The sequence below is a fragment of the Pelecanus crispus genome, chromosome 3, assembly GCF_030463565.1.
Source record: "Pelecanus crispus isolate bPelCri1 chromosome 3, bPelCri1.pri, whole genome shotgun sequence".
Classification (NCBI taxonomy): Eukaryota; Metazoa; Chordata; class Aves; order Pelecaniformes; family Pelecanidae; genus Pelecanus; species Pelecanus crispus.
In genome coordinates this window covers 103,069,714-103,646,429 of record NC_134645.1, presented here as the reverse complement: position 1 = coordinate 103,646,429, position 576,716 = coordinate 103,069,714, and the positions used below count along the sequence as shown (strand labels likewise).

Genomic DNA, 576,716 nt, shown 5'->3' with positions numbered 1-576,716 from the left:
TCACATTTGCCATGTGCACAGGAACAGTTACAACTAACTACTCAACATACAATTATTTGCATAGCAAGTTGTGCAGGAAATTCACATGGATCTGATATGTATGTGTAGCAGTTTGACAGTATGGTCCCAAATAATTTGTGAAACAAAACAAATGAACAGCAATGCTTTTGGAAAACTACTCAGCAAAACTGTTCTTAGGAATATGGAGCCTTAAAAAAGAAGAAAAATGTCCTTCCTGACATCCCTTCTGAAATACTACCGTTCCTCAGAAAGATGATCTAAAGTCAGAACTTCTCCCTGCTCTCTCTCATATTATCAGTGCAAAGGTCACTTACTTACACTGCTTTTTGTGCCCAATAAGCCTTGTTGTACAAGTATTAGTGTATGAATATCAAAGACTACATATGTCATGATGTTGCCTGAGTAAAGGGAAGCTTGAGTTCACTTGCCCTTAAGCCACTAAGTCCAGGCAACTGCCTAAATCCTCTTGCAAACTTTGTATTGCTACCTGTTGAACACATTTTATTTCTTATTTATTTAATTATTTGCTTTCAGTGGTCTTTGTTCACTGGATGATTTCTAGAACAGGGAAGAATGCCCACATCATGGTCTTTCCTTGACTTTTTATCTGTAGCTTTTGGAGCTAACAGGTATATCTGAAGTATGCATTACTCACTTTTGAAACCAAGAAGTAAAGTCAATATAGTAGGAGTGCTTGTTCTTCAAATACCCTTCCAAAACTGATCTCCAGAATGGATTTGCAATACCCTGCTGTGATCTGCAGAGAATTCATGACCTCAGAGTCTGAGGAAGCAATGATTTGAACAACAATGTGCAACAAGCATCCTTCTTATCAGTCCAATTCTTTCCTTAGAGATCTCTCTAAAGATCTCCAGGTGGGGATTTTTTTGTGCAAAAGTACGCAGTCTTTGCTATACATGATCTGTTAAAGCTATACCTTAAAATTCAATTATGTGTTTATTAAGTATTTATGATGTTCAGCAATTGATGAACACATTTTCAACCAAACACATTCTTTTAAAGAAACATTTCTTAAACGATTTCTCATAACTGTTGAATACTTTTCACAAAGGAAAAATTGATGAAAAAATCTTGAACATTTTTCAGGTGAAATTCTCATTTTGCACTTGTGCTGGGGAGTTACATTTTCTACCTGACTGAAGGAAATTGTTTTGAAATTGGTGTATGCATGCTTTAGTTCACAGATAGGTGCACAGTGGACAGAATGATGCATAAAATGTTTGTGTGTTGATATAGCTATCATTCCTCAAAAGCATACAATATTATAATGCTACCATTGCTTTATGGAACAGCAATCTTTGTAGGAGGTATCTACTGTAAGTGATTTGTATTCCTCTCTCCAGCAATCTAATTACAGGTATGAAAGACTCTGAATTCTCTTCTAAAACCTTTTTCTAATGGAACAAGAAAAGACATCTCAGAATCCATGACCTGCACTGTCTCTACACCCTGGTGACACCTGTAATTATTGTCTCCTGTAATGAATAAGTCTTGTGTCAGAGTATAAGTTACTAGTGGGAGACACTGTTTTTGTCCAAAGTACAAAGACCTTCTTGAGCTGTGTAACCAAAAGATTCCAGAAATAGTTAATCGCTTGTGCACTGCTGCTTGGCAAATGCCTGAGAGACAGAGTAGGTACACTTCATCTGAAAAAAAAGAGTCATAAACACAGAGATAAGTTGAAACAACTTCATTGAGAATAAAAATTGCTGCAGTCTGTAACAATGAGAGAGGAAAGGGCACAGCACTTTGCCAAAGAAATGTGTAGAGTAACAGAGCATGGTAACAACCTGATCAAGATCAATAGCCGACCAGTGTAATGCAAAGAAATTACATGCACCAGGAATAAGTGTCCAAGGAGAATGAGAGATAACTAACAATATCCATAAAGTAAAAATATCCATATAAGTAAAACAAAATTAGGAAGAGAATAGCTAGTCAATTTGTCTGTCTACAAAATTGTTCAAATGTCTTGAGGACAGTAAAAGGAAAGGTCAGTTCACTGCGTATGGTAGCATATATGAGAGCCTTTGGGCTCTCTGCTGATACCAAAGCAGGCAGCTACAGGACCTGCACACGTCATTGTTCACTCCAACCTCACTGCAAGTGTGTCGAGCTGGCAGATACCAGGACTTGTTTTTCAGGTGGGAGAGAACCCAGTGTCATGCAGCTCTGCTGCACACGTTTGACTACTCAGCACATGCAAGCCAGTCAGTCACACCCGATCCAGTCCTACCTTCTCATCTCTCCTTCTGCACGGGCTTTGAGGGATGGTCATGAAGAGGTAAAAGGAACTGGTTACACTGCTGCTCTACCTCAAAACTGTATTTAGACAGGAAAATGGAAGTTTGATGCTAAGGTTGTTCATATGAACATTTGTAGATGTTACAATATGTAGCTAGTGGAACAACTTACTGAATAGTGTCATACGTTGTCACCACAGGTGATAACTAAGAAAATTATCCTGCCTCAAATTTTGAAAGGTATTTCTGTAGTGTTGGCAGGAATTAACAGTGTCAGGGAACACTTTTGACCTGTTTTAGGCAGGAGACTAGTTTAGATTAGAATGATTCCTTTTGACCTTACACTTATTCCTCTGCTTTGAAACCTGCTAGTTTTAAGAAACTCATTTTCACAGTCCCTAACTTATAGTCCATCTGTGTGACTGCCTACCTGCCTATTTATCTTAAACAGTTAAGTTGGGAGACACATTTTTGGTGAAAAAATGTTTTTAACAGATGTTTTCCAAAGTTACCCCTTCTCTATTAACAGCACTTTGGGGAACTGTGGTGGCGGTGGGGGTTTCCTTACACCTGCTATGGCAGTCCTTTTCTGGAGCATGAACTTTTGTACAACAGTGCTTTTGCTGTGGGCCTAAGTCAAGATAGACATAAACAGTGGAGACTTCTGCAGTCTTATCAGCTCATTGTATGTCTTTGCAGTGTTTTATTTGCTTCCGTGGGTACCAAATTCAGCAAACCTGGTTTCATACTGGATATCGAGTGCTGGGTTGCAGGTGCCATGTAAAAGACCCAGCAGCTGTGGTGGTTCCTGGAACAGGGACCCTAAGACAGAGAGAATTAATATCATAAAAGTCATACTACTAGTCAGACCTCTGCCACTGACAGTCTTCAGCTTAGAAAACTTCTACTGTTTTAAGAACATCTAAATAACGGATCACCTCTTCTCACCCTTCACATTCTCAAACTCTCCTTTAAAAATATTTTGTATGTATTTATATTGTATGCAAAATGCATGTATATATTTTATACTACATACAAAGCAGTGGTACATACAATAGACACTTGCAAGTCACCATTTCCTTTATAGTGCACAAGATCCATGGTGGCAGCTCAGAGTGACTATTGTGCATCTCCAGTTGTGTCCTTGAAGAGTTAAATTGCTGGAGGTTTGGATGTTTGATAGCTTTATAATCATCCTTGCTGCTAAAATGAATAGATTACAGGAGAAAGCCCTGTTTTTACATGACCTTGGTTATTAAATACAATGATAAAATAAGTTTTATGTAGAAAATTGTAATTGTGAGCAAATCATAAGCTTGTGTTCAGTCTCTGCTCAGAAAAGTTTAATAGTGATTAAAGATTCCCCCTGATTCCACAGAAAATGCTATTGGTTGCCTAGGATAGAAAGGTGCTTTCTTTTTCATTCCATCTGCAGTGTGTTTTTAGAGGGAAATCATGCAAGGTTTCCTTCATAGTCGTAGTGCCAATGTGTGGTATTTACTGTGTGATATAGACAGTATCTGTTTCTTCATTACTTTCTACTATAAGAAATCCTTTCTTTAGAGTATTTTCAAGTCAAGACTAAATAAATGAAGTGACAAAATATTTGGGGCAGATTGGTATTTTAACTACTTATCTGAAGGGTTTCAGTACTGAGATATTCAGAGATTAGTTCTGCCTAAAACCAAGTGGTTAGAGAACATCAGATTAGTTACCATTCATCCATAAAACAAGAGTACTTATAGGCCATTTTGAAAGCATGAGATTTATAATAGAGCACTTAGAAATGCAATGCATTGTATACCTATTCCTTGAACCTTGTCTGTTAACCATTTAACTGCATCAGCCAGTTCAATATTATATGTCCCTCACTACGTATTTATCAACTCTCTGACTAATTTAATGTTTTATGCCTGTGGGTAAACTCATGATTCTCTGTGTAATTTTTTTTCCCTATAAGTTTCACTGACATCAATGTTCTGAGCATTATTATAATCCTCCCACTCAAGACAAAATTATTTGCAGGAAATCTTTCAAATATCAAGCTATAACTCAAGTTAGGTTAGAAGTGGAGGAGGATGAGCTGAAGAGAGGATTAGTTCCACGCCAAATATCTGAAGGAACAGGCTGAAAAACAAACACAAATCATAGTAGGCAAAATCACAACACACTACACACATAAATAAAACACCAGACACGTTCTGAAGAAATACAACAGGGAGTTTAGTTGAGCTCAGAGTCGACAGATTTTTCCAATTAGCCGCCAGTCTTTTTAGTAAGACACTGTTCTGACCTTTACCTTTTTATTTGATCATTTATACAGTATAGATTTCCAAAACCACAGCACCTTAAGTGGAGGTGTTAATTTCCTATGGTTTACATTGTAGACATACTGAGAGTCAAAAACAATTTAAAAAAAAAGAAAAAGAACAGCTTGGAAGTATCCTGGGAAAGAGAAATGAGCTGAGGATTGGATTTTTTTTTTTATTGAGGCTTCTCCTATTTAATAGCTTTATTTGGAGTATCAAGTAGGGTCTCGAGATGATGGATGTATCACTTCTTAGTTAAATTTCCATATTTATCCTGTGTAACTAGTTTATGGGTGTCTGTTTGGACTGATCTCTCAGTAATATCTCAGGTCTTTTTGTGCATTTGAATACACTGGCTTACCTAGGAGATTCCCTCCATTCCTAAGGGACTTCTCTTATCTGCCCCTGTCTGCATCATTTGTCCTTGTATTGCTGCTGAGCCTGGTGTGCAATGAATAATTCAACCCTCCTTCTTACCTTAGACCTAAGGAAAAGATAAATTCATAATTTGTCTGAAAGTTGCAGTTTGAGTGGTTCTCCTCCTCCCATTGTCACTTCTCAGGTTTCAAGCCCCTTCCAGCTGCTCAGACCACAATTTTCTGCTGCAACTCAATGGTGTTTGCAAACTGCTCCCTCACTTGCAGTCCTGTAGTGGCTCTCAGTAGCGGAGGATGTCTTCCAAAGTGGGGAAGAAATGGTTTTAGCCCATTGGTAAGGTGAATATGGTAGCAGTGATGGCAGCAGGAAGCACTTAGCTCCTTGCCCTGAGAAGAGCAGTGCATTGTGGTTATCATCATGCACTGTCCCTGCAAGGCCAGCATTTGCAGTTATGTCTTCCAGTTATTCAAAGAATAGGAACAGCACAAGAACCTGATTTCTTGTAATGCCATCATGTTGGTGCATACTGGTCTTACACCAGCCTATTTTAACCCTTTCTTGTGAAATGCAGATGATACAGAGACTATAAAACTGGTGTTTTTATTTCCCTCACCTGTAATGACTACTGGACAGCATCTTCTTGGTTCTCTTTCATTTGGAGTAAGACCTTTTTCGTTTCCATAAAAATCTCAATCATGTCGTGCTTCACAGGGAACTGTTCGCTGACTGGGGGCTTCAGGTTCTTCTGTCATTGAAACAATTTCGAGAACCATAGCTAGGGAATGAGGAGGCCTGCACATGAAATAATCTTTGCTGGTTATTTACAAGAAAGCAGAATTTGACAGGTACTATCACTGATAAATAAATACTTCATAAAATCCATGACTGCTGCTTGAAAGTTGTTCACGGCTGCCCACTCTTTTTCTGTTGTGTTTTCTCACAATTTCTCACAATTAAAATGCAAGTATTTAGTAATTTTTGTGTATGTATGTGAATATTCCCCCTCTCTCACAAAGAGCTTCTTTAAACAGCACGTTTCTACAATGTGAGTAAATGGCTGTCCTCTGTGTAAGACTGCAAGTTCCCCAGAAATCTATCCAATTACTTAACCTTGATAATGAGAAAAGGTTGATATAGCTCAGGTTAATGAGCCAATTTGAGAATACCAGCCATCAAAGCACTTTATTCTATTTAACTATATACATTCATTAAAGTCATCCCAGCCTTTTCTTCTATTGCTGTTCTTATCAATAAGCCATTATCAATAAGAGGCCTAATTGTTCAAGAATCAAAATATCTCTTGCCACCTAAAAAATCTGGGTTATGAAGTAGTTCAGACTACATGTTCTTTTTCCATCCAATTGCCTGGTGTCACATAGCTAATTGTGATCTCTTCAAGCAGATGGTTCCTCAAGCAGAGAAGAAACAAAGACACTATAACAGGAAGGCACTCTGTTTCTCCATGATCCTGGGAGCACTTTTCCATCTCATGCCCCCCCTAAGTGCTGTTGCCATCTCATAGTTCTCCCCTCATTCTGCCTCTTTACTTCTCCTGCCTACCTCTTACGTCTACGCGCAGACCCCTCCTACCTCTTCTGCTGAGGTAGGAGGCAGCATATGCCATGGCTGGTTTGCAGGGCGAGTATGGGCTGACTGGACAGCTAGTGAGTGTGAAATGGTCAGACAACTCTTCTTTGTGGGCTATGATGGGGGCCAAAGGAAAAAAAAGATAAGAACAGAGGTATTCCAGCCTTTTCCATTCTCTCTTTTTACCCGGCCGCTTATTTTCATGGGACTTTCAGGAACAACGTACACTTTGAAATTCCTATCGCTCTGTCATGTTAACTTGAAATTGGTCGCATGGTTAGAAGTTACTGACAGACACAGAAACTGACAAAAATGTGTATCTATAAACACGTACACAAGTTCACACATACTAGGCCATATACAGGTGTGACTGCATAAACCTCAAACTAAAAGAAAAGCCACTGGTGAAGTCTTTGGGTTTGCTGGAAAGCTGTAAAGCCTAAAATGAAAAATGAGTAACACATAATAGACAGAGATAATTGAGTAGAAAGTAACAACTAGAATGAGAAGGAATTATCATGTGGATGCTGTCTAGATGCTGACTTTTGTCACTGGCATGCAAAACACTTCAGAGGAGGCAGGAAGAAGAAATATGATGGCAGACCCTGCCTCAGTGTTGATGTGTAAAGTGGATGTATCCTTGAATTCTCAGAAAATGCATTTTTCAGCAGAAGTGTTTCTCAGACATATTGTGAGCTAAAGAGTACTGGTGCAGAGGTAGATGACAATTTTTCAAACTCAGATTTACTCTGGTCTTACAAATTCATCACAAAACATGAAGTACAGGAAACAATGAAGTCTGCAGAAGCTTGCTCAGAGCGAAATGAAAAATGCAAATCGGTTTTAAAGTATTAAATTCTGTTAAATGTCAGTAGTTATGTTAATACTTTTTTACAAGCTACAAATCTTTTAGTTTGTTCAGTAAAGGTTACTAGTTTTTGCTGTCCAAGATTTTTTAAAAAATGAAAGTGGCGCTATGTGTATGTTTTGAACTTCTTCTAAATTGTGAAAGTATTAGTCTCAAGTGATTCAAGTCACAAATAGAATAGCTGAAATAAAAGTTCCTATTTATCCCATGTTTGTTTACTTCACAGAAATGAAAATATAAGACTAGACAAATTCAAAGGGACTTTTGTACAAATAGCTTTATTGATTGCCAAAAAGCAAATAAACTGGAGATGAGAATTCCTTCCATCAAATGACTAATGCATTATAAATCTCAAAGCCATTCTTCAACTTGAAAGACTACACTGTAGCTCCTTGAAAATATCAGAGAACATTGACCAAAGTATTTTATCCAGTAGCATGTTATTTAGCAACAAGTAAATTCTGATCTGTAAAAATTTTAAAGGAAATTAAAAAATGTCTTTGTTGTGGTTGCACTAATATTCCTCACTCTTCCTTCTTTTCCTGTGATTAGAATTATTGTTGTTCTATAAGGATTACTGCATTACTGTTTTGCAGTTAGTTACTCCAGATTTCAACCATTCATTATGGTGCTAATTTTTCCTCTACAAATTTTAAAGTATTATACTGTTCTTACACTGCAAAATGCTGTATTTTTTAATATATTGGTAATAAATATATTACTGCATAAACATTTGGATTTTATTTTAAAAATGCAGAAAAGCAAATGAAATTTTTTTGTTTTGTTTTGTTTCATGGGATTTTTCTTAACAATATTTACTCCAGCTGCTTTTCAAGGACACCTTCCATATCATTTAGATCTCTTTCAAAGAGGAGCTAACAATACACCCATGTCACCATTTATGATGACTGAGTTTCTGGATAGTTTGGTCATTTTCAAGATTTCTTGGGCTGCAGTATCCTCGATCAAAAAGCCAACATAATTAGGAATAGACTTGCCAAAAAAATGCAATTGGGAAGGAATTTAAAATCAAAATTGGAATTTCTAAATATAAGCATTATATTTCAAAATGCAGACAAAATTTTTATTGCATTCAAAAAGCCTCAGCTTACAACAGCAGAGTCATATGGCCCCAATCACAGAACTGCCTAATGACAATAGGTATCTTCGTCTGTCTCTCCACTGGAACCATTTGTCATCTTCTAATGAACTCCTTTAAAATGCAATATTATGCAGGTTTTCTTAAAACTGGTATTGAGAAGAATTTTCAAAAGCAGAGGAAAGAGAAGTAAAGTATCTCACAATAGTGATCTTTTCCTTGCTGTGGTTACTATTTTAATGCTTGTCACAGAGGAAATCAGGCCAACCAGTCATGCTTTTTCTGGCCTCTAACATTTCTTAAGAAGCATACACATGAACATGAGAATGCCTTTACTGGCTTCTTGTTTTTACTCCCTATGTCTCATTGCATGAATCTCAGCTGCTTGTGGAACCATGCTTACCATGCATTGAAATTAAACTTTTTTCCCATCGGCTCAAATATTTATTTCTACAGACGGCAAATAGAACCAGTTCACAAGTTCCAGTTTGATGGAGTTTCACGAATTTAAAGTACAGGTTTTTGATTCAATATAGCGTACAAGAGCATCTTCAGGGAAGCAGTCTTTTCAAAGAAAGTCCTAATCTTGCAGCTGAGAGTCGAAGGACAAGTATTGAAAGAATGATTCACCTTTTTATGCACACCTTCAATTTCTGTTGTAGTAAGCAAGAAAGGGTGCAGGGTTCCAATTGCACACTGAGATCCCAAACACAGCAATACATTTTACACACAACTAATAAGATTTTACTTATAAGTGATTTGGGAATAATTAGGAAATGCAATTGAGTTTGGAGCTGCTGACTGGCAAGGAAAATAGAAATATGGCCTAAAACCATATAACAAAATAGCCAGATTTGGCATTCATGCTAATTGCAGTTTATTCACTGAGTTATCTTGGTGAATATGCCATGATTTCCATGAGATATGACTGGGGGCAGAAGGTACTACTCAAGACAAATACACGCATTTAGAATCTACAAATCTACCCTAATTACTAGCTAGAAGGTGTGTATGTTTATTGCTTGATTCTGAAAGCTGTACATCATAATCATTGATACACCTCAATACCAGGAATTGTTAATTTTGAAGTATTTAACAACTCTTTGTTATTTGCCAATTTTATTCAAAAGGAGATGTGAAATTACTGAAAATCTATAAAGACATTTTCCTCTTCTTTCAGTAGTGTATTGTACTTATCCCATGATTAATAACCCACAAATCCAAGTTTACTTTTGCTTGTAAGGAAGGCTTTTTCTCTAGGATTTTCACCAGGTTGGATGTGCTAGAAATGTTTTTGAATTAAATTAAATCAAATCTGTTAGATTTTTAAAAATTGAAAGCAGACTGCATCTCATGTAGAGTATATATTTTTGACACAAACACAGCATTCTAAGAACTTTAATGTATAATGACAGCATTTCCCTATATTTTATCTCTGTATTTTGTATCTGGTACTAGTCAGACAAATGTTGCTCCAGCTTTTTTCACAGAAGCAACAAAAGGGTAAGAAAATGCTAGACACTGTAGCTGCTAATCTGATGAAAAAGATGCCCACAAGGCAAATAAAACAGAGCTGAAAAGAATACTGAAAATCAGTAGTCTCCACTGAAGATATAAGTGAGGTCAATTTCTTCTTCTGGAAAGTCCAAGTGAGGAAGATGAAGTGCATCCTCCTATGTCCTGTTGATATTTTTATGTGCGAGACATCAGCCAGGAGAAACAAGTCTCAAGTGCCAGCTGTTTAATGGGATGATCACAGTATGTCTGCCCTGGATTTGCTGAGGAAGGTTATTACTTGTGAAACAAAACTGCTATTTCTTATGTGCTTTTCTTATGGGCAATTCTTGTTCCTAGAAGTTTTACTTCTCTCATGCCTTAGTTTTAAAGACTCATCTTGATCCCCAGACCTGGTATGCTAGGAAGAAGAAAGAACAGTCTTGCAATGACCTTAACTATCTTCTCTTTGAAGCCTGGATGATGGATTGTTCTCAGTGATTGTTCTCACTTTCCCCCAGTGCACAGCGTCCTGAAAGGTCTGAGAAAACTATCTATATGGCAAGAATACCTGGTTCAGTGTAAAGCCTCTAATACCATATGAGCCATCCATAAATTCTCCTGCTGTCTAGGGCTGAGAAAGAGCGAATCGTCTTTATGCTTGGTTAAGGTGAATGGAATTGTCCTCATGCCCTGCTAATGAGCAGATGGTGTTTTCTCATCCTGCAAGGCTGACCAAAGCGTTACTGCCCATGTGGGATGTCCGCCCCAGTTTTGCAGCTCACTTTTTAGTTGAAAGCATTATGGTTTCTACTACTTTCACCAACAGTTTGCCTTCTTGGTTACTGAAGACATGGCCAAATATAAATATGAACCTGTTTAAAGTAATTTTCAGTATGAATCAATTTATCTAAACAAGAAGTAGTCCTTGCTCTTCCAGCTCAAGTGCACGTCACCTGAAACTCCTGTCACATGGCACAGTGAAGAGGGTGAGAGATAGACATAGTTCTATGTAACTCCTGTGTGTAAAGATGATGTCTTTAAGGACCTGCCCCCAATATCTAATGGGTGTATGAATTTCTCCCTTAGAGAAAGAGTGGCGATTTTACAAGGTGACCTAGTTATAAGCTATTTCTTGGCTGTCAGTTTACGAAGAACTTTTGCGTTTGAGTTAGGTTTTCAGTTTTCTGGAGTAGTGGAGAAGACGAAAGTCACAGCAATTTCCTACCAGCAGCTTCCCAGTCACATCACATACAAATAGGTTATAAGGTAGCGAGGTAGTGTTCTTTCTGCCTGTTAGTAGTTGCTAAGAACACATCTGTGAAATGACCTTATACAACTCTATTCACACAGTTGTAAAACCTTTACAGCAGATATTATGTCCAACAAAGTCAAGCGCTGCCCCCTTAAAAACTAGGTCATGGGTTGGCCTAGGTGTCTGGTGCTATTTTAGATGCCCTGGAAGATTAGGATATGCCTGGACTCCAGGTGTTACTTTTAAAAAAGCACCAGTTTCTTGTAGACCCTGTGTCATGTCTTCCAAGCCCATGTCAGTGTCCCAGATGGTCTATGGCCTCCTGCATCTAATCTTCTGTGTATATATTACCTTGAGTCACTAGTATGCAATGGGCATATGGAAAATCACTGGAGGAAGAAAGAAAAGCCTTTTAGCACTACGAATGATATTCTTTGAGATATCCACAAGTACATGCTGTGAGCTGTGCTCCTTCCCACCCTCCCCCCCGCTCCCCATCAGACCACTATCTTTCTCATTTCCAAAAAATCCTGTCTTTTATGACATTGGTGCAAAACTTTATGCAGGGTGTGTTTGTGCCATTATGGGTACTACTAACCTTGAGCACATCAGCAGAGAAGAAACATTGTTACCATAAGAGAACTCACAGCTTTTCGTCTTTTTCCCCCATTGTTTCCTCCGGTATGTCATTTTTCACACAGTTGCTCCTGTGCCATTTTCACATAAGTCTCTTTGTCTCAAGCAGGAAATGCCCAACCTATCTTGCGCCTTCCTTTCTTCTCTTTCAGCACTGAACTACCTTTATATTTATCTGCATCATATTAGCTTTTTTTCCCCTGTATACTAACCTGTTAGCTTTATTCTCTTTTGTCATGTCTTCTTATTTTTCCTTCCCCATTACACCTATCCCTTTCATTTAATCTCTTTGTTTTAGCATATCACATCAACCAACCTTTATTTCTCCTTTTTGCAGCCTAGGTTTTTCCCTTAGCACTTTTTCCTGTTTTCCCTGTGTCTCCTTTTCTCCCCCCGAGCATTTTTACAATGTCCTTTTTCTGCCTTTTTCTGTCACATTATCCTGCTTCTGCTCTCCATTTTCTCTAGAGTGTCATTTTGGTATAAAAGAAATTGTATTGCATGTTATTTATTCTCTACAATTTTGGGTGAATGGACCTGCCTGTATATAGAGAAACATTTACACATAGTATCCTTCAATTACTTCCAAATTGTCCCTATAATTTCAAGAGTACACTTTATTTATAGTGGTTGAATTCTCCAATGGTTAATGTACTATAAATCTTTCACTCTTATTTATTCATACTCTGTCATAAAGAGAGAGTATTTGAATTTTCTATTTCTCATGTGGATTCTTTTAATGCTATGGAGCCAGACGGCGGCTAGGTATAAGGATGTGCAGGTGTGTAAATTGGAGGCAGTTGAGTTCTTAATCACTGAGTTCCCAGAGTGCCTGGACAGGAGGAGTGCGTGGCTAGTACAGCCAGCAGCACTGATACATGGGAGGTGCAACTGGGGTCATCACTCTTCTCCATGAGCTAGCAAGCTGCAGCTGGCAGGGAAAAAAAATATGCAATGCAGGCTTTTCTAACTCTGTTTTCAGTTGCCATTGCTTCCACAGGGAAGGTGAGAAAGTCCTCAAGTATCCCTTGATGCCCTGCTCTGCAGGGAGGAAGTCCCTGGGGTCTGCCTCTGGAGTGACATTTGTCAGGCATGGTGGTGCCTCAGAAAAGCACAAAAATTGCATGTCTGGTGTAAAAGTAAATAGTGTCATCTTACTAATTGGTAGAGTGGCTTTGAAATACAGAGAAAACTACTTTTTCTGATACTGTGTAAGAAAAATTTTGTTGCATGCTTCATTGCTGAAGAAGATGTCTAAGATGAAAGTGGTTGCTGCAGAGCCAAAGTTTCCTTGAAAATATGTAAGATGAAAACATGTAGGAGTGAGGTGACAGAATGGGCACAGGCTTTAGTGTATACACACAGGAGTATAACTTTAAGTTTTGCTCTGCCTTGAAAAATTCATTGGAAAGAGACTTCAGGAGGTTTACCCAATCAGCTGCATTACCCTAAGGTAACCTATTCATTTTTCGTCTCTTGTCGTCTAAGGTCTGCTCAGCTTTTTCTTAAAGACCACAAACAATGAAGATGCCACAATGTCAAGGTAATCTATTCCAATGTGTCACTTCTGGCCATAAAAAGGTTTTCCTAATGTCTCACCTGAATTATTGTTCCTTGTAGCTTAAGGTGTTTTCTTCTCATATCAACTATGCATGTGGAGTAGAGATTAATTTCTTCCTTACTGCAGGAGTCTTTAGGGAACTGGAGATGGTTTTCAGAAGTCATCTCTCAGACATCCCTTCTTTATGCTAAACAACCACAGTTCGGTTTGTGGGTTTTTTTGTTTGTTTGTTTTAAACAGATTGTTCTTTATGCATCTGTTCCTCCAAAGTTTTTCTAATTGTTCAGTGTGTATGTTTCCTAAAACTGAACTCACGCTCTTGCTGAAGAGGGCAGGTATGATATAGTAAAAAGCCCGTTTCCTGTGCTGAATGCAGTGGGAGGAAAACATCACATATCTTTCATCCTGATGTTTGTCTTTTTCATGACAGCATGATCTAGTTTTGCATTCAATACTTGATATACTCTAACTTCCAGATCCTTTTCCAAAGAACCAAGAAGTTGTTCTGCAGCTTGTGGTCAGCTATTCCCACTTCTATATGATAGACTATTTTTTGGGCTATTTATCTACTCTGACAAGATAATTTTGTTTTGAACCCTAGCCTCCAAAATACATACGGTCCCACCAGCCTCCTGTTGGCAGCAGAGATTAAAAAAACCCCACTCTAGCCTGTCTCTTTTGGTCATGAATGAAATTGTTGAATAAAGCTAGATGCAGAGCAGAAGTCTGAAGAACTCCTTCATGTGTTACTCTGACAGCAGACCTATTCCAGAATGATTTAATCTTGCTCATGTTTTCTTAGCTTGCTTGAAAAGTCTCATTTGAGAGTCATCATGTACAGGATAAGCTATTTCTCTTGAATCCACAACATGTTACATTCATTTACAAGAGTGTTAGGTTGTTTTGACTTGTTTTTGTAAGTAGTAAGCTTATATTTCCAGTTGATTTTTCTCACCTGAGAATTCACATTATGTTAATTGACCTAAAACTCCCTACTCTCTGTTTGCTCCCTTCTGTCTTCTGTCCTTCACCTGCATACACAAATTCTTAAAGATAACTGCTGTGAATCTGAGATTGCTTTTACTGTGTCTTTATCCTTGGATGAAGTTCAGTTTGATTTTTTTAAAGTTAGGATTATTTTAAAGTATCTAAATTATCCCAATAGTTTGGAAACTATTCCTTTCTTGTTCTAAGGTCATTAGTATATTCTTTGGTCAACAGTAGCAAGTGTGATGAGGACTTTGTTCACTGGACTCAGGTGTGAATTCCCATGAGTTATGAGAATCAGCAGCCACTGGGGATGTTTTGCTGGCCACATTGCTCTTGTGCGCTGTTGGTAAAAGGCACTGTACTTTGTTTGCACTAACCACCTTCACCTGATGATCTGAGATGTCTTGAAGCAGACTTTGGGTAAATTTGAAAAATTCAAGGCTCCTGTTTCACAGGAGAATTGTTAGGTATTGGCTATTTTTCTATGGCATTGAAAAATTGTTTATTTCTTTTTGTCACTACGCTTAACTTAGGTATAACACTGATGTCAGGAATTGACACAACAATGGCTAAACCGTAGACAAATCAAAGTACATTCCTCTGGTTTACAGACATTCATGGGTTACTTCATTATCTAAAGTCATAAACATCTTGCAGGCACCTTTTCTGCCATGCAGTATGCCCACTGAAACAGTGGGACTAGATAGACTGAAAGATTATTTCAAGATCATGAACATGGTGAAGTTTGAGTCAAAATCTACCAAAGTCAAAATAAATATTGTTTATTGCTTTGGGTTTTAAGCTCAAACAATTTTTTCTTAAATTCCATGGATAGAAGGATATTGTATTATCTTACTTTCTTAATGATATAGTGTTGACTACAGAGAAACTAGGTTCTATTTGTTTATTTATCTACCTATACCTTTCATCTGGGCACACAAACCATTAGGATGACAAATATTTTTATATATACAAATTGAAATAGATTAAAAATAAGCATACACTTTCTGTCACTAGGAATACGTACAAAAACTAGAAGATGCCACAGCAATGTGTTATGTCCTTGCCAGTAGAAGTAAGTCTTGGTGGTATTAATACCTGATATTGAACACTACTTTTTTTTTTTTTTTCAGGCAGCTGCATTCTGAAAAATTAGAATTTCAATGATAAGGAGATGTCACGACCCAAACTGGGCTGCCCAGAGAGTATCATGGAGGTTCTGTAATTCCCTTGGGCTAAATTAAGGTGCAATGACACCAAACAATCAATTAAATGCTTTTTTGATGGTAAACACCAGCCTGAACTTGGAAAGCATAACAGTAGGCAACGCAAACCAGGAAAGCATAACGATAGGCAATGTGGGTTCTAATCCAAATACTTATAAAAAGAAAGGAAAAGGAAGAAAGAGGAGAGAGAGAGATATCACCATCCTTGGATCCTGCAATGTCAATGATAAATGCAGTGGTCCTCCAGCAGTAGCAGCAGCACGGGGTCCTCTGGCAGCGGGGGTGCCCCACATGGCTCCTCAAAGTTGTGTCTTTTATAGGCCAGTCCCTGCCTCTAGTCTCACCCGCCTAGAGGCTTGTTCCAGAATGTTCTCCATCTTCTGCGCAGACACCACTGTGTGTGGGGGTGGTCCCAAGGGGTCTTTCGGGTGGTTGTGAACCCCTTCCTCAAATGAACTCCGTGTGACCTTCAGCCATCAGAAGGCAGAACTGTGCATCCTCCGACACACCTCCCAGCTCCATGCCAATTGGCTTCTCACTTCTGGTGCTATGCAGACCCCAATTTATTGCTATGGAGACCTTAATTTGTCTCTATGCAGACCTTAACTTGTCCCACCACAATGTTTGAGACAATAACTCTTTCAGTCTCTCACAGGAGACTAGAGATGAAGTAGACGTTGTTGTACTTGTATTAGACAGAATTAAAGGGAAGTTGGTGATCATTGAGCAAATGACATGCTTTGCAAGTTTGGGTTTTGTTTTACTTACTCTCTCACTGTGATCTCTGTATATTAATTCTCAGTATTTATAGTGAATGTTATTTAGGACAGGAAAAGATAGGAAGGTCAGTTAGAAATTTTGTGCTAAAAGATTGCTGGCTTAAGGCTTGTAGGAACTGTAGGCGAGTGCTGCAAGATGCTTGTTTTTAAACACATTGTAAGCCTTGTAACACATCCTGTCGCCTACATTTCCTATGTTACAGAGAGCTAAATGCTTGAATAAGCAGCTGTTATTTTCTTTTGTTCACTAGAATGTGATATTCCTATGCTGTTGTGTAAATGTGTATCTCTTCTCTGAAGCCTGAACATTCAAAAAAGAGGTGTTATTTCATTTAATGCAAAATGTTTTGCTTCATTTTTGAAAATTTTCCAGGGAAGAAATCAAAGTCTACCACATAAATATTTTTATTCAAGTTACTTCTCTTCTACTGCAACCTCTATGAAACACAGAGTGCTTTGTGCTAAGCTGTGACTGCATTTACAGTGTAAAGTGACATGGAAGAATTTTTAATGAAGAGACGAAGAAGGTGAAAACAGGAAATAATTCAATCCGGTTTTGTTTATTTCATCTTCTTGCATCTGTTACTTTAGGAAAGTGGAAAGGAAGGCTTTACAGAGACTTGCAGACACTTAGAAGTTTGAGTCAGAAGTGTACCTGAAGGGGTGCAGTTCAAAGGCTCATACAAGAAGAGCAAGCATACTGCATAAGCCTCTTAATATATTTCAGGTCCTTTATGCATTGCCAGTCTTTTCAAATACTTGTTTATGTGTGTTTGTTTCTTTTATGTACTTTTATATACCATTAGGCTGATAAAACCTTCTAGCTTCTCACTTCTAACTTATACCAATATTTTTCTTTTTTAAAGTTATGACAGAGGAGAAGCTCTAGCTACCTAAAGTAGACATTACGGGCAGATTTAGTATGTAATAAGGCTACATGTTGAACAAAATGCAATCATTTATGGTATCCAGAAATCAAAAGAATCAGTCTTTGAGCATGTATGGCAGTCAAAGGTTTGTCTACTTCATTTACAGTGCAATTAACTGTTGTACCAACATTTATAGTGTCAACCCATGTAATCCTCTGTCCTGGTTTCAGCTGGGATAGAGTTAGTTTTCTTCCTAGTAGCTGGTATAGTGCTGTATTTTGGATTTAGTATGAGAATAATGTTGATAACACACTGATGGTTTAGTGGTTGCTAAGTAGTTTTTATACCAGTCAAAGACTTTTCAGGTCCCCATGCTCTGCCAGGTGCACAAGAAGCTGGGAGGGGCCACAGCTGGGACAGCTGACCCAAATGGCCGAAGGGCTATTCCATACCATATGATGTCATGATTAGTATATAAACTGGGGGGCGCTGGCTGAGGGGCAGCAATTGCTGCTCGGGGACTGGCTGTGTGTCAGTCAGCAGGTGGTGAGTGGTTGCATTGTGCATCACTTGCTTTGCATATTCTTTTATCATTATTACTATTATTATTACTTTCTCTTCCTCTGCTGTCCTATTAAACTGCCTTTATCTCAACCAACCCACAGGTTTTACTTTTTTTTTTCAATTCTCTCCCCCATTCCACTGCAGGTGGAGGGTGAGTGAGCAGCTGTGTGGTATTTAGCTGCTGACTGGGGTTAAACCACGACATCCCCACACAATGTTTGCTCAAGGGTTTGGGGCCTCTGTAAGACAGGTTTTTAGTAAATTTTTAGTAAATGGAAATGGAAAAAGACTGGTATCATCCATCACAGCATAGGACACACATCATCGTGTCATGGGTTTATGATTATAATATTGTCACCTGAACTATTCCGAAGAAACAGTTCCATAAGAAACAGTTTCATAATGTTAATAATGGGTAATTCATTACATCATATAACAGAACCAGCAAAGTCCATGAAGGGCTAACACAAAAATAAGCACGTTGAACACTGCATTTAGCTAAAAATGGAAGTTTTTACTAAATAACTATGAATTTATCACATCAGTTGTTTATTTAAGGTCATCCAGAAATAATAGTAACATTTCACTAGTCTAAATAATTTCTTTTCAGTTAAAAAAGTGAGAAATGTGTTGAACTTAAGCCCTCTAATTTAAAGCTTTCATGAAGTTGAATTGCTTATACATGTACAGCAGCAACCAAGAACTGGGAGATCATAATCTTAAATCTGTCTGGAGGATGAATGATTTGCAAGACTTTTTTTGTTTGCTTGTTTTACCAATTCCCAATTTAATCATCAGACTGCATACATTCTGAGCCTTTTTTGTCATAGCATGAAGGTGTCTTTATGCAAATGCATTAAATTCATGATATTTTCTGCATTTACTATATGGCTCTGCCCTTTTGTCATAGTAAGGAGGATGACAATATTCATTAAGAATATGTAAGACATTAAAGGCTGGTGATAACCTATTGTGATAAACATCTCAGAAGGTTCAGGAGATGGCAGTCAATCCAGGCCTGAGGAAATTTTAGGGCTGCAGAGTGAGTGAATCTCTCTAGCCTCCCCTCCCTCACACTATTCATCTCTTCTCTTGTCAGTGAGTGTAATGACAGTAAGAACAGTACAAAAATAACCAATTCCTCTGGCATTTTTAGAAGTGTGATTTCAAGGTCCTTTTCAAAAAACCTTATTGCCCTATTCAGGCCCTCAAAATGACATTCATGTTCACTCTTTCAAATTTTTTTCTTTCTTAGGACTGAACTGGGGATATTACAGATCCAGTCAGCAGCTCCATTTCAGTATATATGCATCCAAAAAGCTGGATTAGTACTGCTCTTCAAAAATAAGGACACCTCACTGTAATCATTTCATGTTTCACCAGCTTCGCTTATCTAGGTAAAGATACCCTGCTTGTTTAAAAGTAGTTGTTGTGGGAACACTATAGACTTGTTGCCTGCAAGTCTTCATCTTTTCTTTGTAAAAGGCATTGGAGAGACTTTTTGCTTGCTTACTGCTTCTTGCTTTGATAAGTGATTGCAGTAAAATCGATCACCTATATTGCCCTATGCCATTCTCATACATGACTATCATGAGAGTGTCTCCTTTAGCTCCAAATGTAATTTTAATGCTGTTATCTAGTTTGCTTGTTAAGACACGGGATTTCACTGGATATTTGACAGAAAGGAAAACCATGTCTAGACTGTGATCAGCAGGTGGAAAATATACAGAACCTGACTGGTCTTGTACCTCTTCTTGCAATTATAAGGCTTGTGGTCTTTGGCTCTTTCAACTCTCTATTGCCACAGTGTTTGTTTTTTACAGAGGACAATGAGCTCTCAGCTGAAGTTGAATACTGTAAGTGCCAACAAATCTAAATAATAATTACATGTTTTTTTCAAAACAGGAATGATTCTGTGATAATGTGACTGAGTTAAATGGGCATAGATTGATGGGGCTGTAACCCGTTTATTATTACTGCCAAAGAACAATGCATGCTGCCTAACATATCACAGAAAAAAAGCTGTGCTATGTGAATATCATCTCCCTCCCAAACACATACTCTTTCCCAGTCACAGTATTACAGCAGAATCAGCCCTTATGTTAGGTGCTACATGAATACCTGGAGAAAATCAGGATGGATTTTCCAGAGGTCCCAGCACAAAACTGATAGTTCAGCTGAGGTATAGAGTAAATTCTAGTACATTGTTGTGAATCTGTTGTCTAACAGTATTTCTGGCTTTAAATTGTATAGACTTTAAAGATACAACTGTGAAATGGTCTTGAATACTTCAGGACACTGCTTAAGAAAGTGCTTAATTTAAACAAATTTTGGTCTATGGAATTGTTTTTTCGGTACAGATGAACCCTGAACAGGGGTCAAAAAGGGTAACACCACCACCCCCCCAAATATAAGAAAAACAGCTCATGTCATTTGTTGCAGTCAGCTGTTTTCTGTTCCAGGACAAGCTGATGAAGGAAAAAGTAGTTAAAGTAACATGTTTAGATATCTTATGTGTAAATAATATAAGGTAGTTTTGGAATTTACTTCAACAAAGTGATCTATATTCAGTAGGTTTTGCTTGCAATTAGTACAATGTTTGATGCAATACTACACTTCACCTGCAAATGATAAGTGATCCCTCTCCCCATCCCCCCCAAAAAAGAATATTTTTTTAAACCAGAAAACTGGTCCTAAATAAAAGTTTCTTTTTCCCAAATCTCTGTAATTGCAAACAGTTCCCTTACCAACAACTGGAAGTCATTTTCTCTTCAGGGGAAAAAGAGGTTATGTTTTTCAAATAATATTTAATTTCCTTATCTAATTGCTTTGGCATAAACAAGATACAAAAGCCTTTGCTGCCTAAAAACTCCTAACAATTTCTACTTCACATCAAATTATAGTAGCTTTGAAAGGAAATAATGCATCTGCAGATGGTGCTGAATTGCATGAAATTAATTACTACATGTGCAAGTTCTCAGTAATTAATTCCATTGAGGCCTGTAAAATCCATTGTGAGTTGAATTACATGCTTTTTCGTCTTTCCTTTTCTACCTGAAAATTGCTGTATCATATTTTAAGCCAAGTTAAAAAGTGATAAGGAAAATATATTAAGGTCATCCAAGAAGATGCATTAGATTTTCTTTGTCATGCTCACAGTATAAAGAAATCAAGCTGTTGACTGCACTGGTGTTAGCACAGTGACCAAACATTTCTAAATTTCTTTCTGGGAAGTAATTATCTACTACTGATGTGGGGAACATTCAAAGTTGCTGGGATCAGTGTTCAGTCCCCACATAGGTTTTAATGTAGTAAACACAAAGGTTGCAGACTTCAGCACTTATGACCACTTCTTAAAAGTTTTTCATATCTTGCGTTTGGACAAGTTGGGAAGAAAGGGAATGCTTTCAGAACATTTGCCCTCCAGATCTGATGCTACATGTAAGGCAGACAAAACAGATGTTAACTTGTGAATCCTGGCAGTGCCTAGGTGTAAGCCAAGTGCTTGTTTGATCAGATCAGAAGCAGACCTTACACATATGGAGGAGACATTAGGGAGCTATACAGTGTGGTTTGGAGCAAATTCAGGGGGTTGAATGGAATTTTTAAGGGTGGAAATTTTGGGAGGATATGGCTAACCTCACTGTTAGACTCTAACCTGGCTTGGGAAGGAAGCTGTAGACAACACGCAGGCATTCTGACCATGATGGGCTTTGCACAGGAAGGGAGACCACAAAAAAGCAAAAAGGGTTGAAAACTCCACAAGTTGTTAATGATCTGTTTCCTAGTCAGATGAAGCCTGCTAGTCTGGGCTCAGTAAGGACAAAGCTCACAATGAGTATCATGCTATGTAAAACCTCTGAAGTCAGTGCCACTTTATTTTCCCACCAGCCATTCGGTCTGGATTCAGTCCTGTGAGTAACTCCAGTGCCATGTCAGTGATGGCTTTATCAGCTGGTTGCTCTTGTGTTTGTATGGGGTCTGTAGAGGTAGGGAGACTGCTGATCTAATCCGACTATACTTCTTGTGATAGATGAGCTAATTCACCATAGGATAACTTGGGTGCAACTGCACAGGGCTATGCTGTGTTGAGCAGACATGCATTGATGCATATACTTTTTGGCACTAGTTTGAGACAAAGGACTAGTTTGAGCATTCAGACTGATGGAATTCGTTCTCTCACTAAAATAGAAGATTTGCTGAGACTTTTTTTTTAAAAAGGGCAGTGTAGAAGAACCCTATTACAAACTGAACGATAACATTTTCAGCATATTTGTTACCTGACTCTTTGTTGTGTTATTTAATCAGGGAAGTTCCTGTGAATCAGAACATTTCTGATGGATAAGTGGCTAAAGAATTGGTCTTATTAAAAAAACAGTAATCCAAACAATTATCTTTGTCATCTTGAACTGAATTTTAGCTCTTTTATTCCTTTTACATTTTATGAAAATCAAATAGGAAGGGGGAGGCTACGTTTCCAGGTGGAAATTCTGGTATACATGGTAGGTGAGAAGTAAATCTCATATGCTGTCTGCTACATTGCACTTAAGAATCTGACAAAAAAATGAATAAAACTGTCAGTCTCCAAACTTGTTAATGCAGGTTGATACTTTAAGTCTGACACTCCCTGAGAAGACTGAAGGTGGAAAGAAACTCTGAGAAGGGAACAGTATTTTCTCTGTCTCAGGCACTGAGGATACGTGACTTGCTGGCCTTTCCACTTTTTGCAGAGCCATGGTGTGTGTGCTTCTGTAACCTTTCAGTCCCGACAGCAACTGGATAAATGCCAAGGAAAGCATGATCTGCTTTCTAATCAGCAGACAGGCTGCTGCATGAACAAGGCCAGTCAAAAACAGAAGGCATTTTTTTCTTCTATAACCCCAGTGTGCTGGTTGTAGTAACAGACAGTATATTGATTCAAGTTTGGGATTTTTCCATGTGTATCAGGTACAAGGCCCATGTAAATATTGTTTAGCTTTTCTTGGCTGAATTAGAATAATTATATGGTTGACACAGATTAGAAGCACATCATAAAACTGCTTCTAGTGTTTCAATAACCATCATGAAATACAGTTTGGGTATTTGGATTTCACAGAGACTTCTAGCAGTGGATTTATATTTTTTCATCATGTACCTGATAAAGAATGTGTTCTTGCTAAACGCAAAGCATCTGCTTTAAAGATATTTATATTAGTGTCTACATTGTTAAAAGCACCTATATGTTCCTGACACACAGTGGGCTCCTCAGCCAAGACTTATGAACTGTGCCCTGGAGTTCAGCCCACTTTCATTAAGAAATCATGAGAAAGCAGGTGTGTTATGCTCAAATAACTTTGTGGTTACAGTATCACTTTGGGAAGTTCAGGTTAGGGATGGACTTGTTTCTGTGTGACTTAGAGAACAGACAAGAGCTCAGCTCTCTCTCATGCTCCTGAGAGCTGTAATGTGCCAGGGGCTCAACTTCAGTCAGTTTTTCTTTTTAGAAATGTCATTTTCCAGGAACAATTAATATGCATTGAGCTAAATAAAAGAAAATGTCTTGGCCTTTGGCCCAGTTGCTAAAGGACACCCTAAGTTGTGCGAAAATGTGATTCAAGACTATTGTAATAGCAACAAAGTAGGGCTGCTGTAACAGCAAAGACCCCTTAGCTTGGAAACAAAGGCAAGGGGACTTGGACCTACGTTTACTACATTCATGTGAAAAGAGTAGACCTGGACGCGTGGGGTGGGATTGCCTAAATACAAGTACGTAGTCCTATTTGAGATGGTCTGGCATATCTAGAATAGCTACAGAAGACTGGCAAACATGACAATGACTTTGTTAGAATTGCAGCTGGAGACCACATTGTATTGGGTTTACATGGCAAGGTTTTGGTACTGGGGAGGCTACAGGGACGGCTTCTGTGAGAAGCTGCTAGAAGCTTCCCCCATGTCTGATGGTGCCAATGCCACCTGGCTCCAAGAGGGACCTGCTGCTGGCCAAGGTCAAGCCCATCAGTAACGGTGGTAGCACCTCTGGGATAACATATAAGAAGGGGAAAATTTGCTGTGCGACAACAATTACAGCCAAAGAGAGTAGTGAGAATATGTGAGAGGAACAACTCTGCAGACACCAAGGTCATTGAAGGAGGAGGGGAGGAGGTGCTCCAGGCACAGGAGCAGAGAAGGTGGGGAAGGTGTTTTCAGATTTAGTTTTAATTTCTCATTATCCTATTCTGATTTGATTGGTAAGAAACTAGACTAATTTCCCCAAGCTGAGTCTGTTTTGCCCGTGACGGTAATTGGTGAGTGATCTTTATCTCGACCCATGAGCCTTTCATTGTATTTTCTCTCCACTGTCCAGCTAAGGAAAGGAAGTGATAAAGCAGCTTTGGTGGGCACCTGGTGTCCAGCCAGGGCCAACTCACCACAGAAACATGCCACCATGCCTGAAGTGGCCATGTGTAGGAAAATAAATTCTCTCATTTTGTCCTCTGTTTTGCAGTGTTTTCTTTATGAGTGTGCTCTGAGTTTCCCTTGAGACCTCAGGCCTCACCATGTAGCTGACAGCAAATATCTAGTTTAAAAACCTCCTTCTCATGGTTTGAGATATAGCTGCTAGTTTTGTGTACTAATATTGGTTTGAGTTGCTTCATATCTGTCTACCTGTAGGTACATAAACGTTTATACCACACAGGTTGCATGTGCTAGTGATGATGAAGATGTTCCTGGGACATAAATCATGGTATTAGCTTCTTAGTCTCCTTATAGGATGTGTGCCTAAGGACATATGCTTGAGCAATGCTTTTGTAGAGCATTTTACAACATTTTGAAAATGTCATTTTGCACCTTGATATACTTTCATTTTTTTCCCCCAAAGATTTAGTGGGTTAAATAATAACTAATTAAGGGTTAAATAATAATTGATTAATTGTTTGCTTATTTTAATTAAAATGTCGAAATATTCATAGCAACAAAAATAATTTTTCAAGTTTATAGCTTGGAATTGAAAATGACTTAACAGTTAAAATAGGCCTTTGTTTTTTTTTTTGTTTTCCCCCTTGATCCTCTTGTTTGTTTGCAATATAATCTTGGGCAAGTTGTCTAAGCTTCCATTACTTTGACTTACCCATCCACAAAATATTGAAAGTCATACTTGTCTGGATGATATATTTATCTTAGTTAACATTTATTTATCTTTGTTAACATTGGAGAAGTGCTTTGAGATCCATGGATGGAAACTAGGATAGAAGTGCAAAGTATTTTCTGCTGCTCACAAATTTATTTTACCAGAATCATGAAGATGCAAGAGAGATGGATGCAGATATAAGTCTGTATAACAGCTATTCCAGCCTCCTGGGAGCAAGTTAACATTTTTTTTCCTGAGAGGACTGATCTGTTCATAGATTAGATAATCAAACACAGACACATTATACCAGCAAGGTGTTTTAAAGGAGAACCTTCACTAAAAATAAAGATGCTCCTTGGCCACCCTCTAAACACCAGCACGACATGTGAAAGGCCTTGATAAAAGTGAGGATTAAAAATAATGGCATTTAAAAATGTGGGGATGACTGTAATGAATCACATTCTGCTCTCAGTAACGCTGATATAAAGCCAGAAGAGCTACACTTTAAACAAAAATGCTTAGCAGAGGAGAACCTTCAGCTCGATTAAAGTATAGTTCCTAGATGAGTTTCTGGGGGTTTAGACCACATGAACATGAATACAGAATCTGGGCCAAATACAGAATCTCTTAAGTGCTCCTAATTCTTTCCTTATGGAGATAGACAGAAGGCTGCAGCTATTTTTTTCCAATAGGTAATTGTTTTCTGAAAGTGAAATCTAGCCACTTAATGAATTCTCAAACAAAGCATTTTAAAATATGACCACAAAACCACGTCCAATCACTTCTCAATATCACCTTTTCCACATTGTCGCTAGCTGATCCCCCTGCTGCTCATCCATGTGGGTTCCAATCATCTGACCAGGGGAGACCCTGAGGACATCAGGAGGGGCTGCAGGGCCCTGGGGTGAGCCTGTGGGCAATGAGAGCCCCAGTGGTGTTCCCTAAAAGAAACTAATAGTTTTCTGTTGATTTCATATCACAGCACTGTGTGCAGAAAGAAGACCCATTCATAAATATGGGTATCAAGCAAACCACTCCATCCATTTGCTGCTCTTTCTCCTACAGGCAAAACAATCAAGCCATTTACCAGGGAAAATAGTTTTCCTCTTGTTGTCAATATTAACAGGAACAGCTTAAAGTATATCTGCCACTTTGTGCGAGATCAATGTATAGAAAATAAGACCAGCAGGAAAATTGCAAGACAGCAGTAGGAAAGCAGAATTCATTTTCTAAGTACTGCCATACAATTACCTTAAATACATTTTATTCGGAGCCTAGAAAGTAACCCTGTTGGGCTCAAAGGTCATCATAGGTGAAAGGTTGTAAGAAATATTTTGTGTCCTGCAAGCAATTTGGAAATTCACACTTTAAAAAATATTGCCATTTTGGCTAAATCTTTTGGTTTCTTGCTAGTATTCATGGATTAAATATACTTAAAAGTGGGGAGATGGCATCGGGAAGGGCACACATAAGAGTTTAAACATGTCTAAGTTCTAGAAGACTGCAGTTCTAGAAGATAGTATAAACCTCTGTATCAAAATGCAGATATATGTCATGACTCAACATGAAGGTGAATACAGACAGTTGTAGGAGGAGGATTCTGTTTTTTCTGCTTTGGGCAGGCAAGAATAGAAGAAGCTTGAAAAAAAGAAAGCTTAAAAAAAGCTTTAAGAGAGAGGCTGAAAGACACATCCAGTCTTAACTCTAAACATGACCCTAAGAAAAAGCACAAAAAGTAAGGTGACTGTACTGAGTGAAAACCTTGGAACGTCAGGTTTGTTTTTCTCTGGAAGCTGACTCCTGCATCTAGGGACTTTGCACATTCTTTGTAAAAACAGCAGAATGCATCAAATAAATCAAAATGAATCAACCACTAACTTTTGCTTCTAATTGCCTTGTTGTGAGCATGCAGGTCAAAAAGGTTAATTAACATTACAAACCAGTCCGCTAGTTTGGTAAAATGATTTAGGTGTGGGAAGTTATGTTCCCTGTATGCAGATATGATCAGGCACTCTTAAGCTCCATTCAGACAATGAATGAACTTGCTCCTGGCACGTCTGAGAACAGAACTCTGGCTTGTTTAACCTGTCTTGAAGGTCAGGGCATTGGAGAAGATAAGACAAATATCATTAGTGTCCTGAAAGACCCTCAGCAACTTACAAAACTGGAATACAGGGAAGAATCTGGAGCAATTCACTCAGACAATAAACATCTCCTGCATCTGTAACTATCTGTAGTCCTTCAAAGTTTGTAGACCTATTTTGTGGCTGCCCTATAAGCTTGCTCTAGATATAACAAGGTTCTCAGTCATTTCTTTACTGCAGTTTAGAGGCTCAAACACTTAGTAAGAATGATCACTACTGAAATCACATAAACATGCTAAAGACTACAGTATCATTAGTGAAGTATCATTCTGTATATATTATATCTATGTGTATATATATGGCAGGAAAACTGCCACCTATAGCTGACAGGGACTAAGACTATATTTGTTAGGTTGGCTTTGGTTAGATAATTATTGAATCATCACAGCTTTTCTAACCTGCAATTTAAAAAAACTTGGACAAGAGATGCCACAAAACATAACAACAGCTGACCAGGAATGTTCCCAGGGCCAGATATATCCTAGTAATACATTAAACCTGTAGGAAGCGGTGTTTTCTCTATTGGCATATGTATAGCAAGCCTATTCCTAAAGTAAAAAAAAGCTATTCATGTGCCTTATGATCATACCAAGTTAATCTAATCATGTTGTTTTCATATAGGTGTGTTAAAAGTATGCCATCACATATTTGTGTTCATGACAAAAAATATGTAATAAAACTGCAAAATACCTCTCCAAGAGATCCGAATAATGGTGAGCCATTTTTCTTATGGAACATCTCGGATTAATTGATGACCTTCATAATCAGTTGATGACCTTGACTTGAAGATCAATAAACCCATTCTCTGCTAGTATGAATCTTCATGATAATGCTAATGGAAAGCAGTGGTGTTCAAGAAACCCTGGAAACAAACTGATAAAAGTGGCCTCTTTCAAGCACAGGTACTTTCTGCTTCCTTTCTAAGTCACTTTCTGCATTTGCTGAATTTTCACAGACTTCAAATATGGGCATAACCTAATATGATGAAATCATATTAGTGTGGTGAGTGGTGAGTGTGGTGAGAGATGCTTTGGACAGGAAAGGTTGTAATGTGCTTATTCACAAATAGTGGCCTGCACTGTTCTGCAGCAGTAGAAGTTCAGGAAAGGACACACTCTTATAAAACATTTGTAGTGAAAGATGGGATGCTCCCTTATAGAATGATAGAATCATAAAATGCTTTGGGTTGGAAGGGACCTTTAGAGATCACCTAGCCCAACCCCTTCTCTGTAAGGAATGGTTTGCTGCTGCTATCTTCCCTAACATTCCTTCTCCAGATTACCATGGCCACCACCAGATCTGGGTGGGTTTTAAACCCCTATCCTTTCATCTAATCCAGCATTATCTGGGTTAAATGAAAATATGGCAGCAGGTTGAATTTCCTCTACTTGTTTTTGGAATTGCACTTTAGAACATCTAGCTACCCCAGTGCTACTTCCCCATCTCTCCTCAATATTCTCCCTAATTAAGACTAGTGCAGAACACTTGAGGCACATGCTAAAATATTGAAAACCTTTAATGACTTTTTCTACATCCCCACCGGCTTTCTGGATTCATCCAGTTCAGTACAGCCCTAATATTTAGTAGTTGTACTTAGCTGAAAAGAAGAACGACCTTTGTCCTTCTCTGGGAGAAGATTAAGACTGGTCAGATCAACCGGTGCCTGTACCATGCTGTGGCCAGCAGGCTGGCTTGCAGGGAGTGATGGAAGAGATGCTAGAGAGTTGGAACCGCCTGCAATGGTTTCCTGAGCTAACAGCTGATTGCTAGAAGGAAGGAGTTTTCTCACTCTGTTAATAAGAAGTGTAATGATTTCTACCAGCAAACACCTCTGAAGAGTTTATATTAGCCAGGAGGGACATTTGTCCACCTTCTAGGCCATATGTTCAGTCAGTGCATGCTATTACACAGAAATGAGAAAAATGTGAAGGACAGTGATGTGACAGATGGCTGCTAATGGCAGAGAATGGCTTGAATGTTGTGCCACAGCTTAAAGAAAACAAATATATGAAGTAACTTTACTAAAGAAATACCATAAAATACTGCCATCTTATATTTTATTTTCAATAAGCTTTTTACCCTTGTTTATGTTTCTTTATTTCAGGTTTTCTGAAGTTATTAAAAAGAACTACTGTGATCTGAACCATTTTAGAATAAAATGTGGTAAAATAACCACTATCAGAAGAATATTTCTTGTAAGATTTATGTTTAGAAATACCTTTTTCCTTTCACTTTCAGAAGCATTGGTCTGAAGTAGTCTTAGCTTTTATTTTACAAAGCAACTACGTTAGAATCAAGTTAGGTAGAAGAAAATTAGTTCTATACCTAAATTCATTCTGTGAGTGTTGTGGGAGTTTCTGGACTCCAGAAAGAGGAATGAGCTTTTGTGCAGCATGTTATATTTGGACTTGCAAGATACAAATCAGATACCAAAGACCACAGGTAGCTACACTCCTCTCCAGTGATTTTGCTTGTGCACTTGCTGTAGTACCTATTTCAAACTGACTGGCTTTATTTATACCCATAATAGTTCTTCCTCAACTGTTCTTGTGTGAATAATGGCCCATTCTTGTGGAACAGGAAAAATAGAAAAGCTCATAATAACAATGCTAAATGAGAAGAGGTGAAAGCTGTGCAGAGTTTAACAAGTTCACAATTACCATGCATTTGCTGTATGCCTCTTTGCCTTCTTTGGTATGGTAGCTCTCCTGTCTCCAAATAGAATGTATTTTTGCCTTTCTCATTGTCTCATGTAGATGTTATCCAACAGTTAACATCTTTTCATGGATAATTTTCAGATAGACTCAGAGAAGTAACAATTTATTTTTTTTTAAATATTGCTATTGGGAGAATGACTTGGTGGATCTCTGTTTATGCTCTATAGTGGAATGACACATTTACTATTGAGACTCTACTTACGTGTTTGTTCCTTCCATGTTTTACACATATAAGACCAGAGCCCACCCTACCTGCACTGTAAGTGGAATTATTTAGAAATCAGTCTTTCTGGTGGTAACTGATATTCAGTTACTAATCTGCAATGCCCTGTTGCATTAATCATATCAGAGTGCTCATGAAATTTGCTTGATTAACCCATAGACAATGTAAGCACTATTGTAAACACATGGAGCAGCAGTATGGGATATTTTGAATTCAGACAAGTTCATGGTCTTTTTTGTTAAATTAAGATATTACCAAGTTTCAATGAATCACTGGCACTGACTGAAAGCTTAAAATGGAAAAAGGATTATAGCACTGTATGGAACAACTGTACAATTCAGAGACCATATGCAAACTGTCACTTTGACAGATGCATTCCCGCAGTCTATTATAATGATAATTTAATTGAGAAAGTAAAGATCCCAGGTTTACTTCCCTGATGACTTGCCAGATTTCTATAGTGTGACTAAGAAATAATTTTTTTTTTAGTAACTTGTTCTGTATTTACAGTTCTTAGACCCTGTCCTTAAGACTTGGAATGGAGCTTCTGGGAGACATTGTTCATGTTTTTCTCAACAGTTTGCCAATTTATGCTATACACCCTCTGATATTTGCATTCACCAGATTGACTACAAGCATGTCTGCCAGAAGTGTAGGCTGAATATTATTTGCTCCTAAGCATAACTGATGAAGCCCTCACCTAAATACAGATTGTATCTCATCCAGTTATTTGAACTGGTAACATTAAATGTGATCAGTGCAAAAATAAAAACAAATTGTCTGTGTTTCCAGAGCTATTACTGTGTCTGAGGCTCTAGGACTTCTATATAACATTTTGCTTTCCTTACTTGGTTCCTTCCTTTTCCCAGGCATCAATATTGGCACAGGCACTTTAACTTTCAAAGGTATAATTGAAGGTCCCTCTTAAGGAGCGAAAACTGGTCACTGGTGCCAACCTTTCTAAAGTTGGGGTACCATGGAGGAAATTAACACATGAAATTTAGTATGTAATTCTCATATTCAGTCATGTTTGAAATCTCTACTACTAATGTCTAATGCACTAATGTTTGGAAAGAATATTCTCAATATGCTTTCATATTTCTTCATGGGCCTGTCTATCACAATTGAGATTTGTTTTAAAGAGGAAATTTGGAGGAATTCCATCTTAGATATGGGACAAGCTTAGCACATAGATTTTTTGAAACAAAGTGGCAGGAGCTGATCAGTTAAAAGATGAAACCCGTCATAACAGGAAGATGCTTTATGGAAGTGTATGTACTCCCAGAAGCCTAGCAAACTGTCCCCTAATCTTCAGCCTTTTTTAGAAGATCCCACATTAAGGTTAGTCTTACATGTTATTAAACTCACAAAGAAATTAACCTAAATTTGCTTTTTGTTTTGTTTTGTTTATGTTATGCTGCTGATGTAGCTGTGATTGAAGGTGTAAGGATGTGAGGCAAGACTTGTCAGAAAGATAATATCCTGTACTAGAGAAACAGGTATAGCTGGAATGAAACCTAGACCTCCCTATGGTCTTCAAAATATGAATCAGGAAACAAAAGTTCATAGTTTTATTTTTCATAATCATTATTTTTCGTGTCTAGTATATACCACATATCATGAAATCAATAGAGATTGTAATGTGTTAGCACATTACAACCTTTACCACATTATATCTAAAGCTAACTTTACAGTGTCTCGTAAGCAGCAGTTACTTGTTTTTCTCTCTCTGTCATTCTAGGGTTAATAGCATCCTCCTGTTCCTCCCCTTCCTCCCTCTTCTCCCCAAGTTCAAATCACTTCTTTCTCTCAAGCTATATAATTATTTAAGACAATCAAGGTAAGCTTAGACCAACTTGACTGTAAGGCTGCTGCCTTTGTTCCAAACTCAGGGAAGGACTTTTCTACCTTAAAGCTGTCCTTTTTCCCAGCTATGCAAGAGTTTTTTTAGTAAAGGCAATACTTTCCCAGAAAATCTTGTATCTCATGTTTTTACTACTGTACTGAAAATTGAAACTAAAATATTTTCTGGTTTCTTTCCATGTTGCTTTGTATTAGATGCTTCTTGACCAAAAGAAAAAAAAAAAATTGCTTTCCTTTCAGAATTAAATAGTCTGTATCCTTTCAAAGTAATGTGTCCATTTCTCTCCACTCCTAGTTTTTAATTTTGTTCTGCTTTTTTTTTGGAGGATGGGGTATTTTGTGAGAAAAACTCAAAATGATGTCTCAGTCTAGAGGTAAATTCGTCTTAACAAAGGCCACAGGCAGACCTTAATACTAACTTTCTTTAGTGCTGCACAATGTATATAATGATCCTTGAAAATTCCACCATTCTACTTGGTGTTTCTCCTGTGAGGAAGCAGGAGAAATGGTAAAAGCAGTTGTTTTGATATGATTTTGTTTAAACCAGTTGCTGTAATAACAGAAAACAACAATAAAAAGCAGAAATATTTTAAAATAATCTATGATGAATTGCTAATAAATCTGCTTTCAATAATCTTTACTACTCTGCTTAGTGTACAGCAGTGTTATTTTGACAATTAATAGCAAACATAAAATATTCCTTTCTTATTGACAAGACTGTTTTTAGAGTTGTAAACACCTTTACTCTTCCATGAGAGGCAACATTTGCCTTTCAAAAGAAAGTGCCACTTGATCCATAAGACTGATGACTCCATGGGCATGATGAAAACCTTTAAATCTTTGCAATTGACCTTTGAAAATATATTATATCACCAAGCTATTCACACCACAGAATTTATACCTTGAAAGGATAATTCCACTGTAGGGTTTCGGATATAGTAGAGAAGAGTCTTCAGTTGGCTCTTGTGCCACTGAAACCAATGGTAGTTTCATTAATGATTTTCAGATTGAGACCATTGTTTTCGATGAGTGAATTACTTGTACCATTTTCCAGTTAAGAAACTAATACTTGGAATTTTTTTCATATCTCTTTTCAGCCCCTCCACCTAAGCGAATGTGCCGTGCATATTTTCATTTTATTCTTATCTTAAAGCCTGATTCTGGAATGATGATCTAGCTGTGTATCATTTGGTAAGCATTACATATTAATCTTCCCTGAATTTTTATAATAGAGTCATCTCAATGATGCTTCTGGGTATTTAGTGGGTACCACCTGTCTGGAAGAATGATCCCATATAAAGCAATGAGGTTTCTTCTTTTCTATTGCATCCTATGAAATAATTGGATGAAACTGCAGTTTCCAAACACAAGACAATTAGATACTTATAGCAAAACTTTTGCCAAGAAATGTACTGTAATGAAGTAGAAGAAGCAGTGAAGTTCATTGTGTGGAGAACTTAGCACTTGCTAAAAGTTATTGAAAGATACATTCACTCTCATGCAGTTATTTAAATAGCTTACGTGGATCCTTTTTGTTTGTTTGTTTGTTTTGGTGCTTCAAAAACTGTGGGCTCTCTCCAAATTACCTGAAGCAGTCAGTCAATTCCTTCTTTTACATCCTGATCTTATTTTTTAACTGTCTGCATTTTGAAGTTAGAGGGTGAAAATATCCAGTGGTACAATCACCTGGCTGATGATGCACAATAAAGGTGGCATTAAAGGATTTGTCTCCACCCATTTCGTTACACTGTTGCATAAATGGGCTTGTTTTAAATCACAGCCACCAAAGTTTCTTAAAGAAAAAAAAAAAGTGATTATACTGTATTAATCTTGTAACTTGATCTAAAGATGATTTAGCGCACGCAAAATGTTAAGTAATGGAATGCAGAAGGATCCCATAACTTTCTGTTGGACAATAGACAATACTAAAAAAATAATTCAAGCCTGAGTTTTAAACTTAGAGTTCTTCTTCCATGGAAATACAATATCCCATTAATAAAAACAAAGCAGAGAGGCAAATGGAGTGTTTTCACAGCATATTGCTCAAATACCAGTTTTTATCAAAATACGGTCTGAGCTAGTGAAATATTTGCAATACAGAGGAAGTTCACACATACAAAAAAAGACCTTAAATGAGAATTTTTTTACTACTGGACAAGGAATTGCTAATTATAATGTTTTTACTAACTAAATAAAACCTACTTATTTTATTGCAAATAACACATATTAAACCTAGAGCATAGCCTAGGACTTGTAGAAAGATAGACTTAGTAGTACCTACCTTAAAAAGAAGGGAATGGAGAAAGTCTGAAGATACAGGAATGAAACTGGGATGCTTCTTCCTCCATTATATGCTCCTGAAGGTCAATATGGGTGAAAAGTATCCTACAGTTTGCAGTTTGGCTCCTGGTTTCCTACCCATTACCCTTAGGCAATTTAATTTGTTATAGCAGGGCTCTAGAAGTGATCCTTGAAAATTTAGCATGCTAGTTTGTTCATGTTGAGCTTGTTTCAGCATATTTGAAGAAATATTTCCTTTTCTTTAAGTGCCAGGAAGTGTCAATTTTAGTTCTGTGGACAATTTTAGGTTCACTGAGGAGTAGTTTGGAGATATGTATCTTTTGGTTATGCAAAAGTTTATGGGGGTCAGAGAAAGTAAGATTAAGGAAGTAAGCAATGGCATGAACTGTCTTAATTCTTGTGGCAGGACTAATCATTCTGTATAGTAAGTTATATTATTGCTCAGCAGGAAGAGAACTTTCTGTCAATTACTAGGGATAGATTTGGGTGCAGAAAGAAGAATTTCTGGACAGACAGAAGTAAGGAGTAAAGCAACTGAGGTACATTCTGAGTAAAGCAATTAATATTGGCCGAGTCCAGCTGTATGAGGTTCAACAAGGCCAAGTGCCGGGTCCTGCACTTTGGTCACAACAACCCCATGCAACGCTACAGGCTTGGGGAGGAGTGGCTGGAAAGCTGACTGGCCGAAAAGGACCTGGGGGTATTGGTAGATAGCCGGCTGACCATGAGCCAGCAGTGTGCCCAGGTGGCCAAGAAGGCCAACAGCATCCTGGCTTGTATCAGGAATAGTGTGGCCAGCAGGAGCAGGGAGGTGATTGTCCCCCTGTACTCGGCGCTGGTGAGGCCGCACCTGGACTACTGTGTCCAGTTTTGGGCCCCTCACTACAAGAAGGACATTGAGGTGCTGGAGTGTGTTCAGAGAAGGGCAACAAAGCTGGTGAAGGGTCTGGAGAACAAGCCTTATGAGGAGCGGCTGAGGAAATTGGGGTGGTTTAGCCTGGAGAAGAGGAGGCTGAGGGGAGACCTTATCGCTCTCTACAACTCCCTGAAAGGAGGTTGTAGTGAGGTGGGTGTTGGTCTCTTCTCCCAAATAGTTAGCAATAGGACGAGAGGAAATGGGCTGAAGCTGCACCAGGGGAGGTTTAGACTGGATATTAGGAAAAATTTCTTTATGGAAAGGGTAGTCAAGCATTGGAAGAGGCTTCCCAGAGCGGTGGTGGAGTCACCAACCCTGGAGGTGTTCAAAAAACGGGTAGATGTGGCACTTTGGGACATGGTTTAGTGGGCATGGTGGTGTTGGGTTGATGGTTGGACACATGATCTTAGAGGTCCTTTCCAACCTTAATGATTCGTAGTTTCTACTTTCATTAAAAAATAATCCAGCCACCAAACCAGGAAACATGAAATTATTACTCTACCCTTAACTGGTTTAGTGGTGGACTTGGTAGTGTTAGGTTAATGGTTGGACTGGATATTCTTAAAGGTCTTTTCCAACCTAAGCAATTCTATGATTCTATGAATGAGCTACTTGGAAATAACCAAGTTTTCAATGGTAGTTTGCAATGACTTGAAAAAATATTTTTCAGTGACTTGAATTAATTATTTTCTACTGGTGAGATAGTAAATGTTATGATTGTTCATCCCTACAGTATTAGCTTGATAAAGTTTACTTTTTACCCTGGTTTATAGAAATACTGTACTTAAGAACTCTATATCCATTCAAGTAATTCATCCTTGTACTTACATATGAAGCACAAATAAAAGCACAAATATTGAAATTAAATATAAATGAGGATTTATGCTTTTAGCAATGAACATCTGATTTCCTTGCATGGAATGAAAACTTATTACTGCTAAGTAAACTTAAATTGACCATATCTGAATTTTCAGTTTTTTCTAAGTACAGCATTTGGCTCTGTAGAGCAATAAGAAGTCATATATCATATATTGAAATTGGGAAAATTTTAGTTAAAGTTAAACTGCTTCAAAAAGTCTTACATATATATCTGCTGTTACACACACACACACACAAATTGGTATTTCATTCAAAAGAAACGAGAAATACTTAGGAGCTCAGGTGTTGTTATATACCTTTTTCATGTGGAATTGTAAAAACACGCCCGGAAATAGAATCTGACAACTCTTTTGTTTAGAAAGTTAATACTGGTTGTCTTCTACCTTCAATAATACAGTGACTTACATGTTAATTAACCCTGTTTTATCTTAAGCTGTATCATATATATATGTATATACACTTTTTTTTCCCCACGTGTATATATACTTTTACTCACTCTTCTACAAACTCTCTTTAGTCACCTAGTAACCTCATTCAGTTCATTCCAATGCTCATCGAAGTTTTGTTATCAGAAGTTTTCATGGAAATATCCTTATAATCTGGGAAAAGCCTTAGTCACCAAGAATCCAGAGGGACCAGAGGAGGGTCTTTTTAAATGCATAGCCAGTTTTCTGAAACACACCCCGGCAGCCATACTATATTTTTCTGACTATTTTAAATCTCCCATGTGCACTGTTAGCTTGTAAACAGTTCATAATTTCATTATAAAAGGGGGTTAGTAGGAGACCAGGAAGACCTGACAGGTTAAATCTGAATCCCCATTCACATGCTGATCCACACGCATTGCTTTGCAGAAGAGGCTTCTTCGGTGCTGCAAAGTGGGCACTCTGGCTGCCTTCTAGGACACTTTCCCTTGTTGAGTATGCAGGCAACATTTTCTTGTTCGTCAGAAGAATGAAGTAAACCTGATCAGATTTGTTCTCCGTCTGGGAGCAGGAAATTAACTTTGAAAATGATTTAAATGTCTTGCCTAGGGAGGGACTTTCGCCACTCTGAGTTCAACAGTTCAATTTGACAGAGCTCTCTGCCAGATTTCTAATGCGTAATAGTTAGGTGTAAGGGATGAAAATGAGGTGGAGTTTTTAGATTATATTAGCTGAATTCTTATATTGAGGTGGTTGTGTGTTTTTGTTCTACTGTTATCAGAAAAAACTGGTCTGAAGGGGAATTATGGCAAAGAGGACTATGCCTACATTAGTGTGCAGTAAAACAGATTTGAAGTAGGATACAGTTAGGGATGAAGACCTGATGTTCCACAGGTGTTTTGGGGATTTTCACTTTAGACTAGATTTAGTCTGGTCCTATGGACTGAATGCTTTTCCCCATGTTTCCGTATTGCCATCACAGGCAGAGGCAGATATCTTAGCATCCAGATCTGTTTCATTTATGCTCAGGCACAGAATTTTTGTTTGCTTAGCTCCATTCACTGTATTCCCATACAACATGCCGGTTTTAAAAAACAAGCAGTATCCAAAGAAAAAGAAAGTATAATCATAGAATCATAGAATAGTTTGGGTTGGAAAAGACCTTTCAAGGTCATCTAGTCCAACCCCCCTGCAATAAGCAAGGACATCTTCAACTCAGTCAGGTTGCTCACAGCCCCATCCAACCTGACCTTGAATGTTGCCAGGGATGGGCCATCTACAACCTCTCTGGGCAACATCTTCCAGTGTTTCACCACCCTCGTTGTAAAAAATTTAGATCTAGTCTAAATCTACCCTCTTTTAGTTTAAAACCATTACCCCTTGTCTTATTGCAACAGGCCCTACTAAAACGCCTGTCCCCATCTTTCTTATAAGACCCCTTTAAATACTGAAAGGCTGCAATAAGGTCTTCCTGGAGACTTCTCCAGGCTGAACAACCCCAACTCTCTCAGCCTTTCCTCATAGGAGAGGTGCTCCAGCCCTCAGATCATTGCTGTGGCCCTCCTCTGCTCCAACACTTCCATGTCTTTCCTGTGCTGAGGAGGCCGGAGCTGGACACAGTACTCCAGGTGGGGTCTCATGAGAGCGGAGTAGAGGGGCAAAATCACCTCCCTTGACCTGCTGGCCACGTTTCTTCTGATGCAGCCTAAGATATGGTTGGCCTTTTGGGCGGAGAGCACACATTGCCAGCTCATGTCCAGCCTTTCATCCATCAGTACCCCTAAGTCCTTCTCTGCAGGGCTGCTCTCAATCCCTTTGTCCCCCAGCCTGTATTGATAAGGGGTGCAGGACCTTGCACTTGGCCTTGTTGAACCTCACGAGGTTCACACAGGCCCACTTCTCAAGCTTGTCCAGGTCCTTGGATGACGTCTCATCCTTCTGGTGTGTCAACCACACCACTCAGCTTGGTGTCATCTGCAAACTTGTTGAGGATGCACTCAATCCCACTGTCTCTGTCATTAATGAAGATATTAAACAGCACCGGTCCCAATACGGACCCCTGAGACCTGTCATTGGTCTCCATGTGGACATCGAGCCATTGACCACAACCCTCTGGATACGACCATCCAGCCAATTCCTCATCCACTGAACAGTCCACCCATCAAATCCATAGCTCTCCAATTTGGAGAGAAAGACTTTGTGGGGGACTGTGTCAAAGGCCAGATAGATGACATCCGTAGCTCATCCACTTATGTAGACACTCCATCATAGAAGAACACTAGGATGGTCAGGTAGGACTTGCCCTTGGTGAAGCCATGCTGGCTGTCTTGAATCACCTCCCTGTCCTCCATGTACCTTAGCATAACTTCTAAGAGGATCTGTTCCATGATGTTCCCAGGCACAGAGGTGAGGCTGACAGGTCAGTAGTTCCCAGGGTCCTCCTTTCTTCCCTTTTTAAAAATGGGTGCAATGTTTCCCTTTTTCCAGTCAGCAGGGACTTCACCTGACTGCCATGACTTTTCAAATATCATGGAGAGTGGCTTGGCAACTACATCAGCCAATTCCCTCAGGATTCTGGGATGCATCCCATCAGGTCCCATAGACTTATGTATGTTCAGGTTCCTCAGGTAGTCACAAGCCTGATTTCTTACAGTGGGAGGGGCTTAGGTCCCCCAGTCCCTGCCTTGCAGTCCATCCACTCGAGAGGTGTGGGAAGAGAGATCGCTAGTGAAGAGTGAAGCAAAGAAGTTGTTGAGTACCTCAGCCTTTTCCATTTCCTTGTTACCAGTTTGCCAGTCTGCTCATCGGGGATGGGGGGTGTGCTTTCTTTGACCTTCCTTTTCTGGCTCACTTACCTGTAGAAGCCCTTCTTATTATTCTTTGCATTCCTTCCCAAGTTCAGCTCCAGCCGCACCTTGGCCTTCCTGACCCCATCCCTACACAATGGGGCAGCGCCCTATACTCTTCCCAGGATACTTGTCCCTGCTTCCTTTGTCTGTGCATTTCCTTCTTACCCTTTAGTTTGACCAGCAGGTCTCGACTTATCCATGCCGGTCTCTTGCCTTCCTTGCCTGATTTCTTACACCTGGGTATTGAGAACTCTTGCGCTCTATGGAAAGCGTCCTTAAAGATCTGCCAGTTCTGTTATGCTCCCTTGTCCCTTGTTGCTTTGGTCTCTAATTCCTACCCATAAGCTTTCAGCATGCTCCTGGCTATTCTTTAGAAACAGCTCTTCACACTCTATCCATTTCTTGATGTAGAGAGCAACACCTTCACCCCTCCTTCCTTGCCTGTCCCTTCTGAACAGCCTGTAGCCATCGATAGCTGCACTCCAGTCACAGGATTCGTCCCACCAAGTTTCCATAATGGCAACTAGGTCGTAGCTTTCTAGCTTCCAAGTCCTCCTGTTTGTTGCCCATGCTGCGTGCATTAGTGTAGAAGCACTTCAGCTGGGCTGTTGGCCATGTCACCTTCTTAGAGGAACACCCCTTAATTCCTTTGAGGCATTTCACTGGTGTGTAACAGGGGACACTCCAATGGGGGGGACAGCCCCTCCCAAATTTCTTCTATATCTAAATTAATAGCAAATAGATAAGTTTCCAGTGGATAGTGCACAAGAACAGGTAACCTGTTGTGGGAGTTATGAAACTAGTTAAAATTAGATTGTGCATGGCAAATGCCCTGATAGCTTTGGTCAATGAGTGAGATGAGCTTACACCTTCTGTACCAGATTTAGTGCTGTGATTCTCTGGATGAAAAGGTGGGAATGATAATATTTAGAATCATAGAATCATAGAATCATTTAGGTTGGAAAAGACCTTTAAGATCATCAGTCCAACCGTTTGCCCCCCTTCATGCCCCGAAACTCCCTGCAGTTTCAAAGAAAGAATCATTTGACTTGTGGGTTTTGTATTAGTTTTGGGTTTGTTTTGGGTTTTGTTTTGGTTTTTTTTTGAGAAAAGACTTATGTATTCCCTTTTAGGATATAAAGGTATGAGAATTTAAAGATATGACTATGAATGCATCCTGAGGTGAGGGAAATGAGTCCTCCATTTGTAGTGCAGTTTGCATGAAAGCTCCAGTGGGGAATGAGATGTAAGAAACACAGCTCCTCAGTATTCCTACTTTTAATGGAGATAGTTTCATATTCTTTGGGGCTGCCATTCTTTGATGTCTAATTCTCTGGGTATAGTGTAGAGCACAGATGTCTAACAGTAAACAGAATTTCACCAGGCTTCTAATATCTGAAGTCTCCCATTGCAATAGCCATGTCCCATCATGAATGTAGCTGTGAATTCTGGAATACACTGAAGGCATCAAATAATTCCTTGATTCTCTGACAGTTTGAGTCATCATTGCCTTCAGCATTTATCTTTCATTCATTTAATTCCACAGTCCTTTAGAGAAACACAGTCTCAGAGAGATGTCCTCAGTTTGATCAAAATTAAATGGAAAGTATATAGATGAAATTTACAGTCAGACTGCACCAGTTAGTAGCCTCAAGTGCCAATGACTTATTTACAAACTAATCTGAGACTATATAGTTTTAGGCACCAAAAACACCAGGCACAGCTGAAGTGTGAAAGGTGAGAGGCCAAGTTAAACAGCAGCAATAACAAGCCAAGTACTGTTATGGTAAAGCACCGTGAAGTTCAAACAGGACAGCCAAACACATCGCTTTCAACTAACAGCAGAAACAAGAGATATGTTGAATTGAATGCTAATACAGGGGGTAGGTCCTGATATGGCAGGAGTATGAGAGCTACAAGGGAGAAAGTAGCCATTAGACAGGATCTGGAGAGGTGTCCCATAACAGTGGAGAGCAGGGTGATGACAATGAAGGGTCTTTATCCACTCGTTAGCAACAAAAATCAGAGTAAGGCCTATCAAAATATATGTGTACACAAAGGTGTCTTGAGGACAGGAGGAAACAGAGTAACTGGAGCCTTAAGAAACTAGATGACCTGTGAAGTTGCTTTGTCATTTGAAAGACTTTATATTTAAATTGTTCTGTTTCCATTACAGGAAGAGTGACATTACTAGAGCCCACCATTACTAGAGTGCCTTGTGCCAATAGGATATAAATAGAGAAAGTCCCGACACTAGCATAGGTACCACTGATAAACAAGATGTACCTACCAGTGTACCCAGAAGCCTGTCAGGAAAGGGAGCCCCTGTCACTGGCTCTGGAGGCCACAGCCCAGTCACTCATGTGTGGAGTCCTGAGCCACACTACAGCTGCAAAGCCAGAGACTCAGATGCCTCCACAAGCATGGGGATCAGGCTCTGGCTGAGCTTCAGGGGTCTTGCCACCCTCAGCAGTCCAGAGCTCAGCTGTTCTTGCCAGTGCTGCTGGGCCAGCAGTGTATGCCAAGTGACACTGTGCCTCCAGCTGCCATCACCCCAATGAGGCTGGACCTTGTCCCCAGAAGATCCAGAGGCTCGCAAAGCAGAACCTGCCTCTCCCTAGCCAGTACAAGGGTGCTTGAGCCTTCCTAATCAGGGGGCAGCTGCATCAAAGGCTCCAAGCACCCTGGGTCAAGGGCAACTGGCCATGCTCATTTGAAGCTGCTAGGGCTTCCTCAGACTCACACCCTTGTGGCTGCCCTTGTCTTGTCCTTCCCCAGCAGTGCTGTCCATGCCCTTGCTAGCGCAGCCTGGGGTGCAGGACTGTCCTTGCTGCCCGGGTACACTGCCCACTCCTGCCCAACTTGGTGCCTAGCACCCTAAGGGCCACAGAGGTGCTCATTAGCAACTTGGCCCTAGACCAACCTGCTGCAGGGCATTAACCCATCCCCTGCCTGCCACTTTGCACTTGCCTTTGTTGAATTCCTTCGGGTTCCTGGCAGCCCATTTCTCAGCCTTGGCTGAGTCCCTCCCAAGAGCTGCCCAGCCTCCAGCACCACCACTGCTGTCCCCAGCCTGGTGGCATCCCCTGTCCTGGCTGAGAGACACTAAGGACTCTTCTAGGATGTGACACATTTTATGCTAAAATAATGTCCAAAATAAATCTGATGGATCTTGACCTTACAAAAGTATCTTTCTCTCCATCACCTAAAAAAGGAGCCCAGCCTGACTAGTTTATATATAGACTAGTTCAGATTATCTGAAGTTAGATGAAACCCATGTGCTTTCGGTTCAATATATGTATGTGCAGTTTAATTCTATTGATTTACTAGTACCTGATGGATACCCAAAGATAAAATTTGAGTTAAAGTGTACAAATTTGGGCACTTCTAAAAAGGCTAAACTTTGGAAGCAAGGTTGTTTTATTACCTAATGACTCAGCTTTGAGGCAGGGAAAGAGATCAGTTAAGCTAATGAAACTTTGCTTGTGAAGCTGTGCAGCCATATAGCTTGTACAGAGGGGACTAACCAGACACCACTTCCAGAGGAAGCAACTTGTTGGTCTGGGATAAGAGGACTTAATCCCAACACTGCCCTTTGACACTGCTCATTCTGTGGTGTTACAGGTCTGGCACTTCAAATTTTATCTTTTAAATAAAATCACTTTGCTTACCATCAGTCAAATAATCTAGTCAGTAACATCTAGTCTCATTTAGTCAAAGTTTTTCTCTGTTTAAAGAAATCTTCCTCATACTCCCACCCTGTTTTTGTCAGGGGGAAGAAATAACAGAGCTGCTCCTCAAGGGAGGATGAGCCAGGAGCCGAGCAAGGGCAACCATGACACAAGCAGGGAATGTGACTTTACTGACCAGACCAAAATTGAGCAGGACTGGGGTGGTAATTGGAACAGGTCCATCCACAGACCTAGGTAAGGTGAGGTAACGAGTCATGTCCAGGGTCCATCTGGGAATAGGTGGAGACAAGTCTGGAAACATAGCTGCAGTGCAGGTCCAAGGGCTGTCCAGGAGGTAGGGCAAGGGACTGGCCCTGCTGCAGCATCTCTGCTGCAGGGACTGATGGCCCTGGGCTGGGCTGAAATGGGGCCATGGGCTGTGGGCAGGGTGGGGAAAGGCCCTGGGGGTCTGGGCAGGGGCAGAAAGGGTTCGTAGCACACCCTCAGGGCCCTGACAGCTTGACTAAATGTCACCTCACTCCATTGACAAATCAAGTTCTGTTTTGATTCTATCTGTGCTCACTATTTATTATCTGAATGTTTCTAGTTGCAAAAGTGTTTACATTTTCTTACTGTTAATAGAAATGAGCCAATACCAAACATTTGATCTGACTTTTCTTGAGCTTTGAAGAAACTTACATACATCTCCAAGTCCTGCATTGAAAAGCACTCCTCTTCGTCACTAGATTGTACGATAAACCTAATGGTATTTCTATAATGGTATGGCCAGTAATGTTACTCCATTTTGAAATGGGGTTAAATGTGGATTAGTCACTTATAAAATCCAGCTGTTCCAGCTACTGGATATTATATACTATGCACACTACAAAAGGAGCTGAGTCTGGATTTCTCTCTAAGGCTGGGACCCTATGTCATGACCATTTTTGGTGTCTGACTTTGAAAACTTGATTCTACTTTAGAAAAGGCTGTAGAACAGGAAGACAACATAGATGGCAGTGGATGTCTACCAGAACCAGATAGGTTCATCGCCCTCCACTCAGCTTGCCATGTCCCCACTTGCCAGCTTGAGACAGGACTCTGACCAAGCAAGAGATGGCACTGTGCAGTGAGCTTGCTGAACTGCAGTGCCAGTATTTCGAAAGGGACAAGGAATGCTTTATCTGAACTCAATCTCTTTAAACTCAGAAATATTCTAGCTTACTTTCCTTCAAGTGCCAAACACTAGAAATAACTATTTGAAGAGGTAATTTCTTGTTCAATTCATTTATCCCTTGCCCCTTCAACGGGGTGGATTTTCTGTGGATTGTTCTGCCTTTGTAACACCGATCAATTTTTAATATGCTTATGCTTCATTTTGCAAATATGCAATAAAATACTTTTTGTGATAAGCAAACCCCAACACTGTATTTTCCAGTTTTGTGCAATGCTTTTGATATGAATGGAGGCACTTCACAGGATTTCTGGGTCATATAGCAGCAAAGACATTTTTACCATTAATAGAGATGAGACTGTAAGTTACACTCTTTCATGTTTAAAAATTTAATAACCAAGCAAAATGCAGAAGGATACAAGGTTTGGAGGAACAAAGCATATAAATCATGATGTTTCCTTTCAGAAGAAACATGGAGGATAATAAAACTCTGGCTTTCCCATCAGAAAGGAAGAAAGATTTTTTTCCCTCCTGTATGTATGGCGTACACTTATAGTGCTATTGCACGGCTGGAAGATTTTCCTTGTACTTGGAGGATAAAACTGCCCGGGCAAGCTTTTGTTCTAAAGGAGGAACTTTAACAAAATATACAGACTGGAAGGAGGGGGACGTATTAAAGTCAACATGAGGGAATAAACTAATTATGGCTGATTGGGTCTTGAATATTCATAACACAGCCGGTAGCAGCTCCCTTTGGGCCACTTGTTTACTAAGTCTGTTGAATTTATATGTCCTGACAGGACACATAGTTCTGAAAAGAGCTATGTGCATAACATCAGATATGGCTGGAATCTTTGCAGGCTATAAGGCTTCATCCACTAAGGCTGTGTCTTTCTTGAAAGAGACAGATTTGGGGTACCTTTCCTGCTGAAAGTGTTTAGGGCAGATACCTAAAAAGGAAGATGCAGGAGGCTGAAAAATGGGACCTAACATTTTGACAGAAAGGTTGACCTTTGCTTCCTAGATTATGCCAGGTTTTATCCTGGAACCCATTTCACTAAGCAAGGCACTAATCCCAACAGCCTGTCGGACCCCACATCACATTTCTGTCACTTTTCCTCTTCACTGAAACATGATGCAGAAAGCAGCATTTTGTCTTTGAGGGCCAGTACAAAAGCAGGGTTTATATCAGTCGTAATGGCAGAAAACAGACTGAAATGAAAGTCTGCCTCGGTGTGGGATCAAGCATCACACACCTGCGACGAGGATTTATGAATGATTGTCCATCCAGGTGGCAAGTGAAATCTTTTTTCCTGTTCTCCTACTATCTGTACAGTAAATTGCCAACAAATCTTCCTGTGTGGCCTTTTAAAAGTAGGGAAGATCAAGCAGGGAAAAAAAAGTATTTAAAAATAACCTTTGAAAAAGAATAGCTTTGAAAAATGTAGTTGCAGCACGGTTGCACAACAGATTCAATTCATATGAGACTGTGCTGTCAGAAAGTCCTTTCACCCGTGGCTTGTTCAAATACAGCCAGGCCAGACACTGAGCTGTGGGGGTGTCATATGGATCTGAAAGGGGAAGAGTATTATTTGCAAGAAATCTCATGAACGGTCTGTGTGGATCTAAATTTCTGGGGTGGGGTTGGGGGTTGTATTTTGGAGGCTTTTGGCTCATCAATCATCCTAGGCATCGTCTGCGGGGCGGCTGATTAAGGTATCCTATTTGCAAGCCATTTGATTCATGTCTATGAGGAGGCAAATGACATGCCAGCTCGTGTCGCGCAGCTAGCGAGCTGAAGAGAAAGGAAGCAGAGCCTCCTCTCTCTTCTCCCTCATCTCCTCCTCAAACTGGCCCAGTGGATGAATGGAGGTCCTTGCAAATGTGGGTGATCTACTCTAGATGTGCAGAGTGAGCTAGTGATGGACAGATACAACAACTGCTAGCAGGCACAGAGTGGTGGTAAACAGTATCTGTCTCAGAGCAAAGGAAGAGTGAGGAGGGACTGTGGGGAGCAACCAACTGACTGGTGTGCTTTGGGGTGAGAAGGTAGTGCGCTGCTGCTGACCACACGCTGCAGCCCCAGAGCTGCACAGGTGGCAGAACCAGGGACGGACTGCCGCGCAGTGCATGCTTTTACTCTAGTTTAAAAAGCACACTCGATGATTCTGTACTGGTTTTGTACATATGCCCTTGGAAATGTGATTTTCTTCAAAACAACCTTCAGAGAAAGTGCTCTGTCATTCAAGATTTTTATATTTTTGCTGGCAATTACAAAAAGCTCTTCAGCTGAAACAAACAACACTCTGTCCTTCATAGGTCTAAAAAAGTGGGTGAAGTCATGAGATTTTAAACTGATTTTGTTTTAATGATGTTTGAAAAGAGGACAAAGGTGTAGAATCTGACACAAACAAATCTCTTATGTTAACAGCATTGTAAAAGTAGCATGCAAGTTCCTATTCTTGGAAGAATGTTCATGAAACATACTCACGAAGAAGGAAACAATTCACCACTTCACTGTGTGTTAAAACGTCTGCCTATTCCTTTTCTGATTCATCAAGATAGCTCAATGAACAGGGCTATCTGATAGCCTAAGACTCGGGCTCACTCAGTACACTAAAAACTCCTATGAGCAGTGGGGAAAAAAATGAGCCAAGAAAAGACTACGGGCATTGCTAAAATTGATCCTTAATAGAGAAGAATGGGTGCCCAGCACAGACATGTTGTGAAAGACTTTTGGCATAAGCATTTTTCCTTTATGCTTTATTAATGTCACATCACATTTAAATTCTGCTAAGCATGCAATGTAAAATAGTTTACATCCAATATAAATTCAGATCAACACATTTAGAGAATCATGCTGGATGAGAAATGACCCCAGGACTCTGTGCGTTAGCTCTATGGAGTGCCTCACGCTTCCCTGATTATCCTGACATTTCAGTGTCAGCATTGGCCTGCTACATATGGCTGAGAATGCATCTCGGTGGTCATAAAATCTAAGTCTTTACAGAAGGCACTTTGGAAACAATTATTTAGATAGTTCAGCACATTTCCAACTTAAAAAAAAAAATTAAAAATCTTACCTTTTTTTTTTTAAAGATCCACATAAAAAGGAGAGGTGAAAAATGAAAAACAATGAAAAGCAGAATCATAATCATTGCTTATTGTATTTGTTTGTGGAGCCGTAAAGAGAAAAATGATACATACCTTCCTAATGTGAGAAGCAGGAGTATCAAAGACAGAAGATATCTCAGACTACCTGTGCAGTACAATGTACCAACAGAAAAACCCCTCTTCTGCATTTCACTGAAAGTGGAAGGAGGTTAACACTTCTCATGAGTGAGTGTGGAATCCCATAGCCATCCGGGAGCTGGGTTTTTTCTCCCAAATTACATTTTCCTGCATAGAACCAGAGAACAGCGTGCCGTAACCCAGTTAAAGTATGAGGGGATGTAGACAGTAATGATCCTATGGGTTCCGATTCAGAAACCTGCCTATGTGGGCAGGGCTGTTACCACCTGAAGCCTCAGCTCTGTTTGATGGCTGGTAGTACAGAAGCAGCACACTGACTTGCAGTATTAGCAGAAAACTTAACGGTTATAGACGAATAGAATATAGCCCACTCTTTCACTCAAGAAGTGTCAGACAGTTCCAGGTTTGGAAGAGAAAGGTTGTATTGTTTGCTTATTCTGGTTGGTTTGTCAGCCTTGTTCTCCAAAATTTCCAGTCTGTCACTTGTGCATAAAAGTCACACAAATATTTTTTTTACTCAAACCATGCATTTTAAATACTAACACATCTTGACTGCTAATGTTAGAATAAAAAGTTTGTTAATGTACTCAAGATTTATCCCTTCCCCAAACAAGAGTGACATTGTATTTTACCAGCTATTCCAGCAGCAGAAATCAGGCAGAACATGTGGAATTGTTATGCTTTCTGAAATGTGCTAACTATAGCTGTGTTCTGGATTTCATTCCACCAACTAAATAGGCAAGCTCCTGTATGCTCTTCAGAGAAAACAAGGCAGAGAATTGCTTGCTTCTGAAGCACAAAGCATGAATGCAGTGCTTATTTTCACTCTCATTTTGCAGCCCGGGGGTAAAAGGAAACTCTTCAATTCATTGTTGAAGTGTGCAAGATGTTTGTTTACTTCGATTGGATGAAAAGATGATATTTCAAAAGTGTGTACCCATATATTCCAATTTCATAGAGTTTCTGATGCCAAAAGACTGTGTGTTGGCTTTGGGGATAAAGCAAATAATTTGCTTTCTGTTTAGCTGTTTATCATTCATGCAGTCTCTCATTGTTAGAATTCCTTGAACCAACTAAGTGTTTATAACTGCTTATTTAAAACTGCTTTTCAGAGTCCTCAATATGGCACATGAATATGTTATGGTTGTGACTAGTCTAATTAATACATTAGTTCTTGAATGTTATGGGTTGACTGTTTTAAATATGTTCTTTCTTTCATCTTCTTCAGCTGTGTCAGTAGTAATTTCCAGTTTATTTTCTAGGGGGTATTAGACAACCTACTGAGATAAGACTTGGTGAAATTAATTCTCATTCCAAATGCAATACATTTTAAAATCAATTTCAGTGTTTTCATATGGGGAAAAAATAGAAGCATAACAATTCCAGATACTTTTAAAATGTAAAACTTCATGTAAAAATTTCAAAGTGCATCCTTAAATTTAGATGCAAAGTATCTGTCTGAGGGACTGAATTTCAGAGTTGTCACATACCTATTTCACTTAATAAAGTAGTATATAAAGATCACCCAGATATATGAGGAGGATCAAATCAGCTGTGTAATGAGTGTAAGAAACTGTGGCAATATTTCAAGGCCAAATGTATTGTACTTTGTAAATCTATCATACCTCTGAAAAGTTACGCTTTTGCTTTGCATATTTTCTGCTCAGTCTGTGCTTATTGTGTTGTATGGCTCTTGAATATTCAAGTAAATGGAGTTTGACACAATTGTGAAGAAAGTTATAGAAGGAAGACACCTTTTACCTGCTGTGGCATAGTTGTACACATGTCAAATGAGCTTTAATTAAAAACAAAACATGCACAATCCCCTTCTTCTAGTTTAAACCCCAAGCTTCTCACAGGTGCATATAAGAAAGACACTTTTTTCTTCATCCACTTGTTTTCAGTTGATGAAATACCACCAAATGAACGTGTCAGGGAACCAGAGGAGAGTTATAACTTGGTATCATACAGGAGCTGCAGCCAGTAAATAACTTCATTCTCTGCTACGTGTTATATTATCTGTCCAGGCACATGGTTAGATTGGTTGTCATAGCCCTAAATATCCCTTCCTCATCTGTTTGCTGTGTTGCTAACATTGCCTGGATTGGTTTTTGTTTTGCTGTTTAAACATCATGTTTAGGCACACTGTCTTTTCTTGTCTTTCAGCTGCATGCTATTCCATACTAGGAAGAGTCAAGTCTTATGGAAAATTATTGGGAAAGCAGAGAATGTTACAAAAACCTTCTTTTCTTTCCAATGAGAATGTTGTATTGTTTCAGTGGAAATTCCTGAAGTATGAACGTGCTATTATTCAGACCAAATTTTCCCAAAGTCTATGCTTTGTCAGAAGACTCTGTAACTGAGCTGTAAGAGATTTTGCTGTCTGTAATATTTTTTGGGGGAATTTTTTAGTCTCTTTGACACCTGTACACCTCCTGTCATGATAATTGAAATACACACCCAACTAGTAATTAATAAGGATGCTAGGTAACCACCTGGCAAGAGTATTTCTGGGTTTTGTGTCTATATAAAATAGAACAAGGGTATCTGCAAAAAGCAGTGTGGAAAGAAGAGCAGAAGATTTACTGGTTCAAAGCAGCTGGGTAGAAAGGGTGTAGGACAGATCACACTGAGTTCAGTCCAAAGGTGTACCTCTGTCAGTAGCTGGTAGCAGATGCATAAGGAGAGTATCTAAAAGATGGCAGATACAGAAGGATCTTTCCCTTAGCTCACTTGCTTCTGGCAAAACTGAGAGTCTTTACCTCATGAAAGGAATGCTTGATGATAGCTGGATAAAGTGTCTTTCTGATAGTCACAGGGAAATTCTGGTCGATTCCTTCTCAACATCAGAGCCAAGGCTGATGCTTCAGCATAGCAGTGGGTTCAATGTCTACCCAGACTTGCAGCCTTCATTGCTCTTCTCATCTAGGGGTGATGGCCAGAATCAAATAGAATTAACAAATTGGATTGCTTCAATCTTATTTGACTGATACCGAAGATGGCACAGGCTTTTTAGGCTAGTACTGTAATAGCCAAGGAAATCCTACGTGCAGCTCTCTTCCTCATTCTTCAGAAACTAACTGAATTATGAATCTTCGAGGAGACATTTGAAGGGTTTTATTCAGTGTGTACTGTTGGTATTGAAGTGGCTTTAATACAGAGAAAAGCTTTAAAGATTTTTCTGATTTTTTAACTAAACCAGAATCCAGCAGCTCTTTGTGTGGATAATTACATGGAGCAGGTTTGTCTGAAACGTTTTTCAGAGAAATAAAATACTCCTCAGATAACACTTTATTGTCTGCAGTTTTTGGCACTTTTAGCTTCTCTAAATGAGGTGCTTTAATCAGAAATAGTATTATGTAAACCCAGTGCTTGACAGTTCCCGTTTTTAATACATAAAAAGAAATTGTTTTGTTTAATGTTTAAGATCACAAAAAAAATATGAGCATTACTTGAAAAAATAGACTTACTGACCTTCCTTTTTTAAAGATAATAAAAGTAAATCCCCAGGGTACTCAGGCCCCTGAGCTAGAGGATAGGGATGGGGACCAGAATGGAGCCCACATAGTCCAGGAGGAAGCAGTTAATGACCTGCTACGCCACCTGGACGCTCACAAGTCTATGGGGCCGGATGGGATCCACCCGAGGGTACTGAGGGAGCTGGCGGAGGAGCTCGCCAAGCCACTCTCCGTCATCTATCAGCAGTCCTGGTTAACAGGGGAGGTCCCTGATGACTGGAGGCTTGCCAATGTGACGCCCATCTACAAGAAGGGCCGGAAGGAGGACCCGGGGAACTACAGGCCTGTCAGCCTGACCTCGGTGCGGGGAAAGATTATGGAGAGGTTCATATTGAGCGAACTCCACAGGCAAGTACAGGTCAACCAGGGGATCAGACCCAGCCAGCACAGGTTCACGAAAGGCAGGTCCTGCTTGACCAACCTGATCTCCTTCTATGACCTGGTGACCCGCCTGGTAGATGATGGAAAGGCTGTGGATGTCATCTACCTGGACTTTAGCAAAGCTTTTGACACCGTCTCGCATAATATCCTCCTCGGGAAGCTGGCAGCTCACGGCTTGGACAGGCATACTCTTCGCTGGGTAAAGAACTGGTTGGGTGGCCGAGCCCAGAGAGTTGTGGTAAATGGTGTTGAGTCCAGTTGGCAGCTGGTCACGAGCGGTGTTCCCCAGGGCTCTGTTTTAGGGCCAGTCCTGTTCAATATCTTTATCAATGATCTGGATGAGGGGATCGAGTGTGCCCTCAGTAAGTTTGCAGACGACACCAAATTGGGTGGGAGTGTTGATCTGCTGGAGGGTAGGATGGCCCTGCAGAGGGACCTGGACAGGCTGGATCAATGGGCTGTGGCCAGCTGTATGAGGTTCAACAAGGCCAAGTGCCGGGTCCTGCACTTCGGTCACAACAACCCCATGCAATGCTACAGGCTTGGGGAGGAGTGGCTGGAAAGCTGCCTGGCCGAAAAGGATCTGGGGGTATTGGTAGATAGCCGGCTGAACATGAGCCAGCAGTGTGCCCAGGTGGCCAAGGCGGCCAACAGCATCCTGGCTTGTATCAGGAATGCTGTGGCCAGCAGGAGCAGGGAGGTGATTGTTCCCCTGTACTCGGCGCTGGTGAGGCCGCACCTGGACTACTGTGTCCAGTTTTGGGCCCCTCACTACAAGAAAGACATTGAGGTGCTGGAGTGTGTCCAGAGAAGGGCAACAAGGCTGGTGAAGGGTCTGGAGAACAAGTCTTATGAGGAGCGGCTGAGGAAATTGGGGTTGTTTAGTCTGGAGAAGAGGAGGCTGAGGGGAGACCTTATCGCTCTCTACAACTGCCTGAAAGGAGGTTGAGTGAGGTGGGTGTTGGTCTCTTCTCCCATGTAGCTAGCGATAGGATGAGAGGAAATGGGCTCAAGCTGCGCCAGGGGAGGTTTAGACTGGAAATTAGGAAAAATTTCTTTACAGAAAGGGTAGTCAAGCATTGGAAGAGGCTGCCCAGGGAAGTGGTGGAGTCACCATCCCTGGAGGTGTTCAAAAAACGGGTAGATGTGGCACTTTGGGACATGGTTTAGTCTAGTCTACCCTTGATTGGTTTAGGTGGGCTTGGTAGTGTAGGTTAATGGTTGGACTGGATGATCTTAAAGGTCTTTTCCAACCTAGACGATTCTATGATTCTATGATTCTAAATTTGGCCAGGTTTTAGTGAGCATCCTAATAAGACTTTGCTGATCCATGGAAAATAGAACTTTAAAGGAGTAGAGAAACCACTGATGCCACCATTAGCCATTTATTTTGTTTGGAATAAGAAATAAGATGAAGCAAAACTACATTTCTCTTTTACTAATACTCAAGTGATGATGTTCACGACATAACTTAGCTACACTGAAAAAGAAGAGATCTGTTGAAGCACATGAATGCAAGAGTCCAAAAATTGCTCAAAAGCAAAAAATAAATAGATGTTGTTTTTCTTATTAAAAGCACAAGTATTTAAGTAATGTTATCAAGAACATTTTAAACAGTATTGCTTTTTACATAGTGAAAATATGAATGAATACTACAAAAAAAAAGCCATGGAGTTTCATAAATTAAAGAAAAAAAAAAAACCAACCCAACCCAAATCTTTTTGTTTCCTGTAAGGAAATGTCAGCCCTAAACAAATGTTGTTAACAACCCATTCCAGCTCTGGTCTGTTACAGTCAGGGCTACTGGAGGTCCTACTGTGCATCCTAACGGCTAAGAAATTGAGATTTAATGAAGATTAGGTCTATATGAATGAAAAAATCATGCAGTTTTGGGGGGAAATAGGTGTAATTTAATTTCATTTTTCTTCTTGTGACATGTAGTAAAAACCCTCTAAACCACCACAAGATACTCTGCTTGTTATTCTGGACATCCAAATGATGAAGAGATACAGTTGCAAGAAGTTTTGTACTTAAAAACAAATTATTCAGTAAGATCAAAATGATATAGTATCTGTCTCCACCCTTCTGCTGATCATGATGCTGGCTTGCCATAGCTCCCTGATTAATCACCACTATACTTTTAAATACAATTTCAAAATACTGCTAGGGTCATTCTAAATGATAAAAATAATTGGAATGTTGCTGAAGTGCTGACTGATAATTCAGACTAGATTGGCCTTTTGTGTTGGTCTTGCTGATTGAGATTGCATTTTTACCGGTAGCTTTTGCAGATAACTCTCTTATTTAATACAGTATTTTTATATAAAAATTAAATTGCTGTGTGTTGAGGTTAGTAACTTCAGCCTCCTTAATGTGAGGCGGACTTTGCAGTGGCTGAGATAGGACAGGAAGGGGAAAGTGACCAGAAAGTGTCCGAGTAGTATCTGCTTCATACTAACGTTGACTGTACTCATCCCCTTCCTCCTTACTTCACCTTAGACCATTGCTGGGTAATGTAAGGCCCTTATTTCCAGGCTGGGGCACAAAGACTTGCCATTTGTAAGCTTTAGAGGGATCCATTTATGTGATGGGTTTTCAGTCCCTTGTACATGAGCTGGAGTTAACTGAACTCACATTTGTCCATTAAATTTTACCATTGTGGTAAACTCCCAACAGAAACAATAAGTGATTAATTTCTTTTTAAGTATGATATTTTAGAAGATGGCATTTGTAAGTAAATATGATACCATTTCATTAGCTAGCCATTATATCTCCCAAAGTGGCAGGCCAAATCCAACTGAATTTGTGTCTTGTTCTCAAACATCAGGGATAATGTTTCTATTTCAGATCTTGTGATATTTGCAGTTCAGGACAGAGGAGCCTGAAAGTACTGAGTCATGTATTTACCAATTTTGCCAGCACCCAGCACAGAGTGCACAGCCAGAATATCAGAATTTAGTGGGCCAGAATTTTTAGTTAAAAAAATAGAGAAAACTTGAGTATTACCAATGTGAGTTGGGCAGCTTTTTACTGGGGAGCTTAGCACTTCTTAAGAAACAAACCATAAAGGAGGATAAAGGAATCTAACATATGAAAATCCCTCTGAGAGACTCAAACTTCCAAAGTTTTGAATGGAAATCTTGTGACATTGTCATTGTTAGCTAGAATATTGATAATATGCAAATACCCAGGAAGAAATTTGGAATAATCTAAAAATATTGTAAGGAGCTTGAAAGCATCTCACCCTAATTGCAGCCTTCCCTCACCTCCTGGTTTTTTGCCATTGTACAAACAAGGCTGAGCTGGACCTGCTTACATGAGTCTGAGCTACTGCCAGTCTTCCTGGCAGACTTACCCTTCTCCGCAAAGGAGCACAGGCTGCTTTTTCCACCATCTTCTGTTGTGCTGACAGGAAAGTTCATGGAGGCATTCCTGTCCTACGATCTTCACTGGAGGGCTTGGGAAATCATCCCATGACTCCTGCTGGACAACCAGAAGCCAGACCCAGTATTCCCCCTCTGCTGTCTGTGCTCAGATAAGTGGTGAATAAAGAAAAAAAAAATAGGGCTCATTGCAGGGGAAAAAAACCTAATCCAGTCATGGCTTGATGATGGAACAAGCCAAAAGGTCTCCCAGGATGGGAACTCAGGAGTCACATATTAAAAAATAATTACAGCAAGAGGCTGGAAATGCAAGTCTTTCTTGGGAACTTTCTCAACTTCTTTTTAGTTAGTGGGAGAAACTGCAATATGTAAGAGTAGCAGAGCACAGCAAGTCTTTACAAAGTTGTTTTCCCTAGCTAAATCTTCTGGCACTTGAAATGGTAAAAGGGCAGCTATAGCTTAGCTCACAAAGCTGCTACATTTTAGTCAGAAGACAAGCAAATATGTAGAGATTTAAAATAAGTAACAGGAACTCAACATTTGGGGACTGGATTATACCAGGCACATCAAGCCCACTTTTTATCGCACAGCTCAGTGTGTGAGCATTATATATAAACAGGGATGCGAGGCAAATTCTTCTGCTCTCTGCATGGCTCAGGCCATTGTGTAGGTAATGAGAACAGTGTGGGATATAATCCTGGAATCCCATCAGGGGCTGTTGGCCAACGCGATGACAAGGAAACTCTCAACTTCCTAGCTACCTTTGGTCACAGGTCTCCATAACCTATGGAAAAGAACTTGCATCTTCATGTAACTATGCAGTCCTGTTAAATTTCAGGGCCTGGATACAAGGAATATTCATTTGATTCTCACCCATTATTGGCCTGCCTCTGTGTTTGTCCTGTTGCAGACACCATGGACCTGCCCATGGACCATGGGTCACATGCAGTCAGTCAGCAGCATGCAGACTGAGGCCCATGGGCTGGGTGTATCATTAATAATGTGGTCACAGCATGGCAGAAAGCTGCTGTAAGCTACATGTGGAGTCAGCAATAGAGCTGTGGGTGCAAAGAAATCTTTCTAGCAAGCCCAATTATATCTCTGCTGCAGCCTAAAGGAGCAGATATTCTTCTGTCATATGAGATAATGTGTGTACATTGTCATGCTGTACGACTGGATGGAATGCTCTTTTCTGTGTTTGGAAAGAAAACAGTCTCCTAGGCTTCATTGATGTACCTGCAAACTTTCACTCCACAGTTTTTAGCTTGGGCTAGGAGCCTCAAATCCCTGTGTAACACCTGGAGTCCTAAACAGCACACTCAACCCCAGAGACTTCTGAGTCACAAAAAACCCTCTAGCCTCGCATGTGGGCCTGAGCGCTGGCTTGCAATCATCTGTCATGTGAAATTTTTGGCATGGTACCTTGCATATGTCTGGGACAGGTGAGCTACCCTTCCTGACAGTGCCCAGGCCCAGCCTGCAGGACAGCATGAGTTTGGGACCCAGCATGTGGTTTGAGATGTAGACACTCTTTCTGGCAGACCTGATGTCGCTGGCACAAAACTGCATGGGATTAAGTTCTGCTTGTTTTATAAACAGTGAGTTGGCACTTGTCAGTGAGCTTAGCAACGTCCAGACCGGTGAAGTCCTTTGTACACAAGCAGCTCTCTCCCTCTAGAGCAGTCCTGAAGGGTGACCGTGGACGGCCGAGGAGGCTTTCAGCAGGCAGACAAGCCTTGCTCCTTCATATTTGCATGGATAATTTGTCTTAAGAACAGTAATGACAATAGGGTACTTGTTATCATATTCCTTCCTTCCCAAGCAAGCTATTTTTGGAAGTTAATGTGCAGCTCAGACTGATGGTCCATGCTGCCGCAGTCTGATTTCAGTCAAAGGATTTATCCTTTGTATTTCCACGTCCTCCTGTCTTTTTCAGTTCTACCTAACGAGAATGCTCTTGTCGCTAAAGGCAGGAAGAAATCCGTCACGTACACAGCTCTCCCTCTAGCACGCCTTCCCCCTCTCTTTGTCTTGCTCTCTCTCCTTTAATTGGGCTAGAGAGAAAACATTTAGCAATCTCTCTCCCTCTTTCCTCTCATTAGGCTAACGATGTCATATTCTTTTTCCAGAGTGTCTTTAGGAGCACACTATAGCAGCCACTGCTCATTATTAACACTGGAGGAAGGAAAAAGCTGGTGGCTCGATCCTGAATTTACGTAGATGCATGTAAATAAGAAGACATTTCCTTGAAATCAGATGTAATACAGCAGTGAAAAATCAATGGGGAGAGATCAGAATCTGGCTCAGTGGTGTTTTGAGCCTCTGTGAGTGCTCATGTTATCTTACACCCTTATTGTTTCTGACGAAGGTAGGCCTCAGGTATAATGATACAAACAGATGAATCTCAGATTTTTTACATCATTTTTTCAGTCTTTTATGATATGTTTTACCTGACTTTGTGTGTCAGTTTTCCAGTTCGGTTTTCTCACTTTTGTTCATATACTGGCAGTACCATATGCAACAAATTCAACATTTTTTCCATACACGTGAAACTAGAACTGTTGTTTCTTTCCTTTTTCCCAACCTCCCTACTTTTTCTTTTTCTTTCCTTCCTTTGCTTTTTGTCCTTCCTTCCTGCCTTCCTGCCTTTCTTTCTTCACTTTGGAAAAAGGTACTGACCTCTAATAACCTCTCTATACTTCAGTTACTGCTGCTAATTGCAATCAAACTTATCACCTATTTTTTACTTCTTTTTATTACCATAAAAACATTCTCAAATCCTACAGTCACATTATTGACCTATATTACATTTGTCTATAGAGCTACGAAAAAAAGAAGTGATAATTAACCCACAAACAGTATAGGTTTCTGTACAGCAAAGGAAAATTTGTTTTAATCACTGATTTGAACAAGGCAGGTTGAGTGGAAGAAGAAACTGTATTTAACATTCAACAGAGTGAATGGAAAGATGAGTAAATGCAAAATGGATACATTCAATAGTCATTGCCTACAATTCATTGAAGAGGATTGTTAAGACACCAAAGTTCCTATAAATTTGAAACCTGAGTTTTAATGTGTCTATTGTCTTCCCTCAGAGGTGTTTAAATACTTTAAAGCATTGGTTAGTTATCAAAGCCTCATATTATGTCTGAAAGTGGGATAAATATTATGGCCTTCATACAAAAGAATAAACTGAGGCATGGAGGCGTAAAGTGGCTGCTAGAAGTCCAAAGAATCATAGTTGCATCTGAAATAAACAAAAATTGAGAAAAGCTTGGATGAGACTGGAGCCCCAGGTGGGTCATGTGTGGCTTCTCCTTTACATCAGCCTTTGGTTCCATCCCATTTGGTCTTCTTCCACGCCAAGCCTAAGTCCACAGGCTCCTCTGTTGGCTGGCGTCAGTGGGCAGGCTTCAGTGTCCCTGAGATGTGTCTAACCCTCTGCACAGAGGCACCACTTCCAGAGCTATGCCACAGCAATGCGCAAGCTCATAGAATTTACAGGCAAATAAAGAGTGTCAGGACCCGACTGTGTTCCTTTGAAATATGTGCAAAACTAAGGATGGTTTCAGTGAAGGGAGAGCTGAGCCCAGCGTCCCACGCCAGCAGAGCTTGCAAGGCAGCCTCCATGCCGATTCAATCATTAGCCTCTCTGCTGAGACTGTCAGAAAAGGTGCCAATTAGTGCCAGTTGTGATGATGATTTTTGTGATGCCGACACCTGTCCACTATGAACTGGACTGTGACCACAATCACGTTTCCCATTAGATGTTGAGCAGCTGTCAGGTGGTAGCAGGGCTGAATGATGTATTAGCTTCTGTGCACATCAGTAAATCAGACAGGCTGTATTGTCTCTAAAATGTCTTTCATGTCAAATTATTTTAATGTCTCTTTAATAATGCAACAGATTTCGTTCCTTTGATTTTAGATTGTTTTCTAGCTTATGGATTATTTATTCATATAATATCAAGTAACACTGTGTGACAAAACAAAACAAATTCAAATGCAAGTATAACCAGATTTTGAGCTGCAGGCACAAAAAGCACACTTACAAAAATGTACTTACATAGCCTTTTAACAGTGTTTGGAGGTATAAATTGCATAATTATAAACCTATCTGACTTCCTGCACAATTCCAGCTTGATCGACACAAAGAACTGTACAAAGGAGTGTTTGCAATAGACATGTAGAGACTTTTAATGTGTGCAGATTTGAATACAATGTATTGGTTCACTCCGGAGCACAAAAGGAGTTTTTATATGGAGATGCAAAGTAGATATGTATGTATACATGTGCAGAGATGCTGACGAGAAGACCATTGCACATGGAGGAGTTAGTGACCCACATAGCAATTACCCCGAACAGGCGCAGGCCTGCACTGTGCTGTGCACACAACATAGCCTTCAGGTCTGTGTTGTGCTGTGCATCTCCTCTGCCCGCAGGATAAACTTAGCTGGCTAATTGTAACGAAGCAGCCTGTGGGCAGCTGCCACTTGGTCCCACCGCTTGTACCACCTGCGGGTCCTTGCCTTTATCTAAACCAGCAGCAACAAATTCTCATGTGCACATCTTTTTTGTTTGACAGTGAAAATGATAAATGGGGTTATTTTCTTTTAGGAAAACCTTACAAGATCTCAGAAGACTGAAATATTGGGTAACCTTTACACGGACAGGATCTGCGCAGGATGCTGCACCCTGCTTGGAGGCTCATTCGATGGTGCATAACTTGGGGTTCTCAGCATCTGAAGGGATGTAAAATTATCTGTGCTAACCTCTTTTTCTTTATAGTGTTAGCTGCAATAAATGGTATTTTAAGCAATACTTCACAGAGTCTAAGTGCCCTTCTTACTGGGGTTACAATGAACCTGCACCTCCCAGTGCAAAATCGTGTGCGTGGGAATGTGTGTGCTGCACATGGTCGGTTGTGTTTTGATGTCTCTCTTTTGTGATCTTGCTTCAGTATGACACCTTTCCCATCAGCCACATCCTTTTTTCATCTGCTGTTAATTTAATGAATATATTTCACAGAGGATTACATGATCCTTTGCTTTGAGATGTTCTCATGGGTTCACAGGTCCAACATTTTACATTCAACTTTTACTCTTAACCTTCCTCATTAAAGAAAAACTTCATGGAAATGCCCAACCACCACATGATTTATTGGAGATAAGTGATGAAAGGAGGTGCCTCTTAAAGTTTAACTTTAAACCGGTGTATTCGTTCATCAAATGTACTTGATTATTTTGGTACTTTTTCAAAAAAGAATGACTGTGATCACCTACTGGAAAAAATCCATTTCATGAAATAACTAAATAAGGCTGCATAATGTGTTCAAGGTGTTCCCCATGTTAAATAGTGTGTGACACAGTAACAGCATTTTGCATAATCATGAGCAAACTGAAAAGAGTGTAACAAAACCCATATATTGCACTCACTCTCTGCAAAATCCTGGAGTTGTTTGTGTGACTACACCTTGAGTGTCCCCCTCAATACCCTGGATTCTCTACTCAGTCATTCCCTAACGATGATGTTTTAAAAAATGGATACAACAGCGTATATTTTATTTTTTCATAGCAAAAGTATATATGGTCAGTGTAATTCAAATTATAAAATCTCATGGATTTCTATTGTGAATAATAACTAGGAACTGAAAAAATAGTCTTGTTTGTTATTTTCTGTAGGCTGTATACTCGATGGCTGATATATCTGGTTGGGAAGCAGAAAAGAACTATTTGTAGTCATTTCTCTTTCAAGGACTATTAGCTAAATCACAAGGAACTTGATAGAAACTTGTATCTAGTGGATTTTTCTAGACACACGGAAAACATTAATTTCCATAGGCATTTAGAAGATGAACATCCATTAGGGATTTTTGTCTGTAGTTTTGCAAAACCTTTGAAGTTTCAAAATAGGTTACACATTGCCAATGCATGGAAAAAGCTATCCTACTTTATAGTTGCAAAACAAAGGATGGAAAATACATTTACAATCTCCAGTGGAAAATAAAATCACCTAAGGAAAACAAAAAGGAAGTATACACACACACACACACATATATACATATATATATATATTCACTTGAGAGACCGAAAACAGATTTTGGGTATGTTCATTTTATCTCTGTTGACCAAAGCAGAATGGCTTTTCTCAGCAAGATGCTGCATGTAATGTACCATGGAGAATTCTTTTTTTCAAATGTATTTCCTAGATGGTGTGGAAAAAAGAGGTTCGATATGATTTCTGCTTGTGAGCTTGTGCAAATCCGTGTAGGTCTGCTTCAGCCAACAATACTTTGACAGATATCTTTTGGAATAACAGTGTTTTCTTTAATAATTATGAATATCTTTAATGTATAACTTATTACATTCTTATGTAATAGCAGACTTCTCATATCTCATGTGGAATGAATACAAGTAACTAATACAGGTGCATGTCATATACTTGTTTTTTGATTTTTAAGCATAGCATCTGTTCAGTTGTCATAATAAGATTTAACATGAAGACTCAGATGGTGTATTTTAGTGTTAAAATACAACATCAAGTTCCAGAAGGTTTTTTTTCTCTCCTTAGACCTATAAAGTAAAAGGAAAAGTCTTCATGCAGATAATGATTTAAGGAAGCAAATTGTGACAGTTCCTTATATTAATCAAATTGTTAACAACCTACAGGATCTACTACAAATTCCTTGGTTTTCAAACAGTTCCATACCTTCAGGGACTCTCCAAAGAAGGACACATGTAATGCATTGTGTGTTGGAATACATAATCTCTGTTCTTAGGTCTATTCAAACGGAAGCTGAAAAATCTGCATTTTAGCCAGTGCTGATGCAGTGTATTATTTATTGCAGTTCAACACAGGTAGCATTTGCCAAAACTCATTGCACTGCACACCTTCTGTTAACATGTCTTCCCATCTTTAAGACTAGAAAATATTAATGGAAACAGGGTCATGTAAGCAGGAAAATATGTTGTAAAGGACCTGAAACAAATAGCATGCGTATTGGCTCTTTGGTTAGCTTAGGTTTTTGAAATCTAGGCAGGATCCACAGCCTGAACATTAAAGCAGAAAGAGATTTATTCTGTGAAGTTTCATCATCTTGTTACAATCTTTGTCATAAGAAAGGAAGAAGGAACCTTGTGCCATTTTCAGTTCTTGTTTAATATCTTCTTCACAGGAAAATGCTGCCAGGATATTAAACTCATCTGTTCTTTTGGATAATAAGGATGTAATGTACCATTTTGACCTTTCCAAATGCTGTGTTTCAAATTGCTGTTCATTAGATTTTTTTTTTTTCTTGATTAAAGTCTCACTAACCTGTAGAAACAAAATGGAATAAGACCTAGTCAAGACATAGCATATCAAGCATGATCAAAACAGAACCACACATTTGTATAGCTCAAGGGCTATAACAGACATTAACACTTTTTGTGCTATATCATTGCTGTGTTACTTGTAACAGAGAAGCTAAAATGATGTTTATTTAAATTTTCCTTATGACAATTTAGAGTCTCAAGCTGAAGAGCTTCTATTTGGTTCAAAGTTTAATTATTAGAATAAGAAAGACTCTATTTCTGGGATCTGTAGAAAAGTTTCATAGATGAAGTCATAAGAGAACTGAATTATAATCCTCAATGGAAATGTAATTAAATGATAAAATATACATGACTGAGGGCCAGATTCTGTTACCCTTATTAATCTTTGTTGATTTACAGATTCTTAAATTCAGAAATAGATATTAAGGACAGAAGAAATTGTACATTATTGTCTAGTCTAACTTCCTGTGTGGTCCCCAAATTTTCTCTGTCAGCCTCCGTAGCTTCTGTATGAGATGTAGCACATCTTTCAGAAGGACACAGATTGCTCCAATGGTTAAAAGCTCCCATTGCTGATTTGGTGGAGGGGGCACGGAATGGAATTCTTGGCTCCAGCTAATTATACATTCCTTCCTCCTAAATTAGAGACCTCTTAATTGTCAGAAATCCTTTTTGCCTGTAGGTACCTGAAGGCTGTAGTCAAGCTACTTCTCAGTCTTCTCTTGACTGATTTAGTAGATAGAGTTTCTTTTGTGTTTCACTATGGGCACATTTTCCTTGAATTTTGTTAATTTCATAACTCTTTTCTGTACATCTTTTTGTTTTTCAACATCCTTTTCAACAAGCCATAATGGCACATGGCTTCCCAGTAAGTTTCACAAATATTTTGAACAAATAACTCTATGCCAATTTCTGAATACTATTTACCTATTTACTCTTACAAGGATTATATTTGTCTTCAAATAGCATCCCACTCATAGTTCATATCCAACTTATTATCTACAGCGACACTTTGTCCTTCTCAAAATTACTATTTTTCTGGCTAACTCAGGATTAAAACAGACTAAAAGCAAAATACACTATTACTCAAAACAAAAAATAAGATACAAGCTGTCTCTCTGTATACGATTAGAAAAAAAGTCAATACACTGCTTGCTTGTGTTCTGTTTGCTTCTGCTATCTGTGAATGCCTGTATTAATGGGACTTTAAGCTGAAAGTTTAACACTTTAGGCTGGTTTTCACTGTCTTTTCAGTATTGAAGTGGTTTTTCCTATAGTTAAGCTCTGACCAGGAGAACTGCCCAGCATTGGGACTGATGTTACAGAATTACATACACACTTGGTGGTGATAAAATGACTGTTAATGGTGCTCCTGAGAGAGAATAACTCAACGTTGGTGTTGACATTATGAATGCCTCCTGAAGGACTGTGCTATCAGAGCAACTTGTTAACTGTTGTTTACTGTTAAAAGCACTAGGTAAGAATCTTTGTATTAGCACTTATCAAATCAAAAGATACAATAGGAAAAATATATTGGTATAACAGAGAAAACCACCTAGTCTGGGCAGCAAATTTCTTTTAAGTAATTTGTATCACACCCACAAGTATTAAGACATGAACGTGAGGATGCAATGACAGGTAACTATTCACATGATTCTCTGTAGGAAAACAGATTAGTATCATCAAGAAGAGCAGTAGCTTAAAGTTCTGTGTATAACACACTTCCTTAGATACATTTTTTTCCTGAGTCTGAACATTAGTATTCATGAAAAGCACTTTTCCCTAGAAAAGAAGCAGAACTCCAAGAAGTAGTTTTAGCTGCAGGTTATACCAGTTGGTTTGTGCTATAATGCTGGGTCCCAGGAGAAGGCAAGTCATCAATCAGGAAGGGTTTACAATGAAACTAGATACTGTATTAACTATTTTCTCACTTTCAATTCATATAGACAGCTCCGCATCAAAAGGAAGGAGCAACACCAAATCAAGTAATTTAAGATCCTTTCAGAGATCTAGTATGTGTACGGATGCACATGTGGGTGGCCAGGCACATGCACACACACATAGTGACTGAAATGTGAACTTGCAACCTTTTCTAGTGTGTCTACGTATTTGAGATAGCGGTATGGCGTATCGCCATAGACTGTCCAGTTCTGCCTGGGGATGCCTTCAGAGGCATTCTTATCAGAGGCACTGAAGACTATAGGTATGAACTAATTACTGTAGTCTGACATCAAGTAACCATGCAAACCATGAGAACCTCCTGCTGAATCTATAGATTCCTTAAAGGAAACATTTCTTCTCTTTCTTGATAAACCACAGTCCTTGGCATGCTTTCCTAACAGGGAAGTACATGGAAAAGACTGGAACTTCAAGGCACTGTGCACGACTACTTTGCCCATATACACGAGCAATCTGAATCTGTTTAAGGATCATGAATGTTTTGTTCTGAGCTATTATAAAACCAGCCACCCATAAAATGGAGCCATATGGCTCTTCCTCTTCTCAGAATGAGATTGCTGTCACTTACCCTACTTTAAAGTGCTACATGGAGAACTACACAAATGCATCCTATTGACAGTGGGACTAGACACTTTAATTTTTTGCCTAATATTAAGCCTACATAAACTTCAGCATCATTGATTTTATGTTTTGTTTTCAAGGGACTGTAAAAATAGAGCCTGGAGAATAACAAATGCACAAATACCATTCACAATGAAAGGGAAGAAAGAGTGAAGTCTAATTAAACAAGCATGAACAGTTGAGATATGGTATTTTGACAGCGTTAACTAGTGACAGCTTAATTTTTCAGGGCATTCTGGCTTTTAGTTAGAAAAATACAATTTCAGTAGAAAACTCACTTTTCTTGCCAGGCCCTTGAAGAAAGGACAGGGATTTTACATGATGGATCTCATTGTGTTTATGAAACACTTTTGTGTGCTCCCAAATATTTTACCAATAAGCTAAACCCAAGAAAACTAATTTAATTTTACCAATGGATTATAACATTAAGGTTTTCCTTCTTTTTCCTTTTTTTTCCTCCTGCTTGCTTTTCTTCTTTTTTAATTTTTTTTTTTTAGAAAAGTCACACAATTTTCTCAAAGAATTAAGTAGCTCATCCTCTTCAATTAAGACATGAGCTATATGTGTACCCTATAGGAATCAGCTTCCCTGGTAGCTGGATATATTTCCTGGTAGCAGGAAGACTTTTCCATAATAAACTTTTGTTTGAAGTTAGATGTGAGCAAGTTTCTTCAGACTCAGTTCTCCAAATACCACTTTATGCTTGCTTGTCAAGCCATTAGATCCTTGTATTTACTTCTATTTCATGCAAATTTTTACTTTTATTTCGTGCAAATTTCCTTTATTTTTCATAGGCAATGAAGCAGTCCATAATCACAGACCCATTCTGAAAAAAAGACAAGCCTTTTAATTCCTGCAGGGTATTTCTTAACCTTGCAGTACTCATCAAGTTGGCATGCAGGTATACTTTATGAATGCAGGTAGTTGAACTGCACAACAATGATGACGTAAACTTGGCTACATAAAATACAATTTATTAAAAATTCCCAGGTACATTTGTGATTCTAAGAATATTCTTCATAGGTTTTTAACCAAAAAAATGTGGCTTTATTATTCATAAGTAAACACACAAACAACAACAAAAAAGGTGAAAAACCCTGAGCAAATCCTACTAATGGTGGCTGGGATCGTCTATATTTTGCATTTTGAGAAATTAGGAAGAATTGTCTTTTCTGTGCAAGAAGTACAAATACTATTCTACAACAGAGACTAACCCAAGGTTTGGGATGCTCTTTGCCATTACTGTTGCTGGCACAGAGAATCTCTCAGATCAGAAATCAAAGGTATTTTTTTTACCCGTGTTTGTGTCCTGCTTGCCTGTCACAGTCCAGTGGATGGCAGATGGATATGTGCACACACAGACACCCACAGACAGAGCAGTGTTCTCAACTCTTACATTCATTTCATGGCTATGATTAAAGAGGTTTAGGTCTTATTTTTCTGGCCTTGCTCCAGGTGAATAAGTAACTCAGTGTGACAAAATCTGGAAAGACATGAATTATATGACAGTAGAATAATAAAATCAAGGATCAAATGTACTACTGCCCAAACTATAAATACAAATGCACTGTACTGTGTCAATTCTACTGTCAAGGCAGCGGCCCTAGTATAATATGATTTTATATTGTTTTCTAAGACCTTTTTGGTAAGAGTAAGGGTGCAGAAAAACTAGATTTGCCCTGAATGATATCAGGATATGGGTTATTTCAAATTATGAACATTAAAAGTCATAACAACTGAAAATAGCTTTTTCTCCTATTAGAGGCACAGAATAGATCCCCAACAGCTGAAATTTACACAGGTTATTATTTAACATGGCAAGAGCTACTTTCCTTTACTCCAGGGTTAAAGTGATGTCTGGTAAAATTACACTCTATTTTGAAAAGGGGAATAGGTGAATATTGACACTAGGATTCAGGGTGTGTTTTTTACACTGCCTAGAATTTTGGATTTCTTATGACAGGGTAGGAATGAAAGCAAAACCTGCACATTTACATAGACAAAAAGTAATTATCTTGATAATTTTGAACTCGTATGGAAATTCTAATGCTGAGAACTAAAATTTAATACATAACCTAACAACAAATTTGAAAAACTTCCTTTTTTCTTACAGAGTATAATGCAATTTAATGCATCCAGAAATTAATAGAACATGAAAATAGAGCATGAAAAGGACTTTTAAAAACAATTAAAATTGCACTTAGGGGTATTTTACTGATTTGAATTTCTATTATTTTGTAGCATTTTCAAAGCATCAGTCTTTTGTATGTGGACAATCTCATTCTTCCCTGAAATGAACTTAGAGTTACTTCCCAGCCAAATGGACTTGTGGAATCAAAAAAACCTGAGTGGACACTGAGTACCTGTGATGAATGTGTGTAAAGTTAGGCAGAACCCAGTGAAAATGTGACTGTTTCCCTGTGATCTTGCCAAAGGCAATGCCCCGTGACCACCTCAGGCTCCAAAGAGTTGATGGTTCAAAGAGGTCACTGCCGGCTCCAATTTGCACTTACCAATCCATTACTTTTAGGAGCAGAGGCTACAGGAAACCCCCTCACCAGGCAGGTTGACCTGGGGCACTTGCTTCCTTGTCCTCCTGCTATGGAGCTGGAGGAGCTCCAAGAACTTTTAGACCCCCTCGCATGAGGCTGGGAGCAGTGGCTGGAGTGTTGCTTGGGAAGAGGAAGACTGGAAGGCCCAAAACCCCAGCAAATGCTTGATTATGGATCTACTGGGATCCATGTGCCCCTGTACTCGGTACTGGTGAGGCCGCACCTGGAATACTGTGTCCAGTTTTGAGCCCCTCAATACAAGAAAGACATTGAGGTGCTGGAGCGTGTCCAGAGAAGGGCAACAAAGCTGGTGAAGGGTCTGGAGCACAGGCCTCATGAGGAGCGGCTGAGGAAATTGGGGTGGTTTAGTCTGGAGAAGAGGAGGCTGAGGGGAGACCTTATCGCTCTCTACAACTACCTGAAAGGAGGTTGTAGTGAGGTGGGTGTTGGTCTCTTCTCCCACGTAGTCAGCGATAGGATGAGAGAAAATGGGCTCAAGCTGCGCCAGGGGAGGTTTAGGTTGGAAATTAGGAAAAATTTCTTTACGGAAAGGGTAGTCAAGAATTGGAACAGGCTGCCCAGAGCGGTGGTGGAGTCACCATCCCTGGAAGTGTTCAAAAAACGGGTAGACGTGGCACTCTGGGACATGGTTTAGTCTAGTCTACCCTTGATTGGTTTAGTGTGGACTTGGTAATGTTAGGTTAATGGTTGGACTGGATGATCTTAAAGGTCTTTTCCAACCTAAACAATTCTATGATTCTATAAAAACCACAGCACAAGACAGAACAGGCAGGACTTTCAAGATCACTGCTTGTGCCCCAGGTCCTGAGCACCAACACCTGCAACCTAGACAGTATTTTCCTTACCCTTCTCCAACTTCTCAGTGCTCTCCACTAGCTCTGTTTTTAATCTCTTCAAGAAAAAACCCTGCCCAAAAATAAACTACTCTGGAAAAGTATTTAAAATTTCATTCCCTCAGCATTAGAGTTTAAGCAGTTTGCTCATTGTTACAGCTCTAGTTGTACAATGGATTATTCTGCATGTCTGCATTCTGTATTCCGTATATATGCACTGCAAATATGACAGACAGCAGTTCCAGGTCTGTGCTAAAACACTTAACAGTTATTAAACACTTTGTTGCAGTGGAATGCTAAAACTTTCTGTATATAAAAAACAAATAGATTTCAATGACAGTACACATAAACCTGTGTTTTATATTTCCTCAACTTTTTCATGTATGAGATCCATCTGCTCTTAAGGGGTAAAATAAATATCCTTTTATTTCTCTGATTCTTAACAATATCAAACTTCAGTTGCTTCATACTGCATCATATGTGTAGCATTGAATTGAAGGCTTGATTTCAAATCTCCTGAAGTCACTGAGCTTCACTGGGGGTTTGGATTGGCTTGAATTTGATCACTGCTGTCCTTTGTGGTCACTATGGCAAAAAGCCACTGCATTTCCAGTCCTGTATAAAGAATGCTAGTCATGCACATAACACTGAAAGTGAAAAAATATGTATTGGGAGGTCAACAACAAAGAATGAGGCTTTCCATTTTTTGTTATCCAAACATTTGTGTTTCTGATTTAGGGATTATGGCTCAGCAGATACCAATTGTTTACATTTCAGGAAATGGTACCTCTGGTATGTATGAAGGGCTCATCCTGAAGTGAGTCTGCTTGATCTCTATAAATATTTGGAGGTGGTGTGCTACTTTAATGGAATTAATAAAAAACATGGAGATTTTTATTGGTACACAGACTACACTCCACAGAACACCATTGAACTGACTTGATGTAGCCCATTTATTAAACTGTCTTCTGTACTTTTATATTTAGCACAGTATAATTTTAGAGACATATCTTACAACCTATACACCTATGATTAGACCCGCTGAGGTGAATACGATTTCTCATTACTGTAGTAAGATAGGAATTTTTTTTTTTTTTTTTTTTTTGCCTTCTTTGTCAGTCTAAAACTGGAACTTCCTTACAGGTATCAATTCTTGGAGTTGTACATAGTTACTCAGAGTACTGTGAGAGAAAGGAGCATCTCAGAAACCACAACAGGCAATTAGTCATAAAGGCTGATGATTTAATGACATCTTTTATAGCTTATGGTAAGTCAACCCTTTGTGGTTTTAGTAAAAAGCTTAAATGAGTTCTCATATTTATTTTTCAGGGTTATTACATTTATCACTCTTAACTGTCATTTGCTTGGATCAGGATCATTCAAATTGTTTTAAGTGTATGCCTAGATATAACGTTTACTCTTGTGTTGCCCTTTACTCTCCTTTTGTCCTTGACAAAATCAGTTTTGTTGTCCCTTTTCCAGATTTTCACAGAGAACTAGTTGTGCCAACCAATTTCCATGTGATGGAAATACCTGCCATTCTATTAATAGGACAGGCATATGCAGTATTCTACTGATGTACGTGTACCTCTGAAGCATATACATTACATTCTTTAAGTGAATTATTTGCCACAGTATTGTTAGACTTAGCTCATTCTGCCAGCTGAATCCACAGATACTGGGATGAGCTGAATGCTTGTCTACAGTTCACAAATATTTACAAAACAACCGGGGTTTACTCAAAATATATATTTATGAGAATGCTAAAAATATTACAATATTACAGAAAGTATTTCTGGGGTACAGAGAAAGTAGATATGCTGCAAAAGAGACCTGGGGCACGAGAACTGTAGACATAGATAACATTTTTCTATCTAATTCAGGATCCTTTTTCTAGTGTTGTCATTATATGATGCATTAGAAGAGTCCGCAAAAGTCTCACAGCCCTTGTACCCTATTCTGTGGTGCTGTGCAGATATGTAATGCTTTCTGATTTCATAGACAAAGCTTACAGTACCTAAGTAGTGAAAATGCTTTCCACTCAACTACCAATTAAACAACCAGTCATTATAAAAAATCTTGCTCTCTGTACTATGTATTATTGCCACACTTTAAAAATCTCTCTGGACAAAGATCGATTGTGAGAGGATAAGAAGCTGGATGAGATTCTGGTAACAAGCAACAGGAATTGTTGGAAAGCCATATTAGAAGACAAATATTGTGCCACCTTGGTATTCATATAAAGACTGATGCTGAATATACTTTAATTAAAATATAAGAATATGGCTGAAAGTCAAATGTCAAAATAGGAAATACATAAAAATATAAGTAGGATAGATATGAAAAGACAGTTAAGAAATTTCAGAGATGACGTTAAAGTAGGCAACTGAGAAATACACTGGGATGCCAACATGCGTTTTGACAAAATGCAGAATTACGTACTTCAGAAATCTGGATACTCATATATATTCCTTGATTCTAAATTCATTGGATTAATAGAAAATGTAGAGAAGTCATCATGTCCATCCCAATACAAGCAGCTGCTCAATGCATAACAGATGTCCAAGAAACAGCAAATAGTTGAATGTGAAGTGCAATTAGAATATTAGCTTATTTTGTAGCCCAAAAGTGTGCTTGAATCTGCATCTAGAATACTTGAAAAATTCTAGTGGCTAAAATGTCAGTGCTCCCTATTGATGAAAATCTTACTATTCATTTAATTTAGAAACAAGTAAAACCAGAAGAGTTCAGAGAAAAACATTTTTTTTTTTAAATGTAAAATGAGCTTGAACAAGTCACTAAGCCAAATTATTAGTAAGGACTGAACCAAAACTCTTCTAATATACATCATAAATATGTGTTTATGGGCAATGGGAACAGCCATAATTCTGGTGAAAGCACATCTCCCTACCCCTCAAAAAAGAATGAACACACCAAACCCCACTTGAACTCTCTTCTGTACATTTAACATAGAGAAAAATTCTACAGCGATGTGGCGTTATATTTTTAAAAAATATGGAATGTAAATCCTTATCCTTTAAGGCAAAAATGAGCTATCAAGTTCTTGAGACTGGGGAGTAACTTCCTCTGTTGGCACAGCTATTACTCCTTGGGAACTAATTGCTCCTGGGCCACTGTCACAACTGTCTGATATTCCTAAGTTTTCACCTAGCTCAGGTTTGGGCACTGGTTATCCAACAGGTCATCTCTTTCTGGGTACATGCCTCCATCTGGAGGAGGTCCTCTGTTTATCAGTGTAATTGCTTATTTCGCCAAATCGACTGTGCTAAAGTGGAACATGAAGCTACAGCGCACTCACAACACATGCAGCATTTAACCTCTGTTCCATTTCTTGAGAGATGGGGGTGGTTCAGGCTGATGGTTTTAGTTTTTAACACTTATAAGAGTATGATTATGACCTGGGTTATTTCTTATTTACATAAATGCTACTAATTTGTTGCCTGTTTTAATATTATGGTAAACAATGCATATATTACCAGCCCCTACTTGACTGTTGCTTAAAAAGGAAGAAACAAGCCAAAAGCTAGGTTCAGTTTGAAGGCTTTAACTTCCTGTAGGCATGATGTTAAAGCTATAGCAAGTGCAAAAACTGTTGCCCTGGCAAGGAAACTTCCTGTGTTAAAATCTGCCTTTCTGCTCAGGTCTGGGCATAGGAGTTTTCAGGAGCTGCTCCAAGTCGTCCTTTTAAGTGTGCGTTGTCACCTGATTTTGCAGCAACTGATACTCCTAGAGACTTTATGGGTAGTTTCTATGCAAGTGTTGTTAAGATCCACACTATATCCCTTGTCCCCTGCCCAAGTTTCAGTTGGCCATGCTAGGCAACAGCCAAGATTCACAGCCTTTTATTTTTCAGAGAAAAAAAAATGTCTTCCATCTTTTCTCACTTTGTGTTTCCACCTTCCACCTCCATCTTGAGAGTCCTGCCCTTCTAACAGTTCCCTTCACTTTCTTATCATTATGCATTTATCTAGGGAATAACTAAGAGAATCCAGTTGCTTGTACTCAGGAATCACCGAAGTGTTTGAACTTGTAATTATCTTTTGAAAGTCCTTTACTGCACCATCTGTGTTCAAAAAAGTTTTATTTCTTAAATTGACAAGTATAGAAGTATGTTAAGGGAGACATTCAAAGGACGCAAATACACCTGTGGACATGTGTATTGAATATTACTTTACAAGAAGATGAAAGTATGTGGAATGGACCTCCAGCTTGGATTAGGATTGTAACCACTATCGATTCATACCATAATATTCATCCTATTCCCCATGAAGACTGCCATTTTCAAGTTGCAAAAGCCTACCTTCACCAAAATTGCTTTAATATATCTATGTGCAAATCTCATATCAACTCCACAGGAGCAGTGATGAGCAAAGGTAGGGTAACAGAAAGGACAGGAAAGTGCAGCTGAAGTACTCTTAAACTGTGTGGGAGATAGGCATTTCAGAAGAGCATCTGAAAGACAAAATTGGGTTTACTGTTTCAGCAGTGGGAAAGTCAGCTCCTAAGTGAGACCTTGAAGAAAAAGTCTACTTTTTTAATGGCTGGTCCACTGTGCAATACAGAAGACTTTGGAACTGCGTGTGTTAAGTTAGTGCCCAATTTCAGACATTTCTGCATAGTGAAGTTCAAAATAGACATTTTAATTCCAAAGTCAGCAGACATCTCACACATTATCCATGCATTATCAGAAAGACAGAAGGGAAGCAAGAAAGGTGACAACACTAATTGGATTAAGAAATGTTAGGGAACTGATGGAGATCATGATGGGAGAGGAAAGTCTCTTTCAGTAGACTGGAAAGTAGAAGGGAAAAGCTGGTAAAACTACACACCTTTTTCTGTGATCAGAAGAGGTTGCACTTCTCATATGGGACATTGGAAAAATAGGTCCTCCTTTCTCACATAGCATAAGAAGAAAAAGTGTAATTATGGTACTACTTGCTGGGATGAATGAAGGGATATCACTTTATGCAAAAGCTTGGATCAACTCCATGTAATTGGCATCCCATCTGATTTGTTAATGTCAAAGAAGGTTTACAGAGAATACATGGAAACACTTGCCCTTGCTCTCCTCAGGGTGGGCTAGAAAGAAATCAAATGCATTCTGTTGGGACTGTGTTGAATTTTTAGCCCTGCCAGCTCAGCACAGCTATCACAGCTCTCAGAAGATAATTTGGATATGCACAGTGACCCTACCTATATGTATTTGTTTTGCTTGAATACAGTAGGCTAGGACTCTCTATGGACACTGTCCATACTTAGTCTGTCATCCCAAAAGCTCCCAAGGAAAGAACTGATGTTCTGTGCAGTTTGCTGCTGCAGCACCTTGTTCTGCTTCAGCTGTGTTGGCCATTCCTAGAGCTCGTGCTCAGCAGAGTGCTTATGGAGGGTGCAGCATTTACCAGTTTCTCCACAACTATGTTCGAGTTCTGAAAAAAAAAATTAAAAAGGTGGAGTTTTTTTTCCCCCCTCATTTCACATATCGAGTCTAATATACGATTTATTCTTCTGGGAAATTTGTACAAAAGTACAAACACACAAATGGAGTACCAACAGACTTGCTAACTTACTCCAATGGTGCATCTAGACAATACCTGGGCAACAATTCAGGAGAGACATAATAATAAGAGAAAGGGGCAACTGAGGAAAAGTATGAAGACTAGAAGGTTGTGACTGTACAAAGGAAAAAAAAAAAACCTGGCCTACAGAAGTATCAATATTCGTGATGAAGCATAAACCAAAAAGTAGCCACTTGATCTTCAGGCTGAGGTTACTGGACTGACAATTAGAAAACTATCTTTTTAATTCTAAGTGGATTACCTCTGATTGGAAGTCATGATGGGACAAAAATCTGGTGTTCAAGATGCCTTTTTTTTTTTTTTTTAAATGAAGTCACATTTCGAGGAAGGTGTAATTTGAAATGCAACATTTATTGCTACTTTTCAAGGCACTGCTAGAAGAAAATCACTCCATATCTTCCTCAATAGCTTTCATATTAGCAAATCCTCATATACTGAAGTGCAAAATTGCCGTTATAGCAAAAGAGAAGGGATTCTTTTAATTTGCCTTGCTGTTTTAAACATCCAGTGACCTGCAAAGCCTGGATAAAAGCCATTGGTTTATTCATTCACTAGAAGGCTTTAGAAATATCTCTTTGCTTCTACAGGAGTGATAACTACCCGGAGTTGTGAAATTTGGTGATTACTTCAGATGTTAAGAACAAACACTGGCACCTCTGACATGCCTTGTATATGCTAACAAAAGATACAAAAGCTATTGGATTGCATAATATTCATGACTAACCTGGAGCACACTTAGAATCCTATTCCATGGGAATAACAGAATGAATGGAAAACAGTTAATAGGATTAAACCCACTGTACAGAGAAGTGAAGCATAAAGCCATAGTTAATGACTCGTGATCTCTCTCCCCCCGTCCCCATCAATACAACTTCTTTATTCCTCTTTGGTCTATGTAATTCATGTATATTCTTCTTATCCAGCAGTTCATGACCTTGTTTAAGTATTTAGTCTTTTCCTTAAAAACTCAGATGGTGGTAACACTATTTTTTTTTAAACAGCAATGAAATGTATTATACATGTGGGATCAAATGAAAAATGTTATTCTGAAATGTTACCTCTGCCCCATAAAAATGTGTATGCAAATCAAATTTGATTTCCACATCTTTTGTTTCAAGCACCTCAAAAGAAGAGGTGATACTGAAACCAGGGTATTCTTTTAGCATGTTTACTCCTTCATCTGATGTTCTCTGATCTCTAACATCTGCGTCATGGTCCAACATCACAAAGCAAAAAATGTACTGTTCTTTCCTCAGCTGAGTCACTTGCAGAATATTTCAGGGTGTCTAATAGATTGAGACATTATTTCATTATACATATATGAATCTCTGGGACTTATCTCCTATTTCAAGTGACAAGAGAAACTGCTTAACTGTTCCTTATACTAAAAAGTTCTCAAATCCAATATTTTGATTAGGACAAGATTGATACCAAACTTCTACTGAATACATAACATATCCACTGTTTAATAAAAAGAGTTGCATATCTAAAGAAAAGGAATTGAACTTCATACTTATATTAATGAGTACTGTTTTAAAGACAGTACCACTTTATTAAATCATATTACAGCTTATTCAAAATATTGCAATATATTTAAAAAAATGATTAGAATTAGCTTTCCTTCAGCTGATGAAACTCCAGAAAATACACTGACAGATATTTTGAAGTTAAATTTTACTGTCTTCCAGATCCTGAGATTTACAAAATAATCTGTAACTGGAGGAAAGCAAAACACAGAGGTCAGTTCAACCTGCGCAACTTGAAACCAGTGGGTGAAGTCTGCATGAACTATTAGTAGGGCTGACAACTATATGGAGTCAATCTAGTAACAGTGTGCCAAATTTTGCTACTCTTCTTCTAACTGGGACAAATTCTCAGATTATTCAAATTGCTATCACTCTCTTGGCACTAGTGCAATGAAATGCTGATTTTTAAACCCATGAGAATTTACCCCAGTAGTATTGCTGTCTAACGTCACACTGTTTTATCAATATCTTCTGAGCATAATATTACTTTGTGTGAGGAATGATTATAATTTAAGTATTAGGAATTGCATTGTGGCCTTGGTGGTATCTTTAAAAAGAAGAGTTTTTTTCTGGAATCCTCTTGTTTTCTTTGCTACTGTCCAAAAGACACAAGCTCCTTCCTTTTCCAAACTTGGGAATCTACAATGCATGCAGTTCAATGAAAGGACATCAACTGAGCTTACAGGGATGGAAGTGAAGATGGCAGTACAGTATCTTAATGCTTTTCTGAGAGAAGCTGCGTTTTGCACTTGAGGAAAATGTTTCAACTCTACAGGAACTCCAGATGTGGAGGTCTATGGCAAGAGTCTTGCACACAGTGAAAGTCTTTCAGTCACTCATACTCCACTCATCATCTGGAGACAAATGCAGAAGGGACTGTGTTGAATTTGGCTGTAAATTTGAGAACAGTCACAGAGGAGGGACGAGCAAGGCCACACACTGCCCAGATTAATGGCCAGCAGTCTGCTTGTGGACCTGCCAAATGTAACTATGCAAGGAATTCTAAAAGCAGGAAGAGGATTTGATACCAAAGGCTACATACAGGCTCTTAACTCAGGGCTTATGTAAGTCCATATATATATATATATATATATATATTTGACAGAAGCCTCTAGTTAAAACTAGCCAGTCACCAATTCTCCTGCTGAACTATGGTGTGTCTCCAGAGATCCTTATTCAATTATTAATGCATCTGCTGCTAATTTCATCATGCAGAGTGTGAATTTGTCTTTCCACATGGAGCTCTAAGGCAAGTTTGTAAGAAATATAGAACTTGTCAGCACATGAGAGTCAACACATTACTGCTGTGCTGCAGCCATTTATAATGAAACTAAAATGAGCACTCACTTGTTTGGCATTAATTTAATGTCCCACTTAGCTCCTATCAGACGTAAATAGCTGCTTCATCCATTTAAGCATTTCTGTTCGTGCACATAATGAAGTACTCTGTACCTGTCAAGTAAGCAGAATTCATAACTGAAATAAGAAATGGATGAGGAAATTCAATGTTCTTAATATTAAGGCTCTACAGGGGCACCATCAGACTTTTTTTCTGGCCACAGGTATCCCGCTGTGAGGTTCACCTTTTATCCCACTCTGCAGAGACTATTCAAAGACATGACATGTATACACATGTTAGTATGCCATAAACATTTCTAAAAGGAATATCCATTCAACTCATGGCACAATTAACAACAGCTGTAGTTGTCAAACACACTCAAAACAAAATAAATTAGCTAGCCAACCTCTTGGTATTTAAATGTTTTTTATGTTCTCTCTTTTAGAAAAACACAGTTTAATTTTAAACAGCATTCTAGTTATGATCGTCCTCTCTTGAGGAAATTTTTTATGAGAATGAATGAGGGTAATGACTGCCATTAGTCACTGTCATTAGCATAAAACATTAGAAACGACAATATTTATAACAGGCTATGACATGACAATTAAAATATGACTTTCTATCACTTGTGTATGCTTTGGCTACAGCTGGTTGCTATTTTCTAAAGTTGAACAGATAGAAGTCTGGTAATGGTATATTTAATAGCATGTTCATCATCAGATCTAATTGTTTTCCACCACAGGGTATGAGGCTTTATGTCCTCTATCAACCCAAAACAAACAGCCATACTGCTTAATGGCTGTTCAATTAATGTTTATGGTGCTACTTTTATAACCTAAGACAAATAAACTCCAAGCAGCAATTTAAGAACCTCAGAAGCTTAATGGGACTTCAACCAATACCAAAAATTACTGAAATATGTATAAGGTCCCACACTTGAGGATGTGAAATAGAAGACATTAGTCAGCATTAGAAAATTCTTCCAGGACAATGGTGTAATTACCAAAGGAGAGGAAATCAGACCTCCATGTAGAGAAAGATGGTTGAGTGACTTCAGGTTGGCTGCGTTGCAATTGCTGTTCATGCTGGGTTAAACCAGAGAAGACCTGTTCATCCCAAGTCACCTAAAGATCAGACTGTTGATCAAATTGCAAAGTTATTCCCCTGAGAGTGATTTGCCCTCAGTAACCTTGGTGGTCTCCACCTACTCATGATTCTTTCCCCTATTTAGCAGAGCTCTTGCTGATTAGAAGGAAAGAACAGTTCAAAGACAGGTTTCTCTGTTACTGCCTTGGTGCGTATTAATTTTTGTCTCTCCCTTTTGTACTAAGCCTGTAGAAAGCAATGTAAAACTACTGTAAATATGTTTTCACTAGAGAGCTGCCATTGTTCTAGATTATGAAAGTAAATTATTTCTGGCTTGTGCTGTTAATTGTATATAGCAGTAATATATTCATTCAGAGCTTCCCATTTTAATTCAGACACCCTGATCTGTGGCTTTTAATGATGCATTACAAGCCTGTACTTCTCTGACACCTAGGCAATTAATCATTGACACTCCTCAGTCCCCCAAAGTAGCTGGACACAATTAGACAAGAAAGAACCAGACCTGAGGGGTAGTGAAATTTTCTTTTCAGGAACTACACATTTTTTCACACCATAAACTCTGCTTGACATTCATTGCTGCAAATATATTTTAATAGAACTGCTGTTACTCTGCCTCTCCTCCCAGCCTCCTGGGAGTTTTTGTAGATCAACATGACATTCAGAAACAGGCAAAAAATGTTCTGCGAAGTTTAAAGGCTGTCAAGTCTTCTTGGCAACTTCCCTCCAAGTGCGCAGCTGAGAAATGACAAACTTATCTCCTGACTGGCTGGTGTTTAAAGCTGACTGCTTTTGATTAGGAAGCAATGAACCTTCCATTCTGGAGTTCATTTGGTGTTTCATAAGCACCTCTCCACTGAAAATTATGCAGTTGAACTGATTTGAATTTGATTAGTGCAATGCTACAGTTTTATTATTTGTAGTAAATAGAGGCATCTTTTATGGTGTTACTGCACATTTAGGAGAATTTCAGGATGCCTGCAGACTTACTTTTATTTCTCATGAATTATTGCTTGACATTTAAAAAAAAAATCCAATAATAATATGTGCCTGTGTTGCAGTTACTCACTTGTCATGCATTGCTCCATATGTACTCACACTACTTCCTCTCTGCTCCAGTGGGAAGAATAAGATGAAAGCAATCCTGCCTACTCAAGGACAAAGTACTGTGTCCTCAGCAGGTAAGCTGAGCTAGAAAGAAAGTTACTGTGAACTGCAACAGCTAACTTCTTTGATGGAAAACTCCTGTATTAAATTCTATGCTACAGACTTTGTGATTGATACTTCAACAGCTAGTGCTGTGGAAGAGCACAGCCACCAGAGGGGCATGCATTAAACACCGAATTGCTCTTTCAATGTCATCCAACTTCATGAGTTGCAATGCGAATGCTCTGGGAAGCTTGATACACTTTTATCTTCTGACAGCCTTTCAATTACATGTCCTTTCACATTATTACGTAACTTCCAGTGATCTGTACTGTGGACTTCAATAATAAAAAAAAACATTTCACGTCTGAAGAACGCAACTTCTTTGGTCGGTCAGTTTAGACATAGAGGGGGAGAAGTGCATTTGACCAGAAACTAATGCTGAGTGGAGTCAGCTGGCCAGGTCAATAAAAGATAAAAATAATATTTCACTTTGAGAGAAAAGAGAGTTCAGGACACAGCCTAGAGGCTACATTCAGCCCTAACTAAACATTTATCTCTGTGTCAGTGTTATAAGGAGTGCTTAGTCACCCAAACCTACATGCTGCAGAGTGGTTACAGATGTAGCTACAGAACTTACCAGTAAGATATATGATTAACTAACAGCTTAAGGTATTTATTACTAGTATGGTCCACAGTGTCTTATAGCTATTAGCTTCAGGCTGAATATTCTCCAACATTTAATTCTACCTACCTTTAGAAAAATGCATGTACTTACACAGTTTATCTTCTTATTTACTTACCTGTTTTCATAGATCATCACTATATTGCATGAGTACAGCAACATATCCCAGTCATTAGGGATGCTTTTAGAAAAATAAAGTAGACTAATTTCAGCTGCAATTCAAGCTATTAGTGAAATATTAGTGTAATATATGCATCTTCAGTACTTCTCTGGCTTTCATTAATACCAGCTGGCTGTCTCAAAATCTGTAATATATTAATTTCCACAGTATCTGTACAAAGATGCAAGACAAGAAGTTAAAAAAAGGTGTTTTGGGTGAGGATATTTAGATCTTGCGTGCCAGTGATGACTCCTGATTTTTGAGAACCTGAGGCTAGTGAAAGCTGCCAGCTTTCAGCACTTCAGAAAACAAAAGTATGTCTTCAGTGTTCAAACACAAACAGAAGTTTCTAATCTATCTTTTGAAAATGTTGAAGGTTATCAACAGAATTACCTTCCTCTAAGCAAATCCCATTTCTTTACTAAACAAGCAATTCAACAACAAAGCCACCCGAGGAAAGACTTAGCAAAGATTACAGAAGTACAGAAAGTCCACTTCTGGGAAACTCCATAGGCCAGTTTCCATGAGGTGAATGCTGTGCATGGGTAGCTCAAAGTGAAGGCCTTGAACAGCCTGTTCTATCACAGCAAAGCTCTTGTGCATTGGGCTGTGCTTCTTTATGCCCACTTTTCAGCCTCTTGCTCCACAGCAGAGCATTGGGCACAGAACAGGGCACAAACTCCAAGGACAAGCATATGTGTCAAGTCTTGTGTTCCCTCAGCTCTACACAATTTAATTAATGATATGATATGATATGATATGATATGATATGATATGACAGACACATTCTGTAGCTATTAATGTAAGTATCTCCCACAACTGAAATTTCAAATTCTGTTCCTTAAAAGTTTAATTATTAAGGTTGGGATTCATTTCACCCAGCCTCAATTATCTAAAACACAGTTACATAGTCTATGCTAGGCACCTAGTCCTGTTTTCTAAACAGTAGAGGGCATTTCATTCCACTTGTTTTTGACACATACCTGAAAAAGGGCTGAATCGCCCTTTGGACCCGAATTGAGTATATATGCATATATATACAGTTGAAAACCAAGAAAGTCAGAAAATGCAAAGGAAGTCATAGAAGCAGATGAACCTTGGTATTTTACTGCGAAGTTCTGGCTTGCTCAGGATGGGGGAAAATCAGACTTTCCTTTCTTCCTCCACAGATTTTTTTCACCTTCTAGAAATACTTCCACCCTCCTGAAACACTTTTTCACTTATTAAAACCTGAAGTTGTCAAGCCAAAAGGAATCATTACTCTGAGTTTCCAAGAACACTAGGTCATTTTATTTAGGCAAAGAGTGAAAATGATCACCTACTTCCAAGTCTCACTTTTAAGCCATTTTAGGAAAAGTAGTCCAATAGTTAGGAGATTGGGCTATAAGTAAAGGTGTTTTGGTTCTGATGAATAGCATTCTGTGTGATACAGAGCAAACAGCTTTCCCCTTCTCCTTCCATTTGCTATGTGCAAAGCACAAATAATAACAGAGGCATGAGTCTTCTTATTCCACATTGCTATAATGTGAAAAATATTTTGAAGAACGCTAGATTACTATTTACAAAGTGTTAACACACTTAAGTATAATCTAAGTAAAACCTTAAGAAACCTGCATATTTTCACCCGTTTCTCTATCTCACTCACAGCCTCCTTAAAACTGGAGTGTGAGTACTGTGACCTAGGGTTTATTTCCAGCTCTAGCTAGGAGGAGGAATCTGGAAACATACACTGATTTTTTTCTCAATTCTAGAGATGTGTTAGATCTTGGCCACATAGCTTTTGGCCACATTCTTTTAGCTCTTTCTCTGTAGAGAAAAATCTAAATCTAAGGCAAGGCATAGTTCAAATTTTTATTGCCACTTGCAGAGAGCAAATCCAAAAATAGCATGGGCAAAGAAGTGTCATCACTTTCAGAACACGTGATGACAAGGAGTCCTGTAAGATGGCTTCATCCTGTTCTGCAGTGCAGGAGACTAAGCTTCAGGTCTGTTTTCTGGTGTACAGTCAGAAGGAGCAAGGGAAGGACTGTAGTTGCACCACAGCTATGGGCAGTGATGGTGTGTACAGGATTGAGGTGGGTATTTCTGCTGCCACTGTATGTAATCTGCCAGAGCAGGCGCAGAGTAACTCCACATTAGCTCCACAAAAGATACTCCTTTTGCTAGTTACCTGAAACCTTCTGGACATTGCTAGCTACTATCAACAAAGGCTGAAAATGGTCTTTTGTTTCACATGCTGTTTGTTGAAGGAAGAAGCTCATTTCTAATAACTAAATGCAATAACTGTATTTTTATACGACATATGGCTATAAATAAGCTTGTTATAGAAAAATATAACTTTCACATAAGTATTTAATTTGGAAGATTTAGGAAATGTTAGATTTATACTTTCCAATATAATTAGGTGATGTTCTTTAGTATATTCAAGAGGACATAGCCTTTAATTACAGGACCCCTTGCTACCCTTCTCTCCACTTGACCTAATTAATTCTGGATATGAGATTGAATTAAATGCTTGTATCTGTCTTAAACACTAGTGGTATGACTCTGTTTTGTTTACTGTTTTCCATCCAAATGTCCACTGGTGTAGATTTATTTACTTTCTTATAGGTTTTCATTGTCCGTAGTTTGTAGCAGCAATATTACAGTAACTGAACCTTATAAACACTAATAATCATAGAATCATAGAATCATAGAATCATCTAGGTTGGAAAAGACCTTTAAGATCATCCAGTCCAACCATTAACCTACACTACCAAGCCCACTCTAGACTAATCAAGGGTAGACCAGACTAAACCATATCCCGAAGTGCCACATCTACCCGTTTTTTAAACGCCTCCAGGGATGGTGACTCCACCACCTCTCTGGGCAGCCTCTTCCAATGCCTGACCACCCTTTCCGTAAAGAAATTTTTCCTAATTTCCAGTCTAAACCTCCCCTGGTGCAGCTTAAGCCCATTTCCTCTTGTCCTATCGCTAGCTACTTGGGAGAAGAGACCAACACCCACCTCACTACAACCTCCTTTCAGGGAGTTGTAGAGAGCAATAAGGTCTCCCCTCAGCCTCCTCTTTTCCAGGCTAAACAACCCCAGTTCCCTCAGCCTCTCCTCATAAGACTTGTTCTCCAGACCCTTCACCAGCTTCGTTGCCCGCCTCTGAACACGCTCCAGCACCTCAATGTCTTTCTTGTAGTGAGGGGCCCAAAACTGGACACAGTATTCCAGGTGCGGCCTCACCAGTGCTGAGTACAGGGGGACAATCACCTCCCTGCTCCTGCTGGCCACAGCATTCCTGATACAAGCCAGGATGCTGTTGGCCTTTTTGGCCACCTGGGCACACTGCTGGCTCATAATAAGTGTATGTTCACAACAGTTTATGAAGAAAGTGAGATTTTTCTGGATGAACAAGTGAGGAACAGATCAAAAAACCCCAGAATCTTCAAAATTTGGTTTTAACATGACCATCTCAATGAGCTAACTCATCCCAAGGGGAGAGGATTTCTCCAAATATTTGGCATTTTAAAAAACTATCTCTATGTTCAACATACTGCACAAATATAGTTTGATTATTTTTATGTTACTTCTGTGAGAAAGATGATTAAATATTTTATTTCTTTACCACAGAAAGAAAGCATAAGACCTTAGATACATTATCACACTACCCTGCCTCAAAGTAACATGTATCACAGATATCTGTGTATAAGGTCTCTTGCAATGGCAAACATAAGGTGAACTAGTTTAAAATAATCCTATTTTTTGCAGACTGAGGTAAGATGAATTATCTCATATTTGACATAAATGAAAAACATGTAGACAAATACCACAGCTCACCTGATAGACTAGAAGATCACTGTAAGTCTGAGTCCTTGTCCTAGAGAGGGTGGTAACTGCAGGTCCAGAACTCAGGGCTGTGGGGAGTCCCAATCTGAGGCTCAGTCCTTCAGATCCCACTGATTTATTGCAAGTGACGTTGAACACTCTCAATTCCCTGAACACCATTCAAAAGGTACAGTACTTCCCTAAGGGCTCCAAAAATCTGAAAATCAAGACAAACTTGGGCAGACATATTCAATGAAGAACACAAAATTAGTTGTCACATTCATATTTTAGCCTAAATGACTTATGTAGATTCACACAACATCTCTGTGATACAGGGTTAGTCTGGAAGACAGAAAACTCTTGGAAGACACCACCTTCCAAATTCTGTAAGCTATGAGATAAAACAGGTACAAAAATAACAACATATTTTGCTACACAATTCTGACACATTCCCATGCCCTACAAGAAAGACAAGTAGAATGGGAGAGCACGTGATCATCTGCTTAGGGTCTCTAAAATAATGAATGTGCACAACAGAGCAAAAATGAAGAAAGGGAACAAACTAAATACTGGAATTTCTAGTTCTGAATTTTTTTTGAACATTTTTTGTCAAGTTACCGTATGGAAATTCAGTATGGAAACAATTTTAGCTCAGCTTTTTCATTTAAGTTCTTACTTTTTATAATGCCACTAATTTATGAAGTGCTGCCTTCAATACTTTTTCTCTACCTGCAATCATCTACTTGAGATGAAAGCTCATGGTCCATGCACAGTAGTATGAGTATGCTTTTATCAATGTAATAAAAAAGGAGGTTTGTGGCAGTGAATTTTATGAACACCAACACTCTTTATGCAGATAATAGAGCAGAATAATTACATTCATCCTGAGCAAATTACTTCCGAGTGCTGGTATGGATGAGAATGGGAACTTGTGAGAACAGGCTGGGTTGGAGTTGTGTTTCATTTCTTGGTAATATTAACATAATCAGGTCTATGAGAGACTAATTAAAATCAGTTCTTATTAAAATCAATGGATTGAGAGATAATTTGAAGATTTATGCTGAAGAGGGAGGTATTTTTTTAAACTTATTAGTTAGTCTCTTCAACCAGGCAACGGAAAGAAGGTATATCCAGGCAGTGTTTTAGAGTACCTGGCTTAGGTACTCTGAATTATTTTCTGTAAGCAAAGACTACTCCACTGAATGAATAGGTACCCTACGTACCTGTAGTGGCAAAAGCTAGGTATTTGAAGCTAGGTGATGAATGTTCTCAATATTTCCCCAAATGCAACACTAAGGTAACTTCATATAAAAGAAAAAAATTCTCATCAGTGGAGAATATAGACATTTTTGTATAGCTTCTAGCAGGTTACTGAGATGGCAAAAGGCAACTATTTGAATGCCTCATGATATTCTCCAAAACAAACAGATTTTCATGAAGGCATCAAAAAAATAGTTTCTGGGACCCTCAGGAGAATTCCCTCTACCAAAAGCAAGTTCCTGTTACAAGCTGCAGGAACCCCCAATTTGTAAACTGTGTAAACCCTTCCAAAAACTTGGAGACATTTTTCTGTGATGGAAAGTATTAGGTAGGTATAAACGTCAGGCTTGCAAAAGAAATGGTTAAAGTAAGCCAAGTGCTCTGAAGTTAGATAAATATGAATTACGGGCCAGTGAAACCCTAATTCAGCTCCTTTCATGTATACATTTGATGTAGTCTTTACAATGGTTGAGTTAATCTTTTTTTCTGCTTGATTTCATGCATAAGAAAGAGCACTGAAAGAACAGCTATTCAGTATTTCTTTTATCCTCATTATTCAATGTGTTGTTCCTTTATTAATTTGATTAACTCTATTCAAATCCTTAACTTTTCTTGACTAAATTATGAATTTCACAGTTGGCTTTCTGTGCCACTTGTGTCTATAGCATGTGAATACCTCATCAGTGCGACTAATTTTTATTGTTATATTTCTGAGTTAAAATAAACCATTCATCACTGTTACATAACCTGGGAAACCCAAGGCTTGATTTTTTTAAATACCTAACCTTAGACAGCACTTTGCATGAGACTCCCTTCACACTTCTTGTAACCCAAATCACTGCATAGACCCCAGCACCTGGGAACGTCAGCCAGTGGTTCTACAGATAAGAGCCTATTTGGGCACCCAATCCTTATACATTACCATAGCTGTCTATTTGTACATTAGACAAGACAGTGGAGTTAAAAATATGGGCACTGAGAAGACAAGTCTGAGAGAGGATCATTCTGGTGTTGTTTAATTCGCTATCATAGAATCATAGAATAGTTTAGGTTGGAAAAGACCTTTAAGATCATCCAGTCCAACCACTAACCTAACATTACCAAGTCCACACTAAACCAATTAAGGGTAGACTAGACTAAACCATGTCCCAGAGTGCCACGTCTACCCGTTTTTTGAACACTTCCAGGGATGGTGACTCCACCACCTCTCTGGGCAGCCTGTTCCAATGCTTGACTACCCTTTTCGTGAAGAAATTTTTCCTAATATCCAATCTAAACCTCCTCTGGCACAGCTTGAGCCCATTTCTTCTTGTCCTGTTTGGCATTTTGGCCAAAATCCTTGGATTGAGCTAATCAATGAAAATTTAATTTGAGTGGACACAGTTGCATTTATAGAAAGTACTGGTGATCCTAATGATAGTATTAACAGCCCTGCCAAAAGTATATTTACAAAGTAAATGAGACAAATGGAGGCATGATCGATTAAAGTTGTATAGCTTATTTTGGGGTTCTGTATTTTATCTGAGAGCTGTGAATGAGAATGAGTCATCCAAAGAAGTCCAGATGAAGAACCTAGTATAAAAATGATTTTATATTAAAAAATCAAAACTGTTTTCTAGATCCTTAAATATATTCTTAGGGTTATTTTTGGTTGACTATGATTACAAAGCCAGGTGTCTTATTTCCATTAATCTAGCTAAGTAGACTCCAAATTAGGAAAAAAAAAAAACAACTCTGAGTCTAAAATTACCCTTAAAATGGTCTGAAATAGAACTTCTGTTATTTCTAGAATTGTCAGCACTATATACTACAATATGTAGAGTTTTAGGGTCCAATCCTATTGTGCTCAGGAGTCTCAAGCCCTTACCAGTGTTTAGAGACTTATTTCTTGATCATCAAAGACATACAGCATGAGAAACTTACCATGGCAACAGGTGATGCAGATATAGAAAAATACAGCTATAAAGCAAATGGAAAAATATAATAATAACAGGCTTCTTCAATGTAAATTTTGCATATATATGTATGCTCAATACATGCACATGTTCTGCTAGCTGCTTCATCCAGTTGCCCAGTAAGGCCCAGCAGGTTTCAAGCAATGATAGTGTACCTGCACCACAAACGAGAGTTCAGTTCTCAAAACAAATCACAGCTCCGAATACAACCTGTGTTTCATTTCCTGATGCTTCTTACCCTCACCTGCTGCTTTGCTAATTGCACCTTATTACATCTCTCTGACCTGCTGAGTGATCTTAGCCAAATCATTCAGCTTCACTGTTTTTCTAATTCTCCATTACAAGGCAGAGATTAAAATACCTGCTTCCTTTAGTAAGCTTTCTGAGTTCTACGCAGCAATTTTTTTTGAAGTTCTGTAGGTGCTACTCAAGCTTTATAAGGGCTATTCAGTATTATTCTTCTTTTCTTTCAAATGAGCATTAGATTCCCTGAAGCACGTATCCCACAAAGCCTTCATGGTCTAGTGGGCAGACCATTTTTGCCTTAGATCTGCAAACAATTTCAGTAGTACTGTCATTAAAGACTATGTAAAGAAAAGTATTGTGCCTCCTTCAGAAAGTTATTTTTTAGGCCTCACTCCATGAAAATAAAGTGGTGACTACCATAAATGGATGAACTTGGTTGCCAAGTTGAGATTTGGAGTGAGTGACAGTCTCAAGCAAGTACCTTCAACTAAGTATTTTTCTTGCACATGGGCAAATTAGTTCTGATGATATAAAAAGTAGAATCTTGATCTTGGTACTATAACTGAAGTACTCTTCCTGGGTCAAGGTTATTTCATGCTGTCCGCTAAACAGGACTTCAGCTGGAATGACAGAATCCAGTCCTTAACAGATACGTGTTCTGTTTGAATTTAATTAAATTACAAAAATGACTGCAGCTCAAATTCTGAATTTCATATTCCCTTTTCATTCCTTGATGTCAGCATGTATTTTTAGTGAATGAAACCTGAGTAAGATCTGCAGGATTGAATTCTCCATCAAAAAGCTACTTTGCTTAACTGGAATCCAACATAACAGAGCATTCCTGTCAGTTGTTTGTATCTTTATGAATACTAATAAATGTATTGAAACTAATCATGGATTCTAATAGAGATATTAAAAAGATATATATATAATGCTCAAAATACCATACAGAATAAGAAAAAGAACCCTATCAATTTTAAATACTCTGAGAATACTAAGCTGAAGATCTATATTATCAGAGAATAGCAGTGTTTCATTTGAATGAGAGTGTCTTTGATCATCTTTTCAGCTAAAGTAGGTATATGAACAATTACGTTCTTCTGTGAAGAAGAGGGGGGAAAAAAAAAAAGAAAAAGAAAGAAGCTGCATGGGCAAGACCTTTCCACTGAATTTTGCTAGTGGTTGTACAGCATTGTTGTGAAGTTATTGAAGAAATATATTGGGTTATTAGCTGAGCAATGAATATGGAGTCGTAAGTGAATATAGTGAATCATGATAGAAAATATCCACATATTTTGTTCTGTTTGCTGTGCAGAAGTAAAGAAAAAAAACCCCACCCAGAATGCTAAGGTGTCATAAATGAGCAGCTCAGCAGTTTGCACCTCTGACTTGTTAGTGGTAACACAGTGTGAAGGTCCTGTAATGCAAGGGCACACAACAAAGGTATTCACTATTTTCCTGTGACTAAGCCATCCATCATCAGCTAATGCATCCAGCATGGCAAGAACAGTGCCAGACATGATATAAGCAGGTGCTCTCACACTTTATATCAACACTGTATAATAAGAAACTATACCTCAATTAAATCAATGTGGTACACCAGCAACATGAAGAAACAAGAAACACTGTTTTCATAATTAATTCTACTCTTACCAGGGCACTCAAGCATTTCCACTATCCTATTTGTACACCCAAATGTTGCTAAAAGACACCAGAAAGTTCTGATTGTTTATATACAGCATCTTGAAAAATTCTTTGGGCATACACAGCATTTACAAAATCAACTACACAGCTTTTTATTTAATTTTTTTCCTTTTAATACGTGAATGATGACCTATACCATTACAGCATGGGTGTAATAATACTCCAATAATCCTTCCTTCTGATTTACAGATTTGAAATATGAAATCCTGAAATTTCTTTCTCAATAAATCTTGCTATCCTCTAGATTTTGACGTTAATTCAATTATTTTAGGAAAGGGGGCATTTATGTCTTTCAGTAAGTACTAAACACAGCCCTTTATTTGGATTTATATAAGGAAAACAAACCTTTAAAACAGTGACATGTTTTTAGTAGAAGTTTAAAATCTGCATTTCTTATGCTTAAGTTGACAGAGATTGCTTCTGTTTAAGAATGAAAACTTAGTTCCAGATATGCATGATTTAGAGATGTATTTCAACAATTTAAAAATGTTCTGCTGAGTTATAATATAAATTACTTAGTCAACCAGAGATTGTGAAAGGACAGACGATCTTTCCTGTACTCATACTGGGAGCCATAGTTCATCTTTAGATTCCACCGTTTGAGAAAATAATAAATACTGTGTACAGCATGTCTTCACTAAAAGATATCAGGATATTTATGAGCAAAGTGCATAATTTGTCTAATAACTACGTAGATCAGCAAATCTTTCAGCGGGAATCATTTTCCTTAATGTCTCCAAATGAATGTTAGCATCTAACCTACAGGACCAGAAACAAAACCAATTGAAGAAAAAGGAAACGCTTAATGATTTCAAAGGTTTCAGTCAGGTCCCAATGAGCAATAATAATGACTAGAAAAATGTAATTAGCTAACAACAGAGTGGAAGACGGTGATCATTTTTGAAGCCATAATTGGTCTGAGAAAGTTACCTGTGTGCCTTTCTGTCTCCATAGACCAATACAGTAAAATGGATAACGTGATACTTTTTTTGATAACTCTTGGGTTCTCATAACTGATGGAGGTCACAGAGTGCATCTAAGCTTTTAATGGAGGACAAAAAACTTCCGAAGATATTAGGCTTGTTTTTCTGTTTAGTATTCAAATATTTTTCAGTTTTTCCTGTGATTTTACTTATTAATTTGGGTTCTTTTTGTACTTTGGTTAATCTGTTGACAACAGAGGATGACTTGAAATAGTAACAAATGTGATCTTCATTCTTTTGACATATCTTAAATCACAGCCAGCCTTTTCAATGTTTGTAAACTAAAATTATTGGGTTTTTTTTTTGTAAAAAAATTGTAAACTCTTAGTAAAATTAATTTTTTTTTTAATTCCTACCTTCTATCTACAAATGAACTCTACCCTCCTGAACCCTAAAAATACATATGTTTTGATGCAGGGATAAGTGGTTTCTTTGTCACATAGGATGAATTTATAACCTATTCTATGATTCTGACTGTATGAACATTTTTCCCAAATTACTTCATCTTCTTGCAATCGAGCCATTTACTGAAGTTCTACAGCATTATAAAAGAATCCAGGTAAATTATGGAAAAAAAATACTATTTTATTTAATATCTTTGCTAGAAAGTTGTTAGTAAATAGATTCTGTAGGGAGATTATAATTTTGTTTAGATTTGGTATTTGTTTGACAATATTACAGGAAAACTTTTCTTATTACAGCAATATTACAGGAAAAATTTTCTGTCAAAATATGTAGCTGCTTAGGAAATTCAGGTAGCTTTTCTCAGTTATCTTTTCATTTTAGATAACATTTTTCCATAAAAGGAAGGAAATGTACCAGTAAACTTTACAGAGTGTGAGGCATCTCTAAGTAGGTTGTATGGAGAAAACTGGTCCGATGATGTCCCTGTTTAATCTTTATATAACCTTGACTTAACTTGCTTCTGCAAGTTAATACAATACAATATGGAAAACTTTCTAGGACTTCCCTTCCTTAATGGATCATGTTTTTCTTTCAGATGTTAACAAAGACTTCTTCTCTCTGATGTTTAACTTATTCTATGACTCTCTGCCACCATTTATAATTTTGTAACTGCATTATTTGACTCTTGCAGAACTTTGGACTTCTTAGAAAGACAGGACACAACACTCCTACTGTTAAACATGAAGGAAATACATTACTAATGTAGACCAAATTGGTTTTTTATTTGAACACGATACATCACTTACTTGTTCATGATTTTAACCTTCAGATAAGGGTAACCTTCAGATAATCCTGGATGGTATTTCATGAGGACTATCATAAATCCATATTAGCATGATAAAATGTTAAGCCTTTTAACTGATGCACTCACATATGTTCATTATCCTGATTCTAATGGTAATTTAGTTGCTTTTCTAGCTAGTTGCTTTTCCAGATACTCAGCTCAGTACCTCAGTCCTGGCTGCGGTTTGGCAGCTCCCTAGCAATAGGGAGACAGATTTTTCCTGCCTGCTGTGCTTAGTGACCAGGTCTTCATATCCGTTCCTTCAGAGCTACTACAGACACAGTGATCTGTTTTACATGCACTCACTTTCACTAACATCGGTGTTACATGGTTTAGAAGTCAACACATGTTCAAGTATAATGGAGTAATTATTGCTGGGTTATAGACTGAATGGGGCATATGCAATAAGGAATATCTCCTAGCTTTATGGCTATAGCTCTATTCTTCTGAAGGGAGGTTGAGGATCTCATTGAGCTAGAAAAACATTGTCAATATCCTTTGACGTGAGGTCAGGTATACTGTACTTCCTAAGGTTCTTCACTTATTCATATGAAGATTTAAGTTTTCTTGTTCAAACAGTGTAAGATGAGCTGTATAGGAAAGAAATAGTTACATGGTGCTACTTCATTTTCTGATAAAGGTTGCTACTCTAGGGATATCTAATTTTTTCAGTTAGAACAGCTCTTGAATACACGCAACAAGTCTGCCAGACAAAACAGTCCAGTAGTGTAATTTTTCCTCATCTATTACTTCTCCAGGAGCTTGTCCCTGATGGTGCATCTTTGTGGGTTCTGCTCCAGCAGGTCACAATGCTCTCAAGTCCCTTGGTGCTTTCTTTGTGCCCTATTTCTAGCTGGACTTGCAAATTGCTCCCTCCTCTCAGACTAAGTTTGCAGCAAGTGAAGTTGTGTCAGTATGACATATGAAGCTGCAGATTCTGTCACTGTGCCATCCACTTCAGTATCGGATCACCTTTTCAACAATGCAGACTGTCAAATGTTGCTTAACCCACCTCCAGAAATCATCAGTTTTGAAACTGGCTCATTGATTTTATTCATAACAAATACTTTTTTGGAATGTGCATTGTTTGCATTTATAATGCAATAGCCTACCTATTTAGGGTAATAAGGGTTTTCACCCAGGACCGCATATATTATCTGCTATCTCATGAAAGCAAAATTTTGTTTCAAAAGTAGACAGCTCCATTTTACAAAGAAAACAATGAAAAGAATATTCAGCTTGATGCTGCAGAGATACAGTTAAGAATATTTTAGTGCAATTCAGTAAAATAATATATTTTGCTGTTTTAAGTACTGAAAATTATAAAGCACTACTTTCTTTTAAAGATCGAACTGTTCTATAGATGAGGTTAAACTGGACAAAAAAAAAAAAAACCCGCAGAAATCTTTTAACAGAATTTTTGCTTTTTCAACTCTAGTTCTCTTTTCCAGTGTTTTTTACTCATTGTTTTGATATTTTATACTAGGTTTTCTTCCTATTACAAACAAAACTACTTGGTATATGAATTCATCCAAAGAAAATGTTTGGTTGGTGACTAGTGTCTCGGAATTATCTGTAGCACAAGTGAAGTTCTGTGTTTTCTGATGGTGCATGTAAGTTTTCAGGACCTCAGAATTATGGCTGACCTGACTGGTGGATGTGTGGAATACATCACAGCTTTTCATGGAAGACCTAAAGAGGACTGTTAGTTAGAATAACCAGTGTCTCGTTACTCTTTGACAAACCAAGAAGGTGGATATTTTGTATTAAGACATAGCTGATTAAGATTTCTTCAGAAACTGATGTGAAATATGCGTTGTAGTTAGCACAGAACAGCACATGCAGTCATGGGTAATTTTTCATACTAATTTCCCAAAAATCAATAGAACAAATGTTTGCATAAACAGTGGCTTGCACTGACTTATTAACCTACCTTTTCTAAATAATTTTTGTATAAGAATATTTCACAATTCATCATTTTACCGACACATTCTGCATTTTTTTTAATGTATACAAATAATGGCTGTAAAGTGGACTTTGAGACAATAATATTAAGGGACACTGTTCTGCTATAAAGCTGTATTTATTAGAGTCCATCCTCAAGGATTTCACACTAGTTACCCTCACATAAAAATCTGATGCACAAGTGAGAAATTAATTTATGTACTTTGCCCTGGATCTCACTTACATCAGGTATGACCTGCTCACAGTTTTGTGTAATTAATCGTTTCAGTAAGGCACATGAGCATTTCCTGAAATACTTGTAGAGTAAAATCTATAATGTATAATAATCTATAATCACAGTTATACCACTATGAAACTGTATTTATAGCAATGGAGTGTGTTTTTCTTGTTTGTATAGATATAACATACACTGACTGAAGCACATTTGTATAACTATATTCAAGGTGGGTAGATGGAAGCTTTTCACTATAGTGGTGGTACACTCACACTGATGTGACTGTAATATGCAGACAAATCTTAGTGCTGTGTTACATCACTTTGGCCTGTAGAGTGCTTGTAGCACATAAATCAAACCAATTTATAAAGGTCTTAAAGCAAACCTTTGGAGAGGAAAATTAAGCTCTTTATATCTTGTTATACAACACAACTTGTGGTTTGTAAGTAACAGTTGAATACACCGATAGCTGGAAAACATTAAATCAGCCAGAATACAGTCATGGGAAAAGATGCCAGAGTAATAAATGTGTCTGGGATTGTGTATTTGGTGCACAACATCATCCATTTTATTAACTCTTACCTAGTTTAGCAATCATGAGAGAGGAAGAGAATTTGTACTTTTTGTATTGTAATTAGGTTGGCATTTCTGAGTGAGTAGATGAAGTCATATCTGAGCTGAATTATTTTTTATGCTTCCAGCAATGACATTTGTCTTCAATCAAAAATCTCATATATAATCTGAAGTCTATATAAGAAGGTTATCCAAGATACACCTTTATGTTTAAATGTATTTAACAGCGAAATATAGAAAGTTATGCCTTGATCCATGTCATTGCATGGTAATACCATTAATCTCCCTGCCATTCTAAAGCATAAAAAAGAAAAACCTACCAAGCAAAAGAATAAATAACAAACTTCCTGTCTCCTTATAGATATTGTTGTCATAGGAAGAAATGGTAAATATTTTGAGAAGCAAAGGTAAGCCAGTATTGCATTTTTCTATGTCATGTGACTAGTTTGTTTCCAAAATGTGGGCATGCTTTTAATAAACACCAGCCCTTGTTTTTAGCAGGAGCAGTTATAAAGCATACCATCTCAATATTTACCATTAAAAGGCTAGATGACAAGACTTCTTTTATTTAAATGAAGGGTATCATACCATAAAAAAGCAAATGTTTTGATTGCCATTATGCCATAATCACTATGCTGCTATGCAGAGAAACATTGCTGGAAAGAAATATTTATTTTAAAACTCTAGCTGAATACATTTCTGTGTGTTAGTAAAAACAAAAGCACAGATAAAATAGGAAATAGGAAAAAACCCTGAGATGCGTCAGAGCTTACCTGACCACTTCTCAGCAGATCTGCTGCTTAGCTGTCCAGTGCCTGTGAGTCCCTGAAATAGTGAGACAGAATAAACTCAATGTAACCATCATGTAGCCTACTAAATTCACTTTAACACTTCAAACGACAAAACATAACGCTTCATAAACTATTCAAAAAGAGTTAGCATGCAACTCCAGCTGCAAGAGATTTTGTTCACAAACTGAACAGCGATAGGCCTGTACTTTATTCTCATCAAAAAAGTAAACCAATCACATTGACAAAAAGCCACTGTAAACAAAAAGACTGTATTTAAAGGATTAACAGTTTTGGCATCCCTACCATCAAGTCTTCTGTTCTTTTTTTTTTTTTTTTCATCAAAATTTAGGTTATATATTTGTTGTTAGCAAGAGTTGCATTACTATTATTGTTAATTTTAGTTCTGTTTATTACCTTGAGGGTTATATATTGTAGAATAATTTTGTTGTCACTAGTTAATGTTAATTAGTTGTTTTAATAGCCTATATACCTATTTGTTATCTTTTGGTAGGTTTACTTTTTTAACTATCAGTAACTTAATAACTGAGAATATTTAACATTACTGTTGCATACTCAAAATTACAGAGTTACTATTAGTGTTACCTGTTTAACGTTTAGTCATCCTTTGAGTCCTGCGACATATTTCCTTAATAATCATCAGCCATCAAGTCTGATAGTCTCAAAAGAAATATCAGCCCTCTAAACTGCCTTCAAGGGCGGTGATATTTAGCACTGAAAATTACAAATAAAGTTTTTGAAGTTGAGTACCAACAACTGGGCAGTGACACTGATGATTTGTTTATCAAGACAAATTGTTATATACTACGAAAAATGCAGTCAACGCACTCTTCTGAGTGAAAACAAATAGGTGAATCTATGCAATGCTTACATGTTGAATGGGATATTTAATGTGCGGGGAAACTCAAAGGTTGAAGAACTAGCATTTAGACAGTCTAACAGTGGTAAGTGGTAATCTTACCTCTTTAAACTCCATTACATTCTCACGAGAGACATGCTAATACAAACAAGTCAATCAGAGTTTGTGTTTAGCAAGATCAAGCTTAGAGGATAGTTTAAAATCCATTTATTGTTCTAAAGCATTTTTTTCCATTAACATGTTATACATTAGTGGATACTAACCATGATTCATGTAACAGTTTAGTTTGTTAACTTTTAAATTATTTAACAACCAGAAGTTATTAATACAACTTTTAAAGTCTTACACAAAAAATCTTAAAACAGGCTTGGGTTCATTTTTGTAATTTTTATATAAAAAACATTTTAGGCATCTCTTGAAAAAGAAATAAAGCAGGCATTTAAAGCTAGAAAACAAGTAATTCCAAATTTAGTTTGTTACAAAAGGTTTCAGCTTTATTGACAAATTATGGCAAACATATTTGACAAAATTATGGTTTCCTATTTAGAGAAGCTTACACATGGAACTTTATGTGATTTTTTTTAACAAATACAGGTTAAAACACTGAACAAATTCAGTTAGCTACATACATACAGTAGCTGCTTGTTTTCAACCCCATTAAAACAGCATTTAAAATTAAATTTACAAACTTAATATCGAACATCTTAATCTAAACTAACATATATTAAAAAAGACAGGTTAAAACATCTTATCTACAGCTTGATTATTGTCTGGTTCAAAAAAAAAAAAAGGAAAAAAAAATCATATTACAGTCTTTCAGCAACCCTAAACAAAAACTCAGCCTTAGCTAGTATGTAGAGAGACTCAAGATCTGTAACAGTGTCATGCTTTTTAAGTTACACACAGCAATGAATACAACCAACAGAACATCATCTTTGAATGGTTTATAGACAATGCTTGCCAAAGGTTTTTTGTCTCTGTTTTTTTAAGTCCGTGTTATAAAATAATACTAATGCCAATGTCACTCCAACGTTATAGGAAATACAAGCAGTACATAGGATAATAATGAGCAGTAATCCCTAGGATAGAAAAGAAATGGACTATTACTTGTCTTGTTGCTGTTTATGTGGAGACCACAGGCTATTAATTGTCTTTGAGATGAGGTCACAGATGAGGAGGACCTTCAATATCTACCATAGGGGTGTTCCCTGTAACCCCCTCTGGCTGACCTTGGAGGTGGTGCCTTTAGGCTGGAACGGGTTGTGGCCCATTCTTCTTGTGCTAAAAACAGAAGAGAAAAACATGTTTTGTAAATACCTAAACTTGAAAGAACAAAGTGATGCCACTGCTAATGGCTGTCAAAATTTTCGAGGATTCTGACTGAGAGCTTTAGGAAAATGAGGATGGTGTTATGATCCATTTCTTTATCCTCCCACAAAAACTTAAGGAAAAACTAACCTTCTACTTCTCTACACAGGCAACCTGTCTACCTCAGGATGAAAAAAACCTTAGTCCTTCACGTTCAGCAGGGAAGTTAAAGCACCAATGTGAATAACATTTAATGCAGTTGGTATGTTAATAAGATAAGGAGTTGAATCATAATAGAAACATATTTGATTTTTTTGCTTCCATCTGAGACCAAAAGAAAGAAAATAATGGAACAAAAATAGTGTGTAGAAATGAAGCTACTACATTAAGCAAAAGAGTTTTGCCAAATAGTTTTTACTTTGCATTATCTTTAGAGTACTTTTTCAAATTTGTGTCAATGAAATATGCTCAGGAAGAATAAGTTAAAAACTGTAAGGCTAGTTCAGTTTTTACAAAGCTTCTACAAATATTTTTCTTTTTTTCCCCCACAGACAAGGTATTTCTGGAAGTTAAGCCTTCCAAAGGAGCAAACAGGAAGCTACCTACAGTTGTGGTCCAGCTGTTGAACCCCAAACTTGAACTCTCTCCTAAATCAGCTAGTGGATCGTCAAATGATTTCTCGTTTTGTCTTCCACTGACTTCAACTGATCACACACACAATGATTAAAATGGAAATGCAGAAATCATAGTATATCATCTGTCTTATATCACATCATAGTGCAGCATTACCCACCCCTGTTACAATAGTCACAGAATACATCTGACATACACATGTTCATGAGGAAGTTTCAAAATCTCTACCACCCGCCTCCAAAGTTATATGATATTCTGTCTATGTCTTTGTAATGAAATATAGAAGCTATTTAGAAATCAGTGTGGCAAATGTTAGCTATTTTCCATATTGTTTTATTTTATTGGCGACCAGCATGTTTATATTACAGGTATGCATAGGATATTAATTGTAAAATATAAAAGTAAGGGCCAAGCCTCCTGATGCTAGTGAAAAAAAGAACACTTTTTAAGGTGCATAAAAAACAGAGATTGAAAAGACAGGAGTTTAAAAGATTGGAAGGTGACTTGAAGCCAGGGGCAAAGGGAAAGGAAGATTCACATTGATGATGAAACAGTATACTTGCTCTTGCTATCAAAACTAATTGTTTAGTATATTAAAATAGATCCTTTTTCCTAAGTCTAAAGTGGGGCTATTTTATTTCATTTATAAATAGGTAACACAGTAATATGCTGAACTATTCAGTCTTGAACTATTGCTGAAGATTTGAAACATCTGAGGTCCTTGCCCCGTAAATTTAAAAATCCAGTTGTATCCATTTTTTAAGAGGTACATAAACTTTCTGCCTTGATCCATACAAATTTTTTTAAGTGCCTGTTGAAGAAATTAACATTTCAGAATATATTTTCCTTGCTCAGGTCTTGTGAGTTTTTGAGCAATATGGTGACATATAAGCTACACGTATGGAATGGTGTGCTGATGTTACATTTTTGGTTTACTATTTCTAAAACCTTTACAATACAATATATTTTGCTGTCAGTCATACCTCACTTTTAGCCCTAACATGGGAAGTATGTGAGGAAATAAGTTCAAAATCCCATCCTGTTAGCAGAAACTTTGCAAAATTGAAATCTTACTCAACACGGATAGGACCACACACTGTCCACACACATTGGAAATTGAAGTCACAATTTCTTTCTCTGGAAGGTCAGGAAGTCCTCCTGGATAAAGGAGAATGAGGCCTCCTGGCCATGGGAGGGAAGTTGAACTGTCTTTAAATGTTGCATGGGTGGAAAAGTACAAAGATACTGATATTTAGTACGGAGAAGCTCTTGCAGAATAGATGGGGAGCTTCGTAGTTGAAGAAGATACACCATGAATGGAAAGGTGGTAACATTTTGTGTGCCCTCCATTTCAGGGCAAAGCAAAATGGGTTAGTTCAAATCAACACTGAAGGTAAATTAATGTTTCACCTTGCACTGAAACTACAAGAGCACTCATGTCTTTGGTTACAGTTAAGAAGTGGATTCATGAAACACCTTTTCAGTTGAGACACAGTCAGTGACTGCATTAGTGCAAATAGTCTATTTTTTAATGCAAAGTAAACTACATTGACTTGAAACAGTACTCAGGGTCAGACACTATGTTTTAGTTGAGAAGCAGTAACCAAAACCTGAGAGCTTGTGGAATAATTTGAACTCCAGCAAATGCTTTACTCTGGCAGTCACCAAGGGAGACACTGGTAACTGGAGATACTACCAGTGATGAAGCATCAGGTTTTTTCCCCCAAATTATCACAGGGCAGAGCATGATTTATACTACATAGGGATTGCTTGGGGTCGGATTATTTATTAAAGCGAATTTTGAGTGTGAATGGTCAGTCAAGCCTTTAGATCATAGGCCAGATCTAGGCCCATAGCCTCACCAGCAGCGTAGGCACACACAATATCATCGCATGTTGGCATCATTTGAATTGTGAATGGGCCCAAATGCAGGTTGGAGAGGACGCTTATTTCTTTCCTTTTATCTTCTGATGACTTTCGTCCGCTCCTCTGGCTACCGGTGTTACTGGCTCACTAACTTCCTCATCTCAGATACTCCTTCACTAAAATCAACTACACTTCCCAAAACCAAGGGCTGAATTTCCCCCTTCAATCACATCGGAGCCATAAAAGAGAGTTTAAAGTTTTGTGATGCAGGTTTCTTTCCAGTTTTGGTTTAAGATAGTCAACCATTAATAATATACTGGCTATTCTTCTAGTATAAATGAAGTATTATATATCTACTGACCTCCTCATTGTCCAAACTTCATTTTAAAAAGGAATAAAAACATTGTTGATGTTAAGAAAGAATTATTCCTTCTGGCCATTCACCTTTGAAGATTAAAAGTTGCCACTGCCTATTTTTTTTTTTAATAACATTTAAAGGCTTTTACGACTTTAAAAATTTTCCCTGAATAAATGAAATTCATCATATATGCACTTTCATTTAGTAGGAAAGAAACACAATAGCCCCGTTAGAAAATCAGAATACCTGTCATTTTTTTACGTCACTAATTGGAGTATCTAATAATGCTACAGATCTACAATTGAAAAAAATGACCTATATTCCAAAGGCTCCAGGAGTGAGCAGAGGAAACAGAAAAAAAGTTTGACTGAATTGAAGAATTTTAGTTAATGAGCTTGTTGGTTTTTAATGGGCATGATTTTATTGCGGGTATCTTGTTTTTCCTAATCACTGCTGACTTTTGTGGCCAGTAAGAAAATAAATAGCTGACTCTAGACTAAAATACTAAATGGTTAAAACAGATATCAAGGATCACTTTTGTAAAAAGATAATGCTCTCTGAAGACAGAAAAATGAAAATATAAAACATAAAAAGCCTGTTAAAATTCTGAAAGCTGTTTCTTCTCTACAACTACGTTTCATTATCTCGTTGCTTTGGGGTGTGAGGGGAAAACTTGGGGAGGGGGAATATCAGCCACAGAGCTAAAATGAGACTCAGGCTAGCATATATTAAGAGTGGACACCTCTGGAGAAAATTTGGTAGCAGCTGATCTTGCTATGGAACAAGAAACATTCCTGTTGTGATTTTTTTGGTGTATTCCTTTTATTTTCTTTTTCTTTGAGCTGCTCAGGATTTTCTCTTGTTGAATATCAAGGGTTTTATTGTCACGTGAGACCAAAGTTTACTGTGGAAAGCTATTGCCTAGAGGGTTGAAGAAGTGGCAGCCAATATGATATAGTCCTAAATCCTCAGGTCTCTCATTCCTACAGGGAATCAGTTTCCATATAGTGAATTTAAAAATCCTGCCTCTGCAGTATGTTTCATTACACCCTTTAAAAATGGCATTTTGCTGTAAATGTGCTGCAGCTTCAATTACCCTTTGCTGAAGTGTCACTGCATTTGCAGAGAGGCCTTGGGGAGAAGTAAGATTTAGATAAAAAAGGAGAAGCTTTATATAAATGAAAATGAGTAAAGTAGCAAAAATACTTACTAAATGTACAACACATAGACAAACAAATTTCTTGTTCCCTTTGAATCCCCTCCCCAACTCAAGACTGAAACATCTTTATATAAAGGTGAAACGTACAGCCTTTCTGGCAGTACTCATATAGTGAAAAATTACTTTATATTGCCCATTGGAAGAGGCTGTTTTTCCTTGACTAACAGTGTTCTTAAAGTAAATTGCTGCTGTGGCTGTACCAGCTTCTGATACAGAACAAGAACAGAAATGTAATTTGTGGTACAAGTCTCTTCTGCTCTTTTTTCTAGTAACATGGTGGACCTATTTGCTTGATTTCAAACTTCAGCAGGGAAGGATGATGGTCACAACTTATTTATATCTATTTGGTAATACCATCATCAAAATATGAGAGGATGGTTGACAGCTAACAGCTCTTGCTGATAGTGCCTGATAGAACGTACTGCATTAACAGGTGAATCCATAGCCAAAACATAGATAAAAATTTTGGGATTACAGCCTTCAACTGGGAAAACACTGGCCTCTACCACTCATACAGCAGTAAAGGATTATATATTTATTGTGGACAAAGCAAGATGAAATGGAGCAACACTATAAAGAGTCTCTGAACAACACGATGCCAATAATTTACAAGACGCAGCCACACCAAAAAAAGAAATCAGATTATTAGTGGTTTTTTCCTACAGGGATTTTTAATGGAGAACAATATATCTGAATGCTAGTAATTAAAGGTTCCTTGATGTGCAAAGTTGCTCACTCATATCTCAGTTCCAGTACTCCAAGGTAACCTTTTTTCTTTCAGCATCAAGGGGGGTTCCTGAGAATGGAAAGCTCTGTCTTCAGGAATAGCCTTAAAAGATTGAAGCCATATAGACTACCTCAGTAGTCACACAGAGATTTGGGTAGCTCATTGGGTAGCAGAAGGGTCAAAAGACTCTTCAGCCTTTTTGATTGCCAGGTTGAGTTTCACTGTGTTTCAGAACATGAGAGAACAGTGAAGTCTAGTCTTTCTCTGAGAGACTGTGTCAAAATGGAAAGGAAAGAGAGCCTGGACATATTTTATCTTAATAAAGTGACGTGTTAATGAAGTGGAAACTGGAAGGGATTTCAGGTGAAGAGCAGGTAAGAGCTGTAGCCTTAGAGAGAGAGAGGTAACTGGGAGAACTGCTAGCGAGTCTGTGAATCAGCGTGCCCAAGAGATGAAGGGATGTCCAGGGCGGTCATAATTTTTTAATGCTGATTCCTTTTCCTCCTTCTGACTCCTGCGCAAAGAAACCCTGTGGAGTCTGACGTCCCTGCTCCCTTGGTGACATCCAGCCTGCCATCCAGTCCTTATGCTCTAGCAAGCCCCTCTCACCCCCTGTCCTTTACACTCCTGACTGTCCCCAGTGCGATCAGGTGTCAAAGACTGTGACTGAAAAGGAATACACACAGGCAGCTTAGTAACTGAGGGCTGAGGGTCCAGTTTTTCCAGGAATTTGGTGTCATTGCCAACTTGCAACTTCTCTCAGATGTTGCCATTCTTAGCTAAGAAGAAATGGTGTATGCTTCATTTTCAGGAACCAAAAGTATAAGTTACGGCAGCGTGATGGAAACATAGGAGAGTTTATAGCTGAGGAATCTGAGTGTACTTGGGCATGAGGATTGCTTTGGGTGCAGTAACAAGTGGCATAAGTAAATTTTTTGGTGGATACTTTGATAAGAAATGTGAAGTCATGGGCACAGCCCTGGATACTTCTTTCAATTTGCTGTATTCTCCCTGTGAATCGACATTGGAAGCTCACCTTTAGGATACGTAAATGAATTGTTATTGTCACAGGCAATCAGCACCCTTGGTTTATGATTGATTGAAATTATATGTTAGTATTTTTGCACTGCTTTTTACAATTCAGATTGACTCTTCATTGCTGTGTTTGTTGAGTTATATAAATAATTCTGGTATCTGTTACAGACATTATTTGATATATTAGCTGAGATGATCTTTAAAGATTATTGGTTGATCAATTGCTAATAGACTCAGTAGCTCTGATCTACTCTTTACATACAAAATTTTAAGTTAGATTTTTTTCTTACTGGAGAGGCAGAATGAAAAAAATATCATGGTATTTTTAACCTGTGAAATTCCTTTGAATGTGGGGTCACTAAATGGTATCATTTATAACAGAGATAGATATGAAATTGTTCCTGTCTTAGTATTTTACCTATGTAGTATTGAAAGCACTGAAAAATTCATAGTGGTCCATCTACCCAAAAATTCTAGACCAAGCAGTGGCTATCATCACGTTCTTAAATGTTTTCTAGTACAAGATGCAAGAAATGCACATATTCAGAGCACTTTTTTTCTACTCGTCAGTCAGCATTCTGCAACTTTGTCATGGAATTTTCCAGCATTGAATAAACCACTTTCACAAATGCAAAGAGGGCAACAATACAAGTAATTAAAATCAATGATAAAATCATTAAGATCATATGAACAGATGCTTTAAAATAAAAAATTACATATTAACAGCATATAATTTGAATATGAATATGTTATTTCCTAATAATTTTACATTTATATTAATTGCTTATTCCCTGTAATAATAAAGACCTGATCACTTCTTCTTCCTGGTAACTTATTTAACATCTGAATATTGCCCACAATTTTGGGGCCCAATCTTATTCATCTCTGGTCAATTATTTTTGGGACAAGTGGCCAGGAAGAGATAAAAAGAGCTATTCTGTTTAGATGGTTAAGATGTAAATAGCAGCCATTAAGATAATGGTTTAATTTGATTTGCCATTTAGCTTTCAGTGCTATTAGAAACACAGAAGTTGCTTTTAATTCAGAATAAAATAGTTTTATTCCCTATGAGGAAAAAAATCTCTACCTTCTTTGCAAGGTCATTATACTGCATACATTTGGAGAGAGCACACCGCACTAGAGATTGAGCGTAAGTGGAATTCAGGAATTGTGATTACTAGCTCTACTCCTTGTTTGCTCAGTGACCTGGGATAATTGTTTAATATTTTGTGGTACGGCTTCCTCACTGGTAGAATGAGACAGGAATACCTACCTCCCTGGGGTTTTCTGAGATGTAATTAATTGCCTGAGCAGCAAGAGAAAAATGCTATAGATGTGCTGAGCAGAAGACCCAATAGAAACCAGACATTTAACTTTAAAATGAGAATACTGAAAATTAGAATGATTTTCTTTGGATAATTCAATTTGTGCTGTCTTTCTAGTAAGCCTCCAATCTTCTCCATCCATGAAAAGATGGGTGGAGACAAAGTACTAAGCAATAGTTGTGTCCTGGTTTTGGCTGGGATAGAGTTAATTTTCTTCCTAGTAGCTGGCATAGTGCTGTGTTTTGGATTTAGGGGGAGAATAATGCTGATAACACACTAATGGTTTAGTTGTTGCTAAGTACTGCTTATGCTAGTCAAGGACTTTTCAGCTTCCCATGCTCTGCCAGGTGCACAGAAGCTGGGAGGGGGCACAGCCAGAATAGTTGATGCAAACTGACCAAAGGGCTATTCCATACCATATGATGGCATGCTCAGTATATAAACTGGGGGGGTTGGCCAGGGGGCAGCGATCGCTGTTTGGGGACTGGCTGGGTGTCAGTTGGCGGGTGGTGAGAGGTTGCATCACTTGGGTTGTTTGGTTTTCCCCTGGGTTCTTGTTCCTCTTCTTCTTGTTTTCCTTTTCACCATTTATCATTATTATTATTGTTGTTGTTGTTATTTCAATTATTAAACTGTTCTTATCTCAACCCATGAGTTTTCTTACTTTTACCCTTCCGATTCTCTCCCCCATCCCACGGGGTGGAGAGGGTGAGTGAGCGTCTGTGCGGTGCTTGGTTGCTGGCTGGGGTTAAACCATGACAAGTTGGAAACTTTACCCTACGCAAGCTAATGACTAAAGTTCAACTAACATTGACAAAGCCAGGATTTCACTGCATGAATCCACACAGAAAAGACAGTTGCACTTTTCTTGTGTCATAATTGGACAAGAATATACAGTATTTTAGACAAAAATTCAAGAACAGGTTTTGTCTTTTTTTTTTTTTTAAGGAAAGCATCCGCTTATTTTTCTCTCTTCTGTTGTTTTTTCGTTTATCTGCAAAGCCTGCAACATAGACAGGATTTTCTGACTTGACTTCTATGCATTTTATAATTTTGTGAGAACAGCTGAAGTGTCTATCTTTCAAATCACAAGTGGTACCTTTCTTATTTGAAATGTGGAATCTTGTCAGAAGACAAAAAATGTTTTCAAAACACAGGCTTAAAACAACTATGCTTACTTATACTGTGCTAAATACCACTTATTTTACTAAACCTACTGCATATGCAATATATATGGCTTAAAAACTAGAAATGCTAGGAAAACCTTGTGGTTTAATAGTCTATTTCCTGAACTTAGCTGTAACTGTTTTAAAAAACAACTGTCCCTATGCTTGACAGTACCTTCTCTTCAGGAGCGCTAACAAATTGGACTGCACGGGTACTCCAAATCTACTTTAGCATTGTGAACTGCCCTGGAATAAACTGGTAGTGGAGAATTGCAGAAATCCTCCAGCTGACCTAGCACTGGAGCAGATGAGGAGCTCATGCACTCCACTCTGCCAGGTCTCCCTGCGGGCTAAGTAATGTCAGCAAGAGGACCTGGAATGACTATTGGAGAAAATAATTTCTTACAAGGCTTCAGCCACTTCTGCAGTGAACATCTGCCTCAGACAGGAAAGGAGCAGCATCAGAGTACACAGGTAACTAGTTTGGGAAACTGCAACACAGGGAGGAGACAGACTATTATCAGTGTTGCTGTGAGGTGAGCGTGAATGTGACATTGTGGAGGGAGTTTTATTTTTCTCTTGTTTTCAGTAAAAATTATTTTTCTATTACTTTATGGTAATACAACATGAAATGTGCAGTGATGTACTGTGTCTGGAATTATATAGATGGTCAACACTACATGCACACCAGTATTACAGGACTTTTGTCTTAGATTCTCCAACTGTATGGTTCCCATGGTGAAAGGCAGTGAAATTACCATTTGAAAACACTACATAGGAAAGTTTTGCCTGATTTACTTACTCGTATTCTGTCATAGAAAATGATTTATAATTCAGGAGCAATAGAGGAAGCACAACAAGTTGCTATAAATTAAAAGCACTCACTTTTTCAGTGTTGTAGCATAATAACTGAAGTACAAAAGTTTTAGGATATACAGTCAGTTAAAAGAATGTGACAAGTTTAAATATGGAACTTTCTAAAGAATTATAGCCTAATTAAAACACTGATTTGACAAAACAGCAATAACTTTAGTATCATCCCCACAGTAGCCGTCATAGCTGAATTCAAAATGTTCTCCTTTTCCTGCAGACTTTCAAAATCATGCTCTTATGAAAATCATAAATCTCTTCTGAGGGAATGAATACTATTTGGGAGACAGCTAAGGTGATTCCTCCAGTCAAAGAATTGATAAAATTTCGCAGAAAATCAAGGAAATGCTTTTGGCAGTTCAGTCTGTCCCACAGAGTAGGAACTGGATCTCTGTTACCCTAGTAAGTATAGGAATGACTGAAATAGAAGATTAAAGGAGGGCAATTTATTTGGTTTGTCTTTTGTCCATATGCAGTAGAAGTCTTCAATGACTCCTGTTTCTGGTGGAAGAAAAATAGAGTGCTGTGCAGGAAGACTTAGGAGCACTTCTGAATTCCCAGGGCTGGATGTACGCTTGCCTCATGCTCAGGGAGAGACCAGATGCCTCTATCACCCCAAAATAAAGGTGGTCATGCAGGCCCATGGCACACTCCGGCATCTTTTGGGACAGAACCACAGCACATGTAGCAAGGTTGTTAGCCTGGACAGCTGGGGAGGCATCAGGACTCAGGTGCTATATCAATATTAGTACACAGTGCATACAAATAGGAATGATCTGCAGAGTGAAACAGCTGATGCTGAGGACCTGATGTTCACACTATATGGCTTCTACAGATTCTTTCCGTTTCAGACTGGCCCTCGTTTGAGCCTCTGAACTGAATTCTCATGAACAGTTGGGAGTGCATCTTCTGGTTTAGTTTCAAACTAAAAGCCATGTACTTTGAGCCCACTCAGTGATGTGAAAAGAAGGGCGATAAATGGAGACAACAGGGAAATCTGCTTCAAAAGAGCACTCCCGGTCCTATGCTAGTCTAGAAGCACCCAGCATGCACTAACCTGCCTGCCAGGTGCTCTGCTGAGGCGCAGCAGAACAACTCCACCACACTGGCACAATCTGTGTCCTCTTGCCTCTGAGATGCCTAGTCAATGCTAAGATACAGCAAGACCTAGAAACCAAATAAAGTTTTCTTTGGTATGTTGCCAGTGATATTTTCTATCAGCTACCAAATGTATACGCTCAGATGATATAAATGAACAACCAGTGCACATTAGTAAGGCTTTCTTAATTAGTGTTGGTACAGATCTTGCCTGTAATCACAAGATATGTGAAGTCAAACTCTGTAATGAGGACAATCAGCCCTATGTCTCTTACATCTGCATATCAGTCACTACCTTATCTGAGCACTTGATTTCCTACATTTGAAGACTTTAATGGGACTAAGCTAGAAAAAAATAGGGTAAGAACCTTAGCACCCTGAACATAACGAATATTAGGACCAATGACCTACAATACCAAAGTTATTATTAAAAATGAGGAAGGAACTTGGACTTGACAGCTGAACAAACTTATCTTCACCTGCAGAGCAATTGCTAAGATGTGCTTTTTCAAAATTTACAAATATTTTTCTGTATATGTTGCAGCATGGTTTCATCTGGCATTGTCACTGCCATAGATTAATCAATACAGGGTTTATTTCACACTACTTGAGTTTCTCTGTGAAATGAGCATGCTTATGTCTGATAATGAAGTATGAGAATTTGTCTCCTAAGGTAATATCTCTTCAATCAACCTATTTATCAGAATTCCTGAAGTTTGAGCCCTTCATACACATTTCATCATTATATTTTTACTTTTACTTGTTCAGCAGAAGCTATCACTGTTATTCTAAAAAAAAACCCCACTAGATAATACACTCTTCAAGACAAACACAACATTAAAAAATAAACAAGATAATAAAAAAGTAGTCGAACATTGCTGTACATTTGTAGTTGTTAGCCCTGTAAGGCCCTGTAAAGAATTTGTTTATAAAGTGCTATCTGTGTAGAGCATTACTTAGTAAACTCATTGTCATCACAACTGCAAGGCTCTCATATCGAGTGATTGGCAGGGAATTATTTGTGAAATAGTTAAATCATTGTGGCAGCATTTTACAACTTAAATGATGTCTTACATTAAAGGGAATTATACCAAACAGTTACACTCTCCAATTTTAATTAAAGATGGAATTATCCTAAACCCAAATACCAGTTGTTTACAAGTGAGCACTTAATGCTAAACTGGAGTAGAATATGCACTACAAAACCTGGTAATTAGAGAAAATGTGCACATTTGAAAATTTTTGGTGAAGACAGAACATATTTGAATAACGCTTCCTTGCCGCAATGGCAGCACATGCAGTAAACAGCCTTGCAAGCTTTTCCTGAAAAGCAGTAGGAATGTGAGTGGAGTTCATTTATGTCTTCCCTGTTTGTGTAGGAGACAAGGTACAGATTAACCTTCCTAACTCGTGCCTAAGGCCTTTGGCAGATGGTGTTACTCTAATTTAATTGTGGTGGTTTAGGTGGTTATAGACTTTAACCCCCTCCTTTCACCCTCTACCTAAGGTTCCTGCTTTTTTGGTAGTTGCAACAGAATTCCACGCATACTGGCCTCTCAGATACTGCAGTTCATGACCCGGCATAAAAACATAAATCACCATCATTTTCAGGTAATACACAAGGCAGTATATGCAGCAGGCTGTGAACTATAGCATCTGACAACAGGCACACTCTTACTTTCCTCCATCCTCACTATAGCAGTTTCAACTTCTGGAAGCAGAGGCAGCAGCCTCTTCAACCTTCTGCATTAGAAGCTGCCAGAGCTCGTCTGCTAGAGTCCCCAGCCTTTGAAATAACTCAGACAGAAACAGTATCTGATAAATAAAACCTTGAGTGCTCCGATCAGTGCAAGGGAGAAAAAGGATTCAGATGAAACAACTGTGAGGCAGGTCAGATATAATTAATATAGCTTATAAGGTATTGGATATGCCTTGCTAGCAAGTCATACTATCTCTGTTATCTTTCTAAAGTGGCCTAACACAGCACAACACTTGTATCGAGAATGATGTTTCCTCTAAAAAAACAGGGAAAAGGAGAAAGAAATGGGAACGTGAACAGTTTACAAAGGGCTTTTCCTTTACACTGGTCCTGTCCAGTGAAGGTGCTTTTTGGACCCGGTCATAACATTACATATGCGCAGGAAAGGTTCTTAGTTACCAAATTTTTAGTTGTACATTTTATCCTAGTTGATTTATAAGACAAATCATTAAATTCATGTTTTCACTAGATACCTACTCAGATGACAACAATGCCAGAAAAGAAACCACAAAATTATTAAATTATAATGAAAGCAATGGATATAAACTTTTTGTTCATAAATTAATCCAGTTTCATTCCTTCTGTTTTAAAACATAAGCATCATCATCAAGTTAAAATGACACTGTCACCTTAGTTTTTACTCCTAGATTTAAATTCATATCTGCAGATATCAAGACCTCCAGTGACATAAGTATCATAAATGTATACTGAGTAGTGATTAGAGGTGAGGATGCTTTACATTTTTGAAAACTGTACAGTACTTTAAGTGACTGGCTTTTTAGTTTTAAAGTGCCTGCTAAAGGTAGTTCTTTATCACTTACATGAGGAAGCCTATAAAGCCTATATCCACAAGAAGATTTTCAGGCATATGTCCCAAATTTACGTTCCTCAGCCCACAACAGTGATCTTCAAAATTCTCTAGTAGTAGCTGCATAACTCTGATCCTATCAAAAATTTGTAGGAATCTGTAATTCCTTAGTAGAGTATTTCCAGGGGCCCAGAGGCTGCTGCAGGGAATGCTTTGAAGTGTCTCTACTTTGATCCTTCTGAGAGACTGGGTGGCAAGCATATCAAATCACAAGAGAGTTAGTGTCTAGCTGCATGAGAGGGTTCTGTGCTAAGAATTTCCATTCATGGAACATCCCTGTCATGGGAAATAGTGGGATTTTACATATATCCCTCTCAGCTGACTTTGCTATTATCTTGGGAGGTTCCTTGGTTGGATTTGGATGGGATCAAATTCTCAGGAACCTTCACATCAGAAATTGAACAAGGAGTCAAGGCAGTTAAATCAAGTTGTGGATTTTACAGTGGTGAATAGCGTGTAAGAGAGTCAAGGCAGTTAAATCAAGTTGTGGATTTTACAGTGGTGAATAGCGTGTAAGAATTCATCTTGCCCAGCCTCAGATAAGTGACTTAGGCCCTTTCTTGTTTAACACTTCCATGTTGAGGTGGGCTCTGCTCTGAAATACCCCTGTGATTTTTGCAACCCCACCATGAACAATCCATAAATGCATAATTCGTAAGAACTTCTGAGGAATCAGTGCCCCCAATCAGACTTCTCCACAAGCTCTTTTAAAAGGCGCATAGAAGAACAGATGAGATAAAAACCACCTGCTACTTCTCGGGAGCCCAGATAGAAAGAAAAGTCATAGCAGGCAGCTCATATAGGAGTACTATGATGCTGTATAATACTTAACAAACTACAGAGAGCTCTATATTATACTTTAACAAAAATTAGGTATGAAGTAGCATTGTTATTTGGTTGAATGTACTTCATGAAAAAGAATAAAACAAAACCTTCTTGGGATTGAGAACTGTCCTCCCTAAAGACAAGTTGGAAGCAAGAGGATACACAGGAGAAAATAATGAAATGCCAAGCTAGTCCATTTTTAATAATTCAGATACTGTTATTGGAAGGGATAAAGGTGAAAAGACAAGTCGTTACACAAAATGTCTAAGAGACAACAACAACAAGACACCAGTTCTATGTTCTTTTACCATTTGTGTGTGGTCTTATTCAGAGTTTGGGGGAATTCTGAATTACAGAAGTATGCCAGAAAGAATTGTCAAGGAGGAATATAGCCTTGTTGTGGAAGGTAAAACAAGATGTGAAACTGAACTGGGGTGAAAGAGACTGTCTTGATTTCTGCAGGATGGTGAAAAATGAAGGGACAGCTGATTTTTTTTTTTTTTTACAGTGGGATGGATTCATAAGACTCACAATAAACTGCAAAGCATCCTGAAAAAGAAGTAGAGAACTGGGAACAGTTCTTTGGGAACAGAGAATCAGGACAAAAAAAGTTTGAGGACAAACTTTTGTCCTCAAAAGTTACATGAGGATGAGAAGGGGTGGCACCAGACTGCTTATTGGTGGGGTGGGAGGCACTGAAATGTCAGATACAGAGAGAACAGCAGTATATGTACCAAAAACTCAGAAAGCGAGGAAGTTAAGCATATATTCTATAGATCCGAATACTCAGATTACATCCTCAGGTAAACGGTGGTGACTTTGGGATGAAGGAAATTCATGCACAGATTTCCAGAGCACAGAATTAGCAAATTTACTTATCTGCTAAAGTTAAGTGAACCAACAGGAGCACAAACACAAACATATAAATGTGTCTGATTTCAGAAAGTAGAAAAATCACAATTTGGAATATTATTCCATTTTTAAGTTTGTTCCAGGTTACTGGTAAAACTATTCCAGACCTTTATATTCAAATGTGCTCAGAAAATAGTTTAAGCAAAAAAGCAAGTCCACAGTTATCAACCATGTAGTTTAGGACGAGTCTAGTAAAGCAAACCTGGGCATTTTGAGTTTGTTTTAGCTGCAGAATGGAACAAAAAAAATGCAGTAGCTTCATGCAGAGCATAAATTTAGTCATGATCCCACTCTTTGAACACTTTGTAAGCTTTAGCTAACTAGTCCATTCAAAACCCCTGCTGGGAAAACAAGTAATATTCTAGTTTTACAAATGAGGGATTGGAAGAAGAGTGACATTACTTTAAATGTCTTGCCCAAACACATGGAGATTCAGCGTGGTGGAGTCTAGTTAAAAGTTAAACAGTGGGTAATTCTTACTGCTGAGCTCAGACTATGTTTTTCTGCATTGCCCAAAACCTTAGCAATGCATTTGGGAGGACAGATAGAGAGGGGATCTGTAGAGGGGAGGAAAGGTCTTTCACTGCGGGTATTAAAAAGGTACGTACAAAAAGGAAACAAAACAAAAGGTAACTGAATCACACACATTCATATAGATAAGTTGTTATTATTATTACTTGTTTAGCACTGAAAATGTGCTTGACTGCACATTGTATTGTCCAAATGTATTGTGAGTACCGACTATACAAAACATTAAGTTATTTCTGATTATGCAATGCAATCATTTTGACAATGTCTCATTAATGTCTCGTGAATTCTGTGCAAATACAAAGGAAACTGCAACTTTGCATTATATTACTACTTTTATTACATTATTACTTTGTGTGAATAAAATTATTTCTTTCAAGCAGCAATCCTTATATAACCCCTTACTGTAAGTTTTACTTGCAGCGTTATTTCCAGCAGCTCTCATTTTCACAATGCTTTGGAAGTCACCATGTAAACTTACCATACTTTATTAGTAGTAGTAAATCAAGCATGCCATCTCTGCTGAATATACTAGGGTCAGTCGTTGAGCTAACAATAGTCAGCTTTGCTCTGTTATTTCAGTGAAAATGTCAGAGTGGAGTCACTGTACCATCTGATGGCACAATGTACTGAAAAAAATACTGATAGGAAAAGACAGACTAGATTCTAACCAGTTACTGAAACACATCACTAATGTCATACAACAGACCTAGGAAATGGGCTGTACACATCGGAGCAACACTTTCTTTTCCTCTCATGCCCTCGGTTCCTGTGAAGTGGAACTATTCCAGCTCGGACACTGACTCGGTGGGGAGGTGCAAAGAGTACAGCGCTCCCTCTACTCGTACTGCCTCGTGTGCCACGACATAGTAGTTGATCTTGGCGCAGTGGGGGTTCCCATGGTGGTACAGCACTCTATCCTTCCACTTTGATTAAGTCCGTATTTCAAAATCTCACAAAACTTGCTGATTGAAGGCTTGCATATGACAGTAGCAGATGCATAGCATTGTTGGCACATCAAGCAGACTGAAACTTAACACTGTGAAATATATTCAGGCACTAATCTGAAACTTCAGTGTTGCTGTTAAACTGATCTGTGACTGTGATTAATTGGCTTTGTAATTTTGATCAAAATTGATCTGTCCAATTTTCTGGTCCTATTCCAATAAGTCAAACCTGACCCTAAAGTTACGCAAATCCATTTTGTTTGGTCTTTGTAAAAGCAGAGAAAGAAAGAAAGAAAAGTATGTGGAAGTAATTTCTGAGTTGTCAGTGACAGATTTTTTCTTGTGATTTTACACTTTTGCTGAAGATAGAATAGACCTTACCGTAGCTGTCATAAGCCTCTTCGCTTGTTCCGTGACCGTAGTCATAATATTCAGGCACACTGTAACAGATTCAGATAGCCATGTCACTGTTATCATAGGTAACCAACTCAAAACAAAAACAGAGCACAGAAAATAAAATGTATTTTAACACTTTTACATGATAACATAGTCCAGCTAGTTTCAGGGATAGTGAGAATTTTAAAAATATGAAGGAAAATGTATCAGTGACAATAACAGCTATTATACAGCACATCACATTTCTTATCTACTGAGCATAAGACAAATTTGGTCCTAAATATGTAAACCTAGGAGAGGTGACAAACAATGTGACAGAAATTCTATTTGCAAAAATAAGGTCTGAAAAAAGACCATCCGCTTTATTATTCACTATTGTTAAACTGCCAAAAGATGCATTAATCTCACTTATCTGTAATTCCAAACGTTTATGCAGTATCAAACTCAGCATAGTTTGTTTTCCCCAAGCTGACTGTATTATATTGTGTGGAACCTGTAAACTACATATCTTTACCAAAACCACTGACAGGTTTTCAGCTTTGCTCCTGAAGAAGAGAGTATGTTTCCACTGCCTGTAGAGAGAAACCTGATTCTCCACAGCCTTCTTCCTTATGCAGCTAATTGGACACCCATGGAAAATTTTATACAGTAATCAATAAATGCATATTGAAAGTAGCAAGGGTCAAGGAGTGGAAAACCAGACTTAGAGTCTCAAACCCAGTTTTTCACTTGTTGCTTTCTGTTAATTAACAAAAATTATGTATGGTCCTATTAACATGTTATCAAAAGATTTCAGATCATAGTTACATCCTGACAATCAGCAATCCCCAGCTATTACCAGGAATCAACACCCAGAAAATTTGACCTCTAAGACATAATGAAATGGAAATGGAATTATTCACGCTTCTGCTTGACTGCTATTATTATTTACAGTTTGCACTGTGGTTTTGATACTTTGTACCAAATTCAAGATCAGACTGCTGCTGTTATCAGGTACCAGGCAGACATAACAAGAATCAGTCTCTGCCCAGAAAAACTTACAAACTCCATGAATTCTACTATATTGTATTTCTTCCATCTGCAGTGAACCAAACAGAAAATGTAATACTTTCCCTGTTGTTAATTTTTTGTTGTTGTCACTTTTGCTTCTCTTTCCTTGGACACCATGTGAGATAGACCCTTGCAAAATGAACAGACACAGGCAATCAGCTCAATATTGCATTATTTATAATACTATTGCTCAGGCAATTTTCCATATTGGATTATCATTTTAAAAATATTAGTTTACACTTGAAAGAGAAGCTTAGTTGACAGTGGAGTATAAGTAAAAATATTTCAAAAATGCAATACAGATAAACAAGTAATCTGTAACAATTGTTTTCTTAAACTAATTTTGACTTCTTTGTTCATAAACTGCCTGTAATGAGATTTTTAACTTCTCAAACTTAATAGCTATCCATAACTATTCTTGGAATAATTTCTGAGAATAATTCATGTGCTGTATCTCACTTGAGAGCACTGATCGTGTTTATCCGATAACTGACAGTCAAGCTGTTTTGATGACTGGCTAGGCACAGCTCTCATAGTCAGTTTTCAGCTACAAATATCTGTGGGGTATTTTTGAACTGAAAATGCAACTATAATTGTGCATTAATTTAGTAATTTAGCCAGAAGTCATTCATGTGAGTGGATAGTACACTGACATCAATAGACAGATGAAATTAATTTGCTAAAGCAGTTGCAGAAAGTGGACATACGAGTGACATGAATGAAAATGAAGTTAATAATTCTAAAGATTTTTCCCAATGCCAACCAAGCTCTATAGGACATAATCTATGCAGAGCATTACCTTCCAGGATAATGGGAGCTATCTAGTTGCTTGAAAATTAATTATCTAAATATATCCACCCTCCTATTGAAGTGGTGCAAGAAACAAACAGGAAGAACATATCTTTTATATGTTGAACATCCTAAGCATTCTGTACTATTTTGCAATGATTCTAGTAGCCATTTAAATAAAATTACAGGATTATGTAAGGTGAACTGGAGCACTGGCAGCATCAGGGTTAAATCATGTATCTAGTCATATCTACAGAGCTTATGGTTTAGACCTAAGAGATGACTTGAAATGTTCAGAACAGACAGATGACATACCACCCAGATCTGGCAGACAGCCATATGAAAAATCTTGTGTAATACAATTTAAGCAGCAGCATTTTGGCATACTGCCTGCTTTTCTGGGTAGAGGAGGGTGTTGACTAGTGAGTGGAGTTAGAGGAGAAGGCAACCCAGAACTCTCATTTTCTGTCAGCAGATAAGATGCTAATATTTCTTCCTGATACATTTTACAAAACAAAGTGGCTGCATCCAAAGGTCAGCTTTAAAAGGAGTGCATTTGGAACCCAATCCAAAGGCCAATAAGTTATCAACAGCAGTCCTGCTTTCAGTGGTCACTGAGTAGGGCTTTGAGCTATTACCATCAATGTAACATCCAGCAAAATGCAAGACTTGCAAGAGCAGGTAAGAATTCATTGCTGCATTATTGTTGTTGTACGTTTTTATTAGAGAAAAAACACACAATCATACAGACAATAAGGATGTGAGATAAAAATCCTGCACAGTGAACATGCCAACTGAAATACATTATAAACAGAATACAAAGTTAATACACACCATTAAAATAAGAAACAAGCTGTATTACAACTGTAGAATGGAAGTGATTTGTTATATACTGTATATTTGATGTCAGTTAGCACAATACTTAACACATTTCTGAAAACACATAATTCATAGCACAATACATGATTGTGATCTAAATTCTCTAACTTTATTTCCCTGAATAATACACATTTTTCATAGATTTGAGCCAAAATAGTATTTCAGATTCCTTGCCAATTAATATTAGAAAGTGTTTTGAACAATACCTAAGTGAAGAAAATTTATTTCTTAGTATGAAATAGCCGATTTAAACTTACATTTTGAGCCAGACTGCTTATCCATTAGTCTGCTCTATTTTAAACCATTCTGAATATTCACTATAATCTATTACATGCATTTATTTGTAAACATTTCCCTCTGCTTTTTATCAAAATGAACAATGAATGATGTTTATAAAAAAATGAGTGATAGAATATGGCTTTACATACGAAAGGTCTTTTTTTTAATTATTGAACTACAGAGAGATGTAGTTTGTTTGCATTATGCCCAACTGTGGAAGGAAACAATCAGCAAATGCATTCAGCATAAATAAAACTTGTTTATATAATTTTAAAGTTCTTAGACTGTTCCTGGAAAATACGGTGATCATGAGCTCTAGAAACCTCAGGCTCTCTTGGAAGCGCTAATTGGAAACAAGACACCATTATCTGTCATTAGCATTCATTACTTTCAAGCAACATGAAGTGTAATTTACTTAAGTACATGCACCCACCTGAAAGCAGGATGCAATACATATTATAAAGCAGATAAGATTAACTCATTACCAACTTCTCAGCTTTTACTCCTAAGTTTTCAAAGCATTGCGCTATACTTTAACACCAGACTTCTGAAACACAGAGGTCTTGATGTGCCATGACTTAGACTTTAGTAACCTTCTACGTGTACCACTGGTAGAAGACTTGATATACATGGGACTATGAATCTTTCTAGTAGTTTAACTATTTTTATATCTCAAATGGCTTGCAGAGACTCTGTATCTAAACAGCAACCTTAAAAGGCAACAGAGGCTTTTAACCTCTTGATAACTGGGGCTTTTTCAAACTGACATTAGCTAAGCAAAACCAAATTCCAATATGACTGTGTCAACACCCATGGGAAACCACACAGCTTGTTATCCAAAAGGCTGTAGAGAATGGTGCTTAAAGGTGGTTTAAGCAGAGAACTACAAAGAAAAGAGTTAAGATTGAAGCCACAAAACCCCGACTCTTGGGTCAACAAGCCACCTGGGGGAAGGGTGATGTTCACCACTCAGAGATCAATGGCGTTAGGTATAGGAAATCATGACATTAATGAATAGACTGCATTAGCCTTTGACCAATCTCTTCCTGCACCTGCCAGAAGATGCTGGCAAGAGACCCAGTTTAGCAATATTACCATCTGTTTCCCTGGCTGCTCTTACGTCTTCTGTTATAGAAGGCAGCAGAACGTTGCAAGAACTGAAGAACTTGAGTACTTCTTGTTCCCTAATGTTTTGAGGTTTTTTTTTTTTTTTTCTTCCTTTCTTTTTGTTCTTTGCTTTTACTTGCTGAGAGATACATCTAGCTTTTTATTCTCTAACTGTGGAGCACAAAATGTGGTTGCAAACATACAATGGGTCCACTAAAGCCAAAGCTGAAAGGTGCGAGAAAGGGTTCATCTGCTTTAAACACTGCTAACACGTGAATCCATATAGGTGAAGTGTGTTCTGTAGTTTATCCTGAAAGATCCTAAGAAGCTGAAAGCCTTTGATTATGACCTGTTGAGCCAGATTTAACAGATTTTTTTTTTTATGTGAAGATATTATTATTTCTTATTTTTCTTTCTTAATGGTCGCACTTGTTAACTGGGAGTGTATATTCTGGAATATCATAGGAATCTTTTATCAGAAAATGTTTGGGAAAGAGCTAGTCAATTTTGAAAAGAGGCTTTTGATCAACCTTGCAGTTATAGCTCAGCCATTAAATAACAGTCAGGCTTCTTTAGTGAAATACTTGAATTGGTCCAAACTAGAAATTCAGGTGATGCCAGTGAAGTTCCACAGTTCAGGTTCATAACCAAACAGATGAAAAACTTCCACGCTAGCCTTTGAAGAAGTCAAAATAACTTTTGAGAGACTTCCTTCTTTGTGTTGTGGCACTCAACAGTGTGAGAGTGAACCAATATTGTGTTTCAGGATTGGCAGTCTTTGAAGAGGGATTCCCGGCCTTTGTCAGCTTGCAATCAGTATCTATACTTTAGACAGATACAGATAAATGAAACTTTGGCACTCTTTATACCCCGGTCTGGGTTAGCTTCAGTCAACAGATTCTTGAGTCAAGCTAACACCCAGGATAATTCACAAGGATCCCTAGAGGTGGAGTTCAATATTTTAGACAACTCTCATTCTTTTTCACTTCCTCAAATGGATCCTTTGAGGTCTTGGTCTCATATCTCCCACTATCTCCCTCTTTCTCAATATAATTTCTGTTGAGTAATCCTCAGAGTTTACAACTTTAAACATCGACAACTGATACAACCAAATACTCAGCCCCTATGCTAACAGGATCCTGTCTAACGCTACTACAGTTGTTTTATGTAAGACTGCATTTGTAATGCTTCTTCCTCCTACAGGAGGGAGGGAGCCAGCAGGATTTAACACATAGTTGGCAATCAAAGAAAAGCTATTTACACAAAGCAGTGTGCTTCTGTTTAGAAGACAGGTGAGCAAGATTTGCATTCACACGAATTGCAATATATGTAATTTTGATAAAATAATATTTAATAATATTTCATAGTGGAAATATGTGAACAAAAAATAATCCTCCTAGGAATCTGCAACTTACTGGAACATCTCTACTTAACAGAGCATTATATCTATAGGAAAGATGAGAAGTCTTTTGAATAAAGGAACTTCTTGTAGGATTTAGCCATAAATCACAAATTTAGTCCTTTATTGAACAGATCTTTAGAACTAATGGAATAATATGGTGAACATTTTAGTGGATAAAGACTCCCTTTTTCTGAAAGCTTCTTTGATTATATCCAATATTTTTAACAGAGAAGAATGTTTCCATTACAATACTCCCTGGATTTATTTTGTAGCTTGCAACATGCCTGAAGTTAAACTAGATCTCATCTGTTGCCAGCATTTTCCTATGTTTGATTTCATGCTACTGCAAATCTGAATTAAAAAAAAATAAATAAATAAGCCAGTGGAGTTATACAAGCACAGGAGTAGAGAGTCATCATGATTGCAAGATGACTTTGGGTTCTGGACTTTTCGCAAAATCTGAAATAGAAACCAATCTTCCATGTATCCATGTATTTGCTACAACCACAGACACATGGGGATTTCTGTTCAAATATTCTCCATTCCGCTGTACTTTTCTCACAGACACACAATTATGACAGTATTTCAGAATATAATACGAAATGTCTGCAGGCACAGTATTTGCAAAGGGAATGATGCAGAATTGTAGTAATCTTATCCAGTTTTAGAGGAAAAACTTTTCTCTACTTCAGAGTAATGAAATTTGATTCCATTTTGCTCATTGAATCAAATAAATGAGAAGTGGCATTTGAAAACATTTTCTGATGATGAATGCTGTAAGTGGATTGCTGTGAAGATACATAAAATGTCATATTCTAGGCTTCCTGGCTTGATTGATTTCAACAGGTTGGAAATAAAATACAGGGAAATCTTTATTTATGAACAGGTGGATATAAGCACAAAGCCAAAATGAAATATGACAAAGTATAAATACAATGCATACTGGTTAAAAAGTGAGAGTGTGTATAGCAGAGAAAATAATAATGAATATCCCATTTTACAAAGAACCAGTGTAACCACTCTATCTATTGCAGCTTGGTTTATATTTATGTGTCTATATAGTTTACTATATAGTAAAATTTTGATAGTGAGAGAGAAGTGACTAAAGGTCCGATCATACCACCAAAAGATTTAACCATGTGATAATCTACTAAATAAATTAATGATTATTCACAGTCCTGTCTAGCCATCATTTTTAAACTAAGGACAAAATTGTTTCATTTAACTCTGGATAGTTCTCTCCATGAGTCTGCAGGAACTTTTTACAAAGCAAGTAGTCCAAAACAGTGGGACCGACTGATTAAATAAATGTACCTGATCGTTGCTTTAAGCATTTACTAGGCTCATTCTACATTCAAGGAAGATCATTGACTTCTCTCAGTGTTTTCCTTCTGAATGCATCAGAACATATGAATCTGAGAAATGTCTGTTAGCAAAGCTGCTCAGCAACACATTAGTAAAGAGAATATGTGAATGTGACTGTGAGTTTCTCAACAGCAACTCTAAGTCCTTGTCTTAAGACTATTTAGAAATATTTGCTCCCTAGATCTTTGGTATTCAATTAAACAGCCAAAGATCTTATTTTTACCCTGAGCATTTCTGCCATCTTTTGCTTGGAAATCCCTCTAGAGCATTATAGCTGGGGATTCAATTGGAGGGAGGGTAGATATTTGGACACCTCAGGGAACACTGAACTACACTGCAAGTGGAAGGTACAAACACACTAGAGACATTGGCAAGTGATAGGAACTTACTAGAAGTCTGCCAGGCTTCTCCCCCCTCCCCAAATGTCTATCAGCAGGTAAGAAAACCAATAGCTGTCATTTGAAGACTGAATCCAGAAATAGGTATCAGAACTTACATGCTGTACAACAGCCATTTTTTAGTAGCAATGGTTTTCTCAAGTAACTGTTCTAATTAGATTTTGAGAAGTTTTCAAATGAAGTTTTTCTTCAAAAATTTATCAAAAAAGGTTCTGCACAAAATGGAATATAAGAGTAATTTCTGTCATGCAAGTAGAACCTTTTCAGGAATTTTGACTCAAAGATCTTTGAAGAACGCATAACCTTTTCAGTTGTACAACCCTAGCACAGTAACGTGCTGATCAGCTACTTGGATTTCTAGACTTTACACTGATGCTAATGAATTTATGCTGTTACATTCCTTACAAGGACAAAGGTGGCCTCTAAACTGGCTGGCTCCAAGACAACTATTAGATCAGTAAAAGCTATCAGCAATCTGAATGCTGCTGCTATCTGTCCCTTAGATCCACAGCAGAAGGTTTTTCGCAGTTCATTCTTGCAGAATTGTGCCAGACTTATTTACTCTTCTCATTACTACAGATGTCAGCCAGAAGACTGACAAAACAGGTTTTGAGTTGTAATTTGCACTAACTATTGTTGTATCTACCCTGGCACTGTTGTAAGAAGTCTACCTCAATCCTTGAAACTAGAAGTAGCATCTAAGGTAGTTTATGCTTTACATGAGTTGCCCATGATATTAATTTCCTTTGTAGTGGCAAATAAAATTAATATAACTCTTCAGTCTCTTGATACTTTTGTATCTAAGATTTTTTCCCCGCTAACGAATTTGCCCCTTTTCAGCATAAGTAAGGACACAGTCTAAAACAGAAAGTTCATCCAGTGCTGCATTGTACTGTATTATGAGATGTATTATAGTCTTCTGTCCGTGTACATTTGTGTATCTAGATGAAAATGCTACCTGTGAAAAATTAAGAGCTGATATCTTTATTATGAGATCATCTTGAAGGAATGAACTAGAATTATTTACTGTAATTTAGTACAACATGAAAAACATATGAAAGTCAGTATCCTACTCTCTTAAAAATACATTTACTTTTTTAGTGGTTGAAACATCAGATTTACTTTAATTGCTCCTAAAAGGATTTCTATCAGTCATAAAAACTCCACAGCTTCTTTAGTCCAATTAGATTATCCTGTGTTGTTACCTTGAAGTAAACCTAGTCATGCATGAACAAAAAGGGGAAATGGTAACAGAGAATAGAGCTAGAAGGGACCTTAAGATGTCACCTAGATCATTTCATGTACTGATAAGCACACAAATTTATTTACATGATTCTTTACTGAAATTTGTCTAATGTGGTTTTAAAAGCTATGGTGATGGAGATTACCAAGCACTCTGGTCCTGTGTTACTATTCTTCACTCCCTCTTAATGTTAATACTAAATTTCTGTTACTGAAACATAAGGCCATCATTTTTTGCTGAATGCAAAAGGAGCTTGGAGAGAAAAACAGTCCATTGGGTAGGGTCCATGAAAGAACAGGTATGCCCAGCAGAAATATGCACTGCTGTCTTTACAGGCGTACTAGTCTGAAAGTGTTGTTTTACTTGCAACACTGTGAAGAACTCATCTTTGGAAACAGATGTACATACAAAGTCTTGATACCTGGAGGTCAAGCAAGGGTAACCAGGATGAACTGGAGTTCAGGAAAATACACACTGCTGATGTAAATAATTCCTGGAGATTCAACTGGATAAAATATTCTTTGCTTTACTTCCTAAATTATTGTGCAGCATGTCTCTGCACTGAAGTGCAGTACCATAAGCCACATAAGTGACATGGCCTGAACTGTTGTCCATATTATATTCCTGCATATCAGATCAGAAATAAGTAAGTGATCCCTAAATCCCCTGTACTAGCAGCCCACAGTGCAGAAAAAAGAGCTGTAAACACAAGTTGTGTAGTAGATAGCATGAACTTAACAATAGAAACAAAATAACCAGGAAAACAAAGTTTCTTTTCAAAGACAATAACTTGTAATATATTCAATCTCAATGGTTGAATATGCTCTTGAAATTTTCAGTGCATCTGAGTCATTACAAGAACGTGAATCAGAATTGCAGAGCCTATTACTGGTTGAATTCATAGGTATTGCTATGAACATATAGTTACTGGGATACTACTACATTGATATGGTCATAGCAACTATCTGTCATATCAGGAAAGCAGACATAGGCAGCACGTATGCCCTGAAACTTGTTTTTCTTATTATATTTGTGTTACTAGCATTGAGAAACAGGAGCCCGATGGGACTTTACACATGACAGCACAGCTATAGGTATGAACCACAGATAACTATATCTTTTGAAGTAAATGTAACTCAGTTAGATGAAAGCTATTCCAGTCAGTTTGAAATTCTCTGATATTGCACCTTTCCTTTCTCTCCTCTTCAGTCCTCTAAGACAATTTCATTTTGGTAGTTATCTAACACAACGTGTGTAAGTCTTCAGATAATGAAGAATTATTTCAGATATATTAATGCCATCTTTCTTTATGTTAAAATTTAGATTCTGTATTACCATTAACTTCTTAGAGAGGCAGTTCAGAGGTGACATGACCTATAACATGCATTTCTGCATCAGAAACAGAAGTTTGGTTGTTTGCTTAGCAGATGCAGGATGGGTTTGCATTGTGCGTTAGACGAGACTAAAAAGAAGTCATTGTCCCAAAATTATCTGCATATCAGTATGGAATGTGCATCCAGAGGACTGTTGCCTATAGCATTACATAAAATATTTGCAAGACTAACAGTAAATATTTTGCCAAGAATTGCTTCAAGGCCCTAAAATTGGGTTACTGTCATTAGTGAGGCTGGGTCCAGGCAGGCAAGAGAAATGCCCTTTACCTAAGTGATCTTGCAGTCACAGCATAATGAAGATATGTCATAAGAAGGCCTGTGTCACTGTGGGATGGCATCTGTATCAGTAATGTTTTGCACTATTTCCATCTATCTTTATCACTGAATTATTTATTATTCTTGTCAGTATGTTACAAGTTTTCTGATATTTGCAAGTCTATTTCCAGCCTAGGATGGGAGTCAGTCAGAGACTCTTCTTTCTTTAGTAAGCACCCACTCAGCAACTCATTTTTCAGATGAACTACGTTTTTAACAAAAGCCAGACAGAACAAGACAACCAACCAGCCCTGGAAGCCATGACCAATATACCAACTACCTGTTCTCAAAAAACAGAACTGATTGATGTGTGAGTGTTCATGCCAGGCACTGTGGAACAGGGAAATTATATCAAACCCAAATTTTAAGCTTCAACGGACAATCATTGATTTCCTTTGCTTCCCCCTGTCAGGCACCATTGTTTACACTACATATGGTTGGACAATTGTGCACAAGTAGATTAAACAGAACATGCCCTTCCTGGTTCGTCCCATGACCAGCCAGTCAGTCCCAGATTTCCTTAGTATCTCTTTTGGCTGTGAGACATGGTACCTTTGAAATGAAACTGCTGGTGCTGGCAGAGACACAAAGGTCAATGGAGATGACTATAGATGTGGTAGCAGAGCTGAAGATGGCTCTGCTGGCCATCACGGTTCTCAGCTGGTTCATCAGCAGCTGATCCACAAAATTATTCTGTTGGTCTTGGCTGAGGAGTTTGGCCACACTTTGCATGTGATACAGTCTGATCCCCTACCAACCTTTGAGTAACCAGAGGTAGATCTTGTAGATCCTCTCACAAAACTTTTCCTCCTTTTCTCCTGGTGATCTAGTGTTCTCAGCCCATGAATCCTGGACATTGGTGGTAGTTCAAGAGACTTAAAATTTCCTGTTAAGAAAATCAAAAAGTGTATTATATTTTGAAAACTAATAGGAATCTCCTACACCTTCTGTGTTACAGCTGAGTTAGAAATTGATACTTCTATCATTTTGGAGTTTTGTTTTATGAACTTGCTTGTCGCTCTGTAAAAATCATATTTATTTCTTTAAATCAATATCTGACTGGGAATGGAAAGGAAGAATGGTTGCCACCACATGTTCCAACATGGTTTGAAGGTAAGAAGCCATTGAGAATATCAGTGTGCTTGAGCTGCTAAGAATCACCAAAAAGTGGACCAGCAGCATACCTCTACAGGCCTGCACAGGACCGACATCTACCTTAGCAATGGAAATTGGGCAGCATCTGATAGAATGGCTCACAGGTGAGGGTTGAGTCTAGCTAAACACTGCACAGTGGTAGTTTGTTTAATGCCAAAATTCTGTTAGACAACCAGAATATACTTCTTAACTAGTTTTTAAGTACCAAGTATAAGGGGAGTGGAAAACTGGTTGCTGAGACGAGATGCTGCTGCTTAAGAACATCAGGGTAATTCTTTCCCTTAACTCCCTTCTGTGCCTCACCACTGACACATGTGAACAGGCAATGGAGAGAAGCAGGGATGGCAATCATATTCAGAAAGGGATTTTGACTTCTGAATAGCATGTCTAGGATTTATATTTTTAACCAAAGTTGTCAGACTAGAGGTTCAGGAGGTAAATCCAGCTGGCAGAAAGGGTTTGAGTGTTCTCTGCCCGACTTCCAAGTGCCTAGGGAGTAGTATATAAACTTAACAACTACTGAATATCTCTTGGTGTGTCTGGACAGGCAGATGTACTTATCACTGAAAGTCATCTTCACACTGTATGGAGGGGACAGGAGGAGAGAGGAAAAAGAGGTTTCATTGAGAAATTCGAAGTGTAGTGCAACATTGCCCATGGGAAGTATGCCAGATCTGAGGTTTTCTCCTGCCCACTGAAATGGTGGTTTCCTTGTTCTTTTTGGCAGCAAACAAAGCTTTCATTCTAATTACCTTAAAAACTGTATTTTGACATCAGTATGAACAAATTTCTACAATGAGCAGGGTTTCTAAATATCCTTGCTAAACTTGTAGTCTTTCATGGAGTCTTCTAAATAATGGTTATAGGCACAGTTGGGAAGGGCAGCCAGCTGTTCATTTAAATCTTTGTCCTGAGGTTCTGCCCTGTGTTCTGGGTTGTCATTATGGGACAGGAAGACAAGGAGGAAAAAAGGTGGCTTTAGAAATACAGCTTCTGTTAGTTAAAGCAAGACATACCTCATGCAATGCAGACTGTATTTGTCATAGCCCATAATTCTCTACTTCCTAAAATAAGTCTCCCCAGACATAATAAGGTACAGGTGGCACTTACCATAGTGAGGGTCCTGCTGTTCTCTTTCTTCAAGTTGCTTATTGTCTCCATTTCAAAGTGCTCTTGAGGTGCCTCTTAGCTCATCCAGCCACACAGGCTTATTGTGGGTTTCATTCCAGTCTGATCCCAAGGCTCTGTCACGGTCTCTTCCGCAAGTGACCCCATCCCCCTATTTTCAGCCTAAAAATCAGACTGCTGTCATGAAGGACAGAGCTCTCTGTCTGGAAAGGTGGCAGTGGTAGAGTTCATTAGAGAAGGGCCTACACAAAATGTATTGCTGGGCCTGTAACACTGTCCCTGACCTTTAGTACAAATCTTCAGATAACTGTGCACAAAAGTACAGCATTTATCTCTGCTTGCACCTGGATTGTCTTGGGGCTTGGTACCTTTGGTGGTCCTTCTATTGAATCATAATCCTCTGTTGTAGCACAGTGGTGTATGTTAATAGCGTGCTCATTTTCTCTGCTGTTGGCAGAGCCTAATTTATAAAATAGTCTAAAGCAGACCTCTTGGGCAATGAAGGATTAAGGGTCCCCAGAAGGAATATATATGGGCAGAAAGCCTCTGGTGAGCATATGGGAAGTAGATATAAGGTCTGGAAGACACAGGTATAGGTAACAGGGGTGGTGGTGGCAGCCTGCCCAAATACTGTCTTCACTCTGTGGATTGGGCGAGTAGGGGAACAAGGCATGACTTACTATGTGCTCTGCTCTAAAGCACACTGTATTCAGCTTGCATTCAGACCATCCACCCCATCTCGTCTGTCCGTGCCTCCTGCCCCAACACATTCTTCTACTTGAAGCAATCAAGAGAGTAAGGCTCGGTGAACATGCATGGTGAGACAGACAGTCAGACAAGAGTTTGTACCTTCTCTAAGAATTTCCATCTTGATTCCTTAATGAGCCATAAAAACTGAGTGGAAACCCTACCCTTAACATGAACAGAAATCTTGGTGCTCTGCATTAAGCCACTAGCTACAATTTTTTCTTGTCTCATGCTTTAGAATTTCAGTCAGTCCCTGCAGAAGGCAGTAATGATATTTTTCTCATTGAACACAGACATTTTCTACAAATTTTTGTTATTTTTTTTCCTGTCAATCACACACTGGGTGAGATGAATAAGTACTTTGAAGTAGTACTACCTATCTTCTTTGTTAGGTGTGCACATGTCTTGCTCATGTAATTGGAGTATACTAATAACCAAGATCTGAGATTGGGAGAAAACATTTTGATATATACATCTAACTAAATATTTTGGTCATACTGTTTCATTGTATTGTATTATTTTGGCTCAGTAGGGAGGCATTTCTGTGAAGCTAAATGGCCAATAAGGTACAGAAATCCAAATTGTATATCTAATGGTCCATTTGTTCTTTAAATCTTTGAAATGAGAAGTGTGTTGTTCCAAAAGTGCTGTCTTTGAAATCAATACACTACTTGCGGTATTCAGCGCTGTTCAATGTGGATAAGTATGATTGCATGTCCTGCCTTATATTACAAAAGGAAATGTTTTAGTTGCAGATCTTAAATAGATTAGGTATCCTGGAGGTAGCTCACGTTGGTAGAAAACGTATCTGACAACTAAACTTAATAGCTGTTTAATTGACAAAATTATGTGAATCTTTATAAGTTTTCTTTCTTGAGTCAAATTATCACTGACAGTTCTAGCTGGATTATAATACACTCCTCATAAACTTGATATATTTGTCATTTAGTTGCCTGGGACATCAACTTGCAAAGAAATTACAGGTTAATTCAGATGATATAAAGCAATGTCATAGCAGAGAGACTTCCAACTAATTATTATTTTTACACCGGAGGCAATATCTCCTGTGACAATTCACTATTGTAGCAAAAGATGGGCTGAATTCTTTTCAAAAAAATTGGAGTACATTTGACAACAAGAACATCTACCTACACAATGACATGATGGGTGCAGCTAGTAATGTATAATTACTTAAAAGTGTTGTTAAAGTATACTTGATGGGGTTCACATTTAGGTTTGACAAATCCTTTTAAATATACTTCACTGGTTATAAAAATACTTACAAAGTATTTTTTATCAGCTCAAGTGCCACTCACTACAGCAGTTCTGGAGCTGAACGTAATTCTGACAGGCATTTTCATCAGCAAAGCATTCAACATAAAAGAAGGTTAAACTAAAAGCAAGTTTAAAGTCCTCTGGTCTTTTGAGTGCAGAACTCTGTATGTATACATTGCTTTCTTGCTCAGTGAGAATCACACTAACTCAGTGAAAATATGTGTCTTTTCTTGTTAAAATTTCATTTGCCTTTGCACAATCTTACATGTACTTACACGCAACCCATAAGAACATTTTCTGAATAATTGGCTGAAGCACCCTTTTATCCTTCAGCTTAACTGTGAAAAAGATGACATTCCGTATTTAATAAACATGGACCAACTGTCGAATTAATATACGAGTGCGTGTGGTGTATGAGTACATAACAAGTGATCATTTTGTTGCCTCATTTTAGTGACACAAATCATAGAAGATGTGAATATAATTTTCCCCATTATCACACACAGTAAGTACATAAAATAAATTTCCAAACTTGGTTGCTTTTATCAATTCTGAGAGTTGCTGAGAAAGTAACTGGCTGAAAGCAGATAGTTTCAGCCTTACTTCAGGCATGCCATTCCATTCTATAGTTTACCTTGATGGTGGATGAACCATCATTTTTTTTATTATTATTTCTTCCCGTTTTTTCCCAAAACATTGGAAAAGCCATAAATATGAGATACCCTTGACAACTTTGACTAGTAAAGGAAAAAAAAAATGCTTAAACAAGTTGAGAATGACATCAGATAGGAAAATGGTGTAATCACTTGCTTTTTTTTAAAAAATGCACTTCACTTGCACCAATTTTAAAAGTATAGCTGATTGCATTTTTGCTTCATCTAAAGAATTCTGTATATAAACTCTGACTGCCGTTATTACTTTTTGACAGCTTTTTTTGTGGTAGAACTTTATGTGGAAAATAAAACAGGAAATCTACATGAAAAGCTAAAAGAAAAAAAGTGTTCTTTGAAAAATTAATGTAAAAGTACAAATGTTTACCTTTGTGTTTGGGTGGCATAACTGTTTTCGTATGCCTCATAGCTTGGATCATCATATTCACCCCCATATCCATCATCGTATCCCTAAGGGAAAAATAGAACACCACAGCTTAGAAGAGTGATAAATCGAAGCATATTATCAAGCTGTAAAAGTAACTTGCATCAACATATGCATGCTATGGTTGCCCAGTATTATGTAAAACACGCAGATTACTGATGAGAATTGTGAATTGTGAAGAACAACCTGTAGGTTGCAAGGGTAAAGAAATCAGTTACTCATTTAAGAACTCAGCTTATTCATTGATAAACTGTGGTGTATTGTCCAAACCACAGTGCTTCAGTGGGATCTATGTAGAATACTCATGAATGATAATGAAAACAATAATTTCCTAGCAATTTGTTATATAAATGGTTCCATAAATACCTATAGGTGAAATGAACAAATGGCAGGAAAAATATATTGACTGTACAACATTATTAAGAATGTTATTAAGATCATAATATTCAGTCTATTTAAAAAAGCCCAAAACCAAACAACCTATGAGAAACAATATTTGTGCATGTTTGTGAAGGAAGTAATGGGTTATGATTTATATAAATGACTTATAGTAAGCACGTTTTCCTTCATTGAGCATCCCACTCTTTTTAAAGGCATGCTTTTCCGTGACAAGTTAATGAACACTTTAACACAGGTTCCTCCCATCTAACTGAAGGGCTCAGACAAATCTCAGTCTGCCTAAGCTAGGAAGACACAAGTGACTTCTGAAGGTGGTTCAGCTCATCTAATGCCTGATCTTCTACTGAGGGAGCCATGGGCTGCCTCTAAACCAAAGAGTGCTCAGGAACCAGACATTAAATAAATAAAGAGATAATCCAGGGGATGACTTTTGATATGTTCTTTTCATACGACAGGACAACAGAATAGGCAAGAAATGCTGTATGGAAGCACTTTTTTTTTCTCTATGAATTTTGTGAGCCAATATTTTTAGTTAAATAGAAACAAAACACTTCATAGTGACAAGAAAATTTTCCTGTTATAGGAAGTGCTACAGGACATAGGGACCTTAAAAATCTTTAACTCAATGTTAATTACAGGAGAAGGCAATTTTTTCCCCCCCCACAAGCTATGCAAAGTTTAGTTAGCTTGGGGTAGAAGGGACAGCATGAGGCAGCTCCAAAATAACAGCAGTCCAATAAATAATCACTCTGGTACACTATCATAACCACATAAAGTACAGTGTTAGTTTGGTACTTCATTATTTCTGCTAATTAAACTCCATAATGGTATTGAACTTGAACTTCACTGGTACCCCTAATTTAAAGAAAACATTCAAAGGAGGAAGCATTCAGTTATGTCTCCTTAGCTCAAGCACATTACATTTGCCTGTCCTTCTGGTCTTCTACCCAGCAGTGAGGGTGAGCATGGATGCCAGGTGGAAGACTTCACCCCTGGGGTGCTGTGTGGCCTGAAGGAAGGACAGGACTTCGGATGGCGGCTCCACTTCTCAGGCACCCACGTCATCTTGCAGTAAGGGAAAGCTTTTCTGGGCAGGAGGGAGAGTCCCACTTGAGAGTAGGGAATGGCGTCTCCCAGAATCAGAAGTCCACACAAACCTCATCATCTTCCATTTCAGGTGGAAGCGCACCAGTTTGACTTGCCTTCATTAGTATAAACTCATATCAAACAGTACAGTTAAACTCATACCCCTTCAGACTACAGTGATATATTTAACATTATATAGCTAAATACACAATCTTGCTTCTGGGGACAGGATGAGAGAAGCAATGAACCACCGGAGACAGATGTTAGTCACATCGATTAGTATACTACTGGGCGGGACCCTGCTACTGTGAAGCTAAGGGTGATGCAAGTTCCTGTATAAAGTTGGATAGCTAGAGGAAAGACATTTCAGCATGCTTACCCACCATATGAGAGAACAGGAAAGGCAACAATTACAAATTAGCGCTCTCAGTTTCTAGACGCCTGAGGTGGATCCACATTCAGCACCAGCAGGGCAGAGAACACTTGTTAATATTTGACACTTCTGTGGGTTCATGTTACAGATTTTAAAAGCCTCCCTAAAGGCTCAGAGCAGGTCAATACAGTGCAAATGGTTCAAGTGGAATGGTTGGAAAAGAGAGACAAGAGTAAAAAAGCACAATATAACCTTAATAACGAAAAAGTATTTTCTGGATAATGTTCTCTTATTTGTGTCAATCTGTATGAGAATTATCTTCTAATCCTACAGGTGAACTATTTATGTAAGGTACATACTGGCATTTTTTCAAAGTTTAATACGGTGTATTGTACCCAGACACCCTTGTCCCAAACAAGCCTTTAGGCATCTAGAATTGAGATCCAAAATAGCTCCTTTCACATCCTTGAAGTGCCTCAAACTCACTGAGCATTTTTTCTTCTCTTTAACCTTCAGCTCCCCAGAGCCTACAACTTTAATGTTTGAAAGTGTTTCTTGAATGCACATTTTGAGAGGTGAAACACCCATCTCCCATGTAGACCCTGTTATGATCCAGAAGCTATAAGTTTGAGGATGTTCAAATTCACACATTCTGCACTCTGTGTGTGATGAGGATGGTGCTCCCAAGAGCAGTTCTGTATAAATCCAGAGACCGGAACCCAGGATGCCCTCTCCAAATGCAGTGCAATCTTTTACTCAGCAATAGAGTCGGACTCCTTCATGCACTCTCTAGTTCTATTAGTCCTTGTACTAAAAACAAACCAACCAACCAACCATATTAAATTGATAAATGTTCTATATATGTATGCTGATAGGAACAGACCTGTCCTCTTAGAAAATCTAAGTGCTGCATCCTCACCTCATGATTACCCATGCTTTGTATATGTGTTTTGAATATGACATTTTTTCTTCTATAATTTCTACAATTCCATTAATTTCACGAGAAATCTTCACATATATGTGTATAACACTTAGACCTTCCATCCTGTGTGTAAGTTCTAACATCTTTTAATTGAGGTCTGTGCTTTTCAAGCAGGAATATCTCAGATAAAGCGACTCTGGGCCTGATCCTGATCAACGTCCACCACTGGAGAATCTGTCTCTACGCTCATCAGAGTATTAGAAAATTTGTATGAAAAGTTGATAGGGTCAAGCCACCCAGTTTCAGTGAAGAGGAAGAAAGTGCTTCCCTGAATCTTCAGAGTTCTTTGAAGAGGTTATTGAGGGCACAGATAAGCAGGATCTGAGGGAAACAGGTTCCTTTGAACTCCAAAATATACTAATGGGGTTTGATTCTCAAGGCTATCCTAGGGATTGGGGTTGTTTGCCTGGGAAGGTGGGAAGACTCTTTTCCTGTGTGAAGAGTCTTTTTCCCCGTGGTAGCTGCCACCACCATTCAGAAGAAAAAGCTTACGGGGATGAACTGAAAAAAATATGAAACAGAGGAACCATTAGAAATATTCAAAGCCAAACTGATAACCATTTCTAGCCTAGGTTTTTATGCCAGGGTATCTTTATCGCAGGTATTTCTTAATAAAACATCTTTCCAAAACATAAGAAAAAGACCTCTTTACTTTGTGTCAGGGAAAAGGAAAGTGAGTCTTTTCAACGACTAAGATTTGTTCTGGCCTTACAGTGATACATCCTGAACCAGAGATAAAGGAATGGAAATACACATCTGGAGCTGCAGTAGGGCTAACTGTTTATAAACAACTATGGATGATTTTGAGGAGTTTTAGTATAGTTTCCAGTTAAAAAATAATAACCAAAAAAAAAGAAAAGAAAAATTAAGGAAAACTTTAAAATACTGTTCAATTAAAAAAAAAGACTACTTTGAAAATGAGCATATTTAAGTATTTACCAGTCTTTCCCCACAAAGTGAAGATAGGAAAAACTCTTAGAAGAATCTCAGAATAGCACATGAAATTAACATTGAGAATACTCACTTCAGGAGCAAATATGCACTACTCTACCACTTATAAAGAAAATTATAGTCAGGGGAAAAAGGGTTGTAGAAATAAAAAGGGACATAATTGGAAAAAAGGCTTATATTTTACTACCTGAGAAAAAGTTAAGTATCAATTTGATTCAACACCCAAGATATCATTGAGAAAGATTTATTTTAGATTTACTCATAGCCTCTCCAAGTTTCAGATGCTGAAACAAATATTAGAAACACAAACAAAATAATAAGTATAATCAGTAACAAGGGTATCATAATCTAACACAATCTGATCTCTTTAAACATGAATTTCCTACTTAATCTTAAAACCCTATTTCAAACAACAACAGTCCACACTCAAATGCACCAAGTTTAAATCACCTCTTCTCTGAATAGCCTTAGAAAATAGGATTTTCACAGCATGCTCTGAAAAATTGTAGGTTTCAGCTATGGGAAACCAAGAAGGATAATAATTCAAGTACTTGTAATGAAAACTGCCCTACTCACAATATTTTACATATGTCCAGGTAGTACATGATAAAATACATTGTAAGGAAGTCAAAACTAATTAATTATTTATAGAAGATAGCCCAACTCTTTCTAAAGTAGCAAACTGCAAAATATGTAGACCTTTTTTTTAAAAAAAAGAAAACCACAATGTCCTCATTTCAGCTGGGATAGAGATAATTTTCTTCCTAGTAGCTGGTGCTGTATTTTGGATTTAGTAGAATAATAATGCTGATAACACACTGATGTTTTAGTTGTTGCTAAGTAGTGCTGACACTAGTCAAGGACTTTTCAACTTCTCATGTCCTGCCAGCAAGAAGCTGGGAGGGGGCACAGCCAGGACAGCTGACCCAAACTGACCAAAGGACTATTCCATACCATATGACGTCATGCTCAGTATATAAACTGGGGGGAGTTGGCCGGGGGACAGCGATCGCTGCTCAGGGATGGGATGGGCATTGGTCAGCGGGTGGTGAGAAACTGCATTGTGCATCACTTGTTTCATCATCATTATTATTATTACAACTTTCTCTTCCTCTGCTGTCCTATTAAACTGTCTTTATCTCAACCCATGGGTTTTACTTTTTTTTCCCAATTCTCTCCCCCATCCCACTGGGGTGGGGGGAAGGGTGACCAAGCAGCTGTGTGGTGCCTAGTTGCCAACTGGGGTTAAACCACGACAATCCTTTTTGGCATCCAACATGGGGCTTCAACGGTTGAGATAATGACAGATCTGACTAGAGTATGTTAAAACAAATTTGTTATAAGGATTCATTATATATGTTTAGTAATCACTGGTCACAATGTTGATTTACTTGCTCTCAGAGTTGTGTTTGTTCTCAGAGTTGTGTTATGTGTTAACACCTTAATTGCCGTATATACTGTTTATCAGTATTTATATGCTGTTTATCACCTCTGGGAGGTGGATTAAGGTTATCACTTTGCTGTGCAGTGCCTTATGGTATAACAAACTGCCATAAAATGAGAAGCAATATGCCCTGTTCACTGATGGGTCCCGTTGTATTGTGGGAAAGCATGGGAGGTGGAAGGTGTCTGTAAGGTGTCCTATATGACAAGTCGCAGGAACTGCTGAAGGAGAAGGTGAATAAAGTCAGTTTGCAGAGGTGAAAACCATCCACCTGGCTTTAGATATTACTGAACAAGAAAAATGGGCAGTGCTCTACCTCTCTGCTGACTCATGGATGGTGGTGAATGCCCTGTGGGGGTGGTTGCAGCAATGGAAGCAAAGCAACTGGTAGCGCAGAGGCAAACCCACCTGGGCTGCCACATTATGGCAAGATATTGCTGCCTGGGTAAGAGAACTTGCTTATGAAAGGATGTCACGTAGATGCTCACGTACTCAAGAGTCGGGCCACTGAAGAACATCAAAACAACCAGCAGGTGAATCTGGACTGGCAACATAAGGGCAAATTATTTATAGCTCGGTTGGCCCATGACACTTCAGGCCATCAAAGAAGAGATGCAACATATAGATGGGCTCATGATGGAGGGGTGGACTTGACCACGGACACTACTCCATGAATGTGAAATATGCACTTCAATCAAGCAAGCCAAGCAGTTAAAGCCTCTTTGGTATGGTGGGCAATGGCTGAATACAAATATGAGGAGTCCTGCCAGATTGATTATATCACACTCTCACAAACCCACCAAAGCAAGCGCCATGTGCTTACAATGGTGGAAGCAACCACCGGATGTCTGGAAACATATCCTATAACCCATGCCACCACCCTGAACACTATCATGGGCCTTGAAAAGCAAGTCTTATGGTGACATGGCACCCCAGAAAGAATCGAGTCAGACAACGGGACTCATTTCCGAAACAACCTCATAGACACCTGGGCCAAAGAGCAAGGCATTGACTAGGTATATCACATCCCCTATCACGCACAAGCCTCCATGAAAATCGAATGATACAATGGTCTGTTAAAGACTACCCTGAGAGCAATGGGTGGTGAGACATTCAAACATTGGGGTACACATTTAGCAAAAGCCACCTGGTTAGTCAGCACTGGGGGATCTGCCAATCGAGCTGCCCTGCCCATCAAAAATTTTAGGTACTGTAGCAGGGGATAAAGTCCCTGTAAGTGGGACATAAAAAATATGGTAGGGAAGACAGTCTGGGTTATTCCTGCCTCAGGCAAAAGTAAACCCATTTGTGGGATTGCTTTTGCTCAAGGACCCAGGTGCACTTGGTGGGTGATGTGGAAGAATGGCGAAGTCCGATGTGTACCTCAAGGGAATTTGATTTTCGGTAAAAACAGCCAATGAACTGAATTGTACCACACTAATTGCTATATGATACTTTATGTCATCACTTCTATGGTTGCTATATGCCATATCAACGGTATTACAGTAAGAATCACTCAGATAAACCAAGAATGAACTTTGATGAAACCAAGCAAAGTGGAGCTATGATGGAACCAGAACTGGCTTCAGGATGCAACAATCCAACACCACACACCATCTCTCCAGCCCTGAAAGACTGTAATGACAGATGGAGCCCAAAGTCATGGACTAAATGAACTTGATGGACATTTTAGAGGGATGGTCCATAGACTAAGGGAGTGACATCTGTATGTATATATCAAAAGACAGGAAAAGTGGTGGTGATTAATTGGAATGTGTTGGAAAGTGTAGGACCTGGGCATGACACAGATGGTATAGAATAAGGGGTTGATACTGCCCAATCATGACACACAAACAACGATAAGTCAAAGTAAATTGTGTTATGCAACTCTGTACTTGGCAAATGTGGTGGGTTGACCTTGGCTGGATGCCAGGTGCCACCAAGCTGCTCTATCACTCTGCTCCTCAGCAGGACAGGTGGGGACAAAATGAGATGGAAAAAAACTTGTGGGTCAAGATAAAAGCAATTTAATAAAAAGCAAAAGCAAAGGCTGTGAACGGAAGCACAAGGAAAATAAAGATTTTGTTCTCTACTTCCCATCATCAGGCGATGTCCAGCCAATTCCAGGGAAGCGGGGCCTCAGTACATGTAGCAGTTGCTCCAGAAGACAAACATAAATAATGAATGCCCCCCCTTCCTCCCCCTTTCTCTTAGATTTTTTTGCTGAGCTGACATCATATGGTATGGAATATCTGTTTGGTCAGTTTGGGTCAGCTGTCCTGGCTGTGTCCCCTCCCAAGATCTTACCCACCCCCAGCCTACTGGTGAGGGGGGAAAATGTTGGAGAGACAGCCTTGATGCTGTGTGAGCACTGCTCAGCAGTAGCCAAAACACTGGTGTGTTATCAACACCTTTCTAGCTACCAATACAAAGCACAGCACTATGAGGGCTGCTATGGGGAAGATTAGCTCCATCTCAGCCAGACCCAATACAGCAAATATGTGAACAAAAAAAAATGTCTCCCGCCAGAGAACCAGGGTAGCCTTTCTCATTAGCTGCACCCAGCAGTACACAAAAATTAGTACTGTACCTCAGAGAAGGCGAGGATATAAAACTCAACCTCTAATTGTAACTCTAAGTAAAACCAGGTGTTTCCCAGTAAAGGGGCCCTTACATAGTTTCCACTATTTTCTTCTGTTTGCTTCTACAAATCTACAAATGCAATCTCACCCTCTTTTCTGTTGTGACTTGCCCACATCCATATATTCTCACACATCCATATCATCTTAGCTTAGAAGGCTAAAAGCTAGTTGTCTACTGCTAACCTAGTGGTAGATTCCCCTAAGAATCACAGGGTAGAAATAAAACATTTTTAGAGGGTAATTCATCCCACATACTTTTGACACCTATTTGAGGACAAGTTGAATTGCTCTCTAAATAAGAACTTTCTTTCCAAGGACTATAAAGGGAGCCCGGGACGGATATGTGAGATAACTAACCTTTAGGTATGTAAGTTAGTTCATTGTTTGAAGGAATTTATTGCTAAGAGAAAGCTGAGCCTGTAAAAATCAGTGCTGCTAAGCTTAATTTTGAAGTGACCTGAGACCCAGAATGCAATCAGGACACTGTGAATGATGCATGGGGATGGGTGGGCATGTCAGAATACCATCTCAAACAGATGGCACTCTGTTCAGAGAAGATCTCCGGTTAGACAGTCTGGCGTGCAACTGACTACACACCTACATCTCAGGACATGCTAACTAACATGGGAAATCTTAAATGCCACTCCTTTTACTGCGTGTGAAACACTGGAGAGAAAATAGAGAAATACATCTGGGAAGCCTTCTCCTTCCAGATGTACGACTCATGCCCTTGGCTAGTCATACTGCCTGTTTGGCTTAATGAATTTTAATTTTTTTCCTGCAAAGAGCATTTAAGGTGATTAAATCATGTCACAGAGAAATGGCAATTTTAACCAAAGTTAAAAGCAGATCACAGCTATTACACTTGGATCTGTACTACTGCCACCTCCTTCTCTACTTGTTCCTTTTAAAAATGTGGCAGACAGGGCCGTCATTGTGTGTTCACAAGGATTTGTGAGTGCTGAGCTGGTTGAGCCTCTCTAGGGTGTTGTAAGGGGGAGGACTTGCCTTCCATCAGTCACACTCATGAGTTTTGTGCTCAGTCCCCATGTTGTTCTAAGGTGCTGGCAGCTCTGAGTAGATGTAGAGGAACACATCTCAGTACATTAATTTTAGGTAACTTAGACAAATGGCAATTTGTCTCTACTGACTACAAAAAGGGTAAAAACTGTAATTACTTTAGATTTGGATTATTCAATGCTGAAAACCTGAAGAGCAGATGAATCTTACTGAAGTACCTGGGAAGTTAATCTGTTGCTGAGCAAGGATTCCCAGAATCATAATTTATGCTTAGAAACTGAAATTCTCACTAAATTTTTCTGTAAGTATGTATGCCTGCTATCATAGCTGGTCTTGGATTCTTCAGCTATACCTCCAGGATCAGAAAAAAGAGAAACTAGATATTAACAGTTTGTTGAAGATGATATATATCGCTGGCACTAGCGAGCTCTATCAAGTGTTCTGAAGATGAATTCAAAGACAAGTAGAGTGGCACTATATCAATCAAAATGATAAATACTAGTACTACTAATAAAAATAATGCTGAAATTAAAATGGGAATACTAATCAGTTGAAAAATCAGAGCTCTACATTATGGACTTCATAAATGCAATGTATGAACTCGAGTCTACAGTGCTGAGACAACCCAGAATAGATGTGCTTGCCAGAGGCAATGAAGTAATCTCAACACATTCGACCTCTTAACAAAATCAGTCTTATTCTTCACATACCAGCAATGGGAAACACCTTTATAACTGAAGGGTAAAACATATAGAGGTGAACATTTTTCACATAGTCATGGAAATACAATTGAAATTTCAGTATAATAACAGTCATGGAGATTTTGCAAATTGAAAGCAGAGAACATAAATGAGCTATTCATGTCCTCATATTTCAATGGTTTAAATAAACCTCATGCTGAACAATTAGGGTAATAAGAATAAGTGAAACTAAACAAGTTTACTACTCAGAAGTCCTAAAATTGATTGCATGCAAGATAAAAATAGAGCAGGGGCCTCTGTGCCAAAGCAGTCACAGTAAAACAGAATCTCAGATACTTTAAGAAATTGCTGTGTACTCTCCTAAATGTAGATTGCTTCCCCCCCTCCCCCTTCCCCCCCCCCCCCCCCCCCCCCATTTTTTCTGTAATTTTTCAACTAAATGCAAAATGAATGAATAACACTTAAAATACATTTTGGTGCACTGAAAAAGAAAATCAGAATGGAATGAAAATGTAAAAGAAAATCCAATAGAAATGAGACTTTTCTTACTCCTTCCATATTTCCAAGACTGTAGCCTACAGCATAATTTGCTGTTGCAATTATTACACTACAACATTCATCTGACTAACACCTTTCAAATCCTTGTTAGCTCTCCTATGCTCATGAATTCACATTAAAACTTCCAATTCATGTGTCAAAGCTCTGTATAATCAGCTGTTGCTTACATCCATTTAACTTGTTGCACTTTCCCTGTCCCCTAACCTTGCTACGGTCAACACTGAAACCATTTTCTTTCCCATTTTACTTGTGCTTTTTTTCATATTGCCTCTCCTTATGGAATAGCATCCTAACCTCAGTGTCAATCATTTACTCAGTGCCTGTTGCACAGGAATGTCTTGCAGAAACATCTCTTTCTTCCAATATCAATAAAATGACTTATTTTTAGTAATAAGCAGCAAGTGGAGATGAAAAATAATCCAAGGTATCTTCTTTGTGTATGTGCAATAAGTTTCATTTTTGCACTTGTCTATGATTCTGAGATCCTTGAAGAAAGGATTTTTTAATTGTTATTTTTACTGATGACTTGTACTGCTTTACATAGTACTTGAGTGATAATATATTACAGTAGCAAGTTGCACTGGTGACAATTTATTGCATAAATGGCATTTAAATGAAAGATTTATTTTTCACATGAACTGAAATGAACAGATTAGAAAGCAGCCTTCGGCTGCCAAGGAAGGATGGGCTGTAATACACCCACTATTAGTTTTAATCTCTTTATCATATCTAATGTTTCTCTTTCCAAAATTTCAAGCAAAGCAGATGGTGAACTTCTTGCACATCCTGACGCTCCCTCAGCTGTATAATCGATAGATGGAGCTGACGTAAAATCTGTCCATGGAGCAGTAAGGTTTCTTGTATCGTAGATACAGAAATCATTACAAGTCTCTACCAGAGACTGACAACTTTTCTGTCTGAGCTTAGCAACTTATTGATGGTTTAAAGCATTTCACAATGGTTTGACTTGCTAGACACAATGCCTTAAAAGTAAACCATTTCAACCTTAAATAAGCTTTATATTAATCCAGGAAATGAAATTTCCAGGTCTTAAATGGTTGGGAATTCCAATGAATTGTTTTTATTTTCCAGCCCTTGAAAACTGGACCACAGGATTGTCCATGTCAGAGCTTGTAAATGTGCAAGTAAATGCTGAGGTACTAGCAAAGAGCAGAAATGTGTTGATAGGTGCTTTACAGAACTTTGAATTGCATTTAATTTTAAATCAAATTTTACTCTGATGTATTATGAATGCTGGAAGTAGGCAAATTAAATGCAACTTGGCCAAATGCAAGAGAATGTGCTCTAGTAAATACATCCTCATATTCTATAAACTGCCTGTGTCTCTCAATTTACAGAATTCCCTTGGGAAAAGACTTGTAGGAGTCATGATGATTAACAGCTAGGAGATCTGTCCAATTTTACTGCAGCATTAAAACAAAAAAGCTCCACAAAAAATAGCCTTATATTTTCTATGTGAAAAAAAGAAAAGAAAGGAAAACACATAGGTTAATTCTGTGTGCAAATCCATTGTTTTTGATCCAGTTTTATCCCCTATTTAAATATATTTAACCATTAAGGATTCCATGAATCAGTAACACATAACAGTTACAAAACTTCATGGTGGAATTAGAGACAAAATTGTTCAAAGTGCTCAAAACACAGGGCAAATAAAGAATTATTTATTTATTAATCCTGAAGCAGGTCTAGATGAGAGTTCAGGCATTCTTAATGTTGGAAACTTTATATCCTAATCTTTGCCAGACACCCCACAGCTTTTTCATAAATTACATCTCTGCTGAATCAAATTCCAAATGTCCTAGATTGTTACAAAGACATTTCATCACATATTTCCTAGAACCTAATTTTATAGAAAAATATTTCTGAAAATAAATTTGGACAATGAATTTTAAATTGTCTTGTTTATGGAAGTTATGTATTTTGCACAATTTTTTATTATTTACATAAACATGTTAACTCTTACGCTTATTTTTTTTTACCTTATAAAGGACCATAAAGCAGTATTTAGAAGACATAACAATGGTAATTCTTATTTAGCATTGTTTTAAGCCATACACCTAAATAGTATTTCACTTGTTCCATGATACCTTTGATTTAATTTTTGAAGTTGCAGTCTGAAAAGTGTGTCTCATCAATTTATATATTTGAATTAATCAAACTTTTTTTCATTCAAACTTAAATTTTGAAGAGTTGACATAATGAAACTTACTGTGAAAAACACAGGTAGATTTTAAAAGTTATGAAAATTAATCTAGTACTAGGGAAACTAAATGTTAAGTTGATATCAGTTGCAGAAGAGATGAATGAAGTAATTTTTTTTCTGCTTATGACAATGATTAACTTATTATACAAGTGCTGCTTATAGTGAATGCAGCAATGTTTGCACTGCTGCTAATCACATTTGAATGAAAATGTCCTTGGAAATACTTCTTGGTCCTGTGTACTGTACAGGAATAAAAAAGAAAGTGCCTACTCACAGCATCTTCTTAACTGTAATATTTCATTTTCTAACAGATATTGTCAGGCTAGGAAATACAGTTTAGCATGATGTATAAAATGCAAGGATTAGAAGTAATGCAGAATTCTCTTCTTGGTTTTAAAAGATATGTAAGAAGAGTGAACTTAACTAGCACAATCTTGTACAGGAATTATTGCAGAAAGGCCAGGTATAATTAAAAGCAAACATGTAGTATGTGATGGGACTTCTCATTTGTGAATATAATAATGAACAAAACAGTAAAAAGTGGTTAATACTTATTGAGATACTTAGAGGTAGTCTTTAAATTGCTACTCCCTCAAGTTCGAGCATGCAATTAGAGAAATTAGGGATGGAAAAGAACAGATCATCTATTAGGAGCTCCAGTCAGATATGATTGCTCCTTTCAGCACATTTTCTAGTGCTTTCTCTAATCAAATCCTAAATATTGCCGGTAGTAGGGATTCCACCATTTCTCTTGGGAAACTGTCTGACAGCCTAATAGATCTTTGTGTCAGACACCTCTGCTAACTTTATCCCAGACGACTAAATATATCTCACTGTACCAGTGAGATGTATTCTCCCAACTCAGTTTTCTCCGATGTCTGTGTTATATTCTTCCATTTTCTTTTAAAAACAATTCAAATATAAAGATTCCAAGTCAAATGCAACCCTGATGCAGACATATACTTATCAGCAGATAGCACAGCAATAAGCTGGAACCCCTAAATCTTCATAAAAACCTTATACAGATCCTTACCTCCACAAATCCCTTCCTTTTCCTTGTGTCCAGCAAACGGATGTGCCAGAGAAGATGTCCAGTTATGTTTGACTGTACTGGATCAAGAGTGTCAAAGGCTACGATTAGCCCCCTAACACAAAGCCTTCTAACACAAGTGGCTCTCAGGTGATGATAGATGACCTGCCTGAATTAAATCCTTAAAGTCTGATGGAATTTTATTGCATTAAAATCCACCCAGAAAGTCGCAGGAAGTCCATACAGACCTCAGAATATGACTTTCATAGCAAGACACTCAGCTTACTCAGCAAGCCTTTGTGCTGTGCACCAGATCGAATTTGCAGACTTTTTTAAGGTGATCAAAGTGATGCAGATATGGATCACAGTAACAAAATCCATATTAAATAGAGAATGAAAATCCTGTTATTATGTATGGCATATTCCTAGACTCCGGTGCAGCCTGACTGTCGTGCTGCAAACAGGGATGCGTCATGATCCCAGATTGTAGCAAGACATGAGAAGGAAGGAGGAATAGTAAGTTTCCTTTATTGAATGCTACGCTTTTTCTACCGCGCAGCTGTAATCGCTTTGGTCTAGCTGAGTCTTTACCTGCCGGCTAACATTCATGGTTGAAAACTCAGAAAATGGACTGGATATTTGATACATTAACTGAGTTAAGTGCATTAAAGGTACAGAATCAGGTAAAATTGACATACTGAAAACACTAAGTTGTATCTCTATGCTAATTCTTTTAATGCTCGCCAAGGAATAAAAAGAAACAAAAAGGATAAGAAAAGGTAAAAAAGGCCAACAACCCTGTTCATTGTGAGACTATTCACCTTAAGAATAGTGATTCTGACCTTTCCTGACACAGCTTGTCAACAAATGAAGAACAAAAAATGATTAAAAATGTTGATGGACTGCCAATCAGTCCAGTTAATACTAGTATTGATTTTCTTTTACCATATAGAAGTAGTAGTTCACATCTAATAATACCTCTTCTTCTCTAAACACTGCAATGGAGACACCAGAAGCAGAGTTCAACAACCTTCTCAAGCGTGTCTAGGGGTGGATTCCCAAAGCTGTACAGACCATCCTGGGCCACGACTGCTCCAGTCGCTGTGCAGTCTACTGATGGTGTCCAACACTATGATTGAAAATGGACCTGGAGAATCCCAAAGTTTCTTTTAGTCCATCTCTTTAGCTTGCAATTTAATTTTTACTAATATACCTCCATTTGTTTTGAATGACTTATTTTAGTATATTTACCAATCAAAATTTAACAAGCTGTTGACTATAGGAACATTTTAATATGCTCTGATTCATAGAAAGCATAATCATACCAACTTCATTGTTCTACATTACACTCACCAATGTTTTGGCAAAGGTGCCATTCTAGATTTTGATGAGCTCCTACAGACCAAGAGCAAGGTTTCCAGCCAACCACTGCAATCATAACATCTGATATAGTTATAAAAATGCTTTGCACTGTAGAAATCTAAGTTTTTGTAAGAAACAGGTTCTTCTATTGTACACCTTATATTAATAGATTAACGAATATACACATATAAATTCATATACATATATACACACAGGGCACCTATCTTGCTCTTGGGTAACAGCAATATTTGCATCCCTTTCATTCAATTAAACTGTATGAGTGTACATGGTTTTGAGGCTTGCTAAAAAGGATGGAAGGCAGAAAGTTATGCTCACTATAACTTAAATCTCGGGTGAGAAGTAATTTCTAGTTCCTCTTTTTAACAATTACATTAGATAAATAGTGTCAAATGTGACAAGCTGACTACCTTCTAAAAGAAAAAAATGTTTGAAGAGATTATTCTCTGGCCATAGAAGTGGAAGCACAATATAGACATAGAACATTTGACTTACGTACTTGAAATCTGGTGTTGCTGGTTTTTTGAAAGAAGAAATTTTGCTGTCATTTCTTAGAATTTATCACTAAGCTCAGAACCCTTTAGCTCCATATTTGGCACTGAAAATAATTCTGTGTGACTTTAGTTCTTCAACAGTTTAAATTTTAAAGCTTGCATGTCAAGTCAATTTGCATTAATCTTCTAGGGAGAACTATGTGCCATCCCATCCCTGCCCTGCAACACATACAAACATACACACATGAGCAGAAACTTATGAAAGCAATTCCTACATGAAACATTTCTGTTGTCTCTCCAGCTTTCTAGAAAAAAAAAAAAAAGATTTTTATAAAAAGAAGCTTTCCATCATAACCTACCACTCAGGCCATATCCTCAGTTATTATATTTCCCTGTATGCCATAAAAGACTCTTAGCTTTAACCTTTGTTTATTATGGAGGCAACTTTCAGCTTTTGTTGTTTGTTTCTTTTTATTTTATTTTTATACAGAGATATTTTTATGATATGAAATACAGATTACAATATATCTTAAGCACTTCTACTTCAGGAAGGGGAAGCTGAGCAATGGAATGAAAAGATGTAATTTGGTAATTATTATTTCCTTTTAAACATTGTTTCAGCACATTACACACTCACCTTTATGCCATGAAAATACCTTGTCCTGGATAAGGTAAAAATCTACCTGTGTCTCAGATCGTCTTTGTTTTAAAGGGCAAGAATGTTAAAAGAAATTTTTAAACTGAATTCTTTGAAATTTTTATCACTTCTTAGGCAGCAAGTTCAAAAAGCCACTATGTCAGTTTTGGAAGTTCTGAAGGATGCAGTGTTCATAGCTAAATAATGAAGTCAAAGAGGAGAAGTCAGGATTTATTCAAGTAGCAAAGGAGAAGCATATGGATACATTTTTTCACTATCAGTTCAGAGAAGAGGCTAACTAATTCTTAGACTCTGCTTGAATATTTAAAAAATCAGCAGGAGGTTATTCTCATCTTACAAGTTCTAATGACAGAGATTGAAGATACTGTCACTATTCTTTAAAGTCTCAAAATTTTCTAAAAAAGGATGGTTCATGGTGGTAATGTTTCATCACTAACTATTCAGCTGGTAGACCACTATTTCACAATGGCAGTATTATCTCCTCATTGGCATGTCCTTGTTCTGTTAATGCACTGGAGAAAATAAAGACATCGATTTAGCTGTGATTGTAATGGTCAATGACTCAGGAATTCATGTAAAAAAAAAAATCTCAATGATTCACAGAGGCAATGTCAGCACTTTTTATAGTTCTTCATTACAGTGTTCAGTTGGGTTTTGAAACAGAAAATCCATGGGACCGAGTGGTTTGGTTTTCTTTTTCCCCTGCCCAAAACTGGGAATTAGTCTAGTCTAGTGTAAAAATGTATACATGATTACATAAAACATCAAAATGTTACTTAAAATAATAATAAAAAAACCCATGATTACATAAAACATCAAAATGTTACTTAAAATAATAATAAAAAAATTAAGTAACTCTTTCTACTATTTTCAGTTTAATAAGCATAAGTTGCATAAGTTTGTAAAACTCAGTACTAAATGCTGAAGATAATAAAACACTGAAGGAGATAAATATGTGAAAATATACATGCTGACTGCAACAAATGGCTCACTTAAGGGGATATAGATTTAAAGGAAGATAACTCTTCTTGTCACTAGTGATTCTCTGTATTCAAATTTTATCATAAGAAATATCCATGTCAGACTGATGAAAATATTTGACACCTTTGAGTCCCATCATGCTGAGTCCAAGAACTCTACTTGCAAGAGGCTGGCATAGATTAGTAAAACAGCAGCTGGAAGTTCATGGTCTTAAAATGAAGCCATCATCTGTTAACGCATCTAAGAAGCAAAAGAAGCTGACTTTGATGCTGAGTCTCACAAGGTATCCCTCTAAAAATATAAAAAATGAAGCTCTCTTCCTGATATCCATATCTCTATATGTACCAGTAGCCAGCCAAGAACATAGATTTCAATCAGGTGTACTGAATATTGACTTGTCTATTTAGCATTAATATTAAATAGGAACTAAGTCACTGAGGCTAGTGGTATTTATTCCCTTAGTAAAATGTTTGAGGATGGGTCAGTAAAAAGTGATTGGTAAACTCCTGAGCATCACCCTGAACATCTGGGAAGCCTAGAATCTGGCTCAGAATTATAAAAGGTAGGAAGGACTTTTATAGCACTTAATTGCAAGCATCACTGAAATAATACTAAATTACCAGTATTCAAATAAAATCTGCATCACTGGTGATCAACCCTTCAGCTCTGAAATTGCAGTCACCTTGCCAGCTGAAGAAAGCTGTATCTCAGTTTTGACCCTGAGGCAGATTGATGAATGTATCTGCAGTCAACACAGGAGTGAGAACTGGAGCAGCCAGACAGAACTGAAAACATTCCTTGTAAATATTAAAAGCAACATTCTTCTTGTCCATTTTGTCATCTGTAGTGTCTGAGGATCCAAGGGGTTCTTGTATTTCAAGATGTGGAGTGCAGAAATTGAATGTAATGGACAATGTAAAAGTGACTTTAGGTTTAAGAAATAAATCCATATATGAAAAGGTTTAAATTGAAGTCCATTTGGATAAGCAACACAATTTTCTTCTTTGAAAGAGGTCTTTCTCGTCAGTGCCTGCTGGGCATCAAAGGCATAATTTAATGGAGTTGTCTAGTTCAGGACTAACTCATTTTGGTGCCAGTGTGAAAGCTAGGTGTTTCACATCTGACCATAAAGCAGGCATTTAGAGCTCAATTCAGGAGTTGTGTGTGCATAATTATCTACTGTCATTTTAGACATCCTAACACATCCTCCCTGGCTTTTGCCTTCTAGTCCAGCAGGGCAGAGGTCTCTCCTGGGTCCTACGTGACATTGTTGGTCCTCTGTGGATGTCTTGAAGGCTGTAGGGTGCCTCAAATGGCACTAGAACATGTGCCCAGGCAGCCCAACAGAACCTGAATTGTAAGGTGAAGGGTGTAGCTACATTAGTGTTTTGAGTTGGGCACTCAATCAAGCACTGCTCCTCTAGTACTGAGGCAAACTACCAATTTGTCTTAAGTCTTGAAGCACCTAAGATTTTGAGTTTTATATTACTAAAACTTCTCTTCTGGGCAGGCTTGTAGCTGTTTCAATCTTGGCAGAACTGAACAGCTCAACAACTGTATACTACTAATGCCTAATTAGTATCCACTAAATAGAAGTCCTCCACTTATCATTCAGGATGGCTTTGAGCCAGTTGGCATGCCCCAAGAATATTTAATATATACACCCATGATCAGTCTGCCCACAAAACAAAGCTGATACCACCTCTTTCTTTCCAAAAGAGCACAATACCACAATACTTCAGTGAAGTGCCAAACCTGGTTCAATACCTATTTCAGCCTGAAGCTACATTTCTAATGAGAATAGCTATTGCAACAACTAGGCTTTAAGCTAGTCTGTGATATTGGTGCTCTTACCTAGTTGATTTTCTTCCAGTTTTAAAGATTAATTCAGGAAAGAGAGGTTGCCAAAGAAAGCATGAATATCCAACTTAGGTTTTGGGACATACTCTTGGAGAAGGAAGTTTTAGATTGTAGTCCCTGGTCCGGTAATTATTCTGAGTTGTATTTAGTTATTTTACAACATCTTAACATCTTTAGAGCAGAAACAGAACACTGAGGTAAAATTATCTGTTCTCCTCCACTGGCATTTTATAAGAAAGATATAGCTTCTCTTTATTCCTTAGTTTTCTAGCTGCAGAAGAAGATTCGGGGCTCTAAATCATAATTATCCCTAATGGACTTCATAAATAGATACTTATGCCTACTTACTCATAACTGAGCAAAATTCAAGCATGCCATATCAAGTTTCTATAACATTGCAATTGGGTTGTTAACCACAGTATTTTAGCATAGAAAAATTGTGGAAATAGCAATCTCAACGTTCTTGATTTCTATCCTCAAAATGCCTTGGAATCTAAGACATAAATGTTGGTGTTTGAGTACATAATATCTCTGTAAAAGCTTTGATTGTTTACAGATAGTCTTCTAATTGTCTTTCAGAATGTTAATTTGACACAAAGAGAAGCGATACTTCATATTTTGCTTTTACTTTCCCTTTTAATGAGAAAGCAAAAGCAAAAACCACTGCGTATTTCTGTTTCCTGAATCAGCTTCTCTGCTTTTCGTGGAAACTAGCATTGATCACAGAAATGACAAGTAGAAGAGAAAAATACTTTTCTGCATGTGACTAATCTGTCTCCTGGATGGTTCTGTCCATGTGGTAGAGATGTCATTGATATTTTGGTCTGCTTATTTTTATAAAGTTACAGCATGTGAACAACAAGTTATCCGCTGAGCTAAGTGTGGTTCCTCCTTAAAACAGTGGGAAAACTCTCATGGACTTCAGTGGCCAAAAACCAGAAAAACAAGTAAGTGGGATTTTTTTTCATTTTTAAATCTGGGAAATGTAAGTATTAATTCAGAAATTAAAAAATGTGTTATACTCTAGTTGCCATTATTTATAACAAAACCTAACATTAATAATATAAATAATTATACTGATTCTGTTTAATGTATTAAAGAATTCAACTTTCAAGCAAACCTGTGATATAACTAATTATCACTATCTCTGTTACACAGATGCAGAAAACAGAATTTAGAAGTGTTAATGTAATTAACATGCTCAAAATCAAAGTGAAAATCTGTGTCAAAGCAATGAAAAAAACCTCAGAATTACTTGGATCATATTCCTAAATGATATGAGTCATTCCTTGCTCACATCAGCTTTAAGAGGAGATTAGATATTCATGCTATTGGAAAGGCTGTTTTATAAACCTTTTATGAATATCTTCTCAAACAAACAGCTTCACCAGCTCAAACGCTTTAAGATCCATGATTAGAAGTCCACAGCCAACAATAAGAGGTTTATATCACCTTAGAACATGCAACCTCTTGTTGCAAAAAGACATTTTAAAATTGCTCTGAAACAAGTTTCTATCTTGACGAGCTTAAGGGTGTGGATTTGTTCATGACAGTCTACCCTCATGTGACTTTCCCTTTATCTTGTAACACTTGATGAATTTTCAGACTTATTCTTTAGGCTTTGAACAGTTTTAAGCTAACTTGACAGACAAAATTCTTTTGCTTTGTCAAAACATTTCCTCATCTGATTTCACTGACACATGAAAAGGTGTAGGCTGCCCTTCAGACCTTCATTTAATGTTCTTTGATCACACATTTATAATAATGACACAACAAAAAATGAATAAGACTGCAAGATGATAAAACATTAGTGTATTTAGTGATGCCCATCAATGTGTCTGAGAGCTGACACAGTATCTCACAATAATTATTTAAAGGAAAAAATTAACCTTTCTGCTTGTGAGAAAATTATGATTTACCTAAGTATATCTGGTATTTGAAAATAGGTGGGGTTTCTTTCCCCAAAATTATTTCATCCAAAGGGAATGATAGTGAAGAGTTCTGTGCCAATACTGTGATTATTATCATTTTTTATCTGTATTTTATCTTTTAAATTAATCTCACTTCACATCATATTAATTCTCTTCCATTACTGGATGACTACAATCAGGATTGAGACAGGAGCACTTATGTACATACATGCATGTCATCTGAAATTTGGTTGCTCTGAACACTTACCTATGCGTACACTTTAACATTAAATTCCAGAGTGTAGTCATATTAAATGTGAACAGGAAATCCAAATGTTTCCCCCCACAGAAACAGCCTGTGTAGAATTTTCAGTTTGTTCTTTACCCTAACACTTGGTTTTGGTTAGTACTTTCAAAAGTTAGTATTTTTTTCCTAATACTTTGTTTTAATTCCCACTAAAATATTATTTCATTTGTGGGTTTTGTTTGTTTCCTTAGGGGTTTTTTGTGTGTGCATTTTAGATAAACACCTTTTGTACTCCCACACTTTTCTGCTTAGAAAATACTATCAGGAGAGTTTATAGGTCTTCTGATGTATGTGCAACCATTCCTGGTGCATGCTGCATGGAAGTAAACAAGCAACACAAAGAAAACCAAGGGAGCATATGATGAAAACGTGGAACTTCTTCAAAATTTACCAGAAGTTGAAATAAAATTATACTTGTATTTTGATTTAGTCACAATACATTTTTACAACAAAACAAAGTTTTTTTAGTGAAAGTTTTTTTAGTGATATTTTCCTTTCAGAAAAGCGAAACCTTTCCCTTTAAATTAAAACCCTTCCGTGAAAACTTATGACTGAAAGCTGTTTGTTTCTTAAGAATGGCTACTAGACATATATGCATAAAACCTAGAACAACCTTCCAAGAAATTTCTTAAAGTATTTGCAAAAATTAATTTACTATCTTACACTTACTAGCCTTACAGGCCTTTGCCTCAGTCTTTAATAGTAAACTGAGTTGCTCTCTGGGTACCCACGCCCCTGAGCTGGAAGACAGGGACAAGGAGCAGAATGAAGCCCCCATAATCCAAGGGGAAATGGTTAGCAACCTGCTACACCACTTAGACACGCACAAGTCTATGGGGTCGGATGGGATCCACCTAAGTGTACTGAGGGAGCTGGCAGAAGTGCTCACCAAGCCACCTTCAATCCTTTATCATCGAATCATAGAATGCTTTGGGTTGGAAGGGACCTTTAGAGGTCATCTAGTCCAACCCCCCTGCAGTGAGCAGGGACAGCTTTAACTGGATCAGGTTGCTCAGAGCCCCAGACAACCTGACCTTGAATGTTGCCAGGGATGGGGCCTCTACCACCTCTCTGGGCAACCCGTGCCAGTGCTTCACCACCCTCATGGTAAAAAATTTTTTCCTTATATCCAATCTAAATCTATTGTTCTTTAGTTTAAAACCATTATTCCTTGTCCTGTCACAACCGGCCTTGCTAAAAAGATTGTCCCCATCCTTCCTATAGGCCCCCTTTAAGTACTGAAAGGCTGCAATAAGGTCTCCCCGCAGCCTTCTCTTCTCCAGGCTGAACAACCCCAACTCTCTCAGCCTTTCCTCATAGGAGAGGTGCTCCAGCCCTCAGATATATTGTTGTGACCCTCCTCTGCTCCAACAGGTCCATGTGCTTCTTGTGCTGAGAACTCCAGAGCTGGACGCAGTACTCCAGGTGGGGTCTCATGAGAGCAGAGTAGAGGGGCAAAATCACCTCCCTCGACCTGCTGGCCACGCTTCCTCTGATGCAGCCTAGGATACGGTTGGCCTTTTGGGTGGAGAGCATACATTGCCAGCTCATGTCCAGCTTTTCATCTACCAGTACCCCCAAGTCCTTCTCCGCAGGGCTGCTCTCAATCCCTTCATTCCCCAGCCTGTATTGATATCAGGGGTTGCCCCGTCCCAGGTGCAGGACCTTGCACTTGGCCTTGTTGAACCTCATGAGGTTCACACAGGCCCAACTCTCCAGCTTGTCCAGATCCCTTTGGATGACATCTCGTCCTTCTGGCGTATCAACTGCACCACTCAGCTTGGTGTCATCTGCAAACTTGCTGAGGGTGCACTCAATCCCACTGTCTCTGTCATTGATGAAGATATTAAACAGCACTGGTACCAGTATGGACCCCTGAGGGACTCCACTTGTCACCGGTCTCCATGTGGATATCGAGCTGTTGACCACAACCCTCTGGATGCAACCATCCAGCCAATTCCTCATCCACTGAACAGTCCACCCATCAAATCCATATCTCTCCAATTTAGAGAGAAGGATGTTGTGGGGGACTGTGTCAAACGCTTTACAGAAGTCCAAATAGATGACATCCATTGCTTTTCCCTTGTCCACTGATGCAGTCACTCCTTCACGGAAAGCCACTAGGTTGGTTAGGCAGAACTTGCCCTTGGTGAATCCGTGCTGGCTGTCTCATATCACCTCCCTGTCTTCCATGTGCTTGAGCATAGCTTCTAGGAGGATCTGTCCCATGATCTTCCCAGGCACAGAGGTGAGGCTGACCGGTCGATAGTTCCTAGGGTCCTCCTTTCTTCCCTTTTTAAAAATGGGCACAACATTCCCCTTCTGACAGTCACCAGGGACTTCACCTGACTGCCATGACTTTTCAAATATCATGGAGAGTGGCTTGGCAACTACATCAGCCAATTCCCTCAGGACTCTGGGATGCATCTCATCAGGTCCCATAGACTTTATCAGCAGTCCTGGGTAACCAGGGAGGTGCCAGTTGACTGGAACTTAGCAAATGTGATGTGATCTACAAGTAGGGCCAGAAGGAGGATCCAGGAAACTGTCAGTCTGACCTCAGTGCTGGGGAAAGTTATGGAGCAGATCATCTTGAGTGCCATCACATAGCATGTACAGGACAACCAGGTGATGAGGCCCAGTCAGAATGGGTTTATGAAAGACAGCTCCTGCTTGACTAACCTGATCTCCTTCTATGACAAGGTGACCTGCTTAGTGGATGAGAGAAAGGCTGTGATGTTGTCTACCTAGATTTTAGTAAAGCCTTTGACACCGTTTCCCATAGCATTCTCCTGGAGAAACCGGCTGGTCATGGCTTGGGGGGCATACGCTTCGCTGGGTAAAAAAAATGGCTGGATGGCCAGGCCCAAAGAGTTGTGGTAAATAAATAATAATAAAAAATTATATTATTATGGAGCCCAAAGTCATAGACTAAATGAACTCAATGGACATTTTAGATGGATGGCCCATAAACTAAGGGAATGATATCTGTGTATATATATCAAAAAACGAGGAAAAGTGGTGGTGATTAGTTGGAATGTATTGGAAAGTTTGGGACCTGTGCATGACGTGGATGGTGTAGACTAAGAGGTGGTTACTGTCCTTGTTTTGGCTGGGATAGATTTAATTTTCTTCCTGGTATAGTGCTGTGTTTTGGATTTAGGAGGAGAATAATGTTGATAACACACTGATGTGTTAGTTGTTGCTAAGCAGTTCTGACACTAGTCAAGGACTTTTCAGCTTCCCATGCTCTGCCAGGTGCACAAGAAACTGGGAGGGGGCACAGCCAGAACAGTTGATCCAAACTGGCCAAAGGGATATTCCATACCATATGACATTGTGCTCAGCACATAAACTTGGGGAAGTTGGCTGGGGAACAGCAATCGCTGCTCAGGGACGGGCTGGGCATCACTCAGCAGGAGGTGAGCAACTGCATTGTGCATCACTTGTTTTGTATATTTTTCTATTATCATTATTTTCTCTTCCTCTGCTGTCCTATTAAACTGTCTTTATCTCAACCCATGGGTTTTATTTTTTTTTTCCTCATGATTCCCTCCCCGATCCCACCGGGGTACAGGCAGAAGGGTAAGCAAATGGCTGTGTGGTGCTTACTTGCCAACTGGGGTTAAGCCATGACAGGAAGTAAAGATCATACTAATTGTTCAGTTGCCAGGTATATCAATAACAAAAAAAAAATTAAAGAAAGCCTTCAAACATCTTAAGTCTCAGAGAAGACATGGCTGGACACTCACTCTTGGAAGGTGGTCTTGTGTGCTGGAGGAGGTACACCTTTGAGGGGACTGTGGCTGTGGGCATCCCACCCTGGGGCAGGGACTCCCCTGAGGGACTGCAGCCCCTGGGCAATGCATACAAGGGCAGAAAAGGAGAAAGAAACAAGGAGCAGCAGAGGAAAACAAGTAAGAAGGACTGAAGAGCCAAAGAAACCACCACTTCTTATGGATTACACTGCAATCACCAAAGACTCTTCAAGGAAGTCTGTCATCCTCATGAGAGAGGATCATCTTCAAGCTGTAAAATATCCTAAATTTATTTCTTCTTTACACTTTGCTGTTATCATGATTTTCTTTATTCTTCAAAGAGCACTTTGAACTACTCTCTTTAGTCATAAGCACCTTAGGGAGCCATCTAAGAATAAAACCTACAAAAAATAATCTTGCTAATCAATACTGGCAAGCTGGAAAGATATTTCTTGTATATAATCTTCATCATCATCACATAAAATAGAGCAAGATAAAAAAAAAATGGTGCTAGATTCCATATATAAATGTTAGAATAAACAGAAAGATACATTCAAATGAAAAAGCCGTTGCTTTAAGGCATGTTCCAATAGAAACATCAATCCAGCAGTTAGCTATGCCATACATGAGCAGTGTTCCTGTTAAAAAAATAAAGTATAATTCCTGTTGGTGTCTCCCCTGCACTGTTCCAGCCATTGGATCCAAATAAGCCTCAAAGTACTACTTTTCCAGGTTCATAGGACATCAAATCAAATTTCTTCTGTTACATAGTTGCTTTCTTAAGACTTAAAATATAACCTCTTCTGCTAGGTGCTTATTATTAAGAATCATTTATCTTGGAAACATTCTACCCTGTAGAGTTTGTGTTTAGAATCAACAATAGGATGCTTGTCTTTTTATTGCAAATTTAATTTAAGATCTTCTGGGGTGAACAAGGCTGTCAAAAGCTTAATATAGCGATTCCCATTTTAAGATAGAAAGTTTAGGAGAAGAGATGATGGTAACAACCTGAGCCTGGAAGAAGCAGAAGTCTGTAGGATTTAAGTTTGTGAAGTAGAATCATAGAATCCTTTAGGTTGGAAAAGACCTTTAAGATCATCATAAAACAAAAATGAAAAGATCTGGAAACTTAAAATCAAAACCACAAGAGTAATTTCTAACCTTTTATTCAGGGAAATAGTGAAAGTGATGTTAAGAAAGCCTAAGTGAAAAGCAAAATCTCACAAAGAAAAAACAAGGGCTACATCTCCCCCCAGAGGCCTTACAGCTAGATTTAAAAAGATATTTAGGCACTAACACTACTGATTAATCCTAATCACTATGAAAACAAGGGGTGTTAGACATTCAAGAGTTTCTATGGATGTCAGGCTTAACATTACCATAAAACGTTAAAAAACAACACAAGAACTATTCTGAAAAAGTGGTCTGCTTGAGAAAAAAATATCTTCAAAAACAATCTAAGCCATGATGTTTTGTGGTACAGAAAGCATGTACTTAGGCTTCAGCAGAGATAATAACCAAAGATAGGTAATTTTCCAAAATTCCTGTGTGCCAAGCCAAGGTGCTGCTAAGGTGCATAGTGGTTGCATACACTATTCATATTTCCATTTTGATACCAGCTGTCATTTTCCATAATGCCCACAGGCAAAGCATGTAGTGGAAGCGCTTACTTGAACATATCTTTGTGACTGCAATTTATTGTAATGTAATAAAACGGCTGAGGTACAACAGCTGTGGTTATACCAATTAATGGCTGTGTGACATATAGGGTGGACAGACAGTTTTATAAGATCAGACATCATGGACTACACCAAAGCTCCAACTAGCCTAGTATGCTGTCTCTGACTGCAAAAGGTAGCAAATATTTTGAGAAAAAGTATAAACAGTATAGACAGCTAGACAGAAGTGCCATCTAGAATAAATAAGGAGTGATGATCTCTCAGACATAGTCTGTGAAGTAGTCTGTCAGTGGTTGCAAGCACCCATTGTGGTGGACCTACTTTCCATGAATGTTTGCAATAATTTTTTAACATAATTTTAAACTCATTTTTGCACCTGTAACATCCTGTGACACAGGTTCCAAACATTACTTCTTGTATGAAAAAAAAAATGCTTCCTTTTCAGTCTTTTAAATTGGAGTTACACCACTCCATATATGGGCAAACTAGGGGATTTATGCACACTTTGTTGTCTTTTATTCAATAACTAAATCCATGAGAAAACTATTCCTCATATAACATGATGGCTTAACACCTTTAAGAGCTTATTTTTTAAGAACATAATCACAGTCTTCTCAGAAATGTCAGTGGACTAGTGGACTAACCTTCGTCCCTTTAACTTCTTCACTGCCTCATGCAAAAAGCTCTAATATTTTTGAAAACACAGTGTCTAGATAGGCTGCACTGATTCTCCCTGAGTACCCCATGCATATATTTGTGTCAAAGTTTTTCCTTCACATGTTAGCCTCATCTGTCAGCTTGGCTCTTCAGATTTTCTACCAGAAAAGTCCAGTTTGCTGATCTATAGTTCTCCAGATTATTCCAAATATTAAGCTTATCTTATACTATGCATCTTCACACGATATTCATTCTTCATGTTCAGCATGGATCACAACAATGCCTTAAAGTACAAGGAAAGTATCTGTGCATGTGTATGTTTGAATATCATGGATGTCCGATTGTGAGATATTTATGTCGTGCCTCAGAAACATCCTTATCTTCTTTCTGTAACTGCATCTTACATATTTTATGCAAATTTGATGTCCTCTTGTTCTCTTGGATAGAAAGCTTGAGATCTAATTAAGTCAAATCATCTTGCATAACAAAATGAGACAATTTTACATTAAGCTTTGATGTGTGTTTCTTCCTTGTTCTAAAATGGTGTTTCTGTGCACTGCAAGGAATTTCTAACTACAGAAATCTTTTCTCTAGCTAAGGTAACTTGATTAGTTCCTTACTTTTACTGAAGGTATATTTGTGCTTAAACTATGTGCTGGGGTTGAGGAAATTACCTGTGATGGAGTTGTAAAAAACTTGTTCCTGGGGGATAGCAGACCCACTATCTCCTCCTGACAGGTGTGCTCGTTACCCTGGCATGGGGGGAAGCAGGCAGGTTGCTGATTCAGTTCCAGTTCTGCATTTTCCCCTAGAGTTGGCTCAATGGAAAGCTGGGAAGCTGACAACCCTAGCCAAGGAAAACTGCAGCACAGCAAAATGTAGCATTGCCTCAAGTCATTTGACTGTCCTGTAACTGTATTTCTCACACTGTATTTCTCTCTCCAAGGCACACTACACAAACTTTAGCTTCAGACAGGAGAACAAAACACAAATTTAAATGCATAAATGTAATTTATGATCATAATTCATGAAATGCACAGAGACTTCAGGTTGTAAAGATAGCAGAGGAAGGAACTAACTATAAATAAACTCCTTTCAGGAGTGAGAAACATATTCTCTAACATAAAACACAGGGAATACTGGAATATTTCTGTGTGCGTAATATAGCTTGATTCCATTTGGACAATGTTTGCTTGTCTATCTAGACCCATAAGTGACTGCCATTGCTAACATATGATAAGCAGGTAAGAAAGCATTTAACATGAAAAAGATGAATCCAGCAGCAAAATCCTAACCGTAAAACTTTCAAACTGAGTATTTGTGATTAAGTAGCAGAGACTCCATATGACTTTGTCTTGTGAAGCTGGGTGCAGTTTTTGCATAGCAAAATTCAAGGGAATTGAAGACAGAGCCCTGTGTGGAAAGCTGAACTTGCAGACTATCTGGAAAGGAGTCTGGATGGCATCTAGCAGTCTGTCACAAATCAAATTTTGTATTGAATTCAAGAGAAAAATTTTTGGTTTAGAACAGCCTTCAGCTGTTTGGTTAGAACAGCTATAGCCCTAAGAGTATAAAGTTATTTTTCCTGGCTAGCCTACATCTGCAGTTTACGGCTAGCTCGCTATTTCAATTACATTAATTGTCCAATAGTCTCATTAAGTTCCACTCAACTTTATTTCAAATGGCCAAAATTCATGCTAGTATATTCCTAAGGAAAAAGTAAAAGTACATGGTGGTGCACAGGAAACAGGTCCTTTTACCTGAGACTGTGATTCTAGCTGACCTAGCGAGGGCTTCCCTCTCCTCCTTTTGGCTTCTTAGAAGTGTAGCACTACTGTAAGTGCTGACACTAGAATTACATCAAAAGTTAAGTTACAGGAAAACAGCCCATTAGTATCTTTTCTATTGATCATAAGTCAGCTTTTGTGTCTGTAACAAATGCTTATTCTTTCTTTTTTAAAATAAAAACTAAAGATCGTTGCTCTCCGCAAATCAATATTTTCTCCAATTCTGTAGACGAGTCAAACCAGAACCAGATGAACACTATAGGGAAATTAGCAATACAAAGGCAGCAGAATCAAGGAGTTTGCAACAACAGCATTAAGAAAACTGCTTCTTTTTGACTGAGGGTCCCAAGAGCTAAAGATAAATATCTTTCTTGCAGCAAAAGGAGCTAAACTAAGTTTACAGAATGCAAAAATAGATCACAAAATAAACACGGACAAATTATGGCAATCATGATGGTAATCTTGCCTTTCTTATCCTCACACTACTTTCCACAGACGGAAAGCCTATATTTTTCTATGGTGCTGACTGTAGCCCAGCCTTTCACCTGTATTTTACCTGTATATTCAAATAAATGCTACCTAGGATAATGATAAGATATAAAAACAGATACTGAAATCTTCAGTTATTCCAGTCATTCCTGTATCATTTGGTATACTTTAGTTTTATTAGGATTGTGCTTTGGGGCAAATTTTTCAAGCCTCTCTGGCTAGTAATTAACTTTGGTAGAGTAGAAAATTTGTATCTAAGGAGGGGTAAAATTAGGTCCTTAGGAACATGGAGAAAGTTAAAACTTGAATCTAACACTAGTTGGAGTGGAGTTGTACCAAAATTTCAGCAAGTTTTGCAGGATTTAAGTAAATTTCTTTTATAGCACCTAGTATACTGCATGACTGCTAAATTGGTGCCTGGAACAGGCATCAAATCAGCACAGCAGACATCCTATAGAAAGACAAGTAAGTGCTTTTATATAGCTCTTTTTTTGTTGTTGTTGTTTCCACCCCCACCCCCACCCCCCCCCCTTCCAAAAAGGAGACAGATACGTCTTGCACAAATACTGTTGATGGAATAGCAAATGGAAATCTGAATTTAGGATAAAAATATAGATATGAAAAGTACTGAGTTTTAACTTCAGGGTGAAAGCTTAGTTATCAGAAAACAGATCATCTATAACATATAAACAAAAGAGCCCACAATATGCAATACTGTATAGTCAGGGAAAATTCTCTTAGATCTACATGACTGATCTTAGTTCAGATATTCTGCATCCCCTCAGTATGCAGAACTCACACTGTTATCAACAGGAGGTCCATGGAGTCAGCAGGAGCACAAAAGCAGAGTCAAGATTTTTTGTGACCCAATTTAGATTCTTCCAGCACCAATATATTACGTAAAGAAGAGTGTATCTGCGTGGTGTTTGTACCTGCACATGATTCTGGGAAAAAATATTTGTAGAGTGAAAACTTCTAATTTCCAGAATGTACGTATACATATAGCCATCTTTTAAATTAATTACACATTTCAGTACCCCTTTAATACATTTAGGAATCATGAATTTTATGAAATAGCTTAATTTAAAAAAATGTGCTTGGATATGAATCCCTGCTGTAGATTTATGGAACAGAAAAAGACATTTAAGGTTTGAGGGCTTGGAAAAATGGTGAGTTACTATGGGTAAGATAGAATGTGAATTAAAAGATAGCTATTCCACAGCAGTTACCTATGGGCACATGCTAACCCTAAATACAATCTCAGATTTGTTTCTAGCTATCAGAGAATTACAAAAATACAGATATTGGAAGGTTGGATCTTGAGACTGTCTACTCCAACTCCCCCTTGCTCACAGCAGTTTTCTCAGGACCAGTCTGGTTTTGACTGTTGTCAGGGATGAAGACTTCACAACCTCTGTGAGCAAGCTGTTAACACTGTTTGACCACCTCCATAGTGAAAGAAGTGTCATATATTTGGGACATGGTTTAGTGGGCATGGTGGTCTTGGGTTGATGGTTGGACTGATGATCTTAGAAATCCTTTCCAACCTTAATGATTCCTAGTTTTTACTTTCATTAAAAAATAATCGAGCCACCAAGCCAGGAAACATGAAATTACTACTCTACCCTTAATTGGTTTAGTGGTGGACTTGGTAGTGTTAGGTTAATGGTTGGACTGGATGATCTTAAAGGTCTTTTCCAACCTAAATGATTCTATGATTCTATATTTAAGTGGAATCGCCTGTATGTCAGCGTGCACTTACAGACTTTACTGGCCATGACCAGCCTCACCTGGACTCTTCATCCACACACCGTGCCCATGGGCCCATGAACCCCATTTCAGCTTGGCCTTCATTCGCTGCCCCAGTGACACCATAGGAGTGCCAGTCTCCAGCTCAGCCACAGCTGTGCCTAGGCATGGAACCTTGTTGATCTGGACCCCAACTAGTCGACTGGCTTCCCAGCCTGACCTTGGGCCTGCATTGTCACCATGGACCCGCCTGACAGTCACTGGGCTGTGTCTGACCCTGTTCATCCTTGCCAGACCTGATCATGACCTGTGGATTGACTTCCTGGCTTGACCTCATATCTGCCTCTTCTACAAACCTGTCTGATGATCTGGAGTCTTGGTTGAACCTGGGTACCATCTCTGGGTCTGCCTTGCTGGGACACTGTGGGACAGGGCCCTGGGTGGCCAATGCCCCTGCCCTGCTAGCCATGACATTGGCCTCGGTTCCTGGCTCCAGCCAGCCCTTGCTGTTCCTGACACTGTATTTCCACTTGCAACTCCCACTGGGTGCCACTGAAAAGAATTTGTGTCTTGTTTACTCCTCCTCATCAGGTATTGATAAGCATTGATAAGATCTCTCTGTGTCTTCTTTCCTCATAGAATCATAGAATGCTTTGGGTTGGAAGGGACCTTTAGAGGTCACCTAGTCCAACCCCCCTGCAGTGAGCAGGGACAGCTTTAACTGGATCAGGTTGCTCAGAGCCCCAGCCAACCTGACCTTGAATGTTGCCAGGGATGGGGCCTCTACCACCTCTCTGGGCAACCCGTGCCAGTGCTTCACCACCCTCATGGTAAAAAATTTCTTCCTTATATCCAGTCTAAATCTATCCTCCTTTAGTTTAAATCCATTATTCCTTGTCCTGTCACAACCGGCCTTGCTAAAAAGACTCTCCCCATCCTTCCTATAGGCCCCCTTTAAGTACTGAAAGGCTGCAATAAGGTCTCCTCACAGCCTTCTCTTCTCCAGGCTGAACAACCCCAGCTCTCTCAGCCTGGCCTGGCAAGAGAGGTGCTCTAGCCCTTGGATCATTTTTGTGGCCCTCCTCTGGACCGCTCCAACAGGTCCATGTCCTTCTTGTGCTGAGGGCTCCAGAGCTGGATGCAGTACTCCAGGTGAGGTCTCACCAGAGCAGAGCAGAGGGGCAAGCTGAACAGTCCCCACTCACTCAGCCTCTCCTCATATGTATGTCAATGCTCCATCACCTTAATCACCTTCATGGCCCTTTGCTGGACTCACTCCAGTATGTGCATTTCTCTTGCACTGCAGAGCCCAAACCTCGACCCAGTACTCCAGATGTGTCTCACCAGTGCTGAGGTAAAGAGGATCGCTTCCCTTGACCTGCTGGCAATATTCTTCCTAATACAGCCCAGGATGCTGTTGGCATCTTTGCTGTGAGGGCACATTGTTAGCTCATGGTCAACTTGGTGTTCACCAAGATCCCCATGACCTTTTTCCCGCAAAACTTCTTTCCAAACAGTTGGCACCAGCTTGTCCTAGTGCATGGGGTTATTCCTCCCCAGTTTTAGGACTTGGCATTTCACTTTCTTGAACTTCACCAGGTTCCTGTCAGCCCATTTCTCCAGGTTGTTAAGGTCCCTCTGAGTGGCAACACAACCCTCTGGTGCACAGACCACTCTTCCCAGTTTTGTATCAACTGCAAGCTTGGTGAAGAAGCGCTCTGTCCCATCACTCAGGTCATTAATGAAGACGTTCAACAGTATTGGTCCTCATATCTGCCCCTGGGGTATCCACTAGCAACTAGCCTCCAGCTGGGCTTTGTGCCACTGATCAGAGCCCTTTGAGCTCAGCAGTTCAGTCAGTTTTCAATCCACATCACTGTCCACTGATAATCAGTTTGTGTATGAGGATTTTGAGAGACAGTGCCAAAAGCCTTAAAGTCAAGACAAACAATATCCACTGCTCTTTCCTCATCCACTGGGCTAGTCATTTCATCATACGCTATCAGGTTGGTCAGGCACAATTTCCCCTTTGTAAATCCCTGCAGACAACTCCCAGTCACTTTCATATCCTTAAGACGCTAGGAAAACAGTTCCAGAATTTTCTCCATCACATTCCCAGGATTGAGGTGAGGATGACAGGCCTCTAGTTCCCCAGATTCTCCATCACGGTCTTAACTGAAGGTAGGAGTGACATTTTCTTTCTCCATTCCTCAGTAACCTCTCCTGAATGCCAAGGTTCAAGGACTATAAAGAGTGGCTTCACCAGATAGCACCAGCTCCCTCAGCAGACATGGGTGCATCCTATCAGGTCCCATAGACTTGCACACGTCCAATCTATTTAAAATGTTCCTATCCTCCACTAAGGCCTTCCTTTCTCCAGGCTTCCCACATGCCTCAGGGGCCAGAATTCTTGAAGGTAAACAAGGTACAAGTGCCCCATTAAGCAGTGTGCCCACATTTTCTTAAGTTTTCTTTTTGCTGCTGATATACCTCCAGAAGTCATTCTTGTTGACCTTTACACCCCTTGCCAGATTCAACTCCAGATGGGCTTTGGCTTTCCTAACCCCATCCCTGCACGCTTAGACAGTGTCTCTGTATTCCTCCTGGGTCATCTGTCCCTGCACCCACTATGCTTCCTTTTTAAGGTCTGAACTTTATCAGGAGCTCCTCATTCATCCACGCCAGCCTCCTGCCACCTTTGCTTGACTTCCTGCATGCCAGAATGGACCATTCTTGAGCTTGGGGGAGATGATCCTTGAAAAATCAGCCTCCTGGACTCCTCTCCAGGACTAGATGGTATTGGATACATCCAAGCAGCTTCCCAAGAGCCCAATGTCTGCTCTCCTGAGAGTCCAGGGTAGCACTCCTGCTCTTTGCCTTGTTTCCTCCTTTCAGTATCCTGAACTCCTCCCTCTCAGTGTCACTGCAACCAAGGCTGTCCCCAGCCTTCACATCCCTGACCAGTTCATCCTTGTTTGTAAGTATCAAGTTCATGAGAATACCTGTCCTTGTTGGCACCTTGATTGCTTGTGTCGGCAAGCTGTCACTAATGCACTCAGAAACCTGGATTGCTTGTGCCCTGCTGTTGCCACTCCAGCAGATATTGGGATGATTCAAGGACCCCATGAGGACCTGAACCTGTGAATGTGAGGCTTTCTTTAGTTGTCTGAAGGCCTCCTCCAGTTCTTCCTGATCAGGTGGTCTGTGGCTGACACCCACCACATCACCCTTGTGGGTTTGCCTGCTAATCCATAAGCTCTCAACTTGCTCACCACCAGTCCCAAAAAGCACCCTTCCATGCATCCTTGCTGCTCACATGGACAAATCCTCCTCCTTGCCATCCTAGCCAGTCCTTCCTAAAGAGCTTGTATCCATCCATTGCACCATTCCAGTTGTATTGATTACATGGTGGAATCACACATTTGTAGCTCTGTAATGGTACTTAAATTTCTCATGTTTGTTCTCCATTCTGCATGCGCTAGTGTACAAGCACTTCAGAGAGGCACCCAGTTGTACTGATTTCCTAGAAAAACTGAGTTTCTTCTATAATGCAGCACTTCCTTGTTCCTGCACATACAATTGAGTGTGGGTCTTTCTGCCTTGTTCTGTTGTTTTCAAGGTCTCTCCTGTCCGCACCACTCTACACCTTTTGCTTGCTAACCTGCTCCACCACTTCTTCATGACTTAGTTTTCCTCTCCCTCCCTCATTGTTCCTAGTTTAAACCTCTCCCCTCCTACTTGGCCAGCCTGCTGACAAAGATGCTTTCACCCCACTTTGTCAGGTGGATCTTATATCTTCTTAGCAGTCCTCAATTCTCAAAGAGGGTCCTGCAGTTGTAAAAGCTGAATCCCTGTTGGCACCAGCTGCACAGACCCACTGGATCTGTCCAATCCTTCTCAAGCCCTTCCCCCTCACTGGCAATATTGAGAAGCAAACCACTTGGGCCCCCATGCTGCTGGCCCTCGCTCCCAGACCCATGTAGACACCCTTGATATTCTCCAGATCTGTCCTGGCAGCAACACTAGTGCCCACAGAAAAAAAAAAACAAACCATGGGTAATAGTCTAATAGACAAGCCTCAGTAGTCTCTCCACAACGTCCTAGATCCAGCAAGCAGCATGTCTTCCTACACAGCCACCAGGTCAGCAAATGGGGTCTTCATCCCTGGTAGCAGGAAGTCACTCACTGCTTCCTGCTGGTACTACTGTGTGGCTTAGATGCTTCACTGGACAGAGCTCCCAGCTCTGTCTCTGCTACCAGGGTACTGAAGCTATTCTGTAGCAGCAGAGCTGCAGATGGGGCAGGAGCACCCCTCTACTGCCAGCAGTTTCAAGCTTCCAGCCTTTACCATCACCAGAAGTCTCCACCTCCCAATGCAAAAAGCACAGACCCTGTCTGCCCCTCCTTTGGTACAGTTGGGGGTTCAGCTTCTCATATCTGCAGGGTCTTTGAGAAGACATAGTTAATCTCCTTTTTGTTCTTTTTATTATCACTGCTGCTGTGCAGTCTGCTGACCTCCTCAAACTCCTTTGCTTGGTGACAGATTGGTGACACCTGTGCACACCTTCTGCAAGTGAGAAGTCCAGGACTTGCTGCCCCAGCCTCAGCAAGAGGTCCTGGGCATCCATGCAGCTGACACCTGCAGAGCTGCATCCTCCCTTGGGAATCCCTACTGGGTGAAGGCCTCTGATGCATCAGGAAAAGTTGTACCAGCAAGTGGTGGGACTGTGCCCTGTGGTGCATCAGCACTCCTGCTGAGCATGTGTATGCTGTTCCCTGCACAGTTACTGGCCCCTGTCTGTGCAAGTTGCTCTGTGAGCTGCTGTGTCTGCTGTCTGCCTCTGTTAGCTGTATTTATCATGGAGTAAAACTGGAAGCAGAGTAAGTTACCATGGCAGGGCTGCTGCATTGTAAGTTCACAGTGTAGTTTACATCAGTGCAGTTTGTGTGCCATATGTTCAGTACTGCCATTATCATGACATTGGCTACATTGACCTGATCAAACTGCATGGTAGAACTTAAAGTCCACACCTGGCACATGTAATTACACTTAGGAGAGCTGAGAAAGCTTTTTTGTCTGTATTCTGATTCCACATTCATCCTACCTAGAGGAGTAATTAACATGCCACTGAAGACCCACTTTTTTCTATTTTGAATATTCAAGCTTATGGACAATGCTCACAGTATGCTATAAACTAGCTAGTGGGCTACAGTTCTCAGCTTTGATCAGGTGTACCTGACTCACAGGTGTTCAGAGACAGGGTAAATTACTCACACAAATGGGAACCTGACTTGAAATGTCATTGCTGCCGTCTTGGCAGCAAATTCTGATCTCAGCTAAGCAGCAGCTAGCTGGATTTTCCATCAGTAGCATGGGTTGGGTCACATGAAGGTGGAAAAGCTCATGCAGATTTACAGAATTGACCAACAGGCACTGTGAACTGGAGGTAGGAGAATACAGCTAGAAGGGGAGGCAAATCAGGTTTCAAGGTGGGACTTGACATTAGATTTTGTAGAAATTTTGCCTTTGTGCTCCATGAACAGATTGGCCATCTGCATGGAACTGAATTAGTGAGTGCACAGGTACGTTGGAAAAACATCACAAGATACAGCTCTAAGTAGTATATAACACACACATATTGTTTCTTTAGATAACTGTACCCTCAGATATTTATATTTATTATACAGTACCTTCAAATATCCAATGCAGTTTTTGTTAAAGCTATGAATGTCAAACAGTCTATAGATTGTTTGATGTAATTAAAGGAATCTTTCTTGATAATTGTATTAAATTACTTCTCTTGTAGTAGGGATGCAAATAAATTAAACTCCAATTCTGTCTCTATAAAAACATTCACTTGGTATAATATCTATTGAGGGAGTGCTCAGCTCAGTGGGCAGCCCATTCAAAGAGAATTTGGCCTCAAATATCTAATTTTCTCCTTTTTTTTTCTTGAAAGAAGAAATGATGATTTAATAGCTGACATCCAACAACCAATTAGTTTTAGCTTGTATATAGCTTCTTTTCTTAAAGATTTAATGATTTTCATGTGATATTCACACAGTTAGCAAACTTCTTACTTCCACTAAGCACATACAAGCTTAAAAAGGAAACAAACAAAAACCCCAAACCAAAGATTACAGTAAAGACAAAGACAATGCCATAAGCAGGAAGCTTTTGTTAAAATACATAAATAATAAGCTAGAAAATTCCAAGCTGCCTTAAATTCAATCTCAGTAGTATTTTACGTCTGATTTTTGCCTAGATTCAGTTTAAGTACAATGAAATTCCATCTCAGCAGTCAGTTTCAGAAACATTATTGACCAAAGAAAAAGCATAATCTTTCTTCTATGGCATGAACCATTCACTTATAAATATAGAGCTATATAAAAGGTAGCAAAGGAGTCATTACAAATATGTGACCACTAAGGTATGTGCTCATTAAATGTAAGAGGGAGCAAAACGGTGAAATAAAAAAATATAGCCTGGTCACTTCCTCAATCTCTCAAATGTATCTTTTTTCCAACCAGCATATTAGATCAATAACTAGAACCTTTTATTCATTTTATGATATATAGTTGTTCTGAAGTGATCATTTCTGAAGTGATAATTTTCAAACTCTGTTGGTTTTTTTTAAGGTCAATTTCATGATTGCAACACTACGTTTTAGGGAGAAAGGCAGACATACTGAAGACAATAGAACACCTGAAGTTAAAATACATAAACCCAAGTGCAACCAAGTTAAGTGCACAAAACCAAGTTAAGTGGAAGGTAGTAATGACAGGACTGCTGTTAAAAAAACCTCTCTGAACTTCATATTATGCATTGTTAACAGTCAATAATTCACAATTTATGGAGGAAGAATAGATTTAGAAAAAGGAGATAAAGAACTACCAAAGCATCTCTGACTGCCACATATTGACAAGAAAATTTTTGTCCAGAGAATATCTTCCTTTCATTGCCAATTAGAGGGATGTAGTACCAGATATCAAAGAAGCTGGAGAAGAAAACAAACAATTGATAATCTTCCCCTAGAAGTAATTATGTGTCTAAATACCTCAGTTGTCCAGATCTGTAAACTTGAGGTTAGTGAACTACCATAAAAATTGCAAAGGGCTGGTAGGTCTAAATCTGACAGTTTCTCTTGTACTATTTCCTTGACCATGACTCCATGGATATATGAGCAAATAAACTTTTGTGTGCACATTTACTGACAGGCCTATGGAGGACTGGAATTCATTTATATACTTCTACCACAGAACATAAAAAGATGTGCTAACATGTAGTAAGCAGCTGAATAAACTTTTTTTTTGTTTACATAAACAAAAGTAAAAGTAGATATACATTAGAAACTTATTTATCTCCCTCATTGTTACCTTATGTACAGCTTGTTTTCTTATCAAATTGAGCCACCACTACACATCACTAATCCTTACCCAGACCTCATGATATCATTATTATTATTATTAATAGCATGACATTTTCTGTTTAAATATATAATACAAAAATCCTAAAAGAAAGGTACTGAGTATTGACTCATGAAAGAAAGAATTAGACGGCTTCTTTGAAGTAATGTTGAATTCAACAAACCTTCTAGTTTAGTCATGGCTGGAGACTGATGATCAGCACAGTTTCTGCAAAATTTCTTGCAGAAATTTCAACTTGCAGACATCACTTGCTCAAGATCCTTGACCAACTTTGAGAACTAAAAATGCAAACAACAATGCAAACTAACCTATGTTCAACCATTCACCTGACTGAATTATCTCCTTTCTTCTCTTCACCACAGTTGATATACTTAGCAGAAAAGAAGCAACTAGCAGTTTCTGATTTATATAGTTGACTGATAAGGAGCAAAGGAGTTTAATCAATTGCAGTTCATAGTGGTGCCTTCTTTACTGATTTAGGCAAATTGGATGCACATGCTAATTTCCTCATTAACTGACTCAGCCAAATCTAAGGCTCATGAGAGAAGATTTTGATCTAAATACCTCTTCAAAGTGCAAATGATTTTTTGGTGAAGCTACTGATATTTAGATGCTGTTACAGTTAGGACTTTGTCGGACTACATCACTGCTTTGTTGGATCAAGGCTGATGAGGAATGCTACAATATTCAAAATAAGATGGAATCTTAATTTGTCATATATTTTGTTTAAATAATTCAGAGCCCTGTGTCTGACCAGTGTATGCAAGAAAACCAGGCGAATGATGCATTGGTTTATTCAGCCAGCTCTGAAGGAAAAATATGATTTACTCTATTTTCCACATAGCGATAATTGCAAAGACTGTATGACTATGATAAGTAAGGACAGGAAACAGACAATCAGGACATTGTCCCACTACAGATCACTGACCTTAAAGATTCTGACAGCATAGTAAGGAACATTTGGAATAAAATAAAGAGAAGTTTATTATATAACATTTTCAAGATTGAGGAAGGCTGCTTGAAAATACGCAGCCTTGTGCTTCAAAGTTCAGAAGACATGGATGAAATTAGGGCTGTTGTATATATGTCAAAGAGCCATTCATAGCTCTTTGTGTGTCTTTGCAGCTTTTCTCCAGATCTTAGGAATGAAAACCCATTCCCAGTTAGTGACAAACTGAGCAGTACATCTGTATATATCAGGAACAGGTAATCGTACGCAGACACAGCAATTGTCAGGAGCACAAATAGGAGATCGCCTCAAAAGATTGTCACTCAGTATCAAATAAGAACAGAGACTGATGAAAAAAAAAGTATTTATGAACAGCAGTGCTAACTTGTTTTTGAGACTTACCAGAAGAGATGGCAAGAAAGTCCTTATACTAGGGTACCCTACCATAACTTTTCAAGAGTCATTAGAGAATGTTGTACGCAAAAGCTTATTCACAATCACTAAACAAACTATGGGAAGGGAAGAGGAAATGGTAATGTTAACTTTTCTTGTAGGGTGATTTTTCCTTTATTTGGATTGTAGAAAGACAGGAGCCAATTGTTGAAGTATATCCATGGCAAGCATTTTTGCATTACAGTTTGGAATTTGTCATTACTATTCCAATAGACTGTGTCTGATGTTTCTTCTTCAAATTTTTTGATACCATCACTGCTTTTTACCTGCTTGGTAATTTTGACATCTACACAATGACAGTCATGCTACAATGTTCTTTCCAATACAACATCTATTCTAGAACCTCTGTATTTCTTATAAGCATATAAGACTTACAAATACATATGTTTTGGCAACTCTTAGACTTCAGCAGTCAGTCTATTCCTATTTCTAGCATGTAAGCCCAAGGCACTGGCGTGAGTTAGTTTGAGTCATGATCAGGGCAATCTCCCATGTCTGTCATCCATCTCCAGCCCCTCAGGCGGCTATGACCCATCTCTTTGGGCTCTGCTGTGTGAAATACAACCTGCTAGAATAATGTCATGGATTCGGGGAGGAGGTCTGTCAGGTAATACGCCTCCAGATATCTCATTTTCAAGATGACACGAGTTATTTTTCTGATGGATTTGATGGTTTGGTATCACTGCAATTTTATTTTGCAAGAGTTTCACAACTAGTTTCTGCCATATTTTTAAGGTATGAGCACTTAAAAGAAAAAAGAAGCACTGAGTTAATCTTCATAGGCAAGGAAAGCATCTGAACTTGCAGAGGAAATTGTAAGCTACTAATCACCCAGACGCCTATTCAGTTCCCTGATCTTAAATTCTCTTGCCAAGTCAGATTTTCTGAGAAAGTAAGAGCTGCGGCAACTGCCTCAAATCTCTTTCCAATACAGCCAGGAGATGATTCAGATACTGTACAGTACTTGCACAGTGGTAAAACAGATTTTCTCATTGCTTTGAAAGCTGTGTTCTCTGGTGAGGAGCCTGAGTCCAATAGATAGTGCCAAGGATCTAGGATCCACACCTGCTCTGAACTTTAGAAAGTCTTCCAATTAGGCAAAGGTAACTAGTTTATATAATGAAATGGTTATCTCTGTGTTTTTCTGAAAGGTTTTTTTTTTTTTTAATCCCATCTATGCTCATATTCGTTACTAGAGAAATAGCATAAATTTTCTCAAACACCCCACATCCTATGTAATTCTTCCTACAATTTCTGTGTTAAATGGGCACCCTCCAGTGTGTGATATTGACACTTAAACATCCTCTTACAGGGTAGAGCTGGGTTCTGTACTACCTAGCATGTCCTTTGACTCAATTAAACTTTCGTTCTTTTTCAATTTATCTTAGATGTGTACAAAGACGCTGTTGCAGCTAAATGACTGTTTTACCTCTCTGGATACTCTTTGCCAAAGTGGTAGGTAACAGTAATATAAGCAGAAGCTTCTAGAGGCAGACCTCACAAGGGGATCTTTCTATTGATTTCATCAGCCAATGAATCATCATGCATGTATAATGCAGTTTTTTTTGCATATTTCTAATTACAATTTGCACTCAGTCCTTGTAAAATTTTAATTGTGGCTTCATTTTCCTGTCCAGGGCTTTTATGAGCATCTTCTAGTAGAAATACTTCTGTGATGTTTCATTTCACTTGAGTAATTTCTCAAGGAACATTTATTATATGTGAGCTGTTGCAACTAGCCATTTATGACACTTGCATATGAGTCAGTGCTTGGAAGTACAGTCTTGTCCTTGTTATGTCCCAAGAAAAATCTATGAATGTTTAGCATTGCTTTCTCTAAATGTCTCTTCTGTTATATTTTACACACAGAGCAAAAGAAATATTTAGATTATTACGACAAACAGTGTAATAACATAAAATGCTGGCAGAACTAAGTTTTATAAAATGGAAGAGACATCCTTTATGACATTACTAGCATTTTTTTGATTTAATCAGCATTTTTTTCAGATACTTTACAATGGATTCTTCAATCTACCTTACTGAAGTGAAGACTGTAGCTGGCATTTGGGAAGGGGAAAAAGAAAAATCCAGGAAAGACTAAACACCAAGTTACGTGACAATGCTTGAAAGAGAGAGTCTTATTGTATATTTGTGGAGCTAAGAAGTCAAAACCCACAAATATCTGACAAATGTTTTGCAGTCCTTTTGGGTAGGCAGCAGTAAAACAGGCATGATAAATCAATAGAACAAATTGTCAGGCCAGTAATGTGGCTTGCGTTGTGCTGCTTCTCATTAAATGCAGCAGCAATTGAGGAAAAGCTATTACAGCATTCAGCATTGTTAATGAGACGTACTACCACAATTAGTCTGCTGACCAAGTATATAGTCTGCAATTTGGTTACCCTAAAACATTTTTCCATGTAAGAGAATTTAGCAAAGACAAGTTTCTGATGGCTACGAAACCTTGAAAATGTTCCTAAAATATTTGTTGTAGACTGATATAAAGACGACCTTTGAAATCTGGCTCTGCTTTGGATAAACCTGATTAGTAATAAGATCCAAAGCCAGTGTTTTATTCATATTTGCCAATGCATTTTGATAAGCCCTTTGATTATGTCCAGCAAACTCAATGTCAAGTTCAAGTGTTGGTTGGAGAAAGTGTCAGTTTCTAAATGTTTCTCTGACAAAACAGAATGGAGCTTATTTGGCACATCATAGTTTAGACAGGTTTACATCTCACAGTAGCTCCTAATTTGAAGACTAAACCCAAATATTACTGGCCATGAATAATCTACAACCTGGGTGTGAATTATATGCCTCAGAAAAAAGGTGACATTTTGGTTTTCTTTTTTTGTGGAATACGTTCAAGGAAAGTTCAGGAAAATGAATTTAAGGAATTTCATAGTGCTTATCTTGGTATACCTATACTTTTAAAATATTTTTATCAAAAAGAAGTTTCCTATTTGTTTCAACTACTGTTTACTAATGTTTGAGCTCCAATCTCTAGGTGTGAGGTTAAAGCCTGGTACAATTTTTCATGAGATTTCTCCCTAAAGACATTCAGATATCTCTGTCCGTATCTGAAGCAGATTTGCAGCAGATCTGAGAGCTTTTAAACACAAAAATCTTTCCCGGAAGTGATTTTTTTATTTACTTTGATTTCTTTCTCCCATCCGTCCTTTATTTTTTTGATAGTCATCACAGTAACATACCATGCTATACAACATTCTTTCTTTATTTTTCTATTTTTGCTGAAAACGTCTGGGTCCTGAGGGCAGTGCCAGCTCTGACTTTCCCTGCTCAGCCCCCCGGGGCTCCTCACACCCTGCCCATGGCCCAGGACCCATTTCAGCCCCATGGGGCTCCCCCCGCTGCCCACGGCCAGGACCCCATGCCAGCGCCCAGGGCCGTCAGCCCCTGCCCCAGCGATGCCGCAGCAGGGCCGGTCTCCGGCTCCCCACAGCAATTCCCTGCCTGGCCACGGGCCCTGCTGAGCTGGGCCCCTCCACAGGCCCATGCCCTGGCCTGGCAGACGCCTGCTGCCCAAGGGCTGGGAGTGCCCCAGGGCGCCCTGGCTTCCCTGCTCCTGGCTGGCGTGGTGGGATCGGCCCTGGCTCCAAGGACACCCAAGGGGAGCACGTGCCGCTGCCGGCCCCCAGCCCCAGGGATCTGCTGGCCCTCCGTGCTCCCTAAAAGAAAGTATACTCTACTGTACTGTAATCATTATTAATATTATGCCAGGCTTTTTCTCCCCTTTCAATACTAGGTTTTAAAAATACAGGAATAGCTCCATATCCTTCATTTTGCTGCTCAAGGTCTTCATGTCTACCACATTGATGTCTCGGTGCGTTCCTAGGTAACTGCATCTGCTGAGGAGTTTATCAGCTCTTGACAACCTGTCAGCTAGGTGAACCCAAACATCCATATGAGCATTATTTTGCACTGGTGAGAAACTCGCATTCTCTGTCTACTCTCCTCTTACCCTGAGCTCACCTAGTTTCACCTAATGATCAGTGTCACCCTTCCTTGGCCACAGGTCTCTGGCTCGGTTTTTGACTGACTCTCCCTATGGAGGCTGATTCTGCTTTTCCCTGCTGTCCTGTCTTCTGTTACTGCCTACCAGAGAAACAAACTTCTGCCTCAGAAATTACTTTCCCACTAATTAATTTTTTCTCCCATCACACCCTTGCAGTCATACACTTCCTCAGGAGACCCTTTCTCGCCCTCCACAGCCACTGTCTGAACCCCACAAACATCCTCTGAGGTCCTCGTTTTTGGATATATCAGGAGACCCCCCACAGATCATGCCACTTCTGTGTCTGAGTGTCTTCACTACCTCCTCCATCCTGCAGATCAGTTCCAGCCCTCGCTTGCCAGCTGTTCTCGCCACATCTTCCCAGCCCTTGCTCCTAAACAAAATGCACTGTCTGCACAGCTTTTTTCCTGGGGTTACCCATAAAAACTGCTGAGTGTTCTGCACTCATTTTATTCAATCCAAACTGAGGAGTCTTAAAAATCAAATACTTTCTCTTACTGAAAGTTTGAACATATTTTAAGAAAAAAAGGAATGCAAGGGAATACTGCAATCCTTCCCCCCAAAAAAGCCCCAACAAAACAGAACCGCATATACGCACCCACACAGAACAAAAGAGCAAATAAACTTCAGTCGCTCCCAAGAAAAACCCAGGTAAGTCCTTCTACCCTGTTTTATTGCCTCAATAGGAATTTAAAAATGTTCAAAATACCTGCCAACTTTCTTTGTTTCTTGAATTGCAATTTTGCTATTAGAAGCATCAGATTGCTGCACTCCAACAGCATGTAGGTCACGAGAATAGGAAATTACTATTTGTTTGTGATACATTGCTGGTTTGCAAGGTGCTTGGGAGGAATCTTTTGAACAGAAGGAAAGGACTAATAAAATGCTTGTTCCTTTTTATGAATAAAGAAAAGTACACTGGGATTGCAAAGAAATACTGTGATCCTTTTAGATAAATGGTGGACATCACATGAAATAAATGAAATGGATTAGCCTACTTTTAATATATTTAGCTTTATTTTTTTTTTTTTTTTCAGGTGGCTTAACTTCCTCTTTAAAAAAGAAAAAGCAGCTAGGGTCAATTAACAGATATTTACTATAATTTGTAGGCAAAACAAACCAATTCAAGTTGTGGTTTTGTACACAGAGCTCTGAAATCTCACCCTCTAACCTTTACACGGATTTACAACTCAGTGGTGCATAATAAGTACAGTCTCCACTTAATGAAGCCAGATCTTTATATTTTTAACACTCATTTGGAAAACCAATTAACTCTGGCTCTATTGAACAACTTGAACGGGAAATAAATCAAGTGTTAAAACATTGGTGAAGAGCCAGACTTTCTGTAATTAGAGTACTAATGTGCCCAAGGCTGACTATGTGGTGTGCAGTGTTATAGATTGACAACTTCAACTGTCCAAAGCAATTAAAATTGTGTACGTTCCCCTTGTTACACATGCTAGCATCCAGCAAAACCACTGTATCATATTTATCCTTCAAATCTGGGTTCAAGTTCTTTATGATTTATAAGCAGCATAATACCACTTCTTCAATCTAGAAAACTATAGCAGTTCTTTGGTTTTAAATTACATTCAACCTGATTATTCTGCAGGAGATGTACAGTCTGTTAGCTGGGAGATTGCATAAAATTCCTAGACAACATTAACAGGTTCACTGATCACATGCAATGTTTTCAAAGAAATTGGAATTTATTATGGCAGGCCTTACAATATATTCGCGCTGACTTTCTTTGCTCTTCCATATTACTTGCATGCACAAAGGAAAAGACTTCATTCAGTCTCAGGAATCAAAATCAGTCACAGCGTTCAGTATTTCTCCACATGTTTAGTATTACCTCTAGACTTGCATTATTTGGTCCGTTCCTGCCTAAAAAAAACCAGTTGTGAGAACACCTACTCTTATCATGACTATCTGTTCCCATTGACTGTCAAGGATTCTGATTTGGCTTAGTTGGTGGTCTGAGTCATTCATCTGTCCCTGGAACTTGGACAAAAAAATATAAACGAATAAGGTAAGTGTCTATAATGACAGGGGTCTAAATGCAATCCTTATACAATCCTTAATAATTTAAATGTGAAGTGGTGTCCATAACTTACATACTTACTACATCCACAACAGCATTTCTTGGTGTACACATATTTCATCTTGAACACTAGATAGAAATTTTAGTTAAACATAACACGGGTCATTTCTGTTAATAAAGTCTAAGAAAAAAGCCGCATGACCTGCAAGTTGTATTCTAGTGAAACATCTCACAATGACAATACGATACTGCCACAAAATATTTCAAGCACTGGACTTAAAAGCAGAGAAATAATTTTGATAAGTAACTGAGCAATTCATTATAAAGGAAATTCCTTACAAATTCAGGTTCAGGCTTGCAGTGACTACTGTCTTTACAGACAAAGGTGAGAAATCCATGGGTCTATACATGGTATGTGAGTACTTGATAGCAAGAGGCTCCAACTCAAGTGCTATTACCATGCTCTTGTACTTGGACTCTGAGGTGCTCAGAGTGGCTCAGTGGGTGGCTGGGTTCCAACCAGCTGAGTTTCCAAGGCAAAAAGTCAAGTTCTCCGGCAGCCTTAGCAATGAACTGTGGAAATGGAGGACTAGTCCCTTCCCCTGGACTGAGGCTAGATTAAATACATCTGAATCATTCTGGAGATTTTGTCTAATTATTTCTCCAGAATTCTTGGCCATACTCTACACCAGAATTTTGACCCCCCCGCCCCTCCCCAACCTGGAAAATGAATTCTTCAAAGAGTGGTTACAAGCACTGCTGATAAATTTGTCAAGCTAAGGATGTTATCCTATGCCAAGAAGATAATAAACAGAACACTTAGATTGAAGAAATGTAATTAGAAGCCCATTTGATACAATCTCAGTCAGCTTCAGAGTACATTGCAAATGAAAACATAATTAAAGTTTTGAAAATGAGTAGAAGAAGGATAAATGTAACAAAGGTTTATGACAGATATACTATACTGCAGTAGTAAAGACCTAGAGTAGATCAACTAAGACAACCCTTCCACTGCAATGTTTCAGCAGATTGGACAAGCATCAGATATAGGCAACTAAATGTATTGATTACACCTGGTTCACATTCTCATTAGTTTCTGAGCAATTACTGGTGCTATACACCTACCAAAGTTTATGTTTGTTTTTAATAGATCTGGCATAATTCAGAGCAGCTTTGAGATAGTCTTAACTTTGTTTACTGAAAATGAATGAACAAGGGTGTTTCCCTGCTTATATCCTCCCTCAGGGGATGAAGAAGCTAGATGGTCAAGGGACAGTTGCTGGGAAACTCTCAGATGGTAGTTCCTTTATCACCTCAACAGACCAAAGTATCAAATTATTTTTCAGAGCCTGCTACGATGCTTGCATGGGTAAATATAGTCAATCTCATATCAAATCTCTTCTATATTTAAGATCTAGCATAGAAAGGGAAAGACTTTTAGATACATTATTAAATCTACTCTGTCTTATAGCTAGATGCACCTCATATGAATAAATTCAGCTGAGTCCTAAAAAGAAAATCCCTCCTTCTGACCACACATCACACACAGCTATTCAAAGCTGAAAATACTTTGTTAGTTGTTACTGAATAGAGGACAAAATCAGGCTTGAAATGAAACAGAAGCTTTAAACACTGCAATTATTAATACTAAGAACTATTTATAAAAGATAAGAACCTTGCCTAACAGACTAAGATTTTATTGCTGAGAAGACTAAACAAGTATGGATAATTAAAATAACAGGCAAAAGTAGCAGTATATGCAAAAAGCCTTTTTGCAGGCATAAATAAAGTATTTCAGCTTCTTCTTCCAGTACTTTACTGAAACAATCAAAGAACCTAAGCAGCAAGGTTTGGTTCTACTTTCCACAGTCTATAGCTGAACACCATAAACACACACACACATGATATAGCTGTTCCATGTATAGCTGTTTCTATTATGGGCATCAGAATGTTTTTTTATGTCATTATAATTTCTTTTATTTCAATCATTTTTTTCTAAGCACAGAAAAATCATTGTTCCAGCAACAATGTGGCACTGAGGTGGGGTTTTTTTTTTAATTCATTGTAAACGTAATTTTTATTCTCTCGCTGGCTTTTATAATTGAGTTTTCTCCATGTTGTCTGCATGCTAAGTAATTATAGCATACAGGTGTAAATATTTTTGGCACTCCACTCTTATGAAATTTTGCTTTAGTAGGAGACCATGTACATTTTCTGACAATTTAGCTTATTTTGAACTCACTTTGTTCAGAAACCTTCAATGAGTTCTGAGTATCACTTGCTTTCTCAATAGTCAAAATCTCCTTTTTCTGATAGCTCAGTCTCCAAAAATATCTCAACTTGCTGCAAGTAAATTAAAAAAACTTAATTGTAATAATTTTTCTAACATTCCCACTGATGCAAATAAAAATGATTCTTTCGCAGACTTTTTGTATCGGATATTCATACTGGTTTAATCTTTGATTTTTAAGTTCTGATGCAGACTAAGCTCAAGTGTTATTTTCTTAAGAAGTAACTGTATAATCTCTGAGGATTTTAGTTGCTTCATTCCTAAATTTAAGACAAGTTTAAAATTTATCCTTTGGACTGCATTTTTACATAAATTGAAATAAAAAAAAAAAAAATCTGTATCTCATTTTCACCCTTCAGCACAGTATCTATTCTGAGACAGCAAAAATAGTTATAAGGTGTTCATTATTATTTAGTAGCTCATCTATAGTCACAGCTTGAATTAATGCCTGTACACTACCAAGAAATAAGTGAAAAAACCAACTTATTATGTATGCCCTCAGACTCACAATTTCAAGCAGCAATCATTAACACTAAAATATTTTTTTCTAGACTCTGACTCATTATATCTTTAATTAAGATCTGTCCCCTGAAAGACGTTTCAGTTCCTCTATTCTTGTTTTTTAACTTTTCATTCTTTGTTATTGAAATTCATAGATTTTACTTTTGACAAAGGCCCAAAATATTTCCACTTAGTTTTAGGTATGTGACTGAGATACTTAGTTTGAGAGTGCTGTTGCTTTACATTTCTTGTAGTGTTAACTGAGAAAAAATAGCATTTTCATAGATAATTTGGCCTGTGTAAGATCTGAATTGCCCTTTGGTGGAGTTGCTAGGGAAACACATCTGATAAAACAACATCTATTTATCTAAAAAATGGGTTCAGAAATATTGGAAAAATCATACACGAATAATTATGAACAATCACTATCAAAACAGAAAGATGCAATAAAAACCACGGGGCTTCATCCTTGGTCTAGTGCTATTCAGTATTTTATTTAATTACTTGGGTGATTAAATATGTAAGTTGCATAGAAGACTTCAAGATGGAATGGTAATGCAAATATGTTGGAAATTCAAATTTATAACTTGAAAGACATCTTGATATATTGGACATAATGTTTAAAATTTGTTTTCTAAAGGATACCTGTGCACTTCAGGTTTCTGTAATAATATTTGCTTAAATAAAAAATTATATACATTAGCTGGCATCTTAGTTCAGAATTAATTTCTCTCAGAAGTATTTTATCACAGTCACTGTTTTTATCTTCCCTCCTATTGTACACGCATGCACTATTTTATTGTTGATTTAAAGAGGAGAAGCAGACCCTTAAAAATGGCTGTAATGTCAGATGTGGAGAATACCACCACAAATAGTATGGCTCAGAGGAAGAAAAGGAGGGAAAGGAGCAAGAAAGAGAAATAGATGTGAAGCACACTGTCTCAGGACATGAAAGATGCAATATAAAACATTATGCTCTTAGATGTAAAGATGAGACATTTCCAATTAATATGAAAGTACACAGAGAGAGGGAAGGGATTGAAGGAGTGGGGTGATATTATTGAAGATGCTGGAATACTTATTAAAAGGATTAGCACAACAAATCCAATTTCAGCTGCTACCACATTGCTGAATGAATTAAAACCATGTAGCAAAAATACATTATCTATAATGTCTGATGCAGAAAATGATTAATTCAATTCACATTTAGTATACGAGCTGGGAAAGCTGATTTAAAATAAAGAATAACTTATGAATCCATGTTTTAAGTCAAGTTTTGCCATCTTTCTTTAATGTATGTGAAATGACTTGGAACTTCTACCAGAATTTGCACCTCTTTTCATGATGAAACACTTCTTATAATGTTGAAGAATTACAAAAATATGTAAAAAAATCCCCCCTCACTCTTCTACAAAAAAATGTAGATACATTTGAAATTACAACAGAAGGGTGGGAGAGATATACACATCTCAGCTGAAGCACTTTCAACACATTTTTATGAAGTGGTTAGATTTCACAAAAATGGCTGTAACATACTAGAGAAGAAAGGGAGCAAATACAATTCGAAAGATGAGATAGGCAAGAAAAAGGAAAGAAGGGGAAGTATAAGGAAGTGTCAGTAGAAAGAACAGAATGAATGAACAAATGATATAATTAGTATTTACTTTTATTTCTTTAGAACCTCAGATTCATATTTGAGATACCTGGGATAGCTCAAACCTTATAATATATAGTGCAACATAAATTAGAGCATGACCTTCTTCCTACCCAAGAGAATGGCTTTAAAAAGAACTATTTTCTTCTTTAAGATTAAACCAGTAAGTTGAAGAACAGACAATATTTCCTCTCCATGAGGGCCATCAGGCAATAGGTTGATGTATCAAGGGAAATAAAGCCCCATCACTTAGCAGTATTTTAAAGAGCTAATCAGACACAGCACTTGAGCTACTGAAGTAGATTATAATTTTGTCTGAACAGGGAAGTCTAGAGCAAATGGCGAAAAAAAAGCTTTCTTCATTTTTATTCAATAGCAGTAGTGGATAGGATTTTGTTTTATATTTCTAGATTATTCACCCTACCCACCGCACTGTCCCCAGTGAGAATACATTAATGCTTGTTAGAGTCGCTGAAGAGAATCAAATTTTAGACCATGCCAAGTGTATTAAGGGGTAGGGATGGATGGGGACATCCTTACCCCTCTCCCACCAGCACCTTGAGGATACCAGGGAGGCAGAGTGAGTGTGTGTCTGCAGGCAGAAGGGCCTCTGAGGGCTGCTTGTTCAGGAACTCAGACCTGATCGCAAGAGCATGCCCGCAACTCGTCTGTCCCTAACCATCCCTGCACAGCATTAACGGTGTCAGAAGAGCTTCTGCAAACAAAAAAGACATGGAAGGGCATTTCTAAATATGCTTATCAATAAGGAGCACAATGTATTTGTAGGGATTTTTCAAACACTTCCACTGAATTCCAGAGTGATACATGATTTAAAATAAACAAGCATATCAGATGTTGGCTGTGAGGTTTATATCAAAAGCTAATTTCTTTCACGGACTTAGGCCAATGTATATTTTTAAAAATAAATCACCTTTTCTTTACCACAGTGTATAAAATACACATAGAATTAATGATTACATTTGGTAATTATATTTAATTACCAAATTAGTGACAGGCCTATTTCTCAAGGTTGTAGCAGCACTACCATTCATAATGCTGACATGATGTTCTGTAAAAGTGCCTTTCACAAACAATGACCCATTATTGAGTTATTTACTGATGAATTATTTTAATGTCTTCTGAATATTCAGTTGTCACATTTTAAGTGGATTTTTAAAAATCTAAATTCTTTGTTTTTTGGAAACAATAAATTACCATTTTCAATAACTTAATGGAAAGACTAAAGTATTTGGTTTTTAGAAGTTGTCTGCTCTTTGGAAAACGCAGTCAGCAATTTTAGGCTGTTATTAATATCAATAACATACTAGAACAGCTTGTCAAACAACATATGCAACTTCTCTGCCATACTTATTAGTCACTTATCTAAAATGTTCAGACCATCAACTAAACATGTGGAGAAAGTGGAAATGAAATGGCATTAAATATCAAAATCAGGAATGACCTGGAAAAAGTACCAACTGTATTTGTTCATTTCATGATGCACTGGGTTTGTTTGGCAAGGTTTTGGTAATGGCGGGGCTACAGGGGTGGCTTCTGTAAGAAGCTGCTAGAAGCTTCCCCTATGTCCAATAGATCCCATGCCAGCCTCCTCCAAGATGCACCCATCGCTGGCCAAGGCTGAGCCCATCAGCAACGGTGGTAGTGCCTCTGTGATAACATATTTAAGAAGGGGAAAAACTGCTGCACAACAGCAACAGCAGTCAGAAGAGAGGAATGAGAACATGTGAGAGGAACAACCCTGCAGACACCCAGGTCAGTGAAGAAGGAGGGGGAGGAGGTGCTCCAGGCACCGCAGCAGAGATTCCCCTGCAGCCCGGGGAGGACCCCACACCAGAGCAGGTGGATGTGCCCGAAGGAGCACAGGCCTTACGAGGAGCGGCTGAGGGAACTGGGGTTGTTTACTCTGGAGAAGAGGAGGCTGAGGGGAGACCTTATCGCTCTCTACAGCTACCTGAGAGGAGGTTGTAGCGAGGTGGGTGTTGGTCTCTTCTCCCACGTAGTTGGCGATAGGATGAGAAGAAATGGGCTTAAGCTGCGCCAGGGGAGGTTTAGGTTGGAAATTAGGAAAAATTTCTTTACGGCAAGTGTGGTCAAGCATTGGAACAGGCTGCCCAGAGTGGTGGTGGAGTCACCGTCCCTGGAAGTGTTCAAAAAATGGGTAGACGTGGCACTTCGGGACATGGTTTAGTCTAGTCTACCCTTGATTGGCTTAGAGTAGACTTGGTAGTGTAGGTTAATGGTTGGACTGGATGATCTTAAAGGTCTTTTCCAACCTAAACGATTCTATGATTCTATGATTCTATGAGGCTGTGACCCCATGGGAAGCCCACTCCGGAGCAGGTTTGCTGGCAGCACTTGTGACCCCGTGGGGGACCCACGCTGGAGCAGTCTGCTCCTGAAGGACTGCACCCAGCCTGTGGGAAGGATCCACGTTGGAGCAGTTCATGGAGGACTGTCTCCTGTGGGATGGACCCCACGCTGGAGCACGGGAAGAGTGTGAGGAGTCCTCCCCCGAGGAGGAAGGAGCGGCAGAGAGAACGCGTGATGAGCTGACCGCAACCCCCATTCCCTGTCCCCCTGTGCTGCTTGAGGGGAGGAGGTAGAGAAATTGGGAGCGAAGCTGAGCCCAGGAAGAAAGGAGAGGTGGGGGGAGGGTATTTTTTTGATATTTGGTTTTATTTCTCATTACCCTACTCTGATTTGATTGGTAAGAAAGTAAACTAATTTCCCCAATTTTTTTTGGCCATGCCAGTAATTGGTGAGTGATCCTTATCTCGACCCGCGAGCCTTTTGTTATATTTTCTCTCCCTTGTCCAGCTGAGGAGGGGAGTGATAGAGTGGCTTTGGTGGGCACCTGACATCCACCCAGGGTCAACCCACCACAGATGAGTACTGAAATAAAATATTATGTACTGAAATGCTTCTGAAGAAATGAAAGCATTCCCAGAGAACTGCACCAGACGGCTTCAGCAGCCAAGAACTGTCACAGAACATATGGAAGTTGGGGTTAGGAAGTTTGTGTCTGATTCAAGAAAATGACTTTGGATGCTGTAGTTAACAACACGTTAGCAGCAATTCATGTGGTCTGTGTTGCCTGAGAAACAGTATTAAGGTGAAAAACATCAAAAAACATTTCCTGAAGGAAAATGAAAACTCTTTGAATGTGATGGGGGGGAAAAAACAAAAAAAAGAGCTACTAGGGAGGAGTTTTCTTGAAAATCTGAAGTCCTCCAGACTGAAGGAATTCAGTTTATGTTGAGTGATACTTTCCTTGAGGATGCATGTGCTGGCAGCTTCCTCAGTCTGTGCAGTATTCAGCTTGTCTGAGGAGAGGAAATCATTTATGCACCTGAGGAGCCACAGCTCACCTCTGTAGTCATCATTGATGAACAGGATTAACATTGCTTTTTCATAAGCAACCAGAAAAAGTACCTTCAAAGCCTGACTTTCCAAAACAGCCTATCGCTAATTAAAAAAAAGGGTTATCAAGATAAGCGCCACATAGACAGTAGGGTTAATAACGAAAATGCCCACATGGTGAAAGGTATTCCAGCCACTAAATAGACCTGATAGCTGGTATTTAGAATGTATCACTAGAAGTGTAAAGTCATGAAAATCACTAGCATGGCCATGCAGAGTTCAAGGGAGTATATGTGCATTCATAAACACTGACAGCACTTTCTACAGGACTATTGCGGGAAAAATACTTAATATTTCACATGCAAATGCAAGCTTTTCAAATGTTCCTAAACCCTTAGAAATTAATTCTGACCAATGAAAATGGAAGCAACAATCGTAGAGAGGTGTCTAAAAGAATCTGAAAGATGTTAACTTCATTGCAAGTAGCTAAATTGAGATGACTTATTTCTGGGTATTAATATCTTGCTGTCGGCTTTGAAATTGTGGTAATTTTTATGGGTTAGCTAACTTTCAAACACTGTTGTTTATCTACACTGCTCAAAGACACTGGATAAAAATAAACAAATTTACAGCCTGGAGGAGAAACTCTGTCCAGTAATAAATAAAACATTTTCAGCTCTACAAATCCTAAACCTCATGATTAACCTTTATCTTGAGACAAAAGTATTACTCAAATGCAAACAAGACCATTTTTATTATTCAGTAATATAAACTCCCAAAGATATTTGTAAGAAAGCTGCTAATTAAGTCGACCATCCGCATAAAATCAAGCCTGTTATCATCATTCAGTGTCGAAGCTAATTTCATGAGTTATAGTTAGAATAGAAAACTACTGGTTGGAAAACTATTTATTTCCAGATACACATAAACATATCAATGATTAAAGACACACAAACACAGCACATTTATTAAACAACTAAATGTTATCATATTAATGGGTGTATAATCAACTGGAGAGTATAAATTTCCAAGTCTTTCCAAATAAAATAAATTAAAGAGAAATGGGGGTGGGGGGGAGGGGGGGAGGGATAGACTATTAAGTCCATAGAAAAACACAATTCCCTTTGATTTTAGTGACAGGTTTTCCTGCATGGCAACTGTAGAACAATGTTGCAATCTGGATAACTTCGAGCCTGCACACAACTGTGTCAAGTATATTCATTACCCTTAATCACAAGAGATTTTGTGGATCTATGGAATATTTCACAAATTGGCTTTTGTATTATATATGTTAGGGTCAACTGGTTATTTGCTTTAAAAAGGAAATTAAATAAGATTAAATCCTATTACATAAACCTTGCTTGATTTATAATGCTTTATTAAGTAGGGGTAAATAGGATTTATGCTAATCCACAAATTTATACCATTAATCCTATTTTACAGTGCATTCATTTCTGATTTTTTTTCTATTAAATACTACAGTCCTTTCAACATTTTCTGAGTTTACGAGATATTCATGTAATAAAATAGCAAGGATGATTTCTTGGATTAAACATCTTGCCCGATCTATACAATTACAATTTGTATGGTCATTACCTGACACTAGAATGAGTGATGAACAGTTGACAAAGACGTGGCAATTTGTTAGCATTGCCTGCTGGCCTGAGTGACACTTTTATATTACCTCCATTTTTCGTCCTGGAGTCTTTTCAAAGCTTTGGTTTCTGATTAAATTCTAGGACAGGCAGTTGCTGCTGCCTCTAAACTATACTTTTGAAATAGCTTTGATAATGTTGTGTCATTCATATATCATGGCATATTCTTTTCTACATACTGTATGTTCCACCGTTTACCTTATACCCTTCTGTTCACAAATCACTGTCACTAATAATGTGGCACGGCAATCAAAGGGCTGCTTATTTGTGCAGCACATGGTCACCGGGTATAAGATACCATCTAAATACAAATTAAACTAAATGCTAGCATGCACTCTTCTAACATTAATCATTCAGGATTCTTGGACAAGGCAGCTATTAATGACACAAAACGCTGCTACAAGGGCAAGTACATCACCAGACATTTTGGTCTGAAATTGCCCTGTATTCTAGAAAACCCCTTGATGTAATACAGCTTGCATTGCGGCTGCATACATCCCAGACTTTGCCCTCCCTCAAGGAATAGCCTGTGGAGCCCGGGTACCGTGCAAATATACACCCACCTACACACGCATTCCCCGAGGTGTGTGCTTATTGTTTTCAAAGTACTAATTTTTCCATAGTTGCATATTCATACACTGCGCAATGCAAGGCGTCCTTATTTTTCTTGTAGATGAGGAACTTGCCTCTTATCGCAAGTGTAACAGCTTGATCAACATCAGTAAGGCAATTTACCCCAAAGCCAGTCGCACTGATGCAACCCTGTTGCTTTCCATGGAGTTTCCTCCACTTCACACTGGTGCACAAAGGATTAAAAGCAAGCATCACCTGCCATCTCTGTGGCCACTTCTTCAAGCCCTTCCTAATGCTTCCTCTGCACAACTGCCTCTGCATCTCAACATTAGCTTCTGATGTGTTTTCAAGATGTATCTTCAGATTATAAATATATCACAAAGTACCCAGTGGCATTGTGTCCTTCCTAAGATAGACAGGTTGAGGTTTTAACTGAATAGAAAACCTTCAGGGAAATCTAGGCATTGCACAGAAAAAGGTGATGTCAACAGTAACCTCTTATAATCCATTTATGGCCCTTTTCATTACTTTTCTCACAGTAATTTCGATTGTGCCATTATTGCTGAAAATTTCTTATCTTGCTAAACTTAATACCTTACTAACGCTTTACTTCATGATTATTTCTATAGATTTCAGTGGCATCATGCATCAAGTAATATTATGAGAACATCATCATCTGGCCCATGGCTTTTTAGCATGAAGTACTTCAAACCAAACCAATCAGGAAAAATGAATCCTGTGATTTTACTCATCTATTTTTTGTACTAGTATTGTTGTTTAATGCATGAAATAATTTTCATATTTTTTCTGTTAACAAAATCTGCAAGTGCTTCTTTTCCTACCTCTATTAAAATGATACATAACTGGTTTCAGTCTGGCTTTTTTGGCTTTAGTATAAAACAAAGGAGAATTGCTAATGAAGTTGAAGACTTTTTTCCCTAAAGTTCCAAGTATCAATATATGTTCAGCTTGAAATAAGTTCAGCAAATTCTTGTAGTTCAAATCAAGCTCCTACATATGCACATTTACATAAGATGGTGCGGAGGCACACATTTTTTTGTATATTATATAATAAGCTATATTTATTGTATATTATATTGTCATAATTGGGACTCCAACTTGGACTTATGCTAGCTGTATTCATCTTAGACTAGTAATTAAAAATTAAAGTCTGTTCTTTTTGAGTTTGTTTCATTACAAAAAATATACAACCCAAAAATAACTTCAGTTTACACTCATCTCCTCACAGAGAAGCTAATGCTTAACTGCCTATTGCACTGTAAAGATCACAATCATTACAAGGAAAAGGAACAAATGCTAAACTACATCACCTGTTTAAAAAGATTCTTATATATGAGTAATTCATTGAAAAATAAAACCCATAAATAGTTTCAGATTTAATATTTATTCCTTTTAAAATATATTGTTCAGCATATAGTATGTCTAGTGCTAACAATGCTTTGCCAAACATATAAATGAGGTGCGAAATATGCATACAAATACTGCAGATAGACACCATATATATCAGTAATGACAATGCCAGGAGATATGGACACCGTGATAATGAGAAAGGCCACTTTAATGAAAGAGGTTTTTGAAAGAGATTTTAAGCAGGATGGGTTGAACATTCAGTAGAATTGTTACATTAATTCATAGTAATTGTTGAGATTGTCCTGGAAATATATTAATTTTCTATTTTTATATTTGTAATATGTTAGTAACTTGTGTTATAACTGAGCCTTATTCACCACTTTTTCCTCCCCTATCCTGTAACAGCTACCTAATTACAAATAACCAAAACAGTAGTAAAATGATAACCCGGAGAAAAAAAGAGCATATTGACTTTGGTGATGATAAAATTTTACTGCAGCATCGTCCCTTTCTGACTTCTGACAGTTTGCAATGACTGTACGGACTGCTCTCAGCTATGCTTTTTGCTCTATTCCATCAGCACCCAGGGGGTCCCCAAGGGCTTTCCAGGACTCAAGAGGCAGCAGAAAGTGCCCCTTAGGTGTAATCTTTACAGAGCATAAAACTGGATACTCTGCGCCAGTCTCCGTACCACAGCAGAGTTGGATTTCAGCTCTGTGCTGGGTCTGTTAAAGTAAAGGAGCTAAAGTAGACCTTTTCCATCATGATCCCTATTTTGGTCAGTGATACAAAATAGATGTGTGCAGCTTGGGTATATCTACATTAGTGATCTAAGGTGCCTGAGTGGTTCTTCTTAGGTGTGAATCTGCCTTGCCTCTATATTCAGTGTCTGGTGGTATTAAAGCAGTAACGTAGACAAGCTCATTGTGGCAAGCCTATTTTGTGTTCTTGCTTTGGCAGAGCAAGTTACTGCAGAATATGATATTTTTCTTCATTTTTTCTTCAGTTAAATGTCACCCAAATATATATATATATATATTTTAACAAGGATACAACATGTGAATTAGTTCACCCTTGTAGTAAAACTGTAAAAGATCATATTCATACTTTGATTTGTATCACTTTTGAGATTGAATGTCCCAGAATGTCTTCTTCCATTCCAGTCAGGTCAGTGGTAAGCTTCTCCATTCACACAACTGCTCTTTCTTGATCTTCAGAGATGCCTGCTCTTCTTAGATGACTTTATAGAGGGTTTATATTTTTAGGAAGGCTAGACCAAGTGGCAGGACTAGGCACCCCTACTTCAGGCTCATTATAGTTTTGTTAGATGCCATTGTGTACAACATTGCATCTAAGCCTAAGTCATGATTTATCTTTTGTTCTTTGCATCAGATTCAGTGATAAGGAGTCATTGTATTACCATCTGCTATGCAGCTGACTGAAATTAATGCTGACATGAAAACCTTCTTTCCAAAGGTAACAGAATTATTTAACCTTTACTCACCACTGTCTGTGTACTTGGTCTCAGTAAGCATAAGGGGAAGAAGATGTGTAAGTTTGCAAAGAGAAACTTATTTTTACCAGCCTCCTTGGAACTTTAAATCTGGAAATCTCATTTCAAAGACACTAATATTTTGTTACTAACTGGAATTCATAGTTACATATGGTGAGAAAAGCAGTTCTGAATATACAAATATCAACACTTCGACTTCCTGCCCATGCCAATATTATTGCTTTAATTTGCAGCTGCCATTATTTGACTAGTACCTTTCTACATGCGTTCTTATTTTTGACATAGTTAAGTATTGTGGCTCTTGATCTTGTAAAGCAGTGATTTAGTTTCATTACTGGCAACATCTCAGTGCAAATTTCCCAGGACTCTACTATATCACACTATACATTACCTCAGTCGACAGCTTTGGGGTTGTATTTTATTAAAATGTTAAAATACCAGCAATTTCTCTTTTAACTATAAAGTACTTTGTATGTACGGTCAAAAGTGCTCTCTGTAGAAAATGTATTCTTTGTGGAGAAAAATCACAGGTTAACATTTTCTTGGCATCATTTTTCCAACAGAAGATGGCTTTCATTTAAAAAAAACCCCAAAAGCCCAAACAAAAATATCTAATAAGAACTGGAATATAACTCTATTTACCTCTGTGTGGCAATTAATATACTGCCAAGACAATACAGTCTGCTTAAGACTACTAAAAAGCAACTGCAAAGTTGTAAAAAGCAGCAACTTTTAGTGGTTGCTACTGCCCCCCAGGACTGGGGCTGGTCCTGCATAACGCTGTAGCATATAAGAGTGTTCCCCTTCCTGAGAAGTAGGCCAGTTTGGATGATAAATAAAATAAAAATAAATAAATAAAAGCACAAGAAAATTTAATTTACTTACATGCCTAATAAGAAATCTAGAATCCACATATAGTCAATAGAGACAGTAATTCTGAAGATAGGTTTTGGTTATTTGCTTCAAAATAATGCCCAAGGAGCAGTATGGAAAAAAATATGCAGTATAAGACTGTTTTCACATCTGAAAAAGATCAATTTTATGCAGCCATCACAGTCTCAATTCTCTTTTCTGAATTTAGCTGTGATAAACCCATGCCTTCACTGGAACTACTCCACATTTACAACACTGTGAGAACAGGATTCAGACTCCAGCTATTTAATTGGCAAAGAATCCCCCATCACTGCTCTATGCTGTACCATATTATAGAATCATAGAATCATAGAATTGTTTAGGTTGGAAAAGACTGTTAAGATCATCCAGTCCAACCGTTAACCTACACTACCAAGCCCACACTAAACTAATCAGTAAAAGTCAATATAACTATCAGCACTGGTAACTGGTAAGCTAAGATCACTACAACCAATTGGTTTCACATATCTATGAATTGTTACAGATGTATTGTCTGCAAAGCACGCCTGCTGCAGCCAACTGTCAAAAGGCAGCAATCTCTCTTTTAATGAGAAAATACAAGATAACAAAGTGGTCTCCACGAAAACATGTTTGGACTAAACAACATGCTTTGCATGCCTCTTTGATGGTACTCTCCCCACAGAAGTAGTCCTTCTTCCCTTATTTCAGCCCTGCTCTATTTAGCATGAAGGCTTCAAGACTGTAAATGTTCTGGAATGAAGAGTTTTTCATTATACATAAGTGTATCACAAGGGACTTCTGCAGTCCTTGGGTGCTACTAAAACACAAAACCATTTATGATCAATGTTGATGACAATTTGGCTTATGAAAGTATCTATGTATGTAAACCAGATGTTTGCCAGAAAAGTAGTAGTAGAATGGCTGTATGCTGCAAAAAAAGGGTGCTTTGAACTAGTAATACTGACCTCTAAATACCAGGGAATGGAAGAAATGTAAGTTTTTGACTAAAAGATCTTGCATCATCTTTGTACAAAATAACAAGTGCATGAGGTCTTTCACCACCACTTTCAAGTGCCCCTGACATGAGATTACTACTCCTTACCCTGTATATTTCTTTATTTTTTCTTTTATAGCAACAGATCTGTTCCAACAGCCTCCTGATGTGGTTTAACATTTTTGGAAAACATGACTCATAGCATTTGAAAATGCCTTAGGTTGAAGACATTTAGGATTACACTTGTTTTGAAGCACAAGTCTGCGTAACTGCCTCTTCAGATACTCAAGTCTAAAATTCAAATTCTCAAAATTGCCATTGTCACATACCACCTAGGCCAGAAATATGTAAGTTTTTATAACTAAAATTCTTCAGATGTCTGAAAATCTGTTTCTGGGTGTAACTAGAATTGTCTTAATGTCATCTTCCTTACATGATAAACTCCAGACCCTACCCACAAGGTAAATCCTTTGCCTGCAGCACCCAACCCAGTGGGTGATTCTACAGAATCCCGCTTCACCAGTTCCCACCAACAGAGATGACAACTCTGTTATTTAAAAAGTCAATGAATATCCAAGATGTAGAATACAAAAACGTAACTCTTCCCTGCTTGGGGGGATTTAAACACCACAGCAGTACAGCGTGCCATTTGGGTTCAGCGTGCCATCTGCAGCGCCTTGTGCGAGCACTCTGCACTCCCTGCTGCTGGCTCCAAGGGTAGTGACATTTCACATCCCGGTTCTCTTGTGTGGGGTTGAGGTCAGGTGCCTAAAGTTAGGGTTATAGGTACTAAAATGAAGGAAAGTCTTGCTGTAGAGAGTGGCTCCCAAGTCCTGGAGATGTATGTGATTTAAAAGGGGTTTCTTGTTTTAGCATGCTGATCTTCATACGCTGTATGGGAACTTAAGTGCCTCCTCTGAATTTCATGGAGCTAGTCATACCTCCATTTAAAAATTTCTGTCATTATCTATAACAATAGAAATTAGCACTAATTAATGGTAGAAACAAGCCAAAATAATACCATTTTGTGTATGTGGACTCCATTTTACTTGAATGAGCTGATCATCATCTCACTTACTCCATACTGATATAAAGAAATGTAAATTTGATCAGACCCTTGATTACTGTGCATGGTGTACTGTAAACAAATAGGCATGACAATGGAAAAAAATGTCGTGAGTCATCCTGTGACAAAATCATACAAGGCATCTCAGCTGCAGAATTTCTCTAGGAAGATGTTAAATAGCAAAGAGAAACAAGTTGTACGTAGATTGTTCCACAACATAGACAATTAAATACAGTCAACTCACATTAAAAATAATGTAATTCGGAAGCAAAAGCACAATATAAAGATGCTGAGCACAAGCAACATGGGAACTGAAGAGTCATTGTGCAAGTTTCAGGAATCCCCTATGCTCTGCAGGGAGAAGCCTGGTGGGTGTGGGGTCATGAGATCAAAATGTTATTGCTTTGTTACAATTATATCATTACTCTATTTTATTCAAAGTGGCGGTAAACCAATTTATGGTTTGGAAGGTCTGTCTGGGGTCTTGCTTACCATTACTGTCTTTGCATTCAAAAATTACTGGTATAGTGATATCACTGTGTGAAATTATTTGGTTATTTAGTTATATGCATTTGTAGTACTCAAGGTTGTCACTGTCTAGAAAGGGCTGGACATACAGTATTCTGCTTCACAGTTTCCCACTGAAGATACAACTTCTCAGTTACAGCATGAATCATTTAAAACTGCTAGCACTGAACTGCAGACTTACTATAGTAGCATTTATTAAAAAACATGCTCATTTGGAGCAGTAATTGTTCTGCTACCAGGGCACAACCCTTCATAACATCCCTTTAACAGTTTTTTTTATGAAGATAGAACTTTAATTTTTCCAGTAGCTACAAAGTGCAATGCATGAGTACCTTTCCTCATTTGTTTTTCATCATGTATCGCTACCCAGAGGCAATCATTAGCTAATTTGCTGATATATGGTTGCAGTTTATGAGCTTTAAACAATGCTAAGTCATTATGGTTCCATTCTCAGTGCTATGAGAGGAAAATAACTGTTCTTTTACTCCAAGCCGCATAAAAAAGTCCTTCAACCTAGCTTCTCTCACATGTAAAATTGTTGTTACTTGTCTTCCTTGCTAGAATTAACCCTAAATGGTGTTTAGTCTGCTGCTTCCTCCTAAACTGCAGAGGATCCCTATTTTGCCACCGATCACAATGAAAGAATGTAAAAATGAGTTTATCATAGGAAGTAACAGCTACTTCTTACTCAGTAACCTAGTGAAATTCATGTTGAAAAGTAAATTGGTTACTGCTGATTGTTTCAGTTGGTTCTTCCTTAGCTGCCTGAGGCATTTTTTTAGCATATTGTAAAATGCAAGCAAATGAATTAAAGCGTAGCATGTCTGTTTAATTGTCCTAATTAGTATTGTTAGGTACTGTGATAAAATGCTCCTCTGCATGCTAGTAAAGGAGTATAGGGAGATGATGGCAGATGGGACAGCCTAGACACCACCCTGCCCAGCTCCTCCCAGCATAGGAGGAAGCATCCATCACCAGGTACTGGTGCCAGTAACTGGGGAGACTGGGATCCAGGGGCAGGTCCTGGGCAGACTGTGTGTCTGAGGCGATCTGCTGGGGGAGCCACCTTGTACATTTGTGCACATTTCCCGCTAATGGGGACCTTCCTGCTGCTCAGCCAGAGAGGAGAGCAGGATGAGGCCACTGATGCTGCCTGTGTCTGTGTGAATGCTGAGTGTGCCTCTCCCTCTGTTCTTTATGGCTGGCTGTGTATACGTGCATACGTGTACTGCATACAGGTGTTCCTATGTGTGCCTCCCGAGAATACATGCTCAGCCTCACTATTAGTCTGTCTTAAAATCCTGGTGATTCTAACACATTTTCTGTAAAAATGCCGTGGGGCAGAACAGAGCCTCTGGCTGACAAGTGATACTACAGGAAGGAGATCATCATCTGGACAAAGCACCCTGATTAAAATTAAAGCCTACTGTCCTCAGTATCTTCCATGTACTGCCTCTAGAAAGACCTAACAATGAATTAAGCAGTGAGGAATTCTGATAAAGTCCAAGTCTTTCTGTAGATACGACTTAAAAATCTCTTAAACCTAATTTAAAATTTAATGCAATGCAAGTTTTTCCTCAAAAACAGGGGAGTGAACTGAAGCTCTGGAAAGAGAGCAAACAGTCTCTAAGAAGGACCTGGCATCACAGTCTTCAGGTGCAATTTCAAAAAACTGAAATTGGAATTTTCATTTGTAATCTAAGAAAACCTATGTATTAGGCATGCACTATGAAGATGTGTTGTCAGACAGCTAAATTTTACACTGCTAAGTTATATAAGATCAAGCTCAGCCTAGCTAACATGTTATAGTTACATGTATTTTAGCAGAAACTGGGGGAAAAAAACCCCAAACAATCAGATCTGCAGAGAAATTGAAAATGTTTAAGAATCTCCATCCCAGCAACAGCACAGCATGTCAATTAAACTGCAGTTCATTTAAAAAGTGCTCTGAGCCAGACTTTGACCCCAGGCAACTGCTGAGTAGCAGAACAGGGTTCAGGTTGACCTCAGACAACCTTACCATAGTGTTAAGGGGGAGGGTAACAGCCAGTAACCCCAGCTACAATTGCTAGGGGGTGAGGTAGCATCTTCTGTATTTCCACTTTACTGGAGAACCAGTTAAGCCATTGGTCTTACCCCTTCGTACAACAGACAAAGATCTGGTCCGCTGCTGCTAGACTATTATGTTCAGTTCTTATCCCCGTGTTTCAAAAAGCACATGGAAAAGTGGTCCTGATTATACAACAGGTCAGACAAGATGATCATAACAATCCCTATCTATGAACTTTTGAATTTTAACATATGTAATGTTCTCCTTCAACTTACATCAATGTAAATCTTCCTTTGCTTTGATCAATTAGTTGTATATTTTCGTCCTTAGTTGATTAATAGGTGCTGAGCTGCATGTGCTCTGTTCTAATGTTATCCTTGATGATCTGCATAGATTCAGTGGCGACAGCGAGAACTGAAAAGTGCTGCCTAAATCAACCCAAGAACCAGGATCTCAGCCCCAAACAGAGGAAAAATCTAAAGGCTTAAAGACATGAAAAGTTACTTTAGAGGTCCAGCCTCCAAAGCCCTAACTTAAACCACTGCAAGCCAGATCTAAACCACTGTAGGATACTTCTACAATCACGCACAGTCCTCTAATAAAACATCCACACACACTTACTTCTTTTGATCACCGATGAAGAAGAAGAAGTAGCAGGTATTTGATAAAAAGCTTGGGCTTATGCAGATAGAGTGGATGTGTTTTGAATAAGGGGGATTTTTCATTGCACTTTCTTCATTTAAAGGCATTTGATATACAATTTAGGGACTTGAGTTGAAAAATTAAGAGCAAAAATAAAATGACTGGAAATGCAATATAAACTATGGTCTGGATATCTTCCAATTGTCTTACAGAACTTAAAGAAAGAATGCAAATGCTCTGGAGAAGGGAAAACAACAACCTGTAAATCTGTCCTGTTGCTGATGAGATACTATAGTAAAGGAAATAATTTAGGCCAGTGAAAACTTACACATTCTTACTTAAATTAGTAATACCGAAACATACTGTGACAGCACCCCCAGTTTCAGTTTTAGATAATCCTGAAAAACAGTACCTTTCTGTGACAACAACATGCAATTAATTTAATGATAACCTGTGGAATGACATTTCATCTAAGGCAGAGATTTATTTTGAGGATTTTACATTGTGGTGTTACATTTAAAAAAAATTCTCTGGACATTGAGTTAGCCATAAGTATTTGAAAATAATCAACCTTTTTAAAAAGGACATTATTTAACATTAGTCAGAAGAAAAAAATCATAGGAGTGTCAACTATTGCTTTGGTCACTGTTGTTACTGGCCAGGATTCTCTTCTGACTATCCCCTGTATCAAACAGCTCTCAGATTTTCAGAATGCATCCCTGTGACCTTATTTGTTTCCTTGTTAGTGCCAGGAATTACTCTGATATTACTGGTGTCATGATTCAGTCTCTGTGTATGATTCTAAGAATGCCACCTTTTCTTCACTTGCTAGTTTAAATAATCCCTTGAAATGTAGTTAATTTCAGGCCCAAGAAATGGACTGTGGACTTCCCTCACCATTTATATCTATTCCCTCCCTTCTGCAAACATTTTGCCTTCATCCTTACACCTACACAAAACACATAATAAGAACCACAAATTCCTCAGTCCGCCTCCTCCTGAAATTCTTCTAGGGCCAGTTCTGAATATAATCCTCTTTTCTCCAATAATAAAAATGTACTCGCCAAGACTTACTCTTGCAGATTACTATAGCACTGATGATATATGCAGCAAACTAGTCTTCATCCCAGCACATTCTAGCAGTTGGTACTTCTAACACATTACTGTCATCAGTATAACACATACTAGACAGCTATCAGAAATGTGGTGGACTGCTCGATATGATTTCAAAGACCTTCATATGCTCCCATGCATATTTTGGATTATGAGTCACTACCTTCCTTAAATCCTGCAGAGGAAAATGCAGAACTTTGTTGTAAAGGATTTCTTTAAAGCTAGGATATTTATTCCCTCCTATGCATACAATTAGATGGTATTTTGAAAGTAAATGTGAAGTCAGTAAAAAGTGTGAGGATGCCTGTATCTGGCTCAGTAGCACACATTCAGACAAGATTTAGTGCAATGCTGCTCCAACACTGCCACAGGGCTTCAGATGACTCAAAGCACAGGCAGAATATTCTCCTACTGGCCTAAAGGCTCCAGAATTTAAATACATGCAACCACATCCAAATAGGATTTGCAAGTTCAGATCAAAATATTTAGTATTGTAAGTAAGTATTAAAAGTGAGCCCAGCAGAATAGCAGGGAAGTCCCCACTTAACTTTCTCTAGTGCTACTTCATTCTGCCACTCCTACTCCTGGTTGGTATAAGTAACTGGAAAACAGGGAGATGCTAGTGGGAGTAAAGTGCTCCTAGAAATAAATGATGCTCAAAGGGTTAAATTGCACATGAAAGAACTGAATAAAATTGTTAATTGTTCAAAGCATTTCAAAGGTTGCTTGCATGCCTGGGGTTTTCGTGTGATCACTACTACTAGAACTGTTTAGGAAGGAGGAAGGTGTTTGCAACCTTTCTTGTCATATCTTGAATCTTATAAACTAGCTTTGTTTTGTCCTTCAGATTCTTCCATTTGCATTTTTCCATCTGTATTATAGCTTCCTAGCAGAAACTGAAGTAGTCCAGGTAATAGTTGAGCCACTTTGTTAAAATGAATAAATAAAAATGTCATAAATTCCAGTAAGTTTCTGCAAGTTGCCTCCCACGCTACAGACATAAACTGATCTTGCATATTGGTTTGAAGAACAAGGCAAAAAAACTTTTAACATCAAGATGGTTAGTGTTGGAAGTGGGAGGACGAGATGCTTGATAAATGAAAATCAGAGAGCGCACATGAAGTTTTCAAAATGCTATAATAGACCAATAAATTCCACATGAATGGTTAGTACACAATGCATACATTCGGGACATTAAGCACAAAGGCCAGGAAATATGGTCAATTCATGGGACAAGCAACAATGGATACTTTTCGAATCACACCAACAACCTTCACAGAATTGAAAACAACAACGAGCAAGAAGATTCATCCATTGCACTTTCTTGTACCAGGGAAAAACATCTGAAGGTCAACCTGTATTATTAAGCCAGTTTTAAGTATTTGGTTGATGATCTTTTTAATAAGCCTCTCTTTTTCCAGGCCCAGCAACTTGTAAGATAGTGGTTACAGATGGTACTACAGTTTGAGCCCAAGAGAAATCAGTTTTTGACAAAACTGGTATCTTTTGAGAAAGAACTAGATCTGGCTATTCAGAATAGTCATACCCAAAAAGGTTTAAGTGCATGGGTAATCTAAACTGTTGCCTGGTGACAAGTTAGAATGTGAGCATCTCATTCATGTTAACATCATAAATTATAATCTCACTAAAGAATGTATTTTTTAAATTTGATGGGAGATGGGACTAATGGAAAAAAGAATGGCCTACTAAAATATTCCAGGAAAATAATCCAAAATTTCTGAAGCCAAATGAACAATTATTTGCTAATAATCCTGGACAAAATACTGTCCTCAGCCCAAAAGGTATACGCCTCCAGAGGAAGAATTTCATGGTGTTTCTAACATTAGAAACGTATATCACATATAGTGTGAAGGTCTGTTTGTTTAATTTTTAGATTTTGAGAAAAATGCAATTTGGGATTTTGCTGGTCTTTACTGATGTGAAAAAAGATGGAGAGAAAGATGTGCCACCTCATAATACATCATGGCTTCAATTTTTTAGTCATGTAAGACCTGGTCCTGCAAGGAATTGGCTATTAGGAGGCATTCCGCAATGCATCAGGTTGATTGAACCATTCAGCTTCATATATTTCAGAAACACACATTCAGAGGAATTGTGCTAGGTATCATCCGCTATGAACAACTGACCAGTCTTGTTCACATATAAATATGTTTTACAACACATGTGCAGATGGCCAGCCCTGTCCTGAGGTCAAGCTAATGGGACAAACTGCTGGACATTGCAGACAACAGAAGGAGGAGAGTAGCTGGTCAGCCCTGACCTGGCCTAGACTGACAAGGCAACAATGCAAGAAGACACTACCAGAAACCATGGAGAGTGAAAAGGCAGAATCAGATACAATAATAAAATTTTCTCTGAAAATTCAAGTTTGCTTCCTTTGCTTTCTTTCATTGTCTGCTTGCTTTATCCTACTTTTATTGCTCCCTCATATCTCTTTTCCTCTCTTGCTGCAAGTTTTTCTTCAGGTTCTTTGTGCTGTCAAAATCTGATTCAGTATTCTTGTACCAATTCAAATCCAGAATAAAAAAGCTGGTCCACTGCCTACTCAAGATGTATTCTAGCACTTTCCTTTCAGATGCTAGAAAATTATGCAGTCTGGAGGTTTATTTTATTCTTGCTGATTCTCTTTCAAAACTCTTTAATTATCATGAATGCATAAATTGTATGGATGCAAAAACAGTCTGAGATAGTCTTGCAACTGTACACTTTTTTAAATATCTGTTTGCTACAGTTTTAGGAAACAGAATAATTCTCAGGAAAAACCAGTGCTGCCTCGCAAGCCAGAAACAGTATCGCTCTCAGCATATGTCATTGCTTGCAAGATATAAATACTGCTCTTGTGAAACTAATCTGATGCACTGCATCTGTAATTTTTTTTCCATTTGATTACACTACAGGAAAGTTTATGCAATATCTAATGTGATTTGATAATACTGCAGAATAAGTCCATACAGAATACTAAGTGTTCTGGGAGCAAGTGTTTCTCATATAAATGACATTTATTCTTTGCCAGTATTACAGAAACACACCAAAATGACTGATGAACAAACCACCTTCTTTTGTACGGTTTTCCTTTTAAGGACTCATTTAGTGGGCTGTTGTGGTATTGACAGAAATATGAGGAGGCTGAAGTCTGGGGCAAATACTGTGACATCCTCATTTTGAATTCTAAATCTTATTCTTTGTTGAAGATTTCACTCCCCAAGATCCAACCCCAAATTCTCAATCTGCTCTTTAATATTTTGAGCAGTATTTTCAATGTTCCTTTCCTTTCATTTGTTTTCTACTTTATTATATAATTTTAGCTACAGACCTGACTTTCAGGTAAACTGAAAATGCATCTGTTGTACAGATTAAAGATAAGTAACTTTTCTATTAGGCTGCTTTTGCTTAATGAGTTTACCTTTGCGTATTTTCATACAGAAAAGAATGGTTTTTTGCATCTAGCTGAGGTACAATTGGTGGAAAACAGTTTGTGAAATAACTTTGGTGTTGACATCAACCTACATCAATTCTTTAGTTTCAGTGCAAGAAGAGACAATTCTACAGGAATATTCAGATATTAAAGTTAGGATCATTATTAATTCACTACAGGTAGCTTTTCTTATCAATAACTTTGACTATAATCAGAGATTTCAGAATCAGAAAAAGCTTTTGTTCAAGATTTAAGGTCTGTGAAAGTTCAGGGGATAGGGAGAGTTGTCTTTAATTCAAAACAAAACCACAATTTAAAATACGGGAATAAAGCAGCTTTGGGCCCAGTGTTTGATAAACAGATTCCTTGAAGAGACTTTTTTAAAAAGTTAATTCCTAAGAGACTTTTTAAAAGCTGAAGACTTAAAGTCACGTGCATAAGTTGGATTGACTTGATGCAAGATGTTTGAAATTTCTTGGCTCTTTTGTATCAACTTTTCAATGAACTATCCTTCCAAAATTAATTCCTTAAGGACTGGACACTGATACATATCAATAGCAGTGAGCTTTCACTTGCCCTTCCCACCCTCAGCCACCGGTCCATACTTCGTTAGAATGTACATGTCTTGGCCCAAGCTTTTCTTTAACTTATGTTTGCAAAGTGTCTACTATGCCGTATAAATAATGCATGATAACTACAGTGTTAATTCTATGGGTTTAGCTAGGTAATCAAGAGAACAGAATATGAAAGGTCTATTTGTTTTTTGGGCTATTTTAATTCTCACTGTAAGCTCCTTTGATACCAAGAGCTATTTGTAGAATCTCTTACATACCTTGCTGAAAAAGTGTCTTCTGGCAAGATGAATGTGCTTTTTAATACCACATTCATTATGACAGTGATGACATACTGCCTAGAAACTGCAACTTGCAGACACAAGTCAGGGATTCAGAAGAGACTTCTGTATATTATATCCCACTTCCCAAAGCTTAGATCAAAGATACTGAAAACCAGATAAGCTGAAAGAGGCACCATCTATAATTTTGAGTAGAAAGCTTCTGGGTGAGAACAGAGGAGGTGAAACAAAAATCTGAAGAATACAAAACGTGGGGTTGGGACATGACTGAATTTTCTGTCTCACCCACAACATGAAATGGCTTTTTAGTAAAGTCAGCAGCACTGTCACGGTTTAGCCGCAGTCAGCAACCAAGCACCACACAGCTGCTCGCTCACCCTCCCCACCCCGTGGGATGGGGCAGAGAATTGGAAGAGCAAAAGTAAGACAACTCATGGGTTGAGATAAGAACAGCTTAATAATTGAAAAAAAAAGAAAATAAAGTTATAATAATTATACTAGTAGTAATAATAATAATGATAAATTGCAATGAAAAGGAGAACAGTAAGAAAGAAGAGAGAGAAACAAAACCCAGGAAGTAAAAGTGATGCAACCACTCACCACCCGCTGCGTGATGCCCAGCCAGTCCCCGAGCAGTGATTTCTGCCCCTTGGCCAACTCCCCCCAGTTTATATACTGAGCATGATGCCATATGGTATGGAATAGCCCTTTGGCCAGTTTGGGTCAGCTGTCCTGGCTGTGCCCCCTCCCAGTTTCTTGTGCCCCTGGCAGAGCATGGGAAGCTGAAAAGTCCTTGACTAGCATAAGCAGTACTTAGCAACAACTAAAACATCAGTGTGTTATCAACATTATTCTCACCCTAAATCCAAACCACAGCACTATGCCAGCTACTAGGAAGAAAATTAACTCTATTCCAGCCAAAACCAGGACAAGTACCAAGAATAAATCCAGGCCAAGCAGTTCAAGAGGATCAGCATCCAGATAGCTGTGTGCTGCATGAAACAGGAATATTTATAGGGGATGACTGGAACAAAGACTATCCTTGTATTTTTGCTGTCAGAAATCTATGGTAAACGAAAAGTTGTATGGTAGCAGTAAGGTTGCAATGAAAGATATCAAGCGTATAGGTATCTGTTTCTGTTTTGCCTTTTTAAAAATTAATTACAGATACAAATTGTTCATTACCCATATTGTGGTTATTTGCCCAAAAAAGAAAATCTGTGCACTTAATATAAACATATTTTTAAAATAGTCAGTCATTATGCTAATAACTTTCATGTGCAGAGTATATGACTCATAGAAAGTGCAGGTGTGCAGGAAGCACCTCAATGATTAGACAATATTAAGACAATTTGTGAATAGAGACCTGAGTATATTTTCATTGCATTCCCAACTACTTCTTGTATAATAACTTCTAATAAAACCCCATCTTTCTCAAAATGAAAAGTTCAATAGAATTTATACTTCTGTAAGAACTTCTTCTGGCTTTGTTAAAGAGTATTACAAATGCATCTGATAGTCTAACACATCCTGTTCATAGACATCAGTATACTCTGAGTAGCTCTAGTTGAGAACTTCATAGTTTCTGAGCTCCCCCAGCTACATATTCACTATGAATCTAAACAGGGTGAGAGCACAGGCCCGAACACTGGTATACAATGCCATAATGTGGCATATCTGCATAAAGGTATCAGTTCTTAGCAAATTCTAGCTACTACCACATGTAACATCTAAGTCCTCATTCCTCTGAATACCTTCTCTCTCTCTCTCTCTCTCCCTCTCCTCAGAGCTGTGGATTTTCATATTACAGATGCCGACCAGACTGAAAAATCTCAAAGATCTTCTACCGATCAGAGGCTGGCTGAAAACTTCCATTACCAGGAAGAACTGAATTTTCTATAAGGAGTTAAAGCTTTGCAGCTTCTAGCATCAGCACACAATTATGTCATGACTTTCATGCACGGTCTGGTATTGCAGCTGTAAATCACAAGGTGAAGCTTGCCTCGTTCCCGAGACAGAAACTCCTCAGGGACCAGACAGAGATGACGGAGTGAGCTCCAACATGAAGCCGTCACAAGCTTCCTCTCCTGCTCTCTAACTGCAAAGATGACCTACTAATTTCTCTAAACATATACAAGTTCTCAATCTTAGAGATTAAGAAAATCTTAGAAATAGAAATATTCTAAGAATATCTTAGAAATATTAAGCTGTTCTTATCTCAACCCATGAGTTGTCTTACTTTTGCTCTTCCAATTCAGATATAACTGTATATAAACAATGTTGATCCTTAAGTAGACTTCAGTAAAAAGAATGACTTGTATTTAAAAGAATCAGCCTCATTTAATGCGTTCTTGTAAGGCACTCAGTACTCATGCTTGATGACATTAAGGACTGGCACACCACTACAGGAAATTCTTACACACAATGGAAACTCTCCAGAGAACGATGCATGTTTGTGTCTCGTATTTGTATACTACCTAAACAACTCTGGAATCTTAACTAAACAAAAATAAATAAAATCACAGCACTTCACAGCTGAAGATGGTTGGAACTCTGCAGTTCTCCATATCTGAGTAAAAATGATTGTGAATATTTTTAACATCTCACTAAACAGCCTGGTTAAGATATCCCACCTCTTTTCCAAGCTGCTTATGGGCCCTTGTCAGTTCTTATCTACCCACTTTGTAATGGATCAAATACATTACTTTGGACTAGATTAGTACTTACAGTATGTTACAATATCTATCATCTGTATTATAGTTTAATAGGATTGTTAGTCTTATACCTAAAGAATGACATTTTAAATCACATCACCATTTTATTATTAAGCAAAGAAATGACAGTCATGTCCTGAAATGACCATCAATGTGAGGCTGACTCAGTTATCTCCAAGGGATGACTTTATAGCTTTGAGAACTGACACATTGTTATGTCATGAAATTCATGCAGTGCACGGTATTGCAGCTGTAAATCACAAGGGCAACTCATACAGCGGCCAGCACCCTTTGGAATACTTTTCACATTCCTGTTGTGTTCAATAAGCCTCTTAGTTTAAAGATTACGCATGATGAGTTTTTTTCTCCAGGACTGGTAAAGGATAGCTCCTGTGTCTTTGACAGCTGCTTACTAAAATTTAAACAAGGCTTTTTGTTGGGCATTTATCTCTACTTGTACCCCTCCAAGGACTATAAAGGACAAGCAACTCTAATCCAAAGAGTCAATTTGTCTTTTGTGATTTGCTTTAGGCGTATTTAAATCTAAACTGCTAATCTAAAATCCTGGAAGCACTATATCAATTAAAATAAATAAATCAAGCCATTACAGCTAGATTGTACTAATATTTAGGCAATCTATTACATTTTCTGCTTTGTCTGACAGAGATACCCTGCCCCTGCTAACTGGGTCTATTCAGAAATCATGTTGAAAGAGCAGGTTGAACCACAGCCCTGGGGGAAGTCCTTTCCTGCTAAGCACATACTGAAATGTTACTTTGAAGTTTATGGCTTCCATTGCAGCCCCAGTCTATGCGGAGTAAAAGATAACTGCACACGTTTCAGATTCCCCCTTCTCTCGACCTCTAGCTACCTACTGGAGTAAGGACAGCAACACCTAGGAGCTTCAGCCCACTGTCCTTCTAACTCCATCCATGAAAAAATGCACCTGCTTTACATGAATTCCTTATTGATTGCATAAGGCCCAAAAACTGTTACCACTGCTCCCAGATGGGAGTTTTTAAGCCTATCGCTGAGAAGAATGAGGTAACTTTTTCAGTGATTTCCTGGGTGGCCCAACCAGAAGTATCTCAGGGGACCAAATCTTGCTTCAGCCCATCTAGCAGTAATTTTCTTGGAAAATCTAATTTTCTACCTAGAAATACAATTGTGCTCACTTTGATCTCCATCTCATTTTTCAGAAGAGCCACTCTGGATTTACAATGACGCATTCATGGATTTTTGACTTATTACATTGCTTGTACTTCTGAACTCTGCTCAGGAGATGGAATACAGACTTGCAGGACCCCCTACCAAAACAAAATGCTGACTATCTGTATCTCCAAAACTCCAATATATTTGTTGTTTTGTTGGGGTTTTTTTTTTGGAATATGCAGCCCTGAGGACCATGATGATTAGACAACTTATAGACCATATATGCAAACCTGTATGCATCCTGAGAATCCTGCTGGTTTTGTTCATTTGGTGTTTATTTTCTTTGCCTCTATATTCTCTTCCACTCAGCAGATGAAGTAGGCTACAGCAACACTTGGTCTTTGTTGTGGTTTAACCTGGCAGGAAGCTAAACACCACACAGCTGTTCGCCCCGCCCGCCCCCCCCCCCCCCCCCCCCCCCAGTGGGATGGGGGAGAGAATTGAAAAAAAAAGGTAAAATTCGTGGGTTGAGATAAAGACAGTTTAATAGAGCAGAAAAGGAAGGGAAAATAATAATAAAATACAAAATAAGTGATGCACAATACAATTGCTCACCACCCACCGACCGATACCCAGCCAGTTCCTGAACAGTGATTGCTGCCCCTCGGCCAACCCCCCCAGTTTATATACTGAGCATGATGCCATATGGTATGGAATAGCCCTTTGGCCAGTTTGGGTCAGCTGTCCTGGCTGTGCCCCCTCCCAGCTTCTTGTGCACCTGGCAGAGTATGGGAAGCTAAAAAGTCCTTGACTAGTGTCAGCACTACTTAGCAACAACTAAACCATCAGTGTGTTATCAGCATTATTCTCATACTAAATCCAAAACACAGCACTATGCCAGCTACTAGGAAGGAAATTAACTCTATCCCAGCTGTAACCAGGATAGTCTTTTTTACAGCATTTTTTAAGTTGACTTTCAGAAATTTTTTTACTTAATAAGGAAATTATAATGAAGTCATAATATTCAAGGCTGCATCAAGCAGGCTTCAAGAACTAAATAAGCATTAGGTTCATAATGCTTTGAACTTAGAAACAAAGTATATCCCTGGATTTTTCATTTTGTTTTGCTAAGGTCAGCAAATCTCAGGACAGTTCAATAACTCAACCTCCAGTAATAAAACTTAGAGTGTAAAATTAACCAGCACTTTTAGCAGAGCAAAAGTGTGCTTTACAAAACAAATTATTATGTCGGCATGCATCATTTTGAGAGGATGGAAAATACATGAATAATAACGAAAGCTAATTTCCTCCCCATGTTCTAGTTTTACATCAAACCTACTCAACACCTAAGTCATACAAATTCATACACTCATACTTCCCGTGGTAACACAGATACACAGCTTTAAAGGAAATATTCAACAAAATCATCTCCCAACTAGGGAAGGAAAAGTCTCGTGTTACTGAAACTGGGAAGTTTATTTTAACATCTTTCAGCTTTCATTAATTACTTCTGCTCTCCAGAATGTTAAACAGTTTCTCAGACTGTATCCAGTGACCTGTTTGCTTATGCCCAAATATATAAATTCTGATCAAGTATGGATGAGTTGGTACTTTCCAAACAGACTGGAAGCTTAGCTCTTCATAACAATTCCCTTCCTCCAACACAAATAACAAATGACTGTGTACTCTGTCTACAGCTTGACTGAGGTCCTGAGGAAAGAAAGCAGATCCTTTAAAAGATTTTTCTTTCAAAATTGAATTTCACCTCAACAATGTCCTCATTCAATCAGGGTCTATCAAAACAGTATTGCCTCCTTGCCACATTGTATTCTGGTTTCCTCCTAGGAAAGTGATAGGCTCATCAAAACAGATAGGCAGGATTTTTTCTAAAAAACTAGAACAATGAATGGCATGTAAAAAAAAAAAGTTATTTAGAATTTAAGTCCTGTTTTCAGAAGTAATTTAAAGATTTAGAAGCCTGCTTTAGAATCATAGAATCGTTTACGTTGGAAAAGATCATCTGTTTAAGATCATCCGATTTAAGATCATCCGTTTGCAAACTTTCTGTGATTCAGGATCTTACATTCCATACCGTAATTAATGACATCCAAGGTGGAGGTACTGTCTTGTATGATGTACAGGAAAACTAGAGGTACCTAAGAATGGCACCCTACAGTGCTGTACCCTTTAGTACCCTTTAGCTGTCCTCTTGGAAAGGGTGAAAACAGGGCTTGATCCTCTCCAATATTTAAGTGCCATTGTTCAGGTTGCAGGAAGGCAAGTTCCTGCTTTCAGCACTGAGACCTCTGTGGTGGTGAGGTGTGCACATTTTCTGTAAAAATTCTGCAAGAGGTCAAGTCTTTCTTTTAAAAAGAAATCTAGAAGAGTAAAGTAGTCCTTCCACTCTTTTTTGTATCCAGCATTTCATTTATCCAAGATGCGAGATGCACATTTTCAGTTCTTCCTCTGCCTTTAGGGATTTAAAGCTTCACTCCTGACCAGGACACCTACCCAACTGGATACCACAACACTGAGCTGCAACAGATTCTACGGAAGGAAAACACTGTTGTTCCCCTTCATACTGCACTGTGCATGGAAATAGAAACAGTACATGTATTAACCACTGATTCAGCCATACAGTTATTTACTGCAGCTACAACTGATGCAGTAACCCCACAATTATACTCCACTATTACACTTAATAAGATTACGCATATACAAGACAAATCACTTACAGCAGAGATATTTTTTTACCCTTTAGAAAATAAACAAATGAAACATGAGAGAAAGGAATATAACACCATGGAAATTACTTTTTGTTTTTCCTCTTCTTGCTCTGTGTTATGTTTAGCACATACAAGACACCTCTGCTCCTTTTTCCAAAATGGCAACTTATAATAGGTACCTCAAGAGAAATAAGTTAGAAGAGCTCTGAATGACTTTTTGGATTTATTTGTTTAGGGCGTTTGCATGACAGGTGGCCTTGCAAGAAAGTGAAAGGGCTGTTCAAGGAAAGTGAAAAATGACCAAGGTATTGTGGCTTCTAATTTATTTGATAGATGCACTCAGACTCAACAACTGCGTTTCTGTGATTCTTTGCTTTTTTTTTTTTTAACTCCCAGCTACAGTGTCCACATTTAAATTTTGCAAAATTTAACTTGCAACAAAACACAGGTCCCTTCTGCATCTCCCCTACAGCCTGATTTACACAACCTTGACTTACTTTTATTTGTTTATAATAATTTTCTTTCATTGGGACTGTCAATTTTAGTATTTTACTTATATCCAGATTGCAACAGACTGGAGTAAAGTTATTAATAGCTTAATAAAGTCTGTTGTTCTAGGAATTTTCCCCATGACAGAGGTAAAATTTGTATACCATCTGGTTAACTGATGCAGTTCTGTCAAAAATACTTGGAAATCCCAATTTATTGCACTTATTCTTTTATTATTACTGATAATTAAATCAAATTAAAACAACACGAGAAGCTTTTGCATACCTGAGGAATTTTGACAGTAAAAGCAAACCAAGACACACCAAACGTGAAGCCACTTTTCAAATGACATACAAACAGGTAATAAAAATGGAATTACCTATTCTTAAAATAAAATTTGTTTTAAAAGAAACAAGCATATAATTTAACTCTGCATGTCAGTTAAATAGTACAGGCAGTCTTTGTCCAAGAAGTAGAATGATTAGTGGTAACTGGTTGGTAAAATAGAAAGAAATATAGTTTGAATTTCAACTTATTTTCTTTTAAATGCATGTTATTTCAGAAAACTCCCAGCTGCAGCAGGTATGAGGACTTGTATAGGCATGCAAAGTCTTGATCCAGCTGTGAGTAAAATGGTTCAGCAATAGATTGTCTTTGACAAACTTATTTTTAAAATACCCAAATGTGTATAGTTCAAATGTATACTTGCTCATTTTACAGCTTAGTCCCCAGAAAGATTAATAAATAGTGTTAACAACTTATTTAGAGAAGTTTTTGAAAAATACTTAAGAAAGGAAACTGGGAAAAGCTGTATGATTTTAATACAGGGAAAGAGAAACTAAAATATTAAAATACTTCAGTACAGTACATGAATTTATATGTTGCCCCAAAAATAACACTCACTTTTGGGTCATCTGGTTATTTTTTTTTTAACTTAATCTTTCTAAAAATTTGGATGTCTGAATTTGCAAGGTTGTACAGTAAGAGAACAATCAGGGACTGAAAAGTCCAAATAAAAGATAACAGGACATGGGGTTTCTAACCTTAAAGTTGCCATGTCCTCATTCAGACTTAAATAATTTGCATCTGACAGACATTGGGTGATCAAAAGAATTGGTGGTAGTATGTTCTCTAAAGGATTATTAATATTTTCATTACAGAAACTCACTAATTGGCCCAGAAGAGTTGGAGGACAGCATGAAAACCAAGGCTACAGCTAAAGCTCCTTGTTAGGAACTGATATGTAATGTTATGCACTCCACTTGGACAGATATGCTGATTTTGAGAAATATTTAAATTTGGTTTTACTGTATTGCATAGGGTAGTACGGGGGTATGTTTGCAAGAGTGTCTACGGGGGCATGCTTGCAAGAGTGTCCTTGGGATACTAATGTATTCTTATGATACTAATATATCAGAAGTATTTACTTATCTAATTTCACTTAACAAACATTGCACTCCCTATGATTTCAGATGTTCCACTCCACAGATTTTTACACCATACCAAGAGCTACAAAACAACAGCAGGTAGTCAAAGAGAGCTCTTAGCTGTCTATGAGTAACAACACTTATAATGAATGTAGAAGCTATTAAAATGCAGGCAACCGTAATTTCATCAGGAAAAAAACCCAGGTCTGTATGGAGAAAGAACATTTTTCATCTCTAGTCTTCTACTTTATTGTCCCGGAGCCATTATACTGCATCTCCCTCTTCTAGTGATTGTTACACTCTCTAAGAGCCGTATAGGTCAAACTCAAGGTACTGTGTTTTATAACAAGATCAATTTTCTCAACATTTTTGCTACAGTTTAAAGAGGTACACTAACTCTGCACCTTTGATAAAATATAACTGATCTCATTGTTTTAAAAATGAGCATATCTGAGAACAACATTGACCTATTTATCTGACAAAGAGGTATTCATATGAATTTCCCAGTCACTTTAATACCACCATTGCTAAAGAAGTTAAAGATGGAAAAAAAGATGCGTACTTCATCCAGTCCATCTGATTATACAAGTAAAACTATTATTTCATATATTTGCTAGTGACTTTTTCCTTTCCGTATTTATTTTCTGTATTTAATTTTTTTTCAAAAGGGAAAATATACGCTTTAAATTTTATTTCTTTGATCCTTCAGACTGATTCCTTACACAGTTACTCAGGCACATTGCTGGCTGCAGAGGAGCTCTGTGCAATATAAAGTCCTTATAAACAGATGTGTTAGAAGAAATGGACCACATTTTTCTGTACTGTAGTTATAGGTAGCATACATGCATATCCGTTGTAGATAACATATATGCATATCCATATCAGAAGGTAAGCATGTATCTTTATAACCAAGGAAAGATTTACTGGAAATGCTAAAGCAGTTGGAGACTCATAAACCCTCCTCCTTCCAAAAGCAGTAGATAACAGGACATTCGCATGCTGCCTCTGGAGAAGCAATTGCTGCCGTGTGTCTGCAGATGGCCTGCATCCAAGGCACAGCTTGAGCCAGCTTGGTCTATAACAATATACACACAGGGTATATTCATGCATTCCCGTGTGTATGAAAATCTAAGCTCATGTGTATATTTGACCCTCCCTCAAAATAGCCAGAAAGAACAGGCGTATTGCTGGACAGGTGCTTCTGCACCCCCAATACATGAGATAATTCATCTAGCACAAACCTTTTTCTTCCTATGTGTAACTGAAATTCGGAGTTGCAAATGCACTGAACATAATGAGGGAAAAAAGATTATAGGCATGTAAGACTACTTTTCAGGCCTTTTATTTTACCAAATACGAATCCTTTTCCAATTATCCTGAGTAAGCACTAAGTGTGTGGATAGAGGGCAACTGGCTAAAAGGCCCATCAGCCAGAGAATGAAACAGAACCATGCTCCGTAATGTTTGTCTTTCATTTTAAGGGCAGTTGCTCAATATGTATCTCTGTAGTTTCATACAGAAGTATTTTTTGCAAGATGACAATGTCACAAATGTACCGAAGAGAAGAACATAAGATGGACTCTGATGAAAGCTTCCTGCAACAGTAAGTATTTTTTAAATACATGCCCTTAAAATTCCAGTAAAACTAAAACACTGTTTTGGAACAATCCATAAAAGTTTTCAATTACTATAAAATGGTTCCTAAACTGTGCATTTTACTATATTAATAAAGTTCATTTTTTAGCTACCATGAAAATTCCTAATAAATAAAGATAATACACAAAACAGAAGTACGTTGTTAGCTGTACACAAAATTTATTGATATAAAGAGCACTTTGTTTATCTACTATAATAAAAAGTCACTAATCTGAGTTTACCAAAAGGCTAGACTGAAAAACATATGAGTAAGACTGGTATGCTGGAGGCAAGGCTGGTGTGATAATGTTAAGTGCCATGGCATCTTATCACCCAGAGCCCTTCCTGAAACCAGAGCACAAGGCTTCTGTAATTGCCTGGCACAGCTGAAGTCTCTGTGCTTACCAGTCTGCAAGAAACAGCAGCCTGCACTGAGCTTTTCTTATTACCACTGAGTTTATATGTGTCCGGCTCCCTGGGAACTCACCAGTCATAATGAACCTTGCAGTCCAAAATTATTTAACTTTTTAGTACCTTGGTGGACTAAATCTGGGTAAGAAACTCCAGAAACCCAAGCCTTCCATCTGAGCTGAATTCACACAGTAACCGAACCCTCAACAACTCTAATTAAACTGGACAAGTCTTTAACAGCAATTCTCTAAGTTTGTATGAGTTTGTACAAAAAAAAAAAAAGTTTATAACTCACCTTTGCAATCTGTCATAAAAAGGATAACATGGGTGGAGACACAGTCATATGATGTTTAGCCAGCAAATGCCTATAGAGTTATTTTGTACCAACCAAGACTGTTCTCCATCAGATAAATAGCCAAGTGACAAGTTGTGACAGATCCAAGTGACAGTAGACAAGTATTTTTGGTATAGGTTCAGGCTCCTGAACAATCACACTGTTTAATGATCAAACGGTGCATTGCATGATGCAGACAAATTCTGTCTCTATGGAGAATACTCCATATATTTTTTATGTAGGATCTGATTAATATAACAGCATACACTATGAATATTTAAGGACCATATGAAGGCTGGATGATCAGTTGAGAGATGCCCTTCACTTAGATCTCTATATAACAAATATAAATATTTATTAGGTTGTAGTTCTATTAACATCATGTATAGTACTAAAACACGTACAACTGCATCAGCATTTTCTTTTATACTCTGTCTAGCACAGAAAATAATTTTGAACTGAAAACTTGATAACTAATGTCAAGGAAAGAATTATTTTTGCCAAGTAAGGATAGCATGAAGAGGATGACAAAAGAGCTTATCCTCCACAAAATCTTTCTGCAGCATTTGTAAGTAGATGTTAAGGGTTTTATGTATTTTATGAGTAAAGTTTAGTCCATTGAATAGCTATGATTATTACAATCAAATCAAAATAAATCAAGAAAACGATATAATAAAGTCTGCTTTAGAGCACATTGTCAATTTGCGAGAAATTAATAGCAGTGATGAATCTAAAAGTAGTATTCACATTTATTGACACTTTGCTCTCAAGACAGCTCCTTTGGTTTTGTGGGGCAAACCTGACTTATTCAGATAATCGTCTATAAGAATAAAACCCAAACTACAGTTTGCACAGGTAAGCAAAAAAATCTAGAACTGCAGGTTCCCAGACACTGAAGGTTTAATGCTGACTGTGGTTTTTGCTCTTAGAAAAACATGAAAAAGTTGCTACTACTTTTATTCTGTATTTATGTTGCTGGATTTTTTTTCTCAGTAAATATATTTATGGCATCAACAGACCAAATTCTCCAAAGTTTGAATTACTAACAGAAAAATCCACTCTACCTTCGTGAGACTATCATTCACAGGATTCTTATAAAGCTCAATAGGGTCTTTCAGATAGTATAAACATTATCCTGTTTATCGCTATTATGGTAAAAATAAAATTTGATTTTTCAAGTCACAGCAGATGTAAGTTGAATATAGCTTAGCTCTTTTTCTAAGTGCCTTGGGCACACATAGGTAATCAATCATATTTAATCAATATGTTGTTCAGCCATGCAGATTCCCATGTCTATAATTCCACATTTATTTAAATGCTCTGTAGTCTCAGTACATTCTTCATTGATTTTTTTTCATCCAGAAGAGGCACAGAAATAAGTAAGTGGTACATCTTAAAACTTGGAAATACCAATTTAGAAAAAAAATTAAAATAATCCCCTTTGACTATCCTTATATCCAATATATTTCACTATTTTAAGGTTTGGAACAAATCTTCTTAGTTGTCTGGGCCTCACTCTCACTGAGAATGTCCTACTGGGATTATAGGAATGGATTTCAAAAGTAGCAGAATCAACTACCAATTGCTCACTTTAACATATTCATTAAAGCACTAACACAGGCACAAACATACCATGAAAAGGAAGTGCAGGTCTTTATACACCGTTTCCATCTACATTCAGAAGTGGCAGATAGACTGGATTTAAAAGCCCTAGGAGTCCCAGTTTAAAATATTAATCAAAGCCTCCTCCAAAACCACAATTCTGGGGATTGCAGTCACATGTAAATGTTGATTATTCTTTCTGAAATGTTGAAGTGTGACAAAATGCCTCTTATTGTCAGTGTTTTCATTGTCTAGGTTGGCACTGAATAAACATGAGAATAGTTGTTTCAGTTTGTTTAAAAACTATTGAAAAATGTAAATAACCATTGAGCTTAGAATAAACAGTTGAATGTGGCATTTGCTTTCATTTCAAATAGCTTGAAATGAGAGGAAGAACAGCATGACATTAAAAGCACAATCTATCTTATTGTGTGGTTCTTTTTCAGTGACTTTCTAAAAGCACTGCTCTTCACTTATTCCAGAAGATAACAAGAAGCTGTGTTTGGCTGGTTTCATCAGTGAAATGAGAGGTGAGAAAGAATATTTGCATTTAAAATTGCTCTTTAATCTGGCTGTCCTAGACCTAGGAGCTGTACCAGCTTCTCAGTGTCTCGACAGACCGGCCTATTTCTTGCAAACAAATTATATATTTCTTTGTAAATACAAAAAGCTCATCTAAGTATTCACATTAAGATGAGTGGCTTTCTGTGTAAAAGTCTCCTTTCTTATCCAGGAGTAAAAATGGAAGTGCGAGTAAAATATAAAAGCAATGTGTATGTTAGTCCCAAATTTATTCTGTTTTGGTATTCTTTGCATCTGGGGTAAGGGAACAAGTGCTAAGTCACTTCTAGACTTGCATTAGACCTCTTAGCAAGGCTCACCACAGCTCCTAAAAAATGTAAAGAAAAATATCACTGCACAGCTCATTACTAGCTTCTGATTCAGAAGGCAAAAATAGAGCTCCAAAGTCAAATGCCTTCCAAACCAGGATCTGAATGCAAGGGTATTTTTGGCTTATATTTGGGTTAAGCACCCTTCAAATATTTAGCTTTAATCTTGAGTGAAAAAGTTGGGATGCTCAGATTAAAATATATTGTGCTGAACATTGACTTTATTGCCTCAGTAGGATGTTCCTTCCAGCAGAAGATCTACTCAAGCACTTCTCACTCTTCACTTCTGTGAACCTCAATCAGTCACGTCTATTGTCTGTTTCTTAAGTTGCCAACAAGATCTTAGTCTTTAGAGTTGCTTGTTCTTGTTGAGAAAAGACTCCAGAAGTCTCCCCTCAATCTGTAAAGATGATACCAGTGTTAATTTTCCTTACTGTGTTTTGAGTAGATGGTAAAAGTAGATTTTCTACCGAACAAATCTTAACCTTTGTAATGAAAAGATGGCACAAAATCTATCTTACCATTGTCCTTGTCAATAAAGGTGATGATGTAGGACAAATAATATTTGAACTCATTTTCATTTACCATCTCCTATCTTGGTACATTGATACGTTAACACTGTAAGATTTGTAGATGGGATATCAGCTGTCTAACAGACAAAACTAATACCTCAGACCACAACTGCGCAAGATGGGCGTTTAAGAGAGGCAATTAAAATGCAATTCCAGTACCATTCTCTCTACTCAAAACATCTCTGTTCAATGCAATGTAGAATATGAACCTAATTGACAAAATTCATTTGATAAATCCCAAAAAGCCATTTTGTCATTAGTTCTAACTGAGAAGCATGCTGGCATTGCTGTCCTCCCTACCACCCACTGTAGGCTCTTCAGCATCCTGGGAGTAACAACACGGCTCAGTGGTAAGTCAGTGCTCCTGAAAAGTTCCAGACTGAGCCATTGCTGCCAACTGGTCGTGACAGGTATTGCTACACATGGAAAGAAGAATTAAGCAATAATTCAGACTAATTTGTGTACTGCATTTGTGGAAGTAGTAGAAGTATGATCCATAATGCATTTAATGGGGAACCACACTGTATGGTTTTCAGTAAAAAAAACCACAACAGAACCTGAGGTCCAGAAGGGTGTTTTTAAATGAAGTTTTGAATCCTTATCAGTATGGCGGTGTTTGTGGATTAGAGGTGTAAAATTATACCTCAGAGAGTAATGACAAAAGGCTAAGTTCAGCTTTGTGAAAGAAGTTTCTTCTGAGGAAGGTTCACAATGAGCAGTTCAAGCTTCTGCTCTGAACTGCACTTCAGCAGACCTCTCCTTCAGCAGAAGAGGAGCACGTACAGATTGGTCTCACTGAACTAAGGTTAGTCACTTTGAACACCACTCTTATTCACCAGGTTACAAACCCAGGACCACCTCTCTGATCCCAGAAGCTGCACAGCAGCTGCTAGTTAAGCTCTCCATCCAAATTCACACACGAGCCATTTTTAAGTGAGGAAGGTTCATGTAGTAACTATTTCTTTCCTTTTGCGTATATCTTCTAACATCTGTACCGCCTCTTCCTGTGGGTAGAATTCTGAAGTTCCCCTGAGATACTATCTATGTTGTACCCAATAAAAGCTATATATCTGTTTCAAAAACAAGTAAAGAAAAAAGGTGTGAGGTGTGTCACTCTCTCTTCCCTCTCTAGCCCTCTTCTTTTCTGAAAGTTGTTCCAAATTATTTTCCCTTTGGTTGGGCTTGACATTCAAAATGTTGAATGTGAATATATTCACTGCAATGACAAGACTTCACTTCTCTTGAGAAACCTTTAGACATTTGCTTTTATGGACTCTCACAAAGGCCATCAGGAAACCTCAAAATATTTAGATATTGGATAATTACAAAGGAGTGATCCAAACTTTTAAATGTTTATTCAAACCGATTTGAACAGTTTGATGTTTCAAGGTCAAAGAGTCAATACAATCTCTGATTAGTAGTGCTGAGCAAATATCTAAAGATTTTTTTCAGGAAATGCTGTTTAAACATTTAAAAAAAAATCTGCTGCAGCCATTCTATTCTATTTCTTGAGTCCACTTGCGGCTCAGCATTCAAATGACTATATTCTATTAGAGCAAAGAAAAATCAAAGATATGGATACTCACAATCAATGACATTGCATTCATGTGCACAACTAATCAAACCAATGGTGCTTGCATAAAGTAGGCAAAAATTGGAGTGAAATACCGTAGTCAAAAATCAAAACCATAAACACATAAAGAAATTGTAATATGCTTGTGGGTTGCCTACAAGCAGAAAATGAGATGAAGTAAATTGGATAAGTTATTCATTATGAATTAGTTTCTCATCTCTAGGATTCAGTGTGAAAGAACAAAAATTACACATGACATTTGTTGCTGGTCCACTTGCTTTCAGTATCCAGTCAAATATGTGATTTAGTGGTTTATTTGGAAAGAAAAAATGTGTTGATTATTTCCTGCAAAATTAAAAATATTTTCCCCTAAAATATCATTTACAAATTCATAAATAGAGATATGACAGTGAACTTTTCCTCCTACCTGCACAGCAACACAGTTTTATTATCTCAGTCCATAAGATACCAAGATGATTTAGATTGCACTTACAAGTCTTTGCAAAATGGCAAGAGATTTTCATTGCAAACTGGTGGATGACAGCAATTCAGGGCAAGCCCACATATTCCCAGCTGTGGGATGCTGAAAGGACATAGGAGATGGAAGAATCTCCAAAACATCTGAATTTGTCCCACAAGGCAAGATGTTTCTTGCTACTATGTACGTAGGCAAAATAGAAACACAAACACATTTTTTTGTTTTTATTGGAATAATCTATTACAGACTAAAATGACTCCTTTAATTGTGTATATATTTTTAGCTCCTGAGAGTGTAAGCATTTCAAAACAATGTGCAATTGGCTGAATGCTTTTGAATGCTTTCCTAACCTTGATAATCCAGCTGCCTCAACTTCTCCTTCTGCTTTCCATATATTTACCATCCAGAAAAAGCGTAAGAAATGTTCCCTAAAAACTGTTTAATACCCTACGACATTTACTTGTACTGTAGATGAAGAAAAAAAAAGACAAATATTTATTTTATTTATAATCTTAATCTTACATTACAAGGGTTCTGTTCTGAAATTTGTCACTCATGGACTAGGAAAACATGCAATTCTGCACAGAAAGGAAGGTCTCATACATTTTAATACTAACAGATAATATACTATCTATCATGGGGGGGTATACTTTTTAAATTCCTTTTTTAGCAGGACTTTTATCTCATTTAAAGATGGAAACTGTGTTGAGGTAAATAATAACAGAGAGTGACTTTCTTCCCCTCCTTTTTGCAGCTGTTGTTTAGCTGTGACTCTTGGTGATAACAGAATGCACATTCCCTGATTTGAAGTGGCCATGATTTAATCTCTACTCTACAAATACAGATGGTTGAGTGAAGCTTTACCAACAACGATTCATTTCTATTTCAATTTCCTTTTTTCTGTTCTAAGAAGACCTTTAATTGAATAAAACCGCATCTTCTCAATTACACTGTATATTCTCAATGGTTCTCCTAGTGACAGGATTATGGAGTGGATGGGATGTTCATCTTACCCTTGGATTTGCCACAGCTGGAAAAAGTCAGACATCATATTTGATGGTACTTTCTCCTCTACTTGGCTCCTGTGCTTGCCATGGGGCTTGCTTACCTTACTGTATATTAAAGTCCAGTGCTTGTTAGTGGCTGCTTGCTTTTGTGCTTTTTGCTTTTGCTGCTTGCTGTGCTGCAGTACTGCTTATCATCTTACTGTGCAATGCCTGGGAACATTCTGATAACAGCAATGGCAATGCGCCTGGGCTGGCAGATGGCCACGGCATTGCTGCTGTTTCTGTGCTGCTGTACTGGACAGGCTGGACATCCAGTGTGAACTCTAGTTGAAGGGACTGTGACCTGTGGATGAGCCCACACGGCAGCAGGACACCCGAAGCATCTGTGGCTGTGGCTATGTCTGTGCTGCAGCAGGTATATCTCTGAAGGCATTGTGGCCCACGGAGAAGACCATGCTGGAACAGGTGCACCTCAAAGCGACTATGGCTGTGGCTAAGCCTACACTGCAGCAGGTATACCCCTGGAGAGACTGTGGCTCATAGATAAGGATCCACTTGGAGCAGGTACACCCCTAAGGGACTGCAGTCTGTGGATAAGTCCAAGCCAGAGCACTGGCAAGGGGAGGAGCTTATTGCAGTGTTAAACCTGATGGTCTGGTCCAAAGGGACCAGGGGCAGAGACTTTAATGGAAATACCTTTAAATTGTTGTAACCCATGTTTTGAGTTGCATGTTATAGGAATTACTACAGCAGGAACCACCTGAACCAATGGAGGACAAGCCTTACAAGAAGCAGTGCAAGTGCAGCAGTGACCCAACCTGAGCTGACTTTGGTGCCCAGTAACTCCATGCAACACACCACCTCTCCTATTGTAAGTGACCACCATAACAGATGGAGCCCAAAGTCATGGACTAAATGAACTCAATGGACCATTTGTGGATATTTCTGCATGTTTTATGGACATTTTACAAGGGTGGTCCATAGACTAAGGGAATTAGATACGTGTATTGTATCGAAGGATGGAGAGGGGGGTGTTGGTTAATGAAGGTGTATTGGATAGTGTGGGACCTGACCATGACATAAATGGTATGGAATAAGGGGTGGAGAATGTGCTGGTTTTGGCTGCGATATTGTTAATTTTCTTCACAGTAGCTAGCATGGAGCTATGTTTTGGATTTGTGCTGGAAACAGTGTTGATAATACAGGGATGTTTTCATTATTGCTGAGCAGTGCTTACACAGGGTCAAGGCCTTTTCTGCTTCTCACACCACCCCACCAGCGAGTAGGCTGGGGGTGAACAAGAAGTTGGGAGGAGACACAGCTGGGAGAGCTGACCCCAACTGACCAAAGGGATATTCCACACCATATGAAGTCATGCTCAGCATATAAAGTTGGGGGAAGAAGAAGGAAGTGGAGGATGTTTGGAGTGATGGCGTTTGTTTTCCCAAGTAATCGTTATGTGTGGTAGAGCCCTGCTTTCCTGGAGATGGCTGAACACCTGCCTGCCAATAGGAAGTAGTGAATGAATTCCTTGGTTTGCTTTGCTTGCATGCATGGCTTTTGCTTTTCTTATTAAACTGTCTTTATCTCAACACACAAGTTTTCTTACTTTTACTTTTCTGATTCTCTCCCCCATCCCACTGCGGGGGGGAGTGAGCAAGCGGCTCTGTGGTGCTTAGATGCAAGCTGGGGTTAAACCACGACACTGTTGTTATGGTGATAGTTCCAGGAGGGAACATTAATGAGGATGACTTGAAAGCTTTGATGTTTACAGTGCAATTATTTTTAACACCTTGTAAGAAAAGGTGACAGTTAGTACTGCTCCTTGCTAAATATTCATCATTGTATCTGCTTTCATGAAAATTACACGAATTTCTATTTGTTATATATCTGTAACACAATGTTGAATACAAATATACATATATATATATAGGTAATAAAAAGGATTCAGAAGAATAAAAAAAAAAAAACCTTGTTTTCTCACAAAGGATATGACCTGTTATTCCTAAGAACTTGCCAACAGTAATGAGTGACTTTTAGTTATAATATAATCTTTAGAATATCTGTATTGCTATTTTGTGATGCCCTGAGAGCTAACCAGCATGCCCTTCTCATATCCCAAACTAATCTGTGAACAATTCTACGAACACAACATCCCCCAAAACACAGGTCTGCAGACACACTACATCACCCAGACTGTAATTCAGCAGCAGAAGGTAAGTAGTAGAGATAGAGGAATTATTGACCCAGAGTCTTCCAACTCAAAGGTACTTGATGCTCACCACATAGTTTGGCTCACATCTGTTATGAATGTATGTGGCTACTTACATATTCTTCATAGGCCTCGTGTGCAGGTGGTGGGGGTGGTCTGTAGCCTGGGACAGCCGGAGCACCCCTTGCTCGAGGGGTGGGCACGCCCCTTGCCACTGGTGGGACGGGGAGGGCTCCACGGGTCACCGGCGCTCCTCTGGGTGCTTGGGCACCTCGTCCAGGCGGGGGTGGAGGAATTGCACCCCCACGTCCCCTGGGGGAAGCAAAAAGGAGTGATCACTTTGGCGTGTACAGCAAGGGAGGACATGCAAATGTTACTCCATTTTAAAGGCTCTTATATTTTTACTACTATTTAAAGCATTGTATAACTCTGGGTTTTGGCAGCTATAATGTCAAGCACTTTTAGGCAATATCTCAGGCAGAACTCATATTATGGAAAGGCATTATTTTTAAGCCATCCCATGCCTTTTACAATTGATCCTCTTGTTGCTTGTACTAATGAAATTCTGGATTATTGTAATTCATGGAGTTGCAGAGTTACTCCAAAGTAGTTCTGAAGGAAAAAGAAAGTGAGGAACTTTTTCTGTTGCTCTCAAACTATTTTACAAGAGCAGTCATCACTCTCATTCTTGTGTTTATTGGTGGGTGGGAGGAACTGATTTGCAGGAGATGATGCAGGATGGCTGAAACTTGCAAGGCTAAGTAGAGCAAGAGTATAAAAGGAGAGTAGGAACTTTTCTTCCCGTCTAATTTAGTTCAGCACAAGGGAAGGGTAGCATGGGATTCTGCTTTCCCCCACTGTACAGAGAGAACACCGCATACAGACAAGCACAGAGGTTTAGCATCCTCCTGTTCATCTATACTATATCCATGTTGCTGTACTAACTGATATGTCAGAAGAAGCTGTTACTGCTTAAGAAGAGGTTGTGGTAAATATACTATATGACACATTAGATTGGGGATATATCAGGGAAGCAATCTGTGAATTCTCTTTCACAGCAGTATGCTCCTGAGTGTGCTGCCCTTTCTGAAGACTCTGAATGCCGGCTCTGACCATGTGTGACACCCACATCCAGAGCTGTGAATGGAACTCAGGTCTTCGGCAGCAGTATGAGCTGTGGCTCATTCCCTGCTGTGACAACCAAACCCACAGCCCCAGCTGGTGATGTTCACTTCTTTACTACAAGTTTCGGTAGTCAATTTTAGAATCACAGAATGCTTTGGGTTGGAAGGGAACTTCAGAGATATTCTAGTCCAAACCTGGGCCTGGGCACGGACATCTTTCACTAGATCAAGTTGCTCAAAGGCCTGTCCAACTTAGAATCATAGAATTATTTAGGTTGGAAAAGACCTTTAAGATCATCCAGTCCAACCATTAACCTAACACTACCAAGTCCACCACTAAACCAGTTAAGGGTAGAGTAATAATTATTTTCATGTTTCCTGGCTTGGTGGCTGGATTATTTTTTAATGAAAGTAAAAATTAGGAATCATTAAGGTTGGAAAGGACCTTTAAGATCATCAGTCCAACCATCAACCCAACACCACCATGCCCACTAAACCATGTCCCAAAGTGCCATGTCTACAGGTTTTCTGAACACCTCCAGGGATAGTGACTCCACCACCTCTCTGGGAAGCCTCTTCCAATGCTTGACTACTCTTTCCATGAAGAAATTTTTCCTAATTTCCAACTTAAACCTGCCCTAGCGCAGCTTAAGCCCATTTCCTCTCATCCTAGAGCTAACTACTTGGGAGAAGAGACCAACACCCACCTCGCTACAACCTCCTTCCACGCAGTTGTAGAGAGCAATAAGGTCTCCCCTCAGCCTCCTCTTCTCCAGAGTAAACAACCCCAGTTCCCTCAGCCGCTCCTCATAAGACCTGTGCTCCAGACCCTTCACCAGCCTTGTTGCCCTTCTCTGGACACACTCCAGCACCTCAATGTCCTTCTTGTAGTGAGGGGCCCAAAACTGGACACAGTATTCCAGGTGCGGCCTCACCAGCGCCGAGTACAGGGGGACAATCACCTCCCTGCTCCTGCTGGCCACAGCATTCCTGATACAAGCCAGGATGCTGTTGGCCTTCTTGGCCACCTGGGCACACTGCTGGCTCATGTTCAGCTGGCTATCTACCAACACCCCCAGATCCTTTTCAGCCAGGCAGCTTTCCAGCCACTCTTCCCCAAGCCTGTAGCGTTGCATGGGGTTGTTGTGACCAAAGTGCAGGACCCGGCACTTGGCCTTGTTGAACCTCATACAGCTGGCCTCGGCCCATCGATCCAGCCTGTCCAGGTCCCTCTGCAGGGCCTTCCTACCCTCAAGCAGATTGACACTCCCACCCAGTTTGGTGTTATCTGCAAACTTACTAAGAGCACACTTAATCCCTTCATCCAGATCGTTGATAAAGACATTAAACAAGACTGGCCCCAAAACTGAGACCTGGGGAACACTGCTTGTGACCGGCCACCAACTGGACTTAACTCCATTCACCACAACTCTCTGGGCTCGGCCACCCAGCCATTTTTTTACCCAGTGAAGAGTACACCTGCCTAAAGCATGAGCCGCCAGCTTCCTTAGGAGAATGCTGTGGGAGACGGTGTCAAAAGCTTTACTGAAGTCCAGGTAAGATATCATCCACAGCCTTTCCTTCATCCACTAGGCGGGTCACCAGGTCATAGAAGGAGATCAGGTTGGTCAAGCAGGACCTGCCTTTCATGAACCCATGCTGGCTGGGCCCAATCCCCTGGTTGGCCTGCACATGCCTGTTGAGCGTATTCAATATGAACCTCTCCATAATCTTCCCTGGCACCCAGGTCAGGCTGACAGGCCTGTAGTACCCTGGGTCCTCCTTCTGGCCCTTTCTGTAGATGGGTGTCACATTGGCAGTCCTCCAGTCATCAGGGACCTCCCCTGTTAATAAGAACTGCTGATAGATGATGGAGTGTGGCTTGGTAAGCTCCTCCATCAGCTCCCTCAGTACTCTCGGGTGGATCCCATCTGGCCCCATAGACTTGTGAGCATCCAGGTGGTGTAGCAGGTCCTTAACTGCTTCCTCCTGGATTATGGGGACTTCATTCTGCTCTCTGTCCCTGTCTTCCAGCTCAGGGCTGAATACCCTGGGGATAACTGGTCTAGCTATTAAAGACAGAGACAAAGAAGGCATTAATACCTCAGCCTTTTCCTCATCCTTGGTGGCAATGTTCCCTCCTGCATTCAACAAAGGATGGAGATTCTCCTTGGCTCTCTTTTTGTTGTTAATGTATTTGTAGAAACATTTTTTATTATCTCTTACAACAGTGGCCAGCTTGAGTTCTAGCTGGGCTTTTCCCTCTCTAATTTCCTCTCTGCATGACCCAACGAGATCCCTGTACTCTTCTTGAGTTGCCTAAACACTTGACCTTGAACACTTCCAAAGGCATCCACAACTTCTTTGGGAAATCTATTCCAGTGTCACATCAACCTCACTGAAAACAAATTCTTCCCTATGTCCAAACTAAACCTACCCTCTTTCATTTTAAAACCGTTGCCCCCTGTCCTGTCACTACAGGTCTTGGTAAAAAGTCTGTCTTCATCTTTCTTATCAGCCCCCTTTAAGTACTGAAAGGCTGCTATAAAGTCCCCCCGCAGCCTTCTCCAGGCTGAACAACCCCAACTCTCTCAGCCTTTCTCCATAGGAGAGGTGCTCCAGCCCTCGGATTGTGTTCATGGCCCTTCTCTGGACCCGCTCCAACAGCTCCATGTCTTTCTTGTGCTGGGGACCCCAGAGCTGGATGCACTACTCCAGGTGGGTCTCATAAGAGTGGAGTAGAGGGGGAGAATCACCTCCCTCAACCTGCTGGCCACGCTTCTTGTTATGTAGCCCAGGATATGATTGGCTTTCTGGCTGTGAGTGCACATTGCGGGCTCATGTCTAGGTTTTCATCTACCGATATCCCCAAGTCCTTCTCTGCAGGGCTGCTCTCAATCCCTTTGTCCCCCAGTCTATGTTGACACTGGTGATTACTCAGGAGTAAGACCTTGCACTTGGCCTTGTTGAACTTCATGAGGTTCACACGGGTCCACTTCTCAAGCCTGTCAAGGTTCCTCTGGATGGCATCCCTTACCTCAAGTGTATCAACTGCACCACCATAAATATTATTATGCTATTAGCATAAATTATTAGCATAAGTATTTAGCTTAAAATACTCTGTAGTTTTTTTTATTATTTTGTATTATTTTTTATTTGAATATTCTCCTGGGATTTCTGACTGGTAAATAGGGAAAGCATCCAAGATCCTGTATCTGTCTAACTGATCCAATCATTCGAGTATTTTGCAGGAAGTGGGGGCCAGCACTCCACTGATTATGCTTTGAACCTAATTTAAAAGCTGCCAGTCTGTTGCAGTGATGTTCTGAACACCATTATTAAGTCAAGCCCTTCAGAGATCTTAGGTGTAAGGAAGACCGGTTTCTGAGCCGCAAAAGACTTTGACTGGAAGATGGTCATGAATGACAAGTGTAAAAATCCTATGTATGTGCATTGTACTACTGATAAAAAATTCCATTCAAGAAGAACTGAGGGAAAACATGATAGACACCTTCGGCGGGGGGGGGGGGGGAGGTGGGGAAGGTCATAGGCAAGATCAGCCAGTTCAATTACCAAAGAACAACTCCTCTGTCAGCATAAAATAAGGTACCTCCATATCCTATTTCCTCCAAAATGAAAGTGGATTTCTTAGGACCCATCCTGAAATTATCTCTATGGATGCCCAGAAGTAGCTAGGTAACTTAGATGCCTGAGGCAACAAATTTCTTAAGGGTTCACAGTGAAAAATGAGTCTGAAAGAGTGTATTAAGATTATACGCTGGCCTTGTGAACAAGCAGGGCTATCTGTTACCTATATATGAAAAAATACTTGGACAAATTCAGGAAACATTTATACACCAATGTTTTTAGATGATGCCAATGAAATTCATACAAAACTGATAACCCATACAACAAATAATATATAATGCACTATACATATTATAGATATAATATGCATACAGAAGAAGTAAGTAATTGGCAAATAAAGTTCCATCCAGACTATGTAGCCTTCTCTGACTATATTATTTTATTGAGCAATGATTTTATGCTACTGACCATATCGATTCTGTGCTGGCATAACAATATTCTTTCCTAGAAATATCCTTTCACTGGCTTCATAATCTGCTCTGATTTGTTGTTTGATACTTGTATAACACCCACTGTAGCCTGTGAACTGTAGGTCAGAGAACCTGGCGCAACATAGACCACAGAAGTTATCAGAAGAAAAACATTTTTGTTTACTGACCATGATGTGTGTGTGATTTCATTTTTTATTTTTAAACTATGTTTGTTTTACCATTGTTTACACTTTCTAAAGCTATTAGTATAGTAGCTCAGGTTACCATACCTTGAAGGCGCTGCGGGTGGCACACGGATCCCTCTTCCTCGAATGCCCCGTCCACGTGCTGAATCCTCAGAACCGTTCAAATACGACAGTTCTCTCAGCTGCTCCTGGCGAATTTCATCATTATAATCCTGAAATGCAAAAGGTGAAACTTGCTGAAACTTTGTATTTTGGCTGAGCTGCCAAACCACCCAAAGCAGAAATTACATGGATGGTATTTGGGTAAACTGCTCTGCATTATCACCTGCATGCTGAAAAACCATACAGTGCGAGTGGACAACTATCTGTAATGTGGACAGACAAATTTATATGGGTAGTTACGGTGGCTGTGAAGAACACGTACACACAAAACACACAAGGCACAGAAGGCATAAACACAAAGCAGACACCAAGAACATATCTGTATACAAGATGCAAATGGACTTTCACATACAAAAGGTACCAATCTCAAACAACTGGAAATTAGATCAAAAAATGCATATTATAAATATTTTATATTTCTTGGCAGACATCCCTGGCTACCTTTACGCACTTAAAACACAAATTCCACCTTATATTGCACCTTAGCATGCAAACATTACACTAGTCATTTGATTGGATGATTTAATCCAATACCAATTAGCATCATTGAATGCAGCCTTCAGTTATTCTGTATATCCACTAAACACTTTCTGAAAGGAGCTCTCTCTTTAGGACTCAGAAGTAACAAAGCTATGTTTACTACATAAAATCATTAAATGATATAAAATAGGCCCATTCTAAGACTGCAGGGTATCGACTCCAGCACTGCAAGCTTCTGCTGGCTTCAGTAAACAGAACATCGGATGAATTTCCTTTTCTTACTGATACAAAATACATAATATTGGGCAATTTTTACTTATTTTGCAACCTTTGTCTCAGTCAGAAGTTCCTTTTTCTTTAGCTTCCTTCCTTTTATACTCAGCTCTTCACCTGCTGATCACGATAATAAGAGGCAACTGCGGTAGCCGGCTCACTTGCAGCAGAACTGTGCGACAGCTAATTAGTGTTTCAAAACTGAAAGGATTATTGAATTTCATCCCTTCAGTCTTTCCATCCTTCCACAGGCAACTGCCATTGACTGCCGTGCAAGGGTCCAAAAATGCTACCAGTGCCTGCTGCTTCTTGGGTGGGCGACTGTTCAGGATGCATTACAAGTGACACCTCGTTTTAGCCAAGTTAAAGACCAAGCGAACAGTGAGATGGAACCGGGGCCTAGCCCATTCCTTCTCCTTCCTGAGCAGGTCCAGGAAATCTGTTTGAAGAGACGATGCTGATCCTGTTGTGTTCTAAGAGAGTGTAGGCCTGGTCATGATTTCCATTCTAAATTTCTGGGGAGTGTAGCTAGAGTAAAATCTATTAACGAAATTCAGAAGAGCCCCATTTATACAATACAGTGTGTGATATTTGCAGCAGACTCACAATTAAAAACAAATCCCTAATTTGCTAATAAACCAGATAATGGCTTTCAGTTCACACCAATCCCCAAATCTTTTTGCACATTTTTCTATCATTCTAACATTAACGATAATAAGCCAAAGACATCTTCCTCAATCAATGTGCTCCATAAAACACAGAGGGAAAAAAACAGATAGAATCAATGAGGTCACATTTACAGCAATTGCTGAACAGGTACCATTTACTGTGCCTTGCTTAATATCATCTGTTATTCACGCTGGCTTTACAGGGATTAGGACTTCAGACTTTGCTGATTGAGTTTACCCGTCAGATTCCACACCAGTGCTGGGACTGAACTTCATTAATAATACAAGGAAATTTCGTAAGAGAAAGATTGCGGGGCGGAGAGAAAGGACCTGCAAGGGACAGAAATTGGAACTTTCTGTGTTGCTGCTTTAATCTCTCTCCTTTGGAACATTACCGTATAAATGAATTCTACCAGAAATTACCTCAAAGATGTTATTCCTTCCTCAGATACACATAGCATTTAAAATCTTAGTACTGATGAAACAGAAAATACAAATTAAATTTATAATATACAGCAGGATCTGCAAATCTATACCATTCTGTTATGCAATGTCCTTAGTTTTTCTACAGGTTATTTACTGCATATCCAGTTAAGAAATATGTACAATGTATTTGGAAACGGCAAGGTAAAGACAAGAAAGTACAGGGAGGACTGTAATTAAGATGCTGGGGCAGGTATTCTGAAAGAGAAAGATTTCAATAAAAAATGGTAACTCTATACAGATCATTTATCTTATGTGCCCTTTAAAAAGCACAGTAAGGATAATAATTTCTAAACCTGAAATCTGATATTTTCACCAGAAATGCTCACTTCAGCTCCTTCATTAAACAGAAACATAACACTGAATTAATCTTTCATAACTGCTACATGAGTCTAGCTAGAGACAGACTATCCTGCTGAATATTTAATTGTAGCTGAGTTCAGAGACTAGCACATGAGCAAAATTATGCTGCTGATGTTTCATATATATCTAGACCCAAGAGAGAGTACAAGATGTTGCAAGACATACCTGTACTGAAGAAGGTATAATGAAGTAGCTACACACTGCAGTGGTGTATTGTGTTTCAGAACCCCCCCCCCCCCCCCGACTTCTCGTTATTAAAATAAGCTCATGAGAAATGTTCTATACTTCTTAGCTTTTCTTATAGCTAATAGTCTTACGGCTATTCTTACAGCTGATAATCTACATTAACCTATATGTTTTGCTCTTGTTTATATCCTTAAAGACTATTACCTATAAACAGCTTTTCCATTTATTGATGATACGGAGGGTGTGATCTACTCGTGTCACAGTGGCCAATGTTTGCAAATAACCACTGTAGGTGAGCTAACCACCCACGCCCATGACTATTCACCTAAACATGCATCTTGACTTTAGAAATACCAAGGATTTACAACCTTAGCAAAGTCAGTAGCACCCAGGGCCACCATAGACCATCATGTTTACGTAAGTGCCTATAACCCAAATTACGTATTTAGATAAAACGTTCAGTATTCTAGAGTATATGAACATATTTACCCCAAATTACCAAAATTATTTTTATTAATGCGGGCTGGGAATGATTAATTAGGTTGGTTGCCTTGACTGCTCTAGGAACAGAGGAAACCCGTTAGTGCCAGAGTCCGACCGGTGGCAGCTCACCCAGGGGCCCTTCTAGCACCTAAGCTGCTAGAGAGCTCAAGAAACCATTTTTGTGAAAAAATAGCGAAGTATGACGCAAGCTGCAAAACCTGATCTGAATTAACAAGAACACGTAGTGACAAGGGAGGAGAGTTAATAAAGAAATCAAAGAGTAAGGCATAGACAGACGCAACGGATTTTGGGAATATACATCTACTATTAGCATAACAAAGGCTCATAGAAGTCAAGGATAAATCAATCCCTTAAGGACTGTGATCTCCTGTCCTGATGTGCTTCTCACATTTAAGTTATTTCCATGTGTATGAATGATTTGCACTATTTATAAATATCATTACTCTTATCTGTGACAGCTGAATTTCATTCTAACTCCATAGATAAGGGAAGAGTAATTTAGGTTAAATGCAAACTACCTTAAGAATGCAGAGTTATGCAAGTCAAACCTAAAATGATAATCACAATTCTTCACATTGACAATTTTGAAGTATGAATACGGCTCACTTGGTCCCTTATACAGATGACATTTTATAGCATACACACATTCCTTACACAGTTAAGCTAGCCATGTATCATGCAAAGAGCAGACTGTCCTCCATGTGGTGTTGCTACTACTAGGACAGATTTGCGGGAGTCGTAATTCTACAGACAAACAACTACGTATTAACACCTTGTATTTAAGTCATCAAATTCCTTGATTTTAACCGAGTGAAAAAGTAGTCACAAAAATAAATGCTTTTCTTGTGGTTATTTTCTCTATAACTCTTAAAGTGCTTCCCAAAGGTCCCAAGGCATCAATAACTCAAATTTACAGCTGGCCTATGCAGAGGTCCTATGGTCCTGGAAATCTCAGTCTGCACTGCCTGAACTACAAAACACTCTTTCTCTCTCAGGCACATAATATTCTCTGAAGCTCTGTGTTGCCAACAGAGAGCACCACACTCACAGACATATGTATATGCCCCATCCTGCGATCCTCTCTTCCTGCGCTCAGGTAGCAGAAAGGAAACAGGAGATGGATTTGGACTCCTGGATTTGGACTGGGCATCCTGCCCAGCTCCCAGCATCAGTAAAAGAGCTCCAGGGCTCCGTGTATTTGCATAGATTCACTGAAGCTAGGGCATCTCCCCTAAATCCTGATGTTGCTGCCTTGGGGCTATTTTCAGGCAGCTTAAATTCCAATTAGCCTAAACTTTCCATTGAGTACATGCTTTGGAAAACCCACAGCCAGCCAATAGGACACAGAAGTCCCAGTGAATTTTAGGTGGAGCTAGGTGATGAGAATATGGCCCAGTTTTACTTGTTTGTTTCTTTTTAGATACATACTAATTTTGGACACTAAAAGAGACATTCTCCTCATGCTCCCCTGTGTATATGAGGAAGCACCAAGCCTGTGAAAATAACTGGTGGTGAGGACCTCCCTGGAGTCGCTGCTTCTTTGCGTTCATTGTGGCCTCACGAGAGTGAGCTGTGCTATGATTCCACTTCAAAGCATGGTGAGAACCACTCACCTGGACTCATGGGGTCAGGATCTGCAGTTTATTATACTGAAGAGGCCAAGAACCCAGGAATTCCCACTTTCTATCTGAGTGCTTTAATATCAGACTGTTACAAAAAAGAATTGCACTAGTTACTCACTAGCAGAAGAGCTTGATAAACTAAATCCTGAGCTGACAGAGGTATTTGGCATTTCCTGTTATTCCTTTATATTCTAAGATCCTGTTCTAAGACTCCAATGCATTCAAAATGTAAACATATCGGACTTTTCCCCGCACATATCTAAAGCCTCTCTCTATCACTCTCTACTTAGGAAACTTAGATAATTGTGCCAGGTAGGTTGGATAGCCCTCTCCATCACCTAAAATTTGGGTGAGACTGTGCCTCAGCTGGGCATGCAAATTAGGTGGATGCAACTGCATCCTCAAACTTCATGTTTTTGTCTCTCTAATACAAATTCAAGGTTCATAGCAAAACATGAGATTAATCTGTAGCTGAGACCATGCCCAACCAAGCAATTCCTACAAAGTTCATCAGAACCATGGGAGCTGGCTCAGGCCCACCCTGTGTGGGTGACTGATGGGTATAGCATATGTTCTCAACAGTATACGGAGGACCTCAAAACCAACAGCTGTTTTGATGTTCCTAGATAAGACCCATGCTCTCTGAACCCATGTTTAATGTATATGCATGGTTTCCTGGTTACCTACAGTCAAAGCCATCTGTTAAGATGGCTTTTTGCCCATTTGCAGATTGGTCTGATTATTTCACTAGAGCATAGGTGCCAGGTAATGATAGGTTTAGATGGACAGCCTGCAGTGCACCACAAGTGACAATGATTCTGCCAGAAGTCCTCCTCTGTGACTCCAGTATTGCATTAGCAACACATGCCTCTCTGCATTTGCCCATATATATTGGCACTTATGTAAGGACGTTTTGTGTGCACGCAGTTCTCTGGCAGCCAGTAACCCCAATAAATACATGAAAATATAAATATAATCCATCTGAGCCCAAGGAAGAAACGATTTTCTCTAAGCAATCAGCAACTTAGCCAGATCCATAGCCATAAACATTATGCCCTTTCACTTGCCACATATGCAAAAAATTGCTGTCTTTACCTGCTTACAGTCTGTCTGAAAAATAAACCTTAATTGTGTGGGTCACCCTTAGAGATTGAAACACATAAAGCAGACCATACATTTCTCTCAGTAGCAGTTGGAATGTGTTGCAGCCAATATGAATTTCAGCTTATAAATGCCTATGGGCAGAATGCAAGCAGACATAAGCTGGAGCCACGTACACTCGCCTTTGAGGTTAGTTGACAGCTGGGGGATTTGTCAGCTTGCCACAGAGAGTACTAACCCAAGCGTGGATGTCATTTTTCTCTTTGAGCACGCACAATTAAATCTGCCTGGCATCATCAGCATGGGGCACCACACTCTACAAGCAGCATGGAAGGGAGGGGGGATGTCTTGCTCCTCGGCATCTGAAGAGAAGCTGCCAATCCCAGATTGTAAATTGTGCATAGGCAACTGCTATGGAACTTCAACCCAGATATTTTAGTCTTTGCTAGAACAGAGCAACATAAGCCTCATCAGATTGTATAATCAATTAATTTTTTTTTCATACTAAAGACAGCTTTCAAATGAAGATTATTCCAGTTTACATGGAAATGCTGTTAGCCACACAAAATAATCACACTGAAGATGGGTGCATGGCATTTGAAAAACTTGCAGAAACCTGTATTAAATTTCAGCCACTTGCCCCAATTTGTTCCACCCCTCTTGCTCACAGCCCCCCAGACAAATGGATACTGTGGTCTGCAATTCATTCAGATGACAGCTACGATGCCACAGAAGTCAGTTAGCTGACAGCTCCCTATCCCCGAATTTAATTTCAATTGAATTCTGGCTGCCGGAGACTTTTGCTTATTTACAGCTGTCACTTGAAGGGTACATATAAGCGAATTGTTAATATGAACAGAGGACATACAGCAGGCTGCAGGAAGCGGGGTGTAGCCACCTACTCCTAAAGAAATTGTTATGGATTCGCACTGGGTGTTTACACTAGCTCCTAGGAAGGAAGGGATGTGATATGGCTGGTCTTCCTCCGGGAAAACCCAGTTGCTTCAAAGGAGGCAGGGAGAGGAGTGGGACTGCCACTGCTCTTCCCCAGCTGTTTGTTGGAGCTCCACTACTAATGAAATCACTAATTGCTCTTAAGGCTGGAGTAACTGTCTACTATAGTCTACATTAAAGCCAATGAAAGTAACAAGCTATACATAGTACCTATGCATCTTTTTTTCCCCAGCTATGCCAGGTGAGACCTGTATTGCCTCCTGCTAACCCACTGCTGTAGGTTTGCAGCCCCCTTGTCAAGGATAGCAGGGATGGCAACAGCAGCCAGCAAAATTCAGACATGTTTACTCTTGTTTAACGTGCCTGCCTCATCCAGCCTGGCTATGGCTACGCTTTCTCGGTCCCACATGGCACAGTAAACAAAAAATGCTGCTCAACCTGAAAAGACTGGAAAGAGCAATGAAGGATGAGAAATCTGGGCAAGAAAATATCTTACTACGAGTTTGTTGAGTGCCCTTTCTTTTATGGCTTCTGAATCATTTTAGAACTTTTAAAAATCGCACTAGGGGATTATCTGTACAAGTTGATTGCACATAGCATGTTGGGACTGAACTTGATATACAACACAAGAATTAAGTTTTTAAAGCAACATTAGTCTTTTTTTGACTTATTGCAATATAGGGTTAAGATAACATGAGCTGTCCTTCGAGTAAGGAGTATCTTGGCAAGCACTGTCTATTACAAACACAGAGCGGAAATGTTCTTACTAATGCTACTAACTTATATGAAAATCTATTAATAACCGTGGTCTGATTCTAAGTCAGGAGATTGATAGAGAATATCTTAAATTCAGTCACCACAGACCCAGCTGTAACATCCGGGAGCAGGAGCTGGCAGAAGGGTGGATTCACCACAGCAGCACTGTGTCTCGATAGAGGACCTGTGGGGATGGTAGCCTGTGTGTTTGGTCCTCCATTTTTCCAGAATAAGGATTTCTCTAGACTAACCTGGGTTCTGGTCTAGGTCCTGCATGTGGATCCCTTCAGGAACTCTGAATCTCTCTTTGATCATCCAGTTTAGCCATAGCCTGTGTCTGGGTAGGTCTTTGCAGGCTCAGAATAAACAAGACCACCTGTGTCACCGAGCAGAGCAGCATTGTCTCTTCTCCTGATGGCACTGCACCAGCACCAGCAGCATCGCTGCCTGGCGCAGCTGCTTGGCAGAGAAGCAACTGGTGGCACAGACTGGGGCAAAGCCGGACTGACAGCAAGAAAAAGGATGAAGACTTTCCTTCACCAGTCGTAGCAGGAGGCACGGAAACTCCTTCTAGAAACCACTATCAGGGCTCGGCTTTGGAGAGGCAGCAGTGCCTCAGCATTCTCCCTAGTCAGAGGTCGAGGCAGAAAACACAGCATCTGCATTTCTCATGCACTCCTCCTACACAGAAATCTGACTAACCCAAACCAAACAGCATAGCACATCCTCCCCAGAACCAAGACTTTTTTGCATGCTAAGGGAAAAAATAAAACAAAACATGCTGGGAAGATGGTCTATAATAGCACCATAAAAATACAAGAGCAATTTTCGCTGCTGGAATCAAAGATATTTTAAATCTGCTTGGTTCGAACTGCTAAATTAGTTTCAGTATTGAGAGATTTGTGGGTAGCCAGTGTAATGATACAGAGGACAACCACAAGAGAACAAGCAGGTATACGAGGAGTCCCCCTCTCCACACTAAATCCAATAAGCATGAGGAAAAGACAGTGAAAAGATGCTGCTGTTGAATCTCAGGGTCACCGTCTGAACTGTCACAGAAACTAAAAATATTAAAATAATTTAGACTCAACTTTCTGAAGTTTATGGCAAACTTCAAGTGAGAAAGAGTGCAAATATAGAAATAAATAAACAAAAAATATTGAAAGGAAAGGGAAGAAACGTACCAAATAAGAAAAGTTGAAATCGTGCCACTGGAAAAACAAAACAAATGGCAAGCTCGATAAATTAGCAAAATGTCCTTTCTCAAGTACGTAAGTTTAAAAAAGCTGATTTAATAATTCCATTAGGCAGGTGTGCATCAGGTATAAGATGTAAGTTCTGTCTTTTCAGAATAAGATTTGAGACAAAATGAAAGATGATTAAGGTAATGACAAGCAGTAACAGGAGGTAGAAAATCACTTACAAAGAAAAGCTTAGACCATGTACCAAGTACAGATATACTCATTCCCAAGTGCCTCTCCACTCTTTTTAAAGTACACAGTGTATGAAAGAATAGGAATGAAGTGTATAAAACTGAGCAAGTGCTCAGTTTTAATGCAGCCAGATACAGATGAAAATATTGTCAGAATTTCAAGCTCAACAATTTAATATATAACATGATTAAAATGTTATCAGTTCTATATTTTTTATTACTTAATTTGAATGTATTTTATTTTGTTATTGCATAAACCCTTGTAAATAAGATTATCCACCAGGAGATCTGTATTTATAGTGTCTCCTTTTCTGCTCTGCAGCATACATTAAAGAAAGTTTCAGGTACTTTAACACAATTATGACTGCTCTTTTTTTTTTTTTTTTTAACAACAGAATATCAGCTAATTCCTGCTTATTACCAGGTAGCAAAATTTCTGCATCTTAAAATCTTTTAGCTTCTTATGTTGACTCATGGCCGGTGCATCTAACCCATCCCTCCCCAGGTGGCTGCACAAGAAGACCGGCTTTAGACCAAATACAAAAAATCTAGGCTTGAGGCGAAGAGCGAAAAAAGCTCCACAGCTGAAGGACCCTCTCACTGAGAACATCTGAACAGAAGCAACTGAAGCTCCAGATCAGTCACGACTATTAACCCTAGGTGTGGCAGTTTAGTGGAGGGAGAGGCGTAGGCTGTTCTGTGGAATGGTGCCAGAAAACTTCTAGGTAAAAAATCTATTTATAAACAGCATCCAGAAGTGGGAAACCAGCTTTTAAACAGATGCATTTATAGCAAGATATTCCATTTAGTATATGAGGTTCTGTATTTCGTGCCAGCTTCTGCATACGCTTAAGTGTTGCTCCAAATATGGTATCTTCCTGCATCAGGTGATCTTGATGATATGCATTGGACACAGGAGCAAACTGCATTCTCAAGAGGAGAACCTCTGGTATATTGGAGAGATGCAAATGGGATAAAAAAAGTCAGACTTAGCTATCATATACCCTACATAATACTAGATTCATTAGCATATAACTTCTTCAACTTCATTTCTGACTTGCAAACCCACTGGTGTATTTTCTTATAAACTGGTTTATTTTTATAGAAACGGAACATGATAGAATTTAAACTAAACTTTTAGAGTTTCATCATGATAATCTTATCATTGAAGATTAAACTCCAACTTTGTAATATCTCAACATATTTCCTGTAATAAAAGAAACAAATAGCACTCAATACTTTTCCATCATTTCCAAGCAATACAATCAGCAATTATACATGGCACTGAAAGGGGGAAAGAAGGGAAGGAGGTAAAATGGGCTTGGAAAACACATGTTCAGTTTCTTTCCATTTCACATTATTATGCTGCTATAGGCATATCAAAGTATTTTAGAGGCATTTAAAAGTATTTTAAAAGAGTGACCCTACCTAGCTGCTTAACTACTTACTGAAATGCATACAGTTCTGCACTTGCAAACATTTTTTTTATATTTGTTTTCATTTTTTACCAATATTTAAATAATAGTATGTAAGTGCATATATGGTGGTCCTCCCTGCTTATTATGAATGCCCATCACTGAATCGTATTGAAATGTCTAGGTCTCTTTGAAGCTATTAATCTGTCCCTTCATCAAAGAAAAACCTTATTAAATTTAATTCTGTGCCATGAGTCAGAAATTCGCAAAAAAAGGAGTGATTAAGTTACTTTTTTATTCACAGAGATGAAATACTGCTTTTTCTTTCTTATGTTATAGCAGATAATGAACACGTGAGAACTGGGTGAAAGGAACGCTCCTAGAACTTTTTCCAAGCCAAATGTTAATCACTCTCTTATATTAGAACTAATTCTTCAGTCTTTCCTAAATAGCTAAAGCAAAAACATTCTGTAATTGTTTATTAAATTTGTATGAACGCAAGTATAGGTATTTAAAATACAGCATATACTGTAGACCCGCTCCTAAGGGAGTATTATGAATATGGCTAGTAATATGGCTAACATGATCCTGGACATAAATCTCCTTTCTTAAATTCGCAGCCTGAATTGGGATAGTGAAAATATGGTTGCATAATTAGGAAATGAGCCTTAAGAGAGTGATTTTTTTTTTTTTTTTTTAATCCTAGAAATACAAGGTCAGATTGAAGAGGTGTTTCAACATATGAGTGAGGAGGACTCATATGCACTGAAGTACCTTGCTGAGCTCAGTGCCACCTTAAAACTGGACTCAGTAATTCCAGCTGGACAGAGGATCCCGGCAGCTGTTAGCCAAGAGCCACATAGGTTGAATTCACCGAGCAGATTTCCCATTCGGCACAAATGTGATACGCCGATTCAGAGTCCTCGTGTGAGAGCCGCTGACTCCACCTGCTTTCAGGACTTCAGGACAGCCACCCCACACATACAAACCCCACAAACACATCCAAACCAGGCACCCAGAGCCTTGGTGGCTGTTAGGACAACCCCTGATGGTCTTAAATCCCACCCCTGATTTTGCCCTAGAATCACGTTTGGGGTTTGAAATCAGCCCTGTATTCTTGACTAAGAAAAAAGATGCCAGTGGTTTCAGTGCTTTTCTGTGACGTAAAGCTGGGGCAGGTGGCAAGTTGTGCAGATACAAGGGTTTTTGTCATATAACTGAAAATATAACTTCATTTTTATCTAAAAATTATACCCAGTGCTAATAAGCTTCAGCTGTGAACACAACAGCATTAGCTGAATGATGCACTCACTGTTGGCTCCTCACCTGTCTTCTATGCTGCTAGAAAACCTATGGTGACTTATCTTAACAATAATGGAACAAATAGGCGTCACCAGACATTACATGTTTTCCAGCTAAAATATTATATAGACTTACAGAGTAAATATTTGGAACTGAATACAAGTCACTGTGAACCTATTAGTTCCAAGCTATTATTTAACCATAATTAACCCAGTTCTGCTTTATTGATTTCAGAAGCATGGAAATCCGTGCTAGAAATTCCTTCTGCTTTTCCATTCAATTCAAGTAAAATGTCCTAAATTTAATTAAATGTGTCAAGTTTAGGACAACTAAATACCTCACCTTTCAATATAATAATTTAGCTCATCACAGAAAATATGAGTGGACACTAAATAAATTAACAGTAACTTCATCACTGTTGTTTTGTTGAAGGAAAGAGTACTGTAAGTGGAATTAACTTAGACTAGTTTATTTCTTTTTTTCATAATTCAAATGATCAATTATTTTAACTGAAATGTATTTAATTAAAACTGGAATGTATTTAATTTAATTAAATTGTCAATGTCTGCCATTCATTTCAATGCCAAATCTGGATAGATACTGGATAGGTACTGGATATCAATGTCTCATTATGCATTTAAATTCAGCATAGCAAGCCAAGGCAAACACATACAACTTCATCACACCTCAAGGTGCTGAGTACTCACAACTTCTGGTGGCTGCAACTAATTCTACTTAGCAGCAAAGGTAGATTATTTTATTGAATTTAAGCCTTCCAGCCCTGGGGTTTATGAGATTAAATTTTCCATTCCAGCTCTCTCCTGAGTAGGTCTGACTAACCTGCAATGTTATTTACACTCACCGCTGCTTGGGCTAAGTGGATTGGGTAAAAGTCTCATGATTCTCCTGGATTCCTAAAGCCTGCTATAAATAACTTGGGTTGAAAATTTCTGTCTTAACCTGAAATTTTGAAGTCCAGGCTATCCTGCTGTCATCCCAGAGCCTCACTGAGGTATTCTGAGAATTATCATACCTGATATTGCTGTTAACAACCCAGATTTTTTCATCACTCAACTTGGTGATTTCAGGGTACACAAACAGGAAATTTTAAATGCTCTCAAGTCTGCTCCTGTAGGCCTGTTCACCAGCAGCTAAACCATTAGCTTTATTTTTCTGCACATGATGAAAATGAGAAGACAGATATCAGACACCTCTTCTTGCCTGTACTCTTTCCTTTGAGCATCCACTTCCTTCTCTCTGCTAAAGGAAGAGTTTGCAACTAACTTCCCAAAAATGCTCTCTGGACAACTGCCATCACCATGAGCATGCCAACTGGGTGACTTTGAGTTTATTTTTATTTTGAAATATTTGGCAAGCTGTGTCCCAGGATTCCTCAATCTTCAGAACCCCAAAAGCAAGCCCACCCCAATGCTACACTTCCTTCTGTGTAAACGACAGGAGTAAACCAAAAGCAAACCTATAATTTACTTTCAAGTGGTTCTACCTCTTCTCTGGAGACTGGACTCTGCTATAATAAACTGCTCCCCTCGAATGTCATTTGTGCTCTTGAGTATATACTGGCTGCAGACTGGTAAAGACTATCATCCGCATCCTTATGAAAAGGGTTTTGAAGCAAGAGTAGGCTGAGAGAGCTGTTAGAAGAATCTTTTTGAAATATTACCATATATATTACTGACCAATAAATTAGTTTTCCACTCTTACTGAGCCAATCCCATAGGTTTTTCAATACTGGGAAACCTCCAAACAAGCCTTTCTTAACATAAGCAGAGCCTTACAAGTGCCACATTTCTGCAACTTTCTGGGGAGTGCACCAGGACTTCTTCTTTTAAGTGGAAATTTCACCTCATCGATTGTCTTAATTTGGGGCCATTTCAGATTGGCAGAGATTAAGTGTCTCAGAGAGTATTTGTAAATATATCAGTTCTTGTTAAACATTTAAGCATAAACCTAGATATAAAGAAATTAAAGATACACCATAGAAACCTATCCAGTATCTTTTCCAACACTGCCAGGTGCACTGCATAAACCAGGAGTACTTCAAATTTCTCCAGGTTTTGTCCTATTGGTAAAGCAATCTTTCCTTCACCTCTCTAGCGCCAGTTCCCAGCACCAACTTAAAATATCCAGAATGAAAGAAAAAGGCCATATGTGCTACATGCAATGCAAAGCACCATCAACGCAGTTTTATACAGCCAACACAGTATTTGAAAATGTTGCCTTTTTTCCCTTTGTTTTTTTAAACCAAAACATCTGAGGGGAGCTTAGGGACTGGTTAAAGACTCAAGCATGACTTATTAAAATATCTTTTTCTGTATCCTACTGAGTCTCTTTGCTTGTAATTTCTGAATTTTTTATTTCCCTAAACATAATTCACAGTTAGGAGAAACTATTCATTTGAGAGCTTCCAACCAGAAAATCCTTCAGGTTGTTCCTGCAGTACACTACAAAATCTCACTTTCATTCTTTCTCTTTTATTATTTTTTTTTTTTTTCCAATATCCCCATCTTACTGGATGTTCTGGTTTTTATTTTGCAAGAGGACACAGTATCAGAGAAATTCAGCAGAGGAACAAGAATGTATCCTGATTCAAAGCCACAAAGTTCTGGTGGCTAAGATTTCCTATATTTACTAGGTCTTAGAAGAGAGGATCTTTCCTTTTTCCTTACTTTACTAGAATCAACTGTTATTTAACTATAATTTTGTTTTCTGCTTTTGGAATAACACTTGTTTCTTCCTAACTAACTCCCATTAACCCCTTTTTTTTTTCCATCAGGGCCATATGTTTGAAGATTTGGAAAACAGAATTTCTACAGATCACACACACATAAAAAAAAAAAGGCCAAGATGCCAGGTTTTCACGCACTGATGAGTATTTGTAAGCAGAAAATAATTTTTAGACAGATGTCAGCAGATGAACTTGTATTTTTATTTTCAAGGGTGAAAAATAGGAATAAGATTTTGGCTGGGAACACAACCATCATTGTGGAAAAGCACTCCATCACCGTTTAAGGCCAGCACTTGCAACTCTACTTTGAACTTTGAAGAAAGGCTAGAGATGGAAATCGTAACTGTTCAGCTGGAATCTGCTCTATTTTTGTTAGGCATCTAGAAAAAAACTAGTGCAGATGACTACCTGATTCAAGAAGTCATTTTTCCATGATTTATTACTTTCTGTGCGTACTTATTTGACAATTAACAAAGAAGATCTGTCTTGATGAAAGGACAAAGTCTTCAAACAAATAGAATATACCATTATTTGAAGCAGAGAAAAAAGATGTAACTATGAAAAGTCACAAAATTAGTGTTGATATATCCACTGGATATTATCACTGGATATCAGATGCTATCTTGGCTCCTCAGTCTGGGACTGTCTGCTGTTAAATTTGTAGTCAGGATCAGTGCTTTTCCACCTTTCCCAGTCCATTTATTATTTAAATTAATCCATTCAGTAAAGACACTTCCATAAGACCGTAAGGACACTAAGGTATGGAGTGACAGGACAAGGGATAATGGCTCTAAACTGGAAAAGGGTAGATTGAGATTAGATATAAGGAAAAGATTCTTCACTATGAGGGTGGTGAGGCACTGGAACAGGTCGCTGACATTGTGGATGCCCCATCCTTGGAAGTGTTCAAGGCCAGGTTGGATGGGGCTTTGAGCAACCTGGTCTAGTGGAAGATGTCCCTGCCCATGGCAGGGGGGGTTGGAACTAGATGATCTTTAAGGTCCCTTCCAACCCAAACCATTCTATGATTCTTTGACACAGAAGCCTTTCCCATCGTATTCCTTCTTGATGCTCTGAGGACCTGTGCACCATCCAACTGTCCATACTTCTGTAGTTCTCAGTTCATGACATGTCCCACAAATCTCTTCTGGGGAAGGAACTGCTCACTCACATGTGAAGTTAGGGCAATACTGAGAGTAGCATCTAAACCATATGCTATAGCGTGAATAGGTGCCTTCCTGTAGCATGAATAGGTGTCTCACCTGCCTTTAGGAAACCCAGGCCCCTGAGACCTCAGGGAAAGTCTGGAACAAGGAAGACTCTCCCTCAGTGGAGGAAGACCAGGTTAGGGAGCACTTAAACAAACTGGACATACACAAGTCCATGGGGCCTGACAGGCTGCACCTGTCATAAGACCACTAAGATGATTAATGGACTGGAGCATCTTTCATATAAGATGAGGCTACGAGAGTTGGGGCTGTTCAGCCCAGAGAAGAGAAGGCTCAGGGGGGATCTTATCGGTGTGCATAAATAGCTGAAGGGAGGGAATGAAGAAGAGGGAGCCAGACTCTTCTCAGCAGCGCCCACTGACAGAACAAGAGGAAATGTGTTCAAATTAAAACACATGAAATTCAATCTGAATGCGCAAAACCACTTTTTTCTGTGAGGATGACTGGGCACTGGCACTGGCTGCCCACAGAGGTTGTACTCTCCATCCCTGGAGGTATTCAAAAGCCATCTGGACACAGTCCTGGGCACTTGGCTCTAGATGACCCTGCTTGAGCAGGGGGGTTAGACCAGATGACCTCTGGAGGTCCCTTCCAAACTCAACCACTCTGTGACTCCGTGAAAGGAAACCCTATATTATAAATTTGGCAGCTTAAAAACAAGTTTCAGGTTCTTAGTAACCCATAGAAAACTTTGCAGATGAATGAGACATTTCTTATGCTGAATTAAACACTCCCAGAATGTGAGCTGAAGTAATTTTGAAAAAGGATCTGTTCAATTGTCATCACACTCTCCTGCAAATGTAAATTAATTCTTACTCACAGCATCACACCCACCTCCTTTAAGATGTAATTTAATCTTCATAGTAGTTCTGTTTCTTTTAGGTCTGAGATTTTCTTGACATGAAAGTTACAGCTCATCACAGTAGAACATGCCCAGCTAAGACTAGCTAGGGTTTCTCTCCACGTTGTATTTTGTTAAGACAGCACACATTTACAGCCATGTTTTCAAAGCACATGGTTGTGCAGCCACAGAAGATTGGAAACACAAAAAAATGTATTTCGACAGGGTTGTAAACCTACTAGTTCTATGTGCAATTGTGTGTGCCTGTATTTGTAATCATCTTGTATTCACAAACACAGATTTTGCAAGCAACTAGTGCTTACTGCTGTGAAAATGCATTTGCATTTTTCAACATGGCACGCATTTTCTTTTCCTAACTGTTTTTATACGCAGTCATAAGTTAACAAAGTATCAAACTTTTTGACTTACTGACGGATTTTTTTCTGGTTACCTAAACTATGCCAATGAAAGGAAAAGTCTCTCCAAAGCTGCTTTTTTTTTTTTTCCTGGTTCAAAGGGCCATTTCAAAATGCAGAAATGTTGATGACTCATGTTACGAGCACAAGAATTTTTTGAAAACGGTATTTGGCATACACCACTGACAGTCAGAGAAACATTTGCACAGACAAGCATGTCTGTCTACAGTTAAAGGTAAGATTTTAAATGGGAACTTAATTCTACCTTTAGTTTTTACAGCTTTTAATCACATTGTGGTAGCATACTTGACCATTTCTATCCCATGGCATACAAAATCTAAGAAAGTGTAAGTGAACTCACATGCTTAATGAATGCATTTAAATTTAAAAATCAGACAATAAAAATATTCAGCACTGGATTATGCAATTTGTTTCCTGGGAATAAAATCCTTGGATTTTGTTTTTTCACTCCCCAAGTGATATGTATTCTAATGGTAAATATTTCTACTCTGACAGTTAATACATAAATGTGTTTATCAATCCTCTGTACTGCCAAATATTTTGTGTTTTTATTAATGTGGAATGGAGTTGTTCTACAGCAATTAAGGGTTATAATCCTACTTTAGAGGAAAACTTTGGGGTGTAAAAGTAGAACAGCAGAAATATGTGTAATGTTTTCTGTAAAAAATTCAACAAATAGCTTGCTATCTAAGTGTAAAGTCAATGATCTGAGCCTGTAGGCTAGTATAACTAGGACAAAAGTAAATCCAGTACTAGAACCTGATTTTCACAGTAGCCTATGAGAAATGTTAGATTCTTTTTTCTCCCATAATGACAATGGTTTTGTCTTTCATTGCTGAAATCTGATACAATAGCTTAATTATCTGTAAAACTTTGTAGTTCCTCTTCTTTGGTTATTGTATAGCTCCATGATTTGACTTGTTTGCTATTCAGCAGTGAGTGCTGATGTGGAAAATACAATATATTACTCCAGTGGAAACTATGGAAACTAGTTGTCACCGGTGATAACGCAAGCTGCCTTCTAAAACAGATGTTGGATAATGAATTTCCTGGATTAAGATAGCAGAGTACTGCAATACTCAAAGCTAATACACCAGATGTGTAAGTTATGGGAAGATGCTCATCCATTTAAAGACACTGATGTGATTAAACAAGTTTTTGAAGTAGAAGTAAGATATAAATCATCACACATTATCAGTACTTCTCATTTTAACGCAACTACCAAGCCTGATATAAAATTACAGTTTATATATTTCACATTCATCTGGCACAGACCAAGAAGATGCAATAACAAACCAATTCACCAGTTCCTAATTTTAAATTGTATGTATCTAGGGTTGAGTACTAGCACACTCCAGCTCCACACAAGCTGAGACAGAAACAGCTAATGAAGTTTTCATGATATCGCACATTTTTTGCCCAGGTGCGCTGTTTCATTCTAAGCACAGTATAAATGTGTGCTGGGGATTTATCAAGGTTATAAGGCGAAAGGAAAACACATCTCAAATACGCTGCCATCCAAAATGAAAACTTCACTGCAATGGCTTCCATCTGGATCACATACCCTGATTTTTCTTTCTCATAATCATGCTAGAAGAATGGGGCTTTTATTTGTGTGAACCATTCTGTAAAGACTGATTTTTTTTTTTTTCATTTCATGAAATGAAAGGAAGTGCTATATGATGGATAATATGGTGATTATTTTAAAACTTATCAAATTTAATAATATGCATTTGTTATCAGACAAATTCAGCTTTTTTAGTGTCACTCAAGCCTGAATATAACAACATGATAATGACGCTTTATGCTATTACCCTGCATCAGTTTATGTCCACTTAGGCCTTCAGATAATAAAATGCTTAACAAAGAGATTTTCTTCACTGTTTTAGCATTTTCTACCTATGATTAAGTACACATGATTACACTGTTTTACTGATTGATGCCATTTTAGCATGAGGACTTTTCCTAGCAATTATGTTTGGCTAAAGTATTAAATATTACATGTCTTGCCTCTAGGCCGAGATTGCACTGCTATTTGAAAGCTGGAAAACATCAGACACAATGAATACATATGTATGTGTGTGTACATATACATGCATACATATACATATGCATAGATGTACATGTATATGTATAGAAAAATACTCATGTATTAAAAGACTTCAAGATGATTGGTGTGTCGTTACAGATATGTGCTCTTTTAGAGAACTTGTCCTCATAGTACAAGTAAGAAAATGGAAAAATAAGAATCAATTTTCTATTATCTGTTGTTTTTAAGAGAGAATTCTAATGACTTCACGATTAGTCTCTTTTTTAAAGCCACACAAAACATTTTGTTTTAGCACTCTGCTGGTAACATTATACTTACTTTAGCAAGTTTTGCAATCATGTTACCCATATTCAGCCATCAGTTAATCGAAGGTCAACATTAAAAGATCACCATTCTGTATCAAATACAATTATTCTATCAGAATTGCCATAATGGGGGAAGAATCTAGAAATCACAACTTTTTGTGAAGATCAGTGTAACTTTAAAAGTCATCTCAATCATCTGTTGTGTGTTTATCTTTTGTTTATTTGTGTGCGCGTATATATATATATGTATATAAAAAAATGCTCACGTTCTTCTTTGTGGATTTTATTTTAGTCTTTATTTTCTCAGTTAGTTTTTTTCCAGCTACGCTAACCTTCTGGCACTGCTCTGCCCCACAACAAGTGAATGGCTCTGTGCATATTCTCATTAGCAGTATGTAAAGTTGGTGCTACAATTGGAGTTTATTCTTTGAATTCATTCCCCACCAAGTAATGTATATATTTATGCAATTCAAAAACTAAGAAAGAAACATAGTTAGGACTCATTGACTGATCCCTTCTGTTACAAGTTTCTGTTTAAAATTGCTTCAATTTTTGCAGGTATTAAAAATCTCACTGAACATCTACACAAAGTAAACAATTAGATAAGCAACATGTGGACTGCACTATGCAATGACTGTCTCTGCCTAAAAGTGTAAATTATAATTGTCTGCAGAATAGAATACACATAAAATATGAGAATACAGGAATGGTTTTGACGTATGTCCCTTGGTAGGGAAGTTTACCTAAATTTGCAGGAATTTTCTATACGGAAGACAGGGAAATAATAGATACAGCAAAGTCTTTTAGGGATCACCTAAGACAGTTTATAACTGAACTGGACAAGACAGCCTTGGGTAGATTGGAGACCTTAGGACAGAGAATGTCCTCACATGAGGACAGATATGCAGTATATGATCTACCAGCTCATTTTTTATTTTGTTTTTGGTTTCGATATTTGTCTGGTTCTTTACAGTATCACAGGCTTACTTAAAATAGATCAATTTGTCTTGTATTTAGTGGTAAATCATCTGTGACGGTTTTGGTGTTTTGGGTTTTTTTTCTTTTTTCTTTCCTTCAGTACAGCAAAAAATAGTGGTTTACTCTATAACAGTATAGGAAAAGTGTCAGCTATACAACATGCTAGCCATCTACCACAACTAGATTGCTCATTCATCTAGATCTTTTAAACCTATTAGCCTGATGGGAAATGTACTCGAAGGCTTTAAAAGGCCAAATTACTAAAATTCAAATACAGTCCAAATTACTGAACACTTTCATGTGATGTACAAGTCTGCTGGGCACTGGCCATAAAGTGACCTTGGCAGAGCTATTTACAGCAAGGTTTTAGATGCATGATTTAACCTGAAGCAAATAAAAAGGCATTTATCACATCAGAGTCTGCATAAGTAATCCCTCTCATTCTTGGGCTTTGGCACCCACTCAGTAAAGATCACAAAACCATCACAAAGGTCCCATAATCATAGTTTCTGTTGCTCAAAGGGGCTTGTTACAATGAAGTAAAATGTTATGTCTGCTTTCATGGAAATGTCCTCATCAGCTGACGAAATACACTGTTTACTATAAAGATTTCATAATTGTTTTAGGAAGACTGCCACAGTGTGTGGCATGTTATAGAACAAGAATTGTTATTAGTATGATAGAGTTGCAACACATTTATGTCGTGCAGTATTGTAACGCTCTTTCTTTGCTTAGTTAAACACCTGAACAAGCCCACTCACCTAAAGCCAGCCTAAACTACAGGTTTCTTGATTTTTAGTCTGAGGGTGATGGAATATTCATCACTGTATTAAACACAGCAGGGAAAGAAGCTGCTTCTGTATTCTATAAGAAGCAACACCACGTGCTATTTGTCAGGAAAATATTTCTATTCAGTGCTATAGTAAAGGCTGAAGATTGGTTTTCATTACAAATGACATTTATTTTTCTACCTAACAGAAAAATCTGAGGAAAGTAAAATCTGGGAAAAGAGCTGTCTGACTTCAGTGAATTATTTGAACAAAAATCAATCTGAATGCCTTTAACACAAGTTTGAAGAATAACCTATCAGAAGTTATTAAACTTTCTTTTAGTAACTAAGTCAGGCTGTGCCAGTTCCAGTAATCATTGTCTGGAACACCAAAGAAATCCCAGAGTCATAATTTTTTATTTGAAATGAAAATGTAACATTTCTAGGCTTTTTCCTCCTGTAAAGATAGAGCTCACAGCATAATCTGATTGCTGCAGAGGCATGTCAGTGGAGAATAGTGTGTCATTTGAGGATTTCCTTCTTACCCCCATCAAAAGGCTCATGAGAAATCCAGTTAAGAAAATCCAGAGGAAAAAGAGCAATATGTCTTCCTTTAACTCACTCTTCTCCATTCTGTTTGTGGGAAAACCTGAAACAAGCACCTTTCCAGGACTTGAAATTCTTCCTTGAGTCATCTCCCACTTCCTTGTCCTGGACAGCTAAAATCTGTTCACCATACTCAGGCCAGGAAAAATTTGCACTTATATGAACAGAGGAAAGGAATTTAGCCTGGAGCCACTGGACATTATTCAGTGGGGAAAGGAGAGGCAAAATTGGTGGGGATTATCTGGAGGGATGGAGAAGATTTATGGAAATCAGAAAGAGAGGATTCCATGGTAATCCACGCCTTGTATTAACAACATGTGCAATCACCTGCACTGACAGTTTGTTTGCTCTGATTTTTGACATTATCCAGGGACTACGTGTGTGAAACTATGGGTATGCATTTACAATCATCAGTGAATAAACTTGCAATATCTCTGGTGACACTATCCTCCAATCTCCTGCTTCCCATTTATTATGCAGTAGAGGTCTTTGACAACTAGCACAAAGCCTGTGGAAGCAGTGTATGTGCTCAGGTCTGCTCCTCGTATATGAATACAGCATTAGAAGAAATATGTGGGAGTTTCCTACCTTCATGGAGGGCTAGAATTACTAAACACAAACTTCAGTTTAGCTCATGTGCACATAAAAATTAAAAAAAAAACCAAAACACCAAGAAAATTTTTGTTCATTTTTTATTTAAAATGTTTCTGCTAGTTGATTAACTTGAATCATAAGCAGAATAGTAAGTACCAATATTGTTTAATGAGTTCCTTCATTGATTGTGTGCACGAATAGTTCCTGCTTGATGTCAACTATATTCTGTTTAATATCTGTTTACTTGAATTATTCTACTTAATCTATGTTTACTTGAAAGATTTTTGCATTACACTGCTAAGAAATTTTACATATTGAAAAAACTCTTTTGTTTAGTCATGTCACTGTTTTGAAAAGTATTATGAACATTGGAAAAAATCACTGAATGCATCAGATGAAGAGCAAAATTATTATTATTATTAAACTTGTCACTAAACCTAGAGACTAAACCTAGAGAGTTATAACTAACTGCTATCACCTGCCTCTCAGTTTTTATTAACATTAGTGAAAGGGAAAAAAGCACTGATGCTGGGGTGCTGCAGCTGCTGTGGTCAATGAGAAAGCACTGCCTGCCCAAGAGGAGCAGGCTCTCCAACGCCAGTTTGTTTCCGGGACCTCTTGAGTGCTTCCCTCACCTAGCTCTGTGACCAAACAAGGTAACCTATAAGTTTATTTTCTAGTGCAAAACTGTGCTGTTACAGCTGTTGGTCTCTGACATACAGGGATTTTTTCTGCTTCTTCACCCTCCCACCAACACTGCTGTCCTTCAGCTTTTCTGACATCTTAAGAAACAACCTATTCTTTAAATGCTCATCTCAGCACAAACTTCTGGACATTCACTGTTCTTTCCCTGTTTGGTAGAGCACATCACTTCTGACAATGACAGGAGTCTGCATGACCCAGGCATGGAGCAGCAAAGAAATAACTTGCTGATGTTTCTTGTAAAGTTGTGCACATCGTGATCCTCTGACTAGAGGACACAAGTACAGCCTCCTGTTTCACTCCTAAAAGCTGCAAGAAAATCAGGCCAGAGATGTCTTGGAGCTCTCATTCAGAAAACCACCACTAAAGACATTAAAGGTACTGGTGGCAACAGTATTGCTAACAAGTATGCAACTGCACTAGGAGATGGAGGCAGGAGGGTCCAAGAAGCCAGGCTACAAGGATGGCAAAAGGTTGGGATGGTACACGAAACACTGGACCTTGTGCCCATCATGCTGAGCCATCATATGGTAGACTTAAAGCTGAAAGTGAGTGTGACTTTTCAAACAAAAAGCTTTGTGGCAAAACGGAGGAGGTAGCTGTGATTCCAGTTTTGACAGCTCACCCTCTGCAGCCCCCTGCAATCACAGAATCATAGAACCATAGAATGGTTGGGGTTGGAAGGGACCTTAAAGATCATCTAGCTACAACCCCCTTGCCATGGGCTGGGACACCTTCCGCTACACTAGGTTGCTCAAAGCCCCATCCAACCTGGCCTTGAACACTTCCAGGGATGGGGCATCCACAATGTCTCTGGGAGACCTGTTCCAGTGCCTCACCACCCTCATAGTGAAGAATTTCTTCCTTATATCTAATCTAGATCTACCCTCTTTGAGTTTAAAGCCATCACCCCTTGTCCTGTCACTACGGGCCCTTGTAAAAAGTCCCTCTCCAGCTTTCATGTAGGCCCCCTTCAGGTACTGAAAGGCTGCAATAAGGTCTCTCCGCAGCCTTCTCTTCTCCAGCCTGAACAACCCCAACTCTCTCAGCCTGTCCTCATAGGAGAGGTGTTCCAGCCCTCGGATCGTCTTTGTGGCACTCCTCTGGACTCACTCCAACAGGTCCATGTCCTTCTCATGTTGGAGGCCCCAGAGTTGAACACAGTACTCCGGGAGGGTCTCACCAGAATGGAGTAGAGGGGGAGAATCACCTCCCTCGACCTGCTGGCCACGCTTCTTTTGACGCAGCCCAGGATACGGTTGGCTTTCTGGGCTGCAAGCACACACTGCCAGGTCATGTTGAGCTTCTCATCAAGTAGCACCCCCAAGTCCTTCTCCTCAGGGCTGCTCTCAATCCATTCTCTGCCCAGCCAGTATTTGTGCTTGGGATTGCCCCAAGCCACGTGCAGGACCTTGCACTTGGCCTTGTTGAACTTCATAAGGTTTGCATGGTCCCACCTCTCAAGCCTGTCAAGGTGCCTCTGGATGGTATCCCTTCCCTCCCGCATGTCAACCGCACCACACAGCTTGGTGTTATTGGCAAACTTGCTGAGGGTGCACTCAATCCCACTGTCCATGTCGACAACACAGATGTTAAACAGTGCTGGTCCTAATACCGATCCCTGAGGAATGCCACTCGTCACTGGTCTCCACTTGGACATTGAGCCATTGACCACCAACTCTTTGAGTGTGACCATCCAGCCTATTCCTTATCCACCGAGTGGTCCATCCATTAAATCCGTATCTCTCCAATTTAGAGATAAGGATGTCATGTGGGACAGTATCAAATGCTTTGCACGAGTCCAGGTATGCTAACATGGTTGTGTCCATGGCCATGACCAGCGCTGGGGCTGTGAGCCCTGTGCAGTGTAGAAGAGAATTAGAGCTCTTCCTGAACTGCCACACATCCATCTTTCCTATGGCCAGATGGAAAGGGTGTGTGACCTGCATCTTGGTTAAACTATCTTCCCATTTATAGCAGCGTATAGTGGAATTGCATTACATCCAATAGAGTTATTTAGGATTTACAATGGGTAAACAAGAATGAAATCTGGCTATTTGTCTGAAGGTCAAAGTAAGGGCACGCACTTAAGCTCTGTGCTAATCAAAAATCCAAGCTATTTAAAATACTAGATGAAGAGTATACATACATATTTACACTGAACATGACTTATGATCTTACAAACAGAAGAAAAAGCAGAGAGGGAAGAAACAGATGGTGTACAAAACATCACAAGCGAATAAACATGACATAAGGAACAAAGTCACCACAAAATCAAGAACTGTCAAACAAGTACCGACCATAGAAAAGACACACTTGGGCAGACGCAGGCTCCACAGGCACCTCACGTTGCCACGGAGCACATCACCAAGACACGGGCTTTGTCAGGATGTCACTGTTACGGTGACTCCAGCAGCATCTGCTAGACTACCTGCATCCTCCCCAGCTGCTGATCTCTGCCACTGCCACTGGCTACCCTGCTGGTCTGCCCTAAGTCTGGCCATGGGTTTTGCAAGGCCACGGGTGAAATCTGCTGTGTGGGAATAATTTCCCGTCCTTTTGCCAGTCACTGCTCACCCTGCGATCACTCCTTCTTTCTCCTTTCTCAATCCCATCTTTTTCCTCTCGTCTATTTATACGCTCTCATAATTTTAAAGGCCACTCTGCTTTCACTGTTGTTATTCTGATTCCACATATTATTCCAATCTTGCAGTCGTCATCAGTCTCACCTCTTTTTCCAAGAAGACACGATTTTCCTCACTTGAAAATTAGGAGGTGTTTGCTAAAGGAAAGAATCAAACATCTTTTCTGCCTCATGGCATCTACAATGGACACAGAAGAGCATCACTATCCGAGATCAGCACAGTCCCACTTATAACCTTATAACTCATAGTCTAGGATGGGGGCAGTCCACCATAGGACTGTGGGCTAGAAACAGGGCATCCAGCTATTTTAACATGGATCAGTCATCATGTTTGTAAGTAAGGACAAGTGAAAGGGAATGTAACAGTATAAAGGTACCTGAGGATAGTCTTACATTAACAATCCCTCTAAAGGCCCCTTTTCCGAAAGCTTCCTTTATTCTTCTACACAAGATTCACCCATTTTCATCTCCTGGGAAAACAGTGGGCACCACAAGGACAATGCGTTCAGTTCCTGCCCAGTACTTCTTTTTCCTCTTTACTAAAGAACAGCCTTTTTTTCGCCAACACGCTGGATAAATGACCTGCCAATATTCAACTTGTAGCTAAGTCTATACCCTCGGGCTACAGACATTTTAAGAAGTCTGTTGTGTTTAGTATAGCCATCTGTTTGTTGTTTCTCATAGTTATCATTCTTCTTTTTCCTTGTCTAAGTGGGTCACTTGTAACATCATCACTTGGTGTGCTTGTTTGATCTAGTCTTTCCACGCACACTGTTTCTTAGCAATGAATTTTTGCTGCACTTCAGCAACAGAATGCTATAATAATCTACATATCTGTACATATATTGTAGCATATTGCTAAATGACGCAATATTTCAAGAGGCATTGCTTATATCACCATCTCAGACACAAATTATTATGGTCAACAGTCATCCCTGTCCTTGTTGTTGAAAACTATGTAAGACTGACAATAGAATTGTAAGTCATTACAAAGAATGGAATTTAATTTTCAGTTTCTTGCTTTTTTTTTCTCTTTTGATGCCATTTTCTGAGTTGTTGCCACAGATTCTTTTCTCACAATTTGAGAAGGCTCTGATGTAGATATGTTAAGCCCCATTATAGCAGAAAAATCATTAGTTAACACAAATCTTTCTCATACATTTATTTGTTGCAGCTTCTTCATTATAAGTTGAGGTCAGCAACTGAACAAGTGGATCATATTATCCACTTACAAGGCTTTTTATATTTCAAGCTCTTATACCTAATTTATCTTCATACTCTCCTATGAAATAGGCACAGTAATTAAGTATGATTATGCTCATTTCCCTAATTAGATATCAAGTTGCATCAATATTAAATATCTTACATAAGGTTATACAGTGAATCAAAAGCAGGAATTCTTACCCTTCCCCAGTGCTTGACTGCAAGTTCATGGGCATCTGGGAACTCACCTACAAGTTCATGACGAGCTGATTTGATTTTTCTTTATAAGGAACATATTTAGTCATCAGGAATAAAAGGATTAAAACAACATCACCATTAGCACTCCCTTAATATGCCAAACATTCCTAGCCATGTGATGCAGAACCCCTGCGGGGCTGTCCCACTCTTGCCCTCGTCCAAACTATCTGTCCTGTCTGTTCCCAAAGAAAAAGATAAACTGTGCACTAATAAGTTTCCCACCTGTATAAGCAAAATGCAAAGTATGGAGAAGTTGAAACATATGTACAAATCACTATGCAAAATACATTATTTCATTTCTACAAATTATCGCATTAGCCTTATTTTTTTTCTTTTTTAGCATACTTAGTAAATACTAAAAGGCTGGAAACAGGTAGAGCAATCTACTTGCAGAAGCATAGTTTCGGCATCAGACTTCCTGCACTGAACACTGGGTCAAAGCTATCATTAGCGTAATTGCAGAACAGCCAGTGGAGCTTTCACAAATGTGAATAACAGTGTAAAGGGCAAGTACATTATTTATAAATTAATTTCCCCTGGCCCTGAATAAAAAGATAATAATCATAAAGGGCTCATTTTTCCTCTTCTTTATTCAATCATATCAGTTAAAATATCAGTTTACAAAGCACATAAAGTTTCATTTGGATCTAACGGAAAATAGCAAGCACTGCTTGCTCTCTTGGACTTTTAGTCCCCGGTTTCTGTTATCCCATTAGTAGGTCTTAAAGCCAACCTGTTTCCAGACTCAAGCTTTGTAGGGAACCTCTCCTAGTTTTCACATTGCTGAATTCTGGGAGGTTGTGGCCTGACTCACATATTACACATCAGTCGTGTGTATCACAAAGATGAGCATACCAAACTTGCTTTTTCAAGAATAGGAAAAAGACCATATTTAATATCTCAGTGAAGTGTAGACATGGAAGATCATTTTTCATGAAGAAATGGCCATCGTCTTTTCTACAGTTCTGTTTTCTTTTTAAACAAAGTTATGTGTTAGCCATTTGTTAAAGGAATGAACAATTGGGAAAAAAGTATTGAGACATTTGGATCCAAATTTGTTACATCAGATATTTTGAACGATTCCAAAGAGAGATGAATGGCTGAGTTACAAAGCTGAGTTCAAGAGACAAATTCAAAGAACTTCTGCTGATGATACCACCTTTCTTCCCTTCACAAAAATACACACCAAGGAACTGTTCCCCCATTAAAAATATAAAAAATGTTACAAAAATAAGAAGAGTTTTATTTAAATAATCTTAACAATGAGAACTTTGTCCTTATGAGTATTAGTATGTCTTCTAAATTTCTCTTTTGTCAAAAAGCTTACTTATAATTGACACAACCATTTCTCTCAGACTCACCATCAGGCAATAGCACGTTACAGTAGCAAGAAAACTTACTGATCATTCTAATTAAGTTACCCAATAATGCTAGCAATTAGTGATTTAGGTCAGTGCTATATCATAACTGACTTTTTTTTTTTTTCTCATAAAACTATGAAACGTACAGATTTATGGATAGAGCAACCACAGGTTAAGCAGGTCTGATGTTGGTTAATAAAATCTGAAAATAATTAGAAAAAATATTCTCTATGCCAGATTTCTTTTGGCACGCACATGCAGGAAAATTATGCTGTGTAGTTAGTGCCAAGCTGGATAGCTTTGTACGCTAATTCCAAATGAGGTATGGAGTTTATGACAACCATCTGCTGAGATCTCTTCCCCATCCTGCCCAAGTGAAATTAAAATATTGATCAAAACAGTTTCTTTGTGAAACTGGGAAATTTAATAGTAGAGTTGTTACCTACACTTGCATATTACATCTGCCTTCTATTTATAAATTGTAGATGATAAAACAAGAGTTTTCTACATGCAGCATCATCTGCCTTTTTCTTATTCAGTGTTCTTGAATACTGAAAGCCATAGACACCAAAATTGAAAGTAAGGCAGAGCTAGCTCTACCGTTGTAACTACAATCCTGAACTTTTTCCTGCTCAGATTTATCTGATCGTGAAGGCAATAAAACTTCATGGGTTCCCTATATGTTTTTTCCCACGATTCACCACAGCACAGACTTCTGTGCTGGCAAGCATTCACAACCAGCGCAGGCTTAAAAGGTATGAGCTCTTCAGCTTGATTTCTGAACACCAGGTCTACCTTCATTGCAGTGCCTTGAGAAGCTCTGTCTACTTATGTATCAGCACAGGCCTAATACACACTTATAGCATCAGGTGTCTCACAAAATGTACCTGTTGGTGTTGCTCTCTTTAAACTGCAAAAACCAGCAAAAGAGAACACTGCACATGAAGCAACAGCTTCCCTTTTGGAGCTTCTGCTCTGGGAGTCTGGGATCGGCTTTGTTTGATGGAGTTCAGAACCACATTTTATCATTTCCCAGGAGTGTATGGTAATTGTCGACCCATACAGTAGGAGTTGAGCAGAACAGCATGGAGGAGAGAAGACACATCCCACTCTTTCTGTTGCACTAGTACAACCTGCAGGTAAGAATTTAATATCCCCTAAGCTGAGGACCACTCTCTGGATATGTGTTTTAACCTCAGTATTAAAGTAGTAACATTAGCTAAAGGTTAATTCTTCTTCTTGTCAGTTACAATTTATTAAAATGACTTTGAAAAGAGAATTCTTGTGCTCTGGCTTATGCTTTCAGGACTTTTTATATATTTACATTCAACAATATGCCCAGAGTGGAAGGACCACCGTATTAACACTCCAGACTTCATGGTCCTGTTAGAGCTTCCTTTTCTCTTCGTTTGGGGAATACTGCCAGTTTCCCTAAGCTTGAAATATAGCAAGTAGAATAATGAAATACCTATCTCTATTTTTGGACTACCATACAACACTCATAACTTCTCTACCAGCAACCGGCAGTGAAGGTCTCCAAACATGACAGCTTTACAGAATACAAGCATGTATTAATATTAGTCACACTAAACTGAGAAAATAAAAGTTAGGTTTGCTTTAATTTTCTCTAAATAGTTTAATAGCTATGGATATGTTCAATGATTTAAAATTTATCTAAAAATTACCAGAGAATAAAGAGTGGAGAACAGTTACTCACTGACACAAAGAACTGCATACCCCTACAGTTCATTCCTACTGTTACTTGATTCAGTTCTCCCCAAGGGATTTCACAGCTGCCAGCAATGTTTTGACAACATCGTAAATAAAAAAGGGGTGACTTCTGTATGTTCTCTGTAGTCTTAAATGAAGATATAAGAATTTTACAGGAGTCTACAATTGCTAAAACAATTATTAATATATATTCAATAAAGTACAACATTTAACAAAAGTAAAAATAGGCTGCTAATGCATTCTGAAAAATCTGCAGACAAAAGTTCTATATTAATTAACTGGCACTTTTATTTAATTTCTACATGAATTTTTAGTTACAGTTGAAAAACAAGAAAAGTATTAGCCTATATTCCTACCCATTATCTTTGATTTCCTGCAATACTCTGAAAATATATGCTTTATATTAATTTGAATATGTCCATAGACAGGGTGAAAGAAATGCCTTTTTCAACAAGAGCTCTTGCCAGTCACTGCATGGATTTAACAGTGCTCAAGGTACATTGTGTACTGAAAAAACATTGCTCATAGAACCATTTCATCAGCTACAAAAGTTAGAAACTATGCAGTGAATGAGAAAGGAGAACATGGGATAGACAGATCAGCTGGACTGGGCAAGTCAGCTACGCCAACTCTTGTTCTTAGGGGTTTCAGTTTCCAAATTGAGATTCCTAGAACTTGACCTAATGTCATGCAGCAATCAGAACTGCAATCAAAGTCAATGAGACCCTTGCTACAATGAACAGAGTTTTCTCAAAACACTTAATGTAGAATTCTCTGGTCAATGAGGTTAAAGTACCTCAGATTAAGTGCTCCACAGGAGTGAAAACATCGACCCTAATATCCCAAAGAGCTCAATATGAAGTGACAGTTAAAAAGCCAGAAAAGCTCCAGAAATCATCAAAATGGGTACTGAGAACAAGACTGTTTATTTTACTTCGTATGTAAAATCCTGTGTACCAAGTGAAATTCTGATCTGCCCACCTCAGGATGGGGGTTATGGAGTTACATGGAGGATGGATAACTATATAACGGAGGATATAATGGAGAGATGGTACAAAGGAAGGTAACTAAAATGAACCAGGGGACGGAGCAGCTATCTTATGAGGTGAGAATTCAAGACACCTGGACTCTTCTGTTTAGAGAGGTGAATGTTCACACAATGGTTGAGGATGGAAAAGACCTCCAGAGTCATCTGGTCCAACGCCCCTGCTCAAGCAGGGCCATCTAGAGCTGGTTGCCCAGGACCGTGTCCAGTTGGCTTTTGAATATCTCCGAGGCTGGAGACACCACAGCCTCTCTGGGCAACCTGTGCCAGTGCTCAGTCACCCTCACAGTGAAACAGTGTTTCCTCAGGTTCAGAGGGAACCTCCCGTGTTTCAGTTTGTGCCCATTGCCTCTGGTCCTGGCACTGGGCACCCCTGAAAAGAGCTTGGCTTTGTCCTCTTTGCACCCTCCCTTCAGGTATTTATGCATTGGTGAGATCCCCCTGAGCTTTTTCTTCTCCAGGCTGAACAGTCCCAGCTCTGTCAGCATCTACTCATATGAGAGATGCTCCAGTCCCTTAAACATCATCATGACCGTTTGCTGGTATCTCTCCAGTAGGTCCATCTCTCTCTTGTGCTGGGGAGCCCAGAAGGGGACACAGTAAATATCGAAGGGGTAAGGCTAAGGTTTACAAAATCATGAAATAATTTGACCACAGATAAACTGAATAAGGAACTGTAACATACCAAATCTCTTTCCTCCCCCTGCCCACATCCCCCAACCAAAGTAGCAGAGGGCAGACCACTGAGCTAGCAGGAATAAGGTCTAAACAGGTGAAAGAAAATATTTTACACAACAGGTAGGGAATTTCTAGAAATTGTTTTCACAGAAACATGCAGAGGCGTGTGGTATCAGCAGATTAAAAATGGTATAAGACCATAATCAATTGCTACAATTTGGAGTTGTCATTAATACCTCTTTGCCAACTGCCTTATTTCTTTCAGGATGCTGATGAAAATTCAAAACAGTACTGTTTGTAACTGAAGATAGCAATATTTTTTAACTTGAATTTCTTTTGTTACTTTTCACAAGCTACAGCCCAAAAACAATAAAACAAATTTAATGTCTCTAATTTTGATTTTTCCGCATACTGTTTTTAACGGTCCTTTTACAAGGCACACAGATTGTTTTCACAAGAACAAGTCAGCACTGGCAGGGGGATGCAGATTACCTGCATTACTCTCTTCCATCTCTAAATCCCATAAACTTATAATTAGCATGTTAGTTTTCATGCTGAGTGTTTTCCTATTGATAGTATTACTCAAACAAAAAAAATCAAAGTAATTAAAATCAGGAAAAACTCCAGGTTTCTATGGGACTTTCCTTCTAGAGCACTGGTACTCCTCTACCATGCCTTCAGAAGTTTCCATTTCAACCATTACGCTTTATCCTTCAAAGGCTTCTCTGCTATTTCCCCTGAGTTTCTGCAATTACTACAGAACTTGGCAGCTAGAGTGCTTGGAAGATGGAGGACTTTTGAACACTGATGTGCTCTAACAACTAGTATGGTGGTGAGAAGAAAGAAAAAATTGCAAAACACCACATTTCTACACTTTTCCCATACAAACAATAGTCAAATTTGCAGTGGCCCTGAATACAAAAAAACATAATAAAAAAAGTGAAAGTTTTTTTTTTTCTTTTCAGTGATAAATTATGTGCATACAGCTAAAAGAAACATTTCCATTTCTATTTTAAATTGCCTTGCACAGTTTGCTTGCAGAGACTATGTCCATAAGGACATGGGTACCTGGCTAATCTTAGGCAGGTTAATTCCTGAAATTCTGGCTTTGATAGTTTTATCTTTTGTTATTCACACCTTCAGTCATTTTCATCAATATAACTATACAACATATCCAGCCAGCAGAAAACTAAGTAAATCCTATTTTGCTTCATCAATCTTCAAAAAATAAAAAGGTGAATATCAGTTGAACATTGATCCCTCACTTCTGAGGATGATACAGGTACAATCCATAATCCTTAATGAAAGTGTGCTGATTTTCAATTTGCATTTTGCATGTTATCTAGGGATTGAGGAACTTAAAAATTCAAGCAAATCTTGTGAGCTGGGAAACCTCAAGAACAAACATGAATGAAAATATTTCATCTCATCTTGGAGAGAATAACAAGAGTGCGGTTCAGTTGTTTTCAAATTATGTGACACTGCTGAAGGACTACTCTGGAGAATTATTATTTTTTAATATTGCCTTGCTCAATACATCCCAAGTGGGTCTGACAGAAAAGTCACAGTGTAAAAGACAGAAAATGAAAATTTCATTGTGACAGAGAAATTTTTCACATGGGAAACATTTTCAAGCTTTTTCATTCCCAGCTGGCTGGAGAGAATTATAAGTTATCAGAAACCTCTTATGATATTATCTATTGTTAATGTTTTTAATATCTCCCACAGTAAAAACTGTGAAAGCAATCAAGCCACTGACATTTTCTTTCCTCTTTCACTACCACTTTTATCTGATTAAAACATAAATAGAGATACCTAAGCCACCCAGAAAAGATAAAACAGGCTTTTATCTCTTTTTGTGAGCCTGCTTACTTCCTGATTGTTTTCGTTATCATTTTTGCACAATAATGTCCCTTTGCTGTATGCTACACTTTTAATATTTCAGGATTGATAGGTTGTCTTTCCTTGGGTTAGTGCGGGGCTTAATTCTTGTATATGGGGCTCCTTGTGCTGACTTGACTCATCTTGGTCATGGTCAGACTGCCATAAAAGAAAATGCTAAAAAATGTTAATTCAAAAAGTGGAACATTTAGAGTTGCCAAAAGTAGCAAAGCTCCCCCAGACATCCAGGAGAGCTCCTTTCCACCAGCTGAGGCCTCCTGGTACCCATCACACCAATCTGAAAATGAAAGTGGTTGTGGGTTTATGTGCTAGGTCCTGAGACTATTTCAGAAACCTGTTTTTTGTGAATGACAAATGAATGACGTATGAGATTATAAACAGTCACTATGAAAACCTCTGTATCAATGAAAAGCTCCGTCTATGCATATTTATCACGTGCTGGCAGATTTAGGTCATACCTCTGCCAAAACAGGGACAATGATGAATTCCCCCCAGCCTGCAATCACCTGTTCAGAAATGAAGATCAACTTTGCTTGATTTTAAGCCCGTGATGAGCAAGTCAGTGAGGGTAACTGTGGTCATACAAAGCTTCAGAAGGGTCTTTTTGACAAGGAAGTGCAGGAAAGTTCAGGCAAATCAATTAAGACGTCACGACAAGGCACAGAAAATGTCTCGGTGTGGAACTGTATTCAGCTCTTTTATTCCCGAGTTAGAAGAAATCCACAGGGGAACTTCACGCTATACCTGTAATTGATTCACCTCTATCTCCTTCCCCAAATGTTTCTGTGTAGTCAAGATTTGAGATTCCTGGATGAAATTCATTATAACATTGTAATTAGTAGACTTGGCTACATAACATTACAAAGGCAACACACTCTACTCACAATATAATCTAGTCAAATGAGATATATTAGGCTCTTAATTTCTTCAAGGGCTCCCCCACCTTCCAATGACTTCTATCATCTTGTTTCATTTATGTGATGTGAAGTATCAGGGTCACAAATTACTGGGAGGCAGCTCAGATTCATGTTTATTCACAGGTCACAGACCCAGGGAGTATCTGAAAAGTCCTCTGTCAACAAAGTAAACCGTACCTTGAAGCAAACAGCATAATGACTAAGTGCTGAATACAGGCTGAATGTGTTTCATGTGGCAGAGACCACACTTTTTCAGATACAGTCTGTGCCTAATTCTATGTCCAAACAGACTAAAAAAATCTCGCCCTGTATCTCAGCTCACATGAGTGTGAAAAGATCTTCTGAGGTCAAGAAACAATGATTCACCAACTGAAGTACTAACCCCACATGGCTGCGCCCCTGAATGAAATCTTCAGCCTAAAACAGGACATACAAACACCTCTGCCTCCTTTGCTTACAGGTAACACCTTCCTGGCAAGTCCTGCTGAAACTACTTATTTCAGTGGCCCAAATGACTTTTAAGTCTGTAGCTACAAGAACAAAAACCCAAATTGGGACACTCATTTTCTGAGAACATCACCTGCAAACCGAACTTTTCGGACAATGATTTAAGCAACAATAAGAATACACTCCTTTATTAATGCAGGCTGTACTAGTACACTTCACTTAATCAGGATGCAGATAATTAGGAAATCTGGTTAATTGGGACATTTCCTAGGGAGCTGAATGAAACCAAATGAGTTTTGACTGGCAAGGGACAATGGTTAATTGGGATGATAATTCCACTTAATTGGTATGCCTGCAGGCAGTTAAGTGGTCTGTGAGGCTCTGAGGTTAACAACAGCCTTTCTTTCCTCAACAGACCAGTGCCTGTCCAAAATCAGTAAAACAAAATGGTTTTCATGCCCCCATGTACGCCTTAAGCATTGCCCAAAAGTTCATTCTTTTCAAGAGGTCATCATCGTAAGACTTTTAAGGAACTTGGTAGTCTTAAATTTTTCCAAATATGTTTCATCTCAGAGTAAGAAAATAAATGACCAAGCTTTTTCCATAGTGTTGGAATATTTTACTGCCAAAGTTTCTCTCAGCCATAAGATTCTAATACTCGAAAAGAAAAAGAAAAGAGAAAAAGAAAAAGAAAAGAAAAGCTATGAGAGTTGCTTCTAGTACAAAATTGCATTTGCCGTTCACAGACAATTTGCCTTGTGATAATAAAAACAATCTTCATTTTTCCCTCTAGCAGAAGAAACATTAAGACTTGGTTTCCTTTGCTCCCCACAGAGTTTTGCTGAACTAAATCTAGCCTTGCTGACTTCCACCTGAAACTTCACCATAAAAGGCCCAAGAATCTTCTGTTTGCCACCTTCCCCAAACACACTGGCTGCATTGCTTCAGATCCCTCCTAGGCCATCAGCCCACATCTTACCTAGCTCGCTTCTGTACTGCAAGTGTGCCTCCAACTGCCTTGATGATTTGGCTCTTAGGATGGCATGACGGATTGTGGTGGGCTGACCCTGCCTGGACGCCAGGTGCCCACCAAAGCTGCTCTATCACTGCCCTCCTCAGCTGGACAGGGGAAAGAAAATATAACAGAAGGCTCATGGGTCAAGATAAGGACAGGGAGAGATCACTCACCACTTACCATCACAGGCAAAAAAGACTTGACTTGGGGAAAATCAGTTTAATTTACTACCAATCAAATCAGAGTAGGGTAATGAGAAATAAAACCAAATATCAAAAAAATACCTTCCCCCCACCCCTCCCTTCTTTCCAGGCTTATCTTCACTCCTGATTTCTCTACCTCCTCCCCCTGAGCAGCACAGGGGGACAGGGAATGGGGGTTGCGGTCAGTTCATCACACATCATCTCTGCCGCTCCTTCCTCCTCGGGAGAGGACTCCTCACACTCTTCCCCTGCTCCAGCATGGGGTCCCTCCCACAGGAGACAGTCCTCCACGAACTTCTCCAATGTGGGTTCTTCCCACGGACTACAGTTCTTCATGAACTGCTCCAGCGTGGGTCCCTTCCATAGGGTGCAGCCCTTCAGGAGCAGACTGCTCCAGCGTGGGTCCCCCACGGGGTCACAAGTGCTGCCAGCAAACCTGCTCCAGTGTGGGCTCCTCTCTCTCCACTGGTCCTGCCAGGAGCCTGCTCCAGTGTGGGCTTCCCACAGGGTCACAACCTCCTTTGGGCACATCCACCTGCTCTGGTGTGGGGTCCTCCCCGGGCTGCAGGTGGATATCTGCTCCACCGCAGACCTCCCTGGGCTGCAGGGGCACAGCTGCCTCACCATGGGCTGCACCAGGGGCTGCAGGGGAATCTCTGCTGCGGTGCCTGGAGCACCTCCTCCCCCTCCTTCTTCACTGACCTGGGTGTCTGCAGAGTCGTTCCTCTCACATATTCTCATTCTTCTCTCACGAATGCTGTTGCTGTTGCATAGCAACTTTTCCCCCTTCTTAGATACGTTATCCCAGAGGCGCTACCGCTGTCACTGATGGGCTCAGCCTTGGCCAGTGGTGGGTCCATCTTGGAGCCGGCTGGCATTGGCTGTATCCAACATAGGGGAAGCTTCTAGCAGCTTCTGAGAGAAGCCACCCCTGTAGCCCCCCTGCTGGTACCAAAACCTTGCCACACAAACCCAATACACAGATTCACTACCGCTACATTATATTATTTGGGAAAGCTAAAATGCATGACTGTTGACTGGAATGTTTATCTTAAGAAGTTAAAGTTTTCCTTGATGAAGATACTATTTTCAAACTTGTCCAAGAAACTAGTTTTCACATGGCATGTAGACAATATCTTTAAAGCTTGTACTCCTTCAATTTTTTTGAAATTCTTTGATTTCAAATTGTCTGAATGACACATAGATGCCACAGCTACGTTAGTCTCATTTCTTTAAGGAAATAGGTGAAAAATACATTTCTTACTATTTTTTCCCTTACTATATCATAGCAGAATGCTTCATTTAAAATTAAAAAAAGAAGATAAAAACTCAATGGTAAGTTAGCCAAGCTTTCACATAAACTCCACCTTTTCCTGGAGTGTATGAACTAGCAATGGAAAGTTGGAGAGAAAAATGAAAAAGCAGTCACCAAGTATCTGAAAATTGATACACTGCAATGTGTATGTATTGCACTAAAGAAAATAATGAAATTATTAAAAGTAAGCTTTCAATATTTAATGTTAGAATCTAGTTAAAATGACAGTCATTACCACTTATGTGATTCACTAAAACTCTGTTGCTGATGTGCAATTTTCAAATACCTACAACTGTAAACATCCCTGTATATGAAGGGAAATACTCTTTTCATAATATTCCTTTCTTTGGGATGTTTGTGTAATTTGGACAATTCTGTATTGGCCAATCATCTCTAGAAGATGCTCCCTACATCCCTTTGGTAAGTGTAGTTCTACAATTTGAGCCAGTGTGTTAGTATGCCACTGTCTGGTTCTGCCAGTTCAAGATCTAAGTCTACTAAAAAAGGAACTATATAGACTACTACAGGGGGGAAAAAGTGGCGGTGGGGAGATTTTTGTACTTCCTTCCCTATAATGTATCCTATTTCTTCCCAGCGACCTTTTCAGGAAGGGAGGAAATAAGAGCATGTCCCCAGTCCCGGTCACATGAACTTCATGCACATGAAATGTCATTAGCAGCACTCTCAAAAATCTCCTGAGAATGTAATCTCCAAATCATGCTTTTTAACTGGAAAGGAGACTGTTCAATTGTTCACTAATTTATATTTATGGCCTTACAATGTACAAATTTAACTAGCAATTTTACAAAAGGGGAACATAACTAAGCAAACCCTATTAAAGTAATGAGAGAAAAAGAGTGCTTTTTATTAAAATCAAGGCTTTATGGCAGTGTCAGGGTCCATCTTTTCTAAGTTAACCTTCAAGAAAATAAATTGCTTGTCTGATTTTAATTCAACTAGCAACTCTCCACTAAAATATCTCAGCCCTAAAATATCTAAGGTCTTGCAGGGGATCTTGCCTCCATCTGCAGATCTGTTCTTTGTAACGTTGCCTGCTTTTCTGAGTGCAACCAGTAAACATTCCAAGCATGAAGGAATTATTGTAATAGATCCCTGACTTCTGGGCTGTTTATCAGTGCTATGACATCTGTCCATGGACACAATATAGTCACCTTTATCCCTTATTCATACACATAAACCTGCAAATCCTTTTCTGCTATACACAGCCCACAGTAAAGATCCAACACAAAAGAAAGCAAGGCTTGCATTTCCCTGGGACATAATCCCAGGGTCTCGCTCTGTTAACACTGTTACCAGAGGAGTTTGTACTCAGTGGAACTCCACGCTGATCAATTCCAACAGGAACTTCGGTATGATCCTAGGTAAAAATGTAACTTAGTTATTCATCTTGTCCAGTTTCAATTATTTCCCACAAATTAAATGTATCACCAGGCAGCTTTAAACTGCATTATGTGGCTTGGAATGACATGATTTTCTTACTATCTTCCCCAGGCTCAAAAAAAGAAGTCAGAATTACTGTTCCAAAAATACAGTGAGACCATAGTTTGAGAAGCCTTTCAAATCCTCTCTTTTTCTTCAAAAAAGCAAAGGGCCTGTATAGAAGACCTGGGAAAGAATAAATATATATATGAAAAGAAAACAGAGAAGATTATTGAACTTCTGAAAAGACCTTGTAGCCCCACTGTCTTCCCAGGAGGAGAAAGAGTCCCAAATGAAAGAGTCCCAGGAGACTGATAAAGAGAGTGACACTAACTCATGAGATGCCCATCTCTCATTCTCCAAAACCAGGTAAACTGCAACATTATTAAGGGCAGTTTCCGCTGATAAGTACTCACCTACCTAAGCATTCCTGGATCATGCTAGCTAAACTGTTGCAGACCTGTTTTGAACCAGGAATCTCTAGCAACTACATCCAGCTGTGTTCTCCTTTCCTTTCCTCAGGTAAGTATGAGTGGAGCCTGCCTTGCCTTTCATCCATCCATTGCAGGGGAAGCTCATTCTAACCCTCTTCTTTGACACTGAAAGCATTTCTTTTCCACCTTTGTTTTAAACTTTTATATCCATGATCTCCCCAGACTGCAGTTGCCTAGAAGAGTCTCTCAAGCAATTCTGCAATGGTGAGTAATGGTAAGAGCTGCTTCTTTGCAGATGTCCTGAAAAGACGCCAGTGGAGGCCAGCAGGCTTCTCTTGCCAATACCCACCTTCCACCTGGGTGCATAAAACTACTGAGCTACTTCTCTTTCCATTATATGGCCTTCAGTGTTCAGAATTGCAAACACATAACTTAGTAAACAAACATTTCATTTCCTGTAACCTTTGTCAAAAGTTCACAGTCCTTCAGTTTGACTTAGACGAAGCAATGATCAGAGAATGCTCTACCCTGTGCCCACCTATCGAACAGCGTTTTCCACATAAATACCCTGGACAACTGACTACCTGATTGCCACCCCACCCCGTTCTCCCGCATGACAAAGCCTCTGAACACCCTGTAATCCTGTGACATCCCAGAGGCAAGCAGATTTCATTAGCATTAGGGTTTTGAGATTTTTTCCTACTCTTTTGGTTGCTAGAATTAAACACATAAATCTTACCATAAGGCAGATGTTATTAGAAAAGCATCAGCCTGCACAGTAAGATCTTTTGTTCTGGATCATCCAAGTCATAGATCTCCAAATTATGAAAGCATGCCACTGTGAGAAGAAAGCCACAGACTCTGCTCTTCATTACCATGATTGCATATACAGCTTCTACTTAAGTGTCATCAGACAAGACACAGAACCAGCCCTGGTCCCTGAACAGGATTTCTTCCTGCAGCAATGTGCCCTTTTTACCAGGTTACAGCATCAGCACCTTTGGGGTCATTTTGCCTTTGCCCTCTCTGATCATGCATTCAGAGTTACAGTATTCTATAGTTTGAACAGGACAGAGGGGGAACAGCTTAAATTTCAATTTTTCCTGCAGGATGGTGGCTACAATTGGGCACTAAAACCTGATACCTCTGAGAGCCTTGCATTCTGCCTTCTCAATTACAAACTTTCCATCACACCAGAATAAATGATCTAGTCTTTCTCAATGGCTTAAATCTGCCAAAATTCTTACATGTCTTTTCCTAACACCCTCATACAACTGCTCACATATCAGATCCACCATTATTGTTTACTGTGGCAAACTTTGGCCATGAACCTGGTGATTATTTTTTTAAATGATTTTTCTGCCATTATCATGCTGACATAATCACAGTGATAATATTGAAGTGCATAACTGTATGTACTGTATTATCAACAGAAGTATTCTGGAGTGGATAGTTGATGATGAGTTAACTCAGAAGAATTAATGCATTTGTAGTGGCTAAGTCTGCAGGCTCTCCATATTTTTGTCCTGGAGCATAAAATAGTGGGAAGAGCCCAGATCAGCTCACGTAACTTTGTGTTTTGTAGAGGCCAATGCATTTGGGTGTGTGAGTATGTGCAGCTCTGTATATAAATTTGTGCCCACAAGGCTAACACCATTCTTCAAGAACAAAGTATTTTCAGCAGGGCTTTTATGGTTTTCTACTCTTGGACAACCATTAGCAGTCCCTTACCCAAGTCTTCTAGTAATACTGTTTCAAATGTTAACTGCAAGAGGAACAAAAATTAATTTTTGGATTGTTAACACATTATGAGATAAGTTGCTGGGGAAAAAAAAAAAAAAGGTAATAGCATTGTGGTGAAAAACATTCAGATTTCCTAACTTCCACCAACTATAAAGTATTTGCATACATGATTAACTTTAGTCCCCCCAAAAGCTTTGTTAACTGCTAAACTCCCATCTTATTTCTGATGAAGTACTCTGTGACTTTACTACAGAACTGCCTTTAGAGTAAAACTGATCTGATTCCATTTAATATTGATGTCTATGGAAAAAAAAAAAAAACCAAAACATGCCATTCAGTGCCTTGTTCTCTGAGTCATCTGATATTTTCTATTGTGTGTTTGATCTTTCCTGCCAGCTGTGCTTATTCCTGACTTTTCACCATCCCTGGTGTTCTAACCCTCCCCCCATACCCCCAACCTCGCTTGAGAAAATATGACGAGAAAATATGGCAACTATTGTGTGTGGGTTTTTTTTGTTTGTTCGTTTGTTTTTTTTAATTTGGAAATTTTACAGTTAGGGCCGGTTATTTCTCAAACAACATGCACGAAAAGGTGATCTTGTCCTACCAGCCTTCTCACAACAACTTTGCAGGTACTGTGACATTTTAAATAGTTTTTTTAATAGCAAGGAGCAAAAATTCAAATGGAAAATTGGACCCTAGTTGGTCTGTCAATCCCAATGAAATCCCAATTTCATATTCCATCAAAAGTGTGAGCATGCTGTAATAATTGATCATAATTTCTCTTTGAAATAAAGAACATGCAATGCTTAACATATTAATGGCAAAGTCTAATTTTTATGCAGAGTTTACCAGTTATTGCACATGCCCTCCTATGAAATGCTTCCATCACACTTAAAATGAAAAACATAAAAATAAACAATATAAACAAGTATTGTTTTCTCATAGCCTTCGGAATACATTTTTCATAACTAGAAGAATTACGAATGTTTATGCTACAGTTGATTTAAAAACTACTTTTCCTGCAAATCTAAACAAAATTTAAGGCACCTAAATTATTCATAGATGATGCAACCCCATATAGGATCTTTCTACTGCTATTGATCAATTTTTTTTTTAATTCATTTAATTGAATTTTCTTTATTTCCCTTGGTTTTCCTTTCACTTTCACATCCTGTTATTTTTATTTTCTCCATTCTTTTGTGCCTTATATGTGGTCTCATCTCCAGATGGGAGATGGGGCAAACACCAGATTATAGGATCTCAATGACAAACTCACTGGTGGAATCTAGCACATTATGTAACAGTACCCAAAACAAAGTGCAGAAAAGATCCCTTTTTTAAGCACTATCTAGTGGGAAAAGAAGACAGGAAGACGGTACTTGACTTCAAGAACAATGTTCAAGATCCAGGCCCTCAGGTAATAGAAGTTAGAGATTTCCTCAGGCAAAGGATGGAGTATAGGTGTGCACGTGTTATAGACCATTTAATCTGTGCAAGAAAACTAAATGTTCCTTAACCTTCTGCTCTTTCTACATGGGAAGAAAAAACAGTGTACAATGGGACTGACTTCATCTTGGGGATATCTCCTAGATTTCATAACATGCAACTGAAACAAAACTATAATATTGCTAAAACAGGCTATGTTGTAATTTCTTAAAGAAAAGTCTGAGTTCAGTGTAGAGCAAGTCAGTAGTGAAACTATCCTGACAGACAGCATCGACTCAACTTGAAAATTAGCTGATGCCTAGGTACACACTGATCCTGATACGTTTTCTGTAATTTTGTATCAGGATACATTCAACATTTTAAAAGTGTCACCTTTTGGAAACTTGAGTTGTTCTTGGCATACCTGTCTGGGAATGCGAGTCTGAAGCCAGAAATGTTATTGAAAGCTGGGAGCTGTTGAAGAGCATCCTGCAGGCTGCCCACATAACCCAAATGCCACAGATATTAAAAAGGCAGCACTGGGCAATAAGCTATTTTGGTTAAATGCCTATTTCAGAACAAAAACAAAGTAAAAATGATAGTAAGGAGGATGGACAAGTATTTTTTCAATGTAGGTGACTGACAAGGGAAGCAAAAGGTATCAGTGAAATGAGAGAGATCAGTACAAAGAAGGGTAACATACAGGCATTTGGAAATACAATATGATTACTCCCCTCAATTCTCGCCTACTCCAAAATGTAGGTCAGAATTCTGTTTTTAGATTAAGTTGTAAATACTGTTACAGGAAAGACTTGGACATTTAACTCATGTTTCAGTTCTGTATTCACAATGGAAATTGAGGTTTTATTTATCCCAACTAATGTGGATAGGAAGTTTTACCTCTATAATAGAATAGGACATGAGACTGTTTCTGTAGTATGCAATCATTTTCAGATCAACCACCTCAGTTGAACTTTTTATCACTTAATGTCTTCATTTAAAACTGAGATGGAATTAGCGGGGATTACACTGAATGATTTGCAAACTGGCATTGTGGTGTATTTATTTTTTCGTTATTATTATCTGAGAGAAATCAAAATGCAGAGCAATGCCCTCAGAAATCACTTCTTGGGTCAACACTTAAATATTCTTACTAACTATTTGGACAATTAAATGAAATCTTTTTTGGTACTGTTTTGTAAACTAGTGGGCGGTAAAAATGTGAAGGCTACATTACTATCACAAATCTATGTGGCTATTCTGACTACAGGGTCAGCATTGAAGAGTTGACGTAAGAGAGGTGTCAAATACATTTTGAAAACATTTGTGAACAGTATATGTAGACTGTCTGAGAGAGGAGAGACTAGTTTGGAGAGCATTACTTAGTCAGTATTATGGTCAAGGGTCTAATGAAAAGCTGTCCATGCAGCCTTGTTTCTACACAAGACTATTAGACTATTGTGTCCAGAATTCAGACTTACTGCAGAGTGCAAGGAGGGGCTGAGGAAATTAGTTCAAGACACCTCCCCACCCCACACCAAAAAAAAAAAAAAAAAAAAAAAAAAGGCTTAACAACAATATTCTGCTTACTGAAGAACTGGTTTGGGGACACATCTGATTTCTTTGTCTGTCTTTCTCTCTGGAGACCCAAAGAGATAACTGATAACTGGAGAGAGGAAGAGGTGCTTTTAATGTGGCAATGACACAGAACTACTGACTGGAAACTGAATTTAGGGGCAAAAAAGCACCAACCTTGAAAATAGACATAGTTTCCTACCAGTAAAGGTAATTAAAGTTTAACAGGAAGATGATGAACTCCAGATCATCCAGAGGACTTGAAGTGAGATTTGATATCTTTCTGAAACATGTATTTAGTATACTTTTTAGGAGAAATTCTATTGCCTGTGCTGGCTGTGGCTCGAAGGGAATAGTCATACTTCCCGGTTTCAGAATCTGTGAATCTACAAATTCTCCCTCGATTTCCCTTCGCAAGATATGGGGACACAGAACTGCCTAGATTATTCCCATCATGCTCAATACATGCCTAAAGAAGATGTACATAAGTTGCTTAGAAGGGTCAAGAAGCTTTTCTGACCCCAACACAATACCAGGCAGATACATTCTTTCCTATCCTTATAACTGTTTTCCCCAGAAATACTTGTGAGCCACAAGAAACCTGCCATCCTTAGAGACAGGACACCAGTCAGTTTATGCCAGTAGAGAGAAACCTCTCAGGTGCATCACATAATGCTTTACTCCTGGATGCAGAAGTAAAACTGCCAGGTTTAGGATCAGAAAGGGATTCTCCCTCCCTTCCTGATTCTTGGTCTCTGATCAGACTAGTTGGAAAGATCCATTTTTCCACACATAAAAGTCCTCAGTGGCTCATTCAGGTAGTTTTCCTCACCTGCTGTGGGTGTCAGGCAGTAGCAGAGCGCTTGTCGTGCAGAGCAGTTGGATGACCTGAGAGCAGGATGCGCAGCTAAATCTGGTGATCTTGGTATAAGGGTAGCTGGATGAAATCTAACAGCCTAACACTATACAATAATAGACTACACTATATTATAGTAATATACTTTCTAATAAGTATAGTGATATGCATCATTATACAGAACACAATATATACACTATAATAATATATAATAATATACACAAACTCAGTGTAGATTCTCTCTCCCCTCTGGCCTTAAACTATATAAAATCACTTCTAGCTCAGAACTGATTAAAGGGCTGAGGTACAAGTCAAGATTTAATTGATATACTGTATAAATAGCCTTTGACTGTGGCCCCTGGATATGGTAATTTACATAAAAACAGGCTAAGGTTTGGCAGAAAAAGAAATACATTCAGATTTTGTTTGTTTGCCATTTTAATAATAAGGATATGACTCAGATAGCTGTTTAGTTCGATATGTGACACAGAAGAAATTATTTTTTAAGTGATATTGCAATACATGATTGCACTACAAAACAAAATGGGCTTTTGCATTCTGGCAGAAAATATGATTTCTGACCATGCAAAAAGTTGAGCTCTGAGTGAAGGCAAGTTGAGCTCTGAGTGAAGGCTGATTAACCACATTAAAAACAGAGACCTCTTTAAACATACTGCAACTTTTTCATACTCTTTGAGAGACAGATGGAGATGGTAAACCCACATTCTCATGCAGGTAGGCAGTAATGTATCTGGGACTCATACCATTTTATGACATGAATTGCCGTACCACATTGAACATGCTGTAGTGAAGCAGACTGTCAAGATTCCCATTGCACAAACATTTTCTAGCGCTTTATATCACCTCTGTTTTAAACTGCACCTGCTTTTAGTTTGGTATGCAAGCTCCTACCCTGGAAGCAGTTTGTTTTACAGACTGACATAAATCTATTAAGTGCTTTTCAAAGCAAGATACACAGAAAAGCGTAGACCAGCCAATACCTAAGGCACGATCTGTCTTTCTGATGTGTTTATAGGCCGAAAAGAAATCTCAATCAAAATCAGAGCAGAATCTCTGTTTAATTTAGCATTGGTTCCTTTCACCAATTTTCAACCTATCAGTTTAAGGAAAAAGACGGGGCAGAGATTACAGCTCTTTATCGTGTAACTTAGAACAATGTTACAAAAGCAATTGACCTTTTTGACATTGAGGGGATTTTCTTAGTTCCTCTGAGATAATAGCTCTGGTTTCCTGAGCCTGCTCTAACTACTGTTGTTCTACACCTCTTGATTGCTTTTCCCTGTCTGTTGTAACTTGGTGGCCCAGGTGTGCTTGGCACCTAAGGAAATCAGGCTAGGAACTTGTGAGTAGATGAAAACAACTCAGAAATAGTGTCTTTAGAACAAACATTATTTATTCACTTCCTCAAAAGTAACAATGATATAAAGCAAATAATGAAGACAATGAACAGCTATTAATTGTCACTCTAAAAGTGATTTTTTTTTCCCTCTGCAAAGTTCTCCATGAACTTTTGAAGCCCTCACTGGTTGGAAAAAACCACCTTCTGCCTGTATTTCCCTGCCAGTTCTCCACTGACAATATATGCCTATTAATTTAACCCTAATCTTAGAGCCTAATTAAAAGCTACTGTTCAAACTGCAGTCAACTACTGGTCAAAATCTTACTTTTGAGTTTTAACACAGTTTATAAAAGTGACAAAACAGCCAAAAAGGAAAATCCTAAAAAATAAGGACTTTCCATTGTTTTCAGTTCCTTCTTGTACTGCTCAAGTTAACTATGTGGTAAGTATCTATTATAAACAGAAATCTAAGTAGGTACCTTAATCAGAAATAGCTACCAATCGTGCCCAGCTTGTCACACTGCCTACTTCCAAAAATTTCTCACTTCCTCCAATCTGGTCCTAAAAACTCTGATTTTCAACAGTGCTGTATCCGAGCTGTTACTCACTGGGTCATTCACAAGTTATGCAGCCATGAAAATTATGCTGAAGTTGAACTAGTATCCAACAGACACAAATCTTGTTCTAGCATGTCTAAAGGAGATAGTTTCAAATTTTTTTCTGTGTATAGTTAGTAAGAAGTGTAAAAATAAACTGCATCAAAGAGTTTTCAAACAGCTGAGTGAAAACGGCAAGCAAGTAGGTAGACAGTAATGGTACTCAAGTCATTTAAATAGGAAATATGAGATATTTCTTCTTCAGCATGCTTTTGTTGACTTCTGCATCCATCCTCAGCTTTCCTTTCTCAACGAGCCCCTGCCTCTATTCAGTAGCGAGATTCTGTCCCATCAATCCCAACTGACTTGTCTCGTGACAAGTGGAGTCCCTCAGGGGTCTGTACTGGGACCGGTGCTATTTAACATCTTCATCAGTGACACAGACAGTGGGATCGAGGGCACCCTCAGCAAGTTTGCAGATGACACCAAGCTGACACCAGGAGGATGAGATGTCATCCAGAGGGACCTGGACAAGCTGGAGAGGTGGGCCTGTGTGAACCTCATGAGGTTCAACAAGGCCAAGTGCAAGGTCCTGCACCTGGGATGGGGCAAGCCCTGATACCAATACAGGCTGGGGGATGAAGGGACTGAGAGCAGCCCTGCAGAGAAGGACTTGGGGGTACTGGTAGATGAAAAGCTGGACATGAGCTGGCAATGTGCGCTTGCAGCCCAGAAAGCCAACCGTATCCTGGGCTGCATCAAAAGAAGCGTGGCCAGCAAGTCGAGGGAGGTGATTCTGCCCCTCTACTCTGCTCTGGTGAGACCTCACCTGGAGTACTGCGTCCAGCTCTGGGGCCCTCAGCACAAGAAGGACATGGACCTGCTGGAGCGTGTCCAGAAGAGGGCCACAAAAATGATCCGAGGGCTGGAGCACCTCTCCTATGAGGCCAGGCTGAGAGAGTTGGGGTTGTTCAGCCTGGAGAAGAGAAGGCTGCGAGGAGACCTTATTGTGACCTTCCAATACTTAAAGGGGGCCTGTAGGAAGGATGGGGAGAATCTTTTTTAGCAAGGCCTGTTGTGGCAGGACAAGGAATAATGGTTTTAAACTAAAGAAGAATAGATTTAGACTAGACATAAGAAAGAAATTTTTTACAATGGGGGTGGTCAAGCACTGGCACAGGTTGCCCAGAGAGGTAGTGGAGGCCCCATCCCTAGAAATATTCAAGGTCAGGTTGGCTGGGGCTCTGAGCAACCTGATCTAGTTAAAGCTGTCCCTGCTCACTGCAGGGGGGTTGGGCTAGATGGCCTCTAAAGGTCCCTTCCAACCCAAAGCATTCTATGACTCCCATTTACAGCTTTGGGTACCAGATTGCCTCACTCCTCTTTCTCCATAAGGTCTCCAGTCAGCTCTGAACAAAACTGATCACTAGACTCTTGTGTCATCATGTCACTCTTCAGAAAGATTACTTTTCATATAGACTTTCTTTCAGAAAAAAAGGCTTATGTACCTATGAGAGCTTCATTTGGCTTTAATCTAAGTCAGCAACATTTTCCCTTTGTAGTCAATGGACTATGGGCAGCTCCAGAGAATGATTCCTCTCTTATTAAAATCCTTTTCTAGTTTCACGCTTACTTTATCTGGAGGTATGTCTCTTACCTTGATGTTTCCAAAGTAAAGTGTCTAAACCTAGCAGAGAGGCAGGATATAAGACGCATCCTAATTCTCAGCATTTTTTACATGTTAGTGTAAGCAGGCTGAAGACTGGGGATGCACTTTGAGGCACCACCCTCACACAAAAATTCTCTTCACTTGCTTAATGGCTACAGATTTTGCTACAGGGTCTACATATTGCACCACCTGTGCCCCTCTGTAGTTCTCACCGAAAGGAGAACCTGCTGTGTTGGGAGAGGAATATGCGAAAATTAAATAATCTAACATCAAGATGCAAATCTCCATCTTCAAAATTTGATAGACAAACCAGGTTTGACAAAGAAGTTTCACATACCAACTCCTTAAGAAAATTGCTACGGACACACCTATTTAGGGAAACTTTCTTATTAAGAAGTTTTGAGCCCTATCACATCATACAAGTCACAGATTTTCACAGGAAAATCAGGTGTCACTAACAATTTTATCAACAAACTTTCGCATTGAATACGAAATCAGATTTTTTGACAAATTTATTTTTATCAAGCCATAAAAACATTAAAGCAGTGGTTAGATTCCTTTCTCAATTTTTTTATAAGCTGCAATCTTTCCCAACTATTCAGTGAAGAACTGGTGTCAGGCTGGTCACAGCATGATCACCACATAGTCATGCTGTTACTGCAAGTTTTTCTTTCACTAGCCATGTTTCTATTCCACTGCTTGTCATTCCAGCCCAATTAACTTTTGACTCGCTGGTCAACTCCAGCTGTACCTGACAGATGTTCAGTAGTCCTAAAACAGTCAATCCTTCCCAGTTTCATGAAAGTGCTCATGAACGGGGTGAGGAAGGTAGTGTTAGTGCCCTTACTGAAGAGCAAATGACCACATAAGGTCATCCAAAAAATCCCACAAATGAATGAAGCTGTGAATGTCTGAAATACAGAAAAGTTTCAGTCAGAAAACACACATCACCTGACCCCCCAAAATCCAAACATGAGACATGAAGTCACTAGAAATCAGCCTTCATTAGCTCTGCTGCTCACAGAACTGCTCTCAGACCAGCACCCTATGACCTCTTCTCCAGTTTCCTGACTGGAAAACTAAACAGGTTTTCTTAAAATTAACAATACTGTATTAGTAGCTGCAAAGTATTGCATCATTTCAGTAAGATGCAACTACACACCATCCTAACATTTTTCCAGCTACACAGCTGATATTGATGGAAACATTCTGCTTTTTCAGCATCATTAATGTTATTGATAAAGTTACCATCTCCAGGGCTTGAAGTCTACATCTTTTTTAGGATTCCTTTTATTTCTAATGTTCCTTGAACTCATTTGTATTATCATTGCATTGCTGGCCACATATTTTCTTCACAACTATTCAATTAAATATGGTGGGTTTTTTTATTTTATAAATTTAATTGCTATTAATCGGTCTTCTGCATCTTTTCCTGATTTTTATACAGTGATTGTTTATAAGTTCTTGCCATCCTTTCATCACTGAGGCTGAACCAAAACCATATTAAACTAAAGGCATTGTCATAGTCAACCAACAATCTTTTCTTTTCAACTTGATATTTGAACTTATTTTTTCTTTTAAAAAGTCTCTCATGCCAATGAAGTTTTGTCATATTATTCCTTGCCATTAGGACACTTTAAACCTATCAAAACATCAGGAATATATACAAATATATATCCTTTACTTACTGACACCTTCTCATGTTTGCACATAGTGAATGTATTCAGGCTGTTCTCACTGACCTTGTGGAAGTCCATTCTGTGGATGACTGTACCTTTATCCTTCATACAGATAATTTCTGAACAGGTTTATGTCATATGGCATGTCACAGAGCAAATGAGACATCAATTTTTAAAGTTCTCCACCGATGGAGATCAAAACTCTCATCAGGCACACCAAAAGTTGTCAAAAGGTAAGAGAGAGCACCTTGTTGATTAATAATTCTCTCTTTGGTTATAGGAGAAAGAATATTAAGAATAGCTGGGCTGTTTTCTGAGGGGAAGAGCTTATCGAGTGATTCAAAAAACCTGTTTCGCTCATCATATTTCTAAGTTACATAAAAAAATTTGAATAGTGAAGTGACAGCATTTCATTTAAAGTTATTCAGGGCAATAAAAGCTAAAGGTTACTACAAAGAATTGCTGAAAGATCTCATTATACTCATTTATTAGAAAAAAGCTGGCAGAAAAATTTGAGTGTTGATAAATGCAAAATAATGCACATGAAAATAATTAAACTTAAGTATTGCTAAAATTAAATACTGAAATTAAATAGCTCTAACTTAGTTGTTATCATTCAAGAAAGATGCCCTGGATTTTTACAAATGGCATTCGGAAAACGTCAGATCGATGCAAGTGGGAAGAATGGTAGATAGTACTAGAAAAAAAACCTGACACTAAACCATAAAATAACAGAACCATTTCATTAGTGTACTGCTTCTTGACTACCAAGATGAAGCTACTGTGTGCAGTCCTGGCCATCCCATCCTGACAAAAAAAAAAAGGAAAAAGGGGGTAAGCTAAGGAAGACACAGAAAGACATGGAAAGGATAGTCAGAGGTATGTCACATGGATAACCAGAGCTACCCCCGCTTCTTTACCAGAAAAAATGGGAGGCTTAGAAAAGAAACAAATCTAGAGGCAATGTAAGAGTGAGCATCAGTGTAAGATTATCCATTGCTTTTAACCATGCATGAAGATGAGGGCACTGATAAGGTGTTAAACAACACTTTTAAAACAAACAAGAGGAAGTGCGCTTTTGGGTTTTGATTTTGGTTTTTAGGCACAGTGCATAATTAACTGTCAAACTCATTGCCACCTGATGTGTTTCTGAGGCCAAAAAATTAACTAAGTTTCAAAAAAGCATTTGACAAGCTCAGGGAAGAGAAGAAAAATCTACCACAGGGTATAAGGCAAGATGGTCTGGATACAGCCTTAAAAAAAATTCAACTTTTGACTGCTGGAAGCTGAAAGAACACAACAGGAAAGATTACTCTGTATTTGTGCCTTTTTTTTTTTTTTATGCTTTCCCAAGCGAGCTAACTAGGCATCATCAGAATTGGCTACACTGACCTTTGCTACTTTAAGAAAAAATAGATACAAAGTTTAAAAACACCACCAAAATCTTCTCTCTCCCCCTTTTTTAAAAAACAAACAAGGAAACAAAAAACTCAAACAAAACCAAAAACCCTACACACTGCCCACATATTATTTGCAGTATACTTTTCAATTTGAATTGAAGCAGAAAAATAAATTTGTTATTTGAATCTCCTTCCACAAATGAATTAAAGCTCAAAAATCCCATTGTCATTTTGGTGAAATAAGTGAAACAGAGACAAAGTAACCTGGCTAAGCCACAAACCAATTCCTTGAAAGAACCGAAATAAGTAACTCTTATCTCCTTGCTTCCAGTCTTATGTTTATAATCCCAATATTGCCCTTTTCTTTCCTCATATTGATGGCTGAAAAAAGAAAGAAAATAGTATATATGATGGAAAAACAAAACAACATCTTGCACATCATTTTTCTTTTTCATTCACATTATGAAGTAATTCTTTGCATGAAAAACAATTATTTTAGATACACTTTAATGCCTACTTTTGTACAGAACCACATGGAATTTTATTTTCAGACCCTGAAGTTGCAGCCTCTTCACTGGATCAAATACCCAACCTTTACTGCCATTGATGAGACTGGCCAAATTCATACTCACACACACAGTTCTTAAATGAAATGCCAGATGTGTAGGAGGGTCTGGTGGATCCCGTTGAGGTGAAGGGCATTGTACAGTCTAATGTGAAATATCATAGCCAACTTCTTGCTATATATTACAGACCTGCTGTTAAGAAACCAGGAGCAATATTGTAGGATTCAAATTTCTCTGCATGAATTTTATTGCCTACACCCAAATCATTGCTTCTGAAGAGGAAGCTGCAAGACATTCCTATAAAATTGCTGATGAATACAGACTCACCAAGCAAGTTGTAAGTATTTCTTTAAACTACAGCCACATCCCAATAGTATGCTCAGATTAATCGTCAGAGTAAAATCCCCAGTCAGGCTAATGTCTCTGGTTAATCTGAAAGGCAAAACAAAGGGCTGGCTCTGGCAATAAGGTTGTGCCTTTTCTATTGATTCCTTTGTGTGTCAGAGAGAGACCACCAAGGGATTGCTTTCACAGATTAAATATGTCTCTGGCATATCTAAAATAATCCACTCAGAGAGGCAATATCAACGTGAGGCTGTGAAGTAGCTATACCACCTCAAAGCAGCTGGGGAGCTAAGCCTAGGCAAAACACACTTGTTGGTCTGGCATGCCAACAGGCGACCCACTTATGACACAAATTTGAAGACATTTGAGGAACTATGTGCTCTTTGTGTTGCTATCCATTTTATAGCTTCACAACAGAAAGAACCAGTAGTCTATATTGTGTATCAGCAAGTACACAAAAATTCAGTCAGTTGAGAAATACTGGAATTTAATTTTCAGTTAAAAAGGCCATTTTAGTATCTGTCTCCACCTCCAAACCTTCGCTTTGAGGGATAGCTTTAGGGTTATTTTCATCAAATGAGTGATTTAAACTACGCAAGTGCTGCTGCTCGATCAGCCAATATTGTGGTTAAGAAAAACTCCGCAGTCTGTAAAAAGTCAAGAACCACTGTCCACAAGTTATGATAACTCTCTTGAGTACACTTGTGTTTGAACATATTTGTAATAATTTGATTTGATAAGTAACATTTAGGGAAAAAAGCTGTGAAGATGTAAAGTGCTATGACATTTTAGACCTTGACAGAATCTCTGAATTTTTTTTCCTTGATTATCAAACTTGTATGTGAAATTTCCCGAGACGTTGCACACTGGGAAAAACAGAACCCAACGCAACTGAAACTGCTGCTCAAATAATTTCCTTATCACTGTTTCTAAATAATTACTGTAGCAATTATTTATTACTGCAAGTACCTTTGCAGAATGTGCAAGTATAAATTATTTACTTTGACAAGTATAAAAGATGTCTGTTCTTAGAAATGGAGCTGTGCTGCTGCTCACCATCATAGGGAAATATTTCCCCTGTTGAGATATCTTTGAAAGAGGACAAAAAAAAACCCCAATAATATAGCTTATTTAGAAAGAAAAGTAAGATTACAAAACCATGGAGTGTGAAATGGTATGTAAATAGAGATTTCATATTATACTGTAGCACAGAAGAAATTCAGATGACTAATGAAAAACGTGCAAAATAAATGTCATAGACCTCCATACACTTGTTATAAAACAGTCAAAACTTTCTTTTGACAAAAAATTGTTACTGTGTGCTGAGGGAACTGGGATTGTTTAGCTTAGAGGAGAGGAGGCTGAGGGGAGACCTTATCGGTCCCTACAACTACCTGAAAGAAGGTTGTAGTGAGGTGGGTGTTGGTCTCTTCTTTTCTTTTTTCCCCACTGAAAGGCTCTTTTTCCTCCATAATCTTCCATCTTTAGTTAGGAAGACTGAAGAGCTGATGCTGGAAGCTGGATCAGTGAGAATGCTTATTCTTCTTATTAGTAAGAAAATTATTTCAATCAATGCTATGAAGCAAGGTGAGATAAAAGGATTGAAGTTAACTATTCAATAAGAGATTTGGGCATCCTCAAGAAAGCCTGGGAGACATTGTAGCTTGAATTCGCAGCAACAACATAAAAACCTGCATTCACCTGCTGCCTCATTGCACTAATTCCTAATAAAGGAATCTGATCTGATCTGATCTGGTTAACGCCTTCAGAAAATACTGAAGTATACAGTTGGATCATCATGAGAGATCACCCATCAAGTGGACTGCATTAAATGACGATGTGCTTATTCCTAGCTTCTGACTGTTGCCAGTAGGTCTCAACTTAAAGCAGATACAAGTGGCTAGGAAAATGTATGCAAATGATCTGAACAGTAGCTCTTAAAGTGGCAATGGTTCCATTTCTGATCATCTGACCGCACCGCTGTAAGTGATCTTTTTAAAGTGGTCATGTCACTGCAGCTGCAACCTGCCCTCAACATAACAGGTCCCTATTACAGAGCACTCATACATAAAATGAATGATCAGTATCTGCTTCCTTCCTCGTCCCAAGGGATGCTAACCATGTCAAATAAAACCGCTCTGCTTAAAGGGATAAAAATGGTTATCAGAAAAAGATTTTGCATGTGTTAGGAAGCACAGAACTCCAAAAGATGATATAGCCCCTTACTATATGGAAATAAGAGCTTGTTCAGAAAATATATTTGTACGTTTGGACATAAATCAGAATGATATAGTCATATCTGATAAGAATGATGTAGCATTTCATTGCTCATTAATGGGGAAGAAAGTTTCACAGCATTTAATAGCTATGAATCTTTTAAAATCAGCAGAGCCTGAAAAGCTTCTAAGCTGTTTTCCCCCCCATATTGGCCATTTTAAACATCCCCCCTTCTCGTTCACTGACCCTGCATCCCATTTGGAGGTACTGAGACATAACATCAGCCTTAGGCTCCTCACCCAGACCTAGGTCCCTGGCAGCTTGGGGTCAGAAGTACTCGGCTGTCAGATACCTATGGATTTTATTGAATCTGTGTTGGCCACAGAGGTGAATCTGCAAAACACATGTCCTCCTCCAAAGCATCCCTACTGTTTGTACTTTCCACACAGCTAATACCGGAAAACTTACATTATATTAACTTCAGTTCCAAATTTGATCTTCACCCTAAAACTTTGACTTGGGGGAGCACATTTTGTTTTTTGTTTTTACTAGATTGCCAAAAAAAAAAAAAAAAAAAAAAAAAAAAAAAAAAAAAAAAAAAAAGAGGAGCTGGCAGTTGTGTTGCAAAACTCCAAGGTATTAATCTTACTTACTTCATCATGGGTCTTCTGATCTGTCATATTTCAATTATATTCAAATTTTAATTTTGAGAGTAAACATCAAAATAAAATGGAGCACAATATCTAGCTAGTAAGTGGATATAAGACCCCCCAACCCGAGCCAAAGTTTTGCATAAACCCCACAAAAGTTCTAGCAAAGTCAGTTGCAAAATAAATCTTATCCAGCAGTTAGCAAGGCCCCTATAGCAGCTTCCACGCAGACCTCAAGCCACTTGCAAAATGGAAGCAGCAGAGAGGAAATGAAGGAGCTTGGCTTTAGAAGTGTGTCTGTCAGCAAACGACTGAAGGCTGCTGACATGGGGGGTTCAAACATGGGCTGAAATGCCTGTTGGAAGCATCCCAATGCACCACCTGAGGCTGAGCTGCCTGCAGCTTTGAAACCTGTTAACATGTGGAACAGCCAGTGTAAATAGCGGTACTTAGTTTCTACCTCCACCTACCAGGTGAAATCTTCACTAGTAAAAATTTTAATACTAGTCTTGGGCAAGGCCGAAGGTGAAAATTAAGTGATCACATTTAAATCAAAACTACTTGTTCATTAAAACTTTGCTTCAGTTAATAAACATGCTTTTTTTTTTTCCTCAGTCCTATTCTACATTTTTCTCTTTTTCTATTATTATGTTTTCTAGGCATTTATTTTAAAATTCAGTCTCATTAAAACTTTCAGATAAAGTATAAAAACATTCTTCCACCTTATTGACACAATCAGGGTAATTTCTGAGGGCAATATTTCACTTAAACTTCACAAAATTCATAAGCAATGTGAAAATTCATTTGAATAGTTTATTACATCCTTGATTTGGTATAAATAAAACTGTTAGATTCTACTGCTCTCATCCCTGTCATGCAATTCTAGTATTCACTGCTGCAATAAATTATGTCTTATAAACAACAAAACATCATAAAACGAATTCAAGAGATGCTGTAAATAGGGAACAAAAAGGAAATTATCTAGTGCAAGCTTTTTGAGTGTAAACCCCTTGACACGTGTTGTAACCAGCCAGTTAATAATTGCTTTGTAAATTGTTGTAAATCTGAAATGAAGCAGAGGGGATAAAACTAACAAACAAGTCATAAAGTACAATTATTTCTTGTTTGGAGTGATTATTGCCGCTACCAACCAAGTTCAAAGTCTTGTAACAAAGAACCTGTTTTTCTATTTCCTCCAGTGTAGCTATTATACTTGTGCTGGAAAATACATATAATCCTTATCAATAAATAACGTGTCACACAAAATATATGTTTGCACAGATGCTGAATATTTACCACAGCAACACGCCACAAATTTTAAATACCACTCTCATCACACACTGCTCTCTCTCCCTTCTTCACCCAGAACAGATTCTCTCAGGCTGGACTGAATACGTAATGGATGTTAAAAATCAAGGGGGCATGGGAACGGGTACCATCATCACTGCGTCATGCTATAATACAGGAACTCTCTTCCAGAATGAAGAGGACATACAAAGATAACTTTAAACAGGAACATCTTACAGAAATAAAAGAAAGTTTGGCAAAGTCACAAACAACTGGAAACAGAGTTATCCAAAGGACAGAGACTGGCAATCTTTGTAATTAGCCCTGTCACCATTTTTAGCTATAACACTCCAGACTTTTCAAGAACGTGTTACTTAACTACAAATTTTCTTTCAGTGTTATGGCTTGGCAAGACCTTCACCATTAACTTGCAGCCAAAATGTCATTCCACATTATGTTGCCAGCATTACTACACTGACCTAATTTGTCCTTCGTATTGTATGTTCAACAGAGTTTGAAATCATGAAAAAAATGCTTTCTTGTCTCATGGTTATTTCCCAGAATCCGAAATAGTATTTTATTACCAGTGCTCCCAAACTGGAAGCATAATAAGGGGATGGAAAAAGGTTGAATCACAAAGACAGAGTCAAGTCAACTTGTTTAAAATGTAGCTCATTTATGGGCACTCACTTGGTGCCAATAAATTTTATTATTTAAAACATACACCCAGCTGTTTATTTTTAACAATTTTAAGTTTAAGGTTTTTTGTATTCTTAAAAAAATGTTTACTTACTCTAAAAAATGTGAACATTTTAAATATGGTACTTAAATATTGTACTTGTAATGTATTTTCCTTTTCCCCTGTCAAGAAGCCCCCACCGAATTAAACATTGTTAAGTTCTGCCATGCAAATATGTGTTTGCCTCACCTGAACATCTCTTATCTTGGCTTCATATTACTCATAATAAAAAGGCATTCATGGAATCCTTCCATTATTATCGAGAGATATGAACAGTTATTGCACTTCATTTTTTATCACAAACAGAAACAAGCTCCCGTTATATTTTTTTTTAACGAATGCAAGTTCTGAACATTTTTAGAGTGCTAAACAGTCTCAGGATAGACCTCAGACGATACCTCACACAATTCTAGTACCACACAAAGCAACCTTTACTTAGAATTTAGTATGCATATGCTTAAATTCTAGGACAAAACTTAAGTATGAAAATATCATGGAATACTGTATAAATGTGGAGAAAATAAATTTCAGAGAGTTTGATGGAAAATCAATAGACAAAAAGGTAAATATTTCAGAAAGTGATATATTTAGTATAAATTGAACTGAAAAGGTTCCCAGCTTTAGAATATATTTCTGCGCTCTCCTAGCTGACAGAGGATTGCTAAACTGTCGTCTGAGTCATGACAAGCTGTCTGAACAGAAATGTCTGAGGAATGTTTTGTTCATGCTGTTTGCTCCACAAGAAATTCATTAACTTCATTAGCAAGATATTTAGATAAATGATTACATATACAAAAAATGTTTTTACAGACTTAAATATTCAAAAATCTTGAAAGTGTACTCACATACTAATGACTAATATCTGCAACCAGAAAAAAAAGTAATCCACCCTTCCCTGCAAAAACCAAGAAAGGAAAGCAAAAAACAATGACAAATGGAAATAATAAAACATCTAGAAAATATATCAGGGGATCAACTGTGACAATTAATGGCCTGTTTGGCATCTCCCTGAGACGAAAGAATAAAAGATGAATGTTCAACAGAACTTTTTTTTTCCTCCCTTGAGCTAAAGGTGCTTAAAGAAGGCACAAATTCAGTGCAGCAAAACCATAACCAGTCACAGAAGAATGCTATAAGCCACTTACGGGAACGAGGAATTTTTTTATTTCTTCCAAGGCATGACTCATGCGAGAATATGCCTCCCCAGGTGGAGCAAACACTTCAATTAATACATGAAGCTCATCACTCAGGTGCGCGTATTTGGCTTCTCCGCTTTTCCTTAGTTCTTCCTCCTATGAAAAAAGGGTGGTGGTTTTTTTTAGAACTGGGAATCTACTCATTCTGCATTGATTTAGCATTTACAGAGAACATGACAAAAGGACATAATATAAGCAGACTTCTAAACCCTTTGAGAAATAAAAGTCTAGTACCAGCCACTTAAAGATTTAAAAATCAATTTTGAGTGTTTGAATGATAAAACCAGCATAATTATCATCTACAACAGATTTTAATCAGCGCAGTGAAAAAATGCTAAATGCTCCAGAAGCAAGTACTGAAATATTAAATCCATAATGGAAAAGCTGCATTAATCTGTCTGAATTTTAGCTGTTCACAAAAAAAGTAAAATAAAGATCCATTTAACCATTTTGGAGCATTTTAACAAATACTATTTTTTATTAAATATCTGCAGGCTGTACATATTAGTATTGCTAAAGGAAAGTATGCCTTAGCACTTTTATTTGAGACATGAGGTCTGAGTTTAAGTCCCCGTTCTGATATATGGTACCTATGCAATCTAGTGTACACTGGTTAAAATGGTGAGTCACCTCATCTAGATTTATCTTGACCATCTTTGGGTCCCAGTTTTCCAGCTATAACATAAGCCTAATAATCCTACTTTATGTTAATGTTCTGAAATGTCAATCCACTTTCTTATATAAGGCTTTGAGATAATGAATGTAAATTGTAATACACATTCATAGTAGTTACCTCTGTATAAAAAGCAAAGATATAAAATAGTGATCATGTTAATGGCATTGGCTATGATAACATAATGAAAAATGTATGTCATTACTACACAAGATAGCAATAAGTAATGCTGAAGAACTGATGAATTGAAAACTCAAGTCTTCAAAAATATTTTGAGAAATGTAATTTTGAAGAAAATACGTATGTATATCTGCATTTTATAGATGGAAAACATAATCACAGAAAAAGAAGTAAACCAATTTGCTTAAAATCGGCTAAGAAGTTATAGCTTTTTAGTATATACTAAAATAATACTTTATGAACATTTAGATATCTGATATAAAAACTGTAACAATAGATTACAATTCTTATATACTTAGCTTATTTAATTGTGCATTAACTTCACTTATTTTAGCCTTGCCTAATTTACACCATTGCTTGACACCAAAAATATTTGCACGATGCTATGCTTCAAACATTAGACATACAGTTCTCTGCAGTAGAAGATCCAGCCCCAAGGTCTTCCTGATTTTTCACAGAATACACAATGGTTACACCCATTAGCTCCAGAGCCCTCGATCTGACTCCATGATAAGTCAATGTTTGGCAGATGGTAAAATTCTAACTCAATAAATGTGATCCATGATTTTTTTCAAAAAAAAGTTGAAAATTGACATAATTGTTTTCAACTAAAAACTAAAAATTAAGATAAGCAGCACAGATGGTAGAATATTTTTACCTTTACAGTTAAAGTATCTTTGGCATTTTAGCTTATCACTGAAATCTCATTGAAAGAGATGTCCTTAAGAACCAGAGCATAATTTAACAGTCTATTGTGAGATGTTACAGTACCTTTCAGTTTTCTAGGGGGAAAAAAAAAAAAAAAAAATGATTGCAGCTTCTGGAATAATTTGACATGAAGTATTTAAACAGAGTTAAGTTTTAATAGTTATAAGGCGACATCCTAGTAATTGCTGAAAGTTTCTTTCATACTGCTTTTTAAACATTCTTAAAAAAACACCAAAAGCTGCAAAAGTTGTGTTTCAGGAGAAGACTACCAACAAATTTTGTAAAAAAATATAAATTGGATCTTTTTTTCAAATGTAGAAAAAGGAAAAAATAATATTTGGATCAGTATTTTGATGAGCATTTTGCATAGCTAAGACATCAATAACATGATTTCATAATGCAGACCTGTCTTACAGAAAGTTAGGTATATGCTTGTATGGTGGTAACAACGGTAATGATGTTTCTCTCTTATTTCCTCAATAAACTCAGGAATTCTTAAAATACATAATTTCATAACGTTCCTCCTAGGTTCAGCACATCTTTTCTGTCACTACTCAGCAGTCATTTCTATAGCTGTTAGAAACAGCAGGTTAGGGCCGTGTGATCTTCAACATTTCTTTCTGAGGATATCTAATGATGCTTTTTCTTGTGGAATGCATGGGGTTAAAGACTGAATTTTTACGTAGTACCTCTTCCCACAACAGGGTAAAATGTCAGAAAAAATGCTTCTTTATTGCAAGTGTGTGTGTTGATAGAGAGAAACTTAAATCACTTCAGGAAAAATATGGAAGAGTAAGAACTCATAGACCATGTGAGCACTGTACCAAGATTTGCTTCCCAAAGCCAGTGAATATGACTGAGTATTTTAGGACTGAATGTAGCCTTACGTTTAATTGTATGTCAGGTATCAGGCATCTAACAAGCAAAACAACAGACATAACTCACAGTGTTGAGGAGACACTCGTTGATATGGAAGGTTACACCTACTGGCAGGTAATACAGTTTTCTAAGTGCAGCATGGATGAACGGGCTCTCCCAGGAGCATGTGAAGTTGGACAACACCTTTGTAAGTCTTCATTAGCAAGCAGCACAGCCCAACTGCGCAGCAAAATGGTCGGTGCCGCAGACCCAACATCCACACTACTTATATTTAAGATGACAGCACTACCCCTTCTGCTAGCACTTCAGTGGGTTTTGCTTCCTGCCAGTTGTAGCCTGGTTGCACAAACTGAGTTCCCATTAGAGGTCACAGAGCCTTCCTAGAGCCCAACTTTGGCTTAGTTTTGTAGGAGAGGAGTCCAGTTCATGCCCCATGATCTCTGTTCATGGTAAGTAATGGCCCAGTCATTGGGAATGATCAGTAGGCTCTCCTCTAAAGTGCATTTCTGATTCAAACTAAAACACTAATGAATAAACACCCCATGTGGTACTGGTAAGGACCGAGATGGAGTATAAGACTTTCTAGCATCTGTTGCATGAAGGCAAAATGAGTGAGATTATCATAAATCTATCTTATATGGTGTTATTTATAAGGTTACCTGGGTGCTGTTGGCCTTGCAAGACTCTGCACCCCTAAAGGTACGAGTCCAACTACCTGTGGATTTCGGCTGTTTCTCATATAATTCTGCCTTAACCACCTGTGAGGTCCAGCTATTCCCCATGGTACTGTCTCTAACTTTTGTCAGATTCTCATAGCTTTTTATGTTCTATCATTTCCCATGTCATGTCCAGCAGTTTTCCAGACCCTGTTCAGCTTGCACAGCCTTGGGCAGGGTCTATACAGCAGCCCAGTCATTTACCCACAGCCCTAGCACAGGAATTGTAACTCCTTAAGCCTACTCGTGTAGACATGAACCACATCGCAGTGAAAGAAAATGTGTATTGAAAGGCTGATGGATTCACTGTAGAGAACTAGCCTGAAAACAATCAAAATGCAGTTAAGTCTTAGGCACTGGATCTTAGGAAAAAAAAAAAAACAACAAACCCGGGACCTGATCAGTTCTGATTTATAAAATGAGTGGAATAGATTCCCTGCGCTTCTGGATCAGTGATGACAATCTCTTCTCAGGTTAATAATAATGTTCTTATTTATTGCACGGTGATGATGTTTAACTCCACTGCAGGCTGAGCACAGCAGAGGAAGCACACACCACCCTCCAGAGACAATTGCCCCCTCGTCCTGATCCTCTTCCTCCTTCTGCCTGCCAATTCCCTTCATCTCTCAAGACTGACAGCACTATATTCCACACCCAAACCCAGCTCCCCTCACACTATGTGCTTCAGGCTTCCTTCATCCTCATCTGCTGCCTTACAGCGTGTCTGTCACACCATGCTGAAGTCCACCCGCCCTTAACCTGATGCATGGCTCCATAACCCACTCCCTCATAAAAGGTAACAGATATTTTGAAATGCCTGCTGTGTTTTATAATTTCCAGTTGACCAAAGCAGGGAAAATGAATTATAAAACTCTATAGCAGAAATTTGAGCAGTACCGACCTCTGCAAAAGTGAAGCGTGTGAGTGATAAGAACATAAAGGCCAAGAAAAATGATGAATTATCTCTGGATGAGAAAGCAGCCTTACCATTTTAAAAGGATGTGTGCTGACACAGAACTGATTTCTGGCTGGAACCCTGTCCAAAATGTTTGAATAAAACTACTGGAAGGAATTTGAAAGAACAAATGGAGTTTGCATAGCAAGCAAAATTACACAATTCAGATTGATGAATAAAAAGTGTCCTCATAAAACTGAAATAACAGAATATCCAAGAATAATAGAAGAGAAACCTGCAGCAGGAATGGTGTAGACCTCAGAGATAAATTTCATCAATACAATACATAGAAGTTCCTATAATGTAACAAATACAGCTATGAAAGAAACAATGGGTACTTCAAGAACAATATGAGAATTGCATTGGATTTCATATCTTGCAAGAATTTGCAAATAAAAGCATAGCGCAGAGACTAGACAAAGATGATAATCGCAGCGCTGTTGCTACAGAAGCATTATTCATAAGATCAATGGACAATGCTACAGAAGAAAATTAATGAGCATGCAGTTTGACAAATGCAAACCTATTAATTTTTAATCTGGACATAAACGCAAAAATCAAGATGTTGTCTGCAACACTGGTTGTAGTAAAAGTAACAAGTGAACTATACGGTAACAAGTACATCAGAATAGATAGAATTTCTTGGTGGTACCTGTTTTGGGGTTTGCCATCAGTGGAGAAACAGAACAAAAAAAAAAAAAGAGGAACGATTTGAGAATGGACGAGGTGGAATGGGACAGTTCTCAGAAGAGTACAGAGCAAAGCTAAAAGAGCTTAGCCATCCCTTGACTCTTGTTTTTAAACCAGTTATTCTCATTCCAGGAAGAAGAATAAAGAAGATGGAGATGGTGAGTACATGAGGAGAGATCACAGAGCAGAGCTAAGAGAGTGGGTGTACAATACCTGCAGTCAGCCACAGAGACCCCATAATGAAATACAGGTGTGTAGAAAGAACATTGCTTAGAACAGAGAAAATTTTTGGAGATACAGGTGACAACAATTATTTTTCTATACTTGATGCATCATTAAAATTCTCATAGTTACTTTGGTGAAATGGAACAGAGATTTGTGTACATTCAGTACTGCCTTGGGCAAACAGGTCCTTCAATTCAAGGGTGCTTTATTTCCTGATGCTTTTCATAATGAAATACAACAACATCTTAACGGCAAAGAGGTACTAAGCTGTACCTAGATCATATTTTTGTTTAGCTAGGTGAAAAGAAAAACAAAAACAAATCAGTAGAAGAATGCGATGATAACACAACCATCGAATCACTATTGAAAGAGCCTGAACACCTGGGGTGAACGCTAGATAAACAAAAAATATACATTCTGTGAAAGAAAATAAATGTTTAGGAGAAAGGTTAACACAGTAAAGTGGTATGTACCAAAACTGAGGCTACGACTAGTGACCACTGTGACCAACTAGTGATCGATGGACAAATTACCTGCCAGAAAACTGACAGAGCAGAGATAGAGTTCACAAACCTAAAAATGTACCTACACTTGTACAGATCTAAGCAAAAGCTAAAACAGCATAGGTAAGAATCACCTGGTCATTAGACAACTGCTGCTAGAACTAAAGACACCAAAGCTGTTCAATGAATATAACCAGAAATGCAAAATTACAATACCTAAAGATGCTTCCTAAGAAGATTATGTTCATCTTAAAACCTATGATTGCAACTAGGGACCGCTGCATTTAGCGTACCTTCAGATTCAGGAAGAAGACTTTGCCTTAATTAATGAGAGTACCAAATGTCATGTTTTTATTTATGAGAGGCTAATTACCAATTTGTTGCAACCAAGTCACAAAGTAGGTTGGTTGAACTCCTACCAAGCTGTTACACTCTCACTATGGGAAAAAACATACCTTATATGAGATTGGTTTTCTTTTTCTTAATAAAGTTGTAAAAGTCTAATCAAAGAATTATTAGTAGTCTAGTTCCATACTAATGCAGCTCAAATTACATGCAGGTAAAATGACAGATAGACAAACTTTCTAGTGTCTGACCCTTTCCCTGGTGTTATGCTCACCCTTCCACTGCCCTGGGGGGTCCTAAGGTTAATGGCTTCAGCTGGGGCAGGGGGGGCAGGCATTGCTGTGAGTTGGCAGCACCTGGAGTCCTTTGCTGCAAGATGTATTAATACCGATGGTGATAATTTCTTCCTCCTCTCTCTAGGAAGCACTTGAGGTAATTTTTAGGTTTGTGAACATGCTACATAAATCATTCTTTCTCCATTGTTCTGCAACTCCTTTCCTCACCCAAATTCACTATATATGGTAAGTTTTACATATGCTGTGTACTTTTCCTTTGCTGTCTTTGTTACTCATAAAGTGATTTTACCCAGCTCCCAAGGCCGCACTCCTTTAATGACCAGTAACTGACCTTAATGCCAAGTCCCTGTTCACAGCCCTGGAGCCTTCCTTATCATCCTGTGCCTTTGCTTTCAAGGTCTCCACTTCCATCCCACCCCTGTACTCTCCTATGCTGAAGTTTTATTCTAGGGCCATAGCGGCACCTTCTACACAGAATAACGACTTATTATATCTATTAGTTACAAACATAGCACAAATGTAGGCAAAAGCTAAAAGAACATAGTTGAGAATTACTCGGCCATTAGACAACTGCTGCTAGAAGTAAGCAAGCTGAAAGGGAGCCGGGGGCAGACCCAGGCCAGCCCAGAGCAAGCCTGGGGGGACCCAAGCCCTGTGCCACTGCCTTTGCACAAAGCCTGCAGCCCGCGACAAGTGATGGCAACACCATATTTACTGAGATACAGGGCTACAAGTGTCAGTGGAAAGAAAACATAAATTACTTATTGCCTTTGCTGAACAGGTCTGAAAAATACTCCAGGGATAGAGAGATTGTTTTTTCAGCTACAAATGTCTAATTTTCAACCTAAATACACACCTGGATGAGGCCTGCTGCTTTCAGTGCACTCCCTAGTTCAATCAGCAGATTTCAATGCTAGATTATACATATGGCTATCACAGGGTTTAAAACCAATGATTTGGTTTGTGCCACAATGTGAGCTGTGATTGCTAGAGCTACTGATGAGGATGAGTCTCTGCACAAAGTGACCAACACTAATTAGCACAGACCACATTCCCAAACCTCATCATCACTTTAGGAAGGGCTCCTCACTATGATACAGAATTTTGTTTAGCTACACCAGGCTGCTGACAGTCAAGTGCCAAATCAACACATTCAAAAGGATAAATAGTTATTTAGTGATTTAAAAAAATTAAGAATAGAGAGATTTTATAATGGCTGATGACCATTGTAAGAACTTTAAGAGCTTACTGTGTCAAAAATAAAGCAACAAGCCTGTGGCAGAAGAGAAAGAGATCCTTTAAGCAAAGCAGACATAGCTTTGTTTACATTGGCTGGAGGAAAACATACTTCCTTTTCCACTGCCATCATTCTTACTTTCCAGAAATCATTTTACTAGTTCTATTACATCTTTCTGGCTCTATTTATTTCATTGTGCTTGGAGCCAAGTTATCTTGGTTTTATAAATATTAATCCTTTTTTTTAGAGACAGGGAAGGTGAACAGTCACCTTAAAGTGATACAAATGTTATAGACACTAGAAAGCTCTACTAATGTTTTAGGTAATTTAACAGGCTAGCTGATGACAAATTATCAGACATCTTGAAAAGAAGGTTAACTCTATTTATGCTAAGAATTCTATACACTGACAATAATAGTAGGGTATTTATTTATCTACAATTCTTATTATTCAGGAAACATTCATCTTGATATCTGTGAAGTATGAACAGTGTTCTCAAAAGCCGTGTTTAATCAAAAATAATATTTGCCATTTAAAATATATACACAGGAAAATTGAAATTAAATATGTATATCCTCTTCTTTTTCTTCTCATTATTATTATTGGTCCTACGAGAATGCAGCTTTTTCTCCAAGGGATAAATAGACAGAATATTTGTATCATAAGATTTACAAAAGGGCATTCTGTCTTTAAGGATAGGGACTTGTATGAAAAGAAATGTTTTTAAGTTCTCAATGTTCTGAATTAATTCTTTTGCTATGCACTATCAAACTGAAATATGAGTCAACTCCAGATGTATAGTTGTCAAGTACTTTAAAGAGTTTGGTTTTGATCACCTGAAGGAAACAGTAGAAAGAGTATTTCTACTACAGAGAAAATTCTGGAGAGAAAAATCCATGCCTAAGCTATTTTATGTATAAGCAGAATGAAAAACTTGTATTTCCAAAGAACCAATCACCAGAGGGCTAATGTGTGCACTTACCTTTGACTATGAAGGAAACTGAAGCTTCGCTTTGGGTATTCATTTATTTGTATATTTAAACCCAATTTCACAATGAAAGCTCCAAGTACACACTTAACCACCCATTTGATGAAGGATGCTTCCCCAAATATCAGCCTAGAGACAAAATCCACTGATGCAGAGAGGCACTACTGTGGTGCCTAATTGCTATTGTAGGTGCCTACATAAAGAGATTTCCAAGTCTTTCCTGATCTAACTGTGTAACCTACTCACTTAGCTTATAGCTGCAAAAGAACTTAAACACCCAGGATTTAGGCATGATTTTGATCTTAAACACCAGATTGTGGCCATCTAAATTCCTGTTCAAGTGTTTCCTATCCCTGAAATCTATAGATGCCAGAGTTAGTTGTCCACAGTAATACTCCTCAGACACAGAAGTATCTGACCAGCAGCGCCGCATTAGGGTGAAGGAGATCTGATACTTATTTCAGGCTTAAGCTTCTTTGGGATTCATAAACTAGTGAGGGACTAAATAAGACAGATGTTCTGACTACACTCCTACTGAATAAAAAAGCAGCGCTGCTGCCCTTTTCCTTAATGAGGCAGCAGTTGGAGTGCTCATCAAGTTACGCATTACAAAAGTTAGGAAATAGGTGTTCATTTTAGGGAAGTTGCTAGATGAATCCCACAAGAACCATTTGGGGACATGTTCTGTTAAACTATTCATAGGTGATCCAGAAAATGAGTTGAACAGCAATAAAAATTCTCCAGTGATAAAACCCAGCTCTATCTGTGCACACTATGAAAGACTCTAGATAGCGTTATTTCAGGAGAAAGATCTTGGAAGCATTACATTCAGTTCTACAGAAAGAATTTGTTCAGTATCCAATAGCAATTAAAGGGACACCTTCTATTAGCTATTTTTAAGAAAGAGATGAAATATCAAACAGGATTATATCGCTGCAAAACCTGTACTATTCCCCCACCTTCAATACTGAAGACTGTTCTGGTGCCCCAATTTAAAAAAAGTATTAGAACTAAAAAGGATCAAGATGAAAAGGATGATTATGAGTATGAACATATTTCCATATGAGAAGCTGACCATGAAAGCCTTGGCAATCTTGATGTTCCTGCAGTTCAGGATATCCTTAAACAACTAATTCTTGGACGACCTCTCAACTTTCACTAGTTCTTACCTTCTTACCCAAGCTTTCAGTCCTGCAAGTTGCAGGAGCTGCAGACTGAGCCCGTTCTTACGTTACTCTGTCTCATTTGGAAATGTGAACGCATCTAGGGGGGCACGACATGCTGTATACATACAGAATAAAACAACAGGCAAATCTACTATGTTTTTGTCCTGTGATATTTGTAATTGCTTGCTGATGTGTTAGGTGTATCTTTTTTATTAAACAACACCTATAACATAGATGTGTACACTTAAGGCAGTTATGTGTCAAATATCTAACTCAATTCTAATAATGTTTCTCCCTACGCTGCACATTTTGTTTAAAAGATCATTACTAACTGGTATTCAAATGAGCTCAATGTAGTATTACAAGCGCTTCATCTAGAAAGCAAGGCAACACTTCAGCCACTCTGATTGCTCATTATAAGCAGAGTTCAGAGAGTGCAGAGGAGACAGATTTACAGCCACTTTTGAATGCAAATTCAGGAATCAGGACTGCTGCAAGACATGCAGAGAACTGGCTGCTGCCTTCACCTCCACACCTCCCTGGACCATCCCATGCAGCAGCGGGACTTTTTGAAGCATAATGTTGTGCCTCTGACCAACCCTTTGCAATTCAACTGGGGAGCCCCTGCAAGTGCAAGGTTTAAAAGTTAGAACTGATCATCCCATTGAACTCCTCACTGATTTTTCTAGCGAGTCTCCACCATTGAGCAAGTTTCCATGTTAATGCTTTGTACCCTGAAACACAACAGTACCGTGATGCAGGAAAGGTCCATCCCTAAATACCTGGGATAAGGGAAGGGATTTCTCCCTGGTGGCTGTATTGGCCTAGGCAGGGGAATGGGATGGTTTTGCTTCCAGCAGTTTAAAGACCTGGCTGATAAGCTGTGCATAAAGTTCATTTTCTTGCAACTGGGCTGACTGTCAACAATTATTTCCTAAAGGCTATCCCTTGATTAACCACAACACTGCAAATGAAAGCAGCAAATGGATTTGAGGATCCTACCATCAAATATAGAAAGAGACAACTATTTTCAGAAAGAGACAACTATTTTCTATATCCCCTTGATTCTCATGCAGTGATGCGGAAACCACATTGGTGGAGGGAAGCCACGCTGGTGGAGGCAAACTGAACGCTGGGGAATGAAAGAGGAAAAGGAAGTTCATAAATAATTGGCAAACACTGTAGCTCTAATGGCACTTACAGAGACTAAAATATTTCAATATCTGAAATTACTTAAAAAATGCACTATCTTCTGAAAAAGTATTTCGAATAACAGATGAATCAAACACCTGGAAAAAACAACCAGTGTGTCAAACTGTTTTTCACAAACAAAACCCTTTTCTGAGCTAGAAATTTAATGTCTCGCAAATGAGATATTTCCCCTCACATGTGACAGTCACACATGACTTTGCAGGTTCCACTTGCTTTTTCTTTCCTTGTAGGATTAGGTTTTCATAATGACAAAGGACGCAAATACACATTTCAATGGCAAAATTACTTTGTCCTCTCTCCAGAAAATCTAACTACTCACATCATATTCATTTAGACAAATAAATTTTACTGAGAGTGCAAGTTCTTGGACAATTTCTCACAGAAGTGTCAGAAGTAGTTAACAGATGATTATGCTATAGTAACATTACATATATCATGATTTTATGTCTGACAGATTTACTGAACGCAAATAAAATTGCTTCCAAATGGATTCTGGGTCATCTCAGCTATGATGGTGATTTGCTCTGCAAAGATGGAAGAACACATTTTCTAATCTTCTCATAATGGAAAACTGTAAGGGTATTAGTCCAATATAAGCTGTAAATGAGTCTGACTAAAAACCCTGAATTTTTTAATGAGTAGTGATTATAGCAATTGTAATAGCAATTTACTAGAAGGCTCATTTTCATGAAATGCGCGGAGTACTCAGACCATGGACAATTCAGGTAACATCCAGCTCCTTGGCTGTGCAGTCTAGACCTAACCTGAACTCTGAACCACGAGAGAGTGACTTAAAAAGCCACCACTCCTGAAACAAAAGTAAAGGAAGTCAAAATGAGTTCTGACAAGTTTCTTTCTCTTAACATAACTTGGCTGAGGGGTGGCGGGGATGATGATAGCTTTTGGTTGGGGTACCTTAGTCTGTGACTCCAACAGAAACTCCAATGTTCCTCACTGTAAATTTTTACAATAAATTATTTACCCAAGAAGAACAACGATGTATCCTCACCGGAAGGCACACTGACCCCTTTGGCAAGGTACACAAAATCCTAGTATCACAGACAAAGTACCCTGGACGACGGCAAGGGCTTTCCTCTGGGAAGTCTAATGTTCAAAATTTCATGTCATTCTTTGTACTGCCCCAAAGGAAACATCAGGTGTGTGCATTCACCTCAGAGGAGCTTACCCCTGGCTGAAGAGGTCACTGGTACTAAACTGGCCTGGCCAAGGTGTCAGTAACTAAGTACAAACAGGGCATTTCCTCTAAAAACTCACAGTGTGCTGCTCCTGTTCCCCTCTCCAGAACTTCCCATCTCCCATAAGTGCTCTTATGGGGTCCAAACCAAAACGGACTATCACAAACATACCAAACAAACATAAAATTGCAAGAGAAAAATAATTTAAAAATTCAGTTTAAAGCAGATCACTGTACTCCAGAAAAGGTTAAGTACCAGCAATCTTCGAAGAGTCAGCTAATTTTACTGCACTAAAAATTAATATTCATTTTGCACTTAAGTTTTATCATCCAGGTCATCCTTGGCAATTTAAAGCACTCCTCCAACCCCCTGTATGCTCTCAGATTTATGCAAGAAGACATAACCTTGAGCACAGGCTTTGAGTGTTGCAAAATTTTCATTACATGGTAGCCATATCTCAGATAATCACGAAATATGCAGATTACATTAATCAATTATAGTCAATTCTGCTTACTGTCAGCATCAGTTTACCACAAAATTTCCTTCTATCAAAAGCTTTTTCCCAGGGAACATTGTAACCTGGCTCTGGCTGAAAATGAAGCATTGCATTTGTTTTCCAGTTCTTTAGTGCTTTAGCACCTGTGGTCTCCCCTGTTGCTCATTTTCAATACCAGTACAAATGAACATAAAATAAAATTGAACAGCAGCCCTGTTTATGGCAGACTTTCTCCATAGCTTTGAGACAAAAGATGAGGGTATTTTTATTGTTATATGAGCATCCTCAAATGTTCCGACTGTTATTAAATGCTGAAAAAACCACATTTCTTTTCCTTTCTTCCCTTCCCTCCTAAATTGAAAAGAGGGTAAAATAAAAAATAAATCCTAAATCAGGAATACGTGCACCACAGAAACTCAGCAGAGCTTTAGCTCCTAACAGACTTAGTTCCTTGTGCTACATTTTCCATCTGAACTGGGTTTTTTTTCATTGAAAGTGTGCAAAGAACAAATGGCTCAAGTTCTTTGAGGACATAATCACACTCCCCAGGCTGTGTTCAACCCCAAGTCTTTGCTGATGTGCTGGCTCTGAGACAAAGGTCCCAGTTTAAAAAGATAGTTACAGGACAGCTGAACAATTATTTGCATTCGCTGAGTAGGATTCATTTACCTTGACTTAGGTGTCCAGAAGGTAGATAAGTAAGCCTAAACTAGTCATGTGGAGCTCTCAATAGAAAGAAACAGCACTTTCCCAGGGTGACTCATCTCAAGCTGAGAGTGGTGTTCAAGAAGATTTGGGAGTTTAGGTGAATAAATCAGTTTAAGGATCTAAATATCTTTTTGGATTTGCTCAAACTGTGTTAATGAAGAAGTAATGAAAGCCAATTTGCAGCTCTAAAAATGTAAAAAACAGGCCTAGCGTTGGTTGGGTTATTTTATAAAAATTATTAGCATGAGGGAAAAAAAAAAAAAAAAGTACTGGAGCCATGTTAGGCAAATTTAAAGACTGCTGGCATCACTTTTGAAACTGGCTGAAGGATTATAGGAATCATTTTAACCATTCTGGAAAAAACAGAAACCAGCATGAATCTCAAACATTGTATACATCAATTTTCTCCTTCAAACACATATTTAAGCATTAACTGTTTTTACTGGGCAAGCTGGATGAAAACTGCACTATTTTACAAGTGACTGAGATGTTACACTGCTGGTGCCGTGGAGAGCAAACAAAGAGGTGGAAACCTAAGGAATCAGCCAAGTGCTGGTTGAGATGTTACTATTACCAGCTTCAAACGTATTTTTTCTGCTGCGCGGTATAATTTTTATTTCACTCAGAAACTGTTGGCGACTGCAAAAGCAACAGTGGGCAACAGATCCTGGTATGATTTAAGAGAGACGATATATCTAATTATAAGAAACTCCATTTGTTTTATTTTCATTTTTTATAAGTTACAGAGGGGTTTGACAATGATGGAGTTTCCTAGCAGAAAAGCCACGTAGTGTTCAGGCTTTGCCCCTTCTCCTGGGACCTGTGGGAACGCTGCTGCGCAACAACAGCTGACTAATTAAACCTCTCTCAGCTGTGGTTTACAAGTTATATACTTTCATGACCAGTAAATCTGTCACGCAAGGACAGGTACTGCCCCTCCGCAGTCTGAACAACGGCACAGTGGCCATCACGTTATATTACTGCAAGGACCCGAGACGCACACAGCAGTCTGGAAAAGCGCTTGAGATGCTTCTCCGGTAACCAGAGCGTGACGTCTGTTCCATGAACAGCGCTCCTCGATCCCCCGGCCGTGCTCGGGGACTGCTGCCACCCTTGGTCACCTGCCTCCAGGTCTTGCACTGTCCCTCCCTGCGTCCTTACTACCCTGTCGTGCTTTAGCCCCGGCCAGCAACTAAGCACCACGCAGCCGCTCGCTCACTCCCCCTGCCCCGATGGGATGGGGGAGAGAATCGGAGGAGTAAGGGTGAGAAACACTCCTGGGTTGAGATAAGAACAGTTTAAGAATTGAAATAAAGTAAAATAGTAATGATAATAATATAATAATGAAAATAATAACAATAACATACAAAGCAAGTGATGCACAATGCAATTGCTCACCACCCGCCGACCGATACCCAGACAGTTCCCGAGCAGCGATCGCTGCTCCCCGGCCAACCCCCCCCCAGTTTCTATACTGAGCATGACACCATATGGTATGGAATAGCCCTTTGGTCAGTTTGCATCAACTATTCTGGCTGTGCCCCCTCCCAGTTTCTTGTGCACCTGGCAGAGCATGGGAAGCTGAAAAAGTCCTTGACTAGCATAAGCAGTACTTAGCAACAACTAAAAACATCAGCGTGCTATCAACATTCTTCTCCTACTAAATCCAAAACACAGCACAAAGCCTGCTGCTAGGAAGAAAATTAACTCTATCCCGAAACCAGGACATACCCGCCCCTGGGGGTGCGCCTCTTCCAGTGCCAGACAGCCCCTGTGTTTCCTTGGCACGCCCTTCCTCCGTACCCCCCCAGAGAGCACTCCACCAGCTGGGGTCTAACATGACTAACAGGAAGGAAAGATGCCTGCCTTCATTTGCAGGGAAAGGCTTTTTTGCTTCTTTATTTTTTTTTTTTTTTTAAATGTTGCTATTAGCACACTACGTCAACACTAGCTCTCTGAATCCCATTTTGCCAGAGGCTGTTTCTATGCTAGAAACGTTCAGCGGCAAAGAAGTCCTCTCGTCAACCATTTCTTGCTCCTGCTGTTTTGGCAGACTGCGTTCACCAGTGCCTGCCTTTGCCGGTGCTGCCTGCCTTCGCCTGCCCCGGCTGCCGGCACCGCGCAGGCAGCAAGGCTGGTCAGCACCCGGCGAGGACGGCACCGGGGGCGACGGGAGCATCTCCCCCCGGGGCGTGGGGTCCCTGAGAGTCCAATTCCCAAAACTCCTCTCTCTAATCCCCTCTCACGCTGGTTTTCAATCTTTCTGCCACTGTCTCCTCAGACGCGTGGAGGGTGACGAATGAGATGAACCGTCATGTTTGCCGCAGAGACAGGAGATCTGATTCTTCTGTGTCTGTGGAAATGCAGATCAGCAAGCGTAGCAGCCTGCTGTGCAGGAAGAGAAATTAAATGCCACTTTCGGGTGGATAATATGGAAAATAAATGTAACCAACCATCTGTGTATAATGCAGCAATCCTAGACTAGCTAAACGACGGCTTCAGACTGTCGGCTAAATTAAAGCCCCAAAACTGTTGGTTTTGTGCCTAGTTCTGTGCTTAGGGATTCCACTCCTACAGTGCGAATATATTTGACTAAGTGTTGCTAGCACCTTCTATCACACAGGATGATACAGGACTCCAGACAAGGTGTAGGAAAAAGAGGTTAATAAAATGGACTTTCCTAACTAAAGGTCCCTGCAGCTTTTCTTTGCACAGAAAAAGCTTTTTTTTTTTCAGATTACGCACATATCAATAGATCAGTGGCTGGACAGATGCTTGCAGCTGCAGGAATGCAGTGAGTTTACCTGCAAAGTTCGGGAAGAGTCCTTTTCTCTAAGTCAGCACGTGATTGAAACACTTCTAACCTTGAGGAGGCCCAGTGTGCTTTCTTCTTCATTACCTTATGAAGCCATACTGGTACTAACAATACAGAAAGATTTAAGAGGTTAAGAAACTGTGACTACAGAGTATATATTTTATGAAATGAATGTAGAGCCAGATAATGTTACTGCTTTTGCCACACAATATATTGCATGCTCTTGAATAACATGTTTCCGAAAAAATAATTTTTAAAAAATTGATGTCGAGTTGGAAATACTCCCGGCAGGTTGAGGGTGAGAAGCAGGCTGCCTGCCAGACCTAGCCAGTCCAACACAAGTTCAACAGCTAGGGCTCCCTGAGGTTCTGCAGAGCCAAAGGAAGCCTTTGGAGTACATGTCGATGTGATGTGTTGGTTTAGCTTTAAGTTTTACTTTAATTTGTGAACATACTGGACTTAGGGGGATGCATTGCTATAAAGTGCTATGCATTAAACTTAAATCTGAAGGATTTTCCTTTGTCTTATAGCATCCCTCCCAATACACAAAATATAGACTACTATAAACCACAGATACTGTCCAAAAAAACTGAAAACATGGTGTTGAGCATCTTTTACTTCCAGGCCAGAGCACAAAGGGTCAGTGCACAAACAATGTGCAAGATAAAATAAATCATCCCATTTGCCAGTACACAAGGCCTACAACTTCTGACTAGTTTCGTAATCTGTCCATGCCATACCTTTTGAGCAAGCCACCCACTGTTTCTATCACTTTTTGAATCTAAGCACAGCATGCAAGTGTTTTAATTCAGACTTGGAAAACCAAAATATTCTTGTTTTGGATTTGAAAACCTGCATCCTCTATGTTTACAGCGCTTTTTTGTCAACATTATGGAATCTGAATGATCAAGGAATGGTTTAGGCACAGCACTCTGCTTTAGCGTTTCCAGTATAATTCATTACCATGCTCATCTAAATAGTGTGGGTTTTTTCTTGCTTATTTTCAGTAAACTGCTTTGTATTTTATTTCTCTTATTTCCATTCATTCCTTCTACCCAGATGGGTCAAACATATTTGAAAACATACACTTTGGGGATTCTTTTTAGCTTCTTCCCAAGCGTATTCATAAAGAAACAAGTGACTTGGAAACAGAATCTTTCTGTTCCCTGCTCACAGAAATTTAGCTTTCATTTTCAGGAGAAAAAGAGATAGAGGGCTAGAAGGAAAGGGTACATAAAGCAGTATACAGTAATGAAGGCAGAAAATAATACCTTTCTCTTTTTTTGGTACGTTGTTTATTTAGGTTTGTGTAGGCTCCTGAAGGCCTGTAAGACCTTCATTGCTGATTTTCTGATCAAAAGAGATGTGACTGTGCTCTGTGTAATGGGTAATGGTGGTTTTAAAGGGCAGTGCCAGATTTTCTCCATCTTCTTTTGTCTTTTGAGGAGATAACTGCAGCTACTTCACTGTTGCTTGATATGAGAATTAACTCTTTTCTCCTCCAGTTTCTGACAAATTGAAAACTAAGACAGTTTTCAGGAACAGCCATCAGGCTGTGCGACACTGTTTTGTTGACAGTTGGCCATTATTGTGCAGTCAACTCGGTGTCCACAGAAGCAGCATGGCAGAGGCTCTGTGACAGCCTTGGAGAGCTAGCTGGAGACCAAAACACTGATGGATGTACATGTGCCATCAGTAGTACTGCCAACAAAACTTGGTAGAATAGCTGTGAGAGTTGTTCAACACAATATAGTCTGTGCTGGATGCAGCTTATGCTTGCCAGTGCCTGTATCTTTCGCCAATGGCTAATAGATCTGGTGGACATGCTCAACATCACTCATTTGGGCTACATGAGCGAACATGTAATTACCACATTGACTAATGAGAGGATAAAACCAGCAGACATACAAGACTCCTGAATGGAAAATGAAACAATCCAGTGTGGATTTTTTTCTGCAAACCAGTGGACAATGCTGGACCCAGTACCCATTTGGTTGCAGCTATTGGTCTATTCGCCTTCCAGCAAAAGAAAAACAGAGGCAAGAGACAAAGTAGTCATGTAAGTATCTTCACAGGAGGAAGTCAAGAAAAAAGTCCTGTTTGGAGGTAGGATCTTTAAAGGAAAGCTTGGGTTTCTGAACAAGAAAACTGCCTGTTTGCTATTTCCTATTATGGTCAGGTAAAGGGGGTGTGGCACAGATTATCTGTGAACAAACTGGAGAAATGCTATTTATTTCTTCCTCTAAAAGAGGCAGAGAGGGAGGCCCGGTATTACCTAACTAAGGAGGAGGAGTAACAAGGTCTAGAAGTACTAGCAGAGTTCTCATTGCTGTTGGTGCAAGGCTAGACATTAAAAGACGAGTTTAAGAAATAGCCATGGAATATTGATAAAGAGTTACAGTCTCACTTCAAAAAATTGACTCTCTCATGACTTTAAAAAGTTTAAAAGGCTTTTAAGAATTATTTTCTGTTTGAATAAGCTTTCCTGGCCTTTGTAGTCTAGCATAATTCCACTGAATATGATGCCATAGATCTTCATAAATCTGTAACTATGTTTGACAGCTATACCCATACATTTGCCTTTGTGCTTTTCATCTGAAAAATCATGTTTTAAGCTCCCGTGTCATTACTGTCGTCACTACTTGAAAATGAAAGGCAAGGACACGATGAGCTATATTGTACGTCCAAGGTCTCAAAGAGCAGTTCAGGCTATACAAGTTGGCTTCTGAAGGCACCTGAAATCACTATTAATAATAATATACAACCATAAACAATAAACAGAAGTTTCTTTTCAGAGTGACCAGGAGGCACAACTCATCCTCCCAGGAGTCACCTTTTCACTTGGCCAAGGAGAACATGTTTAAATGGTGTGCCCTACCCACAGTGCGAGATGAACACACGTACATCAGCTGAAAGCCAGAAGCTGCATTGCTGCAACAGGCACAGCAGAGACCCCACGCTAATATTGTCTGTTGGGAAGCAGATGCATTAGCTCAGGCTCAGAACAGTGCTGGTGTTTTCCATTCAGAATTAATTTCCACTAACTAAGCAGAGCTGTGTGCTGCTTTTTGGAAAAAAAAAAAAAAAAAAAAATTCCCCACAGCCACAATCAGTCTTGCTCTCTCTTATTTTGTCTCTCTCATGGCACGATTAGAGCATCTCTTCTTTCAGAGTGACACAAGAAGAAAAAAACCTTTTTTGCCCCTTACTTTGTAAAGCTTCTCAAGCATGTCCTTCTTCCAGTTCATAGGCACATGACTCTTCTAAAAATGCACAACTGTGAGTTTGTCCGCCAATGTCACATCACATCCATACTTCCCAAAGGCCACTACTCTTTTTGTTCAGGGGAGTACTTAGTCCTCCAAAGATAGTGCAGCATCTAAGTCTCAACTGGATAGAAGTTGTGAAACCCCACATCTGACATGACTTCAGACATTTCAGTGTGCCCACTGTCGCCTTCTGCCTGGCTTTAACCACAGTACCACGACCCATCCATTCCTATACTGAGAACAGAAAAATACAGAACAGACTAAGTTATCTTCATTTGCCTTTGGAGGCCTGTCCTGCCTTCTCCATTAATTACATATAAAACTCAGGCTCCTGAATTAAGTGCCCACAATCCCCTTGCTGTGACTGGATGACTACTTTTCAAAAAAAATAAACCATGATACATTCCTTAAAGCACACATTCGGAAAATGGACTTACACTGTCGTTACTGATTTAGCCCCTCTGGGAGAAGAGAGTGAGATTTAGGAGCGAGAGGGAAGTGGCTCCATTAGAACCATCCAGGCAATTGACAATGTCTACTCCATGGCCGTGAATTGGATATGAATTAGTAAAAACATTTAAGATAGTAAGTGATAAAGGAGTTACAATTCAGGTTCTACCACAGCTTGAATTGTTTTCATTTTAAATATGCCACTTGTGTTAAGGTTTAATTATGAAAAAAGATTTGTAAACCAAAAAGATCTAAATACAAAAGCAACAGAGAGAAATCACAAAGGCCAGAAGCAAAATGTGCTGTATCCTCTGCATTATTCACTGACACAGCAGCCGCAGGGCTCGAGATCACAGTGCTTAATGTATTAATGCCGTACTGGCCAGTCCCTGAAAGCATCTGCATACTCTATCACAGGACTGAAAGGACTTATGTAATGCTTTACTAGGCTTACGTAGATAAGACGAGTACACTTTTTTTCTTCCCCAAATCCCCCTTTAGGCATTGCATCTCTGAAAGCCTATCTACAAAATGAACCCAACACAGAAGTAAAACTGCAAGTGGCCTCAGAAAATACAAGCATCAATAGTCAAGTCTGGTAAAGATACATAATATTTTACTAGATATACTGAATTAATAAATTTATAGCTTGGAAATACTGGAACTCCCACCAACATTATACATTATTAAATCTAATATTTTCTATCTTATTCTGAATTTCTAAATATCTATTACTGTGCTCTATGTAAGTTATACTGTATTGAAAAATGAGCATTTTTATTTAGATCCTCGCTTGTACTTTTGGTGGCACAAACACTTAAGTCTTTTCCTTATATCCTTGGACAATGTTGTATATACATGTTAGTATAATCTGGCTTTATGTTTCTAAACCAAACAATAAATGAAATGAGTTGTTCATTGGACTCTTTATAGTGAAGTTTGTTTGTTGCAAAGCAAAACATATTGAACAAAAATCATTCCCTGAAAACAGCTACTGCAGCCAATGCAGCATGGATGAGCTTAGGGTTTAAGCTGGAATAGGTACAAAGACAAATGACTAACATGTTCAGAAGTACTGGGACTCTATTTTAGGAGAGGAAATTAAAATAGCTTGGAGTTTTTGTTTAGCTAAAGCCAAGACTTAGAAGGGGCATATGTTCTCTCTTAAAAAAAAAAAAAAAAAAAGTAAAAATTGAGGAAGGAAAAAAAAAATCAAAGGACTAAATTTCTAACTACTAGAGACTATTTTGGTCTGGAGACAGATGCCAGTAATGGGAGCAAAACTCTTACAATGAGTTTAATCAGGTCATTAAAATGGCCATGTAATACAATTACAGACAGAGCAGGATCAGCAAGTCCCCTTCTAGAGCAGGGAAGTGCGATCTTCTGACACAGAGTTGTTATGCTCAGTCTTAACTTCATCCTTCTTTGGGTTAGCACTTCAGCATTAAACATATGCTGAAGCTTCACTGATTTCCTGGAACATTCACAATCTCTGCTGCCTACCAAGGCAGTCAGTCAGAGAGTATTTGGAGCTTCAGGCTAATGTATGAGATAGCCACTGTATCCTTTTTTGTAGAAGCATTGCATTGCCAGAGTGCTGGTAAGTAACTTTACTGACATGTGAACTGCTTAAATACGAAATGCTTTTCTTAGGAATATTTTTCCTAACGAAGGCCAGACATAATGATTTGGTTTGCATTTTTCCAAAATATCTGTATTTTTATGTCTGCTTGTATTTGTATTTTGTCCAAAACACAAGAAATATACATACTGCTAAATTTGTTTTTACTGTGCAATTTCCCCATCAACTCAAAGGAAAAAGCAAAATGGATGTTACTGCAACAATAATATTAAGACACATACAACGGAGTAAAATGGAGAATGAGATACTCTAGTAGGACCTTATGATTGATGTATATAATTTTTAAATGTAATGTTAATATTAGAATTGAATTTTCTCTAAGTATTTTACCAAAGCATACTTAGCATGCACACACAGATACAACTATAATTAACTTGCACTGTGTTCATTACAGGACCACCAAGTGCCTGGGTTTCCTTGATCGCCCTCTCCACCTCCTGTAACCGAATCCTTCCGGCCCAGGAGTTTTACCCAGCCAGCTTCCCAGTGATGCCAAATGCAATGCCTGCTGTTGGAGAGCCTGTGCAGATCAACCTTGTGGCGCACTGAGAATAAAACTGACTTCACCGTAAGGGACGGACAGTGCTCAGCTCACGGCCAGCGTACACCTGAGCAGCACACCCCATCCTGCACCACAGCGTGGTGGTTTACTCTCTTTACCCCTATCAGTGACCAGAGATGTGCTGTGATTTAAAGTCTGCCCCGATGACCAAACCACTGTGCACGCGCTGTACAGCTTATTCTCACATCTGACTCCCAGTGAATCTGTAAAGCATATGAACTGAACATAAAGTGGGCATAACAGGCATTTCAACAGATTGTGCACACGCTGATTAATGCTTTGTTGAATTGCGATTTTGCACCAATTATTTTGCTACTGAATTTCTCAAATGGCCATTGTGGTTTTCTATGTTTCTAGTTAGACAAAGCTGACAGCTTTCTGGCATTAAAGAATGACTCTTTCAATTAGAAGATGCCAGTAATTACTATATTGTCAAGATGAACTATAATACTCCTATTTTATGTAGCATGCCAGTATGTATGAAATAAAAATGAGTTAAGCAACTATGAGCCCACTTCTGTAACCTGCAAACTTATTCAAGGTCATTGTCCTTCATAACCGCTTAGACCAACAAAACTCCCTGGCAGGAATAAGGATTTACAGTATGACAGTTAACTAAAACCAGAGTAGTTGCTTCTTTTGCAGAATGGAGTGGTGACAAGTTTATGACCAGACCTATGTTGGATACACTTCTCTGTTTCCAACATGAAACAAAACAATGGAAAATGATGTGATTCTCAACTGTATTATACCAGGACATCACAATGTTACACTGTTATATAGGATATGAGTTACATTATATGCTTTATATTTTAATTGTATTTTTACATATATAAAGATACCCATAGTGAGAAAATAAAGAGAATGAAAACCAGAATATGGCTTGCACAGTACTACTTTGTTCATTTAGAGGAGTTACATATTGCATATGTGTGTGTATATATATATACACACATATTATAGAATCATAGAATCATTTAGGTTGGAAAAGATCTTTAAGATCATCCAGTCCAACCATTAACCTAACACTACCAAGTCCACCACTAAACCAACTAAAGGCAGAGTAATTATTTCATGTTTCCTGGCTTGGTGGCTGGATTATTTTTTAATGAAAGTAAAACTAGGAATCATTAAGGCTGGAAAGGACCTCTAAGATCATCACTCCAACCATGAACCCAACATCACCATGCCCACTAAACCATGTCCCAAAGTGCCACGTCTACCTGGTTTTTGAGCACCTCCAGGGATGGTGACTCCACCACCTCTCTGGGAAGCCTCTTCCAATACTTGACTACCCTTTCCATAAAGAAATTTTTCCTAATATCCAATCTAAACCTCCCCTGGCGCAGCTTGAGCCCATTTCCTCTCATCCTATCGCTAGCTACTTGGGAGAAGAGACCAACACCCACCTCACTCAACCTCCTTTCAGGTAGTTGTAGAGAGCGATAAGGTCTCCCCTCAGCCTCCACTTCTCCACGCTAAACAACCCCAGTTCCCTCAGCCGCTCCTCATAAGACTTGTGCTCCAGACCCTTCACCAGCTTTGTTGCCCTTCTCTGGACATGCTCCAGCACCTCAATATCCTTCTTGTATTGAGGGGCCCAAAACTGGACACAGTATTCCAGGTGCGGCCTCACCAGCGCCGAGTACAGGGGGACAATCACCTCCCTGCTCCTGCTGGCCACAGCATTCCTGATACAAGCCAGGATGCTGTTGGCCTTCTTGGCCACCTGGGCACACTGCTGGCTCATGGTCAACATGCATTTCATCTTAGCTTAGCTTTGTGAGTAATGATTCAAAAAACTAGACTCCTTATAGGGTGAAAACTCAGTCTTGACACTGAGGCTGTGTTACTTCTAGAAAAGAAATAATCCAACCATTTAATTTTGCTACTTGTTTTAGCTAATCTTTCTCCAGTCAACAGGCCGAGAAAACAGGCACTGGCTGCCAGCAATTGAAATTGGCAGGAACCAAAAGACTCAAGTGCCTCTAAGTTTCATTTTGATTTCCATGACAAGATCAGAAAAATATGGCAGGAATTTTAAAACACTGACTTTGAACAGAGTACACTTTTTCCTACTTTAACTTTGCTTATTTAATCATATTTAACTATCAAAGTAATTCTGTACTTACAGTAAGTTCTTGCATAGTGTTTCCTCAGCTGACGGTGAAATATCTTCCATTCATAATATTATTTTGTATTACATTTAAAAAAATATATACCATTATATTTATACACGGATGTGTTCTATTTTCCTCATTTCCTTATGTGTTCTAATGAATTTTATGTGAAAAAAATGTGCTCCTCACTTGCTTGACTTCATTTCACTTCATCTATTAGAGGTGAATATGCTAAAAAAGTTTTGCAGGTATTTGGGGTTTTTTTAATTTTTTTTTTCAGAAATCCACCATTTTCCACTCCTAGAGTGCAGGACAAGGACCTAAGAGCATGTGTACTTGAAGCTCAGCTGTGACATGAACTCCTTTTGTGGTCCTGCACTAGTCATTTAGCGAGGGGTGATGGATTTAGTCAACCTGAACACACCACGCACCATAAGCTGCTTCAGTAATAGGAAGAGCCCCAAGAAATACTCTGTCTCAGAGACTACTTCTGAAAGCCAATTTCCTTCCCTGTTTTCCGTCCCAAGAAGGAAATGCTTTGACGCTACCCTCCAGCAACAGCAAACTGGGACATCTCTGGTTTCGATACAGCAGAGCATCACCCTAGGGAATGCTCCCTCCCACCCAAGAGGACCCTGCCAAGCAGCCTGCTCCAGGGCTAGGACAGCTGTCCGTCTCCTGACCAAGAACATATGAGCTGATGAGTTTGCTTATGTTGTTTTTCCTCATTGGTTTTCATCAGCTTTCTAATCCCAAAGGGATAATACTAAATGGTGTGGAAGGAAAAGGAGGGGTATGGTGGGTAACTTCATATCTGCATATTTACAAAGAAAATTTTAAGGTTTTAATTAATATCAAAGCTAAACATTTTCCTTGCACTTGCCATTTTAAGTTTTCCTTCTTTAGGATTACTCTGCTGTTCTCTCTACCTGGTTCTGTAATACTGGTACGAACTGGTACAAAAAACTGTATTTCTTTGAAAGAAATAAATTGGATCCAAAGTTTTCAAGTTTGCTGTACCTCAAGGAGATGTAATTGGCCATTTATATTTCAGTGTTTTTAACAAAGGGTTCTTTCAACTTGGAGCAGAAGAGCAATAATTCTGTAACTTGCTAGTAAACCAGTAAACTGCAAAATATCCAAGAAAATACTGCATTTTTATAGAGAATGACACTTTGAAGAAATATCTATGCATTACCTTGGAATACAGGTATTGAGCTCAATTTCAGCAATGAAAAATAAGTCAGTAGGGCACTATAACTGAAACCTCAGCAAAAATCGTCCTAAACAAAACACATTTTTAATAATGACAGACAAAAGACCGGGGGGAAAAAAAAGTAGAAGACTTTGAACTAGAATACTTAATGCGGCTATTAATTACATTTAATAGTAAACAACTTAGTGGGAAAAGAAGCATTAATATTGCCTTCTCTTAATTTTGAAAATTAACACTGCTTTCAGTCAGAGGGAGTACTAAAATAAATATAATGACAATTTACTTCATAACCCGCATTAACATTTTTTAGATGGCATAAATTAGCATCTCACAAAATGTCTTGAACAAATAATAGGATCTCAGTGCTGCGGTACATGCTGCTATAATGTACAATAAAGTACATTGTTATGCATCACTGCAAACCTCCAGCATATGCCAACAGTATAACCTGAACAACAAAAAACAATCAAGACCTTTCTCTTATGAAAGTAACTTAAAAAAAAAAATCTATGAAAGAAAAATAGCAACATGGATGGGAACAGTCACTATTTATTCTTTTCTATTCTGATGATGCTCGGAGCTCTCATTTGGATTAAATGCACTGGGTGCTGCACTATTGTCGTGGTTTAGCCCCAGCCAGCAACTCAGTACCACGCAGCCGCTCGCTCACTCCCCCTACCCCGATGGGATGGGGGAGAGAATCGGAGGAGTAAGAGTGAGAAACACTCCTGGGTTGAGATAAGAACAGTTTAATAGTTGAAATAAAGTAAAATAGTAATGCTAATAGTAACAGTATAATAATGGTAATAATAATAATGATACACGAAGCAAGTGATGCACAATGCAATTGCTCACCACCCGCCGACCAATACCCAGACAGTTCCCGAGCAGCGATCGCTGCTCCCCGGCCAACCCCCCCCAGTTTATATACTGAGCATGACGTCATATGGTATGGAATAGCCCTTTGGTCAGTTTGGATCAACTATTCTGGCTGTGCCCCCTCCCAGTTTCTTGTGCGCCTGGCAGAGCATGGGAAGCTGAAAAAGTCCTTGACTAGCATAAGCAGTACTCAGCAACAACTAAAAACATCAGCATGTTATCAACCTTCTTCTCCTACTAAATCCAAAACACAGCACTATGCCTGCTGCTAGGAAGAAAATTAACTCTATCCCAGCCGAAACCAGGACAACTATGAGTGGCCTCATTAATGTGGACTCTAATGAATGTGTACAACTTTAAATGGACAAGCATCCCTTGGAAGTCCATAGGATGACTTACATTTATAAAGTATATAAAATCACCTCCAACAAAAAGAAAGAAACGGGAACGTTCACAGGTATTTTGGTACTGAGATTCAGAAAACCCTCAGTAACCACAATAAAGAAGAAAAACAAAACAGGCCATGGGACTCACTATACGGCACAAATTTAACCCTGTCCACTTTCATCTTTCTGTCCACAACCTTCTGTCAGGGGGATTACTTTCTCTTAAATATCGCTAGTTTTCTGTATTTGGTGTAAAAATTCATCATACTGGAACAAAGCATGCAGGTGACGATAATATGTGGAAGATTAATAGAGATGACAGGCTACCATCCTTAGGGGAAAGAAAATTGCTGTTGCACAGTCTGTTTTTTGTTGAAAGGTAATGGGAAGATTTTCTGCTTGTATGTGGAGAAATAAAACATAGGTACTCCTTAAAAGCACACACTGCCTAAGAAAATACCATCTAGCACATAATGCTTACACTTTTCATCTTTAAACAATGCAAAATGAATCAGAGCACTGCTCTAGGTGAGACTGCCTCCAGTAAGGACCCATCTCCACCTCAGGAGAGCTTTCAGGTTTGGTTGGGGATGGTCTGAGAATTGCCCGTGGGGCGAAAGCCAGCAAGAAGAGTGGCCAACAGCAGGCTAGAAAAGCACCAGAAATAGAGAGTGACAAGGAATAACTGGTAGCATTCTTCATCACAGAGTTATTTCCTACATAATGAAGAATCGAAGAGGGGCTACAATACTGAGTGCTTTCCAAAAGACTACAATTATTCTTTAGGTTACGTGTATTAAGACGATGCATGCTTGCTTCTTTTAAAAAGCGTTTCCTGCAAAATAATTTAATAGCAAAAGTGTATGTGGCTTGTTTCAGAAAATCTGCATTTGGTAATGAAAACATGCAGGTTTCCCCATACCAGTATAGAACCTGGGTAGTACTGGGTATGGCCTGGCTAAGGGACCCTTTTTTTCCAGAGGTCATTAGGAGAAAAGGTTATCATTGACAGCTTATTTGAAAGGTAAAACCAGTTCGTAGAACTGCTGAATGCAGCCAAACCTCTGCACTGAAAATTAATGAAACAGAATAATCCTAAATAGGTCGGTATCGATCCTGTAACAATTAGTCGTGCATTCAATTATAACTTCTTCTCAGACTCTTACCTTGTGAACCCACAGGGAGCCGAGTTTTGCTCAGGGCCAGGCACAGACACCAGCACAGCACGCAGAGCCCACCGGCTGCAGCTGGAGGTTTGGCAGTGAAGGTGCTGCCTGCTCTGAGGAGGCAGAAGGAGCAGCCTGCAGCTGCAGGGGATGGACAAATGCCCACTCAAACAACCCTGTGTGTTATCTTTACTCCTGCATTAAGCCGTAGAGTCCTTTGGGGAGAAAAACTGGAAGGGGCGGTCAGGAAAACAAGCATCAGTATCACCACAGTATTATCCACCATAGCATCGATCCTCTGTGGACTTTAAAAACACTCCATAGACCATTTCTGCCATTCATCTTCTATTCTTCTTCTCATCCAAATACAACCGAATTGTGCCTAGGGGTCATGGAATGGAAGTGCCACTGAGGGGAAGTCCCATGGACTTTGCACAGATGCTGTGTCCCACAGGGCTGGATATTTCAAAATCCTCCCTGTGAAATGGATGTGAAAGGAAGCAGCTCCAGTCTACCTCCCCTCCCCTCCCCTCCCCTCCCCTCCCCTCCCCTCCCCTCCCCTCCCCTCCCCTCCCCTCCCCTCCCCTCCTCTCCTCTCCCCTCCCCTCCCCTCCCCTCCCCTCCTCTCCTCTCCTCTCCTCTCCTCTCCTCTCCTCTCCTCTCCTCTCCTCTCCTCTCCTCTCCTCTCCTCTCCTCTCCTCTCCTCTTTCTCTTTTTACCTTAGACCACAGAGAATGTGTATGATGGAAATAAGTTCCTTGGACCAAGGAACTCCAAGATCACAAGGTGAGTTTGTAACACTTCATGGGATAACCTGGTGAAGTGCAGACTTGGCTGGTGTAGGTCTGGATCTAGTCTAAGTTGGATACAATGCCACACTGCCAAAACTGGACTGTGTATACGCACAGATGGGACAAGTCTCCACGTCACAGCATGGTGAGTCAGCTTATGGACTCAGGACTCTGCCAGCTGAGACCTCATTTCACAATGCTATTTTCCAGAGGATAAATGCCATTAAATTTTTGTTGAGAAGTTTTTCTTCCTTTTGAGAGGTGAATGGATCCATACTTGAAAGGTTTTGAAATTAGTATTCCTTTTTTTCTTAATGGCAAAACCTAGTTACCTTCTAAGCACCTAGGAAAGTCTGATACGTTAACTGCTGAGAAGGTCATAGCAATTTAAATACTTAAAGGATAAAAAACTCTGCTTAAATGACTAACCTTTCTTAAGCGGTTTCGTAAATTGACTGAAAGTTATCTGATCAGTAAAAGTGCAAGGAAAAAGGAAACAACATACCAAGCTGCACAAGGAATAATCAATGAAATCCCACATGCAGCAATTTTCAGTACAAATTTGGGGTTTACTGAAAGCAGGATGGACAACGGAAAAACCTCCTTTAGACACCCACAGGGCTTAAAACCTTTCAGTTTTCTAGCAGAACTCTAAAGAAAAGGAAACTATTACTAGTCTTGTCTGAAGTAAAATAAAAATATAAAATTGGACTTTATCATTCATATTAAGTTGCATATATAAATATGTTAACATAGCAGCAATGGCATAGATTTTGGTTTGAAAGGTCTCTGATTTATGGGCATGAAGTAGAGCTGTGTAAATAATCTGCAATGAGTATTTAATTTACTGAATTTTGACCTTTGCTTTTTCTTCCCAAAGTATGTAGCAGCAGACTTTTTGATGTCAATGCCTTTTTCACGAGATTAAACAGTGAGCTGAATTTCCCTAGTGTTTATTGACCACAATGTTATTTCACTTCCCCGAGTGGATGACCATTTTAGGTATAGAGAATTAGCAAAAGTGGACTCCCAAGAGTATTTCTGGATGTGATTCTAAAATTTACTAGCAAAACTTGATTGTTCAAATACTAAAGAAGCTACTAGAAAAGGGATGAATACAGAAGATTAACTCAACCTGTGCCTACCCTCCTGGTTTGCTTTTTAAATAAATATCCAGCCTACCTTTCCCCAGTGCCCTGCCTTGTACCTTGGTTCTCTAAATCCACATGCTCTCAGGGAGATATCAAAACTCTGAGTTCCCCTTGACACTGCTGGAGTGCCATTGGCTTTCTGGAAATTAAGTGAACATGACCCACAGTCATTAATTCTTCTTGGTTCATTTTAAACTATGCTCTAACTAGTTACTTTTAAAAGGTAAAGCCCTCTTTTTACATCATGTAAGCTTTATTACCACACTCATTTCTAGGCTCATGACCCCTTGTTTCTCAGGCCCCACGCTTTCTTTTTGTTCTTAATGAATCGAAAACTGTCTTGAAGATCTAATGCGAAACGTTACAGAAAATGCAAGGGAAATGATAGAACAGGCGCAGCGTTGCAATGGACAGGTCAACGAGCCTGTTGAATGATCTGTAGGATGGAAGGGGATGATGGGGCTAAAGTCCACCTGGCAAATTTGCATTAGAAGAAAACTGATGAGCAGAGGGAAAACAAAGAACAGGATCTTCTGACCTAAGCATGCCTATAGTTTGAGACGAGCTTTCTCTGAAGTTATCCCTTTATTACAACACGTTTCAAACCACCAGAAAAGAAGGGTGAGGAGAGCACGCCTGTGACTTTCCGATGGCCTTGCACCATGGTTGCGAAGATGTGGCATGTCAAACCACCTCCAGTATAAATACTGGATATCGTGGCATGAATCTTTTCCTCAGACAGAAATACTTCTCAGTATATACCAACAGACATTAAAAATCTCTTTCCCCATCTCCTGTTTAGAGGGAATGGTAAAAATCAGTAAGGATGATTACTCAGATGAATACTCTGACTTACTGGAAAAACATAATGGTTTTATCCATATCACCCACACTGGAAAGACCGTATAATAGCTGATGCATGCTTGAGGAGGAGAATAGTTCACAACTAAAGCAAGCAGAAAAATGTTTAATTCATGAGAATAGTTTATCAGTTACACTCCCAAGCACATGTCATGAAGATTTTCCCAACTACAGCACTGCTGGGTATTCTTTGATAGCTCTTTCCCATTACTCCATTTAGGCAAAAATAAATGAATTAAGCACTTTATAACAACTTAGAAGTTTCTGGAATGAGTGTGTGTGGCCAGAAACTGGTGCATGTTTTCTGTCTGTTGAGAAACTGAAACCCAAAGTATGGAAGAGCTCACCAGTCTCAGAAGACAACACTTCTGACAGGGCTTTGACGTTTATTTGTATATTACTGTTTTGTGAAACAGTGCCTCATACCTACTGAATTACGTGACTTCAAGCTGTCATCTGCCATTTCATCTTTCCAGGATTTCCAGAATTTCCCATTGTGTCTTTTACGGCACTGTGGACTGGCTGGGAGGCTGCAGGTAACTCTCTGTTGGACTGGCTACCCCTTACCTCACCAAGCAAGCTAGTGCCACTCCATACCTCCTTTTTACCACATCAAATTATCAGACAAAAATTTGGATTCCCATGTGGAATATTATGCTTTAAGAGGTAATTTTATATACTTCATCTTTCTCAATGAAAGTACAAACTCTGTGAAGTACACAGAGCCATCTCTGCTCACACATGCTTTGGAAGACAGCCCCCTTGGGCTGTGGAGAGGAGAGACCATGGAAGAATGATTGCCACCCATCCCCAATGGCCACTGTGTCTGCTTTAATTGACATCACGCTTACCAATACCTGGTTTTGCTAATGAGAATACTGTGTGCATGGGAAAAAAAATGAGCCATGCTTCCTAATGCTGGCGGTGTTATGTACAGCACCCTCTTTATGGGGCTTACTGTGGAAATCAAGACCAACAGCTTGTGAGAACTTGGCACCATGCCTGCCGTTCAAAGCCCCAGGCTGCCAAAACCCAGAGATTAGGGAAGAGAAAAGGGCTTTCAAGCACAACAACAAAGGACACAGCAAGTAAGACAACTGTTGTGTATACAGTAGGAATGCTGTTGGCCTGAAATTAATACTACTGAATAGTTGGCAAAATGTTTAGGAGACTCAGAAGTTCGGTCTAGCAGCAAAACTGGGGACTGAAAACAGTGAGAAACTGCATAGGCAGATATTAAAGCAACTCTGTTTAAACATCCACAGGTGATGAAACTGGCATTCATAGTAGATATCAGAGGTGTAAGAAGGATTTAGAAATTCCACATTACGTTCCAACTAAGCTGTTTCTGAGTCAGAACATTATATGGAACAAATGTATGCCCAGAAAGAGTAACCATGCAAAAAAAAAATAAATCTAGCCAGAAGAAATTCAGAAGAATTTAAGAAATCAGGAGTAGTCACAGGAGTAACATTAACCCCCTCAATTTAGCATGCTTAGCAACATGTGTTAAGGTCCAAGTTCACAGTACAGGGCAGGTGAGATACCCTAGGGCACTTTAAATGGCACTAGACACCCACGTTTAACCAAATCACTATTCAACTGTTCAAGGAGTCCAGGGTCCAGAATTCAGTTTGCCTTAAGTAAGACATCTGGATTTAGTCAGATGAAGAGACCTTTGCACCCCAGTGATGGTGCTCATTAAATCTCCACCAATTCCAACAGGAGCTTAGGCACTTTGTTTCCATGTAGACACCTACATTTATGCATCTGAATCAGGAGCTGTATTCACTCACAACATAGATTTAGATGAGACAGCCAAAGTTTTGTGTGCACACTGGCAGTGCAGAAGATGGACCGGTGAAAGCAGAGCGGGAACATGATATAAAAACCATGGCCGAGGCTTGCATGGCCTTGGCAGGTAGAGGCATGTTTATTTTTTTCCCAAATCATACACTATGCAATCTCTAGTAGACCGTATTTTTTTTCTTGGATGAAATCCAAATGCATTTACAAGCTTCATTATATAGGAGGACATTTTATTTTTTTTTTAAATCTATGTTCTCTGTTGTACCATGTCAGAGATAACACTCTATCTATATTAACTTATATTTTTTACTGTAGCTAAATATGTTGGCCATGACAATTCTTCTTTCAAAAGTTTATCATTAACAAATGACGTTATTAAGAAGCTGATCATTTTCCATTTTCAGCAACACTTTTGGTTTCAGAGTTTACATACAAATTCAAAAGACAATTATATGCTGTTCTGCAGAACATTTTATACCATATTGCAATCTGCATATCCCCTAGAAACATGTCACTTTACTTTGTATTTCAGTGTTCTCTTTATATTATGTTGCACAAAATACCTGGTGCTATCATTTTTACAAAAGCTGCTTGATAAGTCTTCATCTATGTCAGAACTAAATTGAAATGTATTTAAAGACTGTTCACCTGAACCAATAGTCTGCCAGAAACATGTTTATGAAATGCCTAAAAAGAACGCTCCAACCACTTTTGAAATTATATCCATATTCTTAAGAATTTGGAACAACAGAAAAATAAAGGCCAGTAAAACAATTAGGAATGGAGAGACAATAAGAACATATTTCACTGTGTAAGACAGTTAAAGTTAAAACAAGATATAATAAGATAATAAGATATAATTATGTAATAATCACAATGTGAGATTTATTACGTTCTTTTACACATGAACATAATCAATAACAGCCAAAATAAGAGCCAATAGCCTGGTTTTTATTTTTAGATGAAAATTTAGAAAACTATAAACAGCAATCTAGTATTTATGAACTATTATTCTTACTCATCTTAGTAAATTTGATCTTAATGTCTGATTAAGGTAAGAAAAACTAAGTGGGGTTTTTTTGTAGAAAAACCATGTCTTTCTCAGGCTCAATAAAGGTTTCTCCAATGATGACACTCTGGCCTGTCAAAAATTCATCCCACCCATACCTCTTAAAGATATTTCATTATACATATGAATATATTAAAAACTATGTAACAGGACAAAGGAGTGGGAAAATATTCTGGCAATCATAATAATCTAATCATATAAAAATTGTGAGCAAAACTGAAAAATATACTACTAATTTTTTTCAGACACTAAATCTGAGACAACAGAGATTTCCCACATCAGTATCTATTTGAGTAATAACAGTAGAATACAGTAACTGATGTTTTAGATTTTCTCCTACCCAACTCCGTCCAAAGTCACTGAAGAAGCTACCTGACCATATCTAGACTTTTTTTAAAATATGGGCTCGAATTCAACCTTAAGCTCCACCATATGCCTGTGAAGTCTTTGGAGCTTAAGAAGGTGAAAACTTTATGCTCTTACTATCCCTTAGGATAGACATAAACATGCAGGCTGGATATTGCAAGCCCAGATATCATTACGCCTGCTCAAATTAAGTCTGCAGTTATATCATAGAATCATAGAATCACAGAATGGTTTGAGTTGGAAGGGAACTTCAAAGATCACCTAGTCCAACCCACCTGCTATGGGCAAGGACATCTTTCACTAGATCAGGTTGCTCAAAGCCCCATCCAACCTGATTTTGCACACTTACAATGACAGGTCATCTGCAACTTCTCTGGGCAACCTGTTCCAGTGTCTCACCAACCTCACTGTAAAAAAATTTCTTCCTTATGTCCAACCTAAACCTACCCTCTTTCAGTTTGAAATGGTTGCCCTTTGTCCTGTCACTACAAGCCTTGGTAAAAAGTCTGTCTCCATCTTTCTTATAAGCCCCCTTTAAGTACTGAAAGGCTGCAATAAGGTCTTTCCACAGCCTTCTCTTCTCCAGGCTGAACAACCCCAACTCTCTCAGCCTTTCCTCATAGGAGAGGTGCTCCAGCCCTCGGATCATTCTCATGGCCCTCCTCTGGACATGCTCCAACAGGTCCATGTCCTTCTTATGTTGTGGGGCCCGAGAGCTAAATGCAGTACTCCAGGTGAGGTCTCACCAGAGCAGAGTAGAGGGGCAGAATCACCTCCCTCGACCTGCTGGCCACGCTTCTTTTGATGCAGCCCAGGATACGGTTGGCTTTCTGGGCTGCAAGTGCATATTGACAGATCATGTCCAGTTTTTATTCATATATTTCATTACACCCTGCAGTGATGTCATATAGCCATTGCCAGGCCAATGAAGCAGCTTGATCTCATTCCTATGAAAATTTGATGTTGTGTGCATTAAAGTAGTGTTCACACCACCCAACTTCAGGCATGGACCTTAGCTAGCTAAATGAGAGACTGATGTCCCCTGGGTTATAGCCAGTGGAGACTCATAGCCTCTCCTGGAGGATGGCACAATGCAGGAGTTCACCTGTGGGGACGTGAATAGCAATGCATGGAACAACATGAAGTTTCCCCTGCTTTTATGCCTGAGCTTCCTCAAGCTTCAGAAACATGCACGTCCTTTGACTCTTGCAGAATTTAGTGTCTCCAGGTCAGGCCCAAGCTGGGGGCTGTGCAGGTACAGAAAGAATGAACATCTAAAAGGTTACAAATTGTCCAGATTTAATAACACAACCTCCCTGAACTGAGAATAGAGTAATAAATAGGACAGAAACAAATTCTATATTAAAAATAAAACCCAAACACTTGTAAATAACTACAAGCATCTCAAAAGATCTAACTAATGACTACAGCAATCCAGACACCAAAGGCATCTAAACAAAGTAGAAAAGAATAAAGAATATAGAAGTACCACTTTATGTGTAGTCTCAGCATTTTTTTTTTACCCTCTGAGATGCCAAAAGCTGACAGGATAATTTCTAACATTTCAAATCACTCAGATACACTCCTATCAGTCCAGAAGCACATTCATCTTCTTAATGACACTCAACTGTGGCCTATTCAACATATAATGAATGACATTTCTATATTTAAAATTAAAATGAGAGCATACATCACAAATCATTCACAGAAATAAAGGAACAAACTATCACAAATATATCATGGTGTATAGAAGAAGTCCCAGTTTTTCATGCCCCATAATATTTGAGTCCTAAAGCAATGACATTTCCTTGAAGTCTATAAACACTTTTCTTTAACTTACAGAAAATGAAAGAAATCAATCAAACTCAAGATATAGAAACCCATTAGACTGGTATCACCTGTCAGAGCTTTGTTTCAACTCTTATCTAAACATTCGTTCTTAGATTTTCTTTCTGGTATCAGGAATCTCTTCTAATATTTGCCTGCAATACTCCTGCCACACTTGCAGTCTCATATGTATAACCTGCTCCAAAGGCACAAAAGGTTTTTTTTCCTAATGACATTTCTTGATGCAGTGCAACAAGAAATCTTTGCATAAACAGCTTAGCAAAATTTAATTAGGCATGCTGAATGGAAAAGCATAACATATGCTTCTCTGCTAGCTAATGTATTGTGAAGGGTCATTTGATCTTGTATTTCATGGTATAAGGTGATAACTTAGGCACGACAGAAAGGAATTCTCTCTTCAATCATATTAGCTTTTTCAATTATCCAGGAATATTATTTGCCCCTATTCCTCCCCTCATAATTTTCTAAAACACTGAATACTATTTCCAGAACCAGGAAATAACACTAGATGAGTTAATAATTCAGTGTAGTATGACAATTCTAGATTTCAGTGCTATACTATATTCTACAAATAATACAATACAAAATGTGAAAATTTGCCCTTATTGCTGTATAATACAAGCAAATTTTATAGCTGAGCCATGGAGAAGACCAGTCTGGAAACAAAAGTCCATACAACAAATAACCTGGTCTATGATCTATTATAATCCCTTTCTCACTGAAGCCCACATGAAAAAAAGTAACTAACTTTACATAGATGGGTTTATTGCTGCATTCTTAAGCTACATGTGCAAAATCCTTTCATCTGTTTTTGATTCTAGACTATCCCCTCCATGAATAAATTGCCAGGACACATCTGAAATATATTTCTGTATATGAATTAGGCCAAAATTCTATATAATGCTGGATGATGAATGACGCCTTATTCACTATACTTGAAGTACTTGAGCTCCCAGTTATGTGTGAACACTTTAAATCTATTTGTGAAAAGACTTCTGAACCTTATTTATAAACTATTCTACCAGTTCTTAATACTGATATACTTCAATGTAATGAATGTAAGCACTTTCATTTAATCATGAATTTGCATTAAAATTATTGTATCTCAATATGGATCAATAGATAATAATACGTATTGTATATCTGGTAGATTAAGCAGGAAAGTAATAAACGACAAACCCTGAAGAAAGAAAATTAGCAGTTACCCTATATGAATCTCATAAAAAACCCCATAATTGATAAATTCATTCTCTAAACTATTTTAAATTTGATGCAGAGTATACAATAGTAATATTTCACCTAAATACTTCAAAATAAGAAGTGAGCAATATTATTACAAGTGTTATTCCAATGAATATGGCCACCACCATAAAGTCAAAAACATCAACAGCAACTGCATATCAATGGTATTTGGGACACCACAGATTCCTCATGATTTTGGAGAAGCATTTCGGAATACCACTATATATGTAGTATGTTAGGTAATTTTGTGGGTATCCTCCCAATGGCACCAATGTGTCTAGCCCTGTTACCAATTTGAAATTTGAAAAAGGTAGGATCATATGTTAAAGAGAAATTTGAACTGTACTTTCACATGCATCAGATTATATGAGCTGCAGTTTTCTTCAAGACTTCAAAAAGCCTCTTTGAAATTCTTGGACACTTATATGCATCATATACTCTGAATGTACACGCAATCCCCTTCACATTGCACATTATCTATGGATAACAAGTTGAGTGCCACAACCAGCTGAGATCTGCAAAACTCTATTCTTTCATAAAGCATTGTCACTACAACTCACAGAACAATTCAAGTTATGAAGAACAGCGAGGCTGGCATTTGCAGTAGCTGTTTTTGTATTCTTAAGAAAAAGAATTTGGATTGGAATATAGATCTGTGTACTTAATCACATGACATTATATTCACTTTATTTCCAAACATGTTCTTCTGTTTCGTACATACTCATCAATTCTGTTGGAATCGTTTCACATATTTAGAACAGATGGTTGCCCTCAATCTCTCCTACATTCTTTCTCAGTCACATTGTAGAGTTTTTCATTTGTTTGTTTGTTTTTTATTTTTAATTTTTGATAATAGTTTACAGTAGAGTATGTATTCTCTAGTGTGAAGGGACAGTTTGCAAATTGCTTTTTCATTTTGCTATCTGAACTGAAACACCCATTAAATATTTTCTGTGAATTCAGTTAAACATAGGAGGATTACAGTGCATGCAGTCTTATGTTCTCAAGCTGTAGGGATGTAAAAAATAGGTAAGAAATACATATAGAAAGATGGAATTAATAAAATTCCTATTCACACAAGAAAAAATAAAAGTTAATTTTAAAATTATAAAAGACTAATTCTGCCTTAAAATACTAAAGAAAAATGGATTCTCAAGAGAAATGTTTTTACATATGCTTTCCTTTTTTATTTCTAGAACTTGGAACAGAATTGGCTTCCTCAAAGTGAAACAGGAATTTTGAATAGTCTCAGTCCCTCAGGGACTGTGAGATTGGGAACACCCAGTATCCATCTCATGTACTTTTAGTTCCCCAAAGGCCAGGTGTGGAGCCTAAATTAGTTGTGTAAGTCAGCAAAGACAGTGGGATTCATCCCATGTATCTAGGGGATGTAGATGTCCAAAGAGGGAATAGACTGTCTTAGAGAGGTGGCTGACATTCACTATGCAGAGGGCCTACAGAGTAACTTGCATTAGAGAGCTAAAGGAGGAATCTCTCTCCCCATGTACATTCTGCGATGTTCAGAAGAAAGAGTTCAGAAGTGAGAATTTGTCCATCTTTTTGCATGGTTGTGCTGGGCTATAGCTGCAGGACAAGCAGACCACTCAAAACTGGAATAGTGGAAAACTCATGATAAGAAATTTCTCCCCAAAAACTATTTGGTGTATATAATAAGCATTATCCATCTACACTATTAATCAAAGACTGTATATAATCTAGCTAGCACAGAGACAGCAGTGTGAGACACCATTTTATTCCCTGTGATAGCTACCTGCATCACGGGAGGAGAAAGCACATCTGCAGATTCATTACATTGCTCTGCTCATGTAATAAGAAAGAGGAAACAGAAGATGGTAGAAAACAGGCAAAACTAAACAGTACAGGAACTGTAAAAGATGGAGACCCATATGATCCTCATTATAAATTATCTGTGGTCTGGATCATCAAGGGGACCAAAAAAAAAAAAAAAAAAATTTTGATTCAGAGGTTCAGTATCACATCATTTTTTTACCATGGACGTTTTAGCACCATGATTGAGCCTCCTACTTAAAACTAGTTGAAAAAAACTTCCTATATTTCATTGTGTGATGATTTTAAGAGATTAATTTCTGTGGAGCATGTTTTAGCAACTGCAGCTAAATCTTTGAAAGAACAAACTAAAATATTAATTCTGTTGCAACAGTTGACACTAACAGTTTGGCCTTGAAGACACTGAGGTGCTGGAGCATGTCCAGAGAAGGGCAACAAGGCTGGTGAAGGGTCTGGAGCACAGGCCTCATGAGGAGCGGCTGAGGGAACTGGGGTTGTTTAGCCTGGAGAAGAGGAGGCTGAGGGGAGACCTTATCGCTCTCTACAACTACCTGAAAGGAGGCTGTAGTGAGGTGGGTGTTGGTCTCTTCTCCCAAGTAGTTAGTGATAGGACGAGAGGAAATGGGCTTAAGCTGTGCCAGGGGAGGTTTAGGTTGGAAATTAGGAAAAATTTCTTTATGGAAAGGGTGGTCAGGCATTGGAACAGGCTGCCCAGAGAGGTGGTGGAGTCCCCATCCCTGGAAGTGTTAAAAAAACGGGCAGATGTGGCACTTTGGGACATGGTTTAGTCTAGTCTACCCTTGATTGGTTTAGAGTGGACTTGGTAGTGTAGGTTAATGGTTGGACTGGATGATCTAAAAGGTCTTTTCCAACCTAAAAGATTCTATGATTCTAAAAACAGTAAAACAGAATTAATAATTTATTGTCAAACTATTCAGGAGTATACATTTCCTATATCAATTTAAAGAAATGCATTAAAAACATTATTTCTGGACTTACATATGTACCTATGGATCAAGTCTCTTAATAGCCAGAAACTCAATATAATACCAGTGTTACACTAGAGTTGAGAGAGTTATATGTATGGTTAATTATGTTTGTAATTAAGGAAGTGAGGCTTGCTGGCCATTCCCTGTATCTCCCTACCCTATAAACGGACCTCTGGAGAAGGATTAACAACATAATACAAAGGAAACATTCTTTTTCTTTCCCTCTCATGCCAGATAAAAAGCATTTGGTAACAGACTTCTTTAATATAACAGGAGATGAAGTGGGACCTGTAGCTGGACAGAAAAACAGAGCAGTTTTTATTTACTTTTTTTTTCCCCACTTCAAAAAACGACTTTTAAGTGAATTCTTCATTTATAGATATCCCCTGAATCATCCATCCGCTGTAGCACCAAAGAACAAACACACAACATGCAGCCATTGACTTTCACAGCAAGGGTTTGTAAGCACAGGAAGGGAGCACTTGCCTGTAACGCCTAAATTCAGCAAAGCATTTGCACATCCATAAGCTGAAAGAATCCCAAGCATGCTCCTATGTCTTCTAAACACAGTTTATGAGATCAGGGTCTGGTGTTAAGGGCCAGGGGTACTTTTAAAGACTTGGCTTCAAAGTAAGTTCTCTGATAACATGAAACGCAAAAGGTGACAGAAGATGGGGATCAAGGTAAGGCTTTGTGTGCATATTTTAACCGCTAACCACTACCCCTCCCATCTCCTTCCAAATTCTGTAAAAATAAAAATTCATTCTTTTTTGGATTATAAATGGAGTTGATCTGATTTAAACCAATGGAATATCTGACTTTATAAATAGCTAAAATATCATACCAGTACAAAAAAGAGAAAAGAACCTGAAAGCCTTAAGCACAGCCACAGGTGTCCTTAGGAGTGGGATGTATTCTGCAGGAGTAACAGCTCACGGATCTGAACTCAGAAAACTGTGAATTTAGTGCTATAACATGCACTGTTTGTAAAGTCATTTATAATTATTGATGAATTAATTCTCTATAGACACCTCTAAAGTAGATGGGCAAGAACTGTTATCCTTTATTGTGGGGAAACTAAGAATCTAGGAAAGAAAGCCAGAGCTACACAGTGATGGGAACTAAATGCAAAATTTATATTCCTCCTGACTCCAGATGCCAACCCCATATTGGATTGAATTCATGTTCATCTCCAATAAAAATAACAGAAATAAGAAACATAGGGAAAAAATCAATAATATAATTTGCAATGTTACTATCATACCTTCTGATTTAATTGCATATTCAAAATAATGACTGTCCAGAGCTGCACACATGCCTTACTTTAGCTATGTTTGATAAAACAGAAATGTATCTCATGCTCAAGTGTTCTTGGAAAGGAGCTGTTGTCAGAGAATATGTAAAATTAATATTTCTCTTTTTCAGGGAAGATGAAAGGAAGGCAGAGGGTTTTTTGGTAATATATGGCTATAAGCTCATGTTAAATCTGTACAGTTTCCTTAAAGCTGTTATTTAAGAGCCACAAATTATTGCAGATTGCATAACAACTGTACCACGATGAAGTTATAGCTCTAAAGTTATGTTCATGTTAAGTAGATAAATGGAAAAGGAATGCTATATTACAACAGTAATCAATCAGAGAAATAATCCAGAGACTAATCAATGTCTCTGAATAAGAGAACATTAATCCCTGATGGAGATATTACAAATAAAATAACACCTAGCTTAGCTATCTAAATTCCACTCACCATCTTCTCCTATTATGTTTATCGTAGAATCGAATTTCAGAGGACTCCAAAGAGCTGTTGCTCCAAGTCTGATTTTTTTCATTATTCTATTTAATTGTGTGCACTGTAATTTAATTTACTGTAATGCTGCCTCTATTGTGGCAATGCAAAATTCCTTGTAACAGTAACCCATTAAAGTATATTAAAAGTATTTATCATGATCCTCAAGAGTACAGATAACATCATGCACGGAAAACTGGGATTTAACGTAATTGCTGCAAATAATTCAAAGCAGTTCTTTTTGCATTTATCTATACGTAAAACAGAACAGGAACAATAATCATAAAACAAAACTCAGCAAGATCAAACTTGTTTTTTATGAAGACTCATGCAGATAAATAAAATACTTTGGAATATAAATCACTGTTCTGAAAAAGTATAGATGGGAAGAAACATCAGTGTGGAAAGATCTACAGTCCCCCAAACTGCTGTAAGGCATTGAGTTTATTTATAATTTCTTTTTTTTTTTTCCCCCTTTCCTCTCTCTCACACATAAATGTGCTGCTTTTTTTTTTCTTCCCAAGCTTATGTTTTTTTAAGAAAACTTACTGCCTGCTCCAAAGGCCCTGATGTTAGGGTCAGGACTGACACTGACTATGCTGTTCAGGCTTGCAAATGCCATGTGTGGGAGAAGGGGATCTCCCAGCTGGCAGCACGGTCTCCCAACCAAACCTTTTTGGCGAGGCGAGGCACCAGAGCCCCCCCGTAGACAGCGGCAGCAACTGAATGGCACCAACAAGCACCAAATGATTCTCTGGCCCATGAAATCTGAATGACCTGAAATCAAGAAGAGTTTGGCACAGATCTGGATGTCAAACGCAGACTTTCGGGTGTCGAACTGGCACCATTACAAACAGAGGGAGATCGCAGCTGAATTACTTGGCAGCTTGTTTCTAGTGCATAATACATGTGTACACAGCTTTGCTTACTTTGCTGGGGTATTCACAAAACCTTACAATATTCCACAAACAAAAAATTTAAACTGTTTTCAGGTCGAAAATTTACTAAATTTTTACAAGTTGGCAAAACAGAAAGCATGTAATCTTTCACTACTTCAAATAACATGTACTTCTCTTCACTAAGGACCATCTTTACTCTTCCCACATTCCTCTCTTTTGCCACTTACTTGATTGCCTTTAAAGTTTCATGGTCCTTCATCACTTTTAACTCAGAAGAATAAACCTGAAGCACCATCTCAGCGTTTTGCCCCTTGGAAGTAGTCTAATTTAGCAGAAAGAGAAGAATGTCTCCCACATTTTTAAAAACAGCAGTATGTCTTACAACTATCCTGTCACAGCTAAGAAATATGTAACTTTTTTAACACTGGATGTGAGGGATGTGCTGGCGGCTTTTAATATGACCACTGTGTTGCATCAGTAATAAATCAGGGATTTTTCAGCATCTGTTTGAGGTCTGATATAATTCTTTTGTGAAGACAATGTAATTTTCTTAACTATCAGTCTCAGTTTGAAATTTTTAACACAGAGTTAAACTTCCCTCTCGGTTATTCCATTTTGAAAATGCCATCACTAATTACATGGAAGCATCATATCACTCCATGAATCAAATTAGCAGGAAATACTTAAAGTGATATATCTGGTTGAATCTCTGCAATCATTCTAACATCTCACTCTTCAGACTGGGACTTCAGTCTAAAAATTAATAGAGAAATATTTGGAGATTGCATTTGAATTTAATTCGCTCACTCGGCAAAACACCAAGAGTGATTTATTCCTCTCACTGGTCATTAGCAAAACTGCCACTGGCTTCAGCAGTACAAGAACTGCACTTCTGGGATACTGAGCGTATTAGAGGACATCTTATAGATTTTCTTGGGAGTCAAAGGAGATCATTCCAAAAATTCTCAAATTTTATCTAAATCACAAACATTTTCAGTACTTAATGAGTGTCCCACTTTCCTGATTTTTTTTAACCTACCTTTGCATGGAACCAACCTATGGACTTTAATTTTTTATCAGTAATTAATATAGAACAAAGTTAGGAAGATATGGTAAACTCAATTTTTCTGCCATCTTTCCAATTTAAAATAAAACCTTATGTTCCAGTTTTCCATGTGTATGCAGAAACCTATGTCTTTGTTATATAATACCAAATAATTTCATAAAACAAGCATATCAGCAAGGTCAGGCTTCAGTTCAGTTTCCTTTAATAAGCACACAAGCTTGCACAAATTGTTTGGTTATTTATAGCTTTTTCCAAGAAATCACAGGTGAGTAAGTTATCGAATCAATAAGGCAGACTGTTTCCAATATTTACAGCCCAGAATTTATAGTCCAAAATTTGTCTCTGAGAGACAAAAAGGCCATAAAGTTTTTTTGATTTGTTCAATTTAGGATTTTTCTCTTCTGGGGAATATTCACTGAGCAAAATGCCAGCATAGCAACCTTCACCTGATCTCTTTTTTTTACTGGTGCCTCAGGGAGGGACTGGCTGAGAGATGGTCAGGAGATAAATATGGTGCTTCTGTGACCCAGCAATCCCTCATGGCTAATTCTTGTCTCTGATGGTAGGCCAGATCTTGCACCAATGAAAACAAGCTCCAGTATTTAGGAACAACAGCTACCTTGTGACCTGTGTCCATTTTCAGGAAGGGACACTGCATACAGGTAAGTATCTAATCATATGAAAATAAACTGCAGTAATGGGCTCTAGCTATAATATTGCAATACTTGTTTTCATAAGTACCATGCAAAAGCCTGAGGGTAGGAACCGGTTGCTTACTGAGAGATATAAAAGAGTTCTCTAATGGGACAACAAAGTCCTGTTCATATACTCCTACAGTGACCAAGCAGAAGATCCAGAGAAGAAATGGAACCTGACTGGAGAAGTCAACAGGTGGCCCCCACTGCCCGATCTTCAGACCTAGATCCTGAAATCCAGGTCAGAGCTGACAGGCAGTGTAAGCCACCAGGCACATCTGTAGAGAAGAGATTTTTCTAGAACTTGGGAGACTCGAGCAAAGTGGAATTCACTGTGGCAGAGACAGGCAGCCACAGTGCCTCGAACACAGGGAGGAAACAGTAATTCAGGGGGTTTGAGGACCTAGAACAATACTAATATCTTTCTCTGGTATAAAGGGTGGTTTGGTATTGATGCTTGTTCTTTACCTGCCGCATGAAGCTCAGAATGGAAAAAAAGGTGACACATCATCCACATTTAGGACACAGAATGGTGTAATTCAAGTATGTCTTGAGAAGACAGCAAGTTTTATACCAAAGTGAAAGAAACACTGTTGAGTAATTTGGTGATAATCTGAGAGTTATGCTACTTTAGCTATACTCTTCTTAAAATGGAAGTGCTGTCATCTACTGGGAATTTCCTACCAATCTGTAGAAACATGTAGGAAATGGGTTACGAAACAATCTTGAAACTTTGGAAGCAATTATGCAACTTCTGGGGATAAAAGAGTTGCACATTAAATAGCATGGGAATTTTGAATTGTTGATAAAAGACAGACTTCCCTAGTCAGTGTGTAGAAGACATCAGGAGGAACTGGCTAATAGAGAATGACTTACGCTCAACCATGAATTACAGCTATATATCACACGCACACATCTTTCTCTCTCTCTTTCCCTCTCTCTACACATACAGATAAAAAGCTTTTAAAAAGCTTTCTTCAAGTCTGACTCCTCTAAGCAAGGTCAGAGTGGTTGAGCCATCCAGCCAAAACAAAGGAGACCTGTTCTTAACCCAAGAAGGACCAGGGAGAAGAATGTTATCTCTGCAGCAAGATGGGCTATGTACTTAAATGGGTTCTAAAACTCAGAGAAGGAAGTCAGAGAAAACATCTTAAATCTTCGATATAAATATGACAAACCACCTTTGGAAGGAAAAATCCATACCGCAAAGAAACAAATAAACTTGACAGAAATGGAAACTAATGGACTTCCCCAAAATTTTATAGCACAGACTGAAACAGCCAGGGGTTACTGTGCTGCAGATCATTTGAAACTGCATAAATTGAAGGATAACAGGCAGTTGATCTTTCTAGACAGGTTCCAAATCCAAAGATACTGGTCAATGATATTAAGGAGATGCCTGTTAACACAGATGAGCTTTCTGATAGATAAGGGACTATCTATCAGAAGGTATCTCATTGATAAGGTATGCAGACAGGACCATCTGAATATCAGTAAGGGAAGAATCTGTCCCAGTAGGGTCAGTTAACTGTGTCTTGGCTCAATGGCCTTGTATTTTTGAGTTTGTTCCCACCTCAGCCAGCAAGCCAGCCAGAGAGGTAACCAATAGAAGATGCAAAAACTTCCAAACAAAAGATGCTCCCATCTGCCAGGAATGTGGCGATAACAAATGATCTGGGGAAAGACAATATCCCCACAGAGTGCAGAGAGGCAAGAGAAAAATAAACAAAAATATGCAGGGATATGGTAAAAAATGAAGCGGTTATTGACTCCCCAGCTACAGAGATCCTCACCGAATAAACACATTCTTTCTGTGCCACAGGGGAGATATATGACTGAAAGGCCTCAGTTTACTGTGACATTAAAATATACAAATTTATTTAAAAGTATGCAGCTGGGGAGCAGAGAAGATGACTTGCTTTTCCTAGTTATTGCACTCTGGGTAACATGGAGTCTTCTGGAAGTAAAGAGAAGTAACAGCTTTCTGGGAACAAGCTGATTTGCACAGCTCTGAGGAGCTGGTGAAACATAAGAGGGGTCAGACAGAATGTGTGGACATGATGAAACACCTCAGAGAAGCAATGAAAAGAAGCATCCACATATTTTTCATTCAAGTCCCATCCATGTAAGTTTGCATGAATTGATTCTGTAGGTATCTGCAAGTTTTGATGGAGAAATAGTTTCGAGAAAAAAGAAAGGAAAAAGACAAAGAAAGGAAAAGTATGTGCTGAGAAGGTGGCACGTGAAAGCTTCCCAAGGACTGGTAAGCCCTGGAGACTATGGGTACTGGTGAACCTACAAGAACATACGGTCTGCAAACACCACGAGGCTGCCGAGCACCAGCACACAGTGGTGTCAGCAATGGGTTCCATAGCTCAGCCCATATCCATGATGACTCCTACATGACATGCAGACGAAGGCTATGGGATTATATACGCATCTGATAAAGCAAAAGACCCTCTGATGGACTTTCTGAACACCTACCATTGACCTGCCAGTATTACCCTCTATTTTCTGAGTATATAGTTGGAGTTGGCTTCCCAAACATTGCTCTAACCAGGTAATCGTGAGGGTGCAATTCAGATGTGAGACTGAATAAGTGAATGTACTGTGAGAAAAGTTATCTGCTATTAGTAAAAACAGCTTAAAGATTAACAGCTATTCTAAGAAATACTGGTTGTGATCTGTATCTACCTCAAATTCCCTCCCCTATCAGGGCAAAAAGGAGTTTACAACACTTTAGAGGCAATACACAGTGGTATTTTCCACAGAAACCGGGGTGGTTGGGCAACTGAAAGTTACAGGAACGTAACACTGGAGGAAACAGTGACAAAGTCAGTCTCTTCTTTTGATCTGTGCCTGCCAACAGAGTTACATTTTCTCTATATAAAGAGAAAGTATGTTCTTCGGAACTTTTGTTCAAGTAAAACCTAGCTGTAGAATTTTAAAGCCTTTGGTATATTTTTGACATGCTCGCTTAAAGCAAAAACCGAGAGAATGCAGGTTATGGTAGACTTTGAAGAGTTAACATCCTTTTGCAAATGATTCTTTAAAGATTTCAATTTCAAAATATGGGGCGCTCTGCTTTTTGTTTGTTTCCTTTTGCTTGCATTTTTCTTTGTTGCTGGTTGTTTGTTATAGTCCTTACAGCCTCACAGCAGTCAGTATCAGGAAGCTGGAGAGATTTAGGAAGGGAAAAAGAAAATGTGTTGCAGCAGAAGCAATGTGCTGCTGTTATGTCTGCTCATATCTTGAAGGCATGCTGAGGGCCTAATCCTGCTCTTGGTCATAAACCCATTTCTGAGGTAAAATGGTTGTAAACTGTAAGGTACCATGGCTGTAGAGATAAAAATACAAATTCAACAGTACTTTTACAGACAGCATGGAAAATGTAATAGAAAAGGATTAAATGAGTGAGCACCAATTAGTGATTTAAATTATTGATGCTTCTGGATATGAGCCAGTTTTCTAAACCCAATGCCACACATTGTTCTATCTTTCCCTTAGAGATTTTACAGCTAAAGATGATAAAGGAATACTTCAATGAAACAGAAACATCTTGCCTAAGAAACAAACATTTCATGGATTTTGCATAAAGACCAGACCAAAACTCCCAGCAGGCTGGAAGTAAACCTACAGGTTCTGTTTCAAAGAACTAAAATAGACTTTTTATAGAAATTCTCAACTTTGTATCTCCAACTATAAGAGCTGAAACCTCATGATGACACATTGGGCTTAACTACCATAGCCAAAAGCTAGAGCGAGCAACCTCACCGGCATGAGTGGAGTGGCACCAGTGTAAAACCTGGTGCAACAGACCGCTAGGTGATATTTTTTCTCTTACTTTCTAGTGTCTTTTGTATTTTCTTATTCTTGTTCAGAATGCTGCCACTCTCATTTGGAAGGAAATATTGCATATGTAACCATACTGCATAAGCTTAAATGATTATAACAGGCAGTGTCACTCAAAGGCTTTTGAAACTCAGGACACTAAAGAAGACACTTCTGTTCTCATGGTTCAGTACAGCAATAGGATTGGGAAAGAATATAATGCAATACTTGGATCATCACCTCCTATAGACAAAACTCGCAACTTTTTTCTTCCCTTTTGGGTTATTTCAGCACTATTTATATAATCTTCTCGAAAAAACAATGAAGTCAAGAGACATGATCCAATGAAAAAATACACTGTGCTTCAAACCAAAAAGTTATCGGGCTCTACTCACATTATATATATGGGCTTAATCTTGTAAGATATTTAAGCATATATTTAAAGGTTGCAGGACTGTATTCAGGGCACTTAGCATTTGCAGGGAACAGACCAGTGTGCACCGCAACTCTTCCATAGTTTCAAAATCTTTTATAAGGTACTCGCATACTATGGCTTTTTAAAAACCACACTAAAGCCAATATGTTAATCATTGAATCTAGGTAGGTTCTCTGCGTGCTGACTTCAGATCTTTTTGGTCACCAATAAGATCTTAACACCTGCGTTTTTTAAAACAAAAAGCTAATGCAAGAAATCCTGTTTAATGGGACAAGCCATTGTCCAGTGGCAGTGGAGCTTCTTTGGAAAGTACTTAACCCATGGATTAATGAAAGGCAGATAGTTCTACTGCAATTAACTCTTCTGTGATGAAACCTTCTTTCTTTAATAACTAGTTGAAACAAAAAATGAAACCTGAAGAAGAAAGCAGTTGAAGTTCACTTGGTAGCTGACAAAACATTGAATCACAAACAAATAGTTGACATGATTTTTCAAAGCTGCAGTGCAAGTTTGTTCTCTAATTTCCTGTGTTTTATAGGAAAGAAACAGGAATCTTTAATAAAAGCATCCTCCAAATAGCCAGGACAAAAGACATAAGTAAGTGGAAGTTTAAACAGTGAAAGAAATGGGTAATAAACAGAAAATGTGCAAAATGGGAATTGGTGTTGACAGGATTTCTCTAGGTAAAAAGTAAGACTTAAAATTGGGGTGGCAATTATACATCAGTATTCAGGAGATTTAACTCAAGAACTATGACTTACATTTTCCTTCAAGTGTGGCTGACAGTGGTACTGTAACAATTGACGTTTTAGCTTTCTTTTATCTAATATATAGCCTTGTTATCAGGCTATACATTAATTTCCAAATCCTGCTTTATGTAAGTAAAAAGTGGTTCAAAAAGATGTTTGGAGTGTCTTTGACTTCTGCAAAGACAATGTGAGCCTCTTCAGTTTAAACAGTTAATGTCTTGCAAGAAGTGTCTTGCAGGTGATGAAGAATGAGTTTTCAGGAAAAAAAATCAGGTTAAAAATCCATTTTTCATTCTTTTAACAAAATGAAAAGCAATCAAAAATCTTCCTTTGTGTAACACTAAAAATGTTATTAAAGCAAAATCAAAACATTTTATTGTTCTTTTGTTCTTAGGTTATTCAGCTCTTCCAAACATTCAGTTAGGTTAATTTTTAAATAAAAAAGTCTATATAAAAAAAAAAGCACAAGCATTTTACTCTGAAAAATTTTCAACTACAACACTTGCGCATTTTCAAGATTTTCCTCACAGCCCTTCTTTGTTTCACAATTTTGGAGCCTCCACATGCCTCTTTTTGACATAATTTTGTGTTCACTGGAAAATTTCCATCGTCTCTTTCTTTGAATGTTCCCACCATAAAGTTACACATACAGTGGGAAAGACAAAAGACAAAAGAGAATTCTGTATAAGGTAGAGTTTTTCTTCTGCAAAAGATTTATACCTGCCGTTTTTTTTTTCCCAAGCCAGTCCTCTCCCCTTTCTCAATATATTTTTGCTTTTCCTATGCCTTGTTCACCATTTCAGTTATAAACCTGGGATCATGGCCTTCGTTTGCTCTCTTTTTCCAGCATTATCCATACCAATTAATTACTGGTATCATGCTACATACAACCATTCCAGGCAAGCCTCACCATATACAGTCTCATCTACTCTGCTACAGTTAATCTCCGAAAAAAACATAATAAAGAGATGAAGTCATGTTGCAGATAAGTACCATGACTGGACTGTGATTAACACTGTTGATCTGTTCTCATTCCTGTTATCAGGGGTGAGGTCCCACCTCAGACCAGTGTCCCTTAGATCAGTATTTTCTCTCCAGTCAGTAGAAGGTTCTTAGAAAAATGTGGAAGGGGAGGAGTATGTTTTTGACTCTGCCCACATACTCTCCCCAAGCTCCAGCAATCTGCAGTCATGTCACACAGCCCTTAAAGGCAGTCCTAATGACACCAGTGTGGTTATTTTATCTCTGGCCCTAAATGACCTTTCAATCCCATCTGCATGAAACCATTGCCATTTTATTTTCCCACATACAACGTTCTGAAGTTCCACGAAACACAAAGACCAAGTTACGTATGCTATGTTTATTGTATGTTGGTGTATAATTAATCTGAATAAAAAAATACCACTCATATAAATAATCAAAAACCAGGGAGTATGGAGAAATGGTGCAAGCCCTAAGACTGTGCTCTCTCCTATGAAACTCTGGCAGGTAACTAGCTCAAGAAATAGAAGTGTTTAAGAAACATTGCTACATATTTTTCTGCTTCTTTTAAAGAGAATCCATGCTCTTACTGCTATAGTTTATGTAAAAAAAGCTATTCCAGCTCACCGCATACATTTTTTTTTTTTTAATGGCACAGTGAAAAGCATTCATTGCATGGTTGAAAAGGAGAAAATCTGCATCTATGTATGAAAGCAATCAATTCATTCCACTTGTAATGAGATTTCTCCTGTCAGTTCAGTTTGATTGTTTACCTTTACAATCACCTCCCATGCTGTTTGGAAAAAGAAGAAAAAGACATGCAAAAGAATCAAAAGCCAAGCAACCCAACATGACTATGTTTAATCTCATCACTACCTGTTCTGAAGAATGTATTTGCATATTTACAATACTGTCTTACTACAGGAATCACAACCTTCAGTGGCAGCATGTAAGCCAGCAAAAGAGTGAGAGCTCAACCTGTTCTAAGGACTCACTGGCAACTGGCTGTGCTCTTACGGTGGGCACAATTCTCAGTGGTCACAGCTACACTCAACATGTTGAACAATACTTTCTCTATGACTTAAAAATAAATGTCAGTTATTCAGCTAATAAATATTTCAAATTTTAGCTACAGTTTTGCATGCCAAATCAAAAGGAAGAAGTACCTAAAAGCCATCATCACCTTCTGTTCTGTGTCTAGTGGACTGTCTATGTTTCATGACGGTGCTTGTTTTTCCTGTCAGAACACTGTAGGATCTTCCTCCTGTTACAGAAAACTAAACTTATGCTGAGCCAGTGGCATTAGCTTAAGCACACAGAATTAAGTACTCACATTAGCCACGCTGCTCTGGAGGAATTTTAAGTTTTCCTTATATCCCAAATAACATTCTGCAAAACTGCTGCAGTTACACTTGGGCATCTCTTCAACAATTTCTAACACAACTTTCTGTGACACATTTATAAGCTCTGTTGTATTTAGCGCACAATTGGAGTTGTTCATAATACTCATTGTAAGTAAGTTGCATTGCCTTTTCCAATTAATCTATCCTGTTCCCACACTGTAGGCACAGTGGACAGTCAAAAATCTCAAATCCCTCTTAACAAGTGTCCCCTAAGGCTCTGGAAAGGAACAGGCCAAATTCTTTAGTCTCTGAAATTTACCCACAGATTTTTTTTTTTTTTTTTTTTTTTTTTTAAGATAAGGAAATTCTGAAAAGCAGCTCTACCTCCCTTGACAGAGTCCGACTCCCAGAACTGGAAACTACCCCTCCATATGCCCAAAATTACAGAGTATAGCCAGAGTGGTTCATTGTAGAGCCAAGCATTTGACTACTGTCATTTTGGCACTAAAAAAAACCCAGTTCAGTGGATCAGTTCTTTTCAAACACTAAGTACCTAAGGATTTAGGGCATAAATGTATTTAGTATTTTCCAGCAGAAATTCCATTTCTGCTGCTCCAAAGCAGCTCTGCATCCAGCTGCACTGGACTGGAGGTGAAAAGCACATGTGCTTGCAGTCTGCCTAGGAATTATTATGGTTCACGGCATAATATAGACAGCTTTAAGGAAATTCTAGTTTACAGAGAGAAATTATATAGATTTTCTTGAAAATTCCTCCAGAAGGAAGAATCATCTGCCAATATACATAAGCTGATTTCTTGTATGGTACAAAATAACAACAAACCTCCAGACTTTGGTAATTTGTATTTAAATCAGTAAAAAAAATACTGCATAAATGAGACTAGTGGGCTTGTTTTACGGCAAGAAAACTTCTAACCAGAGCAAGTTGTATTTTCCTTAGCAATGTAGTAATTCACACTGTTATTTATGCTCACAGTCAAATATATTTTCTTTAAGTTTTACCAGTATATCAATCTAGAATATCCTCTCTGAAATGCTAATTATAACTATTACCCATCCCATGATCATTCTCAGCCTCTTTTGCCTGGAACTGGTAACAGTGATGTACATGGATCAGTTAATTCCTATCTCTCACTGTAATTGCATAGGCATTTTGTTTTCTTTTGATTCAGTAATGTTGAAATTGGATTAAGATAACAGTCGCTTACAAAGCCTTCTCTGCAGAAGTTGCTTTCATCACTGCCATATTTAATGCTATTTTACTCTAGAACTTAATTTTTTACACCATTCTCATATGAATGAGTTTCCATGAAGTTCATACTTAACTTCAGATTACACTTAAGGACAAAAGACTCTATGAAAAGGGAAAAAAAATACCCTGAATTTTGTTTTGCCGACATACTCATGAGTGAATATAATAACTGGCATGCTGTCACTGTTTGTTATGGTCAGATGAAATTTAAATGATATGATAAGAAGAGCGACCGATCTCAAAATCAGAGGGCTTAGTCTGTCTTATTTTTGTGTGGTTAAACATCTTTAGGTGGTAACAAGCCCTTCACATTCCTCTGTCTGGGCAATTGCTGCTCCTGGCAACAATAATCTGAGTGAGTGGCTGAGAATGGAGCTGGCAGATGCAGTACTGATGCAAATTACTGCTACTTAGCAGCACATGCATTCATTCATCCAGGAAGTCATTTTTTATCATTCCAGAAGAAAGCCAAAAATCATAAAATATTTTACTTGTCAATATCTAGAAATAAAATCTGTAGTGTATTCAACATTTATTATCATAAAATACAATGTTAAATAGATAATTGAAGTGTCAGTATGCCCAATGCCATAAACAAATATCTGAAAAAATGAAATACATTGTGTGTGCCTAATTTGTCTGTTTTGTGGGTTTTTTTTCAGTATTGCAATTGGAAACCTCATAACGCAAGTGTGACTGCTGATATGCATTGCCAAGACCAAATAATGCCAACCATAAAATCCTGATTAGTCTTTCCTTTATTCTGGCATATTATTTCTTTCATTATTTTAGATGAATGACAGAGATGACAGAAAGGAATAATGCGCAACATTAGTAAAGGCAATATGCAGTTCAGTGAAATTAGCAGCCATTATTTCTGTGTTGACCATAATACTGCTGTTCTACAGACTGTAAAGTAAGATGCCACAATGGAATCAGTACTTGTTCTTTGGATCAGATATATATGAAACTGCCTTACTTTACAAATAATTACCTTAGGTGCTTTGACCAGGCAGTGATTCCAAATACAATTTTTTTCTTTCATCTATAGTGCATTTTTACACACACTTAAGCAAAATGTCCACTTTGTTATCTCTTTTAGAACTATGCCCTAAATAAATACTCGATCTTTTAGAAAAGTCCCATCTCTAAAGAAACGATAAACAAAAAAGAAAAACTATTTATGTGCACCATTATTACAGCAATAATCTATACAAATTATACCTTCTCAGAAGAAATGGACTTCTCTCAGAACAAATGAACTTTAAGATGGTTTCTCTTTTAGGTTAATTATTTAAATAACAGTGGTACTGTGATGGTCTACGATTATATGGGAAGCAAGCTTTGCTTTGCAAGAGAAAAAATGTATTTAAGCAATTGATGTAACCTGAAAAAAACCAATGGAGCCTTGGAGTCAGAGTCTATTATGAATCTATTAATTGAGTCATTAATAAGTAGACAGCCAATCTAAGTGTAACAGCTAAAGCACAAATGTATCGACACTAACTGCAACCAGAACACAGACACGGTACCTTAGCTTTATCCCTCATGGAGCCTTTCCCCAGGATGGACATTTTTGCACCTGTTTCTTCTTGTAACCTCTTCAAGGAGTTTCCTCTTGGTCCAAGCAATTTCCCAACAAAATTGAACTAGAAAGCAAATAAGAGAACCATTTTAGACCAGGAGGTACTTTTTCAAAACCTTAGCAAAACTTTATAAACAAGCTGCTTAAAAGAGAGAAGTTTACTTTCCCTTAAAAAAAAATTACTCCTACTTAGTTCTGAGCCTAATTCATTGGGATATAAGTCTGGAGAACTGAGGTATCCTCTCAACTAGCACAAAAAGCAGTAAAAGCATTCATGGTTTACTTGATCCCCAGGAGGCTCCTGTCTAGGACAAAAATGGCCAGTGGCTGCTTAGGTCTGCTAAACAAGATCATTGCTTATCAGGTGGTATAGGTGAAACCCAGAGAATAGATACATTCTTTCCCAAGTTAGCCAGCTTTATTGGCAAAGTAATACATTCTGCAAAGTTAGAGCTTTAGGTGGAGTTTTAGGAATTGATGTGTTACACACTGATTTTAGAATAAGTGCTATTTTGTGTATTGGCTGAAAATATCTGTTTTTCCAGCAATGGAACTAATCAGAAACAATATATCACTGTAGATATTCAAGGCTATTTTCTGAGAGGATTTTTAAAGAGTGCTGGGCTTTGTCTGACATGCTGCTAATATTCTTAAACACTGCATAGTTCATGTGACACATACAACACTTTTTTCTGTATGAAGAGATGTCTACATGAAAATCAGAGGACAGAACATTAAATAAATGAGGTGTTAATGTTATGTCAACACAAACTAGCAAAAATGGGGGAGTCTATTAAGTAACAGTAATTTGTTTATTCTGTAATCAATAGTCTCTTCAACTTATTATTTTTCATGCTTTCCAAAATCTTTTTAAAATTCTAAGGCACGTTGTCTTTGGAAGTTGACTGGGAACCATCAGCACTTGCTTAGGATGTTTCTAAATTATTTTAAAGTCTGAACAGACAGTACTCTGGCCTGGCTTTCAACAAAGAATCAGCTTAGCCAAGGAAAAAGTTGTGTAATTGTATCAGCACTTCCTTGAAAGATGTTGTAACACACCTTGTTTTGCATTACCTTCTATTTTAAAAATGGAAAAAAATGAGGAAATATTCTTGGTTCCACTTTAGCCAGCAAGAATGTAACAACACAAGTGTATCAGCCATGTTAACAACAACCAAACTCAGAATCAAGCTAGATACCCCAGAACCCAAGCTGGCTTTCAGTCCAGTGTCATAATTATAAATCACTTGTAACTTCCTTCAAATATTGGTTAAACCATCAAAGAAAATAATAAGTAAACACAGGAAACATAAATATGTAAGGTGAAATCTACTGCCACCTAAACCAACATAACTGATTTCAGCAAGTTAACATGCATGGGGGGAAGCAGGAAGTGGTAATGTTGCAGAAAAACCCAGGAAGCTTTGAAGCTCAAAAAAAAATTTTTTTTCAAGCTTGTGTGCTTGCATTTTTTTCCAACTCTATCTGTTGATTGAATAAAAGTTAACTCTTCAATAAATCCTACTCCATTTTGGGGCAGGATTTAGAGATGATGCCCTCTCATGGCATCAACCATACTATGTCTTGGAACTGCAGCTATGCTTCTTCCAGGGACAACTTGGCTTAGAAGAAGTTGTGCCTTCACACTGATTATTAAATTTCATATGAAAACAAACCAAACAGTGAGGAAGGAATGACAAGGACTGAACTTTGATTTTAATACTAGACTTTGAACTTAATCTATTGATAGAAATAAGATTTCAAAAACTATACGTCTCATGTATGTGAAGGTTTATTAAAGATGGCAGAGCAGACAGCAGAGCTTTCGTTCTTCTGCAGGGTTCACCTTACCTGCAGAATGGCTGTCCACAAGTTACAACACCAAATCTTTTGTGCCACTTATACATCACCAATCAGAGAAGAACCATCTACTGCTGCATCTTTTCAGTGCCTCTTAATATTAAGAAAAGCTGCCCCTCAAAAGCTGGAAGAGCTATACCGCTACATAAGTTTGGAGGAGACTATGAGAAGGCCAGCCAAAGCTTGACTTCATTTGTTCTCTGAATGGAATAAAACTATTAAAATACACTCTATGAAGATTTATGCTGACCATTTATATTTAAGCACTTCATAAACTGTCTAATAATTACCTTGACATATTGCTGCAAAGGAGCGGTATGGCCAGCATAAACTATGCACTAAGTGGATTTTAATCACTTCACAGGAAATAAGTGGCTGGGGATTTTAATTCTATTGATTATGTAGCACACAGACACTCGCATTTCATCCACCTTCTAAAAAACACGTATCAGGAAGCAAGCAGTTACTTACAACTGAATAACTGAAATGTTCTTAATTTGGTTTTGTCTAAAATTGCAGAAAAGCCAGTGCACTATATCACATATTGAACCATTGTGCTTGGTCTTCCCAGTGTCAGTCTAGGGCCCCTGGCTATCCTCGGCACCAGTCTATAATCACAAAACTCCCGAAAGTCTGAAAATACTGGTAGAGTTACTTTGACTCAATAACTTATGAAAAATTAAATCCTTCATGTTCACATCTGGGTAAAACCAGCACACAAGTAAGAGAAAGCTTCAGTGAACAGCACAAATTGTAAGAAATTTGAAACACAACTTTACTCTTCTTATTTATTTTATTAAGATATGCTGGACAAGAAACTGAGCAGAACCAATTTTAATACTAGAAGGCTTAGGCTCCAGTTACAGCCACACGCACACACACGTAGCCAAAGCATATAGCAACAGTGAAGGAAAATGTGGAAACTCAGGCAGTCTGACTGCATATGATGACCCTTGCTCACAAACACGCATTCCTGGTACAGCCACTGTAACTGCAGATCTTATTTTGCAATCTGAGTTCCAATCCAATTCCACCACGTGGACAAATTTTCTCCAAATAGTAGTAGCTCTAAGTCTCTGGGATAATATCTGGTCATATTAGGAGAGGATAGCTGAGAAATTATGACATACAGAAGAGACAGTATTAACAGAAAGCTTTCATTGCTGGGGAGAAAACAGACTTCCACTTGAGAAATATGGTTATTGTTCTGTTACTAGATGTTTTTACAGGTGGCTTAACTTTTCAATCACATTTATGAACATGAGCTAGGCTTTCTGTGTGTTTGTAGAAACCCTTCCCTGTTTATGGCAAAGATTTTGCACATTATTTTCTTAGATTTTTTTTGTCATTTGTGTGGGGGAGACAGATGCATGTCTTCAGGGGAAAATGATCAGGTGATAGCAGGGGACGCTTTACTTATAATGAATGCACATGACGCTTCGTGTGTCAACAGCTGTGCAATAAACTTTTTCCTGTGCAGAATAAAACCTGACAGAGAATATAGCTCAATACATCTTTTGAGTGTCCACAGCCAGTCTCCCCAGTGTCTTCCCCAATCAGTATACACTGTTTCACCAGGTCTACCTGCATCTTGATTACTTTCACACTCCACCCTGCATAAGCAATCAGACTGTAAGATGCCCAAAGCTAACACTCTGGCTTCTCAGTCTCCATCAAAGTTTTTGTTCACAAATTATTTTTTTTTTCATTTTTTTTTTACTCGTGGAAATAGCCAAAAATGATCACATACATGGACACACAAAAATTATTCTCTTTATTATTCTCTTTCCGCAAACTGTGCTGCTCCCATTCCTCTACAAAGCTTTGTGCTTACACACTTACAGAGAATACTTACTGAGAGTGTGAGACATTCTGCTAGAGTCTATATGCTAGGACTGAATATTTAAACCCAAAGATTAGGTAGCTAGGAAGTATAAAGAAAATGGAGAAGTCTTAAGAACTAATTACATGACATTTCTTACCAAAAAACTGCCTATGTTAGTGAAAAGCTTAGGGTTGCACTCCATGCACGGATATATATAAAATCACAGACTTGCTCATCTCCAAACCTCCTTGCAGTAAAACATGCTGCGTATCAACACATCTCACTTGCTTCAGGCTAAGACACTGAGAAGAGAATCCCTAAAACTAACCAGGTGTTGCCAAGCTGGATCACAGCACAAGCAGCCTGTCTCCCACTGTCAGCATTTTATTATGCTAATATACAATACATGGTTTCTATGAAATGCCAGACGTTAATTGTAACCTGTGCTGTAAACAAAATGTGTACAATGACTAGTTCTTCAAATATATCCTGCAGCTTACATGCAATGTTGGGATAGTCATAAGCATACTGCAACACCTCAAGAATATTGCCATGTGTATTTATTCTCATTGCCACGCTTGAACTTACCTTAATATGGATGTCAAGCGTTGTTCTCAAAAGTCTTAATATCAGCAGAATTATCACAGAATTGAAATTGAAAACACACACACACATTTATAAGTTGATATTTACATAACATCTGATTTATATAACGTTGCAAACTCAGGGAAATTTTCCCTATAGGGAATATTAAAGCAAATTGTTTAGGAGATGAGTGCAACGGGAGTTTGAACTTTGAAGTGGGCATCCAAGGCAAACAGACACAGCTCCACTACTGTATCTTTGTTGTATAACAGATGGGGAAAAGAAAGATAGTGAACATGTGCTGTAGAGAAACGGTAGCTAATACTGGAATATTTAAATGCCCTTGGCCCCTGGCATCAGAGCACTCTCACTGGGGAGGAGCCCACCCTGACAGCTGCAAACAGGGCTAACAGAGCCACGCAGATAGGAGCTGTTGACTTTCATCACTACCTCATTTTTTAATGCTAAGAACTGTAGCCAACACTGAATCCTTACCTTGGTTGTATACGCAGGACTCACTTTATTCTCGGTATGCGATAAACTGGCCTTTGAAAAGCTGACAGCCATACGATGCTCAGTTCTTTTGCGAGACTCATCACACCAGTGGGCTGGCATTGCTGCTCTGCCTGCGCGTGCCAGGGTGTGCCATGAACTTCCCAAGCACTGGGCCACAGTGCAAGGTCCGGCAGGGTGATGGGGGGCATCTGGCGGGGGGCGTCCCCAAAGCCAGCAGCAGCCTCGGGCTGAGAACAGCCACACACACACACGGGACACCGTCCCGCCTGCCTGGCCACGTGGAACCATCAGAAGCACATCAAAAGTTACTCCACCATATAGCAGCACTACATGCTCCCTATAAAATCTACCCGATCTAAAACCATGCCTGTCTTCCACCCCACCTTCCTTCTGCACATGGGGGCAAGAATGTTGGTAACCAATTAAGCAAAGAATCGTATAATTTGCTGTTATGTTGCAACATAAAGCTCTAACCTCCAGTTCTTTCAAGATTAAAAACCTCCATTTAGTGTTAGTAAGGATTTTGACCACCTCAGGACAGCGTACCACAGGTATAACAAATCTAACATATAGTTTACAGCATTAACATTCAAGCCTCAAACTAAATATGATGATTGATAGAAAATGTATGTTTAAATTTAGAAGGGTATTTATTTCCACATTTCATCTAGCCCAAATACATCCCTACTAGAACTGTAACATTTCATATTTTATAAACACCATTTTAATTGTGTTTTACAAGCAGAAACAAGGAATATGCTTGCCATTCAGAAAAAGTGTTTGTCTCAGTGACTCTTTCTGTTTTATACACAGATCAGTGTTCAGAACAGCAACATATCTGGTTAAATAAAGAATGGGACAAACAAGTGTTTCCAGCTGTAAGATAAAGCAGCACAAAGCCCTGAACTGCGAGAATAAATTGATTTCTTCTAGAAACAGCAAAACAGAAACAGCACTGGCTTGGGCAACATGAAATAGGTTTGTTATTTCTCTGTGTGTTCTATCCACCACTGCTATCAGGTCCTTTGAGGGGTGACAATGTCTTTCCATTTTCAGAGCTACTTATCCTCACAAAAACCTTTCTCTGTTCCCAAAATTTAAAAAAAAAAAAAAAAAAAAAAATCCTTCTAAATTCAGTCCTGTGCTAAAGAAAAAGGGGGGGCAGACAGAGATATTATTCACTCCTGAATAAAACCTTACTGACTGAGACCTGCTTATAAATTACTTTTCTTCTTGTCCTATTCTAGGACTTCTGATAGTTCATTTATTTTAGAATAGCATTTATTTCACCTTTTGATATGCACAGGGGACTTCACGTTAAGGTAGTACTGGAAGATTATGAATGCTTTTTTTTTTTTTTTTTTCTCAACATTTTATAAGCTTGATATTGCCCATAATAATATGCTTTAACTTTTGGTCAGCCCTGAAGTGGTCAGGCACTTGGACTAGATGATCATTGTAGGTCCCTTCGATCTTTTCTTTCCTTTCCCTTTCCCTTTCCCTTTCCCTTTCCCTTTCCCTTTCCCTTTCCCTTTCCCTTTCCCTTTCCCTTTCCCTTCCTTCCCCTTCCCCTCCCTTTCCTTTCCTTTCCTTTCCTTTCCTTTCCTTTCCTTTCCTTTCCTTTCCTTTCCTTTCCTTTCCTTTCCTTTCCTTTCCTTTCCTTTCCTTTCCTTTCCTTTCCTTTCCTTTCCTTTCCTTTCCTTTCCTTTCCTTTCCTTTCCTTTCCTTTCCTTTCCTTTCCTTTCCTTTCCTTTCCTTTCCTTTCCTTTCCCTTTCCCTTTCCCTTTCCCTTTCCCTTTCCCTTTCCCTTTCCCTTTCCCTTTCCCTTTCCCTTTCCCTTTCCCTTTCCCTTTCCCTTTCCCTTTCCCTTTCCATAGCTCAGGAGATTCTGCAGTGTTCAAGGTTGCTTCCCTCTGTACTTAGGTACTTACTCCAATACTTCTTCAATATCTAGTACTTTTTGGCTTTTCCAAAATGAACTTAGTGTTCCAGATAAGGATGCAATAGTATTTTTTATTACAGCAATGTGCTATTTGCTGTCTCTGGAGAAGAGCTTCTGAGAAACCTGTTTGGTAGGGCTGAACTTTGCAGGGCTCTACTTTAGGAAGGCATGCCAGGAGAGAGCAAACAGCAGAAGCAGAAGATGAATGTATTCCTTCAGAAGGGCTCTGGAGATCTACTCCAAAGGACATGTGCTAATGCTTTCTTAAAGTATTGCACCACTGAAACTTCACTGTAGCGGTCCCACAACAAAAGGAGAACGCTGTCCTTTCCTACAGAGCTCACTGGGTCTCATTTCTTCATTATGCTTTGAACAATAACCCAATGTCAGGCCATGGGGAGAAAAAAGGACTCAAAATTAAATGCTCAAAGGGAAAATACAGCTTCTTGAAAACTCCAGGCCAAATTAATTTCTGGTTTAAATCAATAGAATTACCTCAACAATAAATTAAATCCGAGTAACAAAGTTAGAATCATTAAAGCTACTGTGACTAGAAGATTTACCTAAGAAATAAATATTTTTTTATTACACTTTTTTTTTATCTTGAAATGTGCTGGGAGTTCATATTTATGGTGTGCTTGAAGAAAATGCTGCAATATTTGTCTGGCTATTTACTAGTTCATAGCAAGCATCTAAATCCACAGTGAAAATGTATTTTTGGCATAATTCCATGAAACAGACAGTCAGTGACTCCAGACAAACAGATACAAGCCCACATTGAGATAGCAAAAAATATCCCCTCACTTTTAATTTTTAGCATTTTCTGACAGAATTTGGTGACAAGTTGTGGCATTTAAATAAATCAATTGAAATGAGCCTTAAAATTAAAATATATTTTCTGATTAAAAAAAAAAAAAAGTTTGCTGTCTGATGTATCTTTATTGAATTAGAATTTCTTAATTCAGGAAAATCTGAATAGCTATTTCTCTAATACATGCATTAGCAGTGTGATTTATTATAGTCTGCTAATCTGTCAGACACCCAAACATTTTATTTTGTGTGATTCTGTTTTTAACTCTGACGTGAGATAATTGAGGAAAAGCCAAGCAACCAATTAAAGTCGCAGATCTATATTAAATCTGCAATTAACAAGTCTAAGTTGTTTATTATTTTAATTGCAGAGATATCCAGAGAGACTCATCATACCAGGTACTGCATAGACATGCAGGAAGACTTGATCTTGACCTTGAAGAGTTGTCAAGTATGTTAAAAAAAATCAAACAGGCCTTACTGAATGTATGTGGCTACTATTGCTTACTTGGATGGTCAGGTAGTGATTGCAGAAACTACTGCCATTAAAATCACTGTACTCAGTTATGAAAGTGGGTATTACTCAAGGTAAGTGCAACAGGACCAGGTTCTGCTGACAGGAGGACCATGCTGGAGCCTGCTGGAAAGAGGATCCTAATGTCACATTTCATCTTTGGCTTTTGTCTGTCTTATAATTCTTCTGCAATTTGGAATAAACTGTTTTTTCCTAAGCTTATCTGTATTTGGCCAGCCCAGCTGGGGTGGTGCGGGAAGCTGAGGGCAGACAGGAATGGCTCTCAGTTTTTTTTGCCCATGTTAGAGCTGTAAGCAAACTAGTTCCCAGTCTAGTCTGGGGTCATGACTGATCCCAACCCATGTCTACAAAGAGTTAGGAAGTTCTTTGAGGGTTGACTGCTCCTTAATGGAAAGCTGTTCAAGAGCAGTATTTTTAAGAACCGCAGAGTATGCTGAGCTAACAATGATTTTGCTCTTGTATTTAAGTCATATTCTATTGAGTCAAGGGCAAAGGGCCTCTTTAGGACAAAAAGCAACCTGCCTTTTAACATTCATCCTGGCCAAGCCTGAAGTAGTGAACTTTTACTATTTAGAAATAAATAAAATACAAGGTGAGTAATAAGGAGTTCTTGAAATAGTGCATCTAAGACTGTCTCATGTGAAGGACATTATCTAAACCGGCATTTCTACAAATGCTAACAATTCTGACTGCAGAAGTGCACCGCTAAGCTTTTTTCAAAGTGCACAATTAAATAAGTTTATACTGAGCATATGCACAGGTATAGAAATAGGTACTAAGACTACAACGCTTAAAAGCACAATCAACATTTGGCTAATTGGGCTTATTACTCCCACAGATACACAATTTACTGGTCACAGTAATAAACACCATCTGCTCTTGGCTAACTGGCAGCAACCTACCAACTTTTTTTCTAACTTGAAGAGTTTGGAATGTAAAAGGAAGATCTAAAGGAGTTGTAATACAGTGGGATTTCCAAGCACATCATCTTACTCTTACTGAGCTGAATATGGTTTCATATTAGGTGAAAGATTTCTCTTTGCCAGATGCTTGCAAAGTTAAGTTCTAAGTCAACAAGAACCAGGGTAAGTTAGGGTTGAATACCCAACCATAAAACTAATGTCTCTTTCCCGTGCATGTTAGTAAAAATGTAGCATAAACCTCAGATTTCTTTTCAGTCAAGGAAATTATAACAACAATTAATTTGGACCCAGTATGTTAATGAACTGATTTAACATACATGCATATAGTATCTAATTTTGTAGACAACATTGTATTAAATCACAAATGGTTTACATTAATCTAATTAAAAACTCTGTTAGTCAAGTTGATTTTGCCTTTCGTTATTAAAATAATTATACTTACAGCAGCATTTATATATCAATTTACATATACCAAGCATTACGCAAACATAAATTTTATTCTCAAGTCACATTCATAATCAAAGCAAAGCATTACTTTAAATTGATTGACATATGCAAACTCACATAGCTCCATGGAAATTAAACCAGCCTGCGAAAGCACTCAAAAACATCTTACAAAATTCTGGTTCTTCCCCCTATTCCCCTACATTTTCTATACTTTTTTTTCTTTTTGGTTCTTTATTACTAAGGACAAATGCAAGAAAATACAATCTTTCTTCCTTATAGCTCATTACCTTCTACTTTTTCTATGCTTAGAGAGGAAAACCAAGTATCTTTCAAGATTTTTTTAATGAGGACTTGGCTAATCTGAAGTGGTAATGCAATAAAATATTTTAAGAGGAGCAAAGCATTCCAAAACCACATTGACAAGGTGGAAACAGTCAGGTAATACTGTGTTAAATCAAAGACTCGAACTGGTGTCGGATGCCGTTCCCAAAGTGTTCCATCCAATTCATACATTTCAACTATATTTAAAGTGAAAATTGCACAAATTTAAGACAACAGATATTGTTCTCTACTTGTCCGTTCAATCAAATGTGGCAGGACAGAACACAAATTCGGACAACGCAGAATAAATACTGTTAGATATAATGCCACTGTTCTTATTCTCAAAAGCTGAGACTGAGCTCTTACTGAGCTTATTCTCAAAAGCCACGTACTGCAGCACTCCTTTCCAAGAGCAGACTGCACACTAACCGAACAGACTCTTAGTTTTTTGCTCACGGTGATGAGCTCATGGAAGGAAAATAACCAGCATTAACTCAGTATCTGGCACAGATGGCTTTCCATTGGTTTACACAGCAAACACACTGGGCACAGAAGGACCCTCTTCATTCTCCAAACTGAAACTGCCCCAGCTTGCTCTATAGCATGCAAACCAGAGGGTCTGCAGAGCCGCCTTCTCCACAGTACACAGGGCTAATTGCAATAGTAGTAACCGATGCAGCAGATCCCTGCATTTGCATTTCATTTACCATTGCTGATTGTAAAAACAAGCTTAACATACATAAAGAGTAATCACTCTGTAATTTGATATAAACGTAACAGATTGCTAACTGTGAAGAATCAATCACTATGTTAAATATGTATACAAGGAATGTGACTCTTTTTTCCCATTATCAGTATTTGTCAATGTTTATACTTTGCCTGTTGATAGCCCATAGTACTCACTAATTGCAGTTCAGAACACTTACTCAGTCTCATCAGAAAAATAGGAATTATAGAGTTTTATAACATTTGAGTGTCAAAAGCATCTAAAGACCTGAGACTGATTTGTAACACTTTGCTGATGGCATTCCTTTGCAAGCAACTTAACTGTGCTTCAGACTTAGTTAATGTAAGACAGAAAAAAGTACTTTCAGGGCAAGACCTTGAAAGCAGAACAAGACATACTGTATGCAACAAATGAGCTGGCAAGCATGAGCTGGAGGGCCTGAGTGGCTTTGAATAACACAGGCTGTAATATCGAACAGTCTTGCCATTGCCATACAACTCCAGAGTGAACAAAACTGCAGCTAGGATGCTCCTACCTGATAAAATATTAAATGATCTCCTAATTTTTTTCACTTGTATCTTTTTTTCATATCCCTGCACCCCAGGCTAAGATCTGGTTCTCGCTTAAAAGAATGTTATAGAAGTAATATTGAATTCTCCTCCAACACAAGATTAAGAAATGCCTCAGGTATATTTAATAACTATCTAGTTTTAACTTAATATTTATTTCATTGTAATTACGCTGCTTCAGCACATCTACAATCTTCAAGAAGGATGAATGTGTTTGCAAAATATGCATTAAAGATAGCCACCAATGCAGAAAAAGGGCACTGAATATTTTCCATTCACCTTGTCAAGCCAGTATGTCCCCAGTGGGAAGGGAGCTGGGAGTATTCTCCTGGAAGGTTTAAAGTGACACAGCTGGCCATACCCAAGTAATTAACTTGGTATCTAGGAAGATGGTTCAGACTTTGAAACTCACTTTCACATAGGCATCTGATCCAGTTCAGTGACTGGTGTCTATGCCAAATTTCAAGCACATCAGTGCCATTCAACATTCTTGTCTGCCTTGAGCCTCAGTCACTCAGTGTGGGCTGCTGTAAATCTCCAGTTTAGTTGCCAAATTCATTTCATTAACTCCATGAACTTTGCTATCTCCCACAGATTCACAAAATTCATAAATTCCAGCTCTGGGGCTAGGTGTTCAATGTCTAGATCCTGCAATGGACAGAAGAGCAACTTCTAGTCCGCTTGGGAACATGCACCTTACAGTACTCTTTATGTTCCTCCAGGAAATCACTGCATTCAAGTTCTTTCATGGAGTCATAAATGATGAAATGTTTTGATTTCCAACCCTCAAGCATTTATACCCTGAGCAATCCCTTACATTTGTCTGTCTGCAGATGCTGTAGCCACTGAAATGAACTAAAAAAACCACAACAAATATGTGAACAAAAAAATGTGTGAAACAATGAGCAAAATTAACTTTCAATAGACACTGGGGGAAAGTGTAAGTGTAACTTCATGTGGAACATTATATTCTGTGGAAATCTTAAAAGTCCTTTGAAGTTTCTAATTTAATAAAGACCATATATGTCTTAAATCATTTAGACTATAGCAAAGTAGCGGAAACAAACTGATATGTTCTTCAAGGTAAAAACTAAGGATCTGTTCCACATGTAAGTTTCTGGGAATGTTTTCCCACTGCAAATTTATTTACAAAACATTTTATTCCCCTTAAAATTTAATACATCTCTAAATAATATCGCACCAAAATAAGAAGAGACCAGTGCACTTCAACCTGCAACAACAATGCAATCAGTAGGCCACTACTGATTCATGTAATCTCCATTTAAAACGTGATACAATGATGTTGACAACCTAGCAAATGTACTCTCACATTTAAGCACCATCCACAATATCACAATTAAAGTGGCATATATTTTCATCATTAGATTCATATGAAAAACTGCTGTTTGAAAACATTACCTTATTTAAAAGCCAGTGCATAACTTTAAGTTCCATTTAAAGCATCTAAATTCATAGATATTTGCCTCAGATGACAACTTTCATCTTTGCCACGTCTTTTCTTATGGCATGTACGCGTTTTTTTTTATAATTACAACAGCAAATAGGTATTTCTGAATGTATTTTAAAAGTATAATTTCCAGACTAAGGTTTGTCAAATATTGTAGATGTAGAGTATGGACATTATATGTCCACATGGAGACGGGTGACAAGTAGAGTCCCTCAGGGGTCTGTACTGGGACCGGTGCTGTTTAACATCTTCATCAATGACATAGACAGTGGGATCGAGTGTACCCTCAGCAAGTTTGCAGATGACACCAAGCTGAGTGGTGTGGTTGATACGCCATAAGGACGAGATGTCATCCAAAGGGACCTGGACAGGCTGGACAGATGGGCCTGTGTGAACCTCATGAGGTTCAACAAGGCCAAGTGCAAGGTCCTGCACCTGGGATGGGGCAAGCCCCGATATCAATACAGGCTGGGGGATGAAGGGATTGAGAGCAGCCCTGCGGAGAAGGACTTGGGGGTACTGGTAGATGAAAAGCTGGACATGAGCCAACAATGTGTGCTTGCAGCCCAGAAAGCCAACCGTATCCTGGGCTGCATCAAAAGAAGCGTGGCCAGCAGGTCGAGGGAGGTGATTCTGCCCCTCTACTCTGCTCTGGTGAGACCTCACCTGGAGTACTGCGTCCAGCTCTGGGGCCCTCAGTACAAGAAGGACATGGACCTGCTGGAGCGGGTCCAGAGGAGGGACACCAAAATGATCCGAGGGCTGGAGCACCTCTCCTATGAGGAAAGGCTGAGAGAGTTGGGGTTGTTCAGCCTGGAGAAGAGAAGGGTGCGGGGAGTCCTTATTGTGACCTTCCAGTACTTAAAGGGGGCCTATAGGAAGGATGCGGATAATCTTTTTAGCAGGGCCTGTTGTGGCAGGACAAGGAATAACGGATTTAAACTAAAGAAGAATAGATTTAGACTAGACATAAGAAAGAAATTTTTTACAATGAGGGTGGTGAAGCACTGGAAGAGGTTGCCCAGAGAGGTAGTGGAGGCCCCATCCCTGGCAACATTCAAGGTCAGGTTGGCTGGGGCTCTGAGCAACCTGATCTGGTTAAAGCTGTCCCTGCTCACTGCAGGGGGGTTGGGCTAGATGATCTCTAAAGGTCCCTTCCAACCCAAAGCATTCTATGATTCTATGATACATGTTGTTTGGTTATTCTTTGGCTTGTCCATCCCACACTTAGAATACCAGAAAGCAGCTGTCTTGTTAATCTTTAGCAAATACAAAACAAATGAACTCCAAGCATGCTAACACACATGGATGCCCAAATCCTAGAGGGGCTTTCAGCTGGTGAATTCCAGTGTCACAGCAGTCAAGCCCAGTGAGCCTAGAACTATATTATTCTCTAAGAAACACCACAGAATATTTATCACATTGAAGTTTCGGATTTACTACATCTACCCAGAAAAAGTACTATTAGAAGAAAAATGAAATGACAGGAAAAATGACTGTGAAAAATAACAGCAATAAATTAGGAAAAGGATTGTTTTATGAAAATCCTATTTCCAAATCATGGAAATATGGAGGGGAAAAAAAAAAAAAAAGAACTGAAATATGTTATCTTGGATATCCATCTGCAGACTACAGTGGGAAAGAGGACAAGTTGTACAGGGAAACTGCTAGCCCCAGTCAACTTCTTTTTTTCATGTTCTCAAGACAGGCCAGCTGTAATGCCTAAAGTGACATGCTTAAAGTGACAGTATGCCACGTCCCAGCTACCATGACATGGACAGAGACCTGTACTGGTGGCTCTGAAGAGAATGTGCATCCTGTGGACCTCATAAGAAGTCTGCACAGACTCCAAAGATATGCTAGTGGCAGCAATTTCCAGTCTTTCATAGAATCATAGAATCGTCTAGGTTGGAAAAGACCTTTAAGATCATCCAGTCCAACCATTAACCTACACTACCAAGCCCACCTAAATCAATCAAGGGTTTATATAAAACAAAAACTGAGAAATTTTGGAGAGAACTTCTGGAGGCCAAATGTAGGTTGTCTGGGAGCTGAAAACTGAGACCCGCACAGCAGCACTCTTTCCAACATTCTCATTACACCATGGGAAGATTCAGAGAGAAGGGGATGCACCGAAGCAAAGCTGAAATCACGGGCTGAAATAATGGTGTTAGGAGGAAGAACTGAGATTCACCTGGAACTGAGGACATGTCTAGGAAAGGGACAGTCTGTACAAAAGAAAAAGACCTCATTTGAAGTATAAAGATCCACCTGTGAATATGCCTAAAAATCAAAGAGATTACATGTGCAGGTTATGCAATAATATTTAATTCACTTAAATATTAAAATCAAGGAAAAGATCTTTTGAAAATCTGAAGTTGTATTCAAATAAGGAAAACAAAAATTACCATAAACTACCAGCCTAAAACCAAAAAAAGCCAAACCAAATCCATACAAAAAAGGTAAGAGAAAAACTTTAAAGAACAACTTGGAGAAAGTACAAAAAATGAAAATAAAATATTTTTCAAAGATTTGGAAGCCAGACCGAGAGATGGTAGGGGTAACAGCTGTTCAGGCTATAAAAGGAGTATTCAAGAAAGATGAGGTCGGAACACAAAAATAAAATGCTTTTTCTCCATCTGGATTCATAATGGAGGAAACTGTGACAGGTGGTTGGGAGGAAGGTAGTGCAAGAAAATTTTTCTAAGAGTTTCCAATTAAATTACTAAAAATCAGAATTAGCAATAAAATTAGTGAACAGAAAAATAAATACCTTAGAGAGGTGAAGAGCTGACATGGCTATTTTAAAGGGAAATAATTTCTCAGCAATCTACCAGTGTTCTCCAAAGAATAAACAAACATGGAAAAGAAAGTAAGCTGTTTCCATATACCTGATTTCCAAAAGACATTAATTTCACAAGGTTCTTTATCAAAGGCTTATGATGAAACCAGGTTGACATGGGATTAGAAGGAAGGTCCTCTCATGAACTAAAAAAAAAATGTTTAAATGATAGAAAAAATTTGGAGTAAATGCTCAGTATTCACAGCGGGACGAAGTCATTAGTCGAGTCCTGTAGGGATCCAGTGGGAGACTGAAGCTGGAAAAAGCAATGAATAGTGAAAAGACAAACTTTACTGATGATGCTAAGGTAAGTCAGGGCTCTCAAGGCAGGACTGGCTATAAAGAACTACATGTTATGATACTCGGTGATAAAATGACAGCTGAAATACAATGTAAATAAATGTAAAACATATCAAAAAACATCCCACCTTTATAAATACAATGATGTGCCGATTCTACCTCCTCAGAAATTATATCAGGAAAAATAACAGATATCTCAGTGCATAGTAGTGGTGAAAAAAAGAAAATTGCATGTGCTGTTACAAATTATTAGGGATGGAGTAAAGAAAAAAGCAGAGAATAGCAATATGCTACTTTATAAATCAGTAATACCACACCAGCTTGAAGACTATTTACAGTTACGGCCTCTCGATTTCAGAAAGGCCATAGCGGGACTGGGCAATCTAGACAAAAACCAGATGTTTCTGCACAAACAGTGACTAAATAGGAATCACTGAGTGAGGCCTGAGCTACGATTGAGCCTTCTTTTTGGAAAACACAACTGAGAACTACAACAGATCTCTAAAATCATGAGGAGCATGAAGAGGGTCAATTGGACATGATCTCCAGAGCCTCATCCAGGGCAGAAACGGGGGGACAGCAGAAGATCCTAGCAAGCAGCAGTCCCAAAACTAGCAAAAGAAAACTTTCTGCACAGGATTCTTCCAAATTTGAGTTTTAAAAGCAATTGACAGATTCATCAGAAGAAACTACCCTGAGCTCAGGACATCCTTGCTGGAAGTTGGGACAATATTTTGGAGATGTATCTTTGCACAGTTTGACTGTACTCACATTCATTTTTAGGTGTCCAGTGTTGGTCACTGCTGGAAGAGCTAAACCACAGCAGAGTAATGTTCTTGTTACAAGACACTGAAGTAATGGCATGCAGTAACTGGATTACAATGTGATTTGCAATATTTTGCAAGAGTTTGCAATAGTCAGAGATAATCTGTGTGTCATAGTGAAGCAAGTATTGCCCTCTTTTTACTTAAATCACGTTCTATTTTTATCAGGTGTATGGTCACCAAAATGTTACTATGCAAAATTCATTAGAAACAAAAAAAGCAAAACCATTTTATTCATATTGTACTGTACTGCAAAAGTAATTATGTTTTTATGCAACATTTTACTTTGAGATGTGATACAATATTCTCCTTTCATACTTTAGGCATACATACAGAATTCTTCTATTTTAGTCCAAACATCATTGTCTTAAAACAGATATGGTGAAAAGTACATATTTGCAGCACGCTTTGATCCAATTATTAATCTCTGAAAATATAATTTTTGACAGTCCTCTGGAGTCATATCTACAAGACTTTGTTCAGATGCAAAGACAGCAGTTTACAACAGTGATGGCAATTAAATAAATTATATTCTTCATTTAAATATTCAGCCCTGAAAAAAGAATTACATCCATCTACAGCAGCATGTTTCCTTCTGCTATTCAGTGGGAGTTGTCAATGTGTATATTTCATTTCATGCAGACAGAATATGACAAATAAATAATTCCTTGCATTTCCTCAGACTGCAACATATATAACTAGGCTGAAGACCCAATCCTACTTCCTTATTTGTTCAGGAATGATAATATTTTTATGAATAATAAATGGATGTAATGTAACTAATACAGATGTAAGCCTATCAGAATTACCACTCAACACACAGATTCTTACGCAACTCTCACACTCATATTGGTCTGCTTCAGATGGAAAAAACAAGGAGAGTGCAGAAAAAATCCCCATTTTTTTATCACTTTACTAAAAATACAATGATTTATTGGTCTGACGTATACTTTATAAGAATTAATCTAAAAAAAAAAAAATTATTCATCTCTTGTAACTATGATTTTCAAAGATAGCAGTTTATAGCCTTGTCATGTAGACAAAGAATTGCTAAACCAAAATAAATATATTTGTGAAATAGCCTTTTCAAGTAGTAACATTAATTAAAATTCCTTAGTTTTACTTTGTCATTGGAAAGCATCAAATTTATTCACGATATGACAGAATTCACCATGACAGAGTGAAGAAGTGAAAATGTGTTTGATATGGGATGTAGAAACTAAGGTTTATCTGTAAAATATATGGGTTTTAATATTTATTTTATCTTTATAAGGTTTTGAGGCAATTATAAGCCGTAGGCGTGAGGTAGCTGGCGAACTCAATAATTGTTTTTGAGAGGTAGTTACAATGTGATGAAGAACTGGTTATTATTAACATAAAAGCGAATTAGTTTGTATAAAATTATAAGGTATGAAGAAGATGAGCAATGAGTCAAAAAGACAGTGACTCAGAGATGTTTACAGCATGGGATTTATGGCAAGTCTTAGGAAAACATGACAAAAATACCCTTTCATTATCACAATTACTTTTAATTTGCACAATCTGAGTCTACTGTATACTCTGGAGAAAAATATGTCATTAAAGAAAATTAATGAAACATTCAATGTACTCAGTTACCCCTTATTTTCATGTAAATGGTTTTAAAGTGCTCTGATGTAAACTGCTAAATGACAGCTTTCAGAGCTAATCAATATTTTTTGTTTTATACTAAAAGGCATTTTTTAAATGCCATTGTCAGTAGACCCGTATGTATACAAATATGTCTGTGTATCTCAAATGAACTCCACCAGAAATCTTTTACTGTAATCTCTCATTTCTTATAAGCAGAGCACAGTCCCCATTGACCTGAAAGCTAGAGGTAATCAATGTGCCAGTGTCTCTGAGCAAAATTTAGTACAGCATATCTGAAAACAAATACTGTAAATCAAGCACTAAGCAGAAACAATAATTTATTAGGAGCTATAAATATCTTCCCATTCTATACAAAATGGTCCCTTATATCTGAGATTTCCCTGTACTTCTGGAAAATGCAAGCCAGAAAAAAATGTACTGGTTAAAAACATATTGGGTGTGTTTCCCCTTTTAAGCAGTTTCTTTCTTAACTCTTTGTCTTAGCCTGTATCATTAGCAATTCTAACATGGGTAACTAATTAGTAGGAATCCTTATTTTGTTAAAGTGACTGTACACAGCTAATCAGATCGGTTTCCTTTTAGTTGCAACTGCAATTTCAATCCCATTATCCCATTAAAAATAAAACCCACTACATATTAAACTTTTTAAAATAGAACACTATTTAGGGACAAACCTCAGGAATAAAGACTCTGTTCTAGCCTTGCCAAACAATCGATTTCTGTTTAATTTCATTAATTCCATTTTGGCACAATACAAATTAGCTCATATAGATTTATACAAAGAAGCTAAAAATTGCCAAAAGTTAGTGGGCTATATTACACTGGGGAGCAGTGTCCAAAAGGAAATTATTTAAGAACCGTAAACTGGAGAATTTCAACTTTAAGCTGACTAAAATATACAGTATACAGTATATCATATGTAACACAGGACTGTTTTCTATGTGTCAAAGATTTGTACTGATGAGTTACAGCTCATTTAATTCAAAATAACTCCAATGTAATGACCATATTGTGATTTGGATAACATGTCTGTGCAGATTTGCAAAACCCATGTTTGCATTTCTCCGCACTGGAGCAAGCGGGCAAAGCCACGCTCTCGGTTCCACAGTCTAGCAGCTCTTGCTTCTGCCTTGGCTAGACTTTTGAAATTATTAAACCACTGAGCAGATGAGGATGCACAGGCTGCATATACGCACGTACACAGTGTCAGGAGACAAACTCAGCACTGTATTTGAGCATTGGTACTGCTAACATCTTTACAACTGTCCAGGCAAGGCTTTGGACCAGTCAACGAGCCCTCTCCCACACAAGCTCCAAGCAGCCCTTGGGAACTAACTGGGCCAGGAATGATTTCCAAGATGCATTTTTTATGAAGTCATCTTGTTACAGAGCATAGGAGATGTAATGCTATGGACGTGGCTAGACCGTAACAGCTGGCCGCAGACCTAACAGGCACTGGCACGGCTTAATTTGCTAGTGTAGATGCAGCCACATGCACTTGGTTACAGCTGAAATCCAAGAACAAAATATTTATTGTCTCTGCTGTACTGAAGTTTCATCTTGATTAGATTACTGTTATAAGACTCTTAAAATCCTGTGAAATGTTTGCATTAAAATAGACTTTCCTATATACAAAGTCATTCAGTGTTTAAAGCATTACACATAAATATTAATCACTTAAGTCTCTTTCTCTGTAAGGCTGAGACAAGATTATCGATTACTATTACACACTTACGAGAGAGAAGGCATGAACTCCCTCTTTATCCTAAAGCACTTTTTAAAAACTGTAAGATGGGAAGCACAACATTCCAAATTAAAGTGTTTTGAAGGAAGAAGAACAAAGTATGACTTTCCCTCTTCTACCCAGCTAAGTCAACCACCACGTTACTGTGAGCTGTAGCAGCAGATTGAAAAAACAATTCGGAGTGCATCACCAAATGTAAGGAGCTTTGTGAAACCACATTTTCCAACACCTTGGTAATAAGGTACACCATCTCATTAAAAACAGGCATTATGTGAAATGAAAAACATGCAATGCAGTACAAAACACAAATAGAGGCAAAGACCAAGAATTCTATAAATTGAGTGAACACTAATTCATGCATTTTGGGAAAAAATATGAAGTAATATTTCACAATGTCTGAATGATTGTCCTGGTTTCGGCTGGGATAGAGTTAATTTTCTTCCTAGCAGCAGGCATATTGCTGTGTTTTGGATTTAGTAGGAGAAGAATGTTGATAACATGCTGATGTTTTTAGTTGTTGCTGAGTACTGCTTATGCTAGTCAAGGACTTTTCAGCTTCCCATGCTCTGCCAGGCGCACAAGAAACTGGGAGGGGGCACAGCCAGAATAGTTGATCCAAACTGACCAAAGGGCTATTCCATACCATATGACGTCATGCTCAGTATATAAACTGGGGGGGGTTGGCCGGGGAGCAGCGATCGCTGCTCGGGAACTGTCTGGGTATCGATCGGTGGGTGGTGAGCAATTGCATTGTGCATCACTTGCTTCGTGTAAACTGTTTCGCATCATAGAAACATATTTAAGCTATTATAAATACCTGAATGAACTTAGAAATATTTAGATGATTCAGGAAAACAGTGGATAAGATGAGTATTTTTGTCTTCCTGGATATGCTGGGTACAAGTGCTCTACACTAATGAAGAATCTTAGAAACCATAGAACAGGACGTGAAGTTTCTTGTCACGGACTACACCCAGGTCAAGATTTAAGGAAGAAGATAACTGGAAGAGATGGAGTGTCCCATGCCAGTGCTGAGGTTTTTGCTACAGATTTTGCACCATACAAATCACTTAGGCGAGGAAGAGAGCTTTATTTTGGTCTGGGCTTCCAAGGGAACACAGACATTTTGGCTGTGTCAAATACCTGTGGGGAGTGGCGCAGCTATGGCGATTACGGCTTCTGCTGTTATAAACCCACAATACAGATAGATGGGAAGGATGAAAGCAACAGGCAAACAACACAGGAAGAAGCCTCTTGGGAGCAGCAGCTGCAAAACATTCCGCTAGCAGGTGGAAGGCTTAACCCAGCACCCGTAGAGGTATGGTAGCTATTCAGTCTGCCACTGATTTCATCCAAGTGACGACAGCCTTAACTGCAGACAGTGCTATGCAGCTATACACCTGAGCTAGACAGTCTGGGGACATCTCACAACTCAGGATCATTGTGTTGCAATCACATCTTCTCTATATTTAAAATGGCAAAGAAAATCCAGTATAAACAACTGGTAGGGGCCCCTGTGGAAGAAGGTGCTAGTTAAAAGACTGAGGCTTTGTTTACACAGTGGTATTAAAAAATGCATTTAAAACAAATTACGGAGTAGTTAAACTGCATTTAGCGCTTGTTTGGACACATTTACTCAGAATTGATCTGGTCTTAATTTGAATTAATTTCTGAACCAAATAAATATGGAACTAATTAGGACAACAAAATTCATTGCACTTAATTTTCCTAAGAATCCCACAGCAAACATGCCCCTTTCATGCCAAAATGTGTAGGAGTCTAACTCTTCTGCTTATTTTTTTACAAAGGGACACTGAACACCTTATAAACCCTTTCTGACACTGAAATTAAAGCTGTGTGATATCCCTGTTGAGAGGAGTTCATTATTTTGCAGTACCGAGTGATAAATAACAGTGTTATTTCGAAGACAAAATATCACCTTTCCACCATAGCTAAATGGGGAATTTTTCAGCCAGATGGTAGAGGTTTTAGAAAGTTACGCTGTGTAACATAAAATATTTGGGAAAAATTAACTACAGCAATCACTGCTGCATCAACTGTAGTGTTAGTCAGATTCTTTAACATTTATTTCATATTCAGCATATTAACCTCTCCCCAATTCGGAAGCATCATGCTTTTTCTTTAAATAACAAATACTTCTTACTTCAGTGAAACAACGTAATTATTGAGACAAAGACACTTCAACAGAAGGCAAACACACTGTAAGTATATCAAACAATGTTAATGCAATTTTTAGGAAGAAAAATTTATTTTCAGTAGACAGTCTTAATGAGGAAACAGAGATTTACAGCTATGGTACCTTAGGCTTAAAAAATATACCATCCCTATTTGAAACAGCACATATCTTACTATGAACCTGATTACCTGTATTGCATTCCTTAAAGAGCATGATTTTCATTACCAAGCAAATTATTATAAATGTTTGCTTTCTTTTCTAATAGCGGCATCATGACACTTAGAGAAAAAAAGTTAAACTGGATGTAGGAAGAGATCTCCCTGCATGGAAACAGAAACAATACCTACCAATAAGCCATTCAGAAGGCTTAACATAAAAATGTTTTAAAAATCAAAATATCTAAAAATTTTTTTATTGTTGCTTATTAACTGCATTCTACACCACTTTTGTTGATTTAGTTTTTGTGCCAGTTGTAAGTCTTTCTACCCTTCTTTCTACCTTTTTTCTCTAAAAGAAGTTGAAAATGGAACCAATTCTGGGTTTTTGTTTTTTTTTTTTTTTTCCCCTTCCGATCAAAGCAGAAAAAGTAGTGAAACTTAATTATTAAAATATGAAGTAGGTTTATAAACTACTCTTCAGAGATTCTAAATATAAATATTTTCATTATTCCAATGATTATTTGAAATTGTTTTGTTTCAGTGTTATGTTTTATTATTTCACATTATTTTATGATTTCATGAATGCAAATTAAATATCTGATGTGTTTCGTTAACATACCTTCTTCTCTTCCACGAAAGAGATGTTTCAACCAGTACTCATTAGAAGCTGTCACAAATATTAAAACAAATATATTTCAACTACAGTTGTGTTTCATGTTCTCAGACAGTAATGCACTGCCATTAATGGTTTAATAAGTTTAAAATGCAAATATAAAAATCAGTTAGAAACCGATTTTTCAATTTTTAAAAGAAGTAATCTAAGTAGTCTTGAAAAGAATGGAGTTACTTTTTAGCAATTATCGAATGCACCGTTAGCAAGTTTGCTGATGATACCAAACTGGGAGGTGCTCTGACTCTCTTGAGGGACAAGAGGCCTTGCAGAGGGATCTAGATAGATTGGAGCATTGGGCTGTGATTAAACGGATGAAATTTAACAAGGCAAAATGCCAGATTCTGCACCTGGGACAGAGTAATGCAGGGCACAAGTATAAATTGGGAGAGGAGTGGCTGGAGAGCAGCCCTGCAGAAAGGGATCTGGGGGTGCTGGTCGACAGCAGGCTCAATATGAGTCAGCAGTGTGCCCTGGCAGCCAAGAGGGTGCAAACCGCATCCTGGGGTGCATCAAACACAGCATAACCAACCGGTCAAAAGAGGTGATTATCCCACTGTGTTCAGCGTTGGTGCGGCCTCACCTGGAGTACTGCATGCAGTTCTGGGCCCCACAATTTAAGAAGGATGTGAAGGTCCTTGCATGTGTCCAGAGGAGGGCTGGAAGGCATGTCCTATGAGGAGCGGCTAAGGACTTTGAGCTTGTCTAGTTTGGAGAAAAGGAGGCTGAGGGGAGACCTCATTCCTCTCCACAGCTTCCTGAGGAGCGGAAGTGGGGAGGGAGGTGCTGATCTCTTCTCCCTGGTATCCAGTGATAGGACATGTGGGAATGGTTCAGAGCTGCGTCACGGGGAGGTTTAGACTGGACATCAGGAAGCATTTCTTTACCAAGAGGGGAGTCAAACACTGGAACAGGCTTCCTAGAGAGGTGGTTGATGCCCCAAATGTTTAAGATGCATGTGGACAATGCCTTTAATAAGAGGCTTTAACTTTTGGCCAGCCCTGAGGTGGTCAGGCAGTTGGACTAGATGATCGCTGTAGGTCCCTTCCAACTGAAATATTCTAGTCTAGTCTAGTCTAGTCTAGTCTATTCCAATACGTATTGCTGTAAAACACCTCATTTACTCAGGCTCAAGAACTTTTTGTCTTAACAGTACCGATGTAATGGTGTTTTATGCTTTGTAGTCATAGCTTAAATAATGGTCTACTCAATATAAAGAAATAAGTACATTTTTAACTTAGAATTTATCTTTTCTCATTCAAGTCACGGGATGATTCTTATGAGTCATATCTAATTTGCATAGTTATAGTTTTATTTTAAGCTTGGTATTTCACTGAAAGTTGTCCCACAAAGCTGATGAAGAATAACATCATATTTCTGATGCTCTTGTACCCTGGTTCCCTGCACTGTAACAGCCCTAGTTTGTAACCATGGCCCTTGTTATGGAAAGAACTTGCACCTGTTCTCTGAATGGGGTCTCCATCCCATCTCCACTGTCCACAGACCCTGCAAAAATTTAGTTGTCTTTAAATTGTCTTCCCCCTTTCAGATGTAGCAGGCATTAGTAAATACAAGAAAAAATAAACTGAGAGGGAGTACAAGCTCAAAGATAATGAATGTAGACAAGTTTTCCTCCCTTAAACATCTGGCTGGGAAAAATAACAAGAAAGACTCCCAATTCTACTCTCCCCTTTTTGCAGTCATGGTTTTGTTGTTATTACAAGGGCAATTTTTTTTTTTTTTTTTTTTTTTTTTTAAATTTTGACTTTCGTCTTTCACTTCCGTATTGTCTAACCTAGCCAGGTTCTGTGAGAGTAATATTTGGCTCTGATTTCCATGTTTGGTACACCTTGCACAAATCTCTAGTCCTCAACAAATTCCTGTATCTCAAAACTATTTCTGACAATTGGCTTCATTCAAAGCATGGCAAAAGAAACTGGCTCCCAAGGAAACTAAGCCAAGGACAGCTTAAGGGGAAAATTGCCAACATGGACATTTCTTGACCCTCTGCCATTCTTTGACTTCTGAGCCTTTGCAGCTCCAAGTCTCTACCCATCATTGCACAGTTTCAGGCAATCTGGAACAACCTTGAAACAACCTTAAGAGCAAAAAAGTGGTTTCATTGAAACAGGTTGTTTTTGGGAAGAATTTTTTTTTCTTTTTAATAAAAAGCTGTTTGAGATAAAGGTAGCAACCAGTTCTAGTGATGCATGTTCACAGAAATCAGTGCTCTTTCAGATGATTATGCAATACTACTAAGCTGTTTCTGTAAGATCATTTCCTCTGCACAGTTTCAAGTAAAGAATTGGACAAAGAAATGAAGATTAAAATGTAGGGCAGAGAAAAGGTCACTAATATCTGGAATAACTTGGCTAGTCAAATGACAGAAGACAACTAACATTACAGTGTAGGCTATCAACTTATTTTTATGATTAAAAAAAATCAAACCAAAATTATCTCTCTTCCAGCAATGTGTTCAATGCCCAGCAAATTTAAAAGATCCTGCAGAAGCTGGATGCCTCAAAGCATCAGATCCTTCCTTTGAAAACTGTCCAGAACAGCTGGTCTTACCATTCAGTAATGTTATTTCATTAAACCTTTCCTTCTTTGTATGAAGGAGTATCTTCAATAACTTTTTGAGTATTCTTGAAAAGCATGTTAAGCAGACAGCAGACAATATAAAGGCAAATAATTTGTGAAGGAATTCCTTTCCTGTAATGCCAATGATTATGTTAATACAGCATTACAAGATAAAGTTCCATCATATAAATGCACATAAAACAGACATTCAGCTATTCATAGCCATTAAAATGAATTCATGTTAAGCAAAGATCTTTCATAGGAGATCTTGAAAACAAGAGGACTTCTGTAATAATACTCTGAGACCCTTTTTAAAAGAACAGTAGCTATTTATGCGTTTTTCTTGCCAACGTTTCTTCTTTTCGTTCAGCCCAACACTACACTTAAACCTGTGCTATCTCTGAACACCAGCTGGTTGCTACTAATCAGTCCTGGGGTGATGCCATTAAACAGTGTTGCAGATTTACACAGCACAATCTGGTTCATTCTACGCCTGCTCTCCACTGCCTCAGAGACTTCTGGGGAATCTTCACTGGTGAAATCCATCGTACTTTAAAAGCCACTGGGGGTAGGAAAATACTGAAACAGTAACCTTTGCCTATCCACCAACTAGACCTCAGCAATGAGAGTCCTGGCAGAACAAGAGTCTGGATGTGTTGTTTGCAGAGTATTTGCTGTTCTTCAGCAGAGCAGTGCTATCATCTGCCACATTTCATACAATTAAAAAATTAAGTGGCTCCAATAGTGATACTGGTACAGAAACACTGCAAAAATAATCCTAGAAATCCCAATGAACTGAAGTCAGTACTCAAGGAATACTATTAGGCTGACAGAGTGTTTCTCAATTAAATACTCACCAATCCTGATATCTCATCCTGATGCCTCATTCAGGCTGGGCTCGCTGGAGCAAGACATGCATTTAGAGGACTCTCCTGTAGTCTAGAAGACTTACTCCCTGTGTATTATCTTCTATATATTCTTCTACTTCCATTTAGTCTTTCATTTGCTGCTCAAGAGCAACAGTATCACCAACAAAAAGAACCAGTGATTATCAGGGTAAAAAATGGAAACTACACAGAAAGCAAACAATTCGATCAATAGGTTCCTAGTCTAATATACTACTTTCATGAATGGATGCACAATAGAAAGAAAATTACTTGCAATTCTCTCCTGTAAAAAAGCATCTGCACACATACACACACAGAGGTAATAATTGTAGAAATTAACCTAATTTTTAAATCCGCTGCCTTAAATATGTGACCTAAAAATAAGTCAGCAGTGATATGCAAATATTGGAAAAACTATATATCAATGCTGAATTTTCACATAACAAAAGAGTTATTAAAAATAATTTCATAAACAGTTTGAAAGCATTAATTTCCCTTTTTTACACTGAAGAAGCAGTTTCATTTTTCACGTAAGCTGAGACTAGAAGATAAAGCCTCGCCACAGATGGCTTTTAATCTGATAAAAAATAATCAGTTTTATGGAATTTGCACAGAATGCAAACCCAAGAAATCTTCCAATATTTGTTGAATTGAAATCTAAATAGAATTTAAATTTCTGTGAAATATTGTCCTGTTTGGGAGCGTGAAAGTTGGCCAGGTCAAAAACAAGCCAGGGAACATTTGACAGTTTAATAGTATGGCCAATTCAGCTAAAGTGCCTGGCAATATCCTCTAGCATTTATTCATTTAAGAGACTAGTTCTGGCCTAAGGGACAATTCCTACTGTTGTGGCTTAAATGAGTCTTTAAGCTGTTCCAGTGTCCACTGGCTAGGGGTGATGAAGGACCAAATTCAGGATGAAGAAGTTGAAGTTCAATACTTCAAAAATTTTCTGCTTAATCTTTGCTGAAATTAATCTAAGTACCGCTAAGAATCTAGAAGAATCTACATAGTTGTTTAAATTTCTTTTCTTTTTTTTTTTTTTACAGAGGATATTTTAATTATAGGGTAAGTTTATAATGTAAATATACAGACACATAACACTGAGAGTTTTGGTAATAATCTTCTTCTACAACACTCCATTATTCCCAAATTAGGCAATTCAAAATTGTTCTCCAGCAACAACATTATGCATAATATGCAACAGAACCTCATGACAAAGTGTTCAAAGAAGACTTCAGGCTTTTTATTAAACTTCTTTCTTTACCATAACAATAATTTTCTCCTCGTATCCAAAAGATGTCAAATTCAGAAAAGACACTGATGTAAACATGACCAAAAATGGAAGAGACACGAGGTAATTTTAAATGAGAGTCTGCAAATGATACCAAAGAAGTTCATCATAATCTTCTTGTGCTCAAACATGCACATATACCAAGATCCTTCATTCAAAAAGCACTGAACAGCTCATACCAAAAAAATAGAAGCCATTCATCTGTTAGAAATCAAAGAATACCACAGCTTTCTTTAATATGGGTTCAGTACCTCTTTGCCTATTTCATCAAGAACCACCCAGGCAAACTTCATGCCTCTGTTTTCATGCCACATTTGTTTGACATGTTCACAAATACATTAATTTAAAGTTTGAAGTACTGCACAACCTCAGTCTGTTAATATCAGCTCAAAATACATGTGGCACAGTAAAAACCCTTCTTCGGATTTTGATTAGTGACTGTCTATTATCATGCCTATTATGAACTTAGCTTTTCTTAACATCTAAAAATAACTCATCACCCTGTCTTCTCACTGACCTACGTACTAATCTTAATATGTGGTTAATGGATCTCACATTCCCATGAGGCAAAGCTTAATTCAAAAATGAGACCCTTCTTCCAAAAAAATTGACAAGAAAACATGGGAACTAACAACTCCACACACAGAACACTTTTTTTAAAAAAATATACATTAGATATTTACTGTCTGATAACACACATTTTTAATGTGTAAGTAATTAAGTACTCCACAATTGCTTAAGTATTGAATAAAACAAAGCAGCTGGCACATCTTCAGGCAATACTGATGTCAGGGTTGAGAGAAAAATTTGCATGTGCACTGTTATTTTTATTAATATATAGTAATCAACAAAAGGAAAGAATGTAGCCCTGCAGTTTTTCATTTCCAAGATTTTTAATAACAGTTTGTTTTTTCCATTGGAAGCTGTTTCGGGGTTTTTCCAAGTACAGTAAAAAAGAGTTGTCTCTGCTAACAAAGCAGTACAAGTGATGGATAGTCACCCATACATAGCCCTAGAACCATTCACCAGCTGTGCAAAAACCCTCACACTAATAACTGGAACCACCTCTGTACAAAATAACCATTCTATGAAAACCTTCTCAAAATGATTTGCTGACTGTCATGCAGCTGTAAATACTTCTACTCTGATTCATTAATGATTGTATGGTAATGTCTCAGTAACTATAAAGAGTACAGGTAAAATATTCACCTGCCATTTGAGGCTCTTTTATGAGCATCCAGACAACTGTGTGCAGAGTGCCTCACAGTTCAGGCTGAATAAAACAATAATCTAGATTTCATTAAATAAAATATACTGGTAAGTGAATGACTGCTAAAAGCATATATTGTAGCTAACTAGAAGTGGAATATATTTCAGTCATTTTTTTTCTAACTGGACACCCTGTTTTTTTCTGTTATATTTACTTTCCTTTTACTTACACAGTTTAGAAACATCTTATTCAGGTCCCTAAGTAGTAAAGTTAGGATATATGATCAACGATGTCTGAGATAATCTTTAAGTTACCACAGAGGAAATGAGGATTTGAAAACTGATCTCTGGAGATGCTAGAACAGCACGTTGGGCATAAAGTTGGTGAAGTGACTAGCAGGATATGAAGCTGGGTGATCATGAGTGAAAGATTGTTCCTTCTGGCCAGCTATGAAAAAGTAAAAGAATTACTCCCCATCCATGACTTAGAGCTACCCCAATGCTTAGAAATCACATAGCAGGATTGAAGAAGAGGCAACGTGAGAAGCTGTGAGAACAGGGCACAAAGTGAAAGTTCTGACCCTATCCATTTTTACTGGATAATGCGAAGAGAAAGAGACTATAAAGTAATTGGAATATTAAACAGGAATAACCAGTTTACATCCCATACATTGAAGAAAACAGGATTCAGTAAAACAAATTTTTAAGAGCACATTAGGCAAATATCTGTCAGCATAGATTAAGATATAGCTGATGCTGTCTTGGAATAAGGGCATGAGATTGACCTCCAGAAAAAGAAAAAAAGAGACTGCTGAGTCTTCAAAATCCACTCATGCATTCCAGAGGCTCTCATCCCAGTGTACCATTTCCATTGGGATGCTTACTGTCTCCTACAAGGCCTATCCAACCCCAGTTCAGTTCCTGTTCCTCCGCTTAACGCCATCCGACCTTCCTACAGACTCACTCCAGTTCCTTTGCAGCCTTGCTCCAGAGTACTTCATTTCCCAACACCGTTCTACCTATTTTCTATTCAAGACAACTTATTCTTTACTTTCCTCTCTATGAAACAGGAAACAAATCATTTATTGAAAAATGTCTATTGATGTTACAAGTATATAAATAGATACTAGGTCCACCTAATGCTTTTCCTAATTAATATTTTCCAAATACCTGTTTTCTTTACCCTCCTTTCTCTGAGGCAAGACAGCTGGGAGAATAGACAAAGACTAATTTTTTAATGTTCGGGTTTTTTCTTTATAAATTCTTGCAGATGCTACACTGCTGTTTCTGAAAATATTGGAATAATGTGTCCTGTTTCTGAATTATACTTGTTTCTGAATCAAACTCAACATTAGAATGTAATACACTTCCAGTGTGTATTGGGTTTGCATGGCAAGGTTTTGGTAGTGGGAGGGGCTACAGGGGTGGCTTCTGTGAGAAGCTGCTAGAAGCTTCCCCCATGTCCAATAGAGCCAATGCCAGCCGGCTCCAAGATGCACCCACCACTGGGCAAGGCCAAGCCCATCAGTGACGGTGGTAGCGCCTCTGGGATAACATAAGTAAGAAAGGGAAAAAAAAAAAGAACCTGCACAACTGCAGCTGGAGAAAGGAGTGAGAATATGTGATAGGAACGACTCCGCAGACACCCAGGTCAGTGACACCAAGGAGGGGAGGAGGTGCTCCAGGCACCGCAGCAGAGATTCCCCTGCAGCCCCTGGTGCAGCCCATGGTGAGGCAGCTGTGCCCCTGCAGCCCAGGGAGGTCCACGGTGGAGCAGATATCCACCTGCAGCCCGGGGAGGACCCCACGCCGGAGCAGGTGGATGTGCCTGAAGGAGGCTGTGACCCCATGGGAAGCTTGTGCTGGAGCAGGCTCCTGGCAGGACCTGTGGACCCGTGGAGAAAGAGGAGCCCAGGCTGGAGCAGGTCTGCTGGCAGGGCTTGTGACCCCATGGGGGACCCACGCTGGAGCAGGCTGCTCCTGAAGGACTGCACCCAGCCCGTGGGAAGGCCCCACGCTGGAGAAGTTTGTGGAGGACTGTCTCCCGTGGCAGGGACCCCACGCTGTAGCGGGGGAAGAGTGTGAGGAGTCCTCCCCTGAGGAGGAAGGAGCGGCAGAGACAACATGTGATGAGCTGACCGCAACCCCCATTCCCTGTCATCCTGTGCTGCTCAGGGGGAGGAGGTAGAGAAATTTGGAGTGAAGTTGAGCCTGGGAAGAAGGGAGGGATGGGGGGAAGGTCTTTTAAGATTTAGTTTTTATTTCTCATTATCCTACTCTGATTTGACTGGTAATAAATTAAACTGGTTTCCCCCAGTTGAGACTGTTTTGCCCATGATGGTAATTGGTGAGTGATCTCGCCCTGTCCTTATCCTGACCCACAAGCTTTTTGCTATATTTTTTCTCTCCCTTGTCCAGTTTAGAAGGGCAGTGATAGAGCAGCTTTGGTGGGCACCTGGCGTCCAGCAAGGGTCAACCCACTACACAATGTGAAGTCACAATGAAGTGGATGAAGCTTTTTATGGGTGCATTTACAGTCCAATTGATTAAGACTGGAGGTTCATGACCTTAAACAGTATTTATAAAAGGGAATACCTGAAAGACAGAATGATTGTGAAAAACAAACCAATAATGACAATCATTGGAAATTAAAAAAAAAATCACCAGATATTATTATGATTTTAAAATAAGTAAAAAAAAGATTTGAGTAATAATCAAAAAGTATTTAAGCAGAGGCAGAACCCTGCAAAACATGCTCTTTGAAACTAAAATTGCCCTTTGTGTACTTTCACTTGCTAATCATCATGACTTTCACAAAAGTTATCTTTACAGGAAACAATCTTAGGGGCTAGTAAGCAAGTGATAATCATCAGAATCATGTTCTGTATTTTTTCTGAACACACCTAAAATGTTTAAAAATTGCTCATAAAATTTTAACGTTATTAGGAATCTGAAACAAGTAAAAAAGAAAAATAATCTCCAATAATGAGAACAAAAAACCCACCCTCAACTGTCCCATTAAATTGAACATAAAAGGTATAATTCTGACAGGCAAAACCCTTCACCACGCTGTCATTATGGCGACGCTCAAAAAAAGTGCTGATTGCATGGCTCCGCACTAGTAGTATCACTGTATACTCATTGTGTGTATGAGGATCATTACAGATAAGAGGAAGACCAATTTTCATCTCCTGGAAAACAAATTACTGATATGGCAGGTCACTACAAACTACAGCAGAAGTAGGTTTATGCTGCTGGAACTTCCAACACAGTTCCCATGAGAAAGTCTCTGCTATGTTGTGAATTAACAGCTTATAAGAAACTATGAGAAATACTTTACAATATCTGAATACATTATGTTATTCTGAAAATCATTTTTTAAACATACAACAATATGACAACATATAATGCTTATCTCAGGCTTGCCAGTTCTATATTATTTGTTCTATTCTAAAATAGCCTATTAAGTAGTGTCATAGCTTCTCTGTGGTAAGGTAGAGATACAGAAAGCTGATATGGGCTCAGAGTATGATGTGTCTACAAACAAGCTGCCTATAGACCTCAATAAAGCACTACAAAATAACTGAGGTCTTTGCTCAGACATTAAAAAGTAAAAGAAAGAGAAACCACTTGAACAGGTGAAAATTAATAAGGAAAATGTTGATTTTTCTCATTCTTATGTTCTAGCTGCAATAGCCAAATATCTCATTCTCAGTGTACTAACCCACAAGGGAAAAACTGACTTTTGTTCTACATGGGTGATTATGATACAAGGAAAAGCTGATGAGAAAACAAAAAGAAAGCGTTATGTCCCAGGCTGTTTGCTAAAGAATTCCTTGTTTGTTTGTTTTCTCTTTGCTCATTCAGATATCGCTCCTGACATCAATACTTATTTTTCAGAATCAAAGAGTTAGTAGACCAGAAACCACCTGGAAGATGAAGTCCTCCTCTGCATAACAACTTATAAAATGTGCAGATACAAATTGGATTGAAAGTGAATGCACTGAGAAAATCTTGCTGTTAACAGCTTTTAAATACAGGTGTACGTTAAAGGTGACACAAAATTTCTGAACAGATTATTAGCCATCATTTTGCTGTTCTGACCTGCAAATGATGAAATACAGAGTTAAAATGGCAGTTACTTAAGAGCCTACCTTATTAAAGGAAAACATCTGTGAGTTGTTAAGACTTTGAAGTCTTCTACATTGCCATCTGAAGTATATCTTAGGTACCGAGATCTTAACTGCTGAAATTCAGTTAACAAAGCAAGATTTGAAAAGAAACAAGTGCGGCCATTCCCACTCATTGAAGTACCAAGTCAATATAGGTAGTTAAATTCTTCGTCTGCCTCAGCAGTGCCTTGGTGTGCACCTACTACAGCAACGTAATAGGTACATGCAAAGACTTTTACACGGAGACTTAAAAGTAAGGGTGTGTTTCTACCTTGGTTACACTAAATGACAATTTCACATGGTCTTGTGTACCACTGCCAGATTCTGACAAAATAGTATTGCTACACACAAATACACTATCATCATTCAAAACCAATTAGCAGTTATTAGCTAACAAACAGGTAAGACTTGGGAACCTTGACTATGGGAATCATTGAGGAGGTGGGATTGAGATGCCTGGCCACAGGTGTCTACAGACACTTAAAACTGGGCATCCTGACTGGCCTTGGGCTGCCTCTTCAGAAAGGCAGGCATCTTCAACATTGATTCAGGTTTTTTTGTCAGATCTGAAAAATGCCCAGAGCATCTGCTATGGTATCAAATTCCTGTGGTGAGGCAAACCAACTCCACTCGGTCCTTGCTCGTAGAAGTAACTGGTGACACTGAAGGAATGCCAGCAGGGAGAGATTACCCCAGTTCTCTGAGCTGATGTACAAGAACAATGTGACAAACAGTTTTGACAGTAACAATCCTAAAACCCCCTTCTGTCTTTAGGATTTTGCACAGAGCCTAACCTAGTAACCTATGTAGTCCATTTACTTCTTCTTAGATATATGCACAACTAACAACAAAAATACAGGAACGTGGTGTGGCATTAATATATTCCCTTTGTTTTCCTGCAGTACCAAATTTAGCTTTCAATGCAAGAAGTTTAATTCAGTGTAAAAACACTATTCTATATATTGATGAATAAATTAGAAATGTCAAGTTTTGTCGTTCATATCGTTAGTGACATTTGAGTCCCATACTCCTACAATTTCTGAACTGAAGAAACTGAAAAAAAGTTTGCCTTTACTTTTTTGAAACAGAATTAAAAGCCCTGATTTAAGGTATGTACTTACTCAGACAATATTGAAAGGACATTACAACACAGCTGGCATATGCATTACAAGAGCAATGAACAAATTTATACAAAAGTTGGCAGGTACTTGCTAAGTGGATTGCTTCTGGAAAATAATTTGGAGTGAGAAAAAATATCACAGTTAATTTTTGCACGCTGGTAATACTAATCAGTTTAAATACGATTGTTCCTTCTTATAATGTGGATTGCATTGACATTCAAGTTTAAGTATTGTCAAATATTTTTACATTAAATCAAACTCTGGTAGGGTTCTGCACTGAATTATATTATATAGTATCACCATCCTGCCAAGCTGAATGGTAGTCATTGGAGAATTGAAATGTGCACGAAGAATAGTACTTGACCTTGCATTTACTAGCAAAAAAACCAACTGTTCAGAATCACTGCCAGCTTAAAAAAAAAACAAAACCAAACCAAACAACAAACCCAACCCTTAGGTAGTTTGCTTGGTTCAGTTGCAATGGAGATACTCTTCAAGGTCAACTCAAATGCACATCACCCCTGTAACTCTACACTGGTGTCACCCAAGACGAACAACCTCATGCACTGAGTGCCAGCAGCACAAATGAAAACAGCTCAAAAGAAAGATATTACTTGAAACCTTCCTATTACAACTTGTCATTTTAGTAAGTGGTGTTACTTAATTGCTGTGCTAATTCCTCTGTTTTTTTCTTTCTATAGTCAGGGAAAATTTCAGATCTGTTACAACCCATTTTTACAGAAGCTGCATTGCACTGTTATGCTATCCAAATGATGTGAATATCACTTTTTATACAAGGTCTTCCAAAGAAGCTTAATCATGAATGTGTAAGGGTCACCTCAGCTACTCCTTTACAAGCGATCTGCTTTCCATATTTTTTCCTCTATCAGCTGCACTGGGTTACCTGCCGAGTTAACAGCAGGTAGCAAAAAACTGACAAGATGAAGAATGCATTTGCTAACAGGGAATTTACATACCCATAGTTCATGCATCACCACAGCTTACACAAGTTTTAATGACTCTTCTCAACTGACAAGATGAGGATGCTCCCACTCTGTGGGACTAATCAGAACCAGTAAAATGCTTCAGTGACCAAAATTGGACTGAAAGTTGCATAAGTGGTTATCTTGCCTTAAAGACAAATGGGGATAGTGAGGGTTCATTTAGTTTCTCTCAATTACAGCATCCACTGAAACAGAAAACACTGTTAAGAAGGCAATGAAGGCATGAGGAATTCAAATGGAGCAACAGAAAAATAATCTTAGTGGAAAAGACATCTGAAATTTATACAGATGGACTAAATATTATGTAGAAATGTCCTGCTTCTGCATTCATCCTCCTGTATTAACAAGGGATCATTATACAAGATGGAAATTTCTATGAAATGACAGAATGTGACAGAGTACTCGTCATCATATCTTTCCAGGTTCAAAATTGAATGAGGACAGTTTATTCTTGTTATATCCATTGAGTGTATCAAGTGCTGAAAATTATATCTTTATTTCTCCAAAGTGAAACCATAACGCATTTGGTATAATCAAGAAAGGAATAAGAAGTATGTCAAGCTAGAAGAGATTCCTAAAAATATGTTAAAAAAAAAAGATATGACTTTCAAGGTTAGTAACTGCTCAGTGGATTAGTCTGCCTCAGAAAAAAATGAATTATTTTATCAGACTTAAAAAGCAGCAATTGCAAGCTGTGTGACCAAGAGTCATGAAACTGCTCAGAGGATGGGGAATTCATGTTAATGGCGTCTGTCTACCAAGTGTAATATCTCTATAGCCACATCGTCATTTTCTCTTTGATCTGCCGTACTTACAAAGGCAGGAACTTTTAAAGTCACAAAATCTTTATGGCACACTGAACCAGATAGATAATTTTTGGCTGACCTCAGTTTCAGAGGGCATATAGACCAAACCTGTTCAGGTGCATCTTGAGCAGACATCAGTGCAAATTGCAGGTGCAGTTCAGAAGTGGCATATGGCCCCTTATTTTCTCCACAAATATGCTGCTACTGCAACAATAAATCTTTAACAGACATTGCTAACTCTGAGGTCTTAGATGTATTGATTGTTTATAAATCCATAAAGTTTGATCGAATGAAATGTACTATTGCTCTAATCTCCTGCCCACAAATTACTTCTCATTGAAGTACTATAGTGATTTCTTTTCCCAGAACAAACTTACGAGCAATAAATCATATAAAAATCTTATACAGAAATTTGAACACTTTTTTTTCCCTTCTTTCTAATGCATAAAGAAACAATACCAAATGTTGTTCCCCCTCCCTGGGAAAGCATAGTTTATCTTCCCAAGAACACTTGTTTCATCATTCTGGAATTAAATGGGAAAAAACTAAGGAGAGAAAGAAGGAAAAAATCCAGACATTAGAAAATGGAGAAGCAGGTGCAGTGAACAGCTCGATGTCACATTGCCCCCACCCTGACTGTTGCCATGTGTTAAGGTGCCTTCTGGCAATACTAAATAGATCCAGTTTTTATCCACATTTCCGTAAAAAAACTAGTCTAGTCAAGTTGCAGGAAAATAGTTCTTAAGTCACCTACTAGAATCTGAGGGGTATCCTGCAGTGACAACACAGATGTCTGGTACTTTCTTCCTGTGTGTGTGTAACTCGCTTGGACAGCAAATGTCAAGAAGCCAAAAAAAAAAAAAAAAATCCTCTGAACCTAACATGAAAAGATGCAGCTATAGTGTATCACTCTGCAATATAAAAACATTTTTGTAACAATTTCAGACAAGAAGTGCATTAGAGAGACTGATATACAGACAAACACATATTCATTGCATGTACTGTACTAGCTAAATAAATATAAAAGATATAAGTCAAAACAAGTAAAGAAATAATAAAATACCTACTATTATAGTGACTAATCCCACCAGCATAATACATAGACTTTTTGGCTTTTTGATTCTTTTGATTTGATGTATATTCAACAACAAAACAGTAGTCATTCCCATGAAAAAAAGAGAACAACTTACATACAAGATTAGGTAAGTGAATACCTTCTTGAATATTTATGAAGTAGACAGATATAACAACTGCACTCTTATATAAGTATATGCTATTTACATTTTATACTGCTTTTCATAGTTTTTTTCTGCAACAGTTTTCCACTAATCCTGGAAAGATGTATTTAATTACATTAATTATGTGCATGGTTAAGTGCATGTAAGGTTTTTTTTTTCCATTGCATTTATTTAATTTCCTGTGTTTTAAGTGAATGAACATCAGTTAAACATGTACCGATAACGCAGATCCTCTTCTAATTAATTTATGAAGTCAGTGTTGGTTTAAGCAGTCTGTTAACATTGACATACATAGTGGCGATACACAGTTATTGTGTACAAGCAACACATCAATGTTTGGAGAAGGTCATCCTCAGGACATACACAGGCTTGGCTGAAAGAATTACCGTGTCTTCATGTGTTACCTGGCACAGCACGAATAGGCCAAGAAGAAAGCAGGATTTCTTGGGAAGAGCAGTTTCTGAACATGTAAGATTTAAACCCCAAGGATGAGATGCACATGATACAACCCTAATGGTCACAGAGCCTTCTGTCTACAGGACCTAATGCACTACCCTACACACAGTTTGACTAGAAACCCTCAAAATGCCAACTTTGCAAGGGTTATGTTTACCAAATAATTCTAGTATCTTTTTAAAATTAAAGTTAAATTTTGAAGAAAATTATGTCAGAAAGACATTCTGACAGGGAATATTTAACTTTCATTTCTAATTTATACAGTTTACATTGTGTATGAGTGGGAGGCAGATTTTTGAATAATTCAGTGGTGACAAGCCTCTATGTGAAGAGAAGGATGAGGGATGTGAGGAATTAGTAAGGAGGAAAGAACACATGCATCTCTCAGGGGTCTGAGAATGGCAAACCCAGTGATGCACAGAGTATAGGAAACCACTAAAGAGTTGCATGGATAGTGGTCCTGAAAATGAGAAACATAGTTCCTTAACTGAGGATGCATAAAATACTATAGCGAACAACACTGGAGCAGAGTCAGAAGAAAAGATTTATGTTGTATGACTATCAGTATACACACAAATACACAGCTACATCCATGGATTAAGAAATACTTGACTGTGCAATTACCACGTGCAGCTAGATACATAAAACCACCTGCAGAACCTGCAATATTAGCCCCTATACATAAAAATCTCTGAAATACCCATTTCCCCTTCCTGTTATAATGCATTATTAAAGCACTAAAATAAAAAATCCAATTTTTTTTTTTTCCACTTCCACAGAGAGAAAATTGTGCCTGAAAAGAATGGAGGTGTCCATACGTAGAACATACATAGAAGTCTACATATATACAGTCAGGACAGAACAATACATACAGACAAGAATCCATATCATCTGATGATCATCCATTATGATCATCATCATAGAAGAAGGTTTTGGTATTACAGAGAGGTAAACTGGTCTATCTGAAATAGATGGGAAGACAAGAGTGTGTGAGGGACAACCAACATAAAGATGGACAAAACAAACACATAATCAGGTGTTGGCTATATAATGAATACAGAAAGTAAAAGGGCAACACCTGTTATGCAGTCTGGCTTCTATAAAGTTTTACAACTAGCAAGAAGCCAAGAGAAAAATGGTGCCCTTGGGACTGCACCTGCTGATGACTTGGCACTTCACATGAAAGGTGCAGCTTTAAGACTGTGCATTTCACACACGTAATTTGCTACGCACAGGTATAGGCAGGTGTCTTGTAAAATTTTCAAACATATCTGAGGAAGCAGGGAATGAACTCCCTTTAAACTAATAGAAAGTTGCTTATAGATCACTTCAGGCACCTACCTATAGCCACCTAACAGCTTAGAAAACCAGTCATACATACTCATGGTAGCTACTTTCCAGCAAGAGTATCAGCGAACAGCTATCAGACAGAACTGCACTAAGGGATGCTAAGCAAGAGTACAGAAACGCCTGCAATGTGAAAAAGAGACTCACAGTGGTTAACTCCCAGCTACTTTATCACTGAAAGGACGATCGCTGCTTTGGTTTGCGTGTCCTGTAACTCAGGACAGCTGATAAAAAGCAATTCATTATGTATTGCTCATCATACATAATTTATTATTTCAGCTCCTGCTGAATTCTAGTTTATGGCCTCAAAATTGCCCTCATAATTAATGTCTTACTAGACAAATAACTAGCATTAGCAGCGGCCAATGGCAGGTGAAGATGTACTGCTGTTCCCACGAAGGTGCAGAGGTGAGACTGCCTCATGTGTGCTACGTTAGTGCTGCCTCCCCTGGTGAAACTTCATGCAGGTCTGATGCTTACAGCTGGCTCCACACAAAGGCAATGATGGGCTTGTGGGAGAAGGAAGGTGATTTTCAATTTCCAGTTCTAGATTTCCCTAACCAGTGAGATGAAAATATGTGGGAGTTTTCATAGTCACACAGAATTGAGAAGGATCATGTGGATTATTGAGTCTGAAAGCAGACTTATACTATATGGTAGCCCACAAAATTTATATTTCTCCTACACACAAAAAGGCACAAAACAGTTACCAACATCCTATGATACACTTAAGTCCTAGTAGAAAAGATCAAGAGACAGAAACCATGGTATGCGCAAGAGGCAGAAGAAAACAAAAGCCCTCAGAAAAATCCAATAATTAGAAAGACTTTTAAAAATATTTTAAAAGGAACATGGAAATTATGTTGCCCTGTTGTATCTCATTTTAGCTCTCCATTTGGTATTAAATCTGTTTTCAGCTCTAAAAGCTGAAGTCTGCCACCCTGTCATACATATTGATGACTCCTAACTTACAGTGTATATTGATATTAAACTGGAGTTAGGAAGACTACTTCTATAATACATAAGGCTTGCGCTTATAGGTATTTTAAAATAATTAAAAGGGAAAATAGCAAATAGTTTTGATACTTCCACACCTTGTCATCCATAAAGACTAAAGTCTGTCCATTTTGATGGAATGCAGCTTTAAAGAATGTCCTGTTACACATCTAAGAAAGAAAAAGACACTGACATACTTCAATGTTTTTAAGAGCTTATGGAGTAGCAGTGAAGTGTTACTACTCTTCTTTTTGCAGAACACAATAGCATGAACCATAGCGTGAAAGAGGACACCTTGAAAAGAGGTGGGAAGCTTTAGAAAAGAACCTAAATACAAGCTCTGTAAGACTTAAGGATGCGTTTCACTGGTTTGTTAACACTTATAGCTACCTGTTTAAATGTTCTCTGTTCCTTCAAACTTAGTCAAGAGTCCAGCCTGTGATCCTCTTACTTTGGGTAGACTGTTCGACTTAGTAAGATGGGGCACCAAATTTTCAATGTTTGTTCTAACATTGTTTCCAATACTTGCAGAAAAACTTTGTCCACCACTATAATGCATGGAATGACATTTCAAAGGAAAATGATGCAAGAAAAGGTGCAAAGAAGGGGAGGAGAAAGGAAATTGTCTAACACTAGAAAGTCATTTATGCAATAAGCTTATCATTAGGAGCAAGGATTTAAATTCTCCCTTTGCTTGAAGAAAGGCAAGCAAGATCCAAAGGCATAGGTAAAGCATTCAGGAATCCCCAAGAGTTATGCATACATGTGTACAAAATAAGGTTGGACAGGGTGCACAAACTGGCGTTTCTAATCCATTGTTTTTTGTTGAAAAGACACTAAGATTATTACAACTCAATTGAAATACTAAAATTATTTGGCAGTTTGGTAGTCATGACTTCTGCTTGCTTCGAGGTGTGTATGAATAAGCTCATATGTGAAAGTCTGAGCCAGAAGGGAAGATTCTGCATTTCCCACAAAATCATCCGGTATAGATCAACAATGAGTATTTCAAAAAATACCTGTAGTCTTGTGCTCCAAGCTAAGTGATAACAGACCCCTCCCCATGTATTCTGGTTACACATGTCAACATGCTGTGTTGATTCCAGGGAATAAATACTGTGATATTGAGCTATTGATCATTTATACTATTAAAGATTATTTAAAAATACTATTTCTGTATCCTTGCTGCACAGTCCTTGTATACTTTCTGTAGATTACATGAGCACATCTGATGTTGCACATCAAGTATACATAGTTACCTTAAATTGTTTTTAGGCCATGGAATTAACTGTTATTCACATGTGCATTCACATATACATACTAATCAACTATGCATTAAGAAATTACATTCACCACTTGCACACACTATCATTTGTAAAATACTAACATAAAAGTTAAGGACCACTGTTTAAGCTTCTGTACAACTTAACATATTTTTTACTTTCTTGACTTCTTTGTTCTGTATAATTACGATGTATTTCCTCAAAACATTAACAAGAGAAAACTCACTCTTACAAGAATGATAAATACAATGTATGTGACTCTATCACTTCATGATTAATAGGGCCTTTTTTATTCATGAAGTTAGATGTCAGACTCAGTTGAAAAATGCGTATCATCTTATATGTATTTATTCCAAAGCCTGGTAAAATTGCTTTATACTGCTACAGATGGATACAATAACAACCACTTTTCATTGTTTTTCGAATTAACACAAGATGTATGTCAAATGATGACCTTAAACTTCCTGTGTTGGAAATTTCATTTAAAACTTGACAAATATACTGGATGCCAGAATAACACAGTAATAACAATTCACATGAAATCTACTACATCTTCTAACCACACTCCTAAAAAACCAAAAATCCTTGAAGCTTCAGAATAACCATTGGTCTTCTGTAATTTGGAAAGAAAAAAACTGCACAATAGCTTTTTTGTTTCCTCATCATCTTTTCACTTGTCCTCTCACTAGACTGAGAAGTTTACTTTTAATTTAAGACCAGTACACTCTTTTCCTTTAAGACTTACTGCAAAGTTAGTTGATAATAATTGATGGAAGTACTGTTACTGCTATTCGTCTGTATGTTTCAGAGAATATTCCTCCTTTCATCCAGAAAAAAGATTTACGATGTGTCCAGGAGCAGCACCCCACCAAAACAAAGTACCTCATTCTCCCTGTAAGTTATATAACAGAGTAATAATGAGTGTTGCAGAAAGATTTTAATTAAAAATTGCCTAAAAATCAAAAGAGACAGTTAATAGGTATATTACAATATCTCCTGAGTCCTATACTTGCTGGTTTTCATTAGAAGGCATTGCGCTGGCTGATAAACCTCCAACTTTATCTTAGCTCATTTCTTTAATAATTAATAGACTCCACAGGCCATGAAATCAAGTAATGTAAAAGTGAAGAAAAGTGGAGTTGTGTATTAGTGAATCAAATCCTATATATTTTCACCATTCAAGCCCTGAAAGGAATATTTGATATTTCTTGACACACCTGTTACATACAGCTATAGTACCAGACTGAAATAGCCTGTGTTTTCTTTCTATTTTCCTAGTTATAAAAGTACGAGGGAGGCAATTATTCAGAAAATGAGAAACAGCATAGTCACTGAAAAAAAAATTTGCTTGTAATTTACTTATTCATGTTAGAGACTATATTTTTCAACAGATTTCAAGTTACTTGAGATAGGAGAATAAAGGCCATGCTGCTACAGTTATTTATTTCCAGGCCAAAATTAACTGTTGAAGAGAATATGTTCACGATAAGCTTGAACAGTAACTTAATGTGTATGATTTTAGGAAAGCAGTTTTGTGCAGATATTTTTCAAGTACAGCAGACTCTACAATATCACTTTTTTTTTTTTTTTTAAACTTTTCTTGCTATAAGTGAAGTCTTTATTCTAGGGGAAAAAAATCTATTTTTATGCATGCTAACAATACTCCCACTGTCTTCAGTAAAACTAAACAGATCTTGTAAAAATCTAAAATATATGCAATTCTCTGCAATGCCACCATCAAATTCCTAATATGCCATTAATCTCAAGCTGTTATACCAATACATAAGAACTATTTATTTTTAATGTCACTTCGGACTACTATGTGTTGCCAGAGAGATCTCATTTTGACCAAACCCCGCCGCCCCAAAAACCCAAAAAACTTTGTTATGATAAAAGTCTCCTCAGTGACTTGATTTGTTTCTTCACTGTATGACATAAATGCATTCTTCATTTACAAATAGATGCCTACAGTGTTAGTACTTCTTTTCCTTAAGCATCATATATTTTAAATGTAACAATGTGATAAATGAGAAAAAAGTTCCGGTAGGGTACTTATCCAAGTATCAGTAAAAATACAAATCATTCCAGATGTAATCACTCCCTGTAAAAACCAAAGAGCAGTGATGCATGCAGGGCATCTGATTATGGTCAGCTGGCAAGAGAATCTCTGATTTAGAGGAAAAACTTCCTCCCATTGCTCAGAGTACTTCAAAACTACCCAGCCTTATTCTCCTGTAAGAAATGGAGTCTGTTCTTGGGATGCTACATTCAAGCCATATGTATCATTGTCCTGGTTTCAGCTGGGATAGAGTTAATTTCCTTCCTAGTAGCAGGCATAGTGCTGTGGTTTGGATTTAGTAGGAAAAGAATGCTGATAACACACTGATGGTTTAGTTGTTGCTGAGTACTGCTTATGCTAGTCAAGGACTTTTCAGCTTCCCATGCTCTGCCAGGTGCACAAGAAGCTGGGAGGGGGCACAGCCAGAATAGTTGATCCAAACTGACCAAAGGGCTATTCCATACCATATGATGTCATGCTCAGTATAGAAACTGGGGGGAGCTGGCCGGGGAGCAGCGATCGCTGCTCGGGAACTGTCTGGGTATCGGTCGGCGGGTGGTGAGCAATTGCACTGTGCATCACTTGCTTTCTATATTATTATTATTATTATCATCATTATTGTATTGTTGTTTTTATCATTACTATTTTACTTTATTTCAACTATTAAACTGTTCTTATCTCAACCCAGGAGTTTTTCTCACTCTTACTCCTCTGATTCTCTCCCCCATCCCATCAGGGTAGGGGGAGTGAGCAAGCGGCTGCGTGGTGCTTAGTTGCTGGCTGGGGCTAAACCACGACAGTCATGAATGTACTGTGTACTAGATGAGATGTGTCTATCATAGCTGCAAAAACACTGCTGCATAATGTAACACAAGAGCATAATGTAAAGAATCAGGGTGGGGAGGGGAGAAAAAGACTTTATATTTTGCATTTTCATATCTATTTAATCACACTGATAAGGAATATTAAAGAAAAACACTACACAGTAAGATGAGGAAGAAGCAGCTGGGTCTCAGAATAACTTCCAGAATTCTATTATATACATTTTTCATTTATACATCTACGTCTGTACACCACCTTTACAACAGCATAACACTGATAGCAGTTCAACTAGCACACTGGGAAAAAAACCCTCAAAACTGCCTGAAACTGCAGCTTGACCCTTAGCAACATCGACGTCACTACTGCCAGAGTACTAAAGATATTTCACACAGCTGAAGTTAACAGTGACTACCAGAAAAGTCTGAGACCAAATATGAGTGCTGCTGGTGCAACAACACAGTAACCTGAATTACAGATGATCTCTACAACTCTCTTTAGTCTGTTCAAGCCTTGGTTGAAGTAGTTGTAATATGGCTCATATGCCTTCTAGCTTGTTCTACACCAGATCAGTGCAACCTCATCATCCTAGATCACAAAATTAGCCTGTAAGCAAACCTGATTTTTATTTTGTCACTGTCACAAGAAAAGGCATATACATACCTTTTTTGGGATAAGACAGGGGAGCTGATAGTGATGCAGTTTTCTAGATATAAGGATATTTGGTTTTACTATAAAAACTTAGGAGCGCATTTCCTTTAGAAAAAACAATCTTGTCATAAAAGTTTAATGCTACGTACAGACTAGTGTGAATTCTTTTGACTTCTTTTTTTTTTTTTTTTTTTTTTGGTACAGGATAGCACTAGACATGAATAAGATAGTTTCCTTATGATTACCTGTTTGGTAGTTCGTGCAGCCTTTGCATACTGTCTCTATGCAACACAAATCTTTCCCAGGCTGATGATGGTAAAATTAGCCACATTTTGTCAGCTGATATGTCATGTGAATTGCTCTTCTTAAAAGGTTGCTGTATGTGTGTGTGCACATGTGCATGCTTTATGCAACAAACATTTGGTTTTCAGTATCTTTTATCCCACAGTAACTTTCTTTAACATTATAGACAAATTTGGAAAGAAAAGTGGACCTACAAGGTGTTGGCTTCAGAAGATGTGCAAATACCAGGGAATAAAACCTCTGCTTCTAAGATTTAAGAAGATACATGGGTCAAGAGAGCTAGCATCTTCAAAAGAACACCTTCAGAGAAACAACTGAACTGAAGAGGCTTTTCCAATGGCTTTCAATGTTTTTGATTAGGTTCTATACTTAGGTGGAACTTCCAGGAGTACAGTAACTACCTTTTCTTAGGTGGTTTCATTTCACTAACTTTAGAGTTGAAGTTGTCTGCTTTCTAGCCAAAAAAGACAAAACAGTGCTTTTAGGAAACCTATTTACATACAAACATTTAGGATTAAATTAATCACCCTGGAAGAGCCTATTTTTCTCTTTCTCTAAGCAAGCTTCTAGTCTTACAAGGATGAGGTAACATTTTAACCCAAATCATCTACAACCAACATAAGTGCTCTCAGTAATAAAAAAGTGCTCTTTTACCAAGTGCCTCCCTCTAAAATTGTACATCATACAGTCTGCAGACATGTGCGTTTTGGGAGATGCAGGGGACATAGTCGAGATGGAATCCTTTCTAGGAGGATCCCTTCTCTGCTTTTCCTTCCCTCTCTGACTGAAGTGAAAGGACTTGTCCCACTGTTGTTCCAGCACTACCTTTAGCCAAACTTGACAAGCATGAAAGGGCAATGCATACGCAGAATCTTTTACTGTTTCCAAAGTATTCCAAATGATTGATCACTTTGTTCAGTGATAAATTCAAAGTCAAACTGTTATCTCAAAAACGACTTCTGAATCTCCTTCCCCAGAACATAACTATCTTCCTCTGTGGTAACAGTTAATTCATCCCTTACGATCCCATTTGCAGTAGAAAGCTCACATGCATAGATGCCTCATGTTATTAGCATTCATTTTCTTGTCTGACTAAATAGGCATTTTGAGATTACAGTACTCCTAATACATCACAAATACAAATAAAAATGTCATATATTATTTAAAAATAGTCTTGTTTCTTCATTGCACTGAATATCTGCTATGAAAAGTGATTTGTTTGCCCGTTTTCTCTTGCCAGCTGTTATATGAAAGTAACCAAGCCTCTGCAACTGCTTATATAATAAGGCTTTTCTTATACTGGCATCACTTTTATTAGTTCCTCTCTCTATTCTGAATGCTACTATTTGATAGTGGGAGAAAACAAAGATTTTTCTTTTTTTCTTTTCTTGATTTCTTTGGATCATATGCTGGACCTCTGTATAGACTAAAACGCTAGTAACATTATCCTGGACAGAATTAAGAGTATTTCTAAGCATACAACAGCTGCAGGTACTTTTGGCAATACCTAAATTACCTTTAAATTCACTAATTAGTTACTGCTAACAATGAAGATACAAAAGCAGTGAAGCTGCCCTGAGCTACTCAGCCCACTCAGAAATCTGGGTCTGCAGTTGGCAAATCCTTACTGAACTCTGAACTATCGCAACTAGATTACTGGGGGCTGGGGGGAGGAAAACCTACCAAAAACCCCTAACAAGCTAATTTAAAAGAGTTGGTATGTTTTAATGGGCTGCAGTCAAATACCATTTGAACGTCTTCTATCTGTACAACCTCTTTAGGCAACCTGCTCTGCAGCTTCACTGTCCTCATGCTGATGTTCTCCTTTATCCAGTCTGAACATTTCTTGTTTCAAGCTATGCCTGCTGCCACTAGAAAGGCTGCTCTTAGGTCCCCTTGAGCCAATTCTTCTCCTGACTTGTTCAACCCAGCTCCCTCGGCCTCTCCACACAAGGCAAGCGCTTCAGCCCCTGATGACCTTGCTGGCCCTCCACTGAACTCACTTCAGTTTGTCTGTGTCCTTCTTGTATTTGAAGATCTAAAATTGGACATAGGCAAGTATGTAATAATTTTGTATTTCCAGCAGATGGGCACGTTGATTGTCCCATCATCATTCCTTTCCCAGCCTACATATCCTTTATCTTGAACGGGAAGAAAATCTTGTCACTCTCACTCTAGAGCAGACTGAGTCAACTTGCTTACTAAGCAGACAAATTCAGCATTGTGGAGGGCTGATGTGCACCTAGCTCTGTCCCTGCAGATACAAGTGACTCCATGTGCTTGGTCTGTGACCGTGACCCTAAGCCTACTAAAACACATCCTTGCAGAGACATGACATGTTCTGGTAACCAGCTCCCAGGAAAAAAAAACCCAACCAGTTTTTCTCTCTCCATTGAGGGAACAATCATGAGAGGATTTGTAGAGACTCCCTCTTCCCTATATCTCATCCTTCAGGTATATCCACAGGATATACAGAAGACAGAGAAATTATCTGAAAAGTAGAAAGCTCTGTTTTCCACCTTTTCCCCCCATCATCTCTTCCCTCTAATGATATTACGAACAACATGATGTTAAGTGTTCTGAAAGTCATCTTGCCTTTTTACGCTACTGTGATTTTTGCAATCTCAAAAAATGTGACAAATGTAATTATGCCTGAAAGAAATAAACCATCTCTTCTGGCAGAGGCTGAAAGAATACTAAAACGTGATCTGTACTAGCGCTAAGCTAATTACAGTGACACCACTCATGCCTCTAGAATTCTGTTAGTGTCAGCGCTTACAGTTATGAACCCCTTATTTCAGGGGTTTATGACTGTTCTACGTGAGTTAGCTTCTCTTATGGGAGTGCACAACACGGTTGTTAATGGCTTCATTAGTGACATTTTCCTAAAAATGGTTTAAATTTCAGTTTGAAATTTTCTAACTCCCTTGTCTGTTACATGGTGTAAGTCATGAGCAACTTGTGACTAAAGTAAGACAATGCAGTAAGACAAAACCCATTCAAAATGTGATTTATATGCTTGAATTTTAAAATGTGTATTTTGCAAGGTTTGGAGACAAGAGTTGCTGGTATATACTAATCACCTTCAGTATCTTCACACCCAGACATGATATTCTGGAAAAGAAAGGGGGTTCCCATGAAAAAAACCCTTAATACTATCATGAGTAGTAAGAGAGTTATATAACACTAGATGAATGTCAAATGAAGTTTTGGCAATATAGTCATCATACATCAGTGTTATAAGTTTCATATGTGAACACATTTATCTAGCAAAAATCTGGTGTGCTTTCTGGTATCTGTAAAAGTACTTACATACCCTGGAAATCTGCAGATAACCTATCTAGTTAAGTATGTCAATTATGTTAGGCACCATGACAAATTCGCTGGAAATGCTTGAGAATGCAGACTCTCGGGTCTGAAAACTAGCAAGGCAAAAAAGCACTGTCGCATCACGCTGGGACATGACATAAAATGTGGTCTTACGTTATATCCACTTTTTTTATTTATATGTAAAGCTATGCATTTACAGTATCTAGTATCTATGTGAGTAACTGAGCCAAAATTTTACAGCTTACCAAAAAACTTTCTATTTCTTCCAAAGGCCACTTTCACTCAATCAGAAAATCAGTATTTAAAGCAAGGTGATAAAGGAGTAGCCCAAGACAAGGTTCTCTTTTACCCAATCTGAAACAATATTGCCAGTATATCAGAAAAAGAAAAAAGACAAAAAAGACAGAAACAATTCCTTGCCGGTAAAAGCAGTAACAAATTGTTTTCTTTCAGAAAGAAGTTTTTTTCTGACTCTCTGCTCTTCACCAGCTTGTTTCTCAATAAATGACAGAGAAATAACTCATTCAAAACTAAAACTAAATTTGTTTAATCTAAGAAACAGTTTCATTATTACCATCATTATTGAATGATTCTCTATACCCTGTATCATTTTTCTTTTAGTATTTCATTAAGCATTGCTCCAGTGAATTTTCCTTGGTTAAAAATAACCAGCTGCAGAAGATTTAATTCTCTCTTGCTGAGTTGACATAAACAGTTTCTCTCATCAGACAGTAGATGGTCTATCAGCTTGGAAACCAGTGATTAGTGAGCAAATGGTGTGCAATCATGCTATGTATGCCATGGTGTACATTTCTTGCAGTAGAATAATTCGTATGTGATATTGCTACTTACTCCTTACCTAGATAACAAGATTATGATTGCAGTAGGTAGATGGAAACACATCTTTGCTATATTTGTCACCCATTCTAAATCTATCCTGTTGGAACAAAACTATGACTTCATATCTAGGAAAAGTGATGGAAGAATTGCCTCCCCCTCATCTTTTTTTAAGAATGTCTGAGTGACAGCACTCTGCATTGTTACATTTCTTGAAATAAAAGAGGGAGGGCATGGTTTCCTCTCAGTTTGTAATATTTTCCTTCTGACTCCCAATACCAAACCATGGAAACACAAGAGTTTCTGAATAAACCTGTGGTTCTACTATTAATTGAAAAATCTAAATCTATCAACTGAATAAGCTTGCAACTGATTCTTTGAGTTCCTGAGAATATTTATATACTGATACTACTACTGGGCTTATAAAGGCTGAAAATGGGAGACATATTTTTAGTAAGTTTTAATAAAACACAATAAAATATATATTCTAATAACCCCCTGAAAGATATACTTATGAAACAGAGTTCTTCAAAATTAGCACACATCCTTTGCATGCTCATCACATGAAAGTGTCACCTTTGTGTTCATTTTGTTTGCTCAATGTGAGTAAAAACAAAACAGGAAAGAAGAAGGCTGAGGTCAAACACACTCCTGCAACTCAGCAAGTACGAGACCTTTTTGCATCTAAATTCCTTTCATCACCATAGTCCTCTAAATAGCAGCACATAATTACGTTTTAAAGATCTCTGATGATATGTGGGAAGCTTGAGAAATAGGGAAGAAGCCACCAAAATCCATGGCAAATTGCAATGGAGTTATAAAACCATTCAAATTACAATCTTGAAGAGAGATGAAACCCTTGTCACTAAACTAACTGATCCAGACAGACTCACATTCACACTGCTTGGGGCTTACAGGCTCTGCAGAAGGCTGCCCGGGCTGCCGTATTTGACTTAGGCTTTCTCTGTGCCCTGTGGGAGGAGACAAATGACCCACAGGTTTTCAGGCCATGTGCTTTCCAAGCTTTTCACAGGGAACCAAGGAAAGGTGATCACGCATCTTGTGTAGTCTTTTTCCCTAGTGACTATTGACCTCATAGGTTGACTTTCAAACTCAGTTTGAAAGAGATGGCTATTTCAAAGACAAGATCTTTGAAGTCTGGAGAGAGCAAGGAGCTGGATAGAAGGACACGTTCAAACTAAGGCAAAGGCTGTGCCATAAGCTCATTTTATAAGAGGTCTGAAGATCCACAGAAAACTTTTGTCACCGTCACCACACAGCCATGTTCCCAAACGTCAAATCAGAGCTCACAGCTAACCGCAAGACACAGATGTGTAGAAATAGCTTCCTTAGCTCCCATGTTCATGGAACTGCTTGTGTATTTATGTACTGCTGAAACGTGACTTATTCTATGATAAGCTATATTACCTCCTTGCCTAATCATTAGGTCTATTGCAAAGGAATCAATGCAGAGCATTAGCTTTTGTGTTAATATTTTATTTTATAAGCAATTTTCAAAATTTTCTAGCTAACTTTAGCTGACAGTTATTATAAATCACATCAATGTCTACTTTGAAGTGACCTTGTAACCCACTTGAACAGAGGAAGAAAGCCTGAAGTGACACAAAACAGATTTCATCTTCAGCTTCAGGAGGCAGTAACATTCTTCAGGAGTGTTTTTGTAAGACAAAATAGTACGTTTGATTTCAAGAACTGATTAGTTCATGCAGACTCTGCACTTACAACACATTTAATCAGTTTAGACTAGAACAGCAGAGGCATATGAAAAATGACCATCAATGTGTTACAGTAATCCTAAAGTACCCATTGTGGGTTTTTTTTCCTTTAAGTATTAATCTTTTTTCAATGTCTGAAAGGAAGTAAATATTTATTTTAATAGCAACTGTAGCAAGTTGCTAAGACACTCTTAAACCCTACTACTTAAAGTTACCAGTTTACTGTAATTCTCTGCTAACACTGTCTGCAAGAGAAAAAAATCAGCATATGATATTCATACTACACCAGATTTCCTTATTAACAACATTACTATTATAATTAACAATATTTATATGAAACAGTACCACAACTAAAAGTAAGTAAATCTCATATCCTATATGATAGCAGCATTTCAAATTGAAAAGCTGTACTGGATCTGGCTGTCTGGAGTTAATTATAGCAGAAGGTATGGTGTTGCGTTTTGGGATTTGTGACCAAAACAGTGTTGGTAACACACCAATGTTGTAGCTATTGCTTGCACAGCTTCAAGGCTTTCTGTGTTTCTCACTCTGCCCTGCCAGCAAATAGGCTGGGGGTGGGCAAGAAGTGGAGGCAACACAGCTGGGACAGCTGACCCCAACTGACCAAAGGGACATCCCATACCATATGATGTCATGTTCAGCATATAAAGCTGGAGGAAAGGAGGAGGAAGGGGGGACATTCAGAGTGATAGTGTTTGTCTTTCCAAGTAACCGTTATGTGTGATGAAGCCCTGCTTTCCTGGAGATGGCGGAACACCTGCCTGCCAGTGGGAAGCAGTGAACAAATTCCTTGTTTTGCTCCGTGCAAATGAATTCCGTATTTGCTTGCACGTGCAGCTTTTGCTTTACCTATTAAACTGTCTTTATCTCAACCCACAAGTTCTCACTCTTTTACACTTCTGGTTCTCTCCCCCATCCCACTGTGGGTGAGTGAGCAAGCGGCTTAGCTGTCCACGCACAACAAAAGCCTTTCCAGCTGTTTTAAACTTCTTGCAATAAGTATTTTGGTTTACACTTACAGGAAAAGCACCTTTCTCATTCATGAAAATGTAGCATAATATATAACTGTCCTGGTTTCAGCTGGGATAGAGTTAATTTTCTTTCTAGTAGCAGGCATAGTGCTGTGTTTTGGATTTAGGAAGAGAATAATGTTGATAACACACTGATATCAGTTTTAGTCATTGCTAAGTAGTGCTGATACTAGTCACGGAGTTTTTCAGCTTCCCATGCTCTGCCAGGTGCACAAGAAGCTGGGAGGGGGCACAGCCAAGCTAGTTGATCCAAACTGGCCAAAGGGCTATTCCATAGCATGAGTCGTCATGCTGAGTGCATGTTGAGGGCAGTTGGCCAGGGGGCAGCGATCGCTGCTTGGGGATGGGATGGGCATCGGTCGGTGGCTGGTGAGCAACTGCATCACTTATTTTTCCTGGGTTTTGTTTCTCTCTCTCTCTCTCTCTCGCTGTTTTCCCTTTCATTACAATTATTATTATTATTATTATTATTATTATTATTATTATTATTATTATTATATTTAAATTATTAAGCTGTTCTTATCTCAACCCACAAGTTTTCTTAGTTTTACCCTTCTGATTCTCTCCCCCACCCCACAGCAGGGGGAGGGTGAGCGAGCGGCTGTGGGCTGCTTGGTTGCTGACTGGGGCTAAACCATGACAGTATCTTACACATTCTGTTCTCCCCTAAGTCACCCTATTATACAAACTCTCTTCCACAAGATACTTTTCTTTCTCATTGTACGTGAAATGATAATAGACCTCTGTATATTTTTTAAACTTGCTATTTTTAAGGATATAAAAAAATCACGTAGAAGAACCAGTTTACCATGAAGTATTTTCTTCTACTGCCCTGCAACTTTTAAGATATTGATGTTATAAATGCTAACGTAACTGGTAACTCATCCTCTTAAAAGCTAGAAGGATTAAAGGAAATAACAAGTCATCCAAAACTGATCACAAAGTAGGTGACCTTTTTGATCAGTACACATCATTGGCTTAGTTCTGCTTCTACTGAGGTCAACAGTACTTTGACAAATCTCACCCTAACTAATGGTTTGCTTTATATTTCTCACGAAGCATAGGTCCAATTTGAAAGTTTTACTAGAGCTGATTCACTGTGTATTTAGAGACAAAATTTAGTTTTTACTGTTCGCTACCCTTTTTAGTCCTTAAGCAGCAACACAGGTAAGTGGAAGTGAGCTAGATTCTACTTCTTATCATAAACACCACTAACAGACTTGCTTGCCAAACTCCCCTCAGTTTCCAAAAGCTGGGTCCTCTGAAAATGTTGAACTTGGACTGATGATACTGAAGACAAATCTTAGTCAAAAAATCTTCAATTAGTACAAATAGCAGAGGAAGAAACAATGCTGCTGTAACTGCAAACAAAACCCCAAATATCTTTTGGTGTAGGTGGAGCACATCTCTGCCATCAATCATACACAATCTGCGTATCATTAACATGAAGTCATGCTCCTGATTAGAATTGTCCGTTAATGCAGGCTGAATTCCTGCCTGCTCTCAAACTTATTTTATTAAAGTGGTGTCATGAATTAAATTTTTTCTTCAGTTTTTCCCCAAATAGGAGTAATAAAAGAAGAACAGAGAAGAAAGCAAGAGTTTTGGTAGCTTAGAAAACAAAAGACACAACCAACGTTCCCATTGGCAAATGGTTAGAACTTGTCTGTATTCCACACTGCTGCTACCAGCTACCATCTCTCTCTTGCTGATCTTTTGTCTCATCTCCTACATATTTTGTGTTTTCCAACCTATCAACTCCTTAGAGCAAGACCAGATTACTCATTAGGTTAGCTAATGTTGTGGGAACTGATTTCAACAGTAGTGTTAGGAAAACAAATAAATCATTAACAAAAATGGGAACCTATTAAAATCAAGTTACTTTCTGTATCCACTCAAGAGTTCTGCAAGATTGGCATAGACCCTGGAAACACCGGAGTCAGGGTTCATTTCCTGATGGAAAAGGTAAGTAAAGAGATGGATGAAAGGTCAGGTCCTAAATAAGTCAGAAAAGAAAAATGTATGTGTGATGTTTTATTCATGTATTTTAGCCAAAGTAGAGCTAAAGTATTTGTATGAATTTTCCAAATACCTGTTGTCATTAAATGCAGGACAGAAGATTCATAGGCATTTTGGTTTTTGAGTACAGTTGGAAATACTGAAAAACTGTACCAAATAGCAGAATTACATCACTCGTAAGAAAATTTTGGAGAGGTGGAATGAGGTTTTGAGGTTTGAACGGTTTTGCCTCTTCTCTTCAGCTGGAATACAGGAAAATATCAAGAAAAACAAAAATGAAGGTAACTGCTTTTACACTTCTTCTCTATTCAAGTGTTCACACACAATTTCACTTTTCAGAATTAGTTGGGACAGTTCATACAGAAGTCATTTAAAACAAATAACTTTGTTACAAACAGCTATTTAGTTGTAGCAAAGAAGTCAACAATACTGAAAAACTATAATTTGAATTTTGAAATATTTCTGCTAGTACATTTGAAATAAAATTATTGATCAGGATGGACAATATAAATTAATAGGAAAGTATATCTGAGCAGCTTAATTAGGGCCTGGTCTTTCATCACTGAATCACTTTTAGTCAAGTACCTTTTCAAGAGATTTTTCTGAACCTGAAGTACTAAACACTTTATGTAAATTTTCTGCACTAATTTTCTGTATATCAGTGGCTCCAGAAACCAGAGATTTAATGAAAGCATCAAATACTATTAAATTCCAGATTAAACACAGAACATAAACAAGTTTTTGTCCCTATTATTCCTGGTGTTGTGTGGATCAGAGATTATGGACGACAATTACACTTGAATATGGAAATTAAAATGGCCTTAATTAAAAAAGAAGTTTGAATCCCCCCATAAATTTATAAAATAAAAAATGGTATCTTGTAACAAAGATGCACGTTCAGTTACTTCAAGACCTGGTAGGGTTAGAAATCTTTCAAGACATATGAGAAAGCACTCTTCATTTAAACAACTATTCACTGCATCAATTTCAGTGCAGTACACCTTATCTAAATTAATAACTTTCTCCCTTCCATTGTTCAGGCTTCTCTTTAAAGAATTCAGTTGAAAAAGAGAACAAGCATAATCTTTAGATTTAGTCTGGCATCAGTCTAAATTCTAGCATCCTTCCAAGTATTGAGGCTTTTCTTGGGAGAAAAAAATGCTGGTAGGGCAGGTAAAAATTCTTATTCTGTCGACACTTAGCTCTGTTTCTTTTTATTAAAAATACCGGATTTTTTTCCCAATCTCCTGAAACACCTCCAGGACTGAGTGACAGATCAAATTTTCCTTTTACCTTATGCATCAACAAGGCCCTCATTTCATTACAGAAATATAAATCACAGTTTGAAGTCTTGGTTACTCACTGAACGGACAGTCCCAGTCCCATTTTCCTTAGAAATTTTATACTTTCTTGTCCATCCATCTAATGGATGTATCACTGTATCTTTTTCTTCCTATCTTACTTAAAAGGAAACTAAACACACAAATCACCTGGAGATGATTAATATGACAACAACTGCTTTGAAAGCAGAATAGCAACTGTCAGGTTTGAGAGAAACAAAACATAAAAGAAGGAGAATGCTAAATAAAAATAAAAATCACCATATTCATTATCTGAGCCAGACGTTAAAGACCAAACAAGAACAAAAAAGCTCACCCTTCACAATGGATTCTTTAGCACCAGTGAGTTTGTATGAGTTATTTGCTTGAAGACACGGGTTTATGAAGTATAAAACGATATAAACAAATATTATTCAGAGCTATGACAATTTTTTTGAGTTTTATTTGAATCTTTAAAATAGTGAAAGATGCACTGCAATATTAAAGATTTTTTATATACACACTGTTTATTTTTCTGACTTGTCAGCTATTTTATGCATCTGCACTTACAGAAAGCAAAAAGTATGAACAAAACAAGCTATCCCTTAAAGGCTGAAATCCAGCTAATCTAAAGCCAAGCACAAAGGAGGCAGAATTTCACCAAAGCCAACATCATTTTAACTTATGATGTGCACCGGTCAAGCTCGCAAACAAAAAACTTCTATATAATGTGCTACATAAAGCTAAGGTTTTAAACAAGGTCTCAAATTCTTAAACTGTACAAAGGAACAAATTTGCAAAGCCAGGTTTACATGCTCCGTAGCAAGTTATCATAAAAAAAGGAGATTACTATACAAAACAACAAAAGCCAAACTATTGGTTAGTAAATGGCAAAAATCCATTCAAGTAACTGCAGAAATTGCTCACAGAGGCTTAACTGTATAAAGCTGCTTAAGTCATATACTACTTTTGAGAACAGCGCATTTGGATGAATTTATCTTACACGAGAGCAATAGAAGATCAGACCAAATACATTCTTAATACATACAGAGAGACATACACATTTGAAAATACTTAGGGACAACTGAACTGCCTCCACATTAGATCTTTTCTTCCTTTGCTCACACACTTGTAAGAGGAACTATGTCCATAATAAAGTTTGTTTTCATACCTAAAAAATAATTCACAAATTCATGCCAAGAGAAAAACAATTTACCCTGATTTCTCAAAAGTCTTTGTAGAAGGAACCAAAAATCAAAAAACAAAGGAGGTCCAATTTGTGGGAAAGTAACATTTTGTTTGGCAACAGATGTCAATCAGTAGATAACTGCTTGCCAGAGAATCAGCGTATCTACCAGTTCAGACTGGCCCCCACACCCGCTCCCGAACGTTCTCTTAATGCAGTAATTAATTGCTCTTTTTTGCCTTGTCTTTAAGTTCAATCATTTCATTTCTCTTACTCTTCCTGTCTCTTACCTCTTTTATGTCCCTTTTCCAAATTATTTCCGCTTGTAATGAAACATCACTGCACATACAGTAATTCCTTTTTGTGCATCAAACCTTCTGTCCCACCCTCCAGTCTATTTGCTCTTCCCTCTGTCTCAGGTATGACTATCCTTTTTCACCCTCTCCTCATTAATGAGGGTCTTTTTCTACTGATACTGTGACTGAAGTTTCTCTACTCAATTCTGTCCAAAATCTTTACCCTGTTTTCTTTCAGTTCTCTTACAATATCTTCACCAGTATGTGACATCTTCCTCTAACTATCAATTGTATTTTTTCTTGTGTTCATGCCTGTAATTAAAATTCCAAATATACTGAACAGAAACATCATAAACATTTTGTTTCTCTGTATGAAATACTACTGAATAAGGTATATCAAGAAAGCAAGTTCTTTTCATTTTTGGGGAGAATAATATTCATAATCTACCACAGCAGGGATCCTTCTGAATTACTTCAGAATTTTTTTTTTCTTGTATTTTTTTAACATAGAATTGACACACTACAAAATACAGTAATTAACTAGAATAATGGTTAATGGGGGAAATTTCAGAAACATATCTCAGCTTAGTTGATATGTATCTTCTTGTCCTGAGAAATCTTCGCTATAATAATATAGACAGCCTCTTACTTGTATTTCTAATCTGATCTACATAACAACATATATAAGGGAAGGATATATTTTGTATATATGTGAAAAAGGAATGTTTCAGGTTACTGAGCACCAATGAACGTTACCTATTTAATGTATTACATACCTGACAGAATTGAGAAATGACTGATCAAGTTCTGATAGCTGCCTTACTGCTGGTACCTGCACAAGACTTTCATTAATACAATCTCTGTGTTTGAACACAGCTCATTGGAATTATTTGTAATTCCATTGGGGACTATTTAAAACAAATAAAATAATCCCTTTGACTTATGCTAAATTTATTAGAAAGAGGAAAAGTACAAAACCAGTTCTTCTCCTGCAAATGGTTATTTCATCCAAAATTTGTTTCAAATGCCTCTGAGAAAGTTTTTAGTGAGGTTTAATGTATACAAATGAAACACAGTACTTTGTTGTTCAAATTACATGTGAATTCTGTTTTAATATATCACTTCATTTAATATGAAATAATCAGAGATTAAAATACCTTACAAGATTGACATTGAACAAATAAAATTAATTTCAAGAGCAGTGTCTCCAACCTGACATGTTACATACAACATAACCAGTTTAAAAAACAACTAAGAATGAGAAAGGTGAATTCAGTTGAGTCATTCATCATTCGAGGAACCAGCATGAGACAGGCAAAACAAAGAATATCAAGAATCTGGAATTTAACTTAATTTGCAGTATTCATCAACATTAGCTAAGTCTCTTCCCCAGAAAAACATACTCTAAAGCAGGGTGCCAGCCTTTCAAAGGGCAAGGGGCTAGATTATATCCTTTTTTCCCCCCAAAAAATGGTAGTTACACATCCAGGAGGAAGCCAGGAGGAGTTAGGAAGATCAACTGAAGCCAAAGCATATTTCTGCATGAGACTGTTATTGCCCATGAGCCGAGCCTTTCTGCAGAGAAAAGGCTTTCTTACACTGCATCCTCTGAAGACATAGTGCCTCACAGTTTGCAACATTACATCACGGAAGTCATTGAGAAGAATCAACTTGCTTGTCATCTTTGTCACCCCTACCACATCCTGGTAGTTAGCAGGACATGCTTCCAGTATCCTCTATTTTGACAGTTTTCATTATCTAACAAACTAATAGAGGGAAAATGGAAATATAATTCTGTACTTAAACTGATACTTACATAATTATACCTATATAATAAATATATAATAAATATCCTATCTTTTTTTATTTATAGACAAATATATCTTTATTCAATAATCATATCATTAGAAAACTATTAAACACTCTCTTTTGTTCAGAAGACATTGTATTGATTTCTGTCCCTCACTGAAAAAAGGGGAGTTCATTATTTCCAGGTGTCATCACCTCCAACTTCACTGCACCTCCCAGTCTTCAGTGACTAAGTAACTTGGAAAATATCTTCCTTAACTGCTGTTTGGGGTTTTTTCCTAGAATGTGCAATTTCAATGTAATTAAAATTTTATAAAACTGGAAATCCTTTATCTTGAATGTGAACTGTCATACAATTAAATAACTTAACTCAACACTTTGGCTCTAAATTTGCCTGTGTTATTTCAAGTCCATTTGATTCACACTCATTTACCTGTTGATAGATCAGAAGGAAAAGAAACACCCAAACCCAGATTCAACCAAATAAAAAATTTATTTCTAGAAAGAACAACTGGAAAGAAAGCATTAAATCTATATATGTGAATTGACTTGGGTTCCTTCATCTTGAACATACAATACTGGTTTTGGGAGTTGATGAGGTAGTAACTTGAACCAAAGTAACTCTTTTTTGTAATTCATATGAAGAGAAAATGCTTACCAAAAATCCAAGGTTTTCCAGAAAAATTTTCATTACAGTAACTGAAGGTGTAAGTTACATTTGTTTGGGTGTTTTGACCCTAAGCCCATACAATAACTCTGACTCTCAGAGAGCTAGGTATTGGCATGCAAATTACAAGTTTCCCATCAAGCCTCTAAATTGTGGCTTTTGTTTTACAGCAACAAGATCATTTCAGCCTTCTGTTTGCCCCTTTCTTTTCTTTTTTTAAATAACCCACTCTTTTCCCACATTTGATGTATTTGAAATACAATGTTCAACTGATAAATAGCAAGATCTTTATGAACAAGCTCTGGGTATTTTCATGCAAGTTTTAAACTGAACAGCTACAAAAGATGAAAAATGGAAAAGTCAGTAACAAACAGTCTTCTGAGTATTTTTGTTGGTCTGCCTTAGTTGGAATTCACATATCATGAAACCAAAAAAAATCACACTATGGGACAGGAAAAAAGATCAACAAATACAAAACACTGCATCACTGTTTCAGAAGAAATTTTGAGGGCATTAAAAAGATCTGCTGCGTAGAGGAGTGTGTGTAAATGAGATACTGTTTTTACTTGGGTTGCTGAGATTTAAAATAATTAATCTCAGGCAAGATCATTGCTGAACTATCAAGTAACATCCTTATTTCTTTTTTAGATCTCTATTTTACAGAGGAGGAGAGAGGCCTGTATCTTTAACAAAGCTGGTAATGTAAGACAGATGTTGCTAATCACAGTCTTTGATTTTATTTTCCCGTTGTCTGCACCAACAATTTCAGAAATCAGACGGTAGACACTTGAGTAGAGACAATTTTACAATACTTATTCTGCAACTTCAAGAGCTGTTTAGCCACTAGAAACCTTTTGTGTTCAGTTAACTTTTGCTCAAACCTTAAAATGCTGCTTCTGACTCTACAGCTGTCACTGAAGGGATCTACTCTCATTGCAGCTTAACTTACAGATCATAATAAACGTTTAGGTCAAGGGTTCCCTTGGAGCAGTTTATATTTCTACATGCAGTTAAAATAAGAGCAAATGTCTTTAAAGCATTGATCTCATTCCTAAATAGAGAGTCTGTAAACCACATGATTTTTTTTTTTTTTTTTAATATGGTCAGAAGTTTTTTCCAAAATTTCATACTCTTGGACACTTTCTTCAGATTTGCAGAACCCTGCTCACCCAGCACTGCCCAAAAAAGCTTATCAGCAAACAATGAATGAACAATTTAAAATAATGTTCTTTCAAATATAAATGCCTCTCAGGTGAAATCATACACCAATTCCCTTAACTGTTCATAAGTACAGGCCTGATCAACTGCTCTTATTACCATATTCTGCTAAATACAGAAAATTAATGTCTTCTTTATTTACCCAATTTCTACTTTTTTTTCATTATTTATAAAGCAATTTGAAGCAACCACTGTGTACTGATTTGACTATCCTAATGTATACAATTCATCAAGAAAAGATAAGGCACTAGACCAGAGCCATCAGCAGTTTGATACAAATGGCAAATGCCATCCTTGAAGGATGGTTACTAGATGGTAGCAGGAAACCTGCAGTTCTGGAAATAATTCCACACCAAGCACAGAATATTGCTAGCAAATCAACTACAGAAACTTTCCAAGAATGTATTTTGCATTACTGAATAAGTATTTCATTTCCACTGCACTGATTTTTTTTTTTGTTTGACTGCTCAAAACCCGTAGAAATGCTTTCTATCTTTCACTACTCATTAATATAACAGGCTCATTAAAGTAAATGAAGGTTAATTTAATCATATTCAGGCACTATATTGGATAGATTATTGCATTTGTCTTTTAAATAGTTTGTCTTTCATTCTACTACCTTCATCATATAGTATTTTGAATACTTATCACACTGCCATTATAAAGTTACAGCACTATTATATTCTTATTAAGAACTTCAGGTCACCTATAGCATTTACACAAAATACCACAAATCTAGTCAAAGCACCTCAGGCTATGCAGCAAGAAAGTAATTCCTTATAGCACTGTGTGCATTTCTAAGGTCTTTACCATTTGGATGATTACATTATCTCATTTTTATATTCACTAGTCAGGAGGTAAATGTCAGCTGGAATCATTGAATCTCAATTTTTTACACCTTTCATTTTGTTTGATAGACTTTTTACCCACTGTAATTTAGTGCTCTTACTGATGAAAGCATAAAGAAAAAAGCTGCGAGTGTAATCAAGGCTAATGGCGAACCAAATACCATGTGATAATAAATCAGCAAGAAAAAAATACTATAGGGATAAATGGAGAAGTTTACCATTTAAGTTTGAATACTATTAGAACAACTGTTTATCTACAATACAACACTATACACACACAAAAAAAAATCAACATTCTCTTCCTTCATGTAAAATAAAAACTAAAACATCAGACAAGCAGCTGAATTTGGGGCTACTTTGCAAGAAAAAATGTTTTTTTAATCATACTGTGTAGCAGTGATGGGAACAAAATATAATATGAAGAAAGTATGTGGCAGAAAAACATGTGACTTTTATAAACAGGGACATACATTGTAAAAGTCATAGCTTGCAGTAAACCTTCTACTTTATCTTTTGAAACTTATTACACCAGAGAAAAAAACCCAAATGCTGTATGAGGAAGCTGCAGCGCACTTAAGTTGACTTTTCAGAGTTACTGAAGCATTTTTTTCTTTATTCTGCTAGAATACATTTTTGTTAACTGGTCTTTTATTTTCTAATAAGACAGTATATGTGAAAAAAGCAACTATAAGAAAACATCTCAACAGTTTGCCTAAGAACCACCTACAAAACCTACCCGAAGTAAAAAAAAAAAATTCACATTCACTTCAATATCTTTTTCTGAAAGTCCCCAAGACAGAAATTAGAATATACAATAGCTAATAACAGGTAAATTCAAGTAAGAGCTTCACTTCTAGGTTTGTTTTCTTTTTTTTTTAATAGGCAAAGCCTGCATACTAAGAGTCAATAAAAATGGTTACATGTATGACTTTTTCATCATTTCATTGAGAAAGATTAAACAAGTATTAGATTATATTTACAGTACCTTTGGATATTGTTTGACAGGGATCAGAACTCTTTCTGACAGCTTTATGTTTTTGTTGCTGATAACATCAAGATATTTCTTTTCTTCATCTTCCTTCTTGCCTTCAGAACCCTGAAATTTTTCAATTTCTGAAAAGTATTAAAAAAGAGAGCAATCAGTGACATATTTGTGATCCTCAGAAAGTTTACACTTGCAGATAACAATACAGACTGTGCACTGAAGACCTGTGGTGTTTGCACCCATGTGACATGTAGTGGTGTTTTCGAAAAAAACTGGACTGTCACCAGTGCTGAGAGGCAGAGGTAACAGTCCTCAGGTCGTACCCCTCAACAAATTCTTCCCCAGCTGACACTGAAGCGAAATGATCTCAGTGGGAGCAGGGACACATGAAGCTTACAATTCAGTCTATCAGACTTCCAACGAGGATCACATCATCACAGCCTGATGCTATTTTGTAAACAGGACGAGCCAGAATTAAGGCGGATTCTAATTGCAATAGCTAACGTTAGTAAGAGTAGCAAAAAACTGAAAAAACGTCTTGTTGTTACTGAGTTTCAATTCAAATGATTCTGAATTATTTGAAGGTGGTAGAAAACAAGATAAGAAATACAGTTAACTCTTGCACAAAAAAGATTCTTCATTAAAAAAACGCAGTAAATAATCATTATATATATAATACTGATAGCATGCAGAACATTTGACAGAATTAAAAAAAACAACCCCAAAATATGTTCAGGTTTAAAGAGCTGAGTTCTTTATTCCCTAAAGCTCTATAAGCAACACATAATAACAAACAATTGAATTTATTACCCTGCAAGGATTACCCCTGAAGGAAACAAAAAACACATGGCAGCCTCATGGATGGTAGACACCCATGAGACAAACCTGAATCTGCATAAGCATATGGAAATGTTCAAATCTTCCAATGTCAGGCAACCCAGATGTGCCTTCTCAACTTGCACGAGTGTGCTTTGAGTCACAGAATGGTTGAGGTGGGAGGGAACCTCTGGAGGCCATCTGCTCCAACCTCCCCTGCTCAAGCACAGCCACCTACAGACGGTGGCCCAGGACCACAGACAGACAGCTTTCGAGTATCTCCAAGGAGGGAGACTCCACAAGCTCCCTAGGCAACCTGTGCCAGCGCTCGGTCACCCTCACAGCAAAAAAGCGTTTCCTGATGTTCAGACGGAAGCTCCTGCGTTTCGGTTTGTGCCCATCGTCACTGGGCATCCCCGAAAAGAGCCTGGCCCTGTCTTCTTTGCAACCTCCCTTCAGCTATTGATGATATACGTTGAAAAAGATCCCACCACCCCCCCCACCCCTGCCGAGAATTCTCTTCTTCTCAGCTCTCTCAGCCCTTCCTCACAGGAGAGGCGCCCCAGTCCCTTCATCATCCTTGCGGACCTTTGTCGGACTCTCTCCACTATGTCCATCTCTCTCTTGTGCTGGAGAGCCCAGCACTGGACACGGTACTCCAGGGGTGGCCTCACCAGTGCTAAGCAGAGGGCAAGGAGCGCCTCCCTCAACCTGCAAAGTCGTCTGAGGACTAAGAAGTGCCTTGAGATGGTTTATTTCCAAACCAGAATGTAGTGCTGGATACCAACGGTGAAACGTGGTGTCCAAAATTGACACGAAAAATACAGCAACGGGATTCTGCTCGACAGTGGGACAGTCTTGAGAGGGGAGCTACCTGGGCAATTTTTGTTCCCCGAGGCCGGCGCTTGTGTCTTCTGGGTGTGGTCCACGAAAGCCTTGTGATGTCACCAGACTGTCACTGTGACCCCTGCGACAACCGTCCTTTTAGGGCATGGGGGACCACTGAAGGGCCACAGTGCTGTCCTCGTCTGCCGTCAAGGACGGACGTCTGCAGGTGGCGGGACGAAGGGCCCCCATCCCGCAGGCTGCCTTCTGAGGGCACAGACAGGATCTGCCGGACGGCGACACCGGCCGGGCCCGGGGCGCTGGTCCCAGTCTGCCGCACCACCAGGCTCAGGCTGCTGTTGCTGAGAGGCCACGAACCGCTTTCCTGCCCTCCCGATTCCTGCCTGCACGTGTCCGAGAGGTCAGTCACCGCCCTGCCCTGAGAGCAGGAACACGCAAAGACGTCCTTGCTCTCATTCAGCTGCCCCGGGATGGTCCCTGGTGTTTGTGGCAGCACAAGCACAGCCCCGAGGCAGAGCGGGCAACCCTTTAGCACTCCACTTCCACGGCTTTGCTGCTTCCTGCAGGTTGCGTCTCCAGGGCAGGTCATGAGCTTTGTATCTCTTTTGCCTGCAGTGCGAGATGGCGTTGGAGGAGGACCTGGCAGAAGACGGCACCTCTTCCCCTGCTGCCAGCACCAGCCAGGCGCCCCAGCCTGCACCACTGGATGCTTCGGAGGACCTAAGGTGCCCCATCTGCCAGGACACCGTTAACAACGAAGCCTCTGTGAGCTGGTGCAGGCACGTTTTCTGTTTTTCCTGCATATTGGAGTGGTCCCGCAGAAGACCGGTGTGCCCGATCTGCCGGCGGCCTTTCTGCTACATCTACCGCAAGGTGGGAGACAATATCTATGAGGTGTACGACATCGTACGGTACAACAGCTCCGTCAGCCGTGCTCAAGGACGGAGATCGCCACACCGCTCTGCGGAAAGGAGGCGGCATCATTCCTCAGGCCGCCAGCACCGCAGCTCTTCCGGCAGAGACCGCAGCGGTGGCCGCGACAGGGCCCCAGGCACGGGCGGAAGCAGGTCCCTGAGGCGGCACTGCAATGGCCACAGCAGGGTTCAGCATGCCCAGGGCTACGACCCCGCAGGCAGCAGGAGACGGCAGCAGAGCAGGGCTGACGACGCTGCTTCTGACACTGCTCGTGAAGAGGGCCGAGCTCCAAGGCCCGAACGGGACTCCCTGGCCTCCCTGGGGAGGAGCGAGCACCGTCACGGGGCAGGCCGGGTGTCCTCCAGGGAACGGCAGGCGACAAGGAGCCGATCCCCACGGAGGTCCCGCAGCACTTGGCGACAAACAGGGCGGGAGCAGCAAAGGAGGAGGGATCGCCACCAGGAGCGAGCTCTAAGCCCCGAACGGCAAGTCCCAGATTATTCCAGGAGGAGTGAGCGCCGTCACCGGGGAGGCCGTCATTCCTCCAGGGAACGGCAGGAGACCAGGAGCCGATCCCCATGGAGGTTCTGCAGCACTTGGTGCCAAACACGGTGGGAGCAGCAAAGGAGGAGGGATCGCAACGAGGGGCGAGCTCTTAGCCCCGAACGGCAAGTCCCAGATTCTTCTGGGAGAAGAGCACACGGTCAGCGGGGAGGCCGTCCTTCCTCCAGGGAACGGCAGGCGACAAGGAGCCGATCCCCGCGGAGGTCCCGCAACACTTGGCGACAAACAGGGCGGGAGCAGCAAAGGAGGAGGGATCGCCACCACGGGCGAGCTCTAAGCCCCGAAAGGCAAGTCCCAGATTCTTCTGGGAGAAGAGCACACGGTCAGCGGGGAGGCCGTCATTCCTCCAGGGAACGGCAGGCGACAAGGAGCCGATCCCCATGGAGGTTCTGCAGCACTTGGTGCCAAACATGGTGGGAGCAGCAAAGGAGGAGGGATCGCAATGAGGGGCGAGGTCTAAGCCCTGAACAGCAAGTCCCAGATTATTCCGGGAGGAGTGTGCGCCGTCACCGGGGAGGCCGTGATTCCTCCAGGGAACGGCAGGTGACAAGGAGCCGATCCCCGCGGAGGTTCTGCAGCACTTGGTGCCAAATACGGTGGGAGCAGCGAAGGAGGAGGGATCGCCACCAGGGGCAAGCTCTAAGCCCCGAACGGCAAGTCCCAGATTATTCCGGGAGAAGAGCACACGGTCACCTGGGAGGCCGTCATTCCTCCAGGGAACGGCAGGCGACAAGGAGCCGATCCCCATGGAGGTTCTGCAGCATTTGGTGCCAAACAGAGTGGGAGCAGCAAAGGAGGAGGGATCACGACCAGGGGCGAGCTCTAAGCCCTGAACGGCAAGCCCCAGCTTATTCCAGGAGGAGTGAGCGCCGTCACCGGGGAGGCCGTCATTCCTCCAGGGAACGGCAGGAGACCAGGAGCCGATCCCCGCGGAGGTCCCGCAGCCCTGCTGGGCGCAGCGCCCGGTAGCACACCCGATCGAGAAGGGTACTACCGTATGCCTTGCTACTAGTGTCAGAAATGATACTACTTTATACCAAAACTGCTCCTACTAACAACTGCAGAAATAATGTCAAATCCAACTATAAAGCTTGGGGCCAAGGTTCTATTCTCCATTACAAAACACGTCTCAAAATCTAAACGGACTCTTGCGGACTCTTGCAAGGCCTTTTAGGATTATGATGATAACAGGACAGAAACTCGGGTGCTGGTTTTCTCATACTGTTCTACGTTACACTTGTCTATAAAATCTTAGAGTGAACATTTCATATGCGTGTGCCTTTTCTACTTATATTTCATTTCCACAGTATGATCAACTGAAAATTTTATCCCTTCTTCCCCTTTCTGCCCTGGTACCACCACCACCAATGGCTTACTAGAAAACCCCGTGTCCTTCCAACATCACCTGTCTTCTCACAGTTTACCCCAAATATCCCCCAGAGTAACTCTTCCTGTTCCTTACCACTCTTCTCACAAGGTGGCAGTGACAAGGGAAGTCAGTTTATGGCTACTCTGCTCTATCGCAAAGGGACTGCCTATAATGCCAGTCCAAATTTAAGGCCTGGTAGCAAGCCTTAGAAAAGCTTGGTTTCTTCTCCTTCCTCCTTAGAGACTTTACAAGTAGTAACACCCAAAGCCTTTAGAGAGAAATCCGACCCCCTGGTATGCTCTGTACAGAGCCTCGTGTTTAATGACCTCAGCGGGAGCACGCGCTACAGATTCTTCAGGCCACCTCCCAAAGGCTACCAAAGTCATTGAAAAACAATGGTGTACCAAGGACATTGTCACTTTCAAGAAAGACTGGTGGGAAGAGGAGCTTTCTCAAAAGACAGAGGTGACACACTAAATGAATTACTGCACCAAGACCAACCGCATTACATTTTTGTATTTAACTAAAGTCACCCTCTATTCTGTACACTCCTTGGGTCACCCCACGACTAGGACCACCGCAGGTCAGCGCAAATAGGACGCTGCCATGAAGGAATTCACATCAGGATCAAGCTGCCACCTTGCTGGCTCACGGCACAGATGTGCAGCAAGTTGCATTACTTATAACTTGTGACCTGCTGACCAACTCTGAAAACTACGGTCACATGGAAAGCACGCTATGCCGAGTGCCGCCGCCATTACTGGCCGACAGCCGCCATTACCCGCCATCTGCCGCCGCCGTCGTCCCTGCGGCCCGGCCAGGCCTGGAGCGCGGCGGGCAGCCCTGCCCGAGGCCGTGGATCAGGCTGGGCCTGCCCTCCCTGGCCAGGCCGCAGCAAGATTTCGATTGGATATTAGGAAAAATTTCTTCACGGAAAGGGTAGTCAAGCATTGGAACAGGCTGCCCAGAGAGGTGGGGCAGTCCCCATCCCTGCAGGTGTTCAAAAAACGGGCAGACGTGGCACTTTGGCACATGGTTTAGTGGACATGGTGGTGTTCGGTTGATGCTTGGACTGATGATCTTAGAGGTCCTTTCCAACCTTAATGATTCCTAGTTCTCACTTTCATTAAAAATAATCCAGCCCCCAAGCCAGGAAACACGACATTGCTACTCTCCCCTTAATGGGTTTAGTGGTGGACGTGGTAATGGTAGGTTAATGGTTGGACCGCATGATCTTAAAGGTCTTTTCCAACCTAAACGATTCTACGATTCCATGAATACCAATAACCAGATGTGCTTTCTCAACTTGCACGAGTGTGCTTTGAGTCACAGAATGGTTGAGGTGGGAGGGAACCTCTGGAGGCCATCTGCTCCAACCTCCCCTGCTCAAGCACAGCCACCTACAGACGGTGGCCCAGGACCACAGACAGACAGCTTTCGAGTATCTCCAAGGAGGGAGACTCCACAAGCTCCCTAGGCAACCTGTGCCAGCGCTCGGTCACCCTCACAGCAAAAAAGCGTTTCCTGATGTTCAGACGGAAGCTCCTGCGTTTCGGTTTGTGCCCATCGTCACTGGGCATCCCCGAAAAGAGCCTGGCCCTGTCTTCTTTGCAACCTCCCTTCAGCTATTGATGATATACGTTGAAAAAGATCCCACCACCCCCCCCACCCCCGCCGAGAATTCTCTTCTTCTCAGCTCTCTCAGCCCTTCCTCACAGGAGAGGCGCCCCAGTCCCTTCATCATCCTTGCGGACCTTTGTCGGACTCTCTCCACTATGTCCATCTCTCTCTTGTGCTGGAGAGCCCAGCACTGGACACGGTACTCCAGGGGTGGCCTCACCAGTGCTAAGCAGAGGGCAAGGAGCGCCTCCCTCAACCTGCAAAGTCGTCTGAGGACTAAGAAGTGCCTTGAGATGGTTTATTTCCAAACCAGAATGTAGTGCTGGATACCAACGGTGAAACGTGGTGTCCAAAATTGACACGAAAAATACAGCAACGGGATTCTGCTCGACAGTGGGACAGTCTTGAGAGGGGAGCTACCTGGGCAATTTTTGTTCCCCGAGGCCGGCGCTTGTGTCTTCTGGGTGCGGTCCACGAAAGCCTTGTGATGTCACCAGACTGTCACTGTGACCCCTGCGACAACCGTCCTTTTAGGGCATGGGGGACCACTGAAGGGCCACAGTGCTGTCCTCGTCTGCCGTCAAGGACGGACGTCTGCAGGTGGCGGGACGAAGGGCCCCCATCCCGCAGGCTGCCTTCTGAGGGCACAGACAGGATCTGCCGGACGGCGACACCGGCCGGGCCCGGGGCGCTGGTCCCAGTCTGCCGCACCACCAGGCTCAGGCTGCTGTTGCTGAGAGGCCACGAACCGCTTTCCTGCCCTCCCGATTCCTGCCTGCACGTGTCCGAGAGGTCAGTCACCGCCCTGCCCTGAGAGCAGGAACACGCAAAGACGTCCTTGCTCTCATTCAGCTGCCCCGGGATGGTCCCTGGTGTTTGTGGCAGCACAAGCACAGCCCCGAGGCAGAGCGGGCAACCCTTTAGCACTCCACTTCCACGGCTTTGCTGCTTCCTGCAGGTTGCGTCTCCAGGGCAGGTCATGAGCTTTGTATCTCTTTTGCCTGCAGTGCGAGATGGCGTTGGAGGAGGACCTGGCAGAAGACGGCACCTCTTCCCCTGCTGCCAGCACCAGCCAGGCGCCCCAGCCTGCACCACTGGATGCTTCGGAGGACCTAAGGTGCCCCATCTGCCAGGACACCGTTAACAACGAAGCCTCTGTGAGCTGGTGCAGGCACGTTTTCTGTTTTTCCTGCATATTGGAGTGGTCCCGCAGAAGACCGGTGTGCCCGATCTGCCGGCGGCCTTTCTGCTACATCTACCGCAAGGTGGGAGACAATATCTATGAGGTGTACGACATCGTACGGTACAACAGCTCCGTCAGCCGTGCTCAAGGACGGAGATCGCCACACCGCTCTGCGGAAAGGAGGCGGCATCATTCCTCAGGCCGCCAGCACCGCAGCTCTTCCGGCAGAGACCGCAGCGGTGGCCGCGACAGGGCCCCAGGCACGGGCGGAAGCAGGTCCCTGAGGCGGCACTGCAATGGCCACAGCAGGGTTCAGCATGCCCAGGGCTACGACCCCGCAGGCAGCAGGAGACGGCAGCAGAGCAGGGCTGACGACGCTGCTTCTGACACTGCTCGTGAAGAGGGCCGAGCTCCAAGGCCCGAACGGGACTCCCTGGCCTCCCTGGGGAGGAGCGAGCACCGTCACGGGGCAGGCCGGGTGTCCTCCAGGGAACGGCAGGCGACAAGGAGCCGATCCCCACGGAGGTCCCGCAGCACTTGGCGACAAACAGGGCGGGAGCAGCAAAGGAGGAGGGATCGCCACCAGGAGCGAGCTCTAAGCCCCGAACGGCAAGTCCCAGATTATTCCAGGAGGAGTGAGCGCCGTCACCGGGGAGGCCGTCATTGCTCCAGGGAACGGCAGGAGACCAGGAGCCGATCCCCATGGAGGTTCTGCAGCACTTGGTGCCAAACACGGTGGGAGCAGCAAAGGAGGAGGGATCGCAACGAGGGGCGAGCTCTTAGCCCCGAACGGCAAGTCCCAGATTCTTCTGGGAGAAGAGCACACGGTCAGCGGGGAGGCCGTCCTTCCTCCAGGGAACGGCAGGCGACAAGGAGCCGATCCCCGCGGAGGTCCCGCAACACTTGGCGACAAACAGGGCGGGAGCAGCAAAGGAGGAGGGATCGCCACCACGGGCGAGCTCTAAGCCCCGAAAGGCAAGTCCCAGATTCTTCTGGGAGAAGAGCACACGGTCAGCGGGGAGGCCGTCATTCCTCCAGGGAACGGCAGGCGACAAGGAGCCGATCCCCATGGAGGTTCTGCAGCACTTGGTGCCAAACATGGTGGGAGCAGCAAAGGAGGAGGGATCGCAATGAGGGGCGAGGTCTAAGCCCTGAACAGCAAGTCCCAGATTATTCCGGGAGGAGTGTGCGCCGTCACCGGGGAGGCCGTGATTCCTCCAGGGAACGGCAGGCGACAAGGAGCCGATCCCCGCGGAGGTTCTGCAGCACTTGGTGCCAAATACGGTGGGAGCAGCGAAGGAGGAGGGATCGCCACCAGGGGCAAGCTCTAAGCCCCGAACGGCAAGTCCCAGATTATTCCGGGAGAAGAGCACACGGTCACCTGGGAGGCCGTCATTCCTCCAGGGAACGGCAGGCGACAAGGAGCCGATCCCCATGGAGGTTCTGCAGCATTTGGTGCCAAACAGAGTGGGAGCAGCAAAGGAGGAGGGATCACGACCACGGGCGAGCTCTAAGCCCTGAACGGCAAGCCCCAGCTTATTCCAGGAGGAGTGAGCGCCGTCACCGGGGAGGCCGTCATTCCTCCAGGGAACGGCAGGAGACCAGGAGCCGATCCCCGCGGAGGTCCCGCAGCCCTGCTGGGCGCAGCGCCCGGTAGCACACCCGATCGAGAAGGGTACTACCGTATGCCTTGCTACTAGTGTCAGAAATGATACTACTTTATACCAAAACTGCTCCTACTAACAACTGCAGAAATAATGTCAAATCCAACTATAAAGCTTGGGGCCAAGGTTCTATTCTCCATTACAAAACACGTCTCAAAATCTAAACGGACTCTTGCGGACTCTTGCAAGGCCTTTTAGGATTATGATGATAACAGGACAGAAACTCGGGTGCTGGTTTTCTCATACTGTTCTACGTTACACTTGTCTATAAAATCTTAGAGTGAACATTTCATATGCGTGTGCCTTTTCTACTTATATTTCATTTCCACAGTATGATCAACTGAAAATTTTATCCCTTCTTCCCCTTTCTGCCCTGGTACCACCACCACCAATGGCTTACTAGAAAACCCCGTGTCCTTCCAACATCACCTGTCTTCTCACAGTTTACCCCAAATATCCCCCAGAGTAACTCTTCCTGTTCCTTACCACTCTTCTCACAAGGTGGCAGTGACAAGGGAAGTCAGTTTATGGCTACTCTGCTCTATCGCAAAGGGACTGCCTATAATGCCAGTCCAAATTTAAGGCCTGGTAGCAAGCCTTAGAAAAGCTTGGTTTCTTCTCCTTCCTCCTTAGAGACTTTACAAGTAGTAACACCCAAAGCCTTTAGAGAGAAATCCGACCCCCTGGTATGCTCTGTACAGAGCCTCGTGTTTAATGACCTCAGCGGGAGCACGCGCTACAGATTCTTCAGGCCACCTCCCAAAGGCTACCAAAGTCATTGAAAAACAATGGTGTACCAAGGACATTGTCACTTTCAAGAAAGACTGGTGGGAAGAGGAGCTTTCTCAAAAGACAGAGGTGACACACTAAATGAATTACTGCACCAAGACCAACCGCATTACATTTTTGTATTTAACTAAAGTCACCCTCTATTCTGTACACTCCTTGGGTCACCCCACGACTAGGACCACCGCAGGTCAGCGCAAATAGGACGCTGCCATGAAGGAATTCACATCAGGATCAAGCTGCCACCTTGCTGGCTCACGGCACAGATGTGCAGCAAGTTGCATTACTTATAACTTGTGACCTGCTGACCAACTCTGAAAACTACGGTCACATGGAAAGCACGCTATGCCGAGTGCCGCCGCCATTACTGGCCGACAGCCGCCATTACCCGCCATCTGCCGCCGCCGTCGTCCCTGCGGCCCGGCCAGGCCTGGAGCGCGGCGGGCAGCCCTGCCCGAGGCCGTGGATCAGGCTGGGCCTGCCCTCCCTGGCCAGGCCGCAGCAAGATTTCGATTGGATATTAGGAAAAATTTCTTCACGGAAAGGGTAGTCAAGCATTGGAACAGGCTGCCCAGAGAGGTGGGGCAGTCCCCATCCCTGCAGGTGTTCAAAAAACGGGCAGACGTGGCACTTTGGCACATGGTTTAGTGGACATGGTGGTGTTCGGTTGATGCTTGGACTGATGATCTTAGAGGTCCTTTCCAACCTTAATGATTCCTAGTTCTCACTTTCATTAAAAATAATCCAGCCCCCAAGCCAGGAAACACGACACTGCTACTCTCCCCTTAATGGGTTTAGTGGTGGACGTGGTAATGGTAGGTTAATGGTTGGACCGCATGATCTTAAAGGTCTTTTCCAACCTAAACGATTCTACGATTCCATGAATACCAATAACCAGATGTGCTTTCTCAACTTGCACGAGTGTGCTTTGAGTCACAGAATGGTTGAGGTGGGAGGGAACCTCTGGAGGCCATCTGCTCCAACCTCCCCTGCTCAAGCACAGCCACCTACAGACGGTGGCCCAGGACCACAGACAGACAGCTTTCGAGTATCTCCAAGGAGGGAGACTCCACAAGCTCCCTAGGCAACCTGTGCCAGCGCTCGGTCACCCTCACAGCAAAAAAGCGTTTCCTGATGTTCAGACGGAAGCTCCTGCGTTTCGGTTTGTGCCCATCGTCACTGGGCATCCCCGAAAAGAGCCTGGCCCTGTCTTCTTTGCAACCTCCCTTCAGCTATTGATGATATACGTTGAAAAAGATCCCACCACCCCCCCCACCCCTGCCGAGAATTCTCTTCTTCTCAGCTCTCTCAGCCCTTCCTCACAGGAGAGGCGCCCCAGTCCCTTCATCATCCTTGCGGACCTTTGTCGGACTCTCTCCACTATGTCCATCTCTCTCTTGTGCTGGAGAGCCCAGCACTGGACACGGTACTCCAGGGGTGGCCTCACCAGTGCTAAGCAGAGGGCAAGGAGCGCCTCCCTCAACCTGCAAAGTCGTCTGAGGACTAAGAAGTGCCTTGAGATGGTTTATTTCCAAACCAGAATGTAGTGCTGGATACCAACGGTGAAACGTGGTGTCCAAAATTGACACGAAAAATACAGCAACGGGATTCTGCTCGACAGTGGGACAGTCTTGAGAGGGGAGCTACCTGGGCAATTTTTGTTCCCCGAGGCCGGCGCTTGTGTCTTCTGGGTGTGGTCCACGAAAGCCTTGTGATGTCACCAGACTGTCACTGTGACCCCTGCGACAACCGTCCTTTTAGGGCATGGGGGACCACTGAAGGGCCACAGTGCTGTCCTCGTCTGCCGTCAAGGACGGACGTCTGCAGGTGGCGGGACGAAGGGCCCCCATCCCGCAGGCTGCCTTCTGAGGGCACAGACAGGATCTGCCGGACGGCGACACCGGCCGGGCCCGGGGCGCTGGTCCCAGTCTGCCGCACCACCAGGCTCAGGCTGCTGTTGCTGAGAGGCCACGAACCGCTTTCCTGCCCTCCCGATTCCTGCCTGCACGTGTCCGAGAGGTCAGTCACCGCCCTGCCCTGAGAGCAGGAACACGCAAAGACGTCCTTGCTCTCATTCAGCTGCCCCGGGATGGTCCCTGGTGTTTGTGGCAGCACAAGCACAGCCCCGAGGCAGAGCGGGCAACCCTTTAGCACTCCACTTCCACGGCTTTGCTGCTTCCTGCAGGTTGCGTCTCCAGGGCAGGTCATGAGCTTTGTATCTCTTTTGCCTGCAGTGCGAGATGGCGTTGGAGGAGGACCTGGCAGAAGACGGCACCTCTTCCCCTGCTGCCAGCACCAGCCAGGCGCCCCAGCCTGCACCACTGGATGCTTCGGAGGACCTAAGGTGCCCCATCTGCCAGGACACCGTTAACAACGAAGCCTCTGTGAGCTGGTGCAGGCACGTTTTCTGTTTTTCCTGCATATTGGAGTGGTCCCGCAGAAGACCGGTGTGCCCGATCTGCCGGCGGCCTTTCTGCTACATCTACCGCAAGGTGGGAGACAATATCTATGAGGTGTACGACATCGTACGGTACAACAGCTCCGTCAGCCGTGCTCAAGGACGGAGATCGCCACACCGCTCTGCGGAAAGGAGGCGGCATCATTCCTCAGGCCGCCAGCACCGCAGCTCTTCCGGCAGAGACCGCAGCGGTGGCCGCGACAGGGCCCCAGGCACGGGCGGAAGCAGGTCCCTGAGGCGGCACTGCAATGGCCACAGCAGGGTTCAGCATGCCCAGGGCTACGACCCCGCAGGCAGCAGGAGACGGCAGCAGAGCAGGGCTGACGACGCTGCTTCTGACACTGCTCGTGAAGAGGGCCGAGCTCCAAGGCCCGAACGGGACTCCCTGGCCTCCCTGGGGAGGAGCGAGCACCGTCACGGGGCAGGCCGGGTGTCCTCCAGGGAACGGCAGGCGACAAGGAGCCGATCCCCACGGAGGTCCCGCAGCACTTGGCGACAAACAGGGCGGGAGCAGCAAAGGAGGAGGGATCGCCACCAGGAGCGAGCTCTAAGCCCCGAACGGCAAGTCCCAGATTATTCCAGGAGGAGTGAGCGCCGTCACCGGGGAGGCCGTCATTCCTCCAGGGAACGGCAGGAGACCAGGAGCCGATCCCCATGGAGGTTCTGCAGCACTTGGTGCCAAACACGGTGGGAGCAGCAAAGGAGGAGGGATCGCAACGAGGGGCGAGCTCTTAGCCCCGAACGGCAAGTCCCAGATTCTTCTGGGAGAAGAGCACACGGTCAGCGGGGAGGCCGTCCTTCCTCCAGGGAACGGCAGGCGACAAGGAGCCGATCCCCGCGGAGGTCCCGCAACACTTGGCGACAAACAGGGCGGGAGCAGCAAAGGAGGAGGGATCGCCACCACGGGCGAGCTCTAAGCCCCGAAAGGCAAGTCCCAGATTCTTCTGGGAGAAGAGCACACGGTCAGCGGGGAGGCCGTCATTCCTCCAGGGAACGGCAGGCGACAAGGAGCCGATCCCCATGGAGGTTCTGCAGCACTTGGTGCCAAACATGGTGGGAGCAGCAAAGGAGGAGGGATCGCAATGAGGGGCGAGGTCTAAGCCCTGAACAGCAAGTCCCAGATTATTCCGGGAGGAGTGTGCGCCGTCACCGGGGAGGCCGTGATTCCTCCAGGGAACGGCAGGTGACAAGGAGCCGATCCCCGCGGAGGTTCTGCAGCACTTGGTGCCAAATACGGTGGGAGCAGCGAAGGAGGAGGGATCGCCACCAGGGGCAAGCTCTAAGCCCCGAACGGCAAGTCCCAGATTATTCCGGGAGAAGAGCACACGGTCACCTGGGAGGCCGTCATTCCTCCAGGGAACGGCAGGCGACAAGGAGCCGATCCCCATGGAGGTTCTGCAGCATTTGGTGCCAAACAGAGTGGGAGCAGCAAAGGAGGAGGGATCACGACCAGGGGCGAGCTCTAAGCCCTGAACGGCAAGCCCCAGCTTATTCCAGGAGGAGTGAGCGCCGTCACCGGGGAGGCCGTCATTCCTCCAGGGAACGGCAGGAGACCAGGAGCCGATCCCCGCGGAGGTCCCGCAGCCCTGCTGGGCGCAGCGCCCGGTAGCACACCCGATCGAGAAGGGTACTACCGTATGCCTTGCTACTAGTGTCAGAAATGATACTACTTTATACCAAAACTGCTCCTACTAACAACTGCAGAAATAATGTCAAATCCAACTATAAAGCTTGGGGCCAAGGTTCTATTCTCCATTACAAAACACGTCTCAAAATCTAAACGGACTCTTGCGGACTCTTGCAAGGCCTTTTAGGATTATGATGATAACAGGACAGAAACTCGGGTGCTGGTTTTCTCATACTGTTCTACGTTACACTTGTCTATAAAATCTTAGAGTGAACATTTCATATGCGTGTGCCTTTTCTACTTATATTTCATTTCCACAGTATGATCAACTGAAAATTTTATCCCTTCTTCCCCTTTCTGCCCTGGTACCACCACCACCAATGGCTTACTAGAAAACCCCGTGTCCTTCCAACATCACCTGTCTTCTCACAGTTTACCCCAAATATCCCCCAGAGTAACTCTTCCTGTTCCTTACCACTCTTCTCACAAGGTGGCAGTGACAAGGGAAGTCAGTTTATGGCTACTCTGCTCTATCGCAAAGGGACTGCCTATAATGCCAGTCCAAATTTAAGGCCTGGTAGCAAGCCTTAGAAAAGCTTGGTTTCTTCTCCTTCCTCCTTAGAGACTTTACAAGTAGTAACACCCAAAGCCTTTAGAGAGAAATCCGACCCCCTGGTATGCTCTGTACAGAGCCTCGTGTTTAATGACCTCAGCGGGAGCACGCGCTACAGATTCTTCAGGCCACCTCCCAAAGGCTACCAAAGTCATTGAAAAACAATGGTGTACCAAGGACATTGTCACTTTCAAGAAAGACTGGTGGGAAGAGGAGCTTTCTCAAAAGACAGAGGTGACACACTAAATGAATTACTGCACCAAGACCAACCGCATTACATTTTTGTATTTAACTAAAGTCACCCTCTATTCTGTACACTCCTTGGGTCACCCCACGACTAGGACCACCGCAGGTCAGCGCAAATAGGACGCTGCCATGAAGGAATTCACATCAGGATCAAGCTGCCACCTTGCTGGCTCACGGCACAGATGTGCAGCAAGTTGCATTACTTATAACTTGTGACCTGCTGACCAACTCTGAAAACTACGGTCACATGGAAAGCACGCTATGCCGAGTGCCGCCGCCATTACTGGCCGACAGCCGCCATTACCCGCCATCTGCCGCCGCCGTCGTCCCTGCGGCCCGGCCAGGCCTGGAGCGCGGCGGGCAGCCCTGCCCGAGGCCGTGGATCAGGCTGGGCCTGCCCTCCCTGGCCAGGCCGCAGCAAGATTTCGATTGGATATTAGGAAAAATTTCTTCACGGAAAGGGTAGTCAAGCATTGGAACAGGCTGCCCAGAGAGGTGGGGCAGTCCCCATCCCTGCAGGTGTTCAAAAAACGGGCAGACGTGGCACTTTGGCACATGGTTTAGTGGACATGGTGGTGTTCGGTTGATGCTTGGACTGATGATCTTAGAGGTCCTTTCCAACCTTAATGATTCCTAGTTCTCACTTTCATTAAAAATAATCCAGCCCCCAAGCCAGGAAACACGACATTGCTACTCTCCCCTTAATGGGTTTAGTGGTGGACGTGGTAATGGTAGGTTAATGGTTGGACCGCATGATCTTAAAGGTCTTTTCCAACCTAAACGATTCTACGATTCCATGAATACCAATAACCAGATGTGCTTTCTCAACTTGCACGAGTGTGCTTTGAGTCACAGAATGGTTGAGGTGGGAGGGAACCTCTGGAGGCCATCTGCTCCAACCTCCCCTGCTCAAGCACAGCCACCTACAGACGGTGGCCCAGGACCACAGACAGACAGCTTTCGAGTATCTCCAAGGAGGGAGACTCCACAAGCTCCCTAGGCAACCTGTGCCAGCGCTCGGTCACCCTCACAGCAAAAAAGCGTTTCCTGATGTTCAGACGGAAGCTCCTGCGTTTCGGTTTGTGCCCATCGTCACTGGGCATCCCCGAAAAGAGCCTGGCCCTGTCTTCTTTGCAACCTCCCTTCAGCTATTGATGATATACGTTGAAAAAGATCCCACCACCCCCCCCCACCCCCGCCGAGAATTCTCTTCTTCTCAGCTCTCTCAGCCCTTCCTCACAGGAGAGGCGCCCCAGTCCCTTCATCATCCTTGCGGACCTTTGTCGGACTCTCTCCACTATGTCCATCTCTCTCTTGTGCTGGAGAGCCCAGCACTGGACACGGTACTCCAGGGGTGGCCTCACCAGTGCTAAGCAGAGGGCAAGGAGCGCCTCCCTCAACCTGCAAAGTCGTCTGAGGACTAAGAAGTGCCTTGAGATGGTTTATTTCCAAACCAGAATGTAGTGCTGGATACCAACGGTGAAACGTGGTGTCCAAAATTGACACGAAAAATACAGCAACGGGATTCTGCTCGACAGTGGGACAGTCTTGAGAGGGGAGCTACCTGGGCAATTTTTGTTCCCCGAGGCCGGCGCTTGTGTCTTCTGGGTGCGGTCCACGAAAGCCTTGTGATGTCACCAGACTGTCACTGTGACCCCTGCGACAACCGTCCTTTTAGGGCATGGGGGACCACTGAAGGGCCACAGTGCTGTCCTCGTCTGCCGTCAAGGACGGACGTCTGCAGGTGGCGGGACGAAGGGCCCCCATCCCGCAGGCTGCCTTCTGAGGGCACAGACAGGATCTGCCGGACGGCGACACCGGCCGGGCCCGGGGCGCTGGTCCCAGTCTGCCGCACCACCAGGCTCAGGCTGCTGTTGCTGAGAGGCCACGAACCGCTTTCCTGCCCTCCCGATTCCTGCCTGCACGTGTCCGAGAGGTCAGTCACCGCCCTGCCCTGAGAGCAGGAACACGCAAAGACGTCCTTGCTCTCATTCAGCTGCCCCGGGATGGTCCCTGGTGTTTGTGGCAGCACAAGCACAGCCCCGAGGCAGAGCGGGCAACCCTTTAGCACTCCACTTCCACGGCTTTGCTGCTTCCTGCAGGTTGCGTCTCCAGGGCAGGTCATGAGCTTTGTATCTCTTTTGCCTGCAGTGCGAGATGGCGTTGGAGGAGGACCTGGCAGAAGACGGCACCTCTTCCCCTGCTGCCAGCACCAGCCAGGCGCCCCAGCCTGCACCACTGGATGCTTCGGAGGACCTAAGGTGCCCCATCTGCCAGGACACCGTTAACAACGAAGCCTCTGTGAGCTGGTGCAGGCACGTTTTCTGTTTTTCCTGCATATTGGAGTGGTCCCGCAGAAGACCGGTGTGCCCGATCTGCCGGCGGCCTTTCTGCTACATCTACCGCAAGGTGGGAGACAATATCTATGAGGTGTACGACATCGTACGGTACAACAGCTCCGTCAGCCGTGCTCAAGGACGGAGATCGCCACACCGCTCTGCGGAAAGGAGGCGGCATCATTCCTCAGGCCGCCAGCACCGCAGCTCTTCCGGCAGAGACCGCAGCGGTGGCCGCGACAGGGCCCCAGGCACGGGCGGAAGCAGGTCCCTGAGGCGGCACTGCAATGGCCACAGCAGGGTTCAGCATGCCCAGGGCTACGACCCCGCAGGCAGCAGGAGACGGCAGCAGAGCAGGGCTGACGACGCTGCTTCTGACACTGCTCGTGAAGAGGGCCGAGCTCCAAGGCCCGAACGGGACTCCCTGGCCTCCCTGGGGAGGAGCGAGCACCGTCACGGGGCAGGCCGGGTGTCCTCCAGGGAACGGCAGGCGACAAGGAGCCGATCCCCACGGAGGTCCCGCAGCACTTGGCGACAAACAGGGCGGGAGCAGCAAAGGAGGAGGGATCGCCACCAGGAGCGAGCTCTAAGCCCCGAACGGCAAGTCCCAGATTATTCCAGGAGGAGTGAGCGCCGTCACCGGGGAGGCCGTCATTGCTCCAGGGAACGGCAGGAGACCAGGAGCCGATCCCCATGGAGGTTCTGCAGCACTTGGTGCCAAACACGGTGGGAGCAGCAAAGGAGGAGGGATCGCAACGAGGGGCGAGCTCTTAGCCCCGAACGGCAAGTCCCAGATTCTTCTGGGAGAAGAGCACACGGTCAGCGGGGAGGCCGTCCTTCCTCCAGGGAACGGCAGGCGACAAGGAGCCGATCCCCGCGGAGGTCCCGCAACACTTGGCGACAAACAGGGCGGGAGCAGCAAAGGAGGAGGGATCGCCACCACGGGCGAGCTCTAAGCCCCGAAAGGCAAGTCCCAGATTCTTCTGGGAGAAGAGCACACGGTCAGCGGGGAGGCCGTCATTCCTCCAGGGAACGGCAGGCGACAAGGAGCCGATCCCCATGGAGGTTCTGCAGCACTTGGTGCCAAACATGGTGGGAGCAGCAAAGGAGGAGGGATCGCAATGAGGGGCGAGGTCTAAGCCCTGAACAGCAAGTCCCAGATTATTCCGGGAGGAGTGTGCGCCGTCACCGGGGAGGCCGTGATTCCTCCAGGGAACGGCAGGCGACAAGGAGCCGATCCCCGCGGAGGTTCTGCAGCACTTGGTGCCAAATACGGTGGGAGCAGCGAAGGAGGAGGGATCGCCACCAGGGGCAAGCTCTAAGCCCCGAACGGCAAGTCCCAGATTATTCCGGGAGAAGAGCACACGGTCACCTGGGAGGCCGTCATTCCTCCAGGGAACGGCAGGCGACAAGGAGCCGATCCCCATGGAGGTTCTGCAGCATTTGGTGCCAAACAGAGTGGGAGCAGCAAAGGAGGAGGGATCACGACCACGGGCGAGCTCTAAGCCCTGAACGGCAAGCCCCAGCTTATTCCAGGAGGAGTGAGCGCCGTCACCGGGGAGGCCGTCATTCCTCCAGGGAACGGCAGGAGACCAGGAGCCGATCCCCGCGGAGGTCCCGCAGCCCTGCTGGGCGCAGCGCCCGGTAGCACACCCGATCGAGAAGGGTACTACCGTATGCCTTGCTACTAGTGTCAGAAATGATACTACTTTATACCAAAACTGCTCCTACTAACAACTGCAGAAATAATGTCAAATCCAACTATAAAGCTTGGGGCCAAGGTTCTATTCTCCATTACAAAACACGTCTCAAAATCTAAACGGACTCTTGCGGACTCTTGCAAGGCCTTTTAGGATTATGATGATAACAGGACAGAAACTCGGGTGCTGGTTTTCTCATACTGTTCTACGTTACACTTGTCTATAAAATCTTAGAGTGAACATTTCATATGCGTGTGCCTTTTCTACTTATATTTCATTTCCACAGTATGATCAACTGAAAATTTTATCCCTTCTTCCCCTTTCTGCCCTGGTACCACCACCACCAATGGCTTACTAGAAAACCCCGTGTCCTTCCAACATCACCTGTCTTCTCACAGTTTACCCCAAATATCCCCCAGAGTAACTCTTCCTGTTCCTTACCACTCTTCTCACAAGGTGGCAGTGACAAGGGAAGTCAGTTTATGGCTACTCTGCTCTATCGCAAAGGGACTGCCTATAATGCCAGTCCAAATTTAAGGCCTGGTAGCAAGCCTTAGAAAAGCTTGGTTTCTTCTCCTTCCTCCTTAGAGACTTTACAAGTAGTAACACCCAAAGCCTTTAGAGAGAAATCCGACCCCCTGGTATGCTCTGTACAGAGCCTCGTGTTTAATGACCTCAGCGGGAGCACGCGCTACAGATTCTTCAGGCCACCTCCCAAAGGCTACCAAAGTCATTGAAAAACAATGGTGTACCAAGGACATTGTCACTTTCAAGAAAGACTGGTGGGAAGAGGAGCTTTCTCAAAAGACAGAGGTGACACACTAAATGAATTACTGCACCAAGACCAACCGCATTACATTTTTGTATTTAACTAAAGTCACCCTCTATTCTGTACACTCCTTGGGTCACCCCACGACTAGGACCACCGCAGGTCAGCGCAAATAGGACGCTGCCATGAAGGAATTCACATCAGGATCAAGCTGCCACCTTGCTGGCTCACGGCACAGATGTGCAGCAAGTTGCATTACTTATAACTTGTGACCTGCTGACCAACTCTGAAAACTACGGTCACATGGAAAGCACGCTATGCCGAGTGCCGCCGCCATTACTGGCCGACAGCCGCCATTACCCGCCATCTGCCGCCGCCGTCGTCCCTGCGGCCCGGCCAGGCCTGGAGCGCGGCGGGCAGCCCTGCCCGAGGCCGTGGATCAGGCTGGGCCTGCCCTCCCTGGCCAGGCCGCAGCAAGATTTCGATTGGATATTAGGAAAAATTTCTTCACGGAAAGGGTAGTCAAGCATTGGAACAGGCTGCCCAGAGAGGTGGGGCAGTCCCCATCCCTGCAGGTGTTCAAAAAACGGGCAGACGTGGCACTTTGGCACATGGTTTAGTGGACATGGTGGTGTTCGGTTGATGCTTGGACTGATGATCTTAGAGGTCCTTTCCAACCTTAATGATTCCTAGTTCTCACTTTCATTAAAAATAATCCAGCCCCCAAGCCAGGAAACACGACACTGCTACTCTCCCCTTAATGGGTTTAGTGGTGGACGCGGTAATGGTAGGTTAATGGTTGGACCGCATGATCTTAAAGGTCTTTTCCAACCTAAACGATTCTACGATTCCATGAATACCAATAACCAGATGTGCTTTCTCAACTTGCACGAGTGTGCTTTGAGTCACAGAATGGTTGAGGTGGGAGGGAACCTCTGGAGGCCATCTGCTCCAACCTCCCCTGCTCAAGCACAGCCACCTACAGACGGTGGCCCAGGACCACAGACAGACAGCTTTCGAGTATCTCCAAGGAGGGAGACTCCACAAGCTCCCTAGGCAACCTGTGCCAGCGCTCGGTCACCCTCACAGCAAAAAAGCGTTTCCTGATGTTCAGACGGAAGCTCCTGCGTTTCGGTTTGTGCCCATCGTCACTGGGCATCCCCGAAAAGAGCCTGGCCCTGTCTTCTTTGCAACCTCCCTTCAGCTATTGATGATATACGTTGAAAAAGATCCCACCACCCCCCCCCACCCCCGCCGAGAATTCTCTTCTTCTCAGCTCTCTCAGCCCTTCCTCACAGGAGAGGCGCCCCAGTCCCTTCATCATCCTTGCGGACCTTTGTCGGACTCTCTCCACTATGTCCATCTCTCTCTTGTGCTGGAGAGCCCAGCACTGGACACGGTACTCCAGGGGTGGCCTCACCAGTGCTAAGCAGAGGGCAAGGAGCGCCTCCCTCAACCTGCAAAGTCGTCTGAGGACTAAGAAGTGCCTTGAGATGGTTTATTTCCAAACCAGAATGTAGTGCTGGATACCAACGGTGAAACGTGGTGTCCAAAATTGACACGAAAAATACAGCAACGGGATTCTGCTCGACAGTGGGACAGTCTTGAGAGGGGAGCTACCTGGGCAATTTTTGTTCCCCGAGGCCGGCGCTTGTGTCTTCTGGGTGTGGTCCACGAAAGCCTTGTGATGTCACCAGACTGTCACTGTGACCCCTGCGACAACCGTCCTTTTAGGGCATGGGGGACCACTGAAGGGCCACAGTGCTGTCCTCGTCTGCCGTCAAGGACGGACGTCTGCAGGTGGCGGGACGAAGGGCCCCCATCCCGCAGGCTGCCTTCTGAGGGCACAGACAGGATCTGCCGGACGGCGACACCGGCCGGGCCCGGGGCGCTGGTCCCAGTCTGCCGCACCACCAGGCTCAGGCTGCTGTTGCTGAGAGGCCACGAACCGCTTTCCTGCCCTCCCGATTCCTGCCTGCACGTGTCCGAGAGGTCAGTCACCGCCCTGCCCTGAGAGCAGGAACACGCAAAGACGTCCTTGCTCTCATTCAGCTGCCCCGGGATGGTCCCTGGTGTTTGTGGCAGCACAAGCACAGCCCCGAGGCAGAGCGGGCAACCCTTTAGCACTCCACTTCCACGGCTTTGCTGCTTCCTGCAGGTTGCGTCTCCAGGGCAGGTCATGAGCTTTGTATCTCTTTTGCCTGCAGTGCGAGATGGCGTTGGAGGAGGACCTGGCAGAAGACGGCACCTCTTCCCCTGCTGCCAGCACCAGCCAGGCGCCCCAGCCTGCACCACTGGATGCTTCGGAGGACCTAAGGTGCCCCATCTGCCAGGACACCGTTAACAACGAAGCCTCTGTGAGCTGGTGCAGGCACGTTTTCTGTTTTTCCTGCATATTGGAGTGGTCCCGCAGAAGACCGGTGTGCCCGATCTGCCGGCGGCCTTTCTGCTACATCTACCGCAAGGTGGGAGACAATATCTATGAGGTGTACGACATCGTACGGTACAACAGCTCCGTCAGCCGTGCTCAAGGACGGAGATCGCCACACCGCTCTGCGGAAAGGAGGCGGCATCATTCCTCAGGCCGCCAGCACCGCAGCTCTTCCGGCAGAGACCGCAGCGGTGGCCGCGACAGGGCCCCAGGCACGGGCGGAAGCAGGTCCCTGAGGCGGCACTGCAATGGCCACAGCAGGGTTCAGCATGCCCAGGGCTACGACCCCGCAGGCAGCAGGAGACGGCAGCAGAGCAGGGCTGACGACGCTGCTTCTGACACTGCTCGTGAAGAGGGCCGAGCTCCAAGGCCCGAACGGGACTCCCTGGCCTCCCTGGGGAGGAGCGAGCACCGTCACGGGGCAGGCCGGGTGTCCTCCAGGGAACGGCAGGCGACAAGGAGCCGATCCCCACGGAGGTCCCGCAGCACTTGGCGACAAACAGGGCGGGAGCAGCAAAGGAGGAGGGATCGCCACCAGGAGCGAGCTCTAAGCCCCGAACGGCAAGTCCCAGATTATTCCAGGAGGAGTGAGCGCCGTCACCGGGGAGGCCGTCATTCCTCCAGGGAACGGCAGGAGACCAGGAGCCGATCCCCATGGAGGTTCTGCAGCACTTGGTGCCAAACACGGTGGGAGCAGCAAAGGAGGAGGGATCGCAACGAGGGGCGAGCTCTTAGCCCCGAACGGCAAGTCCCAGATTCTTCTGGGAGAAGAGCACACGGTCAGCGGGGAGGCCGTCCTTCCTCCAGGGAACGGCAGGCGACAAGGAGCCGATCCCCGCGGAGGTCCCGCAACACTTGGCGACAAACAGGGCGGGAACAGCAAAGGAGGAGGGATCGCCACCACGGGCGAGCTCTAAGCCCCGAAAGGCAAGTCCCAGATTCTTCTGGGAGAAGAGCACACGGTCAGCGGGGAGGCCGTCATTCCTCCAGGGAACGGCAGGCGACAAGGAGCCGATCCCCATGGAGGTTCTGCAGCACTTGGTGCCAAACATGGTGGGAGCAGCAAAGGAGGAGGGATCGCAATGAGGGGCGAGGTCTAAGCCCTGAACAGCAAGTCCCAGATTATTCCGGGAGGAGTGTGCGCCGTCACCGGGGAGGCCGTCATTCCTCCAGGGAACGGCAGGCGACAAGGAGCCAATCCCCATGGAGGTTCTGCAGCACTTGGTGCCAAACACGGTGGGAGCAGCAAAGGAGGAGGGATCGCAACGAGGGGCGAGCTCTTAGCCCCGAACGGCAAGTCCCAGATTCTTCTGGGAGAAGAGCACACGGTCAGCGGGGAGGCCGTCCTTCCTCCAGGGAACGGCAGGCGACAAGGAGCCGATCCCCGCGGAGGTCCCGCAACACTTGGCGACAAACAGGGCGGGAGCAGCAAAGGAGGAGGGATCACGACCACGGGCGAGCTCTAAGCCCCGAAAGGCAAGTCCCAGATTCTTCTGGGAGAAGAGCACACGGTCAGCGGGGAGGCCGTCATTCCTCCAGGGAACGGCAGGCGACAAGGAGCCGATCCCCATGGAGGTTCTGCAGCACTTGGTGCCAAACATGGTGGGAGCAGCAAAGGAGGAGGGATCGCAATGAGGGGCGAGGTCTAAGCCCTGAACAGCAAGTCCCAGATTATTCCGGGAGGAGTGTGCGCCGTCACCGGGGAGGCCGTGATTCCTCCAGGGAACGGCAGGCGACAAGGAGCCGATCCCCGCGGAGGTTCTGCAGCACTTGGTGCCAAACACGGTGGGAGCAGCAAAGGAGGAGGGATCGCCACCAGGGGCAAGCTCTAAGCCCCGAACGGCAAGTCCCAGATTATTCCGGGAGAAGAGCACACGGTCACCTGGGAGGCCGTCATTCCTCCAGGGAACGGCAGGCGACAAGGAGCCGATCCCCATGGAGGTTCTGCAGCATTTGGTGCCAAACAGAGTGGGAGCAGCAAAGGAGGAGGGATCACGACCAGGGGCGAGCTCTAAGCCCTGAACGGCAAGTCCCAGATTATTCCAGGAGGAGTGAGCGCCGTCACCGGGGAGGCCGTCATTCCTCCAGGGAACGGCAGGAGACCAGGAGCCGATCCCCGCGGAGGTCCCGCAGCCCTGCTGGGCGCAGCGCCCGGTAGCACACCCGATCGAGAAGGGTACTACCGTATGCCTTGCTACTAGTGTCAGAAATGATACTACTTTATACCAAAACTGCTCCTACTAACAACTGCAGAAATAATGTCAAATCCAACTATAAAGCTTGGGGCCAAGGTTCTATTCTCCATTACAAAACACGTCTCAAAATCTAAACGGACTCTTGCGGACTCTTGCAAGGCCTTTTAGGATTATGATGATAACAGGACAGAAACTCGGGTGCTGGTTTTCTCATACTGTTCTACGTTACACTTGTCTATAAAATCTTAGAGTGAACATTTCATATGCGTGTGCCTTTTCTACTTATATTTCATTTCCACAGTATGATCAACTGAAAATTTTATCCCTTCTTCCCCTTTCTGCCCTGGTACCACCACCACCAATGGCTTACTAGAAAACCCCGTGTCCTTCCAACATCACCTGTCTTCTCACAGTTTACCCCAAATATCCCCCAGAGTAACTCTTCCTGTTCCTTACCACTCTTCTCACAAGGTGGCAGTGACAAGGGAAGTCAGTTTATGGCTACTCTGCTCTATCGCAAAGGGACTGCCTATAATGCCAGTCCAAATTTAAGGCCTGGTAGCAAGCCTTAGAAAAGCTTGGTTTCTTCTCCTTCCTCCTTAGAGACTTTACAAGTAGTAACACCCAAAGCCTTTAGAGAGAAATCCGACCCCCTGGTATGCTCTGTACAGAGCCTCGTGTTTAATGACCTCAGCGGGAGCACGCGCTACAGATTCTTCAGGCCACCTCCCAAAGGCTACCAAAGTCATTGAAAAACAATGGTGTACCAAGGACATTGTCACTTTCAAGAAAGACTGGTGGGAAGAGGAGCTTTCTCAAAAGACAGAGGTGACACACTAAATGAATTACTGCACCAAGACCAACCGCATTACATTTTTGTATTTAACTAAAGTCACCCTCTATTCTGTACACTCCTTGGGTCACCCCACGACTAGGACCACCGCAGGTCAGCGCAAATAGGACGCTGCCATGAAGGAATTCACATCAGGATCAAGCTGCCACCTTGCTGGCTCACGGCACAGATGTGCAGCAAGTTGCATTACTTATAACTTGTGACCTGCTGACCAACTCTGAAAACTACGGTCACATGGAAAGCACGCTATGCCGAGTGCCGCCGCCATTACTGGCCGACAGCCGCCATTACCCGCCATCTGCCGCCGCCGTCGTCCCTGCGGCCCGGCCAGGCCTGGAGCGCGGCGGGCAGCCCTGCCCGAGGCCGTGGATCAGGCTGGGCCTGCCCTCCCTGGCCAGGCCGCAGCAAGATTTCGATTGGATATTAGGAAAAATTTCTTCACGGAAAGGGTAGTCAAGCATTGGAACAGGCTGCCCAGAGAGGTGGGGCAGTCCCCATCCCTGCAGGTGTTCAAAAAACGGGCAGACGTGGCACTTTGGCACATGGTTTAGTGGACATGGTGGTGTTCGGTTGATGCTTGGACTGATGATCTTAGAGGTCCTTTCCAACCTTAATGATTCCTAGTTCTCACTTTCATTAAAAATAATCCAGCCCCCAAGCCAGGAAACACGACACTGCTACTCTCCCCTTAATGGGTTTAGTGGTGGACGCGGTAATGGTAGGTTAATGGTTGGACCGCATGATCTTAAAGGTCTTTTCCAACCTAAACGATTCTACGATTCCATGAATACCAATAACCAGATGTGCTTTCTCAACTTGCACGAGTGTGCTTTGAGTCACAGAATGGTTGAGGTGGGAGGGAACCTCTGGAGGCCATCTGCTCCAACCTCCCCTGCTCAAGCACAGCCACCTACAGACGGTGGCCCAGGACCACAGACAGACAGCTTTCGAGTATCTCCAAGGAGGGAGACTCCACAAGCTCCCTAGGCAACCTGTGCCAGCGCTCGGTCACCCTCACAGCAAAAAAGCGTTTCCTGATGTTCAGACGGAAGCTCCTGCGTTTCGGTTTGTGCCCATCGTCACTGGGCATCCCCGAAAAGAGCCTGGCCCTGTCTTCTTTGCAACCTCCCTTCAGCTATTGATGATATACGTTGAAAAAGATCCCACCACCCCCCCCCACCCCCGCCGAGAATTCTCTTCTTCTCAGCTCTCTCAGCCCTTCCTCACAGGAGAGGCGCCCCAGTCCCTTCATCATCCTTGCGGACCTTTGTCGGACTCTCTCCACTATGTCCATCTCTCTCTTGTGCTGGAGAGCCCAGCACTGGACACGGTACTCCAGGGGTGGCCTCACCAGTGCTAAGCAGAGGGCAAGGAGCGCCTCCCTCAACCTGCAAAGTCGTCTGAGGACTAAGAAGTGCCTTGAGATGGTTTATTTCCAAACCAGAATGTAGTGCTGGATACCAACGGTGAAACGTGGTGTCCAAAATTGACACGAAAAATACAGCAACGGGATTCTGCTCGACAGTGGGACAGTCTTGAGAGGGGAGCTACCTGGGCAATTTTTGTTCCCCGAGGCCGGCGCTTGTGTCTTCTGGGTGTGGTCCACGAAAGCCTTGTGATGTCACCAGACTGTCACTGTGACCCCTGCGACAACCGTCCTTTTAGGGCATGGGGGACCACTGAAGGGCCACAGTGCTGTCCTCGTCTGCCGTCAAGGACGGACGTCTGCAGGTGGCGGGACGAAGGGCCCCCATCCCGCAGGCTGCCTTCTGAGGGCACAGACAGGATCTGCCGGACGGCGACACCGGCCGGGCCCGGGGCGCTGGTCCCAGTCTGCCGCACCACCAGGCTCAGGCTGCTGTTGCTGAGAGGCCACGAACCGCTTTCCTGCCCTCCCGATTCCTGCCTGCACGTGTCCGAGAGGTCAGTCACCGCCCTGCCCTGAGAGCAGGAACACGCAAAGACGTCCTTGCTCTCATTCAGCTGCCCCGGGATGGTCCCTGGTGTTTGTGGCAGCACAAGCACAGCCCCGAGGCAGAGCGGGCAACCCTTTAGCACTCCACTTCCACGGCTTTGCTGCTTCCTGCAGGTTGCGTCTCCAGGGCAGGTCATGAGCTTTGTATCTCTTTTGCCTGCAGTGCGAGATGGCGTTGGAGGAGGACCTGGCAGAAGACGGCACCTCTTCCCCTGCTGCCAGCACCAGCCAGGCGCCCCAGCCTGCACCACTGGATGCTTCGGAGGACCTAAGGTGCCCCATCTGCCAGGACACCGTTAACAACGAAGCCTCTGTGAGCTGGTGCAGGCACGTTTTCTGTTTTTCCTGCATATTGGAGTGGTCCCGCAGAAGACCGGTGTGCCCGATCTGCCGGCGGCCTTTCTGCTACATCTACCGCAAGGTGGGAGACAATATCTATGAGGTGTACGACATCGTACGGTACAACAGCTCCGTCAGCCGTGCTCAAGGACGGAGATCGCCACACCGCTCTGCGGAAAGGAGGCGGCATCATTCCTCAGGCCGCCAGCACCGCAGCTCTTCCGGCAGAGACCGCAGCGGTGGCCGCGACAGGGCCCCAGGCACGGGCGGAAGCAGGTCCCTGAGGCGGCACTGCAATGGCCACAGCAGGGTTCAGCATGCCCAGGGCTACGACCCCGCAGGCAGCAGGAGACGGCAGCAGAGCAGGGCTGACGACGCTGCTTCTGACACTGCTCGTGAAGAGGGCCGAGCTCCAAGGCCCGAACGGGACTCCCTGGCCTCCCTGGGGAGGAGCGAGCACCGTCACGGGGCAGGCCGGGTGTCCTCCAGGGAACGGCAGGCGACAAGGAGCCGATCCCCACGGAGGTCCCGCAGCACTTGGCGACAAACAGGGCGGGAGCAGCAAAGGAGGAGGGATCGCCACCAGGAGCGAGCTCTAAGCCCCGAACGGCAAGTCCCAGATTATTCCAGGAGGAGTGAGCGCCGTCACCGGGGAGGCCGCCATTCCTCCAGGGAACGGCAGGAGACCAGGAGCCAATCCCCATGGAGGTTCTGCAGCACTTGGTGCCAAACACGGTGGGAGCAGCAAAGGAGGAGGGATCGCAACGAGGGGCGAGCTCTTAGCCCCGAACGGCAAGTCCCAGATTCTTCTGGGAGAAGAGCACACGGTCAGCGGGGAGGCCGTCCTTCCTTCAGGGAACGGCAGGCGACAAGGAGCCGATCCCCGCGGAGGTCCCGCAACACTTGGCGACAAACAGGGCGGGAGCAGCAAAGGAGGAGGGATCGCCACCACGGGCGAGCTCTAAGCCCCGAAAGGCAAGTCCCAGATTCTTCTGGGAGAAGAGCACACGGTCAGCGGGGAGGCCGTCATTCCTCCAGGGAACGGCAGGCGACAAGGAGCCGATCCCCATGGAGGTTCTGCAGCACTTGGTGCCAAACATGGTGGGAGCAGCAAAGGAGGAGGGATCGCAATGAGGGGCGAGGTCTAAGCCCTGAACAGCAAGTCCCAGATTATTCCGGGAGGAGTGTGCGCCGTCACCGGGGAGGCCGTGATTCCTCCAGGGAACGGCAGGCGACAAGGAGCCGATCCCCGCGGAGGTTCTGCAGCACTTGGTGCCAAACACGGTGGGAGCAGCAAAGGAGGAGGGATCGCCACCAGGGGCAAGCTCTAAGCCCCGAACGGCAAGTCCCAGATTATTCCGGGAGAAGAGCACACGGTCACCTGGGAGGCCGTCATTCCTCCAGGGAACGGCAGGCGACAAGGAGCCGATCCCCATGGAGGTTCTGCAGCATTTGGTGCCAAACAGAGTGGGAGCAGCAAAGGAGGAGGGATCACGACCAGGGGCGAGCTCTAAGCCCTGAACGGCAAGTCCCAGATTATTCCAGGAGGAGTGAGCGCCGTCACCGGGGAGGCCGTCATTCCTCCAGGGAACGGCAGGAGACCAGGAGCCGATCCCCGCGGAGGTCCCGCAGCCCTGCTGGGCGCAGCGCCCGGTAGCACACCCGATCGAGAAGGGTACTACCGTATGCCTTGCTACTAGTGTCAGAAATGATACTACTTTATACCAAAACTGCTCCTACTAACAACTGCAGAAATAATGTCAAATCCAACTATAAAGCTTGGGGCCAAGGTTCTATTCTCCATTACAAAACACGTCTCAAAATCTAAACGGACTCTTGCGGACTCTTGCAAGGCCTTTTAGGATTATGATGATAACAGGACAGAAACTCGGGTGCTGGTTTTCTCATACTGTTCTACGTTACACTTGTCTATAAAATCTTAGAGTGAACATTTCATATGCGTGTGCCTTTTCTACTTATATTTCATTTCCACAGTATGATCAACTGAAAATTTTATCCCTTCTTCCCCTTTCTGCCCTGGTACCACCACCACCAATGGCTTACTAGAAAACCCCGTGTCCTTCCAACATCACCTGTCTTCTCACAGTTTACCCCAAATATCCCCCAGAGTAACTCTTCCTGTTCCTTACCACTCTTCTCACAAGGTGGCAGTGACAAGGGAAGTCAGTTTATGGCTACTCTGCTCTATCGCAAAGGGACTGCCTATAATGCCAGTCCAAATTTAAGGCCTGGTAGCAAGCCTTAGAAAAGCTTGGTTTCTTCTCCTTCCTCCTTAGAGACTTTACAAGTAGTAACACCCAAAGCCTTTAGAGAGAAATCCGACCCCCTGGTATGCTCTGTACAGAGCCTCGTGTTTAATGACCTCAGCGGGAGCACGCGCTACAGATTCTTCAGGCCACCTCCCAAAGGCTACCAAAGTCATTGAAAAACAATGGTGTACCAAGGACATTGTCACTTTCAAGAAAGACTGGTGGGAAGAGGAGCTTTCTCAAAAGACAGAGGTGACACACTAAATGAATTACTGCACCAAGACCAACCGCATTACATTTTTGTATTTAACTAAAGTCACCCTCTATTCTGTACACTCCTTGGGTCACCCCACGACTAGGACCACCGCAGGTCAGCGCAAATAGGACGCTGCCATGAAGGAATTCACATCAGGATCAAGCTGCCACCTTGCTGGCTCACGGCACAGATGTGCAGCAAGTTGCATTACTTATAACTTGTGACCTGCTGACCAACTCTGAAAACTACGGTCACATGGAAAGCACGCTATGCCGAGTGCCGCCGCCATTACTGGCCGACAGCCGCCATTACCCGCCATCTGCCGCCGCCGTCGTCCCTGCGGCCCGGCCAGGCCTGGAGCGCGGCGGGCAGCCCTGCCCGAGGCCGTGGATCAGGCTGGGCCTGCCCTCCCTGGCCAGGCCGCAGCAAGATTTCGATTGGATATTAGGAAAAATTTCTTCACGGAAAGGGTAGTCAAGCATTGGAACAGGCTGCCCAGAGAGGTGGGGCAGTCCCCATCCCTGCAGGTGTTCAAAAAACGGGCAGACGTGGCACTTTGGCACATGGTTTAGTGGACATGGTGGTGTTCGGTTGATGCTTGGACTGATGATCTTAGAGGTCCTTTCCAACCTTAATGATTCCTAGTTCTCACTTTCATTAAAAATAATCCAGCCCCCAAGCCAGGAAACACGACACTGCTACTCTCCCCTTAATGGGTTTAGTGGTGGACGCGGTAATGGTAGGTTAATGGTTGGACCGCATGATCTTAAAGGTCTTTTCCAACCTAAACGATTCTACGATTCCATGAATACCAATAACCAGATGTGCTTTCTCAACTTGCACGAGTGTGCTTTGAGTCACAGAATGGTTGAGGTGGGAGGGAACCTCTGGAGGCCATCTGCTCCAACCTCCCCTGCTCAAGCACAGCCACCTACAGACGGTGGCCCAGGACCACAGACAGACAGCTTTCGAGTATCTCCAAGGAGGGAGACTCCACAAGCTCCCTAGGCAACCTGTGCCAGCGCTCGGTCACCCTCACAGCAAAAAAGCGTTTCCTGATGTTCAGACGGAAGCTCCTGCGTTTCGGTTTGTGCCCATCGTCACTGGGCATCCCCGAAAAGAGCCTGGCCCTGTCTTCTTTGCAACCTCCCTTCAGCTATTGATGATATACGTTGAAAAAGATCCCACCACCCCCCCCACCCCCGCCGAGAATTCTCTTCTTCTCAGCTCTCTCAGCCCTTCCTCACAGGAGAGGCGCCCCAGTCCCTTCATCATCCTTGCGGACCTTTGTCGGACTCTCTCCACTATGTCCATCTCTCTCTTGTGCTGGAGAGCCCAGCACTGGACACGGTACTCCAGGGGTGGCCTCACCAGTGCTAAGCAGAGGGCAAGGAGCGCCTCCCTCAACCTGCAAAGTCGTCTGAGGACTAAGAAGTGCCTTGAGATGGTTTATTTCCAAACCAGAATGTAGTGCTGGATACCAACGGTGAAACGTGGTGTCCAAAATTGACACGAAAAATACAGCAACGGGATTCTGCTCGACAGTGGGACAGTCTTGAGAGGGGAGCTACCTGGGCAATTTTTGTTCCCCGAGGCCGGCGCTTGTGTCTTCTGGGTGTGGTCCACGAAAGCCTTGTGATGTCACCAGACTGTCACTGTGACCCCTGCGACAACCGTCCTTTTAGGGCATGGGGGACCACTGAAGGGCCACAGTGCTGTCCTCGTCTGCCGTCAAGGACGGACGTCTGCAGGTGGCGGGACGAAGGGCCCCCATCCCGCAGGCTGCCTTCTGAGGGCACAGACAGGATCTGCCGGACGGCGACACCGGCCGGGCCCGGGGCGCTGGTCCCAGTCTGCCGCACCACCAGGCTCAGGCTGCTGTTGCTGAGAGGCCACGAACCGCTTTCCTGCCCTCCCGATTCCTGCCTGCACGTGTCCGAGAGGTCAGTCACCGCCCTGCCCTGAGAGCAGGAACACGCAAAGACGTCCTTGCTCTCATTCAGCTGCCCCGGGATGGTCCCTGGTGTTTGTGGCAGCACAAGCACAGCCCCGAGGCAGAGCGGGCAACCCTTTAGCACTCCACTTCCACGGCTTTGCTGCTTCCTGCAGGTTGCGTCTCCAGGGCAGGTCATGAGCTTTGTATCTCTTTTGCCTGCAGTGCGAGATGGCGTTGGAGGAGGACCTGGCAGAAGACGGCACCTCTTCCCCTGCTGCCAGCACCAGCCAGGCGCCCCAGCCTGCACCACTGGATGCTTCGGAGGACCTAAGGTGCCCCATCTGCCAGGACACCGTTAACAACGAAGCCTCTGTGAGCTGGTGCAGGCACGTTTTCTGTTTTTCCTGCATATTGGAGTGGTCCCGCAGAAGACCGGTGTGCCCGATCTGCCGGCGGCCTTTCTGCTACATCTACCGCAAGGTGGGAGACAATATCTATGAGGTGTACGACATCGTACGGTACAACAGCTCCGTCAGCCGTGCTCAAGGACGGAGATCGCCACACCGCTCTGCGGAAAGGAGGCGGCATCATTCCTCAGGCCGCCAGCACCGCAGCTCTTCCGGCAGAGACCGCAGCGGTGGCCGCGACAGGGCCCCAGGCACGGGCGGAAGCAGGTCCCTGAGGCGGCACTGCAATGGCCACAGCAGGGTTCAGCATGCCCAGGGCTACGACCCCGCAGGCAGCAGGAGACGGCAGCAGAGCAGGGCTGACGACGCTGCTTCTGACACTGCTCGTGAAGAGGGCCGAGCTCCAAGGCCCGAACGGGACTCCCTGGCCTCCCTGGGGAGGAGCGAGCACCGTCACGGGGCAGGCCGGGTGTCCTCCAGGGAACGGCAGGCGACAAGGAGCCGATCCCCACGGAGGTCCCGCAGCACTTGGCGACAAACAGGGCGGGAGCAGCAAAGGAGGAGGGATCGCCACCAGGAGCGAGCTCTAAGCCCCGAACGGCAAGTCCCAGATTATTCCAGGAGGAGTGAGCGCCGTCACCGGGGAGGCCGTCATTGCTCCAGGGAACGGCAGGAGACCAGGAGCCGATCCCCATGGAGGTTCTGCAGCACTTGGTGCCAAACACGGTGGGAGCAGCAAAGGAGGAGGGATCGCAACGAGGGGCGAGCTCTTAGCCCCGAACGGCAAGTCCCAGATTCTTCTGGGAGAAGAGCACACGGTCAGCGGGGAGGCCGTCCTTCCTCCAGGGAACGGCAGGCGACAAGGAGCCGATCCCCGCGGAGGTCCCGCAACACTTGGCGACAAACAGGGCGGGAGCAGCAAAGGAGGAGGGATCGCCACCACGGGCGAGCTCTAAGCCCCGAAAGGCAAGTCCCAGATTCTTCTGGGAGAAGAGCACACGGTCAGCGGGGAGGCCGTCATTCCTCCAGGGAACGGCAGGCGACAAGGAGCCGATCCCCATGGAGGTTCTGCAGCACTTGGTGCCAAACATGGTGGGAGCAGCAAAGGAGGAGGGATCGCAATGAGGGGCGAGGTCTAAGCCCTGAACAGCAAGTCCCAGATTATTCCGGGAGGAGTGTGCGCCGTCACCGGGGAGGCCGTGATTCCTCCAGGGAACGGCAGGCGACAAGGAGCCGATCCCCGCGGAGGTTCTGCAGCACTTGGTGCCAAATACGGTGGGAGCAGCGAAGGAGGAGGGATCGCCACCAGGGGCAAGCTCTAAGCCCCGAACGGCAAGTCCCAGATTATTCCGGGAGAAGAGCACACGGTCACCTGGGAGGCCGTCATTCCTCCAGGGAACGGCAGGCGACAAGGAGCCGATCCCCATGGAGGTTCTGCAGCATTTGGTGCCAAACAGAGTGGGAGCAGCAAAGGAGGAGGGATCACGACCACGGGCGAGCTCTAAGCCCTGAACGGCAAGCCCCAGCTTATTCCAGGAGGAGTGAGCGCCGTCACCGGGGAGGCCGTCATTCCTCCAGGGAACGGCAGGAGACCAGGAGCCGATCCCCGCGGAGGTCCCGCAGCCCTGCTGGGCGCAGCGCCCGGTAGCACACCCGATCGAGAAGGGTACTACCGTATGCCTTGCTACTAGTGTCAGAAATGATACTACTTTATACCAAAACTGCTCCTACTAACAACTGCAGAAATAATGTCAAATCCAACTATAAAGCTTGGGGCCAAGGTTCTATTCTCCATTACAAAACACGTCTCAAAATCTAAACGGACTCTTGCGGACTCTTGCAAGGCCTTTTAGGATTATGATGATAACAGGACAGAAACTCGGGTGCTGGTTTTCTCATACTGTTCTACGTTACACTTGTCTATAAAATCTTAGAGTGAACATTTCATATGCGTGTGCCTTTTCTACTTATATTTCATTTCCACAGTATGATCAACTGAAAATTTTATCCCTTCTTCCCCTTTCTGCCCTGGTACCACCACCACCAATGGCTTACTAGAAAACCCCGTGTCCTTCCAACATCACCTGTCTTCTCACAGTTTACCCCAAATATCCCCCAGAGTAACTCTTCCTGTTCCTTACCACTCTTCTCACAAGGTGGCAGTGACAAGGGAAGTCAGTTTATGGCTACTCTGCTCTATCGCAAAGGGACTGCCTATAATGCCAGTCCAAATTTAAGGCCTGGTAGCAAGCCTTAGAAAAGCTTGGTTTCTTCTCCTTCCTCCTTAGAGACTTTACAAGTAGTAACACCCAAAGCCTTTAGAGAGAAATCCGACCCCCTGGTATGCTCTGTACAGAGCCTCGTGTTTAATGACCTCAGCGGGAGCACGCGCTACAGATTCTTCAGGCCACCTCCCAAAGGCTACCAAAGTCATTGAAAAACAATGGTGTACCAAGGACATTGTCACTTTCAAGAAAGACTGGTGGGAAGAGGAGCTTTCTCAAAAGACAGAGGTGACACACTAAATGAATTACTGCACCAAGACCAACCGCATTACATTTTTGTATTTAACTAAAGTCACCCTCTATTCTGTACACTCCTTGGGTCACCCCACGACTAGGACCACCGCAGGTCAGCGCAAATAGGACGCTGCCATGAAGGAATTCACATCAGGATCAAGCTGCCACCTTGCTGGCTCACGGCACAGATGTGCAGCAAGTTGCATTACTTATAACTTGTGACCTGCTGACCAACTCTGAAAACTACGGTCACATGGAAAGCACGCTATGCCGAGTGCCGCCGCCATTACTGGCCGACAGCCGCCATTACCCGCCATCTGCCGCCGCCGTCGTCCCTGCGGCCCGGCCAGGCCTGGAGCGCGGCGGGCAGCCCTGCCCGAGGCCGTGGATCAGGCTGGGCCTGCCCTCCCTGGCCAGGCCGCAGCAAGATTTCGATTGGATATTAGGAAAAATTTCTTCACGGAAAGGGTAGTCAAGCATTGGAACAGGCTGCCCAGAGAGGTGGGGCAGTCCCCATCCCTGCAGGTGTTCAAAAAACGGGCAGACGTGGCACTTTGGCACATGGTTTAGTGGACATGGTGGTGTTCGGTTGATGCTTGGACTGATGATCTTAGAGGTCCTTTCCAACCTTAATGATTCCTAGTTCTCACTTTCATTAAAAATAATCCAGCCCCCAAGCCAGGAAACACGACACTGCTACTCTCCCCTTAATGGGTTTAGTGGTGGACGCGGTAATGGTAGGTTAATGGTTGGACCGCATGATCTTAAAGGTCTTTTCCAACCTAAACGATTCTACGATTCCATGAATACCAATAACCAGATGTGCTTTCTCAACTTGCACGAGTGTGCTTTGAGTCACAGAATGGTTGAGGTGGGAGGGAACCTCTGGAGGCCATCTGCTCCAACCTCCCCTGCTCAAGCACAGCCACCTACAGACGGTGGCCCAGGACCACAGACAGACAGCTTTCGAGTATCTCCAAGGAGGGAGACTCCACAAGCTCCCTAGGCAACCTGTGCCAGCGCTCGGTCACCCTCACAGCAAAAAAGCGTTTCCTGATGTTCAGACGGAAGCTCCTGCGTTTCGGTTTGTGCCCATCGTCACTGGGCATCCCCGAAAAGAGCCTGGCCCTGTCTTCTTTGCAACCTCCCTTCAGCTATTGATGATATACGTTGAAAAAGATCCCACCACCCCCCCCACCCCCGCCGAGAATTCTCTTCTTCTCAGCTCTCTCAGCCCTTCCTCACAGGAGAGGCGCCCCAGTCCCTTCATCATCCTTGCGGACCTTTGTCGGACTCTCTCCACTATGTCCATCTCTCTCTTGTGCTGGAGAGCCCAGCACTGGACACGGTACTCCAGGGGTGGCCTCACCAGTGCTAAGCAGAGGGCAAGGAGCGCCTCCCTCAACCTGCAAAGTCGTCTGAGGACTAAGAAGTGCCTTGAGATGGTTTATTTCCAAACCAGAATGTAGTGCTGGATACCAACGGTGAAACGTGGTGTCCAAAATTGACACGAAAAATACAGCAACGGGATTCTGCTCGACAGTGGGACAGTCTTGAGAGGGGAGCTACCTGGGCAATTTTTGTTCCCCGAGGCCGGCGCTTGTGTCTTCTGGGTGTGGTCCACGAAAGCCTTGTGATGTCACCAGACTGTCACTGTGACCCCTGCGACAACCGTCCTTTTAGGGCATGGGGGACCACTGAAGGGCCACAGTGCTGTCCTCGTCTGCCGTCAAGGACGGACGTCTGCAGGTGGCGGGACGAAGGGCCCCCATCCCGCAGGCTGCCTTCTGAGGGCACAGACAGGATCTGCCGGACGGCGACACCGGCCGGGCCCGGGGCGCTGGTCCCAGTCTGCCGCACCACCAGGCTCAGGCTGCTGTTGCTGAGAGGCCACGAACCGCTTTCCTGCCCTCCCGATTCCTGCCTGCACGTGTCCGAGAGGTCAGTCACCGCCCTGCCCTGAGAGCAGGAACACGCAAAGACGTCCTTGCTCTCATTCAGCTGCCCCGGGATGGTCCCTGGTGTTTGTGGCAGCACAAGCACAGCCCCGAGGCAGAGCGGGCAACCCTTTAGCACTCCACTTCCACGGCTTTGCTGCTTCCTGCAGGTTGCGTCTCCAGGGCAGGTCATGAGCTTTGTATCTCTTTTGCCTGCAGTGCGAGATGGCGTTGGAGGAGGACCTGGCAGAAGACGGCACCTCTTCCCCTGCTGCCAGCACCAGCCAGGCGCCCCAGCCTGCACCACTGGATGCTTCGGAGGACCTAAGGTGCCCCATCTGCCAGGACACCGTTAACAACGAAGCCTCTGTGAGCTGGTGCAGGCACGTTTTCTGTTTTTCCTGCATATTGGAGTGGTCCCGCAGAAGACCGGTGTGCCCGATCTGCCGGCGGCCTTTCTGCTACATCTACCGCAAGGTGGGAGACAATATCTATGAGGTGTACGACATCGTACGGTACAACAGCTCCGTCAGCCGTGCTCAAGGACGGAGATCGCCACACCGCTCTGCGGAAAGGAGGCGGCATCATTCCTCAGGCCGCCAGCACCGCAGCTCTTCCGGCAGAGACCGCAGCGGTGGCCGCGACAGGGCCCCAGGCACGGGCGGAAGCAGGTCCCTGAGGCGGCACTGCAATGGCCACAGCAGGGTTCAGCATGCCCAGGGCTACGACCCCGCAGGCAGCAGGAGACGGCAGCAGAGCAGGGCTGACGACGCTGCTTCTGACACTGCTCGTGAAGAGGGCCGAGCTCCAAGGCCCGAACGGGACTCCCTGGCCTCCCTGGGGAGGAGCGAGCACCGTCACGGGGCAGGCCGGGTGTCCTCCAGGGAACGGCAGGCGACAAGGAGCCGATCCCCACGGAGGTCCCGCAGCACTTGGCGACAAACAGGGCGGGAGCAGCAAAGGAGGAGGGATCGCCACCAGGAGCGAGCTCTAAGCCCCGAACGGCAAGTCCCAGATTATTCCAGGAGGAGTGAGCGCCGTCACCGGGGAGGCCGTCATTCCTCCAGGGAACGGCAGGAGACCAGGAGCCGATCCCCATGGAGGTTCTGCAGCACTTGGTGCCAAACACGGTGGGAGCAGCAAAGGAGGAGGGATCGCAACGAGGGGCGAGCTCTTAGCCCCGAACGGCAAGTCCCAGATTCTTCTGGGAGAAGAGCACACGGTCAGCGGGGAGGCCGTCCTTCCTCCAGGGAACGGCAGGCGACAAGGAGCCGATCCCCGCGGAGGTCCCGCAACACTTGGCGACAAACAGGGCGGGAACAGCAAAGGAGGAGGGATCGCCACCACGGGCGAGCTCTAAGCCCCGAAAGGCAAGTCCCAGATTCTTCTGGGAGAAGAGCACACGGTCAGCGGGGAGGCCGTCATTCCTCCAGGGAACGGCAGGCGACAAGGAGCCGATCCCCATGGAGGTTCTGCAGCACTTGGTGCCAAACATGGTGGGAGCAGCAAAGGAGGAGGGATCGCAATGAGGGGCGAGGTCTAAGCCCTGAACAGCAAGTCCCAGATTATTCCGGGAGGAGTGTGCGCCGTCACCGGGGAGGCCGTCATTCCTCCAGGGAACGGCAGGCGACAAGGAGCCGATCCCCGCGGAGGTTCTGCAGCACTTGGTGCCAAACACGGTGGGAGCAGCAAAGGAGGAGGGATCGCAACGAGGGGCGAGCTCTTAGCCCCGAACGGCAAGTCCCAGATTCTTCTGGGAGAAGAGCACACGGTCAGCGGGGAGGCCGTCCTTCCTCCAGGGAACGGCAGGCGACAAGGAGCCGATCCCCGCGGAGGTCCCGCAACACTTGGCGACAAACAGGGCGGGAACAGCAAAGGAGGAGGGATCACGACCACGGGCGAGCTCTAAGCCCCGAAAGGCAAGTCCCAGATTCTTCTGGGAGAAGAGCACACGGTCAGCGGGGAGGCCGTCATTCCTCCAGGGAACGGCAGGCGACAAGGAGCCGATCCCCATGGAGGTTCTGCAGCACTTGGTGCCAAACATGGTGGGAGCAGCAAAGGAGGAGGGATCGCAATGAGGGGCGAGGTCTAAGCCCTGAACAGCAAGTCCCAGATTATTCCGGGAGGAGTGTGCGCCGTCACCGGGGAGGCCGTGATTCCTCCAGGGAACGGCAGGCGACAAGGAGCCGATCCCCGCGGAGGTTCTGCAGCACTTGGTGCCAAACACGGTGGGAGCAGCAAAGGAGGAGGGATCGCCACCAGGGGCAAGCTCTAAGCCCCGAACGGCAAGTCCCAGATTATTCCGGGAGAAGAGCACACGGTCACCTGGGAGGCCGTCATTCCTCCAGGGAACGGCAGGCGACAAGGAGCCGATCCCCATGGAGGTTCTGCAGCATTTGGTGCCAAACAGAGTGGGAGCAGCAAAGGAGGAGGGATCACGACCACGGGCGAGCTCTAAGCCCTGAACGGCAAGCCCCAGCTTATTCCAGGAGGAGTGAGCGCCGTCACCGGGGAGGCCGTCATTCCTCCAGGGAACGGCAGGAGACCAGGAGCCGATCCCCGCGGAGGTCCCGCAGCCCTGCTGGGCGCAGCGCCCGGTAGCACACCCGATCGAGAAGGGTACTACCGTATGCCTTGCTACTAGTGTCAGAAATGATACTACTTTATACCAAAACTGCTCCTACTAACAACTGCAGAAATAATGTCAAATCCAACTATAAAGCTTGGGGCCAAGGTTCTATTCTCCATTACAAAACACGTCTCAAAATCTAAACGGACTCTTGCGGACTCTTGCAAGGCCTTTTAGGATTATGATGATAACAGGACAGAAACTCGGGTGCTGGTTTTCTCATACTGTTCTACGTTACACTTGTCTATAAAATCTTAGAGTGAACATTTCATATGCGTGTGCCTTTTCTACTTATATTTCATTTCCACAGTATGATCAACTGAAAATTTTATCCCTTCTTCCCCTTTCTGCCCTGGTACCACCACCACCAATGGCTTACTAGAAAACCCCGTGTCCTTCCAACATCACCTGTCTTCTCACAGTTTACCCCAAATATCCCCCAGAGTAACTCTTCCTGTTCCTTACCACTCTTCTCACAAGGTGGCAGTGACAAGGGAAGTCAGTTTATGGCTACTCTGCTCTATCGCAAAGGGACTGCCTATAATGCCAGTCCAAATTTAAGGCCTGGTAGCAAGCCTTAGAAAAGCTTGGTTTCTTCTCCTTCCTCCTTAGAGACTTTACAAGTAGTAACACCCAAAGCCTTTAGAGAGAAATCCGACCCCCTGGTATGCTCTGTACAGAGCCTCGTGTTTAATGACCTCAGCGGGAGCACGCGCTACAGATTCTTCAGGCCACCTCCCAAAGGCTACCAAAGTCATTGAAAAACAATGGTGTACCAAGGACATTGTCACTTTCAAGAAAGACTGGTGGGAAGAGGAGCTTTCTCAAAAGACAGAGGTGACACACTAAATGAATTACTGCACCAAGACCAACCGCATTACATTTTTGTATTTAACTAAAGTCACCCTCTATTCTGTACACTCCTTGGGTCACCCCACGACTAGGACCACCGCAGGTCAGCGCAAATAGGACGCTGCCATGAAGGAATTCACATCAGGATCAAGCTGCCACCTTGCTGGCTCACGGCACAGATGTGCAGCAAGTTGCATTACTTATAACTTGTGACCTGCTGACCAACTCTGAAAACTACGGTCACATGGAAAGCACGCTATGCCGAGTGCCGCCGCCATTACTGGCCGACAGCCGCCATTACCCGCCATCTGCCGCCGCCGTCGTCCCTGCGGCCCGGCCAGGCCTGGAGCGCGGCGGGCAGCCCTGCCCGAGGCCGTGGATCAGGCTGGGCCTGCCCTCCCTGGCCAGGCCGCAGCAAGATTTCGATTGGATATTAGGAAAAATTTCTTCACGGAAAGGGTAGTCAAGCATTGGAACAGGCTGCCCAGAGAGGTGGGGCAGTCCCCATCCCTGCAGGTGTTCAAAAAACGGGCAGACGTGGCACTTTGGCACATGGTTTAGTGGACATGGTGGTGTTCGGTTGATGCTTGGACTGATGATCTTAGAGGTCCTTTCCAACCTTAATGATTCCTAGTTCTCACTTTCATTAAAAATAATCCAGCCCCCAAGCCAGGAAACACGACACTGCTACTCTCCCCTTAATGGGTTTAGTGGTGGACGTGGTAATGGTAGGTTAATGGTTGGACCGCATGATCTTAAAGGTCTTTTCCAACCTAAACGATTCTACGATTCCATGAATACCAATAACCAGATGTGCTTTCTCAACTTGCACGAGTGTGCTTTGAGTCACAGAATGGTTGAGGTGGGAGGGAACCTCTGGAGGCCATCTGCTCCAACCTCCCCTGCTCAAGCACAGCCACCTACAGACGGTGGCCCAGGACCACAGACAGACAGCTTTCGAGTATCTCCAAGGAGGGAGACTCCACAAGCTCCCTAGGCAACCTGTGCCAGCGCTCGGTCACCCTCACAGCAAAAAAGCGTTTCCTGATGTTCAGACGGAAGCTCCTGCGTTTCGGTTTGTGCCCATCGTCACTGGGCATCCCCGAAAAGAGCCTGGCCCTGTCTTCTTTGCAACCTCCCTTCAGCTATTGATGATATACGTTGAAAAAGATCCCACCACCCCCCCCCACCCCCGCCGAGAATTCTCTTCTTCTCAGCTCTCTCAGCCCTTCCTCACAGGAGAGGCGCCCCAGTCCCTTCATCATCCTTGCGGACCTTTGTCGGACTCTCTCCACTATGTCCATCTCTCTCTTGTGCTGGAGAGCCCAGCACTGGACACGGTACTCCAGGGGTGGCCTCACCAGTGCTAAGCAGAGGGCAAGGAGCGCCTCCCTCAACCTGCAAAGTCGTCTGAGGACTAAGAAGTGCCTTGAGATGGTTTATTTCCAAACCAGAATGTAGTGCTGGATACCAACGGTGAAACGTGGTGTCCAAAATTGACACGAAAAATACAGCAACGGGATTCTGCTCGACAGTGGGACAGTCTTGAGAGGGGAGCTACCTGGGCAATTTTTGTTCCCCGAGGCCGGCGCTTGTGTCTTCTGGGTGTGGTCCACGAAAGCCTTGTGATGTCACCAGACTGTCACTGTGACCCCTGCGACAACCGTCCTTTTAGGGCATGGGGGACCACTGAAGGGCCACAGTGCTGTCCTCGTCTGCCGTCAAGGACGGACGTCTGCAGGTGGCGGGACGAAGGGCCCCCATCCCGCAGGCTGCCTTCTGAGGGCACAGACAGGATCTGCCGGACGGCGACACCGGCCGGGCCCGGGGCGCTGGTCCCAGTCTGCCGCACCACCAGGCTCAGGCTGCTGTTGCTGAGAGGCCACGAACCGCTTTCCTGCCCTCCCGATTCCTGCCTGCACGTGTCCGAGAGGTCAGTCACCGCCCTGCCCTGAGAGCAGGAACACGCAAAGACGTCCTTGCTCTCATTCAGCTGCCCCGGGATGGTCCCTGGTGTTTGTGGCAGCACAAGCACAGCCCCGAGGCAGAGCGGGCAACCCTTTAGCACTCCACTTCCACGGCTTTGCTGCTTCCTGCAGGTTGCGTCTCCAGGGCAGGTCATGAGCTTTGTATCTCTTTTGCCTGCAGTGCGAGATGGCGTTGGAGGAGGACCTGGCAGAAGACGGCACCTCTTCCCCTGCTGCCAGCACCAGCCAGGCGCCCCAGCCTGCACCACTGGATGCTTCGGAGGACCTAAGGTGCCCCATCTGCCAGGACACCGTTAACAACGAAGCCTCTGTGAGCTGGTGCAGGCACGTTTTCTGTTTTTCCTGCATATTGGAGTGGTCCCGCAGAAGACCGGTGTGCCCGATCTGCCGGCGGCCTTTCTGCTACATCTACCGCAAGGTGGGAGACAATATCTATGAGGTGTACGACATCGTACGGTACAACAGCTCCGTCAGCCGTGCTCAAGGACGGAGATCGCCACACCGCTCTGCGGAAAGGAGGCGGCATCATTCCTCAGGCCGCCAGCACCGCAGCTCTTCCGGCAGAGACCGCAGCGGTGGCCGCGACAGGGCCCCAGGCACGGGCGGAAGCAGGTCCCTGAGGCGGCACTGCAATGGCCACAGCAGGGTTCAGCATGCCCAGGGCTACGACCCCGCAGGCAGCAGGAGACGGCAGCAGAGCAGGGCTGACGACGCTGCTTCTGACACTGCTCGTGAAGAGGGCCGAGCTCCAAGGCCCGAACGGGACTCCCTGGCCTCCCTGGGGAGGAGCGAGCACCGTCACGGGGCAGGCCGGGTGTCCTCCAGGGAACGGCAGGCGACAAGGAGCCGATCCCCACGGAGGTCCCGCAGCACTTGGCGACAAACAGGGCGGGAGCAGCAAAGGAGGAGGGATCGCCACCAGGAGCGAGCTCTAAGCCCCGAACGGCAAGTCCCAGATTATTCCAGGAGGAGTGAGCGCCGTCACCGGGGAGGCCGCCATTCCTCCAGGGAACGGCAGGAGACCAGGAGCCAATCCCCATGGAGGTTCTGCAGCACTTGGTGCCAAACACGGTGGGAGCAGCAAAGGAGGAGGGATCGCAACGAGGGGCGAGCTCTTAGCCCCGAACGGCAAGTCCCAGATTCTTCTGGGAGAAGAGCACACGGTCAGCGGGGAGGCCGTCCTTCCTTCAGGGAACGGCAGGCGACAAGGAGCCGATCCCCGCGGAGGTCCCGCAACACTTGGCGACAAACAGGGCGGGAGCAGCAAAGGAGGAGGGATCGCCACCACGGGCGAGCTCTAAGCCCCGAAAGGCAAGTCCCAGATTCTTCTGGGAGAAGAGCACACGGTCAGCGGGGAGGCCGTCATTCCTCCAGGGAACGGCAGGCGACAAGGAGCCGATCCCCATGGAGGTTCTGCAGCACTTGGTGCCAAACATGGTGGGAGCAGCAAAGGAGGAGGGATCGCAATGAGGGGCGAGGTCTAAGCCCTGAACAGCAAGTCCCAGATTATTCCGGGAGGAGTGTGCGCCGTCACCGGGGAGGCCGTCATTCCTCCAGGGAACGGCAGGCGACAAGGAGCCGATCCCCGCGGAGGTTCTGCAGCACTTGGTGCCAAACACGGTGGGAGCAGCAAAGGAGGAGGGATCGCAACGAGGGGCGAGCTCTTAGCCCCGAACGGCAAGTCCCAGATTCTTCTGGGAGAAGAGCACACGGTCAGCGGGGAGGCCGTCCTTCCTCCAGGGAACGGCAGGCGACAAGGAGCCGATCCCCGCGGAGGTCCCGCAACACTTGGCGACAAACAGGGCGGGAACAGCAAAGGAGGAGGGATCACCACCACGGGCGAGCTCTAAGCCCCGAAAGGCAAGTCCCAGATTCTTCTGGGAGAAGAGCACACGGTCAGCGGGGAGGCCGTCATTCCTCCAGGGAACGGCAGGCGACAAGGAGCCGATCCCCATGGAGGTTCTGCAGCACTTGGTGCCAAACATGGTGGGAGCAGCAAAGGAGGAGGGATCGCAATGAGGGGCGAGGTCTAAGCCCTGAACAGCAAGTCCCAGATTATTCCGGGAGGAGTGTGCGCCGTCACCGGGGAGGCCGTGATTCCTCCAGGGAACGGCAGGCGACAAGGAGCCGATCCCCGCGGAGGTTCTGCAGCACTTGGTGCCAAACACGGTGGGAGCAGCAAAGGAGGAGGGATCGCCACCAGGGGCAAGCTCTAAGCCCCGAACGGCAAGTCCCAGATTATTCCGGGAGAAGAGCACACGGTCACCTGGGAGGCCGTCATTCCTCCAGGGAACGGCAGGCGACAAGGAGCCGATCCCCATGGAGGTTCTGCAGCATTTGGTGCCAAACAGAGTGGGAGCAGCAAAGGAGGAGGGATCACGACCACGGGCGAGCTCTAAGCCCTGAACGGCAAGCCCCAGCTTATTCCAGGAGGAGTGAGCGCCGTCACCGGGGAGGCCGTCATTCCTCCAGGGAACGGCAGGAGACCAGGAGCCGATCCCCGCGGAGGTCCCGCAGCCCTGCTGGGCGCAGCGCCCGGTAGCACACCCGATCGAGAAGGGTACTACCGTATGCCTTGCTACTAGTGTCAGAAATGATACTACTTTATACCAAAACTGCTCCTACTAACAACTGCAGAAATAATGTCAAATCCAACTATAAAGCTTGGGGCCAAGGTTCTATTCTCCATTACAAAACACGTCTCAAAATCTAAACGGACTCTTGCGGACTCTTGCAAGGCCTTTTAGGATTATGATGATAACAGGACAGAAACTCGGGTGCTGGTTTTCTCATACTGTTCTACGTTACACTTGTCTATAAAATCTTAGAGTGAACATTTCATATGCGTGTGCCTTTTCTACTTATATTTCATTTCCACAGTATGATCAACTGAAAATTTTATCCCTTCTTCCCCTTTCTGCCCTGGTACCACCACCACCAATGGCTTACTAGAAAACCCCGTGTCCTTCCAACATCACCTGTCTTCTCACAGTTTACCCCAAATATCCCCCAGAGTAACTCTTCCTGTTCCTTACCACTCTTCTCACAAGGTGGCAGTGACAAGGGAAGTCAGTTTATGGCTACTCTGCTCTATCGCAAAGGGACTGCCTATAATGCCAGTCCAAATTTAAGGCCTGGTAGCAAGCCTTAGAAAAGCTTGGTTTCTTCTCCTTCCTCCTTAGAGACTTTACAAGTAGTAACACCCAAAGCCTTTAGAGAGAAATCCGACCCCCTGGTATGCTCTGTACAGAGCCTCGTGTTTAATGACCTCAGCGGGAGCACGCGCTACAGATTCTTCAGGCCACCTCCCAAAGGCTACCAAAGTCATTGAAAAACAATGGTGTACCAAGGACATTGTCACTTTCAAGAAAGACTGGTGGGAAGAGGAGCTTTCTCAAAAGACAGAGGTGACACACTAAATGAATTACTGCACCAAGACCAACCGCATTACATTTTTGTATTTAACTAAAGTCACCCTCTATTCTGTACACTCCTTGGGTCACCCCACGACTAGGACCACCGCAGGTCAGCGCAAATAGGACGCTGCCATGAAGGAATTCACATCAGGATCAAGCTGCCACCTTGCTGGCTCACGGCACAGATGTGCAGCAAGTTGCATTACTTATAACTTGTGACCTGCTGACCAACTCTGAAAACTACGGTCACATGGAAAGCACGCTATGCCGAGTGCCGCCGCCATTACTGGCCGACAGCCGCCATTACCCGCCATCTGCCGCCGCCGTCGTCCCTGCGGCCCGGCCAGGCCTGGAGCGCGGCGGGCAGCCCTGCCCGAGGCCGTGGATCAGGCTGGGCCTGCCCTCCCTGGCCAGGCCGCAGCAAGATTTCGATTGGATATTAGGAAAAATTTCTTCACGGAAAGGGTAGTCAAGCATTGGAACAGGCTGCCCAGAGAGGTGGGGCAGTCCCCATCCCTGCAGGTGTTCAAAAAACGGGCAGACGTGGCACTTTGGCACATGGTTTAGTGGACATGGTGGTGTTCGGTTGATGCTTGGACTGATGATCTTAGAGGTCCTTTCCAACCTTAATGATTCCTAGTTCTCACTTTCATTAAAAATAATCCAGCCCCCAAGCCAGGAAACACGACACTGCTACTCTCCCCTTAATGGGTTTAGTGGTGGACGTGGTAATGGTAGGTTAATGGTTGGACCGCATGATCTTAAAGGTCTTTTCCAACCTAAACGATTCTACGATTCCATGAATACCAATAACCAGATGTGCTTTCTCAACTTGCACGAGTGTGCTTTGAGTCACAGAATGGTTGAGGTGGGAGGGAACCTCTGGAGGCCATCTGCTCCAACCTCCCCTGCTCAAGCACAGCCACCTACAGACGGTGGCCCAGGACCACAGACAGACAGCTTTCGAGTATCTCCAAGGAGGGAGACTCCACAAGCTCCCTAGGCAACCTGTGCCAGCGCTCGGTCACCCTCACAGCAAAAAAGCGTTTCCTGATGTTCAGACGGAAGCTCCTGCGTTTCGGTTTGTGCCCATCGTCACTGGGCATCCCCGAAAAGAGCCTGGCCCTGTCTTCTTTGCAACCTCCCTTCAGCTATTGATGATATACGTTGAAAAAGATCCCACCACCCCCCCCACCCCTGCCGAGAATTCTCTTCTTCTCAGCTCTCTCAGCCCTTCCTCACAGGAGAGGCGCCCCAGTCCCTTCATCATCCTTGCGGACCTTTGTCGGACTCTCTCCACTATGTCCATCTCTCTCTTGTGCTGGAGAGCCCAGCACTGGACACGGTACTCCAGGGGTGGCCTCACCAGTGCTAAGCAGAGGGCAAGGAGCGCCTCCCTCAACCTGCAAAGTCGTCTGAGGACTAAGAAGTGCCTTGAGATGGTTTATTTCCAAACCAGAATGTAGTGCTGGATACCAACGGTGAAACGTGGTGTCCAAAATTGACACGAAAAATACAGCAACGGGATTCTGCTCGACAGTGGGACAGTCTTGAGAGGGGAGCTACCTGGGCAATTTTTGTTCCCCGAGGCCGGCGCTTGTGTCTTCTGGGTGTGGTCCACGAAAGCCTTGTGATGTCACCAGACTGTCACTGTGACCCCTGCGACAACCGTCCTTTTAGGGCATGGGGGACCACTGAAGGGCCACAGTGCTGTCCTCGTCTGCCGTCAAGGACGGACGTCTGCAGGTGGCGGGACGAAGGGCCCCCATCCCGCAGGCTGCCTTCTGAGGGCACAGACAGGATCTGCCGGACGGCGACACCGGCCGGGCCCGGGGCGCTGGTCCCAGTCTGCCGCACCACCAGGCTCAGGCTGCTGTTGCTGAGAGGCCACGAACCGCTTTCCTGCCCTCCCGATTCCTGCCTGCACGTGTCCGAGAGGTCAGTCACCGCCCTGCCCTGAGAGCAGGAACACGCAAAGACGTCCTTGCTCTCATTCAGCTGCCCCGGGATGGTCCCTGGTGTTTGTGGCAGCACAAGCACAGCCCCGAGGCAGAGCGGGCAACCCTTTAGCACTCCACTTCCACGGCTTTGCTGCTTCCTGCAGGTTGCGTCTCCAGGGCAGGTCATGAGCTTTGTATCTCTTTTGCCTGCAGTGCGAGATGGCGTTGGAGGAGGACCTGGCAGAAGACGGCACCTCTTCCCCTGCTGCCAGCACCAGCCAGGCGCCCCAGCCTGCACCACTGGATGCTTCGGAGGACCTAAGGTGCCCCATCTGCCAGGACACCGTTAACAACGAAGCCTCTGTGAGCTGGTGCAGGCACGTTTTCTGTTTTTCCTGCATATTGGAGTGGTCCCGCAGAAGACCGGTGTGCCCGATCTGCCGGCGGCCTTTCTGCTACATCTACCGCAAGGTGGGAGACAATATCTATGAGGTGTACGACATCGTACGGTACAACAGCTCCGTCAGCCGTGCTCAAGGACGGAGATCGCCACACCGCTCTGCGGAAAGGAGGCGGCATCATTCCTCAGGCCGCCAGCACCGCAGCTCTTCCGGCAGAGACCGCAGCGGTGGCCGCGACAGGGCCCCAGGCACGGGCGGAAGCAGGTCCCTGAGGCGGCACTGCAATGGCCACAGCAGGGTTCAGCATGCCCAGGGCTACGACCCCGCAGGCAGCAGGAGACGGCAGCAGAGCAGGGCTGACGACGCTGCTTCTGACACTGCTCGTGAAGAGGGCCGAGCTCCAAGGCCCGAACGGGACTCCCTGGCCTCCCTGGGGAGGAGCGAGCACCGTCACGGGGCAGGCCGGGTGTCCTCCAGGGAACGGCAGGCGACAAGGAGCCGATCCCCACGGAGGTCCCGCAGCACTTGGCGACAAACAGGGCGGGAGCAGCAAAGGAGGAGGGATCGCCACCAGGAGCGAGCTCTAAGCCCCGAACGGCAAGTCCCAGATTATTCCGGGAGAAGAGCACACGGTCACCTGGGAGGCCGTCATTCCTCCAGGGAACGGCAGGCGACAAGGAGCCGATCCCCATGGAGGTTCTGCAGCATTTGGTGCCAAACAGAGTGGGAGCAGCAAAGGAGGAGGGATCGCAACGAGGGGCGAGCTCTTAGCCCCGAACGGCAAGTCCCAGATTCTTCTGGGAGAAGAGCACACGGTCAGCGGGGAGGCCGTCCTTCCTCCAGGGAACGGCAGGCGACAAGGAGCCGATCCCCGCGGAGGTCCCGCAACACTTGGCGACAAACAGGGCGGGAGCAGCAAAGGAGGAGGGATCACGACCACGGGCGAGCTCTAAGCCCTGAACGGCAAGTCCCAGATTATTCCAGGAGGAGTGAGCGCCGTCACCGGGGAGGCCGTCATTCCTCCAGGGAACGGCAGGAGACCAGGAGCCGATCCCCGCGGAGGTCCCGCAGCCCTGCTGGGCGCAGCGCCCGGTAGCACACCCGATCGAGAAGGGTACTACCGTATGCCTTGCTACTAGTGTCAGAAATGATACTACTTTATACCAAAACTGCTCCTACTAACAACTGCAGAAATAATGTCAAATCCAACTATAAAGCTTGGGGCCAAGGTTCTATTCTCCATTACAAAACACGTCTCAAAATCTAAACGGACTCTTGCGGACTCTTGCAAGGCCTTTTAGGATTATGATGATAACAGGACAGAAACTCGGGTGCTGGTTTTCTCATACTGTTCTACGTTACACTTGTCTATAAAATCTTAGAGTGAACATTTCATATGCGTGTGCCTTTTCTACTTATATTTCATTTCCACAGTATGATCAACTGAAAATTTTATCCCTTCTTCCCCTTTCTGCCCTGGTACCACCACCACCAATGGCTTACTAGAAAACCCCGTGTCCTTCCAACATCACCTGTCTTCTCACAGTTTACCCCAAATATCCCCCAGAGTAACTCTTCCTGTTCCTTACCACTCTTCTCACAAGGTGGCAGTGACAAGGGAAGTCAGTTTATGGCTACTCTGCTCTATCGCAAAGGGACTGCCTATAATGCCAGTCCAAATTTAAGGCCTGGTAGCAAGCCTTAGAAAAGCTTGGTTTCTTCTCCTTCCTCCTTAGAGACTTTACAAGTAGTAACACCCAAAGCCTTTAGAGAGAAATCCGACCCCCTGGTATGCTCTGTACAGAGCCTCGTGTTTAATGACCTCAGCGGGAGCACGCGCTACAGATTCTTCAGGCCACCTCCCAAAGGCTACCAAAGTCATTGAAAAACAATGGTGTACCAAGGACATTGTCACTTTCAAGAAAGACTGGTGGGAAGAGGAGCTTTCTCAAAAGACAGAGGTGACACACTAAATGAATTACTGCACCAAGACCAACCGCATTACATTTTTGTATTTAACTAAAGTCACCCTCTATTCTGTACACTCCTTGGGTCACCCCACGACTAGGACCACCGCAGGTCAGCGCAAATAGGACGCTGCCATGAAGGAATTCACATCAGGATCAAGCTGCCACCTTGCTGGCTCACGGCACAGATGTGCAGCAAGTTGCATTACTTATAACTTGTGACCTGCTGACCAACTCTGAAAACTACGGTCACATGGAAAGCACGCTATGCCGAGTGCCGCCGCCATTACTGGCCGACAGCCGCCATTACCCGCCATCTGCCGCCGCCGTCGTCCCTGCGGCCCGGCCAGGCCTGGAGCGCGGCGGGCAGCCCTGCCCGAGGCCGTGGATCAGGCTGGGCCTGCCCTCCCTGGCCAGGCCGCAGCAAGATTTCGATTGGATATTAGGAAAAATTTCTTCACGGAAAGGGTAGTCAAGCATTGGAACAGGCTGCCCAGAGAGGTGGGGCAGTCCCCATCCCTGCAGGTGTTCAAAAAACAGGCAGACGTGGCACTTTGGCACATGGTTTAGTGGACATGGTGGTGTTCGGTTGATGCTTGGACTGATGATCTTAGAGGTCCTTTCCAACCTTAATGATTCCTAGTTCTCACTTTCATTAAAAATAATCCAGCCCCCAAGCCAGGAAACACGACATTGCTACTCTCCCCTTAATGGGTTTAGTGGTGGACGTGGTAATGGTAGGTTAATGGTTGGACCGCATGATCTTAAAGGTCTTTTCCAACCTAAACGATTCTACGATTCCATGAATACCAATAACCAGATGTGCTTTCTCAACTTGCACGAGTGTGCTTTGAGTCACAGAATGGTTGAGGTGGGAGGGAACCTCTGGAGGCCATCTGCTCCAACCTCCCCTGCTCAAGCACAGCCACCTACAGACGGTGGCCCAGGACCACAGACAGACAGCTTTCGAGTATCTCCAAGGAGGGAGACTCCACAAGCTCCCTAGGCAACCTGTGCCAGCGCTCGGTCACCCTCACAGCAAAAAAGCGTTTCCTGATGTTCAGACGGAAGCTCCTGCGTTTCGGTTTGTGCCCATCGTCACTGGGCATCCCCGAAAAGAGCCTGGCCCTGTCTTCTTTGCAACCTCCCTTCAGCTATTGATGATATACGTTGAAAAAGATCCCACCACCCCCCCCACCCCCGCCGAGAATTCTCTTCTTCTCAGCTCTCTCAGCCCTTCCTCACAGGAGAGGCGCCCCAGTCCCTTCATCATCCTTGCGGACCTTTGTCGGACTCTCTCCACTATGTCCATCTCTCTCTTGTGCTGGAGAGCCCAGCACTGGACACGGTACTCCAGGGGTGGCCTCACCAGTGCTAAGCAGAGGGCAAGGAGCGCCTCCCTCAACCTGCAAAGTCGTCTGAGGACTAAGAAGTGCCTTGAGATGGTTTATTTCCAAACCAGAATGTAGTGCTGGATACCAACGGTGAAACGTGGTGTCCAAAATTGACACGAAAAATACAGCAACGGGATTCTGCTCGACAGTGGGACAGTCTTGAGAGGGGAGCTACCTGGGCAATTTTTGTTCCCCGAGGCCGGCGCTTGTGTCTTCTGGGTGTGGTCCACGAAAGCCTTGTGATGTCACCAGACTGTCACTGTGACCCCTGCGACAACCGTCCTTTTAGGGCATGGGGGACCACTGAAGGGCCACAGTGCTGTCCTCGTCTGCCGTCAAGGACGGACGTCTGCAGGTGGCGGGACGAAGGGCCCCCATCCCGCAGGCTGCCTTCTGAGGGCACAGACAGGATCTGCCGGACGGCGACACCGGCCGGGCCCGGGGCGCTGGTCCCAGTCTGCCGCACCACCAGGCTCAGGCTGCTGTTGCTGAGAGGCCACGAACCGCTTTCCTGCCCTCCCGATTCCTGCCTGCACGTGTCCGAGAGGTCAGTCACCGCCCTGCCCTGAGAGCAGGAACACGCAAAGACGTCCTTGCTCTCATTCAGCTGCCCCGGGATGGTCCCTGGTGTTTGTGGCAGCACAAGCACAGCCCCGAGGCAGAGCGGGCAACCCTTTAGCACTCCACTTCCACGGCTTTGCTGCTTCCTGCAGGTTGCGTCTCCAGGGCAGGTCATGAGCTTTGTATCTCTTTTGCCTGCAGTGCGAGATGGCGTTGGAGGAGGACCTGGCAGAAGACGGCACCTCTTCCCCTGCTGCCAGCACCAGCCAGGCGCCCCAGCCTGCACCACTGGATGCTTCGGAGGACCTAAGGTGCCCCATCTGCCAGGACACCGTTAACAACGAAGCCTCTGTGAGCTGGTGCAGGCACGTTTTCTGTTTTTCCTGCATATTGGAGTGGTCCCGCAGAAGACCGGTGTGCCCGATCTGCCGGCGGCCTTTCTGCTACATCTACCGCAAGGTGGGAGACAATATCTATGAGGTGTACGACATCGTACGGTACAACAGCTCCGTCAGCCGTGCTCAAGGACGGAGATCGCCACACCGCTCTGCGGAAAGGAGGCGGCATCATTCCTCAGGCCGCCAGCACCGCAGCTCTTCCGGCAGAGACCGCAGCGGTGGCCGCGACAGGGCCCCAGGCACGGGCGGAAGCAGGTCCCTGAGGCGGCACTGCAATGGCCACAGCAGGGTTCAGCATGCCCAGGGCTACGACCCCGCAGGCAGCAGGAGACGGCAGCAGAGCAGGGCTGACGACGCTGCTTCTGACACTGCTCGTGAAGAGGGCCGAGCTCCAAGGCCCGAACGGGACTCCCTGGCCTCCCTGGGGAGGAGCGAGCACCGTCACGGGGCAGGCCGGGTGTCCTCCAGGGAACGGCAGGCGACAAGGAGCCGATCCCCACGGAGGTCCCGCAGCACTTGGCGACAAACAGGGCGGGAGCAGCAAAGGAGGAGGGATCGCCACCAGGAGCGAGCTCTAAGCCCCGAACGGCAAGTCCCAGATTATTCCAGGAGGAGTGAGCGCCGTCACCGGGGAGGCCGTCATTGCTCCAGGGAACGGCAGGAGACCAGGAGCCGATCCCCATGGAGGTTCTGCAGCACTTGGTGCCAAACACGGTGGGAGCAGCAAAGGAGGAGGGATCGCAACGAGGGGCGAGCTCTTAGCCCCGAACGGCAAGTCCCAGATTCTTCTGGGAGAAGAGCACACGGTCAGCGGGGAGGCCGTCCTTCCTCCAGGGAACGGCAGGCGACAAGGAGCCGATCCCCGCGGAGGTCCCGCAACACTTGGCGACAAACAGGGCGGGAGCAGCAAAGGAGGAGGGATCGCCACCACGGGCGAGCTCTAAGCCCCGAAAGGCAAGTCCCAGATTCTTCTGGGAGAAGAGCACACGGTCAGCGGGGAGGCCGTCATTCCTCCAGGGAACGGCAGGCGACAAGGAGCCGATCCCCATGGAGGTTCTGCAGCACTTGGTGCCAAACATGGTGGGAGCAGCAAAGGAGGAGGGATCGCAATGAGGGGCGAGGTCTAAGCCCTGAACAGCAAGTCCCAGATTATTCCGGGAGGAGTGTGCGCCGTCACCGGGGAGGCCGTGATTCCTCCAGGGAACGGCAGGCGACAAGGAGCCGATCCCCGCGGAGGTTCTGCAGCACTTGGTGCCAAACACGGTGGGAGCAGCAAAGGAGGAGGGATCGCCACCAGGGGCAAGCTCTAAGCCCCGAACGGCAAGTCCCAGATTATTCCGGGAGAAGAGCACACGGTCACCTGGGAGGCCGTCATTCCTCCAGGGAACGGCAGGCGACAAGGAGCCGATCCCCATGGAGGTTCTGCAGCATTTGGTGCCAAACAGAGTGGGAGCAGCAAAGGAGGAGGGATCACGACCAGGGGCGAGCTCTAAGCCCTGAACGGCAAGTCCCAGATTATTCCAGGAGGAGTGAGCGCCGTCACCGGGGAGGCCGTCATTCCTCCAGGGAACGGCAGGAGACCAGGAGCCGATCCCCGCGGAGGTCCCGCAGCCCTGCTGGGCGCAGCGCCCGGTAGCACACCCGATCGAGAAGGGTACTACCGTATGCCTTGCTACTAGTGTCAGAAATGATACTACTTTATACCAAAACTGCTCCTACTAACAACTGCAGAAATAATGTCAAATCCAACTATAAAGCTTGGGGCCAAGGTTCTATTCTCCATTACAAAACACGTCTCAAAATCTAAACGGACTCTTGCGGACTCTTGCAAGGCCTTTTAGGATTATGATGATAACAGGACAGAAACTCGGGTGCTGGTTTTCTCATACTGTTCTACGTTACACTTGTCTATAAAATCTTAGAGTGAACATTTCATATGCGTGTGCCTTTTCTACTTATATTTCATTTCCACAGTATGATCAACTGAAAATTTTATCCCTTCTTCCCCTTTCTGCCCTGGTACCACCACCACCAATGGCTTACTAGAAAACCCCGTGTCCTTCCAACATCACCTGTCTTCTCACAGTTTACCCCAAATATCCCCCAGAGTAACTCTTCCTGTTCCTTACCACTCTTCTCACAAGGTGGCAGTGACAAGGGAAGTCAGTTTATGGCTACTCTGCTCTATCGCAAAGGGACTGCCTATAATGCCAGTCCAAATTTAAGGCCTGGTAGCAAGCCTTAGAAAAGCTTGGTTTCTTCTCCTTCCTCCTTAGAGACTTTACAAGTAGTAACACCCAAAGCCTTTAGAGAGAAATCCGACCCCCTGGTATGCTCTGTACAGAGCCTCGTGTTTAATGACCTCAGCGGGAGCACGCGCTACAGATTCTTCAGGCCACCTCCCAAAGGCTACCAAAGTCATTGAAAAACAATGGTGTACCAAGGACATTGTCACTTTCAAGAAAGACTGGTGGGAAGAGGAGCTTTCTCAAAAGACAGAGGTGACACACTAAATGAATTACTGCACCAAGACCAACCGCATTACATTTTTGTATTTAACTAAAGTCACCCTCTATTCTGTACACTCCTTGGGTCACCCCACGACTAGGACCACCGCAGGTCAGCGCAAATAGGACGCTGCCATGAAGGAATTCACATCAGGATCAAGCTGCCACCTTGCTGGCTCACGGCACAGATGTGCAGCAAGTTGCATTACTTATAACTTGTGACCTGCTGACCAACTCTGAAAACTACGGTCACATGGAAAGCACGCTATGCCGAGTGCCGCCGCCATTACTGGCCGACAGCCGCCATTACCCGCCATCTGCCGCCGCCGTCGTCCCTGCGGCCCGGCCAGGCCTGGAGCGCGGCGGGCAGCCCTGCCCGAGGCCGTGGATCAGGCTGGGCCTGCCCTCCCTGGCCAGGCCGCAGCAAGATTTCGATTGGATATTAGGAAAAATTTCTTCACGGAAAGGGTAGTCAAGCATTGGAACAGGCTGCCCAGAGAGGTGGGGCAGTCCCCATCCCTGCAGGTGTTCAAAAAACGGGCAGACGTGGCACTTTGGCACATGGTTTAGTGGACATGGTGGTGTTCGGTTGATGCTTGGACTGATGATCTTAGAGGTCCTTTCCAACCTTAATGATTCCTAGTTCTCACTTTCATTAAAAATAATCCAGCCCCCAAGCCAGGAAACACGACATTGCTACTCTCCCCTTAATGGGTTTAGTGGTGGACGTGGTAATGGTAGGTTAATGGTTGGACCGCATGATCTTAAAGGTCTTTTCCAACCTAAACGATTCTACGATTCCATGAATACCAATAACCAGATGTGCTTTCTCAACTTGCACGAGTGTGCTTTGAGTCACAGAATGGTTGAGGTGGGAGGGAACCTCTGGAGGCCATCTGCTCCAACCTCCCCTGCTCAAGCACAGCCACCTACAGACGGTGGCCCAGGACCACAGACAGACAGCTTTCGAGTATCTCCAAGGAGGGAGACTCCACAAGCTCCCTAGGCAACCTGTGCCAGCGCTCGGTCACCCTCACAGCAAAAAAGCGTTTCCTGATGTTCAGACGGAAGCTCCTGCGTTTCGGTTTGTGCCCATCGTCACTGGGCATCCCCGAAAAGAGCCTGGCCCTGTCTTCTTTGCAACCTCCCTTCAGCTATTGATGATATACGTTGAAAAAGATCCCACCACCCCCCCCACCCCCGCCGAGAATTCTCTTCTTCTCAGCTCTCTCAGCCCTTCCTCACAGGAGAGGCGCCCCAGTCCCTTCATCATCCTTGCGGACCTTTGTCGGACTCTCTCCACTATGTCCATCTCTCTCTTGTGCTGGAGAGCCCAGCACTGGACACGGTACTCCAGGGGTGGCCTCACCAGTGCTAAGCAGAGGGCAAGGAGCGCCTCCCTCAACCTGCAAAGTCGTCTGAGGACTAAGAAGTGCCTTGAGATGGTTTATTTCCAAACCAGAATGTAGTGCTGGATACCAACGGTGAAACGTGGTGTCCAAAATTGACACGAAAAATACAGCAACGGGATTCTGCTCGACAGTGGGACAGTCTTGAGAGGGGAGCTACCTGGGCAATTTTTGTTCCCCGAGGCCGGCGCTTGTGTCTTCTGGGTGTGGTCCACGAAAGCCTTGTGATGTCACCAGACTGTCACTGTGACCCCTGCGACAACCGTCCTTTTAGGGCATGGGGGACCACTGAAGGGCCACAGTGCTGTCCTCGTCTGCCGTCAAGGACGGACGTCTGCAGGTGGCGGGACGAAGGGCCCCCATCCCGCAGGCTGCCTTCTGAGGGCACAGACAGGATCTGCCGGACGGCGACACCGGCCGGGCCCGGGGCGCTGGTCCCAGTCTGCCGCACCACCAGGCTCAGGCTGCTGTTGCTGAGAGGCCACGAACCGCTTTCCTGCCCTCCCGATTCCTGCCTGCACGTGTCCGAGAGGTCAGTCACCGCCCTGCCCTGAGAGCAGGAACACGCAAAGACGTCCTTGCTCTCATTCAGCTGCCCCGGGATGGTCCCTGGTGTTTGTGGCAGCACAAGCACAGCCCCGAGGCAGAGCGGGCAACCCTTTAGCACTCCACTTCCACGGCTTTGCTGCTTCCTGCAGGTTGCGTCTCCAGGGCAGGTCATGAGCTTTGTATCTCTTTTGCCTGCAGTGCGAGATGGCGTTGGAGGAGGACCTGGCAGAAGACGGCACCTCTTCCCCTGCTGCCAGCACCAGCCAGGCGCCCCAGCCTGCACCACTGGATGCTTCGGAGGACCTAAGGTGCCCCATCTGCCAGGACACCGTTAACAACGAAGCCTCTGTGAGCTGGTGCAGGCACGTTTTCTGTTTTTCCTGCATATTGGAGTGGTCCCGCAGAAGACCGGTGTGCCCGATCTGCCGGCGGCCTTTCTGCTACATCTACCGCAAGGTGGGAGACAATATCTATGAGGTGTACGACATCGTACGGTACAACAGCTCCGTCAGCCGTGCTCAAGGACGGAGATCGCCACACCGCTCTGCGGAAAGGAGGCGGCATCATTCCTCAGGCCGCCAGCACCGCAGCTCTTCCGGCAGAGACCGCAGCGGTGGCCGCGACAGGGCCCCAGGCACGGGCGGAAGCAGGTCCCTGAGGCGGCACTGCAATGGCCACAGCAGGGTTCAGCATGCCCAGGGCTACGACCCCGCAGGCAGCAGGAGACGGCAGCAGAGCAGGGCTGACGACGCTGCTTCTGACACTGCTCGTGAAGAGGGCCGAGCTCCAAGGCCCGAACGGGACTCCCTGGCCTCCCTGGGGAGGAGCGAGCACCGTCACGGGGCAGGCCGGGTGTCCTCCAGGGAACGGCAGGCGACAAGGAGCCGATCCCCACGGAGGTCCCGCAGCACTTGGCGACAAACAGGGCGGGAGCAGCAAAGGAGGAGGGATCGCCACCAGGAGCGAGCTCTAAGCCCCGAACGGCAAGTCCCAGATTATTCCAGGAGGAGTGAGCGCCGTCACCGGGGAGGCCGTCATTCCTCCAGGGAACGGCAGGAGACCAGGAGCCGATCCCCATGGAGGTTCTGCAGCACTTGGTGCCAAACACGGTGGGAGCAGCAAAGGAGGAGGGATCGCAACGAGGGGCGAGCTCTTAGCCCCGAACGGCAAGTCCCAGATTCTTCTGGGAGAAGAGCACACGGTCAGCGGGGAGGCCGTCCTTCCTCCAGGGAACGGCAGGCGACAAGGAGCCGATCCCCGCGGAGGTCCCGCAACACTTGGCGACAAACAGGGCGGGAGCAGCAAAGGAGGAGGGATCGCCACCACGGGCGAGCTCTAAGCCCCGAAAGGCAAGTCCCAGATTCTTCTGGGAGAAGAGCACACGGTCAGCGGGGAGGCCGTCATTCCTCCAGGGAACGGCAGGCGACAAGGAGCCGATCCCCATGGAGGTTCTGCAGCACTTGGTGCCAAACATGGTGGGAGCAGCAAAGGAGGAGGGATCGCAATGAGGGGCGAGGTCTAAGCCCTGAACAGCAAGTCCCAGATTATTCCGGGAGGAGTGTGCGCCGTCACCGGGGAGGCCGTGATTCCTCCAGGGAACGGCAGGCGACAAGGAGCCGATCCCCGCGGAGGTTCTGCAGCACTTGGTGCCAAACACGGTGGGAGCAGCAAAGGAGGAGGGATCGCCACCAGGGGCAAGCTCTAAGCCCCGAACGGCAAGTCCCAGATTATTCCGGGAGAAGAGCACACGGTCACCTGGGAGGCCGTCATTCCTCCAGGGAACGGCAGGCGACAAGGAGCCGATCCCCATGGAGGTTCTGCAGCATTTGGTGCCAAACAGAGTGGGAGCAGCAAAGGAGGAGGGATCACGACCAGGGGCGAGCTCTAAGCCCTGAACGGCAAGTCCCAGATTATTCCAGGAGGAGTGAGCGCCGTCACCGGGGAGGCCGTCATTCCTCCAGGGAACGGCAGGAGACCAGGAGCCGATCCCCGCGGAGGTCCCGCAGCCCTGCTGGGCGCAGCGCCCGGTAGCACACCCGATCGAGAAGGGTACTACCGTATGCCTTGCTACTAGTGTCAGAAATGATACTACTTTATACCAAAACTGCTCCTACTAACAACTGCAGAAATAATGTCAAATCCAACTATAAAGCTTGGGGCCAAGGTTCTATTCTCCATTACAAAACACGTCTCAAAATCTAAACGGACTCTTGCGGACTCTTGCAAGGCCTTTTAGGATTATGATGATAACAGGACAGAAACTCGGGTGCTGGTTTTCTCATACTGTTCTACGTTACACTTGTCTATAAAATCTTAGAGTGAACATTTCATATGCGTGTGCCTTTTCTACTTATATTTCATTTCCACAGTATGATCAACTGAAAATTTTATCCCTTCTTCCCCTTTCTGCCCTGGTACCACCACCACCAATGGCTTACTAGAAAACCCCGTGTCCTTCCAACATCACCTGTCTTCTCACAGTTTACCCCAAATATCCCCCAGAGTAACTCTTCCTGTTCCTTACCACTCTTCTCACAAGGTGGCAGTGACAAGGGAAGTCAGTTTATGGCTACTCTGCTCTATCGCAAAGGGACTGCCTATAATGCCAGTCCAAATTTAAGGCCTGGTAGCAAGCCTTAGAAAAGCTTGGTTTCTTCTCCTTCCTCCTTAGAGACTTTACAAGTAGTAACACCCAAAGCCTTTAGAGAGAAATCCGACCCCCTGGTATGCTCTGTACAGAGCCTCGTGTTTAATGACCTCAGCGGGAGCACGCGCTACAGATTCTTCAGGCCACCTCCCAAAGGCTACCAAAGTCATTGAAAAACAATGGTGTACCAAGGACATTGTCACTTTCAAGAAAGACTGGTGGGAAGAGGAGCTTTCTCAAAAGACAGAGGTGACACACTAAATGAATTACTGCACCAAGACCAACCGCATTACATTTTTGTATTTAACTAAAGTCACCCTCTATTCTGTACACTCCTTGGGTCACCCCACGACTAGGACCACCGCAGGTCAGCGCAAATAGGACGCTGCCATGAAGGAATTCACATCAGGATCAAGCTGCCACCTTGCTGGCTCACGGCACAGATGTGCAGCAAGTTGCATTACTTATAACTTGTGACCTGCTGACCAACTCTGAAAACTACGGTCACATGGAAAGCACGCTATGCCGAGTGCCGCCGCCATTACTGGCCGACAGCCGCCATTACCCGCCATCTGCCGCCGCCGTCGTCCCTGCGGCCCGGCCAGGCCTGGAGCGCGGCGGGCAGCCCTGCCCGAGGCCGTGGATCAGGCTGGGCCTGCCCTCCCTGGCCAGGCCGCAGCAAGATTTCGATTGGATATTAGGAAAAATTTCTTCACGGAAAGGGTAGTCAAGCATTGGAACAGGCTGCCCAGAGAGGTGGGGCAGTCCCCATCCCTGCAGGTGTTCAAAAAACGGGCAGACGTGGCACTTTGGCACATGGTTTAGTGGACATGGTGGTGTTCGGTTGATGCTTGGACTGATGATCTTAGAGGTCCTTTCCAACCTTAATGATTCCTAGTTCTCACTTTCATTAAAAATAATCCAGCCCCCAAGCCAGGAAACACGACACTGCTACTCTCCCCTTAATGGGTTTAGTGGTGGACGTGGTAATGGTAGGTTAATGGTTGGACCGCATGATCTTAAAGGTCTTTTCCAACCTAAACGATTCTACGATTCCATGAATACCAATAACCAGATGTGCTTTCTCAACTTGCACGAGTGTGCTTTGAGTCACAGAATGGTTGAGGTGGGAGGGAACCTCTGGAGGCCATCTGCTCCAACCTCCCCTGCTCAAGCACAGCCACCTACAGACGGTGGCCCAGGACCACAGACAGACAGCTTTCGAGTATCTCCAAGGAGGGAGACTCCACAAGCTCCCTAGGCAACCTGTGCCAGCGCTCGGTCACCCTCACAGCAAAAAAGCGTTTCCTGATGTTCAGACGGAAGCTCCTGCGTTTCGGTTTGTGCCCATCGTCACTGGGCATCCCCGAAAAGAGCCTGGCCCTGTCTTCTTTGCAACCTCCCTTCAGCTATTGATGATATACGTTGAAAAAGATCCCACCACCCCCCCCACCCCCGCCGAGAATTCTCTTCTTCTCAGCTCTCTCAGCCCTTCCTCACAGGAGAGGCGCCCCAGTCCCTTCATCATCCTTGCGGACCTTTGTCGGACTCTCTCCACTATGTCCATCTCTCTCTTGTGCTGGAGAGCCCAGCACTGGACACGGTACTCCAGGGGTGGCCTCACCAGTGCTAAGCAGAGGGCAAGGAGCGCCTCCCTCAACCTGCAAAGTCGTCTGAGGACTAAGAAGTGCCTTGAGATGGTTTATTTCCAAACCAGAATGTAGTGCTGGATACCAACGGTGAAACGTGGTGTCCAAAATTGACACGAAAAATACAGCAACGGGATTCTGCTCGACAGTGGGACAGTCTTGAGAGGGGAGCTACCTGGGCAATTTTTGTTCCCCGAGGCCGGCGCTTGTGTCTTCTGGGTGTGGTCCACGAAAGCCTTGTGATGTCACCAGACTGTCACTGTGACCCCTGCGACAACCGTCCTTTTAGGGCATGGGGGACCACTGAAGGGCCACAGTGCTGTCCTCGTCTGCCGTCAAGGACGGACGTCTGCAGGTGGCGGGACGAAGGGCCCCCATCCCGCAGGCTGCCTTCTGAGGGCACAGACAGGATCTGCCGGACGGCGACACCGGCCGGGCCCGGGGCGCTGGTCCCAGTCTGCCGCACCACCAGGCTCAGGCTGCTGTTGCTGAGAGGCCACGAACCGCTTTCCTGCCCTCCCGATTCCTGCCTGCACGTGTCCGAGAGGTCAGTCACCGCCCTGCCCTGAGAGCAGGAACACGCAAAGACGTCCTTGCTCTCATTCAGCTGCCCCGGGATGGTCCCTGGTGTTTGTGGCAGCACAAGCACAGCCCCGAGGCAGAGCGGGCAACCCTTTAGCACTCCACTTCCACGGCTTTGCTGCTTCCTGCAGGTTGCGTCTCCAGGGCAGGTCATGAGCTTTGTATCTCTTTTGCCTGCAGTGCGAGATGGCGTTGGAGGAGGACCTGGCAGAAGACGGCACCTCTTCCCCTGCTGCCAGCACCAGCCAGGCGCCCCAGCCTGCACCACTGGATGCTTCGGAGGACCTAAGGTGCCCCATCTGCCAGGACACCGTTAACAACGAAGCCTCTGTGAGCTGGTGCAGGCACGTTTTCTGTTTTTCCTGCATATTGGAGTGGTCCCGCAGAAGACCGGTGTGCCCGATCTGCCGGCGGCCTTTCTGCTACATCTACCGCAAGGTGGGAGACAATATCTATGAGGTGTACGACATCGTACGGTACAACAGCTCCGTCAGCCGTGCTCAAGGACGGAGATCGCCACACCGCTCTGCGGAAAGGAGGCGGCATCATTCCTCAGGCCGCCAGCACCGCAGCTCTTCCGGCAGAGACCGCAGCGGTGGCCGCGACAGGGCCCCAGGCACGGGCGGAAGCAGGTCCCTGAGGCGGCACTGCAATGGCCACAGCAGGGTTCAGCATGCCCAGGGCTACGACCCCGCAGGCAGCAGGAGACGGCAGCAGAGCAGGGCTGACGACGCTGCTTCTGACACTGCTCGTGAAGAGGGCCGAGCTCCAAGGCCCGAACGGGACTCCCTGGCCTCCCTGGGGAGGAGCGAGCACCGTCACGGGGCAGGCCGGGTGTCCTCCAGGGAACGGCAGGCGACAAGGAGCCGATCCCCACGGAGGTCCCGCAGCACTTGGCGACAAACAGGGCGGGAGCAGCAAAGGAGGAGGGATCGCCACCAGGAGCGAGCTCTAAGCCCCGAACGGCAAGTCCCAGATTATTCCAGGAGGAGTGAGCGCCGTCACCGGGGAGGCCGTCATTCCTCCAGGGAACGGCAGGAGACCAGGAGCCGATCCCCATGGAGGTTCTGCAGCACTTGGTGCCAAACACGGTGGGAGCAGCAAAGGAGGAGGGATCGCAACGAGGGGCGAGCTCTTAGCCCCGAACGGCAAGTCCCAGATTCTTCTGGGAGAAGAGCACACGGTCAGCGGGGAGGCCGTCCTTCCTCCAGGGAACGGCAGGCGACAAGGAGCCGATCCCCGCGGAGGTCCCGCAACACTTGGCGACAAACAGGGCGGGAACAGCAAAGGAGGAGGGATCGCCACCACGGGCGAGCTCTAAGCCCCGAAAGGCAAGTCCCAGATTCTTCTGGGAGAAGAGCACACGGTCAGCGGGGAGGCCGTCATTCCTCCAGGGAACGGCAGGCGACAAGGAGCCGATCCCCATGGAGGTTCTGCAGCACTTGGTGCCAAACATGGTGGGAGCAGCAAAGGAGGAGGGATCGCAATGAGGGGCGAGGTCTAAGCCCTGAACAGCAAGTCCCAGATTATTCCGGGAGGAGTGTGCGCCGTCACCGGGGAGGCCGTGATTCCTCCAGGGAACGGCAGGCGACAAGGAGCCGATCCCCGCGGAGGTTCTGCAGCACTTGGTGCCAAACACGGTGGGAGCAGCAAAGGAGGAGGGATCGCCACCAGGGGCAAGCTCTAAGCCCCGAACGGCAAGTCCCAGATTATTCCGGGAGAAGAGCACACGGTCACCTGGGAGGCCGTCATTCCTCCAGGGAACGGCAGGCGACAAGGAGCCGATCCCCATGGAGGTTCTGCAGCATTTGGTGCCAAACAGAGTGGGAGCAGCAAAGGAGGAGGGATCACGACCAGGGGCGAGCTCTAAGCCCTGAACGGCAAGTCCCAGATTATTCCAGGAGGAGTGAGCGCCGTCACCGGGGAGGCCGTCATTCCTCCAGGGAACGGCAGGAGACCAGGAGCCGATCCCCGCGGAGGTCCCGCAGCCCTGCTGGGCGCAGCGCCCGGTAGCACACCCGATCGAGAAGGGTACTACCGTATGCCTTGCTACTAGTGTCAGAAATGATACTACTTTATACCAAAACTGCTCCTACTAACAACTGCAGAAATAATGTCAAATCCAACTATAAAGCTTGGGGCCAAGGTTCTATTCTCCATTACAAAACACGTCTCAAAATCTAAACGGACTCTTGCGGACTCTTGCAAGGCCTTTTAGGATTATGATGATAACAGGACAGAAACTCGGGTGCTGGTTTTCTCATACTGTTCTACGTTACACTTGTCTATAAAATCTTAGAGTGAACATTTCATATGCGTGTGCCTTTTCTACTTATATTTCATTTCCACAGTATGATCAACTGAAAATTTTATCCCTTCTTCCCCTTTCTGCCCTGGTACCACCACCACCAATGGCTTACTAGAAAACCCCGTGTCCTTCCAACATCACCTGTCTTCTCACAGTTTACCCCAAATATCCCCCAGAGTAACTCTTCCTGTTCCTTACCACTCTTCTCACAAGGTGGCAGTGACAAGGGAAGTCAGTTTATGGCTACTCTGCTCTATCGCAAAGGGACTGCCTATAATGCCAGTCCAAATTTAAGGCCTGGTAGCAAGCCTTAGAAAAGCTTGGTTTCTTCTCCTTCCTCCTTAGAGACTTTACAAGTAGTAACACCCAAAGCCTTTAGAGAGAAATCCGACCCCCTGGTATGCTCTGTACAGAGCCTCGTGTTTAATGACCTCAGCGGGAGCACGCGCTACAGATTCTTCAGGCCACCTCCCAAAGGCTACCAAAGTCATTGAAAAACAATGGTGTACCAAGGACATTGTCACTTTCAAGAAAGACTGGTGGGAAGAGGAGCTTTCTCAAAAGACAGAGGTGACACACTAAATGAATTACTGCACCAAGACCAACCGCATTACATTTTTGTATTTAACTAAAGTCACCCTCTATTCTGTACACTCCTTGGGTCACCCCACGACTAGGACCACCGCAGGTCAGCGCAAATAGGACGCTGCCATGAAGGAATTCACATCAGGATCAAGCTGCCACCTTGCTGGCTCACGGCACAGATGTGCAGCAAGTTGCATTACTTATAACTTGTGACCTGCTGACCAACTCTGAAAACTACGGTCACATGGAAAGCACGCTATGCCGAGTGCCGCCGCCATTACTGGCCGACAGCCGCCATTACCCGCCATCTGCCGCCGCCGTCGTCCCTGCGGCCCGGCCAGGCCTGGAGCGCGGCGGGCAGCCCTGCCCGAGGCCGTGGATCAGGCTGGGCCTGCCCTCCCTGGCCAGGCCGCAGCAAGATTTCGATTGGATATTAGGAAAAATTTCTTCACGGAAAGGGTAGTCAAGCATTGGAACAGGCTGCCCAGAGAGGTGGGGCAGTCCCCATCCCTGCAGGTGTTCAAAAAACGGGCAGACGTGGCACTTTGGCACATGGTTTAGTGGACATGGTGGTGTTCGGTTGATGCTTGGACTGATGATCTTAGAGGTCCTTTCCAACCTTAATGATTCCTAGTTCTCACTTTCATTAAAAATAATCCAGCCCCCAAGCCAGGAAACACGACACTGCTACTCTCCCCTTAATGGGTTTAGTGGTGGACGCGGTAATGGTAGGTTAATGGTTGGACCGCATGATCTTAAAGGTCTTTTCCAACCTAAACGATTCTACGATTCCATGAATACCAATAACCAGATGTGCTTTCTCAACTTGCACGAGTGTGCTTTGAGTCACAGAATGGTTGAGGTGGGAGGGAACCTCTGGAGGCCATCTGCTCCAACCTCCCCTGCTCAAGCACAGCCACCTACAGACGGTGGCCCAGGACCACAGACAGACAGCTTTCGAGTATCTCCAAGGAGGGAGACTCCACAAGCTCCCTAGGCAACCTGTGCCAGCGCTCGGTCACCCTCACAGCAAAAAAGCGTTTCCTGATGTTCAGACGGAAGCTCCTGCGTTTCGGTTTGTGCCCATCGTCACTGGGCATCCCCGAAAAGAGCCTGGCCCTGTCTTCTTTGCAACCTCCCTTCAGCTATTGATGATATACGTTGAAAAAGATCCCACCACCCCCCCCCACCCCCGCCGAGAATTCTCTTCTTCTCAGCTCTCTCAGCCCTTCCTCACAGGAGAGGCGCCCCAGTCCCTTCATCATCCTTGCGGACCTTTGTCGGACTCTCTCCACTATGTCCATCTCTCTCTTGTGCTGGAGAGCCCAGCACTGGACACGGTACTCCAGGGGTGGCCTCACCAGTGCTAAGCAGAGGGCAAGGAGCGCCTCCCTCAACCTGCAAAGTCGTCTGAGGACTAAGAAGTGCCTTGAGATGGTTTATTTCCAAACCAGAATGTAGTGCTGGATACCAACGGTGAAACGTGGTGTCCAAAATTGACACGAAAAATACAGCAACGGGATTCTGCTCGACAGTGGGACAGTCTTGAGAGGGGAGCTACCTGGGCAATTTTTGTTCCCCGAGGCCGGCGCTTGTGTCTTCTGGGTGTGGTCCACGAAAGCCTTGTGATGTCACCAGACTGTCACTGTGACCCCTGCGACAACCGTCCTTTTAGGGCATGGGGGACCACTGAAGGGCCACAGTGCTGTCCTCGTCTGCCGTCAAGGACGGACGTCTGCAGGTGGCGGGACGAAGGGCCCCCATCCCGCAGGCTGCCTTCTGAGGGCACAGACAGGATCTGCCGGACGGCGACACCGGCCGGGCCCGGGGCGCTGGTCCCAGTCTGCCGCACCACCAGGCTCAGGCTGCTGTTGCTGAGAGGCCACGAACCGCTTTCCTGCCCTCCCGATTCCTGCCTGCACGTGTCCGAGAGGTCAGTCACCGCCCTGCCCTGAGAGCAGGAACACGCAAAGACGTCCTTGCTCTCATTCAGCTGCCCCGGGATGGTCCCTGGTGTTTGTGGCAGCACAAGCACAGCCCCGAGGCAGAGCGGGCAACCCTTTAGCACTCCACTTCCACGGCTTTGCTGCTTCCTGCAGGTTGCGTCTCCAGGGCAGGTCATGAGCTTTGTATCTCTTTTGCCTGCAGTGCGAGATGGCGTTGGAGGAGGACCTGGCAGAAGACGGCACCTCTTCCCCTGCTGCCAGCACCAGCCAGGCGCCCCAGCCTGCACCACTGGATGCTTCGGAGGACCTAAGGTGCCCCATCTGCCAGGACACCGTTAACAACGAAGCCTCTGTGAGCTGGTGCAGGCACGTTTTCTGTTTTTCCTGCATATTGGAGTGGTCCCGCAGAAGACCGGTGTGCCCGATCTGCCGGCGGCCTTTCTGCTACATCTACCGCAAGGTGGGAGACAATATCTATGAGGTGTACGACATCGTACGGTACAACAGCTCCGTCAGCCGTGCTCAAGGACGGAGATCGCCACACCGCTCTGCGGAAAGGAGGCGGCATCATTCCTCAGGCCGCCAGCACCGCAGCTCTTCCGGCAGAGACCGCAGCGGTGGCCGCGACAGGGCCCCAGGCACGGGCGGAAGCAGGTCCCTGAGGCGGCACTGCAATGGCCACAGCAGGGTTCAGCATGCCCAGGGCTACGACCCCGCAGGCAGCAGGAGACGGCAGCAGAGCAGGGCTGACGACGCTGCTTCTGACACTGCTCGTGAAGAGGGCCGAGCTCCAAGGCCCGAACGGGACTCCCTGGCCTCCCTGGGGAGGAGCGAGCACCGTCACGGGGCAGGCCGGGTGTCCTCCAGGGAACGGCAGGCGACAAGGAGCCGATCCCCACGGAGGTCCCGCAGCACTTGGCGACAAACAGGGCGGGAGCAGCAAAGGAGGAGGGATCGCCACCAGGAGCGAGCTCTAAGCCCCGAACGGCAAGTCCCAGATTATTCCAGGAGGAGTGAGCGCCGTCACCGGGGAGGCCGTCATTCCTCCAGGGAACGGCAGGAGACCAGGAGCCGATCCCCATGGAGGTTCTGCAGCACTTGGTGCCAAACACGGTGGGAGCAGCAAAGGAGGAGGGATCGCAACGAGGGGCGAGCTCTTAGCCCCGAACGGCAAGTCCCAGATTCTTCTGGGAGAAGAGCACACGGTCAGCGGGGAGGCCGTCCTTCCTCCAGGGAACGGCAGGCGACAAGGAGCCGATCCCCGCGGAGGTCCCGCAACACTTGGCGACAAACAGGGCGGGAACAGCAAAGGAGGAGGGATCGCCACCACGGGCGAGCTCTAAGCCCCGAAAGGCAAGTCCCAGATTCTTCTGGGAGAAGAGCACACGGTCAGCGGGGAGGCCGTCATTCCTCCAGGGAACGGCAGGCGACAAGGAGCCGATCCCCATGGAGGTTCTGCAGCACTTGGTGCCAAACATGGTGGGAGCAGCAAAGGAGGAGGGATCGCAATGAGGGGCGAGGTCTAAGCCCTGAACAGCAAGTCCCAGATTATTCCGGGAGGAGTGTGCGCCGTCACCGGGGAGGCCGTGATTCCTCCAGGGAACGGCAGGCGACAAGGAGCCGATCCCCGCGGAGGTTCTGCAGCACTTGGTGCCAAACACGGTGGGAGCAGCAAAGGAGGAGGGATCGCCACCAGGGGCAAGCTCTAAGCCCCGAACGGCAAGTCCCAGATTATTCCGGGAGAAGAGCACACGGTCACCTGGGAGGCCGTCATTCCTCCAGGGAACGGCAGGCGACAAGGAGCCGATCCCCATGGAGGTTCTGCAGCATTTGGTGCCAAACAGAGTGGGAGCAGCAAAGGAGGAGGGATCACGACCAGGGGCGAGCTCTAAGCCCTGAACGGCAAGTCCCAGATTATTCCAGGAGGAGTGAGCGCCGTCACCGGGGAGGCCGTCATTCCTCCAGGGAACGGCAGGAGACCAGGAGCCGATCCCCGCGGAGGTCCCGCAGCCCTGCTGGGCGCAGCGCCCGGTAGCACACCCGATCGAGAAGGGTACTACCGTATGCCTTGCTACTAGTGTCAGAAATGATACTACTTTATACCAAAACTGCTCCTACTAACAACTGCAGAAATAATGTCAAATCCAACTATAAAGCTTGGGGCCAAGGTTCTATTCTCCATTACAAAACACGTCTCAAAATCTAAACGGACTCTTGCGGACTCTTGCAAGGCCTTTTAGGATTATGATGATAACAGGACAGAAACTCGGGTGCTGGTTTTCTCATACTGTTCTACGTTACACTTGTCTATAAAATCTTAGAGTGAACATTTCATATGCGTGTGCCTTTTCTACTTATATTTCATTTCCACAGTATGATCAACTGAAAATTTTATCCCTTCTTCCCCTTTCTGCCCTGGTACCACCACCACCAATGGCTTACTAGAAAACCCCGTGTCCTTCCAACATCACCTGTCTTCTCACAGTTTACCCCAAATATCCCCCAGAGTAACTCTTCCTGTTCCTTACCACTCTTCTCACAAGGTGGCAGTGACAAGGGAAGTCAGTTTATGGCTACTCTGCTCTATCGCAAAGGGACTGCCTATAATGCCAGTCCAAATTTAAGGCCTGGTAGCAAGCCTTAGAAAAGCTTGGTTTCTTCTCCTTCCTCCTTAGAGACTTTACAAGTAGTAACACCCAAAGCCTTTAGAGAGAAATCCGACCCCCTGGTATGCTCTGTACAGAGCCTCGTGTTTAATGACCTCAGCGGGAGCACGCGCTACAGATTCTTCAGGCCACCTCCCAAAGGCTACCAAAGTCATTGAAAAACAATGGTGTACCAAGGACATTGTCACTTTCAAGAAAGACTGGTGGGAAGAGGAGCTTTCTCAAAAGACAGAGGTGACACACTAAATGAATTACTGCACCAAGACCAACCGCATTACATTTTTGTATTTAACTAAAGTCACCCTCTATTCTGTACACTCCTTGGGTCACCCCACGACTAGGACCACCGCAGGTCAGCGCAAATAGGACGCTGCCATGAAGGAATTCACATCAGGATCAAGCTGCCACCTTGCTGGCTCACGGCACAGATGTGCAGCAAGTTGCATTACTTATAACTTGTGACCTGCTGACCAACTCTGAAAACTACGGTCACATGGAAAGCACGCTATGCCGAGTGCCGCCGCCATTACTGGCCGACAGCCGCCATTACCCGCCATCTGCCGCCGCCGTCGTCCCTGCGGCCCGGCCAGGCCTGGAGCGCGGCGGGCAGCCCTGCCCGAGGCCGTGGATCAGGCTGGGCCTGCCCTCCCTGGCCAGGCCGCAGCAAGATTTCGATTGGATATTAGGAAAAATTTCTTCACGGAAAGGGTAGTCAAGCATTGGAACAGGCTGCCCAGAGAGGTGGGGCAGTCCCCATCCCTGCAGGTGTTCAAAAAACGGGCAGACGTGGCACTTTGGCACATGGTTTAGTGGACATGGTGGTGTTCGGTTGATGCTTGGACTGATGATCTTAGAGGTCCTTTCCAACCTTAATGATTCCTAGTTCTCACTTTCATTAAAAATAATCCAGCCCCCAAGCCAGGAAACACGACATTGCTACTCTCCCCTTAATGGGTTTAGTGGTGGACGCGGTAATGGTAGGTTAATGGTTGGACCGCATGATCTTAAAGGTCTTTTCCAACCTAAACGATTCTACGATTCCATGAATACCAATAACCAGATGTGCTTTCTCAACTTGCACGAGTGTGCTTTGAGTCACAGAATGGTTGAGGTGGGAGGGAACCTCTGGAGGCCATCTGCTCCAACCTCCCCTGCTCAAGCACAGCCACCTACAGACGGTGGCCCAGGACCACAGACAGACAGCTTTCGAGTATCTCCAAGGAGGGAGACTCCACAAGCTCCCTAGGCAACCTGTGCCAGCGCTCGGTCACCCTCACAGCAAAAAAGCGTTTCCTGATGTTCAGACGGAAGCTCCTGCGTTTCGGTTTGTGCCCATCGTCACTGGGCATCCCCGAAAAGAGCCTGGCCCTGTCTTCTTTGCAACCTCCCTTCAGCTATTGATGATATACGTTGAAAAAGATCCCACCACCCCCCCCACCCCCGCCGAGAATTCTCTTCTTCTCAGCTCTCTCAGCCCTTCCTCACAGGAGAGGCGCCCCAGTCCCTTCATCATCCTTGCGGACCTTTGTCGGACTCTCTCCACTATGTCCATCTCTCTCTTGTGCTGGAGAGCCCAGCACTGGACACGGTACTCCAGGGGTGGCCTCACCAGTGCTAAGCAGAGGGCAAGGAGCGCCTCCCTCAACCTGCAAAGTCGTCTGAGGACTAAGAAGTGCCTTGAGATGGTTTATTTCCAAACCAGAATGTAGTGCTGGATACCAACGGTGAAACGTGGTGTCCAAAATTGACACGAAAAATACAGCAACGGGATTCTGCTCGACAGTGGGACAGTCTTGAGAGGGGAGCTACCTGGGCAATTTTTGTTCCCCGAGGCCGGCGCTTGTGTCTTCTGGGTGTGGTCCACGAAAGCCTTGTGATGTCACCAGACTGTCACTGTGACCCCTGCGACAACCGTCCTTTTAGGGCATGGGGGACCACTGAAGGGCCACAGTGCTGTCCTCGTCTGCCGTCAAGGACGGACGTCTGCAGGTGGCGGGACGAAGGGCCCCCATCCCGCAGGCTGCCTTCTGAGGGCACAGACAGGATCTGCCGGACGGCGACACCGGCCGGGCCCGGGGCGCTGGTCCCAGTCTGCCGCACCACCAGGCTCAGGCTGCTGTTGCTGAGAGGCCACGAACCGCTTTCCTGCCCTCCCGATTCCTGCCTGCACGTGTCCGAGAGGTCAGTCACCGCCCTGCCCTGAGAGCAGGAACACGCAAAGACGTCCTTGCTCTCATTCAGCTGCCCCGGGATGGTCCCTGGTGTTTGTGGCAGCACAAGCACAGCCCCGAGGCAGAGCGGGCAACCCTTTAGCACTCCACTTCCACGGCTTTGCTGCTTCCTGCAGGTTGCGTCTCCAGGGCAGGTCATGAGCTTTGTATCTCTTTTGCCTGCAGTGCGAGATGGCGTTGGAGGAGGACCTGGCAGAAGACGGCACCTCTTCCCCTGCTGCCAGCACCAGCCAGGCGCCCCAGCCTGCACCACTGGATGCTTCGGAGGACCTAAGGTGCCCCATCTGCCAGGACACCGTTAACAACGAAGCCTCTGTGAGCTGGTGCAGGCACGTTTTCTGTTTTTCCTGCATATTGGAGTGGTCCCGCAGAAGACCGGTGTGCCCGATCTGCCGGCGGCCTTTCTGCTACATCTACCGCAAGGTGGGAGACAATATCTATGAGGTGTACGACATCGTACGGTACAACAGCTCCGTCAGCCGTGCTCAAGGACGGAGATCGCCACACCGCTCTGCGGAAAGGAGGCGGCATCATTCCTCAGGCCGCCAGCACCGCAGCTCTTCCGGCAGAGACCGCAGCGGTGGCCGCGACAGGGCCCCAGGCACGGGCGGAAGCAGGTCCCTGAGGCGGCACTGCAATGGCCACAGCAGGGTTCAGCATGCCCAGGGCTACGACCCCGCAGGCAGCAGGAGACGGCAGCAGAGCAGGGCTGACGACGCTGCTTCTGACACTGCTCGTGAAGAGGGCCGAGCTCCAAGGCCCGAACGGGACTCCCTGGCCTCCCTGGGGAGGAGCGAGCACCGTCACGGGGCAGGCCGGGTGTCCTCCAGGGAACGGCAGGCGACAAGGAGCCGATCCCCACGGAGGTCCCGCAGCACTTGGCGACAAACAGGGCGGGAGCAGCAAAGGAGGAGGGATCGCCACCAGGAGCGAGCTCTAAGCCCCGAACGGCAAGTCCCAGATTATTCCAGGAGGAGTGAGCGCCGTCACCGGGGAGGCCGTCATTCCTCGAAGATTCTTCTGGGAGAAGAGCACACGGTCAGCGGGGAGGCCGTCATTCCTCCAGGGAACGGCAGGAGACCAGGAGCCGATCCCCATGGAGGTTCTGCAGCACTTGGTGCCAAACACGGTGGGAGCAGCAAAGGAGGAGGGATCGCAACGAGGGGCGAGCTCTTAGCCCCGAACGGCAAGTCCCAGATTCTTCTGGGAGAAGAGCACACGGTCAGCGGGGAGGCCGTCCTTCCTCCAGGGAACGGCAGGCGACAAGGAGCCGATCCCCGCGGAGGTCCCGCAACACTTGGCGACAAACAGGGCGGGAACAGCAAAGGAGGAGGGATCGCCACCACGGGCGAGCTCTAAGCCCCGAAAGGCAAGTCCCAGATTCTTCTGGGAGAAGAGCACACGGTCAGCGGGGAGGCCGTCATTCCTCCAGGGAACGGCAGGCGACAAGGAGCCGATCCCCATGGAGGTTCTGCAGCACTTGGTGCCAAACATGGTGGGAGCAGCAAAGGAGGAGGGATCGCCACCAGGAGCGAGCTCTAAGCCCCGAACGGCAAGTCCCAGATTATTCCAGGAGGAGTGAGCGCCGTCACCGGGGAGGCCGTCATTCCTCCAGGGAACGGCAGGAGACCAGGAGCCGATCCCCATGGAGGTTCTGCAGCACTTGGTGCCAAACACGGTGGGAGCAGCAAAGGAGGAGGGATCGCCACCAGGGGCAAGCTCTAAGCCCCGAACGGCAAGTCCCAGATTATTCCGGGAGAAGAGCACACGGTCACCTGGGAGGCCGTCATTCCTCCAGGGAACGGCAGGCGACAAGGAGCCGATCCCCATGGAGGTTCTGCAGCATTTGGTGCCAAACAGAGTGGGAGCAGCAAAGGAGGAGGGATCACGACCAGGGGCGAGCTCTAAGCCCTGAACGGCAAGCCCCAGCTTATTCCAGGAGGAGTGAGCGCCGTCACCGGGGAGGCCGTCATTCCTCCAGGGAACGGCAGGCGACAAGGAGCCGATCCCCGCGGAGGTCCCGCAGCCCTGCTGGGCGCAGCGCCCGGTAGCACACCCGATCGAGAAGGGTACTACCGTATGCCTTGCTACTAGTGTCAGAAATGATACTACTTTATACCAAAACTGCTCCTACTAACAACTGCAGAAATAATGTCAAATCCAACTATAAAGCTTGGGGCCAAGGTTCTATTCTCCATTACAAAACACGTCTCAAAATCTAAACGGACTCTTGCGGACTCTTGCAAGGCCTTTTAGGATTATGATGATAACAGGACAGAAACTCGGGTGCTGGTTTTCTCATACTGTTCTACGTTACACTTGTCTATAAAATCTTAGAGTGAACATTTCATATGCGTGTGCCTTTTCTACTTATATTTCATTTCCACAGTATGATCAACTGAAAATTTTATCCCTTCTTCCCCTTTCTGCCCTGGTACCACCACCACCAATGGCTTACTAGAAAACCCCGTGTCCTTCCAACATCACCTGTCTTCTCACAGTTTACCCCAAATATCCCCCAGAGTAACTCTTCCTGTTCCTTACCACTCTTCTCACAAGGTGGCAGTGACAAGGGAAGTCAGTTTATGGCTACTCTGCTCTATCGCAAAGGGACTGCCTATAATGCCAGTCCAAATTTAAGGCCTGGTAGCAAGCCTTAGAAAAGCTTGGTTTCTTCTCCTTCCTCCTTAGAGACTTTACAAGTAGTAACACCCAAAGCCTTTAGAGAGAAATCCGACCCCCTGGTATGCTCTGTACAGAGCCTCGTGTTTAATGACCTCAGCGGGAGCACGCGCTACAGATTCTTCAGGCCACCTCCCAAAGGCTACCAAAGTCATTGAAAAACAATGGTGTACCAAGGACATTGTCACTTTCAAGAAAGACTGGTGGGAAGAGGAGCTTTCTCAAAAGACAGAGGTGACACACTAAATGAATTACTGCACCAAGACCAACCGCATTACATTTTTGTATTTAACTAAAGTCACCCTCTATTCTGTACACTCCTTGGGTCACCCCACGACTAGGACCACCGCAGGTCAGCGCAAATAGGACGCTGCCATGAAGGAATTCACATCAGGATCAAGCTGCCACCTTGCTGGCTCACGGCACAGATGTGCAGCAAGTTGCATTACTTATAACTTGTGACCTGCTGACCAACTCTGAAAACTACGGTCACATGGAAAGCACGCTATGCCGAGTGCCGCCGCCATTACTGGCCGACAGCCGCCATTACCCGCCATCTGCCGCCGCCGTCGTCCCTGCGGCCCGGCCAGGCCTGGAGCGCGGCGGGCAGCCCTGCCCGAGGCCGTGGATCAGGCTGGGCCTGCCCTCCCTGGCCAGGCCGCAGCAAGATTTCGATTGGATATTAGGAAAAATTTCTTCACGGAAAGGGTAGTCAAGCATTGGAACAGGCTGCCCAGAGAGGTGGGGCAGTCCCCATCCCTGCAGGTGTTCAAAAAACGGGCAGACGTGGCACTTTGGCACATGGTTTAGTGGACATGGTGGTGTTCGGTTGATGCTTGGACTGATGATCTTAGAGGTCCTTTCCAACCTTAATGATTCCTAGTTCTCACTTTCATTAAAAATAATCCAGCCCCCAAGCCAGGAAACACGACACTGCTACTCTCCCCTTAATGGGTTTAGTGGTGGACGTGGTAATGGTAGGTTAATGGTTGGACCGCATGATCTTAAAGGTCTTTTCCAACCTAAACGATTCTACGATTCCATGAATACCAATAACCAGATGTGCTTTCTCAACTTGCACGAGTGTGCTTTGAGTCACAGAATGGTTGAGGTGGGAGGGAACCTCTGGAGGCCATCTGCTCCAACCTCCCCTGCTCAAGCACAGCCACCTACAGACGGTGGCCCAGGACCACAGACAGACAGCTTTCGAGTATCTCCAAGGAGGGAGACTCCACAAGCTCCCTAGGCAACCTGTGCCAGCGCTCGGTCACCCTCACAGCAAAAAAGCGTTTCCTGATGTTCAGACGGAAGCTCCTGCGTTTCGGTTTGTGCCCATCGTCACTGGGCATCCCCGAAAAGAGCCTGGCCCTGTCTTCTTTGCAACCTCCCTTCAGCTATTGATGATATACGTTGAAAAAGATCCCACCACCCCCCCCACCCCCGCCGAGAATTCTCTTCTTCTCAGCTCTCTCAGCCCTTCCTCACAGGAGAGGCGCCCCAGTCCCTTCATCATCCTTGCGGACCTTTGTCGGACTCTCTCCACTATGTCCATCTCTCTCTTGTGCTGGAGAGCCCAGCACTGGACACGGTACTCCAGGGGTGGCCTCACCAGTGCTAAGCAGAGGGCAAGGAGCGCCTCCCTCAACCTGCAAAGTCGTCTGAGGACTAAGAAGTGCCTTGAGATGGTTTATTTCCAAACCAGAATGTAGTGCTGGATACCAACGGTGAAACGTGGTGTCCAAAATTGACACGAAAAATACAGCAACGGGATTCTGCTCGACAGTGGGACAGTCTTGAGAGGGGAGCTACCTGGGCAATTTTTGTTCCCCGAGGCCGGCGCTTGTGTCTTCTGGGTGTGGTCCACGAAAGCCTTGTGATGTCACCAGACTGTCACTGTGACCCCTGCGACAACCGTCCTTTTAGGGCATGGGGGACCACTGAAGGGCCACAGTGCTGTCCTCGTCTGCCGTCAAGGACGGACGTCTGCAGGTGGCGGGACGAAGGGCCCCCATCCCGCAGGCTGCCTTCTGAGGGCACAGACAGGATCTGCCGGACGGCGACACCGGCCGGGCCCGGGGCGCTGGTCCCAGTCTGCCGCACCACCAGGCTCAGGCTGCTGTTGCTGAGAGGCCACGAACCGCTTTCCTGCCCTCCCGATTCCTGCCTGCACGTGTCCGAGAGGTCAGTCACCGCCCTGCCCTGAGAGCAGGAACACGCAAAGACGTCCTTGCTCTCATTCAGCTGCCCCGGGATGGTCCCTGGTGTTTGTGGCAGCACAAGCACAGCCCCGAGGCAGAGCGGGCAACCCTTTAGCACTCCACTTCCACGGCTTTGCTGCTTCCTGCAGGTTGCGTCTCCAGGGCAGGTCATGAGCTTTGTATCTCTTTTGCCTGCAGTGCGAGATGGCGTTGGAGGAGGACCTGGCAGAAGACGGCACCTCTTCCCCTGCTGCCAGCACCAGCCAGGCGCCCCAGCCTGCACCACTGGATGCTTCGGAGGACCTAAGGTGCCCCATCTGCCAGGACACCGTTAACAACGAAGCCTCTGTGAGCTGGTGCAGGCACGTTTTCTGTTTTTCCTGCATATTGGAGTGGTCCCGCAGAAGACCGGTGTGCCCGATCTGCCGGCGGCCTTTCTGCTACATCTACCGCAAGGTGGGAGACAATATCTATGAGGTGTACGACATCGTACGGTACAACAGCTCCGTCAGCCGTGCTCAAGGACGGAGATCGCCACACCGCTCTGCGGAAAGGAGGCGGCATCATTCCTCAGGCCGCCAGCACCGCAGCTCTTCCGGCAGAGACCGCAGCGGTGGCCGCGACAGGGCCCCAGGCACGGGCGGAAGCAGGTCCCTGAGGCGGCACTGCAATGGCCACAGCAGGGTTCAGCATGCCCAGGGCTACGACCCCGCAGGCAGCAGGAGACGGCAGCAGAGCAGGGCTGACGACGCTGCTTCTGACACTGCTCGTGAAGAGGGCCGAGCTCCAAGGCCCGAACGGGACTCCCTGGCCTCCCTGGGGAGGAGCGAGCACCGTCACGGGGCAGGCCGGGTGTCCTCCAGGGAACGGCAGGCGACAAGGAGCCGATCCCCACGGAGGTCCCGCAGCACTTGGCGACAAACAGGGCGGGAGCAGCAAAGGAGGAGGGATCGCCACCAGGAGCGAGCTCTAAGCCCCGAACGGCAAGTCCCAGATTATTCCAGGAGGAGTGAGCGCCGTCACCGGGGAGGCCGTCATTCCTCCAGGGAACGGCAGGAGACCAGGAGCCGATCCCCATGGAGGTTCTGCAGCACTTGGTGCCAAACACGGTGGGAGCAGCAAAGGAGGAGGGATCGCAACGAGGGGCGAGCTCTTAGCCCCGAACGGCAAGTCCCAGATTCTTCTGGGAGAAGAGCACACGGTCAGCGGGGAGGCCGTCCTTCCTCCAGGGAACGGCAGGCGACAAGGAGCCGATCCCCGCGGAGGTCCCGCAACACTTGGCGACAAACAGGGCGGGAACAGCAAAGGAGGAGGGATCGCCACCACGGGCGAGCTCTAAGCCCCGAAAGGCAAGTCCCAGATTCTTCTGGGAGAAGAGCACACGGTCAGCGGGGAGGCCGTCATTCCTCCAGGGAACGGCAGGCGACAAGGAGCCGATCCCCATGGAGGTTCTGCAGCACTTGGTGCCAAACATGGTGGGAGCAGCAAAGGAGGAGGGATCGCAATGAGGGGCGAGGTCTAAGCCCTGAACAGCAAGTCCCAGATTATTCCGGGAGGAGTGTGCGCCGTCACCGGGGAGGCCGTGATTCCTCCAGGGAACGGCAGGCGACAAGGAGCCGATCCCCATGGAGGTTCTGCAGCATTTGGTGCCAAACAGAGTGGGAGCAGCAAAGGAGGAGGGATCACGACCAGGGGCGAGCTCTAAGCCCTGAACGGCAAGTCCCAGATTATTCCAGGAGGAGTGAGCGCCGTCACCGGGGAGGCCGTCATTCCTCCAGGGAACGGCAGGAGACCAGGAGCCGATCCCCGCGGAGGTCCCGCAGCCCTGCTGGGCGCAGCGCCCGGTAGCACACCCGATCGAGAAGGGTACTACCGTATGCCTTGCTACTAGTGTCAGAAATGATACTACTTTATACCAAAACTGCTCCTACTAACAACTGCAGAAATAATGTCAAATCCAACTATAAAGCTTGGGGCCAAGGTTCTATTCTCCATTACAAAACACGTCTCAAAATCTAAACGGACTCTTGCGGACTCTTGCAAGGCCTTTTAGGATTATGATGATAACAGGACAGAAACTCGGGTGCTGGTTTTCTCATACTGTTCTACGTTACACTTGTCTATAAAATCTTAGAGTGAACATTTCATATGCGTGTGCCTTTTCTACTTATATTTCATTTCCACAGTATGATCAACTGAAAATTTTATCCCTTCTTCCCCTTTCTGCCCTGGTACCACCACCACCAATGGCTTACTAGAAAACCCCGTGTCCTTCCAACATCACCTGTCTTCTCACAGTTTACCCCAAATATCCCCCAGAGTAACTCTTCCTGTTCCTTACCACTCTTCTCACAAGGTGGCAGTGACAAGGGAAGTCAGTTTATGGCTACTCTGCTCTATCGCAAAGGGACTGCCTATAATGCCAGTCCAAATTTAAGGCCTGGTAGCAAGCCTTAGAAAAGCTTGGTTTCTTCTCCTTCCTCCTTAGAGACTTTACAAGTAGTAACACCCAAAGCCTTTAGAGAGAAATCCGACCCCCTGGTATGCTCTGTACAGAGCCTCGTGTTTAATGACCTCAGCGGGAGCACGCGCTACAGATTCTTCAGGCCACCTCCCAAAGGCTACCAAAGTCATTGAAAAACAATGGTGTACCAAGGACATTGTCACTTTCAAGAAAGACTGGTGGGAAGAGGAGCTTTCTCAAAAGACAGAGGTGACACACTAAATGAATTACTGCACCAAGACCAACCGCATTACATTTTTGTATTTAACTAAAGTCACCCTCTATTCTGTACACTCCTTGGGTCACCCCACGACTAGGACCACCGCAGGTCAGCGCAAATAGGACGCTGCCATGAAGGAATTCACATCAGGATCAAGCTGCCACCTTGCTGGCTCACGGCACAGATGTGCAGCAAGTTGCATTACTTATAACTTGTGACCTGCTGACCAACTCTGAAAACTACGGTCACATGGAAAGCACGCTATGCCGAGTGCCGCCGCCATTACTGGCCGACAGCCGCCATTACCCGCCATCTGCCGCCGCCGTCGTCCCTGCGGCCCGGCCAGGCCTGGAGCGCGGCGGGCAGCCCTGCCCGAGGCCGTGGATCAGGCTGGGCCTGCCCTCCCTGGCCAGGCCGCAGCAAGATTTCGATTGGATATTAGGAAAAATTTCTTCACGGAAAGGGTAGTCAAGCATTGGAACAGGCTGCCCAGAGAGGTGGGGCAGTCCCCATCCCTGCAGGTGTTCAAAAAACGGGCAGACGTGGCACTTTGGCACATGGTTTAGTGGACATGGTGGTGTTCGGTTGATGCTTGGACTGATGATCTTAGAGGTCCTTTCCAACCTTAATGATTCCTAGTTCTCACTTTCATTAAAAATAATCCAGCCCCCAAGCCAGGAAACACGACACTGCTACTCTCCCCTTAATGGGTTTAGTGGTGGACGCGGTAATGGTAGGTTAATGGTTGGACCGCATGATCTTAAAGGTCTTTTCCAACCTAAACGATTCTACGATTCCATGAATACCAATAACCAGATGTGCTTTCTCAACTTGCACGAGTGTGCTTTGAGTCACAGAATGGTTGAGGTGGGAGGGAACCTCTGGAGGCCATCTGCTCCAACCTCCCCTGCTCAAGCACAGCCACCTACAGACGGTGGCCCAGGACCACAGACAGACAGCTTTCGAGTATCTCCAAGGAGGGAGACTCCACAAGCTCCCTAGGCAACCTGTGCCAGCGCTCGGTCACCCTCACAGCAAAAAAGCGTTTCCTGATGTTCAGACGGAAGCTCCTGCGTTTCGGTTTGTGCCCATCGTCACTGGGCATCCCCGAAAAGAGCCTGGCCCTGTCTTCTTTGCAACCTCCCTTCAGCTATTGATGATATACGTTGAAAAAGATCCCACCACCCCCCCCCACCCCCGCCGAGAATTCTCTTCTTCTCAGCTCTCTCAGCCCTTCCTCACAGGAGAGGCGCCCCAGTCCCTTCATCATCCTTGCGGACCTTTGTCGGACTCTCTCCACTATGTCCATCTCTCTCTTGTGCTGGAGAGCCCAGCACTGGACACGGTACTCCAGGGGTGGCCTCACCAGTGCTAAGCAGAGGGCAAGGAGCGCCTCCCTCAACCTGCAAAGTCGTCTGAGGACTAAGAAGTGCCTTGAGATGGTTTATTTCCAAACCAGAATGTAGTGCTGGATACCAACGGTGAAACGTGGTGTCCAAAATTGACACGAAAAATACAGCAACGGGATTCTGCTCGACAGTGGGACAGTCTTGAGAGGGGAGCTACCTGGGCAATTTTTGTTCCCCGAGGCCGGCGCTTGTGTCTTCTGGGTGTGGTCCACGAAAGCCTTGTGATGTCACCAGACTGTCACTGTGACCCCTGCGACAACCGTCCTTTTAGGGCATGGGGGACCACTGAAGGGCCACAGTGCTGTCCTCGTCTGCCGTCAAGGACGGACGTCTGCAGGTGGCGGGACGAAGGGCCCCCATCCCGCAGGCTGCCTTCTGAGGGCACAGACAGGATCTGCCGGACGGCGACACCGGCCGGGCCCGGGGCGCTGGTCCCAGTCTGCCGCACCACCAGGCTCAGGCTGCTGTTGCTGAGAGGCCACGAACCGCTTTCCTGCCCTCCCGATTCCTGCCTGCACGTGTCCGAGAGGTCAGTCACCGCCCTGCCCTGAGAGCAGGAACACGCAAAGACGTCCTTGCTCTCATTCAGCTGCCCCGGGATGGTCCCTGGTGTTTGTGGCAGCACAAGCACAGCCCCGAGGCAGAGCGGGCAACCCTTTAGCACTCCACTTCCACGGCTTTGCTGCTTCCTGCAGGTTGCGTCTCCAGGGCAGGTCATGAGCTTTGTATCTCTTTTGCCTGCAGTGCGAGATGGCGTTGGAGGAGGACCTGGCAGAAGACGGCACCTCTTCCCCTGCTGCCAGCACCAGCCAGGCGCCCCAGCCTGCACCACTGGATGCTTCGGAGGACCTAAGGTGCCCCATCTGCCAGGACACCGTTAACAACGAAGCCTCTGTGAGCTGGTGCAGGCACGTTTTCTGTTTTTCCTGCATATTGGAGTGGTCCCGCAGAAGACCGGTGTGCCCGATCTGCCGGCGGCCTTTCTGCTACATCTACCGCAAGGTGGGAGACAATATCTATGAGGTGTACGACATCGTACGGTACAACAGCTCCGTCAGCCGTGCTCAAGGACGGAGATCGCCACACCGCTCTGCGGAAAGGAGGCGGCATCATTCCTCAGGCCGCCAGCACCGCAGCTCTTCCGGCAGAGACCGCAGCGGTGGCCGCGACAGGGCCCCAGGCACGGGCGGAAGCAGGTCCCTGAGGCGGCACTGCAATGGCCACAGCAGGGTTCAGCATGCCCAGGGCTACGACCCCGCAGGCAGCAGGAGACGGCAGCAGAGCAGGGCTGACGACGCTGCTTCTGACACTGCTCGTGAAGAGGGCCGAGCTCCAAGGCCCGAACGGGACTCCCTGGCCTCCCTGGGGAGGAGCGAGCACCGTCACGGGGCAGGCCGGGTGTCCTCCAGGGAACGGCAGGCGACAAGGAGCCGATCCCCACGGAGGTCCCGCAGCACTTGGCGACAAACAGGGCGGGAGCAGCAAAGGAGGAGGGATCGCCACCAGGAGCGAGCTCTAAGCCCCGAACGGCAAGTCCCAGATTATTCCAGGAGGAGTGAGCGCCGTCACCGGGGAGGCCGTCATTCCTCCAGGGAACGGCAGGAGACCAGGAGCCGATCCCCATGGAGGTTCTGCAGCACTTGGTGCCAAACACGGTGGGAGCAGCAAAGGAGGAGGGATCGCAACGAGGGGCGAGCTCTTAGCCCCGAACGGCAAGTCCCAGATTCTTCTGGGAGAAGAGCACACGGTCAGCGGGGAGGCCGTCCTTCCTCCAGGGAACGGCAGGCGACAAGGAGCCGATCCCCGCGGAGGTCCCGCAACACTTGGCGACAAACAGGGCGGGAACAGCAAAGGAGGAGGGATCGCCACCACGGGCGAGCTCTAAGCCCCGAAAGGCAAGTCCCAGATTCTTCTGGGAGAAGAGCACACGGTCAGCGGGGAGGCCGTCATTCCTCCAGGGAACGGCAGGCAACAAGGAGCCGATCCCCATGGAGGTTCTGCAGCACTTGGTGCCAAACATGGTGGGAGCAGCAAAGGAGGAGGGATCGCAATGAGGGGCGAGGTCTAAGCCCTGAACAGCAAGTCCCAGATTATTCCGGGAGGAGTGTGCGCCGTCACCGGGGAGGCCGTGATTCCTCCAGGGAACGGCAGGCGACAAGGAGCCGATCCCCGCGGAGGTTCTGCAGCACTTGGTGCCAAACACGGTGGGAGCAGCAAAGGAGGAGGGATCGCCACCAGGGGCAAGCTCTAAGCCCCGAACGGCAAGTCCCAGATTATTCCGGGAGAAGAGCACACGGTCACCTGGGAGGCCGTCATTCCTCCAGGGAACGGCAGGCGACAAGGAGCCGATCCCCATGGAGGTTCTGCAGCATTTGGTGCCAAACAGAGTGGGAGCAGCAAAGGAGGAGGGATCACGACCAGGGGCGAGCTCTAAGCCCTGAACGGCAAGTCCCAGATTATTCCAGGAGGAGTGAGCGCCGTCACCGGGGAGGCCGTCATTCCTCCAGGGAACGGCAGGAGACCAGGAGCCGATCCCCGCGGAGGTCCCGCAGCCCTGCTGGGCGCAGCGCCCGGTAGCACACCCGATCGAGAAGGGTACTACCGTATGCCTTGCTACTAGTGTCAGAAATGATACTACTTTATACCAAAACTGCTCCTACTAACAACTGCAGAAATAATGTCAAATCCAACTATAAAGCTTGGGGCCAAGGTTCTATTCTCCATTACAAAACACGTCTCAAAATCTAAACGGACTCTTGCGGACTCTTGCAAGGCCTTTTAGGATTATGATGATAACAGGACAGAAACTCGGGTGCTGGTTTTCTCATACTGTTCTACGTTACACTTGTCTATAAAATCTTAGAGTGAACATTTCATATGCGTGTGCCTTTTCTACTTATATTTCATTTCCACAGTATGATCAACTGAAAATTTTATCCCTTCTTCCCCTTTCTGCCCTGGTACCACCACCACCAATGGCTTACTAGAAAACCCCGTGTCCTTCCAACATCACCTGTCTTCTCACAGTTTACCCCAAATATCCCCCAGAGTAACTCTTCCTGTTCCTTACCACTCTTCTCACAAGGTGGCAGTGACAAGGGAAGTCAGTTTATGGCTACTCTGCTCTATCGCAAAGGGACTGCCTATAATGCCAGTCCAAATTTAAGGCCTGGTAGCAAGCCTTAGAAAAGCTTGGTTTCTTCTCCTTCCTCCTTAGAGACTTTACAAGTAGTAACACCCAAAGCCTTTAGAGAGAAATCCGACCCCCTGGTATGCTCTGTACAGAGCCTCGTGTTTAATGACCTCAGCGGGAGCACGCGCTACAGATTCTTCAGGCCACCTCCCAAAGGCTACCAAAGTCATTGAAAAACAATGGTGTACCAAGGACATTGTCACTTTCAAGAAAGACTGGTGGGAAGAGGAGCTTTCTCAAAAGACAGAGGTGACACACTAAATGAATTACTGCACCAAGACCAACCGCATTACATTTTTGTATTTAACTAAAGTCACCCTCTATTCTGTACACTCCTTGGGTCACCCCACGACTAGGACCACCGCAGGTCAGCGCAAATAGGACGCTGCCATGAAGGAATTCACATCAGGATCAAGCTGCCACCTTGCTGGCTCACGGCACAGATGTGCAGCAAGTTGCATTACTTATAACTTGTGACCTGCTGACCAACTCTGAAAACTACGGTCACATGGAAAGCACGCTATGCCGAGTGCCGCCGCCATTACTGGCCGACAGCCGCCATTACCCGCCATCTGCCGCCGCCGTCGTCCCTGCGGCCCGGCCAGGCCTGGAGCGCGGCGGGCAGCCCTGCCCGAGGCCGTGGATCAGGCTGGGCCTGCCCTCCCTGGCCAGGCCGCAGCAAGATTTCGATTGGATATTAGGAAAAATTTCTTCACGGAAAGGGTAGTCAAGCATTGGAACAGGCTGCCCAGAGAGGTGGGGCAGTCCCCATCCCTGCAGGTGTTCAAAAAACGGGCAGACGTGGCACTTTGGCACATGGTTTAGTGGACATGGTGGTGTTCGGTTGATGCTTGGACTGATGATCTTAGAGGTCCTTTCCAACCTTAATGATTCCTAGTTCTCACTTTCATTAAAAATAATCCAGCCCCCAAGCCAGGAAACACGACATTGCTACTCTCCCCTTAATGGGTTTAGTGGTGGACGTGGTAATGGTAGGTTAATGGTTGGACCGCATGATCTTAAAGGTCTTTTCCAACCTAAACGATTCTACGATTCCATGAATACCAATAACCAGATGTGCTTTCTCAACTTGCACGAGTGTGCTTTGAGTCACAGAATGGTTGAGGTGGGAGGGAACCTCTGGAGGCCATCTGCTCCAACCTCCCCTGCTCAAGCACAGCCACCTACAGACGGTGGCCCAGGACCACAGACAGACAGCTTTCGAGTATCTCCAAGGAGGGAGACTCCACAAGCTCCCTAGGCAACCTGTGCCAGCGCTCGGTCACCCTCACAGCAAAAAAGCGTTTCCTGATGTTCAGACGGAAGCTCCTGCGTTTCGGTTTGTGCCCATCGTCACTGGGCATCCCCGAAAAGAGCCTGGCCCTGTCTTCTTTGCAACCTCCCTTCAGCTATTGATGATATACGTTGAAAAAGATCCCACCACCCCCCCCCACCCCCGCCGAGAATTCTCTTCTTCTCAGCTCTCTCAGCCCTTCCTCACAGGAGAGGCGCCCCAGTCCCTTCATCATCCTTGCGGACCTTTGTCGGACTCTCTCCACTATGTCCATCTCTCTCTTGTGCTGGAGAGCCCAGCACTGGACACGGTACTCCAGGGGTGGCCTCACCAGTGCTAAGCAGAGGGCAAGGAGCGCCTCCCTCAACCTGCAAAGTCGTCTGAGGACTAAGAAGTGCCTTGAGATGGTTTATTTCCAAACCAGAATGTAGTGCTGGATACCAACGGTGAAACGTGGTGTCCAAAATTGACACGAAAAATACAGCAACGGGATTCTGCTCGACAGTGGGACAGTCTTGAGAGGGGAGCTACCTGGGCAATTTTTGTTCCCCGAGGCCGGCGCTTGTGTCTTCTGGGTGTGGTCCACGAAAGCCTTGTGATGTCACCAGACTGTCACTGTGACCCCTGCGACAACCGTCCTTTTAGGGCATGGGGGACCACTGAAGGGCCACAGTGCTGTCCTCGTCTGCCGTCAAGGACGGACGTCTGCAGGTGGCGGGACGAAGGGCCCCCATCCCGCAGGCTGCCTTCTGAGGGCACAGACAGGATCTGCCGGACGGCGACACCGGCCGGGCCCGGGGCGCTGGTCCCAGTCTGCCGCACCACCAGGCTCAGGCTGCTGTTGCTGAGAGGCCACGAACCGCTTTCCTGCCCTCCCGATTCCTGCCTGCACGTGTCCGAGAGGTCAGTCACCGCCCTGCCCTGAGAGCAGGAACACGCAAAGACGTCCTTGCTCTCATTCAGCTGCCCCGGGATGGTCCCTGGTGTTTGTGGCAGCACAAGCACAGCCCCGAGGCAGAGCGGGCAACCCTTTAGCACTCCACTTCCACGGCTTTGCTGCTTCCTGCAGGTTGCGTCTCCAGGGCAGGTCATGAGCTTTGTATCTCTTTTGCCTGCAGTGCGAGATGGCGTTGGAGGAGGACCTGGCAGAAGACGGCACCTCTTCCCCTGCTGCCAGCACCAGCCAGGCGCCCCAGCCTGCACCACTGGATGCTTCGGAGGACCTAAGGTGCCCCATCTGCCAGGACACCGTTAACAACGAAGCCTCTGTGAGCTGGTGCAGGCACGTTTTCTGTTTTTCCTGCATATTGGAGTGGTCCCGCAGAAGACCGGTGTGCCCGATCTGCCGGCGGCCTTTCTGCTACATCTACCGCAAGGTGGGAGACAATATCTATGAGGTGTACGACATCGTACGGTACAACAGCTCCGTCAGCCGTGCTCAAGGACGGAGATCGCCACACCGCTCTGCGGAAAGGAGGCGGCATCATTCCTCAGGCCGCCAGCACCGCAGCTCTTCCGGCAGAGACCGCAGCGGTGGCCGCGACAGGGCCCCAGGCACGGGCGGAAGCAGGTCCCTGAGGCGGCACTGCAATGGCCACAGCAGGGTTCAGCATGCCCAGGGCTACGACCCCGCAGGCAGCAGGAGACGGCAGCAGAGCAGGGCTGACGACGCTGCTTCTGACACTGCTCGTGAAGAGGGCCGAGCTCCAAGGCCCGAACGGGACTCCCTGGCCTCCCTGGGGAGGAGCGAGCACCGTCACGGGGCAGGCCGGGTGTCCTCCAGGGAACGGCAGGCGACAAGGAGCCGATCCCCACGGAGGTCCCGCAGCACTTGGCGACAAACAGGGCGGGAGCAGCAAAGGAGGAGGGATCGCCACCAGGAGCGAGCTCTAAGCCCCGAACGGCAAGTCCCAGATTATTCCAGGAGGAGTGAGCGCCGTCACCGGGGAGGCCGTCATTCCTCCAGGGAACGGCAGGAGACCAGGAGCCGATCCCCATGGAGGTTCTGCAGCACTTGGTGCCAAACACGGTGGGAGCAGCAAAGGAGGAGGGATCGCAACGAGGGGCGAGCTCTTAGCCCCGAACGGCAAGTCCCAGATTCTTCTGGGAGAAGAGCACACGGTCAGCGGGGAGGCCGTCCTTCCTCCAGGGAACGGCAGGCGACAAGGAGCCGATCCCCGCGGAGGTCCCGCAACACTTGGCGACAAACAGGGCGGGAACAGCAAAGGAGGAGGGATCGCCACCACGGGCGAGCTCTAAGCCCCGAAAGGCAAGTCCCAGATTCTTCTGGGAGAAGAGCACACGGTCAGCGGGGAGGCCGTCATTCCTCCAGGGAACGGCAGGCGACAAGGAGCCGATCCCCATGGAGGTTCTGCAGCACTTGGTGCCAAACATGGTGGGAGCAGCAAAGGAGGAGGGATCGCAATGAGGGGCGAGGTCTAAGCCCTGAACAGCAAGTCCCAGATTATTCCGGGAGGAGTGTGCGCCGTCACCGGGGAGGCCGTGATTCCTCCAGGGAACGGCAGGCGACAAGGAGCCGATCCCCGCGGAGGTTCTGCAGCACTTGGTGCCAAACACGGTGGGAGCAGCAAAGGAGGAGGGATCGCCACCAGGGGCAAGCTCTAAGCCCCGAACGGCAAGTCCCAGATTATTCCGGGAGAAGAGCACACGGTCACCTGGGAGGCCGTCATTCCTCCAGGGAACGGCAGGCGACAAGGAGCCGATCCCCATGGAGGTTCTGCAGCATTTGGTGCCAAACAGAGTGGGAGCAGCAAAGGAGGAGGGATCACGACCAGGGGCGAGCTCTAAGCCCTGAACGGCAAGTCCCAGATTATTCCAGGAGGAGTGAGCGCCGTCACCGGGGAGGCCGTCATTCCTCCAGGGAACGGCAGGAGACCAGGAGCCGATCCCCGCGGAGGTCCCGCAGCCCTGCTGGGCGCAGCGCCCGGTAGCACACCCGATCGAGAAGGGTACTACCGTATGCCTTGCTACTAGTGTCAGAAATGATACTACTTTATACCAAAACTGCTCCTACTAACAACTGCAGAAATAATGTCAAATCCAACTATAAAGCTTGGGGCCAAGGTTCTATTCTCCATTACAAAACACGTCTCAAAATCTAAACGGACTCTTGCGGACTCTTGCAAGGCCTTTTAGGATTATGATGATAACAGGACAGAAACTCGGGTGCTGGTTTTCTCATACTGTTCTACGTTACACTTGTCTATAAAATCTTAGAGTGAACATTTCATATGCGTGTGCCTTTTCTACTTATATTTCATTTCCACAGTATGATCAACTGAAAATTTTATCCCTTCTTCCCCTTTCTGCCCTGGTACCACCACCACCAATGGCTTACTAGAAAACCCCGTGTCCTTCCAACATCACCTGTCTTCTCACAGTTTACCCCAAATATCCCCCAGAGTAACTCTTCCTGTTCCTTACCACTCTTCTCACAAGGTGGCAGTGACAAGGGAAGTCAGTTTATGGCTACTCTGCTCTATCGCAAAGGGACTGCCTATAATGCCAGTCCAAATTTAAGGCCTGGTAGCAAGCCTTAGAAAAGCTTGGTTTCTTCTCCTTCCTCCTTAGAGACTTTACAAGTAGTAACACCCAAAGCCTTTAGAGAGAAATCCGACCCCCTGGTATGCTCTGTACAGAGCCTCGTGTTTAATGACCTCAGCGGGAGCACGCGCTACAGATTCTTCAGGCCACCTCCCAAAGGCTACCAAAGTCATTGAAAAACAATGGTGTACCAAGGACATTGTCACTTTCAAGAAAGACTGGTGGGAAGAGGAGCTTTCTCAAAAGACAGAGGTGACACACTAAATGAATTACTGCACCAAGACCAACCGCATTACATTTTTGTATTTAACTAAAGTCACCCTCTATTCTGTACACTCCTTGGGTCACCCCACGACTAGGACCACCGCAGGTCAGCGCAAATAGGACGCTGCCATGAAGGAATTCACATCAGGATCAAGCTGCCACCTTGCTGGCTCACGGCACAGATGTGCAGCAAGTTGCATTACTTATAACTTGTGACCTGCTGACCAACTCTGAAAACTACGGTCACATGGAAAGCACGCTATGCCGAGTGCCGCCGCCATTACTGGCCGACAGCCGCCATTACCCGCCATCTGCCGCCGCCGTCGTCCCTGCGGCCCGGCCAGGCCTGGAGCGCGGCGGGCAGCCCTGCCCGAGGCCGTGGATCAGGCTGGGCCTGCCCTCCCTGGCCAGGCCGCAGCAAGATTTCGATTGGATATTAGGAAAAATTTCTTCACGGAAAGGGTAGTCAAGCATTGGAACAGGCTGCCCAGAGAGGTGGGGCAGTCCCCATCCCTGCAGGTGTTCAAAAAACGGGCAGACGTGGCACTTTGGCACATGGTTTAGTGGACATGGTGGTGTTCGGTTGATGCTTGGACTGATGATCTTAGAGGTCCTTTCCAACCTTAATGATTCCTAGTTCTCACTTTCATTAAAAATAATCCAGCCCCCAAGCCAGGAAACACGACATTGCTACTCTCCCCTTAATGGGTTTAGTGGTGGACGCGGTAATGGTAGGTTAATGGTTGGACCGCATGATCTTAAAGGTCTTTTCCAACCTAAACGATTCTACGATTCCATGAATACCAATAACCAGATGTGCTTTCTCAACTTGCACGAGTGTGCTTTGAGTCACAGAATGGTTGAGGTGGGAGGGAACCTCTGGAGGCCATCTGCTCCAACCTCCCCTGCTCAAGCACAGCCACCTACAGACGGTGGCCCAGGACCACAGACAGACAGCTTTCGAGTATCTCCAAGGAGGGAGACTCCACAAGCTCCCTAGGCAACCTGTGCCAGCGCTCGGTCACCCTCACAGCAAAAAAGCGTTTCCTGATGTTCAGACGGAAGCTCCTGCGTTTCGGTTTGTGCCCATCGTCACTGGGCATCCCCGAAAAGAGCCTGGCCCTGTCTTCTTTGCAACCTCCCTTCAGCTATTGATGATATACGTTGAAAAAGATCCCACCACCCCCCCCACCCCCGCCGAGAATTCTCTTCTTCTCAGCTCTCTCAGCCCTTCCTCACAGGAGAGGCGCCCCAGTCCCTTCATCATCCTTGCGGACCTTTGTCGGACTCTCTCCACTATGTCCATCTCTCTCTTGTGCTGGAGAGCCCAGCACTGGACACGGTACTCCAGGGGTGGCCTCACCAGTGCTAAGCAGAGGGCAAGGAGCGCCTCCCTCAACCTGCAAAGTCGTCTGAGGACTAAGAAGTGCCTTGAGATGGTTTATTTCCAAACCAGAATGTAGTGCTGGATACCAACGGTGAAACGTGGTGTCCAAAATTGACACGAAAAATACAGCAACGGGATTCTGCTCGACAGTGGGACAGTCTTGAGAGGGGAGCTACCTGGGCAATTTTTGTTCCCCGAGGCCGGCGCTTGTGTCTTCTGGGTGTGGTCCACGAAAGCCTTGTGATGTCACCAGACTGTCACTGTGACCCCTGCGACAACCGTCCTTTTAGGGCATGGGGGACCACTGAAGGGCCACAGTGCTGTCCTCGTCTGCCGTCAAGGACGGACGTCTGCAGGTGGCGGGACGAAGGGCCCCCATCCCGCAGGCTGCCTTCTGAGGGCACAGACAGGATCTGCCGGACGGCGACACCGGCCGGGCCCGGGGCGCTGGTCCCAGTCTGCCGCACCACCAGGCTCAGGCTGCTGTTGCTGAGAGGCCACGAACCGCTTTCCTGCCCTCCCGATTCCTGCCTGCACGTGTCCGAGAGGTCAGTCACCGCCCTGCCCTGAGAGCAGGAACACGCAAAGACGTCCTTGCTCTCATTCAGCTGCCCCGGGATGGTCCCTGGTGTTTGTGGCAGCACAAGCACAGCCCCGAGGCAGAGCGGGCAACCCTTTAGCACTCCACTTCCACGGCTTTGCTGCTTCCTGCAGGTTGCGTCTCCAGGGCAGGTCATGAGCTTTGTATCTCTTTTGCCTGCAGTGCGAGATGGCGTTGGAGGAGGACCTGGCAGAAGACGGCACCTCTTCCCCTGCTGCCAGCACCAGCCAGGCGCCCCAGCCTGCACCACTGGATGCTTCGGAGGACCTAAGGTGCCCCATCTGCCAGGACACCGTTAACAACGAAGCCTCTGTGAGCTGGTGCAGGCACGTTTTCTGTTTTTCCTGCATATTGGAGTGGTCCCGCAGAAGACCGGTGTGCCCGATCTGCCGGCGGCCTTTCTGCTACATCTACCGCAAGGTGGGAGACAATATCTATGAGGTGTACGACATCGTACGGTACAACAGCTCCGTCAGCCGTGCTCAAGGACGGAGATCGCCACACCGCTCTGCGGAAAGGAGGCGGCATCATTCCTCAGGCCGCCAGCACCGCAGCTCTTCCGGCAGAGACCGCAGCGGTGGCCGCGACAGGGCCCCAGGCACGGGCGGAAGCAGGTCCCTGAGGCGGCACTGCAATGGCCACAGCAGGGTTCAGCATGCCCAGGGCTACGACCCCGCAGGCAGCAGGAGACGGCAGCAGAGCAGGGCTGACGACGCTGCTTCTGACACTGCTCGTGAAGAGGGCCGAGCTCCAAGGCCCGAACGGGACTCCCTGGCCTCCCTGGGGAGGAGCGAGCACCGTCACGGGGCAGGCCGGGTGTCCTCCAGGGAACGGCAGGCGACAAGGAGCCGATCCCCACGGAGGTCCCGCAGCACTTGGCGACAAACAGGGCGGGAGCAGCAAAGGAGGAGGGATCGCCACCAGGAGCGAGCTCTAAGCCCCGAACGGCAAGTCCCAGATTATTCCAGGAGGAGTGAGCGCCGTCACCGGGGAGGCCGTCATTCCTCGAAGATTCTTCTGGGAGAAGAGCACACGGTCAGCGGGGAGGCCGTCATTCCTCCAGGGAACGGCAGGAGACCAGGAGCCGATCCCCATGGAGGTTCTGCAGCACTTGGTGCCAAACACGGTGGGAGCAGCAAAGGAGGAGGGATCGCAACGAGGGGCGAGCTCTTAGCCCCGAACGGCAAGTCCCAGATTCTTCTGGGAGAAGAGCACACGGTCAGCGGGGAGGCCGTCCTTCCTCCAGGGAACGGCAGGCGACAAGGAGCCGATCCCCGCGGAGGTCCCGCAACACTTGGCGACAAACAGGGCGGGAACAGCAAAGGAGGAGGGATCGCCACCACGGGCGAGCTCTAAGCCCCGAAAGGCAAGTCCCAGATTCTTCTGGGAGAAGAGCACACGGTCACCTGGGAGGCCGTCATTCCTCCAGGGAACGGCAGGCGACAAGGAGCCGATCCCCATGGAGGTTCTGCAGCACTTGGTGCCAAACATGGTGGGAGCAGCAAAGGAGGAGGGATCGCCACCAGGAGCGAGCTCTAAGCCCCGAACGGCAAGTCCCAGATTATTCCAGGAGGAGTGAGCGCCGTCACCGGGGAGGCCGTCATTCCTCCAGGGAACGGCAGGAGACCAGGAGCCGATCCCCATGGAGGTTCTGCAGCACTTGGTGCCAAACACGGTGGGAGCAGCAAAGGAGGAGGGATCGCCACCAGGGGCAAGCTCTAAGCCCCGAACGGCAAGTCCCAGATTATTCCGGGAGAAGAGCACACGGTCACCTGGGAGGCCGTCATTCCTCCAGGGAACGGCAGGCGACAAGGAGCCGATCCCCATGGAGGTTCTGCAGCATTTGGTGCCAAACAGAGTGGGAGCAGCAAAGGAGGAGGGATCACGACCAGGGGCGAGCTCTAAGCCCTGAACGGCAAGCCCCAGCTTATTCCAGGAGGAGTGAGCGCCGTCACCGGGGAGGCCGTCATTCCTCCAGGGAACGGCAGGCGACAAGGAGCCGATCCCCGCGGAGGTCCCGCAGCCCTGCTGGGCGCAGCGCCCGGTAGCACACCCGATCGAGAAGGGTACTACCGTATGCCTTGCTACTAGTGTCAGAAATGATACTACTTTATACCAAAACTGCTCCTACTAACAACTGCAGAAATAATGTCAAATCCAACTATAAAGCTTGGGGCCAAGGTTCTATTCTCCATTACAAAACACGTCTCAAAATCTAAACGGACTCTTGCGGACTCTTGCAAGGCCTTTTAGGATTATGATGATAACAGGACAGAAACTCGGGTGCTGGTTTTCTCATACTGTTCTACGTTACACTTGTCTATAAAATCTTAGAGTGAACATTTCATATGCGTGTGCCTTTTCTACTTATATTTCATTTCCACAGTATGATCAACTGAAAATTTTATCCCTTCTTCCCCTTTCTGCCCTGGTACCACCACCACCAATGGCTTACTAGAAAACCCCGTGTCCTTCCAACATCACCTGTCTTCTCACAGTTTACCCCAAATATCCCCCAGAGTAACTCTTCCTGTTCCTTACCACTCTTCTCACAAGGTGGCAGTGACAAGGGAAGTCAGTTTATGGCTACTCTGCTCTATCGCAAAGGGACTGCCTATAATGCCAGTCCAAATTTAAGGCCTGGTAGCAAGCCTTAGAAAAGCTTGGTTTCTTCTCCTTCCTCCTTAGAGACTTTACAAGTAGTAACACCCAAAGCCTTTAGAGAGAAATCCGACCCCCTGGTATGCTCTGTACAGAGCCTCGTGTTTAATGACCTCAGCGGGAGCACGCGCTACAGATTCTTCAGGCCACCTCCCAAAGGCTACCAAAGTCATTGAAAAACAATGGTGTACCAAGGACATTGTCACTTTCAAGAAAGACTGGTGGGAAGAGGAGCTTTCTCAAAAGACAGAGGTGACACACTAAATGAATTACTGCACCAAGACCAACCGCATTACATTTTTGTATTTAACTAAAGTCACCCTCTATTCTGTACACTCCTTGGGTCACCCCACGACTAGGACCACCGCAGGTCAGCGCAAATAGGACGCTGCCATGAAGGAATTCACATCAGGATCAAGCTGCCACCTTGCTGGCTCACGGCACAGATGTGCAGCAAGTTGCATTACTTATAACTTGTGACCTGCTGACCAACTCTGAAAACTACGGTCACATGGAAAGCACACTATGCCAATACTAATAACCAATACCTCTAGATTTTAAAACTACATGTTTATTTTTTTGAATGCAACGATTACACAATTTGTATTTACTGAAAGCCAGAGTTAGTATAGGATTTTGAGAACACTGGAAAAGACTGTCCGTAATTAGCAGCATTCTTGCTGTGAGGACAAACACAAGGAACTCAACGGTACATTTTCACCAACACTAATCTTAGGGAAAAAGAGAAAAGAAAACGTTCCTTGAGAACAAACTTCACACATTTTCCACACACTTTTGCTCTGAGCTAACTGAATTAAAGCACGAAGACAGAGAGCTATTCAATTACCTCCTACAGTACCTGTCAATCCTGAAGCACGCTTCATTCTTGCCTTTCATCGGTAACACAGTACTCTCACACTTGCTTCTGTATAATACACATGTATCTCATCCCTCTTAATTTGAAAAGAACATGCATATCACAGCCACGCAAAAGAGGTCACCACTAGAGAAGTGTCAGAGACTAACGGCATTTCTAACATCTTTTCCGAGATATTCTTCCCTATGAAAATTGATCTTCAGCTCTCTCCAGACTTGGAGCTGTAAAGTTCTGGAAATACTGTCAGCCTGTTTAAGATTTTTTTTTTTTAGAGGAATAGCTTCTTTATCCTTCACTTTACTGATTTAGCATAAAATGGAATAGCTGAGTGAGTACCTCTTACTTTTTCAAAAATATCTGCTTTACTCTTACACTGCCAATAAAATGATGTTAATTATAGATCACTTCAAAGTACTTGACACCTATTACAAAACTTCTGTCATGAATACAGTTTTTCCATTAAAATTAGGCATCCCACAGTAAAAACATCCTTTTGCTACACTTAGAGTCATGTCAAAACTCATCAAAAAATAATGTTCTTCTTGTCAGCCTGTCCAACCCACCAAAAAATGAAATCTACACATCCCTTTCTGCTGTCAACATTTGCCTCCCACTTAAAGGAATTCTGCAAGCCTACCTTGCACTTTACCTATTGTGCTTTCCTCACTCTTGTGTTTGCAGTACTGGCATCACTTTATTAAAGAAACATGAGCTGCTGTTACAAGGTCAGGCCCTTTTAAAGAATGATGTTTCCAGTAATGGGAGTGATTTCCAGAATGGGAATATCACCAACCTCTTGCCTGTATGTAGTATTATGCATAGCAAGGTTATCTAGTACTCTGAGAAGTACACTTTTTCTGCATATGCTTTTAGTTAGGTGAATGGAAAAATGTTTTAACTGAAAGAGAAAGAATGAGCCAATGCCAGTAAAATATAACTGCTAAATCACTGACATCTCTATCTTAAAAAGAGCTTTTTTAATTAAAGATTGTTAAAAAACTACACAGTTGGAACCTTGAATGCCTACAATGACGTTAAAATCACACCAAATCCCAGCACATTTTTAAACAGCAAATACTAAAAATTAACATGAAGGCTCATTTTCTGTCTAAGGTGTTTCAGTTTTAATTGAAAGCAGGGCTACTGGACTTTGAGAAGGAAGAAAAAAAAAAAGGCAGATGGGTCAATAAAAACAGTTGGACAAATTTAAGTTAATTCATGAGAAGGGAACATCCTAAGAGGTTTCCAGTCATGAAGAGGATATCCAAACCCCTAAGGATAGGTAATTTACAAGTAAAAACACACTAACAGGAGTTGGGAGGGGTTATCAGGACAGCACAATCAGCCACAAGCTCTGAAAAATTAGCCAGTGGCTCACTGCATTCACCCAGAAACACATGCATCTGTTAACAACATTCCTCCATTATATGTACACATACTCATTAACTCGCACAGCTAGTTGGGATGATTCAGGGAGGATAAAGGAGTAATTCCTCTTACAACAGACACAAGTAAGGCAATACCTCTGCCAGTGATGAATTTAACACCCGTAAGAAAACTGCAGGTCAAATCTACACGTATATGTTACCTATTGTAGACAGACTTGAACTGGATTTGTCTACACCAGAAGCTTTGTAACTGTATTAACTCAGGCTGAACTACCGTGGCTCTCAGGCAAGGAAAGTGGCTATTAAAATAACATCGGGAAAGAATTCTAAAAGGGAACTCAAAAAGGAATGACAGAGACCTGTAAAATCAGGAATGGTATGAGAAGGAGCAGAAAACGGGTATTCACTGTTTATCAGGAGGGGAAAGCGTCAATTTTTCATGTTACAAATTGAAAACAAAGAAATTACTTTTTGTACAACATGTAATTACATTGTGGAACTACTGAAAGCATCCATATCGATAAAATCATGTCTTATGCAGATTTTTCTCTTATGATTAGATTCCATGATGGCCCATAAGGCAAGATGTCCTACTGGAGGTCTTTTCAAGTTGGGCACATGTAAAAATGCAGTGTCTATTAAAAGTTTCATTCATACTGCAGGCTTTTTTCACTGTTGGTCCTAACGACCATTATCCTCTATCAAGTTGCCTATTTTACAGAATGTAAAGGAAACATAGGGATGTGGCCACACCCTTTAGTCAGTACTCATTAGACTGTATCTAGAACACTGGGTCCAGATTTGCACCCCTCTTCCCCAGACCAGGAAAGACACTGACAAAGTGGAGTGAGTTCAGCAGAGGCCACCCAAGATGGTTGGGGCTGGAGCACATGCCATGTGTGGAGAGGCCGAGGGAACTGGACCTGTTTATTGTGGATAAGAGGCAGCTCTGGGGAACCTAACAGCAGCTCCCCAGTGCATATGGGAAGACCGAGTCAGGCTCTTCATAGCAGTGTGTAATGGGGGGATGAGAGACAACAGGGAAAAGGCGAAACAAGAGAGGTTTGGACTGGCTATAAGGAAAAACCTTCTCACCGTGAGGACAGCCCAGCAGTTCTGCAGGTTGCCCAGAGGTGTTGTGCCATCTCTTTCTTTGGAAGCTTTCAAGACCCACCTGGATAAATCCCTGAATGACCTGGTGTGACACCACAGCCAGGCCTGCTTTGGGCAGGATCTTGGACTAGAGACCTCCTGAGGTCCCTTCACACCTGAACCATCCTACGATCCTATAAATGCAATACATTTCAGATCTATACTTGTCTGTCAAATTTGCTTGAATTTGTCCAAAAGATTTAAACGTTGTTGCAGATAAAGTTAGAAAAGGACACAGAAACAGCCTGATCGCATAAGCTCGGTATCCTTAGGAAAAATGTAATAATATAGGTAGAAAATAAATTAACTATGTAAAGAAATTCACATTTCTAACTGATGAAAAAAACAAAGAAAATCAACAAGAAAACAAATATAAGGATAAAACGAAAGTGAGTTAAGACTGAGTAAAACCTAACTTAGATTTCCTATCCTCCTCTCTATATAGGCTATTGATTTTTACTGCCTGGTTACTATTTTGACTCTACCCATAGACCTCTCAGCAACTTTCAGAAGTATATTGAAGGGGTTGGTTGTTTCCTCTCCAAATTATAGTATCAGTACAAATACAATTACCTAATGTATCTATCTACTGATCTACGGCTAGATCAATATAGATTAGAAAAGATATAAAGACAATATTAGTAGTGTTATACAACTAGAAAAGTTCTCAAGTGGAAATACAGTTCTTGCTAAATTTAGGAACATCATCTGCTCAGACACACAGCTTTCTAGGGAGAATTTTAAGCCTGATTGCCAAGCAGTTCCTCAATAGACTATTCCATGTAATTTTAGATATATATCAATTGTAATCACAAAACAATTAGTATTTATGATGAAATTTACTGTAGCAAATTGGTGGAGTCTTTCTCTCCTCAGTAAAAATAACAAACAGCAATCATTCAAGGTCAGCATCACCACATACAGTGTAAGGAAAAGATCTGGGATGAATTTTGAGTGCAATGGCCTACTAAATACAGTTGTTGATAAAATTAAAGAGTCACAGCAATGTTAGCTACAAGATATATTTTTTTTTTTATTGCTTTTGGGACAACATTGTTATTAAAAGGACTGAGCAATTACAACATTGATTAAATACATTTTTTATCAACTTGTTAAAAAGAAAGCAAGCCACCAGCTAAGATTTTAAAGACTAAGATTCTTTCAAAAGTGTCTTTGAAGTCCAACATATCTTCCTTTGGGGAGTTAGCCTGCATAGGCTGTGATGAAAGTCTGGTGTTGGCAGATGTTGCATTGCTAGAACTACACTGTGCAGTTCACTACGTAGCTGAACTCAGTACAGTTCTTCCTTCTTACCTCTTACCTTCAGAGCAGCTTAGAAAGAATTATGAATATGCCACCAGTTAGATGAAAGGCAAACTTGAAAGTTGCCAATGTATTTTTTATTTAATTCTGTTTTTCTTTCATCTGAGAATGAGACTACTCATAAAAAGAGGAAGTAGAGAGCATGAAGATTTACTCAGACCAGAACACAAAGAAAGGAAAACCCACAAAAAATATCAAGAGTGTGTTTATTTCTGAACATACCTCTAGGTGTCCTTGAATTGAATATCCTAGAAAACTGTGTTGCTATGATGTGTAAGAAAAAGAATGTAGTTCTTTGTCAACACAGATTTTTGTAGCTTCTACTGTGCTAAAGTCCATTCAACAAGGCACTTTAAGACATGCTGAAGTGCCCTCCTGGATTAATCCAAAGAGAAAACATCAGTGCTCTGTTACATATTGTATGGTGTGGAACAGATAAGCAGGGGTGAAAGATGAATTGATCAATGAAGTCACCAGTAAGTTCCCCAGTGAGATACTTATTACCTATACCTGACTATCTGAAAGCTGATAGTATTCTTGAGAGGGTGGCTCTGCCTAGCTGGAGCAACTAGCAAAAAGGAAGCTTTCCTGTCTCTTCACGGTTTCTGGAAAGGAGGAAATACTTTCTTCATCTCTCGTTAGTCCTAGAACTTATTAGTGATAAAAATGTCTGCTATTCTGTCCTCAGAGCAAGAGACAGAGATGAACAGCAAGCATTTTTTTTTTTTTTCCCCCTGCTCTTACTTAGCCTTTTCAGGGTTTTCCTGTACTGTGAGGTAGAACAGCTACAGAATAAGACTGACATCTGGGAGTACACAGTATTGAAAATTATGAAAAGATGCCACCTACGTAAGTTAAGAACTGGTATAAAATTTTGCTTGGAGTTCAGGCATCTCACTGACCTCTCTTGGTTTTCCAGTTAGCAATGCCACTAATGAGCTAATAACCTCTGCTCCCACAATTATCAAAGTATACAAAAGGAGTCTACAAACCTTCAAAACAGTAGTTTCCATTTAGGATGTGATCTTGGGCTCAGAAAGTTGACTGTATCTGAAAGAGTGACAGGAAAACTGAAGTTCACTGTGGAAGAGATGATGAAACTCCAAGTAAATGTGAGGAATTGCTGAGAGAGGGAAGAGATTTAGAGTGTCTCGGAATATGACCTTTGCTTCCTAATGTGCTTCTGTCAGCAAATAGAAAAGATTGGCTCTGACTGCTATACAGACAGGAAAATACTCTGTGTGTGTACACATACTCATATATAAAATGAACAGTTACATATAAAATAAATATACTTTTCATTCATAACTGGTAAAAAAGCATGAAAGAAGGAAACCAAAGATTCAGTGCTGGTATATATGATTCTATAAACCATATCTACCTCTCTACAATGACATTATCTCTTAAACATTCATTGCTTCACCACAAAAGAGTTCATTTACAGAAAAGTTGCATCCAGGTGCTCATTAATACTATATAGCCAACATACACATTAATTTTGTTTCTGGCAAATGTCAAATTTAATGATGTTTAGAGATTCACTAAATGTTACCAGGATTTCATAAGTAATCCAAAAGATGTTTCCTATCACAATGGAAGATTACTGATCTCCTTCCATTGCGGTAGATTTTAATCTACCTTATTTCAGACTGAGAGCAACAATTACAAATAATACCTTTCAGATAAATTGATATTTTAATTGAAGGACTAAACTAGTGATACCTAACAGCAGAAAGGTATGTCAGCCTTCACTCACAAACCTACTGGAGAGCCTATCTTTGCTCTGTGCCTCCACTCTGAAGTCTGTACAAATAGATCCTTGCTCCAGAGGATCAGTAGTGTACACTAAAAGATGATCTACCTTCCTATACTGCCCCTTCAGGAGAAATTGCCAGAAAAATCTAAAAACGTGGTTTATGCAGCAACATAAATTCACAAACTTATAAATATGCAGTGAAAACTGAAGCTGAAGTGGTGAAAACAAGTAAAATTTAAGATATTTTAATAATATGTAGAGATTTTATTGTATAAAGTGTCCTGTGGATTCTTCTGCAGAATTTTCAGTGAATTTGGCAGAACACACTCATGCCCACACCACACTTGTCAGGTCTTCCTCTTCCATACTACTCTTCAAGCCATGCCTAAGTATTACCTGATAAAATACTGATCTGCAGACTTGGCAGAGGGCATGTCATCAAGGTGCCAATGCTTGGGCCACTGTACTATTCCTGTTCAGCTTAATGAAACAGCCATAAATTAAGGATACAGAAACTAGCCCAGTAATCATCCCAGAAGTAGGAACAAGTGCTAGTTGTAACCAATAGGTTTAGCAATGACATATTAGTTTTAGTTAAGTGACCCCGAGTGTTCTTGGCTACCGTTCATCTATGCAGGAAAGACCACTTGGCAACTGAGGCAAGATTAGGGCCAATTCTTATGACTGAATATAAACCAAGTATCTACAAGCTATTCAACAAAAAGCAGGACACCTGAGTCCTGCCTGGAAATAGGATTCTCTATGGCAACTTTAGAAAAGAAAATTTCAAGCAAGAGGACTTGTATTCATAGGAAAGAAAATACGTTAGCCCAGGTAATGTGATTTCATTACACCAGGTTATTTGACACAAGGAATTAAAACTCATCCTAGAGTGGTATTACAGCCTGATATTGTGGCAAAAGCGATGCATGTTTTTCATAGGCTTGTCACCTTTCCTTAGGAGTACTTGTTTTGATTGTAGAGGTCACAGCAATAAATTAAAACGTACAGATGTCAAGAAGACTTGTATCATTTCCTGCAAATATCCTTCAATTCCTCCAACTACGTTCCTAGGAATCAATTTTAAAAGGTGAGGAAGGCCTGTTTGAACCTGTCTGCAACCCACTTCATCACTGCTAAACATGAAAGCCTGTTATCTGGTCAAAGGGAAGAAAGAGACCCAGGATAATGTTTTCAAATAATACGAGTATCGTGTATGCTCCTGGCATATATCCAAAAATCAATGATGGGAAGCCTCCCTTTTTTTCCTCTAGATCCTTTGCTTCTTATTCAATTAAAAAAAACACCACAAAACCTTTGAGAGTTAAGATCCATGTCAGCAGCTGTACTAACCAGACAGTACGGATTCACATGTCAAGAATACACGTATCACAGACAAGCTCACAAACAAAGACCAGTTAGATGAAACTGAATCCAGAGTAAGCAGGAGTGCTGACAGTCAGGAAACTCTGTGAGCAACCTGAGAAGCTCCCAATAGCAGTGAAACCTGCTTGTGGTGAATCCACACAGCCGCTTAATTTGTTACAGTCTGGGAGTAAGTTTGAATCATTGCTGAGCCCTTACACATGTGGATATCCATAAATGATACCTAGGCGTTATACTCCTAACTCCAGCTGGCTGGTAGACCCCATGCTGGCACATGATGGCCAGGTATCATTTTTCACCCTGTCAAAAATTCATAGATGCACTTCTTGTTCTCAACTCCACTTTGAAGTACTGCAGCTATAACAGCAATATATTGTAAACCCAAATATATTCTCAGCTCCCATATACGGCTTTTCATAGTCTCAACTCAAGTTCAGGGCAATGGCACTCATTTTCACGTCCTAGCCCGTGGCCCAGGGTATATAAAAGCTGGCCTAAAAGTCTGTGCCAGACTCTATGAGAAATTAGTTCACTCTTCAAGCACAGTGCAACTTACTATATTATCAGTGTGGAAAAGACTGGGTTCAGCTCTGTGGGAGATAAAAGTTTTTCAAGGAGCCAGCCTTTCCAGAAGACTAAGGTCTGTTATGACTCTTTTCCAAATACCTGACCTCATGCATTGCTTTTACCTTGTTGTCACTGCCACAAATATATAGTAAAAAGAGTGTAAGTAATGAATTTTGGTTTCCTACAGATTTGTGAACAATATCCCTCATCACCTGTCCTTACACACAATACCCTTGTTTGTTCCATGTGTCCTTTGCATCTCACCTTCCTCCCAGATCTCTCATCTGCTTTGGTGGATAAGGAGACAGCAGGTATTTTGGCTGACTCAGAGGTTAGTTTAAGCATCTGTTTGCTGCCTTTCAGAATGGATGCGGGGCTGAGCTATCATGTTTTCCCTCCACATGACCACTATTTGGAATATCTCCTCTAGACACAATGACCAGTCTTCCTTCTTAAAAACATGTAGGAACATCTCATGTGTGGATTTTTAGCCTTATATCAAATATGGCTGAAATTAGCTAACATGTTCAAAAATTATTTGGGAGAAGGAGCCTGGCAGGCATATAGACCACTTAATTGTAAAAACTAACTGTATTTCCTTGGAAATTTTTCCTTAAAATTCCCATAAAAGACTTTTCAATGTTCTTGTTTTTCCCTAGGACTTGAGAACATTAAATACCTGAAAAATGCAGAAGCACAGGTTACATGAGTTGGAAGGAATGTAATAAAATAATATTTCATGTAGGAGCCCATAGGCTGCCACTGTGCAGACTCTTCATTACCCTTCTCCTTACCAGCATATCTATAATTAAACTGCTTAGTGAATAATGTACAGCAGTCAGGTAAGGCACTATGAACCCAGTATGAATACTTGTGTAGAACAGGATAAAGAACTAGAATAGAATTCAGGAAATTAAGTAAACAGAGCCATTAAATTTCAACTAAAAGGCAGAAGTACCTTTCAGCTTGTTTTTTTCACCAATTTGAATGCTGGTTTAGTTTGTTATCCAGAACCTAGCCATACAAATCTGGTGTATGCCCTGCTTTTCGTTAGAAGCAATTCTTTCCTCCAGTAAAGGTAGCTGGTGGGTAAGCCTTTGATTGTAAATATGAAAAAGAACAACTGCCATATTTAAAATTGTCAAGCTAATGAAAATGCTCTTTATACTTCTGTGTATCTGGTAACATTTTTTCTTCTTTCCTGTCTTTTCCGCTTTATATGTCGCCTTCATGAATTACCTCACTATTACTGTTCATTACCAGGCATACAAAGAAGCCCTTTTGCTGACATCTCTTTTTTCCCAGCACACTGGTGAAACAGTAGTGATCTCTCCAAGGCTGTCCAGATTTGAGAACTGTCCTGCTTCATAACAAACATCCTCATTAACCATGCCCAGATGAAATGGCTTATGCTGCTGCAGCGTATGTATCATAAAATATTTAATAAACATGGAAAAATGCAATTCAAAATGAAAATGTTAAAGAAAATTGCTCGGTTTACCTGCATTTTATGTCTCAGAGTAACAAGCTTTTCATCTGGTTACACTTCTGTCATTGACAATCTCAGCAGCCGGTAAAAAGAAACATCTGTCAATCTGTTTCTGTTCCTAACGATGTACAGGGCAGAGAAAGAACTTGGGCAAACCTGCATTGATTCAAGCATGCTGAAGAGTTTGTCAGCTGCCTTGATTAGCACAGGAAACAGCCTCTTGAGTTCAGAAAATGGCACGGGCTCATTCTCAAAGACGACGACAATTTTCAGGAGCACACCGTGTTGCAAGACAATCTGTTCCGTCGCAAAACAGGTCTGCTCTGGCTCAGCCCAACACAAGAACTGCAATTTGATGCTGAGCTAATAAGGAATTCAATATTTTTGTGGAAGTGTTTCTTTTCTCAACAAATTATAACCATTTTATACAAAAAAAATACTCCATCAGGACTTGGTATGTATATTGTTGGGGCTTTTTAATACTGATAAAAATCATATAGCTTTCCCTTTGTTTTAGGAGGGATGTCACCAACAGCAACAGCTGACAGCACCCACAGATTCACCATTTCAATTTTATGGAGTAACAAAAATAGAGGATAGATTTTTGTTTCAGTCAGAAAATATCCAGCAGTCTTAGTACTGGAGAGGTAGAACTGTTGATAATCACTGGGAGCATGTCAGTTCTTGTACACACATAGCTTCATGGCTGCCCAGCTGGATGACTGAGAATATTAATGCTCCTTTTAAAAGTACTTGTTTAGAAGGAAGTTCTGAGAAAGAAATATGGGTCTTTTAATGCACCTACAAAAACAGAAAGTGCGAGCAATATTAAAAGAAAAATAACTAAATAATTGAAAGATTGAAAAAAGAAGAGAGGGGTAGGATAGACAAGACACACAAATGATATTTGCACTTTGATTTTCTTCTGGCTTCTCAGAAACCCCCAATGCTTTAAAACCCTTTCTGGGCTGGAAAGGCTTTCTTTAATTCTAGAAAGTAAAATGAAGCATTCTGACAGCTTGCAAAGTATTGTACAAGAGATGGCATTGGACACTCTATAGATACAGCTTGGTTTTCATTATAGAATGTTTCTGGAAAAGGAAAAACCCAGGATGAAGCTGGAAGACAAGGAACCTGGGAATCTGGAGAGAAAGATGTCAGGAGATGGCTAAGAGACACTGAAGGAAATATGAAGCAGAAAAACAAGAAAAGAGATGACAGGATCAATCAAGGTAACCAAAAAAACACCCCACCAAAACCACAAGCAAAAAAAGGAGAGGAAAGGCAAGTTCATGTCATACTTAGTCAATCTTCTATTTGAAGAAGACGGAAAGTTATCGGGCAGGACATGAGAAATCAAGGGAACAAATCTGAAGACTGTGCCTGAGGTAGAGAACAAGCAGGGATATAAAGTAGAGAGGAGAAACAGAACTGTTCTGAACAGGAGCTAAAAGAGAAATGGGCAAATGTAGAACCTCTCACTGATTAAGCACACTTCAAGCTCTTAATGTTAAAAATTAATTTATGCTATCTATATATATAAAAATGAATGGGTTTTTTATATATATGAAATGTTAATACACACATTAATTTTTGTCTCTGTGAACTAAATTTAACTTGCTAGCAAACCTTGCTTCTCACTCAATATTCTTAGGTTTAGATGGTGCCTTTCGATCTAAATACACCACCACGGAGAAAAAGCTGAGGCTGGTGAGTCTCAGGTACCGAAGTGGAAACTGCCAAACACTCCAGAGCCTGGCAATTCTTCCTGCTTCCTGGAAGGACAGGGACACGCAGGACAATCCTGACTGGAGTGTATACTCAGGTGCACCAATTAATGGGAATGAGGGTGCAGGGGACACTCAGGAGCACTGAAGAATCTATCTTCTTCCGCTTGAGCCCAAGCTACTGCAGAAAGGCAGAAGAGTGGGTGATAGCTATATATTACAAGCTAACCAGTGCTTTCTTCAAATCACAAAATCCCTTAGTATCAGGGACTGTCCCTGTGAACTAGAACTTGACCAACTATACCACCCAGGCCAGAATGGACCTGGAAGGACTCAGACTCACTAGCATTCTCCCAGATAATTCTGGGGCATGGCTGAGGAGCACACGATCAAAGGCCAGGGACCATTCACAATAAAAAGTCTGCATGCACCCTCTGTTTTGGAGGGTGGGAGACATTAATAGCACAGACGCAGCAATTTTAAAGCCATTTAGTTCCAGTACCAGAGAATGGTCCCAGGTATACTTAATATGCTTATGTAGACATAGTTTATGTCTGCATGGATCACAGCCTGGTGCATTGAGAATTTCAGTTTAGCAATTCTGAAGTTCATTTCAGTTTTTTTGAGATTAAATATAATGGATGGGGTTCACGCTGAGATTAGCTAATTTTTGCCTTTTCCCTATGGCCATGTCATTTCCTTAAGAGCTGCCTCTTAGGAGCTTTATATATGAAGGTTTAAAACAAGAAGTAAAACCTGAGAGGTAATTTGTATGTCTTATCTATTCTTTTTGCTAGTCTTTGCAGATTCTTAAAACCAGCTCTAATACCTCGGGGACTGGGGGGGGAGGGGAGAAATGGCAAAGCAGCACAGTTTTCGAGAAGAAACCTTGCAGTACACAACCTGGTTAGTGTTACTGCATAGAAGCAATACCTGATAAAGGAAGCTGCAGCAGATCAATGGAATAAGGGTGTAAAGATCAGGTCCTGCAAGGAACCTGCCAAGGGTGAAACTAAACAAAAACAATCCATTACATCAGATTATATCCTTCGTACAAATGCAGTTTAAGCACAGGCTACATGTTAAATGCTACTGTGGTATTTGCTAGGGTATCCTAGAAAGCCCAAGGCATCCAAGTCAAGCAAGGTCAAGCAAATGAACTTGACTGTCTCAGCAATTCACATAATAACAATGGCCTACTTTCAAATACTTCTACAACTGAAATTACAGACAGACATGAAAAGAATTTTTTCCATAGAATTGATTAATTTTAGCTTTTGGAAAACAAAAAAAAGTCATGTTACATTTGAGTCCATGCATCTGTCTACCAGTAGTTTAGAACAGTGCAGGAAAAAAACAACATTCTGTAATCAAACCAAAAAAATAACAACTTGCTAATAGAAAATATTCTTTGAATGGCACATTGGCAGACAAAAATTCAGGTTTTGGAACATCAACATATACATAAAGTGACATGGAATAATAACAGGCTTCTTATTCTTTCTGCATTCTTTCTAGCTTTTCTGCCTAAAAACCGATGCTGCTAACATGAACACTCCAGTGACTTAGCCTTCATTAATCAAAAGATGTATGCTGCTTCATTTCGAAAAATGTATGCTGCTACAGCAAACATCTTTACCAATTAAAACTGCAGCACACAAATTAAAGGCTAGGTTATTGTTATAATATGAAGACAGATTCCAATATGTGCAAACAAAAATGGTCTAATTATTCATGTAGTTAACTGAAACCCTTGGAATAATGTAACTTTTCAGAAGTGGTTGTCTGGCTCTCTGCCAAGAGGAAATGGAAAATATGCAGATTTACCTTTATAATCTATACTATATTTTGGGTGTTGTCTATTGTCCTTTATTAATCTTCTCATCCTCATACCTTATGGAAAACTATTTCACAAAGACAAATTCTATGGATTTGAAAATAAATGTTTCAGAAGAAACTAAGCTGTTTGTGTTAAAGAAGTAGCATCTGAGAAAGCTGCATGTAAGAGTCAGTTGAAACAGCTGACACAATCAGATCATAAGCAGTACAGAATGGGGTAAATAAAAGGCATCATGAAACTGGAGCAGAGTCTTTCACTTGTGTGACACCAGCTCTAACAACTGTATGCCATAGAGATCAGCATAAAACATACTGTGAAAACCCTAAATTAAAGAGAAATACAAAACCACATTTGTGCTAACACATACATTCTAAAACTATCATGTTTAAGGAAAAATTAATTTAGCCCTGGATTTTAAAGACATTTCAGTGCTTAATTCATACTGAAATTAAGAGGAGTCAGATGACTAAATATCTGTTGAAGCCTCATCCTTTATGCTTACAAATAAGGCCAGGACTGGATCATGAAGTTCTCTACAGACACTTGTCTGCAGAGCACTAGATCCAACACTATGAAACTTGCATATGATTCCTACCATTTTGCCAACAGAGTCTCATTTGTAGGATGAAAGGGCTCTTTCAAGATTCAGATTCCACCAAATATGCTCAGATCGAGAAATACACCATTAGGAAACAAGTGGGAATAAGACAAGAAAAATGCACGATTCATTTTCAGTGAACATGAAATAACCCACCCCCTGTTTCTGGTTGTCTGTTTTTCCTGTTATGCAAAATCCCAACCAAACAGTGGTATCTGAGCAATGAACATACACCTACTACACTCCTCAATACTATTGTTTAAAGAAAGGAAATTACTAGTCTTAATCTTAGAATCATAGAATCATCTAGGTTGGAAAAGACCTTTAAGAACATCCAGTCCAACCATTAACCTAACACTACCAAGTCCACCACTAAACCAATTAAGGGAAGAGTAGCAATTTCATGTTTCCTGGCTTGGTGGCTGGATTATTTTTTAATGAAAGTAGAAACTAGGAATCATTAAGGTTGGAAAGGACCTCTAAGGTCATCAGTCCACGCATCAACCCAAGACCACCATGCCCACCAAACCATGCCCCAAAGTGCCACGTCTGCCCGTTTTTTGAACACCTCCAGGGATGGTGACTCCACCACCTCTCTGGGCAGCCTGTTCCAATGCTTGACTACCCTTTCCATAAAGAAATTTTTCCTAATATCCAATCTAAACTTCCCCTGGCGCAGCTTGAGCCCATTTCCTCTTGTCCTACTGCTAACTACTTGGGAGAAGAGACCAACACCCACCTCACTACAACCTCCTTTCAGGTAGTTGTAGAGAGCAATAAGGTCTCCCCTCAGCCTCCTCCTCTCCACGCTAAACGACCCCAGTTCCCTCAGCCACTCCTCGTAAGGCCTGTGCTCCAGACCCTTCACCAGCCTTGTTGCCCTTCTCTGAACACGCTCCAGCACCTCAATGTCTTTCTTGTATTGAGGGGCCCAAAACTGGACACAGTATTCCAGGTGCGGCCTCACCAGTGCCGAGTACAGGGGCACAATCACCTCCCTGCTCCTGCTGGCCACACTATTCCTGATACAGGCCAGGATGCTGTTGGCCTTCTTGGCCACCTGGGCACACTGCTGGCTCATGTTCAGCTGCTGTCGACCAACACCCCCAGGTCCTTTTTGGCCAGTCAGCTTTCCAGCCACTCTTCCCCAAGCCTGTAGTGTTGCATGGGGTTGTTGTGACCCAAGTGCAGGACCCGGCACTTGGCCTTGTTAAACCTCATACAGTTGGCCTCGGCCCATCAATCCAGCCTGTCCATATGCCTCTGCAGGGCCATCCTACCCTCGAGCAGATTGACACTGCCATCCAGTTTGGTGTCATCTGCAAACTTACTGAGGGTACACTCCATCCCCTCATCCAGATCGTTGATAAAGATATTAAACAAGACTGGCCCCAAAACTGAGCCTTGGTGAACATCGCTTGCGACCAGTTTTCAACTGGACTTGACTCCATTCACCACAACTATCTGGGCTTCGGCCACCCTGACAGTTTTTATCTTGTTTATATTGTTATCACAGTAAGTAATTCTGAGGTAACACACAGAGTAACAATATTTTTTTCTTCTACTGTTGGTCTCTACACACAAAGAACAGCTGCGTTCATATTGAAATCCTTCATTTTTATCATTTACAATTAATTTTTGTACTTAGGGAAGAACGAAACCCTTGTGGATATCTGCTTACTTCCTGAGAACCAAAGGATAAACCCATGTCTGGATCTTGTCACATTGGAGCAGAAGTCTCTCTACAGTGGTCAGAACCGAAACTTTTTTGGTTTCTTTTCATTGGGAAAAATGCAGAAAATTTTCTCATAATCAGAACCTTTTTTATCTTGGTGCTAAACAGGAAAACCATGGCATTATTTAGGAGCCTATTTCCCACCCTCAAAACTCAGGAAGGCACCTAATTCTAACCTTAAACTCAACTGACTGTATATTGACTTCTAGGAGCCAGATTTTTGAAGGAATTCAAGTATCTAATAGGGTGAGCACCCAATTCAACTCCATGAATTCTGGACTTAGACAAAATATTTACAAAGTTTAATAAACCTCTAAAAGTTTAACTCTTCTGGATAGTGTAAATCTCATAGGACAATATTAAAGCAAAGCTGTTCAGTAATCATATTCTTAAGACTACAAGTTTGGGTACAGGCACAAATCTGGTCTCCATTACAGTGAGGGGAAAGAAAAAAAAAAAAGCAAACCAGATTCATAGAATCATAGAATCATAGAATCGTTTAGGTTGGAAAAGACCTTTAAGATCATCCAGTCCAACCATTAACCTACACTACCAAGTCCACACTAAACCAATCAAGGGTAGACTAGACTAAACCATGTCCTAAAGTGCCACATCTAGCTGTTTTTTGAACATTTCCAGGGATGGTGACTCCACCACCTCTCTGGGAAGCCTGTTCCAATGCTTGACCACCCTTTCCGTGAAGATTGAACCTTTTCCTGGTAATTCCTAATCAAGTTCTCAAATAAGACATATTAGGAGAACAAAAAAAAGACGTTGATGGAGGAATGGGAATTTGCAGTTACAGCAACACCAGCCTATTTTGTGTGGTGGGGGAAATCTCAGCTTGCCACCTGCCTACAGAGTGTCATGCTGCACTGTTCTGCAGGCACTGAAGTGGAGGCGACGCTTCAGAAAGCATTTGCAGAAGGATGAAGTAATGGCATCACAACTTTTAAAGGAATTTCATCCCACGTATGAAGGACTACATGGAAAGTGCAAACACTACACAGATGAACAAAAAAGAGATCATTAGCAAAGTGACGATCAGGAGTCATCTTAAAATTTCTTCTTAAAAGATAATTTCCGTTAGGCATTTACATGAACCTGAACCCTGTTCAAACATAAGGATCAGAACTAAAATCTACACTGCAGGGCACATCCTTTAAAAAGGGTCCATCATGTAACACTGTTAGTATTTAGATACCAAATAGTCATAAACAGTAATAACAAACTAATACAAAAAAGTAGTACAACTATTACCACTTGCATAATGAAGCTAACTTATTTGCTCATCTATTTGCAGTATTTTTTTCAGAATTTGCAAATTGTAGTTGCCTCTAGGAAACATTATCAGGTTTTATTTCAATGCCAGTTTGTATGTTGTTTTTCCTACTAGTTCTTCACTATTAAATAGGAAAGAGATACAAATAAAAGTGTTTGTTTAAAATTTAAGAATTGTCTTCTGATATGAAACTGATGAACCAATTAGTAGTAGAATGGATACACACAGCCACTACTCACAAGGACTTTTCTTTCTGAAAATCTGTTCATAACAATACATTAAACTATGTAAAAAGGTAAATGGGAAGCTCCTCAATTTGGAATTTTTAAGTATAACAATTCAGCCACTGCTTCTCAGTAATTTTGTTGCTGTAACAAGTGAGGAGAATTTTTTGTAATAATTGGAGGTGTAGGGATTGAGATGCAGTTTACAGGTGTTAACATGGAGGACCACCACATGAGAAGCATGAAGATGTTTCCTTGAGGATCTGTAAGAAGGGCAATAAAGGTTAGCTCGGCAGGCAGATCTGAGCTGGGAGATGACACCTCAGTAATGGCATGATGAATGGCTGGGCAGGTGGCAGAACATAGAATATGCTATGAAGAGATCTGAAGACAGAAATATATATCCTGTTTGGTGTAAAAAGGAAAGAGAATATCACAGGTGAAACTGTAGGAAAGGACAATACCCACTAAGAAGGTTATTTGAGAAGTGTTTTGAAGGGATACAAATATGGGAGAGTTAAGCTGTTATCCAGAGAGAAGGATGTGGAAGCAATGAGAGAGGAAAACAGTCTGCATGAGGAAATTAGCTGGACAGATAGAAGAGACTAATACTATATTGCTCAGCTGTGTGTCTATGGCAGGAAAGAGGGAAGTGAACCCGCATTCTCTCCTGACACCCCTGGATTTGGGTAGCACCCTGAATCCTCTTGTATGTACTTGGCACTGAAGGCAATGTGATATTCCCTAGTCGGAACCCAAGATCAAACTCACATACCCTTAGCAACTCATAAATATTCATCTTGCACTGCATTATGCACTGCCAGCAAAAGCTATTCCTAATTTTAGAAAGTTTCTCCTGTGTATGAATTGTCATAAATACAGATGGTTAAAAATCAAACTTTTTCATTACAGAATGTTAATAATCATATTCCATTAATAAAGTTGCTGGTTTTATTTATAGTTCAGGCACATTTTATAATGCTTTACTCTTTTTCCTGCTAGTAGATGACTATCTTCCATACACCTAATAAAGGCAAGCAGAAATGAAGAATAAATCATTCCTTTTTTTAATCCCCCAAATCTCCATTTCTTTTTCCCCAGATCTCCATTGTTCTGTGTGAAAAGCCAGTAGTGTAGGTACAACTCTACATTCTTAATGTTGATTATAGTTCTCAAACTATTTTATAAAGCATAATGTATTGTGGGTGCTGTATCAGTGAAATTCTGAACTGAATTACATCATTCCTTATGCTACTGGGACATGCTTTCTACTGTGACTGTTTAAAATCATTTCTATATGCAAACGGTCATCAAGCACAGTGGAATTTTGGCTTCACAAATAAAAGTAAGTATTCTTCAACAAATCATTCAATCTTCTGAAATACTTTTACTAGGCCATCAAATCTTTGTCCTAGGGTGGCCTTAAATAATGCCAGTAATTTTGGGTAAGGATGGCTGAGCAATGTAAGTAAATTCAGCTGCTTATTGTGTATGAATTCATACTGAACTGAGGCAGGAATTATGAGTACTATGTGTTCAAGTTAAATTAATTTTGAAGTCAAGATTCAACTGGAAGATAAACTAATAGGGTAATGATCACCATTTTTTTGGGTTAGAGACAGATATTTATTTATAGTAATCGTGTTAGAATTGTAATTGTAAAGAAACAAGTTGAAGGAAGCATTAGTAAATGTTTTAATAGTCCAATATTGCTATTAGCTAGGCGAGATGCATAAACAAATTACAAAAACAATGATGTAAACATTATAGCTGTCAGATATAGCCAATGTTATGAATTATTCTGCACTGTGTTGTGTTTGTCATAGTCCAAAATTGATTAAGTCATGGGTAATGCAAAAAGAAGAAAAAGACCTCACAGCAGATGTTAGTCCCTTAATCAAACAGAGCAGTGGAAGATTCTGCAATGACAGGAGGCATAAAATAACCTGAGCATAATGGTAGTCACTTCACAGCAAAACCAACATGATCATGGCAAAAACTGGCTGTGCACCTACACAGAAGTATCTTCTTTATTTTGGTTATTTTTCTTTCTAATTTAAATATGCTTTTTAAAATGTTTTCCCTCACTGCAATGGTAGTGAATGAATAAATGGCACATAATAAAAATCCAAAGATCTGGGGTTGCTTTAAGGATGGTCTTGAACACAGTACTACTTCTGAATCTTTAAAAGATCAGTCCAATTCTTACAGAGATGATTATATCCTTGTTTCACTCCTATTACTCCTACCCCAAGAGCAGCACTGCTGAGCAGTGTGCTGGATTCTTACTGTGCAAAGCTTTCTGGTTGCTCTCTGTGGGTTCCAAATTTCACCAAAAGACTCTGGTTCACACACACCTCTGTCACCATCCTCAAAACATGCTCGCTTCATCTGAATGGCTCCACATAAATCGCTTAAATCGTGATAAGGATGATGACATCCGATTTTCTATTCCACTGAATATCAGATACTCTAAAAAGATAGGAGGTATTTGCACTCTCAGTGCTACCTTATTTTCAGTGAAAAGCATGACGCACCTGTTGAAGGCTGACATTCGGCAGCCATCTGTATACTACAATATATACTTCCAGAAGTTTCTAAGCAAAATCAGAATTCTTCCAAATATTCCCAGTGCTATATGCTTTCTGTACAGTCTGCAATTATATTGATACCGTACATATAAATCACTCTATCTTAACGTCAGTGTCACTGAAGTTAGCAAAGAAGGCTGGAATGCAAACCAATACAAAATGTGAAGACACTGCATGAAATAAAAGTGAAGAATGGCAAGATTTGCTACTTCATATGAGGCTCTGAATAACAGATCTGTTGTCTTTTCACTGCCTTTATAAAATACACTGTTTTAATCTATATTTTTACTTCAAAAAAAATCACAGTATTTAGAAATGTATTTGTTGAAGGAAATGTTCATTGCCCATGTTACTTACAATCTGGCTTCACGAAAAAGCTGATACAGAGATATTTCAAGAAAAAAGGTCTACTTTTTCAAGTACCAGTTTATCTCCACAGTCATGGACCATTTGATAGAGACTAGAAACTCCCCTGCAGGCAATGTGAATCACCATGCTTTTACTGGAACCATGACAACTTACACCTCATATCGTAACACAGGTGTAAATAAACCCCAGAACAGCCCAGTCCTCAAAGAAGAGTAAAATGACTCAAGATTGCACCATCTCAGCCTTTGTACACCAACATGAGGGGAACAGTGAGCGGGAAGAAGAGAGTGCATTTTAGCAGCAGTTTCTGGCAGAGACTCTGCTTAGATGTATTACGACCCCCAGAAGATGGTTTCTCACAGTGTCTAGGATCTCAGCAGATACATGAGGGTAAATTTATTTCAAAAGGGATATGTGTACAATCAGTACCCACTTGTCTTCCTACAAGTCTAAACTATACTGTGGAAAAAAAAAGCTATGTTTTAATACACTTTCTGTCTCAGAAAATCCATGTGATTCTTCAAACAAAAAAAAGAATTAAAAAAACAACACAAAGCATCAGCAAAAATGTTGAGTAAGCAAGCTAAAGCCCACTGCATCTGTGTACATATATCTAGCAAGCATCTCGCAGCACAATCAGCAGAATAATAACAGACATTAATAAAGTGTCTGTACATGCAATCTACACCTCTGGTCATGAAAATTTCTTCTCAGTTCTCATGATCAGGCAGAGTAAGTACAACAAACATAATTTAGCTACTGTATGTTTTCTCTTTCCCAATGACAGTAGGTCTATGCTTTACTGTAAAAGCATTTACTTATGTTTATTGTGATAAGGTTAAAATAAATTGCATTGCTATTTTTATGTACTCCTCAGCTACTAATCTGTCTTGATTGCCCGATGATGAATTCTTTACAGTGTGATGTTATAAATATTTATTATAAACATTAATATGCCATTTTTCATAATGAATATATGCATTGTTGAATACATGAATGCATTTTGAAATCTTTTGGCTGTCCAATGCAACCCAATGCTGAAACACAATGTTAGATTACTAGAACTTGAATATGTTTATTATTCCTTGGAAAATTTTTAATCTGATCATCTCAGGTGTATATATCATTATATAAGTCACCAAGAAATACAGAAATGCGTCATCTCACTGGTTTTAAATCACTTCTTCAGGGTTTCTCAGCAGATCTTTACACGGATTGCTTAAATATACAACCAAAATCACCTTCATTTGTTTGAGCATACCTTTCACTGATAGCAATAGCTCTGAAGAAACACTCAAGTGAAAAAATACCGGACCTTAAAGTAAATGTCAGAGTAAAATGAGCAGAATAACTAGCGAGACATTTATTAACAAGGAGAAGAATTATTTGAAGAAGAAAGTGAATTAAATGCAGACATGTGCCACAATAAAGATAAACAGATATCAAAACACAGTGACAGCAGATAGGAAAATCCTAGGACTTTTCAGTACCTTAAGGATAATAGAGGTGACAGCCATATGGTCATTATTAACAAACATCAGCACTCAAACAGGCTTAGAGAATACTTCTAAAGCCAATCTTAGATGTAATCCCTTCAATCCGAATTACAGAACTGCACTATTGAGGTTCTCCATCTTTTAATGACATCATGAAACACTGACAGAACTAATGAACAAAGCATCTGCCACCTCAAATGGAAGCCATTTTTTAAGACATTTGTTTTCACGTTACTCATTACATGCTTATCGTGGCCCCACAGGCCCCACAGTTACAAGTCTGCTTGCTGCAAAAGCCGGGAGGCAGACGAGGCAGCAGAAAGACATGAGAGGGAGGACAGCAATGCAGTGATGGAATGGCACAGACAGGGAGCTGGCTGGCAAAACTGGAGAAGAGGGCCCTGAAAGGGGAATGCAGCCAAAGGGTCGGCACCCTGGAACAACTCTCCTGAACATTTCTACTCAGTGCTTGTCTTCCAGCTTCAGCCGACACGTGCTTTTGGCTCCTTTCACATTCCTACTCAAGTTGTCCTCTTCTGACTCACACATGCTTCCCCCTCGTTTTTCACTCTTTGGCTTCCGTGACGTGAAAAAGACACGTGGAGAACAAAAGGGAGTGGCAGCCCTGTGAAAAAGTCACAAGCACATACGGATATGATGGAAGACTTTGAAGTGATGTTTTCTTGGTTCTAATGAAGAAGGAGTCATTCTGCTTCCCGAGGCTGATTTAGATTTACACTCTGTGCAATCATAGCAATGGTATGTAACAATATATGATAGCTGCTAACAATTCATTAAACAATGTATTTTATTATTAAAATAAATTATAATTGATAGTTTGTAGAATTATATATCTAGAAAATAAGAACATATTTTACAGGTTGCTCCATTAATTTTAACTACAGAAAAAGAGTAAAGTATCTCTGAAATACCACTACTAAGGTAACCCGAGAACAAATTTGTCCACTCCAATGGAAACTTCTGAATAGATCCACTTTAACATCACAGCCCAGTAGCAGTGCAGCCCCGTGGATCAGGAAATTTGGTTTTGCCGAGTGGTAGCAATAGGCCTTCAATTTTATAACAATAACTAGTCATGCCAGGCCACAACCCTTAACTACCTTGTCTGGTCTTGAACTTACTTTAATTTGATTTTAGTTCTATTTGCAAAAATTGTTCAAGAAACTTTTGCAGCAACTTGCTCTAAGATCAGGTAACCCTTGTGTAGCTTCTCCTAGCTAAAATAGCAGGAGTACCCAAAGATCAGGCATCTACTCTATGTTTTTGAGATTGTATAAGCTGTGCTGGTTATCACCTAACTTTTTTTTAAGCTTAACTTTTCCTCAGCTTTCCACTTGCACGGTTCTCCTTCACCAAAAGAAATAATACCATATAGGGAAAAGACTAACAAACCTCAGCAATCATACTATAAGAAGCCCTACAGATCAACAGAAAAGTGAAAAGTATAATCCATTACCAAATATGGGGTTGAAATAAATAAAAATAACCCCGAGCAAACTCAGTATCAGAAAGGAAACCCTTCACTATATTCCTGGGGAAGAACTGGGATGCTGACAATTCACTAAACCATCCTGCCCTTGACCTAGGACTATGGATGATCAGACAGGTGAGAAATCAGAAGAGAGGAACAGATATTTGCAGCTATTTATTTCATTGTATTACTAATGAATCTCAATAGAAATGGTATTATTTTGATTGTGTTAGCATTGTTACAACTGCAGGAAAAATAAGCGGTTGTTGTATTTTTATTAGATTGTTAAAGCATTAATTAAAGCAACAATAAATTCTAATTCTTGGATTCTCCTACACAGCATGTTCTTTTTGATTACCCATGGGAAATTATGTAAATAGGAGAGGATCTCTGTGTTTCCTCCTGGAGACTGAGAACAAAATGACAAGTGCTAAAACATATGATGGAACACTGCATGGAAGAAATAAGAAGAAATTCTAAATAGCTGGTTTTTAAATGTTTGAAAGAGCATGCTACTGTTACAACAGTGGAATAACATGGCAAAATTTAAGGCGAGAAACAGAAATTATTAACAGCTTTAAGCTATGCGCACAAAGAGTTTGCTGCATGACGGTCAGAAGTAGGGTCAGGTTTTATTGCATGGACAGCCCACCTTCACAACTTTGTAACCCTCAATGAAATCCTTTCAAGTGTTGCTTCCCTCTTTCCCAAGGCAGAGAGAGCGCACACGCTAGCACCGAGGCTGGCACCACAGCCCACCGGAGTCGGCGCACCCACCAGACCCGCAACGACCCACTGCAGCAGGGAGTACTCAGCACCTGCACTGCAGCCCACAGCGCTGCTTCCCCGTGGCTGCAGCAACGGGCACGCTGCCAGTCTAAGGCTAAGTGTAAAAAGGGACAGCTATGAAGTCACTTACAAGGTGACAGCCATCTTCTGTCTTCTAACTTGCAACAACTGAATATTCTCAATTTGTTAGGATCATCTGGGTAGTGAAAAACCTATGCTGTTCTTGTTCTTTTCTCCTCCTGTTGCGTTACTCTCATGCAGATGCACACATCCACATCTCCACTGCACCAGCTTCTGTTGAGGTTCTTATCAGCTAAAAAGCATTTGAGCTATCACTGATCAGGAACAGTGTTGGACTGAATTTTCAAGGATGCTATGAAGTTCATTTTTATATACAACACACTGGAATTTCATCATGCTGCAATTAATTGGAAATGAATTTAAAACTATTTAAAACTTGTGGGAGAAAGATCATATATATCAAAAAGTACCAATTTATTTCATGGACATAAAATCCTCCCAAGAGTGTCCCTAATCCACCTATTTTTTGACTGACGTTTCCAAGAGAACATTTTCATTAGCAGATATTCAAATGAAAACACACGTGCCCAACCATCTTTTTAATGAGTTCACAGTCAGAGAGTACGATACATAGAGTACATACCCATTATCCCATATAAAGCTGGAAAAACTGACTACTAAGCTGACCAGTACACACCCAGGGTTTGCAGAATTAATTTACTGATCTGCTCTCCAAACTGCACCGAGAGGACTGAAAGTAAGGAATCAAAGGTGCAGAGCTAAGAAGGAATAACTGAATGAAGAAATGACAGTAGTTTAAACCATAGAAAAGGTATCTGCAAAAAGACTACCACTGAAGAATAAGTATTTCCCCAAAACAGCAGTGGCATAGAGTATCCAGGGAAACAGGCTGTGCAATGTCCATCACCTGGCATTTTAAAGATCAGTCTGGACAGAGGAATCTTATAACAGCACAGCTGATTCAGTTTAGGGCATGGCGAAATAGAGGATGCGGCTTTCCAAGGAATCTTACTTTTCTGTAAGTCAACATATTTTTAGTATTTTATGCTGCTGAGATTTTTTATTTAGCCAAAGTTTGCGTGGGGCTTGCTGTAATATAATATATTGCATGTACCATCATTGGACTGGAAATAAGTTAACGCTGGTTTACATATCTTTGATAAATCAACACATTCATAACATACACACTTGAGAAATATCAGCTTGAAACGTTAATGTGTATGAAGACAGAAGTCAGCTATTCCATAGGAAAAGAACACAGAACTTGGTAGAAATATGGAACATCTAAGAATTCGGTAAAAAAAATGAATAAAATAGTATCTTTGGGTGCTCATTTAGAGGGGCGAAGTAACTTTTAACAGCTTAATAGCCTGAAGTAATAGTGGCTCCCAAACTTTCTGAAGCAACACAGTGCGTCAGGGAACTGCCCCTCTCACATGCCCGGCTCCTGAGCCCTGGCTGCCCCGGCCGCCACGGTTTCAACCCCAGGAGTTCTGCCCGCTGGCAGTCCTCATGCTCAATTGCCTCCAGTGCTTACCTTGTAACGACATAAGTATCCTGGAAGCTTCTTAGCATTTCTTTAAAAAATCACAAAAGTGTATTTACAAGTACTTTCCAAAGAAAAATTATTAAAATATAGTGAATTTAGTACTATCCCTTCCTGAGGGGCAGAGTAAGTAACAGAGAAAGAAAGGCAATCAAGAAACAAAAGTATTTCTCACTGTGCACAACTAATAAATATAATTTAAAGTGGTCATGGAAATTTAATAAAGGCAAATGGATTTAAGCATAAATGATTAATAGCAATACAGTTATGAAAGGTTTAGAAGTGAATTCTTCTCACAAAAATCTAAAAGTACTATTTATTTATTTTCCTATATTTTCTGTGGTTATTATTATTATTTCGTACTTAATCAGATGAAGAAGTGTAGCAATAACTATGCGGCACTCTGGCTGTGTTAGATAAAATTGTGAGGTAGCCTGGTTAAGTGTTTCAGGCTCTGGTAATGCTATTGCCAAACCTAGAACAGTGCTCTGCCATTGGCTCTGCAGGCATTAGCAGCTTTACTAATGACTGCATTGTTACGAATGCAAAATCACCACAAAGCAATGCCCAGAAGTCAACATTTCTTAAGCTGTCCACCCTGGAGAAAGTAGTAGCTTTTATATGCCAAAGACATTAAAGCACTCATTAACTACATAATAAGTAAAAGTCAGAGATCTACACATTTCAAAACTGAGACTGAAATACGGGTGTGGCTTAACTCTTCATAGTTGCTGAAGGCTGGATAGGTAAAGGAAAGTGCGTGCAGTAAAAGCAATTACTGTTCTTCTAGTTCAACATCTCAATAACTACAGCACTCACATAAGATGTGGGAATCTTGAAATAGGATCCACTTCTTTAAATAAGGCTGCTTTGCTTTGTCTAAGCTTGGGTAAGTAGGTCTGGAAATCTGTGTCCTAGGACAGGCATCTAAGTCTCTTCTCTGGTCAGTGGAAAGCAGCACATGTAATGGAATACTTGCAAAGATGGATAGTCCACCCAAGTGAGACATCCCTCTTTTTCTATTCATACACTGCCCAGAGCAAGACAGAATCTGATCCGCTGAATTTCAGTGCCCACCACTCCCCACTGAGCATCCAAGGAACTAATGTTAACTACATGCACCCCCACGGGATATAATTCTGGGGTATGAATAGCAGTGGTAACCATCTTCAATTTAATTTTTCTGAGCATTTACGGATGAGTGTAGTAACATTAGCAGAAAGCTTTCAGACTTAGCAGGGAAGTGCCCTGAGCTACAGTCGGGCAGTGCTAGGAAAGGAGGTGAACTAAATTGCCCTTTGGGACTTACTGGGGTTTTCAGGCAGCCAGCTTCATTCATTGATTGACTTCCTCTTCGGTCTGAAGGGATACAAATATACATCTACTAATTCTGAGAAGAGGCTACTTTGGAAGGGCAGAAGGCATTTCTTAATGTCTTCTGCTGAAGTCACTGCATGGCATTATATAATTTCCCGCTAAATGAAGGAAGAAGAGCACTATCCTTTGTAGTCTGGTCAACTGCACAGGGATTGCTTACGGTGATTACACAAAGAGTATCGTATGAAATGCATTTCAGGGAAGAGGCAAAATGGTGAATCCTTTTTGAAACTCATGAAAATTAGTATTTTTTTTTCCTCAAAAGCGTTTTTACTAAAAAACCCCACCACTATAATGAATGCATAAGGAAAAACAGAGATGAGTAAAGCGAATAAGGACTAGAGAGCTTTCTTGAGTAGAGCACCATAATCACACCATCATAAAGAGCTATTCTCCGTATATTTAAAATTAATAAATTAGATTCCCTGTATATTAGACATCTAGGTACCTCAAACTCATGTCATCAAATGTCAAAAATTGTCTCTTTTCTTGTAATGAGGAGATCTACTGCATTACTAGAACTATACTGTTACTAGAACTATTTTATTACTGGAACTATATATAATACACAGGTAATTTTGAAGTTTTAATAAAGGTAGGTCTAATTTAAACATGTCCTCTGCCAACAGTCAATCTGAAATAATCTAAGAAAGAACACAGACCTAGTAGGCATTGGTTTTTAAACTCTCTCCCCTAACTGAGAATGTGGAAGTCAGCTAGCGCTAGGGCACAGAATGAAATTTTTATAAAAACTGCAACTTATTCAATAAAGTGAAAACAACAAATATTTTCTTTTGAAATTTTTCTGAGTCACACTTGACCACAAAAGTTGCTCCAAACAAATTACTCCCAAGTCTACTCTTAATTTTCTGTGTGTTTATTTTACTTTAAGTTTGCAAGGAATGTTAAATGATAGTTCAGTCATATACTATCCATGTTTAACTTGTACATAAACACCTTACTGTCTCATTAAGAAAGGATTTCCTTGTGATTCTGTTGACACAAAAAGCCTTCAGCGTAACTGGTCAGTGTTACCTACAGTAAATAAAAGCAGTAGAGGCCAAACAACTCACCTATGTTAAATAGGAATAGTAGTCAAAACCCAGGCTACTGCAAACATGGCATGCATAAACTGTTGTACTAGAGCACCACTGCATTCTGCATGATAAAAGCAGGGTTTAGTGATGGATTCCAAGACCATAACTGAAATGAAAGTCCAGATAAACACTACCCTCGGTCCAATGAGAAAGTTTATCATAGAGTATCTTTTCTCTTTCTGCAATGTGACAATTTACAGTTCCTTTCCACACTGCGCGTTGACATTGAGAAAAGACAGAAAATAGAAAGTAATCACAATAAAAAAAAGACAATGTTACAGTTCTAACACAGATTGATTTCTCAGTCCCCACCTTTAAATGATTGTCAAAAGACTATGATACCTATCACTAATTAATATCCCTACTAATTACCTAAATTATGTTAAACTAGATTGCTATGCATGGATTACAGGTTTAATGAAAATCCAAAAAATATTTCATATTAAACCCTGCCTGAGGGAGTCATATCCTCTTAGCCAGAAGGAAAGCAAATATTTGTAGCTTTATCAGCAGTAATTCCCCAAAATTGCAGCTGGCTCAACAACAGGTTGATTGAAACAAACAAGATTACTACAGCAACAAAATCTGTTTTCTGTATGAAAAATATTAAATCTCTCAGGGAAGAAAAAATGGAGAGATCACCTCTTCACACTGATGAACTGGGACAACTAGCTTCTACATCAGGTAATCAAGAAAGGAATGAATAGACTGCCCATTCTAAAGTGCGTATTTGGTATCCTTCCATCACAGAAATGACTACTCGCCCAAGATTCCCTGTGATCACAGATCACCTTCAGCCTGTCAGGCACCTTTCTCTTACTAGATTAAGTTTTACAACTGAGTTGTCACAACTTAGGGACAAATAGCACCTTTTAGATTCTTTTTCATAACTTACTCACTATTTCAATTCATGAACTTAAGCATGTACACAGCCTCAGCAGAGCAAGGCCTATATATCAACCTCTTCAACTGATCAGACTAATAAAAATATTTAAGTAAATTAATGTAACTTTTCCAAATTGGATTCCATAATGAAGAATTACCTTTTAAACACCACCAAGAGGAGTATTAAAGAGTTTGGAAACCTAATAGAATCACTGAGGTTGAGTGAAGGGAATGCTGTAAGCCTTCTGAATTAATGGGAATTACTACATTGCACAGTGCAGACAGGCTGATGATGGTGACTGATACAGTTAAAATTATTGACATCTGTATCTTTTAAAATATAAGACCTAAATGGGTAAGATACCTGTGATTAAGGACATACAGAACAAAAGCAAGTTGCCCTAATCATAGAATCATTTAGGTTGGAAAAGACCCTTAAGATCATCAAGTTCCACCATAAACCTAACACTGTCAAGTCCACCACTAAACGATGTACCTAAGCGCCTCGTCTACATGTCTTTTAAATGACTCCAGGGATGGTGACTCAACCACTTCCCTGGGCAGCCTGTTCCAATGTTTGATAATCCTTTCGGTGAAGAAATTTTTTGTAATACCCAATCTAAACCTCCCATGGCACAATGTCCTTTAATTTATCTCCCCCCCCCCGCCATCTGAAATGAAAAGAAAAAAAAAAAAAAAAAAAAGGGCCTGAAACTTCAGGTTCTCCTTCGTGTTCTATTCTGTTTCTCCTTCTTCTTGAAGACAAAAAGACTTCAAAATCCTACATTTACATGCCACAGTCCCATGAAAATATAACAGCCTCACAACATGTTAACAGCATTACTGGGCTGAGAATGCAACTTCTTTCAATGTGTAAGGTCAGGTGAGTTGGGAAGATGATGTGTCGGAGGGGCAAACTCAATGCCTGTGTACGTTACGTGGTGCCTTTCATGTTATGCTACTTCTAGATGCGTTAACTGATTTAAGGTCCAATAGTCATAGTATAAAGATAAATGTGTTGATAATAACAGCGCTGTTTCTCTACGTAGGTCACAAGAGAGCAGCAAAGTGAGTACCATCAGGATGCTTCCAGTTTACTATTTAAGGAGTGATCCTTTTTCCTAGAAAAACCTACAATTATTATTATAATTTCTTTAATCCAACTATTAATTGTTAAGCATCCATGACCAAGCCACTAATATTTCTCCCGAAGCAGTAACTCTTACGAAGTACAAGACACATATGCAATTGCTGTCATCTTATGGCTAGCCCAGTTCCTTCCCATTCTTTTCCACTGTCGTGGTTTAAACCCAGTCAGCAACTAAGTACTACACAGCCGCTCGCTCACCCTCCTCCCACAACCCAGTGGGATGGGAGAGAGAATCAGAAAAAAAAAAAGTAAAACTTGTGGGTTGAAATAAAGGCAGTTTAATAAGACAGCAGAGGAAGAGAAAATAATAATAATAATGATAAAAAAATATACAAAGCAAGTGATGCACAGTGCAATTCCTCACCACCCACTGACCAATGCCCGGCCCGTCCCCAAGCAGCGATCGCTGCTCCCCGGCCAACCCCCTCCAGTTTATATACTGAGCATGACGTCATATGGTATGGAATAGCCCTTTGGTCAGTTTGCATCAACTATTCTGGCTGTGCCCCCTCCCAGCTTCTTGTGCACCTGGCAGAGCATGGGAAGCTGAAAAGTCCTTGACTAGCATAAGCAGTACTCAGCAACAACTAAACCAGCAGTGTGTTATCAGCATTCTTCTCTTCCTAAATCCAAAACACAGCACAATGCCAGCTACTAGGAAGAAGATTAACTCTATCCCAGCTGAAACCAGGACACCCATAAAACTCTGAAAAATTACATCTTTCTTGTAAACGATCTTTGCAATTGATAAACATTCAGAGGGTAATTTGTTCCAAGTAGGATGCCTGCATTTTGATTGCATTGAAAACCAAATTGGCTCTGAGGCATTTCTTCTTGGCACTAATACGATTTAAGAGATTTAAATAATATAAAGCAGTCTTGTGTAACACATCAAAGTTAAATCTGAGCACTATTTCAGTGTATCAGTGGTATTAAGTCTAAAGAAAAATTATGGTATATTTAGGCATTTGGAAACACTGAATTACATATATTGATAAACTTACTAAATGTGTCAACAACAAGCAATAGCTCTCAGCAGTATGTACAATCTGGCTTTTAGAAAATATGAGTTAATAAAAGCAGATGATGAGATCCTGTACCTGAAAAGTCAGTGTATGGCTCAGTATTTTAGAAAAAAAAACATGTGAATGCTTTCCCTTATGGATTAAATATGAATAAACTTCTTCATCTCCAAGAAGTTAACTAATATATGATTATAAAGCAATTTTCAGTTCTAGCATGACCACTATTAAACATTCACCAATTACAATTGCATTTTATTTACTGGAATATATTCCATTTGTATTATCTTTCACACTGACAAATTTTAATAATGACACATACTTCTGTAAAGACTGTCCTACATTCATTACTATGGCCTTCTGACATCATTAGGAAAGTTTACCAAAACAGCAGCAATGAATGGTTAAGTCAAAGGTTGAGAAGAATCCCCTGTATTTTGAGATAAAAGCCTGCCCTAAGGTTTTCTGGCCTATTTTTGTACATCAAACACAAAGACAAAAAAAGATTTCCATAATTCAATCTCAATTAATACATTAGTTTTGCAACTCTGTTGACTCTTAGCCCCATAATAACAGAATGGCACATGAAGAATGGCTATTTTTCACATATGTCTCCTTTCTAGTATTTCTGTGGATTTCAGAGTATATGAAAGTGAGGGTCAGAAAGAGCTCAAAATATAAGCACAATCTTATGAAGAGGCTAGGCCTCTTTGGTGACCGAACAGCAATGAAATCTAAATTAGACTCCTTAACTGTTTTGCCTGCAGAATTTAAAATCTGAATTTAATCTTCATTCTCATTTTTAATTAAAAAAATAATTAGATCCAGCTATAAATTTCAATAAGGCTTATCCATGGCTACTTTTAATCTTGTTAAAAAGCTTAATACTGCTTTATATTAAATCAGTGACATAAAGTAAATAAATACCTGTCCAAAATATCAGAATAATAAATTCACTGTAATCATTCTGTGCTTCTCCACAACCCTTTTTGATGTGTATCTCTTTTTGTTTCACCCTCTGAAAACCTCATGGATGCTATGAGGAGGTATCTTCAAATGTTTACGCCCTCTTGTCTTCCTAATAATTCACATGAGATTAAGACCTGAACTGCTTTGTATAGATACAGCTGGTGTTTTTATTTTATGATGACCAACTTAAGAAATTTGCTTTCTAAATTTTAGTGGTAACACTGAGCATCATGAAAAAAAACTGATGAAACTGTTTGCAGTCAACACTGCTCAAGTGTTTGGATACCAGAACATGAGAGTCAACCTTGAGAAAGAACAGAAAAGAGGCATAACTCAAGAAAAGTGATGATGAACACCCTGTGCAAGACTGGCAGTTCAACAGGTTTCCAAGTAGAGGCTTTCTGTCTGCTCCATGTTCGGCGTACTGCTTCCTTCTAGCCTCCTCTCCGACCATCATGTGATCAACACCTCTTCCCTCATCTGTCATTCCAATCTTGGCATCATAATTTCCCACCACCAATCTTCCCCCCTCGGTCTCCAATAAGCACTTCCAAATATTTCTCAAATATACATCATCACGTACATCGTGATGCTACCCTTAAATTCAACTGTTCAATGAAGTCAACATTCTACCCAGAATGATCAACATAAAAGCAATACTAAAGTATAAGTCTTAAACTACATGTCGTATAAGTCTTAAACTACATGTCGTGTCACATTACATTTTGTGATAAATTTCAGGGGACTTACTGGGCACACTGCTTTTTTTTTTTTTCTTCCCTCCTGCTGTATGAGAGCCATCACAACTGTGACAAGATTATTTTTTTTCATAGTCACAATGGCTCTTATACAGGGGGGAAAAAAAGAGGTGAACACATTTCAACAGTGATTTTGAAGATGAACATGTACTTTTGAAACATAGGCCAGGAACTAGCTGAAGAGGAGAATGTTAAAGATTTTTCTTCTGTTATCATTTGCACTAGCTGAAACACTTTAAAAAGGAAGGACAGCTTTCATCTAGTTTTGGCCATATTTATAATATAACTAGTAATAAGCATGACAGTTTTGATCTCTCTAAAGACTGCTGTAAAATTGAATGTGTTTAAACACAATGTATTGTTATATTGAGTATTTCAAGTATTTCTCTGAATGTTGCTGAAGTGTGAGGTTCTTGCCACACTGGGGTCCACCAAAGTTCTCCATGTACTTTTCAGATTTAAGATCAGAGAAATCATGCTAATGTGGCACAAATCAATCATTTTTAAACCCGCTTACATGGTAAGCGTTCTGCTAAATTTTCCTACACTACTAACATTGCTGAAGGTCTGAGCATCATTATTAACCAACAGAGTTACAGATAAGTTACTGGTCAGAACTGAGTAACAACATTTTATCAGTAAGTTTAACAAAGCTGCTGATACCATATGGATACAACACTCAGTTGATGAATTTGTTTTGGCACTGAACCTCATTTTTTCCACAAAACTTCAATGTAGATCATAATTATAAAGCTTAAGTCTAGCGCTACAGATGGTCCCATCCCTCTCTGATGGCCAATTGCAAAACTTTCAGAACCTCCAACAATGAAAGTAAAATGGACAGATATTATTATGCACAGTTGGAATATGTGCATGAATGTGCTTAGTTCTATGCAGCATGTTAAAAAACAAATCTTCCAACACAGAAATTCAAGTTTAATCTATTGGACTATAAAAGCAGCCAAAGTTAGATCATTTTGTTCTTGTACTTGAATGTTAAAGGCTTGTGGTTAACCCACACTGAAGTACTTCATAGTGCCGTAAATTTGCTTTTTCTGAAACTAATTTTAATAATTTGACCAATTAATAAAATTACTAGCTAACAACTTTACTCATGACCCAAATACACCTTTTATTACAACTTATCTATAGAATCTTTAACAACAAAAAATATTCTTTTACCCAAAGACTGAACATCCAGGAAGCAAAGACTGAAAAAATAGGGCAAAAAACCACTTCAATGCATGATTCCTTTCTTATTCTTAAACTTCCTACAAACAGTGTAAGGCAGCTGATTATTGCCATAAGGACAGCTACCCTGTCCTGCCAACACACTCTGTTTATACAAGCCATTTACTTTGAATGTTTTAATACACCAACTCTTCTGTTTACCTAAGATACCTCTTCAAGGTTTAGGACCCCCTTAGATCCTAGGCTGCCAGCCCTGGGAATAATAAAACACACCAGCCTGGATAGATCCAAATGAGTAATTACTTCCGAAATGATACTGCAGACACTGCTATCTTCATTCATTTGAAGCTGTTCATCCTGGGAATTTTATCTTTTCCACTGTTTCCTTTCCTGCTGGTTTCTCCCTTAATACATACTGGGTATCAGGCATGTCAATATCAAATAGGAACTCAAGTCGCATATGGTATTTGTTAAAAAAGAACAATCCACGCTTCCTTATAGTCACATATATTATTAGCAAGTCTACAGGATAATTTTCCAAACAAAATTTTCATATAATACTCAATATTAAAATGAAACATTCTTTTCAAAAATTTTAATACAGATTTCACACTATAGGTTCTAAAGTAGATTTTACATGAAATAAAGTTTAAAAATCCTGGTAACCACAATTATTAATACAGTCGCAGATGTAAGATAAAATTTAAAAGTAAACTGCACTGTATAAACATTTTATTTGAGGGCAGAATGATACAATTCTGGAATACAAAATAGCATCAACACTCCACTCTTGTTCAGATTTCAGACAGTTTGGTCACAAAGACTTCTCTGGACTGGAATAACCACGTAATATTTAACTGATTTCACCGATTTTCTTTATATTACTATCATTTTGTATTTTTTTTTTTTACAACTCTGAGAAAGTTACACTATAGTACATACTCTGCCCTTCCTTCAATTACTTAAGCTTAAACCCCTAGTGCAATCTGAGATACAGACGGACACTTCACCTGTCCTGAAGCTGCCAGTGCAGCAGAATGCAAATCTCCGGTAGGTTTCCATGTCTTACTTGGCAAGCCTTTTGTGGATGTCTCAGATGTGAGTGGAATTCAGCTTCAGATTAAGATACCTAAATTTTGATGTCTACTGAAAATGTAAGAATTTTACTCAGTTACCTAAATTTACTACTACCCAAGATGTCAGATACCCTGTCTAGCCTCCAGCCTGCCACTCTGGACGAGTACAGGTCTCCCATAGGCCCTATGTCATACCTGTACCTGTCAGATCTAGTGATGATTCTGATACCACAAGACATCTAAAATGGCACTGGACCATGTTCAGATAAATTAACTAATCCCACCCGAGATATCTTACCAACAGAGATAATGAAGCCAAGAAAACAGTTCAGCTTTTTCAAGTGCCCAGAGAGGTGGTGGAGTCACCGTCCCTGGAAGTGTTCAAAAAAAGGGTAGATGTGGCACTTCGGGACATGGTTTAGTCTAGTCTACCCTTGACTGGTTTACCGTGGACTTGGTAGTGTAGGTTAATGGTTGGACTGGATGATCTTAAAGGTCTTTTCCAACCTAAACGATTCTATGATTCTATGATAAGTGGACGTCGAGCTGAATCTCTCCCCATTCCACAGACACCATTAACTAGATCTCCATCAACTGTAACAAGAGCCTACAGCTTATCTTGCATGTAGATACAGAAATGTAGGTGCCTTAGTAAACAACTAAACTGCACCCAAGTGTTACACATAGCAAGAAAAATATCATCCCAAACAACTCATTCTGCAAGGCAGAATGTGAATGTGTCATCCCCACTTTGCAGATTGTCCCAGAATCTGAAAGTATTATTATACTGGTGGGCTTTTTGAGCCTAAATTATTTCTGGGCCATACTATCCAGAAGAAAGAGAAAAAAAAAAAAAAAAAAAGAAAACCAACAGGTTAAACATCTTGTGACATACAAAACATAATGAAATATTGGTTTAAAAGTACAAATCTGAGAGAACAGTGATAGAGGATTACAGTTACCCCAACCAGAGGCAGGCAGAGTCTGGACAGGTCATGCTGTATTGACAGATACTGCCTGCCACCTAATTCAGCAGGAAATGACCATTTAAAATTAATTATAAGAGAGGGGTTTATAGCACATGGATCTAGTAGCATGGTTCAGAGTTTGCCAAAACAACAGTCTGTTATTACCGTTACAACTTAAGTTAGTTACAACTTTGTCAGTTATTCAGAAAGTTTTAACAATTTGGGTTTTTTCCAATTTATTTAAATACTGATTCAAAAAATAATATTCCATTTCTTTTGTGATATAAAGTAAAATATATTTCAGAAGGAAGATGTGTTTCTGACATTATTATTTTCAGCCTGATTTCTGCTCAGGGTGACAAAATTACCTCATCTAGAAAGTCCTCATAATCAAGCTGAAGCTTTTGATTAGTAACATTTACTTTTTTATATTAACACCCATAGACAAATTCCCACTCAGTTTCTTAATATTTCAATTAATCTTAAGATATATTGCAGGGCAGTCCTTCTAAGCACTCTTCTGTAAAGCAACAGTATGTCCCCGAGAGCATGATGATTTTAGTTCACTTTTCATTCTCAAATTACGTTAGAGAACTACATCCCCTTTGTATACAAGATGATAACTCGGACGACACCTCAGCTCCAATCCTTAAATGCGAACCATTAGATTCAGAAATTTCTTAGCTCTGTTCCTGGGGCTAGAAACTCAAGTTATATCGAGCATCAGATGAACTCTTCGCAGTTAAGTCTGTTTCCTTCCAGTGCTCTGAATTATGTTTCATATGCCAAGAGAAAGCAGTTTTAATACGGTCTTCACAGTCTTTGTAATAGAAGAGGCAAAAACGTGCATTTCCCTGTTCAACTTACACAGAAAAGAACCTTACCTTACCTTTGCACTACAGAGAAACACCACACTGTTTTCTTCTAAGGAAAAACATGTTTCTAGCAGCAGGATGTTCTCCAGGCTAACCTAATGCCTCAGAATACCTGCGTTGCCATTTTTTGGTCTCCTATATACTCAAAATTCCTGACATTTTAATAGGACTGTGGTAGCACAGAACTTGAGTTATCTGTCTGCACCACTTTTACTCTTCTTGAAAGAGAGAAGCCAACCACTCCAGACACAAGCAACAGACACAGGGCACAGCCTGACTTCAAGTGGGTTGCGAAACATCCAAGCCAGCTGACTGTCAGACAGACATTTTTCACAGGTGGGAAATACCTCTTCATGTATTTTTCAATCATCAATCATGATGCAATATACTGTATCTTTTTCTAGTTCATTACCTTGACTTGAAAAAAAATTATCAGCACCAATCTGTTTTAATATACTAAAAGACAGATTGTCCAATCTATGCAAGACTTATAAAATATGCTTGTTCTTAATTTTAGCAATGCTTGTCCCTAATTTTAGCAATACACTGCAACTGAAATACAATTTTCTTCCCATCCCTACCCCAAGAAACTGGCAAGTTCACAGTGATTACAGAAACAAAACCCAACTATATTTACAGTCAAAAATAATTTTTTTTAAATATATTTTCTCCTCTTTAAAAAAAAAAAAAAGACATTTGTTAACTAAAAAATTAACAGTCCCTGGTAAAATCTATTTCATTTAACTGCTTTTTGTCTTCTCAGAGCAATACAGATTATTGAGAGCTCTTACAGCAGCCTGTTCAAATTATTTGACAATTTTTAGGACTTCTAGTTCTATCTTTAAGATCATGTCATAACAAAGATTTTATTCAAAGCTTCAGTTCTCAGTCTACTCAGGGTATCCTAGCAATTCATTTCAAACTCAAAAAAAAATCTCCTTGGAGCATGACTTTGGCTCCAAAGTCCAAATTGATAACTATGCAGAGAAGGGTGTACGGACACCACATCCATTCATTGCCAGGACAAAACACCTGAGCAGCTGTTCAGCTCTCACAGCACTTTTCTGGATCCATTACCACATGCAGCACAGGCTTCTGAAAAGCGCATCCCTCTCCCTAAACATCCTGGGAGCATTTTGGATACAGAGTTGTCAGTATTCTAGTCAGTTCAGACAGATACAAATTAAGTACTTATGCCATGCTTAGTCTTCCAGATGCTATACAAATCTTGGTATATATAGTATTATCAGGTAGAAGACAGCATAAAACATAATACAATTACATCTGTAGAAACAAAACCACAGAAAGTTAGGCTATATTTTTCCAATTTTGAGTGTTTAAGACTATTTTTAAACCATATTTAACCAACTTTATCATGTAAACAAAAAAGAAAAAGGATAATATTTTCAGAAATCTGTGCTTTTGGGATGACATTTTAAAGCGGTGTAAGATACCGAACATTGGGCATTCCACTCTGACATTTGACTCTGACTCCACATGAATAACTTGACCAAACCAAAAACTGATAGAATTGGGTTCAGAACTGAGCAGTTGCTGGTGGTGAGCCCTGAACCGCCTTTAGAAGGAATCATTTTTAAGAATCTCTTAACATGGGCAGATGCAATATTGAAAACTACTTATATAAATCTATGTTGTGCGTGTACATTTCAAGACCTAAAAAGATTAAGAAAAAAGTATGTATTTCAATAGCTCACTTTAGTGGACTTTCTGTTCCCTTGTGCTGCCCTGTGTATTCTCCTGGTTTGTTTATATTTCAGAGGCCCTTAACTCCTTTAAATCCTGTCATCCCAGCCTTTCTGGCACATGGACAAGCACTGCTAAAAAAATATGCTGTGGACAGCATTGTATCTTGCACATGTTGCCCATCATCAAATTGAACAGTTTGAAATTTCAAACCTCCACTTCAACATCAGCAGCTTTAAGCAAGCATAAACTCCACAGCTTCCACCATTCCTTTGACATGTAAACACTGAGATTAACCCTATGTTCACAATCCAGGAAACCCAAACAATGTAAAAGGATGAGGCTCCATCACTTTCCTTTTGTGTTATGTATTCTACAGCTACTGTGACAACACCCAACAAAACAGGCCTTCTTTTCAGCCACTGTCTGCAAAGAAGTTTGAGAGCGGCTTTTAACTTGTGTTAATGGTTTGCATGCAGTCTATGGAAACATGCATACTGGTACAAGCATCCTACTCTATGACTTACTGATTCTGAAGATGTAATTTAAATCAAAATTACCTGTAATTTATTTTCTTTTCCAATATTTTGAACCTTTATTTTTATTTTCTGCAATAAAGAATAGAACTTTGATATTTTTGGAGGATGAGTAAATTGGAAGCAGCAAGATTGTTTCTTCCATGTAGCACCTGGCAGGCAGTTGAACTAGATGATCATTGTAGGTCCCTTCCAACTGAAATAGTCTAATCTACCATTCTATTCCACCATTTGAAGTCCTCTCTAACATCCTGTTTCTCTGTTATCTACTTCCAACACAAAACTAACCTTAGCTCATTGTAGTTATAAATAATATGTATGGACAACTCTGTGGCCATCAGTATCATCATGTCTTCAGGAAGATTAGCAGATGCTTCTGAAAAGCAAGGTGTTCCTATCACCATTTCCCTTTACTCATGAAAAAAGTCCACAACAAGGCACAAATGCTTCCTGCTTAAGGAAATTATAATGTTAAATATAGCAAAAGTAAAACCATGTTGAAGTGCATGCATCTAAGGGAAGAGCGGAGAAAATTAGGGAACTAGGAGAGACATCTTACGTGCTTTGCTTTTTAAATCGTTCTTTCAAACCATAGCAGTTCTGAATCATTTCTTAAGTAACAGAGTAACTGAGGTTTTAAGGAGGGAGCAGCAAACATGGCAGCTTAGGGCAACAGAGTGGAAAGAATCAGCTAAAAGGCACTCAAGAGCAAAAGCAGAAAAGAAGTCATGACTGTAGTATGAAAGCTGCTTTGTGGAGAATGGAGAGGGAAAGCGTGCAATGAGGAATGTAGTCGCATGATGTGGAGCTGTTCAAACCTGACTGCAGGAGAAAGGACAAATGAAAGAGATTTGACATTATAAACATCTCAATTTACACCTACTAACTAAATACAATAGGGCCAACAACTTTTCTCCAGCCCCAAGAACCAGCTGTCACACACAGCTCACATCTATTCACCTAAACTCTTCTAACCAAGGCAAATGCCTATCCTGGATAGTGCCCAGCTTGTGCTAAACTCCGAACCATGCCCAGGACTTGTCTGGGAGAATTCCAGTTCAACTGCCCCAAAACCATGTCAGGAAATATCCCACAAATTTAACAGAGTGAGCAGAAGTGCCAGCCCTTGTGCTCAAGTTCTAGTCCTGTTTCATTTACTACTGTAGATACAGCCTTTGCGTATGGCAGGAAGAATGGTCAGGGGATTATGGAAAAATGTGCACTCTTCGATTCCCTCACCACTTTTCCACATCCTACGCAGGCTCCCTAGCAGAGATGCATTCCAGTCCACTTTAAAGTGAGGAGGTTTCAGATCCTTCCATCCAAGCCTCATGCCACTGTCAGTACATTAGGCAAACATGATCCAGTGCAGGGTGGTGATCATTAAGTGTTATGTTGTCAGTCTGTTCCACAAAATCCACAACAGTGCACTCAAACTATGTGAATTCAGTTAGGCATTAGACCTTGTGTTAATATTTATATATACATACAGGTACAGGGAAGTAACCATCTCTGCATGTTCCTTTGCAGTAACAACGAGAGACTCCTGGATTCCAAAATGACTAGGATCGTTTCATGATCTACAAAGACAAGGTAAACGTGGACATACAGAGTCAACTTTTAGGAGCATTCCAGCATCCAATTGTTCCCAGTGAAATGACCAACTGAACTTAATGCTTCTCAGAAGTTACAATAGACTGAAAGACTAGTAGTTTAGAAGTCCCTACTCAAACTTGCGAACAGATGCAGTCTGAAATTCCATTGATCACAAACTTGCTTAGTCATTTCCACCTGAGAAAAGGAACAGTAAAATGCTGTTTTCCTGATCTGATAGCACTTTTTCCACCAACCTTATACAGATTTAAAAGAATAGTTAAGGCACTCTGCAACTGAGAGTCATCTTGATTTATTTGTTGTTAGGTATGCAGTACTTACAGAAAATGAAAGTCAAGCCTCAGTTTTTGATTAAATGCCCTGTGGAGTTAATTAGTTTCATGGGATAAGTATAGTGCATAATTATTTCATTTTATAGGTTTTTAATGCACCCCTTAATTTTACAACTGTCTGCTTGTTTTATTATTTTTTGGAAAGAGTAAAAACATACAGTCAATTAATTTTCCTGAATACCTCACTAAAGCATGTCTTCAACCACTGGAACAAACTCCCAGGGATGTGGTAGAGTCCCCATCACAGCAGGTTTCCAATATGCAATTGGACAGGGTGCTAAATAACCTCATATAGGCTCCCTTTCCCACAAAAGGTTACACCAGATAATCTTTCGAGGTCCCTTCCAACATGCGCTGTTCTATGATTCTTTAACCTTCCTGTAAAATAAAGTTGTTTTTCCATAATCATTGCAAGTCAGTCATGTCATGGTTAATTGCATTTTGTACTTCACTGGTTCTTTAAAGTAAAATGACTAAATGCACCAATTGCTTCTGGTAGAATTAATATATTTTCATATCTCATCCTTACCAAGTAAAATATTCTTACAATAGGTAATAATTATTTCCAGTTAGCACTTAGTCACATAAGCACAGCTGGTTCCTTAGTACTTCATCCTGCACTAAATACACACAGCAAATGATAGCTTCCTGTCCAAAAAGCCTTGCCATTAAGCTGGTAACCCAAATGTACGTGCATCTGACTGTGTCGCATTTATAATCTGGAGTTTCATACAGTTCTGAACAGCTGTTCCTAATCAGAAGTTACACATACAAGGAAATTTTGCCCTTGCACAGCCCCCTTCTTCATCAGAATCAGTAGTGTTCATTAACTCTGGTCCTGCTGCTGTTTCAGAAGCCGATTACTTCTACAACTGTTTTCAGCATAATCAGTTTTTAAACCATACCTAAGTTACGTTCCTTCCTCTGTCACTATTCATTTTCTTTGCAGCCTACTATGAAGAATCTTGTCAAAGGCTTTGTGAAAGTCCCAGAACATTATGTCTGACAGGTGACCTTTTTGCATTTTACCTACGTTTTTTCAAAAGAACTCCAGCAGGCTGAAAAAGCACAGTCTTCCTTAGAGGAACTCTGATACTTTCACCCCACCATACTCCACAAATGTACTACTCTGTCTTTAATTACAATCTTCAGTTTACCTGAAATTCTCAAGAAACCTCTTGGACTGTTACTCACAATCTCCAGCCTGCTCTCGTAAGGACAGTATCACAGTAGTGACACTGCAGACTTTTGCAACAATTACAGGTTAAGAAATACAGTGTGCTCTACCAGTTCTCCATTTCCATAAATGGTTTTGTTCAGAGTATTGAAAATTTGCATAATGCTCTAAAGTATATATGACACTTCATAGATACATAACAACAGGCCAAGTCTCTGTGCTGTGAAATTTATAACCTAGTTCATAAAGCTATTTAGAGGAATATTATCCAGATCTAATTCACTTCTAGTTTATTTCATATGGGTATTTATATGGAAAGAAACAATATATTATTTAATCAGATGGTTTATGAAATAATAGTTTTGATTCTCACTTTAGGGAATCACAGAAAGTAGAAGTGAAACAAAGTATACAACTAGAAAGCTGTCTTATATGTGTGTGTACATGGGGGGAGGGAGGGAGAGTATGTTGTATCACCACTACAATCTCCCATTTACTTTCCAAAAGATTAGGGAATTATTTATAACAAAAAGGAAAGCATATATACCAATAGCTGATCTTAAATTACTGTGTTGCAAATGACACCATCCATGTCAAAATATACTCTCAAAGCTGTTTGTTCAGTACAATGTTGTGGCAGTTTTCAAAGGTATAATCCAAATATATGACTTAAAACTGGAATTGATTCCTTGTTAGAAAACATGAAGCTCATGCTCAGACCTTATTTTCTCTACATACTCAATGGGCTGAGGTATACATTATACTCAGAGGTATAATTATACTTAGAGGTAGCACTCCAGGGGTTTTTTTGTTTGTTTGTTTGTTTATTCTTATTGGCATCTCTCTGGCCTATTGACATAAGAGAAAGTGGCTTGGAACAGAAGCAAAAATGCTTCTGGAGATCCCAGCAGATTAGGGAATAGTGGCTTCTCTGGCAGTCATTCTTGAAAATGCTAGCTGGAGGAAAATGAGCTGAAGCAGCACAGAAGAGAAATAAGCTGGCAGTTTTACTCCCAAGCAAACTGATATGTATGTGACTACTGGGGAGGAATTGTTTAGGAGCAAAAAGCTGACACATACTTGCTTCTAAATGATGATCGTCTTCCAAGTTCCTTGATTGCTTGACATGTCTTTGCTTGCCATTGTCAACAGAGTCCAGATTTGACAGGAGAGTTACAAAGACATGTGAAGCATTCTCACTGACTGACTTGAAGACAAGTACAAGACAGAAATATATTTCAAACAGACATGTGACTCAGTTTCTCAATCACTGATAATTATAAATGAATGTAAACATGTGCAGGGTCAACACTGGAGAATAAAGCTGTGGAGGGAGCAGGGGGCTAACAGCATCTGCAGAACAGCAAATTTGTTTCCATTTTAATTCAAAACATAAAAAAAATTGTGAATTTAATTCTCAAAATTTCAAACAAATGTGTTTGTAAAGTAGTTGTATTTGGGTAGAAAAATAATCTAAAATTAATACTTCATCTATGTTAGTTCAATATTATATTTTTTCTTATTCATCTATTTTATACTGTAATTTGGTGTTTTAAAATATATGAAAGATGATACCTTGAAAGAATACAATTATCAGGACCCAAGAATTCATAGGTATATTTTTGTCCTTATGGAAGAAATATAGATTTACTAGCAACGTGTTTTAGAAATGGTGCTATTCATTTGTTTTAAAATTCTTGGCACCACAAACCAAGTCACACTTTTAGATTAAACTGAAATTTAAGGAAACACTACTAAGCACATTTCTGACTAGCAAAATGGGACATTAAACCTAATAACAGATGACATCAAGACACCCAGAGCTAATGAGTTCCTTTTTCACTTCAGCCTTTGTTATAAAAAAGAAAAAAAAAAGTTGCTTTGATTAGATGATTAACACAGTAAGATCATCTTTAAAAGTGAAAGATCTTGCAATAGTTTTGGGTTAAAGACCACCTAGATCAATCAGATGTTTTAAGATTGGTTGAACCTCATGGAATTTATACCAAGCTCATATAGGTAAGATATTGCACAAAGCTCAAGCAAACAATCCCAACTAAAGTTGTACCTGCTCCACATAATGCAGTTCTCTCTGTACCACGGTCCAGGAACTGCATTATCAGTGGCATCAAGTCTTTCTAGTTAGGATGAGCATCTTTGCTTCTTCAGCTGCCAGCAGAGCCTCTGCAAAGCAGGGCCCAAAGAGATTGCAACTGCTTTGTGGTGGCTGGTAACGAAGGAAGAGGAAAGGTAAGAAGAAGGAGGCAAGGAGACAGTGACAGAATTCTTTGGGGAAGAAAAAGGAGGAAAGGAACTGCACCTAATGGGACATGAAGCACATACCAAAGGGTTAGGAGACACCGCTGTAAAGTTGCTGAGATAATGCTAATGCTGCTAGCAAGTATTTTTGAAAATTCAAGACAAGATTTCAAAAGACTGAAAAAGCTAAAACACTACTAATCTTCAAAAGGAGAAAAGGAAAGAATAACAAATTAAAACAAAATAGTATATTAGTAGTAGAAATGCTGGAAATATTTGTAAATATTAGGAAGATACTGAATAACTGCTAACTCAAATTTTTGACAAATCATTGCATGTCTCCTTTTATAACAGTTTCAAATTTCTAAAGACCTTTGAAAATTGTTCATCTTTTTAAACCAAGTACTTTTAAGATGAACAATGTTCATTTCTACTGACCATAAAATCACTCTCGCACCAGTACTCTCAAAGTGTTATGGTATGTCGTGCTTTCAGTGGGATGTCTGGGAAGATGTTCTCAAAATATGTTCTTCTGTTGAACTTGTACAGATAATTTTTTCAATTGGTAAAACCAAAGCAGCAGTTTAACAAAAGTGAACTTAGAAAAATGCACTAAAAATGAGCCAAAATGCATAACAAGAGCTAGAAATTAATTTTGTTCTACTTGAATAAAGGTTCTGTCAATAATATACACAAATCTAAGCCGAAATTGCATGCACAGAAGATATCCAGATCTTTCGGGCACCCTATCAAGCTTTCAGTACCACACTTAAATTTGAGAGAAGACTGTGGAGTATAAAAAAAGCCGAAAGTGTCATCCTTTCAAATCCTATTTTTCCTCTTAATTCCTTGTAGTTTAATCTCTGAATTATAGTCTTCCACTACCTTGGTGGGCTTCAAGATGATCTCATAAGGACTTTGCAGGCTGAAGATCAAACAAAGCTTTACTACTACAGTTTACAAAACATAAAACAGACATTTGACATATTCAAAATGCAATTATCTTTTAGACCGCTACGAATATGTGCTTATAGCAGGTATCCTTTAAAAGCTCAGGTTAAGGAGACCATATTTATTGGTGTCATTGAGATAATTGCATTTGATTTTCTTTGCTGGCTGTAAGAACTTCCAGTAGCAATTTTATTATCTGACCTAAACGTATAAATGATTAGCAAAACATGACTTGGCAAGTGGCAGTTTAAACACTGCCTGCAGCCCACCATGCCTTAAAAGACATAATACATTTTTTAAATAGAACTCTAGAGATGAAATGCCAGCCTCCTTCCTGCAGGGAAGAGCTCCAGCATAAAGAAGTCAAGATATTGTCAGGAAAAAAATAACAACAAGATACTGAATATGAAGGCTCTTATGCCAAACAGGAACAGGCACCCAGATAGCAAATACGATCATGACTAGAGATTAATGCAACTCCAACCTGCACTAGTTTTAATATGAAACTATATTTCAAGCTTCTGCACTAGATTAACATTTAGCCTTGCTGAACCTGAAGACAGAGTTTCCAGTGTCAAATGAGTAGAATTAAACAACACTGATCTCATTGTAAGCAAAAAATTATATGCTGGCGGAGAGCAGAGAGCCCACAGAGGAGGTATTAGGAGAAGTGTTGCCAGCAGGTTGAGGGAGGCGATTCTTCCCCTCTACTCAGCACTGGTGAGGCCACACCTGGAGTACCGTGTCCAGTTCTGGGCTCCCCAGTACAAGAGAGACATGGACATACAGGGGAGCCCAAGAAAGGGCCACAAGGATGATTAAGGGACTGGAAGACCTCACATATGAGGAAAGGCTGAGAGAGCTAGGGCTGTTTAGCCTGGAGAAGACAAGGCTCGGGGCGTGGGGGGTGGGGGTGGAACTCATCAATCTTGGGGAGGGTGTAAGGCTGAGGGGAAGGTGTAAAGAATATGGACCCAGACTCTTCCCAGTGGTATGCAGTGACAGAGAGGACAAGAGGAAGTGGGCACAAATCCAAATACAGGAAATTCTATTTAAATGTACAGAAACACTATAATTGTTTTTTCTACCTGAGCCATTAAAACTTTTTTACCTTTTATTCTTTTGAATCAGGTGGTCTTCCCCGTGGAGTTTTGCGTCTGATGTGCATTTTGCCATTCTGTATGAGTATGTTAAAGGATAAAAAAGTGGACATTAAAGATGATTTTTCTTTGCTCCCCACAACCTCCAGACTTTGCAAAGACCATCTGAAACCAACCAGTTCTGCAGAGTTAATTCCATTTGCCTTATCATTTTATCATTATTATTATCACTGTACCACTATAGTACAGCAAAGAACTGCATTCCTTAGAGATTGAGTTTGGTTTCTAAAAGTATAACTTGGTACCTGCCTTTGCATCCTCTATTATATGACTGAAGACTTCTCCCTATTTCACATTTGGTGCAGTTCTAGAAAAGTAATGTCAAACGTAACAGAAAGCGAGGTTCCCAAGAGTGAAAAACGTGGCCTTGACATTAATATACACTCAGCTTCCACTCTTCTGTGCATGCCCTGCACCAGATGTTTAAAGGTAGAATATTGTCACCATGATCATGCTCCCAGTTTGAGCATCAACAGCAAATGTTCTAATAAACCAATGCTAAACTCTTAGAGAAGGCCATATTTTCAGACACTGGGGAAAAAAAAATACATTATCTAATATCAAAGCAAAAATTCCACAGAGGCAGACAAAGCCTTTCTTCAAAGGGAGCTGTGTAGCAGCCATACCATGTCAAGGACAGAGAAATGCACATGGCAGTCTCGCGCTAAAAGATTCCCAGCTGGGTCCTCAGTAAATCTTCACTGAATTGCCCTTTCCCACTGAAAGTGCAAGTAGCAGCAGCAAGATAAGAGCACCACGAATAGGTGTTATAAAACAAGCACCTGACAAATCACAGTTCATAAAAAAAAAAATCTTCTATTATGGAGAAAGCTGGAATATTAAGGTGTGATTAACAGCCAATAAGGTAACATATAACACCATCTCCAGCTAAATCATTTAGGTTATCATGGAGAGGATTTAATGGCAGCAAAGTAACATTTTTCAAGAAAATTGTAGTTCTGGCTTTTGTCAAGCAGCAAAAAGTCATGTCAGGGGTACATTTGTGTGGCATGCTCCTGCATACCACCGTTAGCATTTTCTCAGCATGGTAAAATGCATTTTCAGAACTCCTCCTGCTGTTGATGCAAATAATTTTTTCCCTTGTAGCTTACATTGCATAACGCTAAAATACATATGTAAAAATGCTTCTGCTTTCCTGCTTCTATGCCCTTACTGAAACCCTATTTTTGCCCTTAAGACTTTGCTGCTGCTACTATCTATACTTGTGGTCTTTTTATGACTGCAAACAGCAATATAAGGATCACCCCTCCCCTATTCCTCAGCTTTCTCACCTGTTCTTACTTTTTCTTCTCTCACAATTCATTTCAGCTATATGCTGTCTTGTTTTTACTTCCTACATGCTTGTACTCTTACGCTAGCTTCCCTTCCAATTATTTCAAGCTTAGTTCTCCAGCTTGTCTCCTATCCCTCTTATGTCAAGTCTCCTCTATTATCCCAACCGGTGGCAGCTGTTCAATGATAACTCAGCCTATCCCCCTACTGCCATTCTGCATTTCTGACTACCAGTCTAGGGGTTTGAGGTTTTGTAGATTTTTCTTTAAATATTGTTTATTCACATAATTCAATTCACATGGATTTACTTGCTCTTTAGGGCATTCATTCAACTAAGCTCTGGTGCCTCAGACACATGCTGGTTTCCTCTACTCAGAAACTTTTGTTTCCTCAAAAGGAAACTAATATTATCCAGCAAACCATTCTCCCTTCTTTTCCCACTGTCCTGCCAGTTCATTATCAGTCTTTTTTGCTGCAACCCTGTGTGCTGGTTTTGGCTGGGGTAGAGTTAATTTTCTTCATAGTAGCTGGTATGGGGCTATGCTTGGGATCTGTGCTGAGAACAGTGTTGATAATACAGAGATGTTTTCGTTATTGCTGAGCAGTGCTTACACAGAGTCACAGCTTTTCTGCTTCTCATGCTGCCCCACCAGCGAGTAGGCTGGGGGTGCACAAGAAGTTGGGAGGGGACACAGCTGGGACAGCTGACCCCAAATGACCAAAGGGATATTCCACACCATATGACATCATTCTCAGCATATAAAGCTGGGGGAAGAAGAAAGAAGGGGGGGACATTCAGAGTGGTGGCGTTTGTCTTCCCAAGTAACAATTACGCATGATGGAGCCCTGCTTTCCTGGAGATGGCTGAACCCCTGCCCGCCAATGGGAAGGAGTGAATGAATTCCTTGTTTTGCTTTGCTTGCGTGTGCAGCTTCTGCTTTCCTATTAAACTGTCTTTATCTCAACCCACGAATTTTCTCACTTTTACTCTTCCAATTCCCGCCCCCATCCCACCGGGGGGGAGTGAGCCAGCAGCTGTGTGGTGCTTAGTTGCCAACTGGGGTTAAACCACAACACCCTGTACATTAATAATTTGAACACATCAGTGTTTATTTAACTTGAAAAAACCAGCATGCTGGTTTTAAAGAAGTACCTTTGATAAGCATGCAGGCTGTTACTGTATCTTAGCTTAGCTGTATGAGGTTGTGAAATTAGTACCTCATCTTCAAAAATATAAGCAAGAAGAGTGATGGAATAGTGATTAAGATACATGTTTTACAACTTGATATGTTTGACATTTGTTGAAGTCAAAAGACAATGTGTGGGTGCACAAAAGGTAGAATAAAGTCAGAAGTGGGCAGAAGCAGCTTGCTATTTAAGAAACAAAGCAATGCCTGGAAAAAGATGCGCATTGCAAAAGGTACATTAAGAATGACCGGACTATATTATATTGCAAAAGAAAGAGCAATACAGTCTAGATCCTATTGTGAGGGCAGTAAGGCCTTCCTATCCAGAGCAGGATGCACTGGTTATTGGTTGGTACACTTGCAGCAATAATCAAGAACAACTTCCAAAGATACTAACAGAGAGAACAGTTGGAGAAATGATGGGTTCAATATCCAACTGAAAAAGAAAGGTTACCAAAGCAAACAGACCTATTACAGATGGCAATGGAAAGCACCTTTATGAATATGTCCACAGGAAAGAGCTCAACCGAACTGAAACTTTAAATGAGCAGTTAATATGAACAGAGTGACACTTGGGTGGGTGGCGTCTCCAGAACAGACTCCAAAATTTGCTGATGACATTTACAGGCAACTCTGTTTTGCAGTGATCAGTCTCCTGACAAACAACAAGTGATAAAAAAATCATTTATATGTACTACCATACTACATTTACATAGCACCTCACACCTGCCTCCTAGAGCTTGTAATCTAAGAGAGACAAGGGCATCACATGGCATAGGATGACAATTCAGGAAAGGGAAAGTGCAAGAATTATGAAAGAGAACAATAAAAAGAAAGTAAATATTTATTAAGAACTTTTAGGTGCAAGATCCTCACTAACAGGTGGAAAAGACTGAGTGACTTATTATGGAAATATACATACATAGTAAGTAGCAGATACTAGGACTTTTTTCCCCTCTGTCCACTATGCAACCTAAGTAACAGGCTTCCATACATCCAGTTCCTGGGAAGAAAGCACTACAGGGCTTTTGTACCCAACAGGCCCATCAACTGAGGTACCATTAAAAAGATGGCACACAGAAAAGATGGTTAGTGGGCATGGGATATTCAACCATTTCAAATGAAGCAACACCAATAATCAAAGAGATTATATATTTTGGCTTTGTAAAAATACTTTTGTTCACTAACAGTAATTAAGTTCCTCAAACATGTCGTCCCAGATTTTCTCAAGGAGACATGTTCTGCATTATCTCTCAGTCTGATGTTCATGCAATTTACTTACAGCATAAGGTTAATTCTATACTTCCACAGGGCTAGAAATAATAGACTTGAACATGAGTTATGACTCATGTTCAGGCACAAAAGAAAAATCTTAAAAAATAACTTTAAACTCTGAAGTGCTGAATCATCAGTACCCATGTTTTCTAACTACTGGTTTGCTTGTAAAGTTGTACAAAACAGCTGAAAGATAACCCTTTAGGAATGAACCCAAATGGAAAAAGACTCTACTTCTTTTTCCCCTGGCAGTTGTCAGGTTTTTTTTTTTTTTTCTTAAAGTGATGGTAATATTTTTATGATAGGTTTATCTTCAGATTTCTGCCTGCTTAAATACTAAGACACACTGTCATACTACAAGACTCCTAATTCTAGCCATCTAAGATCATTTAATCAAGATTAGCTAGCATCTGAAAATTATTTTTTAAAGGTCTTCAATAAATTGTTACTGTAAAATAGTATTGTTTTTCTTTCCGAATAACTCTTACTCAGGATAAAATCGTTATCTTGGCAGTACTGTGACATGCCTCTGGACCAAACTCATTTCCCAGTCCATGCACCTCAGGCTATAAACATTTAAATCATGAGAGATGGGGGAAGTTTTAGAATTCAGAGGTCATGAGCTTGTAACAGCATTTACACTACTCAGCATTCAAATGAGGGACTAAATTCCAGAGGGCCTTTTGTCAGCCAGATCAAAAAGTACCTTAGGGAATACCATAAGCAACAGAGATGTCTCACAGGTTATGAGACAGTTTTACCTGAATTCACTCACTTTTTCTATGGAAAGAAGTGGATAGTGAGCTGCTATCTGGACTGGAAGCTTCTAGTACAAACACGCGATAACGTTGTAATTTCAACCATTAAAAATTTCATCCCCCAATAATGAATTAATGAAAAAAGCTGGTGTTGAAAAAAAACCATCCAAAACTTCACATCTTGGCAAGTGATCAGCTCAAAACCACTTTAGTCTTAAAATTACCTAAAATCACTTCTATATCACTGGCAGCATGCTGCCCAAACAGTAGCTGAAGGCAGAAGCAATATAATGCAGATACTCTAAGCAGTTTCGGAGTTAAGAGAACTTGCTTTTACTGAGCAGTACTGTGTTATTTAGCAAAATTTTATAAGTGATAGAGCATTAATAGAATAATTATTTAATTTTCCAAATTAGGGATAGGATATCATTATTTAATACTATTTTTGTTAAGCTTTGGGAAAGGCTTTGTTGTTATATTAAAAGAAGAGAGAGTTAAAATATTGTTGTCCTCTGTCTCTGCCTGTTGACAGAAACCCCAGATGCCACCTGTGCAACAGAATCCGGAGTCAAGAACATATTTTTGGAGACCACTAAAGAAACCATGTCACTTTCAATTGAGTAGCAAATAGAAAACATATGCCCAAAATACCTTATTTATTTCTTCTCATTCACACACTATATTTTCTACCCAAATTCCACTACTTGATGGAGTGTTCCTCGATGGACAGATGTTTGAGGCAGCCCATATCACAATGCAGTTTAAAACAAACAATAAAATAATGCACTTAACACTGAAGAATAAAGGACCAGATACTGCAAAGTTGAGTGCAGTGTACCTGTACTGCAATGCATAATATTCAGATGACTGCATATGAAGTGCAATCCCCTTATGACCAGATTCTGAATCCATGAGTATTGTTAGATTTAAAAGTCTAATTTAAAAGCCTTACTCCTTCTAATATCCAAATTAAATTATTAATTATGCATAGAAGAAAAAAATGCTACATCCTATAAGCTACCCTTGATGAGTATCTTCCATTCTTTGCTCCTGATGTCTAGTACTACTTGTGAGGAGATTCCTTCTTTTTCCATAAAAAGCAGTTAAAACAATACAGAAACATATTAAAGTAACAATCACAAAGAAAGAGGTCATTATAGTAGATAAAAAAATATTTTCCTTGTAGTCCTGAACCTTAGAAGGAATTTTTGCCCATACATTCACAGCTATGGAAGGCTGAGTCCCTTGGAAGTAGCGTATGTGATAAAAAGCAAGACACCTGCTCCTCTGCAACTGAGTAGCTACATCACAGAATGAAAAGTTTACCCAAAAGCAATGGGGTAACAGGCAAATCCTTTACCTTGTGTAAAAAATTAAAAGAAAAAGGCTTATCCTGAAGAAAAGGAAATAGACTGGGACTCAGGAGATCTATGAGCCATTCTCAGTCTGATCACGGATTTCCTCTATGACCTTGTGCAAGTAATACAATCTCTCAGTGACTCTTCATCTCTAAAATTTCTTTTTCTGTTTAATTTGTCAAAAAAATGCATGACAAATACCTATATAGATGCAGAGATAAGCACAGTGGTATGCCTGTATTTAAGAAGTGCAACTGTACAAAAACTGTGTTTATATATATACTGGCTACGAAACAACAGCAGGGCCCAAGAGGGTGACCTTTGTTCCTTTCTTCATTTTTTTTTGGCAAATTTAGGACTAGTCTATAGTTTCGGCAACCTTGTGATCATTTAAAAAAAACAAACAAAAAAACCCACACACTTTTAGTAGCATTTAGCTGCAATTAATGTATTTTGTATTTGAGCATGTAAACATTTTTCCTCGGTGTTGCTATTGTACAAATTGACCCAAAACAAATGGTGTCAATAATGACAAAATCATTTGGGTTGCAAGGGACCTTTAAAGGTCACCTAGTCCAACCCCCCTGCAATGAGCAGGGCAATCTTCAACTTGGCCTGACACCCATGTGAAAGTATATAATTCTTTGCTAAATTGATACAGAATTTTTATGAACACATTAAAAAAAAATCATAGCAAAGTGGAGATTTTTTTAAAGGAACACCTAATATGAGAAGTTTTGTATTTTTAAAGTTAGACTTTGGCAGAGGGGGTGGGAATATTTAAGGTAGCTGTAATCAAAACTCATTCAAAATAAGAATTTGTCTCAGATGACATGAATACCACAATAATTTCTGTAATACATTCACATATACACTTGAGCTCAGGAAAGTAACAAAATACCCTCAAAGCAAAAAAACCACAACATTCAATTGTGGCTCAATTTATTTTCCCTGACAAACTGTACTGTGGACTAGCAAACTATAATACCCCACTTAAAAAATGCAAAGATTTGACATAGAGTTGCTGGAGCGTGTCCAGAGAAGGGCAACGAAGCTGGTGAAGGGTCTGGAGCACAAGTCTTGTGAGAAGCAGCTGAGGGAACTGGGAATGTTTAGCCTGGAGAAGAGGAGGCTGAGGGGAGACCTTATCGCTCTCTACAACTACCTGAAAGGAGGTTGTAGTGAGGTGGGTGTTGGTCTCTTCTCCCAAGTAGTTAGCAGCAGGACAAGAGGAAATGGGCTCAAGCTGCGCCAGGGGAAGTTTAGATTGGATATTAGGAAAAATTTCTTCACGGAAAGGGTAGTCAAGCATTGGAAAAGGCTGCCCAGAGAGGTGGTGGAGTCACCATCCCTAGGAGTGTTCAAAAAACATGCAGACCTGGCACTTTGGGACATGATTTAGTGGGCATGGTGGTCTTGGGTTGATGGTTGGACTGATGATCTTAGAGATCCTTTCCAACCTTAATGATTCCTAGTTTCTACTTTCATTAAAAAATAATCCAGCCACCAAGCCAGGAAACATGAAAATAATTATTACTCTACCCTTAACTGGTTTAGTGGTGGACTTGGTAGTGTTAGGTTAATGGTTGGACTGGATAATCTTAGAGGTCTTTTCCAACCTAAATGATTCTATGATAAGATTAAATCTAGCTTTTGTTATTCTGACTTTAAAAAGAATAAAAACTTGCATCAAATATTGCAATATGAAGAATGGAAAATGGTTCAAAATCAAATTCAAACAGAGAACTAGCTTTAGCAAAGCAGGAAAAATTATTCTTAACAGTGTGACTGAAATTTAGCCTTTTGCTCTACAGCTCAAAAAAAAATTCTATTCCCAGTATAAGGGCAGCCCAACCAGAATCCTCCCAGAAAGCTGTTGGCTATGAGAAGAGCTACTTGGGACAGCAATTTAGCATATATTAGCTATTTAACTCTGGAGTCCCAATTCAGTTTTTAGCACAGGCTATCTTCATGCACAAATCCTGAGTATGCTGCTCAAAATGTCCAATTATAAGCTTCAGCATTACTGCACTGGAGTAACATCTGACAAGTTTGACACAATAGACACCCAATACCCAGCTTTTCACTTCCTCAGGAATTTTAGTGGCATCCTTTAGAAATGGTTAAGTTTTTTCCTATTAGTTTTACCAGAAAGCTTCAGGTTTTCTTATCTGTGTGTTCTGTTCTGAGCTAAGCAACATCTGAACTCATTATTTTTATTTGACATTTATTATCTTGTTAAATACTGTCATATTTAATTCCACCACTCCTAGACTGTGGTAGAACTCAGTACTTTCTATATTGTGAGAAGAATATCAAACAATTTTGAAGTAGGCTTTTTTCCCATAAAATGTCAGCGAGGTCATAGCCCCCAAAACCCATCTTCAGAAGCTCCTGACATTTTGAGTAGTCTTCATTTAACTCAAGCAAAGGAAAAAAAACCTGAAACTGCTAGAAATAATGAAGAATACTAAACTCCATTTATATTTTTCTACATTGTTTAAAAGAAGATTGACAATGTAGAACAATGTGAATATTATCTAAGGATGAAGAGCATGTTTTTCAACAGTAAGAATAGTACCCATCTTAGGGTAAGGGAGAAACCAGAATTAGAATCTGGGAAGAGAAGCTCAGAAAAGGACCGTTTGAAGACTCAGCATTAGTTTTGATGAGACAGCTTGAATTTGGCATATAAATCCATCCACTTCAGATTGTAGCTACAAGAAGGTGCTCTACAGAGAAGCCAAACCTCACATGGGAGGAGACCAGAGGTGAAATAAAAAAAAGATATGGTACTTACATGCTGCAAAGAGCTCAACCCAAAATACAGTACACCCATTGGTGTCTCCCAGGAACATCCATTTTTATGAGGCTGAGGACAATAAAACCTAGATAAGCTACACAAATCCCCAAAGATTTAGAACATCCCTGGAAAAAGTAAGAGAGCTGAGTTAAGACTCAAGAAGCAAATGTGGGATGCTCAGGAGAAAAATTAACACAGTAAATTTAACACAGAGACCGCTGTAAGAAAGAGACAATAACTAAGCTGCTTGCCCCATAAGACAAAAGGAAAGGTACAAAGGTACCTTGGAAAAGTAAACTGTGTAACAAAATCTCACTTAATCCCTCTGTCTGAAGGAACCAATAATGAGCACTCCTGTCCAAAGTTCGTAACAAGCAAATCTAAATACAGAGTAATGAGAAAAGGAAGTATGTAGTGAAATGATGTCAATTTCCTAAGTATTATGGAATAAAGATAACCAAAATGGCCACACAGCATCTTGGAGAGTACTGGAATAGCCCACCTACAACAGTTTAAGGGCCAACGGCTTCTGTATTTTGGTAACACTTTGCAAAGTGTTACTATACTTAAACAGGATTCAATAGGAGACACAAGTATCAAACTAGATGTCCTCATGGCAATTTGAGCTAAAAGTGACCAAAAATCAGTCTGGAAAGATCTGGCAGTTACAATTGTTCAGAACTTGAGGAAAAACACAATGGAGCAAAATCCATAAATAATGTGGTTTCACATAAAATGGGGACTCCTACTGCCAGTGTTACCGAAGACAAGAATGCTTATCACAAGATGGCTGGCAGAATAAATTTTCACCTGCTGCATTAAGGTAAAGCATTAAGGCCAAGCACTTTAGAGACTTACGGTAAAGCCCTCTGTGCAAAAGCAAATTTTGGTCCAAGCTTCCAAGAGAACATTTTTCTAAAAAAAATATGCTAAAAGGCATATATAAACATCACCATGATTATGAAACATGTATTGAAATTTATAAAACTAATATTTGTACTGAGGAAACCACTGAGGCTTGTAGCCCATGTCAAAAATAAAGTCAAACAGATGGAAAAAAAAAAAAAAATACTGTTGTCATATGAAAAATCCTATCTCTGGAATGCCATGGGCAAAATTTTGATTATGTTGATTTGGGGTTTGCAGGGGGACACAAGGAAATCAAACCATAAAGCTGTAAGACTTTGGTAATTTTTTTTTCTACATGATTGTCCTCCCTGTCATGAAATAACCTAATGAGAAGATGCTACTACAGACAACATGATCCTGCATATCAATTCTATTATTTTACTAGTCTGCTGTATCTGACATAAGATGTTCTGTAGTAAACAGTACCACTGAACTATGGCTTAAGTAATGTATAGGGAAGTAGAGGCTGCTGCTCTCTACTCAGCTGCAGACTCAACAGAATACTTTCTCAGTATAATCTCAGCATATCTAACTTTTCTTCTGTGAAACTCCCTAAGGCTGGATAAAGTGTTCACCATCATCTCATCCTTGGCCTGAGAAATTATTAATTGTAGGCATGGTAGTACTCATGTACTTTGAACCACACTTCTGGCAGAAGATGAATTACATTTAATTTGGGGGATACACCAGGATGCTTGGAAATTCCAGCACCTGAGTAAGTTTATCTCTATGGATGTAAGCCATAGAGGAGTCACCACTTCTGGAACAGTCAGCCTTGAAGTATGCATCACCATGAGAGTACCATCTTCTTTTCAAAGGAGCATTAGCAGTGTTACACTGAATTATCCATACACTGGGGTACGGACACAGGGTTACAGCCTACAAACATGAATCATCAAATGATGGAAGTGAAAATTTTTCCATAAGCTAGTGCACTACCCTACTGCTATTGTACTAAATAAATCACTTTTTTTAGGTAGGAAAAAAAAATATATATATGTAACCCCAACAACTATTTATCTGCTTGTATGGATGAGAATATAGCAAGAGAAGTATATCAGTTAGATAAGCATTATGGCCTTTAGAGAGGGAAAAAATGCATTCCACTTAATCTCCATTCCGACACCTTCCATGTGCTCTGCTCTGCCTTTCCAAGTTTCCCCCACCAACCAATCCTCCCCTCTCCTAAAGATATGTTATCCAGTCACTTGGCCTTTTCCTCACCACAATGCCTTCTGCTCAACAGTTCTGACATCCTTCTCCAGTAAAGCTGCCAGCTTTAATCCCAGCTCAAGTCTCTGCAGAAAAAATAAAGCACCTCCTCCTCTTCATGGAGCTTCTGAGGATAGAAGAGTATAAAACAGAATGAAAGCGGCCAAGGGTGGGAGGTTCACTACTTATATTAGCTGCTTAGAGGAAGGCTGGGGGAGGCATCAGTTACCAGGGGAAGGAAATACAAAGGAACAAGCTGGAAGAGCAGCACTGAAATGGCAGAATCTGGACAATCCTTCTCATCTGTAACGAGAATACCACCTATATAAACAAATAAAAGTCCAAGTTCACAGCTCATAGCACTAGTATACTCCAATCCAAAGTTTGAAGGCTCTATTATGTAAAGAAAGAAGCAGACAAACTCCATATCTAAAACTTCAATCTGTTCAATGCTACAGTACTACCTTTTAAAATAAAAACCATAAATAAACTATTAACTGGCTGTTGCAACCCAGGGTCACAGAGGTTTTCTGATTCCCTTGGGCTAAATTAAGGTGAAACGACACCAAACAATAGATTAAACGCTCTATTGATGGCAGAAACATCCTGAACTTCGCAAGCATAACAGTAGACACACTGAACTTGGAAAGCGTAATGGTAGGCAACGTGGATTCTAATTGAAATACTTATAAGGAGAAAGGGGGGAGGAGAGAGAGAGTTATCACTACCCTTGGATCCCACAATGATGATGGTAGGCGTGGCAATCCTCCAGTGGTGGGCGCGCACTTGGCTCCTTGGAGTTGTGTCTTTTATTAGGCTAGTCCCCACCTCCAATCCCACCCTCTTGAGAACTTACATGGTTCTTGTTCCAGAATGTTCTTGATCTTCTGGGCAGGCGCCATTGTGGGGGGTGGTCGCGAGGGGTCTTTTGGGTGGTCCTGAACCCCTTCCTCAAATGAACCCTGCATGACCTCTGGCAAGATATGGCGAGTTGTAAGGCACATCAGAATACGGAACCGCGCATCCTCCGACATGCATCCCTGTGCTTTGTGCCAACCAATTTCTCACTTGTGGTTTAGTGTCACCATGCAGATCTTAACTTGTCTCGCCGCAATGTTTGAGACATCAACAAACATCAACTCTTTCAGTCTTTCACACTGGCTAACCATAGTATTCCAAAAGGACTGTAAATATTACTACAAGGAAGATCTCAGTTGTTTACTACAAAATTGGGAGCACCTCTGCAAAATAGATTATTGTGTTTAATTACTGCATAATTTAATACGTATATATGTATGGCAGACACCTATAGTGGGTCTCTGAACACATGAAATACAACAGTATCAAAATTATGCAATTGTTCACAGAAGCTTTTCAGAGAGACTTGAACCTCATTAATTTTTCTTAAATAACCAAAAGCATTTTCAAATGCTTATTAGCAGCTACTTTTATCTATCCATTTTAATTGATTAAAACTTAATTAAAAGCTTCCAGAAGTCCTTATTAAAGGTTCAATGTTTCTAGCTTTCATCAGTTTTATAGCTAAAGTAACTGCACATTTTACACCTATTAAATCAGAATTTAATTCTTCACTTTATTGTTTTAATTTTCTTCTCCATATCCTTTTCTGTACTGCTACCCCCTTCACAACTTCCCTCACAATCTTCCATCATTTTTCTCTCCTTTTTCCACCTTTCCTGCATTTTCTGTTCCTTTTTCCCCATTCTTCCCTCTCTCCATCCTACTTCATTGTTATTTATAAAAAATGTTTAAAGGCTGTGAGAAGGGACAGAGGTGAACTGTCAAGAGCCGGAAAGTTGCAGCCAAAAGTTGGTATTAGCTTCTAATTATCTTCTATCTCCAACTCAGGAGTTCTGTCCTGGTTTCAGCTGGGATAGAGTTAATTTTCTTCCTAGTAGCTGGCATAGTGCTGTGGTTTGGATTTAGTAGGAGAAGAATACTGATAACACACTGATGGTTTAGTTGTTGCTAAGTACTGCTTATGCTGGTCAAGGACTTTTCAGCTTCCCATGCTCTGCCAGGTGCACAAGAAGCTGGGAGGGGGCACAGCCAGGACAGCTGTCCCAAACTGGCCAAAGGGCTATTCCATACCATATGGCATCATGCTCAGTATATAAAATGGGGGGAGTTGGCCGGGGAGCAGCGATCGCTGCTCGGGGACTGGCTGGGCACGGGCCAGCCCACTCGGCTCAGTGGTGAGCAATTGCACTGTGCATCACTTGCTTCATATATTATTACTACTACTACTACTACTATTTTACTTTATTTCATTTATTAAACTGTTCTTATCTCAACCCACGAGTTTTCTCACTTTTACTCTTCCGATTCTCTCCCCCATCCCAGGAGGGGGAGTGAGTGAGCAGCTGCGTGGTGCTTAGTTGCTGGCTGGGGCTAAACCACGACAACTTAAGTGTTTGGATAGATGCAGAATCATATCAAGCTCATGCTTTGTGTCTAAACCAAGCTGGTCCATTTCTGTTTTCTGATGAAGACGCCTCCTTCCACTTCCACCACAAGAAGCACTTGGATAGTTGACAGTACAAACATTCCTTATGAAAAAAAAGCATTTCCTCAATCTTTGTAACAGTGGAAAAAACTTAGTCTTCTCCCTTGCACCTGACCTATCATTTCAGATTATTCATACACTTTGGAGCAGCAAGAATATTTTCATACTGGAACAGATGGTTTGTGTATTCTAACAAGCTGGTACTGTATGAACACCACTGTATATCCATGTTACCTACTTTGTTACTCTTCCTTTTCTGAAAGACTAAACCGTGAGGTAACAGGAGCACCTGTTTTCCCATGTTCCCTGCTGACCTATGGATCCCTTTGCTTTTTGACTGATCGTTAAAATGCTTCTTACAGGATTTTGCACAACCTGATCTGTTGGTGTTTACACTAAACCATTTGCAGCAAAGAACAAACCAACCACCCCAATAACAGCAGCAACACAGTATCTGGAGCACCCCTAACAAACAAAACAGAATTAGAATAAATTACAGGACATTCTGCAATAGTGTGTTTACAGAGACAGAACAACCTTCTTGTTAAACAGGAGTGTGTAAGATCAGGAAAAAGAGTCCACATAATATAAGAATTGAGCATGGCAGATTACCCGCCAATGGCTTTTGAGCATAACAATAAATGGATATACAGTTCATATATTTACCTTGATCTACAAGTATGAGGAGGAAGTTCTTTCAAATTTTAAAATGGGCTAAAGTAAAGCCCACTAGTTTGCACACAAATATTAGTGAAATAATTGCAAACAGGTACCTGTGGGAAAGCTAAATCTATGGACAGCTCTACAGTCCTATGGATATACCAGGATAATAAGCATCATTTACCAAAATTAACTCTCCATTTTCCTGTTGAATAGCTATCTGAAGACAGGGATGGAGAAAGGTCTCTTGGAATCCTCCTTGACTTTATCATTCCTTAATTACCCTTCAAACACCAACAGAAAAGCCTGTAAGTCACTTCAGAGTTTGGTGCTGCTCATTTCAGCAGAACTGGGGAAAAATCAGTTAAGTTGCAAATTGGAAAGTCAGGGAGCCAGCTTCATAGCTGCAGCAAATCAGCATAGTCCTAAGTATTTAGGAAAAATAAAGTCTCAGTCTTTCCCCAGCTAGAGCTCACGCTCTGAACCCAGAGGACATGCGGCACAAACCCCAGATGACACCAAGAAGTTCTTACCACAATCTCAAAAAAAACAAAATGCAAGAAACAAATTTGTGTAGAAACATTCAGAAAAATCAGCAATATGAGCCCACCTTATCAGAAATACAGAGCATAAAAATTTACACCATGGGAGGTAACTCTAGATTTTTTTCAACACCAAAAAAGCCATTTTTGAAACATACACACAGACTCCCTGATTTCATGGCATGTTCTTTAACTTCAAGCATTTGAAAAAGAGCTTTGAAACATACATTTGAATCCTAGGGAGCATTAAACTAGGGGAATATGCCAAGAGGGGATTTGTTTTTTTTCTTCAGTGCTCACATCTCCTAGGAAAACTATTTTTCCTCTAATTCGCAGTGCTGCTCTTTGGAAGTTGACTGATTATGAGCCACGGGCTTCGATCCCTACTTTTCTTTTTGCTGAAGACATACCAGCCTTCACCAGTTAGCAAATCTAAACTGCTTCTGCTAAAAGAAGTAGAATTCTTTTCTTTCCAGATCCAAAGCAGAGCTAAAAGGAGGAATGCAGATTTTAATAAATCTTTTACAGACTAGCATGAAGTAGTACTTTTTTTCCAACAGCTACACCAATTCCCAGAATTCAAAGTATTTTATAAATCAAAAGCTTTTGAGGTTTACATCTTTTGGTATAACCTCTACAACAAGAAATGGTTGCTAGAGTATCTAATGAACACTTCAACAGGTGCAGAGAAATTCAAAGGCAGCAGTGACCTGCGCTGTGTCTTCTAGGTTTTGGATCATGCTAGCCCAAGAAGAACAAACAGGAATGCCCATTGCCAGCAGAGCATTTGAAGTTTTAAAGAGGTCTTTGGTTATATCACATGCAGCCATATATGACCATCAAAACTTTATATCATCTCATTTCAATGTGGATGGTCTTCACTATTACCATATTAGCATTATTATGAGTTTCACTTGATAAATTTTTCACTATTCAAACTAAAAAAATTCCATTTTAACAGCAGAACTTGTGAAATCAGGAACAGGCATAAATTATTCCAGGAGTCGGGGCGGGGGGGGGGGGAGGGTGCGAATTGGAAGGTTTTTTTAATCTGCTGAAAGTCTTAGATAATTTTTTTTTCATAGTTTTTATTAGTTCCGGTCCTTTTTAGGATAAGGAAATAGTTGTACTCATTTCCAGCAGGATTCTAATTAAAATATGACAGGATTTACAGAGGACTGTAATAACCAGGATTATTTTTGCCTGGAAATTTAAAAAGAATAATTTCATATTACAAGTAATAAGAATAATACACATTTCTTATAAAGCTCTTTTCACTTAGAGATCTGAAAGATTAGAATGAAATTCAGCATTAGTCTACATCTTACAGATGGAAGTTTTAGAAGGTATTCATTGAATGTATATAGTACAAGGAAGAAACAAGTCAAAACTCCCTGTACTATGCACCTCAGAACTTTACCCAAGTACCAAGGTTTTCCATTTCTCTGGTCAGACTGCATAGTCCTTATCGGTTTATACAGCCAAAGACTATACTCTAGCATCATTAAAGCTCCCTACTTTACACACTTCATTTTAGAAATGGTCTGCTTCCTCACTTATTCTGATACTGTGTGCTGATACTCCTAACCCTGTGCTACAATACCCCTGCAAGGACTGAAAAATGCAAGGTGAACAAAGGATGAATGCATACCCTCACATTGCTTACGCAGGACCAGCCTGCAAACCAGCTTTTTTTTTTTTTCTATCATGCATGCTTTAATAACACCTCAAATTTTTGAGGAAAACACTTTTTATTTATTTATTCTCAGAAGTTTTTAGAAGAAAAATGTATATTCTGAGGTCAGCCGTGAGGACACTGAATTTCCCTTCAAACAGAGCAGTTAGTTGCAGAAAAGAGATTTAAATTGAAACAGTTAAAACCTGCTTGTTTTTGAAAAGGCACTCTTATGCTGAACTGAAGTGCTGGGTAAGTGCAGTGACCCTGCGGCTCAAGAAAATGCTGTTTCATCTAGGCAGTACATTTAGCCTATAGTACAGCTGCAAGGCGCAGAAAGGTGTGACGCATTCCTATTTTAATAAAGCTTGGAGAGGAACTACCAAAGAACAGCTACAATTATGCATTCTAAAATAAGACCCAACACATCTCATACTCTGAGCTTGAAACCTCTGTCCTCAGATGTCATGGAGAAACCATCTGACTCTTATGGCATTGCTTTGGTGGGCTAGGTAGATATTCACCCTTTCTTAGGGGTCTTATGCACTGGTCACTATTGATCGTATCAGATTTTATAGACTATTAAATAGCCCAGCATGCTATAGCAAATCTGTCAGTATATACTGTCTGCATATTGCTTAAAGGAGAAAAGCATGCATCTAATGCATAAGAATCCGATATATCTGTTGGGCCAGACTAGCCCCTTCCCAGAAGGTGCTAGGATATGAAGCTCTGTTTTGGCATGTGGAGCCCAATCATGCCACCTCCTGGTTACGAGCGGCCACTCTATTCTACACATTACACAGGTGTTCCGTGCTTGGGAAGTTAACAGTTGACTGGGATTTTCTACTCAGCTATCCAGCTATTCTGCCTTCTCTTGGTACTGACTGCAAATATTATCACATTTTTAAACTCAAGAATTTGGAAAAATCTACTTTGAGGCATAAGAGAGATGGACGATTACAGCAGGCGTTCCCTGAATGTATACACCAAGGAGAGTAAGTATGAAAGAAATTTACTAAAAGAATTCCCAGGACAAATGAAAAACACTCTTCTTCCAAGGAAAACATTCATGTTGCCAAAAACCAGTGCACTCTGTTGATGAGGCTGTGGCCATCCAGATAAGCCTCAGCAAATGCCTTTGACCTTCCCTGAAACAGTTGATACTAAATTCTGCTATTCACACTTGAATTGTGCCTTAAGCAGCTCCACCGATTCAAATAGCACCAGTTAGAGTGAAGCACTTTTTTCTTTTTTTTTTTTTTTTTTTTTAACACAAGGGTATCAGAATCTAACCTTCAGTTATTGCATTTATATTGTTCCCTTTTTGTAAGAGAATTTACTGTGTCTCAAAGTACATGTTTTCTAAGATCACAGATCAAACAGTCCTAAGCTGCCTCAGATGTCTGAAAGGGAGAGACTCTTATTATTTATTTTTTTTAATCACATCTTTTTTTTTTTTTCCTTCCCTTAAGGAAGCCCAGCTTTTATGACTAACAACTTAGGGTCAATAGAAACACTTACAAAGGTTGCTTTGTTATACTCATTCTGACATTTTATAGTATTTTGTTTTCCCTAAATCCAGTTATCGCCTGGGATTCATCTGCATTACATTCTGCAAGGCAAAAGCACTTCCTAACATTATGAACACATACCATGTTGTCACACCACAATAAAAAAAAAACACTATTGACCTTTTAAAAAAACATTAGAAAAGCAAAACTCATCACTCAGTTCTAAAACCTGCAGTATATTCTACTGATTTTCATGATTACAAAGATATTAGCTGCATCAGTCAATATATTATATTTGTATAAGGACTGCCTGATAGCCCACTAATGGCAATAGAAAAATCCCCATTAACTTCAGTGAGATTTGCACCAAGTCTATAATGGCTAGCATATCGCTGCTTTATAGAAATCGTAAGTACCTTGTATTCGTCTAGAGTTTGCACTGATATTACTCCTTTTTTATTGAAAAAGATCCAAACGATAGACATATAAATCTAGTTTCTAATGAAACCAGGATATCCAAAATACATGCTCTAAACATTAGCATGTCTCCTGAGTCAATCTTCCAGTTATTTACACTGCATTTCTTGGGACAGCAAAGTAAACGATGATTAATATAAACTATTTTGTGAACACAGATTTCTTCTCACCTGACGTAAACATCAGGAAAAAAAGAAACAATAAGCAGAAAAGTGACTGCTCACAGATTAATATTAATGTATGAATTTACACTAACATTTTACATTAATCTTATTTTAATCCAAAGGCTTGTTTAAACAGAGGAAACTAATTAATTTGCAAATATATTTTCACAAGCAGTTTTCAATGGAAACTTTGATAAACAATAAAAAGTATCAGAGGCCTGACTTTAGCAGGTCACAGCTTTGACCAACAGTCTTTCACATCTTGGGCTAAGGATATGATTGTCATATTCTATATTGCCAAGACAAATAATTTTCATATAGCGACCTTATTATTGCCCCAGGTTTTCAATAGAAACACACAGTTATGAACTAAATCTGCCTTCCTATATGAAATGCAAATTAATTTCCAAGAGTCCAAAGAAATCCAAAACCCACATAAGCCAATATATTAGTTGAAATCCTGAACATAAGACAAAATTAATTTGCATTACATCAACAGTTTTCAGGCTAGCTAGAACAATTATTGCAGGCTTGTATGAAAGACTGTACTAATGCTCATTGAGTGTAAAGGCTAAGTAATTATATACCTTTTGAATAATCATGCCCTGTCCTACAAGGAGCTTTATGACGCCAAGCTATGAGTCTAATTGATACGACCGGAGGTTTAACAAACTCATGCTACGACACGTGGAATAATCTAGAGACTTAACTCAAGATTAAAGTTAAAGGCCTGATTCTCATTGCCTTCAGAATGCCAACTGAAAGTCTGAGGTCAATTGTACTGTCATTACATAGACAGAAATTAGCTACCTCATTACCCAAGTAATGCTGATATTTCCATGGGGAGAGATGCTCTTACTTTGGCCAGCTCTTTCCAATAGATCTTTTTTCCTTTATCTTTATATTGCAAAACACGTAGCTGGCTTTAATAATACACTATGCAAGATATTCCAAAGCCACACACATATACACACAGACATATATAAAATTTGCTTGTCCCCAAAAGTATATACACAATTAGCTGACACTTTGGCTTATTAAAAATAACACTGACATAAAACAAACTTTTAAACTATCAAACAGTTCCAGCCAGTTGTAGCTTTCCATGTCATCCACACCTTCACAGCTAAAGTCACACGCTTGTTTTTATATTCATAATCATAGACACCTTACACAAAGCAATAAATACTTACATACATGCAAAAATAGCACACATAAGTATCTCATTAGCTACCATGGCAGGAAGCAGCACTAGAACAGAGAGGCTCTCAATTCTCACTGGAGCTTTAGAGTGTGCTGTGGCATAAGCACAAATTAGGTACAAAAGGTACTGCTCAAGAACACACTCTTCATTTTTCACATTTTTCACCTGACCAAGCATTATCTGACCTCACACAGTGATCGGGGTATCTCCTTACTAGAAGCAGTACAATCTTACCTAAGAAAATCACCACCTGTAACCAGTTTACAACAAAATCATTTAAAACTATCCATGAAACAACGTGATTCTTCCAGCTCTTACAACAGCCTGGTACACAAAATAGTTCAGTTCATACAGAAAAACCCTCTCCAACAGATGGAGATTTGTCTATTCTTTAGAGTTTGGCTAACAATTAAAACAGGTCTTTTGTTTTCATTGCTGACTGGATTATATTATCAGAATAAATACGTTCAATAATTTTCGCAAAAGTTTGAATAAATTAATATGGACTGAGGTAAATATCACCAACCATTCACACTTCACAAGTTCTTCTAACAAATGACTTATAAATGGCTTTTCCATTTCTAATACTGTAATAATCATTTAGGAGCTATTTTTATATGAAACAGTTAATGACCCGGGGGGAAATAAAAGTATCTTCTGATTAAAGCACTAGACTAGTCATTTAGAGACTCGGTTCATTTTCAAAATCCACCCCAGATTCCCTCTGTGACTTTTAGAGAAATTATTTGTTTTATGCCTTCATACTTTGTATCTAAGAAGCACTAGTACCTTTTTCCTCTCCTTTCTTTGTGTTGTTTGGTAATTATGCAAATTCTCTGCCACGGGAAGTGTCCCTTTTCTGTGGGTTTCACCAGACATTGCACCATGGAGGCTCTAACCAGATAAAGGACTAAAGTAATTTCTATTTATCCTTCAGTGGTAAGGGGTAAATAGCTACTGATTCAAGTATGCATCTGACACAGGTCAACCTGTAGGACACAGACCTACGTATTAAAAAATGTCAGTAATTTGTTGGTTTTTAAAATAAGTACACCAAAATGCACACACACACCCCCCCCCAAAAAAAACCCAAGCAAACAAAAAAAAACCTATTAATGGGGGGAAAACATGGGCTCTTACCCTTACAAGTAAATCCAGTGTCATAAATGCAAATTATTTCTGCAATGCTTATCACTCGTGTGCCCTTCTGCAGTTTCACACAGCAGCATGTGTCTTCTCAACCTCAGGTTTTAGCAACTGACATGAAAAATCACAACACTTTCAAGTCAGAGTGAATGCTTGAGGCTCTCGACTCTGAAGCAAAAAGCTTTAAATCTACAATTACGCATTCTATGCAAAATCTACTGGCAATCAAAAAAGCTTAGTACACCATAAAAGTAACACCTGGCTGCTATTGTTCTCTATGTGGCTGATCGTACATTATATTTTAAAGAACTGAAATCCAGAGTCTGGAAGCATCGCTTCATCGCGGGCATAACCTAGAAATACAGTACTACACAGATCCTTGCACTACTGTCCCATGTTCTTCTGGCACCCAAAAAAAATCCTGCCAGTTCTATACATTTCCTTTCTATTTATACCCAGCAGCAACCAGTGCCTTAATTCTTGTTTCCTTAACTAGTTATACTCTTACCTTGATGAAAATGTTTTAACAGTCATCATATGTTAGACTCTAAAACGAATCTCTAGAAAGCTTGACAGATGGTGTTTTGAAGGATAATGCCAGGTATCTGGTGTGAATTTGACATTAGCATTCCCTACAGACAACTCACCTTCATCTTTTAAAAATCCACTAAAATATACGTAGTCCTGGTTATACTAAGAAGGAATGAGAAAACTAATCGTTTATTCAATCTCACAGTTGCCCAAAATGCAATTTCTGCATGGACTTGATGCCTGTAAACACCTATTTTTCTCTCCTTTTTTCAACTTTACTCCGCACACTTTCGATTTTGTCCTTCATGCATTTTGTTTCTTTCCCAATGTATACGTGCACACTCTCAGTAGACACCTCCCCCCTCTGGGAAAAGATCGAACTGCAAGGTGCAAAAATTACATCCCTCTGAGACATAAGGACTTTGTTTATCGTATGTTTACTAGAAAAACAACTGTAAAGAGTAGCATGGCTGCCTCTTCAGCAGCAAAGTAGCTATGACAAAAGTGTACTAAATGTGTCAGTATTCATACCGAATTTCCAAGCTACCAAACAGGAGCACTCTAACAAAAACTGCACTCAGTATCTTCATGCACAATCAATAAACCATATATTAAGGAAAGACAATATAAAGACTGCTGACACAGAAAGACACTTATTGATGGCACTGTAAGTTTTAATTAGTTATGATTTTCCTTAAGACATAACAGAACTTTGGAAATTATTCACCATCTCTGAATGTGAGTTTATTTGAATTTGTGACTCTCTCAAGGGCCTAACCATACATTTCTTTGCCTTAGTCTCATTTCAGGGCTTGACAGGTTGTCTTGATTTATGCATCATTATTTACCGCTACTTTTTGACATTAGGTTCCCAAGTTAAGAGGGATTTTTAAAATGCGTATTATAAACCTCAGAAGAAACAAGAAGTATAAGGGGAACTTACTGGATTACACTTCTTTAAAAGTTGAAGTGCTGCACCACAAGGCCCGCACTCAATAAGCGTATTGAGCAGTTATTAAAAGGGAGACTAAATTATAAACTTTTTAAAGACTCTCCAGCTGAACTAGTTCAACTAAAGCAAGGAAAGCAGAGGGAATTAAAATGAGTAACAAAGTGTTACAAGCGGTCTGTTCTGGACCACCGTGCAATTCCAAGAGAAAAATCATGACGTCCTGGACGAAAGAGGGTCACGAAATCGCTCGGCCGTATCCAATCAACGCTCGGCATCGCGCAGCCCACGAAACCAGTGCCACATTCAGGGCATAACAGCATTACGATATAAACCTTATTACTTAAGCACGGGAAACGAGGCGTAACGAGTTTAGCGAGGAGCCCGCATCTGCCTTTGCGTAAACAGAGCGGGGAACCGCGGAAGCCCTCCCCGCGGCGGCCAGCCGCCCGCAGCCGGGGACGGGCGCTGCCCGCCGGGGGGCGGAGGCGGCCGGAGCCGGGTCCCGCAGCCGGGGCTCCCGCAGCCAGCGGCCCGGCGCGGGGTCCGGCGGGGGCGCTGGGGCACGCCCGCCCCACGGGCTCCCGCTGCCCGGCCCCGGCAGGGGCCACGCGTGGCCGAGCCCCCCACCTCGGCGCCGCGGGCGCCCGCTTCCAACGCCCGCGGCCGGCTGGGAGTGCGGCCCCGCCGCCGCCCACCCGCCCGCAAGCCCCGAGTTCCCCCGCCGGCGCCGACCCCGCGGAGCGGCGGAGCCCCGGGGCGGCCGCTGGGCCGCGGCGGGCGGGAGCGGCGCCTTACCGTCGGCCAGGAGGCGCATGGCGTGAACAAAGGAGGGATCCAGGCTGTCCTTCTCTGCCATCAGCTCGGGCAGGTACTTCTCCTGCTCCATCGCCTCGCGGCCGGGGCGGGCTGCGCGGGCGCCGGCTCGCTCCGCGCCTCCGGTCGCCTCCCCGTCGCCCGCCGCCCTCGGCGCCCCGCGGCTCGCAGGTGCGCCGCGCCGCGCCGCTCCGGCCGCCACTCCCGCGGCGGGGCGGGGCGGGGCGGGGCGGGGCGGGGCGCTGCCCTCGGCGGCCCCGGCGCCGCCTCCGCCGTCCCCTGGCGCCGCGCAGGGGAGGGGGCTGGGGCGTGCGCGGGTCGGCGCGTGCCGCTGCCCGCCCGCCCGCCGCGCGCTGCCGCTTCCCGCCCCCCCCCGCCCCCGCCCGCCACTGAGCGACCCTCGCCCACCGCCGGCCTTAACCAGGGAGGCGGGGCGAGGCGCGCCACGCCCCCCCGCCTCTCCCATTGGTGGCCGAGCCCCGCCGGGCGGGGCCGCAGGCGGGGGACTCGCCGCCCCATTGGCTGCCGCCAGGCGGGCGGCGGGGGCGGGGCGGGGGCCGCGCGCGAAGGGTGGTGCGTGCGCGCGTGTGTCTGTGCGCGCGTGTGTCTGTGCGCGCCTGTGCGCGCATCTGCCTGCGTGTGCCTGTCCGCGCGGGCGGCGCGGGCGGCTGTCTCTGTGCACGTGCCTGCGTCTGCCTGTCCGTGAGCGCGTGCGTGTGTCCGTGAGCGCACGCGTGTGTCTGCGTGCCTGTGCGCAGCTCTGCGCGCGCGCGTGTCCCTGCGTGCCCGTCTCGCCGTGTCAGCGGGAGCGGGAGCACGTGCGGGGGGGGGGGGGGGTGTGTGCGCGTGTGTGCGTGTGCGCGCGCGCCGGTGGTTTTGCGAGTGAAAGCACACGCGTGCGCGTGCGTTGTGCGCCCGTGCCGGCGTGTCGCTGCGTGTCCGTGCGTGACTGTGACTGTGCCTGCGGGGGGGGGGGGGGGGGCGGGGGGGCCGGAGGAGCGTCAGCGTGCGTGTTGCGGTGTACGCGAGCGCGCGCCGGTTTAGCGGGGCGCGCGCGGGAGCGCCTCGTGCCTTGCGTGTGCGCGCGCGCGCGTGCTGTTGTGTTGGCGCCGGGCTTCGGGTGTTGCGCCTGCCTGTGAGAGCGTGCTCGTGGCCTCGTGCCCCCGCGCCCCTCGGCGCGCCTCCGCGCCTGCGCACGCCCGTGTCCCTGCGCGGGCCGCCCCGCGGACGCGCGTGCTGCCGGCCGGGTCCCCCGCGCTGCGCGGTGGCGGCGCCTGCGCCGCGGCCGAGCACGTGCGGCCGCGGCCCTGGCTCCGTGCGCGGCCGTGGCTCCGTGGCCGTCTGTGCCTGCGCGTCGCTGCGGGGGCCCCGCCGCGCTGCCGGTCCGGCCGGGCGCTCTCCGCGGTGCTGAAGCCTCGGGCGCGGCCCAGGCCGCCCGGCGCCGCCCGGCGCTGCCCGGCGCTGCCCGCTCCCCTCCCGCCCCGGCGGCCCCGCGGCGCACGGCGGTGCCTTCCCCCAGCCCCGCCGCGCTCCCCGTTGCCCCTCGGGCCGCCGACTCTCCCAGCTGCAGCTGCCCGCGCCGGAGCTGCGCCGCCGGCATCGCCCCTGAGGGCGCGATCGGGCGCGGCTGCTTCAACGGTGCGCCCAAAATGTCTGCCCGTGGCCGCTGCGCGGAGCTGGGGAGAGCGCAGGAGGTGCCCGGCGGCCCCGAGGGGACGGGGCGAGCTCTGCCGGGGAACGCCGTGCTGCACCTCCGGGAGCAGCTCTCCGCAGCCCCCACGGCCCCCCACTGCAGCACGAAAGCTGCGATGCAATTGAAGTGTCTGCAGCTGGAGTACATAAAATTTATTTTAATTAGGATTTAGCTTTAAGTATACATTTCCTATAGGTTATATTTATCCAGGATTTTCCCCCAGAAGGCGATTTAGTAACGTGTTTTGATTTTTCAGGGTAAACAAGGGATGCTCAGCTCATCTTAAGCTGTTAAAACTTCATTTGTCGGACCTCGAAAGCAAACAGTCTAGCACACAACATGGTGTGTTCTGCTCAATCCCTATGTGAGATTCTTAGTACTAAGACTTAGTACTAAGACTACTAACTTAGTATTTATTTTAGTAAATAGATAGTTGCTGCAATAATATGCTTTTAAATCACCTACTGCTGTTACTCTCAAGCTTTTTTTGTTGTGGTGGTTGAAATTTTATGGGTTTGGTTGCATTTTTTTTTTTTTTTTTGGCAGAGGATGAAGGAATGAAGAAAGGCAACAAATGAAGACAAAAACTCTGTAAGGGCATCCGCAAGGTTTTGAAGACGTTGTACAACCATTGCATAAAAATTTGGTCTGTGACGTTTTTAAAATCCTAAGATACATGTAGGCAACCTTTGCACAATTTCCACTCAGTTTGCAGATAACTGAGGGACTACGTGTGTTTATAAGAACATGTAGAGAATGTCAGTGGCCAACGTGTTATTATTCTATAGGATTTCTGGGGCGGGGGTGGGGGAATAAAATAGCTGAGAAATAACTTCCCTGCTGAGAAAGAGTAGGAGCGGGAAAACAGTGTGGTTTTAGGAAACTTGTGAAACACTTAAGAAGCAGAGAAAGTCGACTGATAGCAGAATGGAAAAGTTTAATTGGCAATCAGCTTTTATTACAAATTGGGTGTGGGCATAAAAGGAAAACATAAGTCCTCCTTTTAAAAAAGAAACAAAGAGAAGCATAGAACTAAGATATTTTATTAATAATTTACCCCGATTCAATTTACCGCATGAATAGTTCTTCTTTCCTGGTTAACAGCATAGCAAGAAATGGCGTACTGTTTGCAACACAACTCAGGACTGTCTTTCTTGAGAGATCACCTGTGTCTTCAAATCATAATTCTGGAGCTCTGTTCATCAGAATAATTCAGGCTGGTGACCCTCAGTTCAGAAAGAGAGAAGACAGGCGATAGGTGTATTCTTTTAGAGCACCTTCAAGACAAATCTAAGCCTTCCTCACTCAGAAGCAATCCTGGTCTGGTAGCTTTCAAAACATACCATATGGTCTTGTATACGGAAAATGAGTTTTGGGGGCTTTCCATCTGGGGTGTTAGAAGAATAGAGTTACTTTGTTCTGTTTAATTGTACTTAACCTACTTAGATGGTAGGAAGCTTTGATTTAAACACCTTTAAGTTTATTAAACAGTGGGAAGTGGTACATTCCTCAAACTCATTTTTTCTGGTTGAAGGAGTAGAGAGCAGGTTTGCTTGCACAACATTTTACAGCAACATAGACAGAGACAAGTTTCCTGTAAGTTCATTTTTCAAAAGTTATAAAGTTAAATTGACTTTCAGTGATACTTAGACTGCAAAGCCATCGAGATGCTTTTCTGAATTTTACCTTATACATCATTAAAGAAAAAAAAAAAGCATTAAAATCTGTCAGACAGGAAATATAGACTTCTAATGACATCAAGTATGACTTCATTGCTAGTTGGAGATCAACTTTTTTTCACAGCTACTAAAAACCAAAGACACATTTTACAACTTTTTAGTTTGAAGTGTCAAGCCAAATTAAAGTTTATCTGTACTATATTTTATTACCAAGTCTGATATTGAAGTGGATCACAGCATACCAGATTATAGCTTATTTGAAGATAGAACAGGTAACAATCATTACATATTTTTGCCAGTGCCAACTAAATATATGTGTATTATCATGTGGCACTGAAGACAACAGGCAGTGGAAGCAAAAAAAAAATGCAGGAAAGTCTCCAAACTTTCAAAATGCTTATTTAAAAATTACAAAAGCTTTTGAGAATTTGCAGCAGAATGAATGGTCAGTGTGAGCACAATGACAATGAGTTACCCTTCTGACACATCACATTAAAGTCAATATAATGATTTAAATCAGTACATTTATCTATGTGTGTGTGAGCACACCTAGGAACTCGTACACCAAAGATCAGATTTGTCAAAAGTTTTCAATTTCAGAAATTCCATTTGCTTTCCAATTTCTTCTCTGTTTCACTTGCTTTAGCTATGGGTAAGGGTTATCTGGTTCCTGAACTGACTACAGATCAGGATAAAAAAACTAGGGAGTTGCTCCTGTCATCTATGTTAACCATATCCTTCCCTTAAAGTGGATTTATAATTGACGATATAAGGAATAAAGAAGCAGCAATGCATGTGCAAGAAAGAGGCAATGTCCCCATCTCCTTTAGTTTATTTAATTCTTCCCTGGGATACTGTCTGTACCCAGACCCCATCTGATCTCTGCACCCTGGCCTGTGGATACTAGTCCTTAGACCATGAGGCTTCACTGTTTGATAACGAAGCACCCTAACAAGCACAAGCTGTCCGTGCAAAGCTTGTTTTCGTGTCACAACACTGGGATAACGTACTGGGCTTTGGCCAGTGGTGGGCCTGGCTGGAACTGGCTGTGCCCTCTCCTCATGGAGGCCACCCCTGTAGCCCTCCGCACTGCCAACACCGTGCCACATAATCCAGAAGGGAAGTGTGCATCAGCAAGTACACAGGTCACTGTAGATCACCTTCAGACCACCCCAGGCACAGCAAAGACTCAGCTGTATGGCCCAACCCACAGCTGACTGATCTCCGTGGCACGTCCCTGATTTCAGCAGAGTTTTGATCTCTCCACTCCTACAACTGAATAAACACTGATTTTCTTAAATAGAGACAAGTCATACAGATCAGCCTTTAGTCTATATAAACCATATAAATTAGCTTCAGTTAAAAAAAGTATCAGTACTTATTTCCTTCCAAGATACTAAATAGTTTCATATACTTGGTGAGCCTAGGACTCCAGAAGAGTTCATTGCAAGTTCCAGGTGTACAATGAATGCTGGCTTATGCTATAGCTTGGTTTATGGTACCCACATTACAAGTTCTTAGTTCATCGACACACACGTCAAATAAAATTATGTATGTTACAGCCCTATGTCGTATTTAGCATTCTTGAGATGTTGTAAAGAAGAAGTAACTGAAAAGGTGACGCAGGGTAAATGCCATCGAAGGAAGCATAACCTCACTGAAAGATCTCCTTTGTCATTAATTTGGGATTATTTTAACCAAAATAGTAAACTATAAAACAGCAGTTGAAGACAGAAAAAATGCTTAAATAGAAATGAGCAACAAAGAATAAAACACAGACTAGAATGTCTGTTTTCTTTCTTCCTTGTGATGCTGCCAAAACTGACAGAGTAGTTGCGAGTCTATGACATAAATATAGTTTTCTCCCCTCTGCAAGTAGGTAAACACCAAATCTTGTATTTTGCTTGCCCATGTTTGAAGTTCTATCTCTGCTGTTCCTTCTGACCTTTATATTACAGCTTATCCGTTGCAGGTAGCTCAAACACTTTCACAAAAAACTTCTCCGTGATCATAGAACAGTCTCCACCTGTTTCCTCCAACCTTACTGCAATCAATAAGTAATAGATATCTGAAATTCCCTTTCATCCCTACCTCCAAGATTTAGAACTGTTCCTTTTCATACAAAACCTCTGATTACATTGCTTTCTAATTTTCCCTTTCACATGACGCAAAATGATTCCTTTTATACCTTTCTTTTACTTTTCCCTTTCTGCTTATTGTTTCCACCATCCTTTCCCAGTATGCAAATCTCCCTTTAATACAAATTTCTCCCTTGAAAGATAACAACAACATTAATAAAACCTGATGGACAAACTGAGGTACAAAGGTGGTGATACATCATTTAGACTAATTGAGCTACAGTTTCCAGACTCCTAGGACTGACTCTTCCTTGAGCTAATCCTTCAGTTTATAGTTAGGCACCAATTATTCAGCACAGCAAATTACAGAAGTTGGTAGTCTCACCTAGCTTTAGGCATGTAAAAATCCAACGTCTAAGTCTACTCCAGTCATCATAGACGCCCTTTACAGTCAGTAGGTTGAAATAGGCTCTTCCAACAGTTTATTCATCTGACCTGCAGGTACCTATCTTTGGTCGAGATGAGTCATTCTATGCAAAATCTGATTTCTCTCCACTGGATACGAAGTCAGTAACTAGCTAAGATGTAAACATCTAGCTTGTACATAACAACATTAGTGCAAATGAATTCCAACAGATTTCAGTAGTGTATGACAATAAAGAGGCCAGAGGAGTTTGTCATTATTTAACAGATGATGGAACAGAAAAATAAGTTTCCCAAAAAGTGCATCCGATTGGCATGACAAAATGTGTTCTACTTCAGGCATATAGAGGTAGAAAGGCAGACCATGCTCAAAATAAAATGATAGAATTTATTTGAAAAAAAAAAAGGTAAGAGATGCATAAATATAGTTTATTTAAGATGTAAGTAAATCTACAAATACCCAAAGAAAGTACTACGCAAGGGAGAATAGAATTGTTTAGAGGATGCAAAGAATATAAACTAGAAATAAGGAGATTAAATTACATATGGGAAAATGTAGACTGAATATAACATGCTGCTTTTACCATTTCACTTAGGAAGTGAACTTTCATCAGAAGTAGAAAGCAAAGAAAGGGAAGCTTGTAAGTACAGATATACGAAAGCTAATAATAAAATATGATTCTGCTTTTTTGTGGATTTGGGGGGGGGGTTGTTTGTTTTGGGGCATTTGGTGGGTTTTTTTGTTTGTTTGTTGGTTTGTTTGGTTTTTGCAATGCATTTGTAGCTTTTTACCCAGTTTGTTTTTAGTTTAAGTTTTGTTCAGAGTATTTATATGTAATTGATTTATTAGCAGCTTGATTTTGTTAACTTTGCTTCCTTAAGAAGGATAAAATGGAGACAACTCTCTGGCCTCAATTAGTTTATTGATCAGGTACTTTATTAATCCATTGGTCTATTACAATGTTGCAACAGCTGACATGGAGCAAATTCAGCATATGATTTAACATATGCTTACTTATGCATTTACAATACATAGCTCTACAGAATTTAGCCAGTTCCCACTTATTTATCAGAAGTGTAGGAGTACACAAAGAAATCCCAAACAAATCACCTATGGATGGTATCCATCTGGCAATCTTAAAACGAAACTATGTAAAACTACAGGACATACAAATCATCAACAAACTGGAGCAAAAAACAAAATTCTTCACTAAACAAGTTTCAAGATACTTCACAATATTAAAAGATTAGAAAGAGTTCAACTAACTCTCCAAACCATAGTCAAACATTATGGAAATTTTGTTCAAAACGAAGCATGACATGGAAAGGGTTTGACGCTATACAGCATCTTTATCAATTTACATACTCTTAAATATAAACTTATACAATGGTTTATTATAAACCCATTTAAAGTGTGTAATACTAGCAACTCAACAGTTTAAGAACAATACCAGCTAAACTTAGGATTGGAAATAATTATCCTCCAGGACCTTGAAAGAGAGAAGCTCTGGAGCTTTAAAGGAACCTAAATCTCTCCACTTTATATATAGAGAACTATTAGGTGTCTAATTTAGGATAAAATGCAGGTATAACCAGCAGTATGAAACAAAAAAAAAACACCAAAAATATCTTCTTTTGACAATGTATATTCTAGTTCAGCAGATGGCTGTGAAGTGGTACTCATCCCACTTGTAAAGATTTGTCTGTTGTTAAAGAAATCATAGAATCAATACTTCACATATATTTCAGTTTTACTGGATCATAGCACAAACATTTTCTGGAAAAGTCACTGAATTATTTGAAGGCTCTTAGCAGTAGGCAAAAGAAAGTGTGTAGAAGACAGAAGATTATTTGAAAATCAAGTTAGCATTTTATTAACTGTAAACCATGGAAAAATATTATAAATTATTTCACAATTTATTTGATCAAAACTGAGCATATCTGAATGCAATTTTTTAATGGTAATAGGAGAGATAGACATTCCAGAATAAGTTTTTATTCTCATAAAAAACAATACCAGATTTGTGAGTCAGTTTTCCTTAGAGAACAAGTCCTCTATGAAAATTCTTTTAAATTCCCAGTTTCTCTTTTTAGGTAAGAGCACTTCAATTCCTAAAATATCCTTAGTCCACACTGAGCATTCTCATCCATAAGATTTAGAGAAATCAGTATGAACCCAAATTTTAAAACCTTCAGATCACAAGTAGTTTCAAAACTTTTAGTAAGTTTTCCCCTTCTCCTTGCTTCTTAGCATTAGCAAAGCCATTTAACACTCCCAGCGGTTTCTTTTTGGAGAAGTCGTCAGCATTTAGCTGTACTCATAATAGGTCTCTTAGAGATGTGCATAATAAATAGAGAAGGTCAGAAAACTTAAAATTTAAAAAGCAGGCAAACATTTAGCAAGTTTGTGGAAAAAAAAAATGTTTTCTCTGTCTGACCAGCTCCAGTTATAAAGTAACAAGAATGAAAATGTTAAAAGCTCAGGAAATGTTGTTAAATCTGCTCATAATGATGGAGTTTTTTTGCCATTTGTGCCAGAACAAATGGATTTGCTTTATTTCAGGAGCTGTGCCGTATTAGTCTCAACTATTGCAAAGCTCAGTTCACCCATGGAGCAAATGGATGATGAGTCATTCTTTTTCTGAATAGAGCATTAAGTGCAGTCTCATCTTGCAATTATTTAATTTTCCAAATAAGTCATTCCAAAGCTCTACGAACTTCGTGATTATATAATTTTTTGGGGAGGGGATGAAATTTAAGGACAGGTTATACCACTGTTACCTATGTTTAAGTACTGCCCTAGTTCAGTCAGCATCATACTAATTTTATGTAATAAATGAACAATAATATTGCCTTCTGATCTTAATTTTATAGGATGTTGTTTTATTATTTTAAAATTTGACATCTCAAGGGCAATTCAAACTTACAGATTTACAAAACATTTTTAATAATTACTATGCATTTCTATAAATTTAGTGTACCATATACAAATGGGAAATCAGCAGCTGTTAAAATGAAAACTTCTGAGAAATCTATAATGCAAAGGTACTTCCCAAACTATGTAAATGTCAGCTACCTAAGAGTACTTAAAACATTAATTACATTCTGTTTTTAGGAATATCAGAATACAAAGCCTGATGGATTTGAAGAGATTTATTTCAAAATAATTTTTTTAATGAATTATGCAAAACTATTTTTCTCTGCTCCTGTATTTGCAATTTACTTTTTCATCCTCATATACCTTATTGTAAATATAACTTGCTCATGACAATACAACAAAACAGTAATATTTTAAATAAAGAATGAACATCTATTGAGGACCTTTGGAATCATTTCCCAGGACACACTGCCCACACCATAAAAGACCCGTGCAAGCACAAAGTGACTATAATATTTACAATGTTAATTGAATGTTTCCAAAAGTTTTCTGATGAAGTCCACTAAAAAGAGAAAAATAAACAAATTGCCATGAAATGAATGCAGTATTTAAAATATCAAACTACTAGTGGGTTTTTATCTTCTTTTTTTTTTTTTTTTTTTTTTTTGGCTTCCTTACCTGAATGACTACTGGTTTTAATACAAGTGTTGTCATTGACAATGGCCCTGAATCAGGCACAAGGACACTGCAGCAGATGTACTCCAATCTGCTGGAACTGCTATCATGCTGTCCACCAGCACTGCCTTCCACTGACTCTAGGTGAAGGTCTAGTTTTGTGCTGGTCTTTAAAACCAAAGGAGGAGGAGTATTTCTCTGCTATAGAAAATGAAGTAGATTTTTTTGTTTTTTTCTGAGGGCAGACTTATTTAGATACTTTCTTTTGGGACCTTAAACGAAAAATGTTGATGCATCAGACTATGTTAGATTGGTCATTTAAGTGAATCCTTTTCCAAGTAATTCAGAACAATTTCCATTCCATCCATCCTTTTCCCTTTTCTATTATATGCCATTCAACTTACATATCAGATGACTAGGGTCATGCTGTATGCCATCTTGACTAGTGACTTATAAAAATAATTCCATGTCTTTTCTAACTCTGCAGAATTACAAAGTCCTACTTTGCTTGCTTCTTTTTTTTTTAATAACGTAAATAACTGGACTTCTTATGTTTAGTCTTTACACTGCTGTCTGTCTTCTGCTGAACATCTATCTTCTGCTGAACCAAACTGCTTTTTATCCTCTTGTATAAATCTATATTCAGAGAAATTTATACAGAGCATGTGTGTAGCTAAGGGAAAGATGTTGCTGAATGTTCAATGCATAATGGCAATATATCTTTGCATCTACTTTTCAGTTCATTTCTGCTTATATCTTTTTCTACCGTAAACAGCAGGTTTTACATTTAATTGCAAGTGTCGTGGTTTAGCCCCAGCCAGCAACTAAGCACCACGCAGCCGCTCGCTCACTCCCCCTATCCTGATGGGATGGGGGAGAGAATCGGAGGAGTAAGAGTGAGAAACACCCCTGGGTGGAGATAAGAACAGTTTAATAATTGAAATAAAATAAAGTAAAATAATAATAATAACAATATAATAATAATAGTAATAATAATATACAAAGCAAGTGATGCACAATGCAATTGCTCACCACCCACCGACCGATACCCAGACAGTCCCTGAGCGGCGATCGCTGCTCCCCGGCCAACCACCCCCCCCCAGTTTATATACTGAGCATGACGTCATATGGTATGGAATAGCCCTTTGGTCAGTTTGGATCAACTCTTCTGGCTGTGCCCCCTCCCAGCTTCTTGTGCACCTGGCAGAGCATGGGAAGCTGAAAAGTCCTTGACTAGCATAAGCAGTATTCAGCAACAACTAAAAACATCAGTGTGTTATCAGCATTCTTCTCTTCCTAAATCCAAAACACAGCACTATGCCTGCTGCTAGGAAGAAAATTAACTCTATCCCAGCCAAAACCAGGACAGCAAGAAAAAATAAATAGGAAGAGAGGCATAAGAAAGGGACAGGAAGGAGGTCTCTTAACAGACTCAGTACTTGGGTAAGTACACAAGCATAAGCTTGAAGCTGTACTAAATAATATAGTGGCAGTTACTCTTCATGAGAGGGTAGATGTCTTACGAAACTAAGCAATTGCTCTCTGTAAGACACAGAGAACTTAATCTCTCTTGGCTGATACTACAGTTTTCCTGAGTCACTAAACCATCTGATGGAAAAAATAATTAATCCACCCTCTTCTATATTGAGGATATGTGTTTCTTCTGAACACAGATGTGGATATGTTACCATGCAAAGCCTAGTATCTGATCACATATAGCTGGAAACAGCCACTCATTTAGCAGAAAAACTGCACATATGCCCATAAAATAGGAACACTGGAATAAAATCTGTAAATTTTGCCTGCCACAATTGTTTCTGGGTTTAAAATTTCCTGGTTTAAGCAGAGAGAGTTGTGCTGGCTTAAATACAGTGTATTTACTATAAGAAATACTTCATAAGGTTGGAAGTAGGCAACTTCAAGAAAGACCAGGTGCCAACTATGGAGTTTCTGCATCAACTTGCTTACCTTCACTCCCCGTTCCCCCAAGGCACATGGCTTTGGACATATGAATGAGGTGGCTGCATCTGATTAGATAGAGAGAAAATCCTTTGAGAGTAATGGGATTAAGTTATCTGCATTTCTTATTTAGGACTGTAGGCTATGTTTTGATTAGAAACCACATTATAATTTTATAAAGAAGATTTTAATTACTTAAGGAAGAGGCTTCCAATCATTTACTCCCCCCCTCCCCCCAATTATACTTACTACAAAACCAAAACCAGGGATCCCTTCCTCCCTACTCAGAGACAATTCTGTGCTACAATTATGAAACTGTTGTTACCTTTCTTAGGCAATTTCAAAGAAATTTCTCACTTGGAAAATAGTGGATTTTTTCAAGTCCTCCTAACCTTATCAAGTTCTCAGTTCCTGTAAATTGATTTTATCTGGTTGCCTTCTGACCTTTCACAAGAAATTTATTCTGGTTTGACACAAAGGGAAAGGATAAGTAGCAATTGTAACTATCAATTACCCAACACTGACTTCATCTGTTCATCAAAGTTCTTCGTAATTTTTCCACACTCCTAGGGGGTCTTTTCAATGTTGCAGGAATTTAGGTCGATCAAACTAGGTGGTGGGCAAAGTTTACATCAGTAACTCGATAGATGTTAGATTTGACGTATGTTGTGCTGTTATCAGACTCATTTTTGAGAAGCCCTATAAAATTGATAAAGCCACATCACTGCATGTAAATTAAGGAAGAGGATTAGGGAGGTCCAGACGAGGGTGAGAAGAGAAGAGCTGGAACTCATGTGAGTTGTTCACTACAGCTCTATATGAACCCTTCACATGTACCAGTATTCTTCTACTCTGTGCATGTACCTGCTAAAGGCTGCTCAGGGACTGGAAATTCAGCTTTGGGAGAAGGAATAAGTAATTCCAGAGTGGAGGACTGGGAAATAGCCCTTACCCAAAATCTCATATTAGGGAAAAGGAGAATAAATAAGAGCCCAGCAAACAATAGATGTCATCCTGTTTTTGTGGACCTTCTTTTGAATGCTTGACAGTTTTTTTCCCTACAGTTCTATGCTTTGCTTTAGGCTCAAGAAGAAATTGTTTTAATTTAAGAAGCAGCTCGTCTGACTGTGCTATTCTTTTGACTTCCTCGGATACTATTAGTTTAGTGAATTACTATATGAAGTTGATGCCCCACTAAAAAGAAATTCAATAACTGTATTTATGCCAAAATAATTTATTGCAGCATCAGATAAAAATGATTCAATTAAAAATAAAAAAGAATTAGCTGGTACCTCATGAGTCAAAACAGATAAACACAGGTTTGTAGTTAAAAAGATGCCAAAAAAAAAAAAAAAAGACCAGTGTAGGCCATAAAATTACATTTCTCAGAAACTAAAGCAGTCCATTCTTCACAGGTATTCTACAGGCATTCAGGTCTAGGCTGTGTACAAAAAAGTTTAAAACTATGTGTATTGCTTTCCTGGTTAAGCTCGACCTTGGGTTCTGTTATCTGAAGTTTTTTCAATGGGTCTCCTAGGAACATCATATGTGCTACCAAGACACAAGCATACACAGGGTCTGTCACATTCCTTGTGTGCTTAAAGCCGTCACTGATAAATATTCAGTGGCTTTGAAGCCTAGCAAAGACTGCCCTGGGTCTGTCCTTCTAAATATATTTTTCCTTATCCTTCCACTGGGTGCTGCAGGCCCAAATTATTCATATGTTATTTACTGCATTTGTATTCAAATAGTTTTGTAAGACCTTTCCATCTGCCAATGCTTGCGGTAGCAGTGAGAGCTATCCCTATTACTTGGCAGACATTCTTCTATTTAAGAGGGGGAAACTAAGTACATATGTGCTATCAGTGACCTCAATGTGATTTGAGAGCCCCCATTTTCTGAAAGCAAGCTGTAGTTACAAGAATGCTCCTAATATAAGTATCTATGTAGAAAACACTTAGAGAGTCACGCTGCAAACCTACTACCACAGCAATTTGACGACTGACTGTACTGCCAACACTGCAGTACATTTGAGAAGAATGACCCATTTCTGCACAAGCACAGGTTCTTTGAACTGAAGATTTTCATCCCACATAGCCGGGGCTAGCCCCTCACACAGCTCTGTGACAGTCTATTTCCTCATTGAAATTCTGGAGTCATGGTTGATCACACATTCAAGATGATAAGAGTCTACCCTGCGGAGTGGAACTGCTTCACTCAGAAGTGTTATTGTTAGATCCTGTCAGAGAGCTAGCATTAACATGTCCTAAGATCCTCGTCAAGGCAAAAGCAGACTTTTTCTGAAGAATGTTATGTTGGTGGACGTGAATTAAAGCCTAGGAAAAAAACACACTTCAGTCGCTAAAACATGACTAAGGAGATTAGCTTATAAGTAAAAGCATTTTTTTTATTTAATCTGTAGGTAGTGAGACATTTTTAAGTGCCTGAACTCAAAACCAAGACAGGAGCTAAACTGTCTGCAAGGGATATTGCCAAAACATTCCACTCCAGATAGCTGTAACTAACATGGAAGTGGCTAAGCAATGCTGAGAAGAGAGATGTCTCAGGCATCTGTTAAGAACAAAATAAGTTTTAAGCCTGTGAGGACTAGGAGAGAAGCAAAGGCTGCACCAGGTTTCTCACAAAAAAATAACCTTACTGCTGGCTAAATGGTTGCATCTTTAAAACAATCAAGTTTTGCTTCCTAAAATATAGAACTTTCCTGGGTTCTGGCCCTTTAGGGTGGTTTCCATCTGGCCTACATACCTTGGTGTCCCGGGTCTGGAAACGATCATTCAGTAGGTGCATACCTTGGTTTTGATCTGATACAGATGCAGGGTGCAGCAGGGGCAGACGGCTGGATCCAGGAACTGTCAAGCACTCACATGTGCCACAATCTAGTTATGGTTTATGAGTGTAGGTGTTAAAGCAAGAGTGAGAAAAGTTATGTACTTCTGGTTGTTTATTTTGTAAACAGTAGTCATTATTTTTTCACATAAATGTGGCAGGA

The 576,716-nt window shown here is 41.4% G+C and overlaps 1 protein-coding gene across 2 annotated transcripts; it reads right to left on the bottom strand.

The window, feature by feature from the left end:
- Positions 1-96,373: 96,373 nt before the first annotated feature.
- Positions 96,374-562,394, bottom strand: KHDRBS2 (KH RNA binding domain containing, signal transduction associated 2). Of its 2 annotated transcripts, XM_075707793.1 has the most exons (11): positions 562,304-562,394; positions 399,321-399,448; positions 336,846-336,962; positions 282,590-282,736; positions 223,868-223,995; positions 218,512-218,707; positions 196,403-196,411; positions 151,992-152,033; positions 128,595-128,677; positions 113,016-113,074; positions 96,374-96,471 (listed from the first exon to the last, which is right to left on the bottom strand). In XM_075707793.1, exons 1-11 carry the CDS (start codon positions 562,392-562,394, stop codon positions 96,374-96,376), a joined length of 1,098 nt encoding a protein of 365 aa, XP_075563908.1. The 2 variants fall into 2 exon arrangements, with proteins under 2 accessions (XP_075563908.1, XP_075563909.1); XM_075707794.1 differs by lacking the exons at positions 151,992-152,033; positions 196,403-196,411.
- Between the last annotated feature and the right edge of the window lie 14,322 nt (positions 562,395-576,716).

Coding starts and splice junctions, on each gene's coding strand:
- KHDRBS2 (XM_075707793.1), bottom strand. CDS start 562,394: ATGGAGCAGGAGAAGTACCTGCCCGAGCTGATGGCAGAGAAGGACAGC. Junction 336,963..399,320: donor CTGTCAAACAATATCCAAAG/GTACTGTAAATA, acceptor TTTGCTTTCTAG/TTCAATTTTGTTGGGAAATT. Junction 96,472..113,015: donor AGAGGCTTATGACAGCTACG/GTAAGGTCTATT, acceptor TTCTGTTTTTAG/CACAAGAAGAATGGGCCACA.